General features: G+C 39.7%; 5 protein-coding genes across 15 annotated transcripts; 3 read left to right on the top strand and 2 right to left on the bottom strand.

The window, feature by feature from the left end:
* The first annotated feature begins 56,461 nt into the window (after positions 1-56,461).
* LOC149206449 (polyadenylate-binding protein-interacting protein 3-like) lies at positions 56,462-394,543 on the top strand. 11 transcript variants are annotated; one of them, XM_089395426.1, is made up of 17 exons: positions 56,462-56,784; positions 85,308-85,383; positions 103,871-104,327; positions 104,601-104,743; positions 105,057-105,250; positions 134,850-135,027; positions 135,242-135,511; positions 164,269-164,354; positions 164,532-164,631; positions 164,786-164,819; positions 247,694-248,079; positions 248,181-248,519; positions 326,050-326,148; positions 326,375-326,437; positions 391,227-391,311; positions 391,749-391,852; positions 394,161-394,543. In XM_089395426.1, the coding sequence occupies exons 3-16, from the start codon at positions 103,946-103,948 to the stop codon at positions 391,757-391,759; spliced, it is 2,370 nt and encodes a 789-aa protein (XP_089251552.1). In that variant the 5' UTR covers positions 56,462-56,784; positions 85,308-85,383; positions 103,871-103,945; the 3' UTR covers positions 391,760-391,852; positions 394,161-394,543. The 11 variants fall into 11 exon arrangements, with proteins under 11 accessions (XP_089251552.1, XP_089251557.1, XP_089251558.1 ...); XM_089395431.1 differs by lacking the exon at positions 85,308-85,383 and having other exon boundaries at positions 391,239-391,311; XM_089395432.1 differs by lacking the exon at positions 85,308-85,383 and having other exon boundaries at positions 164,532-164,613.
* Positions 67,914-69,229, bottom strand: LOC149206450 (uncharacterized). The gene is made up of 2 exons (XM_089393727.1): positions 68,533-69,229; positions 67,914-68,423 (listed from the first exon to the last, which is right to left on the bottom strand). Exons 1-2 carry the CDS (start codon positions 68,658-68,660, stop codon positions 67,964-67,966), a joined length of 588 nt encoding a protein of 195 aa, XP_089249853.1. The 5' UTR covers positions 68,661-69,229; the 3' UTR covers positions 67,914-67,963.
* Positions 259,668-261,932, bottom strand: LOC149206451 (uncharacterized). Its single transcript, XM_089396345.1, has 3 exons — positions 260,836-261,932; positions 260,272-260,725; positions 259,668-259,728 (listed from the first exon to the last, which is right to left on the bottom strand). Exons 1-3 carry the CDS (start codon positions 261,860-261,862, stop codon positions 259,668-259,670), a joined length of 1,542 nt encoding a protein of 513 aa, XP_089252471.1. The 5' UTR covers positions 261,863-261,932.
* Positions 394,544-412,327: 17,784 nt separating the features above from the next.
* Positions 412,328-413,398, top strand: LOC149206452 (protein THALLO-like). Its single transcript, XM_089397698.1, has one exon. It carries the CDS (start codon positions 412,328-412,330, stop codon positions 413,396-413,398), a length of 1,071 nt encoding a protein of 356 aa, XP_089253824.1.
* A 96,123-nt stretch (positions 413,399-509,521) lies between these two features.
* Positions 509,522-510,577, top strand: LOC149206453 (F-box protein At5g49610-like). Its single transcript, XM_089397699.1, has one exon. The coding sequence runs from the start codon at positions 509,522-509,524 to the stop codon at positions 510,575-510,577; it is 1,056 nt and encodes a 351-aa protein (XP_089253825.1).
* The last annotated feature ends 66,139 nt before the right edge of the window (positions 510,578-576,716 follow it).

The raw sequence follows: 576,716 nt of genomic DNA on the forward strand, positions 1-576,716 counted from the left end.
GAACATGTCCTTCTGCATGTACTCCCTTTCTTCATCCCATATGTCGTCGTGCCATGTTTGTTTTTGTACTTGTATCTGCAGTCACTCATGATGAGATGACATCAAATCCATAAACCTCCTAGTCTACCATGATGCATGATCGTTTTGGATGTAGGTGACCGAGAGAGGAGACAAGGTTGCGAGTTGCTAGATGGGATGGAAGCTCCGGTCACTGCTGGTGAAAACTACATAGAAGTCAATGGGTAATGGATATGGGCAATCCAAATTGACAATGATTTTCCATGGGGTCATGCTTGGCTGGACGAAAAAACTGCGCAGTTTTTTAGAGGAGCAGTCTCGGCTGCGGAAGGCTGGGCACACAAAATCTGCGCAATTTTAGAAAGGAGCGGGCAGCGGGAACCTGGCAGCAAAAACTACACAATTCCTAGAGGGAACTAGAAGTCAAATGTTGGTACATTGGCAGCAAAAACTATGCAATTCCTGGAGAGATCTGGCAGTCAACAGGTGGGGCTTGGCAGCAAAAACTGTGCAATTCCTGGAGGGCATTGACAGTCAGCTGCTGGTGGGGAAAATTGCGTTGATGCTGGGAGGCTGGAATGTTGATCACCTCTGTGCAATTTCTAAGCTGAGCAGACTGTTGGGCAGCAAAGGGCTTGCTCATGAAAACTGCACAATTTTCCGGGTGAGCAGCCAGTCAGCTGACTGGTGGGCTGGCTGGAAAAACTGCGCAATTTTATAAGGGAGACAGGGACGGCATTGGGTGTTTGTCTGACCTGTCTGCACAATTTTTTCATTCAGCAGAGTGGGTAAGGTCTCCAACCTCTTCGCAATTTTTGAGGGGAGTCAATCCCGGGGTGACTTCTGGGTCAAAATCTTCAGTTGACCAGCGTGAAGGTTGATTGATCTGCTTGCGAGCAACGCAGCATGAAATGGCTTGCTTGGTGCTTATGCGTTGTTCTGGGTGACAATCGATCGAGTCGATAGCGGGGTGAAGGTCCAAATGTCAGAGGGGAATCTAGTCATCAGAACTTCAACAAAATGACTAACTGTGTGAATGAGTGAACAGGTGCATACGTGATCTTGTAAACACACACTTACATGACTTGACGACGAGACGATTCAAACCATCTAGACACATATGCTCAACATGAATGACCGATGGTGTGAGTGACAAGCGTGACACTTGTGATTGATCGTTGGTCAACCATGACAATGTTTGCGCAACAATGTATATGAATCCGTGTGTGAGCGCAACAGATGTTTACATAGCGAACATAACATGTACACACGAAGCAGGGACCTTGTGTATGACCAGAACATGGTCGCAAGCGTGACATTGACATCAACATGCAAAATTTGTCAAAGGAATGATCAAGCAATGTGGGAGCAAAGACTCACATGAGCTCACGGAGTGAACCCAAGTGCGTGCAGTCATCAATAAAAATTCTCAAAGGAGTCTCCGAAATTGGATCCAGGCCAAAATTTTCAAGCGTGTTGCAGCCACTACAACACTTGGCGACACACTAGTAGAACTCCAGCTCCTTTGTTTTGGTTCATTGTCAGCACAGGGCCTTCGCATTTCGGGGAGTATTGAATCGTTGTGTGGGTTACTTCGGCTTCCCCACTTACCCCATGGACAGACATGGTTCACCCTTTGCCAACTCAATCAAGCACAACAAAAGTTCAGCTTGATCATAGTGTTTCGAAATCGGGAAGGGTAATTCAGCTTGCGAGTTGAATATTTTCAGAGTATAAGTTTTCATCTCTAATGTTGCTTCGCTGCCAGCAGGCTTGGAAAATACCTCGGTAGAGTCACGCAGGAACACACGCATTACTCCATTGCCAGCGAGCCTGGTCAGTACCCCGGTGGAGTTGCATGCTTCACCTCTCTGCGCAGGAAGCCTTTCTCTTCTTTCGCCTTTGTATATATATATATATTTTCAAGAGGACTATGCATAGGCACTTATTTATTTTTGGGGCAAAAGAGGGATGCCGACTTATTGAGAGCATAAGAGGTTGTTCCTTCAAAGAAGCATGTAATACCTCTGACATAGGTTGGACACAGGTTCATGGTTGGACCAAAACTTCCCTTGCAGACAACTCGTATTTTCTGTCAAAACTTCATCGGTCGGAGGTTATAACCAAGCATAGAGAAGATGAACACAAGACTGGCCAAGTGTTGTAGTGTCACAAGTCTCTTCATATCTCAACCACATACTCATTCAAAAGCCAAAACTCAGTAGATGGAAACACTTATTTCCAAAAACAAAAATAGCAAGGTATTAAGAAACTCAAACCAACAAAAGCAAAAATAGTAAGTAAGGCCAACAAAATGAAAACAAATAAAGTAAGCAAGCAAACAAAATGAAAACAACAAGCAGCAAGAAGACAATGTACATGGCGCGGGGCACGGCCCGTCCTACTGGAAGTAGTGCTTGAGATCTTGGTCATTGACAGGAAGGTTTTCAACCCTCTCGTCCAGTGGTCGCAATGGTATGTATGTGGGCCAAGCTTCTCGTGGACTGTGTACAGACCAATCCACAGGGACTAGAACTTCGTATGCTTGCCTTTGTCTTCATGGGGTTATACCACTTCAAGACCAAGTCACCAACATCGAGGTTAGCTTTCCCTGCAGACTTCTTATCAAACCATCTCTTGATACAGTTCTGGTGGAGTGTAAATTTTTTTTTTTTGCTTTCACCCCTCCTTCCTGAAGCCTGTGGAGTGTATCCATCCTACGATGAACTAGTTGGCAAGATTTTCCTCGGGATTCTTAGGATAGTTGAAGTGTTGGCAAGTAGATATTAGGTGGAAGGATGACTTCTTTACCATAGACCAGGAAGTACGATGAGGTATTCAAAGAGGGTTTGGGTGTTACATGGTCAGCTTATAGTGCATTCATCAAACTAATATGACAGTTGTGCCGCTCAGCAAAAATAGTCTTTTTGATTATGCAGATGAGATTTTTATTCGTGGATTCTGCTAGACTGTTTCCTTGCGGGTAGTAGTTAGATGAGTGCTTCAGCACAATACCATTTTGTAATGCAAAATCATAAAGTTTCAAAGATGAAAATTACGTTGCATTATCAAAAACAAGTGATACCAGAACGTCGAAGCGTGAGATTATGTTCTGCTGGAGGAAGCTGATGACCTCCTGATCGATCACTTGTTTAAGTGGAACTGCTTCAGTCCACTGCGTGCAGTAATCAGTTGTTGTTAGAATGTAGTGTTGTTTTTTTTACGAATGTGGGAACGTATCCCCAATGATATCTAGGCCCCATTGTTGGAACGGTTCAGTCACTGCAACAGGGTGCAGTGGGGCTGCTGACCTTCGTATTCTGTCAATGCATCACTGACAGAACAAGAACTTGTGGGTATAAGTGTGTGCATCCTTGAATAATGTGGGCCAGTAGAAACCGGCTTGCATAACTTTGTGTATAGTGGTGTTCCCCGCAAAGTGACCCCCAGCGGGTCCATCATGTAGATCTTGTAACACCTTCTTTGATTCATGTGCCTCCAGGCACCTGAGCAAAACTCTGTTGTTGTGCTTCCTATAAAGCACTCCATGCACTGACTGATATGCTAAAGCTTTGAGGCGCAATGCCCTCTTTTGTTTAATGGAAAAGTGAGAGGGTATGGTTCTATTCTCAAGGTACTGGTGCACATCTGTGTACCAAGAGGTTCCATATTCAGTGGTTGTTGCTCGCCTTTTGTCATACGTCTCAACTTCATGCTCCCAGTTGGCGAGCTCTTCTTCACTCTCTCGTGCGTGTACTGCTTCAGCTGCAAGTCTACATATCCCATGTCCTTTGATCATGTGAACTGGCTTGATTTCAAGATCATACTCTTGCAAGCCTGTCATCCAGTTCGCACGTTGTTCACCCAGTTCTTGTTGTACAAGCAGTGTGCGGACTGTTGGGTGAGGGACATAGACTATGCAGTGGTTCTTCAACAAGTAGGGCTTGAAGTGTTTCACCACCTTGTAAACTGCATATGCTTGTTTGTCAATGGCGGGGTAGTTAAGTTCTGGTCCCTGCATGCTTGCGCTCATGAAGGAGATGGGACGTTCATCGTTCATCTCGTCCTTTTGAGTGAGTATTGCAGTGAGCGAATTATCGAAGGCGAAGGTGTATAGAAGGAAATCCTTCTTGAAGTCTGGGTTGTAGAGTGCAAGTGCTTCTGCAATAGCCTGCTTGATAGGGGTGAATGTATAATTTTCCCCCTTGCCCCAAATGTACACTGCATCTTTCTTGATCATGTCCTACATGGGCTTAACTATCTGCACATAATATGACATGAACTTCCGGAGGAAGTTTATCTTGCCCAAGAAGGACTGCATCGCTTTCTTGTTGGTTGGGTGAGGAGTCTTTGTAATAGTCTGAACTCGGTATGGATCCACCTTGATCCCATTTTTGGCAACAATGTCTCCGAGAAGGTTCCCCTTAAACAATGCGAATACGCTCTTTTTGGGATTCAAGGAAATCCTGTATTTTTGGCATTGCTCGAAAATTTTCTTCAGATGGCGTATGTGGTCCTCACGTCTTCTTGAGAACATAGTAACATCATCAAGGTATACCACTACACATTGTCCATTGAGTTTGTGAAAAGCGATGTCCATGGCACCCTGAAATGTTGCGCTTGCATTCACAAACCCAAATGGCATTCGCCTGTAAGCGAACGTACCCCACTTGGTATGGAAGGTAGTCTTAAGTGTATCAAAACCTAATTGTATCCTGAAAAACTGTCAAGTAGGGAAAAAATTTGTGCCCCAGATACTGTTTGCAGAATGTGGTCCATAGATGACCCAGTGTAGTTGTCTTTTTCCAACGCATAGTTCACGTTCCAGAAATCAACACACAAGCAGATTTCCCCGGTATTCTTGCGTACAGGAACAAGGTTTGAAACCCATGTGGAATGATGAACTTTATATATGATCTGTGCATCCAACAGCTTGGTGAGATCCTTCTGTATGAGGGGTTCAAGTGATGGGTGTACTTTCCTTAACTTTTGTTGATATGGCTTGACCCCTTCTTTGATCAGAATGATGTGTTGGTCTATCTACATGTTATAAGTTTTTAGATCATCGTATGTCCACACGAATACATCTCGGTACTATTTGAACAGGTGGACAAAGCCTTGCAACTCTTACAGTGTGCAACATGTGCCGAGATTGACGAACTTTAGATCTTGTTCCATTCCCAAGTTGATCAGTTCGTGTATCATGGTGGAGTTGTGAGTTTTGCTATTCCTCGACCCTTGAAAATGTTCTTACAAGTCATAAAACTTTTCCAAAGATGCCACACCCTTCGTGATAAGGTGGCCTTTCCTGTTACCACCTTCTGATTGCAGAGAGCGTCGTGCTCGTCATCATCTATCATTGCATCTTTGAAGACGTCATCATTGGCCATGAAATGCAATATCTATAGATGGTTTGTACAAAATTTCAATAGTAAATCTATCCCTAATCAGTGACATTCTAGAAGTTGTGTTTTCCAGAGCATTGGCATCTGCATTACGCGTACATGGTACAATAGTGATGTTAAATGCTTGGAATTTAGAGATCAATCGCCATACCTCTTGTTGGTAACCTTTGAGATGCGGTGGAAAATAGTGAATGGTGTTACGTAACTGATGTACCACTATCTCTGAATCACCTACCACTTTGAGCGCAACGATGTTGAGGTTGATGGCTTTTTGCAAGCCTAACACGAGTGCTTCATACTCGGCAACATTGTTCGTGCACTCGAACTCCAAGTGACTTGAAACCAAATGCTTCTTGTTGTATGGGTCGATGAAGACACACCCGACTCCTGATCCATCCTGTGTCTTTGATCCGTTAAAGTACATGGTCCATAACTTGTCTATACACGGACCATTTGACGCACTTGTACTACTACTACTACTGTTTCTACTGCTACTGCTACTATTAGTACAATGTATTGTAAAAGTTTCAAGCCATTAGTTGGACAGGGAAGGATTCCCAACTATGTGTCTGGTGGGGTTGGAGCTGGCCATGCAGGATAACACCCCAACGTTATCTCCAGGAGGTAGTTGCCAAACGTAAGTTCTATGAAGGCCAATAGTTCGTTATCGCCATTGATTGGAGCGACATTGTGCCTCTTATACCTCTCGAATAACACCCGGATTTGGTTGTTTTTTACCTTGTACGGAAACCACATGTACGACCAGTATGTAGCAAAATATTCGTTCAGCTTGTTGGACCAGTCTCTGTTGAGTAGTAAACTATATGCTTCCGGTATGTCCACAACAACAATGTTGATGCACTGGTGGACTCGACTGTCATGAGATAGTCAGATGATCACATCTTGGAGTTCACCAATGGGTGGTACAAATGTTCGATCAAGTTAGAAGATCCATGCAGATGTCTCGCTCCATTATGCATTGATATTTTTAGCAATGGAGAGGGGCATGATGTTGGCTGCCGCACCAGAATCAACCAAGTAGTAATGAACATTACAGTTAAAAACTTCAAATGAGAGCAAGAATGGAGGGCAACCTGAGTTTTCTTCTTCCATTCAGAGTGTGTTTAGCACAATGGAAAGTGATCTGGGAGGTGTGTTGGTTCCCTTGTTGGTAGAGGTTGCACTGTTCGTTGTTCTCTATCCCAATGCACGCAACATAATGTCTTGCTAACTCTGGATCTTAGCTAACTCGAAAAAAATGATGTTCACACGAGTTTTCCTCATGTCATCTACAATATTGTCCATAGGTGGTAGACTCACCAAGGTGTCAAAGGTAAGACTGATGTTTGTGTTGTCCGACGGAGTGTTATGCAGTTTGCTACTCATGGACGTACTCTTGTCCCCCGCTGTCTTTCCGGAATTGTTCTGTGTTTTCTACTCTGGGGCAGCTGGTGGATTAGCCTTCCTCAACAGCAGTCTCATCTTTTCTTGCGCTTCCCCAAATGTAAGGGGAGCCCCTTTGCTCCTAAGATTGTAACGGTCATTTTGCTTTGGGGGTTGTTTCTTGATGTTCGTCTTCAATGTTGCTTGCGATCACTGATACATGTTCACCACATGCCCAAAACTTGATGCTTCATCAGGTGCAATACCCTCATCATTATCCATGCCTTCTTGTTGTTCCTACATATTATTTTCTTTGTCAAATGTATGACTGCATATAGAGCTTGCGACTCACTTCCATTCCGAACAAGAGTTCTCTAGGTGATGTTCTTCGTGGAATGAACAGAACTCAAAATTTGCGCATTGATCGAGGTGGAACACAGAGCTCTGCGTAGTTTTTGCAGGGTATTGGTTGCTTCCTGATGACATGCTTCCTTGTCTCTATCTGGGCAGATGGTTGCTTGCGGTTGTGTCTGTTTTCCGTTGTTTAAGCTCGAACACTTTTTTTGTCAAGTTCTTGACGAGGCGAGTGAGGGTTTCAATATCATTTGTTTCCTTGTCTCTACCTTTGCCCGCCATTGCTTGGGACCTTCTACTCGTGTATTTGGAGTCCTTTGTTGGTTCATCATCCTTGATGACTCGAATCATGCACAGATATTTCTCAACAGCAATAGCCTCCTCATAGTTTTCCAATAGTGTTGGTTTTGCAGCTCGCTTAACGAACTGCGAAATACTAGTCGGCATTGTGGACATGTATTAATCAACATTGATGGAGTCATGAGGTTTGGTGTCCACTGCAAACTTGTTCAATATGTGTGTAAACCTTTGGTTGAAGTCTTTTACCTTTTCTTTCCCCTCCATCTTCAGGCTTCCCAATTCTTTGAGTAACATAGCTGGGGTCTTTTCATCAGCAAACTTTTCAAGAAACATGCATTTGAATGTACCCCAGTTCTATATGGAGTTGGCTGGAAGGTTGTGATACCATGCAGTTGTGCGACCGTCCAAGGTACATGGAAACAATCTACATGCTACGTCGTCATACTGTACCTCAAGGGTCTGCAACTGCAAGTAGAAGTTGTCCAAATGGTCTTCTGCCTTCATTGTGATGTCAGGGTTGAACTTGATGTTCGTTCTCTCCGCTCGCTTTGACATCTTGTCCAAAGCATCTAGGAGAGCCAATGGTCCCTGAGTCATCCATTCCATATTTTGGTCCACCATATCTTCTTCTTCTTCATCCTCCTCTTCTCCTTCAGAATCTGACGGTTCTAGCTCTGAGTCTATTGGTTCGTCTTCACCTCTGCCTCCTCAATTGCCTTTCCCTCTACCTCCTGTATCAAAGTATGATCCCAAGATCACAAGGGTGTCTCATCCCCCTTGTTAGAAGACTGGAGGTTCCTCTCCATCTTCAATAGCTTCTACCAGACCTTCAAGTGTGGCAATAATTTCTTCTTCCACTGACGACACAACAACCCCTGTGGGAGTGGCTTTTGGCTTCCTTGATGCATATGGAAGATGTTGTATGCCTGGGATCAGTCTAACTACTTTCGCAAACTGGCGGGTGATGGGATGTACGAAGCAAAGGTGATGATATGGAATTTCATGTTTAGTCCTGGGAGGTGAGAAGTAACCAACTACAGAGTCATGTGTAGGTGAGGGGGAGTGTGAGTTATTGCCTTGACCAAATGGTTGATGAGTGAGTGTGAGAGGACGTTCAACCATATAGAACTGGCGGCCCTCCTTCTGGTGCCAAAAACATTGACGGTGCTAGACTCGCCAACATTCAGGGGATCACCCCAGTATGAAGTCCCAAGTAGACCTCACACCATTTGGTGTGGGAGTCCCATCCGGTATGATGGCCCAGTTTCCATTATCTTAAATATTTGCCTCATCTCTTGCTTTTCTGCACAGGAGAGTGGTTTGCTTTGTCTTCGAGTAGTGAGGTTCGCATGCCTAGTGATTTCTAGTGTTACTTGTGTCAATGGTTCTTTCACTATAAAGGGAAGGGTGGGAGTGAGTCCCAAGTCGAATGGGAGAAGGCCCCAACTCTATTAGGAACACACAACACAACAGGACATGCACAGCTTCTGGAAGAGCAATCCACACAAATGCGGCAGTCACAACACACAAGTAAAGAACACGTACAACACATAGCGGAGGAGTCCGTGCGAGTGCGACGGTCGTTGTAGAAAGTTTACATGAAGATATTTCTAATGTCCGAGGAGATAACCAACATGGGCAAGACATTGTTAACAGCTCATACAACACATTTTCATTAATATATATGTATTACAACAATTGAATGAGTTCAAGTGTTAAACACAGGTTAAAGCAACATGCATTACAAATGTTGGAGATTAGTCTTACAACAGTTACAACACATAAGTGAAAACGTGTTGGCCTGTTAGCAGGTTTCTGAATTAAGCGAAAGTTCAAAGACACATTATTACACCATACATCACTAACCCCGTGGACTGCACATTGGATCCACTATTTAATCCTCAAAGAAAAGATTACAGACTCTCAAGGCTATGTGGGAGGAGCCGAGGTGAAAAGTCCTTTGCATGTACAAATGAGGGGGTGTTTATAGCCAAGGGTGAAACTAACCCTTGCGGCTTTTCGACTTCCCTCATGGCTATTTGACTTCCATGACCTTTCGACTTTACATGACTCTTCATATGACAAGTGGGTCTCTTAGACTTCCATGTTACATTACATTGATTGACAATATGGTCCACAGTCGAGATGTGGACAACATAACTCATGACAAGACTCGACATGACAGTGTTGGTACATTCATGTTGTTGCTAGTGTGCATGTCGAGCTACAATGTTGCTAGGTGATGGATGTCCTCATGGTGTGTCACAATTTCACCTCTGCATGGCCAAGTGTGCGGAGTCTTCGATGGTCATTGGGTTCACTTGGTGTTGCATTCGTACGTTTCTCCTTGCTTGCATGTTGGCATTCTTGACAGGTTTTCCCATTTGTGAAAAGTGCATGTTCATTCGTTGTCCATTCGTGAACACATCTTGCATGTTCATTCGTCTGTTCATCCGTGTGCGAACACATCCTTGCATGTTCATCCATTCGTGAGCACATCTCTTTGCATGCATCGTTTGTTCGTCCGTTTGCGAGCACATCTCTTTGCATGCATCGTTTGTTTGTCCATCGGTGAACATGTCCTTCTGCATGTATTCCCTTTGTTCATCCCATATGTCATCGTGTCATGTTTGTTTGTGTACATGTATCTGCAGTCACTCACGACGAGATGACATCAAATCCATAACCCTCCTAGTCTACCATGATGCATGATCATTTCAAATGCAAGTGACCCAGAGAGGAGACAAGTTTGTGAGTTGCGAGATGGGATGGAGGCTCTAGACACTGCTAGTAAAAACTGCACAAAATTCACTCGGTGATGGAGATGGGCAATCCAGATTGACAATGACTGTCCGAGGGGTCTGGCTCAGCTAAAGGAAAAGCTGTGCAATTTTTAGAGGAGCAATCCAGGCTGCAGGAAGGTTTGGTAGAAAAAATCTGTGCAATTTTCAAAGGAGCGGGCAGCAGGAGCCTAGCAGAAAAAACTGTGCAATTCCTAGAGGGAACTGGCAGTCAACTACTGGGACATTGCCAACAAAAATTGTGCAATTCCTAGAAGGAACTAGCAATTAGTTGTTGGGGCTTGGCAACAAAAAGTTGCGCAATTCCAAAAGGGAAATTGCAGTCAGCTGCTGGGAGTTGTTGGTGGAGAAAATTGCGTTGATGCTGGGAGGTTGGCCTGCTGATCACCTCTACACAGTTTCTGAGCTGAGCGGACTGTTGGGTAGCATAGGGCTTTCTCATGAAAACTGCGCAGTTTTCCGGGTGAGCAGTCGGTTGGCTGACTGGTGGGATGGCTGGAAAAACTGCGCAATTTTCTGAGGGAGACAGGGATAGGCACTGGGTGTCTGTCTGGCCTGTCTGTGCAATTTTCTCAGTCAGTGGAGCGGAAAAGGTCTGCAGCGTCTGCACAATTTTTTAGGGGAGTAAGTCCCGGGGTGACTATTGGGTCAAACTCTCTGGTTAACCAACATGAAGGTTTATTGATATGCTTGCGGGCAGCGCAACTTGAAATGGCTTTCTTGGTGCTTTTGTGTTGTTCTGGGTGACAATCAATCGAGTCGATAGCGGGGTGAAGGTCCGAATGTCAGAGTGGAATCTGGTCATCAGAACTTCAGCAAAATGACTAAGTGTGTGAACAAGTGAATAGGTGCATACATGATCTTGCAAACACACACTTAGACAAGATGACTCAAACCATCTAGACACATATGCTCAACATGATTGACTGACGGTGTGAGCGACAACCGTAACGCTTGTGATTGATCGTTGGTCGATCGTGACAACGCTTGCGCGACAATGTATATGACTCCGTGTGTGAGCACGACAGAAATTTACATAGCGAACGTAACATGTACACACGAAGCAGAGACTTTGTGTATGAAAAGAACATGGTCGCAAGCATGACATTGACATCAACATGTAAAAGTTGTCGATGGAATGATCAAGCAAGGTGGGAGTGAAGACTCACACGAGCTCACGGAGTGAACCCGAGTGCGTGTAGTCATCAAGTAAAACTCTCAAAGGAGGCTCTGAAATTGGATGCATGCCAAAATTTTGGAGGGTGTTGCATCCGCTACAATAGGAACCTCTCAACTCAAGACATTCATATAAATAATGACCCTCATATCCTCCTCTAGTAGGGATTTTATGGCTTCAAATAGGTCATCATGGAATTTTCACTATAACGTTTTTTCTGCGAAGCTTCAGAAGCTGAAATTAAAACCCATTTGAGCCGAAATTTTGTTGAACCTTGTGACCAAATTTCAAACCTTGGTTTGTTATATTTTCAGAGATATGATCTGAGTAAGTTAGGGTTTTTGCAGGCTCCTGAATTCCATATCAAACAGGTGATGTTGGGAAAATCGCCATAATTTTCTCTCTGAGCATTGAATTCAAAATTATTAAATATTCACAGAAAGAGGACGGACTGTAGTTTGTTGAGTAGCATTTTCAGGGCTGAAGGTCGCAACAGTGAGACGTGGCACTTTGTACAAGTTCTCTACTGAACTGGTCTATAATCAAGTAATCATGGGAGATTGGGCATAACTCTTTCTTGAAGAATCCAATCTTGATCAAACCTATGGGGTTGGAAAGAGGACTCAAAACAAGACAAAATTTTAGACCCTAGAGATCCGAAAGTACATAGATACAACAAATTCAATAAAGACCTCCAAGAAGGCAAAAAAAAACATGCTTTGAAGGATCACTGCAGTAAGGACCACACATCAACAGTCAAGGATAAGTCTCCTACAACAAGGTATGTATGATTAGTGTTTACATTTGAATTTTGAGTATCATCTCTGACATATGTTTTTTCAAGACAACATAAGTAGATACAGTGTCTCGGTTATATCTCTAAGTCTCTATATGTCACAATTAGATTTTCGGATGTCCTATTCTTGATACTACACGTTTTATGCTACATATTCTTGATGCTACACCAAGTTTGCTAAATCTATATGATGTTGTAAGTTCATGTTACTTGTCTTTTCATAGTTGATAGAATGGTCTTTGTTGTTGTACTTGGAACTCGGTCCATCACAAGTCTAGGGTCTGTCATAAGTTTTTATTGTATATATCTTTAGGTCAGTTTTGGATATAGTCTTGCGTAGAGTCTAGGCCTATATCAAGAGTGGGAGTCTTTGTTAACTGTTGCAACAAGTCAACAACAAAAGTGACAAGCATACTTCAGGTACGCATTGTAATTTTAATTTGTATTTATTCATTATTATGCACTTACATGTGTTTTGTAAGCAGAGGTAAGTTGAAAAGTATTTTGTTTTGTTTTGGAATTGCTTTTGTCGGGCAAATTTTGCATGCAGGTAAAAGAAGATTCAAGTACAACTTCAAGCAAGAATTCAAGAGAAGAAGTATCAAATCAAAGGAATCATTGCAACGGGACATCCTTTGAATACATGACAGTCATCCGTATATTGTGAAGAAGTGTCAAGGATAAGAGTCATCATTGTAAAGTTGTAAAAGTGGCATTATTGGAAGAGTCATTACTATAAAAGAGTCAATATGCCTAGAATCGAAAAGGAATTATTCGGAGATATAGGAATCTTTGTTGGGATGATTACATGGTCGGGTTGCAGGTCATAGTGTGATTGGGTGTTCGGTTAAAATCATTGTAAATCATATTGTATTATGGATTGTTGTCCTTAGTACGGGAATCCACACTCTTGTCTCATTTCAATCATTATAGGGTGAAAGGTAGGTTCTAGGTTGATGCATGAAGTTGCCTACATGTTGGAGACTATGAACACTTCAGGGTGGTAGGTTGGTCTAGGATGTTGGGGCATCCATTCAGTTGACTACTAAAGAAACCAGGGCTTTGGGGTGTCCTTCCAGTGGGAGCTGGAGAAGAATGATTTTCTAGAAATCTAGGAAGTTGTTGCTTTCATTTCAGATGGGGCTGAAGATTAAAGAATTTATTAGAAAAGTGTTCTGTGGTTTTTGACCCGGAGGGGGTTTTCCACCTAAAATTCTTGTGTCTACTATGTTATTTTATTTATTGTTATTACTGCATAACATTAATAATAATTGAATATTAACTAATGCTCTGAAAAGATTTAAAAGTGCTAATTGCTAAGGAATATTGATTCACCCCCCCTCTCAGTATTTCCAACAGTGTACTCTTCGTTTGTCATTGATCCCATCTTTAGCTCACACAATTCCTTAGCCTTACTGTCGTAGTACCTTTCTGACAAGTACTTCTTCCTGAACAACCTCTTGAACTCCCGCCAACTCAAATCATTTGTCCTGATGTATCTAACCCACTTCACATCTTCCCACCAAATGTCTGCTTTACCTTTCAAGATGAAGATAGCTACTCTGCCCTTCATGTTATCTATGTACTCATGCAACTCACAAAATTTGTTCATCATGAGTATCCAAGCCTATGCATCTTTTGTATTTTTCACATCTCCATTAAAAGTAGGTGGCTTCGCTTTCTTAAACTCTTCAGGAAAGTATCCCCTATCATTCCTCCTGTAAGGATGATAGCGATGACGATCATGATGTTTATCAAAACCAGAACTAGAATAGTACATGTACTCATTTCCCCTCCTATCCAGAGTGTCCATCAACCTGCCATCTCTCACTGTATCATATCTATCTGACTTGTGTCTACCAGGAGACCTACTGCCATATGCCCCATTAGTTCCATCCCCATGTCCATGGTTGATCCGAAGCGGCCCTTGTCGCTGCAAGTCTGACAAACTTTGAAGAAGTATAGCATTAACCTTTGCTTGCTTCTCTTGTGCATGTATGATCTGGTCATTATTTTCCTTACAACTCCTTATCTCTTCCTTCAAACTTCTCAATGTAACTTCCAAATCAAAAGAGTTCCCAACACCATACTACTCTTTAGATTCATAGGGAGAGTCTTTGTAGTCAACCATCTTGCTAGCCATTTGATCTCTTTCCTACAATGCATAATATGTCAGATAAACCAAATCACAATAAACCAGTGTATTTTAGTATAGCTTGGGGAGGATACCTTGTCTGTAAGATCACCAAATCAATGTGATACATGTATAACATAGACATAATAGCATATAGACATATAACAAGTAAGTGCATCAACGCATAAACATCATTCTAGCTAGGGTTCAGTCATCAATGCAAGGCCATATCAACAATGCATGTTATGACCTCATGCATGACAAAAACCATTACTCCATTGTACAAATAGCCGCATGCAACCAAGAACATGCATAAGCAATTCCTAATCAACTACACATATGCATAAACACATGTAGTCGAACATAAGTGATCAATTCTTGTAATCAACCTACAAGACTGATACATGTAATCAAAATATTCAAGAATGTAACCTAACATACAAGGATGTAAGTAGGTGACATAAAATCAACATGTAAGTGACATATAATCCATATGCAACCAATCATATACTCATGACAAATACATTTCACGAAATCAATATCAAATTTTCCATAACAACCATATTACAACCATAATCAATCAAGATAATGAAACAAGCACATGAAATGAAATTGTAAGAGACACACATGCAACTGAAATGCATGCATGACCAACGCACACCGCCCATCCAGTTTGAGATTTGAACCATGCTCTGATACAACTATGTAACACCCTCCTCCCACATCCACCCAAGTAACCATGCCAACCAAGGTAAACATGAGACGAGAGGCTACTATGATCAGATTCTACCTCCTATGTGACTTTAAGGACATGGAATCGATGAAAACATCACACATAGTCATCCAACATCATCAACAAAACCCTAAGGAGACAAGTCAACCACTCAGACAGCCTATCCATGCGTCCCACTATTGTTCTGGATCTCTTAGGCCATAGTCGCGCTCATGTTATGGGAAAGGGAGCGACCAGAAACCTAAAGTCACTCTCACGGGCTTGCCTGCCAATGACCAAAGACCAAAATTTCTAATTTTGTGCCAGTGACCCCGAGATTTAAGCCACCTTTTCAGGCCCAAAGCCCAAGCCATTGCCCACAATGGAGTGATAGCTTGAAATTATTAAAAATACAGCGAAACAATGATGAAAAAGCAATAAAATGAACAATACCATAACCAGACCCCTATTAGCCATGCCATGCATTTCGTCAAACATATCATCAACATCTAACCTATAGGTGTAAACAACATAATTAAGTGTAGGGATCTCTTACTAGCCATGCCAGGCATTTCGTCAAACATATCATCAACATGTAACCTGCAACTGTAAACAGCATAATTAAGTGTAGGGATTTCTTACTTCTTTGAGAATCGCTATGAAAAATTGTTCCCTCATGTCAATTGATCCATTATCCTCTATTAGGTCAAAGACACATTATCTATTCATATACAAGTAAAATCATGATCGGAGCCATTCACAGTTGTTGTCATAAAATACACATATAACCAACATAATAGGAACATAATTACCATAAACATATAAGCCATCAAAATCCACTTATACATCAATACATTTGCACATGGAAATCAAGGGAATGAATTTCTCATTAATCAATGTAATAAACCAATCAGAGATGGGACTACCATGTTCCACTCGACCATAGATTGGTTGAGCCAAGTATCTCTTCAACCAATCACCCTCGTGCCATATTCCAAGCATGAATGTGGGACTCAAACCAAAAGAACCAACCAGGGCATACCGAGGCTAAACCACCTCACCCTCATCTACAGAAACCAGGCTTTATCATAATCTATCCTAGATCACTAGGTCAACACAATGAACACAACATAACAAGATTTACCATGATCTCCACCCGATCACTAGGTCAAACAAGCATGGGTGCCACTGGATTTCTCAACCTACATCGTGAGAATTTTTCCTGTCTCCAAGTCTCTCAAGCTTTACTGCAATCCAAACCTGGATCACTAGGCCCCAAACCGAGACCCACTCTCCATGCTTTACCACATATCCCAAACCCAGGTTTACTAGGCCCAATGAGAGCAAACCACCTTTTGGCTTTACCATATATCCTGCCATTCATCAGCAAGGATTCTTAGGCCCACTAAGGGAAAACAATCTTGGCTTTACCGCAACCCACAGTCTCGCTCAGGGGTCACTAGGCCAGTGGCTTTACCATGATCCATAGTCTATTTCAAGGACCACTAGGCCATGTGCTCTATCATTCGAAGATCCACCCCACTCAGCTTCGAATCTATCTGGCAATCTAGCTCAACCAAAACATGAGAACCCTGTCACACCATGGCTATCCGGAAATTACAAGGCTAGGCTGAAAACACTATTACACCTGGAAAAACCCATTCCATGATAGAAAAGAACCACATGCAATCCCATGCATGCCAAATCTAGCAAATAAAATACACATGCAAGTTGATACATGTAATGAAGCCTGTTGTAGCTGCTTGATCCTATGTTTCCCTGCTTGATATTTTCTTCCTCTTGCCTTCTTTTCCTTTCTTGCTCCAATGCCAATGTTGCTCCAAGAAACTCTAAGTGTCCAAGAGTGAGAGAGAGATAGAATAATGAGAGAGCTCCAAAGCTAAACTGAAAAAAATGTTACCAACTGATCCTCAGAAGCCTTTTATGAATGAGGCCTCTATTTTCTTCATTTTTCATTATTTTTCTTCATTTTCCTCCTCACATGAAGCCTGTGACCTTTCACCTCCCTTTTCTCCTAATTTCCATTATTTTCATAAACAAATGTGCTAAAAATGCTATTTTACCTTTCCAAATCCTTTGCCTTTTCCAATTTCGTTAGCCATAAACAACCAAATGAACACCCCCTAGGATGTCCTTCCCAACATTCAGCTTGGAATAAGTGTCCCATCAATTATGGTTATTTTTTTAACATTTATTACATGGAATTTTCACCAATGCTATTACATACCTCTTGCTCAGAGTAGCGATGTATCCTGTACCAATCCCGAAACTATGCGATTATCGGCAACACCCTTTACCATATGATCTTACGGAGGTACCTCACTCTCGAGGAGGTCGAGAAAGTCTTGAATGAATGCCACTCGGGGGCATACAGTGGAAATTTATCTGGTTACGCTTTTGTGCAAAAAATCTTATGTGTCGGTTACTTTTGGCCCACCATTTTCCATGACTATATCCTCGTAGTCTAGAAATGTCATGTGTGCCAAATCTATGATCGAAAATTATGTGCTTCGCCTACGCCTTTGTATCCCATTATCGCCATTGGTCCCTTTGTGAAATGAGGCATCGATTTTATGACATGTAACCCTCACTCGGTCAGGGATCATGGCTACATTATTGTTGTTGTTGACTACTTTACTAAGTGGGCCAAAGTGATGCCTACATTCAATAATACCAACGAAACGACTGCGTACTTTTTCTTTAACCACGTGATTGCTAGGTTCGGTGTTCCACAAGCAATAGTAATGGATCACGAGAAGCACTTTCAAAATCATATGATGACCAAATTAGCTACGAAATTGGGACTTTCACATGAAAATTCCACTCCCTATTATCCTCGAGGTAACATACAAGTTGAGGCAATTAACAAATTTCTTAATACTATGCTTAAATGTATGATATGGGTCCACAAATCAGACTGGCACTTGCTTCTCTTTGCTACCTTATGGGCATATAGAACCTCAGTTAGGACTACTACTGGATTCACACCCTTCTAGTTGTTGTATGGTCTGGAAGTGATCCTCCCCATCAAATGCAAAATTCCATCGTTGAAACTAGCTATCAAATTTCTTTATGCTACTTCCATAGAGGAGGAGCGTATTTTACATTTAAATCATTTGGATGAAACCTGACGCAATGCCACCTTAGCCAATGAAGCCCATAAAAGATGCATTAAAGTGCAATATGACAAAAGTATCAAGCCTAGAATCTTCTAGGAAGGAGATTTGGTTCACTTATATGACCAGGAGGCCGACAAGTTAGGTTGAGGAAAGTTCCAGCCTATGTGGTTGGGCCCATATGTTTTAAGGTGATTCCTTGCAAAAGGGGCTTATGAGTTAGTAGATCTCGATGGAGTTCCATTGGCGCAACCTATAAATGGGTTGTACCTCAAAAAATACTATACTTGATCCCATGCATGGTACACTATGTACGTATTGTCAATAGGTGTTTTTAGTGTGTTTTTCCAGAGTTTTTGTTGGCTTGTTGAGGCCTGAACCAGGTTCAGAGTTAATTAGCGAAACAAATCCCTGTACTACTAGCCCTTTTGGCAACAATCCGCGAAAATTGGACTGCGGTCTCACCCGAAGTAGTATAGGGGGGGTGATGGAACCATGTTTCCACACCCTTGAGATGTCTAAGAGGTTGAATTGGTCCAACTATTAGTCCCTTCGTGTAGGTTACTTTACGTACTTCCCTGTCCCTCGCATCCTGATATACTTATCTTCGCGCGGCCCTAACCAGGGGTTGTGGGGCATCCGAGCTGCTGGAGCAGCACTCTGCACTATTCACTTATCTTCCTACACCAGTTAGTTATCTTCGCGTAATTGGATGTCTTATGTTATATTTATTTATATAGCACATTCATATGAGTTTGTACAGCAAATAAATAGTAAACTTGCAATATATACCCAATAATACATAAAACAGGAAAATATACACAGAAATATGATAAAACTCCTCTTTATTAATGCTTCCAACGATTACAGACTCGACCTACCCTGCGCACTTAACTGTAGAGCATTCTCTTACTCTACGACCCAAAGACACACTTTACACTTTGACTCAATCTCTGAAACTCATCACGCTTCTCTTCTATTCATTTCTTCCTTCGTTATCTTCTACACTTAGAGCCTCGCTCTATTTATACAATCCCATGGTCCGCGGACCATGGGTGGATCTTTCAAGCTGACATTACATTACAAAAACAAGGGCGGACAACCTTGTGACTCTATTATGAATTTGCACTCCACGCCCACAAATCGCGGAGTCTTTACAAAGGACTTGGTCAAAACTTGGTCTTTAAGCCCCAAAACATGCCTTGGGGGGATTCCATGCCCAGCAGTTTCCCACAGTTTCTGTTGATTCTATTTACTTTCAGATTACATATGTCAACCTTTCTCGAACTGCATATTGGTTATGCTGATGGTGCTATCCATAGTCCATGGAACCTATCCTCCGCAACATGGGCTATCTTTGCTCCAAACGGTGAGCTAGTGAGTATGCAAGGGATTTTCATTAGTCGCTCGAATAAAAACATCGATTAGTATAGTGCAGTGGTTCAACTACTTTCTGATGCTATTTCACATGATATCCGTCGTATAGTCATCAGGCTTGACCCACAACTTGTAGTACTACAACTCGCGAACATCTATTCAGTGAGAATGGCGCAAAAAAACCCAGGTGTTTAATAAAAAATGATTGATACATATATTATTAATGAATAAATGTTGTTACAATTGGGGAGGCTCTGGTTTTATATTGCCTCGGGTGCCTCTTGGTGAACAGGTGATGGGCCTCTAAATTAGACATAAATTAAGGCCCATGCCTCTAAATTAAACATAAATTAAGGTCCATATGACCATCCTTCAGCACATTAAACCTCTCTTTTTGCATTAGATAATGTATTTTTAACTTTAATATGTTCATTAGGAAGGTTTGTGGATAATTGTATATGTGTGCTTAATATTATTTATTTTTGTGGAATATTTTGAGAATATTGGGTAGATTATGAAGATTTAGAGGAGGAGATAATTTAGGGACTTGCTCCCTACTACAGGAGGATCAATATTAAATAATAAATAAACAAGATATTATGGAATTATGGCACAAATTGTGGAGCTCCAATGATTGAGAAAATCTAGGAATGTGTTCTCTGCCATTTAATGCAGATTCCTAGTATTGGGAACCAGATCCACTAATTAAGGGATTTTGGTGGGGAAAGCTTCCTCCTTTCATGGGGAATGATTCCTAATCATTTTGTATAAGTACCAAGTCAAATTTTCCTCTAGGGGTGGATTTTTATTAGTCTTCTTGTGGAGAGAACTCGTATTTTTGCAGCTCCATTGTCATTTCTTGCAGGGATGTAATTGTATTGATGGAAATAATGAAGATTGGTGTCATGTTTAGCTTCTAAATCTTGGTCTCCTCCATAGGACTCTAAGTTTCCTTGGGCTTGGCCATCCCAGGAGCCTCAGAGCCCTTTTGTATCATTTACTTTTGTTCTTTTCACTTCTTATTCACATGCATCTCTTATTCTAGTTTTTTCTATTTCTGCATTTAGTGTTAATGATTTATTGTTGTAGGATTGGATTAAATTGTTGAAGTAACTTCCTTTGTAGGAAACAAGCATCATTTCATCCTTGGAACGGATTTGGAAGGTCACAGTAATCATTGAGCTACTTGGATTAGTTTGTCTATTCGGAAATCTAGATTCTTGGAGCTCCTTTGTGGAAAATAAAAGTAAATTTCTGCTATTTTTTAGAGCATGCTAATGAGCTTCAATCAAGTTGATTCCACTTGCATTAGATCAAAAAAACATTCTATTTAATAAAAAAATTACCCCATTGATTTTCACTTGATTAGGTTAGGCATTTGATAGATTTACTAGCTCACTAGTTCTCGAATTTCTAGATTTTAGACTAGTAATATTTTTCTATTTTTTAGCATGGGTTAACAGAGGTATTTTTGAGTGATTCCACTTGGAATGGAGACCTAAGACATTCTTGTCAATAAAAAAATTTGTCCCATCCAATTTGGATTTCATTTTCTGGGTCATTCAATGAATTATAACATCTTGTAGTAGCCTTCCAACATGCATTTACTTTCCCAGATTCGCTCAAGAAGCTTGGTTATTGTCCCTTAGGGTTGAATCAAGACCCCTAGGCTCTAAATAAATGATTAGGGAAGACTAAAGACCACTTAGGACTCACCTCTTTACCCATGCAAAACATTTCAACGATTTGGTTTAATGGACAGATTTATGAAATGGACAATACAATGATGATTGACACATCCAATGAACTTTGTTAATGGACCTAAACTCTTTAAAATGTAATGGTTTACATTTATTTCATGATATTTATTATATGCAATTAGAATAGGTTTCTTTCCTTGTACTTTATTTGTTCCAATAGGTTGAGGTTTCCATTTCGAGCATTTCATTTCCTGCAATTAGTTTAGGATTTGACTTTAGCACATGCACTCCATTACATCATGACAACAAAGGAATGATGCATTGTATGTTGCCCATATAGTGTCGATACCTCTTAATTTTGTATGAACCCTAGGTTGATAATTAAATTTGGTAGCCTTGGGAGTTGCAATACCAAGGCTCATCAATGAGCATTATCTGTGATCATGTCTAATTTAACTAATTATTACATATATTAATTATTTTAACATAACATTGCCTCCCTCCTGAAAAGATGCTTAATCCTCAAAGCATACGTAACAACGGATTTTGTTGATGAAATACTCAATCTCCCAAGAATATTCTTCTTCTGGTAAGTACTTCCACTTGATTAGGTATTCTTTGATTACTCGAAATCACAATTTATTTTCCCTGATGGAGATGATGCCTTTTGGTTCGAAAATGACCCTTCCTTCGTCATCTAATGATGGAAGTGTTGTTTGTGATGGTTGATGTTCACCAAGTGTTTTTTTAAGGTAAGATACATGGAAAACGTTATGGATATGGCTATTTCAGGATGTTTAAACAGTATACTACTTGACTGATCTTTTTGTTGATTTGGTATGGCCCATAAATCTTTGGTGCTAATTTGTTTTTTCCATTTTGTTTTAAGGATAATTGTTTGTATGGTTGGATTTTAACAAATACCCAATCTCCAACTTCAAATTCTCTCTTGATTCTATTTCGTTCGTCTTGCTGCTTCATACGATTCCTTGCATTATTTAGATTTTCTTTTAGAGTTTGGACGACGTTTTGGGTTTCTTCTAACTAGTTTTTAACAGCTAGCAGCTTTGTCTCGGTGATAGCAAAGTCCTTCCATTTTGGAGGTTCGTAACTATACAGAGCTTGAAAATGAGTCATTTTTGTTGATGTGTGGTAAGTGGAATTGTACCACCATTCAGTGAGATGTAACCACTAAACCCACTTATTTTGTTTGTCTGTGGCGTAACAACGTAGGTAATCTTCTAACATTTATTGGCAACCTCTGTTTGTGGGTGGTAAGCAAAGTCATGTTGAGTTAGGTTCCTATATGATTGAATAATTCCTTCCCAAAATTATCCTTAAATTGAACATCTATATCGCTCGTAATGACCTTGGGAAATTTGCAAAATGTTTCAGCGATTTGTTTTGCTGAGTCTAATTTCCTCATTGCAATAAAGTGAGCATACTTGGTTAATATGTTGACTACTACAAGAAATTTATCCTTACAATCAGACACAAGTAAACCTTCAATCCATTGATATTTCCTCCCATTTCTGGTTCAGAATGTTTAAGGGATGAAGTAGTCTGAGTGTCATAATATTTTCATTTTTATTCCTTTGGAATTTATCACATTCGGCTACATATTTTTTAATATCATTTCTCATTCCCTTCCAAAAGAATGATTGACATGCGTTGTAGTAGGTTTTAAAGTATCCTACATGTTCGGCTAGCAGTGAATCATGCGACTCTTTGAGAACCTTGGCTTTAAATTTAGAATCTTCATTCATATAAATTCTTCCCTTGTACCATAGAATATCATTCTTCCATTCAAATTTTGAATTCTGAGGAAGATTATTGATTATAGCACTTGTTTCTGGATTTTTGGTGTATTCACTTCGAATCTCATTAAGCCATTCAGGAACAACCACTGACACTGTGAGTAACGATGGTTTTTCATCTTTCCTCAACAAGGCATCAACTACTACATTATCTTTCCCTTTCTTGTGTAATATATCCATGTCAAAGGTAGCGATTTTTTCTACCCATTTTTGTTGTTTTGTAGATAGTGTTTTCTACTGGAGGAGATGTTGAAGACTATTATGATCTGTTCGAATTAAGAACTCACTTCCCAAGAGATATTTTCTCCATTTTGTTAATGCGTGCATAATAGCAAGCATTTCCTTGTTGTATGTAGACTTGAGTCGTGCTTATTGAGTTTTCTGCTTTCAAACGCGATTGGATGACCATCTTGCATTAATACTGCTCTTATGCCAAAACCCGAGGCATCACATTCAATTACAAATGGTTTTGAGAAGTCTGGAGTTGACAATATAGAGGCATTAGACATAACTTCTTTCAAGTCTTCAAAACACTTTTTTGCTTCATCATTCCATCGAAATGAGTTCTTATTTAGAAGGTTCGATAAGGGTGTGGTTATATGGGCATAATTTTTAATAAATATTTAATAATACCCAGTTAATCCTAAGAATCCTCTTAGCTTAGAGATATTAACTAGTTTGGGTCATTCCCTTATGGCCTTGATTTTATTAGGATCCACTTTTACTCCTTCATGGGATATTATGTGTCTGAGATATTCTACTTCTTCCTTCCCAAAGGTGCATTTGGACTTCTTGGCATAGAACTGATGCTCTTCCAATAGCGTAAGAACTTTCTCCAAAGGTTTTAGGCGCTCCTTCCAAGTTTTACTGTAAATTAAAATGTCATCAAAGAACACTAACATTAACTTCCTTAGATGTGGATGGAATAACTCGTTCATAGTAGCTTGGAATGTTGCTAGTGAATTGGTTAACCCAAAAGGCATTACTTTAAATTCGTAGTGACCTTCATGTGTTCAGAACACAGTTTTTGGTATGTGTTCCAACCTTATTCTGATTTGATAATACCTGGACCTTAAGTTCAATTTTGAGAAATATTTTGATGGTTAATAGTTCATCCATCATTTCATCGATGAAGGGAATTGGGAACTTGTGTTTAATTGTTATTTTTTTAGTCCTCGATAATCGATGCATAACCTAAATGATCTAGCTTTCTTCTGCACCAATGCAACTGGAGTAGCATATGGACTTTTACTTTTTGAGATGATGCCACACTTTAAAAGAGCTTGGATTAATCTCTCAATTTATGTTTTTTGATGATGTGGATATCAATACGGTTTGATGTTGACAGGGTTTGATCCTACTTGTACTTCTATTGTATGCTTGATTTCTCTATTAGGAGGAATTTTCATGGGCAGGTCTTGAAATACTTTTTCTTGCTTCTAAAGTAACTCTTGTCCTTCTGGTGCTTCTTCGTTGATCAATTTTGAAGTTAGCATTTCTAATTGGTGACATTGTACTACATAGGTTGGTGCTCCTCTTCGAATCATTTTCATCATTTGGGATGATGATACAATTTTATTCTCAGGTGCATGAAACCCATATAATTTGTATTTCTGTCCTTCCCAATTAAATTTTATAAACTACTTTAGATGGTTGGCAGAGTAAGTATCAAGGGTTTGTAACCATTGGATACCTAAGACCACGCCCACTCCTCATAATGGTACCATATAGAACGAAGATTCTAAATTAAAGTCTTGAAATTGTAATTTGACTTTATGGCATTTCCCTACTTTTTCAATTTGTTTTCCATCGACTACCATAACCTTCATGTTGGGCATGGGAAATGTGAAAATGTTGAGTCTATTCACCATGGTTGAGTCCAAAAAATTATGGGTGCTACTGGTATCAATGAGAACCATGAGATTGTTCTTCTTGATATGTCCTTTTAATTTTAATGTATGGAGTTGTGATATACCTGTCATGATCGATAATGATACTTGTGGAATGCTCTCATCATTTAGTTCTGGAGAAGGTTTTAGGGAGTCTTTGATTTCTTCAACGTCTGATTCATCACTGTTTGAATTATTAGTTGCTTCACATTTATACAGGTTTTTGGTCTCTTTTCCTTTAGCAAACCTATGTTTAGGGTCCCATTTCTCACCACAACCTTTTCATTTTCCCTCTTTCATCCTTTGCATTTCCACATTAGTTTTTTCTCCTTCACGAAGATGTGGTGGAACATATTTTGTGTTATCTGTATTCACAAACTAGGGAAATCTTCGTCTTGTGTATACTCTTTCAGCCTTTGACCGCAACATCTTGTTAAATTTCTTTTCAACATCGTTTTCTTTGTCTTGCTACTTCTATTGACGTAATGATGAAGCTCAAGTTCTGCTTGAAGATGGGGTTTAAGTCCCGAGGTGTACGATTGAATGAGACGAGTTTCTGATAGTCCTGGTACTTGTGTTGCTAAAGTCTTCCATTCTCGAGTGTATTCATCCACATCTACTTTTTGTCGTAATCTGGTGAGTGTTGAGAAGAACTCTTCTTCCTTGACACCTTGGAACGTTTTAAAGAACACATCTTTAAATTTCCTCCAGCTGAGAGCAAGTGTTGTCTTCTTCCACCACATATACCAATTATATTCTTCGCCTTCCATTATCATGGAAGCATGACTAATCTTTTTGTCATCATTGTCAATATTGTAAATCTTGAAATATTCTTTTGCTTTATTGAGCCAAGCAATGTTGCATTTTTTGTTATCGTCAAATTTGGGTAACTCAAATTTTGCTTTGCGTTGATATGTCTTTATTGGCGGAGCCAAAAAGGGGTATTGATTTGAAAACAACATATTGGTGTAGGGATTCCAGAGCTACTTATTTTGAAAAGTCATGTAACAATTTTCTTAATTATGTGTGGAAGATATCTTCGGAGACTCAGGTTTCTCATGTGCGTCTAATGATTTTGACGAATTTGGAAAACTGAGATGTTGAGTAGCCTCATTATTTTGGAGCATTTGATCGGGCGTAATCTTCAAGTTGGTACAAATGCAACCCAACATCACCATAGCTTGATCCACCTTAAGTGAAAGGTTTGCCTGATCCTTTTTGAATTCATCTTTGTTCTCCTCAAGTTGACTCTTTATTCCCTTTGTTGTGTTTTGGAGCTCCTCAATTTTATCGCCTTATCTGGTCACCTTAGTGACCATGTCTACTAGTCCCTTATTGAAATCGGCCATCGACATTGATGAAGCCATTGAGCAGGTCTGAGGAGGAGTATATCTATCCAGCTTAACTCTTTTTCTTAACTTGATCCTAATTTTTTATTTTTATTTTTAATTGATTTTTTTTTTAAATAATTAAATTTAATTAATTAATTTAATTATATATATGATATTATATATATATATATATATATATATAGTAAGTTATATATAATTATATGACTTAATTATATAACTATATTATTATATACCTATGACTTATTAAACAGGAGCTAAAATGTGGAATTAATGAGTGGATTGTGTCAACGGTAGCTGCAGATAGGACGACACACAAAGAGTGGGGATGACAAAAAAAGAGTGGATGGCACGCAGAGAGTGGGGACGACAAAAGAAGAAGCAGCAGGGTGGATGCAGACAGTGAGGCAATGAGAGACGCGAAGGGACACAATGGGGGTAAATAATGGGGGAGAGAGCAGTGTGGAAGGGGTCTTGGAACAACCGAAGTGGGAATGGAGTGACAGCAACAGAGTGGGGGTCTGAAGCACCGAAACACCAAATCTCTGATATCAAATGGCGCAAAAAACCCAGACATAAAAATGATTGATATATATTATTAATGAATAGATGTTGTTACAATTGTGGAGGCCCCTAGTTTTATACTACCTCGGGTGCATCTTGATGAATCCCTTTTGCCTAATTTAACTAATTATTATAGATATTAATTAATTTAACATAACAGAGAAATCTCACCATCCTTCTCATGGTTTTGAGAGTGCGTCTTCTAGAAAGACATTTTGATATCATATGATATGAACATATTTCTAGAAATCTGAACACATTAGCAAACGCCCTAGCTAATTTTGTTTTAGATCGAAAGTTGCAAAGAATGCAAATAAATTTCAATTCACATCCCATGATATTAAAAGCATAATAGGAACTAGGAAACACTGAAATATATATATATATATATATATATATATATATATATATGAAGTTTTTACAAAATGTGTTCCCCGAGACACATATATCTACATCGTCCATATAAAAACTACATGCAAAACATCTAATTAGACAAATCAATGATGCTCATGATAAAAAGACATTGCACAAGCTATCTTGCATAGTAATCGACCAATACGACTAGGCACTCCAATAGTGTGTCACTGATGTCGCAATGGAAGTTGATCACCCACGGTCTCATCAATCTCGTGTGTCAGTCCTTTCGTGTGGCACTCCACCTCTGATAGGACCTCTGCTACATCTGGATCTCATAGTGCATCCCGTCCTACCGCAATGACCTATACTAGTCTCTCTACCTCTTCTTGTGGTTGTTTCTCTAGGCGATGGAGATATGTATCACCCACTGGTCGAACAAGTCCAGTGTCTGCATGAAAAAATAAAATAGTTTAGTCTCGGGGACATCAAAAAACACACAAAAAATCGTAAAACTTCAAAAACTTAATGGTTGAAGTATCTTACCTGGAAGCGACGACACTTGAAATGGTTCCTTGGATTGGCCACAATCAGCTGCAAAAGATCGAGGGAAAAGGGCTCCAAATACTAAGTGTTGAATGTAAAATGTGAAATGGTAAAAATGACAAGTCATTTTGAATATTTATGGTCATTTTCTCATTATTTTATTCATATTTAGTGTTTTGACCTATATATGCTTCATTTTTACTATGAAACAGGTACGTTTAATCCTTCTTGTGGTGTTTTGAGTAGGTTGACAACTGTTAGCAGGTTTTCATTATGTTTTGAACAAGTTACTTTGACCACAGAGTATACTTTTATCTCTTTTTCGAGCTCTTTAAACCCACGAAAAAGGAACCCCCTTGGAGTCCTCTTTCAGCTCTTTTCAAACTCCCAAAATATGAAAAAATTGTCGAGCACTTGTCCTTTCAAACTTGTAAAAGTAAATGAAAAGACATCTACTCAATATAATTTTAACCCTTTTCCAGACAGAGATAGACTAGCTACGAAAAAGGAATACCATAGTCGAACATGGCTAAGAGATTCTATTAGGTATTTTTTATACCTTTTCGAACCTCGAGGACTGCCTACGAAAAGGGACATCTTGAGTTTTCTTTTTCGCCTCTTTTTCAAACTCTCTAAATATGAAAAAGATGTCAAGTTTTACCTTCGGTGAACTCATTAAAACATTAAACAACGATGGACTCGTCGATCATGATGAGGTCGAACCACTCCTTCTCAGGGTTCATTAAATATACTCGGGGGGATTCATTTGAAAGATGAACTTATAGATCAAGCATATGTTATCCTTTTCAAGCTTGTTAAAAAATAAAGAGGTATTGACCAGTATGGCTGGGGAAATTGGGAAAATAAGGGATTCCATTTTTCTATTGGAAATGAGTCACTCTTGAACACGACACTCTTCCACTTCATCTCAGTGGTTGTTGGGTTGGGTAATCTGCTTGTCGTTTAGTTATCATACCGTTTTCAGAGCCCCCATTTTGGTTTTGGGTCAATCCTGCCAACTCCATTCAGTGTCATCGATGTGTTCAAGAGAATTCCTTCAGTTTATATCTGCTACAATACTCTTAAACCTTCATTTCATGTCTATCTTTCCTAATCCAGTTTCATCAGCATCATTTTGATCATTCTATCTCAATCATGATACCTGTTTCATGTCATTGATGGGGGATACATCAAGGCCCTCCTGTGATGGGTCGATTCCTTTCGACATCAACACATCATCCACGAAGTTGAATTAGAAACACCCCTTGGTACCTTGGTGCTTGCATACGTCAATGACAAGTTTCCTCACTCTCGACGATAGGTTTACATCATTGGCCTTCGACCGAAAGATTATGTGTGGTGCTCAACATCCACTCATTTATTCACACCATACATAATGTACTATAGTATCTTGAGAGCCATTAACATCATCAATGGTTTCTCTCGCGTTTATTAATGACTTACATCAGTGACCGATAATCAGATGGTGTCTACCATGTTTAACTCTAGCTCATTGATTCACATGGTTAGACTCATACGTTGGTTGCTTGTGTGAACGAGATAGAAGACCTCGAATCTAATTTCCACCATCCAGGTTGTGATTTCAAGATTATAAAAGATCACAATGTATGATGGTCGTGATCATATAGACATTCATCCAATGATGGGTCCACCAGTTGCATCTGTGGATGCGTCATTTAATCATTATAAATGTTATGTTAGCTTATAAGCTAAGTATGGGTATGCCTCCCTCAAAAAACAAAGATGTCATGTTGAAAATGGATTGTAACATATGAAGCTTGTTGGTTGTCCTTGTCCCCTACTTATCACAAGGTAAAGCACTTAATTCATCAATCATCATCTCTAACTTTGCACTTTAGGGGGCATTCTGTTATAGGCCATTTTGTCACATCCATTTAGTGAGCCTCCTAATGGGATCAATAAACATCTTATTCCCCCTTATCACCATCTTCCACAAAGCCCTAAGAATGTACCTTTAATTTCCCAGAGTTTGAGCCCTAAAGTGCTTCATCTGAACCAGTTTGAGGACCAATGCCCCTTGTAAGCCTACTGTGGTGCATTCACCAGCAGGTTGCTCCACTGTGGCCTACATTGGTCACCACTATTTTTCTCTCCTTTGGACTTGCGTTGGTTCTAGAAATCTCAGAGAATGGTCGAGATTATGGAAGCTTCCTCTTCTAGGAGTTTCCAAAACTTGTTACAACTACTTACCCTGGATAAAACATTCAGATCCTATCCATCCCTACATTGGATTTTTCACCACTTGTCCTTTGATCCTATCCCTCCATCAAAGGTGGATCTCTTACCCTGGATTGGTAATTGGATAAGAACTCGCAACTTATCATACTTCTCTATGCATTCCCAACCTTCTATGTGGTTGGGAGTTGGCTTTTGGAGAGTGATTATGCCCTTATGTTGTTGCAGTCAGTGTTCATCATTCCATGCATTTAGGGTGATTGAAGGTGCATCTTGTGACAAGGAGAGGACAATTCAACAACTTGGAGGATATATTCTATAAGATCAATTGCTACTTATGGTTGTAATCTCCTTCCATTTATAATAATGCAAAGAATTCATTGTTTTCTTGTATGTTATGTTGTTTCACTTATTTCAATACCATGTTTATCTATTGAATGAAGTATTTAGATGATATTGCATAGATCTCATAGTTTCTTGGCTTGTGTTATCTGATTCTGCAGGTTCTAATTTTAGCAATCGGAGTTGGGATTGGAGCTTCCAAGCTGAAGAAGGAGAAAAGTGTGCAAAGGATTCCAAGTAGGCCTCGCTCCATCATCTATTTAATATAAGAAAAAACATTGTGTTCCTTGTCTCTTTGTCGTTATAGGTTAGCCACCAACCTAGGGGAGATTTGTCCGCAATCGTAAATCCCGTATAACAAACTCTTTTCAAGGAATTTCATAATGTATTTTCTTAGTCTTACAAATAAATGCTAGTAATTAATTGTTGTATTGTTGAACATATAATCAATATTTACAAGAATCCAAGGCAAGTTTGACAAAATTTGTGACTAGTTAATCCAAGAAAGGTAGTTGCCATCAAGCCAAATGTTGAGAAGCTCTTGAAATTTGGCTTCATCTACCTTATTCCCTTAACCAAGTGGGTGTCCAACGTAGCTCCTATTGACAAGAAATAGGAAACTACCAGTGTCTTTATTGATTCTCCCGATTTGAATAAAGCATGTATGAGGGACAATTATCTCATGCCATTCAATGTTTAAATTATTGATGAATGCACTCAAAATTAAATCTTTTTCTTTCATGGATGCATTTTTTGGATATAACTAGATTTATACATGTTAAGGAGATCATAATAAGATTGCCTTCGTTTATACTTGGTGTACATCCACTTATAGGAAAGTGTTGTCTAGTCTGAAAAGTGCTTGAACCACATTCCAGTAGGCCATGTCATATGCATCTTAGGACATTAAACACATCATTGAAGCTCGTATTGATCATCTAGTCACTTGATCAATGGGAAGTGTCAATAATCCAAGGCATCCCCACATGATGTTTCAAAGACGAAGTATTATAAAATTTGATTAAAACCTCACATAAGTACATATTTTGTGTCATGTTTAGGTGATTGCTTGATTTTATCATTTCTATATTTGAGATTATAGTGGATCCATTAAAGTTTGAGTCAATACACTAGTTGCCTCCCCCGTGCAACATTTGTTAGCTTCAAAGCTTGCAACTGAAGGCAAATTTTTACAATGGTTCATTGCAAATTATGTTGATTATGAAAGGATCCATTCATCTTTTGAGGAAGAGAGTCACATTTATGTGCGATGATTAAGCACAACAATCATTCTATGCTTTGAAAAAAATCTCTTATCTCTACCCATTATTGAGTCCCTCTAACTACATCAAGGATTTCCTGTTATATATTTGGCTTATGAATGGATTGTTAGCATGGTTCAGTTCACAAGGATGAACCAAATTATCATCATGTGATATATTACCTTATCCCCATTAGTCCCACCATAACTTTGAGTTTGAAACCACACGATCCCCCCTCATTCTTTTTCTAGTTGTTATCTAGTGGGCTCCCACTATTTTCTTTGATTTGCATTTGTATGGTTAATTGTTGCCTACAAGCTTGCACACAATGCTCCATTGTATCCTACTTATTAACATTACATTCAATTGTTCATGCATTTCAAATATTGTCATTGGAGGAGACATGATCATACGAATCCATATCGTTCACAACACCTTTATGTTCTTCTTTTTGCACATGTATGTTTTGTGTGCCTGGTTCACAATTGCATCCCCTATGAAACTCATCTCCTTCACTTTTTATGGAATTTTTAAGTCCTTTATAGGATTATATACTAAGAAAATGACAGACAAGTTAAATATTTATAAAAAAGAAGAAGGGCGAAGAATCCAGATCTCTATAGTTATTATATCTATGTTGTAATAGTAAATTCATGTCACCCTTGAACAAAACATCAGTCAGTTCACAGTAATTGGGTTTTAGTATTGACGTGGGAGTTGCACTATGATTTTGGGTTTTGAATCCTTTAATTCGTTGTTTTCCCAATCCTTATGAAGAATGCCTCAATGCCCCCTGCATTGATGGTTTATATCATAGGCCCCTTTGTTATTAGTTTTTGTCCAAGTCACCTTTGTGTCATACTAATGTTGAAGAGAATTTTTACCTATGTCAGCCTTTCTTCAAATTTCTTGATCGTCCATGCCATCCTTCCCTCTTGTCAAGTCACTCTTAGTTTAGCAATATAACCAATGTTTTCTTGTATTAGCGTGGGAGGATTCATCGTTGCCTTCTCATTGGCAAGTTTTCTCCTACTAACTATAACACATTTCTCTAGTGGATATACTTAGAGTTAGTAGCACCCTATAACTCATTTTTGTCACTGGTAAGTTGCATTTATCCATTGGATGATTTTCATTTGTTTTAGTTGGTTGATTGGTTTCCCTTATGTTTGATAATAAGACCCTTATTCACATAGTGGGAATTAATTGTACCTTGGATTCCCTTTTCCTCACCAATGGAGTGCCTCAACTCTAATAGTGATTTTCATCAATGGTCACTACTTAGAGAGATTTCCTTATGTGTTATTCTCATTTCGTGCATTTGAAAGTCATGTTTGGTGGTGTGTTTTTATAAGTTTATGTTCAAGACCTTCAGATCATGTTATGTTCTTGATACTTCTCATGTTGGTTAATGGGATATGCCTCAATGCTCTCCTTTAAATGGATGTCTTCACATAATCTTTGATTCATTTTCTTCGGGAATGAGATATAGAGACTTTATAGTACTTTGGGGTATATTGTTCCCTCATATTCGAAGGTGGGTATACCTCAATGATCCATGATTGATTAATTCTATAAGCATTAAATGTCATTATATCTATTCACTATGTATTGGGTACTTTCTACAATGTACTAGGTATCATCATTGGTGGGCTACCTTGAATCTAGTAATGAAATAGACCAATGACTGATGATCATATGGATTCTCCTATGTTTGACTTCAAATTATTTATTCACATGTTGTAAAATCCTATTTGTGATAGATTTTGGAGGAAGTACTTGGGCTCTAGTGACATTTATCTTTAATACTATTTCCCAAGGTGTTTATAATGCGTCACTTATCCATATTGCATTAGTACTTCTAGAGAACTAGTTTTGTACATCTCATGGCTATAATCCCATTTTGACATGGATCCACTTTGTGCTCTTTCATAGCCATGAGTTTAAATTTTATATACTTCATGGATCCATAATGTACTTGATTTCGTGTTTTCTCTTATTTTTTACCTAAGCATGGGTATGTGTGCCTCAGGGAAAATAACTGTCTAATATTTTGGTTTTTGTTGGTAGGTACCTTTTAGATATTTGGTTTGTTATACTCCACTTGAATTTTACCTGTCTAATTATTTTATGCCTTTATAATGTATTTCAACCATTAGCTTCCCTTTTGACCATGTACAATAGGGGGGATATATTATAGCTATGTTTGATCACCTTTGACTGGGCCCCCTTTGCTTAGCCAATTACTTATGGTTTCTCCATGATTTGCCACTCCTTTTATATATTTTTTGAAACCATCACTTGATACTCACAAGTTTACTTCTAACAACTTACAAGTTGATCATTAATTTCCTTCTAGCAACCTACAATCACCTCCATAATGGCATAACAAAATAAAAATTGAACAAAATGCATGGTTTTGAGTGGAGATCATAGAGGTTGTACACTTTTACACCTGAAATATTGAGCCATGACTACCATAGCTACTTCCCCATCATATAAATAAGCGTTGATGTTGGGGGAAGAAACCAAGACCAATGGACATAATTACATGTTAGATAATTTTCCTAGGTTTTTATATTCTTTCCATAATCTCAACCCCTTAGTCTTAGAGCCTTATCTAGTCTCGAGTAGGGTCTTAATCCTTACTAAATTTCCCTTCTTAGAGTAAGGTTAAGACTTTATAGTTGAGGTAGGTTGATAAGTGGTTTGGGTGTGGTAATCTACACTTCTGTGATTAAGGTGCCACTAAGAAGAATTTTGTAAAATCTTGTTGTTATACTTACAATACATATAAAGATCTCCCCCACCCCACCTCCATAATTTATTGTATATTTGTCTCTTCTTGTGTTTGATTTGATGAACTATGAATGGGATTAAGTTATTAATATCAATTAGAATTTATTTATAGGAAATTATTGTATTCATCTATATAGTTGATCAATTTTGAGGAAGGTTGTTTCTTAGCTCATGTGTAGAATTGGAGAAGGACATAGTGCTAGAATTTATCATTTGGATTGCTCAGAAAGGTCAAGGGAATTGGGTTAATCCCAAGTATTTCCTTTACTATCATTCCCATTGAAAAATATAACCTGAAGAATTATGAAAAAGAAGTTAGCTATATTCACCTACTCTGTTGGTGAGTTCCACCTTACTTGTTGAGAATTTTCCCTCTAAGAAGGCATGCTCCATCAACCTTCACTCTAGTAGAATCATCCAATCCCTCAGAAAGGGACATTGGAGTCTACCTCGAGGGAGAAGCCTGTTGGAAAATGTCAAGTGGAAACTATTAGATATTATTTTCCTTAACCTTAATATTTGCTTGTGAACCTAGGTAATCTTCTTTTGTTCTTTAGTTAGATATTTTCATTAAACAAATATCAAAATTGGAATCAACAATAGAGGACATAGGTATATGCTCTCAGCCAGGGAAAAACCCCTCCATGGGGAAAACCCAAAAACTCTTCTCTTCTTAGAATCTGCTTCAAATGAGATACAAAGACCCAAACCCTAAACAAAGTCCTTCTCCAAGTACCAAGTCATCCATTCTTCAAGTCCTTCCTTAAGTCCTTCTCCAAGTACCAAGTCAGCCATTCTTCAAGTCCTTCCTTAATTCTCCACCACACTGCAACTTCAACCTGCTAGATTTGATACTATTATTCAACCTACAACTTCAACCCTACAATTTCATTCTTGCTTCTTCCAAGGACACCCCAAAACCACCTCCTTCTAAGGCCTTCCTAGAGAAAGATAACTCGTCTTAAGGTATATGAGGTCTATACAGAGTATCCTTCCTCCCAACTACAAGATGTTGCACTTCATCCTACTGCAACTTACTCTTGCAACTTCAGCCTCTTTCTGCAACCCAGAAACCCTATAATTCCACATGTGTGACAGAGATAGAACCCGAAAACAAGGAAATTTTGTCCTTCCTTCTCCTCCTTTTCCTTAACTCTCCTTTTCTGGTCTACTATAGATCGAACTTCTTCTTGGGATATCAAATTTTGTGTAATATCCCTAATGAAAATTAGTAGTGATAAACAAAGCATGCATAGTAAAAATACCCACACAAATTAAACACTAGGAAATACCCCAAAAATTGCGTTGAACTAAGCCATTTTATTATAAATAGATGGGGTACAATAGAAGATCGGAATGTATGAACTTGGGCTTGCCCAAGGGAAGCTAGCAAATCCCAAGTGATGAAATCAGTTGCTCTAACCGCTAGGTAGTTTCCCCCACAATAGCTTTGCACTAGCCCATTAGAAACTACACTACTAGCTGTAAGGAATGGATGATTTGACCTTATTTAGGTGCTAAAAAATTTATGGGAAATTAACCCTAGACTCCTCTCCAATAATCCACCAAAACCCAAAAAGGGTTTGGCCTACTTCTGACCCCCAAAATTGACCCAATTTCAGCATACTGTCCAACTGACTGGTAATTTAGACCCACCTGAAGAATCACCTAATTCATCCCTCCAAATGCTGCAAAATTCGAAGGCTTGGCCCTTATGGAAATCTCCCCAAATCCCCAACTCATATCTGGCCCCAATGGTGACCCCCTAGCTCCCACGTGTGCCCATAAAATCATCCTGCGCAGTCACCGAGATGGTTACTTTGCTCCAGCAAGACTCCTCTCGGATTTGGTTGATCTCTCCCTCAAAAACTCTAGCAAATAGTGTGGAAAGACTCCCTCGGAAACCTCAACCTAACTTTTTCTCTATGCTAGCCTCCCCATGTAATTCGTACTCCCTAACTACCCCCTAGAAACTGCCATGAAACCTCCACGAAATTGCCCAAAAATGATGCTGAAGAGGCTCACAAGGAAATCAACCTCCCTCCTTGGGATGACACTTGAAGTCCACTAAAGTAAGAGATGAGAAAATTGCTTGAGAGTCTTGGTTGCAGACTTGGCTAAACAACTCAAGTGTGCTAGGTGCAAGTAAATGTTAAATTGTCAAAAACCCTCTATAGCTGCCATCCTTCTTCTATTTATAATTTCTCATTTTCTCCTATTGTGGATCCCTCCATCTAATATTTCGACCCCCCCTCACCTTAATAATTCAACTTTTCTCGAAGGGGGGTGCGTATTTCATGAGGGGGTGGCCCCCACATTCCACCAACCAAGTGATATAGACCCCCTTCTCCTAAGTAATATCTCCAAAATTTTGTGGGTCCCCCACAATAGCCAAAAATGCAGAAATGGTGAATCTTCTCTAGAAAAAATTATTTTGGGAGGGGACATGACAGTCCTCCCCTCCAAAATGTTGTTTATTCCCAAGCAACTACAGTGTTGGATGTTGAAGTATGTGCTCACCCTCCTGTTATCACCAAAAAATTGATCATCTAGCCTAATTTACTAGATAGATCTAAGTACACCATGTAAAGTCAATTTTACCATAGTAAAATTGCTTTCATTGTGAGAAATTACTTAATAAACCACCTTTGTTAAGTAATTTATAGTTAAACCCATAAAGAATAATTAAATAAATCACTATCTATTTGATTTTCTTCTAGGAATAATTAACTAAACCATTGTTTAATTATTATTCCTTGTCATATTTCACCCAATCATGAAAAATAAACAGATAAATCATTAATTATCTTATTTTTCTCCAAGAATAATTAATTATTATTCTTTGTCAAATATCTTAGGAATAATTAAATAAATCTTTATTTGTTTATTATTCCTTAACTAATTCATTGAGATGATAAATAAATCATTTATTTATTTATTATTTCTAAATAAAAGTTTAAATATTTTTCCCCTCCTAAACAAATATAATAAAATATTCTAGGTGGTTATTCCAAGAATGGGATCAATAATATTTTATTATTGCTCATTATTGGAGGATAACTCAATATTTTGTTATAAATAGAAGAGTTTTCCATTCATTATCACTATTGATTATTTTCATTAGTGCACTCATTGATTGATTAATTAGTGCACTCATTGATGTACTCTGATTATTTTCATTGTCGCACACCATATTTTTGTTAGGTTTACACATTATAGAGGAGAGAGACTCTACACAAGCTGAAGACGTTTGAGGATAGTCAAGAACCCATCCCATAGAGGGGGATTGGTATCATCTATTTGTTCCCTTCACAGGTGTTATAATAAAATTATTCTTTACATATCTAGTTTCCATTAGATGATTGGAGTTATTACTCTTTCTTTTTATTGTTTAACTATGATTGTGGCATAGATCCAGACTTTGGCAGGTTTTGTTTCTACTAGTTGTTGCAGATCTACAATGTTTAGCAGTCATTTATATTGTTAAGATTGTTTGTCATCCACAATCTTAAGTGGGTTCTTTTTGTACATCTTTGAGAAGAAAACACTACAACAAAATTGGCGACTCCACTGGGTTTTATACTTTAGATCCAGAAACTTCGGTGACCTTCGGTTTTCAGCTTAGTGTTTCTTCTTTTTTTCAATTCTCTTAATGTTTCCTAGGTTTTTAACTTTAGATCTGTTAAATTTTTTATTTTCGCAAGCTTTCTGGTCGTTTCCGTAGGTCACGGAAACCAGCCGCGACAAAGGCGGCACTTTCTTTTCTGAGATTTGTCGATCGAGATCCAGGGAGAAGAAATCACACTTTTTGGCCCAAAAAGTGCGATCTAGAGGCCAGAGCGCACTTATCAACCAAAAAAGTGCGATCCCTACAAAGAAACAGGTCAGTGCCTGCGATTTCTGGGTTTTATGGTTTTTCTTAGACCTGTTTTTGGGTTTTGTAGAGAGTTGTCTGCTGGGTTGTCTGACCTCCGTCTCATCCTACTTAGGCCTAGATCCACTCTGATTTACTCGTCAAAGTCGAATTTAGCCTCCCTTAGGGCTTCTACTGCGCTTCCACCTTTTTAGGAGGAGTTTAGCTGAGTGAGTAGTGTGAGTTTCTGCAGTGCTTTCAGCCACATTTTCCATATCTGTACCCTTCTATTTCAAATCTGTAAAGATAGGTTGTTACCATCCATAGTTTCACATTTAAACTTGTTTGGTCATTTGCTTTAGGGTCCCATCGGTTGCACTGGGTGCTTCACCCATCTCCCTATATTTTTGTAGCGACCTTCCCCTCTCGTTTTTTGTTGTTGTTGCACCACTTTCCAGCAGCTTAGTGTCACTTGATCCCAGTCACACTGACATTTAGATCTCTTGACTGCTTCAGTGTATTTTCCATCTGTTTATCCACCAACCAGCATAGTGTTTGCAAACCCAGTTTGGGTGGGGTTTAGTTAATTGTTTTGTTGTTCATTTTCTGTTATTAATTTCAATTTCTTTTCAACAAGCTTTTTTCTTTTTTACAAACACGATATAGGCTTCATCAATTAATACATTTGCACACACAAGCACACCTTAAGCAAAGGGTGTTTGTTTTACACCGCCAAGCCAAGACTTAACATAATAAATTTATCTCCCCTCATTGAGACAAAGGCATATTGTTGATCTCCCTTCACCATTTCCATGTCACATGTGTCCTACCAGCATTGCGCCACCAAGGCATTTGTCGCAGAGACTATTAGGCCTACACCCCCAGTTTCCACTTGGGCATATTACCTCTCCCCTCAGGTTCGAGTTCATATCCCTCCGAGTCCCCATATCGACTCTTCTTCTAGTTCTTCTGATTCCTCATTTGATTCCAAGCCTCCTTCAAGGCATATCATCACCATGTCTAGACCCATAACTGGTGCAGGAACCCAACCTGGTGTTGGCTTCGATTCCATCTCGGTGGTCACATCAAGCGAAACAGTCTCAGGAACCATTCAAGCAACCCCCATGCTCCCCTTTACGGTTGGGTTAAGTCTACCAGATTTTAACCAATTGATAAATGACCCCATACACCATGCTTTGACCCTAGTACAACCGGTCCCTACGACCCATGCTGCTACTTCAGTTCCATCACAACCTCAACAGGACCCACTCCTATTGCGAAAGCATCTGGCAAGAGGGGCAAAGCTAAATGGAAAGAATCAAAAGACAAGGCTCCCCAAGCTCCTCCAGCCCCTAAGGCCCCAAAGTCATCACGTCCGTGCACTTTGTGTAAAGTTGTTGGGCACGCCACCAATAATTGTCTCGACCTTCCTCAACTTAAACCTTTGGTTCATGAAGCGTTCCCTGAGTCAAATATCCCGGAAGTCCATGTTAACTTATTGGTCCCACCAAATATACTCAAAACGTTGTGCACAAACCACCCTTGTGCCCTGTGTGATCATCATGGTCACTATTCCCATTGTTGCCCTCATCTCAATGAATTCGCGATTGCCTCAAGGCAATTCGCGAATACGAGGCCACTCATAGTGAATCATCTACTCCTCTACCCGTGGATTCTAGTACCACTAGTCAACCAAAACAGGGAGACTATGGCCCCACTATTGTGATCCCTCCACCATAAGCCACATCCTTTACTTGTCATCATCCTTGAGTTCCTTGCATGCAAACCTTTCTGAGGTTTTTGCGTGTGTTTCTATCGAACCTTTTTCGACAGAACCTCAAGTCTCAAAATCTATAGATCCTCCATCTACCAGCATGTCATCTACCATCCAATATGATGTGTATATGAACCTTATTTATTAGGTTGATGCACCAAGTAATGCCGTCGCGTCATGTAGTCAGTCTTCCTCCCGTCTGCTCGTCCACCCATCTCCCAGCCTGATGAGGACACCATGGAAGATATGTCTACCCCTGATTACCCCTGCACTTAAGCAAGAGGGCATTTCTTCATAGGATTTTGAAGGCCATCTCCTTCCTAATTCTCCCAATGCGCTCTACCTCAAGAAATTCAGGTCATAGCACATCCCTTTGATTTGCATGTCTTTATTTTTGCCATGAAGTTAGGTAGATTACATCATCTCAGTCGTTGTCTTTTGCACCTTTCAGATGGATCCATCATCCACACTGTATATCGGTCATGCCGACGGTGTGAGTCGCTTCTCTCGGAATCTAACCTTGACAACCTAGGTAATTTTTACCCCCTTGCATACGTTAGTCCTTTCAAACGGCGTTTGCATTGCATCCGCCACCAATAATCAAGCAAAATATTATGCAGTGATAGGTTTGTTAGTCAATGCCCTCGCTCATCGCATTCTTCATCTTCGTGTTCGTTTAGATTCCTTGCTACTTATCATGCAATTGAATGGTATGTATCGTGTATATAACCAAGTTCTATTTAGAAAATATCTATGAGTTAAGTTGTTGGTACGTGAATTTCAAACCATTACGTTCAGTCATGTGCCTAGAGTCCAAAATCACTATGTAGATACCATCACAAACAACATTCTAGATTGGCATTTATCACACGTATACCACAGAAGATAACCATAAACAAACAAATGGCGAACCATCATCATCATATAAAAATGCATAATCATATAACGTATCACATAAAACATATAAGTGTTTGGAGCCCATAACTCTAAATACATCCAATACGCCCATAACATATTGGGGGAGCCAAGCCCCTACATATCCTTTGGAGGATCTCGTGCCAAATTTTCTTCTCAAAGATGTACGAAAAGAACCCACTTAAGATTATGGATGACAAACAATTTCAACAATATAAATGGCTACTAAACATTGTAGATCTGCAACAACTGATAGAAACAAAACTTGCCAAAGTTTGGATCTATGCCACGATCATTGTTAAACAACAAAAAGAAAGAGTAATAACTCCAATCATCCAATGGAAACCAGATATGTAAAGAATAATTTTATTATAACACCTGTGAAGGGAACAAATAGATGTTACCAGTCTCCCTCTGTGGGAAGGGTTCTTGGCTATCCTGAAATGTCTACAGCTTGTGTAGAGTCTCTCTCCTCTATAATGTGTAAACTCAGCAAAAATATGGTGTGTGACAATGAAAATAATTAGAGTTACAACAGTGATTGCAGCAATGAAAATAATCAAAAGTGAATAATGAATGGAAAACCCTTCTATTCATAACAAAATATTGAGTTATCCTCGAATAATGAGCACTAATAGAATATTATTAATCCCATTCTTGGAATAACCACCTAGAATATTTTATTATATTTGTTTAGGAGATAAAAAGTATTTAAACTTTTATTTATAAATAATAAATAAATAAATGATTTATTTATCATCTCAAGGAATTAGTTAAGGAATAATAAACAAATAAGGATTTATTTAATTATTCTTAAGGGATTTAGTCAAATTTGACAAAGAATAATAATTAATTATTCTTGGAGAAAAAGTAAGATAATTAATGATTTATTTGTTTATTTTTCATTATTGGGTCAAATATGACAAAGAATAATAATTAAACAATGGTTTAATTAATTATTCCTACAAAAAAATCAAATATATAGTGATTTATTTAATTATTCTTCATGGGTTTAACTATAAATTACTTAACAAATGTGGTTTATTAAGTAATTTCTCACAGTGAAAGCAATTCTACTATGGTAAAATCGGCTTTACATGGTGTACTTCGATCCATCTAGTAAATTAGGCTAGATAATCAGTTTTTTGGTGATAACACCTCCCAAGTAGCATCTTCATCTGGTAAGTTCCTCTAGTGTACCAGATATTCTTTGATAGTTCTACTCCTCAACCTCCTCTCTCTAGTTTCCAAGATGGCCTTTGGCTCCAACACTAAGTGCCCTTCAGCATCAAGCGGGGGTAGTTTTGTAGCAGTTGTCACATGTTGTCCCAACACCTTCTTGAGGCATGAGACATGGAAAACATTATGGAACTTACTTCCAAGTGGAAGCTCCAACTCATAAGCCACCTCTCCAATCCTTCAAATCACCCTGTAAGGCCTATAAAAGCGTGGTTGTAGATTTTCGTCCCCCTTCTGCTTTAATGTTAGCTGCATGTATGGTTGAAGGCATAAAAAGAATAATTCTCCCATGTCAAAGTGCCTCTCAATTGTGTGCATGTCTGCATATATCTTCTGTTGATTTTAGGCGGTCTACAAGTTTTCTTTGAGAGCCTTACAGATGTTTTGGCTCTCCTAAATCCAGTCTTTGGCCCTTGGGACCTTGTTATCTCCAAAAAAAAGGTCAGCAAAAGATAAAGCATCATACCCATATAAAGCACGGAAAGGCGACATACTGATGGACATGTGGTAGGTGGTGTTGTAGCAATACTCCCCCAAGTGTAACCACCTCATCCAAGCTCATTGTTGCCCTGTCACATAGTTCCGCAGGTACCCCTCTAACCACTTGTTGACTATCTCGGTCTGCCCATTCGTCTGAGGGTGGTAACTGGTGCTAGGAGTGAGCTCAGTGCCCACCAATCTGAAAATATCCTGCCAAAACGCCCCCATGAAATGGTTGTCCCTGTCACTAACTATGGCCTTGGGAAGACCATGCAGACGGAAGACATCTCTAGAGAACAGCTTCGCAACTTCTGAAGCAAAGTACTAAAAGGAGATAGAAAAGAAATGTGCATACTTCTTCAAGTTGTGCACCACCACGTAAATGCAGTCACAACCTTGCACCATGGGAAGCCCTGCGATGAAATCCATAGAGATACTCTCCCACTTCCACTCCGAAATGGGAAGCGACTGGAGTAACCCCGTCGGATGCGTTAACTCTCCCCTGTTCCTCTGACAGGTCTCGCACTCCTGAACATACCTCAACACGTCCCCCTTGAGGCCCTTCCACGTGAAACACTCCCTAACCATCCTTTAGGTATTCAGGAACCCCTAATGTCTTGACAAGGGTGAATCATGGGTTGCCTAGAGAATCCTCTCCCTTAACTGCTAACCTGGTACCAAGAATATGTGCCCCTTGTAGTAAATGACATCTTATATTACCCGGTAGTGCTCATCCCCATGAGTGCCCTCCAAGATCTCACATGCTCGTTTATCCTTAGAGTAAAAAGTTGTGCTTTCCAATCATGGCAGATGCTCATGAGGGAAAATGTCGCGGGCCTCCTTGATAGTGCATCTACTACCACATTATGCTTTCCCTTAACGTACTCTATGTTGAAATTGTAAGCCTAGATCCTACTGACCCACTTCTGTTGTCTGTCATTGATGCCTTTCTACCCTAGAAAATGGCGAAGATAGTTGTGACTAGTATTCACTCTAAACCTGTTTCCCACCAAGTACTGTCAAAATTTGACCAACACATGCATGATGACCAGCATCTCCTTATCATAAATCGAGTACAGTCTCTCATATGGAAGGATCTTCTGACTCTCAAAATCAATGGGATGACCACCCTATGACAACATTGCGCCCACTCCTTCACCCGATGCATCACACTCCAAGGTGAACAGATGGGTAAAGTTAGGGAGTGCCAATACTGGGCAACTACTCATCACCTCCTTAAGGTGCTCAAATTCTTCTTGTGCTCTGTTTTTCCATGCAAATGCCCCTTTCTTGGTCAAATCGGTGAGGGGAGCTACGAATTGTGAGAAGCCCTTCACGAACTTCCTATAATAAGTGCATATGCCCACAAATCCCCTGAGCTCGGTCACATTTCGGGGCACCAACCAATCCTGGATGGCCCAAATCTTCTCCTCATGCACCCTCATGCCATCCTCCCCAATGATGTGCTCCAAATAGAGCATCTTTGTTAGCCCAAACTCACACTTGGACAACTTAGCGTAGAACTACTGCCCCTCCAAAATCTTGAGCACGTCCTCCAAATGTTGCAAGTGCTCCTCCCATGTCATGTTATAGATCAGTATATCATCAAAGAAGACAAAGACGTAACGCCTCAGCTGCCCCAAACTTGGTTCATGCAACACTAGAATGTGGCCGACGCGTTGGTTGGCCCAAAGGGTAGCACCAAAAACTCAAAATGCCCATAATGGTCGCAAAATGTTGTCTTGGGAATGTCTTGCTCGCGCACCCTGATATGGTGGTATCCCGAACGCAGGTCTATCTTAGATAAGTACTTAGCTCCTCTAATTTCATCCATCAACTCATCGATCTAGGGAATGGGGTATCGGTTCTTCAACATTTTCTTATTGAGAGCCTGGTAGTCAATACACATCCTCAGCATAGCATCTTTCTTCTTCACTAGGACAATTGATGAAGCGAAAGGGTTAGAACTGGGTCTGGTATTCCCCAATGCCAACAACTCCTGAATGACCCTCTCGATATCGTCCCGATAAGCCTTGGGATGTCAGTATGGAGTCGTAATCATTGCTTGTACTCTTGGTTTGATCTCAATAGTGTGCTCAAACCCCCTATCAGGTGGTCGTCCCTATGGAATGTCTCCAAACACTACTGGGTACCTGTCTAAAATAGATTATACATTTGGGTATGGTGGTTGGGGCTTACCCCCTACATCAGATATCCTTAGCTCCATTTCCCACTCTATATCCCCATGTCTCAAATTTCCTTCCATCCTCTGCGTTAACACTATCTGTGGAGGGTATGAGTGCATGCCTCTCAATAAGACCATCTTCCCGTCAGGCCCCATAAACTCCATCTCCGTCTTCTTCCAATCAATAGTAACACACCCAAGTGAATATAACCACTACACACCAAGCACCATGTTGGTGTTAGGAACATTAACCACAAAGGAGTGGTCCAACATAAAGTAGTTCCCCATCGTTATTGTCATCCCGAGAACATATATGGCGCACTGCATAGTACGGTCTCCCAATACCAAAACAAAGAACCCCTTAAAGGACTCAGTGCGTAGGCACCTCCTCTCCACCATTTGGGAAGATATGAATTTGTGGGTAGCCAAACTATCCACTAGTACTAAAACACATTGCCCCTGCACCGTGCCTTTGATCCTCAAGGTGTGGTACTTTGCCCCTGCACCGTGCCTCTGATCCTTAAGGTGTGGTACTTTGCCCCTGCACCATGCCTCTGATCCTCAAGGTGTGGTACTTTGGCACTCCCCGAAGTGAAGTGATGACCCCTATTGTCGGTAAGATAGGGGCTCCCCTTGGTGGTGGTGGTGGCCCTTTACCTCCTCCTCCCACCATAGGTGGACCGTCATCTCCGACATCTATCTCTTGCTCCACATCATCCTGCGTTCACTATCGAAAAAAACCTCTATAAAGTGGGATTTTCCCTTGGTACACCAATGTCATGGTGCCCATGATTCCTAGCAAGTGAAACATAACTTCCTCCGACAGAGGTCCCTCCTAGCCTCATCATCCAACTATCCATGCCCTTGGGTGTCTCTTTGTGGTGGGGCCCTAATGTCTCTCCCTCTCGGCTGAAACGCAAGTCTAGCAGGTATTTGCATATCCCGGGCTCAACTTCCTCCGATGGAGGTCCCTACTAGCCTCATCATCCAACTATCCACGCCCTTGGGTGTCTCTTTGTGGTGGGGCCCTAATGTCTCTCCCTCTTGGTTGAAACGCAGGTCTAGCAAGTATTTGCATATCCCGGGCTCTACCCATCGTGTCCTACAAAGTGGCGAGCCTTTTGGACCTCACCAAGCCCCTCAGCGGCTCTGCTAGCCCCTCCATAAACATGTAGACCCTCCTGACCTCCGATAAGTCTAACACCATCACTGACACTCTTAGAAACTCAGTTATATAGGCCTCAACACTTATAGTTTGCTTAAGTCGTGTCAACTTTCCAAAGTGATCCTCTGGGTCTCTCCTCTCAAAGAGCTCCAATACCCTCCAAGTGAAATCCTCATAGGCTTTAACTCCCACAAGTTCCATCATGGTCAACCCATGGAACCACCAATCATGGACTTCCCCTTCCAAATGAAGTGTGGCAATTTTGATTGCCTCCACCTCTATCATCTGGTTGAGATGGAAGTAGACATCTAACTTCTTAACCCATGCCCTAGCTGAGCTCTTTGGCGAGCCATCAAAAGTTGGGAGGAATAACCTCCCCATCATGCGTTATAGATCGGTGCCATGTGTGTAGCCTCCTCCACTCTATCCCCTGCTCCTATTGTTGCCCTTAAGCTGACAGAAGACCTTAAAGGTGATGGCCTCTATGAAATCAGGCCCATAGGACTAATACTCCGTAAAATAGTCCCCCATGGGCATCTCCTCCTGCCCTTGCGACCCCTAATGCCTGATGCTAGAAATGTGGGGATGGTTGACCTGGGTGGTGTGTTAGAAAAAAGAGGTAAGTTGGGTGGATTTGCCGCATGGTGGTGCGAAGTACCTGAACCTTCACCCAGATGAATTTCTCCCTAAATCCCCTTGCCCTTATTGTTGCTGCAATTTTGTTTTCTCAGTTCATCAATGCCCCTAGACAAATCGTTGATGGCCTTCAAAATATGTTGAGAAAACTCTTCTTACTTACTCATCTTATCTCCTTCATTATCCCCCATGTCTGGCATCTCAACCTCCAACTCAACGATTATCAGACATGAGTAATTTGTAGCTACCTTTCTCTGTTTCTATACCTTTGCCTCTTGTAAGTGACATTTTGCTTATCCTCTGGTGTCATTGCTTAATAACTTCTCCCACAGGCTGAGCCAAGACTCTGAGCTCTAGCATCACTGTAATATCGCTAAGGAAAATTAGCAGTGATAAACAAAGCATGCATAGTAAAAATACCCAAAAAAATTTCACACAAATTAAACACCAGGAAATACACCAAAAACTGTGCTGAACTGAGCCATTTTATTATAAATAGATGGGGTACAATAGAAGCTCAGAATGTATGCACCTAGGCTTTCCCAAGTGATGAAATCAGTTGCTCCAACTACTAGGTAGTTGCCCCCACAAGAGCTCTGTGTTGGCCCTTCATAAACTACACTGTTGGCTGTAAGGAATGGTTGATTTGACCCTCTTCTGGTGCTCAAAAAATTCCAAGAAATTAACCCCAGAATCCTCTCCAATAACCCAACAAAACCTAGAAAGGGTTTGACCTACTTCTGATCCTCCAAATTGACCCCAATTTCAGCGTACTCTCGAACTGATTGGAAATTTTGTCCCACCTGAAGAATCACCTAATTGATCCCTCCAAAATGCTGCAAAATTCCAAGGCTTGGCCCCTCTAGAAAGCTCCCCAAATCCCCAACTCAAATATTCCCCTAATGGTCACCCCCCTAGCTCTAACATGTGCCCATAAAATCTTCTTGCGTAGGCCTAGGTAATCACCTAGATGGGTGCTTTGCTCCAGCAAGACTCCTCCCGGATTTGGTTGATCTCTCCATCAAAAACTCCATCAAATAGTGTGGCAAGACACCCCCGAAAACCTCAACCCAACTTCTGCTCTACGCTAGCCTGCCCAACCAATTCGTACTCCCCAACTACCCCCTAGAAACTACCATGAAACCTCCATGAAATTACATGAAACTGATGTTGAAGATGCTCATATGGAAATCAACCTCCCTCCTTGGGCTGACACTTGAAGTCCACTGAAACAAGGGATGAGAAATGCAGTTGAGAATCTCGGTTGCAGATTCAGTTAAACAGCTCAAGCGTGCTAGGTGCAAGTAAACGTCAAATTGTCAAAAAGCCCCTGTAGATGTCATCCTTCTCCTATTTATAATTTCTCCTTTCTCCTCTTGTGGGTCCCTCCATCTAATATTTCGGCCCCTCCTCACATTAGCAATTCGACTTTCCTCCGAGCAAGGCACGTATTTCATGAAGGGGTGGTCCCCACATTCAACTAACCAAGTGATATCGACCCCCTTCTCCTAAGTATTATCTCCAAAATTTCGTGGGTCCCCCACAATAGCCAAAAATGCAAAAGTGGTGAATCTTCTCTAGCAAAATTTATTTTAGGAGGGGACATGACATTTTGTGAGTGAGTGTACTTCAAATGAAGTTGAACTTCTCTTTATATAGCCGTCTCAAGGGGTCAAATTCCCTTCTTTAGGCCGATTTGATGATTCTAGGGCCGACTTGTACTCTTGGAGATTCTAGGACTTTATGGACTCAAAAATCATTCTTTTTACAATTAATTTTTGCTCAAAAGGGTCTTATAGACACGATATTTACTCCTTTGACTCTTGACAATAAATCCTACGACCTAACAAACCATAGAAGCATGAAGAACACACTTTTACCTAGAAGACCATCAATAATGAGCATGAAACCCATGATTTAATAATAATAACTTTTTATTTTCTTCTCTTGCTTGTTACATAGGATACATATTTAAATGAATACAACAATTATGAAGGTCGAAACTAGTTACACTTTCAAAACTCCCTCTTAACTAGGGAGGTATTCATAATTTCACAACTAGTACAACATCATATCTCAAACTGAAGATTTCTCACAAGAAGAGTTAGATTGATAATCCATAATGTAAGCATCATCATCATGACCAACATTGTACCCGAGGCCTAACTAGTCAAGCTCTTCTTTAATTAAGAGCATTATGTTGGGAGGTTTTACATGTGATATCGCACTACTTCTACAAGGTGCATACCCCATCCAAAAGTCCACAAGGTATGCCCTTTTAGGACTATTCTTATCTAGGATCTCCATACCTGAGTCCTCAAAGAATACCAGTCCTCTTCGACCACTCTTCTCTTGGATTCCTATCCCATCCTAGTGTCGGTGCCTTTCCCTTCTTTGATGTTATATCCTTAAGGAAACCAAAAATTCTTATCCAATCCTCTTCCATTCTCTCTCCATTACCTAAAGAACAAAATTCACATGCGATGTCCAACATCACTTCCTCTCAACCAGAGAGGATATCCCTATTCCCCTTTTAACTTGCGAATAGAACCTTGATCCTATTCAAGGAGACTCCTTTGCTCCCTCTTAAATCCAAAGGAGATTCTAGACTTCCTTTCTATTTGGGAAGTCAACACCACAAACCTTATTTCTTGTCTCCATGAGAATACTAGCTACTTAAACTTCATAGCAATGTGACTTCTTCCTTCTTTTGCATCTCTTTCTTTCTTTCGAGGTATAATTAAGCCATCTCAACTCTTCATTCTTGTGATAGGATCTAGGTCATCTCTCTTTCTCATCACTTTCATGTTTGACATGAAGGCATTTCATTGATCCTTTCCAAACTTCTAGCTAATCATAAGTTCCTCACAAAAGTGATCTTCTTTGACCTTCATGTTATATTCTTCGCATTGCTACCTTCAAAATGAGCATATCTTGACTTCATAGTTGTCAAGTACTAGATATTTAGCTTTTCTCAATACTTTCTATACAGTTGAACTTGTCTCAACTATCATCATGTATTCCTGCAACATTCTCCCAGATAGCAAAAATATAATGTTAACTAGATAACCAACAATTAAAAAATCAAAATTACCTTATCATGATGACCTTCTCACATCATCAACATCCTCATTGATAATCTCCAATGGAAACTTTCCTTCATGCATCAAAGTGCCCAAGGATCAAACTTGATTACCAAGTTACAACTATTCTTTTCAAGATTACACTGGATGTTAGTCATTATTACATATATTCTAGAGAAAGTCTTAATCTCTTATACATCGTTAAGTAAGTCAGATTCTATTCCCCTACATCATAAACACTTAAGCATAATTTTTATAACAAACTTTCCTTTCACAATATTTTGTATATATATATATATATCTTATCCAAAGTTTTCTTTTAACATGCATTCCTGTGCTTTCATCCAATCATCTAGCTTTATGACTCTAAAGTGACCCTTCAACTTGACCCATTGCATTCCTTCATCCTTTTACCAATATTGATTCTAAATTACATGGAATGTCTACTTCCCTTGTCATGATGCTTTTCCCAAGGACCTTCCAAACTTCCAAACTAATGGTCCCTCCTAAATCATGATGATCCATTTAAGCAAGATGACAACCTCTAACATAAAGTTAGATAATATTTGGATGAACAATATGCAAAATGGCCTATCATTTTATCCTAGATGATCTCTACTAAGTAGCTTAATCATGTAGATTCTAAATATGCTACTATCATATGCATTCTTTTTATGATGCTCATGCAAAACATATTATCCTAAAAGAAAGATTAGTTTTCATACAGAACCTGACGATCATTGAACTTTCTTTGATAGTAAAGATTATTCACTTCTTCCTTCTTTGCCTTCTTTTTAGGTTCTCCCATAACTTTGGCTACATACCTTCACTTCTTTCTTTTCTCTTGTTGTTTTGTTGGTTTGGAAAATCCCTCTTAAAGTGTCCCAGCTCATTGCACTTAAAGTATTGAACCTTGGACATGTCTTTCTTCTTGAACTTACCAAACTTTCCCTTCTTCACCTTCTTGACTCATGCTAGAAATGCTTGAGACAACTCATATAATCCAATGTCATCTTTGACCTTGATCCTTGATTCTTCCAGAATGCATTGATCCCACAACTCATCAAAGAGAGTTGAATCTTTCTCAGAGTAGATGCTTGTAGCAAAGTTGATCTATTTTGGTGGTAATGTATTTAGTACACATATGATTACTTCTAAATCAGTAATAGTTTCCCCGGGTGCTTGTAAGTGGTCTCTTAGTTGAGAGACTCTCATGAGGAAGGATGTTACATCCTCATCCTTTGATTTCTTCATTTTTTATAACTTATTCCACAAAGACATCTTTTGTCCTATTGTACTTACAAAGTACAAATTTATTAGCTTGTCATACATAGCCTTGGAAGTCTTCAAATATGCAACAAATGGAACAAGAGAATCCTTAATTGATTCAACTATGTTCTTTTAAGCCCTTGCTTCCCCTTTCTTATATTTTCCCAGTTCTTGTGTCTTGTCTTTGCTTGGTTAAGTTATTTCTCCAGTAACATATGTCATTATTTCTTGTTCTGTGAGTATGAATTCAATTCTTTTCTTCCATATTAGATAGTTTGATGCCCCAACGAGCTTATTTCTCTCTTTGCAGAAAGAACCCATATGACTTGAAGATTAAGACATGATATAATAATATGACACTTATTTGATACCAAGATTCTCCTTGATGATGTCTTCAGTCTTCTTGATGCCTTCAAGATCTTTGAAGTGTCCTTGATAATAAATTATGAAGTCCTTGATGTTTCCTACAAGGATGCCTTCCAAATAGATCTGTTTTCAGAGAGAGATCAACACTCTTCTTGAAGTATTTCTCTCATATCTTCCTTTGATGCGAGCTTGATGTAGACTTGATTTCCTTTAATGTAGAAACCCTTCTTCCTTGAGTCTTTTCTCAAATGATTCCTCTTGACAATCAACTTCTTCTTGAAGAGTTTTCATTTTTTCCTCCCCTTTAACAAGTATATCCTTTTGGTGTCCTTCCAGCTGCCTTCCTATTCACCTTAACTTTGATACCATGTTGGAAAATGTAAAGTGGAAACTATTAGATCTTATTTTCCTTAACCCTAATATTTGCTTGTGAACTTAGTTAATCTTCTTTCGTTCTTTAGTTAGATATTTTCATCAAACACATATCAAAATTGTAAACAACAACAAAGGATATAGATATAAGATCTCATCCAGGGAAAACCCTTCAAAGGGGAAAACCCAAAAAATCTTTTCTTCTTAGAATTTGCTTCAAATGAGATACAAAGATCCAAACCCTAAACCAAGTCCTTCTCACAGTACCAAGTCAACCCTTCTTCAAGTCCTTCCTTGATTCTGCACCACACTGCTACACACTACAACTTCGATTTGCTAACTTTGATACTGCTATTCAACCTGCAACTTCGACCCTACAATTTCAGTCTTGTAGCTTCGAGTGACACCCTAGATCAACCTCCTTTTGAGACCTTCCTAGACAAATATAACTCTTCTTAAGGTCGATTAGGTCTAGATAGAGTATCCTTCCTCCCAACTACAAGGTGTTGCACTTCGTCCTACTAATGCTCGGTCCTCCAACTTCGAACTCTTTCTACAACCTAGAAACCCTAAAATTTGCACGTGTGAGAGAGATAGAGCCCAAAAATAAGGAAATTTCGTCCTTCATTCTCCTCCTTCACCTTCACTCTCCTTTTATGCTCTTCGCAGCTATAGATTGAACTTCTTCTTGAGATATCAAATTTTGTCAATGGGTGTACTTCAAATGAGGCCGAATTGCTCTTTGTATAGCCTTCGTAAGGGGTCAAATTCCCTTCTTTAGGTCGACTTGTACTCTTGGAGATTCCAGGATTTTCTAGACTCTAAAATAATTCTTTTTACAATCACATTTTTCCCGGAAGGGTCTTATAAACATGATGTTGACTACTTTGACTCATGACAATAAATCCTAAGACCTAACAAACCCTAGAAGCACGAAAAACATGCTTTTACCTAAAAGACCTTTAATAATGATCATGAAACCCATGCTTTAATAATAATATTTTTTCTTTTCTTCTCTTGTTTATTACATAAGATACATATTGAAATGAGTACAACAATTATGAAGACATTAACTAGTTACATTTTCAACAGACCCATAAGAAAGTAGGATTGAAGGCATAATGGATCCAATAAATGACCAAGAATTTGGAGCCACACCTGACAAAGAAGCCATGCGATTAATGTTGAAATACGATGCTACTCCCAATGTGGAATTTATAGGAGAAGCCAACTTTAGAAATAGAAGATGTAGAAATGAGCTTGCCCTTTGGCTAGAGGAGATAGTAAGATCACAAGAATTGTGATCAAGGAAAAGTACTAAATCCTTGTAAAAGTAAGTCCAAAATAAGAAGTATTATTTATGCATTTGTTGTCTGGTACTTATATAAGAATTTACTTAGTTTAGTTTAAAGAGAATGAAATTCAAGTAAGAACCCAACAAGCTTTGTACTACCTCTCAGCTCCCAACTCTCTACGGCTAGACATATGTCATAAGCCCCATTGTATCTCATAGCATTATAACCCTATATGCAATACAACTTTTGCCTCATCAATTTAACAAATGCAATATTTGTTTATTGAAAAAAATCTCAAAGAATTAATTTATTACATTACATTACACTGAGGATATGATTTGGCATTACATTATTCATTACCTTAACTGAAAGTTCAAGCTGTGCGCTCCTCTTCTCTTCTTAGGCATTGCACTCAATTAGATGGATGAATGGATTCTCGTCGATGTTTCTTTCATTAATCTAGATGATTAAAATTTGGGTAGCACCTCCTCCACCCAAGCAACCTGCCAGTCGGGGTAAACATGCAATGAGAGAGGCTACTATAAGGGATTCAACTTCCTTGGTGACCTTAAGGAAATGGAACTGACGGAACATATAAAAAAAACTCATCCACAATAGCAAAAACACCCTCAAGAGACATGTCAACCACTCAGACATCTTGTCCTTGAGTCCTGCTGATGATTTAAGCCTTTTAACCCTTGGTCGCTCTCATGTGATAGGCATGGCAACATCCAACAACCCAAAGTCATTCTCATAGGCCTATGTGCTAGCGACTATGGACTTTTCTCAGCAGACCTGTGCCAACGACCCTGATATTTGAGCCACTTTTATAGCCCAGAATCCCAACCTCTGCCCAAAAATTGCTACAACCTTCAGAATCCATCAAAGACATGATAACAATCTTGATAAATAAAAAATCAACCTCAGGACTAGGTCCGAGAATCCCTAACCGAGACTGAAATTCTGTCAAACACTTGGAATCAATGCAACCTACAGGTCTAGGATACAAGACAGAGCATAAATGACTGAAATAACTTATGAAACATAACCAAAAGGATCACCTCCTTCTCCATTGAACTATTATATCATCAATTAGGTCTTGTATCCATCCATTTAACAATTACAAGTAAATACATGAAATAACCATGACATGGACCAACCATTTAACCATGGTTATAACCAACATAAAACCATATAAATATGAGAGATATGACAACCATTAAACCCACATATAAACAAGTGCAAAAGTAAGATAACTTAGCTTTCATTAATCATAGGCAAATTCGACTAGGTTTGGGACTTTCATGTACCGCCTGACCATAGACATGGTTAAATCCAATCTCTCTTTCAGCCAGTCACCCCCGTACCATATTCCATGTGGGATCTCATAAAACAACCAATCTAAAAACAACCAAGGGAATCCAGAGGCTAAACCACCTCCACCCTCATCAAACCATGATCACACCAAACTGATGCTCCGATCACAACTGAATCGAACTTGGAATGCCATCCGAAATCCATCACTATCCTTGAGGAATTTTCCATCTCCTTGTCTCTCAAGCTTTACCGCAATCCAATCTCGGATCACTAGGCCCTAAACCAAGACAGTCTCTTAGGCTTTACCACAATCCAAACCCGGATCACTATGCCTTAAACTGAGACTTCTCCCTCAGGCTTTAACGTGTATCCCGCCAAAACCGGTCAAGGGATTCCTAGGCCTTTGGGAATTAAACTTGATACCACCTCCGCCCCACATTTCGAAATCCATCCTACAAACCAAAGCTCAAAACCGAGATAAACATCCCAACATACCATGGCATCCGGAAGAAAAGCAAGGCTAGGCTGAAAATAATTGTCATAACTCGACAAAATCATGCCACCAACAACAAGAGAACCATCACCAACACGCAAAGCCATGCATGTCCAAACCAGCTAGGAAATCACACATGCAAAAGGTTACCTACAAGTATTTCTACTGAAGCTGCTTGATCCTACTCTTCTTCCTTGATCCTTGCTTTCCTTCCTTTCCCTTTGCTTGCTTTTCCTTCATTGATCCAAAGCTAGAGTGCTCTAAGAAAACTCTAAGTGACCAAGAGTGAGAGAGAGAGAGAGAATAATGAGAGAGCTCCAAATTTGAACTCACAAAGAGGTTACCCACTGATTCTCATAAGCCTTTTTATTAATGAGGCCTCTATTTTCTTCATTTTCCATGATTTTCTTTCAATTTACTCCTCACATGCAACCTGTGACCTTTCACCTTACTTTTCTCCTATTTTCCTTTATTTTCATAAATAAATGTGCCAAGAATTCCCTTTTGCCTTTTAATGCCTTTGCCTTAGCCTTTGCCAATTTTCCTTAGCCAAAACACATTTAGTGATGCCCACTAGGATATCTTTTCCCAACATTCAACTTGGAATAAGTGTCCCTTAACCGTGGTCTTACTTTGCCTTTATTAACTTATATTACATGAAATTTTCACTAGGGCTATTACAATCTGGGAGTAGGGGTTGGTGTCTACACTACTCATGATGTTTTTTTTTTTAAAATCTTGTATGCTTATAAAAATGATGAATTCATTATTGTTAAGACGATAACCAATATACTACACATAATTATTTATACCTAAAATGTTTATAGCATTTTTCTTTTTGTATCCGAGAGGAACTTGGCAGCTCCCATGACACAAGGCTACCAATAAGCCTCTATGGTCTATGACCTATCCTCCTCTTCGTAAACCAAGTCACAACCCGAGGGATTTGAACCTTAAATCTCTTAATTATCTTAGTTATCACATCACTCAAATTACTTTGATCACCAATTAAACTTCCCCGAAACTACATAAATGTTTATAACATTAAAATATAATAAATTATTGTATTTTAAAAATAATTTGATAAAATCCAAAATCAAAATAAATATATATTCATTAAATTTTTATAAGTGAAATCTCTCAAACTAACTAACGACCAAAAGTGGCCGGAATATGGGCAATTTTTTTTCATAAAATCATATAGAGGCAGTGTTTTGAATCATGTTTTTGATGGTAGAAATGGATTCAGCACCATCAAAAACCTCTAGGGTACCTAAAATTAGGAAATTTGACGATTTTTACTTGGATTCACAAAAATCCCTGCTGAATATTTTCAAAATATAGCCAAAATTTCCATAACTTTCAAAGCAAAAAAACATTATGGTTAGGCTGGGCCTAAAAATACCTTCAAAAATGTGATGGTGATTTTTATGCTTAACCTAATTTATGGAAATTAGCACAAATTTGTGAGAATTATCTAATTGGATAGATTGCCCGTACACTTTCACTTGTGATTACCCCTATATTCTTACCCCTATTAGACGGTATTGGTTAGTTGCAGCTTTCTACATAAGCATATTAATATTACAATTGCGCTACTCATGGACTATATGCACCCTGCTTCCAAGAAATTTTCAAAGGAGGGTATCCATACACGAAACTTCTCTAAAGCATAGGCCAAAACACCCTTTCGCTAACTTATTTTCAAGCGAAGCACAAATTGTGGCAACTACTCTGCGATCCACGCGAGTGAACGACCCGGTGACCGTCTACTGTACCCAGTTCAGTCTCACTTGTCGGAAGCAAGCTCCGCAAATTTAGTTGAGAGAATTTCGAGAGGAGAGAGGGGTTAGAAGCGACATCAAGCCATTTCTATTCCGATTTCGGGTTCCTCAACGAGCTTTTATCGGTGAGATCTTCATGAAAATACGATTATTTTTTGCAGAAATAAATATGCATTTTTTTATTATCTTTCACACTCTGACAATTGACATTACTCATGACACCTTTGAAACAAAACACTCTGTTTGCGTACAATTTATCTCCATTTTAATTCAAGGGATCGTTTTGATTCTCTTTTTATCATTTTTCTAGAACATGTTAAATTGAAACGATACATTGTAAATTATGGCTCACAGGTAGCTGTAATTCGATATTTTCTGTATCTTACGCTGGACTCTGCTCAACTCTAATCGATGCTTTAAGTATCTTGCCTGGATTTAGATAGCATTAGATCTCTATATGGTTTACTTTTTCCAGGGCAGTCTTACATGGAACAAGATTAGGTTTGGTTAGTTTAGCGAGGGTTTCTTAATGTGAAGGCTGTTTTTCAGTCTAAAGTCTAAAAATATTTATTTGGACCTCGAACATCATTCCTTAAAGGCTTCTTTTAAGATCAACATAAATAACTTTAGATAAAAAAATCATGAATTTGACAAATTCTTTAAGTAGTTTATACCTATTTTTAAGAAAATATACTCTCATCCGCGGACTTTTGGCACTGTTGGATATTGTCAGAAAATATCACATGCATTTTCTCTTAGGACAAAGTAAAGCAAATAACGGAAACTCGTTCTTAAATTAGGTTATGATTGTAGTTTAAAGCTTGGCAAAATTCATTTCCTTTTTAGTCAAACTTGTTCTGACTTCATAGAATTTCTTATAACGTGGTTCACAAGAAAAAAGTATGAGGATGGATTGTTTATTCAATTAACCTTAATTAATCTACCGGTGTCAAATGACCTTTGTTTAATATACTGTGCAAAATCTAATCTAATTTAAATTTAATTCAATTTGATCTCTAGTTGCAGGCATTGCAAAATGTCCCCAAGTCAAGTAAAAAATTCCAAAATATTACACATTTTTCATTTTTATTTTCTTGGAGTAGGCTTAACCTACCTTAAAGATTTTGCAGGTCATGACTATATTTTATTTTTTCTGACACTAACACTAAGCGCAGTTGACTTCGAGATATACGTTGCGCAAAGTGGCTGTAGGTGTCAACTTCAGAAAAATGCGAATCAGAACTGCATTACGAAGTTGATACTGAAAGGCCACTTTGCAAGTTTGCACTGACAGCTGGCTGTTTGAGCATATTATCTAGATTCTAAAGAAAGTATATTGGTTAACATATATGAAAATAGGAGTCTTGAATTACCTCGGTAGTTAGTTGAAGAACGCACGTAATATTTGCAGGATTCATCATTAACAGATACTTTACCGACCACAGTGCAACAGCCTTCTATTTCGTCCCCTCGAATACTCACTATAATAGGCGATGAAGTCTACTAAAGCTCTTGAGAGATGTAAGAGGGTGCTTGAAATGAGTGAGGCTTAAAAATTAAAATGCTCACGTAAAGCAATTGGCATGTGTGAAACATTCCATGTGTATCATTAGTCGGAAAAAATGTAATTAAGGTGCAGTTGAATGAAAAGTAGGAAGAGAAAAAAATTCAAGCATTTCTTTTTCAATCAGTAACCACTCTTACACTTTTCTCTGTATTTATCCATATTTGAATACAAAAATGCATCGATATTTAGATGAAATCGCTTCACTTAGATGATAGCAAACTCTATAATTAAGAGGGAAAAGTAAAAGCTAAAAGCTTCTATAAATATTGCAACTAATATTCTTAGGTATGGTTCATTTCAATGAAGGTTTGTAAATATAGATCAAAGCAATGTCTTTTATGCATTTGAAATCTTGTACTTACCACCTACACTATATGTTGGATATAAAGCCATATTTCCAAACACCCCTTAAAATAAAGCTCCAAATAATTGACACACACATGATACACTCCCCGGATATGTGATGCCCCACACACACATGATGATTTTCCTCTATGAGTGCTGTCCCACACATACACACATAGTTGATGAACCACATGCAACCTCCGCCTTTATAGTCATCTTTCAAGGGTATATAGAGCTCCTAAGTCACACAAAACTTGGAAACGAGTACGAGTTTTGGGAATAGGAATGCCTGGAAACATGATCCCTAAAAAAAATTATATATATTAAAAATAATTACAAATTACAAATACAAAAATGAAATATAGACATAAAGGTCCAAATTTTTAAGAAACTAGAACATTTGAAAAACACTTTGAATCCATTCAAATATTGATTTATCCTTCACTTACACAATGAGAGAATGTGAGAGTTCTTTCCCTATAGCTGAAAGTGAAAAAATATTGATGAAAAATGTTTTTTAGAGCTGGATAGGTGGGACAGATCCAGGGCTTGTGTCCTAGCATGTCTGTGTTTGATATGTGGGATACAAAAATGGGCTATCAGTTGGATGTTTCCTGTTTCTTAGGTTTCTAGAGATTTCTATTTTTTTTTTCAAATGGATGTAAAAACTAATTAAGTAGGTTTAGAAACTAATTAGAGGTTAATTTGTCTTTATTATCCATAGATTATGGTTTTTAGACTTCTAATGTATCACATGCTCATCATGGGTGTTATGCTGACCTTGAAAAACTTAAAATCATGTTGAAACATGGGAATTTCATTTTGAAATGGCCCTTAATGCCCTCAATGTACTATACCACATTTCCAACTAGAAAAATGACATACAAAGCAACCCAGGGCATTTTCAGGTTGTTTCGTCCTTGTTTCCTCATTTTGGCATGTTTTTGGTAGTGGTACGGGGTTGTTTTGGGTGTTTCTTGCAACTGAGTGTAGCTCTCATTATAGGCTTCTTGAAAGGTAGGATTTTCATTTCTTTCTTCATAGGAAGTGAAAATTTTGGATGCAATCACTATTTCACAACAATCAATAATTCACTGAGGTCAAACCTTCTTTCAGTGTCATCTTTGTTTCCCTTTGCATCTTTGACTTTTTTTTTTCCACAGAAAAATTCCATCCTTTTATTAATAAAAAGGGTTACATAAAGTATGTAAGGGTGACACCAAGCCGGAAACCGCCATCAAATAGGCGTGACTCAGCAAACAAAAAACCTCTCTGACGGAGATCCCATCACAGGAGGGGAGAGCCTCCCTAAACACTCAAAACGATTGAGCATCGTCCTAACGTTCATGCAGCTAAACAGTGAAGACTGCGCGGACCCATAACAAAAAAGGAAGCCGCTATGAAAAAACTAGAAACTCTGCCCGGGCATCCACATATTGGGAAAACAGCCCAAGAAAGACGGCAGAGGAGAAAATGAGAGAGTGGAGACATGGAGAAGAGAAACGAAAACACACACAAATATATACAGGAACAGAGGAAGTGAGGAGAAAGATTAAGCGAAGATAGGTTGTTCAACAGGCCGAACAGACCCGTTATCAACCTCCGAGACAGTCCACAGCCCCATCTCACTAGCTACTCCTTCTTTGGAAAGACGATCCGCTTCAGAATTCCTTTCCCGGTATATATGACTTAGAGAAATCTCCATAAAACAGTTCCTGAGCCGAGAAACTTCTTTAAACAGAGGAAGCAGAGTAAGATTATGACAGCGATGAGTCCCATTGAACCAATGGACCACATTCATGGAATCCCCAAAAAGCTGAACTTCTCGCACCTCTTTTGCATCTTTGACTTACATATGGAGGCATATTGAATACTTTTCTTTTGGTACCTTTTTTGGTGTATACATTCATTGTTGTTGCAAACAAGCTATTGCCAGTTAGAACTGAATATTCATTAAATTGGATCTTCATCATTCTTCTTTAAGAATTACACCTTTGTTATCACAACTTACGCCTTTATACCACGCCTCCTTTGAGGTCTTTGCATGAATGCCATGTAGCATTTGTGAATCCTGAAGGTTTAACAATATTATGACCAATGCTTTACCATTATTCTTCTCCCACTTTGGTATCACATACATTGATAGGTTAAATCTATAGGTATCTATAGATAGTGCAACTCCTAGGGATTGTTTTACTCCCATGAAAGTTTTACCGATATAGATCGAGGCATTATCTTTATCATTTGAAATACGGTATTTACTATATAGTGTATATAATATGTGTTGAAAATGGAACTCTCTCACACATGCTTAACTATTTAATTAAATTACATAGACAGTATTATTGAGGTAACCCAATTATGTTATTTTGGTGGTTAGGGAAGTTGAGAGGCTTGTGATATTCAATATTTAACTAGATAAATGATCAAACTCCACAAGTATCATGGATTTGGTGTATGAAAGAGAGATTATAATATATTATGTCCGTAAGTATCTAAAAGTGGCTAGTAATATCTCAACAGGTTTGTGATTCAACGGTGAAGATGGTGGCATATTAAGCCACTCACTAAGGTTTAATTCCTTTGGAGAGGAAGGTACAAATCTTGGGTGATTTTGATGGAAGAATACTTCCCTGCCATGGCAACTTAGTTGAACAATTGTTCTTTTGTCCCATGGTTTGCGTTTCTAGGTCATTTTGCCTATGTAAGCACACTCTATGTAGTGCTTGATCTCTTTTTCTTAGTTGTAATGCTTCTCTTGAGTGTAAAGGAAACACCTTCAGAAAAAAGTGGTCTATAAGATTGGGGAATTACATCATAATTCTCCATTTATATAGGCACTCTCGGGGTAAGATTATTAAGACCTTGTGCCCCATCTTAAAAAATAAGAATTAAGGAAGCTAAATAAGTACATAAAAATACAAGAAACAACAGAAAGAGTAAGTCCAAAACATTGTGGCCTATCAAATGTTACAGCCTAGTGGGTGATTTGAAATGGATCAATATATTTGTTTCTTTCTTGGATTCTTTTATTGAGTGGACAAAACTTCAAAAGTCATAGTCATGATCTTGTTGGGGTTATTTCAGAAAAAAAATCTAGAATTGTGTGTTTTCTAATCTTGACTCATCCATTCCTTCTTGTTGAGTGGAAATCGTCTTTGTGTGAAAATTTCATCTATCACAACAACGGAAATTATTTTCCTAATTGTTAATTTATTTAACATCTTATTTGCAGTTTGCTACGACAAATACCAAATAATTCACACTGTGATTTTCACAAATAAACCGCGGAAGAAAATAGCATTGGAAAATCTAGCACACACACATAAAAATATGACACTGTTATTTTTGGACACATGTCCCCCGAAAAACCCAACTTGCGAAGTGCAACAACTGAGGGTTTTATTATTATGTAGCAGTGAAATCTGAGTGCAATCTATGGATGCCTAACTGGCAATCCAAACAACAAGTATTTGACAAAAATAATTAGAGAGAAGAAATTCTCTCACTCCACAAGCAATTCCGACACTGGCTCCTCTTGAAAAACTAGCTGTCTAAAACCCAACACAGGCCCTCTACGCAATCCTCACACGTGTGGCTTAGATCAGCCTTCAAGCAAGCTGTCTTCCCTGCCTCTGCTGCTGGAAGTGACTCTCTGGTCCTTTGAAAGACTTTCCTGGCCTCTAGAAGTTGAATCGACTTTCTCCCCAGCTAAATCGAATTGCTCTGCTTTAGCTACCGCGCATTCCTTATGTTGCTTCTGCTTGGATCACTTCTGTCACTTGTAGCTGTCCTTGTCCTTGTCCCTCATTGTCTTTGCTTCGATCTCTGGCTCTCCAGCAACTGCTGCTACTCTTTGGATATTGATCTGCCAAGGAAATTGAACTCCTTAAGTGTCTTCTCCAAGTGCCCATCAACTTCTTCTTATAATCCTTTGTTGGAGCACCAATGACCAAGATTAAAACTTAATCAAGGGCTAGGATCATCTTGAAGTTGAGCCATGTGAGTTTTTAGATTGTTCTTGTTGAAATTTCTAAGTATTACCCGTTAGAAATTCTATCTGTATTCTCTGGTTTATTTCGCTTACTTGTTTAATTATTAACAAGTTATTTAACCATATAAATACTGAAATAAACACAATACAATCTCAATCTACCGGTCAATTGCTGAAAGAAATGAACAAACACATAAGGAACACCGTTATTTTTGGACAATCGTCCCCGGAAAAACCCAACTTGGGAAAATCGGTGCAACAGTTCTGAGGGTTTTATGATTAAGCAACTTTTCTTGAGTACACCGGGTGCCAAACTGGCTCACTCGACATAGATAAAAAATCTGGCAGTAATACCTCTCTTCGGAAGCAGATATTCTGGAAGTCTGCCCCACGAAACCCTCTCCAACACAATCTAAAGCACTGTGTCAACCCTCTTGGCCTTTGCGTCAGCCTGAAACCCTCTGCGTCAGCCCTCTGAGGCTCTGCGCAACCTCTCTGGCCCTCTGTGTCACTTCTGCAGCCTCTGCGTGGATGACGCAGGCCCTTCTGGCCTCTGCGCAATCACTGCTGGCCTCTACGTGGCTCCCTTTGCTTCTGCGCTGGTCTTCTGACACTATCTCTGCCTCTCTGCCTCGTACTCACTGCCCCTCGCTGCAACTCTGATCAATGGTTGGATTTCTCTTAGCAGACCTCGCTCTAGAAAATCGAACTGCCTGATCACTCTGGTGTGTCTCCAACTGACCCACAAGTTTCTGTTGAGTCTTCAACGACCGAGATTACATCTCTAATCAACGACTAAGATTAGATTTGGCTTGATCCATGTCATTTAGAACCTTCTAACCCAGTTTTATATTAATACCCATTAATATTTTTATTTTCCTAAGTTTAGACTTAGGAACCCATTAAAAATATTAATTATTTTAATATCTCCTTCACTGGGTAGAATTTCCCCAAACCATTTCTGGGTCTTGGAGATCTCATGTGCTTTAGCCTCTCCACCAATTTTCATGGCTAGAGCACATCTGATGCTACCCCAAATCAACAGTTCTCACTTTGACTCAATTAATTTTTATTAATTAACCAGTGTTCCTAAGTTTAGACTTAGGAAACATTAAAAAATAGGTTAATAATCTAATTAAGTCATCTCTAGGTGAAATTTGCAATAACGATATCAAGGTTTTGGAGATCTCATTCATTCTAGCCTCTCCACCAAATTTCGTGGCTAGAACACATCTGATGCTACAAAAACTAACACTTCAATGTTTGCACATTGTAGTGCTACATGTTTTCTAGTGAAGGACAATAGTTTGTAGGGGTTATGTGTAGCAGTGATGACCTTCATATACTTGGGGTTTGGAGCAATTTTGACGTTGGCTCCTCCTAAAAGACTAGCCGTCCAAACCCCAACATAGGCCCTCTACGCAGTCCTCACACGTGGCTTAGATCAACCTTCAAGCACGCCGTCTTGCTTGCCTCTGCTGCTAGAAGTGACTCCAATTTCCGGCCTCTAGAAGCTTAATTGACTTTCTCCCCAGCTAAATCGAATTGCTATGCTTCAGCTACTGCGCATTCCTTGCGCTGCTTCTGCGTGGATCACTTCTGTCACTTGCTGCTACCCCTTCGGATTTGGAAAACTTCCTCCGGATCACTGCCTCTGTCCCTCATTGTCTCTGCTTCGATCTCTGGTTCTCCAGCAAGTGTGCTGCTCTTTGGAAATTGATCTACCAAGGCAATCGAACTGCTCAAGTGTCTTCTCCAAGTGCCCATCAACTTCTTCTTATAATCCTCTGTTGGAACACCAACGACCAAGATTAAAACTTAATCAAGGGCTAGGATCATCTTGAAGTCGAGCCGTGTGATTTTCTAGACTATTCTCACCTTGACTCAATTAATTTTGATTATTAACTAGTTTTCCTAAGTTTAGACTTAAGAAACATTAAAAATTGGGTTTATAATCTAATTAAGTCATTTCTAGGTGGAATTTCCAGAAACGATATCTATGTTTTGGAGATCTCATGCATTCTAGCCTTTCAACCAAATTTTGTGGCTAGAACACATTCGATGCTACAAAAACTAACACTTCGATGTTTGCACATTGTAGTGCTACATGTTTTCTAGTGAAGGACAATAGTTTGTAGGGGTTATGTGTAGAAGTGATGACCTTCATATACTTGGGGTTTGGTGGATCGTGAACACGAAGGTCTTGTGAAGGATGCAATACTATATAGTTTTTAGATGAAGTGAGTGCAATATTGGATGGTTGACTTGGTGCTTGGCCTCCTTGTTGAGGTGTGAAACTTGTGGTGGATGTTGTTGCATGTTGGGAGGGATGAGCATTGACATAGAAAAATGTGTTTTGAGTTTGTGGAGATTGGCTTGCTCAACAACTTGTCATTTGGATTGAGCGGAGAAAAGGTGAGTTGGTAGCTTTGATGGTCCATGTGAAGCCTATAGGCATTAGAGTATGTGTTACCCCTCCTTCCAGCAAGGGTACCCCTAGTAAGTTTTGCTTTATCATTTGCATTTTGATGAGCAAGGCAGTTTAGTGGTATGGCATAGACCTCCTTGATGGGCTGGTTGCTTTCTGATTTTTGGGTACTTTGATGTTTCCCAAGGTAGTTCATGTATATCGAGGCATTGGTCACACCTCCCGAGGCACTATTGGGGTATTTATGGACACTTGGACACCGACACATGCCACATGGAAGATGCTTGGGCCAATGGGCACTGATGTCCCTGTTGTTCTGTGAGCAGATTTTTGCCTATTTTGAGGGTCGATCTCTCTCTTAAAGGCTTATATCAGCTATGTGATATTTTGGATGAGGTGGATTGGTCACTAGAGTGACTTATGTTGACTTGGCATTCACATAGAACAAGTGTGATAATGTGGACATGTTTAAATAACATTATTTAGAGAATGATGAGCTGGAAATGAGGGCTGATCCCATTTATCTTTGATGTCACTTCGCTGGCTGGGTGTTTAATGACCAAATTTTTGACATGTAGAGACATCACACATGCTTCATGAAGTGCCTTGACCCAAGGTATGACCATGGGCATTAGTTTGAGACATTATTTGGAGGTGTTGGACTATTAGTTTACATGATTTATGGAACTGTTATGATGAATCCGCTCTCATCATTGACTTTTCCTTGAGGCCGTTGCACTATATGAGGCTTGGACCATATGTTTGTTAGAGAATCTTTAACTTGGGAGGTCGCTTCATCACACTTTGAGGATGAATTTGCACTTTTGGGGAGAATAGTTGACCATTTACAACAACTTTGGAGCCTTTGGAGACTAGATGTGGCACCATGGACCAATGTGTTAAAACTTCGGCTCGGGTTTGGAACCAGCTGAGGGTCGACTCTGACTGTGACTCCGACTCGGTATCGACTTGGCTAGTTTGATTTCAATGACTCGATCGTTGTAAAAAATACATTAAATATTTTTTTTTTATTTATGAAAAAACATAATTTTAAAGATTTCCATTCATGTTTCCAAACACAAAGCATTAGAATATAGAGAGAAGACAACATATGATCAAAGTAGGCTCATGAATATATCCATTATATCAAAATGGCACCCAGTGCACTGTCCAATACATACATGATATAGAGATCAGAACAAAAACACGTAACCAAGGAGGCTCTAAATGGCCTCTACAACAAAAGTAAAACATCACTAGTTACTAGTCACTAGTCACTGGTGGCTACTGTTAGAGAAGCCAACATCATCTGGCCCAGAATCTGAATCGGAGTGAGACAGGGAAAACCATGGCTCCTCCTCCTCATCATGATCTCCCACTGCAACTGTAGAAGTAGTAGCACTAGCAAGCGCAATGAGGGGTTTGGGTAGCTTTTATAGGCTTAGGAAAGGTTAGATGGACAAGCAAAAACCTAAAACCAAAAAATAACCAAGTTTGGAGTCTGCTTTCCCTCTAAATTCCGCTGCTGACCGGGTTTGACTGGCTCGGCCGGTTTAAGTTAGACTTGCTTGAGCTGACCATCACCAACTTGGCCGGTTCGGTTACAGGCCGATTCGGTAATAGACCGGCTTTTGAACGGGTTTTTATACCAAGTCGACCTAGGCAGGGGTTAGGCTCAGTCGGTTCGGCCAATTCCGAATTGGTTTGGTCGGTTTTTAAAACACTACCATGGACTATTCTTTGTCTTTTTTCGATGGATAGATCCCTCTTGTGGGGCTTTTACTTATCTTCTAATTGTACATTTGGCTTGATCACTTTAATTAATGATGTGTTAGATTACTTGATTGTGAGAGCATTCCTCTCCATGGAGAGCTTATTGGATATATCTTTCTTGAAGCATTTTTGGTGTTAAGGGCTTTATCTATGTGGTGAATGTTTTTGACTTTTAGAGGTTTGTCTTGCTTGGTTACCTTTGTAGCTTTCAAAGGCATCATTGCGATTAATTAGGACTACCACAAGGCTACTAGGATCGATCCATTAAAGGGCAATATCTTGGAAGGAGAACGTCCATGGTTCATTTTCTCACATTCTCCTTTGTTGGTTTGGGTTAAGCATTGATACTTCTTTTTAGGCTATACCCTAAGGTTCCTTAGTAAGGGTTTTGATTTTATTTCATGACATAGTTAATGTTGTGGTTTAAGGCCTTTCTCCTTTGGAGGGATTCTTTCTAGTGGGGCCTTGGTTTCATAATTTGCCTTGATTAGCCAAGACACTACTATATGCTTGGGTTCTAGTTTCTTTCCTTAATCCACTATTGATTGGAGTAGAGAAGTAAGGGTTCTGCTTGTCTAGATGCCAAGGCTAGTAGAAGGACCCATAGGACAACCACTTAGCAGAATATTAATTTATTTAACTATCTCCTAAAGTTAGACTTAGGAAAAACTAAAATCCTAAAGTCAACTTATGATTTAATCTCATCCCTTCATAAATATCTCTAATCTCAACCATTAAGAGTGATGCTAGGGTTAAGGTCGAAATTATAAGAGGAGATAGAGCGAAGAGGTGGCTAGCTCGAAGGGCACAAAGAGAGTGTGTCAGAGTCATGTTGTGAAAATCGCGATTGGGATTAAATCGGTGCGGGGAACGAATTAGAAAAAATCGGAAAATTCGGGAAAAAATCGGGAAAAAATCGTTTGGTACAAAAATATTCATTTTTTTTTCACTTTTTTTAATATCTAAACCATCTACAACATAAAATAAATACATTGACACATAAATATGATAAAAAAACTAATATATAAGATGTTTAATATAATTTCTAGCGCTAAAATCACACATAACATTGAATCATGTCCTGAATAGTAAGTCCTGACTCCTGAGTCCTAACTCAACCTCAAAATATCAACAAAAAATATGATAATGTATCTCATCATGTCATAATGTCATATACAATAAAATAAAAGTCTAATCCTATTGATTTCCTCTGCCCCTCTTGCGAGAAAATGCCACAGCTTTCCCTTTCCCTCTAGATGTAGATGCTGGTGCCCGTGCTGGTGGAAATGGCAGTGGAGTCTGATGTGCTCTAGAAGTTGAAGAACTAGAAGTAGGAGCTATAGGAGGTAGACCACGTCCTCTACTGGTGGCAGTGGTAGCCCGGGCAGGCGGTGTCACCTCCTCCTCCTGTTCCTCCTCCTCCTCCTCCTCCTCCACTTGCTCCTCCTCCTGCTCCTCCCCCTCCACTACATCCTGCACTAACCAATCATCAGCAGAATCCATGAGAGGCCTCTCGGCCTCAACCCTCCATGCAGTAGTGGTGTCAATCCCATCCAATGAGATGGCATCCACATCAGGTGTCCTCTCAAGTTGCCTCACCCACAATCGAAGATTGTAGTAGACGTAGACCATGTCATTAAGTCGCTGGGACTCCAACCTGTACAAAGATCATGAAATAATAATTAATAATTATAAAAAAAATATTGTTTAATGAATTCAAAAATTTATTTGGAAATTTGCAATATTTTAAATGTTTAAGTGTTAACCTGTTGCGCTTCTTGTTGTGTATTTTTTCAAATACACTCCAGTTGCGCTCACATCCTGAGGAGCTGCATGTTTGGCTGAGGATGCGAATGGCAAGCTTTTGCAGAAGGGGTACCCTGCCACCATACATTTTCCACCATGCATCTACAACAAAATTACAAATAAAATTTTAAATAAACATAAGAAAAAAATGGAATTTGAAGAGACAATGAAATTTGAAACAAAGTTACAAACTAAAAAATACCTGGCATTTTAATCATCCTATCAGTGATAGCCATCTCAAAGCCAAATGTGCCACCTGCCATCTTATATGTCTCAATTTGTTTAGAGATCTCTATACGTTGTTCTGGAGATCGCACCATCTTCTGGACACAGGATAAGAATCCATCCATGATCTCAGCATCAAAATCAAACCCACATGCATAAGAAAATGCAGGGTTCAGGAAAAGCCCAGCAGCATGAATGGGACGATGGAGTGTGTTGTTCCATCGCTCATCAATCACTCCCCATAGAAGGAGTTGTTTCCGAAACCCATCATCTCCCTTATCATCATAGTAGGCCCGAATGGCTTCTTTGGCCCTGTCCATGGCTTCATACAAATAGCCCATTGCGGGCTTCTCACCATCAACCAACCGAAGAACCTTTACCAAAGGTTCAGTAACGGCGCACACCTCCTGCACTCCCGCCCAAAAGTCTTCCTGGTATAAAACTAGTCTGCATACAGCCTCTCCTTCTGGTTTGCGGCTCATTGACAAAGCACGCCACTCCTCTGAAAGAAACATTCTCTTCACATCCCACATAGAATTCAAGAGGGATTGAAGAGATATGAAACTCGTGGAAAACCGTGTAATGGCGGGGCGCACCAACTCTTTGTTGTTGGTGAATCTTCTCATCAAGCTAAGCACAGATGTATGATTATATATAAATTTTGTAATGCTTTTTGGTGAGTCAACAATATCTTTGACAAAGGGAATTTTCCCTATGTCCTCTAACATCAAATCAATACAATTGGCAGCACAAGGTGTCCAAAATAAAGTAGGATGCCTCTCCATAAGCACTCTACCAGCGGCAACATAATTTGCAGCATTGTCCATTATGACTTGGACAACATGTTGTTCACCCACCTCCAAATAAACAAATCCAGCAAATCACATAAAGTTCTTGCATCTTTGATTTGTGCAGATGCATCAATAGATTTGATAAACATAGTCCCCTTGGGACAACTAACCAAGAAGTTTATAAGGGTTCTCCCCTTTTGGTCAGTCCAACCATCTGACATAACAGTGCATCCTGTTTGTGCCCATGATGCCCTAAAATCCTCCAATCTTTGGGTGCAGTCACGCTTTTCATTTTGAAGAATCCGGCCTCTGAAATCATGATAAGAAGGGATTTTGTACCCCGGGCCAACATTGGCAATAGCATCAACAGTAGGTTGGAAAACTGGATTATTCCTTACAATGCTGAAAGGAATATCACTCCAGAGGAGAAATTTTGCCATCAACCTGTCAGCTTGTTCTTTATCAGTTCTTTTTAGCATTGAACCGATAGATGGCTGTGAACCAGGTGTGGTTCGAGGAACAAAAAATGATGATGCAGCTACCGGATTGACTGATGCTGCAATAGAACGAGTGCCACTTGGCCCACTTCCTTCAGCTGACCTTTTTAGTTGCCTTTTGAGTTCTTCTTTGGCCTCTCTAGTCTGCTTTAATTCTTCCAATGCTCTCATGGCTTTTTGGATAAGTTCAGCATTTGTATTTATACAGGGCCCCACATCATGTCCAACGATTTGTGCAAGGTGAAACTTCAACCTGTACACCCCCCGTACATCTCCTTTCCACACAACTTGCAACTCAAGTTTTGTCTATCATTCAGAGCACGAGGTACAACATATTCCCAGATTGGATCCAATTTCCTTTGCATGTTTGTTTTTGAACTTTGAAGTTGCAAACTTGAAGTTTTGAATGGTGTTTTGGTGCAGTTGTGAACCTATGGGAAAATAACTTAATAAGGATTAGGATTACAATTTAGCATTTACAAAATTACAAGTTACAAATTTACAAATTACAATTTAGTATTTTAATTTTTAATTTTTACATTGATGATTGAATGAAAATTCAAGTTACCCATAACCCAACCTAAAACATCCATTCCAAAGTTCAAAGTTTCAAACACAAATTACCCAACCATTCCAAACCCAAGTTACCCAACCAAATGGCAAAAACAATGAAAAATTAAAAAACATAAACAATGTTTAAAAAAATGAAAAAAAAAATTGGTTCCCATAGTCATACCAAGTTACCCAACCCAAAACAATGAAGAAATACAAAAAATTCTTTAAAAACAATGAAAACAAAAGAAAAATGGTGCCCATACCAAGTTTCCCAACCAAAAACAATGAAAAACATACAAAAACAATGTTTTTAAACAATGAAAACAAAAAAAAAATAATCCTCATACCGTTTCTATGGAGAAATCAGTGGTCTCCTCGTGATTTTCTCCTCTAAGCACTTAGGCTGAAAACCCTCTTCAGCTTGGTCTCCAACAGCTCCTCCTCCCTTCGCGCGTGACTGTGCAAATGAGTGCATGAAAACCCAAAAAAATGTTATAAAAACACGCTGCCGCGGCCTCCCACGATTTTTTCGTTTTTATCGTGAAAAAATCACGATTTTTTTCAGAAAAAATCGGCAAAAAAAATTACCGCGATTTTTTCGTATAAAAATAGCGATTTGATCGGCAAAAAATAAAAATTGCGATTTTTTCATTAAATCGCGATTTGATCGCGATTTTTTCATTAAATCGCGATTTGATCGCGATTTTCACAACACTGTGTCAGACCAGCGAAGGGAGAGACTAGGGTTTCTGCAAATTGTAGAGTTTCAACGACCAGGAAGGAGAGAGGAAGAGAGGGTCGAATTACCCTTTCTTAATGAACTTCAGCAACAATTTAGCTCGCATGTGTGAAGAGAGAGAGAGAGTTGCACGTCCGTACAAGGCGTAGATAGGTTGAACTGCGCAACCATTTGGCAGAGCGAGTGTGTATAGGGAGTTCGACTTTCCTTGGGGGAGTTGATCAAAATTTTTATGTGGTGTAAGGGAAGTTTTCCCTTGCTGTAAATTTTCTAGAAGAATTACCTTTGCTGAAGATAATAAAACACACACAATTTATAGGATTTCCCAGAGTTGGGGTTTCCTGGGTATATCTTGTGTTCTATGTGTTGAATGTGTTTGTCTTCTGAATTAATTATTTCCACTGTGTATGCTAAGTTAGAAAAGTTAGTGTATTTGTAATTTAAGTTTCCAGAACAACTATTGTTTGTATTTTTGGTAGCACACGTAGAAAATTGCAAATTAGTTATTGGGTTTTAAAGAAAAATAACATGGTATCAAAGCCTAGCCTCTGATTGAAGACCAAACACAGATTTTATCTTTAGGAGCAGGTCTTGCGATTAAGAGGGAGCGAGTTCCCTTGTTCAAGTTGGCTGATAGGGTTTCTGGGCAATACAAATTGGCAGTATGGCGTATTAGGGCCTCAAATTTGAGGATAGGTCGGACAGTGCATCCATTTTTTTTTTTGTGTGAGAGGATAGCTGTGGTGTTGGAGGAACAAGGGGTGTGGGGATTTGTTGATAATGTCCTAGTTTCACCCAATTACCCTTAGCAATTGGTTGCGCTTAACCGATGAGATGCTAAGGTGAGAAGAATCATCTTAGAGGGAGTCAAAGACCACATTATTCCTCACTTGACCAGGAAAAGGACAACCAAAGCCATGTGGGCTACCATCATTAGCCTCTATCGGGGTTTGAACGAGGCCAAGAAACTAGTGTTGAAACATAAATTGTAGACAATTAAAATGTCCAAGTTTGATTGTTTTGTGTCTTACCTCACCAAGTTTACCCAAGTGAAGGAAGAGTTGGTTGGTGTGGGCGAGATAGTTCCAGATAGGGATCTGGTAAACTTTGCCCTCTTGGGTTTCACGAAATCTTGCCAAGCATGCATAGATGGGATATGTGCTAGAGAAAATCTTTCATATTGGGAGTGATTATGCGGTGATTGTGTACAAGAAGAGATTCATAGACCAACTCAATTTGGATCTCGTGTTAAGACCGAGGAAGATGAAAATTTTGGCCTAGCTAGCGAAGAGGGCAAGTCAAAAGGGAAAAATAGCAGTGGTGGTGGAGAGTCAAGCTCCAAATGTGAGAAGAAGAAAAAGGATCTGAGCAAGATCAAGTGCTTTCGTGCCACTAATTTGGGCACTATGCTACTAAATGCCCTAACACGAAGAAAGGGTTCAAGCAGGATTAAGTAGCAGCCTTTGCAGAGATAAATGAGTTCTCTTCTCATTTCGTGGAGTTTTCAGTCATTGCTTGTATGGCAAACTCAGTGGCTACTAGTTTATGGTATCTAGATAGTGGTGGGCCTTGTCACATGATAGGGAACATGAACTACTTCAGCTCACTGTCAGAAAGGGACATGCAATTCGATATTGAGATGGGAGATAATGGGAAGTATCGGGTTGAGGGCACTGGTACAATTCGATTTGAGAGGGACTTTAGAAACCCTCTGTATCTCAAAGATGTTCTTTACGCACTAGGGCTGAAGAAGAACCTCATTTCAGTTTCAACATTGGAGGATAAAGGGTACGAAGTGATCTTCAGACAAGGTAGAGTTTTTATAAAACTCTCAGACTCCAAGGTGGCTAAGTAGATTGGGGTTAGGCATAAGAACCTGTACAGATTACAATTTGAGACAACCACAACATTAACCAACAAAGGGAGTCATGACTCAGACAGGGAGCTTGGGGAGTTATGGCATAGGTGCATGGGGCATCTGCACCATGGAGCACCAAAAATTCTCAAGGAGATAGCGACAGGGCTGCCATAGTGCAATGTGGATCAGCATGAGGTGTGCAAGGGTTGCACACTTGGCAAGTATGCTAAAACCTCTTTTCCTAGCAGAGACAACAGGGCCAAGGGCATTTTGGACCTTGTTCATTCAGATGTTTGTGGTCCTTTTTTTACAACATCCCTTAGTGGGTAAAAGTATTATGTCACCTTCATAGATGATCATTCGAAGAAAACTTGGATATTTTTCATGAAAAAGAAGCATGAAGTCTTCTCGAAATTTTTGGAGTACAAGGCCTTGGTTGAGAACGATACTGGCAAGAAAATCAAGGCACTGAGGTCTGATAATGGTGGGGGGTACACCTCAAACGCATCCAAGGAGTTGTGTGCCAAGGAGGGCTTAGTAAAAAGGGGTGGCAGAGCACAAGAATAGGGTCATAGTGGGACCGGCCAAAGCCATGTTGCATGATTAGGTGGTGCCCAAGTTTCTTTGGGCTGAGGCATGCAATACAATAGTTTTCTTGCAGAATTGGAGCTCGCACAGAGTGTTGGGGCGAGTTACACCAGAGGAGACTTTTACATGAAAGAAACCGAATGTGTAACATTCCAAATATTTGGTAGTTTGGTGTATTGCCATATACCATAGGAGAAAAGGAAGAAGTTGGAGCCCACAACAAAGAAGGGCATCTTCTTGGGCTACAATGAGACATCTAAGGCATACAGGGTGTTTATACCAGCACTCCGGAAACAATCATTAGGAGAGATGTTAAGTTTGAGGAGGATAGAGCCTTGAGGAAGTCCTTAAAGTGTGAGAAAACTACTTTACAGGAAGAGGAGCAACAGGCTCAACCAACACCTCATACTACAACTGAACATGTTGATGGGTAGTTCGAGTAACATAAGGATGAGGGTGACACACTGTTGGAGGAGAGAGTGGATCCCACTCATGTCATGACTCCCATCATAGGGAGAAGGGGAGCGAGATGGGCAAAGCAGTTGATATAGGACGTGTAAGAGCGAGTTGGTGCTCCTAGCACATCAGTTCGACAGAGCATACAACCACAAAGGTACATAAGATATATGGCACTTATGACAAAATTTTTGGATGCCGAGCCCTCCAGTTACCAAGAAGAAACCACTCAACAGTTGTGGAGAGATGCCATGGTGGAGGAGTATGCCTCCATCATGAAGAATGATGTCTGGGAAGTGGTGCCAAGGCCAGAGGGCAAATCTTTGGTGGGCTCTTGCTGGGTCTACAAGATCAAGCATGGGGTTGATGGGAGCATTGAAAAATATAAGGCAAGATTTGTGGCAAAGGGGTTCTTGCAAGTAGAAGGGATTGACTATGATGAGACCTTTGTCCTAGTAGCCAGATATTCGTCTATCAGGACTATCATAGCAATTGCAGCTCAGATGGGGTGGGAGATCCACCAGATGGACGTTAAAACAACAATCCTCAATGGGGTTGAGGAGGAGATTTATATTGAGCAACCGGAGGGGTTTGAGACATGTAGTAGAGAGACACACATATATGGGCTCAAACAGGGTCCATGACCATGGTATGCTTGGATAGACAGTTACCTTCAGGTATTAGGCTTCACCAAGAGTGAAGCAATCCAGACCCTGGCCTCTACTACAATGTTGTTGGAGGTGAGCTACTTATTCTTGTGTTATATGTGGACGATTTGATTTTGACAGGCATAGATAAGCTCATGTAGGAGTGCAAGAGAGATCTTGCAAGCGAGTTTGAGATGAAGGATATGGGGTTGATGTGCTAGTTCCTTGGGCTGGAGGTTTAGCAGGGAGATGGGCCCTAGGGAGATCTTCTTGGGGCTAGGCAAGTATGCCCTGGAGGTTTTGAGTGTTGGAAATACTAAGGGGGGTGAATCAATTTTAACTTCATAGAGCATTAATTATCATTAGCATCAGATAAACATAAACAATCATCAACACCATTCAACATTGCACAACAATAAAGACAGTACACCAGAAATTTTTAGTTGGACACCCTTCTAGGAGAAAAACCATTGAACGCTTCTTAATATTTGTCTTTAATAATTTACATCAATAGGAAGCTCCAACTTCCATGTCTTCATCATCAATTGAAGGAGGCTCCAACCCCCAGATTTATAGGCTCGAACCTGAAGGATGCTCCAATGCCCTGATTTACCAGCTCCTATTGGAAGGACACTCCAACGTCTTGGCTTTACCATCTCCTACTGGAAAGATGTTCCAACACCTTGTCCAGGCTCCAACCTGTCCTAGCACCACCCTGTTGACCTGAAGTGTTCTCAGGCTCCAACCTGAATGAGACTCCATTCTCCTGCTTTGCACCACCCTGCCACCCTGCCACCCTTCACAACAAGCTGCCACTTTGCCCTGAAGGTTCCAACCTTCAACTCACCACGACAGACCATGTTTCACAATTTTCAGATTGGATCCACTTGTGCTTGATATCAAATCAAACTGCAATACAACCTCTGCTGCTTTTGCTCAATATGTGTATCAATAGCAAACCCTAATCACTATTTTCACTGCACTTTGCTCACTGTCCAATCACTGCAAATGTTACTACAACTTTTGTCACTGTACTGTTACTGCTCTGCTACATTATCTCTGCCCATTTTAATGCGACAAGATCTGACATATATATATGTAGGCTTCTGTATCAGGGATAATGACCTACTTGCAAGATATTCAAAACCCAACTTCACAACTATTCAAACTCAACAAAACACAAACTGCTGATAGATGAACAATAATGCCGAATCTCAGAACCAATCGTCTGCTACTCTTAGGCAACACATCCTACCTCATTTTCCACTACTGAAATTTGACTGCAACATTAATCTGCCCTCTGCTGATGACTACGCCCTTAAGATGTATCACCAGTTTAGATTACTGTCACTATTATGCTGGTAGATGATACCAGCTGCTTGGAGTCTCAAAAATACATGTTAATGCAAGCAATTGCAAAGGTGTCTTCTACAATACAAGTTTGCCTTACTGCCCTTGTGTCTATTAGCACTGTCACTGACAAACTTCAGAATTTGTGGTTATAAGCATTGCTTTATGATACACCATCTGCAATGACCTTCTAACCTGAGAGAACTTAAGCAAATATATTGATGAGCACAGATTGTCTAGGACAGATCTTGAGAATGCTCTTCCAAGATCAGTACACAATATCCCTGGTTAGGACTTGAAGATACATGCTTGATTTATATACCAGACGAGCTAAATATGCCTCTGCAAATTAATTCTTGAATCAGTCAACAAGTCCTTCAAGAATCTGTAGAAGAACACCTACAGGCCGGAGTAAACTTCTGCCATAAACCCTAGATTTAATAACAAATATGTACCATAATTCAGTTCAAATGTATGCCAAGGAATGCCCTTCCACATGACCAAAAGACTACAGTAACTAGGTCATGAATTGACTTCATGATTACCTTAAACCGGACTAGTAATAAGCATTAAAAACTTGAGTTTCACCCAAAACAAAACACATCAATGTCTGACCTGTATTAGTTCTTGGATCTCTGGTTAGGGAACAGAACAATGGTGTCAAAAATTCGAATTAGGGTCTGTTCATGCTTTGAATTCTTGTCAAGCGAAAGCTCCTTGAATGCTGAATAGATGCACTTGAATACGAGTGTTAAAGAGCCCAGAACTTGCTTTAGATATGTCCTTCAGAACTGCCTTAACATTTGCTTGAAATTCTGCTTCAAACAATTGACAGGCCTTGCACACAAAGGATGTCTACTTATAAGCCTAATACGCTCACTCTGAAATGAAGGTTGAGTGCAAGTGATATACATTTTAAATGAAGGGCCGAATTTTACGCAAAGTTTAGGGCAAGAATAGGACCGAAACAAAGCTAATCTTAACCTTTTGCCTCCTCAGATCAACTCAACAAGTCTCAGTTCTTTGCTACAAGTCTGTCACTTGAATCTTCAAATGAAATCCAAACAGAACGAGGTCTATCCTCCTTGTGCTAGGCCACAGGTACTGTTAAAAGGGCTCTAACCAGATCCGCACCACCTCACTCCATATCACAAGATGAGCTTCAGAATTAGTCTTCAAAAAGGGCTGAGAGGCCACAGGAGTGCCCAATGAATCCCTTGTGAAAAGAAGCATAACCAAACTCAAGCGAATACCCAACCAAAAATAACCCAACAACCACAGAGCTTCAATCTGTTTCAGATCATAAGATTGCTTGAAAAGGGGCGAATAATCTTCCTCTAGTAGAGGGACGAGTAGGCCTGCTTCAAAGCTGTAGATTAATTCATTAGTTTATGCCACAGAACATCCTTTTCCTACTTCAGATCAGCTCGGAATAACTCAGGAGGCAGCGAATTTTGTAGTCCAATTCACCTCCAGATATGTCCAGGCAGCATGCTTGTAGCCCAAAAGAAACCATGCATTATCCCACAAGTAACCCTATTGTACTCCGGTCTGAATCCTTGATCAGAAAACAAAAAACACGTCCCAATTCCTCAGTAATTTTGTGCCACTCTCAAGATGCCTTGTTGCTCCACAGGGCCAAAATAATTTCAGAGAAGAATAGCAGATGCTGCATATTATGGAGGGCTCAAATGTTGGAAGAATTCTTGTTATTGATGTCAAAGGGAACTGTAGTTCATGAAAGCAATCACATAGGCTTGTAGAGCATTTCGAGCTCTTTCTAACAAGTACTTACTTGCCCCTTAACTCCTCTTAGTTGATAAGAATTTGCGTTTTTGAATCAAGAAATTCATATTTGTCCCCAGTGCAAGTCGGCCTCACCCAATAGACAGGTCGATTCATCATAGGTTCGAACAAGTATAAATAGGATGTATGCTCCTCCATTTCAACCATCTAACTCGGCCAAGAATACATAGAAGAATTCAGATCTGAGGCAAGAAAAAGTTCACACCTTGTGAACTAAAGGAGCTGATCGAGGAGAAAATCGAATGATTCTTATTGGGTTTTGGTTATATCATTCTGTGTTTTCGTGGGTTCTGGGATCACACTTGAACAGAGTTACGACCCTTGTTTTGGATCAGTTTTTTGGCCCCTTTGTAACTCGGGTCTTTGACCAGACTACAGTCCCTTTTGTGGTTCGACCTGTGGCAACATTTTATGTATCTGTGGCTCGGAACTGTGATCAAGTTTCAAACCTATATTAAAAGAGTTTCGGCTCTGTGGAAAGGTCTAATACAGACCTCTGTAATTTCAGCCTAAGTGCAGACCTGTGACAAGTAACCTTTTCCATCCCATGGAGCATTCTTTTCGGTCCTTCGGAGCATACATTTTTGTTCTGTGGAGCACACATTTCAGTCCTGTGGAACATACATTTCAGATCTGTGAAGCAGCAGAGATTTGACTTTGTTGGAAGCTGGACTTTGATCCTCTCTTGAACAGATCTTTGGCAGTGGTTTGGAGCAGAGTTTGACACCCTTTTGAAGCAGATTTTGTCCTTTGAAGAGAGATTTGAAGTTTAGAAGCAGAATTAGGGTCTCATTTGGAGCAGACATCTGAAGACATCCTTGAAGACTTTGTTGAACAACCTTGTTGGAAGCTAGTCGTAGACCCTCTTGGACAGATCTTGGATTTGGTTTAGAGTAGATCTTGGTCTTCTTTTGAGTCACTTTCAACCAGTTGTTGAAGACATTCTTGAAGATTTGATGGAGCACTATTGAAGATCAGTGGGAGCATTGTTGAAGCTTGTTGAAGACATATCTGGAGCAGCCTTGTTCAAGCATTATTGAAGGCAATCTTGGAGCATTGTTGAAGACACTTTGAAGCATTTTTTGAAGTAATTTTTGTAAAGTTCTGATTTTTGACCAAGTTGGAGCTTGGAGTGTTGAAAGGATTGGAGTCCTTATTTTTGATCAAGTTGGAACTGGGAAGTTGTTGAGAGGATTGGAGTCCTCATTTTGACCAAGTTGGAACTGGGAAGTTGTTGAGAGGATTGGAGTCCTCATTTTGACCAAGTAGGAGCTTGGATCTGATCAAGGTTGGAGCCTTGAAAAAGTCGAAGATTCTGTTGTACAGGTTGGAGCCTGATTTGTTGTACAAGAGGATTGGAGTCCTCACCGTTTTGATTAATAAAATTAATTTTTGTTTTATCTCTTATGTTCTAGTCTATTTTGTGATAAAAATCTTAACTGGCATAAAATAACAATTGAAAGAAATATTGGTTAACCTCCTCTCTTAGTATTTCCAACATAGAATGACCTCAATTTATATAGGAATCTAGGATGAAGTGTCATTAGGAGGGGCAGACCGACTTTCCTTGGAGGGAAATTTAAATTTTGAAATTCAAATTTTGGAGCCGAAAACCCCTTCTCCATTTTAGGTAGACTTGCACTTAGATTTAAATTTAAATTTTGATCCCCTCCACAAGGTAACTTTTGCCATAATAATATTGATTTAATTATTTAATGAAATTCCATCTTGACTTCATGATTGGAGCAAATTTTCTAGTTAATGATAAGATGCTGCATCATCTCCTTTTCGGGATTTTGACCACAAGAGAAGGACACCAACTTTGATTTGACATATCTCTCAAATCGTGAGGAATCTTGTGACGTGCCACATATCAGTGGAATCAGCATGACGAGGATTATCAATTGGTGATGGTCTTATGATCAAAATCATTGTCCTATATATCTATTTTTTTCATCTAGTGTGGGGAATCTAGGGCTTCCCATCCTTTCTTCCAAGAATCTTGTCATTTGGAGATCCCAACGAATGCAATCCAGACAAATATTAAGAGCATTCATGGACCGACATTGGCATCGATGAGACTAGGATGAGAGCTTTTGTAAAGTCTACAAGCAATGATAGACTTGTAAGACTAGGGGCTTATATAATTCATGCACCTCCGAGGCACATGCCCTATAGTCTTCTATTATGATGCTCTCTTGTTGTTTGTCTTGGTTTCTTCCCCCAACAATTTGATTTGTTGTTCCAACACAGTTATGTGGGCATCTTTTCTTTTCATTTTCTAGGAGATCTCTTACATTCCTCTCAGTGGCCTGAAAGAATGCTATACCTGCTGAGGCCATGGTGAGAGGATCCTTCTTCATATCAGGCACTATAGGCCTCTCAGTAGTGATTTGCACTGATGATAGGTGTGGAGTGACATAGGTCTTCTTTGTGTGCTCCAAAGTTCTGTTCAGGTTATGATTAAAGCTGAACTTATTCAGGTTTACCATCTTCTTCCTCTTTGCTGGAATGATGCTCATGTATGTCATTGGAAGATGGCTTCTTGTGATTTCTATGATTGCCAGTGGTGTTGGATCAATCTTCATTGCAGCCGAGTCTACCAGAGTTTTTGGCTTTGGCTCTGATTGTTGAGCTTGGAGAGCTTCTTCCTTTTCCTTGGGTTCCTCTTCATCCTGTGTTTTCTTCTATTCTTCCTCTCCACTTTTTTCTCTTCTCTTCCTCTTCTTCATGCTCTATTTTCTTCCTCAGCCTTCCTTCTTTCTTTTGCCTCTCCTCTCTGCTCCCTTTCTCTCTTCATTTCTTGCTCCTTTTACTCTTTGATCACCAACTCCCGAGCTGCTTTGGCAACCTCCTGTGCTATTTGGGTTGCTTCCTCTCCTTGCGTCAGTTTCCCTTCTTATTCCCTCTGAATTGTTTCCTCTTGACTGTTTGCCGCCAAACCAATGTTTCTGCCTAATTTTGAGTATTTTTCGCTTTTGCCATGGCAAAGGTGTAACTAATCCTTGACACGATCACTACAAAGATCAACGCATTCTTTTGTTGCTCTTCCTCTGCCCAGGTCTTTGACTGATATACCATTTGAATTTGCAGGACTTGCAATGATCCTTCACTGTGTACTTAGGATCTTATCTCTGAAGCGTCAAATCTCCAAAGGGGAATAGTGTTAGTGCATTTGAATCCTCTTTGGCCTGATTGATGTATTTCAACTGATAGGCTCCCAAGTGGAATGGCATGTGTGGCTAAGGATGTTTTTTGTTTCTTGAAAGTGCTCCACGCATCCGTATGTAAACCTGATAGGTTATTTTTTGCAATACTACATGATCAATTATGAATTTGGATAGTAGGTGTGGAGCTTTGGTTGCCCCAAATACTTGGATGAAAGTCCCGTCCCATTCCACAAATTAATTACTAACTGCAGGGATCAGTTCTCTATCTCCTTTTGAAATACATGAAGTGGTTTCATTAAAGAAGGCTTCTACAAGGGGATCAAGAAATCATTGCAGATCTGTATGTAAGTCGTGTGTAATTTTCCTCCTAGAAGATTATGCAATAAATGTGCACTGCCTCATGAATGGTGGATCTCCAATTCATGGTTAGGAATGCCATCCTAGCGTAGATTGCATCCAACAGGCATGAGGCCATGTAGATGTTGAAAAGTGTAGCTTGGGAGGTACTCCCACAAATCTAGGGTACTTGACTTGTAAGGATTTGACCCACTTTGTGGGCTAAGTACCCAAGCCGGTGGGTTTTGGACCCAAAGTCGTGTGCCTGAAACCCAAAGAAATTACTTGTTTATTCTAACTGTTGTGGAGGGCACCTTTGATGGACAAAAGGGGGCTCCTAATGCAACTTTGGAGAGCTATATATTTGAGAGACCTTGGAGGTCATTTCACCACATGGCAATCCACTCTTGTGAAGAACAACCCAGCATAGAAGAGTCGCAGATCTCTAAAGAAGAAGACGAGTGAGGCTTTTTGTCTTAAGAAGAAGGGTAAAGAGGAGTCTGATTTTCTGTTTGCTAGGTGTGGAGGATAAGCTGCCCAAATAAAGTTCTATCTGCTGTTTTTAAGAGGCTGATCCTTAGTTCTGTCTGGACTAGGGGGCAATTTGTTACAGGCAGGCCTAAAGGCCTTAGGGGGTTGGACAAAGCGTTGGAACAGGCAGTGACCAGTCTATAGTAGGCTGCAGGCAGAGGAGAATAGGCAGAGAGGCCTTAGAATCTCAAGGATGATAGACCGAGGTGCCTTAGAACCCTGGGAGAGCCATTGAAGGTGTATTGAGGAGCTGTTCTGCTGTGGAGTGTTGCTACATGTAGATCTTGAAGACTGTTCATCAAAGGAAGGGTTGGACAACAATGTTTGAAGGTTGGTTATGTAGTGTATTTGAAGAATTAAATTCATTGTGAGCAGCTGTGTATGACAGAGATTAGAAAGGAGCCAAATCTGTGTGAAGGAGGTAAAGGACTGTCAGGCACATCAAGGACAAATAAGGACTGAAGGGGCTACATCAACAAGTAAGTTGTTTGTTTTGTCATTGTTTTGTTGGGAAGATTGAAGGTCAAAGGGAGCTGACCTCAAGCCCTAGTGTATACTGTTGTATATTGGTCTTGTATCAGGGTTTTGTAAAGGGCCATGATCCCTGGTACAAGAGCCCTATGAATTTCTTGTTGATGGACTAAGAAGAAGTGTTTTGGGCCACATATTTATTTGTGTATTTTATTTATTCACTGCTGTTATATTTCTGCTGTGCAAAGTGCTTGTAGTTGAGTATCTTCAATGTGTTTATGATCTAGTATAGACAGACCAGATCTGGGAAATAAGGAAAATTCAACATGGTATCTAAGCTACTTTGAAGGAACAGCTGAATCAGAGTGTGCACAACAAGCAACCTAAGGCGGAGCTAGTTGATTTGTTGTTGGACTAACAACATGGCAAAGTTGATTGCTAGTCTGAGGTATGAGGATAGGTTGGATGGGTTGTCCTGTTGCAGAATGTAACTAGGTTCAGTCTTCATAATTGTATTTGAGTCATAATGAAATGTATTTATCAAAAGAAAGAAAAATAATTTACGACTTGTTAAATCATGGGTTTTATGCTTGGGTCATCATGTTTTAAGTCAAAGTCCCCATTGAGGACTTCTAGGCTTTGTCTTGAGTCATTAAAGACATTTTCCATTTGAAGAGACGCTTCTTGGGCTTTTGAATCATGTAAAAAGAATTAATATTGAGTAAAATAAGTCAATTCTCACCTCCACACCAAGACGACCCTTACTTGATCAAGTCAGACTACATGAGGGTAATTCAAACTCCAGAAAAGGGTATATATACAAGCAGTTCGATTCATTTGGAAGACACTCTCACACAAGTTTGATATCCAAGAAGAGGAAGCAGAAAAAGTGCGAAGTTGCAGAAGGAGGAGGAGATTCGCTGGAAGAGGAAATTTGAGGTTTTTTGGGTTGCCTCTTTCTCACACGTGTGGATTTACTAGGTCTAAATTCTGTTGCTAGGAAGGTCAAAATTCTGGACTCTGTTGGGTCGAAGTTACTGCTGGGTCGAAGATTCTGCTGGGTCGAAGTTTTTGCTGGGTCAAAGTTTCTGCTGGGTCTAAGTTTTCTGCTAGTTCGAAGTTCTGTTGCTGGGGAAGTTGAAGATGAAAGTGCTAGGTCAAATTTACTGGAAGGTTATCATCTGCAGAAGAAAGGAAGGGCTGACTTGGTGATTGGAGGAAGTCTGTGTCTAGGTCAAGAAGTCTTGGATTATCTCGTGAAACTATTAAAGGAAGAGTTGTTGACTGGGTTTTCCCCTAGATAGGGGTTTTTCCTTGGCTGTCCGCCTACATCTAGTGTCTATGATCTTCGTGTTATTGTTTTGGTAATTGCTTGATGAACTAAAGTAAAAGAAGAACATAAGAAAGTTAAAAAGAACATAAGAATATCACAAGTAATTATCAACATAAAGAAAATCTTTCTGCCTTTTTGATTTTCTAACATGGTATCAGAGCTAAGGTGAAGAAGAAGGAAAAAGGAAGCTTGAAGATCTATTAAAAGGAGAATAAGGAGTTTTAAGAAGTTTGAATAAGGGTCATCAAGGAAAAGGATCATATAAGAAGTCAAGTCTACTATCTTCAAGAACAATGTTTAACTCAATGAAGGGAGAAAACAAATTAGAAGGAACATCCAATTATAGGGCATGGAAAAAGAGGATAGATCTCATCTTCGAGAAGAATAAAGTCTTGAATCTAGTCAAAGGAAAAGTAAAGAAGCCCACAAATGAATCAAGTGATGCAGAAAAGGCAAAGTTTAGAGAAACAAAGATATTGGCCATGACCCTAATGGTGGATGGAATAAAGGATAACCTCATCCCATATATATCCAACATAGATTCTGCTCAAAAGATGTATGAGGCATTATCCAAATTATTCACAATCAAGAATCTTGGTCAAATAGTAAGTCTTACGAATGAACTAAGAGCTATAGGAAGACACTGTGGCATCCTTCTTTATAAGAATAGCTAGAATCTGAGATGAACTCCATGCAATTGATGAGATAACACCTGAAAAGGAGTTTGTAATCACTGCACCTCTAGGATTACCAACATCTTGGAGTGCCTTTTCATCAGGTCTCAACAGTTGGAAGGAAACTCCCACATTCAAACAATTATGGAATGCATGTAGTCAAGAAGAAGTCTAAATTTCATTAGTAAGCAACAAAGAGAATGAAGAGGAGAAAGTTTCAAATGCCTATTTTGCTCATCACAAGAACAAAGGAACCTTCAAGAAGTCTAAAGGGCCTAGAAGGAAGGTAGACCTATCCAAAATCGAATGCTACAATTGTCACAAGATGGGTCACTATAGAAGCGATTCTCCTAAGAATCTGAGGAATAGAAAGAGAAATAGGGATCAAGCAAATGCTGTAGAAGAAGGATCTCCAAAGAAGAACCAAACCGAAGAATCAGAAATAAAGGACTTATACTACTAAGTCCCTCTACTCTTAAGTTTTTGAATTGTTTTGCATTTTGATTTTTAGTACTTATAAATTTAACATGCTTTGGAAAAACATTGTTGAATTGTTTTGTTAAGGTTATAGGTATACCTCGAGATTGGATTAAGAGGGAGCCCTCAGTATCTTACTCGTATTATCTTTCAATTTTGGTTTTTCTTTTCTTATCTAGATGTGTTTATACTAGATGCTAATAACATGTCTTTTATATTTTCCTTGTTTAGGAAAAGCTTGCTGATATGCTCAAGAGCCATGGAGAAGCTCTCACAAGACAAAGCATTGCAATTGATGTCCTATAAGGTTTGTCTAGAAAACAACTCAAAGGTATGTTTTAGATCATAAGTTTTGTTCTCTTTGTGATAAAGGTATATTCATTTAAATTTGCTTGACATTACTAACAAGTGTTATGTCTAGGACCTTTGAATCATAAATATTCTTGTTTGGGTGATTAATCATTAGATTGAATCTACCCTCATTAAAAACATCATGTTTGTGGAACCCTAAAGGGTTATCTGTAAAACCCTACCCTAAGGGTATGCTAATATGAAAACCCAAGTCTACTCAGGGTTATTGATGAAATCTAGAAAATACCTTCTGATATTTGGGGTTTTCATGGTAATGTCATGTTTGGAGTTTTAGTATTGCTGTGGAAACCCTAGTTCTTTAGGGTTGGATGATAATGCCTCTACGTTGAAATCCTAGACCTTTAGAGTTTTTGGAAAATTAGGGTTTGCTATGTTATGTATTGAAACCCTAGATCTTTAGGGTTTAGTAGGGTTTATATGCAGGACACTTATTTTAGCTAAGATAATGTCCTAAGAATGAAACCCTAGGTGTATGTTTGTCCGTTTGATTAAAACCCTAGCCTAATCAAGATCGTTATGTGTCTGACTTTAAAATGTATTGATATTTGTGTCTTGGGCTTACCTAATGGATATTGATATGTTTGTGCATGATTATGAAATCCTAGATATATGTGCTAACCAAATTGTTGATGCTTATAGTGTGCGAAGTCTAGGGTTTGCAACTAATCCCTAGTATAGGCTTGATATTCTAGGATATGATGTGATGATATTATCGCAATTATGATGATAAAATCTAGGGTTCACTACAAACCCTAGTAGAAGTTCGTCATTTAGTTGAAACCTTTCATTGTGTTGTGATTGGTTTTGATTGTTGACATCTAAGGCTTAGTATCTCAAAGATGAAATCTAGGGTTTGCATTAAATCCTAGTAGAAGTCTAACATATGAATTCTAAAGTTGTTGGATGCATTGTAGAACTATACTTGTTTGAATTGCTTCTAGGGTTTGCAACTATGTTGCAGGAAACGTGGGGCAGAAGGGCATTTCCGTACGAAAACGGGCACGAAATGCTGAAACGCGTTTGGTACAGCCTCGAAACGCGTTTCAGGCCGTACTGCCACATTTCACGACACTGAAACGTGGCCAGTACGGCCTGAAACGCGTTTCAGGGCCATACGACCCACGTTTCAGCATTTACTTGTGTTTTATTTTTTATTTGTTTTCTAATCTATTCTTACGTTAGCCTAGTGACTTCTAGTTGCTTCTAGATGCCTGTCTAAAGTTATAAAAGTGAACTTTTGCCCTAGTGTTGATATGCAGCTCATGGTAATGTTAAATTCTTAAAGTAAAAGTGATATTCTCCTTTATTTTTCATTTTCATCCTTTTACTTAAATTTTTAACATTACCATGAAATGACTCAGGATGTTTGAGAGTGGTTTCGCCTTCATTGGATTTCATATGGAGAAAGTAGAATTTTAGATCTCACTCAAAATCTAGCAGACTTATCTGTTTTTCAGGATTTCAGGATTGGGGGGATTGCAATGTTTCCATTGGATTTTATCATGTACTAGGGTATGGAACTTGTATTTAATCAAGAGAACCAAGCCCTCTATGCAAGGGAGACTCCCAATAATCAAGAGAATGTAGGGTACTAGGGTATGAAACTTGTATTTAATCAAGAGCATTAAGGTTGTTCGACTATGTAGGAGGAGACTCCCAATCAAGCACGAGACAAGAAATTAGAAATTTCTCGTGGCTGATTTTGGATATTTCTATTTTCATTATGTGATTATTCATGAGTAAATGTGATGCAAATTTAGATACTTATAGTTTATGCATTGACAATTGATAGTTTTATCATAATGTAATAAATTAGAATGTATCATATATGCTTTATGATTGCTCATATTTCTTAAATGTCCTAATATATATATATATTCACGTTTCCCCATTTCCAAAATTTGGGGAGGTCGCGTTTCGTATCGCTTCCCGTTTCGGAAACTCGTACCCGTTTCCCCGTTTCGTGCAACCTTGGTTTGCAATATATTATAGTAGAGTATGTCATATTTGTGGAAGAAATATTGAGACCCTAGATATAATGAAGATTGTTATCTTGATTGAGTTGCTCGAAGTCTTGATGATGAAATCTAGGGTTTATGACAAAACCCTAGCAAGAAGTTGAAGTATAAAAGTATGTGTCTCTTGTTGATTATGAACCTAACTAAGTTTAGGTATTTGATGTCTAAAGTCCAATGCTTCCATTATTATATGATTATGATATATTTAAGTTCATGCTTCTATATATGTAGTTGGTTGTACTTGCTATTTAAGTTGTGCAAGTACATAATCTTCAAGATGCTGAAGATATTTGTAAGTAAAGTTGATTTGATTGATAAGCATGATAAAGAAAGTTATATGAATGATGATGATCAAGATGACTTTGATAAGAAGGATGGAAGCCATGAAATATTCTCCGATGTCATAGAAAGAAGTTGATCTCCCTAAGTTAAGAGGGAGCCTAGATAAAAGAAAGAAGGATATCTCCCCAGTTGAGAGGGAGGGCATATTATAGTCATGATGGATACCTTGAAGAAATTGGAGAATGCATATTGAGGTGTTGCTGAAAGAAGGAAAGCAAGATCAAGTTGAAGAATATGTTGCTGCATGTGAAGTAGGAAAGGAAGCTATATGATTGAGGAATATTCTGTCAAGATTTGTTTGGGAAGCCTCTAAGTCCTATTGTGATAAATTGTGAAGCAACATCAAGATGTTTGACCTCGAAGGTTTGTGTTTACTTATGTGTAAGGTTGTTACTGATTGGGGTTGTGATTGTTCAGGTAAATCTCTCGAAGTTTGGAAGCATGCTCGAGGTTACCGATCTGTTTGATCGGGAGAGATTTGATGTGTTGAGGCATTATGTGTAAAATGCCTGGGAGGACATCTGGCTGGCTTGTGTGTTGATGTCTAGTTCTTGAAGTAGGGAGGGTGGCATTGGTCATAGAGCTCTAACCTTGCATTACGCACCTAGTTCCCTGGGTTGATGGTTAGAAAGTAAGCCTAATGGTACCTAGAGAGGCTGAAAGCTTTAGTCCATCTTAGTCCAACCTAGATAGATCACCCTGGTCAGGAATCTAGTCCATGGCATCGTAAGTGCCTAAAATCTTCATGTATTATAGGTTTTGAGATCTTCCATGTACTTGTATATGTATTTATGAATACCTCCCTAGTTAAGAGGGAGTGTTGAAGAATGTAACTAGGTTCAGTCTTCATAATTGTATTTGAGTCGTAATGAAATGTATTTATCAAAATAAAGAAAAATAAATTATTATTATTATTATGACTGGTTAAAGCATATGTTTCATGCTTGGGACAACATGTTTTAGGTCAAAGTCCCCATTGAGGACTTCTAGGTTTTGTCTTGAGTCATTAGAGTCATTTTCCATTTGAAGAGACCCTTCTTGGGATTTTGAATCATGTAAAAATAATTAATATTGAGTAAAATAAGTCATTTTTCACCTCCACACCAAGTCGACCTACATGAGGGTAATTCGAACTCCAGAAAATGGTGTATATACAAGCAGTTCGATTCATTTGGAAGTCACTCTCACACAAGTTCGATATCCAAGAAGAGGAAGCAGAAAAAGTGTGAAGTTTCAAAAGGAGGAGGAGATACGCTGGAAGAGGAAAATCAAAGTTTTTTGGGTTGTCTCTCTCTCACACTTGTGTATTCACTGGGCTATTTATTGGGTCAAAATTCTGCTGCTGGGAAGGTCGAAATTCTGGATTCTGCTGGGTCGAAGTTACTGCTGGGTTGAAGTTTCTACTGGGTCAAAGATTCTTTTGGGTCAAAGTTTTCTGCTAGTTCGAAGTTCTATTGTCGGGGAAGTTGAAGATCAAAGTGCTTGGTCGAAGTTACTAGAAGGTTATCATCTATAGAAGAAAGGAAGGGCTGACTTGGTGATTGGAGGAAGTCTGTGTCTAAGTTAAAAAGTCTTGGATCATCTTGTGAAACTATTAAAGGAAGAGTTGTTGATTGGGTTTTCCCCTAGATAGGGGTTTTTCCCTGGTTGTCCACCTACATTTGATGTCTATGATCTTCGTGTTATTGTTTTGGTAATTGCTTGATGAACTGAAGTAAAAGAAGAACATAAGAAAGTTAAAAATAACATAAGAATATCACAAGTAATTATCAACATAAAGAAAATCTTTCTGCCTTTCTGATTTTCTAACATGTCTAACTATAGTCCTTGGAAAGAAAGGATCAGGTTTGTCTTGTTGGCGAACAATATATGGGAATTTGCTGACAAGGAGATTGCTAGGCCCACATCAACTAAAGAGTTGGTTGAGTTTGAACAGTTGGATGCGAAGGCCAAGTTGATCATCTTAGATGGAGCAAAGGATCACTTGATACCTCATCTTACAGGGAAGAACATTGCAAATGATATGTGGAATTCTCTTTAAGACTTGTTCTAGAATAAGAATGAGAACCGGTTGATGGTATTGAGAGAGAAGCTCAAGAACGCCAAGGTGTTGGATGGCGATAGTGTGGCTTTGTATCTGATGAGGGTTTCTCAAGTTTGTGATGAGCTTGCTGCCATTGGCGATATTGTTCTAGAGTCAAAGCTAGGGAGGACTACCTTGAAGGGCTTCATCGAGGAATGGAAGCCATTTATCAAAGGAATAGTTGTTTGAGATAAGCTGCTAGATTGGAACAGGTTATGGGATGACTTCATCCAAGAAGAACTGTGGGATGAGGATCTTCATAATAAGAAGTTTGATGGAGAGAACGTGGCTCTTGCAAGTAAGATGAAGGGCAAAGCGAAGAAGGACTTGAGCAAGGTGAAGTGTTTCACTTGTGGCAAGTATGGTCATTAAGCGAGTAAGTGTCCGCGTTGGAACAAATGAGATAATGAAAAGAAGAAAGAGATTGCAATGGCTGCTACGTCTACCGCTGAGCAGGATGACTTCTCAAGAAGGTTCGAAGAGTATTTTGCTCTAGTCTCTCATTTATTTGAGGGCACAATTGATGAAGGTGCATAGTTCATTGATAGCGGAGCATCAAAACATATGATAGGATTGTGGGAAGTATTCGAGACTCTAACCAAATGGGACTCTAAATTGCACGTGGAGGTTGGCGATAAGAGTCAGAAGATTGTTAGAGGGTTAGGTTTGGTGCCATTCAAGATGGAGTCAGGAGGGCTGCTACGAGTCTAGGATGTATTGTGGGTACCAGAGCTCAAGTATAACATGTTGTCTGTCTCAGTGATTGAGGCTAAGGGCTTCGAAGTATTGTTCCAAGATGGAAAGGTGATGCTCAAGCCCAGAGACTCTAACTCCACAGGAGTAGTTATTGGAGTCAGGGAGAGTGGTCTATACAAGCTAAAGGGCAAGCCTATAGATCAAGGGCAGAAGTAGGTTCCTGAGATCAGAGAGTCGAGTTCGAGTGAGAGTTTGCAGGTTCAGAGGGAGAATCTGCAACCTGAGAAGAGCACATAGTTAGTGGGAAGTAAGGAGAATTCTACAACTGGCAAGAAGGAACCTTAGAATGGCTTGAATGACTATTAAGAGAAGAAGAAGCGAGAGGCTTCTGGTGGTAGGGACACTTCCGAGGACAGTGTTGTTCATTGTTTAGGGTATGCTACAGTGATGGATGTGAGAGATTAGGAACGCGTTCTTGATGAGTTACTTTCAAGTAATGGAAGTACCTCCCTCGCTAAGAGGGAGTGTTGAAAAGTGTAGCCTGGGAGGTACTCCCACAGGTTTAGGGTACTTGACGTGCGAGAATTTGACCCACTTAGTGGGCTAAGTACCCAAGCTAGTAGGTTTTGGACCTAAAGTTATGGGCTTGAAAACAAAAGAAGTTACTTGTTTATTCTAATTGTTTTGGAGGGCACCTTTGATGGACAAAATAGGGCTCTATTGATCACTCAAGTGTCAACTACCCCATGAACTGAGCACATTTAAGAGCAATCAATTTTGTTGTTGTTGTTGTTGTCAGATTTTATCAACATCATGCAACTGCTACTCTATAAATGTAATCCAAATTCTGCAGCGTTGTGGGCCATTATGTATAAATGATTCTATTATGTTTATAGAGCCATGTAAAACATCCAGTCAGCCTAAGAGTTTTGCTAGTGAGTTTCACTCTAGGGAGTTTTTTTCCTCAACTAATTATTTGTGTTTTTCAACACTTAATAATTAGTTGAGTTTTTCTTCCGAATATGCCCCAAAGCTAGAGCGGGGTTTGATGGTGAAGTCTTAGTTGAGTCCTAGTGTATAGAGTCAATGTAAATTCTCATACTACATCATTTTAAAGTCTTGTAGAATTTGGTTGAGTATAGAGGTCTTATTTTAATTGTTAAAATTCCCCTTTTGAACGGGATTTCTATGTAATATTTCATGTAAAGATGTAAAATGTGTTGTCTATAGAAGTTACAAGGGGTGTGAGTACTTAAAATTACACCTCAACTCCTAAAATTTCTATCTAGACACACTTTGAGGGTGGAAAAATATGTTTAAAACCCCTCTTGAGTCATTATTTTTATTTTCTGACAAAAAATGGCAAAATAATTAGCCAGAAATTGGTAAAATAATTAAAATGAGAGAAAATAAAATTCTTTCCTTGTGGAAAAGTGATAAAAATTGATGAGGACTTTCCCAAAAAAGGAATCAAATAAAAAAACAAGAAAAGTCCCATTTCCAAGGCAGAAAAATCCCACAAGAAATTTGTTTGGCCAGAAGAAAAATATTTCTTCAAGAAAATAGATTGTTTTGGTCCAAGTGGTTATTTTGAATGAGAAAATTTCGAGGAAAATATTTTTGGAGATAATCCAGTGGTCCAAAAACACTCCTGAGTCAAAGAATGGTCCATCCAACTCATCCATCAAGGCCAACAAATATTTTTCCTTTGGATCTGTGCAACAACATAAAGGGTTCGAATTTGTTGGGAGAATCTAGCCATGAATCAAGTCAAGCTAGCCGTTTTTCCCACTTTGAGGGTTCTAGCTCCCTCATTTTCTATATATCGAAGCTCTTGCTCCTCATGGTATCGTCATGAACATCATAATTGAGCTCTAAGTCAAGCTCTACTGGTCTGTAATACTTTTCTGGAATAATAAAGAAGTCTTTGGGGTCAATTCATGGTGGTGTTCCTCTTCTATTTTCTATGGTAAATTCTTTCTGAATATTGTTCTTAATGCTCTACTGGTTCCAAATTTAATAATTGTTATTTCACTAGCCAATTGTGGATTAACTATTTGCACAATTATCTTGCATTAGTTCTTGGGTTAGAAAAATGTTTTTGAATTTAATCGATCTAGCAGGTATCTCTAGATCTTTTATTTCATTATGTTGTCTAACTCCTCGTGATCTAACAATTTTATCTTAAGTGTGTAGCGATCATTCTGTGATTCAGATCTTGGATGTTAGGGGATGTCTTTGGTTGGACCAACTAACTCCTAAGACATAGAAATTGAAGAGTTTGCTTTGTTTGGTTTCAAAGACTTATCTAACGAATAATTTTGTAGAGTTTCTTGGCTATTGCTCATCTAAAATTATTATCTCATCTATTTTTCTCTATTTATTTGTGCTTTAACTGAATAGATCTGCTATTGAAGAGCCATTATTTGCTAATCAAGAAACTCATATTCCTTGAACTAGCTATTGTAAATTTGTAAATAGATCTTGTATATATTTTTCTTCTAACCCTTGTATATAATTTTGTTCATCTTGTATCTATATAGATTTGGGGTTTTTCTTCTTTATTTCCTTGCAGATCTAAAGAGAAGGACAAGGGTTTTCGTTTTGAATTTATTTTTCCGGTGGATTTGTTTCAAAGATTAAAAGGAAACTGATATCTTGATAGTCAAACCCTCACCTAGCCTAAACAACTAGAGTATTCAATGCAACAAATCATTTTTGTGAGGGTTGTCTAGCTTTCAAACCCTCTCTCTTCAAGGCCACAAGCATGAAGGCCTCTCTAGCCTCTTAAATGTTGATTTGGATAGCATCGGATGCACTCTAGCTGCGAAATTTGGTGGAGAGGTTGGAGCACATGAGATCTCTAATACCCAATAATTATATTTTTAATGGAGTCCCTAAGTCTAAACTGAGGGAAAATAAAATATTAATGTGTATTAATATGAATCTGTGTTAGAATGGTCCAAAAGACATGGATCAAGCCAGATCTAATCTTAGCCGTTGATTAGGGACTTAATCTCGGCTGTTGAGATGTCAACAGAAAAAGTATAAGAGGAGGCTTGAGGGGCACTTGGAGAACACACTAAGGGAGACCAGTCAGTTCAATTTCTAGAGCGGGGTTTGCTGAGAAATTGAACCAGTGGTCTGGAGAGCAGTCAGGAGGCAACAAGTATGGAACAGAGAGATGGGAGATCAGCGCAAAAGAGGCAGATGCAGAGCCAGAGGAATCCACGCAGAGGTAGTGAAGATTGCGCAGAGCCAGAAGGGCCTGTGTCATCCACGCAGAGGTAGTGGAGATTGCGCAGAGCCAGAAGGGCCTGTGTCATCCACGCAGAGGTTGCAGGAGTGACGTAGAAGTCTAGAGAAGCTGTACAGAGCCTCAGTAGGCTAACGCAAAGGGTTTCAGGCTGACGCAGAGGGTTTCAGGTTGTAGCAGAGGTCAGTAGGGCCTACGTTGGGTTTAGGAAAGTGTTGGAAGTTTGTCTATCTGTGGGTAAGCCAGTTTGGCACCCTGTTGTACAAAAAAATTGCTGAATAATAAAATCCTCCCTTGCTGCACCAGTTTTCCCACATTGGGTTTTTCCGGGGACATTAGTCCAAAATAACTGTCAATGTGTGCATATTTTTGTTTCTGTATTACGATGTGATATCTGCAGCAATATTTATTTTAATGTTTGTTGAAGTAATTTCATGAATAACTTATGATGAAATAAGTAGGAAAAGTAAATCAGTGGTTGCAGTGATAGAATTTTCACATGGTATCAGAGGAAGTAATCAGAGACAGAAAGGGAAAATCAGTTATGGGTCGAGACCACGATGCAGAGGCATCCACCTCAGGGGACTCACGCAGATTTTCAGAAGATTGCACAAGAGAGAGAGATTTCGATTTCTCTATGTTGGCTTCCAGGTTGGAAGAAGAAGTGGCGTGCATGACTAGTGCTGCATCATCAGAAGTATGGTATATAGACAGTGGAGCCTCGTGGCATATGACGGGAATCAGGGAGTGTTTCTCAGAATATCGAGAAGAGAAGATGAACTTTCAGATCACCATGGGGAACAAGGCAAAGTGTACTCCAATAGGAAAGGGTACCATAGTTTTTCAGATAGAATCGGGAGAGCGGTTTCGTGCCACAAATGTGCTGCATGTGCCAGGATTGGGGATGAACTTACTTTCTGTGTCACAACTACAAGGCAAGGGCTATGACGTTTACTTCATCAAGGAAAAGGTATACGTCAAACACCCGAGCTGGAAAAATAAAGTGCAGATCAGGATCAAAAGTAATCGGTTGTACAGATTACAACTAGAATCTCCAATGGCACTAATAGGCAGTCATGGGGACAAAGACTTGAACGAACTATGGCACAGAAGGATGGGTCACTTGCACCATGGAGCTTTGAGAATTCTCAGGAGCATTGTAACAGGAGTTCCGGATCTAAGTACGGAACAAGATGATGTATGCAGGGGATGCGCTCTAGGAAAGTATGACAAGGCGACATTTCCTAGGAGCAACCACAGGGCCAAGAGTGTACTAGGGTTGATACACTAAGATATTTGCGGACCTATGTCCGTCAAAGCTCTAAGCGGTGCCGAGTATTTCCTTACTTTCATTGATGACAACTTGAGGAAAACTTGGATCTATTTTTTGAAGACCAAGGATGAGGTTTTCTGTTGATTCAAGGAGTTCAAGGCTCTAGTGGAGAATCTGAAAGGTAAGAAAATAAAAGTCTTGCGCTCAGATAATGGTGGAGAATATGTCGATAAGGACTTCATTGATTTTTGCGCTAAGGAGGGCATCAGAAGAGAGTGGACAACTCCCTACAATCCGACGCAGAATGGGGTGGCAGAAAGGAAAAATAGGACTATTGTAGAAGCATCGAGGGCCATGCTGTATGATCAGGATATGCCAAAATTCCTGTGGGCAGAAGCATGCAACACAGTTGTCTACGTTCAGAATAGGACTCCTCATCGGGCATTGGGCAAGATTACTCCAGAGAAAGTCTTCACTGGGAAGACACCCAAAGTCAGTGATTTCAGGATATTTGGGAGTTTGGCATATTGTCGCATACTCGAAGAAAAGAGGAAGAAGCTGGATCAGACTGCAGAAAAGGGGTATCTGGCAGGATATAGCGAGAACGTTAAGGCATACAGGATCTATCTTTCAGGGAGCAGGAAGGTAGTAGTACGACGAGATGTAAAGTTCATGGAGGACAGAGCTTTCAGAAGATCTCGCAAAATGCCTTCCAAGGAGCAGCCGAAAGAGGATCCGTTGGTCATGCCTCTTCAACCAACGAAAGTGAAGAATCCTTAGATCAGGAAGATTCACAGGATGAGGAAGAGGAGCAAATAGAAGCACCTGTTGGCAGAGGAAGAACCAGCAGGGAACTTCGTCAAATTCTGCGTGATGTAAAGAACTTCATCGAAGAGCTAAGGAATAGTAAAAGGGAGCGAAAATAGCTAGATAGGTATCAGGCGTTAGTAGCTCAGGATGGAGAGCCTGCCAGCTTCAAGGAGGTAGCTCAACATCAGGTCTGGCTAGATGCGAGGAGTATAATTCCATAATGGTAAGCAATGTCTGGGAGGTGGTATCAAGGCCTTAAGACAGATCTGTGTTAGGTTCAAGATGGATCTACAAGATCAAATATATTGCGGACGACAGTATTGAAAAATACAAGGCCAGGTTTGTGGCTAAGGGGTATGCTCAAAAGGAAGGGATTGACTATGAGGAAACCTTCGCCCCGATAGCCAGGTATACATCTATTAGGACCGTGATATCTCTTGCAGCCCAGATGGGATGGGAGATCCATTAGATGGATGTCAAGACGACATTTTTGAACGGGGTAATAGAAGAAGAAGTATACATTGAACAACTAGAGGGCTTTGAAACTCATGAGAAGAAGTCTCATGTATGCAGATTGAAGAAAGCCTTGTATGGGCTGAAGCAGGCACCAAGAGCATGGTATAGTCGAATAGATGGCTACTTGCAGAAGATGGGGTTTGTCAAGAGTGACGCGGATTTTAATCTCTACTATCTGGTTGCAGAGAGTGAGCCACTTATCTTAGTATTATATGTGGATGATCTCTTCTTGACAAGATCATCCAAACTCATTGAAGATTGCAAGAAGAATCTAGCCACAAAGTTCGATATGAAGGATCTGAGACGAATGCACTATTTTCTAGGGTTGGAAGTTTGGCAGCAGAAAGGAGAAATCTTTCTTGGGCAAGGAAGGTATGCTACAAAAATTCTAAAAAGGTTTGGGATGGGAGACTGTAGACCTATGGCTACGCCAATGATCACCAACTGGAAGAAGATTGATGCATCAAAAGACAAGGATGCTGATCCCACCCTATACCGACAACTCATAGGGTCCCTGATGTATCTAGTCAATATCGGACCAGATATTTGCTACGCTGTCAACACCCTCAGTCAGTTCATGGTGGAACCAAAGAGGGTTCACTAGGCAGCAGCCAAGCACGTTCTCAGGTATTTACAGGGAACAATTGATTATGGACTCTTGTACAACAAGGGGAATGATATCAGGTTGAGTGGATTTACTGATGCAAATTAGGCAGGAAGTTCAGTGGATCGAAAAAGTACCTCTGGGTACTGTTTCAACATTGGATCAGAAATAACCTCCTGGTGCAGTAGGAAACAAAAGTCTGTGGCTCTAAGCTTGTCTAAGGCAGAATATATGGCAGCAAGCACAGTTTTGTGTGAGGCCATATGGCTTAAAAAACTGCTGGTAAACCTATTCAGAAGAAATATGGATGCGACCAGGATCATGTGTGATAATCAGAGTTGCATAAAACTCTTTGAGAATCCAGTATTTCATGATAGGTCAAAGCATATTGATATCTGGTGTCACTTTGTCAGAGATTGTGTCCAACGTGGAGCTGTACAGTTGAGCTACACTCCTATAGGGGAACAAGTGGCAGATATCCTCACCAAGACCCTTGGAAAGTCAAAATTTGACTACTTCAGGGAAGAGATGGGGATGGTAAGGAACCCCTTTCAGAAGTAGTGTGTTAGCAGCATGAATGAAGAGGGAGTTGCAGTGTAGATGCAGTGTTGGGAGAAAGGACCAACAACAGCACAGATGCAGAGGGAGTTGCAGTGCAGATGCAGTGTTGGGAGAAAAGACCAACAACAACACAGATGTAGAGGAAGGTGCAGTGTGGATGCAGTGCTGGGAGAAAGGACCAGCAACAACACGGATGTAGAGGGAGTTGTCGTATAGATGCAGCAGTGGCAGTGGTAGAACCATGGGCAGTAGTACAGGATGTAGCAGTGCAGAGGATGTTGAGCAGGGAGGCCTAGCATCAACATAGGTACTGATGCCGAATGATCAGAGTAATACTTAGTGAGGAGTATTGCTAGAGCAAAGTCCTTGCTAAGAGGGAGTGTCGATTTGGGGTAGCATTGGATGTGTTCTAGCTGTGAAATTTGGTGGAGAGGTTGGAGCACACGAGATTTCCAATACCCAGAAAGGGTTTGGGCAGATTTTAAACATATCAAGAGATATTAAATTAATTAATTTTTTTAATGGAGTCCCTAAGTCTAAACTTAGGGAAAATAAAATATTAATGTGTATTAATATGTATCTGTGTTAGAATGGTCCAAAAGACATGGATCAAGCCAGATCTAATTTTAGCCATTGATTAGGGACTTAATCTCGGCTGTTGAGATGTCAACATAAAAAGTATAAGAGGAGGCTTGAGGGGCATTTGGAGAACACACTGAGGGAGACCAGTCAGTTCAATTTTTGGAGTGGGGTTTGCTGAGAAATTGAACCAGTGGTCTGGAGAGTAGTCAAGAGGCAACAAGTACGGAACCGAGAGACCGGAGGTCAGTGCACAAGGAAAAATTAGCCAATGGGCTGGAAAATCCCACCTTTGTAACCAGGATCTTCTCACTGCCTTGTAGACTTCTGTATCTAGATCATCAGTTGGCAGTTCAACTCTGTGAAATTTCTGGTAGATCTTTGGTCATGTGTAAGCAGTGAACTTCTTTATGAAGCACAGAGTATCCCAAAACTCTGGTCCAAAGGAGTTGCCAGGTTCTTCGTTGTCACAGGATTTAACTTTTTGGGATTTTCCAGCCCATCTCCTGGATGTGGACATGGTTTTCTTGCAAAACCCAAAAAAAGCAAAAGCCACCCATTATAGGAATTAGCTTAAAAACTTAGTGCAAATGATTGGGGCTTCTGGGCTAGTTGAGTTTGAGTAAAAGAGCACTTTTAATGGTGAGCAAAAAGCAAGTTTCCAGGTTCACTATATTTACCATGATTGCTGAGTACTTTTCTCATGGAAAATATCACTGACAGGCCAGGTAGACAACTAGGGCTTTTGGGTAAAAGAGTTTTACTCGTGTATCTAACTCAGAAAATAAAATTGGTTAAAATTATGGCAAATAACTAAGCCAAAAACATGAAAATTGCTCTGTGAAAAGAAACCCTATGTGTTTTGGATAGAAATCTTGTTGGAAATATTGAGAGGGGGGTGAATCAATATTTCACTTCAATTAGTTAATTTTAAATTCATAGAGCATTCAATATCATTAGCATCAGATCAAAACATAAATCAACATCACATTACATGAACAATACACAAGAATTTTAGATGGAAACACATTTAGGAGAAAAACCACCAAATTGTTTTAATATATGTCTTGAAAATTACATCAACAAGAAGCACCAACTTCCAAGGTTTACAGCACCAATTGAAGGAGGCACCAACCCCCTGATTTACAGGCTCCAACCTGAATTTGGATGAGTGGATTCTGAACAACAGCCAGGGTGATTTCTTATGAAACTTTAAAGACTGCTTGTTGTGTGTCTCCTTGGCTTTATTGCATGAGCTTGAGCTTCCATATCAGAATAGGCCTTGGTTATGATTTCATAGGATACTTTAGACTTCTCAGCTAGATCAATGTTTGGATTCCTATCCACTCAGCATCCTCACTGTCTAAAGTGTTCCCTTCTTGGGAGTGATCATATTATGAGAGGCACAATTGAGATTGTGACTTTGGTGAAGGAATTGTGGGCATCACATAGATTTGAAATCTAACTTGCATTGTGCTTGAATGAAGTAGCTTGGTCGTGATGTCATCTGTCAGGTCACTGCATGGAAGTTCATCATTAAAACATAGTTTAGTTATGTACAAGGGGAAAGAAACAAGGTTTTTTTGTTTGCTTGCAAGGTAATGTGAGTCTTGAGATGACTGGCACGCCTAACCTGTGCCTTGAGTGGTTGGAAGTTGGAACCCAGGGGCATCTAAGCAATCAAAATCACCTGGGGATCACAGCCGGCCTGGGCCACACCAACCCTTAACATGGATGGATTTTTTCCATAGAGTTTTGAACTGATGACCTTTACACCACAGAGTGCCTTAATAGAACACCATGTCACCGTCTGCTCTACACCCCGTGTGCTTACAACTGGACAGAAGCAAGGTTGATCGAAAGAACAAAAATTAAAGGACTAAACGGTAGAACAGAGAACTGAAAATGAAAGTAAGAAAGCAAGATTATTTTTGTACATGTAATGACAGCTGTAGCTGTCACGTAGGATAGGGTTTCAGAACACGACTGTCCACGGGGAGAAGTTTAGTCACTGTTGACCTTTCTCTTCCTAATATAAACCTCAAGCAAAATGCGAGGCACTTGATTTTGAGAACTCTCTGAGAATCCATTAGCTTTCTGAGCTCCTTTTGGACAAACGGTATTAAGATGCACTTGATGCAATTTCTGCTGAAAAGACTCAACCTCTTTGGACCAAAATGACAGAATAGATGATACAAGTTTCATGTGTTTCCGAGTCATCGTGGAATTCTCGCCAGCTAGGGGTGTTTCCAGGGATATGGGTTCTGAAAAGTGATTCAGCAGAAACATCGCGACATAGGGGAGGGAAAGTAAAAGCTGCAATGATGAGAATGTCAGTTGCATGGCTCAAGCATTGAGGGATGGATATAATATTCAATGCTTCAAAAGACAACATGGGCATCCATACGTCTTGTTGGTAATCATTTGGTTACAGAGATAAATTGTGATTAATATTCTGTACCTGGGGTATATTCATCCTTGAATTATTAGTACATTCAGATTCTAAAAGGTAGGACACGAGGGTTGTATGTTGCTGTCAATCTATCAGGGTACATCCTGCAGTATCTTTGTCTTGTGTTTCAAAATCATCATAAAATAATGTATAAAGGTCAGTATCAAATTCTCAGTAAAACTATCAGTGTTTACATTTAGTTTAGTAAAATTATCATTATTTATAGCTAAAATAGAAGGTTCATTATCACCAGCCTTCGAAAATTGAAGGAGATCAGCGTGGGTGTCTGTTGTGGGATGAATTGACTGGGTTGAATGATCACCAATGACTGTTTTAATAAAACAGCTCCCCAGTGTATTCCCTGCGAAGCTAATTGGTTCAATGGGCCCCTCTAGTTGAGTTATTGTGTGCTTCATATGAGGCTCACTGTTTACTCGCATTTAATTGCTCTTGCCTTTACAAGGTAACCAAAGGTGAGACGAATCAGTAGTGAAGTATCCTTGCAATTTCTGAGACAAGTCCCTTCTTAGCAGCAGGCCATGTGCCTCTAGCATGTCTATGACTATGATGTGATGACCTAATGGACTCGTGGATCAGAGGACAACTGTATTAGAACATCCATTTCACCAATTACCTTTACTTTTGACCTGCCTAACTGAATGATTTAGTGTTTTTTTTTCAACTATGGTTCATGGTCATTGAGTGGCTGCTACATCCATGGGTAATAATCCGGGCAAATCCACCCGGAGGGATATACCCGCTGGCTTATCTGGTCGGGCCTAACCCCAAGGGCGTCAAGGAGATTTGACCCCGTGACCTCCCAATTGGCAAGGTACTTAGCAACGGGAACTCAACCAATTGAGCTACCCCTTGGGGCTGAATGATTTAGTTTTTGTCTTCTCCGGGACAACATTGATCTTTTTGCACACCGAATAGGGTATGATGTTGGAGGAAGCTTTAGAGTCTACCAAACAGTTGTGTACATTATGATTAAAAATTTCGAATGATTGCTGTGTTTACACTTTACAGTGGATTTTTCATTATCAGAGCTGTTTACAGTGGCAGGAGCCGTAGCAGAAGTCTGCAGGGTTTCTGTGGAATGAGACTGAGCAGGAGAGGGTTGAAAAGTCTTGAGAAGTTCTCTCCGCTGTGGAATATTGCAGAGATCATACAATGAATTTCTCTCTCTTGTGCATGGGTTTATGTCTCTCTAGTGTCCTCCATTGTTGCTTTCTCTCACTAGGGTTTTGTTTTATTGGCTGATTTGTCTTCAAGTCTTGAGCTGTTCTAGCGCCATTTTCTCCTTGTTTATTGTGGGGTTTTGGGTTTGTTTGGTTCTATTTGATTCTCCTTCTGTCTCTTGAGAATTTCAACAGAAATGAAAAGGGTCCCATATGAAAGTGCAATGGGAAGCTTAATGCAGTTGATAATCTGTACAAGGATGAACATTGTACAAGTAGTGGAAGTTCTTAGAACTATTGCCGACCCGAGTCAAAAATATTAGGTAGCTGTTAAAAGAAGCTTCACCTATCTGTAGGGAAGGATGGAGTCTGGAGTCTGGACTATGACATATGCAATGATGGTTGTTACCACCAACCTTTTTTTCTGGGATATAATGTGTGGATCAGCCAAGTGATGTCTAGAATAGAAGGTTAGTAACAGGTTATGCATTTAATCGGTATTTTGTCACGGTCAGTTGCATCTGTTAGAGGCACTCAATCTTGGCATCATTGAGAACAAAAGCTGCAGACATGGTAACCATGTGAGCATGCAAGGAAGAAATTTAGTGACATAAAATTGTAGAGGGGAAGGCCCATGACCATTACATTTTGACAGTCGGCATAATGGTGCTGACAAATCCAGTTTGTCAGGCCAGATCAAAAAACATAGACATACAATATCGCTTCATATCAAGGAAATGGAGTTTGGAAAAGTGTTGCTGGTTAAGAGTAGGACTGGAAATGGTTGATGGTGGCTGATTTGGTCAGGAAGATTGTTAGTGGTGACAAGTTTGAATGGTTTAGAGAGGGCATGGGAGTTTGCAAAGTCACTGCTAAATGACTGTTGATTGATTTATTTGATGTAGTCTTGGAAGTCATCACCGAGGGGGAGAGTGTTAAAGTGTGGTGGGCACTAATAAGAGTGCATTTAGCATCTCCAATCATGTAAAAGTCAGAAGCATGTGCCACCTTTGTTAATTAAGTCTTTAAAAGAAACTAAATTCAAAATAAAAGATTTTCTTTAAATGCAAAGAACATTGGCTGGCAACTCTAAAGGCTGATGATAAGAAGTGACAAACAAATGCATTTCTAAGTTGTCATGCGTTCTTGGGGAATTTGTTTGTGATCAGAAATCTATATGATGGCTCCAAGCAAGTTCTCAATGGGAGTAACTGCTTGGATGTGTCAAATTATATTTGATAATTTTATTTTCATAGGGAAGGATTCATCAAGTGCCCATGCGCTATATTTGGTGTGGCATGCATTATCATGATCACAGTTTCTAGCAGTTAGTAAATTAGTTTGCCCCATTAAGTTCCGCCCGTGTCTATTGCCAATGAAGTTCTGTAGGATTTGAAAAACATTCAACACGATTTTGACTTGTATCAAATAAGAAAGGAAGCAAAATAACTTTCCAAAATTGAATTTATTAATATCGTCAGACCTCAATGCCATAAATGCCGATATATGAATCGAAAAAAATTGTAATGTTAAGCACAATTGATTGCTTTTCTTGGATGTTTTGAAAACACAGCCTTAAAGATAAAAGGTAAAACTTGGAGGAGAAATGCAACAGCTTGGATTGAAAAACATAACATGACAACTAAAAGGACAGAGGATTGTGACGCATAATCTCCTTTCAAACCATAAATGTGAAAATGAGAGAAAGTTCTGATGTGCAAATGGGGTAGTTGAGAGAAGAGCCAGTTTTATGTTTTTGTTGAAAGATTATCTGATCCTTGTTTACTTCTATCATCTGTCTATTTCATCTGCTTAGTCACTTTCATTGCATTAAGTCTTTAATATTATATGAATTTTCCCTCAATAATATATAATATGCCGAAACGGGTAATTCAATCTGTCAGCTGTTTATTTGTTACTTCAGACCTTTTCATATCTTCCTGGTAAGCAATATTTTAGTTGTAGACAACGTTATTGCAAATTCTTTTCAATGATATTTTTCTTGGTGCCATGGTGTTTATACTGCGAATTTCAAACTAGTTGTTTTGCAGCATTGGCAGGAGATTGGGACTAAAGAGGAGAATTATAATTGTATTTAAAGTCGTTTGCTTTATTGAACTTCAGAAATGAGTCAGCAACAAGTAACCCCACCCATGCCTTCCTCTGTTAATGGCTTTGATCAAAGTCGTACTGACAGAGATCTTGGAAGCCACTATGACAATCAATTGATGCAATCTCCGAAGTCTCGTTTGGGCAATTCTTCCAACACAAGCATGGGCCATGACTTATACAGATATACGAAAAATGAGCATGTTGGCCATACCAACCATAATAGGGTTCAAGGAGGAAATTCAAATATAAGCAGACGTGGAGGATTTGGAAGGGCACTGCATGATCGCTTGCTCTTTATGACAGCTTGCCTGATTGGTCAGCCTGTAGAAGTCCAAGTGAAAAATGGGTCCATATTCTCTGGGATATTTCATACTACAAATGCCGAAAAGGATTATGGTTTGTTTCATTCCTGTCAGCTTGCTGTTAAAAAATTTAATTGCTAAGATAGGTTGATTTATATAATCTTCATTTGATGAACAGGGTTGTTAATGCACTTTGGCTGACTGATCACAATAAATATTGTATTATTATATCCCCTTTATTTTGTTGTATTGGAATTCCTCCACAGAGTGCATTCTCCCCTAGGGTTGAAAGATTTATATTGATATTATGCTTTGTTTTTTATTTGATCTCTAAGATGTGCAATATTTCTTCATTGTGCTTTTATAGGAGTTGTTTTGAGAATGGCTCGGTTGATTAAAGATGGATCTATTAAGGGAGGAAAATGTGATGATGTCAAAGATGCTGCAAACAAAGCTCCTATCAAGACTTTGATTATCCTTGCCAATGATCTTGTGCAAGTGATTGCAAAGGTTTGTTTTGGGCTTCCTGTTTTATTTGTGGGGGTGAAGGGTGGATCTAGTGATTAATTGTTGTGGTACACTGTCTTTGGTCAGAGTTCAATTGTTGTGGGGTCAAAACTTCCTTGTTAAACCGAAGATGGAACATATTGACATGGGTGGATATTCCCAGCCATTGGAAATGAAGATCACTATCAATGGGGGAACTATGCTTAGAATCATTCCCTCTACTTGATTTGTGGAAATCAGACAGTTTTTCTTGTTCCATATTACTTTTTGGATGTTTGAGATGGTTTCTGATATCTATATTTTGTTGTTACTTCAGGATGTACCAATAACAACTGGAGATGCATTAGCAAATGGTCATGCATATCGGAATAGGCATGACATTGCAATAGATTCCTTTCTATCTCAAGCACATCATGTTGAGTTAGAGAGGGAGCTGGAACCTTGGACTCCAGACAAGGATGCTCCTGAGAATCTTGGCTTGGAAGACACTTTTCAGAATACTTGGAACAGGTGATTATTTGATTCCAAACTGTGTATTTGTTGGGTAGAGGAATCTACCTACCATGTACTCAAACTATTTCAGGTGTGTTAAGTATATAATGAAGCTACAGTACAATTGTTCAAAATATTCTCCTGACTGTTTTGAGAATTTTGCTGCGAAGGTGTAGTATCATGATAAAATCCTTAAAGCATGAATTGCTTATCTGTGTTACTTATAAAGATAATTTATGGATGACCTCTTAGAGAAGATCAAGTAGTGGACAAGTGGTATCTTTTGTCTTTACATATGGCAGATAGGACGTTATTATCCTAAAGCCAGCTATATAAGCAAACAGATCAGATCTAGTTACTTGCTAGAATTATTAACTCTTGCATACAGCAGAAAACAAGAAAATCAATCACACAGTGCACAATTATTTATGCTCTTATAGATCAGTTCATCATTAAAAAATATCTTCAGAACTTACAAGAGCTCCCTTATAGGGAAAAATGGCTCTAAGAAATTAATCAAATGAACAGCAAACTTGAAATTTTCAGTTTGCATGGAAATCGAGGCAACCTGCTCTGCAATCTCTACGGTTGTATGTGTTAGTTTTTGTAGCATCGGATGTGTTTTAGCCACAAAATTTGGTGGAGAGGCTAGAATGCATGTGATCTCCAAAACTCAGAAGTAATTTATGGAAATTCCACCTAGAGATGACTTAATTAGATTATTAACCTATTTTTTAATATTTCATGAGTCTAAACTTAGGAAAACTGGTTAATTAATCAGAATTAATTAGGTCAAGGTGAGAATAGTCTAGAAACTGACATGGATTGACTTCACAATGATCTTATCCCTTGATAAAGGTATAATCTTAGCCTTTGATTCTCCAACAGAGGATTATAAGAAGAAGTCGATGGGCGCTTGGAGAATACACCAAAGTCACTTGGAGAAGTCGATTTTCCAGAGTAGCAGTAGTAAGTTACCGGAGAGTTCGAGCTTCAGTGAGGAAGCAAAGACAATGAGGGACAGAGACAGTGATCCGGAGGAATTTTTCTAGCTCCGGAGAGGCAGTAGCAAGGAGGCCGAGTTATTCCCAGTGAGGCAGCACAGAGGACTACACAGTTGCTTCAGAAAAGCAATTTGATTTAGCTGGAGGAAAAATCGATTCAGCTTCTAGAGGCTGGGAAAGTCTTCTAGAGGGCCGAAGAATCAGTTTCCTCAGTAGAGACAGGCATAACGACTTCATCAAAGGCAGTTTCGGGCTTAGACATCCAAGGGTCTGCACAAGCACTGCTCAGAGGTTGACACAAAGGGTCCAGGAGGACAGATTTTCTGAAGGGAAGTTATGCCGAGGTTGCTTGTGGAAGAAGGGAAATTCCCTTAAATAATTTTGGCAAGATTTTCTTGTTGTTTGGATTGCCAGTTGGGCATCCATAGATTGTACTCAGAATTTCACTGCTACTTAGTAATATAAAACCCTCAGTTGTTGCACCGGTTTTCCCAAGTTGGGTTTTTCCGGGGACATTTGTCCAAAAATAACTGTGTCGATTTTTATGTGTGTGTGCTAGCATTTCTCAGTTTCCAGCGCTATTTTTCTTCCGCAATATTTATTTGTGAAAATCATTGTGAATTATTTGATATTTTCCATAACAAACAACAAATAAATTGTTAAATAAATTAACAATTAGAAATATAATTTCGAGTTGCTGTGATAGATGAAATTTTCACATGGTATTAGAGTGTGAGTGATCAGCTGCAAAGCTCAAAAGCGGATAAAAGAATTTCGATGTTCAGGGGAGTAGCAGGCCGAAATTATCAGAAGCTGCGCATTACCAATAAATCATTTCTGGAAATTCCACCTAGAGATGACTTAATTAGATTAACCTATTTTTTAATATTTCCTAAGTCTAAACTTAGGAAAATTGGTTAATTAATCATAATTAATTAAGTCAAGGTGAAAATAGTCTAGAAACTCACACGGATCGACTTCAAGATGATCCTAGCCCTTGATTAAGTTTTAATCTTAGTCGTTGGTGCTCCAACAGAGGATTATAAGAAGAAGTCGATGGGCACTTGGAGAATACACCAGTCACTTGGAGAATTCGATTTTCCAGAGTAGCAACAGTCAGTTGCCGGAGAGTTCGAGCTTTAGTGAGGAAGCAAAGGCAGTGATCCAGAGAGGCAGTAGCAAGGAGGTTGAGTTATTCCCAGTGAGGCAGTGCAGAAGAGTGCATAGTTGCTTCAGAAAAGCAATTTGATTTAGTTGGAGGAAAATTTGATTCAACTTCCAGAGGTCGGGAAAGTCTTCCAGAGGGCTGAAGAATTAGTTCCTCAGCCGAGACAAGCAGAAAGACTTCATTAAAGGCAGTTCTGGGCTTAGACGTCCAAGTGTCTGCGCAAACACTGCGTAGAGGGTCCAAGAGGACAAAATTTCTGAAGGGAAATTGTGCCGGGGTTGCTTGTGGAGGAAGGGAAATTCCCTTAAATAATTTTGGCCAAATTTTCTTGTTTTTTGGATTGCCAGTTGGGCATCCATAGATTGTACTTAGGATTTCACTGTTGCTTAATAATATAAAACCCGCAACTGCTGCATTGGTTTTCCCAAGTTGGGTTTTTCTGGGGACATTTCTCCAAAAATAACTGTTGATTTTTATGTGTGTGCTAGCATTTCCTAGTTTCCAGTGCTATTTTTCTTCTAGATTATTTATTTGTGAAAATCACAGTGTGAATTATTTGATATTTGCGATAGCAAACAATAGATAAATTGTTAAATAAATTAACAATTAGAAAAATAATTTCCAGTTGTTGTGATGAAATTTTCACTATATGTAATTTGTACGGCCTGTTTTGCAATCTATATGATTGTAAAGAATCTGTACGACTGATTGTACGACTTGCTCTACTGGGCTGTTTGGCCGTTCTTCTCCTTGCTGCTGATTGGTTTCTTTCTCCTTGCTGAACTACTATTGAAACTACTCGCCAATGGCTGAAAATCAGATTTTGATTTTCACCTTCACTCACGTGACTTGTGAAATGAATTCTCTCTCTATGTCTTTTTCCTTTACCCTTGCTTCTTGTTATAACTTTGACATGAGCCAAAAACCTAATCTTCAATGGTTAAGATCTAATTTTGAGATCAATGGCTCTTTTTTAATTAAATCATCAAATGGCCTACTTTAGTCACTTTATCAGTTAAAATTCACTTTAATAAAAACAATTCACTTTATTAATTAATTAATAAAGTGAAATTCTAGAAAAAGCATAGGATACATTTAATGATGATTTCCATAAGTAGATACCTTCTTGGAAATACTTTTTTGAGCTACAAACACTAACACTCCCTCTTAGTGAGGAAGGTATTCTCCACCACTCCAAGCTTGTCTCAAAACTAGACGAACTTGCCCTTCACCAAGGTCTTGGTGAAAATGTTTGGCGACTGCTCCTCTGTAGAAATATATTGGAGCTTAACTGCTTCCTTCAACACCCTATCTCTGGTGAAGTGTTATTTGATTTCAATGTGCTTTGACTTGTTGTGAAACACTAGATTCTCTAAGAGTTTGATATAACTTTGGTTATCACAGTGGATCATTGTTGGCTCAAGCTTTTGACCAGACAATGTTGTGAGTAGCTTGCGAAACCAAATGGCTTTACAGCTAGCTAGACTGGCTGCCATGTACTCTACCTCAACTGAACTCAATGCTACTGAGGTCTGCTCCCTATCGAACTGGGAAATTACTGCTTACCATAAACTAAAGTAGCACCCATAGGTGCTCTTCCAATCTGTATCACTGCACGCCTAGTTTGAATCTGAGTACCCTTGCAACCTCACACCATCTCCACCAAGGTATTGTAAGCCCTATCCTATTGTGACCTCCAAGTTTTTGAGCACATGCTTTGTTGCAACCTAGTAAACTTCCCTTGGTTCCACCATGAATTGGCTTAGGGTGTTAATAGCAAAGATAATATCTGGCGAGTGTTGACTAGATACATCAATGAGCCAGTCAACTGCCTATACTGTTTGGAGTTTGCCAAATTTGAAACTGAAGGATATCTATCTTCTTGAGATTGGTCACCATCGGAGTGGCCATTAGTCTGTTGTCCTCCATCTTGAATCTCTTTAGGATCTCTAGAGGGTACTTCCCTTGTCTGAGGAAGGTCTCCCCTGGTTGTTGCCAAACCTCAAGTCCCAGAAAGTAATGCATTGGCTTGATATCCTTTGTTTCAAATTTTGACGCTAGATTTGACTTGGCAACTTGCAATTGGTTTCTTTGCACTTGTCAGGATGAGATTTTCCACATACAACACCAAAATGAGGGGCTCAAATCCAACCAACAAGAAGTATAGGTTGGGATTTGCCTCACTCTTGGTGAAGCCTATGCCCTGTGTGAAAATTCCTTAAACCCGAGAATTCCTACAACAACATTGATGATATGTCTCCTACTTGTTAAATTTACATAAACAAGTTATTTGTAGTTTCCTACGGCAAACATCGAAATACATACACTAATTAAATTATATGCCGAACAAGAATCTGAACAATGGAGAAAGATACACACAAGTGACAATGGTTTTTGGACAAATGTCCCCAGAAAAACGTAATGCCGGAAAACCGTGCAGCAGATCTGAGGGTTTTTATTATTAAGCTGGAGATTTTCTGAATACAACTGCTGGATGCCTTCATGACAATCTAGTTACATAGAAAATCACTTAACAAAAGAAACTGGTGAGATTACCTCACTCTACACTGCAAGTCTCGGTTGATTTGACAGCTAAACTGCCAGTTCCCCAGCTACTTCTGCGTTGCCCCTGCGTGGGCCTTGCGTCATCTTCAAAGGCCCTGAGTCAGCTCAATTGAGAATTTATCTGCCTTCAAAAGCCTTCTCTAGCCCCTCCTGGCTCAGAAACATTAGCTTCCTTAGCAAACTCGGACTTCTGCGCTGCTTTGCGTGGGGCCTGTGTGAGCCCTTCCTGGCTCGGCATCACCCTCTTTGCCCTCTGCGCTGCCTCTTCTGTGTGTCTCTTTGCCTCTCTGCTGAGTATCCTTGGCTTCGGAGAAGATCCTCCAGCCAAAACTCCATCTGCCCCTCTGCAAAAGCTCACTTCGAATTTCTCTTCTGACAACTGCTCTATTCAGAAATTCAATCTTCTGAACTCTCTGTATGACTTCTAAATGACCCTCAAGCTTCCTTAAATAATCTTCTCATTGACATTCAACGACCCAGATTAGAAGCTAATTAATGGCCAATATCATTTCTGCTTGATCCTCGTCTTCTTCTAGAAGTTACACCCACTTTAGATTAATACCCATTAATTATTTTATTTTCCTAAGTTTAGACTTCAGGTCCCATTAAAAATAATTAATTATTTTAATAGCACTGTTTCTGGGTGGAATTTCCCAAAACGCTTCTTGGGTTCTTTGGAATACATGTGCCCAAGCCTCCCTGCAAAATTTGAGACTTAGAGCACATTCGATGCTACCAGACATCAACAGTCCCTCTTAGCGAGGAATGTGCTCTAACAATGCAACCTACTGAAGCATCACTCTGTTATGTAACATCTCCTTCTGCACTACTAATGTTTGACATCCTGTCTACCAACTATTGCGCAAATGCAGCATCTATACTGCTGCTGACATTGCCACTGCCAACACTGCATCCGTACTGCAACTCCATCTAAATTTCTACATCCGTGTTGTTGCTGGCACTGGCACTGCCAACTGCCCCTGCACTGCAAACCGCTGCTGCTACTTCATCAACAATGTAAAAACATCCCAAATTACTAAACTGGTGTTCAACATAGATGCATCTTGATGCTAAAAATCTGACTGCTGCTAGTCCCATGCTATCCCTCTGAAGCCACTGCATTGCTGCTGCTACTGCACTGTGTTTCCTGCACTGCTGCAACTCTGCACTATGCTGCTCAAACTTGGCGTTCTAGCCACCGCATTTGTCGCTCCAACACTTCTTTGCACCATTTGACACTTAGTCCATCCTGCTACTACTGATTTGGGCTCCTGTAGCAAGGAATTGATCCGAGAGGTGGGCTCCTCAAGGATCCTGCGCATCTGTATCTCTTTCGAACTACAACTCCAAATCAACCCACCTCCTTCCTGGAGGTATCTCGACTGTCATGCCGAACTCCTCCTCCTCGATCTTCGCGGGTGCGGCCTTCGGATTGTGCTTCTCATCTTTGTCCTTCTTTTTGAGAGGACACTATGTTGCATAGTGACCCATTTCACCGCACTTGAAGCACTTTATCTTCGAGACATCCTTCTGCCTCTGCTGCTCCTGCTGCCCCTTCGATGTAAGGGCCGCATTCTCATCCTCCTCTTTGGGCTTTGACCCACTGCTATTGCTTTCGTCAAGTTTACACTTGACCAAGTCTCTCCTCAGCTCCTTTTGCTTGAGAGTTGCCCACATCTCATCCCAATTTGGCAAAGTCGCCTTGCCCAAGATACCCTGGATAAAGACCTGCCACTCATCTGAGACAAAATTGAGAGCCAGTCTAACCAACTCGAAATCTTGAGGTGTAGACCCCAAAGTTGATAACTCATCTCGGGTCTCCTGAAGCATCGCGAGGAATGGATCTACGTGCTCCCCCTTCTGCATCTGTGCAGATCTCAGTTTCTGCTGTAAGTACATATTCCGCTGCTCGGAAGATCCCTAATATAGTGTAGACAATGCATCCCACATCTCCTTAGCAGTCCCTCTGCTAGCGATGTGACAGACCACATGATCCTTCACTCCGTCGAGGATCATTCTCTTTGCCTTTGCCATTTTTGCCTTGTACTTCTTCAACGGATCTTGATCTGCAGGTACAACCACAATGTTGTCGACATGTATCTTGAGAGCATGCTCATCTGGAAGGAATGACATTCTTGCCTTCCAGATGACGTAGTTGGATGCCCCATCCAACCTATCCTGATCTCTCAAACTACTGGTTGCCATTTCTGCCATGAAAACTGTCGAACTGCTCCTCTTTGCTTCTTACTACTGCTGCTCAGCCAATAAGAAAACAGGCTTCATGGCTAGAAGTCTTTTGAGGAAAAATTCCCTCACAGTGCTTCTCTTCTCTTCTAACGTCTTTCTGCGCAGCGAAACGACCTGCGGAAGAACTGCGTCCCACCAGCTCTTCCTTCAACATTGCTTCCTTTGCCACGACAAGATTTAGATCTGGAAGCCTTTTTCTTTGTCGACTCACTCAGAGAGAGACTGCCTCAAAATTCAGCTCTCCGGCTAGGACTGTGCAAACCCCTATGGGGATTCGAACTGCTACCTCCTGTAGCTTTTTCGACCTTTTTTCTGCTCAGTGCTGAGTCCTCTGGCACTGGTCTTCTTTCTTCACTTGCACTTGCTCTGATACCATGTGAAAATTCCTTAAACCCAAGAATTCATACTGCAACATTGATGATATTTCTCTTACTTATTAAATTTACATAAACAAGTTATTTGCAGTTTCTTACAACAAACATTGAAATACATACACCACAGCCTACACCAATTAAATTATATGCCGAAACAAGAATCTGAACAATAGAGAAAGATACACACAAGTGACACAGTTGTTTTTGGACAAACATCCCCGAAAAGACCCAATGCGGGAAAATCGATGCAACAAATCAGAGCATTTTTATTATTAAGCTGAAGTATTTCTGAATACAACTACTAGATGCCTTCCTGACAATCCAGTTACAGAGAAAATCACTTCCCAGAAGAAGCTAGGGAGATTACCTCACTCTACATTGCAAGTCTCGACTGATTTGGCAGTTGAACTGCGAGTTCCCCGACTACTTCTGCGTTGCCCCTGCGTGGGCCCTGTGTCAGCTCAATTGAGAATCGACTTGCCTTCAAAAGCCTTTTCCAGCCCTCCCGGCTTAGAAACGTCAGCTTCCTCAGCAAACTCGGACTTCTACGCTGGAAGCTACTGCGCTGCTCTGCTTGGGGCCTATGTGAACCCTTCCTGGCTCTGCATCACCCTCTCTACCCTCTGCGTTGCCTCCTCTGTGTGTCTCTCTGCTTCTCTGCTGACTATCCTTGGCTCCAGAGAAGATCCTCCAACCAAAACTCCCTCTGCCCCTCTCTGCAAAAGCTCACTTCGTATTTTTCTTCCAGTAGTTGCTCTACTTCATAAATTCGATCCTCTGAACTCTTTGTGTGTCTTCCAAATGACCCTCAAGCTTCCTTACATAATCTCCTCATTGACATTCAAAGACCTAGATTAGAAGCTAATCAATGGCTAAGATCATGTCTGCTTGATCCTCGTCTTTTTTTAGAAGTTACACCCACAATTAGATTAATACCTATTAATTATTTTATTTTCCTAAGTTTAGACTTAAGGTCCCATTAAAAATAATTAATTATTTTAATAAAACTATTTTTGGGTGGAATTTCCCAAAACGCTTTCTGGGTTCTTTGGAATACATGTGCCCAAGCCTTCCTGCAAAATTTGAGACTTAGAGCACATTCGATGCTACCAGAAATCAACACCCTGTAGATAGCTTTCAATCCTAGCATATCGAGCCCTGGGTGCCTGTTTGAGCCCATATAGGGCTTTCTTAAGCATGCATACATGCATTTGTCTGTCAAGAAACTCAAAACCTTGTGGCTGCTCAATGTAGACTTCTTCCTCAATTATGTTGTTGAGTAAGGTGGTCTTCACATCCATTCGGTGGTTGCTCCATCACATCTTAGAAGCTATATAGAAAGAACTGCTCAAATAGAGGAGTATCTGGTTTACGGGAGCAAAAGTCTCCCCGCACTCTACTTCCTCTTTATGAGAAAACCCATGAGTTACAAATCGAGCCTTATATTTCTCCACATTGTTTTCTGCTGCATGATTTGCCTTGTAAAACAACTTGGAAGTCACAATTGAATTCCCCTCTGGTCTCAACACAATCTCCCAAACATCATTCTTCATGATGGAGTTGCGCTCCTCTATCATGGCATCTCTTGTAATGTTCCCAAGGGATTAATTGGCCAAAGGGACGAAGTAGCATATCTATCCCTATCCTTGATAAAGGGGAAACCCCAAAATTCCCAATATTTGGACATGTTTGGGGCAACTGGGGCAAAGAAACCCAAAGTTGGGGTTTTGAGTGAACTTCACTCAATTAATTAAGGAACAATCCCCTCAAGGAAATCTATAAATACAAGAGGGTTGGACTCATTTGTATCATCATTGGATTGGATCAATTATCTCTATTTTCTTTGAGCCTGAGGCTCTGAGGGTTTTAAGACCCCCTTTTTTTTCCTATCAATTTTGGTGGTGAAAGATTCCACCCTATTTGATAAAATCCTTTTTTTATCTTTTCTCTTTCTATCTGTTATGGCATAGGTTATTATAGTAGTCTGTTTGGTTGAACAATTGAGATTCTACATTATTTTGGCACGACGTATTTGTTGTAGTAATAACGGGTCTGGTTTGAAGACATTTTCTTGTGATCGTTCTGTGGAGTGAGGATCAGGGTGGAAGCTTCCTATTATTACCGAAATCTGTCTTTGAGGTGAGGCTCTTCTTGTCCGTTAATCACCAATCAGGTTACAACGGAGACTGGCCTGGTCTTGTCGGCGTTATGAAGTATACGCCATCATCGTCCGTATCTGTGGTGTGGTCAACATATTTTCTCCAAGGTAGAAAGTCACAATCGAAGGTACCTTGTCCACTAAATTAAACTATGCACACGGGTTCCCTAAGACACCACACTGGGTGTTGAGGTTTTCTCTTCTTAAGAGAGAAGTGAAGACCCTTCTTGGTACGATAGGTTAGACCGAGCATTCAGAACCTGAGGATTGAACTTTAAATTGTCATGGAACAACTCTGTGGAAATTAGGACCTGAGACGTAATTTTTTGTGGATAATTCGTAAACCCTAGGTCAGCTAGATCGGTGGATCATGAAGGTCGACAAATACACGAAATTACAACCACTGAGTTGATACGGTTGGAGAAGCAATACTATAATGCTACATGGGCATATGAGTTACAACAGAGAGTGAGGGTTTGAACTATTAAGTTAGAATTGAACGCATGAGAGAGGTCGGGTCCCTGGAATAGTTAAAGATGCCTACAACAGAGATCTGGAAGCAGTCACAGAAATCTCTAGTAGCATTGGTTCATTATCACGACTTCATGAAAGTTTGATGCGAGTTCTCTCTGTAGGGAAATTTCAGCTCTCTAAGGGTACCTGAGATATTGTAGGATCAACCTTAATCCTGTAATAGAGCTATCTGTCTAAAATAAATTCGCAGTGGCTTGAACAAAATTCTGAAGTGACCATCTGAAACCTATAACCTTACAGACGGATGCCTTATTTTTGTGTGGTTGGGTTGTTGGAAGCTTTGAGGTTAGTCACACTAGATAAGAAGGGTTTATACAGGCCATCAAGGACGTCTATCTGCAGTCAGCGTGGTTCAACTCTCATTACAAAGCACCAACAACAAACTAAGAGTTTGGATTTGGAGCTGTAAGAGATTAGGGTTGTCTAGGTCTCGAATTTTGTATAGAACTATAAATTGTTGTTGTGAACTGTCTTTGAGCACTGTTAGTAGTTACATTGCTGTATCATTATGTTATGAATGATTGGAGTACTGTAATTTGTGGATTGAATTTTATGATGATGCACTGTTGAATTATTCAGTGGGAAGTTGTTAGCTCTGTTTACAATTGCATTTGGTGGATTGAAGAATTATATTATGGATAATAATTGCTGTATTGATTTATCTCTCTAATTGCACACTATTTTCAATTTGCTAAAACCCTAGGGTAAACTAGGGCAAAATTCTTCTGCCCCATTACATCTCTCCACACCTGTTGGCTGGCTGCTTCCTCAAAGCGGAAGGCTTTGAGTCTATGATGCTGGTAATCAAAGCCATGTATGGCAGAAACTTCAGTAGAGCTTTGCTCTCCTAGATTGTGGTCCCGGGAGGCTTGACTTGGTCCCGAGCATCCCGCAAGGTTTGCTCTACTCACTTGGGCCTCCTGATCAATGTTGAAGGAGCTCACTATTTCTCCTGCACTGAAAGATGACTATCTGTGCTACTGGAAGTCTCTGCTCTCGGCTTCTCCTTTGGTTCCTCCTCCTGAGGCCCCTCTACAACTGTTGGTAGGTCCTGAGATTTCCTAGATGCCAAGTTCTCCTCGAACTTGACATCTTGGTTCACCACTATCTTTCGCTGATCTGTTAGGAAGACTCTACATGCCTTCAAATCCTCGCTATATCCCACCAGGATGCCCCTCTCATCTAAGGGTTGCAACTTTGCCCTCTTTTCCATAGGTATGTGGATGTAGACTGGACAACCAAATATCTTGAGATGTCCTATCTCAGGCTTGCTTGTGAATGCTTCCTCCAGTGTCTTATCCTCCAGAATCCTGTATGGGGTCCTGTTCTACAAATACACAGCTGTGTTACATGCCTTGGTCCACAAAACATCGACAAACTCTGATCATGGATCATGGCCTTCACCACATCGATGGTTCTTCCTCTCTGTAACTCGATTTTGCTGTGGTTTGTAGGCTACTATCTTTTCCCTCTCGATCCTTGCCTCCTTGCAGAAATCAATGAAATCATTAGAGGTGTATTCAACCCCATTCTCTATCCTCAACACCTTGATCTTCCTTCCTGTCATATTCTCCACTGGATCCTTGAAAAATTTGAAATCACTGAAGACCTGACCCTTGGTTTTCATCAAGTAGATCTAGATCTTCATGGAGAAGTTATTAATGAAGGTCACATGGTAAGATACACCCTGTTACTACTCAAACTAGTAGGGGTCCTAGGAGGGAATCCTAAAGGGACAATTGCTAGGTCAAGGGCAACAATGGAGCAATATCCCACTATCACCTCAGCTAAAGCTGCCTACTCTTTACGGAAGTTCACCGATGGGAGGAGACTCAGTATGATAAGGATCACACAGATGAATAGATCAAAGATAGGATGAGGGGTGATACTAGAAGCCTATTCACAAGAGAGGCTCAAGATTATGGCTTGCTTGTCTTGGAAGACAAGATAGAATGTTCTCTAGGAAGGGCTTGGGGAGAATTTCAAGGGTTAGGTTTTGAGTATGTGTCTTATGGATCCCTAAACCCTAGAATTCTTGTGGAAACTCAGGTTCCAGGTGATCTTTGAAGAATTAACCTTGATAGTGCATGGGAGCACATGGGACCAAGTGGACCCGAGGGTAGGTCAAGGGGATATGATTTAGCAACCAATGTTATACTTGACCTAATTAAGGAGGGGAAAGGGATCAAGGAATGAATTTTTAATGAAAGACGATGCAAGGATTCCAGTGAGGTTTTTAGCCTAAGGGAAACCAAGGGCAAGAATTGGTCTTCTAGCTAGGGCTTGCGATATCTCAAGATCCCACCGCCAGAATCTCATGAAATTTGGAGGGCTTCTTGAGGACACACCAACGCAGTTGTGGACCAAAAATAAAAGTATTTGGATGGCTAGATTGTGAGATAATTGATGCCCTAGGGTGACCTATGTAAGCTAGCCTTAGAAAAAGAGGGGAAGGTGACAGAAATAAGCTTTAAAGTGATCACCAGAGGAGGACCAATGCTTTGTCCTTTGGGAGAGATGGAGTCATGGGAGATTTAGAGTTTGGATTGATTTCCACTTGTCAAAGAGTCCTAAAAGACAACTTCGTTGGGCATTAGGGCTTAATGGAAGTAGCTTCAAGGTCATTTATACTTTGTTCAACAATATTTGGTGACTTGTCAAGACAAGGATGTCTCTAGGAACATTCATTCATTCAAACATGGCCTAATCATGATACAACACTATTTAGAGATTTAATTTCCATAATTTCATTCCAAAAAAAGCAACAAATTAACCCCATAATAGTGAAAATCCCAATATCATGAATGCATCAACATAAAGAATCAAAATAGCATTAACATAGTACTTACATGTAAGAAGAATATATCCAATCACGAAGATATGCCAATCATAGAAGCTCCAAGACAAAGAAGAATAACCACGAAATTCATCCATTCATCCAAAAAGTCTCATCCTCAAAAGATAGCAAAAATTTCACAAGAAGATATGATCCAATCCAAGTGATGATGATAAAATGAAATCACCTCACTTGTATTTATACATGTCCAAATGAATTCGATTTGCTTAATGAGGCCTAATTGAACCCCTAAAATGAAATAATGTACAAAATAACAATCTTTTGGTGACAAGCCCACCAACTAGCTCTAAATCAAAAGAGCAAGCCTCTCAAGAGGTTGAATGATCAATAATACATGTCGTTGGGTCTTAGAGGAGGCCTAATGAAGTCCATAGGTGCCAGAATATGAAATAGGACTCCAAAAGCAATGGACAAGGGGTTGGCCGCTTGTTCTTCAAGTAATAAACCTGTGGTGTTCCCAAATGGGTGTGGGGGCACACAAGTGTCTTCACGGGTCTCCAAACAGATTGAATGTTAATTTTAGGTATGTTCTCTGCTAGAGCAATTTATTTCAATTTTCACAGTTAGCTCAATATCTTTTCCAGATTAGCAATCACATCAGCATTAAAGTAAATTGCAGATAGAACATAAATATAAATCGTAGAAGGCAAGCCAAGACAAGAGGACACAAGATGTGGCGCTAGCCAGGGACAAACCCCAATGTGGGGAAACCCTTGATCAATTCTTCTTTTATGTTCTTCAAAGTTCAGCAGAGAAGGAGAGAGAGAGATAGTACATTTACAATAGAAGTCAACACTTTGACTTTTGATATCTGCATGAGATCAGTTGAAGACATATTGCTTCAACTGATTCTTCAAGGTGATTGCTTCACCTTTCATAGTGTTGCAGCTCGTACTCATGTTGCACTCGTCATTGTGCTACACCTGGTCATTGAGCTGCTCCCATCACTGTGCTGTTCCTTACTAACATGCCCATCATGCTGCATCTTTACTAACATGACCATCATGCTGCGTCTTTATCGCTGCTGCAATACCATGATCTTCATCACTGCTTCTTCATCACTGCTGTAACATAGAGGCCTTTACCGTAGTATCACTAGGATCACTTGCTGCACTGAGTTCCTCCGAGACTATGAGATCACATCTATGTATGATCATGATTTATAATTACAGTCTTGATCAAGACTATGATCATTATCACTCTTCATTGAAGTATGACGAGTCTGCCTCATGCTATGATGATATAGTCTCCTTCTATGTGTATGCCGAGGATCTCTTCATCGAACCCTTGTTTCATTATCAAGTCATGGCAAGACTGTAATATATAGAGAGTAGATCTATGATTGTTGTTCAATGACTAGTCTGCTACAGGAGTGCCATTGAGATCTTGATGTCAAGACTGCTCCTTGTTATGCCGAGATTGTCCAGACTTCATGCCACCTCATCCAAGATCCTCTTTGCTATATCAACCCAGATCTAGCACCTACAGGTATGCCGAGAATATACCTCTATCCGAGAACCTTGCATCTATATGTTGTGTCCTCATTTATCAAGTGTTATGTTGAGACTACAAAGATGCGTGGGCTTTATCATGCCATGCGAGATCTGGTCTGCCTGCATGAACAGGTCTCCTTTGACTGCGTGAACAGGTCTCCTTTGCTGCATGAACAGGTCTCTATTGACTGCGTGATAGGACTGTGTTTAGGCTTCTACAGGTAGCATATTAAGGCTCCTCCTTGACAGCGTATAAGGGCCTCTTGGACAACCTATTAGAGCCTCCATCTTTGACTGCGTATAAGTGTATTAGGGCCTCCATCTTTGACTGCGTATAAGTGTATTAGGGCCTCCATCTTTGACTGTGTATAAGGGCTTCTTGGATAGCGTATTAGGGCATCACTTAACAGCAGATTAGGGCATCACGTTGACTGTGTATTGGAGCTCCTTTAGACAGTGGATAGGAGCCTTCCCTTGACTACGGCTAGGGTACATCTGAACTGCGGCTAGGGCATCATACACTTAGCCCAGCGTATTCTTTAGTGTCTCTCCTTCACCAAAAACCCAAGACGTGGAGAGGAGGAGATCACATGAAGAAATGTGTGTGATCAAATGACTTCAAGTCCTCACCTATTTATACTAAAATGTAGATGATGAATAGACATGACTATTGGGCTTCTGAGCCTACACAAGTTGTTGGCCGACTTGACAATTTGTCTTGTAACACAAATAAATTCATAACTCCATGAATACTTGTCAGAATTGGATGATCTTTAGATCAATCCTACACCTCTCGATGAGAGGGATCCAATAAAAATATTAGCTGCCATAAATAAGATGACCCACATGGAGTTTGGCCCTAGTTGCCAATTTTAACATTGAAGATGCCTCTAAACCATCTGCAAGGGCTTAGATGATGGTATACGTGATGCCACATCACTATACAGGTCCTGGGTCATCTGCCAAGTGCAAAATGTAACTGTGGGGCCAACTGGGTATGGTGAACCAAGTGCATCTTCCTCATCCAATAGGTGAACCACAAGCAATCTCTGAATGACTCTAGGGATCCATGGAATGCTGTCTACCGCTGTTGAGGCCCTTGGCTCTCTACACACACCTTACATGTGCCAATGTAGTCCTTTGGAGGGTTAGGATGCCGTATAGGGAGACCAAACCCAAAATGGAGACCATCTGTAATCCTGCATAAGATCCATTGCATCCTTGTGCCTTCGAGCATACCAAATCATTAAAGAAATCACGTAAAAGGGTTTAGAAACCATGGAAAACAAGTGGGCACCTCATAATGGCATGCCCTTCCATAGTGGGGCTTTGGCATGTGCTAATGCCTCCAAGCTCCAAATGGGGTTAACCAAGTATCCTATTAGGTGGTATCTATGTGAAAATTCCTATACTTGAAGGAACCCCTACTATAGCAAATTTGAATCTACTTCACCTACTTGATTTTTAATATACATTAACCAAGTTATTCTTCTAAATACTGAAGCAAATTACTTCTACAACCTACACTAATTAAATATTTGATCTCATGAAACAAAAAACGGAGCAAAGAACAAGATACATAGGACGCTTATTTTTGGACACAATAGTCCCCAGAAAAACCCAAAGCGGAAAAACCGGTGCAACAGTTCTGAGGGTTTATTATTATGTAGGAGAAATATCTGAATACAAATCTAGGATGCTCCTCTAGCAATCCTTTACAGAGAAAATACTAGCAGAAAATCTGAGTGAGTTTTACCTCACTTCACCCGGTAGAATTCTCGTTGATTTGGCACAAGACTGGCTAACCCCGATTATTTCTGCGCTGGCTTTGCGCAACTCTTTTGCCCTCTGCGTCAACTCTCTCTATAGTTCCGCAGGTCTCGACAGTTTCGGCTGTTCCGACAGTTTTGGATTCTATGTGACAGATAATTTTTCTGCTCTGCGCTGGCCCTTCTGGCTCTGTGTCAGGACTGCGTGGGCCCAGACTACCCCAGCGTCAGCCTTTTCCGACTACTGCACTGCCTCTCTGCAAGCTCTCTTCGCCTCCTTGTCAGTATTCTTCGGAAAGTCCTTTCGGATTCTCACTGCCCCTCTGCTGCAAGATCTCCCCAATCGATTTTCCTCCTGAGAACTTCTCACCTCAGAAAATCGATTTCCTCAATCTCTCTGTGTGTGTTTCCAAATGAACTCCAAGCCTCCATTTTATACTTTTCTTGTTGAGTCTTCAATGATCGAGATTAAGTCTCTAATCAACGACTAAGATTAAAACATGACTTGATTCGCCTTCTAGATCATTCTCACCCATATTTTGATTAATACCCATTAATATTTTAATTTTCCTAAGTTTAGACTTAGGAACCCCATTAAAAATATTAATTATTTTAATAAAATACAATCCGGGTGGAATTTCACCAAATGGTTTTTGGGTTCTTTAGAACTCATATGCCTTAGCCTCTCCACCAATTTTCAAGGCTAGAGCACTTCCAATGCTACCAAAAACTAACACTCCCTCTTAGTGAGGAAAGTGCTCTAGCAACAATGTCCACCTGCATGCTGCTCTATTTCTGAAGCACCTCCTTTCTGCACTACTGCTGCCACCAACACTGTGTTGCTGCTGCTATTGTACTGCTGCCCATGACACTGCCACTGCCACTGCTGCATCTGTACTACAACTCCCTCTCAAATGCTGCATCTGCTATGCTGCTAACACTGCCACTGCTAACACTGCATCTGTACTGCAACTCAGTTATTGAGAGAAACAACTGAAAAACATCCAAAATTAGTTGAACTTAACTGTGTTCAACATAATACAATGAATGTTGGAATCTGATTGTCGCTGATTCTGATCCTCTGAATCTTCTGCGTTGCTGCTGACTCTTGCAGCGCTGCCAACCTTGCTCTGCGCTGATCAGTCTCTAGTCCCCAGCTACGACATCTGTCCTCCAAACACTCCATTGCATCATCTGACACAAAGTCCATCTTGCTATTGCCGAATCTTGGGCTCCCGTAGCAAGGAATTGATCCAAGAGATGGACTTCTCAAAGATCCTGCCCACATGTAGTCCTCTCGACTACAGCTCAATATCGCCCCATCTCTCACTTGGAGATGCGTGGGCACTCATGGCAAACTCATACTCTTCAATCTTTGTCGAAGCAGCCTTAGGATCACGTTTCTCATCCTTGTCCTTTTTCTTCAAAGGACACTGGGATGCATAGTGGCCCATCTCGCCACAACTGAAACATTTCACCTTCGAAATGTCCTTCTTTCGCTTTGGCTTCTGTTGTCCCTTCGATGCTAGAGCGACTTTCTCCTCCTCCTTCGTCTTTGTGCCACTCGCACTACTGCTACTGAGGTTGACCTTCACTAGGTCCCTCCTTAACTCCTCCTGTTGAAGAGCGCTCACATCTCCTCCCATGAAGGTAGTTTTATCTGCCCAATATGCTTTGGATGAAAACTTGCCATTCATCTGAGGCTCCATTTAGGGCTACCTCACCATCGCGGTTAGTTGAGGAGTAGACCCCACTGCACCAAGTTGGTCTTTAGTGTCTTGAAGACGCTGAAGATAGAGGTTCACCCCTCCTCCTTTCTACATCAAAGTTCGCTGCAACTTCTACTCGAAATACATCTTCCACTGTTCGGAAGAGCCTTCATACAGAGATGACAAGGCTTCCCACATCTCCCGTGCTGTATCCTTGTCGTGCAAGTGTGAGACTACATGATCTCGAACTCCATCGAGAATGAACCTCTTCGCCTTCCCCTGCTTGACCTTGTATTTCTTCTTTTGATCGTTGTCGGCAGGAACAACAACAACACTTTTGACGTAGGCCTCAAGATCATATTCCTCCAGAACAACTAAGATTCTGGTCTTCCATATGACATAGTCAGAGGCTCTGTCCAACCTGTCCTGATCTTTGAGCCCATGCGATGCCATCTCACCCAACTGTTGAACTGACTCCTCTTGTCACTGGTTAGCACTGCTCAACTGCTCAGTAATTGAGGAATTCGAACTTTTTGGCAGAAAGTTCTCTGAGGAGAAAATTTCCCTTCTACGTGTCTTCGTTCTTTTCTAGCGGATTTCTGCTTCAGCAGAAGCTGCGCCCTTCAAGCATTGCACTGAGGCTCTGCGTCACTCCCTCTGCCTTTGCAAACTCACAAACTGGAAATTGTACCTCTTTGTTGTCTCACTCAGAGAGATATTTCCTTGGATCTACTTCCCAACAAGGACTGTGCAATCCTTTCAAGGGGATTCAAATTACTATCAAGTGCAGCTTTCAGCCTCACTACTCAGCACTGGATCTGCTCTTCTTGTTTCAAAATCATTGCTCTGATACCATGAGAAAATTCCTATACTCGAAGGAACCCCTACTGCAGCAAATCTAAATCTATGTTGCAGGAAACGTGGGGCAGAAGGGCGTTTCCGTACGGAAACGGGTACGAAACGCTGAAACGCGTTTGGTACGGCCCTGAAACGCGTTTCAGGCCGTACTGCCACGTTTCACGAAACTGAAACGTGGCCAGTACGGCCTGAAATGCGTTTCAGGGCCGTACGACCCACGTTTCAGCATTTACTTGTGTTTTATTTTATTTGTTTTCTAATCTATTCTTACGTTAGCCTAGTGACTTCTAGTTGCTTCCAAATGCCTGTCTAAAGTTATAAAAGTGAACTTTTGCCCTAGTGTTGATATGCAGTTCATGGTAATGTTAAATTCTTAAAGTAAAAGTGATATTCTCCTTTATTTTTCATTTTCATCCTTTTACTTAAATTTTTAACATTACCATGAAATGACTCAGGATGTTTGAGAGTGGTTTCGCCCTCATTGGATTTCATATGGAGAAAGTAGAATTTTAGATCTCACTCAAAATCCAGCAGACTTATCTGTTTTTCAGGATTTCAGGATTGGGGGGATTGCAATGTTTCCATTGGATCTTATCATGTACTAGGGTATGGAACTTGTATTTAATCAAGAGAACCAAGCCCTATATGCAAGGGAGACTCCCAATAATCAAGAGAATGTAGGGTACTAGGGTATGAAACTTATATTTAATCAAGAGCATTAAGGTTGTTCGACTATGTAGGAGGAGACTCCCAATCAAGCACGAGACAAGAAATTAGAAATTTCTCGTGGCTGATTTTGGATATTTCTATTTTCATTATGTGATTATTCATGAGTAAATGTGATGCAAATTTAGATACTTATAGTTTATGCATTGACAATTGACAGTTTTATCATAATGTAATAAATTAGAATGTACCATATATGCTTTATGATTGCACATATTTCTTAAATGTCCTAATATATATATATATATATATATATATTCGCGTTTCCCCGTTTCCAAAATTTGGGGAGGTCGCGTTTCGTATCGCTTCCCGTTTCGGAAACTCGTACCCGTTTCCCCGTTTCGTGCAACCTTGATCTAAATCTACTTCACCTACTTGATTTTTAATATATATTAACCAAGTTATTCTTCTGAATACTGAAGCAAATTACTTCTGCAGTCTACACTAATTAAATAACTGATCTCATGAAACAGAAAACAGAGCAAAGAACAAGATACATAGGACACAATAGTCCTCGGAAAAACCCAATGTAGGAAAACCGATGTAGCTGTTCTGAGGGTTTATTATTATGCAGGAGAATTATCTGAATACAGATCTAGGATGCTCCTCTAGCAATCCTTTACAGAGAAAATACTGGTGGAAAATCTGAGTGAGTTTTATCTCACTTCACCCGGCAGAATTCACAATGATCCGGCACAAGATTGGCTAACCCCGACTATTTTTGCGTTGGCTCTGCGTCACCTCTTTTGCCCTCTGCGTCAGCTCTCTCAGCTATTCTGACAGTTCCCAGCAGTTCCGGCTGTTCTGGCAGTTCTTGGTAGTTCCAACTGTTTTGGGAGTTCCCGGTAGTTTCGACTGTTTCGACAGTTTTGGATTCTGTGTGATAGGCAACTTTTCTGCTTTGCGCCGGTCCTTCTGGCTCTCCGTTAGGACTGCATGGGCCTAGACTTGCCTAGTGTAAGCGTTTCCCGGCTACTACGCTGCATCTCTACAAGCTCCCTCCGTCTCTATGTCAGTATTCTCTGGAAAGTCCTTTTTCCGGATTCTCACTACCCCTCTGCTGCGAGATCTCCCCAATCAATTTTCCTACTGAGAACTTCTCATCTCAGAAAATCGATTTCTTCAATCTCTGTGTGTGTGTTTCCAAATGAACGCCAAGCCTCCATTTTATACTTTTCTTGTTGAGTCTTCAATGGCCGAGTTTAAGCCTCTAATCAACGGTTAAGATTAAAACATGATTTGATCCGCTTTCTAGATCATTCTCACCCTTATTTTGATTAATACCCATTAATATTTTAATTTTCCTAAGTTTAGACTTAGGAACTCCATTAAAAATATTAATTATTTTAATCAAATACAATTTGGGTGGAATTTCACCAAACTGTTTTTGGGTTCTTTAGAACTCATGTGCCTTCGCCTCTCCACCAATTTTGAAGGCTAGAGCACTTCTGATGCTACCAAAAACTAACAGTCTACCTTTAAAGGGGATAGTATGTCCAAGGTACATCCTTCAAAGAGTGGTGGAATGTGATAAAGAGATGAATGGAGTACTACTGTTGGTGTTTGTGTGCTCCCTAATACCATGTTGTTTACATTGCAAGGTCTACTACTGTTGGTGTTTGCGTGCTCCCTAAGTTTTGCGTTGGAGCCAGAGGAGGGTTGGACATGACTTCTCACAACTCTTGCTCATTTAAGATCGCTGAGATTCTTTCCTTCCATGGCAAGAAATTAGAAACCCCATCAAATCGATCCTCAACTTTCTAGTTGGTTACTAACATGGCTATCCTGAGCTTTATCTCTCAAGCTTGCTGAAGTAACCTGAAAATAATAGATCTGTTTTTCTCTCAGCGCTGTTGCTCTGATACCATGTTAAATCATCCTAAAACTAGTGATCTAAGCAAACAGATCAGATCTAGTTACTTGCTGGAATTATTAACTCTTGCATGCAGCGGAAAACGAGAAAAAACGATCACACGCATTGCACAATTATTTCTGCTTTTCTAGATCAGTTCATTATTTAAAAATATCTTCAGAACTTACAAGATCTCTCTTACAGGGGAAAATGACTTTGAGAAATTAATCAAACGAGTAGCAAACCTGAAAATTTCAGTAGGCACAAAAATTGAAGCAGCCTGCTATGCAATCTGTACGGTAGTAAGGGATCCATATTGCCTGTTCTAAAATCTGTAGGGCTGACTGTACGGCATGCTCTACTGGGCTGTACAACTGCTCTTCTTGCTGCTCACTGGCTGCCTTCTCTTTGCTGAACTACTGTTGATAGTCCTCACCAATGGCTGAAAATCAGATTTCTGATTTTCTCCTTCACTGATGTGACTTGTGACATGAATTTGCTCTGTCTTTGTCCTTTCTTTCTTTTATAACTTTAACATGAACCAAAAACCTAATCTTCAACAGTTGAGATCTAACTAAGAGATCAATGACTCTCTTTTAATTAGATAACTAAGTGACCCATTTTAATCACTTTATTAAAAAGGCGTTCACTTAATTAATTCATTAACAAAGTGAACTTCTAGAAAAATCATAGGATACATTTAATGACGATTTCCATAAGTAGACACCCTCATACAAACTACCTAAGCTACAAACACTAACAGTGCACACTTTAGAAATTCATGGAATTGGATGTATTTATTATACAGTTCAGTTTATGAGAAGTTAGGAACTTTAATGGTATGACTATGAACTCTACCTGTACTAGATTTAACAAAACAGCCTCACAGAGGCTGGAATGTGACATGTTAATACAAGTCATAGGGTAACTTGCACATATCAGATTTCACTTTTGAAGTAGGGCATGAAAAGAATGCTTGACCTTCTGCAGGTTAACAAGGTTGACATACAAAATCCTTTAGATGATAATAAGTGCATAAAATCCTTTTTATGATGCCATGATTCTTTTTGTACATGACAAAAAGAAACATTCCCAAGGGGAGAATCCAGATGTCCCCTACGCGAGGAACAAGTGACTGAAGATGAAACCACATGCTGTTATATTTTATCAGATATATGACCAAATCAGGCTTGATTACTCAATATATCAGTTTTAGCCCTGGGAACTGAATGCATTGCAGAATTTTCTTGAAGTATGTAGGAAGATATCTCAAGGAATTACTAGAATATCGAAAGAAAACTTTTTTTTTTTTTTTTTCTGACGTAGGCTGAAGAATAGTTTATTATATTTATTGATTTACAATGTAATTTGAGAGATATTTCTTTTGTATTTACATTTTGTTTATCTTATACAACTATATAGAGATTTATACAATGTACATTTTATGTACTCTGTTTTTGATGATGTCTCATAGATCTTGTTTGGGTTGTCTTTGGATGATAATAAAAGTTTAATGTCATTTTAGTTGAGTATTTATGAGGGTTTTTTTTAACAAAAACTGGAAATTTTATTTATTTATAAAAGCGCTGTCACTAGAGCACACAGCCAGAATTACATAGATGTGATGTCATTCAAAGTCTGATTGCTTCTGATATTGGATATTCAGAACATTCATGCTTCTAAAGTCCCCAGATTTTCTCAGGATTACATATTGAAACCCAGAACCAGCAGAGAAAAGACTATTCAGAAAATAAGCTCTATTACAAAATTTGTGAAAAGTTAAAACCTTGCATATTCTTAAAGCCTGTTACTTAAGTGTTGGAGACAGAAGAGTTGATGGAGGCTGGGAGGCATTTATATTCTCCACAGGTGGCTGTTTGTTCAAAGTAGAAGAGAAAGGAGCACCATTCATGAGACCCAAGGGCCCAGAGACAATTCACAGACAGTTATCCAGACCAGAATTAAGGAGTTTTGAGGCCACAGCTTCCAACACATCAACCCTGTGCTTCAGATGTAGGTGAAACTGATAGCCAAACCTTTCCGCCAAAACCCGCTGAGCCTTCAACTGCTGAGAGATGCTTGAGTATTCCTTCCAATTCTTTGCGCAATGCGCTCAGATCTTCCCCATGCTGATGGAGAGTATTGTGTGTAGCCAGCAATTTGTTGAAATACATAGCTTCTGTCAACGAGAGCCTGTTTTATGGCAAAGAATATAGAATTTGTTTCGCTGCCCACCTCGAGAAAGAATCACCCAAGCTTACTTGAGAGCGGGAGCGGGGAGTGACATTTTCAAAAGATCCTGGTTTGAGAGCAAATTTTTATATAATATATATTTTTATATATTTTGATGCATATATGTCAAGAAAAACATGTCGAATGATGAATTAGATATAAAAAACATAAAAACGTGGATTGAACCATATAACATGAATCATCTAGAAGTTATAATCTTCATCAACCACATCCACAAGTTAGTAACATACAACATATCAAGTCTCATGATTCATCAATCTTAGAGTTTCAACTTGTACTTGTAACCAATCTAATGACTGCGCAGGCCCAGTCAAATCATCCCTACGCTGTCCTAGAAAGAACAAATTCGGTCTGAAGGAAAGGCCACTCAGCTTGCCCACCAAACCACTGCAAAATGCTGCTAGATGCCAAGAGAATGTTTCCCTAAATTCTGGAACCGCCTCTATCATGAAACTCACTCCCCAAAGAGTGCGTGGTCCCTTACTGCGCCCAACTTGCTCCTCAACAACTCGAATCTCCCTATGGAAATCTTCCAGAACAACTCCAAGAATTTAGCAAAGTCTCCCCTAGGGTTGCACTCGAAGTCCACCGAAGTAAGAGTTGAGATCTCCCCTCGGAAATCTCGTGTGCTGAACAACACTCTGTTGACCCCAGCTAAACAGCTTGAGCAAACAATAATTTAGATATCAAATGAGCAAAAGCCCCAAAATGAGTGCTCCACCTCCCATTTATAATTTTTGCCCCTCTCTTGCCTTGTGGGCTCCACCCAACAAATTTCCTTTTCCCTCCTTCTCTCTCCACCTTCTGCTAGCTCTATGATTTTCCCTTTTTCTCTAAACTGGGTCTCTCTCTTTACCCAAAACTAATTCTTCTTTTGATTTATCCACTTTCCTAAGTTGTGGGCCAAAATTGGTGTTCACTTAATCAAAATTGCAAAAATGGTGGTGCTGCTTGCTGATTTTAATTAGAGGGGACATCACAGTCCTCCCATCCCAATTGTTGCTTTTCCTCAAGCAACCGTAGCACTGGATGCTGCAAAACTTGCTCACCCTTCCTTGTGGCATCCTCATTGGGCAGGTTCTTCCACTTGATCAGAAACTTCTTGATAACTCTGCTCCTCAGTCTCCTCTCCTTGGTATCTGAAATGGCCTCTGGATCCAAGACCAAGTGCCCCTAATCATCCAAGGGGGGCAACTTTGTAACTGCTCTTACTTGCTGCGCCAACACCTTTTTTAGGGAAGATACATGAAACACATTGTGGACCTTGCTCCCTGGGGGCAGCTCCGACTCATACGCTACCTCCCCAACTTGCTCGGTGACCCGGTAAAGTTTATAAAAATGGGGCTTAAGCTTCTCCACCCCCTTCTGCTTGAGAGTGGTCTGTTGGTATGGCTGGAGTCTCAAAAAGACTAAATCTCCAACCTCAAACTGTCTCTCTATTCTGCCCTTGTCTGCATACAATTTTTGTTGGTTTTGCGTAGTCTACAGGTTATCCTTGAGAGCTCTAAGGATATCTTCACTCTCCTGTATCCAATCTTTGGCCCCAGGGGCCCTGTTGTCTCCAAAAATCATGTCAACAAATTTCACTGCATCATAACCATACAAAGCTCAGAATGGAGACATACCTATGGACATGTGGTAGGTAGTGTTGTAGCAATACTTGCCAAGATGCAACCACCGTATCCATGCACGCTGCTGACCAGTCACATAGTTATGCAAGTAGCCCTCTAGCCACTTGTTCACGATCTCTGTCTGCCCGCTGGTCTACGGGTGGTAGCTAGTACTGGGAGTGAGCTTAGTACCCACAAGTCGGAACAACACTTGCCAGAACTTGCCCATAAATCAGCTATACCGGTCATTGACAATGGTCTGTGGAAGACCATGTAGCTTGAACACCTCTTTGAAAAATAACTCTGCTACTTGCGAGGCTGAGTACTGAGCGGAGATGGCAAAGAAGTGGGCGAACTTGGCCAATCTATTGACCACCACATAGATGCCATCCTTTCCCCGCACTTCTTCGTCAAATCGGTCAAGGGAGCTGCTAGCCACTTGTTCACGATCTCCATCTGCCCATTGGTCTGAGGGTGGTAGCTAGTACTGGGAGTGAACTTAGTACCCACAAGTCGGAACAACACTTGCCAGAACTTGCCCATAAATCGGCTATCCCGGTCACTGACAATGTCTTTGGAAGACCATGTAGCCTGAACACCTCTTTCAAAAATAACTTTGCTACCTGCGAGGCTGATTACCGAGCGAAGATGGCAAAGAAGTGGGTGAACTTGGTCAATCTATTGACCACCACGCAGATGCAATCCTTGCCCTGCACTTCTTTGTCCAATCGGTCAAGGGAGCTGCCAACTGTGAGAACCCTAACACAAACTTCCTATAGTAGTTGCAAATACCCAGGAATCCCCGCGACTCTGTCACATTCGTGGGTGTAGGCCAATCTAGGATGACCCTGATCTTCTCTTGGTGAACTCGTACCCCATCCTCACCAATAATGTGGCCAAGATACAACATCTTTGTAAGTCCAAACTCACATTTGGATATCTTGGCATATAGTTGTTGCTCCTCTAGGATGCGCAACACCTCCAAGTGCTAGAGGTGCTCTTCCCCTATCCTGCTATAGATCAAAATATCGTCGAAGAAGACCAAAACGTGCCTGCATAACTGTTTGCGGAACACATGGTTCATACAGGACTGGAAAGTGGTAGGTGCATTAGTTAGCCTGAAGGGCATCACCAAGAACTCAAAGTGGCTGTAATGACACCTGAAGATCGTCTTTGGGATATCCTGCTCCCTCGCTTGAATCTGATGATACATCGATCACAAATCTATCTTAGAGAAGTACTTGGCTCCTCTAAGATCATCCATCAAAGCATCTATACGTGGTATCGGGTATCGGTTCTTCAGGGTCTTCTTGTTCAGGGCCTTGTAGTCTATGCACATACGGAGTGCCGCGTCCTTCTTCACTAGTACCACTGATGAGGTGAAGGGACTAGAGCTAGGCTGGATGTGTCCCAAGGCGAGCAACTCTTGTATCACGTTCTTGATCTTATCTTGATAAGCCTTGGGCTACCGGTATGGTGTGGAGATCACTGTGTGTACACCCTCCTCTAACTCAATGGTGTGCTCAAAGCCCCTATTAGGTGGTCGTCCCAGTGGAATGTCCCTGCATATTGCTGGGTACCTGTCTAGAATGGCCTGAATGTCTGGGTGTGGTGGCTTAGGCCCGTCCCATGCATCTGATATCCGAAGTTCCACAACCCATAGTTTCACAAGGGCAACGCAGGGCATCATTGTAGCAGACAACATAGTTTAACAGGGGGAGTGCAGGGCATAATTGTAGCAATTATTGTGCCATCTGGGCTTGACATATTACCACCTGGGTTTGATCACGCTTGCCATTGAGGCAAGCCCAGGTGCACCAATTCCACATTATTGTACTTTTCACCCAGATTATAATAAAATGGCTCAGCGGTTGGATATGCTTGGACTTCTTATGTGTGTGCACTATATGTTTCAATTTTATGGTGGTGTTTTTATTATTTTCTTTGCATAGCACTATTTTCCTTAGTTTGGAACATTACTCATAACGACAACTTTCATTAAACAAAGTGATTATTAGGCATGATTTAATTAATAGCGCTTGAGGTGGCATTCGTGGAGGAATATTTGATGGAATGCCTCAGTGTAATAGCTCGTTGGAATTGGAAAGAGGAGATCTACAAGATGGGATGAAGAAGAGTTGCTCCCTGTGGCCAGAGAGAGTATGGTGGGTGATTTACCATTTTCTTGGATTAAAATTGACTTTAATTAGTCACTTAATTAATTAAAAATAAAAAGGGAAAATAATTAATTGGAGGAAAAAAACCAAATTGACTTAAAATAAAATTAAAAAGTCACTTAAGTTAAAGTCAAGGGAGGAGCTTCTAGATCAATAATAAAATAATAAAATAAGATGCTCCTAGAGGCTTGGGGATCTATCTTTGGAGTCTTTAAAATGAGGAGGAGATCATTGGGAACATCTTGGAGTTGAGTATTTTTCTTATATAGAGGTTTGAGAACGAGTTTCCCAGGACGAAAACCTTTGGGTTTCCATTTCTTGTGAGTTGGACAAAAACCCAACCCACCATTGAGGAGATTTCACCCAGAAATCTCTCGGAGCTTCAACAATGTTATTGGAGATCAGACCTACAACAGATCTGAAGATTGGGGTGAAGATCATTCAGATTCTCAATTTGGGTGTTAGTTTCTAGTTGCCATGTTGGAGGCCAGGTTCAGTATTGCCGTAGATTATTTGGTCACCATCATTGTCTCAGCTACTTCCAACTATTGTATTTTCATATTTTATATCATTACAAGTAAAGTTGAGTTTGTTGCACATATTCCGTGTTCTACGTGTATTTGCAATATTTATTAATTTTCCGTAGTAGCAGCACTCTTTATTTTTGGGTTTATATGTTATCTGCCAGAAATTTCTTGGTGCATTTTCATGGTATTGTTGAATAGAATTCTTGACATATTTTCCTGAAGAGAATTTTCTTAAATTTAACAGCAAAATCTAAACAGGACATTACAGTGGTATCCGAGCTGAGTTTCAGATTGTATTTTCCAGTTTTGCCATTAAATTGATGGTTGAATTTGTGCAAATTGTTATTTAAATTGATGGCATAATTTTCGGAAGCAGTTTTCAACAAAATTTATATTTTGGACATTACTTCTTACCTTTTGGTAGGAAAGGTAAGATAAAGCAGAATGTCGATTTTTACTTCAAGAATTTTGTAATACCATTAATTACCAAGGTCACAAACTCCTCAATGCTTAACCTCATATCTTTGTTTTGTCTTAAAAGGTTGTTAGACAGAAAACTAAAGGGTGGGTTAGGGGGTGCCTAGATGCCCCTTAGCACTCTCCCTTTTGGGAAACATGCTCCTCACACAGGGGACATGTTTCCCCATGTGTTTCCCTGCATTTCCTAAGGGGGGTGGGGAAACATTTCCCAAGGTCCCCTGCTCCCTAAAACATGGGAGGGGGTCGTGTCACCAACCCCGGGTGATGCATCCTTGTGGAACATTGCTTTTAACTGTGGAGTTAATCATTACGAGAAGGATTATCCTAGAGGTGTTAGAGGTCCTAATGGTCCTCAACTTGATCAAGGACTGAAAGATCCAAAAAGTCAGAGAAGTCAAAAGAAGGTAGCTGTAGTTTTTAAAGAAAAAACATCTAAGAAAGAAATCCCTCAATCCCTAAAAAATGTTGGTCAAGACTCATCTAAGAAAGAAATCCCTCAATCCCTCAAAATTGTTGGTCAAGACTCAGAATCCCTTTTGTAAATTCAAGCATACTTAAATAATTTTTCATTAGAAGGTTGATAAATGGTGTTGAGGCTCATATCTTAGTAGATAGAGGATTTCTCAGAATTTCTTCAAAAAATTTGTAAAAAAGGCACATATACAAACTGAGGTCTGATACAATTTATTATGTGCAGCCAGTAAATGGCAGCAAGAGAGCATTGCAGCGCAATTTCTCTTAGCATTCCCATCTCCATACAGGTGTGTAGCGGTCATCAAGATTTTGATGGTATGGAGAATAGCAGTTGTGATGCTATTCCAGGCTATAATACTATGAATGAATATTTTCAAGAGGATATTCTTCTTTACCCTAGATGTCATAATCTTAGATTTCTAAATGAGAAAGAATTTAACTATACGGTGATAAATATGATCCACAAATTTCTCTTGTTTCAAGCAAATGCGATAACTAGGAAAGGAAAGCATTGTTTTTCTGTAGTTGACAAGTAGAGTCACTGTGAGAAAATAGAAAATAGAAATTTGGATATAAATTTTAATCTATTATTTGTCACTGCAAGAACCACCCTTCACATGCTTGAACTGGACTTTCATTTATTTAGACCAAATGTTCTTTAGAGAAGTGAACCACTTGTTGCTCATGACTGTAAATAGCCACACATTTCTGATGATAAGTATAGCATTAATGCTCCTGGTTTGCGGCTGCATTCTGAGGATTCATGTCAATATCTGATACAGGAATTGGGACCAATTCGAAACAAACAAGACTCTCTTTGGTGTCAAAAGCACATATGATGAAGAGCTTTACACTACAAAACTTGAAAGAGGGCCACAGACGAAGGACCTGGAGAAAGAGGCATATAGAATTGCCAGAGAAATTGAAGGACAGGTGACCAGGAACTTTCATTTAGCAGAGGTAAACTTCAATTCAAATCCATGATTAGTGTTGGTGCTTGTGTCATTTTACATGGATTACTATCAACATTTCTTGTTTTATACACAAATCATAACCGAAGGTTCTGTAATCTGTTTGTTTCTGTATTGTTCTTTTCTTTTTAATTCTGATGTTATGATACTGCAGATAATCTGTTCCTTATTTTAACATTTTTTTATATATTTGTGCTGTATAGGAAAGAGGCATTCACGTTCCTAATGAGTTAGACTCATTGGATGAGGAAAGTAGGTTTTCATCTGTGCTTAGAGAATTGGGTGATGATGTAGGAGAAGATGATGAAGACACATGCATTGACAACCACAATGACGAAACATTTAGCAGTAATTTTTCCTACAATGGAGTTGCACCTATTGTTTGTAAAGACAACAATGGGTGCATTCCTGATATAACTAGATCTGAAAAGAATTCTAATCATACGTACGTATCATCGGCAGATTCTGCAAAGGTATGTTTCATTTTCTTACTATGCTAGGAATTCTAAAAATAAGAATGAATCCACCTACCTACAAAACAGCCTGCCAATCTTAGCTAGAATATATACAACTATCTCAAGTAGGCATTATTAGAATATTGGGTTTGAAATTAAAGACTTTTGCTTATTGTGGCATTTGGAAATATAGGAATGAATATGCACACTCCTGGAAGTTAGCATTTTATGTTTATGGATGGTTACTGTTATAAGGAGGTCTACCAGTGTGGTTGACAGTATTAAGATTGATTGCAACAAGAGTTCAAACAAAGGCAGTTGAAATTATTGAAGGATTATGAGTGTCTTAGTGCAGCATTGCATCTGCTGTCAAGCTCTATAGTTATTATGTGTGTCTTAGTGCAGCATTGCATCTGCTGTCAAGCTCTATAGTTAGGGCCTTTCTTTATGTTGGTGGTGAAAACTATAATTTTTTTTTTTTTTTTGAAACGGGTTATTCTCATTTTGTAATCTGTAATATGTTCATCTTCAAAGTATGTAATATAAAGGGACCTCAACTAAAAAGTAATCATAACATAATGACAAATGATAAAAGCTTGATTATAAATATTTTGATATGAGATTGTCATTCTGTATTTCGGTAAGTATCTATTTTACTGTGCTTACTTTCGTTAATATTGGTTAAGTCCATTAAAACTTTTATGGTGAGAATAATAGTAGGTGACAAGTGCTAAATAGCAATTTATCATAACGTATTTGTAAATTTATAACTCCCATGATTAGTATACACACCCACTGGACACTCCACCACTGCTCTATCAATCAGCCCACTGATTTCTCCAATAATCCATCTGTTGATTGACCCCATTCCATGTTTGGATACTATGTGTTACACCTCATACTGTATGAGGTTCCACTTCGTGTTTTTTATCACATTGGTGGAGATTTGCTGCTGGTTCCTTGGAGGTCTTTAGCTTGGGGGAGTCTTACTTCTCCTTCCTTGGACGATTGTGCTTGCTACTTGGTGGTCTTCTCACATGTACTTGCCTTGTTGATCACCCCTTTATTGCACTTATGGATGGCTGTGGAGCATACTATCTGTTAGGCTTTTGTAGCATCGGACGTGTGTTCTAGTACCGATTTGTGTCAGAGAGGCTAAAATCATGAGATCTTCAAAACCTGGAAAAAGTTTCACAAGATAAGCTTGTGAAAGGCCTTAATTAAATTAATTAGCCATCATTTAAATTTTTCCTAAGTCTAACTTAGGAAAACTTGTTAATTTATAGCAATTAATTAAGGAAAAGTGATAATTCTCTAGAAACTCACATGGATTGAGTCGTTAATAAGGATCTAATCATGGCTGTTGGTTCACCAATCAGAGATTATAAGAGAAGGACAATGGGGATGAAGTGAGACACATCAGGAGAGCGAGTTCCTTGGCAGATTGAGCTATCTAGTTGCAGAGATTGAGCAGGGAAGAAGAGTTCAAGCCAAAAGGGACACAAAGGCAAGGGGGAGAAAAGATAGCAAGTTTCAGTGAATTTCCAGTGCCGGAGAGTGAACAGCAAGAGGGCCACATTATTCCTCAGTGAGGCTGCACAAGCAATTTCAGAGGGAGTTCGATTTAGCTGAAGGAGAAGGTGATTCAGCTGCTGTTGGGCATAATGACAACATTAGAGCAAATCATTTCTGGAGGCTGAGTTGGGCATAATGACAACTTTAGAGCAGTTCCACAGATAGTGCGAGTAGAGGCTGCGCAAATGCTGATGCAGGGGTTTCGTATAGCTCAATTGGGCCACTTTTTGGAGGTGGGATTAGTGTTGGGTGAGATAAATTGTCTCACCAATATTTTGGCCAGTTTTTTTTTCAGAAGAAAAAAGCATGATATATTCATATAAAAAGAGATTACATGATGCAAAATGCAAGAAGCATATGCAATAACGTGGACCGAGCCACATACAAATCTGTATAAACAGATCACCAAATATAGCCCCGAAAGACCAAATATGCCCAGAAACATGGCAAACACATCTATAAGGTGCAGAAATTTATTTTGGCCCCGAAAGACCAAATTTTGGCCAGTTTATTTTGCTAAGGATTGCTAGTTTGGGCTGCCAGATATTGTACTTAGATTTTGCTGCTGCATATAATAAAATAAACCCTCATTTGTTGCACCAATTTTTCCAGTTGGGTTTTTCTGGGGACTTTGTCCAAAAATAATGATGTCATTTTTATTTTGTGTGTTAATTTTTTCTTAGGGCTATATTGTTTTTTGCTTTAGATAATTGCATTTCATCATTTACATATTAAATTAACCCCACAACATCATAACATTATTCAACAACATATGCAATTATATAGAAAGAACAATATCATTATCAATGCAACGAAACTTAAAGGAACAATAGAAGAAAAGTATTCACACATAGAGACACTAGGATTGGTCGGAGACCATGGCAAAACCCACTACGGGGAAAACCCTTTCAAATTCTTCTTTTCATTAGATTGTCATAAAATGTTCAGCAAAGAGAGAGTACAATGATCCATATCTTTAACCATAAAACTATCTAGCAAAATCAACTAATCAACATCCAAGAGATGAACCCAACAATGCTAATAATCTAAACCCTGATTCAGAAGCCTTCGATCCACTGCCATTGTTTGCAGTCAACTTGTCGCGTTCTATGGTCAACTGTGGTCAACTGGAAAACCAAATCCTATTTTCTAGCCGCAGAGAAGACGAGTTATGTGTGCGACTGAAAGGCTTCAATTGCATGGATGAGCCCGCTTGCATTTAGTTGCAGCTGAGATTTCACCGTGGCAAGCCTGTGGTTGAGACTCAAAACCCTAAAACAAAAATGCGAACTTCAGACCCTGCAATTTTAACTTCATGCGAACCAATTCTTCGTGAACCTGCCCTAGACCTATGTGATCCAAAACAAAGGAGAGAATAGAAGAATACTTCATAATGATTGTTGTCCAAATGATGATCACTTGACTTGTATTTATAGCCTTCCTAGGGTGTCCAATTTGCTTTAGGGCCGACCTAAGCAAATGTGCACGCGGGATTTAATTCAAAAACACGCTTTCCCTTGTCCAAGTCAATTGCTTCAAAATTCAAATTGGTCCTCTCGAAAAGAGGAATCTAGTCCCATGATTGGAATTTGTCATTGAGCTGCCGAGTTAACATGTGCATCTATTTTCTTAGTTACATATTTTTTTTTTTGCAGCATAATTTTATTGTGAAGACATTGTAGTGTGATTTGTTCGTTGTTTGCCGTAGCAAATAAACTGCATAATTAATTTGTTAGAAGAAGAATGTTCAGTTGTATTTCAAGGAATTTTCACATGGTATCAGAGTGGTGTTGAAGATAAACTAGAAGTTCAATAGCGAAGGAGAAATTTTATAGTTTAGAGGGAGATTCTGAGCAAAGTTTCTTTGATCTGTGCAGAGGCCAGCTAGGGTAGTGAATTAGTAGAGCAGGAGTTCGATTTTCAATTTGCAGCCAGTAGAAAATTCAATCAACCTCAGATGCAGAGATTTGTAGGTGTGGATTTGCCAGATAGAGGGTTCCGATGAGCAAATCAATGATTTCGTTGAATAGATTTGGGTGCAGTTGATTTGTAGCAGGTTTTGCAGCAACAGATCAACGCTGGGTGGAAGATGAAAGCACACACAAGAGGAAACTTTCAGTTTTCTTAGAGGGTTTCCAGATCTAGATTTAGGAGTAAATCTACAAATTCCAGTTGCAGCTAGCCGCATGATTTTGCTAGAGTAGCTAGTTCGAGTTGTTGAGATTGCAGATCGTGTGCCAGTTCACGGAAGGACATCCGGAAGGCTGAGTGATTAGTCTTAATGAGCAGCTGAAGGCAGGACATTGAGTGGAGAAGGATTTCCAGAGGCAAGTAGAAGCATATTTGCACATTCCTCAGGGAGTGCGAGTAGCAGCAGCAGGGCCGCAATGAAGAGGGATAGATTTCAGGTTTATTTTCTCAGTTTTGAGTTTCTCTGTGATGGCCACAACAGGACTCCGTGATCAGGATAGGCTTGATGGAGCCTCTATGGCATTTGGAAGGCCAGGATGACCTTGCTAGATGAGCATGGTTTGAAGATGTATGCAAAGAACTTTGTTGCCGTACCTTCAAATCAACAACAACTAGCAAACTATAACAAGGAGATGGCCAAAGCTTAGAGGATGATTCTTAATGGGGTTCGAGATCTGTAATGTTCCCAATTTTTGTGAGTGCAAAATTCACTAAGGAGTTTTGCCCATAATTGGTGATATTAAATAAAAAAGGAGAAACTATTATTTTGTGGGAGAAAAATGGAAATTATTATTTTAATGAAGAATGGCAACAAAGTAATATTTTATTAGTGGAAGGTAGGGACCACCAAGGGAGAGGACTAGCAATTATAAATAGAGCTTGGAGGCCTCCATTTGGTATCTTTGACAATTTAACACTAGTTCTCTTGCGCTGCTTAACGAAGACAACCTGTGCTGTTCAGCAAAAAGAATTTCCGATCGGGAATTCCACCCTCATTTTGGAGAAATTCCGGTATCGCCCTAGTTAGGCAATTTGGGGAGCTCAATTTAGAGTTTCCATTGGACATCATTGCAGGAGTTTACTCAACAACGGGCATTTCTTGAGCGAAGAGGTATTCTTGTCGAGTACATTGTGGGTTAGAGGCTCTGGGCTTTTGCAGGGAATTTTATTATTGTCAGATTGGAGTTTAGACAACGATTCGCCGGGTTAGATTGGAGGCTGTTACTTGCGTCGATTTTTCTATCTTTTGGCAGGGACGTAGAAGCTATTTGACCAAGTGTTGCACAAGGGTTTAAGGAAGTCTCCCAACGATTCGTCGGGTTAGATTGGAGGTTGTTACTTGCGTCAATTTTCTATCTTTTGGTAGGGGCGTAGAAGCTATTTGACCAAGTGTTGCACAAGGGTTTAAAGAAGTGGAGCCGGGAGAGATAAGGGTTGGAGTTAGGAGGCATTTATCAGTGGAGAATTTAGCCGGAGCTAAGAGAAATTTTCTGTGGTGGATTTGGGCATAACTCAGTAGTATCAAAACTGTGGGGCGTTTTTTGGCTAGATTAGGCAATTCACACTTGTTGGGGGTCATCGGGGGTTCATGGATTCAAGCCAAACCTTTTCTGGATTTATTGGGAGGAGTCTCTGGCGAATTTTATAAAAGTTTCCGGGTGATATTCGGGCCCGAAATCCTCATTCTTATAGTAGGGCATATTGTTGATTAAGTGGTAAATTTGCATCACTTTGTGGGTTTAGTTTTGGCTTGGAGTTGGGTCAAACCCTTTGTGGGTATTTTTGGGTATGAAGAGTGGAGTCTGTGGCTGCAATTTCAGGGTGATCCAGACATTCTTTAGAGCATAATCTTCAGTCCCATTCTAGTAGCAACAACAATACGTTCCCATGTAGTGTGCAGTACTAGATTGGGCCAGTATTTCCTCCATATCAAAGTTATCTCACTTGGGTTTTTCATAGTTTGCAGTAGCAAGCCCAGGTTCCATTTTCCTTACTCATTGTACTCATCATTCTTGAGATTATAAAATGGCTCAACTGTTCTGCTTTATTTTCCTGGTGTTTTGATATGCATGTGCGGTATCTGTTTATGGTTGTTGTTCTTTGTACATGTTTTTGTTATTTGCTATAAATTTTCAATTTGGAATATTACACTGGTATCAAAGCCATGATCTTGGCCAACTGTGGGGTTGCCAACTAGATTATGGGAGATTTGGGCATGTATGCACAGTGACGGGTTAAACCATATACAACCCATGGCTCAAAGAAAATTCAGTATGCAGGAATTCTGGGGTGGAATCCATTAGAATGATGAGAGGTTGGGCTAGTTGAGGAAGGTGATAGATCAAATCCATCCTCATCCTTACAGTAGAGACACTAGAGGTACACAGGTCGTGGGGGTGCAACCATCTACACCATGTGGGGAGAGTTGACAGAATCAGGGCATTAGATCTCCTCAAAAGGAGTAGACAGGACATGGATCGTTAGAGGGTGAGACCAAGGGGCGCTATTGTTGGTGGAAACTTGAACTTAGATATCAGGAGCCTGAGGAGGAGGTTGAGCATGAGGTTGAGGGCACACAAGATTGTGGGGAGCATGTACATGGAACTGTAGGATGATCAACATACTCTGGTAGGGGCTAGTTGGAGGAGGTGGCATCAATAGGCCATCAGGCAAGGCATTGTATGGAGATAATGCTCTCTTATTCGCATATTGGATGCAGGAGCTATTGAGGCTAGGCACAGTAGTGTCATTCCCGTTAGCATGTGAGGAGCTAGGTCGCTCAAGTCTACCAAGGAAGATGAGTTGGCGTAGCCCAAATCATGGTGGATTCACTAGCAAAGTAGTGGATGCATTGATGCATGTAGGATGGCCAAGGATGCAGGGTGGTGCGACAGTTGGCATGGGTGTTCAATGTTGCGCAAAGTCGTGCCACAGAGTTTAGTGTTCTGCAAAGGAGCACAAAAGTGCATGGAGTAGTGTCGTGTTGTGCGGGCGTGCAATGTGGAGTAGGAGGAGCGATTCACACCACATCGAGGTTTCACATGGAGTGACAACTACTTCGTCACATGAGGGATACTGGATGATTCAGGATGATATGGTGCTGGTAGTGGAGTCCAACAGTGCACAGAGGTTTGCAACTGGGTGTATTCGTGTGCCAAGGGGCACGAAGATACATGTTCTTATGCAGGGGAGCGTAGGGATGCTTGGCCGTATGTAGTGATGTGTGATGCTTCCCATTGGGATTTTGGAGCGTTATCACTAGGGAGACTACCTGATATAGACGACAGGCATGCCATTAGGAACAGTTCACCTAGAATCGATGAGGACATAGATGAGCATCATTTGATGATATCCATGGGGACTCACATGCCTCTCTCACTTCTACATTGTTTGCAGGCGCAGAGGAGTTGGATGTTGTCCCTTGATACCTTCATCACGAGCAGTAGGACATGAGAGGCTCACTCGAGACAATTAGTTGGGACACAGAGTATCCAGGGAGAGACTTCTCAGTGGTGGCATTTGGTCAAGGCACGAGTTGATGGGCGTAGGCTTAGAGAGTTGACCGTGAGTGAGCTGGATGGTGCACTATCGGTAGGAAAACCCGAGGAGTTATGTTAGCATGAGGTATAGGGGATGGTTGTCGTCGTTAGCAAGAGGATGCCTAGGCTCCAAGTAGTATCCAGGTACATCATCAGGAGTTGGGATAACATATTTCACTTTGTGGTCTGACAGGAGCAAGGCAGATTTGCATGCGTGGGACAAATTCTTAATACTTGGGGTCCATCTATCAGATACATATAGGGGTCAGAGAAGAGGTACAGAGGGGTCCCAATAGCTAGCAGTTTGTCACAACCGCAAGCAGGGAGGTTTGGGAGTTGTGTATCTCTAGTATGGCTATGAGATCCAGGGATCCAATTGATTGATAGGACACTCCATTCTATGATGAGCAGGATCATGGGAGAGGGTGATCTAGTTCACCTTGGGTGTGATGCATGGGAGATCGCTGAGACCTCCATTGTATGGCGAGGTAGATTTATCCTATTGTTACTCAGGACTGAGATTGACAGTGCATGGGTAAACATTGACATCATGGTGATGCTTGGGCAAGATAAGCTTGGCCTTCACAAATATTCCGTCATTAGGTTTTAGGAGGAAAGGATATAGTCTGAGCATGATGGGTAGTCTGTCATAGTCAGAGTGGCACAAGTCAGCATGGTGGCACCCTTCTGAGACTAGCATGGGATCCGGGTACAACAGGAATTGGCAGTTCAACTACCCACAAGGGTGAGCTGGTTTCTATAGGGTAAGATCATTCGGATCTTCCATTGGGTTCTAGTGATTCTCTGTTGACATGGGGAGCATCACTAGTATGGCAGGTTGTTCAACAACGAGGAGTGGTTTAGTGGTACATTTGGGACCCTGGCATTGGCTAGGCGAACTTTTGGAGTAGCAGGATATTGCTCGAGCATAAGCAATTTTTGGTGGGCAGGACTGTAATTTTCCCAATTTTTGTGAGTGCAAAATTCATTAAGGAGTTTTGCCAATTTTTTGTGATATTAAATAAAAAAGGAGAAAATATTATTTTGTGGGAGAAAAGTGGAAATTATTATTTTAATGAAGAATGGCGACAAAGTAATATTTTATTAGTGGAATGTGGGGACCACCAAGGGAGAGGGATAACAATTATAAATAGAGCTTGGAGGCCTCCATTTGGTATCTTTTGATTATTTGACAATTTAACACTAGTTCTCTTGAGTTGCTTAGGCAAGACAACCCATGCCGTTCAACACAAGGTTTTTCTGAGTGGGAATTCCACCCTCATTTTGGAGAACTTTGAGTGTCTCCCTAGTGAGGCATTTTGGGGAGCTCAATTTAGAGCTTCCATTGGACATCATTGCAAGAGTTTACTCAGCAGTGAGCATTTCTTGAGCGTAGAGGTATTTTTGTGGAGCACATTGTGGGAGCACGCTTGGGTTAGAGGCTCCGAGCTTTTGCAAGGAATTTTATTATTGTCAGACCAGAGTTTGCACAACAATTTGCCGGGCTAGATTGGAGGCTATTACCTGGGTCAAATTTTCTATCTTTTGGCAGGTGTGTAAAAGCTATTTGACCAAGTGTTGGACAAGGGTTTAAAGAAGTGGAGCACAGAGAGATAAGGTTTAGAGATAGGAGGTATTTCTCAGTGGAGAATTTCGCTGGAGCTGAGAGAAATTTCCTGTGGTAGATTGGGCATAATTCAATAGTATCAAAATTGTGGGGTGTTTTCTGGTTAGATTGGGCAATTCACACTTGTTGGGGGTCACCGGGGGTCAACGGATTCAGGCCAAACTCTTTCTGGGTTTTTGTGGGTTTATTGAGATTTGACTAATTTTATAGAATTTTCTGGGCAATATTTGGGCCATAAATCCTCATTCTTATAGCAGGTTGCATAGCTGATTAACTAGTAAATTTGCATCACTTTGTGTGTTTAGTTTTGGCTTGGATTTGGGAAAAACCATTTCTGAGTATTTTTGGGTATGAGGAGTGGAGTCCGTGGCTGCAAATTCAAGGTGATTCAGGCAGTCTTCTAAGCAGAATCTTTAGTCCCATTCTAGCAGCAACAACAGTAATTTCCCTAGTGCGCAGTACCAGATTGGGCGAATATTTCCTCCATATCAGAGTTGTCTCACTTGGGTTTTGTATAGCTTGCAGTAGCAAGCCCAGGTTCCATTTTTCTTACATCATTCTCGAGATTAATAAAATGGCTCAGATACTCTGCTTTATTTTCATGGTGTTTTTATATGCATGTGCAATATCTGTTTATGGTTGTTGTTCCTTGTACATGTTTCTGTTATTTGTTGTAAGTTTTCAATTTGGAATATTACAAGATCATGTCATTCCACATGTCGCAGATAGGAATACAACAAAGGAAATGCAGGATGCCATCGCAAAGCTTATCAAGATACTTCCGAGAACTGGAAGATGTTTCTGAAGGAGAAGCTGAGGGCTACAAAAATGCACAAGAGTGAAGGTGTTACATCCTATCTCTCCAGGATTCTAAATGTCAGAGATGAGCTTGCAACCGTCGTAGAAAAACCATTAGATAGCGAGCTAGTCAGAACAACTCTCAATGGTTTCACTAAGGAGTGGCATACTTTCGTCCAAGTTATTTCTAGGCGAGATACTCTACCTAGTTGGGATCATTTATGGAGTGACTTCACTTAGGAAGAGATGCGACTTAGTCTCATAAATGGGACCACCAACAACAACAAGAAGAAGATACCGAAAGAAGAGAAGGATGAGGAAAACGTGGCCCTTACAACCAAAGGGAAGGCGAAGAAAGGTTCTAGTCAAGGACACGACTCAAAGGGAGGAGAAAAGGAGAAGAAGGATTTGTTAAAGATCAAGTGCTTTAGGTGTGTCCTAGTCAAGGACAAGGCTCAAAGGTAGGAGAAAAGAAGAAGGATTTGTCAAAGATCAAGTGCTTTAGGTGTGGTGAATTTGGTCACTACAGTACCCAGTGGCCCAAGAAGAAGAAGGACAAGAAGGGGGAGCCATAGACAACAACTTCGGCATAAATATATGATTTCTCCTCTAGATTGGAGGATGAATTTGCTGCCTTGTATGTAGCTATATCTCTAGGAGAGAGGTGGGGAGACATTGAACTTTAGTTCCCATAATTGCAGAGATTTGGGCAGGGCCAAGGAGGATAACATCGAACAGATGTTTGCTCATAGATCATTACCCTTGCTATAGGGGGCCCATAATTTTTAGTAGTAGGAGGATCAGTGTCAGAAGCGTAGTCAGTTCTCGAGAGACAATTACAGGGACTAATTGTAGTTAGTTATTGAGGGATGCACAATCCAATCAGGATGCAAACAATTACTCAGTAGACAGTGCAGATGCTAGTTGCAGTTAGAGACTCAAGAAACAGTTGCAGAGCCAGTACAGGGACACATTGGATCTGTAGATTGGTTCTCAGTTGCAGTAGTTGTAGCAGCAACAACATGAGATCAGATGCAATATAGAGCAGAGTTGGCAGTAGTGTAGGACGACACAGTGCAGTGTTAGCAACAACACAGATGCAAAGATAGTTCAACTATAGGGTTAGCAGATGAATCAAAGTATACACAATAACTTGATGGACAGTGACAGGATGTTATAGGTGTTGGACATCAACAATGTGAGGGAAGATGTTGTGGGAGAAGACAGTAGAACACCTTCCTTGCTAAGAGGGAGTGTTAGTTTTTTTGTAGCATCTGATAAGTTTTCTAGTCTCGATTTGTGTCAAAAAGGCTAAGAACACGAGATCTTCAAAACCCAGAAAAGGTTTCGCGAGATAAGCTTGCAAAACACCTTAATTAAATTAATTGACTATCATTTAAATTTTTCCTAAGTCTAAGCTAGGAAAATTGGTTAATTAATAACAATTAATTAAGAGAAGTCGGGAACGCTATAGAAACTCACATGGATCGAGTTTGAGATGATCTTAGCCGTTGATGGGGATCTAATCATGGCTGTTGGTTCACTAATGAGAGATTATGAGAGTAGGATGATGGCAATGAAGTGAGACACATCAGGAGAGCGAGTTCCTTGGCAGATTGAGCTATCCAGCTGCAGAGATTGAGCAAGGAAGAGAGTTCAAGCCAGAAGGGACGTATAGGCAAGAGGGAGTAGAGATAGCAAGTACCGATGAATTTCCAGTGCCGTAGAGTCAACAATAAGAGGGTTTCATTATTCCATAGTGAGGATGCAAGGGGCCTACATAGGCAACTTTAGAGGGGGTTTGATTTAGTTGAAAGAGAAGGTGATTCAGTTGCTGGTGGTCGGGAAAATTTCTAGAAGGCTAAGCAAATGATATCCGGATGCCGAGTTTGGTAGAATGACATCATCAGAGCAGTTCCAGAGGCAGTGCAAGTAGACGCAACACAGATGCTGACATAGGGGTTTCGTATAACCCAATTGGGCAAATTTTTGGAGCTGGGGTTAGTGTTGGGTGAGACAAATTATCTCACTAATATTTTGGCGAGATTATTTCGCTGAGGATTGCCAGTTTGGGCATCCAAATATTGTACTTAGATTTTGCTATTGCTTATAATAAAATAAACCCTCATCTGTTGCATCGGTTTTCCCAGTTGGGTTTTTCTAGGGACTTTTGGCCAAAAATAACGGTGTCATTTTTATTATGTGTGTGCATCTATTTTTCAGTTCCATATTTATTTTCTGCAACGTAATTTTATTGTGAAGAAATTGTAGTGTGATTTATTCGTTTTTTTCCATAGCAAATAAACTGCATAATTAATCAGTGAGAAGAATAATTTCTAGTTGCTGTATTTCAAGGAATTTTCACACTGTCTTATTATGACGTGGTTTGGTATATACTATATATGCTTATCTTGAATAAGGATGATGGTTCTAGCCCCTCAAGCAGTTAGATGTGTTGAAGTTTCTAAGTTTACTTACTTAGAAACTCTTCATGCACTTTATATGATTTATTCTTACCTACTTGTTATTTTTCCTTAACAAGTTATTTACAATGTAAATACTAAAAATAAACACTAGTGCATGCTCAACATATTACAAATCAGCAACTAAAAGAAACAAGAACAAACACACCATATGACACCATTATTTTTGGACTAATGTCCCCGAAAAAACCCAATGTGGGAAACCGGTGCAACTATCTGAGGGTTTTCTTATTAAGCAATACCAGAGTACAATCTGGGTGCTGAAACCTACCCAACAAAGAATTTCCTTGGCAGTAATACCTCTCAATTTCTGACAAATCTATTGGCTGAAACCCCAGATAATCCTTTCGGCAGCTACTCAGCACCAATCTGCCCTAGAAACCCTAGCGTCTACCCAATCTGGATTGCGTCAGCCTCTACTAGCCCAACGCTGGCCTTGCGTCAGCCTATCTCGGCCTGCGTCAGCCCCAGGAGGCCCTTTGTCAGCTCTCTAAGCCTTTGCGTCAGCTACGCTGGCCTCTCTGGTGCTCTGCGCAACACTTAGCTACCTCTGCGTGGCCATGCTGAGCACTAGATGCTCCTGCATCTCTCTCTTTGGCTGCTCTACTGCTCTCCTGATAACTGATTCTATCTCTCTTAGCAAACCCCGCTCTAGAGAATAGAATGACTGATCATCTGGTGTGCTCTCCAAGTGACCCTCAAGCCTCCTCTTATACTTTTCCTGTTGACATCTCAACGACTGAGATTAAGTCCCTAATCAACGGCTAAGATTAGATCTGGCTTGATCCATGTCTTTTGGACTATTCTAACATAGATTCATATTAATACACATTAATATTTTATTTTCCCTAAGTTTAGACTTAGGGACTCCATTAAAAATATTAATTATTTTAATATCTCCTGATCTGTTTAGAATCTACCCAAACCCTTTATGGGTATTGGAGATCTCATGTGCCCCAACCTCTCCACCAAATTTCGTGGCTAAAGCACATCCGATGCTACCCCAAATCAACACTTCTTAGCGAGGATTGTGTTCTAGCAATTCTCCTCACTGAGTACTACTCTGATCATCCGACATCGGTACCTGTGCTGATGCTAGGCCTTCCTGCCCAACATCCTTTGCACTGCTGCCTCCTATACTACTACCCATGGTTCTGCCACTGCCACTGCTGCATCTGTACGACAACTCCCTCTGCATCCATGCTGTTGCTGGTCCTTTCTCCCAGCACTGCATCCGCACTGCACCTCCTCTCATCATGTTGCATTGTGCCGCCCACTGCTACACTACAACTCAGTTATTGAGAAGTAAGTAACTGATCTCCCAATCTGACCTCCCTGTTGGGCTGGAGACATCCACTAATGCTGAAGCTCCTTCTGCCGCTGACAAGTGCTCCCTCTCTGACCTCTGCGCTACTGCAACAACTCCTTGCATCTTGCACCGTTGCACACCTCTTTGTGCCATCCTACACTGGTGCAACACTCTTGTGCCTCTCGCACTACTGCAGCCTGCTAGCCTCGCGCTGTCTCGGGACTCCTGCACTATAGCTCTCTCTGCCGCTCCATCCGCATCCGTCTCTACCCGACTCAGCCAGTCCTGCTACTCCTCTTCAGGGCTCTCGTAGCAAGCTCTAATCCAAGAGGCTGGGTACCTCGAGGATCCTGCCCCTCACCGCTTGTATTCCGCTTGACTACAGCTCGATGTCTCCCAACTTACGTTCAAGTGGCCTGTGTGCACTCATGGCACAGTCATCGTCTGTCAAAACTTCCTTCTCTGCCTGTGCTGGCGCTGCCTTAGTCTCGGAAGACTCTCCCTTACTCTTCTTCCTTGGGCACTGGGTCGCATAATGACCCATCTCCCCACAGTGGAAGCACTTGATCTTGGAGAGATCTTTCTTCTTCCGCTTCTTCTACTTTCCCTCAGATGCTAGGGCCACATCCTGCTCCTCCTGCTGAATCTTGATCCCTTTGCTGCAGCTACCTGTCTTTGACTGTCGTCTGATCTCTTCCTGGCGAAGAGCTGCCCACATCCATGGTTTTAAGAAACAGCCGTTTCGAAACCGAAATGGCCGGGTGGATCCGAGCCGGCACCTCAAACATTAAAACGGCCTTTGGAACGGTCCGGTCGGCCGAGTCAGCCATGACTCGGCCAACTCGGCCGTTTCCATACTAACTTGACCGAGTCACAAATAGTGGCCTGTAACACTAGTAAAACAACAATTTAACAATTTTTTAGTGATTTTTTAAGGTGTTTGCTGATTGGTTTGGACTCCAATGTGTTGTATGAATTAGTTAAATGTTATTTAAGGTCCATTTCCCCCTCCCAAACCTATTTAACACACTCAAATGCTCTGTACTATTGATATGCTATTCAAATTTCATGGTAATGTTAAATTCTTAAAGTAAAAGTGACATTCTCCTTAATCTTCATTTTCATCCTTTTACTTAAATTTTTAACATTACCATGAAATGACTCAGGATGTTTGAGAGTGGTTTCGGCCTCATTGGATTTCATACGGAGAAAGTAGAATTTTAGATTTCATTCAAAATCCAGCAGACTTATCAATTTTTCAGGATTTCAGGATTGCAATGTTTCCATTGACTTTTGTCATGTATTAGGGTATGGAACTTGTATTTAATCAAGAGCACCAATCTCTCTATGTACTTTGATGTTAGTGACATTGGTTGTTGAACTCCTCTGGGATTCACTCCTAAACCAGGAGCTTCTTAAAATGTCGCTCCCGCTCCCGTTCCCGTTTTCGCTCTCGCTCCCCACTTTCGCTCCTACTTCCAAGTAATACTGAGCCAGTTGATGTTGGCAACTCTAGCAGTAGCCAATAGTACTGGTCACAGACTTTTGTTGTAGAGGCCATTTATAGCCTCCTTGGTTATGTGTTTTTATTTTGATCTCTATATCATCATCGTGTATGTATTGGACAATGCACTGGGTGCCATTTTGATATAATGGATATATTCATGAGCCTACTTTGATCATATGTTGTCTTCTATCTATATTCTAATGCTGTGTGTTTGGAAACATGAATGAAAATCTTTAAAATTATATGTTTTTATAAAAAATAAATATTTAATGTATTTTTTACAATGACCGAGTCATTGAAATCGAGCCGGCCGAGTCGATACCGAGTCGGAGTCGGAGTCGGAGTCGACCCTCGGCCGAGTCGGAATCGGAGTCGGAGTTTTAAAACATTGCCCACATCTCGTCCCAAGGTAGGAGAGTCCCTTTGCCCAGGATACTCTGGACAAACACTTACCAATCTTTTGAGACAACATTCAGGGCTGTTCTCACCATAATCTCCTGATCCGGTGTCGCTCCTATAGCAGTCAACTGGTCTCGGATCTCATTTAGTCCTCTGAGGAAGGTGTCAATCGATTGACCCTTCTTCATCTGATACGACCTCATCTGGTTATCGAGCAACATTATTCTCTGCACAGAAGTATGCTAGTATAGGTTCTTGAGAGCCTCCCACATCTCAACTGCCGTTTCCTTCTCGGCTATATGTGGTACCACATGATCCTTGACCCCGTCAAGGATAATGCACTTGGCCCTCGCCATCGCCTCTTCGTACTTGTCATTATCATTTGGGTCGACTGGGATAGCTATCGTCTTCAAGGCGAAGTTCTTGACACGATTCCTGTCAAGCACTGATAAGATTCTGGCCTTCCAGACTGCGAAGTTCGATGCTTCGTCCAGTCTATCCTGGTCTCTTACCCCGTGTAGTGCCATGACGCTCCTCTACTTCCCTTGTGGAAGTCCTCTGTTCGACTCCTCTGAGTCTCTACCTCTTGTCTGGAAGTTTTCTTCTGGACTCCCTCTGAGTCTTGATTTCCCTCCTGGAAATCCTTCTGCCACTTGCCGAGATTCCCCTACTCTGATCGTCTTGTGCAATTGCACTGCTGATCCAGGTTCCTCGGCTAGAAACCCTCAGTAACAACTCCTCTGGCCCTGCTCTGTCAAGTACTGTTCTGACTACAGTACCTCACCAGCTCCACTCTGCAATATTTCTGCAACCTTCTAGACCCCAGCAACTGCCTTTCTGTGAATTGCGTCAGCCCCTCTCTACCTCACGCTGGCTCTGCATCACCCCAGATGGGTTTGCGTCAACCCTGGGATGCCCTGCGTCAGCCCTCTGGCCCTCTGCGTCAGCAATGCTGGCCTCTCTGAGGCTCTGCGTAGCTCTCGACTTTTTCTACGTGGCTCTGGTTGGCTTCACGTCACATTTATTGGCTTCTGCGCTGGTAGAAACAACTTCTGTCACCTTGGGATAGTTGTTTTCTGCTGCTATTGCTCCGCTCGACTGATGTCTTTTAGTCCTCCTGTGATCTGCAATCACGCTCTGATACCATGTTGAAGTTTCTAAGTTTACTTAGTTAGAAACCCTTCATGCACTTTATCTGATTTATTCCTACCTACTTGTTATTTTTCCCTAACAAGTTATTTACAATGTAATTACTGAAAATATACACTAGTGCATGCTCAACATATTACAGATCAGCAACTAAAAGAAACAAGAACAAACACACCATATGACACCATTATTTTTGGACTAATGTCCCCGGAAAAACCCAATGTGGGAAACCGGTGCAGCTATCTGAGGGTTTTCTTATTAAGCAATATCATAGTACAATCTGGGTGCCAAAATTGGCCTACCCAATAGAGAATTCCCTTGGCAGTAATACCTCTTTGTTTCTGACAAATCTACTGGCTGAAACCTTAGATAATCCTTTCGGCAGCTACTCAGCACCAATTTGCCCCAGAAACCCCAGCGTCTACCTAGTTTGGATTGCGTCAGCCTCTACTAGCCCAGCGCTGGCCCTGTGTCAGCCTATCTTGCCTTGTGTTAGCCCCAAGAGGCCCTGCGTCAGCTCTTTAAGCATCTGCGTCAGCTATGCTGGCCTCTCTGGTGCTCTGCGCAACACTTAGCTGTCTCTGCGTGGCTCTGCATGAACACTGGATGCTCCTGCGTCTCGCTCTCTGGCTGCTCTGCTGCTCTCCCAATCACTGATTCTATCTCTCTTAGCAAACCCCGCTCTAGAGAATAGAATGACTGATCATCTGGTGTGCTCTCCAAGTGACCCTCAAGCCTCCTCTTATACTTTTCCTGTTGACATCTCAACGACTGATATTAAGTCCCTAATCAACGACTAAGATTAGAGCTGGCTTGATCCATGTCTTTTGGACCATTCTAACAACATATTAATAATTTATTTTCCCTAAGTTTAGACTTAGGGACTCCATTAAAAATATTAATTATTTTAATATTTCTTGATCTGTTTAGAATCTGCCCAAACCCTTTCTGGGTATTGGAGATCTCATGTGCCCCAACCTCTCCACCAAATTTTGTGGCTAAAGCACATCCGATGCTACCCCAAATCAACAAGATGATGGTGTTCGAAGGTAGATGTTTCATGATGTAGCTGATGTTTCCTAGTGACTTGGTGTTTTGTTGTATGGTGTTGGTGTCACTAGGAGTGGGTGTTCTACATGGTCCTTATTTGTTGGATGTGTGATAGGGAGCAGGGGTGATGATTGGATGGGTTAGCACTTCGTTATGTGCCCTTTTCATATGATGTTGCTATGGTGGAATGATTCATGTTGCCTTTGTCTGGTTTTCATAGGTGATATTGTTGAGGAATGTAACTAGGTTCGGTTTTCATATTGTATAATGTAATTTATTTGTCAAAATTTTTTTTATGACTTACTAAAGCATGCGTTTCATGCTTGGGTCAATTATTTTTAGATCAAAGCCTCCATTGTAGGATTCTAGGGTTCATGTCAAGTGTCCTTGTCCATGTCATAATTTAAAGAATCCTTCTTGGGATTTGTTTGTCAAAGAAGAAATTTATTTTATTGTATTTTAGGTCTTCTAGGCCTCCTCCACCAAGTCGGCTTCAAACAAGGTAATTTGACCTCACAAGAAGCCTATATATTGGAGCAACTCGACCTCATTTGAAGTGGATGTCAAGCAAGTTCGATTTGCAGTAAATTGTAGCTGGAAAAGTGCGAAATTCCAAGGAAGAGGAGGACAAGTCTAAGGGAAAAGAAGAAGGTCTCTTTCAAGGTCAAGAATTCGATTTCTCTCTCTCTCATCTCACATGTGCGAAGTTCTGGAGTTTTGCTAGAAGGCCGAAATTTTGCAGTTGTTGGGGAGGCCGAAATTTTGGAGTAGCTGGGTCGAAAATTTTGCTGTTGGATTGAAGTTCTAGATTGAAGCTGCACTTTGAAGGGCTGACATTTGGAAGACTAAGAAAAGGATATTTAGAAGGAGGAAGGGATGACTTGGGGGAGGAGGATGGTCTGTGGGTCTAGAGTCTTCGTCTATCTCAACATGATTTTAAATCTGCTGAAGGAAGAGTTCGTTGATTGGGTTTTCCCCTATATAGGGGTTTTATCCCCGGCTATCTGCCTACATATGGTGTCCTTGATCTTCATGTTTTTCTTTTGATAAATGCTTGATGGAACAAGGATAAAAGAAGAACATAAGAAAGTTAATAAGAACATAAGAATATCACAAGTAATTCTCAACCTAGAAAATCTTTTTGCCTTTCTAATTTTCTAACATGGTATCAGAGCTAAGGTGAAGAAGGAAGAAAAAGGCAGGTTAAAAGATCTATTGAGGAGAAAGGAAATCAAGAAAAGGGACATTAAAAAGGAGATGACACAAGAAGACAAGTCTACTATTTACAGGAACAATGACGAACTCAATGAAGTGAGAAAGAAAACTAGAAAGAGCCTCCAACTACAGGGCTTGGAAAAAGAGAATAGATCTCATTCTAAAAAAGAATAAAGTTTTAGATCTTGTTTAAGGGAAAGTTAAGAAGCCTATTGATGAATCAATTAATGCAAATAAAGTGAAGTTTAGAGAACTTGAAATCGTGGCTATGAATCTAATAGTGGATGGAGTTAAGGATAACTTAATTCCATACATATCAAACATAAATTCTGCTTAAGAAATGTATGAGGCTCTCTCCAAGTTATTCACAATCAAGAACATTGGTCAAATAGCAAGCCTCAAGAATGAACTAAGAACTGTCAAAATGACAAATGATGATATTGTTTCATCATACTTTATAAGGATATCTAGAATCAGGGATGAACTCCAAGCAATAGATGAAGTTGGCCCCCCCCCCCCCCCACCCCCCCCCCACAAAAAAGAAAAGAAAGGGGCTCGTAATTACTGCCCTTCTAAGACTACCTAAATCTTGGAGTGCCTTTGTATCGAGACTCAACAGTTGGAAGGATATACCAACTTTTGAACAAATGTGGAATGCATGTAGCCAAGAAGAAGCCAGAATATCGGTGGTCAACAACAAAAAGGAGAATGAAGAAAAAGACACCTCAAATGCTTACTTTGCTCATCACAAAAATAAGGGAACCTTCAAGAAGTTTAAAGGATCAAAGAAGAAAATGGACCTATCCAAGGTTGAATGTTACAATTGCCACAAGATTGGACTTTACCAGAGTGCTTGTCTTGAGAATCCAAGAAATAAGAAAGAAATAGGGATCAAGCAAATGTTGTTGATGAATCTCCACCAAAGAAGAACAAGATGGAAGAATTTGAAGTAAATGAATTATTTGCTAAGGACTCTTAGGGACTCTATCCCTTACATATCCTTTTATTCTCAGTTTTGCATTGTTTTCCTTAATGTTTTGATTTCTAGAACTTGTAGGTCTAACATGTCTTGTTAGAACACCCTTTATTTTTGGTTGTAGGTTTCCCTCAAGATTGGATTAAGAGGGAGCCTCCACCAATTTACCAAAAGATAAGTATTCTGTTCTTTGTTTCATCCTTTCATGTTTGGTTTCCTTCTCACATCAAGACTTGTTTGAATTATATGCTAATAACCTTTTATATTTTTTGTGTTAGGAAAGCTTGCTAAATACTCAAGGGTTATGGAGGAGACTTCAAAGGATAGACTTGAAGCATGGAAGAAGTTTTTCCCTTCAAGAATTGATGTCATACAAGGTTTGCTAAGGAACAACTTGAGGTATGTCCTAGCTTATAAGCTTTGTTACATAGATCTCTTTAATATAAAGGTATGGTCATTCTTCTTTTAAATTTTGCTCTACATTACTAACATCATTATGTCTAGGGTTTTGAATCGTAAGAGATTCTTGTTTGGGTGATTAATCATTAGATTGAATCTACCCTCATTATATTTTGATCATTCGTATGGAACCCTAAAAAGTTCTCTATAAAACCCTAACCTAAGGGTATGTTTATAGTTATGAAACCCTAGTCTACTTAGGGTTAATGATGAAGTATATAAATTCTATTCTCTTGTTTAAAGTCTTGGTATTATTATAATAAAACCCTAGTCCTTTAGGATTTGTTGTTAATGTTTAAAATTAAGTGCTAGAGCTTTAGGGTTTGGTAAATTAGGGTTTATGACCAAAACCCTCATAATATCTGTAGCAAGATCCTAGGAATGGAGCCCTAGGTGTATGTTCTTCTGTCTAATCGAAACCCTAGCCTGGTTAAAATTGTTGTATGTCTAACTTCACTATGTTGATATTTGTGTCTTGGGTTTACCTAGTAGATATTGTTGTATGCTTTTGAAATCCTAGATATGTATATATGGTAACCTAATTTTTGATGCTCATTGTAACAAAGCCCTAGTAGAAGTTGATATTCTAGGATATGATGATATTGTTTCCGATATGATGATTAAATCTAAGGTTTGCAACAAACCCTACTAGAGTCTAAAATGTATAATAGAATTGTTATTTGATTGAATTGCTGATATCTAAGGATTTGTGTCTCTAAGATCGAATCTAGGGTTTGTAATGGATCATAGTAGAATTTTTCATATATCTCTGAAAATAATATTGAGGCCCTAGATAGAATGAGACTGTTTTCTTGATTAAGTCACTTTATGTTGTAGTCTAGGGTTTGTGACAAAACCCTAGAAAGAAGTTGAAGTTTAGAAGTATGTGTCTCTTGTTGATTATGAACCTAACTAGGTTTGGGTATTTGTTATCTAAAGTCTAATGCTTCCATTATTCTGATATAGTTAGCTTCATGCTTCTATATATGTATTTGGTTGTACTTGCTATTAAATTTTTGCAGGTACACAATCTTCAATATAATGAAGATGTTCGTATAAGCATGATGAAGAAAAGCTATAAGGATGATGATGAAGATGACCTTGATGAAGTCATGAAAGATTGAAGTCTCTTCGATGTTATAAAAGAAGAAATTAGTTGATCTCCCTAAGTTAAGAGGGAGCCTGGATAGAAGAAAGGGTATATCTCCCCAATTGAGAGGGAGGGCACATTATGACAGTGAATACTACAGATGGATGTTTGTGAAAAAGACCTAAGAAGTACTGAGCATGTATTTGGTGCTGCTGAAGAAATGAAAAGAAGAAAGCTTCCAACAAAATTGTATATGGATAACTTGATGATACAAACAACATCCGAATAAATGAGGAACCCGAAAGTTTGTGTCTACTTGTATATATATTTAAAGGTTAATTGATGATTGGGGTTTGTACAGGTAAATCTCTCCATGAAGAAAGGACGAACACTTAAGAAGCATGCTTGGATAAATGGATTTATCTAGTTTATTGACGAGTGTTGAAGCATCTAATGGTGGATGCTTGGGAGGACATCTGGCCGGCCTGTGTGTTGATGTCTAGATCCCAAAGAGGGAGGGTGGCATTGGTCTTGGAGCTCTGACCTTGGATATGCACCTAGAATCTTGGGTTGATGGTTAGTTAGTAAGCCTGATGGTACCTAGAGTGGCTGAAAACTTTAGTCCATCTTAGTCCCAATCAGATAGATAACCCTAGTCAGGTATCTAGTCCATGGCACTGAGTGTGTTTGAACACTTCGTAGTTCATGTGTTTTTGAGATATTCCATATATATATATAATATACCTCCCTAGTTAAGAGGGAGTGTTGAAGAATGTAACTAGGTTCGGTCTTCATAATTGTATTATGTAATTTATTTGTCAAAAGAATTTTTATGACTTATTATTAATTAAAGCATGGGTTTCATGCTTGGGTCAATTATTTTTAGATTGAAGCCTCCATTGCAGGCTTCTAGGGTTTATGTCAAGTGTCCTTCTCCATGTCATAATGTAAAGAACCCTTCTTGGGATTTATTTGTCAAAGAAGGAATTTATTTTATTGTATTTTAGGTCTTCTTGGCCTTCTCCACCAAGTCATTCTCAATGAAGGACAAGTCAGCCTCAAACAGGGTAGTTCGACGTCACAAGAAGCCTATATATTGGAGCAACTCGACCTGATTTGAAGTGGATGTCAAGCAAGTTCGATTTGCAGTAAATTGTAGCTGGAAAAGTGCGAAATTCCAAGGAAGAGGAGGACAAGTCTAAGGGCAAAGAAGAAGGTCTCTTTCAAGGTCAAGAATTTGATTTCTCTCTCTCTCTCATCTCACACGTGCGAAGTTCTGGAGTTTTGCTGGAAGGCCGAAATTTTGCAGTTGTTGGGGAGGCCAACATTCTAGAGTAGCTGGGTCAAAAATTTTGCTCCTGGATCGAAGTTCTGAATTGAAGCTGCACTTTGAAGGGCTGACATTTGGAAGACTAAGAAAAGGATATTTACAAGGAGGAAGGGTTGACTTGGTGGAGGAGGAAGGTCTGTGGGTCTAGAGTCTTGGTCTATCTCATCTTGATTTTGAATCTACTGAAGGAAGAGTTTGTTGACTGGGTTTTCCCCTATATAGGGGTTTTAGCCTTGGCTGTCTGCCTACATCTGGTGTCCCTGTTCTTCGTGTTTTGCTTTTTATAATTGCTTGATGGAACAAAGATAAAAGAACATAAGAAAGTTAATAAGAACATAAGAATATCACAAGTAATTATCAACATAAGAAAATATTTCTGCCTTTCAATGTGTTTCATGATATTAGTACCCTCACTTAATGTGTTATTTCTTAAGTTTGAGTTACAGAGGAAGGGGATGCAAACTGCATATGGTTTGATGGCGATCTAACCATTTCCTAAGCTTGGATGATGAATTTTGATGTAGTAATCCCTTGGTGGTCGTGCACCTTAGGTTAGGCTTTATGTTTTTTTGTTATCATGGTGGGGTTTTGCTAGGAAGGGAACATCTTTTACTTACATGGTACAACACATTATTAGAACGCACCCTTCATTGGCACACTTATTCATGTCGATTTAATTGGTTGCTAAGTATTTAGAGGGGGACTATGGTTATTTTTGAGCATTAACCTTTGTTTTCTTTTCCAAGGAAATATCCAGGCAAATCCACCGAAAGGGATCACATTTTGCAGGCTTATTAGCGAAACCTAACCCTGAGGCCATCAAAGAGAATTGACCTCGTGACCTCCCATTAGGGAGGTGCTTTAGTGACAGGAGCTTGACCAACTGAGCTAACCCTCAGGGCTAAGCTTTAACCTTTGTGCACACATGTTGAGGGTGGTTTAACTGTTCAATGATTAAATTCATCTAATTTATTCATATTAAGGTTAATAGCTTGGGCACTCTACTTCATTGCCTTCCTTTTCAACTTGCCCTAGAAACTACTTATTAATATGAGAAACATAAGTTTGACCTTCATATCTGTAGTGCGCTATATTTGGAGAGTAAAGGTACACTTTATATTACAAAATAACGAAGATACAACTACATACCATTAGGTCATCACAAGTTGGTAAAAGATATCCTTTTTTCTTATGACAAGCTACCTATGTTATTAGGACCACAGCGAATCGGTCTGAATCGGTCGGTCTGACTGGTTTGAGGCCAAAACTAGTTTGGACTAATGGCTTGAACCGTTTTTGGTCAATTTCGTATTAAACCGGCCGGTTCTTGTACGAAATTGGCCGGTTTGGTACTGAACGGACCTTTTTTCATTGAAATGGCTAGTTCGGTACTGAATCAGCTGATTTTGTACATTAATGCCAAGGACCCTTTGAACACAATTTTTTTCCAAAAAAGCAATGATTTATGATAGGGGAAGCCTAGTATTTGACCATATTGCCTACTAATCCTTTTACTTAACTTTTTAACATTACCATGAAATGACTTAGGATGTTTGAGAGTGGTTTTGACCTCATTGGATTTCATATGGAGAAAGTAGAATTTTAGATCTCAATCAAATTCGAATAGACTTAACAATTTTCTAGGATTTTAGGATTGGGGGGAATTGCAATGCTACATTGTATTTTTTCATTTACGAGGGTATGGAATTAGAATTTAATCAAGAGCAACAGGTCCACTATGTACCTTGATGTTAGTTGCATTGGTTTTCAAACTCCTCTATCATGAGCCTACTAAAAAAAGTACCTATCACTCATACAAAATCTTGAACTGACATGCTATGCTTTTTCTATCTTATTTTAATGCTTGGAGGGTGATATTAATGATGAAGATCCCAATATAGGCAATGATTTTGATGATATGTAGGTATTTGTTGTAGCATAATTTTTTTTGGATGCTAGAGGCCATGTGGAGCTTGTTTGCTGAAGTATTTTCGGTTTAGAGATGGATTGCACTTAGTGCTATTTTGGTTATGTACACCCTTACATGCTATATTAATGAGAACATTTGCATATTTGTGTATAAATGGTTTGGATTCATATGGATGCACATGAATATATTTATTTTTCTTTAAAATTTGAATATTTTATGTGTTTTTGGTTGACTAGTTTTTTGGTCCATTTTTTAAACCGGTTTTCGTCTAGTTTTGACTGGTTTTCCAATTCAGGGGGTCTACCAGTTCAATGACCAGTCCGGTTTTGATAACTATGCAAGCTACAACACTTCAATTGCATCTATACCCTAGTTAGGGCGTCCACCATCAAGAGAAGGCATTACGTGTAGCTACTGCTAGCTACTCCAAAGGCTCGTCAACAAGCTAGCGTTAATGCTGGAAACTCCACCTTTGATCTCCGATATGCATCACACAGGTTTTCTAGGAGATTCTCCAAGCTTGCATTGCAAAGGCTCTCAATCTCTTCACTCCTCAAGTGGTCAAGATTTACAATAGAGTTTACAATACTTGAAACCTAGCATCACACAATTGCAAAGGTTCAAGGACAACCCCTAGTGCTAGCATCCCCCAAACCTTAGTTCCTCTATTCTTGCATCACACAAGCATTGAGATCTCTAGACAATGTTACAATGGAATACCAAGAGTACGCTAACATAAGTTCCATGTTTTCTTCATTCTAAGCATCACACAAAGCTTTAAGACTTCTCTACTCTAGTGCTCGTTGTTCTTGCTCTTGGGTTTACATCACACAAACCTAGGTAATCTTCTCTTGGATCACGCAACTATTAAGACCCAAGCTCATCTCTAGCGCTAGCATTCATCTTCATGTCTTATTTAAGGTTTACATCACAAAGACTAGGGCTTGCTTCCTACAAATCTTCTCCAAGACAATAATGAAGATAGAATAATAAGTACATCAATAGTGAGTAATGAGAAAGGTTGTCTCCTCCCTTCTAATAATAGGGGAGGGAGGCCAACATAAAACATGGACTAAGTCCACTCAAGTAATCCCATACCTAAGCCAACAAAGCAACTCCACATGGAGTGCTGTATATTATAATAATGACAATTGTCATGCTAGGGTTTTACCCAATGCCAAGGTGGTGTGCACTCCAAGCATGTTGCCCGTATAGGCCCAACAACACTTATCTAGCATGGTGCTCTATCCAACAAGTTGTTAGCCCAACGCTCCTCAAGTGCCCACATGCAAGGTGCTCCTCTAGTTGTGTGCCACATGTCCTCTTTTGTTCAATGTCCTCAACATGTGTGCCAATATAGTTCTCGCTCAACTACTTCTCAACATATGTCTCTAGGTCCACAACCCCAACCCCCATGAAGTATGGTCCTCAATGCGAGTGTCTTGAAGTTATGTATTCAATCTCTAAGGTGTATGTCACATGGTTCCAGTGCCTAGTGCTCATCCTTCTAGTTATGTACCTCTCCTAATCAAGCAACCAACTACCCTATTGTGTGCATTCAATGTGTTAGTCATCATGTGACATAGGATAACAACCTTCTAGATAAGTGTGTTATGGTAGCAATGTATCCAAGGCCAAGTGTACACTTAAACTGAGCCATCCATATGTCCATCAAGTAATTCCCAAGGACTAAGAGATCTAGTGTTGTCCTAGTTAGGTGAAAACACTTTTGGGGTGACCCTAAAATCTAACATATCCTACAATCCCAAGCCCACTTGATGACTTCCCATATAGTAATAACATTGACCAAAATGCAGTGTCCTTGTATGAATCCTTTTGACGATGTCTCACAACTTCGGGAAAAACATGCTTCAATTGAAATGCTAGCATCTTGGTCACAATTTGATAGAAGTGTTGGGTAGTGTTATTGGAACCAGTGGAATCTGTTGGTCCGACTAGATTGGGGGCCAAATTGGTCCGGTTTGATGTCTGGAACTAAACTAGCTGGTTCGACACTGAGCCAACCTTTTTTCATTGAACCGACTGGTTTTGTGCCAAACCGACTAGTTCTGTAAAATTTGACCAAAGATGTTCCAAACACAATTTAGAAAAAACAAGAATTTTTGAGTGGGGCAGCCTAATATTCAATCCTATGGCCCTAGTATTGCTATCCAATTCATGGTAAGGTTAAATTCTTAAAGGAAAAATATCCTTTTACTTAAATTTTTAGCATTACCATGAAATGACTCGGGATGTTTGAGAGTGTTTGTGATTGTTTTTCAGATTAATCACATAATCACTCTTTTTGGTTGACGTTTCGAACCAACTATTGTGGTTCATCCTTGGGACAAAGATTTCATATGGTTCGACCTCATTGGATTTCATATGGAGAAAGTAGAATTTTTAGATCTCACTCAAAGTCCAGCAGACTTAACATTTTTTCAGGGCTTCAGGATTGGGGGATTGCAAGATTTCCATTGGATTTTTTCATGTATGAGGGTAGGGAACTAGTATTTAATCAAGAACACCAAGCCCTCTATGTACCTTGATGTTAGTGGCATTGGTTGTTGAACTCCTCTACCATGACCCTACTAAAATGTACCCATTACTCAAACAAAATCTTGACTTGACAAGCTATGTTTTTTCTATCTTATTTTAATGCTTAGAGGGTGATATCGATGGCAAAGATCCCAATATAGGCAATGATTTTGATCATATGTAGGTATTTGTTGTAGCATGATTCTTTTTGGATGTTAGAGGCTATCTAGAGCCTGTTTGTTGATGTATTTTTGGTTCAGAGATGGATTGCACTCAATGTTATTTTGGTGATGTGTACCCTTACAGGATATTTAAATGAAAGCTTTTGCTTAGTTGTGTATAAATGGTTTAGATTCATATGGATGCACATGAATATATATGTTTTTCTTTAAAATTTGAATATTTTATGTGTTTTTGGTCGACTGTTCTTTTGGTCCAGTTTTTTACTGTTTCCCATCCGGTTCTGACTGGTTCCTGGTTTAGAGGGTTTTCCGGTTCAATCACCAGTTCATTGGTGTTGAGCCGGGTAGTTGGTCTCCTTGTTTGGGAACACATTTTTTAACCTTGATTGATGTTGGCACCTAGAGACTGCCTCCTTAGAGCCTCTTTGTAGACTTGAATGAGATCCAACCCAATGAATTTCCATATGGGTTGTAGAGTTTGTGTAAGAAACCATTGATCTAGGGGCATTCTCATCCAACATTTCTTTTAGGGTAGCTGTTAGTTCATGTAAGCTGATGGTCAGCATGCAAGTTCGTTTCAACTTTCTTCACCTCAGACAGATTGATAGCTACTTTACTCGAAACTTTGGTGTTTCAGAAACTTTTCCTTGTACAAAGTCCCTCTAGAGCATGAACGAAATGCTTTAGTGTTGTTCCACCTTTTTGATATATTAAGTTGACCATTTATGCTGGTGTTTTGGCGAATGTATTGACCATTTTAGCGAGAGTTTTTGTCACTAAATTGAAAAAGAAATTAAGGCGACTTTTTAAAAAAACTGCTAAGACAAGTTTATGACAAATCAAATTAATAGCAAGTTTGGACCTGCCTTCATTATAATTGTTTTTTTTGGCTTTATTTCCAAATTTGAGTTCTCTGGGAAAAACATCCTCTTACAACAATTGAGGCTAATATGTCATGATTTGGCCTTATGGGGGAATCCATTAGCATGATTTAATTTGGTTGCTCTTCAGCTAAGTCACTGTGTGTGTGGGGGGTACCTGTTCTGCCAAAGTTGCCCAGGGCTTTCCCCTGGTGTAAATTGGTGTTGCATGTGTTGGTATGCATCCACAAGCAGGAGTGCAATCACTAGCATGTCACTGCAAGGACTTGAACCTTTGTGGGGACTATATTAGCTGTCTATTTACATGGACTAGGCAAGCCATACTTGACATAAAATTCAAAATTATTAATGATATTTTGAATTTTTTATGTCTGCTGGTTTCTTTTTGATACAAGTGTGTGTGAAATTGATGTATCCTAGCTGTATCCAAAGTGTACATGGGAAGAATCCATTATAACTCAAATAGATATTTTCAGTTAAATTTTCAAGTAACTGTGGAGGCCAATGATTGTTTTAGTCTTTTAGTCAGTTTCACTAGCGGCAAGGCTCTACATATTGTAATGGAATTATGTGCCAAAATTCTGTGCATCTGGTGTTGATATTGGGGACAAGGGGATACACAAGTAATGTATGGATGAAATAAAGAGAAAACTCTATTGAATAACTAACAATGTCCAAGACTTGTATTGATTTTTGTGTCCATTCTTTTCTTTGTATAAGTTGATGGACCTGCTTATCATATCCCTGTTTCTGAGTCTTCTTCACAGATTTCGTCAAGTGCTTGTGATCAATTGGAAGTCCAAGCTACAAGTCTGGATACAAATATTTCAAGTGTTAGTGTTAATAATTGCAGGTTAGTACGGTAGATTAATTAACTGCAAGTTTTTATCTGGATGTTTTTGGAACTATCTTTAAATTTGAAGTTTATGTAATGTGTGTACTATTATATTGAAATGGTTAAATACGAATTGTTTGAAAATATTTAAGTCTGAGGTTATGATGGTGTTTCCTTTCACGTTGAGTGTTGCAGGAAAATAAGTGATTCAAATCTGGAGGACAATGCAAAAAAGTGTAAAAAACAGCTCAAAGATAAAGTTAATGCCTCAGCTGAGGTATTGCAGAACAAATCTGTGAGTAGAAACAATTTCAATTCATAAGTTTACTATTTGGATGAAAGCTTACCATGTGGGTTATACATGGGATACAGTAATTTGTTGTCTGCTATGTTCAGATGTCTCCTCTTTTGATGCTTACCAACATATTGCACGTTTGTTGTTTGTGCAGAAGGTTTTTGAGTCTTACTCTAAAAAATTGCCAGGTGTGTGTGCAGAACTTTGTTCCCATCAAACATGAAAAGTTGTTAGATTGGAATGCAACAAAGTATTTGTGTTGGCATATTACATAAAATAAACTGCTTATTCAATTAATATATAAGGGTTAGGTGGTGTCATGATCAACTCTCCAATGAGGAAGTGTAATAATGTGAAGGATTTGCATATAAATCATCTGGAATCTGATATGCTCGGCAATCATAAGTTTCACGAGGGAAGCAGTTCATGTTTAGTAATCAACCCCATCATTTTATGTGTTCTCTTGCTATAAAATGGATTATATTGTAGCTTGTAAGTAGTACAAACTTGGTGTCTTGTCCTAGTGAGTTTAAACATCAGAAGGAACCAGAAAGCAAATGTTTCAAATTTACATGAGGGAGGTCTTTGTTGTTGATCGGATGAGTTTTGTTGCAATCATGGAACAGCTGATTGTCATGTGTTGAAACCAATTATGTCTATGGGTATTAGCTGAGTTTGGGCTTCAATAAATGTAATAGCAAGGGCATGTTGTTGTAATGTTGTAGTTTGTTGAGTATCACATGGAAATGAACCAAAAAGCAATGTTTCAAGTTTACATGAGGGGGGTCTTTGTCATTGCTAGGACCAAGTTTTGTTGCAATCTGGAATGGCTGATTGCCATGAGTAATGTGTTGAGTCATGTCTATTCCTCTTAGCAGATTGGGCATTGATAAATCCAATAGCAGGGCCATATTGTTGTAATGTTTTAGCATGTTGAGATGGTTTGCGTCAACAGAGCTTTGCCCTTTGGCAGGCTTTTAGCTTGAAATCTATGTTGCAGATATGTGGGTATGGTATTTGGTATGCATATAACTACCTTTTAGAATGGGTATGGTATTTGGTATGTGTTGTCGCCCAAAGTGTACACCAAGGGCCACAACGCTCAGGGCAAAGGCTGTCGCTGTAAACTTTGTCCACTTCATTCTAGCTAGCTCCTAGGCAAGCTAAGGGGGGTAGTCCCTGAAGGGTGAAAGATGAATGATGAAGGAAAACTTGTTGGGAACCAACAAGTTCTAGGAGATGCACTGAAAGCTATCTTATTAACTTAAATTAGATGAAAGCAATATTAATTGAGCAATGCTTAAGATATTCGATTAAATTTTAGATAGACCAGATTTAAAGTTATAAGACCAATGCCTTTAAATACAATGCTCAGAAAGAAAAGACTTGCAAGATAAATGATTCACCAAGTAATAAGATGACAAATGTTGCTTTAGATGGATGATCAACTAACTTGTATGAAATGTAAGATGAAACAAAATGTTAAAGACTTAAGCGCTTAGATTATGATTTACTCTGAGCTAAATGCTAAGTACTTTAATGAAAAATCCCAATTATGAAGATGCTCAAAATACTCTATTTAGGAAACGAAAGATACACAATTTACCACAATTCCATTACTTGAAAAATTCCCAAAACTAAATATGCAAGAAATATCCAATAATTCAAGTAAATAAATCCATGCTTAGAATTAATTTTCCTTTTAAACAATGAGTGATCTCAATAGATATCAAGCAACAAAAATTAAAACCCAATGTTAATGATCATGAAACCTCGTTGAAGGGCGTAAATAAATGAAAGCCTAAGAACTTAAATTTCAATAATTAATTACCAGGAAAAACATGTGAAATTTAGATGCCAATCAAATAAATACTTCTTCAAGCAATTCTGGAATTAAATTATTTTCTTAAATAACTCCAATCCAGAAAGTATTTCCTTTCCTATAGTCAAACTTAAAAAAAGTATTATATTTTCCTTGACTATTGTTAATTTTAGGTATGTTCTATGCGTAGAGCAATTTATTTCAATTTTCATAGTTAGCTCAATATCTTTTCTAGATTTGCAATCACATCAGCATTGAAGTAAACTACAGATAGAACATAAACATAAATCGCAGAAGACAAGCCAAGACAAGAGGACACAAGATGTGGTGCTAGCCAGGGACAAACCCCAATGTGGGGAAACCCTTGATCAATTATTCTTATATGTTCCTCAATAGTTCAACAGAGAGAGAGAGAGAGAGAGAGAGAGAGAGAGAGAGATAATACATTTACAACAGAAATCAACACTCTGACTTATCTAGATAAGAGCATAGATCATCTCTAAGAAGATGATGCATGAGATCAGTTGAAGACATGCTGCTTCAACTAATTCTCCAAGGTGACTCCTTCACCTATCATTGTGTTGCATCTTGTCATCATGCTGCACCTCACCGTGCTGCACCATGCTGCACCTATCATCACAATGCTGGACCTCATGACGATGATGTACACATCATACTGCTGCGCTGGTGTCCCATGTGCTATTGTTGCACCATGCTAGCCATTGCTGTCCCACTATTAGTGACATAGCCATTCCATGTTAGCTTGCTGTCCCATTGTTTTACTGTTGTCCCATCATAGCTAGCTATACCTTGCTGCTGTCCCATGTGTCTTAGCAGCTGCCAGCACCATGTAGCCTTGTTGTCCCATTTACTAGCACTGCTATCCCTTCAACACTGCTGCTTATATTGTGACTGGTTAGGGTATCTGGCAGACCTCACACACCTATCTATCAGTCCACAAACAACCCTCAAGGATTGCAACACACCTTCATAGTACACCTCCCCTAGCACGCTGTTGTTTTGGGCATGTTTGAGCCCTCAAACTCTCCACGCTGTCCCTGTTTTGAGGTGGTAGGGACTGCGGCCTACCACAGTCCCACGCTGTCACCTACAACCCACTCAAAACAGTCTTCCCTTACCTTTTCGCTGCCCCAAACATACCTGCGTTCATCCTTCTTCAACTCGGCCTCCAAGCTCAGCTCCTCGGCCCTCTAACAGCAGCTCGGTTAGCCCTTATCTCCCTCGCTGTCCTAGCCTTCTTGCTGCGGCTTCCATATAGTTACCTTTCTCCCTTAGCCGAGTTCCTTGGGCTCCTTTGATGAGCTCTTGTGATGCTTGCTTGGACTGCGGCTAGGGCTGCTTTCTTAGGACTGCGTTAGGGCTGCCTTAGGATAGCGTTAGGGTTGCCTTCTAGGACTACGTTAGGGTTGCCTTAGGATAGCATTAGGGCTGCCTTCTAGGATTGTGTTAGGGCTGCCTTCTTTTGCTCCAACGTCTAAGGCTTCCACTCCTAGATTTCTCTTCCACTAAAACCCAAGACAGGTGGAGAGAAATCAAGATAGAAGTGTGTGTGTGTGAAATGACTCTCAAGTCATCTCCTTTTATACTAAAACGTTGAGCACATGTGGGGTTTACTGGTTGCTGGCCGACCTTGACGAATTGTCTTATAACCTATGAAACTGGATTCGCTGGAAATGGCTTGCTTGTCCGAATCCCATGAATCGGACATGATTCGATGGTGATTCGAATCCTAGAACGTGACACATTATGTCCTAAAGTGACACGATTGAATCCCGCATGTGTCACGATTTTGGGATTCGAATCCCAAAAAAGGGAAACTCGCGGGCATAAAAACACGCTGTTATATCAGTCATTTACCATTTCTCTCTTTCAGTTTTGCATACATTGAGTTGTGGGCAAGGAGCTAAGGGTTTGGAGCAAGGAGCTAAGGGTGTGGAGCATTCGACAAGGAGATTCAAGCACCAGGTAAGTGCATTTCATCTCTATTTTTTTGCATTTCTATTACAACAGTTTGTATATGAATTTTTTTTACAAATTTGTGCATGTTTTGTTTTTTTTTTTTTTACAGTATTCATGGCTCAATCAAGGGCAACAGTTAGGGGGCAAAGGAAGGGGAAGAATGTCTCCATTGGAGATGCCCCTCCTCCCCCAATATCATCAGAGTCTGTTGCAAGTAATGTTGAGGGAAGAGGAGGACCTAAAGACAACATTGAGAAATATCCCTTGTGGAAATATGTCACAAGAGAGGATGGGACAAGCACCAAGGGGAAGGGAGGAGGCAATGTGCAATGGAGATGCAACTTTTGCCACATTTCTTTCAAAAGCACATATTACCGTGTGAAAGGCCATTTGTTGGCTTTGCTAGGTTGTGGAATTGGAGCTTGTAAAGTTGTTCCTTTACAAAAGAGAAATGAAATAGAAAAGGAGTTTACTGTTGGTATAACAAATGTGGCTGCAAAATCAATAAAAACCAAGAATGAAGACCCCCTTCCATTTTTGAGGAAAGACACCACCAAATTTCCATTTGAGAGTTCTATTGGGGGACAAGCAACAAAAAAAAAGAGCAATTTCGCTTGGTCCAATGGACAAGATTTTTCAAAAAGAGAAATGGGAAGAGCTTGATCTCACCATTGCCTTCTTTTTTCTATCAAAACTTCATATCATTTAATGTTGCACACTCACCTTTATTTATTGAGATGTGTAGAGCTCTAACTCATGGGCCTCCATCATGGTATGTGCCTCCTGGTTCAGATAAGCTTAGAACCACAATGTTGACGAAGGCAAACAAAAGAGGTGCAAAAAATGCTTGAGCCTATTAAAGCATCATGGCCAACATCTGGGATTAGCATTGTTTCTGATGGATGGACAGATCCAACACGACACCCAATCATCAACTTCATGGTGTCTTCCTGAATGGTCCAGTTTTCTTGAAAGCAGTGGATACACTTGGAGAATACAAGGATGCACAATTTATGGGTGAGTTATTTATTAAAGTTATTGAAGATGTAGGTGTTGATTCTTGTGTGCAAATCATTACAGATAATGCTCCTGTTTGCAAGGCTGCTGGCATGATTGTGGAAGCTAAATATCCACAAGTGTTTTGGACACCTTGCATTGCCCATTCATTGAACTTAGCACTGAAATCCATTGCTTCTAATGTGCTTTGGGTTGGTAACATTATTGAGGATGCACGACATATCCGTAACTTTGTGCAAAACCATACAAATGCCCTCACTATCTACAAGGAGTACAACAATCTATCATTGTTGAAGATTGCTGATACACGGTTTTCTTCTTCATTCATGATGTTGAAGAGGTTGAGGGAGGTCAAGACCGCTCTTGGGGCCATGGTTATTTCTGAGTTTTGGTCTTTTTGGAGAAAGACAGATCAAGTAGCCTCTAAAAGAGTGAAGGACACAGTGCTAGATGATGCTTGGTAGGGGAGGGTAGATCTAATTATTCAGATCATGGACCCTATCATTTTTTTGCTTCGATTTGCAGATACTGACAAACCCATCCTATGAAAAGTTTATCAGGGATGGGATTCCATGATTGAGTCTGTGAGGAGCATTATTCTACAGAATGAGTGCCTCAAGTATGAGACATCACCAGAGGCCTTCTATGGTACCATATAGGATATTCTTGTCAGCAGATGGGACAAGAATTGCACACCTTTACAATGTTTAGCTCACTCATTGAACCCAAAATACTACAACCATGAGTGGTTGAATGGTGGACCTTCCCACAGATTCCCTCCTCACATGGATGGTGAAATCTCACAGTGGAGGAAAGATGCATTCAGGCGGGTTTTTCAGGATAGAGCATTGCTTGATGAGGTGGAGGATGCCTTTGCAGAGTTTTCCATTGGCACTGGTCGATTTGTAGGATATGATGTGATTAGAGACAGGGGGGCTAAAAAGCCCTATTCTTGGTGGGAAAATCATGGGGCCACAAGCCCTCCTCTTCAACAGTTAGCCATGAGGCTCTTCTCTCATGTGACTTCATCTTCTTGTTACGAGAGGGATTGGAGCACATATGGGAATTTGTATAGTGTGAAGAAGAGCAGGCTTGAGTAGTTCAGGGCAGAGACAATGGTGTATGTGCACACCAACCTTTGTCTTATTTACAGGCAGAGGGGAGAGTGGTTGAGGGGAAAGAAAAAGATGTGGGATGTCTTTCCTGATTATATGGGTTTGGACAATAGTGTTGAGTTGGCATTGGCCAACATGGATCTCAATGATCCAGTGCTAGAGCCTGTTAGATTTGATGACGGTGATATTTTAGAGGGGTCATCCTCCACACCAGTAGATGCAGAGGCGACTATGGATACAGGGGAGGAGGAGGATGCAGAGGAGAGCAATGGTGACTCTGGTGACCATGATGATGAGGACATTGATGCTGATTTTGATGATTACTATGAGGATTGTTGACTCATGAGTCATGGGCTACCTATTGCCTTAAGGCTTGTATACCTGTAGTTGTTTTATATTTTCTATTTCTATTTGCCATTGGCATTGCACTACCTATGTAACACATTTTGATTTGATGACTTAATGAGAAAACTACAGTTGTCAGTGTCTTTATCTTACTATCTTGTAAGTTGTCTTTCATTTATGAATCATGATTTATGTGACATGTATTTGAATTTTGTATGTACTATGCATGCTATAATGTTACTAACTTACTTTGTAAATAGTAAAACTAACATGTAGATGAAGATCTATGTTTGAACTCAATGAATTTGTATCATTAATGAGAATTTGTGTAAGAAATATCTAATTTTTAATATATATATATATATATATATATATATATATATATATATAATATAATAATATATAACGCATCTTAAGCGTCCTATTCCGGGGGGCCAACGTGTCCGAATCCGATACGAATCCCGAATCCCCATGTCAGGTGACTTAGCTTATAACACAAATAAATTCATAACTCCATGAATACTTATCGGAATCGGATGGTCTTTTGATCAATCCTACACCTCTCGATGAGAGGGATCCAAGAAAAATATCAACTGCCATAAATAAGATAACCGACATGGAGTTTTTTGGCCCTAGTTGCCAATTTTAACAACTATAGATTTTTTTTTAAATTTTTACCCCATAAAAATTATTTCAAAGATTTAAAGCCCCGAAACCTTTATCACAAAAATTAAAAAAAAAATAACGAAAGTTCAAAATTTATATCACTCTTTTATTAAATTTATTGTGATAAGGTTTATAAAGTAAATTAGAAATTTTAAAGGGGCCAATGAACCAAATGATTTCAAAGTAGAAAATAAAAAAAATTAATTGATTAATTTTTTAATGGGCCAAAGGGCACATAAAAAATTTAAATCGCATGTGAGAAGGCTGACTGATGAAGCTAAGTCAAAAAAAGAAAAAAGTTGAGGGTGAGGTTGGTATGCAGGTTGAGCGGAAAAAGGGAAGAATGCGGGACTGAGGAGTGAGGAGCTACAAATTGAGAGGGAAGGAGTTCACACAGGTTAGGAAATGTGTCAGGGAAAACGCAGGCAGAAGCAAGGGTTGAGCAGCGAACAGGTAGCAAGGAGGAAGGAGGGACGTGCAAAGGAAATGGAGATGAAGGGTGCGCGGAGGGAAATATTAGTAGTTAGCGCTGCGGGCAAAGAGAATAAGGGATGCAGGGAGAGAAGCTGCAATTTGAGGGAGTAGAGGAACGCGGATAAAGGAGGCGGCGAGGACGATGAGGTTTAGAAGGAGAAAAAACGCAGAGGCAAAGGGAGTCGTTGGAGAAAAGGATGCACAACAGAGGGATCAGCGCTTGTAGAGGAAAGAGGAAAACGCAGATGAAAAGATGAAAAGAGGGAAAATAAATTTAAATTAAAAAAAATATATTTCCCCATAAATTTTTGTTTCAAACTGGTGTATTTGTGCTTCGAATTTGTTTCCAGAAATTACTATGAAAACCTTAGATCTGAACCTTTAAACAAATGATTTATTCGCTTGATCCCAACACACAAAGTTTGAGACTAGATCTTGCCCTCCAAGGCCTAGATCTGCCTCAAAACCCCAAAATTTTCTTTGACAAGTTTCAGATCTGAACCTGCATGATCAGAAAACGAAATACCCAAAATCCAATATGTACAAATATAAAAAAAAAATCAGATCTACAAAATTTAATTACAGATCTATACTCACAGATCTATCAGATCTGAGGAGTATGAGTCCAACTCCGCTCCCAGATCTGTAGATTTGAAACTCTTTCTAGTAAGATTTAACAATTTAACACAATATTTTGAAAATAAATAATTTTTTAAGTTGTAGGCACTAGCCTAGGACACCCCTGCAAGATATAATTCGTTAGATAATCCAGGAAATACAATCTAGAAGGCTCTCCAAATCTTAAGTTTCGGGAGTCAGCTGGTTCAACCGAGAACTTCCCCAAACGCCTAAAATTTCTGAATCAAATGATTTCTGCACACTTATAAAATAAGTCGTTAAACCAATAGAGGTATAAAATAACTATTAAATCTTTAAAGATTAGAGATACCTGCTAATCAATTAAAAATCTTAATGCTATCTTAAAACCCAACAACCTAAGCAAGATACCTGTGAAATAAATTAATCTACAAGAGCTATTAACCAACAACTTATAAATAATATCAACAAAACTTTAAATGCAAGTTACCATAAAATACCAGAGAGGAACACCGCCATCAAGTAAAACCCCAAAGACTTTGTGTTGTATTATTCCAGAAAAGTTTACAAGAACTTCAAGAGCTAGTATATGACTCAATGATCGAATGATTTTGAATGACAAATGACTTCTAATTTATAGATTAATTCTCCAACGGCTAGTAGGCTTGATCCCCATCAAAATAATCCCGGTCGTTAAAAAAAGATTTAATTATCTTTTAATCTCTTCCCTCGAAATTATTTTATTTTTTGAGGAAATTCGACTTTTTCATTTAATTGAATTTTAATCAACTCAAAATTAATTATTTTGAGTTGATTTCCTCAAAAAATTGACTTTGACTTAACTACTAAGGCCCAAGGGTCCAAAATCTCTTGAAATTTTCAATATTCCCTTGGCTAGAGACCTCCAAAAATTAATTCTTCTAGAACCCACGAATTTTTTAATTTGGAGAATTAATTTTTCTTAAGACTTTAAATTAATTAAATTTTTGGCATATAATTTCAATTGATTTTTGCCAGAAAATTTAATTATTTGACTCATGAGGGGATTAATAATTTTTCCAACCCGCAAATAATTTAGTCATGGTGTCTAAATATGAGGGTCCATGCAATAAAATAATTTTTACTTCAAGATATTACAATTTAATACATGAAGAGGGAACACCCATTCGTTATAGACGCTCAATTATTTACCCAATTTTGTGACTCAAATGTGATTTAGTAAGCCAAGTAATTTGTAATAAAGCAATTTAGCCAATTAGCTTAAATCACTCCCTAATTACTTTTACAAAAGACTAGACTAGAACACTAGGACTTAGCTAACATCTTGACGACAAAATCCACCCTAGCTTTGGGGTGAGGTTGGAGGGAAAAAACTTTGCCGACCATCTGTGTTTAGAAACTCTTTGTTCAAATCTGAGCTTTCTGATACGTGGGCATGCTTTATTCATTTTGTTCCATCCTCTTTGTGTGTCATATTCATATGATGATCTGTCTCTTGGATTGCTACTGAATTTGTCCTGCTTTGATGGAGAGTAGCATTATCATTTTTATCCTGGGTACTCCCATCTTCTTTTGTTGGATTCTCCATGGTTCCTTCTTCAGCTTCAGAGAGGTGTGGATCTTTGAATTGCCATCCTTTTGGCTTATGTGCCTTTTTCTTTCTTGGGTTCTTTTTAGCTTGTGGGCATGCGTTTTGCAAGTGCCTTGTTTGAAAACAGAAACGCCATCTAAATGCTGTATTCTCATTGTCTAAAGCTTGGGACCACTAAATTTTTTTAGGTTTCAATATAATGTGATTGGACAAACGTTTGCTAAGGTCTATCTTCGCACATATTCTGGCAAAGGTAAAAATACTTTTCTTTGTTCTTTCAAAGCCCCTATTTTTGAACTTGCCTAGAGTATTTCCAATTCCCTCTAGGACCTGATGGTGCTAAAAAGGAAGAGGGAGGTTTGGGAGTCTCACCCATACTAGCAATGTTGAGACAACCATATTTGTTGCATTGAAATATGGAAACCATGGAGTAATAAAGAGCCCAACTCTACCTCAAAACATGGCCTTTCATTTAGAGTAAAATCCAAATATTTTGTGTATCAAATTGTACAATGAAGAAACTTTTAGAACATAAATAAATGTAATAGTTAGGTGTCCAAGAGGAAAAAATCCATTGGAGTAAGGCTTCTGATTTGGGCTAGAAGCCATAACCTACAAATCATCACCTTGGATTGAAGATCTGTGAAGAGAGAATTTACCTCTGGAAGGTTAACTTCCATGGCTGGTCAGTGCTCCATTTGATCTACAATGTCAGGGCCTGGATTGCTTTGAATCAGTGTTGTGAAAAGCGCGCTTTTTTCCCTAAGACGATTTAATCGCGCGTTTTATGGGAAAAAAGCGGCTAAATTTTTTTTTGCCGATTTTTTCGGAAAAAAGCTCGGGGTGTCAGGGCAGCACGATTTTATAATTTTTTTTTTGGTTTTTCATTTGGTCATTTGGGTTTTTTCATGCAATTTTTTTTGAAAGAAACAAATAATTTTTGAGTGGGGCAGCTTAATGATCAAGTCTAGGCCCTAGTATGGATATGCTATTCATGGTAATGTTAAATTCTTAAAGTAAAAGTGACATTCTCCTTAATCTTCATTTTCATCCTTTTACTTAAATTTTTAACATTACCATGAAATGACTCAGGATGTTTGAGAGTGGTTCCAGCCTCATTGGATTTCATATGGAGAAAGTAGAATTTTAGATTTCATTTAAAATCCAGCAAACTTATCAGTTTTTCAGGATTTCAGGATTGGGAGATTGTAATGTTTCCAGGTGACACCACCTGCTCGGGCTACCCCTGCCACCAGTAGAGGACGTGGTCTACCTCCTATAGCTCCTACTTCTAGTTCTTCAGCTTCTAGAGCACATCAGACTCCACTACCATCTCCACCAGCACAGGCACCAGCATCCTACATCTAGAGGGAAAGGGAAAGCTGTGGCATTTTCTCGCAAGAGGGGCAAAGGAAATCAATAGGATTAGACCTCATTTTATTGTATACGACATTATGACGTGATGAGATACATTATCATATTTTTTGTTGATATTTTGAGGCTGAGTTGGGACTTAGGAGTCAGGACTTACTATTCAGGACATGATTCAATGTTATGTGTGATTTTAGCGCTAGAAATGATATTAAACATCTTATATATTAGTTTTTTTATCATATTTATGTGTCAATGTATTTATTTTATGTTGTAGATGGTTTAGATATTAAAAAAATTGAAAAAAAAATGAAAAAAATGAATATTTTTGTACCAAACACTTTTTTCCCGCTTTTTTCCGCTTTTTCCAATTTTTTCCGCTTCATTCCCGGCGCTGATTTAATCCCGCTCGCGCTTTTCACAACATTGCTTTGAATATGATTTGCTGGGGTAGGAGACCTTCCTTTCACAATCTTTGAAATAGGTAGATGTTCCATTTGGATTCCTGGGTCCTGAAGCACTAGTTCCTAGAGCACCTCCTCTCAGTCTTGAGTTTAAGATTAAGGTTGAGTTCCTTTTGATGTTATAGTCTTTGATTTGTGAAGAACCTTGGAGCACCTTCCCTTCGTACTGCAGATTTTCAAAAATTGGAGGAAAAGCCCATTTATCTTCAATAGTATGTGTTACTGCTCAAACTAGCAGGGGACCTAAATGGGATCCCTTAAGGGCAAACGCTAGACCAAGGGCAACAAATGGAGACTTAGCCCACTGTCACCTCAGCTAAGGCTCCCTACTATTTACGGACTTTCACCGATGGAAGGAGACCTGGTATATTATGGAGTCACCAATGAAGGAGTGATCCAAATGATCCCTTTTTAGAAGACTTTGAAGGATAGAGTTTGCTTGCTTTCTAAGCAAGGTGCAATCTCTTCTAGGAGAAGTATAGGAGGATTTGAGGGTTAGGTTTAGGGAATATGACTTGGGAAAGAGTTTCCCAATCCCTAAAATCCTTATTGAAATTGGTATCTTGGATGGTTCTTGAGGAATTGTCTTTTCAAAGGAATGGGACCACATGGGACCATGTGGCCCTGACCTAGTTTAGGAGGTAAGAGTTTAGCAACAAATGATGCTCTTAACCCAGACAAAGAAGGGGAAAGGATCAAAGAAAGAATATTCACTTAAAGGTGTTGAATTGATCCTATGAGGCACTAGCCTTGGGGATACTAGGGCAAAGTTTGATCTCAGAGCTACCTGCTAATCAATTAAAAATCTTAATGCTATCTTAAAACCCGACAACCTAAGCAAGATACCTGTGAAATAAATTAATCTACAAGAGCTATTAACCAACAACTTATAAATAATATCAACAAAACTTTAAATGCAAGTTACCATAAAATACCAGAGAGGAACACCTCCATCAAGTAAAACTCCAAAGACTTTGTGTTGTATTATTCCAGAAAAGTTTACAAGAACTTCAAGAGCTAGTATATGACTCAATGATCGAATGATTTTGAATGACAAATGACTTCTAATTTATAGATTAATTCTCCAACGGCTAGTAGGCTTGATCCCCATCAAAATAATCCCGGTCGTTAAAAAAAGGTTTAATTATCTTTTAATCTCTTCCCTCGAAATTATTTTATTTTTTGAGGAAATTCGACTTTTTCATTTAATTGAATTTTAATCAACTCAAAATTAATTATTTTGAGTTGATTTCCTCAAAAAATTGACTTTGACTTAACTACTAAGGCCCAAGGGTCCAAAATCTCTTGAAATTTTTAATATTCCCTTGGCTAGAGACCTCCAAAAATTAATTCTTCTAGAACCCACGAATTTTTTAATTTGGAGAATTAATTTTTCTTAAGACTTTAAATTAATTAAATTTTTGGCATATAATTTCAATTGATTTTTGCCAGAAAATTTAATTATTTGACTCATGAGGGGATTAATAATTTTTCCAACCCGCAAATAATTTAGTCATGGTGTCTAAATATGAGGGTCCATGCAATAAAATAATTTTTACTTCAAGATATTACAATTTAATACATGAAGAGGGAACACCCATTCGTTATAGACGCTCAATTATTTACCCAATTTTGTGACTCAAATGTGATTTAGTAAGCCAAGTAATTTGTAATAAAGCAATTTAGCCAATTAGCTTAAATCACTCCCTAATTACTTTTACAAAAGACTAGACTAGAACACTAGGACTTAGCTAACATCTTGACGACAAAATCCACCCTAGCTTTGGGGTGAGGTTGGAGGGAAAAAACTTTGCCGACCATCTGTGTTTAGAAACTCTTTGTTCAAATCTGAGCTTTCTGATACGTGGGCATGCTTTATTCATTTTGTTCCATCCTCTTTGTGTGTCATATTCATATGATGATCTGTCTCTTGGATTGCTACTGAATTTGTCCTGCTTTGATGGAGAGTAGCATTATCATTTTTATCCTGGGTACTCCCATCTTCTTTTGTTGGATTCTCCATGGTTCCTTCTTCAGCTTCAGAGAGGTGTGGATCTTTGAATTGCCATCCTTTTGGCTTATGTGCCTTTTTCTTTCTTGGGTTCTTTTTAGCTTGTGGGCATGCGTTTTGCAAGTGCCTTGTTTGAAAACAGAAACGCCATCTAAATGCCGTATTCTCATTGTCTAAAGCTTGGGACCACTAAATTTTTTTAGGTTTCAATATAATGTGATTGGACAAACGTTTGCTAAGGTCTATCTTCGCACATATTCTGGCAAAGGTAAAAATACTTTTCTTTGTTCTTTCAAAGCCCCTACTTTTGAACTTGCCTAGAGTATTTCCTATTCCCTCTAGGACCTGATGGTGCTAAAAGGGAAGAGGGAGGTTTGGGACTCTCACCCATACTAGCAATGTTGAGACAACCATATTTGTTGCATTCAAATATGGAAATCATGGAGTAATAAAGAGCCCAACTCTACCTCAAAACATGGCCTTTCATTTAGAGTAAAATCCAAATATTTTGTGTATCAAATTGTACAATGAAGAAACTTTTAGAACATAAATAAATGTAATAGTTGGGTGTCCAAGAGGAAAAAATCCATTGGAGTAAGGCTTCTGATTTGGGCTAGAAGCCATAACCTACAAATCATCACCTTGGATTGAAGATCTGTGAAGAGAGAATTTACCTCTGGAAGGTTAACTTCCATGGCTGGTTAGTGCTCCATTTGATCTACAATGTCAGGGCCTGTATTGCTTTGAATATGATTTGCTGGGGTAGGAGACTTTCCTTTCACAACATCTTTGAAATAGGTAGATGTTCCATTTGGATTCCTGGGTCCTGAAGCACTAGTTCCTAGAGCACCTCCTCTCAGTCTTGAGTTTAAGATTAAGGTTGAGTTCCTTTTGATGTTATAGTCTTTGATTTGTGAAGAATCTTGGAGCACCTTCCCTTCGTACTGCAGATTTTCAAAAATTGGAGGAAAAGCCCATTTATCTTCAATAGTATGTGTTACTGCTCAAACTAGCAGGGGACCTAAATGGGATCCCTTAAGGGCAAACGCTAGACCAAGGGCAACAAATGGAGACTTAGCCCACTGTCACCTCAGCTAAGGCTCCCTACTATTTACGGACTTTCACCGATGGGAGGAGACCTGGTATATTATGGAGTCACCAATGAAGGAGTGATCCAAATGATCCCTTTTTAGAAGACTTTGAAGGATAGAGTTTGCTTGCTTTCTAAGCAAGGTGCAATCTATTCTAGGAGAAGTATAGGAGGATTTGAGGGTTAGGTTTAGGGAATATGACTTGGGAAAGAGTTTCTCAATCCCTAAAATCCTTATTGAAATTGGTATCTTGGATGGTTCTTGAGGAATTGTCTTTTCAAAGGAATGGGACCACATGGGACCATGTGGCCCTGACCTAGTTTAGGAGGTAAGAGTTTAGCAACCAATGATGCTCTTAACCCAGACAAGGAGGGGGAAAGGATCAAAGAAAGAATATTCACTTAAAGGTGTTGAATTGATCCTATGAGGCACTAGCCTTGGGGATACTAGGGCAAAGTTTGATCTCAGAGCTAGGGCTTGGCTTTTCTCACAACTCCACCATCGGAATGGCTTCAAAATTGGAGGAGGCCTTGAGGAGACACCAACACAGGAGATGCTAGGAGATCGAACTTTTTGGAGGGCTATTTTGTTGGGAAAATGATGCCCTAGGTGACCCAACTTGGTTAGACCTAGAAAAAGGTGAAAAGGAATTGAGTTTAGGTGACCACCTCTTGGTAGATCAGTGCCTTAGTCTTGGGAGAATGGAGTCTATGATAAATATGAATGAGGATCTTTGGTTCTTAGTCAAGAAGGCCTCGAGACTAATTCACTAGCCTTCTAGGTCAAAGAGAAGGAATGTTGCAGCTTTTATACTTCGATGTGCAAAAGGTGATGGCTTATCAAAATGAATTCGTTGATGAAATTACCCCTAGGAGATTTCATTCAAATTACATGGCCCATACATTGAGAGATGCTATCTAGAGACAAAATTCCACAATTTAAGTGGTAAATGCATGCAACAATTAGCCCTAAAAATAGCGAAAATCCTGATCCAATGTATATGACAAAGTAAAACAAGAATAACATTAAAAGCATGTACTTACATGTAATAGAACATATCCAACCATCCACAATTTGACAATAGAGAAGCTTCAAGATAAGATAAACCAAATCCACACATCAAAATTCATCCATAAAGCTCTAATTCATCCTCTAAGAAAAAGTGCGAAATTCTCAAGAGAGAGAAGATATCCAATCCAAATTTATGATGAGAAGATGAACTCATCTCACTTGTATTTATACATTAACGAGGAGTTCGAATTAGTCTCCTTGGCCTACATAAGCCCAAAAAATAAAATAATGTATTAATATTCTAACTTTTGGTAACAAGCCCACCAAATTAGCTCACAAATGAAAGAATATGCCTCTCAAGAGGTCAAATGATGATTAATACATGTCATAGAGCCCTCTAAAAGGCCCGATGAGGTCCATGGGTGCCATAATGAAGAGTAGGACCTTCAAAAGTGATGGACAAGGGGTTGGCCCCTTGTTCTCCAAACAATAAACCCGTGGTGCTCCCAATGGGTGTGGGGCCACAATAATAACCTCATGGCTCTTCATATGGGTCGAAGATGCTTGTAGATCCTCTGTAAGGACTCTGATGATGGTGTAGGGGATGCCACATCATCCTACAAGTCCTGGGTCAACTGTCAAGTGCTTGGTACATCTGTGGGGCTGGCTGGGAAAAGGTGAACAAGGTGCATCTTCCTTGTCCAATGGGAGTATTTTGGGCATCTCTGACCATCCTCGGGGATCCATGGAATGCTGTCTACTGTTGTGGAGACCCATGGCTCTCAACACAAACCCTACATGTGCCGATGTAGCCCTCTGGAGGATTAGGACCCTGTATAGGGAGACCAAACCCAAGATGGAGACCATCTACAATCCTGCATAAGATCCAATGCGTCCCCTAGCCTTCCAGTACAACAAGTGATTAGAAAAATCGAGTAAATGAGCTTACCAACCATGGGCCACAGATGGGGACTTCATAATGGCCTGCCCTTCCATAATGGGCTTCAGGATGTGCCAATGTCTCCTAACTCCAAATGGGGTTAACCAAGTATCCTATTAGGTGGTTTCTACTTCTAAAGGGGATAATATGTTCAAGGTATGTTCTTCAAAAGGTGGTGGCATGTGACAGATAGGTGAATGAAGTAGGGGTTGAGAAGGTGCAGCCCTGGGCCACATGCTGGGGTACAAGGGCAGCTAATAAAAGGGAAGCCCACACTTGGGTTTACAATGTATAGGAGGGAGCAATCGTGGTACATGAGGTGCCCCGACCTTGATTTTTCCACTCTTCTTTATATGCCTTTTGCTTTTTTATGATTTTCTTTGATTAACTACTCGGGGCTCAAGGGAAAATGTGAACAAGGTGCATCTTCCTTGTCCAATGGGAGTATCTTGAGCATCTCTGACCATCCTCGGGGATCCATGGAATGCTGCCTACTGTTGTGGAGACCCATGGCTCTCAACACACGCCCTACATGTGCCGATGTAGCCCTCTGGAGGATTAGGACCCTGTATAGGGAGACCAAACCCAAGATGGAGACCATCTACAATGCTGGATAAGATCCAATGCGTCCCTTAGCCGTCCAGTACAACAAGTGATTAGAGAAATCGAGTAAATGAGCTTACCAACCATGGACCACAGGTGGGGACTTCATAATGGCCTGCCCTTCCATAATGGGCTTCAGGATGTGCCAATGTCTCCTAACTCCAAATGGGGTTAACCAAGTATCCTATTAGGTGGTTTCTACTTCTAAAGGGGATAATATGTTCAAGGTACATCCTTCAAAAGGTGGTGGCATGTGACAGATAGGTGAATGAAGTAGGGGATGAGAAGGGGCAGCCTTGGGCCACATGCTGGGGTACAAGGGTAGCTAATAAAAGGGAAGCCCACACTTGGGTTTATAATGTATAGGAGGGAGCAATCGTGGTACATGAGGTGCCTCGACCTTGATTTTTCCACCCTTCTTTATATGCCTTTTGCCTTTTTATGATTTTCTTTGATTAACTACTCGGGGCTCAAGGGGTAAGAGCATGATGCATAAGATATAACAGTGAATACCCCCTTTTAAGGTAGGCGGTTCATTGCCCACCAAGGGTTGGGACAATCATGGATTCCTATATGATGAAGGAGGCTCATAGAACCTGTAGGAACTAGGGTGATGACCATGATGATGGGGTAGAGCTCATGTATTGGCTTTTTCCCACGTGCTAAATGTGTTTGTCCCGACCATCTTTTGCATTTTGTGGTACATTTTCCTGTTGAATGTGGCCAAATATGCTTTTGTCTTTCTTTTTAGTTGCATCAATCTCCAGGCATCATTCCCGGCTTGACCCAAGGTGTGGGCAAGTGGAAGGAGTGAGCTAACCCTATGTGGACCTAGTGGAGGAATGTGGACCCAAGCAGATAAGGGAGTGGGACCACGCAACGAAAATCAGGGTTTCTTGTGAAATACCATCCCTAAAGCCAAATGGTCAGTAAAAGAGATCCCACGGGACTAGAATCCAAGGTTAATATCCAAAAGGGGTCTAGGGAACAAGAGCACAAACCTAACTCATTCTTTCTGCGGAATGCCCCCATTAATCCATGCCCATAAGTGTCCATGATAAGCAAACTAGAATACTCAATTACCCAATGGCAAGGCATACCTTTAAGTTCAGGAGGCCCACCTTCAAACATACGATCATGGCAGATGGGCGAGGGATCGCATGGATGGCTTAGGTGGCAGAGAAATGGCACAATGAGCTAGCTAGTGGCTGCTGGCTGAGGACCATCTTGGAGAAAAAAATCTCTCCTAGGGATATCGCCGACAAAATGGTGGGTAACAGTCTGGTTTAAAAAAAAGACAAAGGTAGAACTTGTAGTCCCAAAGAACGTGACTTCCCACTCATAAAAATCTGAAAATTATTCTCCTTTAACATAGCTAGAGGCATGAGCTGTGCAGACCCCAAAGATCGATTCATAACTCTCTATGGGTAATATATCCGTTCAGACACAAGATATGAAGCTGCCGTTGACTCCACTACTTATAAGATAGAGCACACTTCATAAATCAAAGCAAAGGGAAGAGGGAGTGTGAAAAAAACCCTTATAGAGCGTACTCATCGCATTATTCTCAGACAAAATAGATCTCATACTGGACCTAACATCGAGCGTTTACATCCTTGTAGATTCTTCAAATTTTGATGCAATATAGGAGGGGGCAATCCTCCACATACTTGTCACGAGGCCCCCTTTTAGCGTCTTCATAGAAAATAATGTCTCTGCTACATAGCCCATCCCCGAAAACACAAGCAACCCCAGCCAAACGACAGTGGCTAGGTAGAAAATGCAGGTTTAGTGAACCCTAGAAATCCCTGCACAATCCATTTTTTTCCAATCTACATCCTTAGGGTTACATTGCTTGCAAATAACCGAACTATTGTTTTAAAAATTAGGTTTTCATGATCCCGAGCCACATGGTACAACACTATACAAAATTGTCCAGTTGGTTGAAAAAAGTCTAGTTTGGTACCGAACTGGCTAAAATGTTATAGAGCACTGACTCAGACCAGTTTTTCCTCAAAACTAGTTAGACCAGTTGGTTCCGCTATATTCGATAACTTTGGCGCAAACACAAGCATGAGCAGAAGCAAGAGATGTATCATTGGAAAGATTTGAACATCGACGAGGATGATAATGACCTGCTTTTACCGACTTGGCAAGTTGCCATTGACAACCTTCTTTAATATTAATGCAAACTCATGTACACCACTTTTTAAGAGGCATGACTTTAGAATGGGGGTCGACATAATAATAATTAATTATTAAATTGGTAATACTAAATAAATTTATTTATTATGATCACTGAATATTTTTATTGGCTAACATAAGTCTTGATATTTGATCCAATGTAAGTCAAGCTCTCCAAACCCTAGGTAGGGAAGCTATTATAAATAAATAATAATTAATTAAAGAGTCACGACTGCTTGGAAAAGTTTCCGTAGGCTATATTTAAGTTGGGCCATGCATTGTAAAAATACCATCCATCATTTTATTATTCAATATTTTATAAATATTTATATCGCGCATTTGACTGTTTTTGTACCATTTGATATCGAAGCCATTCATTTGGCTAGTGCGGGTTAATTTTGTAGACCTAAATTGTTGTTCATACACGCTACATTCTACCATCTCATTTGTATAACAATGCATACTCAACGATCTGCCACAATCCATATCAACCCCACCTCTTTCATATAACGTCCACCATACTTTATCTATTCATCTGTAGTTTTCGTTTGTACGCTTCTCTTGTCATACTCTGCTTTTTCAAATGTCAATCACCATTGCACTCCTGCAACGCTGTTTCCCCTGTTCGGTGTTTATCTTGCTTGGTTTGAGGCCTGGAAACTGTAACAAATTTCTCTAAATCCTTCAAAATTCAACGGAAAGGAGGGGATCTTTCAAGATTTTTATGGTGGTTGGTTTGACGTTTACCGGATTAACAACGAAATTGAGAGCAATCTGACATAGAGGTTGGAACTGGTGGCCGAATAGAGATCTAGAAGAAAGCTGCCATCTCTCACTTTGCCACAAAAGCCGATGTCTCTCTGTTTGCAGCTATCGTAAGTTGTACGTAGTTCCTTGTCTTCCGACCCTGTTCACATATTATTGATTGAGACCACAACTAGTATGGACAAAACTTATCCATTCACTATGCATTTAATTAGGAGGGGTATGCTTAATTTATAAGTTAGGATAAAATATATAATAACAATAACAACAATAAAAATAAAAAAAAAATATATAATAAAACAGATAAATAAATTATTAAAGAGAATTTAGTTTCGAAAAAAGTTAGTCAAAATAGATTGAAAAACTCCACCGGTTACTAGAACAAATTCTGTGGGTGAATTTAGTATGAGGTTGACCAAAATGGAGGAACACCATGATGCACTCAAGTGATCAAATTGACTCATATTTATAGCTGTCCAGGAGGTCGAATAGCTGCCTCTTTAGGCCAACTTTACCAAGGAGGGCTGACTTGGTCTTGTGGATGACATTTTGATTCTTTGACTCAAAAAAAATATTTTTCCTTTTCTTACAAAGTCCAAATGGGACTTTGACTCAATTACATTTCTTTGACTCAATGAATTTTCTTTAGACTCAATTGACCCTATAAGCATGAAGAATATGCTTCAACTTGAAATAAAATAATAATAATGAATATAATGAATGAATATAATAAATACATCAATAGCACATTTGAATCACATTATGAAGACCGAGATTAGTTACATTTCCAACACTCCCTCTTAACTAGGGAGGTTTTCATAACTGCACAACAAGAAATTCTCAAATTGAAACATTCATATAAGAGGGGTTCAGATTGATAAGCATCATTGTAACGAACATTGTCAAAAATAGCAAGGCCTTGACTAACAAGCTCTATCTCTCCATTAGATCAGAGAACAATGCTGGGAGGCATAAATTTGGACACCAATGCCTCTCTAGGGACATACCCCATTTGGATGTTCACCAGGTATGTCCTCACAAGACTATTCTTATCTTGGATACACATCCTCAAAGAATATCGGTCCTCGAGACTATTCTTATCTTGGATACAAATCTTCAAAGAATATCGGTCCTAGATGCTTATCCAACCCACCATTCTCCTTCGTGCCTTTACTAGGCTTATGACTATTAGTCTAGCCATAGTACATGATACAAGGAGAATACAGTGTCTACCCTCGCTCCCTCTCAACCAGGGAGGAGACATCCACAAGCCTAAGCTTGTCCCATTCCTTTCCATAGAAAGGAACATCATCAATACATTGGCTATCTACTTCACCAATGGAGACATACTGCAACTTCATGACTTCATCCTGCATCATCCTTCAAATCATAAAGCACTTCGACCTTCCTGGTTCTCTGTCAATTTTCCCGCATCAAGTAGTTCATCAAACTTCTTATGGAGCCAAACTTTCTTCACAGCTGATTGCACAAGCCTTTACATCTTCTTTCTTTGTATAGAATTTTGCTTCATGCTTTTCCAAGAAATCATATCAGCTCCCAATCATCAGTAGTATCTCTATCATCATCAGTCCTATCAACCAATCAGCTGTTGGTACAATATCAAAGTTCTTCAACTTCTTGCTAAAGGGTGTTGTCATCGATTTGTTATCTTGTCCCTTTTGATCATAAGCTTGTCTTTTTCTGCCTCTATAGTGTTCATACTTCTGCTATATATATTCTTCCGGGAAGCCATACCATATCCCAAACATTATTGATATCATTCCTAATTATCAGAGTTGCCAATATGATCTCAAGTCAAGTTGTAGGATTCTTCATATCAACTCCTGCTGCTAACTCCCTCTGAGGTCAATCATTACTTCCTTCACACTTCCTAGCTTCACATTCTTTCAGGAAGTTATATTGAATAATGACCAATGGTAGTGTCAACAAAAGATGATGTGTTCTGTTGCTAGACCAAGGCAAATAACGTTTGTCATATGTCAAACAATCATCTAGGAGAGTCTTGATGATTTGACTTTCCTTTTCAACTTTCTGACCAGGATATATCATGCCTTTGCCATTAACTTTCTACCCAAGTATATTTCTGATGCATCATGTTCTTCCTTCGACTCCCTTTGAAGATACGAGTCCTCTTTTGGGATAGCTGATCACAAGATATTTATGAAAGCTTCCTCCATGGTAAGTGCACTTCTTCCTTCCATGCTGCCATCAAACTGCTTATTTAATCTTCTCTGAAAATGATGTCAATGAATTGCAAGATGATGAGATTCTCTTATGATGAGAGTTACTTCATCTATGCTGCTTCTTGACTGTCTTCAATTGATATTGATAAGTTGCCTTTTCTTGTAGAATAGACTTCTGCTATGTTCCTTTGATTCTTCCATTCAAATGCTAAACTTTGGAGTATCACTAGGCTGGTGCTTGAAACAAAATATCATGCCAAAGAGACTTCTACACCTTTGCTGATACAACTCCCCAATTATTGGCTGATTTGAATCTGCAGACTTGATCATGTAATGAATTGGTTGGTGAATTGCAAAACATATTTAATCTGTGATCAAAAGTAATTGTTAAGATTAGTGTTCTTGACTACATTAGCACCATCTCTATCAATGTTAATGTCATCCTATGATTCACATGTCACCATATTAGTTAAATCTTGTCTCACCTTCACTAGTCACCTAAAGGTGAGGTGATAACTTGGAAATCTTGTTTTTGAAAGTTTAAGCAACTGCAACTTGGAGTAAGTGCCACAAAAGTAGTTTATCCTTGTATGCCTTGTGACAAATTTATTGAGTTGCTTCCCTTTTGTAATGTCCTCAGCAAATTAATGACCAAGGGGACTTAGTAGCCTATTTGTCCCCGTAGGCTATAGTTCATTAAATAGGGGATAAAAACCCAAAACTTAGATTGTTGGGTGAGTTTTGGGTAAGTTGGGTGAAAAAACCCAAGTTGGTGCTTTGAGTGTGACACACTCAACCACTTAAGGAAGTGAGTCCCCACATAGAAGTCTATAAATTAAGGAGGCTTGGATTCAATTAGAGGCATCATGGTGGATCATCTCATTCTGTTTTTGAGCATTAGCTCTAAGTGTTTAGACCCCTTTTTCCTTGTCAATTTCAGGGTGAAAGATTCCACCCTAGTTGACACCTCTCTTTTCTCTTCTTCCTGTTCTTGGCAAGGGTTTCTGGCTGGGAGATAAAGTTCTGGGCTATTTGGCTTTGCAACAAAACTTTTCTAAGATTCTGGATCATCCTCCTGAAGCTGCGAGTTCTTATCTTGGGTAGCGAGTCTCTAGGGCTCATTCTGAGAGTAGTTCTTGAAGCAGCAAGTCTATATCTTGTGCAGCGAATCCACTAAGGTCTATTCTGTGGAAGAAAGGGTAGTCATGAGGTAGCGAATACGTTCCTGTGATAGCAAGGAGCAGTAAGGGCATGTTATGAGAGTGGAACCTGATAAAGTCATTCCTGTGATACAACGAGGGTTTAAAGCAATCACAAGTGTTCTGTTTAAGGCATCGAGGGCCGAACGCAGCAAATTAAGGACATATCCAAGGCAATGAGGCTTGTAAAGGGTACAATGGAACTTTGTTTTTGGACTGCAAGTCCTGTGAAGGATCATTTCTGTGGAGCAACGACTTCCTGTGGTGAAGAGAGAGTTCCTTTGACGTAGTTCTACGACAGCATCACTGTAGTACAACGAGATTTAGTCTTGGGTCGGTCACCTTTGTGGTACAGTAGCGAGATTCTTTTTAGGACAATAACGATCTATTAATACAATGTAGTTATTGGCAGCAAGTCTATGGTCTTAACAACATATTCTATGATTGATAACACTTCTTGAAGATTGGACGAAGCACAATGATTGAAGTGAAGTAGTAGATTTTATTGGACACCCTAGTAGCTGTACAGTTAGGAGTTTCTTATCTGTTTAGATTGAATTAAAGAAAAGTAGGACCTATGAAGTGAACTTTTGTAGTTGGATTGTATACTGGATTACATACCCTTACAGTGTTCCATCTTGATGTTGCTTTTTGTTAGTGGCATAGTATTGTTCTTTGCAAAAGATTGAATTGCATATTCTTTGGATCATTTTTGTCTTGCGAAGCTGAAATTTTATATCATTGATTACACAGTGTATCATTGGAAGGCAAATTGACTGTTCAAAGAATATATCGAATTTGATCACTGTACAAAAAAAAAAAATCTATAAACCCTAGACCAAATTGCCCTAGTATTTTATAGTGGTATCAGAGCACAAGCATCCTGCCAGCTTGTGGTGTATGCTAGTTTATGCCTCCTGAGGATACCAACAACGTCATTGTAAGAAAGAAGAGGAATACCCACCATTTCGCTATGGGAGACAGAGTAGAACATGACCCTGGTATCTTATTCCAGGAATTGATACAGGGGCAACAACATATGAATCGACTATTGCACCAAGAAGGACAACAAATGCTTCAAGGAAAGTAGCAGATAGCTCAAGCTTTGACCCAAGGACAACAACAAATTGCTATGTTGATCACTCACCTCACCGGCCAACCAAATGTCGCTGCTACCAATAGGACAACAATTGAAGGAAGTGGGAATTACATTCTTGTCCCACCTAACAACCTAACCAACAACAAAAGAAATAGCCAGCCACTTCTACCTCAATTTACAAACAACGAAACGTACCAACAGGCCAAGAGGTAGTTGAGCTAAATCAACTCCTAAACAATTATGTTTAGGACTACGCACAATTAGAGGAGGCCACTCAAGCGGCTATGTCCTTCAATGTATACAGTAACTTCCAATATAGGAATAGACCTCGAGGACAACCCAATGGAGAACTAGTTGACAAGATAAGTAAACTCCCTTTACCTTCCTTTGATGGATCGTCAAAAACGATCGACAAGGGCTTGGGCACAAAAATTGGACACCTACTTCAGGCTCAACCCCATGGCAGAAACCGATGCCATCTAATTTGCCACTCTACACCTTGAAGGAGAAGCCCATGAATGGTGGTACCATGGTTTGGTCACGTTGGGGCATACAAATATTGTTTCTTATGAGGAGTTTACGCAATGCTTGATAGACAAATTTGACCGGAAGCACCCCGACATCCATTTCAAGGAAATAACAATGCTAAAACAAACGGGTCACCAGATGACTTCATTACAAAAATTGAGCGAATTGCTGTAATGGTGAGAGACATCTCAGAAGAAAGATTAGTCATGCTTTTCATAGAAGCCTTGGCTGAACCATTGTAGGAATGGGTTTGGGCATTTAAGGCATCCACCTTCCAGGAAGCAACTAAGAAGGTTTGAGATATGAGCAAAGCCTCTTCATCCCAAGCACCAGCTAAACCTTATATTCCCCCCAAGAGATAAGGAGAAGAAGCCTTGCCAACGAGAAGGAAATCGAAGGAACAAGTTAGACAATGCAACTCGAAACGAGCTCAGACATAAGAAGCTTATGCTTCACATGTAAATATCCGTGGCAACCAAGGCATCGTTGTATGGGAAAAGGAAAAATTCACTATATAGAAGTCGTATCCAATGATGAAGACGAGGAAGAAGCATCAACATCAGTTAATGAAGGCCCACCAAAAGTAGAAACCAAAGCAGTGGGAACTGAAATTCCTAAGAAAGAGCTCCCTCAAGAGGAAACACAAGTAGAAGTACAGTGCTGCAAAGGAAAGAATCCCCAACCCCAAGTCAAGATCACAACCCTATCCGACACCCCCAAGTATTACACATTCAAGGTGAGAGGATGTGAAAATTCGATTACCCAAATCACCATTGCAACAACTAATTAAGTTCCTTCTATTTGTTAATACTAAGCAAATTATTCACTGTTTCCTACAGTAAACACTGAAACTAATACACTGCAGTCTTCACCAATTAAATTATAAGCAGAATCAAGAAACTGAGCAAGAAAGAAATACCCAACACATTACAGTGTTATGTTTGGACAAATGTCCACTGAAAAACCCAATGCGAGAAAATGGTCAAGCAGTTGAGGGTTGTATTATTAAGCATTAGTAATTCTAAGTACAATTCGTTGGATGCCCAACTGGGTATCCGATATAGAGAGAAACTGGGCAAAACAAATAGTGAGATGATCTCATCCTGTCACTGGAAGAACCAACTCTGATCTTGCTAGAAATGAGCGATCTCACTAGAAATGAGCCTCTGCAGCCCTTCTGCATCAACCTCTACGCAAAATTGCGTCAACCCAACGCAGTCTCTGTGTCACCTCTGTTGGGACTGCGCTACACCTTAGCCTGATCCTCTGTCGGCTGGAAACTTCAACTCTCAGCCTCCCGGTCTCACACCCTGGCTCCTGACTTCTGAAACTCGATTTCCTCAACAGGAATTCGATCTCCCTCTCAGGCTCTGCGCTGCCACAACATAGCTCTACGTTAGCCTCTCCGGATGTCATTTTGCCCTCTCTGCCTTGTACTCTCCGGCCCAGGAAAAACTTCCCTCTGGATACTATCTCTACCCCTCATTGCAAAAGATCACTTCGAGTTCCTCTTCCGGCAACTGCGGTGCTTTAGAAATTTGATCTTCTGATCTCTACTCAATGTGCCTTCCAAATGCCCATCAAGCCTCCTCTTATAATCCTTCTGTTGAGAACTAACAACCTAGATTAGATCCTAATCAATGGCTTAGATCATTTTGGCTTGATCTTTGTCTTCTTCTAGAAGTTTCACCCACAGTTAGATTAATACCCTTTAATTATTTTAATTTCCTAAGTTTAGACTTAGGCACCCATTAAAAATAATTAATTATTATAATAAAATTGATTCCGAGTGGAATTTCCCAAAACAATTTCTGGGTATTGTGGAATACATGTTTCCAAGCCTCCCTACAAATTTTGAGATTTAGAGCACATCCACTGTTACCAGAAATCAACACTCCCTCTTAGCGAGGAATGTGCTCTTAGTAATGCAACTTGCTGAAGCTTCACCCTTCTCTGTAACAACTCCCTTTGCGTTGCTAATGTTTGACATTTCTACCCATCAACTATTGCACAAATGCTGCATTTGTACTGCTACTGACACTGCCACTGCCAACACTGCATCTGTACTGCTGTTGACACTGCCACTGCCAACACTGCATCTGTACTGCCACTTCCTCTCCAACTATTGCTGCTACTGCATCAACAATGGAAAAGCATCCAAATTTACTGAACAAGCATTTAGTATGATGCATGTGTTGCTGGAGTTCTAACTGCTGCTAGTCTCTGTGTTGACCCTCTGAAGCCTTTGCGTTGTTGCTGACTCTTCTCTGTGCCAACTGCACTGCTGCCAACTCTAGCTCTGCGTTGCTCAGTCTCCGGCGCTCCTAGCCACTGTAACCGTCACTCCGACACTCCTCTGCATCAACTATCTCAGTCCATCCTACTACTACTGATTTGGGCTCCCGTAGCACGTAATCTAAGAATCATCAAGCAAGGATCATCTCCTTGCCTTAGAAGAAGATCATCCGAGAAAGAAACAAATCATCCTCATCAAAAGGGGCAACCTCTTCTATTGAGGAATGACTCTCTCATTCAAAAGAAGCTCATCCAAGAAGAAGTACTAGTATATCTTCTTCAACCATCATCAAAGCAGTCAAGGTGAAGATTTCATCTCCACATTACAAGTAAGTATCTTTTCATTCTACAATCAAGTTTGATTAAATGACTTCATGATTGCAAGGACATCTATAAGTTAGATGGGTTATCAAGATTCCTTGCATGAAGAAGGAAGATAGACATAGTCATCTAGATAGCTGAAGTCATTGAACATATCAAAAGGTCTCCTCTGAATTCATGAAAAGGGATACTTATGAAAGATCCCCTCATATAGCAATATTGGAGACATCAAAGAAGATGTATAAGATAAACTCATTCTCTGAAGGTGCAATGAAGAAGGTCACATGAAATTTGATCTACATGGAAGCAAAGGTATCAAAGGATGTAGGATATCTTCATAAGGTCCCATCTACAAGATCTAGGAAGGAAGATAACCATCATTGATCTATAATGCACTAACAGATAATCAAGGTAACAAATATCCATGGGATAAGAAAGTTACCTCATTCGACAACTTATGGTCTCTATGCTAAATAGAGAAAGACAAGTCGATGGCAATATTGAAGGTTAAAAGAACTCAAACATGTGCAGATAGGTAAGGCAAGTTTGGTCCTCAAGCAAGATAGAATAAGTATAGCTAAGATTCAATGCTATGGAAAGATTATAGAAATGAGCTCATATCACTGGAAATATGGAGGAAGTTGAAGAAAAGGGGCGAAGAAAAGAGGGCAGTAACAAATCTCTACTGTGAGTAAGATGGTATCCCTCACAAAAGGGTCCTATCTTAAGCTCCTAAATCTTGTGTTATAGATATGACCAAGATAATAAGATGCATCATAACATCATGGAACCATTAGAAACAAGAAATCCATGACATCACCATGGGAATCATGAAGGACAAAATCTATGGCAGTGAAACATGAAGGATATAGCTCTTGGGAACCTCATTTGACATTGAAGGAAAGGATGAAGTCATCTAGCACAAGGCTCATCATACATCAAGTCAAAAAGGAAACATTTGCCAGATGGGGAGATACAAGATCCTCAAGGTTCTTTGATGGAATCCTCATCAGAGAGTTCACTAATCTAGAGAGGAAGCAAGTGTTTCATCAGGAACTCCAACTTATGGAATTCATGGGATGATGGTGTGACGATATGAAGCAGATGAAGGAATTGAAGATCTTTTCAATCAAGGAAGTTGCTAGAAGAAGCCTAGATGACCTAAAGGTAAAATGAGGTATGTATGCTTGTGTTTAATATTATAATGTCATGTCATATGGTTGCAGGTAACATGGATCATTACTTCTATCTTAAGAAGCATGATCAAGAGAAAAAGGATCTCCTCCTCTGAAAGGATGCAGGAAGGCATAAAGTCACACTAGATGAAATCAACATAATATGTCCTCATATGAAGTATGAGGAGGTTGACTACAATTAAGAAACTCTGATTGAAAGCTTCTGGGAATGGAATGTGTGAGGAAGGAAGAGATCGTGAGATATGTAACCATGATGAAGGCGATCAACATCCAAAAGACGAAGAAGATTTGACTGGGAAATCTCCTAGAAGGATATGAAGACTCTGATAAAAGTCTGAGAAGATGAAGACTCTTGATAATGGATATCTTTGGGAGATGTGTCAACATGTATGCAAGATGCTGATACCTACAGGAAGATGTCATGATGAAGAGCCATCTCGAAAGGTACAATTTGATTTAATGTTATGTTTTGATTTCTTGAGTAATATCTGGATGAGTTCATGCAGGGCTATTGGAACAAGAATTGTAAGTACAAGTATGACTAGCATTCATGTGGTGGATGGAAATTGCTGAAAGAAACATGATGAGGAAGAAGTAACGATATGTCAAGGGTCCTAGATATGTATCAAGAAGGCCACTTTCCATGAAGAAAGGAATGACATGACGAACCAAGAAGGAAAGTGATGGATGGCTAATGCCCTACAAGGAAGAAACTCAATTGAATTTCATGACATCAAGGAAAGAAGTTGATCAAGCAGCTGAAGGACCCATGAAGAAGAAGCTGCTGATGAAAAAGGAGTCCCTAGTTAAGAATGAGCTTTGACAAGACCCTAATTAAGAGGTAGCTTGGACAAGTTCCTAGTCAGAGGGAACTTGGGTACATTCCTTTACAGGAATGGGCATATCTTCCCTAGTTGAGAGGGAGAGATAGACACAACATTCTTGTCTTCACTTGGGAAGAAAGAATGGAGGATTGGGTAATCATCTGGCATTCGATGCTCTTTGAGGATGTGTAGGGCATCCAAGATAAGAGTAGGAAAGAGGACTGATATTCTTTCAGGGTTAGGAACCCAAGATAAGAATAGTCCTAGAAGGTCATACTCAGTGAACACCCGGGTGGGTATGTACCTTGAGAGACAATGATGAAGGTGTCTATAGTCATTGGTCTCGCCAACATTGTGCTTTGATCTAATGAGAGATAGAGCTATCAGTCAAGGCCTTACTGTGGAAACAATGTTGGTTACTATGATGCTATACAGATGGGTTACCAATCCGATTCTTCTTATGAGAAATTCTTCAGATTGAGAATGACTAAGTAACATTATGAATACCTCCCTAGTTAAGAGGGAGTATTGAAGGAAGTGTAACTAGGTTCGGTCTTCATGACATTGTAATTATGATTTTTGTAAACAAGAAAATGAATTTATTATTATTCCTTGCTGCATGGGTTTCATGAGCAAGAGGTTTATTTATTAGTAGCTCCCATTGAGAGCCTTAGGATGTCAAAGAGTCAATGTCATGCTCTTCTTGAGCCTATGTGTAATGTATACAAGTCTATAGAAAGGTCTAGAAGCCCTCCAAAGACAAGCACAATCACTCTTGAAGAAGGCAACAAACTAAATGATGTAAAACACAGTCATGTCGGCCTGCAAATGAATTAAATAGCTAAAAGAGTCATGTTGGCTCACATATGGAGACACAACTGTTCATTGGTTCATGTCGGCTTAAATACATGGACAGACAACTATAAATATGCGGCTAGAGTCACCACAGAGACAATCTCGGACAAGTATCTCTGCAACTTCGGAGGTGCAGGAACTCGGATTTCTCTGTTATTTCGGATGGGTACAGGACTGAGTTTCCTCGCATGACAGTAAGGTTCAGACTTCGGATGGACATCATCACTGTAATCTCGGATGGGTGCCACTGAAATGGTTACAGTCTCGGCATAGGTGTAATGATAAGGGTCTCGGTGCAAGAAGGGAACACTCTGTCTCAGCATACTAGACAATATCATGAAGGTCTCGGTACAGGAAGAAAAATGCAGTCACAAAATCTCGGCATAGTAGTAATGACAAGGATCTCAGGGATCCCACAGTAGCATACACAGTCTCAACATAACTCAGATGGAGAAGGTCTCATAGTAACACACTCAATAGTCATGATCTCAAGCATAGATATGATCTCAATCTTAATGGAGATCTAAGTCACATGACACAAGGACATGTAAATACGAATATTCGACATGAGACACAACGACCCCAAAAACAGGACACGAGGGACACGTTTTATATATATATATATATATATATATATATACTGAGTTCTTGATCCATATTACATTGCAGCTTATCTAATCAAATTAAAATATAATTACTTCATTTTAAAAAAATAAATAGAATCAAAATGTGATATGCTTGGTCTTGAATGTTCAATGTTCATTGTTCATGTACAAGCACATAAGAAACTACTAACTATAAATTTAGAACTTAGATATTAAAACCGTAAAATGCAGATTTTCCATTAAGTCATCAAAATCAAAATGTATTACTGTTTACATAGATATTGACTCCTGAGTCCTGAGAGAATGCCACTCGAAAATACAAAAGAGTAGGTACAAAATAAGTAGGAATATCATAGCTCGTCATCATTGTTAGTGGTACTAGTCATGACCCACTAGCCACTAGCTAGTGAGCCACGAGTCCACGACTCATCACTCTGTCAATATTCCATGTCCTCCTCCATGTCATAATCAACATCACTGCCGTTGCTATTTGACTCTACTCCATCCTCCTCCTTTATGCCCAATCCAAGATCTCCTATTGCATTTGTTGGTGTGGAGGATGACCCCTTAAGATACTCTGACTCATCATCAAAAGTCATTGGCTCTAGCACTGGGTCATTAAGATCCATGTTGGCTAATGCCAACTCAACATTGTCGTCGAAGCCCATATCATTAGGAAACACATCCCACATCTTTGTCTTTTCCTTCAACCACTCCTGCCTCTGTTTGTAAATAAGACGAAGGTTGGTGTGCACATACATCATTGTCTCCACCTTGGATTGCTCAAGCTTGCTCTTTTTCAAACTATATAAATTCCCATAAGTGCTCCAATTCCTCTCACAACAAGAAGATGAAGTAACTTGAGAGAGGACCCTCAATGCTAATTGTTGTATAATAGGGCATGTTTCCCTTGAGTTGCCCACCAAGCATAGGAATCTTTGATCCCCCTATCTCTAAGTACATCGTACCCCCCAAATCTCCTAGTGCTAGTGGAGAACGCTAAAAAACCTTCCTCCACCTCAAGAAAAGATGCTCTATCCTGAAGTATCCTTTGAATGCTATCTTCCTCCCATGTGAAATCTCTCCATCCATGTGAGGAGGGTATTTGTGTGAGCTCCCACCACGGAGCCACTCTTGACTGTAGTACTTGGGATTCAAAGAGTGAGCTAAGCAATGCAAAGGTGTGCAATTCTTATCCCACCTAGAGATAAGAATACCTTGTATGGTGGACCATAAGCTCTCTGCTGATGTCTCATATCCAGGGCATTCATTCTCCATAACAATAGTCTTCACAAACTCAATCATGGAATACCAACCCTCATAAGCCTCTCCTAAGATGGGCTGGTCCATGTCTGCAAACCACAAGAAAGAAATGATAGGGTTCATGATCTTTATGGTAAGATCCACCCTCTCCCACCAACCATCATCTAATAGTCGACCTTTAACTTTTTTGAAGCAGTTTGATCCGTCTTTCTCCAAAAAGACCAAAGAGCTGAAATAACCATGGCCCCAAGAGTGGCCTTCACCTCCTTCAACCTCTTAAGCATGATGAATGAGGAAGCAAACCATGTATCTGCAATCTTCAACAATGATAGATGTGTGTACCCTTTATATATTGTGAAGGCATTGGTATGGTTTTGTACAAAATTTCGAATATGGCGTGCATCCTCAATAAGATTTCCAATCCATGTCACATCTGAAGCGATAGATTTAAGTATTAAATTCAAAGAATGAACAATGCATGGTGTCCAAAATACTTGTGGATATTTAGTTTCCACAATCAAGCCAGGGGCTTTGCAAACAGGTGCATTATCTGTGATGATTTGCACACAACTTTCAACGCCTACATCTTCAATAACTTTAATAAACATCTCACCCCTATATTGTGCATCCTTGTATTGTCCAAGAGCATCAACTGCTTTCAAGAAGACCAATCCATTTTGGAAATATACCATGAAATTGATGAGAAGATGGTGTGCTATATCTGTCCATCTATCAGAAACAATATTGACACCAGATGAGATCCATGATGATTTAATAGGTTGTAGAATTTTATCCACATCCTTCCTTGCCTTAACAAACAATGTGGTTCTAAGCTTCTTTGAACTTGGAGGCACATACCCAACTGGAGCCATATCAACTAGAGCTCGACATGTCTCAATAAACAAAGTAGACCGTGCAACATTAAAAGAAATGAAGTTGAGATAGAAAAAGAATGCCATTGTAAGATCAACCTCATCTCGCTTCTCACGCTGAAAAATCTTGTCCATTGGACCACCACAAGTTTGGGCTGACCTCTTTTTTGTTGGTTGAATTTCAGTTCCTCTCCCAAATCTACTACTGCTAGTATTCCTCAAGAATGGAAGAGGATCTTCATTTTTTGTAATTTTCCTGCTTGCTGCCACCACATTTCCAAAGCCAGCTGCATCCTCCCTTTCCATATCCATTCTTTCTTTAGCACTGATCTTTTTTCATGCTCCAATTCCACGAGGAAGGCCCAACAAATGGCCCTTAACTCGAAAGTAAGTGCTCTTAGATTCACGCTTGCAGTAAATACAAGACCAAAGCACATTCCCTTCCACACCAACCTTTGGTCGTTGTTTCTTGGTTACATACTTCCATAGAGGGTATTTTTTTAGTTGTGCTTGTTGTCTTGCTACAACATCATATGTTGGCTGAGAAGCACCTAAAGCTTCACTTGAAGCACTTGGGGCACTATGACCAACAGAAGGTGAAAAACTTGGAGGAGGGGCCTGGGGGAAGGGACCACGAAAAGCACCACCCTTGTCTTTCCTTTGACCTCTGCCAGCTGCCTTGCATGATTGAGCCATTAATCTTCTTGCTGTTATAAAGTCCACACTCCACCGGTGTAATAAAAATGACTTGCAAGTGCAAGTTGCCAGTTGCAACAGTGGCTAAATCCTTCACCTACAAAAAACAACAATTAAACAATTAAGAATACTTGATGGTGAAAACATTTGCTGAAACTTGTGAGCTACAAATTATACTTTACAAAACTCTGTTGTGAGCTACATTCTCATGATTGCTGAGTGGGGAAAAGAAATTTCATATCTGCAGGATTATTTTTCATTTTTGCAGCTAGGATTGATTTTAAGATTCAGCATAGAGTTTCAGGTGTTTTCATATATTAATTCTTTTTGAGCACATGCATTGTTTGAATTATGACTGCAAAGGGTTATACTGAGTTTTTAATAGTTTTTGTGAAGTCTTTAGCAACTCCATATTTTCTGTTGGGTATAATGTATCTGGCAGACAAGGCTCTGACTGAAGCAACTTGTTGACATCCCATTTTGAGTTTTGGGGCAGCCTATTTCCTGCCAACTGAAAGGCTGCTTCTTTTCACAAGTGGCCATCAGCTGGTCTCTGTGGATGGATAAATGTCCATATATGTATCCTGGACCTTGTTATGTTACCCTGGAATAGTTTCTATTAAAATTTGGCACCAAAGTTATAATATTCACTTGGATGGAACCAATGAGCAGGGAAAATATTAAACAGTTAGAATATTACAGCAACCATCCAACTGAAGAACATACCTTGCTAAGTCTCAAGGAGCAGCATGCTCAAAAGTACATCCTGTCCAAATTTCAAAATAATCTTTACAACAATATATGTTGGAAAACCTGCAAGTCTGTGTGATACACTGGCTCAGCTCTTCACTCAGTCATGACACTCTATGCAAGGTTTCAAGGGTGGCCATAACTAAAAAAAAATACTCAGATTATATGCTAGATGCTGCAATGGTTAATTATAGGCTATAATACTAGTTGCTGGATGCTCGAGTCTAGAAATATGATTTCATGGTTGATGATTTGGGTGAAAAACCTGCAATTCTGGGATATCAAATTGATAAGCTGGTTAACTGTGCATGCTTGATATGTACTATTTTAATACGATGAACATCAGTATTGGGAATTATTGTCTTTGTCTGAATGTTGCACAACTTAGTATGGATGCAGGTCCATTGAGGTATTCTGGGTTCAAGCATCGTTCGGTTTAGGTGCAAAAACTCGTGCAATTACACTGGTTTGCGCCTACAAGTGACTCGTAATGAATATAGCAAAAACAAACCAGGATACATTGGACTCGCCAGTAAAAAAACCTAAAAAAAAAAAATATCAGTGTACAAAGGTTAAATTTTGCCTATACAATTGTATAATAGATCAGGACACAATGACTATAAAATACAAGAGTTTTAAAGTCATATAGTAATTGCGATTAACTGGAGTCAAGACACATGTCAATGTACCAGATCTGTTCGCTAGCAATATAGACTCTGTATCAACAAGCATAGGAACAAGATCTTTGACATGGTGTAGTACTTACGCGTGTAGGATCTTTTTTACATGGAATCCATGCAAGCAATTGCTTAGACAAACCATCCATGAACAAAAGTGGAAGTGGGGATCTAACCAAATAAAAGACAGTGTTCGTGTAAACACTGTTCTATATTATATGTGGCGATAACATCTGTACAACTGCTGGTTAAGAATGGTCATCGAACAACGACCAATTTTGACTTTTGGCCCTGTCAGAGCCTGTATACTATCAGAGTGTGTAAGAAGCAAGCTATATTGGTTTTGTTTAACTTAAAGTTTTCATTAGTCCAGTACAGAAATAAATAAAACAAAGAACAACTTCACCACTTGAAACAGAAAAACGCTGGCGGCTGTACACAACTAGGACGCTATGTACAACAGACCCACAAAAATTCATTGGAAAAGCAACATATATTCTGAATCTGGCTTACTTGGTAGCAGTGCTGCACCACGCAAACAGCAATACCCAACCTTTCCAGTGAGTAAACACAGCGACTCGATGGAGATTCTACAGCGACAACAGCAGAGGAAAAGAACAAAAAACCTGGAAAAATTAATTGTGTGGGCTTTATAGCTCTTTTTTTGTGGGACACGTGTCCAAAGCGGGAAATACGTTAGGTCAACGTTTTTTACACCAACAAACATGTTTTTCATTCACAGGACATGATGAAAACCAATGAATACGTTTTACGTTTTAGAGGACACATTAAAAACCGTTTTCGACACATTTTAGGGCATTTTTCGTGTCTGACACGTGAAATACGGGACATGAGTCCTTGGGGGACGTGTCCTGTGACTTAGATGGAGATATTGTCACAAGGTTATGATCTTAATAAAGGTGCAGCTATGTACAGACCTCATGGAGATCTCAGTGGTATGTTGAAGACCTCGGTGAAATTACAATGATGTTGCAGCAGTAATAAAGATCTCGGTGGTGTAGTAGTGATGGCCTCAATGATGATGATCTCAGCAGTGACAAAGAAGAGGATTGGTGTCTTGGTCTTGGAGTGGTATAATAGGTCAAGGGTCATGGTCTTGGTATTCGTCAATTGGAATCTCTATAAGAAGAATTTTGTGCGGGTTTTCCTCTCCAAGAGGGAGAGTTTTTGGCCTTGGCAGAAAGCCAACATCGCGTGTTCTTGTCTCTTTGTTTTGATAGCTATTTGATGAAGTAATAAATACACACACTAATGATATCAAGAGAAGATTATGATAATAAGCTAAAGATAAAAATACCTCACAAATAGTTATCATGCTAAGAAGAATCTCATTAACTACATTAGCCCTAGATTCTTCAACATGCTGTTGCTGCTACTGTCAAGTTTGCACTTGACTAAGTCTCTCCTCATCTCTTCCTATTGAAGAGTGGCCCACATCCCTTCCCAATCTGGAAATCTTTCTTTGCCCAGGATGCTTTGGACAAACACTTGCCATTCTTCTGAGACTGAATTTAGAGCTAGCCTCACCATCTCGGTAGGCTGAGGTGTTGACCCCACAGTTGCCAACGAGTCCCGGATCTCCTGAAGCTTCGTAAGGAACAGATCAATGTGTTCCCCCTTCTGCATTTGCGTGGATCTCATCTTCTACTCCAAGTACATCTTCCACTGCTCGGAAGATCCTTCATATAGCGTGGCCAAAGCTTCCCACATTTGCCGAGCAGTGTCCTTGCTGACAATGTGACACACTACATGATCCCTCACTCCATCGAGGACCATCCTCTTCGCCTTCGCCATCTTGGCCTCGTACTTGAGCGAATATGGATCCATGGGTACAACTACCACACTGTTGACATAAGTTTTGAGATCGTGTTCATCCAGAAGGCATGAGGTCCTTGCCTTCTAGATCACACAGTTTGATGCTCCCTCCAACTGATCTTGATCTCGCAACCCATTTGCTTCCATCTATGCCAACGAGCTATCGAACTACCTCCTCTCTCCTCTGTGCAACACTGGGCTGGCCTACGCACTCCTTGCTGGAGTTAGTAGATCTGCTCCTCTTTGCGGCAGCTCAACAATAGAGAAATCGAATTCCCTAGCTAGGAATTCCCTGAGGAAGAAATTCCCTCGATAGTGTCTCCCTTCTTCCTTCTGATGATTTTCTGCCCCAACAACCACTGCAAAAAACTACGTCACACCAGAAAACTGCCTCTTCGCTGAAGCTGCTGCACTGCTCCCTCTGACACTTGCAAACTTTGATTTGGAAGTCTTACCTCTCTGTCGACTCATTCAGAGAGAGACCTTCCTCGAAAATCTTTGCCCTCGTGGCTTGGACTGCGCAATCCCTCTCGGGACTCAATTCGCTGCCTATGTAGCACTTCGACCCTCCTCCTCTTCAATGCTGGGCTCTTCCGGCTCTGCTCTCTTGCTTCACCTGTAGCTTTGATACCATGTGAAAATTTGATTACCCGATTCACCACTACAACAACTGATTAAGTTCCTTCTATTTGTTAATTATTGAACAAACTATTTACTGTTTCCTACTGTAAACACCAAAACTAATACACTGCAGTTTTCACCAATTAAATTATAAGCGGAATCAAGAAACTGAGCAAGAAAGAAATACACAACACATTACACCATTATGTTTGGACAAATGTCCCTGGAAAACCTAATGCGGGAACAACTAAGGATTTTATGATTAAGCAGTAGTAATTTTGAGTACAATTCGTTGGATGCCCAATTGGCTATCCGATACAGAGAGAAACTGGCAAAACAAATAGTGAGATGATCTCACCCTGTCACTGGAAGAACCGACTTTGATCTCGTTGGAAATGAGCCTCTGCGTCCCTTCTGCGTCAGCCTCTGCACAGAACTACGTCAATCGCACACAGTCTCTGGATCACCTCTGCTGGGATTGCGCTGCCCCTCCTTCTGATCCTCTACTGGCTGGAAGCTTCAGCTCTCAGCTTCTTGGTCTCACACCCCGACTCCCGGCTTCTGAAACTCTATTCCCTCAGCAAGAATTCGATTTCCCTCTCAGGCTCTGCACTGCCACAACGTAGCTCTGCGTGGCCCAATGTCAACCTCTTTGGACGTCGTTTTTCCCTCTCTGCCTTGTACTCTTCGGCCCAGGAAAAACTTCCCTCCGGATACTATCTCTGCCCCTCACTGCAAAAGAACAATTCAAATTCCCCTTCCGGCAACTGCGGTGCTTCAGAAATTCGATCTTCTGATCTCTACTCGACGTGTCTTCCAAATACCCATCAAGCCTCCTCTTATAATCATTCTGTTGAGAACCAACGACCTAGATTAGATCCTAATCAATGGCTCAGATCTTTTTGGCTTGATCCCCGACTTCTTTTAGAAGTTTCACCCACAGTTAGATTAATACCCTTTAATTATTTTAATTTCCTAAGTTTAGACTTAGGTACCCATTAAAAATAATTAATTATTTTAATAAAACTGATTCAGGATGGAATTTCCCAAAACGATTTCTGGGTATTGTGCAATACATGTGTCCAAGCCTCCCTACAAATTTTGAGGCTTAGAGCACATTCGATGCTACCATAAATCTATAGAGGAGTTGTCAAGGGACAACGTAATGTATCACCACCCTCATAGATGGAGGAGCCACACAAAATTTTATCGATGCAGTGCTCGTAACAATGAGGGGACTCCTTATCGAAGAATTTGAAGGTCTTGATGTGATAGTTGCAGATGGATATAACTTGGATTGCACTTGACTAATTCTAGGTTTGAGCATGACTATTGGTAATTATACTTTTGTTAGTGATTTTTATGTGATTGACTTGGCCAATCTCAATATGGTTTTGGGGGTTCAATGGCTATATTCTTTGGAAGACACACTGTGGATTACCAAGCTCTGGAAATGGAGTTTAAAGCTCCTAATGGCAACAAGGTAGTTTTGAGGGGCATGGAAAATGGCGGGCCACAGGTTGTGTCAGCAAGAAGATTGGAAGCCATACTCCAACACGGTGATATATCCTATGCAACAAACTGCAGGATCATAAATCAAAAGCCCTCTAGTGAGGTCAAGCCACAGTATGCAGCCGACATTCAACAAGTGTTGGACAGACACAGTCAAGTGTTCAATGACATCCCCCAAGGATTGCCACCTAAAAGAGGGTTTGAGCATACTATTGAATTGGAGGAAGGAGCGAAACCTGTGATAACTACACCATATCGACATTCGAAAAAGTTCAAGGACGAAATAGAAAAAACAATCTAGGAGTTGCTGGCCATGGGACATATTCGACCTAGCTCAAGCCCATTCGCATCATCTGTGGTTTTGGTGAAGAAGGATGGCACATGGAGGATGTGCATTGACTATCGAGCACTTAATAAGAAGACCATCAAAAACAGGTACCCCATTCCTCGAATCGATGAATTATTGGATGAGCTACATGGAGCAGCATATTTCTTAAAGATTGATCTGCGATCCGGATATCACCAAATTCGAGTTCGGGAGGAAGATGTGCACAAAACAACATTCTGTTGCCACTAGTGACACTTTGAATTTCTCGTTATGCCATTTGGGCTAACCAACGCCACTGTCACATTCCAATCATGTATGAATAGTGTTATCTCTTAGAGGAAACCCTGGCTGCGGGAAACCTTGTAAGGTAACCTCGAACCTCTTTGAGGTTGAAAGTTGACCCTTCAACCTGGAGAGGGATCTCTCCCTAAACTCAACTACTCAAGGTCATTGTAGTAGAAAGTTTGCAATTGAGTCTTATGGCCAAATTTATTGAAGAATGATTGGAATTTGGTTGGGCTTTGTCAAAATACTACCATTGGGCATGGAGTCTAACCCAATCAGGTTTTATACAAACACAGTTTCGATGAGCAAAACACAAAAGCAGGGTAGCAATAATTCCTTTGACACTTAAGTGATTTAGAGGAAGATGAAGGAAATTAGTGTAAGGGTTAAGTGAACAACAATTATTAATGCCTGAGAAATAAAGAAACATGACCATAAAATATGAATCCTAATCTCATACACTCAATTTTTTAGACATGAGGAAATATAAAACAAAGCAAAAGACAGACAGGGAATTACAACACAAGAATTTCTGTAAATGCTCATGAAGGCCGTTTTCATTAAAATCTACTAAAAAATACGCAAGGATGTTGTATCTCGAATAAACACCAACCCTTTTTCCTTCTATAGTCTTTGCTTATATAAGCATTACAATAACTGAAACAGGTTTGTAGCTCAAAAATAATTACAGTAATCCAATAATAGAAGTGTAAATATGTTAGGTTCATGCATTTGAAAATATCTTTTAAACATATTAAAAATAAAAAATAACTTGCTGAGAATTATGCTAAAAATGGGGTTGAGAAAATGTATCATGATTATGCTTCCCTCGATGTAGATCAACCTTGTCATCCTGCAAAAACGAGCTTTTGTTTTGCTCCTGTTTTCTCGGTCATCCCTGTTGCAATATGTTGATACTGCCGCTATCAGTCCTTTAGCTGCCTGAACCGATAGTTTCGTTGAGAGGCCAATTGTCATCGCTTTTCTCAAACTGTTTCTTTCAGAATATGCTGCCAATGGAAATATCAACACTTTCTTTGCAAAATTCACTGACATGGGAATGTCAACTCTCCTCTATGCTATTTTGTACTATAAACACTGACAGGTGCATGATTAGTGATAGATCAACAAAATCCACTTTAACAGTGAATAATCAAAAACCCAAAAATGGTTACCAACTTCCTAGCTGAGGGTACTGGCTGCCTCCAAAAGAACGTCCACCTTATCCATCCTCTGCCTCTTGCTCTGTCTGGTTTCCATAGGGATTTTCTTTTTAGTTGCCTTAGCATTTGACTTTTTAGAACTTGTAGTTTTCCCTTTGTTTATTATCAAGTCCTTTAATGGGGCATTGTCCACATCGATCACTTCCTTGGTGAGGTCAGGGTTTTGTTTTAACTTTATCTTCAACCTTAATTTGTTTAAGGGCATGGTGTGAGGTCTTTTACCCCCTTTGAACATTTGAAACAGGGAGGGTTCTTCTTCATCATGGGGTTCAGTTTCAACTTATTTTCCCTTGGTCTGCTCTGGTGGATGAGTTTCTGCAGGGGAACTCTCAGTGAGTGGCTTCTCAGCATGAGGAGAATTCACAGTAGGAGGCGGATTTTCAGTGGGAGGGTTAGCAGTAGGCTGTGTCTTCTTAAGTTTGTCACTTCTTCTAGCATAAAACTTGGGAATTGTTGGACCAGAAGATGAGGGAGTATCTTTCATTTTTCGGCTTTGGGTTTCAGTGGGGGTTCCTTGAGAGGAGGTTTTTCCCTAAGTTTTCTTTCCCTGTTTGGTACCCTTCTGCCTCCCTCGTTTAGCCTTAGGGGGTTGGGGTTGAAATCCTCCCTAATTCAGGAAATGGCTCCAAGTTCTTCCAACTTTGACCAATTGATTTTCAATTAACAACTTAATTAAGGCACTGTGATAAACAAAATGAGGGGATGGGTTCGCCTTGGCCCGGAAACGAGCAACCATGTGCTTGAGACTCCCCAATAAATAAAAAGTCATTCATTCTTATTTGTCCTGCTAGTCGAGCTAATAAATGAAAATGGTATATGTTTACCAAGTTGAAATGCCCTTCACACGTGAAATATGACTGGGTAATGCGTAGCAGCCCATGCCATTTGTCTTCCAGCCAAGATCTCTGCACCCCTGCCTTCTTGTTTCTATATTTGAACTCAACTTTTAGGAAAAATGAGACATCAATCCCAACTAATACATGGCTTCTAAAAGCTTTTTCCCCATCCGTAGGCAAAGCAGTAACCTCTGCAATTAGTTCCTTTGCGACTAGGAATGGAAGTCCTCCTACCTCAAGACGGTGACTGTTAAACCTCTAGGCGAATGCTTGAGCCACAACGTCATGGTAATCGGTGCATCGTTGGAAAAATTCCTGCCACCTAGCCCGTTGGAATTGCTGTTGAATATCTGGGTAAATCTCCAGGAGGTCGGGACCTTTGGGTTCATTTCTGTTAAGCTTCCTGCTCCTCTCTATTATCTCTACAGTTTGGCGATTACGTAGACGAGAGACCGGGATCCAATGTTGTATCTCTGTAGAGTATTTGGAAACTAACAACTCTCCAACGATAAACTAACAAAACTTACAAATGAAATGGTGAAAATACTATGTGGGAAAAATAGTGAGGTTTTCAGGCAGAATAATTGATTGGCAGGTGAAATAATATTTTTAACCCTTTGATAATTGCAAAATCACATCATACCTCTTCGACGACGGAAAACCTTCCTTTCAAGATGTACCTTTCACCTCCAGACTTATCGTGGCATGATTGGGCAATGATTATTGCGTCATTGACTTGAAATGTGTCAACGCGATTTAAAAATCGTAATTCAAATTTTGTTTTCGGCGCTGATATTCCCATTATCAGCCAATACCCGATAACGTTGACACTCCCGTTGTTAGCGTACTCCTGTTAAAAACTTTATGAACTTAAAAAGCGCTGATAGTCCGATTACTAAGTCACTTGACACGGGGATTCGGGATTCGTGGTGTCGGATTCAGACACGTTGACCCCCCCCAGAACAGGGCACGTAGGATTCATTATATATATATATATATATATATATATTAAAAATTAGATATTTCTTACACAAATTTTAATTAATGATACAAATTTATTGATTTCAAACATAGATCTTCATCTATAGCTATTATCATGCATAGTACATACAAAATTCAAATACATGTCAGTGGTATTGGTCACATAAATCATGATTCATAATTCATAACTGAAAGACAACTTACAACTACAAGATAGTAAGATAAACACACTGACAACTGTAGTTTTCTCATTAAGTCATCAAATCAAAATGTGCTACATAGGTAGTGCTGGTGCAATGCCAATGACAAATAGAAATAGAAAATATAAAACTCTTGCTAGAGTTTGTTAGAAATTCTAACTTAGAATTATGTTGTCAGTTGCAATGGTCACATTTGGACCTTTTACATACTTGTAAATATTCAAAATATGAACTTGGTATGTGTGAATAAAGATAAACAAGGCGAGGATATTCAGACATGAATGTGATAGGTTATGCGTAATGAAAAGTAATAGAAAGTGAAAGATCAAGAGTCAAATTATAGTACAAATTGAATGCCATGTATCATTGTATTTAATCTGTGACCTCTCCTATCAGTCCACGCAATATAAGTTTTATCTCTTATATGCAACTTTGTGATCCTATTGGACATTGTGTTCTATTTTATGATAGTTTGGTATCAGAGTGGTTGAACATAAGAAGAATATAGTGCTATGAATAAAGTACAGTTGGTAATTATTGGTTTCCCTTTACGGAAATCTTTTGCCAAGTTCTGTGAGATTTTTGATTCGTTTTAGAACTACATCCATGAGATAGGCAGGCTTGTGAATACAGTAGAAGAGACAATGCCTGGTGAGGGGAGTGAAGAGCACCTAGAATATGAATTTCATGTAAAAAGGCGGAAAACAATTTCAGTGGCTGATATAATGTGGTCATTGGAGACACCGCAAACAACTTGTGATGGAGGTGTTGAAGAACCTCATTCATGGGCACATTGAAGAATGTGAACAGAAGTGCAGGTGTCGTGTACCATGAAGAGGCTGGTTGTTTGTGGCAGAAGAAACAAAAGATTTCTTGTTGGTTTTCGTGTGCAATCGGAGTGGGATTGTTAACAGGTTTAGCGCTAATCAAATTGCTTTGTGTGTGGGCAACATAAATTATGAAAAATTCAATGGGTTGACAAGGCGAAGTTGATACCCAATGGGGATTGGGTGGGAGGCTATGGATGGGACCTAAGGTGTTTGAAACCTCGATGCAGATGGTATGCATGGATTGACAATAAGTGCTCACCACCCTAGTTATCTGCAATGAGGTGAACAAGGAAACTCCTGTCATAACCCGCGCAGGTGACTTTTCCGCCAAAACGAGTCCTGGAAAAAGGACACGATGCCAAAAATCGTGACACGATTATGAAATTCGTGACACGCTGGGGGATTCGACGTGTCAAAATCGGATTCGACATGTCATGGATTTTGGACACGATTTTGCAGCGAATCGTGTCTGACACGACGGATTCGGATTCGTGGACCCTCCAGAACGAATCCGGTTACTTAGTCCGATTATCAACATTTCTCCTGTTTATTACAATTTTTTTCGCGAACACTGAAATTGTCAGCTTTTCTTAAAAAAAATTCTAACTCAAAAAAAGATGTGATAACAAATAACATTTTCAACTGACAGCAAAGGAAGTTTTTATTGGTGTTCTTTGATGACCTCCTTAAGACATGGGAAGATCACTTGCGACATTTGGATCAGATCTTGAGCATCATGCAGGAGCAACCCCTTTTCACTAAGGCATCAAAATGCAAATTTGGGTTGACGAAGATTCTTTATTTAGGGCATATGATCAGTGCACATGGAGTACAGGTCCACCAGGAGAAGATTCAGGCCATAGTAGATTGGCCTACACCAAAGACACTAACAAAATTGCAAGGGTTTCTTGGGCTCTGTAGCTATTATAGGCGCTTCGTTAAAGGGTTCTCTCAATTAAGTGCACCTCTGACAGATTTGACAAAAAGGGGGGCATTCAGGTGGACAAAGCAACTAACCAGGCATTCAACAAACTCAAGGAAATAATGAGCTCGTGCCCAGTACTAGCCCTTACTGATTTTGGCCAACCATTTGTATTAGAGTGTGATGCATTCGAAGAAGGAATAGGAGCCGTCCTAATGCAAAAAGGTCGTCCGATCACATTCAAAAGTTGGAAGCTAGAAGATACAAAAAGACTTTACTCCATATATGATAAAGAAATGTTGGCCATCATGCATGCATTGGCAAAGTTCAGATAGTATCTGATAGGTAACAAATTCGTTGTCAGGACTGAACACAATAGCTAGTGACATTTTTTGGGGCAAAAGGACTTGAATGATCGTCAGCAGAAATGTGTAAGTAAAATTCAAGCCTATGATTTTCGAAGTTATGTGAAAGGGAGAAAGAACGTGGTAGCTAAAGCTCTTTCTAGGAAACCAACAGCTTGTACCCTCATGATGCTCACAAAAGATTGGAAGGAAAATTTATCCGCCGAATATGCTAAGAACCAGTTTGCTTGCACACTTTTCGACAAAATTATCTAGGATGACAGGGACAAAATAGTGGATGACATCGTCTACTATAAGGACATAATATATTTGGTTCCTGAATCTACACAAGGAAAAAATTATGAACATTATGCATGATATTCCTTCAACCAAACACCAAGGGTTCTTTAAGACATACCGACAGATCGAAGAGTGATTCTTGTGGAAGGGACTTAAGGAAGGCGTGATGACATATGTCAGAGAATTCCTGACATGTCAGCAAAATAAGGTTGAGCATACACCTCCTGTAGGGCTTCTCCAACCTCTGCCCATTCTAGAACAGAAATGGGAAAGCATATCAATGGATATTATTACAGGATTACCTAAGGCCTAGGGGAAGGATTGTATATACACTGTGGTGGACCGTTTGACTAAATTCACACATTTCTTTGTGATATCAACAAACTACTCAGTCAAGCAAGTGGCAAAACGCTTCTTCTGAGAAGTTTTCAGACTACATGGGTTGTCGAAGAACATAGTCAACGATCGTGATAGTAGATTCATGAGTGCATTTTGGCTGTAACTATTAGGATATTCCAACACATATGAAATACTTAAGTATAACTTGGTCTAGTGTATAGTTAGGTAAAATGTGTTTCTTTAGTATGTACTTTTTGTAACTTACAATCCGACGGTTACGATATGTTCTAGACATGAAGTGATCCGACGATTCATTCTCTTTGGTATTATCAACTCTTGATCCATGGCTTAACAGCCGATTGGTCCATGATTTCTATTTAAAGAGCATGGAGGGTCATTTGTCAGGTGACCATTCATGAGAGAAGCTATTGTAATTTTTCTTTCTTTTACATTAATAAATTGCCTGAAGTAGTTGTGTTGGCTCAGGTCGTGGAATGTTTCCCTCTTTGAGGGTTTTAACCACGTAAAGAATACTGGTGTACTGATTTGTGATCTGTTTGTGAGCAGTGTCCTTTGGTGTTCTATCTAAGGATCTTTGCCTATAAATTCCTACATGGTATCAGAGCTATTCGAGGGCCGCATCCATTGGTGATCAAAATTTGAAGCCGATACAACTGCATCCGACTGTCATTTCCTAAATCTACTGTTTCTGACTGCTCTATTGTGTTAGGAGCATCTATTCCAGTGAGGAAACCCTTGTGTTTCATGTGAAAAGGTTTTCGGTAGCCCTAGCTACGTCATTTTTAAGATCTGGAGGTATACAATCTTTATTTGCAGTTATAGTTATTTATCTCTCTGTTTATTTCGGTTTATAGTCATCTAATTTTTTTATTATTACCAGATCTATACTTTCATTTTTGCATATGCTCTTTGCCGTGCGACTCTTGTGTGATCTGGGCAAACCAGAAATAAAAAGAAAGGATTTTTCTCATGTTTATGCACTTTTCCACTGCGCCTTAGCATGATCTCGAAAAATCAGAAACATTGAGGAAAATATATAGTTTTCGGCCAAATACAACTTTAAGCTATAAGGCTTGGATACTTTTGCTTCTTCGTTTGGTTTGTGTGGTTGTTTTTTTGCTTTGTAGGCAAAAAGGAGTTTTTGAAGTAAGCACACACCCCAAAGCTTCAGTGAGCAAAAAAAAATTAAAAAAAAACCCCCTTCCTCTTTTCCAAAAATTACTAACATTTTAAACTAGCTCATTTGGTCTAAAGTTACTTTATGAGAATAGAGGTATTGGGTTCAAGTCTTTCTTTTTGTTGAGTTACTTTTTCAAAAAGGACATGTAACTTAGGTTTCGAAGTTACTTTATGTAAAAGTGTTTTCATCCATTATAAAAAGTGAGTCACTTATAATTCTAAAGTCACTTTATTTTTTATTTAAGTTACAATTTGGTGGATGGTTCATAAAGTATCATTGCAAAAGTGACTTTCACTTATTTATAAAAGTGGGTCACATAAAGTAATCTTTTTTTTAAAAGTGAGCTAATTAGATTAAGTTTGGAGGGGGGGGGAGAGAATTTTTTTTAAATATAACATTATCATCCACTTCCAAACATTCATGTGGTTCATTGGCATCTTCAACAACTTTTCTTCAAAAAACTGTAACTTTTTCATTCGCAAACCGATTTCAGAGCCGTTTTTTTTTGAATCGGCCTAATTTTTCGAGATCTTTCCACTTGAACACTTAGTTTCAGCATATACAACTTCAGTTTCTTTTAAAATGGAAAGTCCATGCCTAGTTATTCTTGACAGCATGAACTACTTCTAATGGCTATCCTACATGGTGGATTTACTTAGAAGTAAAGGTCTTTATAGAATAGCCTCAGGCCAAGAGTTTAAACCTCAAGATGAATATAAGCAAGATCAAACACGTGGGTTGATAGAATGTCTATTTCGCCAGATCTTAGATTCCATATCACAGAAATTGATACCCCAGATGAAACAATGAAAAAGATCAATAAAGTTTTTGGAATTAAAAATGAAATTAGAGCCCATCAACTCGAACATGAGTTGGTTATGTTGGACACCAATAATTTTTCTTCCATTGAAGATTTTTTGTCCAAGTTCAAGACCCTTAGACTTCTCTTGGAAGGAGTTAAGGTTAAGAAAGAAGATGGTAGCCTTATTTATTCCATTTTTACTAAGTTAGGACCAGCCTACTCTGTGTTTGTTTCCACCTTCCATTGTACTAGAGAAGCCTTTATTTCTCAAGGACAAGACTACAAGTCCCCCTCTTTTGATGCCTTTTGTGATTCTTTAATAAAAGAGCAAAAAAAACTCTTACATCTTGGTCTTCTTAATACTGAAAACTCTTCTAAGAAAGCCTTAGCAGCCCAGCATCAACCAAGTTCAAAGAATCCTAAGAATCAACATCCTAAAAAGAATGGTCCTAAACCAAACAAGTGTCCTAAGCAATTTTAGTCTCACAATGAAAAATCAACTCAACAAAATGATAAGACAACTAAAAACGAAGGGAAGAACATTGATAGACATTGCAACTTTTGTAACTGTGATGGCCATTTAGAATCCAAATGCTTTAAAAAGATGGAAGCCTTGGAAGTAGCAATGAAGAAGCATAACATCCATTTGGAGCACTCTTCAGCTTCATCTTCATCTTCAGGAATAACACTTTTTACATGTGGTTGTCAAGTATCTCAGCCTGATTATGCACTAAATGTATCTTCTTCTTCTCATTCTCATGAATGGCTCATTAATTCTGGAGCTTCTTATCACATGGCCAAAAAAAAAGCCATGTTTTCTTCTTTAAATGATTGTAACACCAAAATTATATATGTTGGTGATGATAGATCTCTTAGTGTTGTAGCGACTGGAACTATTCATCTAGACAATGGTCAATTTAATGATGTACTATGTGTTCCTACCTTATCCTGCAACTTTCTCTCTGTATATCAGATAACTCATTCAGGTGAAGGTAAAATCTTTGAATTTTCACCTCATGATGTTGTAATTAAGGGCCTAAGAGATCCTAGACTGATTTTAGCTACTGGCATTGTTGATGATTCTACAAGGTTGTATAAGTTTAACAACTTTGGGCCATCAACTCTTCCCTCGGTATTTGTTGCTCATAATGATGAAGTGAAGAAACTTTGGCATGAGCGATTTGGTCACATAAATTATTACTCCCTTCAAAATCTATGTAAAGAAAATATGGTGACAGGTCTTCCTATGGTATCTTGCAGAGATGGTGTTTGTTCCGGATGTGTACTCGAAAAACATCATCGGGATAGTTTTGAAAAACGTGCATCTTGGCACGCCTCAACCCCATTACAACTTGTGCATAGTGATTGATGTGGTCCACTTCCAGTTGTTTCATTCTATGGCTACAAGTATTTTTTAACATTCATTGATGATTTCTCCTAACGCACTTGGGTATACATCTTAAAACTCAAGAGTGAATTCTTTAACATGTTTTTGGCCTTTAAGGCCTTTGTTGAGAAACAATTTAGACATTAAATTCTTAAGCTAAGATTTGATAATGGCTGAGAATATGTTAACAACAAATTCATCAACTTTTGCACTAAGCATGGAATTCAATTGCAACATACTATTCCATATACTCCACAGCAAAAATGGTGTAGCTGAAAGGAAGAATCACACCTTAAAAGAAATGGCTAATTGTATGCTTCAATCTAAAGGACTTGGTCTTAATTTTTGGGCAGAAGCAATTAAATGTGCAAATTACATAGTAAATCCCACTCCTACTAAGGTTTTAAAGAATATCATTCCAGAAGAAACATGGAGCATAGTTAAACCAGATGTAATTCACTTTCGTGTTTTTGGAAGTGAAGCATGGGCCCATATTCTAGATGAGAAACATAAAGACTTAGAACCTAAGAGTGAAAAATGTATTTTTGTTGGATATTCTGAAGATGTCAAAGGATATAGACTTCTTCAATCTAAATCTAAAAATGTTATCATTAGAAGAGATGTAAAGTTTGCTGAAAATATATCGGTCTACGAGCCTATTTCCACGGATGTGCCACCTCTCTCTATCCCTTCTACTTTTGAAAATATTCCTTCTTTAGATGATGACAGCGAGGATGACAATCCTCCCCCACCTTCTCGGGATCCTCCTTCAGCTCCTCAGCGTCCAAAATGGGTCTGCGCTACTCGGGATGCAACAGGTGCTCTTGCAGGTGATCCTATAGATCAACGTCATACATGTTCTTAGTTTGATAGAACCTCTTCTTTACTAGCTCAAGCTTCAACGAATTATGATCCTGACACCTTTACAGAAGCTTCAAGCCATCCAGAGTGGGACACAACTATGAATGAAGAATATCGTTCATTATTGGAAAATGATACATGGGACCTTGTTCCTCTTGAAAACAGACGAAAACTTGCAAGATGCAAATGGGTTTATAGAACCAAGTTTGGATCAGATGGAAAAGTTGATAAACATAAAGCTCGTCTTGTTGCTAAGGGTTTTTCTCAAGTGTAAGGCATTGACTATACTGAAACCTTCTCCCCTGTTGCCAAAATGAACTCTATTTGCCTTGTTCTTTCCCTTGCTGCCTCTTTAAAATGGGAAGTCCATCAGATGGATGTTAAATCTGCCTTCTTGCATGGGGACTTGCATGAAGAAATCTATATGGAACAACCTCCTGGATTTATACAAGCAGACTCCAGCCTAGTATGTCGGCTTAAGAAATCCCTTTATGGTCTCAAGCAAGCCCTCGGGCTTGGTATTTGTTGCTCATAATGATGAAGTGAACAAACTTTGGCATGAGCGATTTGGTCACTTAAATTATTACTCCCTTCAAAATCTATGTAAAGAAAATATGGTGACAGGTCTTCCTATGGTATCTTGCAGAGATGGTGTTTGTTCCGAATGTGTACTCGAAAAACATCATTGGGATAGTTTTGAAAAACGTGCATCTTGGCACGCCTCAACCCCATTACAACTTGTGCATAGTGATTGATGTGGTCCACTTCCAGTTGTTTCATTCTATGGCTACAAGTATTTCTTAACTTTCATTGATGATTTCTCCTAACGCACTTGGGTATACATCTTAAAACTCAAGAGTGAATTCTTTAACATGTTTTTGGCCTTTAAGGCCTTTGTTGAGAAACAATTTAGACATTAAATTCTTAAGCTAAGATTTGATAATGGCTGAGAATATGTTAACAACAAATTCATCAACTTTTGCACTGAGCATGGAATTCAATTGCAACATACTATTCCATATACTCCACAGCAAAAATGGTGTAGCTGAAAGGAAGAATCGCACCTTAAAAGAAATGGCTAATTGTATGCTTCAATCTAAAGGACTTGGTCTTAATTTTTGGGCAGAAGCAATTAAATGTGCAAATTACATAGTAAATCCCACTCCTACTAAGGTTTTAAAGAATATCATTCCAGAAGAAACATGGAGCATAGTTAAACCAGATGTAATTCACTTTCGTGTTTTTGGAAGTGAAGCATGGGCCCATATTCTGGATGAGAAACATAAAGACTTAGAACCTAAGAGTGAAAAATGTATTTTTGTTGGATATTCTGAAGATGTCAAAGGATATAGACTTCTTCAATCTAAATCTAAAAATGTTATCATTAGAAGAGATGTAAAGTTTGCTGAAAATATATCGGTCTACGAGCCTATTTCCACGGATGTGCCACCTCTCTCTATCCCTTCTACTTTTGAAAATATTCCTTCTTTAGATGATGACAGCGAGGATGACAATCCTCCCCCACCTTCTCGGGATCCTCCTTCAGCTCCTCAGCGTCCAAAATGGGTCTGCGCTACTCGGGAGCAACAGGTGCTCTTGTAGGTGATCCTATAGATCAACGTCATACATGTTCTTAGTTTGATAGAACCTCTTCTTTAGTAGCTCAAGCTTCAACGAATTATGATCCTGACACCTTTACAGAAGCTTCAAGCCATCCAGAGTGGGACACAACTATGAATGAAGAATATCGTTCATTATTGGAAAATGATACATGGGACCTTGTTCCTCTTGAAAACAGACGAAAACTTGCAAGATGCAAATGGGTTTATAGAACCAAGTTTGGATAAGATGGAAAAGTTGATAAACATAAAGCTCGTCTTGTTGCTAAGGGTTTTTCTCAAGTGTAAGGCATTGACTATACTGAAACCTTCTCCCCTGTTGCCAAAATGAACTCTATTTGCCTTGTTCTTTCCCTTGCTGCCTCTTTCAAATGAGAAGTCCATCAGATGGATGTTAAATCTGCCTTCTTGCATGGGGACTTGCATGAAGAAATCTATATGGAACAACCTCCTGGATTTATACAAGCAGACTCCAGCCTAGTATGTCGGCTTAAGAAATCCCTTTATGGTCTCAAGCAAGCCCTCGGGCTTGGTATGCCAAAATGGATAGCATTCTTTTAGATACTGGCTTTTCTAGGTGTCATTCTGACAATATTGTCTACACCAAGAAAGTGGGTAAGTCTGATCATTCTTGTTCTTTATGATGATGATCTTATCCTTACTGGTAGTGATCCCAACCTGATAAACCATGTGAAGTCTAGCCTTAAAAAGCAGTTTGAAATGACAGGATTAGGACACTTGCATTATTTTCTTGGTCTTCAAGTCTTGCAATCCAAAGAAGGTATTTCCCTTTCTCAGTCCAAGTATGCCTGTGATCTTCTATGCCACTTTCACATGGAAGACTGTAAGCCAACCCCTTCTCCTTTTCAGTCTAGAGCCAAACTTTTAGTCACTTGTACTTCCCTTGAAGTTGATGCTACCTTATACTGTCAGCTTGTTGGAAAACTTATGTATCTAACCCATACCCATCCTGACCTTTCATTTGTTGTTGGCCTTATTGATCAGTTTATGCAAAACCCACATGAAAGTCATTGGAAAGCAACTAAAGGAATACTTTGTTATGTTCGAGGTACAGTTCAGTTTGGGATTCATTAGAGTGTAGAAGCATCTCCTCTATTGGTTGGTTTCACTGATTCTGATTGGGTTGGTGACCCTGATGATGGGAAGTCTACTGAAGGCTATGTCTTCACTCTTGGTTCTGGACCTATTACATGGGTTTGCAAGAAACAAAGTGCCATTTCTCTTTCTTCAATAGAAGTAGAGTATCGAGGCGTCGTTGAAGCTAGTAAGGAAGCCTTGTGGCTTTGTCAGATCCTGTCAGAGTTTGGTTTTCAACAGCAACATACGACTACACTTTGGTTTGATAATCAAAGTGCCATATAACTATGCAAAGATGCAATCCAACATCAGCGCAACAAACACATTGAACTACACATGCACTTCATCAGAAAGCTCTTTCATGACCATGTTTTTGAAGTGCAATATTGTTCAACCGGTGATCAAGTTGCAGGCATCTTTACAAAGGCTTTCACAGAGGCGAATTTTTACTAAACTTTGATTTATGGTTGAAGTTCAGGAAGTTGTCACTAAGGGGGGATAGGCTCTAATGCCTCCTTTCTTCTCCTATTGTGTCATCTTTGTACATCCTTCAATCCTATCCCAAGTTGTTCTTAAGGGGGGATGTTAAGATATTCTGACACATAGGAAATAATTAAGTATAACTTAGTCTAGTGTATAGTTAGGTAAATTGTGTTTCTTTAGTATGTACTTTTTGTAACTTACAATCCGACGGTCACGATATGTTCTAGACATGAAGTGATCTGATAGTTCATTCTCTCCTCGGTATTACTGACACTTGGTCCGTGGCTTAACACCCAATTGGTCCATGATCTCTATTTAAAGAGCATGGAGGGTCATTTGTCAGGTGACCATTCATGAAAGGAGCTTATGTAAATTTTATTTCTTTTACATTAATAAATTGCTTGAAGTGGCCATGTTGGTTCACGTCGTGGACTGTTTTCCTCTTTGAGAGTTTTAACTATGACAAGAATATTGGTGTACTGATCTGTGAACTGTTTGTGAGCGGTGTCCTTTGGTGTTCTATCTAAGGAACTTACCGTGTAAATTCCTACAAGAACTCTTCAAACTCATTGGGACAAAATTGACCGCTAGCACCAACTATCACCCACAAATGGATGGCCAAACAAAGATTGTCAACAAATGGATTGAAGGATATTTGCGCAACTATGTGACAGGTCAACAAAAGGCATGGGTCAAGTGGTTATACCTAGGAGAGCATTGCTACAACACCACCTACCACCTATCCATTGGAATGACACCTTTCAAGGCTCTATATGTGTATGATGCACCTTCCTTCATCGACAACAGGGGGCCTCTTGCCAAAGATTGGATTCATGAGAGTTAGGACATTCTAAAGATACTCAAGGAGAATATTCAAGTAGCTCAAAATCGGCAAAAGATTATGTAGATCAACATTAGACGGAGCGCAATTTTGAGGTAGGGGATCTTGTTTTCTTGCAATTGCGGCCTTATCGTCAATCTACACTCTAGAAGAGCAGGGTAGAAAAGCTGAAACCTAGATTTTATGGACCTTACAAAATTCTTAGGAGAGTGGGTGAAGTAGCATATGAATTAGAGCTACCAAGTGATAACAAAATCCACTATGTATTTCATGTATCATGACTCAAGAAGGTAGTAGGCCAACAAGTCATCACTTCGGTTGAGCTACCACCATTAGATGAAGAAGGACAGTTGGAATTGGTTCCGGAAACAATCATGGTCATTCAGGAAAAGGAATTACGGGGAAGCATAATTCCAAAATACCTCATCAAATGGAAGAATTTAGTAGAAAGGACGCAACATAGGAAGGAGAACGAATTCTGCAGCTTCCGAATTTGCAATTGCTTGAGGGCAAGCAATTTCAGGCAAGGGGGATTGTAATGTCCTCAACGAATTAATGACCAAGGGGACTTAGTAGCCTATTTGTTGCCTGAGTTTCTAGAACGTGGGAACATTGGGAACTTGGGTACGGGTGTCGAGAACGGCTAGAGGTTTCCCCAAAATTTACAGGAAACGACTAATCGGGAGCGGTAATATTATATAATAAAAAAATAAAAAATATTTTTTTAATTATATAATTTATATAATAATCAAAATTAATATTGAATCAAAATATTCAAATATTGAAATCAATTTAAATATATAAATAATAAATATATAATCTCTCTTATATATAAATATATTCTTTGGGTGTCTCTCTCCTTGAGTCTCTCCCTTTTTTATATATAAAATATTAAAATGTCAAGTTCATTATCAGTTCTTTGACACATGACCAGTGTTTGAAACAATCTGGCTTAAAAATACAAAGGAACAGTTTTACATATGTTTCTCTAGTTATTCTTAAGAGAAAAAGTAAAGCAACTCTAATGTTTAAGCATTGACTGCCACATACAATATGCACACACAATCTTCTGCGATATATATACATAAACAACAAAAGAAATACTCATCAGCATGACATCCCAGATATCGCCCTTACATTGAGGTGCCACACGCTTCCTTAACCCATCAAGGGATTGCTCCACTTTCTCAATTAAGGATATTGGTGTTAAGGATGTCTTTGGCCTCTCTTCCTGTGAAAGTTTCAACATATGCTCATGTTTTGTAGGCAGTTCAACATATTTCTCTACAGACTTTGTATTCCCCAACCCCAGGGAACATTGGAACTCCAAAAAAAAACAGTGTTCAAAGCTCCCGGAACTTTCCCCAGCCCACATTGCAACTCCCGCTGAAAAGGGAATGTTCCCACACAGTTCCAAAGCTGCTGGGAGCGCGGGAACCATTGGTATAGGTTTCCCACCTCTCGAGAACTATTCCCGTGTAACAAAGATAAAAACCCGAAACTTACATTGTTGGTGAGTTTTGGGTAAGTTGGGCGAAAAAACCAAAAGTTGGGACTTTGAGTGTGATGCACTCAACCACTTAAGGAAGTGAGTCCCCTCATATAAGCCTATAAATTATGGAGGCCTGGATTCAATTAGAGGCATCATGGTGGATCATCTCATTCTGTTATTGAGCATTAACTCTGAGGGTTTAGACCCCTTTTTCCATGTCAATTTTGGTGGTGAAAGATTCCACCCTAGTTGACACCTCTCTTTTCTCTTCTTTCTGTTCTTAGCAAGGGTTTCTAGTTGGGAGATAAAATTTTGGGCAATTTGGCTTTGCAGCTAAACTTTTCTAAGATTCTAGATCATCCTCCTAAAGCATCGAGTTCTTATCTTGGGTAGCAAGTCTATAGGTCTCATTCTGAGAGCAGTTCTTGAAGCAGCAAGTCTATATCTTGGGAAGCGAATTCACTAAGGTCTATTATGTGGAAGAAAGGGCAGTGTTGAGGTAGTGGATATGTTCCTCTTACACCAAGGAGCAGTAAGGGTGTGTTATGAGAGCAAAACATGATAAAGTCATTCTTGTGGTACAACGAGGGTTTAAAGAAATCACAAGTGTTTTGTTTAAGGCACCGAGGGCCGAACACAGCAAATTAAGAACATATTCAAGGCAATGAGGCTTGTAAAGTGTACAATGGAACTTTGTTTTTGGAGTGCGAGTATTGTGAAGGATCATTTCTGTGGAGCAATGAAGTCCTGTGGTGAAGAGAGAGTTCCTTTGACATAGTTCTGTGGCAGCATCACTGTAGTACAGCGAGATTCAGTCTTGGGTTGGTCACCTCTGTGGTACAATAGCGAGGTTCTGTTCAGGATAACAACGATCTATTGATACAACGTAGTTGTTGGCAGCAAGTCTATGGTCTTAACAACACGTTCTGTGATTGATAACACTTCTTGAAGATTGGACGAAGCACAACGATTGAAGTGAAGTAGCAGATTTTATTGGACACCCTAGCAACTGTACAATTAGGGGTTTCTTATCTGTTTAGATTGAACTAAAGGAAGGTAGGACCTCTGAAGTGAACTTTTGTGGTTGGATTGTATACTGGATTACATACCCTAACCGTGTTCCATCTTGATGTTGCTTTCTGTTAGTGGCATAGTATTATTCTTTGCAAAAGATTGAATTACATATTCTTTGGATCATTTTTGTCTTGCAGAGCTGAAATTTTATATTATTGATTACACGGTGTATCATTGGAAGGCAATTTGACTGTTCAAAGAATATATTGAATTTGATCTGTACAAAAAATAAAAAATTCAAAAGTTCTGTTAATCCTAGACCAAATTGTCCTAGTCTGCTACACCTTTCTTATAAAGTTCATTAATCAATCCACAATCTTTATGCTTCAAAATATCATGCATCGAAAGGTTCAATGTGTGCACCAAGCACTTGGACCAAAATATGTGTGGATGAGTACGCTCAATAATTTTTCTTGCGACCTTACAATTTGCTGCATTATTAGTGATCACTTGAAGCACATTCTTAGGACCAACATCTTTGATTGATTTCAATAGGAGCTCTACAATGTTTTGGGAAGTTGCACTGATGGAGGAGTCTTGACTTGCAAGAAACACTACACCGCTAGCATAAACACCAAGAACATTTATCAAATGTTGGTTTCTAACATTTGTCCAACCATCTGGTACAATGGATACCCCACAATCCACCCACTCATTTGTAAAGTGTGTCAAAGCTCTTTGAAACTTTGCTTTTTCTCTTTCTAATAACACAATACAAACTTTCTCATAGTTGGGGCTCTTGTATCCTTTTGGGGCTTCATTGATGGTCGTAACCATACCATGGTAATAGAGAGAGCGAAGCACATTGAATGGTACACCAAAGTAGAAAGAAACCAGACCATGTTTCCATCCACATCATCCCTCCCAACAATATTAAGAAAATTTGCTATTGTTCTTCTATTTTCAAAGGTTGCAGAAGTACCATGAGGAGATGAGCTACCAAATCTAGGAGTTGTAGTTCCACTTGATTCATAATGAGTTTTTTGTTTTTCTTTTGTGCAACCTCCTCTATTTAGACGTATTTTCTTCTTTGTTCCATTTGGGCAGACTGCTATCCATCTGGGAACCTTTTTCTCATCACTGTGCAACACCCCACAAAGTTCCCTTTCACGCAGGTATATGAACCACTATATGATTTTCCTCCATGACAACCATGAGGGCACACAAACTTGTAGCTTCCACCACCTTTTTCCCCCTCAAGTTTGGTCACATAATTCCACAAGGGTGTTAATGTAGCTTTCCCCTCTTGCATTTTAGTGTCCTCTTCATCCCTTTCCTCTTCAAACCCTTACTCTTCATCGTACATTGAGTCACTCATATGGGGATCACTATTCTCTTCTTCTTCTTCCCTTCTATTTCAACTCCCCACCAACACCATGAAAACCAAAAGTGGAATGACACATATAAACCAAAATAACACCATTTTGGAATATGAATATAGATGGACAACCTGCAATGAAATGAACAAGAAGAAAGAATGGGAAAGAGTAGGAAAGGGAGGAGAAAAATACAAACAAAAATGAAAAAAAAGTGAGGGAGTTTGGGGTTTGCACTTACCTCTTTAGCTCTTGTAGATGGCAACCCTTCTTGACTCCTCCAGGCTCCTCTTCCTTCCCTCCTCCTAGCTCCTCTTTCACTCCTCCAAGCTGTTCTCAGATCTCTCTTCTCTGTTGATGTTCTAATGTTCTATTGTGATATTCCTTCTTAGCAACTATTTCTAGGTGAGAATACAACTCTTCCTTCAATAGTTTTCCTGAGATAATCCAAGACTCTTGACATAGACACAGACTTACTCCACACCAAGTCAATTCTTCCCTTTTTCAACAGATGATCACTTTCCAATACTGCCTTTGACCTAGATGTAGCAGTAGCAACAACAACACTTTGATGCAATAGTATCTTCGACCTAGCAACTTCGATCTTAATGCAATAACTTCGACCTTGAAGCACTTAGCTCTTCGACTTTGAAGCAACACTTCTACCTTGGAGCACTTTGACCTTAATGCCGTACTTCGACTTTGATGCCGTACTTCGACCTTGATGTCGTAACAGAACTTCGACCTTGATGCCATAGTCGAGAAAATCACACGATTGAGAGAGAGAGATAACCCAAAACCTTTGATCCTTCAATTCTCCTTCTTCCACTGCAACTTCACACTTTTTCAAGTCTTCATCTAGGAGATCGAACTTGTGTGAGTGATTGTCCTCCAAATGAATCGTATTGCGTCAAAATATACTCTTTTGGTGAGGTCGAATTACCTTTCTTAAGGCCAACTTGGTGTGGAGGTGACTAATTCATTTTTGACTCAAAAATAATTCTTTTACATGATTCAAAAGCCCAAGAAGGGTCTCTTTAAATGTACAATGACTCTATTGACTTAGAATAAGTCCTAGAAGACCTCAATGGGGACTTTGACCTAAAACATGATGACCCAAGCATGAAACCCATGCTTTAATAAGTCATAATAATAATAATAATAAAAATATTTTCTTCATTCTTTTCATAAGTACATTTCATTGTGACTTAAATATTTTTATGAAGATCGAACCTAGTTACATTTTTCAACATTCCCTCTTAACTAGGGAGGTATTCATAATGACAAGTACAAGGAAGATCTCATAACACATGAACCACCACAATGCCATGGACTAGATTCTTGACCAGGGCAATCTATCCAGGTGGGACTAAGATGGACTAAAGCTTTCAACCTCTCTAGGTACTGTCAGGCTTACTAAACATCAACCCAGTGATCTAGGTGTGTATCTGAGGTCAGAGCTCCATGACCAACTCCACCCTCCCTACTTCGGGAACTAGACATCAACACAGTGTCGGCGATATGTCCTCCCAGGCAATGTGTCTTACACACAAAACCTTGACACTTTTGATTATTCCAATCGGTAACAAATCCTCCCTGATCAAATAGATTGATAACAAATCTCTCTTGTGTAACCTCTAGGGTCTTCTAGGCAACTTGATGTTGTTTCTCAACTTTTCACAGTAGGACTTAGAGGTTTCCAAATGAATCTTGACAAATGATTCCTCAACCATACAACTTCCTTTTCTCCTTTTCATGCAACAACATATTCTACAACTAGATCCTGCTTTCCTTCTTTTAGGAGCCCCTCAAAATACATTCTCCAATTTTCTTCTTTCAAGTTGTCTATCATGATTATGATATGACGTCCCTCTTAACTAGGGAGATTCCTTTCATCCAAGCTCCCTCTTAACTTAGGGAGATTTCTTTCATGCAAGCTTCCTCTTAACCTAGGGCACTCAACTTCTTTTCTATGACATCAGAGAATCTTTCATGGCTTCCATCCTTTTTATCAAAGTTATCATGATGATCATCATTCACATCATGCTTATCATATTTACTTTACGAACATCTTCACCATCTTGAAGATTATGTACCTGCACAACTTAGATAGCATGCACAACCAAATCTATAGAAGCATGTAGTTAACCATATCAATATCATGGAAGCATTCAACTTTAGACATCAAATACTCAAACTTAGTTATAAACAAGAGACAAATACTCTTCAACTTCTTGCTAGGGTTTTTGTCATAAACCCTAGACTATATCATCAAGACTTTGAGCATTTCATAACAACCTTCATTACATCTAGGGTTTCAATGTTTCTTCCAGAGGTATGACGTACCCTACTACATCATATTGCAAGCCCTAGCAACAATTCAAACAAAATATAGATCTGCAATGCATCTAACAACTTTAGAAATCATATGTTAGACTTCCTACTAGGATTTAGTGCGAAACCCTAGATTTCATACGTGAGCTTTAACAATCGAAATCATAGCTCAACATCATGACAACTTCGACTAGGGTTTCTTGTAAACTCTAGATTTTTCTAATTCTCAACAACCACCATACAATTTTAGATTTTTATCAACTTTTTATAAATCCCAGATTGTCACACTAGTCATCACATTTTAGAGATTTGAGCTTCTACTAAGGTTTAATTACAAAATCTTAGAATTCACAAATACTATCATCCTAGGGAATCAAACTTCGACTAGGGCTTAGTTCCAAACCCTAGGACTCATGACCATCAACAATTAGGTCAACACATATATTTAGGACTTCGTCATCATGCACAAGCATATCATAACATGTGTTAGTCAAACCTAAAGACACATATAAATAAAAGTTAGACATATAACAAACTTGATCAGACTAGGGTTTGATTGGATAAACATACACATGCCAAGGATTTCATTTCTAAGACATTATAAGGGTCTTGCTTATACACCCTACCAAACCCTAATGATCTAGGGTTTCAATACAAAACATAGCAAACCCTAAATTACCAAGACTTCAAAGGTTTGGGATTTCAGACATTACCATTCAACCGTAACAAGTTAGGGTTTCATAAAGATACCAAAACCCCAAATATGTCATCGTAAAAGCATAAACCATTTTCTTTAGATTTCATCAATAACCCTAAGTAGGCTAGGGTTTCACACATTATCATCAACATACCCTTAAGTCAGGGTTTTCACAACGAACCTTTCTAGGGTTCCACAATAATAATCAAAGATATGAGGAGGGTAGATTTATGTAATGATGAATCACCCAATTCATGAATCTTTACGATTCAAGAGTGCTAGACACAACAATGTTAGTAATGTAGAATAGATTACAAAAAAGAATGAATATACCTTTATTATGAAGAGAACAAAGCTTATGGTCTAAGGCATATGTTTGTTTCTCAACAAACCTTGTAATCCCAATGCTTTGTCTTGTGAGGCCTGTTACCCCTCAAACTAGCAGGGGACCTAAGGGGGATCCCTCAAGGGCAAATACTAGGCTAAGGGCAACAAATGGAGACTTAGCCCACTGTCACCTCAGCTAAGGCTCCCTTCTATTTACAAACTTTCACCGATGGGAGGAGACCCGATATGCATTGGAGTTACTAATGAATGATAAGTCAATAGATATGAGTGACCCAAACTAACCCTTTCCCAGAAAAGTTTGAAAGATGGAGCTTGCTTGCTCATCAAGCAAGGCGGTATAGATTCTAGGGAAAGGAAGAGAGGATTTTGGGGGGTAGGTGTATGGGAATAGGCTTTATGAAGAAGTTCCCCAATTCCTAAATCCTTGTTAGAACTGGTATCTCGGATGGTTCTTGAAGAATGTTTCTTTGAAGGAGTGGTACCACACAGGGCCAAGTGGACCTGGTCTAGGGTATGAGGAAAGTATGTAGCAACCACTGATATTCTTACCTTAGACAAGGTAGGGGAAAGGATCAAAGAAAGTATTTTCACTCAAAGATGTTGTTCTGAGCCTGAAGCACTAACCTTGGGGATGGCAGGGCAAGTTTTGATCCTAGAGCTAGGGCTTGACTTTTCTTCCAACTCCACCATTGGAATGGCTTCAAAATTGGAGGAGAGCTAGAGGAAAGGCCAACGCAGGAGACCCTAGGAGATGAATTTTTTTTGATGGCTAGCTTGTCGGGAAATTGATGCCCTAGTCCCCCCAATGTGGCTAGTCCCGGAAGGATGTGAGAAAATATGGATTTTAGTGACCACCCTTGGTAGATTAGTGCCTTAATCTTTGGGAGAATGGAGTCTATGTTGAATAAGAGTAGGATTTATTGGTTCCTAGTCAAGGAGGCCTCCAGATCAATTCGTTTGCTTTCTAGGTCAAGAAAAAGCAACCTTGCAACTTCTATACTTCGATGTGCAAGGGGAATGGTTTGTCAAGGTCAAATTTTACCCCTAGGAGATTTCGTTCCCATTACATGGCTCACACATTGAAGGAAATGCTATAATAGAGACAAATTCCACAATATTAAGCAGTAAATGCATGCAACAATTAGCCCTAGAACAATGAAAATTCTAGTCCAACATATATGACAAAAGTAAACAAGAATAACATCAAAAGAACATACTTACATATAATAGAGTATATCCATCCATTCACAATTGACAATAAAGAAGCTCCAAGAGAAGATAAACCAATATCCATACATCAAAACTCATCCATAAAGCTCCAATTCATCTTCATAAAAAGTGTGAAAATCTCAAGAGAGATAAGAGATCCTAACCAAAGTAATGATGATAAAATGGACTCATCTCACTTGTATTTATACATAATGTAGGAGTTTGAATTAGCCTCCTTGGCCTACATAAGCCCCAAAAATAAAATGATGTTCTAATAATTCAACTTTTGGTCATAAGCCCACTAAACTAGCTCATAAATGAAAAGGTAAGTCTCTCAAGAGGTCAAATAATAATCTATGCATGTCGTAGGGCCCTCTACGAGGCCAAATGAGGTCCATGGGTGCCACGATGAAGAATAAGACCCTCAAAAGCAGTGGATAAGGGGTTGGCCCCTTGTAATAACTTGCGATGCTCCAAATGACATGTGGTGGCACACAAGTGTCCTCATGGGTCTCCAAACAAATCAAAGATGCCTGTAGATTGCATGCAAGGGCTAGGATGATTGTGTAGGTGATGCCACATCATCATGCAAGTCCTAGATCATATGCCAAGTGTATGGTGTAGATATGGGGCCAGTTGGGCATGATGGATCAGGGGCATCTTGCTCGTCCAATAAGTGAACCACGAGCAATCTTTGAATTGTTGTGGGGATCCATGGAGTGCAATCTCCTGCTGCGGAGGCCGATGGCTCTCAACGCTCACCCTACATGTGCCAATGTAGCCCTCTGGAGGATTAGGACCTCGTATAGGGAGACTAACTCAAGATGGAGATCATCTGCAATCTTGAATAAGGTCCAATGCGTCCCCTAGCCTTCCAGTACAACAAGTCATTAGAGAAATCGAGTAAATGAGCTTACCAAATCATGGACCACTGGTGGGTACTTCATAATGGCTTGCCCTTCCGTAATGGACTTTGGGATGTGCCAATGTCTCTTAAACTCCAAATGGGTTTAACCAAGTACCCTATTAGGTGGTTTCTACTTCTAGAGGGGATAATATAGTCAAGGTACATCCTTCAAAAGGTGGTGGCATGTGACAAATAAGTGAATGAAGTAGGGGATGAGAAGAGGCAGCCCTGGGTTGCATGCTGGGGTACAATGGTAGCTAATAAGAGGGAAGCCCACACTTGGGTTTATAATGTATTGGAGGGAGAAATCGTGATACATGAGGTGCACCGACGTTGATTTTTTACCCTTCTTTATATGACTTTTGGCTTTTCTTTGATTAACTGCTTGGGGCTGAAGGGGTTAGAGCATGATGTGTAAGATATAGCAGTGAATACCTCCTTTTAAAGTGGGGCGGTTCATTGCCCACTAGGGCTTGGGACAATCATGGGTTCCTATATGATGAAGGAGGTTCATAGAACCAAGGTGATGGCCATGATGATGGGGTAGAGCTCATGTATTGGCTTTTGCCGATGTGCTAAATGTGTTTGTACTAGCCATCTTTTGCATTTTGTGGTACGTTTTCCTGTTGAATGTGGCAATATATGCTTTTATCTTTCTTTTTAGCTGCATCAAACTCCAGGCTTCATTCCAGGCCATGACCCAAGGTGTGGGCAAGGGGAAGGGGCATGCTAACCTTATGTGGACCCAGTGGAGGAATGTGGACCGAGGTGGGAGAAAAGATGGTTGGGGTAGTAATGAATGGAAAGAGGGTAATATAAGTGGATAAGGGAGTGGGACCACACAAGCAAAATCGGGGTTTCCCATGAAATACCATCCCTAGAGCCAAATGGTTAGTAAAAGAGATCCCATGGGACCAGAAGCCAAGGTTAATACCTAAAAGGTGTCTAGGGGACAAAAGCACAAACCTAGCCCATTCTTTCCACTGAATCCCCCATTAATTCATGCCTAGAAGTGTCCATGATAAGCAAACTACAATGCTCAATTTCCAAATGACAAGGCATACTTTTAGATTTTGGGAGGCCCACCTTCAAACATATGATCATGGCAGATAGGCGAGGGACCACATGGCTGGCTCAGGTGGCAGAGAAATGTCACAATGAGCTAACTAGTGGCTGCAAGGGGCTGTCGACTGAGGACCATCTTAGAGGAAAAAAATTCTCTTAGGCGTATTGCCCACAAAATGGTGGGTAACATCTGGCTTCAACTGGGACGTGATCTCTCGAAGAAGTGGGCGAAGCTCCTCGAACGAGAGGTCATGAGAACTCCAACAGTCTCTTGGTTACCGTAGACCTGTCACTTGCGCGTATAATAGATAGAAAAAATATTTAAAAAACACGGGGCAACATGCTTTCACGGTGTGTCATGATCGCACATGCTATATGTTAGGCCATAAAATCAATAGAGAATAAAATATGCAGATATGCTCCTATCTACCATGAGAAATATCATATGATGTTACTTTTAATGTAGAAAATGAGCACGCAATGCAACCTATCCTAACATGCATTTATTAAGCCTAATACTAAGTGTAATCATAAAGCCAGTGCAACCAACATATCATCACATCAACATACATATGCTTGCCAATATGATTACTCATGTGGCAACTCCCAAATCGAATGTGGGCATAGTCACATGGCGGATGAAGCAGGTGAGAAGCAGGAAAATATGATCTCCATCTGAGGTAAAGGGAAGTCCTAAGGGAAAGCAAATAGGTCAATGTAGAGGTCCTGGGATTTCCTTCGAGGTACATAATGGTGGAATGAATGATCACCCTCAAGAACTCCTTATCACAATCATTGTCTATAATATCATGTTTTGTAGATGCCACTAGGTTGTGATGAAAGGGAAATGAAGGGTTAGGGTAAGAAGGGGCGGGCAATGAAGGGTTAGTCCCCTTTTCATGGGTGCTTGATGTAAATTTTGTTTTTCTGATTTCTGGATTGTTTGCATGCTTTGTTTATCACTTAATTTCCTGTTTAGGAACATTACAGTGGTATCAGAGCCTAGGCCTTGGTTCAGTTGTGGGGATTTTCTCCTATGAGAGAAGGGGACTCGCAGAACATCACATACAAGAGGCAGAGGTACCTGAGCAGAGAAAGAGAGTTGGAAATCATTCCAGACACGGAGGACAGGGGGAATGTAGTGGTAGTAGAGGATGATATGGGGGAGCCCAAGAGCAAGGAGGAGATGGATTTCGAAAGCCTCTTGAAGGCTTTGAATGATTTAGCAAAGGGCCAGAAAGAGATGCTGGAGGAGATAAAAATGCAAAACCGGGGGAGAACCACCCCTAGAGGATTCTTATTTGCGGAAACTTCTGAAGCCTCCCAGCAAATCTATCACCCTTCACTAGCAGCACAACCCACATCAGCGAGTGGGCCAACTCGAGCCACACTGCCCTCTTTCGTGCCTGTGGCATAGATCGAAACAACAGGGGGTGAAGACCTCTCATTGATGGGAGAACACTTCAGAGAGTGGCAATTTATGGGTGCAGAATTCAAGGAAGCACTCTCTTTCAGAGATTTCTTCAAGCTCAAGCAGAATGAGAAGAGAAAGGGCTATGGAGGATAGGGCACGCAGAGCTATGAGCTGCAGAGGACCATAGGGAGGATGTACTTCCCTACATTCAATGGCAATGCCAAGTGCACTGCTCGGGCTTGGGTTGAGAAGATGGATACATATTTCCAGCTCACCTGGATGAGAGAGCTGGAAGCCATCAAGATGGCCACGCTGCACATGGAAGGGGAAGCCCATTACTGGTGGTTTCATGGTTTGGCCACCCTGGGGTATGCCAATGTGACTTCATATGAGGATTTCCCCAAGAGGGTGGTGGAATGCTTTGACCAGAGGGATCTGGAGGCCCATTTCAGGGAGCTAACCCAACTGCACCAGACAAGTAACCCAGAGCAATACATTTTGGATTTTCAGCAATGGTCCCAGACCTATCAGATGCTCGGAGGGTATATACCTTCATAGAGGGCTTACACAAGCCCCTGCGTGGACTGGTGAAGTCACACAGACCCTCCATGCTGCAGGAGGCAGTTATGTGCAGCAGAGATCTGCAGGTGGCCATCACCAAGACCAAAGCACCTTTTCCTGCATGGACCCCTTTTCCCTAGAAGGGGCATGACACTCAACCCCCACCTCAGAGAACCACCCAGGGACGGGGGCAGGTGCATGATGAGACACCGAAGGACCTCAGGAAGAAAAAGTTGTGCTTCACTTGCTTGGAGCCCTGGGCACCAGGCCATCGGTGCACTGCTGGGAAAGCACATTATGTTGAAGTTTCTAAGTTTACTTAGTTAGAAATCTTCCATGCACTTTATTTGATTTATTCCTACCTACTTGTTATTTTCCTTAACAAGTTATTTACAATGTAAATACTGAAAATAAACACTAGTGCATGCTCAACATATTACAGATTAGCAACTAAAAGAAACAAGAACAAACACACCACATGAAACCATTATTTTTGGACTAATGTCCCTGGGAAAAACCCAATGTGGGAAAACTGGTGTAGCTATTTGAGGGTTTCCTTATTAAGCAATTTCAAAGTACAATTTGGGTGCCGAAATTGGCCTACGCAATAGTGAATTTCCTTGGCAGTAGTACCTCTTAGTTTCTAACAAATCTACTGGCTGAAACCCTGGATAATCTTTCCGGCAGCTACTCAGCACCACTCTGCCCCAGAAACCCCAACGTCTACCCAATCTGGATTGCATCAGCCTCTCCTAGCCCAGCGCTAGCCCTGCGTCAGCTTATCTTGGCCTGCGTCAGCCCCAGGAGGCCCTGCGTCAGCTCTCTGAGCCTCTGCGTCAGCTACACTAGCCTCTTTGGTGCTCTGCACAGAACTTAGCTGCCCCTGTGTGGCATGCGTGAGCACTGGCTGCTCCTGCATCTCTCTCTCCGGCTGCTCTGCTGCTCTCTCGACACTATCTCTGCCTCTCTGTCTCTCTGTACTCAATGCCCCTTAGCTGCTCTCCGATCACTTATTTTATCTGTCTTAGCAAACCCCGCTCTAGCGAATAGAATGACTGATCACTCTGGTGTACTCTCCAAGTGACCCTCAAGCCTCCTTTTATACTTTTCTCGTTGACATATCAATGGCCGAGATTAAGTCCCTAATTGACGGCTAAGATTAAATTTGGATTGCTCCATGTCTTTGGACCATTCTAACACACTTTTATATTAATCCACATTAATATTTTAATTTCCCTAAGTTTAGACTTAGGGGTTCCATTAAAAATATTAATTATTTTAATATCTCCTAAACTGTTTAGAGTCTGCCCAAACCCTTTCTGGGTATTGGAGATCTCATGTGCCCCAACCTCTCCACCAAATTTTGTGGCTAGAGCACATCTGATGCTGCCACAAATCAACACTCCCTCTTAGCGAGGACTGTGCTCTAGCAATACTCCTCACTGAGTATTACTCTGATCATTTGGCATTGGTCCTTGTGCTGATGCTAGGCTTGCTGCCCATCATCCTCTGCACTGCTGTATCCTGTACTTTTGCCCATGGTTCTGCCACTGCCACTGCTACATCTGTACGATAGCTCCCTCTGCATCCGTGCTGCTGCCCATGGCTCTGCCACTGCCACTGCTGCATCTGCACTGCATCTCCTCTCATCATGCTACATCGTGTTGCCCACTGCTGCACTGCAACTGAGTTACTGAGAAGTAAGTAACTGATCTCCCAACTCTGACCTCTCTGTTGGGCTAGAGACACCTGCTGATGGTGAAGCTCCCTCTGCCGCTGACAAGTGCTCCCTTCTCTGACCTTTGCGCTGCTTCAACAACTCCATGCATCTCGCACTGTTGCACACTTCTTTGTGCCATCCTACACTGGTGCAATGCTCCTGTGCCTCTCGCACTATTGCAGCCTGCTAGCTTCGCGATGTCTTGGGAATCCTGCACTGTAGCTCTCTTTGCCGCTTCATCTGCATCCATCTCTACCCACATCCGTCTCTTCCCACATCTGCTAGTCCCGCTACTGCTCTTCGAGGCTCCCGTAACAAGGTCTAATCTAAGAGGCTGGGTACCTCGAGGATCCTGCCCCTCATCAGCTGTAGTCCTCTTGACTATAGCGCGATGTCTCCCCACTTCCGCTCAAGTGGTGCACGTGCACTCATGGCACAATCATCGTTTGCGTCCACTTCTTTCTCTACCCTTGCTAGTGCTGCCTTAGTCTCGGAAGACTCTCCCTTACTCTTCTTCCTTGGACACTGGGTCACATAATGACCCAACTCCCCACAATCGAAGCACTTGATCTTGGAGAGTTCTTTCTTCTTTCACTTTTCCTGCTTTCCCTCAAATGCTAGGGCCACATCTTCCTCCTCCTGCTTGACCTTGATCCCCTTGCTGCTGCTACCTGTCTTCGACTGCCGTTTGATCTCTCCCTGGTGAAGAGCTGCCCACATCTCGTCCCAAGGCGGGAGAGTCCCTCTGCCCCGGATACTCTGGACAAATATTTCCCAATCTTCTGAGGCAGCATTCAGGGCTGTCCTCACCATAAGCTCCTGATCCGGTGTCGCCCCTATAGCAGTCAATTGGTCTCAGATCTCATTCAGTCCTCTGAGGAAGGTGTCAATCAATTGTCCCTTCTTCATCTGATACAGCCTCATTTGATTCTCAAGTAGCATCCTTCTCTGCACAAAAATACGCTGGTACAACTTCTTGAGAGCCTCCCACATCTCAAATGTCATTTCCTTCTCGGCTATGTGTGGTACTACATGATCCTTGACCTCGTCAAGGATGATGCTCTTGGCCCTCGCCATCGCCTCCTCGTACTTGTCATTATCACTGGGTCGACTAGGATAGCTATTACCTTCAAGGAAAAGTTCTTGACACAATTTCTGTCAAGCACAGATAAGATTCTGGCCTTCCAGACCGCGAAGTTCGATGCTCCATCCAGTCTCTCTTGGTCTCTTACTCTGTGTACTGCCATGACACTCCTCTACTTCCCTCTTGGAAGTTCTCTGTTCAATCTTCTGAGTCTCTACTTCTCGTTTGGAAGTTCTCTTTTGGACTTCTTCTGAGTCCTGATTTCCTTCCTAGAAATCCTTCTTCCGCTTGTCGAGATGCCCCCTACTCTGATTGTCTTGTGCAACTACACTGTTGATCTGGGTTCCTCGGCTAGAAACCCTCGGTAACAACTCCTCTGGCCTTGCTCTGTCAGGTATTGTTTTGATTAGAGTACCTCACCAGCTCTCTGCAATATTCCTGTAGCCTTCTAGACCCCAAAAACTGCCTCTGTGAACTGCATCAACCCCTCTGCCTCACGCTGGCTCTGCATCACCCTGGATGGGTCTGCGTCAACCCTGGGATGCCCTGCGTCAGCAGTGCTGGCCTCTTTGAGGCTCTGTGCAACTCTCGGCTTCCTCTGCATGGCCCTAGCTGACTCTGCGTTACACTCCTTGGTTTCTGCGTAGCTAGAAATAGCTTTTGTCACCTCAGGACAGGTGTTTCCTGCTGCTATTGTTCCGCTCAGCTGATGTCTTTTCGTCCTCCTGTGATCTGCAATCGCGCTTTGATACCATGTTGAAGTTTCTAAGTTTACTTAGTTAGAAACCCTCCATGCACTTTATCTAATTTATTCCCACCTACTTGTTATTTTCCTTAACAAGTTATTTACAATGTAAATACTGAAAATAAACACTAGTGTATGCTCAACATATTACAGATTAGCAACTAAAAGAAACAAGAACAAACACACCATATGACACCATTATTTTTGGACTCATGTCCCTGGAAAAACCCAATGTGGGAAAACCGGTGCAACTATTTGAGGGTTTCTTTATTATGCAATTTCAGAGTACAATTTGGGTGCCGAAACTGGCCTACCCAACATAGAATTTCCTTGGCAGTAATACCTCTCAGTTTCTGACAAATCTACTGGTTGAAATCTTGGATAATCCTTCTGGCAGCTACTCAACACTAATTTGCCCCAGTGTCTGCCCAATCTGGACTGCGTCGACCTCTCCTAGCCCAGCGCTGGCCCTGCGTCAGCCCTCTGAGCCTCTGTGTTAGCTACACTGGTCTCTCTGGTGCTTTGCGCAACACTTAGCTACCTCTGCGTGGCCCTGTGTGAGCACTGATTGCTCATTCGTCTCTCTCTCCGGCTTCTCTGCTGCTCTCTTGACACTATCTCTAGCTCTCTGTACTCAATGCCCCTCAGCTACTCTCCGATCACTGATTTTATCTCTCTTAGCAAACCTGCTCTAGAGAATAGAATCACTGATCACTCTAGTGTACTCTCCAAGTGACCCTCAAGCCTCCTCTTATATTTTTCTCGTTGACATATCAACGGTCGAGATTAAGTCCCTAATTGATGGCTAAGATTAAATCTGGCTTGATCCATGTCTTTTGGACCATTCTAACACAATTTTATATTAATCCACATTAGTATTTTAATTTCCCTAAGTTTAGACTTAGGGACTCCATTAAAAATATTAATTATTTTAATATCTCCTAAATTATTTACAGTCTACCCAAACCCTTTCTGGGTATTGGAGATCTCATGTGCCCCAACCTCTCCACCAAATTTTGTGGCAAATCAACACATTTCACGGAGCTAACCTAATTGCTCTAGATAGGTAACCCAGAGCAGTACATTTCGGAGTTTCTGTGAGTTTTAGTGATGGTCCCAGACCTATCAGATACTCGGAGGGTCTATACCTTCATAGAGGGCTTACACGAGCCCCTGCGTGGAATGGTGAAGTCACGTAGACCCTCCACGTTGCAGGGGGCAGTTATGTGCACTAGAGATCTGCAGGTGGCCATCCCCAAGACCAGAGCACCTTTTCCTGCATGAACCCCTTTTCCCCAGAAGGGGCATGACACTTGACCCCCACCTCAGAGAACCACCCAGGGACGGGGGAAGTTGCATGATGAGACACAGAAGGACCTCAGGAGGAGAAAGTTGTGCTTCACTTGCTGGGAGCCCTAGGCACCAGGCCATCAGTGCACTGCTGGCAAAGCACATTATATTGAGGTCTTTTAAGACAGTGACTAGGAGGATGAGGTGGAGCAGGAGTATGGTATGGTAGACGGTGAGAGCCTGACATATAGGGGACCACCAAGACCACCTCCAGAGGGAGGGGCATCCTTTGCCCCATCCGGGGGAGTCGTTGCTTCTTTATGCTCGGTCGCCAAATTCTTGACATTGAGGATCAGAGGCACTATACAGGGACAGCTGGTGTCGGTCTTAGTTGATAGTGGGGCTACCCACAACTTCATAGATGCCCAGTTGGTTTAGAGGAGGGGCCTCACCACGACTGAGTTTGAGGGCTTTTCAGTCTTGGTACCAGGTGACTGTATGATGCAGCGCACTTGGTATGTGCCTGCTTTGACAGTAGTCATGGGAAACTACTCTATGATGGACCATTTCTTTGTGGTCGATGTGGCAGACACCAATGTGGTGATGGTTGTCCAGTGGCTGTATTCCCTTGGGCGAGTCACTACGGATTGGAAGAAACTAGAGATGGAGTTCATCGGGCCAGATGGCAAGTTAGTGGTCCTTAGAGGCATGCATTCATATCCACCCCAGACAGTCTCAGTGCATAGGATGGATGCAGATCTGCGACATGGAGACATAGCATGGGTAGTGGAGCTAAGGGTTTCAGACGTTGGGGGACAGGTACAGCCACCACCTCCGGACATGCAGGGTTTGTTGGACAAGTACATAGTGGTGTTTAGGGATATTCCACTAGGGCAACTGCCAGACAAGGGATTCGAGCACACCATTGAGCTAGAGCTAGGTGTGCAGGCGGTGGTCACTACCCCTTATAGGCATCCTAAGGCCTATAAGGTTGAGATTGAGAGGGCCATCAAAGAGTTGTTGGCATTGGGCCATATCAAGCCAAGTTCCATTCCATTTGCTTCTTCAGTAGTGTAGGTGACGAAGAAGGATGGAACCTTGTGCATGTGCATTGACTACTGGGTCCTCAACTGGAAGACACTTAAGCAATGATACCCCATCCCCCGCATAGATGAGTTGATGGATGAGCTTAGAGGAGCCAAGTACTTCTCTAAGATAGGTCTACATTCGGGGTACCACTAGATCAGGCTGAGGGATCAGGAGATCCCCAAGATAGCTTTTTGGTGTTATTATGGGCACTTCGAGTTCTTGGTCATGCCCTTTGGGCTGACCAACGCTCTGGCTACCTTTCAGTCGTGTATGAACCATGTCTTCCGAAGGCAGTTGAGGAGATTTGTGTTGATTTTCTTTGACGATATCTTGATTTACAGCAGGACTTGGGAGGAGCATCTCCAACACTTGGAGGAGGTGCTACATATTTTGGAGGAAGAACAGTTTTATGCCAAACTGTCCTAGTGTGAGTTTGGTTTGATAGAGATGCTCTACTTAGGGCATATCATTGGTACAGATGGGGTGAAGGTCCATGAGGAGAAGATACGAGCTATCCGTGATTGGCCAATACCCAGAGATGTGACAACGTTGAGGGGCTTCTTGGGTGTTTGCACTTATTACCGAGAGTTCGTCAAGGGATTTTCGTAGTTGGAAGCACCTTGCCAGATTTGACCAAGGGAGGGGCTTTGACATGGATCGATGGGGCACAGGCAACTTTTGATCGCCTCAAGGAGGTGATGAGCAGTTGTCCAGTTTTAGCACTTCTAGACTTTTCCCAGCCCTTCACTGTGGAGTGTGATGCATCAAGGGAGGGAGTTGGAGTAGTACTATCATAGGATGGGCACGCCATTGCTTTCGAGAGTTGGAAGCTCTTACCACATGAGGTCATATTCTATATATGACAAAGAGATGTTGGCCATCATGCATGCATTGGCCAAGTTCCGACAGTATTTGGTGGGTAATAGGTTTTGGGTGAAGATTGATCACAACAGTCTTCGTCACTTCATGGGGCAGTAGGGCCTCAACGACAGACAACAAAGATGGGTCAGCAAGGTGCAGGCCTATGACTTTGACATAGAGTATGTGTGAGGAAAGCACAATGTGGTGGCTGATGCTCTATCACGGAGACCCGCAGGCCTGTCACTCATGAGCATCTGCCATGATTGGAAGACCTAGCTATTGGTGGAGTATTCCCAAGGATAGGAGGGTATGCGAGATTTTGTAGGGTACCCACGCGGATGAGCGCTTCCGGGTGATGGACGAGTTTATCTACTACAAGGGGCGCATATTTCTGGAGCCCAACTCGTAGTTGAGGGAGGGAATGCTCCAGGCAACACATGACTCGCCATTGTCAGGGTATCAGGGGTTCCAGAAAACATACATGACAGTCAGGGAGAGCTTCACATGGAAGGGCCTCAAGGGGGACGTGTTGAAGCACGTACAGGAGTGTGAGGCATGTCAGAGGAACAAGCGGGAGTTGATTTACCCTGCAAGATTGTTACAACTGCTTCCCATCGCGGAGGGGAAATGGGAAAATATTTTCATGGATTTCATTACGGGGATCCCCAAGTGCAGGGCAAGGACTGCATTTATGTAGTGGTCGACAAGTTGACCAAGTGTGCCCACTTTTTCGCCATCCCCACCAGATATTCGGCTGCATCGGTTGCAGAGCTGCTCTTTAGGGAGATCTTCCGGTTACACAGGCTTCCTAAGAACATTGTGAGTGACAGGGATAACAGGTTCATGGGACACTTCTGGTAGGAGCTTTTCAAGTTGGTCGGTACTGAGCTCACTCTTAGTATGAGCTACCACCCTCAGACAGATGGCTAGACAGAGCAAGTTAATCAGTGGTTGGAGGGGTATCTGAGGAACTATGTGACTGGGTAGCAGAGGGCTTGGATCTGGTGGATGCACTTGGGCGAGTATTGCTACAACACCACCCACCACATGTCCATCGGTATGACTCCTTAATGTGCGTTGTATGGTTATGATGTGTTATCTTTTGTTGATGTTGTTTTTGGAGACAGCCGGACCCCAAAGGCCAAAGATTGGATCCAAGAGAGCTAAGACATCCTCAAGGCTCTCAAGGATAACTTAGTGACAGCACAAAACCAACAGATGGTGTACGCAGATCGGCACCGGACCGAGAGACATTTCGAGGAGGGGATTTGGTGTATCTCCGGTTACAACCGTACAGGCAGTCCACATTGAAGCAAAAGGGGGCTGAGAAGCTACAACCCCGCTTTTATGGGCCATTGTTGGAAACACTGAGAGGGGGGTGAATCAGTATTCCTTTGCAATTAGAACTTTTAAACTTTTTCAGAGCATTAGTTAATCTTCAAATATTATTAATGTTTATGCAATAATAACAATAAATAAAAGAACATAGTAGACACAAGAATTTTAGGTGGAAAACCCCCTCCGAGTCAAAAACCACCTAACGATTTTCTAATAACTTCTTTAATCTTCAACCCCGACTGAAATGAAAGCAACAACTTCCTAGAATTCTAGAAAAACATTCTTCTCTAGCTCCCACTGGAAGGACGCACCAATGCCTTGGTTTCTTCAGTAGTCCACTGAATGGATGCCCCAACATCCTAGACCAACCTGCCACCCCTGAAGTGTTCACAGGCTCCAACTTGTAGGCGACTTCATGCACTAGCCTAGCACCTTCCTGCCACCCTATAATGACTAAAATGAGACAAGAGTGTGGATTCCCGTACCAGGGACAATGATCCACGATACAATATGATTTACAATGATTTTGACCGAACACCCAATCACACTATGAACTGCAACCCAGCCATGATATCATCTCAACAGAGATTCCTATACCTCCCAACAATGCCTTTTCGACTCTAGGCAGATTGATTCTTTTACAATAATGACTCTTCCAATGATGACACTTTTACAAATGACTCTTTTACAACTTTACAATGATGACTCTTGGCCTTGACACTTCTTCACAATATACGGATGGTTGTCATGTCTTTAAAGGATGTCCCACTGCAATGCTTCCTTTGATTTGATACTTCAACTCTTGAATGCTTGCTTGATGTTGTCCTTGAATCTTCTTCTACCTGCATGCAAATTTGCCCAGCGAAACCCAATCTCAAAAGGAAAAACAAAATACCCTTCAACTTACCTCTGCCTGCAAAACACATGTAAGTGCATAATAATGAATAAATACAAATTAAAATTACAATGTGTACCTGAAATGTTCTTGTCACTTTTGTTGTTGACTTGTTGCAATAGTAGACAAAGACTCCCACTCTTGATATAGGCCTGGACTCTATGCAAGACTATATCCAAAACTGACCTAAAGATATATACAATAGAAACTGATGACAGACCCTAGACTTGTGATGAACCAAGTTCTAAGTACAACAACAAAGACCATTCTATCAACTATGACAAGACAAGTAACATGAACTTACAACATCATATAGATTTAGCAGACTTGGTGTAGCATCAAATGTGTAGTATCAAGAATAGGACATCTGAAATGTGGTATCAAAACTAACTGTGACATATAGAGACATAGAGCTATACCGAGAACTTGTATATACCTACATTGTCCTGCAAAACATATGTGAGAGATGATACTCAAAATTCAAATGTAAACACTAATCACACATACCTTGCTGTAGGAGACTTACCTTTGACTGTTGATGTGTGGTCCTTACTGTAGTGATCCTTGAATGCATGCTTTTTCTTGCCTTCTAGGAGCTCGATATTGAATTTGTTGTATCTATGTAATATCGGATCTCCAAGGTTTGAAATTTCTTCCTTTGGTAGCCCTTTGAGTCCTTTTTCCAACCCGATAGGTCTGATTAAGATTGGATTCTTCAAGAAAGAGTTATGCCCAATCTCCCACGATGACCTAATTATAGACTGGTTCAGTAGAGAAAACTTGTACGAAGTGCCACGTGTCACTGTTGCGACCTTCGGCCCTGAAAATGCTACTCAACAAACTACATTCCGTCCTCTTTCTGTGACTATTTACGAAATTTGAATCCAATGCTCAGAGAGAAAGTTATGACGATTTTCCCAATGTCACATGTTTGACATGGAATTCGGGAGCCTCCAAAAACCCTAACTTCCTCAGTTCATATCTCCTAAAATATAGCGAACCAAGATCTGAAATTTGGTCATGAGGTTCATCAAGATTTCGGCTCAAATGGGTTTTAATTTTAGCTTCTGAAGCTTCATAGAAAAAAAGTTATAGCGAAAATGCCACGATGACATGTTTGAAGCCACAAAATCCCTACTAGAGGAGGATATGAGGGTCATTAGTTATATGAATGTCTTGAGTTGAGAGGATCCTCAACAAGTGAGCGTTGGAGGGATTTTAGGAGCAATTTTTTTTATTATTAATTATTGACTATTCAATGACCACAACCAATTATGAGTGCCATGCCACAACCCCATAGGGTTTTAACCCACTAACCGGGGTTACTAAATTCAAACATGAATATCTCTCAAACCATGAAGAATTACTTGGTGTGCCATATATAAACGGAAACATCTTGACGAGTAGAATCCATCTAGAAGATCCTTGACTCAGAATAGAGTAATTTTTCAAGTCAAAATGGCCATGCAAGATCGGGGTAGCCCCTGGTGCTGCTTGGGTTGACATGAATGACAACCACTGATCAATAGCCATACAGGGTGATTAGGCGACTTGGGGAGGTGGCCTACGAGCTGGAGCTGCTTCCAGGGAGTAGGATTCACAATATATTCCATGTCTCGTGCCTTAAAAAGATGCTGGGGCAATAGGTGACAATAGCAGTAGAGTTACCCCCATTGGATGATGAGGGTCACTTGGTTTTGGAGCCTGAGACCATTTTGGAGAGGAGGGAGAGGAAGTTGAGGAGCAGGACCATCAAGGAGCTCTTGGTATGCTGGAAGAACTTGTGGGATGAGGATGCCACCTGGGAGGGTGAGCACATTTTGGAGCACCCAGTTCTGAAGTTGCTTGAGGGAAAAGAACATTTGGGAGGGGAGGACTGCCATGTCCCTTCCCAATGTAACAGGCTTATCTCTACACAATTTTGCACAATTTTGCCAAGGAAAAGGACCCAACAGTTTCGACTTAGTGATTAGGAGAAATTTCGGCCAGATTGGTTTGCTAGTGGAAGGTGGGGGCCACCCACATGGTAATTCGAACTGGGCAATTCGAATGGCTTGGAGGGAATTCGAATAACTGTTGGAGGGGGCCCACATGAGGCAAGGGAAGGCCCACGAAGTCATAAGGAAAAGGAGCCTCTCACTTCGTGATTCATTCACTCTTGTACATCGAATTTTACTTGATTGTTTTCTCGAGCTGCTTAGTCGAGTCATCTGGCTGTTCAACCACAAATCTTTCAAGCCAGAGATTCAACCTTACCTTCGGGGGACTCCGAGTACCACCCTAGAAAGGCAGTTCCACAACATTTTCAGGAGTTCCGGGGAGGATCTACAACACAGTCACTCAGCCATCCTCAGGGAGTGCATATTTCTGGGCTAGTAGTGAGAACACGCAGAGGGAGAGAGAGCCACCTTGGGTCAACTATTAACCAGAGAAGCCAAGGAATCTGAAGGACATTACTGGGCAGCAAAGTAGTAATTCGAATTCCAGGCTTGGAGGACAGTGTAAAGGGTCAATTCAGTCAATTCGTGGGTCTTGAGGGGAAGAGCTACAACCTGGAATCTCAGCTGGGAAGGAAGGATATTCATAGCAGGGATCATCTTAGGGATTTGGGGCATTTTCCAGGAGGTTTTACAACTTCTTTCCAGCAGGCCGAGTTTTGCAGTTGTAGTTGAGGTTGGGCTTCTTGGGGGTTGAATTTCAGAAGTCTGAACTAGACCAAACCCTTCCTGAGTTTTGGCCAAGGAACAAGGCGCTGAAATCTCATAATTTTCTGAGCACATGAAGCAGTGATTCCAGCCCTTCGATTTCAGCTGACAGTGCAGTTTCTGGACAACGCGGTTCAGTTTTGGTGTAGCAGTTGGGGCAACCTTCAGTTCAACATTTTCTCACCTGGGTTTTGTCATGCATGTCCATTGCAACAAGCCCAGGTGCACCATTCTATTTTGTCATTGTATTTGCCCTTTGAAGAATTAATAAAATGTTTCAACAGTTCTCTATTTCCAGTGTTTTCATGGGTGCTTAAAGTAAATTTCATTTTTCTGAATGTTGGATTGTTTGCATGCTTTGTTTATCACTTAATTTCCTATTTAGGAACATTACATTTCAACCTTGCAATAGGTGCAATTTCATAGGCTAGCAAGAAACGTGTTGTTTCCCTTTCTTTTATCAGGGGAGAGTACAGGGCAGCTGTTATGAATAAATATAATGTAAAAAATGTTATGAATAAATATATAGGAAATAATGTAAAATAATATAAATGATAATAATCATAAATAATGATTAGTTAATTAGTAATTAGGTTGAAGAGTCATGTCTAAATGAGACTTAGACACGACTCTCCATGAAAAAACACCTGCTTGGTATATAAGCAAGCCTCTCACTCTCATTGTATCATTCTTATTCATACATTTAATATATAATATTTGTATCCTCATGGATATCTTTATATTCCAAGCCTTCTGGAGTAATTAATCTGAAAAAGGAACTTTGTTCGCTTCATTTGGTATCAGAGCAGTTGATCCTCTAGCCGCTCCACCGCTGCACAGAGCCGTGTTCTCCGATCCAGGTCTTTGACCGTCAAATTCATCAACATTGTTGTCGTTGAAGCGTTTCGCTACAAGAATTTGGAAGGATTTGGCCATTCAATAATAATATTAATAATAAAATTAATATATATATATATATATATATATATATAGATATATATAGATATATGGAGAGAAAATAAAAAGTCAAAAAACAAAGATTAAAAAAATCAAATTCAAAAAAAGAAAAAAAAGGAAAAAGAAAAAAAAGAACTACATATAAAGATTAAGAAAAAGGATTTAAAAAATAAATAAAGAAATATAGTTCTATGTTAATTTTGAAGGAGAACATTCATATATATAAAAAGGTTCTACATTATTGATAAAAAGTGCATGATAAAGTTAAGAAGGAATCTTTCCAAATATATATAAAACTATACGTAAGAGAAGGAATAAGAGAAGGAAGAGTAAATAATATTATTTCATTAAGTGGTTTGCAAGCCCGTGGTTTTAGAAACCCATGGCAATTGCCCATGGTATTTTAAAAGTAAAAGAAAAACAAAAAGAATACAAAATCTCTTTATGTGAATGGTAAATTTTACTTTTTACACTGAGTCAAAAGTACATAAGTCAACATATGTTTTATATTACACCCCAAAGAGGTGAATAGCCACATTTCACTAGGGTTGTAACTTTTCAAAAAGAAAAAATAATATTATAAATAAAATATATATAAAGAGAAGTATTATATTATAAATTGGTATTAATATATACAAGTACAAAGCTGGTATTATATTATTATAAAAGGTTATAAAACCTTACAGGAGGAGAAAATATCAGTTAAGAGTTTACGTTAAAGTGAAGTTGAATTAGAGTTTAAAAAGTTATATGAAATTTAAAAAGTAAATACAAAGGACAATAGATATTTAAAAGAAGCCAATTGAAACAATATTTAAATATTCTTTTTAAAGTACAAAAGGAAAAAATAAGTAGAAATATATAAAAAGAATACAAAGGAGTTTTGAAATATTAAGTTATCCATAGATAAATTGGAAATTAAAAAACTGAAAGGGTAAATAAATATAATAAAAAGAAATGAAGGAGGTGAGATTACATATATATTAAAAAGGAAGTGGATATATATATATATATATATATTTAAGAAAAAATTATTAAAAAAGTGAAAAAGAAGAAGTTATAATTAAAAAAAAGAATAACAATAAAAAAAGAGAGTTATATATAATAAAATTAATTAATTAAATTTAAAAAAAAGGAAGTAAAAATATGATTTCCACAAAGAACAACAGTTTCTTTGCAATATGTCCTTTTTGTTCAGAAGGATACCCTAATTGTCAAGAGTCATTTAGAAATCAAAACGTTGTTTGCACAAAATGTTACAAAACTTTTACCTTAGTCGAACTTCTAAGTGATACAGAAAAACAATCATTAGCAAGAAATATGAAACAATTAATGGCAACAATTAGGCAACAACATATTGATTTTAATAAGGAAATGAAGAAAACAGAATCCACATTGCAAGTTGAAAGCCCATCATCACTCCTACCAAACGATGTAATCCAGTGTACCAAGAAATTGCAGCTAGAAGATCAAGAGAATGGCAAAATAGCCAAACTTCGACAAATCAAGGAAGCGTTACAATAGGGACATAAAAATTGTGTGGATATGCATTACAAGGAAGTAATGGAAAAGGATGAAGAAATCTCTCGCCTCAAGGGCCACTTCGAAAATTACTTGCACAAGTGAAGAAGACTAAGGTAAAAAAGAAAGAACTCAAGAAGCACTTATCAAAACAAGAAGAGGAAACCTTGCGTTTAAAGAACCTTAATAAAAATTTATTAGAACAAATCAGAGATCTAAAAAATGAAAAACTCAAAAGTCAAAACATTGAAAATAAGGTTGATGAATCAGAAACCAAAGAACTTTTACGTCTGAGAAACCATAATCAAAATCTACTCACTCAAATTAAGAAACTTAAGGATGATAAGAAAGCATTAAAAGACAAGTTAGAACAATTTACTCAAGAAGTATCGAAATCTCCCGTCGTAACAGTCCAAGTTGAAGATAAGGGAACAAATACCGATCCAATGAATATCATAACTTAAGAAGAATGCAAACTAGTTGAAGAAAAGACACACTTAGATGTTGCAGTTCAAATGATAAACACCCTAAGTGAAGGTTCTGTAACCAACTCAACAACATCGTCACCTGAAGTAAATAAAAAAATTTCCACACACTTAATAAGGGAAAGTCAAACCAAAAAAGTTCCCTATCGACATCCGAATCATGAGAGTAGACAACTAAACTATGCTACATATTGGGACCATTCAGACCATAAACAACAAATTGATGTTCCGGAGAATAGTGATGTAACCTCAATCCAGTTCTGTGATGACAAGTCGTTACAAAATTCCAGTGATCAGAATATTGCACAGAAGCTTAATCTAGGATGGCCTGATCCCTTCTCGGTGCGACAATTTTGTTTGTCACTTAGAAGATCATATCAACTTGTATCGACGAAGATGATGGTTTCGAGATGAGAAGACATTCGAAACCGAAAAAGAGATCAAGCTTTTTTCATCAACAAGCTTTGAGGACAAATTTTTTTGAGGAGGAAGGCAATGTTATGAATAAATATATAGGAAATAATGTAAAATAATATAAATGATAATAATCATAAATAATGATTAGTTGATTTGTAATTAGTAAATAGGTTGAAGAGTCTTGTCTAAATGAGAGATGACTCTCCATGAAGAGACACCTGCTTGGTATATAAGCAAGCCTCTCACTCTCTTTGTATCATTCTTATTCACACATTTAATATATAATATTTGTATCCTCATGGATATCTTTATATTTCAAGTCTTCTGGAGTGATTAATCTGAAGAAGGAACTATGTTCGCTTCAGCAGCAACAAAAAGACCATGTGAGGTAGTTTTGGCTTTAGAAGAATATTGGGAAATTTGATGCTTGAACAACCCAAGTGAACAGTTCTTTTTGGTGACCATAAAGGTGTTTTTAAATTAGTGAACCATCCAGTTTTTCATGAGCAGACTAAACACATTTGCGTGCTTTGCTGATCAGACACCTTGTGGAATAGGATGAGGTTGAACTTCATTATTGTACCACGCAAGACAGACTGCAGATATTTTCACCAAGCCACTTAGTCTAGATAAGCTTGTTAAATTTAGAAACAAGCATTGTGTAATATCCAAAATGACCATAATAGGAAAATGTTAGCGTAATTACTATTTAGGATTAATTTTACAGAAACAAAAGTACATTAAAGTACTCTAGAATTAATAATAAATTAATAGAAATAAATTACATAATGTTTCTCCCTCTCGAGTCTCAACGTATATACGAAGACCTATTCTACTTTGATTTGAATATAGAGTTGATGGTTCTCTCTTCCATGTGTATGGTTCTCTCTCTCTTGCTCTCAAGTTTATCTTTCTGATAGTTCCTATAGACCATAATTCTATTTTTCTGGGCTAGTATTGCAGCAATTTGACACTCAACAATTTTATTTCTATTTTTGCTGCGAATGTTATATGCTTTATGTCTATTTGTTTTGTATATCAGTCAAAATAACACCTTCAATCAATATTCTCCTGCAACTAAACTTAATCTTTCATTGTGACTAGAGTTTGGAGTTAAATAATAGCTATGTTTCTTAGTCACATTGGTGAGGTTTGCATTTCTTGCTTAAGATATTCTTTAGACATTTATTTCATAGTACAAAATAGTTTTTTTTTGCTGACCATAGAAAAAATTCTAACATGTGTGTGCACTGGGCAGCAGGTGGAGAGAAATTATCTCCAGTGGACAAGGAGCCAGAGTTAGTACCAAAAGGAGATACGCCAGTTCCTACAACTAAGGTATCAGCTTCGGTTCTTGGAACAGACGTTGCTTATGCCCCTCCTGCTTCTGCTCTTCCTATGCCAACAGGTTTGGGTGGTTTGTCCACATCTAGTAATTATCCGCACTTGGAAGGCACAAAATGCATTGCAGAACCATCACCCTCTGCAACCAGTAAAGGTTCATTGATTAGAACAGGAAGCTCATCATCTATGGGTACAGAGTTAACAGCCACCACTATTATTTCAACTTTTTCAGTATCCTCACCAGGTTCATCTGTAGGATCTGCTTCTTCAGAAAAGTCAACACTTAATCCTTTTGCAAAGGTAAAATATCAATTCACGTTGGTCATCTTTTAGCAGCATTTCAGTTGAGATTATTCTTTCCTTTCTTTTTGAGAATGAGACTCTGTATTGTTGTGATTCAGGAATTCAAACTCAATCCAAATGCAAAGAGTTTTACTCCAGGCCAAAGTGGCTTACGGAAACCATCTCCTGGAGGTCAAAGTCCTTTTCACATGCCAAGCAATATTCCTCCGATTCCACATATGCATGGTTTATCCTTGGGGCTTGGATCAAGTTCTTTGGTACAACAACCGGCACAACCTCTTAAGTTTGGTCCTCAGAGCAATTCGCTGACGGCATCTGGAGTTACTTCTGCAACCTACTATCAGCCTGCAGCTAGTTTTTCTCCCACTGCATCAGGAAGTAGCATATTGACAAGCTTTCCTGCAGTCTCCACTGGCAGAATTCCTGCAGGACAGCAGGCAAGTTTATTTGACTTTTTGCACTTGACCATGCTATTGTTCTGTTTTTGAATATATCTGCGGGTTCTAACCTGCTTATTGCTGTTTGTAGTGACTCTTGAGATCTCTTTATCAAAGACACAATATGTGGTGTTGTAAGAATTGAAAATAAAAATATTTGCTTGAGGTATATTATGTTGGGAGCTACTCTTCCATTGACACTATCATGACATGTCCCTCAGATATATTCGTACAAATTAGTTCAAGTGAATTGTGAAGGTTATGTCTTTGAAAGCACTGAGAGGTGAAGAAAACACCACCTTGTTGCAGAGGTAGAACTATCAATGCATTCTCTCCACCTAATACATTCTGACTTTCAGAAGCATTTACTAAAGTACATCACATTTTATGTGAACTTAGGGTCCTTTAGATTGAAGTAATTGTTATAACTTTGGTTGTGATACTTGGAAATTTCATCATCCCAATCAATTTAGTAAGCACACAGTATTACTAGGTGAGCTCCTACCCTAGTGCAAACATTCCATTATAACCTCTTAACATGACATGGATTGATTGATATCAAACATTGTTCAACATGTATCCCTAAAATGGAGGTGTAATGCCCTTCCTAAATTATTTTGTCACAGGTTTAATTTCCCACAACTGTGGATAATTTTTGGTGACCTTGGAACCCATCCAATTTTGACTAAGGGACTTAGGAGAGAAAGAGGCCGAATTACTTTGCTAGTGGAATGTGGGGGCCACCCACATGGGAAAAACATACTTGGCTATGTGTGGAATCCGAATAGCCTTGGAGGGGAAATCGAAAGGCAAGGAAGAGGGGCCCACATAGGGAGGAAAGGCCCACAAAATTATAAATACAAAGAGCTCATCTACTCAAGGGGTCTTTTGTCGATTGAACTTACTTTTGTTGCTCGAGCTGCTTAGCCAGGTCACTCGCTGTTTAGCGCGAGTTTTCCAAGGGGGAGCTCACCCGTTCTTTGAGGGACTTCGAGTGCCACCCTAAGAAGGCCAAATCGTACCACCTTGGAGGAGAACCAGAGGGAATTTAGAGCATATCTTTCAGCTTGCGTAGCCAGTGCGTGTTTCAGGAGGATGTAGGAAGGGAGAACGTAGTTGGTTTTTCATGGGTCTTTCAGGCAGCATTTGCTAGGAGAAATTTGGCATTGGATCTGTAGGGGAACATCAACATTTTGGAGGATTTTCAGAGCAGGGGATTGCTGTAGCACGATTTACAACCATCTTGGCAAGCGTAGAGGCTGCTTTTTGGGCACATGTGGGAGCTTCAGTGAAGGATTGGAGAGATGGAGATTGCCGGGCGAAATAAGGGAAACCTTGGGGGAGAACATCTCAGCCATTTGAAGTGTTTTTTGGAGATTTTTCAGTGAGTTATAGGCAGGTCGAATTTTACAGTAGTTGGTGGAGGACGTGGTATCTGGGGGCCGGATTTATGAGGTCTAAACCAGGCCAAACCCTTTCTGGGTTTTGGTGGGTTTTGGTTGAGGGGTTTGAGGCTAATTTTGCAGATTTTTTTGAGAACCGAAGGTGGGGTTTCCAGTGGTTCCTTTCCAGCAGAGAGTGCAGATTTCTTGGCAGCACAGAGCATCATTGGAGACGCTATTTCTAACACATTGGGCTTGTATTTTGTCACCTGGGCTTTGTCACGCTTTCCATTGAGGCAAGCCTAGGTGCACTCTTTCCACATATTTGTACCTTGCTCCAAATTGATTAATAAAATGGCTCAACTGGTTCTAATTTCTAGAATTTATTTGGGTGTTTGTTGAATGTTTTGAAATTTCTGGTGTTGTATTTGTCATTTGCTTTGCATATCACTATTTTTTCCTAGTTTGGAACATTACAGTGGTATTAGAGCCCATATCTTGGCTCAGCCGTGGGAGATTTTCCTAGGAGTGAGGAGGACAGGCAGAATATAACCTACAGGAGACAGAGGTACCAAAGCCAGGAGAGGGAGTTAGAGATTACACCAGACATTGAGGAGCGTGGAAAGGTAGTGGTGGTAGAGGATATGGTGGAGCCTAGGAGTAAGGAGGATATGGCCTTTGACAACCTCTTGAAGGCCCTCAATGATTTAGCGAAGGGGCAGAAGGAGATGCTCGATGAGATCAAACCGAAGAATGGGGATCGGAGCATCCATCGGTATTTTCTATTTAAGGAGGCTTCTAGGGCCTCCCAACAGTATGACCACCCTTCACCGGCTACTCACCTACCAGCCTCAAGTGGGCCAACTAGGACTACACTACCATCTTTCTTGCCATCAACACCTAGAGAGCGGGGTGGGTCGGATGTCCAGATGCCCATGGAGAAGTATTTCAAGGAGTGGCAATCCATGGGGGAGGAATTCAAGACAACCCTATTTTTCAGAGACTATTGTCAGCTCAAGCCAAATGAGAAGGGAAAAAATTATAGAGGTCAGGGTACTACCAAGTGCACAACTCGGGCTTGGGTGGAGAAGTTGGACACGGAGGTGGAAGCCATTAAAATGGCTACACTACACTTGGAGGGGGTCACACGACTGGTGGTTTCATGGCTTGTCTACTATGGGGCATGCCAATGTGACTTTCTATGAGGATTATATTAGGAGAGTGGTGGAGCGCTTTGATAAGAGGGATTCAGAGGCTCACTTCAGGGAGTTGACCCAACTCAGATAAACGGGTCATCCAGAGCAGTAAATATTAGAGTTTCTGAGAGTCTCAGTCATGGTGCTAGATTTATTAGATGTTAGGAGGGTGTACGCATTTATTGAGGGGTTACTCGAGCCCATGCGTGGACTGGTGAAGTCATGCAGGCCCTCTACGCTATAGGAGATTGTGACGTGTGCTAGAGACTTGGAGGGGGCCATCCCTAAGACCTGAGCACCGATTCCTAAACGCACACCCTACCATCAGAAGGGAAGTGATACTAGAGCACCACCACAGAGAACAGCCCAGGGATGTGGGCAACTAGATGAGGAGACTAGGAGGGACGTCAGTAGGAGGAAACTATGCTTTACTTGTCGGAAGCCATGGGCATTGATGGAGAATCTAGGAAAATTCATGATTTAGTGATTCTTCTCAAAATTGTTGATAACAGTTTGTGTTGTCTTCTTCAATTAGCTTTGTTTTATTAGTGTGTTCTTCAATTCTTCAAACAGTTATCAACATGGACGATCAACAATAAAAACAAGTACACAAGATGTTGGCTCCAAGCCAGGGCAAAACCTCTCCTCTTGAGAGTAAAACCCTTGAATCTCTTCTTATAGATATTTAGATGAATACCAAGACCCTTGACAAAATAAACACAAGGTTACCTCCAAGATAAGTGTCACTATTCTCTGCACTGCTTGGTCTTTGATTCACTGTCTTGACTTCACTGTTCTCCTTCTCCTTATGTCTTCACTGTTTGGTCACTGTCTTCGACACCTTCTCTTCTTGACTTGCCACAGTCCTTTGATTCCTTGTTGATTACACCAAAGATAAGTTATGCCACCAGATAGCGTTATGTTGAGCACTTGTTGCTGTAGTTGCATATGCGCAGTCCTTTTATAAGTACTGAAGTATATACATTACAATGAGTGATATATTGCACTTCTGAAGGATGTCCCGAGGATACCTGTCAGGCTTATATATCCGAGCATGATTGAGAGGCTTTGAGATATCCTTACAGGCTTTTGGAAAGCATACTGAGCTTCACATATAGATATATCGAGACCTTGAGATAAATACCGAGACTTTGAGATAAACAATGAGACTCTGCCTTCGAGATGTGTCCAAGCTTCTGAGATATATGCCGAGACTCTGTCCTTCGAGATATGTCCACTATATATTCAATGACTGTAATATGAGATCCAAAGACTTTGAGAGATATGTCGAGACAATCTTTCTGAGAGATATCTGAGCTTCACTTATAGATCTCGAGAGATATTCGAATTTCACTTATCGAGAGATATCACTGTGTATTCGTTCCTTTTTGGTTGGCTGAAATATATATTTTATTCCAAAGATCTATTTACATTGACTCTATGTTACCCCTATATATATATATATAGGTCAACGATGATACATCAAGCTGACTGGAGAGCCTTTGAATCTAAGCCGACATGCAAGGAGACTTATTGCAGTTCGTAGAGCAGATTTGCAAGATGATTGTGACACTTATCTTGGAGCATATCCTTTGACCTTTGACCTTATGACTTTCATAATATTTATGATGAAACATAGAAATATCCTAAAGACATCAAGAAGTCGTCTTTGATCTATGGTAAACACATCTTGCTCATCAAACCCATGATGCAAGGAATAACAATTTTGTTCGTAATATTATAATTACAAGCCATAATGAAGACCGAAACTAGTTACTTTTCCTTCAACACTCCGTCTTAACTAGGGAGGTATTCATTAAATGGTACATGGCTATTCAACACTAAAGAGATCTCATAAAAATAGCTGGACTAGTAATCAATCTGTATAACATCATTATAACCAACATTGTCACATAGCAAGGCCCTGACTAACAACTCTATCTCTCAATAGATCATAACACAATGTTGGTGAGATCAATTACTTATAGACACCTTAATCATTCTCTCAAGGTACATACCCACTCGGGTGTTCACTAAGTATGACCTTTTAGGACTATTCTTGTCTTGGGTTCCCAGCGCTCAAAGAATATTGGTCCTCTTGCTTACTCTTGTCTTGGATGCCCTACACATCCTCAAAGAGTATTAGATGCCAGATGATTACCCAATCCTCCCATTCTTTCTTCCCAAGTGAAGACAAGAATGTTGTGTCTATCTCTTCCTCTTAATTGAGGAAGACATGCCCAAGTTTCCTTTGACAAGGAACTTGTCCAAGCTCCTTTGTAATTGGGAACTTGTTATAACTCCCTCTTAGCTAGGGACTTGTCCATTCATCAACAACTTCTTCTTCATGGGTCCTTTAGTTGCTTGATCTCCTTGTGATGTCATGAAGTTTTTGTTTGAACTTCTTCTAGGTAGGGCACCGACCATCGATCACTTTCCTTCCTGGCTTGTCATGTCACTGCTCCCTTCATGGAAAGTGGCCTTCTTGATATATGTCAGGCCTTTTTGTCATTTGGCTACTCCTTTGTCATCTGTCTATGCTTCAGAGTATTCATCACATAGATGCTTGCTTGTTCCCATACTTTGATTTGGTAGCCCTTCATAGCTTCAATATTAAATAGTGCTTTTGCTGGATGGCTTCTTTATCATGACATCTTTATGTAGGTATCAACATCCTGCATTCATGTTGACACATCTCCCAAAGATATACATTGTCATGGGTCTACATCTTTTTCCATCAGAGTCTTCATATCTTTTTGAGAGATTTTCTAGTCAACTCTTCTTAATCTTTTGCATGTTGATTGCCTTCTTCAGGGTCGCATATCTCACAATCTCTTCTTTCCTTACACATTCCATTCCCAGGTATCTTTTAGAGTTTTCTAATTAGAGTTATGTAATTGTAGTCAACCACCTCATATTTCATAGGAGGACATATTATGTTGATTTCATCTAGTGTGACTTATGTCTTTCTGCATCCTTTCAGAGGAGGAGATCCTTTTTCCTTTGATCATGCTTCTCAAGATAGAAGTATTGATCTGCAACCATATGACATGACATTATAAAACTTAAATACAAGCATACATACTTCATTTTATCTTTAGGTCATATAGGCTTCTTCCAACAACTTCCTTGATCTCATGTTGATCATGTCAACTTCTTTTACTAGCTTCTTTACCAATATGATGTACCTGCACCACTTAGACAACAAGTACAAACTAATTATGTAGAAGCACAAATTGATTATAACAAAACTTTTATAGTAGCGGAAGCATTTATAATTTTTTTCATAATCAGTAAGAGATTACACTCTTAATTACTTTAGTCATCTAGACCAGGTTTGATACAAACCCTAAGTCATATCAGCAATTCAATCATGATTAGATAACTTGAGAAACCATATGATAGACTATCTACTAGAGTTTTCGGTAAACCCTAGATTTTGTCAGCATGAATTGCTTCTACTAGGGTTTGATGTAAACCCTAGATTTTCTATCTATAAATTCTCAGCACACAATTTATAGATTCAGATGAATACACATACTAGAAAATTTAATCATTACTAGGATTTAGTTACAAACCCTAGATTTCAATCATTATCCTAGAACTCTCAAACTTTGACTAGGGCTTGACTATCAAACCCTAGATCCCATAATCTTTAGAAAATTTGATAAGCACATATTTCTAGGAGATAGCCATCATGTATAGACACATTATATAGTTAGACAATACATTGACCAAGACTAAGCTAGGAAAGGAAACACGTACCTAGGGTTTCATTCCTAGGACTTTTCATAGCATGAATCTTGCTTGTAGACCTAACAAAAACTTAGGTTTTTGATTCATTGTCAAAGCAAATTCTATCAGAACTTCAAGGGTTCAAGATTTCAACCTTAATAGGTTAGAGCTTCCATGATCATATCAAAAACTTGACTATGACATCACCAATAAATCAACTAGTATAGGAATTTCTTCATTGATAGCCCTAATTAGGTTTAGGGTTTCACACATCATCAATTTATGTCAATCAGTGTAGCAATTTTTATCATTAATATCCTTAAGAAGGTTTAGGGATTGACATCTTATCAATATTCCCTTAGGTTAGGGTTTCCAGAGAACCTTTCAAGGTTCTTTTCATTTAAACAATTTAGAAATGAATAGGGTGGTAGATTCATCGGATGATGAATTACCTCAAACAAGAATCTTTTACGATTCAAGAGAGCTAAACAAGATGAGCGTTAGTAGTGTAGATAGGATTTGACAAAGAGAATAACAAAACTTTATAATAGAGACATACCTGTGACTTTTGACAAACCTTTGTGATGCCTTCCTTCATACTCCTTGATCTTTTAGCAAGTCCTTCCTTAGAATAGTTAATAGTGGACTGCAATACATGCTTTCAAGCAAAACGGTGGTACCAAGACTATGCCTTTATTTTTCAAGTTAGATTTATTCTAGAATATATAGGATCAATTTAATTTATTTCATATCTAAGAATCACATGGACTATCTAAATGTTACAAATTGAACTAGCTAATCTTAGAGATTCATACATACCTTTGACTTGGTTACTTTAATACTTATTTGGTTATTTAAGATCTTTAGAGAATCATTCCACCTAACTATGATGACATTGAATTAGTGAGACCTTTCTTACTATGGTAGCTCCAGGTTAGGCAGAGACTGTAGCATCACCATAGGCTGAGACTCGAGCATCATCATGGGTTGAGACCAGGATTGTGACATACTGTGATTCTTACGAGACTGTGATATGCCTAAGATCGAGGTTGTGGCATAGACATCTTTGTATTGTAGATATTTCCTCTGTGACTGTGATATAGACACTTCTATCCGAGACAATGTTGACTGTGATAGTACTGAGACCCTTCTATCTGAGACTTTGATATAGTTGATCTCCTTCATGCCCTTCATGAACCATAGGTTTGATACCATGTTGAAGAATCTAGGGCAATTCATGATTTTTGATTCTTCCCAAACTGGTTGATAACAGTTTGTGTTGTCTTCTTCAATTAGCTTTTTTTTATTAGTATGTTCTTCAATTCTTCAAACAATTATCAACATGGACGATCAACAATAAAAACAAGTACACAAGATGTTGGCTCCAAGCCAGGGAAAAACCTCTCCTCTTGAGAGTAAAACCCTTGAATCCCTTCTTATAGAATTTAGATGCATATCAAGACCCTTGACAAAATAAACACAAGGTTACCTCCAAGATAAGTGTCACTATTCTCTGTACTGCTTGGTCTTTGATTCATTGTCTTGACTTCACTGTTCTCCTTCTCCTTATGTCTTCACTGTTTGGTCACTGTCTTCGACACCTTCTTTTCTTGACTTGCCATAGTCCTTTGATTCCTTGTTGATTACACTAGAGATAAGTTATGCCACCAGATAGCGTTATGTTGAGCACTTGTTGTTGTGGTTGCATATGCGTAGTCCTTTTATAAGTACTGAAGTATATACATTACAGTGAGTGATATATCACACTTCTGAAGGATGTCCTGAGGATACCTTTCAGGCTTATATATCTGAGCATGACTGAGAGGCTTCAAGATATCCTTATAGGCTTTCGAAAAGCATATAGAGCTTCACATATAGATATACCGAGACCTTGAGATAAATATCGAGACTCTTAGATAAACACCGAGACTTTGCCTTCGAGATATGTTCGAGCTTCTAAGATATATGCCGAGACTCTGTCCTTCGAGATATGTCCACTATATATTCAATGACTGTAATATGGGATCGGAAAACTTTGAGAGATATGCCGAGACAGTCTTCCGAGAGATATCTGAGCTTCACTTATAGACCTCGAGAGATATTCGAATTTCACTTATCGAGAGATATCACTGTGTATTCGTTCCCTTTTTGATGACTATAATATATATCTTATTCCAAAGATCTATGTACATTGACTCTATGTTACCCCTATATATATATATAGGTCAACAATGATACATCAAGCCTAGAGGAGAGCCTTTGAATCTAAGCCAACATGTCAAGGAGACTTACTTCAGTTCGTAGTGCGGATTTGCGTGACACTTATCTTGGAACATATCCTTTGACCTTTGACCTTATGACTTTCATAATGTTTATGATGAAACATAAAAATCCTAAATACATCAAGAAGAAGTCTTTGACCTATGGTAAACACATCTTGCTCATGAAACCCATGATGCAAGGAATAATAATTTTCTTCATAATATTATAATTACAAGTCATAGTAAAAACCAAACCTAGTTACTTCTCCTTCAACAGGCACCAGGCCATCAATGCACAACGGGAAAAACCCATTATATTGAGGTCTTTTAGGATAGTGACCAGTAGGACAATGTGGAGCTGGAGTATGGTGGGGGAGACATTGATGGTCTGACAGAGAGGGGATCACCACCACCACCACCACATGGAGGAGCATCTTTCGCACCATCTGGGGGAGTCCTTGCTTCCTTATGTCGGGTCCCCTAATTTCTGATGACGAGGATTAGAGGCACAGTGCAGGGGCAACGTGTCTCAGTCCCAACATTGCACGAGGTGGGGATGCGGAAGCGTCATTTCCAAAAAATCTAAGAAGTGAAGCGTCTACTATATATATATATATATATATATATAGATATTTGCATTTATATTAAAAAAAACATCCAAAATACCAAATTAGTTGTAGAAGACATGAAAACATGCATATTTTTACATAAATCAAGATAGATATGGCATCCATTGTACATCAATGATTAATTATTCCAACATCAACCATCTAGAATCTAGATTCCTCTGTTCTTGTCTAGCCTTTGCCTCTACTTCAATTCTATAGGGATATTAGTCAACATTGCCTAATTTTGATCAAACAACTTAATCAAGGCCTTATAATATTGTAGAGAAAGCTTAACATGCATGATCAATGATTTTGACTTGAGTGAAGGGTACATAATTGCTAAGGCCATGACAAAGGAGTTTAACAATCAACAACACCAACACTGGGGTACATATAGGGCTTGGTGATTTCGATTAAATGCCAATCACATGCCCTCATACATGATATAATCCAGTGAAACACCATAATCCCATTGATCCTGAAAACTGTTAAGTTTGCTGAATTTTGAATGGGATATCAAATTCTATTTTCTCCATATGAAGCCTGATGAGGTTGGAATCACTCTCAAACATCCTGAGTCATTTTATGGTATTGTTAAAAATTTAAGTAAAATGATGGAAATGAAAGATAAATGAGATGTCACTTTTACTTTAAGAATCTAACATTACCATTATGGAGCATCTAGGAAACATCTAGGGAGCATCAAGGGGCACATTGGGAGTATTCGGAAAGTTTAGTTCCTCACATAACAGTTTGAAATTTCCAAAAGAAAAAAACAAAAAAAATCCCCATAGAACTGTGTAAACCATACACGCTCGCTCAGATCCACTCACGATCCACAGTGGATACACGTCCGAACCTCCACAGATCCACACCTGATCCTTTTTGGATCCGCGGATCGGGCCTCCACAGTTCCAATTTTCTATGAATCACCAAAAAAAGGTGGATCCAATTTTTGGATCTGCGGTTCTCCCAAAGGATCAGTAGTGGATCTGTATGGGACACGGTTCTGCCTCCAGATCGTTCGGGGGGAGGGGGATGGTTCCTGCAACACTGCTCAGTCCTAGTAGACATTGGGGCTATCCACAACTTCATTGATGCTCAGATGGTTCAGAGGAAGGGCATCGCCACAACAGAGTTTGAGCGGTTTTCTGTCCTAGTGCTAGGGGATAGAACAACGCAGTGCACTCGATATGTTCCCGCCTTGACAATGATCATGGTGAACTACTCGATGATAGATCATTTCTTCATAGTGGACGTACTAGACACCAACGTAGTGATGGGTGTCTAGTGGCTATACTCCCTTGGCCGAGTCACCACTGATTGGAGGAAGTTAGAGATGGAGTCCACTGGGCTGGATGGCAAGTTGGTGGTCCTTAAGGGCATGCATTTGTATCCTCCTCAGACAGTTTCGGCACATCGAATGGGGGCAGATTTGATGCATGGAGACATAGTGTGGGTTGTAGAGCTGAGGATTTTAGACGCCGGGGGACAGGCCCAATCACCACACCCGGATATACAAGCACTATTAGACAAATATTTAGTGGCATTTGGGGATATTCCACCAGGGCAGACACCAGACAGGAGATGCGAGCACACCATTGAGTTGTAGCCAGGTGTGCAGGAAGTGATTACCACCCCTTATAGGCCACCCCATGGCCTATAAGGACGAGATTGAGCGGGCCATCAAGGAGTTGGTGGTGCTGGGCCACATTAGGTCGAGTTCTAGTCCCTTTGCTTCTTCAGTGTTGCTGGTGAAGAAGAAAGATGAAACCTTGCGCATGTGCATTGATTGCAGAGCATTCAACAAGAAGACGTTGAAGAACCGGTACCCCATACCACGCATTGATGAGTTGATGGATGAGCTTAGAGGAGCCAAGTACTTCTCTAAGATAGATTTGCTCTCGGGGTACCATTAGATCAGAGTGAGGGATCATGACATCCCTAAGACGGCTTTCAGATGTCATTATGGGCATTTTGAGTTTTTGGTCATGCCCTTTGGGTTGACCAACGCATCTGCCACCTCCCTGTCATGTATGAACCAGTGTTTTTAAAACCGGAACCGGTGACCGAACCGGTCCACCTAATGAACCGGTTTACCGACCAGAACCGGTCTAACCGGGACTGGTTTGGTCTAAACGAACCGGTTTTTAAAAAATACATTAAATAATTAATTTTTAATGAAACAAAACTATTTTTAAGATGTAAAACCATGATTCCAAGCCAATAGAGACAAAATATGCAAAGTTTGCTCATTTATATACCATGCAAAGGTGAATATATCAAAATGGCACCGAGTGCAATACAAATCATCGACAAAATAGCAAAATACATAAGAAATGAGGCTCTAAATGGCCTATAAAGTCCAAAAACAATGTTGCAAGCTATGAGGCCATTGGCCTACTACAAGTCTACAGTGTACACATGATCAATCATCAAGTCCATCACCACTACTAGACACATGATCATCATCAGGAGCTACATAGACATCATCTGGTTCAGAGTCTGAGGATGCCTCTGCCTCATCTGCAACATCAGTATCAATGCCACCAATGACAATAGAAGTGGACCTAATGGAAGCATGAGTTTTTCGACCTGCACGACTAGTGCCTTCCATTGGTTCCTTGCCTTTCCTTGATGCCGCTACTGATCCTGGTTCTGATGCCGCCACATAATCTGCCTCATCCTCCGCTAAAGCCATGTCGATATCAAAATCAGCCTCAAACACAGGATCTTCAGTCTCCTCCACCCATTCTGATGTTGGATCAATATCGTCCAACACAATGGGATCTAGATCAGGTGATTTGCTCATCATTTGGTTCCTCCTCAGTCGAAGGTTGTATTGCACAAAAACAAGATCATTTAACCGTTTTTGTTCCAAACGGTTTCTCTTCTTCGTGTGTATGCGCTCAAAAACAGACCAATTGCGCTCACAACCTGAAGCACTGCAAGTTTGACTGAGGACTCTAATTGCAAACCTTTGCAATTGAGGACACTGGCCACCAAATGACTCCCACCAATGTGCTGCAAAGAAAAAGACAATAATTAGTAACTTAGTTTATAATTTGAATTGTAAAGAACGTAAACAATTTTAACTTGAAATGAAAAACAAAATGGAAATTGGAATTGCTTACCTGGTTGGTCCACATCTCTTGCCATCTTTGCCAAGTTTTTGCCAAAAGTACCACTTGCTTGATTGAAAATAGTAAGCTGTCTATGTATATCCAACTGGTCTACATGGTTAGGGACCATGCGCTCCAAGCAATCAATCAATCCAGCTCTGACCTCCCCATCATGCTGATCTCCTAGCCGATTTTTATAGTGATACCTTGGGTTCAAAAAATACCCGGCTGCATGTATAGGACGATGGAGTTGATTGTTCCATCTGTTATCAATGATCTCCCATATACGGCCATATTTAGCTAACCTGTCATTGTAAGCTGCCCGTATCTGCTCCTTTGCCTGATCCATAGCTTCATAAATGTAGCCCATGGCCAATCTTTCCCCATCCACCAACCTTAGCACCTTAACAAGGGGCTCGGTAATTTTCACAAGCTCTACAGACCTTTTCCAAAAATAAGTGTCTAACACTTTCTTTTTGGTGTCTTTTCCATCTGGTCTACGAGCCCACCGAGATTCAGACCATTCATCAGAGGAAAACATTTTCTGCAAGTTTCTATGTTGACCATTGAGACATTGCAACGTGAGGAAGTGAGTTGCAAATCTCGTAATTGCAGGCCTAACAAGCTCTTTGCCTCCAGTGTGTTTCCTCATTAGGCTCAATACCCATGAGTGGTTGTAAATGTATTTTGTAATGCACTTGGCATGCTCTACAGTGTTTTTTACCCACTCCACCTTGCCTATATCCTCAAGCATGAGGTCTATGCAATGTGCAGCACATGGAGTCCAAAATATGGTCTTATATTTGGCCTCAAGCATCTTTCCAGCAAGAACATAGTTTGAGGCATTATCAGTGATGACCTGCACAACATGCTGCTCCCCAACTTCCTGAATAATGTTATCCAAAAGCTCAAATAGAAGGCTTGCATCCTTTACCCTATCAGATGCATCAATTGATTTCAAAAACATGGTTCCTTGAGGGCAAGAAACAAGGAAATTAATGATAGTGCGGTTCTTTCCATCGGTCCATCCATCTGACATAATGGAACAACCTGTTTTGACCCATGACTCTCTAAACTCAACCAAATACTCATCAATGGAAGATATCTCTTTTTGCAAAAGAGCTCCCCTCAAGTCATGCATACTAGGGCCTTTGAAGCCCTTTCCTGCAGCTATAACAGAGTCCCACATAGCTTGGTAATAAGGTGAGCGAGCAGCATTAAATGGGATATCTGAATCATACCACCATCTAGCAATGTATTAGTGAGAAGTTTCTTTGCATTGTTTTTTCCAATGCTGATCCAAAGTGGGTTGACAACTTGGCTGGGAGGAAGTGGGATTAGATTTAGAAGAGGCAATGGTGGCAGAAGATGAGAAATAACTTTGGATGTTTGGTCTCTTTGTTCCTTTTGATGGTTGGCCAACTCCAACAGAAGGATGAACATAGTGAAAGGGGTCGTTGGTGGAAGGGATAGAAGTGGAGTCTTGAATCTCATAATCATCATACCCACTCTCTTTCATGGCTTCTATTAATTCCCTCTTCCTTGCAATTTCATCTTGGATGGCCTTCTCCCTAGCCTTATCCTCATAAAATTTTTCAAGTTTGGCAATGTATTCTGCCCTAATAGGACCTAACAGTTCTTTTGGTGCATCACATGGCTTTACTTGGCCTCTTACCCCAGCCAAGTGTTGTTTCAACCTAAGAATACCCCCACCTCCAATAGATTTATGGCATAATTTGCATATCATTTTTCCATCAATTACATCACAATGAGCCCATGCACTGTCCTTTCCTTTTGGAGCCATGTTTGCTTGAAATAATAACAATTTGCAAAGAAATCTGCCATTTAAAAAAAAAATTGCAGCTAAGCAAAATGGAAAACCAAAGATAAATGTAGGAAAACAAATGCACATGCAAGATTCAAGCTATAAAATTTGATAGCATAGAGCTAGAGAGTTTATAGCATACATGATAGATCATAGAAGTGAGAAGTTTATAACACATAAAAAAAAATTCATGGACAGCAGACTCAAATGAGGAATTATCAAGTGCAAATCCTTACCTGGAAATGCAAACTAGCTCCCTTAGCCTCCTCTTGAAGATGGCAACTCCACTGACAGCTACACACTATCTCCAAAATAGCTCCAACTCCAACTCCAAGATGACTACTTCAGCAAAAACTCCACACTCTCCAAGCTCACAAACAAACTCACAAACACTCACAAACACTCCAAATCAGTTGTGTGAGACAAATGAGAGTGAGAGGGGTGTCTTATAGCAAGTGTGAGGGTGTTTTTGGAGGGAAAACACCTTTCCCTGCCCCCCAAAACCCCTAAACCACCCCAAGAACCGAAAACCGCTGCGCTTTTCCGTTTAGCCGGCGGCCTGTCCATAAACCGGCCGGTTTAGGACGGAACCGGCCGGTTAGCAATAAACCGGCCGGTTCCGCCCTAAACCGGCCGGTTTTTACCGGTTAGGGCATATTTTCGGGCAAGAGCAGCTATAAACCGGGTTTTTCCACCAGTTCCGACCGGCCAGGCTTCCAACCGGTCGGTTAGGCGGGTAACCGGTTTTTTCCACCGGTTTTGAAAACTATGGTATGAACCATGTGTTCCGGGGGCAATTGAGAAGATTTGTATTGGTGTTTTTTGATGACATTTTGATCTATAGAAGAACTTGGGAGGAGCACCTACAACACCTGGAGGTGGTGCTGCACATCTTGGAGGAGCAATAGTTTTATGCCAAACTGGCCAAATGTGAGTTTGGCCTGACTGAGATGCTCTACTTGGGGCACATCATTGGCGCAGATGGGGTGAAGGTGCATGAGGAGAAGATACGAGCTATTCGAGATTGGCTGGTCCCTAGAGATGTGACAACACTGAGGGGGTTCTTGGGAATCTGCACCTATTACCGGAAGTTTGTCAAGGGATTTTTGCAGTTGGCAACACCCCTCACGGACTTGACCAAGAAGGGGGATTTTGCATGGACAGATGGAGCCAAGTTAACTTTTGATCGCCTCAAGGAGGTGATGAGTAGTTGTCCAATGTTGGCACTATCGGATTTCACTCAGCGCTTCACCATGGAGTGTGACACATCAGGAGAGGGGATTGGAGTAGTATTATCCTAGGATGGACATCCCATTGCTTTCCGGAGCCGGAAGCTCCAACCCCATGAGAAGTCGTATTCTATATACGACAAAGAGATGTTGGTCATCTTGCATGCATTGGCCAAATTCCAACAGTACTTGGTGGGTAACCTATTTCGGGGGAAGACAAATCACAATAGTCTTCGCCACTTCATGGGGCAACAAGGCCTCAATGATAGACAACAGAGATGGGTCAACAGGTGTAGGCCTACAATTTTGATATCGAGTATGTGTGGGGGAAGCACAATGTAGTGGGCGATGCACTATCTAGGAGATCCACAGACCTCTCACTTATGAGCATTTGCCATCACTGGAAGGCCCAATTGTTGGTAGAGTATTGTTAAGACCGGCGGGCATGCGAGATCTTGGAGGGGACACACGTAGATGAGTGATATCGGGTGATGGCTAAGGTCATATACTACAAGGGGTGCATATTTTTGGTTCCAGGCTCGCAAGTGAGGGAGATAATACTCCATGCAGCACACGATTCTCCATTATTAGGGCATCGGGGGTTCAGGTAAACATACATGGCAGTTATAAAGCGTTTAATGTGGAAGGGCCTGTTACCCACCCACTTCATGGGTGATAACCCAAGAGAAATTTTTCTTCATGATGAGCCTCAGCGGGCAGCGAACAACCCCTTGTAGCGTCCTACTAGCTCATTGTGCCATTTCTCTGCCACCTGAGCCATCCATGTGGTCCCTTACCCACTTGTATTGATCGTGTGTTTGGAGGTGGGCCTCTTGAATCTAAAGGTATGTCTTGTCATTTGGCAATTGAGTATTGGGTTTACTTATCATGGATACTTTTGGGTATGTATTGATGGGGGGATTTGGCGAAAAGGGTGGGCTTGGTTTGTGCTCTTGTCCCCTTGATCTCTTTTCGTTGTTACCCTTGGATTGTAGTTCCATGGGATCTCCTTTATTGACCATTTGGTTCTAGGGTGGTATTACTTGGGAAACCTTGATTTTGGGTGTGTGGTCCCGCTCCTTTACCTACACATACTATGCCCTTTCCATTCACTATACCCCCATTCATCGTTTCTCCCACCTAGATCCACATTCCCATTCTGGGTCCACATGGGGCTAGCCTTCCCTATCCCCTTTGCCCCCACCTTGGGTTAGGCCTAGAATGATGTAGCGGAGGTTGAAGGAACTAAAAAAGAAGAAAAAGCATAATTGGCCACATTTAACAGAAAATTGTACCACAAAATGCAAAAGATGGTCGGGACAAAAAATAATTAGCATGTGGGCAAACGCTGATGTATGAGCTCTACACCATCCATGGTCATCACCCTAGTTCCATAAGCCCTAGATGAGCTTCCTCTATCATTCAAGAACCCATGGTTGTCCCAATCCCTGGAGGGCAATGAACCGCCCTACCTCAAAAGGGGTAATCACTGCTATATTATACACATCATGCTCTTGTCCTTTGAGCCCCAGGAAATTAATTAAAGGAAATTCATAAAAGGAAAAATGCATATAAAGAAGGGTGGAAAAATCAAGGCCGGGGCACCCAGGTGTGAGCTTCCCCTAATCTCGCTACCCTATGACCCATTAAGTGGCCCAGGGCTGCCCCTCTCATTCCTTATTCCATCTCACCTATTTGTCACTTGTCACCCCCATTAGAAGGGTGTACCTTGGACACACTATCCCCTCTAAGGGCTAAAACCACCTAATAAGGTACTTGGCTAACCTCTTTTGGTGTTTGGAGACACTAGCACATGCCAAAGCCCACTACGGAAGGGCATGCCATTATGAAGTGCCCACTTTGTTATCCATGCTTTGTAAGCTCCTTTACCCGATTATTCTAATGACTGATTTTACTGTAAGCCTAGGGGACGTATTGGATCTTATGCAGGATTGCAGGTGGTTTCCATTTGGGTTTGGCTTCCCTATATGGGATCCTGACTCCCTACATGTGCATGGATGTTGATTTGGGGTAGCATCGGATGTGCTCTAGGCACGAAATTTGGTGGAGAGGTTGGGGCACATGTGATCTCCAATACTCAAAAAGGGTTTGGGCAGATTCTAAACAGATTAGGAGATTTTAAAATAATTAATATTTATAATGGAGTCCCTAAGTCTAAACTTAGGGAAAATAAAATATTAATGTGTATTAATATGAATTTGTGTTAGAATGGTCCAAAAGACATGGATCAAGCCAAATCTAATCTTAGCCGTTGATTAGGGACTTAATCTCGACTGTTGAGATGTCAACAGGAAAAGTATAAGAGGAGGCTTGAGGGTCACTTGGAGAATACACCAGTGTGATCAGTGATTCTATTTTCTAGAGCGGGGTTTGCTAAGAGAGATGGACTTGATCGAGAGAGTAGCTGAGGGGAATTGAGTATAGAGAAACAAAGAAGGCAAAGATTGTGCCAGGAGAGCAGCGTAGCAGCCAAGGAGAGCAACGCAGAGCCAACAAGGGTTCACGTAGGGGCAGCAAAGTGCTGCGCAGAGCACCAGAGAGACCAACGTGTCTGACGCATAGGCCCAGAAAGCTAATGCAGGGCTTACTGGGGCTGACGCAGGGCCAGCGTGAGACAAAGAGGGGCTAATGCAGTCCAGATTGGGTAGACGCTGGGGTTGCAGGAGTAGTTTTGTGCTAAGGAGCTGCAGGAAGGGTTTTCTAGGGTTTCAGCCAAGAGATTTCTCTCGAACTGTGAGGTATAGCTGCTAAGGAAATTCTCTGCTGGGTAGGCCAGTTACGACATCCAGATTGTACTCTGATATTGCTTAATAAGAAAACCCTCAAATAGCTGCACCGATTTTCCCGCATTGGGTTTTTCAGGGGACATTGGTCCAAAAAAAATGGTGTCATGTGGTTTGTTTGTTCTTGTTTCTTTTAGTTGTTGATCTATAATATGTTGAGCATGCACTGGGGTTTATTTTCAGTATTTACTTTGTAAATAACTTGTTAAAGAAAAATTAACAAGTAGGTAGGAATAAATTAGGAAAAGTGCACGAAGGGTTTCTAAATTAAGTAAACTTAGAAACCTCAACAATAGAGAGCCATGGGCCTCCACAGCAGCAGGCAACACTCCACAGATCTTCATGGATGTTCAGAGACTACTAGCGATCCACTTTTGGGACGATGGTGATATGATTGGTACACTATGCCCAGTAGGCGCGCACAGGAGCCCCACACTCTTGGCAGGTGTCCCAACACATGTATGATATCATGGCAGCATTTATTCCACCATTTGGACCATTACAGAGGATCTACAGACATCTCCGATTCATATGGAGACCCATGGGGTCCTTCATGTGCCCTCAGACCCATTGAGAGCAGCACATGTCTACTACTTGGAGAACAAGGGGCCACCCCCTTGTCCATCATATTCCGAGGAATCTATTCCTCAATATGGCACTTCAGGACGTTATCAATGTTAGTTTTTGGTAGCATCAGAAGTGCTCTAGCCTTGAAAATTGGTGGAGAGGCTAAGGCACATGAGTTCTAAAGAACTCAGAAACTGTTTGGTGAAATTCCACCTGAATTGTATTTTATTAAAATAATTAATATTTTAATGGAGTTCGTAAGTCTAAACTTAGGCAAATTAAAATATTAATGGGTATTAATCAAAATATGGGTGAGAATGATCTAGAAGGCGGATCAAGTCATGTTTTAATTTTAGCCGTTGATTGGAGACTTAATCTCGACTGTTGAAGACTCAATAGGAAAAGTATAAAATGGAGGCTTGGGGTTCATTTGGCAACACACAGAGAGAGATTGAGGAAATCGATTTTCTGAGGTGAGAAGTTCGTAAGAGGAAAATCGATTGGAGAGATCTTGCAACTGAGGGGAAGAGAGAATCCGGGAGAAGGAATCTTTGGAAAATACAAAACAGAGAGGCAGAGAGAGCTTGCAAAGAGGCAATGCAATAGCTGGAAGAGTTGACGCAGAAAAGTTGCCTGTCACGCAGAATCTAGAACTGCTAGAACTACCGGAACTGTTGAAACAACTGGGAGAGCTGACGCAAAGGCAGCGCAGTAGCTAAGAGTGCTAATGCAGAAAAGCTGCTTGTCACATGGAATCCAGGAACTGTCGGAACTGCTAGAACAGTTGGAATTGTCGGAACAACTGGGAGAGCTGACGCAGAGGGCTTAGAAGGTGACGTAGGGCTGACATAGAGCTAGCGCAGAAATAGCCGGGGTTAGTAATTCTTGTTCTCGATCAGTGGAAATTTCGCCGGGTGATGTGAGGTAAAACTCACTCAGATTTTCCGTCAGTATTTTCTCTATAAAGGATTGCTAAATGAGCATCCTAGAATTGTATTCAGATATTTCTCCTGCATAATAATAAAACCGTCAGAGTTGCTGCACTAGTTTTCCCGCATTGGGTTTTTCTGGGGACTATTGTGTCCAAAAATAAGCGTGTCCTATGTATCTTGTTCTTTTCTCTGTTTTCTGTTTCGTGAGATAAAACATTTAATTAGTGTAGGCTGCAGAAGTAATTTGCTTCAGTATTCAGAAGAATAACTTGATGAATGTAATTTAAAAATCAAGTAGGAGAAGTAGATTCAGATTTGCTACAGTAGGGGTTCCTTCAAGTATAGGAATTTTCACATGGTATCAGAACATTGATTTTGAAACAGGAAGAGCAGATCTAGTGCTGAGCAGTGAGGTCGAGAGTTGCACTTGGCATCAATTCGAATCCCCTTGAAGGGATTGCGCAGTCCTTGCCGGGAAGCAAATCCGAGGAAATCTCTCTCTGAGTGAGACGACAGAGAGGTACGATTTCCAGTTTGTGAGTTTGCAGAGGCAGAGGGAGTGACGTAGAGCCTCAATGCAGTGCTTGAAGGGCGTAGTTTCTGCGGGGGAAGAAATCTGCTGGAAAAGAACGAAGACACGTAGAAGGGGAATTTTCTTGTCAGAGAACTTTCCGCCAAAAAGTTCAAATTTCTCACTTGCTGAGCAACTGCACAGTGCTAAGGAGTGACTAGATGAGTCAGTTCGACAGTTGGGTGAGATGGCATCGCATGGGCTCATAGATCAGGATAGGTTGGACGGAGCCTCCAAATATGTCATATGGAAGACCATAATCTTAGCTTTCTAGAGGAATACGATCTTAAGGCCTATGTCAAAAGTGTTTTGGTTGTTCCTGCTGACAACGATCAAAAGAAGAAATACAAGGCCGAGTAGGGGAAGGCAAAGAGGTTGATTCTCGATGGAGTTCAAGATCACGTGGTCTCATACTTGCAGGGCAAGGATACAACCCGAGAGATGTGGGAAGCCTTGTCTTCTCTGTATGAAGGCTCTTCCGAACATCGGAAGATGTATTTGGAGCAGATTTTGCAGCGGACTTTGATACATAAAGGAGAAGGGGTGAACCTCTATCTTTAGTGTCTTTAGGACACTAGAGACCAACTTGTTGCAGTGGGGTCCACTTAACCAACCACAGTGGTGAGGATAGCCTTGAATGGAGTCTCAGATGAATGGCAAGTTTTCGTCCAAAGCATATTGGGCTGATAAAAACTACCTTCATGGGAGGAGATGTGGGCGACTCTTCAACAAGAGGAGTTAAGGAGGGACCTAGTGAAGGTCAACCTCAGTGGCAGTAGTGGGAGTGGCACAAAGACAAAGGAGGAGGAGGATAACGTAGCTCTAGCATCGAAGGGACAACAAAAGTTGAAGCAAAAGAAGGACATTTCTAAGGTGAAATGTTTCAGCTGTGGCAAGATGGACGACTATGCATCCCAGTGTCCTTTGAAGAAAAAGGATAAGGATGAGAAACATGATCCTAAGGCTGCTTCAGCAAAGGTTGACGAGGATGAGTTTGCCATGAGTGCCCACGCATCTCCAGGGGGGAGATGGAGCGATATCAAGTTTTAGTCGGGAGGACTGCATATGGGTAGAATCCTTGAGGAGTCCACCTCTTGGATCAATTCCTTGCTATGAGAGCCCAAGATTCAGCAGCAGCGAGACGGAATTAGTGTCAGATAATGTAGTGGAGTGTTTGTAGGACAGATGCCAGAGCTGGGAACTAGAGACTGATTAGTGCAGAGCAAGGTTGGCAGTAGTGCAGTTGGCACAGTGTAGGAGTCAGCGGCAATGGAGAAGATTCAGAGGGTCAGAATAAATAGTAGTCAGATTCCAACATTCATTGTATTATGTTGAACATAGTTAAGTTCAACTAATTTTGGATGTTTTTCAGTTGCTTCTCTCAGCAACTGAGTTCCAGTACAGATGTAGTGTTAGCAGTGGCAGTGCTAGTAAAATAGCAAATGTAGTGTTTGAGAGGGAATTGTAGTACAGATGCAGCAGTGTCATGGGCAATAGTACAATAGCAACAACAACCAATGTTGGTGGCAACAGTACAGTAGCAGCAATAATCAATGTTGGTGGCAACAACAGTGCAGAAAGGAGGTGCTTCAAAAACAGAGCAACATGCAGGTGGACATTGTTGGTAGAGCACTTTTCTCGCTAAGAGTGAGTGTTAGTTTTTGGTAGCATCAGAAGTGCTCTAGCCTTGAAAATTGGTGGAGAGGCTAAGGCACATGAGTTCTAAAGAACCCAAAAATCGTTTGGTGAAATTCCACCCGAATTGTATTTTATTAAAATAATTAATATTTTTAATGGAGTTCCTAAGTCTAAACTTAGGGAAATTAAAATATTAATGGGTATTAATCAAAATATGGGTGCGAATGATCTAGAAGGCAGATCAAGTCATGTTTTAATCTTAGCTGTTTATTAGAGACTTAATCTCGACTGTTGAAGACTTAACATGAAAAGTATAAAATGGAGGCTTGGGGTTCATTTGGAAACACACACAGAGATATTGAGGAAATCGATTTTATGAGGTGAGAAGTTCTCAGGAGGAAAATCGATTGGGGAGATCTTGCAGCTGAGGGGTAGAGAGTATCCAAGAGGAGGACTTTCTGGAAAATACAAAACAGAGAGGCCGAGAGAGCTTGTAGAGGGGCAACGCAATAGCCGGGAGAGATGATGCATAAAAGCAGGTTGTCATGCAGAATCCAGAACTGCCTGAACTACTGGAATTGCCGAGAACTGCCAGAACTGCTAGAACATCCGGGAGAGCTGACGCAGAGGTAGCGCAATGGCCGGGAGAGCTGACACAGAAAAGATGCTTGTCACGCAAAATCCAGGAACTGCTGAGAATTGTCGGAACTATCGGAACATCGGGGAGAGATGACGCAGAGGGCAGAGAAGGTGACGCAAGGATGATGCGGAGCCAACGCATAAATAGCTGGGGTTAGCCAGTCTTGTGCCAGATCAACCGTAATTCTGCAGGGTGAAGTGAGGTAAAACTCACTCAGATTTTCCGCTAGTATTTTATTTGTAAAGGATTGGTAGATGAGCATACTAGAATTGTATTAAGATATTCTCTTGCATAATAGTAAAACCCTCAGAGTTGTTGTACCAGTTTTCCTGCATTGGGTTTTTCCGGGGACTATTCTGTCCAAAAATAAGTGTGTCCTATGTATCTTGTTCTTTGCTCTGTTTTCTATTTCATGAGATCAAACATTTAATTAGTGTAGGCTGCAGAAGTAATTTGCTTCAGTATTCAGAAGAATAACTTGATGAATGTAATTTAAAAATCAAGTAGGTGAAGTAGATTCAGATTTGCTGCGATAGGGGTTCCTTCGAGTATAGGAATTTTCACTCGAGCCTTTGGAGGGTTATACGCATGCATACACCATTATTTGGCCCCTTGTGAGGCTTGTTTTTACATTATGAGCTAGTATGGTGGGCTTGTCACCATTGGGAGTTATTATTTGCACATTATTTTATATTTAGGGGCCCATGGGCTAATTCGAACTCCTTAGGAGGCTATATATTGATGTTACATACATTCATTTGTATCATCACTGGACTTGGGATCTCTCTTATCATAGAGAATTTTCACACTTTTTCCTTGGTGGATATTTTTGGAGATGGATAATTTTGATGTATGGATTTAGGCTATTTCTCTTGTCTTGGAGCTTTATTGAGCAAACGAAATGTTAGTTGTATATACTCTATAAGGTTGTAAGTAAATTTTGATGTTATTATTCTTGTTGCTGCATAAGCTAAAATAAGGCCTAGTTGCTGCATTATCGAAGTGTGGAATTGAACATGTTTTAGCTAATTTAATGTATGGGCCAATGTTATATGAATGAAATGTCTTAGAGATTTATTTATCTCGAGAAGCTTGCATCATTTTCTTTGAAGTATAAATGCTTGAAGGTCACTTTTCTTTCTTTCTCTCCACATTGGACGAAGTTGACTTTTTGGGCCTCCTTGATCAAGAAACCAAGTTCTTACTCATCATTATCCTTGACTCCATATCCCCAAGTGAACTAGGCACTGATCCCTCAAAAAGGGTGATCATTTCAACCCTCTTTTAACCATTTTCCCCTTTTTCCCAAGTCTAGCTTCATTATGTCACCTAGGGCATCAGTTTCCCGGGAATTGACCTGAGGAAAAAATTTGGTCTCTTATAGGCTACTGTGCTGGTGGGTCCCCTCCCTCTCCAAATTTGGGGCAATTTTGACTGTGGAATCTCTGGGAATCTCAAGCCCTAGCTCTAGGATCGAATTGTGCCTAGGCATCCCCAAGGCTAGACCTCTATAAGATCAATTCAACCTTTTGAAGAAAGTAATCTTTTCTTGGTCCTTTACCCTCAACTTGTCCAGGATAGGAATATCATTGGTTGCTACATTCCATCCCCGAACCTGGGCTAGGTCCACTTGGCCCTGTGTGGTCCCACTTCTCAATAAAGACTATTTATTAAGGACCATTTGGGAATCCAAGTTTCCCAAGGATTATAGGGATTGAGAAACTTGTTCACAAGCCTATTCTTCCTTCTTCAACCTGCCAATCCTCACCCCTTATCCCTAGTGGACTAAGTCCCTTGCTTAAAGAGCAAGCAAGCTCCATTCTTCACTCCATCCTTGGAAAAGGGTTTTCAGGGTCACTTCTCACCTATCCATTGACATATACTTTACAAGTGAATCCCTACACTAGCGGGACTCCTCCCATCACTAAAAGTTTGTAAAGAGCAGGGAGACTTAATTGTGGTTATAGTGGGCTAAGCCTCCACAATTGCCCTTAGCCTAGCAGTTGCCCTCTTAGGAGCCCCTTTAGGCCCCTTGTTGGTTTGAGTGGTAATAGGGCCTCAAGGGGGACATGTTGAGGTACGTGTAGGAGAGTGAGGCATGCTAGATGAACAAAGGGGTGTTGACCCATCCAGCTGGGTTGTTGCAACCTTTTCCCATTCTCGAGGGGAAATGGGAAAGTATCTCCATGGATTTCATAGTAGGGCCTCCAACAGTGTAAGGCAAGTATTGTATCTACATGGTGGTTGATCGGTTGACCAAATATGCCCATTTCTTTGCCATTCTGACCCAATACTCAACCTCACAGGTAACTGAGTTGTTCTTTAGGGAGGTTTTTCGTTTGCATGGACTCCCTAAGAACATAATTAGCGACAGGGACAACAGGTTTATGGGGGGATTTTGGCAGGAGCTCTTCCGGCTAGTGGGCACTGAGCTCACTCTGAGAACGAGCTACCACCGTAAGACAGATGGTTTGACCGAGTGGGTTAACCAATGGTTGGAGGGTTATCTCAGGAACTATGTGATCGGGCAACAAAAGGCATGGATTCAATAGCTGCACTTGGGCGAGTATTACTACAACACCACTCATCATATGTCCATTCGTATGTCACCTTTCTGTGCTTTATATGGTTATGATGCATTATCTTTTGCTGATATTGTTTTTGGAGACAGCTGGGCCCCCAAGGCCAAAGATTGGATCCTAGAGAGCCAAGACATTCTCAAGGCTCTCAAGGACAACTTAGTGACAACACAAAATCAACAAAAGATGTATGCTGATAGGCATCAGATTGAGAGGCATTTTGAGGAGGGAGACTTGGTGTATCTACGACTACAACCATATAGACAATCCACCTTGAAGCAGAAGGGTGCCGAGAAGCTGCAACCGCATTTCTATGGGCCGTATAGAGTGGTTAGAAGAGTTGGAGAGGTGGCCTATGAGCTGGAGCTTCCCTAGGGGAGCAAGATTCACAACATCTTCCATGTTTCATGCCTCAAGAAGGTGTTGGGACAACAGGTGACGACAACAATAGAGTTACCCTTGCTAGATGATGAGGGGCATTAGGTTTTGGAACTGGAGGCCATTTTGGAGACACAGGAGAGGATGCTAAGGAGAAGGAATATCAAGGAGTTTTTGGTGCGTTGGAGGAACTTGCCAGATGAGGATGCCACCTGGGAGGGTCAGCACATTTTGGAGCATCCAACGCTGAAGTTGCTTGAGAACAAGCAACATTTGGGAGTGAAGGAGTGTAATACCCCTTCCTAAATTATTTTGTCATAGGTTTAATATCCCACAATTTTGGATAATTTTTGGCGACCTTGGAACCCATCCAATTTTGATTAAGGGACTTAGGAGAGAAAGATGTCGAATTATTTTGTTAGTGGATTGTGGGGGCCACCCACATGGGAAAAATGTTGAAGAATCTAGGGCAGTTAGGTTTAAAGTGATTCTTCGTTACTTGATAACAATTTGTGATGCACTTTTACAATTTATCTTCTTCTTCTTATTAGTGTGTGTTTCATCAAACTGCTACCGAAACACAATACCAAGAACACAAAGTTTGGCTCTCTGCCAGGGACAAAACCTCTCCACTCTTGAGAGGAAAACCCTTTGTAAGTTTTCTCTTATTGAAGCTTCTTATATGAACAACTGCGACACCCTAGACCCTTGACTAGGATATCCTCCAAGCATGAGTCAAATCCTTCCTCTTTTTGCACTATAACTTCCAGCACATGGACCTTTTGCTTCCGACACTTAGCTCCTTAGTACTTCGTCCTTATTCTGTTGCTTGTCCAAGTCAGATTTCTCTTCTTCTTAGGAGAAACCCTAGAACATTAGGGCTTATTTACTTTGTTATAGGGAGAACCTTCTTTGCTTTCCTTAGAGACCGTGTAGACTTAGTTATACATCCAAATGAGGTCTCTTAATGTGCTGCTTTCATCTGTTGCCAAATCCGCAATAGTTCACTTTTGAAATCTTTGCACATGTGGATAGAAACCCTTAAGAAGCCCTCTTATATTCGTTGTCTTTTCCTTTCTTCTTTGTTGGATGGGGAGGCCTTATAGGCCTTGTTTATTAGCCTAGAACAGAGATATTTTTCCACTGTGATTTCCTGTTGTAATGACCGCAGGCAGACCTTCATTCCTTTGCATGTGTGACTGTGTGAACCATAGAGACAACCCCTTTAAACTTCGTTGTTCTTCCTCCTTGGTCCGCTGTCCTTGTAGACCTTTACCTTGGCTTTTCTTCGTCCTTATTGTTCTCTTTATCGTGCGGATTTCAGAGCACCATTGACGCGTTGTCTTTGGAGTGGACAACCTCTATAAATAGAGGTTTGGCCCTCCTTTTTAGGCCGACTTGACTGTCCATTAGGCAGACTAGACAGTTTCATCATAATTCAACTTTTATTCACTATTTTGCTGCTAGGAGACTTTGTTGATGCTAGGAGAGGATTTGACTTGGCTTGGAGGTGTTCCCATGACCTTGTATGTTGACATACATGATGTAACATGCCCTCAAAGGTTCTCATCATAATTACATTTTGACTTTGACTCTCTAGAAGCACTTCAAAATGTGCTTGACCTATTTTCAATGAGCAAGAAACTCGTTGACAAATAATATAAAAATAATTCTCTTTTCTTGAATAAGTACAAATATCAAAATTACATTTATGAAGACCTAACCTAGTTACATTTCCTTCAACACCCCCTCTTAACTAGGGAGGTATTCATACAACATTACAAGGTGTTTGGCAATTTTCAATCTTGAAGAATTCACATAAGAGAAACCGGATTTGCAATCCATCTGTTATAGCATCATATTCATCAGCATTGTCGTAGTGCAAGGCCTTGACTAACAATGCTGGCGAGACCAATGATTTATGGACACCTTCATCATTGTCTCTCAAGGTACATACCCACTCGGGTGTTCACCGAGTATGACCTGTTGAAGAAAGAGTAACTAGGTTTGGTCTTCATAATGACATGATATTTGTAAATGATGTAATAAAAGAGAATACATTATTTTTGTATGCCTTGCTACATGGGTTTCATGAGCAAGAAGTGCCATTAGGTCAAAGACTTCTTCTTGATGTCTTTAGGAGTTATTAATATGTCAAAGAGTCATGTCATGTATAAAGAATCTCTTCATGAGCATATGTGTAATGTACTCTAGTCTACAAAATGTGTAGAAGCCCTCCAAAGACCAAGCACAATCCTCCAGCTACAAGCACAAAGAAGTCTGCAAGCAAAATGAGAAGGAAATCATCATGTCGGCCTCAATAATTAAATTAATTAGATAAATGGCAGTCACGTCAGCTCAATAAATAGACGTGTCGTTCACACCTTCAAGTCAGCTTGCATATATGAACATAACCACTATAAATACCCGTCTAGGGTCTGCGCAAATCACAAGTATATAACTGGCATTTTCTCTCTGAAATTTCGTATGGATATAGGAGCAGATCCGCATTACAGGAAGGCAATTGTTTAAGGGTTTGACTGCACCTCAGATGGGTATAAGGTGTAGGCAGACTAGATCTCGGATGGGTAGAAGGAGCAGAAAGGACAGATCTCGGATGGGTATAGTAGAGGAGCAGAACTCAGATTGTTCTCTGAGATTTTAGATGGGTTAAAGGAGGATGCAGTCTTGGTATGAGTTCTGTGCTAGAAACAATCTCGGCATACCTGTAAATGGAGGGTTACAATCTCGGCATAAATAGGATGATAAGGATCTCGGTGTAGGAAGAAGATACTCTGTCTCAACATCATGAAGACCTCGGTGCAAGAAGAAAAACACAGTCACAGATCTCGGCATAGCAGTGACAACAAGGACTTCGGTGATCCCACACTCTGTCCCAGCATTCATCTTGGACACAGTCATGATCTTGGTATATTTGTGATGAGGAGATCTCACAATGACACACTTTGTCTCGACATTCTTCCAGATATGACAAATCCAATTATGATCTCAGTATAATCATGATCTTGGTGGAGACAAAGTTACAAAGTAAAGATCTCAGTAAAGGTGTGGCAATGGTACAACAACAATGACCTTGTTGTTATGTAGATCTCAATGAAGGCAAGAAACCTCATTGACATGACAAAGCAACAGCAATGAAGATCTAAGTGATGCAATAATGATGATCTCAGCAATGACACGAAGAGGATTGATGGCTTGGTCTTGGAGTGGCAGAATAGGTCAAGGGTCATGGTCTTGGTATTCGTCAATTGGAATCTCTATAAGAAGAATTTTTGTGCGGGTTTTCCTCTCCAAGAGGGAGAGGTTTTGGCCCTGGCAGAAAGCCAAATACTTTGTGTTCTTGTCTCTTTTGTTTTTGATAGCAGTTTGATGAAGAAAACACATACTAATAATAATATGAAGATCAAGCTAAGATAAAATTGCAAAAGAACTTCACAAATTGTTATCATGCTAAAGAATAATCTCATTAATTTTGATTGCCCTAGATTCTTCAACATGACCTTCTAGGACTATTCTTATCTTGAGTTCCCAGTCCTGAAAGAATATCGGTGGTCTTGCCTACTCTTGTCTTGGATGGCCTACACATCCTCAAAGAGTACCAGATGCCAGATGATTACCTAATCTTCCCATTCTTTCTTCTCGAATGAAGACAAGAATGTTGTGTCTAACTTGTGTCTACATTTCCATTAATGGCCTTCATCTAGACTCATGGTTGTTAGTCCTGGTCTAGTGCATGACCCATGAAATGGAAAGCACAATTGTCACTCCTTTGTGATTAGGGGTGATCCAAAACTCCCTCTTGATCAGGGACTTGTCAGAGTTCCCTCTTAACTGGGGACTCTTTCCTTCATCAACAACTTCTTCTTTGCGGGTCCTTCAGCTGCTTGATATCGTTCCTTTCTTGATGTCATGAAGTCTTTGTTCGAACTTCTTCTCGGTAGGGCACCATCCATCGATCACTTTCCTTCTTGGTTTGTCATGTCATTGCTTTGTGGAAAGTGACTATCAGGTTTTTCTTGTCATCTTGGCTACTCCTTTGTCATCTTGTCCATGCTTCGGAATACTCTCCTCATGGATGCTTCATAGTACTTGCTAGGTTACATGCTTTGACCTAGTAGCCCATCATGACTTCATCCTGATATTGCTTCAACATTGATTTTTCTTTTGTTGGATGGCTTCTTCATCATGCCATCTTTGTAGAGGAGAATAAGTTATCTGCACCTTTTGTATCTCCAAGGCCTTCATGGGTGTCAAGGGTCCTTTCTTCCTTTATCAGAGTTGCCCTGCCTTCTTTCGGGAGATATCTTTCAAGGCATTTTGTTAGATAGTGATTCTTGGTGATCATGGTGTTCTTCACATGCTTGATCTCTTTCTTCATTTGCTCCTTCTCAGATAAATAGGTCAACCATCTAATGCTTTTTGTGAGAGCATTCCTTCATTGCTTGCTTTTTGGACTTGTCAGCATTTCTTCTTGCTTCTTAGTCAACAATCTTATGTTCCTTACGTGAGCATATTCTTTTGTTGACCTTCATTGCATTGTGGTACATGCCTTCGCGCATGTTCTTGGTCAAAGAGATTCTTTCATGCTTAATCATGTTATAGAACTATACACGACTCAATAATATACAAATGATATCATGAATTAAACTTTGATGCATACATACCTCATCTTGACTCTCCTTTGATCATCCTTTGGTGTGGCCCTTCTTGCTTCATCTTAGCTTGCCTGCATATCATTCTTTTCTTGGAACCCATGAACGAGATTCCCAATGAGACATCTGCTTTCATCCATGAACCTTGTTTTGAAGATTCCATCATAGGATCTTAAAGATCCTTGCCTTGCAAATGTTTCCTTTCTTTTGATGATGTAGGTCTTCTAAGATTCTTATCATGATCAATTTTCTTTCATCATGTATGCGGTCTATATTAGGTATGTTTCGTCTACATGAATATCTTGAGCTATATCAGCTCTGCTCCTAATTCTAGAGGATATTTCTACTTATGCATTTTTGTTCTTATCATAAATGCTACATCTACATGACTATCTAGAACTCTATGTACATCATGTTGTGAGATTCTAGAGGATGTTTCTAGTCATTTAATTTATTCCTACATGCGCCTATTCTACTCAAAACTTTGAAAAAAGTCTAGAAGTAAAGAGTTTGACTTAGTCAGAGTAGAGATCCGGAGGATCTTCCTTCTTTTGCTTCTTTCCTTCTTCTTTCACCTCTTGAGTCAAGTGAGCTTCTTCCCTCTTCCTTTTGTTGTTGTTGTCCTTCATAAGCTTAGGGAAATTCCTTTTGTAGTGTCCATATTCTTGGTATCCAAAACATTGGATCTTGGACATGTCTTTGTTGTTTGTTCTTCGTGAACCAAACTTGCCAAATTCACCCTTTCTTTTGGCCATGGTAGAAAATACTTGCTCCTTTGATCCCGCGTCTTCTTTTGCCTTAAGTCTGGTTTCCTCTGTTCTGCATAGAGATCACATTTCATAGAGAGTGGTTGCTTCCTTCTTGGCATATATGCTAGATGTGAAGTTTCCCCATTCCTCAAGTAAGCATTGAGTACTACAGTTGTCATCTTTTTGTCAGACACGACTTCCCCAAGCTCTTGAAGTTTATCTCTCATTTTAGATATTTTCATAAAGTAGGTAGCTATTCCTTCCTTTGTTATCTTCATCTTGTATAATTCATTTCTAAGAGATATAACTTCTCCGGTTGTGGATACCGAGAATAGCTCTACTAGCTTACCATAGATTTCTTTCGATGTCTCAAATTTGGAGACATAAGGAATGAGAGAGTCTTTGATTGATTCTATTAGAATCCTTTGAGCTCTTGTCTCATCCTTATTGTACTTGGCTAAGGCTTGAGTTTGTTCCTTAGCAAGGATAGTGATATTACCTTTGACATGTTCTAGGAGTTCATTCTCCTTGAGTAGTAGATTAGTCCTCTTCTTCCATGCAAGAAAGTTATTGGTTCCTACCAATTTATTGATTTCCTTGCAAAAAGACATTGATATATATTCAGAAGGGGACATGTACTTACTTGATAGATTTTGAGATGTAATGGATTTGCTTCCTCCTTGAAGACTTGATGGCTTGTCTTCTCGGGATCTTGATGTTCTTCAAGTTGCCTTCTCCAAATGGACTTGCTTGGTGATGATGTTTGCTTGAAGACTTGTAGCTTGATGTAGGTCTTGCTTCAATCTACTCTTCGTTGTAGGTGCCTTTATGTAAGGCTCTTCTTCTAGCTTTGTAGACCTTCTTGATGAATGCTGGATTGTGTACTCTTTTTTGTCCTTAGAAGCGATTGAGACTTCTAGGCTTGATGCTTCAACTTTGTAGATGCTTCTGCTTGATGAGTGTTCTTGTTGGGTCCCTATAATACTAGTGATTACCCCATTACTATTGTAGTTATACCCCTTATTTATATTGTTGTGCCCCTATTACCCACATATTGTTATTTCTGTGCCCCATAGAATCCCTCTATTATTATTTTTGTGGCTTTATATTATTATTGTTAGGTTGGCTAGATTATATTGTGACTCCTTAGACTCCTATATATAGAAAGGAGGTTTTGTCATTTGTATCATCCAAGAATTGTTCATTTATGTAATGTAAAGGAGGTTGCCCCCTCGAAGAGGCTGAATTCTAAGGCGTTGATCTTTCTTTTCTATCTTTTCTTGAGCTGGTTCCATAACATTTGGTATCAGAGCTTTGGATTCTAGGGTTTCGCTGCTCCAAACAGGTCATGGTGGCATTTTCGCTATAATTTTTTTTTTTGTGACGTTTTAGAAGTCGCAAAAAAAAATCCATTTGAGAAGAAATCGCGCTGAACCTTGGGTCTGAATTTCAGAGTTTTTCGCGCGATATTTTCGGAGATATGATCTGAGGAAGTTGGTCTTTTTGCAGACTCCTGAATTACACTCAAAACAGGTGACCTGGGGAAAATCGTCATAACTTTCTTTCTGAGCATCGGATTGAAATTTCGTAAGAAGGTACAGAAAGAGGACGGACTGTAGTTTTCTTTTATATATTTTTCAGAGTCAAAGGTTGAAACAGTGACACGTGGCACGTCGTACAAGTTCACTCTACTGAACTAGTCTATAATCAAGTCACTGTGGGAGATTTCGCATAACTTTTCCTTGGAGAATCCAATTTGGGTCAGACTTGTGTCATTGGAAAGAGGACACAGAGGGCTACTATAGGTCACAAATTCAGAACTAGATAATCAGAAAGTACAGAGATACATCGGAGGCAATATCGAGCTCTTACAAAGTGAAAAAAGGTGTGTAGATTTTCTTTAATTTTTGCTTAAGCTTGGTTTGAAAATTTATTTTGAAGAATTCAAAGGGCATATTAGATAATTATTATCGGTAACTGATGCCCCGAGGAAAGAAAATGCAAACACCTAGTAAGGAACCTGAAAGCTCTAGCATGACTCATGAAGAAGAAGAAGAAATGCTATATGATATATCAAAATTACAAGAACAAGTGCAACGAGTGTCACTTGCACAAAAAGCAACAGAATCTAAAATGGATGGTTTAAGGAAAGATGTAGAAGCTAAGATGGATGGTTTAAAGAAAGGTGTAGAAGCTAAGATGGATGGCATGGAAGCTAAGGTGAATGGCATGGACGCTAAAATTGATGGCATGGATGATAAGATGGATAAGTTGCTACAAGAAATAGTCACTAAGGGTGAAAGAGTACTAAAGGAAACTCATGATGAGAACAAAAGAAATGTTAATCATGATTCCATAGACTCTAATGTTGGATCGAAGACTCACCATGTTCCAAAAATCGATATGAGGAAGTTTGATGGCAAGGATCCCGCCACATGGATATTACAGATGGAGCAATTCTTCGATCTCAATAATGTGCAAAACACACAAAAGGTACGTATGGCAACTTTATATTTGGAACCAAATCAGTTTGTATGGTATCAATGGCTTTGTTCTCGTAAACAATTTATCACTTGGGCAATTTTTACGGAAGAATTGATAGCACATTATGAGGATACAAAAAGCAACACTTTTTTTAGCCAATTGATAAGTCTCAAACAAAAGGGTTCAATAATGGAGCACATTGAGGAGTTCCAAAAATTGAACATAAGGGTAAAAGATATTCCAGAGGAGCATAGGATTGATGTGTTCATAGGGTCTTTAAAGGATAATATCCAACATGATGTGCGCCTTTGGGAACCTGATTCATTAGAGAAGGCATTCAGGTTAGCAAGAAAAATGGAAAGCAAAATTATGGCAACTAGGAAGCATACCATTCACAACTATAAAGACGGAAGTGTTGTTGCCCATAGTCTTCCACAACCTACAAGGTTGACACCACAACAATTGGAAGAAAAAAGAGCAAAAGGGCTTTGTTACAATTGTGATAGCAAATACACAAAAGGTCATAAGTGTGCTGAGAAGAAATTATTCTACATAGATTGTGAAGAGGAAGAAGAAAAGGAGCAAGAAAGGTCAAAAGAAGAGGATATATTCCAGGAACAAAGCCTAGATGAAGAACAAATAAATCCGACCATATCTTGTAATGCATTGGCGGGAATTACCACTCCTCAAACCATCAAGATAGAAGGACAAATCAAGAAGAAAAAGGTAATAGTGTTGATTGATTCAGGAAGCACCCACAATTTTATTCATTGTAGGGTAGCAAAAGAATTGAATTGCTTCCTATATCCAGCACCAGAGTGTCAAGTGATGATTGCAAATGGAGGAACAATAAATTGTTCTGGAAAGTGCCATAATATCAAGCTATCCATGGGAGAATATGTATTGACTAGCCCAATGCTTTCCATTCCAATGGGAGGTGCTGATGTTGTACTAGGAGTCCAATGGCTACAATCCTTGGGTACAATAGCTTTTAATTTTCAAGAACTTTTCATGAAATTTTCTGTGGAAGGAAAGGAAGTTGAATTAAGGGGTATTGCAGGGAAACCAGGAAAGATAATCAGCTCTAATGGCATGACAAAGCTTCTAAAAAAGGAGCAAAGAGGTGTAATTGCACAATTATGTTCGCTAGATGTTTCCACATTGGAATCATCTATTTCTCCAGATCTCCAAAAAGTCCTGGACAATCATTCCAAGGTATTTGAGACTCCCAAAGGTCTCCCACCTATGCGTGATCATGATCATGCTATTCATCTGATTCCAGGAAGTGTTCCTCCAAACATCAGGCCGTACAGATATCCATATGTCCAAAAAAGTGAAATTGAACGTATGGTTGCAGAAATGCTAGAGGCTGGTATAATTCAACCGAGTCAAAGTTCTTTCTCAGCTCCAGTAGTATTGGTGCACAAGAAGGATGGATCATGGCGCATGTGTCCAGATTATAGGGAGCTCAACAAGCTCACTATTAAAGATAAGTTCCCCATTCCTGTCATTGATGAATTACTGGATGAATTGCATGGATCAATTTACTTCACCAAGTTGGATCTTCGTTCGGGATATCATCAAATCAGAATGAAGATTGAAGACATTTCGAAAACGGCATTTAGAACTCATGAGGGTCATTATGAATTTTTGGTCATGCCTTTTGGCCTTACCAATGCACCTTCAACATTTCAAGGTTTGATGAATTCAATTTTCAAACCATTCCTTAGAAAATTTGTGTTAGTATTTTTTGATGATATACTAATCTACAGCAAGTCTTGGAAGGATCATGTTGAACATGTTGACAAGGTGCTACAACTATTGGAGGAGAAACAATTATATGCAAAAAGATCCAAATGTTTCTTTGGAGTCCAGGAGGTGGAATATTTGGGTCATATTGTATCTCATGAAGGAGTTAAGGTAGACCCTAGCAAAATTAAAGCCATTAAGGAATGGAAAATCCCCACATCCATAAAGCATCTGCGAGGATTTCTTGGGTTGACAGGGTATTATCGCAAGTTTGTTAAGAATTATGGGAGAATAGCAGCACCTCTAACAACATTATTGAAGAAAGATTCATTTTCATGGACTCCGGAAGCAACAAAGGCCTTTAAACATCTTAAAGAGGCAATGTGCCAAGCACCGGTCTTAGCTACACCGGACTTCACAAAAACCTTTATTGTGGAATGTGATGCTTCAGGAAATGGAATTGGTGCTGTTCTAATGCAAGATGAAAGACCCATTGCTTTTGAAAGTCGTCCAATCAAGGGAAAGTTTTTAAGCAAAGCTATTTATGAGAAGGAAATGTTGGCAATACTCCATGCACTTAAGAAATGGCGACCCTACCTAATGGGAAGACACTTCAAGGTAAAAACGGATCATGATAGCCTTAAATACTTTTTAGAACAAAGATTATCCTCTGAAGAGCAACAAAAGTGGGTCACAAAGATGTTGGGTTATGACTTTGAAATCATCTACAAAAAAGGGAAGCAAAATGTGGTGGCAGATGCACTCTCAAGAAAGGATGAGGATGTGGAAGCATTGTTGTGTGCCATTTCTATTATCCAACCAGATTGGATAAATGAAGCAAAGGAGGAATGGAAGAATGACGAAGAAGTGTGGGCACTTATTCGAAAGCTACAACAAGATTCCAGTACTTCTGATACATTTAGCTGGCAAAATGATTCGTTATGGTACAAAGATCGCTTATACCTCTGTAAGAATTCCCAGCTAAAACAAAAGATTCTTATGGAATTGCACACTTCTCCCTTAGGAGGGCACTCAGGATTTTTAAAAACTTACCACAGGGTTAAGAAGGAATTTTTTTGGGATGGCCTTAAATCAGATATTCAAAAGTTTGTGGCGGAATGTTTGGTTTGCCAACAAAATAAAGTTGAAACAATTAAGACACCGGGTCTATTACAACCTTTATCCATTCCAAGCCAACGTTGGGAGGAGGTTTCAATGGATTTTATCACAGGTTTACCCAAGTCTGAGGGAAAGAGTGTCATCATGGTGGTAGTTGACAGACTTACCAAGTATGCACACTTTTGTGCATTATCACATCCATTTAAAGCCAGTACAGTTTCTACTGCATTTATGGAAACAGTTCAAAAGCTACATGGAAACCCAAAGATTATTGTAAGTGACAGAGATCCCATTTTCACTGGAAATTTTTGGACAAAATTATTTTCTTGTCTTGGTACTCAGTTAGCTCATAGCTCATCTTATCATCCTCAATCTGATGGGCAAACTGAGATAGTAAACAAATGTTTGGAAGGATATCTTCGTTGCTTTGTATCTGATAAACAGACACAATGGGTCAAATGGTTGCCTCTGGCTGAATGGTGGTATAACACTTCCTTCCATACAACAACAAAAATGACCCCATTTATGGCACTTTATGGGTATCAACCACCATCCATCACATCATATTTAAGAGAAAATTCTAAGGTTCAGGCAGTGGAACATCACATCGAACATCAACAACAAGTCCTCCAACTCTTAAAGGATAACCTCGTGTTGGCACAAAATAGAATGAAACAACAGGCAGATCAACATCGCAGTGAAAGAAGTTTTGATGTAGGTGATTGGGTATTCCTACGGCTACAACCATATAAGCAAATGTCCCTAAAGCAAGCTAAGAAGGATAATAAATTATCACCAAAGTATTATGGTCCGTACAAGGTGTTGGAAAAGATTGGTACTATGGCATACAAATTGGAGCTTCCTGCAGCTTCTCGATTGCACCCAGTTTTCCATGTTTCATGTTTAAAGAAGGTTATAGGCGACAAGCTCCCAGTTCAAACAATATTGCCAGAACTTGACGAGGAAGGAAAAATTATATTGGAACCAGAAGCAGTCACAGAAACAAGAACTCGACAGCTACGAAATCGATCAATTTCAGAGTATCTTATCAAGTGGAAGAACTTATCCGCTGAAGATTCCACATGGGAGGATGAGAATTTTATGCAGAAGTATCCAAAACTGCTCAAGCGTTGAGGACAACACTTTTTTGAAGGAGAGGGGCATGTTGGGTCCCTATAATACTAGTGATTACCCCATTACTATTGTAGTTATACCCCTTATTTATATTGTTGTGCCCCTATTACCCACATATTGTTATTTCTGTGCCCCATAGAATCCCTCTATTATTATTTTTGTGGCTTTATATTATTATTGTTAGGTCGGCTGGATTATATTGTGACTCCTTAGACTCCTATATATAGAAAGGAGGTTTTGTCATTTGTATCATCCAAGAATTGTTCATTTATGTAATGTAAAGGAGGTTGCCCCCTCGAAGAGGCTGAATTCTAAGGCGTTGATCTTTCTTTTCTATCTTTTCTTGAGCTGGTTCCATAACAGTTCTTGAGTTGCCCTATCCTTGATGTGTCACCTTCACTTTGATACCATGTTGAAGAATTGAGGGCAATTAGGTGTAAAGTGATTCTTCGTTACTTGATAACAATTTGTGATGCACTTTTACAATTTATCTTCTTCTTCTTATAGTGTGTGTGTTTCATCAAACTGCTACCAAAACAAAATACCAAGAACATAAAGTTTGGCTCTTTGCTAGGGACAAAACCTTTCCACTCTTGAGAGGAAAACCCTTTGTAGGTTTTCTCTTATTGAAGCTTCTTATTCGAACAACTGCGAAACCCTAGACCCTTGACTAGGATATCCTCCAAGCATGAGTCAAATCCTTCCTCTTTCTGCACTATAACTTCTGGCACATTGACCTCTTCCTTCTGACACTTAGCTCCTTAGTACTTCGTCCTTCTTCTGCTGCTTGTCCAAGTCAGATTTCTCTTCTTCTTAGGAGAAACTCTAGAACATTAGGGCTTCTTTACTTTGTTATAGGGAGAACCTTCTTCACTTTCCTTATAGACCTTGTAGACCTAGTTATACATCCAAATGAGGTGTCTTAATGTGCTTCCTTCATCTGCTGCCAAATCCGTGATAGTTCACTTTTGAAATCTTTGCACGTGTGTATAGAAACCCTGAAGCAATCCTCTTATATTCGCTGTCTTTTACTTTCTTCTTCGATGGATGGGGAGGCCTTATAGGCCTTGTTTATTAGCCCATAACATAGATATTTTTCCGCTGTGATTTCCTGCTGTAATGATTGCAGGCAAACCTTCATTCCCTCGCACGTGTGACTGTGTGAACCATAGAGACAACCTCTTTAAACTTCGTTGTTCTTCCTCCTTGGTTCGTTGTCGTTGTAGACCGTTACCTTGGATTTTCTTCGTCCTTCTTGTTCTCTTCTGCTTGCGGATTTCAGAGCACCATTGATGCATTGTCTTTGGAGTGGACAACCTCTATAAATAGAGGTTTGTCCCTCCTTTTTAGGCCGACTTGACTGTCCATTAGGCGAACTAGAATTCATCATAATTCAACTTTTATTCATTATTTTGCTTCTAGGAGACTTCATTGATGGTAGGAGAGGATTTGACTTGGCTTGGAGGTGTTCCCATGACCTTGTATGTTGACATACATGATGTAACATGCCCTCAAAGGGTCTCATCATAATTACATTTTGACTTTGACTCTCTAGAAGCACTTTAAAGTGTGCTTGACCTATTTTCACTGAGCAAGAAACTCATTGACAAATAATATAAAAATAATGTCTCTTTTCTTGAATAAGTACAAATATCAAAATTACATTTATGAAGACCTAGCCTAGTTACATTTCCTCCAACAAAAAACACACTTGGCTAAGTGTGGAATTCGAATAGCCTTGGAGGGGAAATTGAAAGGCAAGGAGGAGGGGCCCACATGGGGAGGAAAGGCCAATGAAATTATAAATAGGAGGAGCTTATCTACTCAAGGGGTCTTTTGCCTATTGAACTTTCTTTTGTTGCTTGAGTTGCTTCGTCGGGTCACTTGTTGTTTAGCACGAGTTTACCAAGTGGAGAGCTCACCCTTTCTTTGGGGGACTTCGAGCGCCACCCTAGGAAGGCTAAATCGTACCACCTTCGAGGTGAATCAAAGGGAATTCATAGTGTATCTTTCAGCTTGCTCAGGGAGTGCGTGTTTCGGGAGGATTTACTAAGGGAGTACACAGTGGTTGTTTCAAGGGTCTTCCGGGCAGCATTTGTTGGAAGAATTTTGGCATCGGATCTTAGAGGAGTTTCAGAGCAGGAGATTTACAACCATCTTGGCCAGGGCAAAAGCTGCTTTCTGGGCACACGTGGTAGCTTGAGAGAAGGATTGGAGAGTTGGAGATTGTCAGGAGAAATAAGGGAAACCTTGGGGGAGAGCATCTCAGCCATTTGATGTGTTTTGTAGATCTTTTTCAGGGAGTTACAGGCAAGCCAAATTTTACACCAGTTAGTGGAGGACGTGGTATTTGGAGGCCGAATTTCCAGGGTCTAAACCAAGCCAAACCCTTTTTGGGTTTTGGTGGGTTTTGGTTGAGGAGCTTGAGGCTAATTTTACAAATTTTTTGAGCACCGGAGGTGGGGTTTCCAATAGTTCCTTTTTAGCAGAGTGCTGATTTCTTAGTTTCTAGGCAGCACAGAGCATCACTGGAGCATCTGTTTCTATCTCATTGGCTTGTGTTTTGTCACCCAGGCTTTGTCATGCTTGCCATCGAGGCAAGCCCAAGTGCACTCTTTACACATATTTGTACCTTGCTCCAAATTGATTAATAAAAATGGCTCAACTGGTTCTTATTTTTAGAGTTTATTTGGGTGTTTGCTGAATGTTTTGAAATTTCTGGTGTTGTATTTTTCACTTGCTTTGCATGTCACTATTTTTTCCTAGCTTGGAACATTACAGGAGGAGGGTTTTGTACGTCTTCATTCAATAGAAAAATTAAAGGTATGTGAGATGTAGTGTAGTGGAAGTGTTTTCACTCTTCTTTTGTCCTCCTTTTTGGTGACTTGGTCCATAGACATCCTTGTCTTTATTGTTGTTTTTAGGAGACTTTGTCAAAGATGATCACTCACTATGAATTTGTACTTTGGTATGAACAAAGTTCGTACTTAAGTGAAATACTCCAGAGACTTGGAATATAAAAGTCTCCATTGAAGATACAAGAATATATATTAAAATATATGAATGATAATGATGTTACAAATGAGAGTGAGGGCCTGCTTATATACCCTAGGCAGGTACCTCTTCATGGAAGGTCATGTTCCATTTAGACATGTCTCTTCATTGCTAATTACTAATAAACTAATCATTATTATAATTATCATCATTATTTATATTTATATTATTTATATATATATTTTATTCATAACATTGTCTTCCTCCTCAACAAGCTTTATCCTCAAAGCTTGTTGATGAAAAGGCTGGATCTCGTTTTCGGTTTCGAATGTCTTCTTGTCTTAGAACTTTGATATTCATTGATACAAGTTGATATGATGCTCTGAGTGATAAACAAAATTGTCGGACTCAGAAGGGATCGGGCCATTCTAAATTAATCTTATGTGGAATCTTGCAAATAATGGAAACTTGTGATGAATTGTTATCACATGAGTGGATTGCACTAGCATTAGTATTCTTCGGAACATAAGTTTGTTGTTTATGGTCTAAGTGATACAGATTCGTAGATTGATTGAGATGTATGTTCTTGTGATTCAGATATTGATAAGGAGTTCTTGGTTTGTCTTTCCCTTATCACGTGTGTGGCAATATTTTGATTTACTTCATGTGACGATGTTGTTGAGTTGGGTACAAAACCTTCACTCGAGATGTTCATCGTCTGAACTGTGACATATAAGTGTGTCTTTTCTTCAAATGGCTTGTCTTCTCCTTGAGTTGTGATATTCACTGGATCAATATTTATTCCTTTCTCTTCAACTCGGACTTCTACCTTTGATGCTTTGTACTTGATAAATTGTTGTACCTTGTTTTTTTAATGACTTCTTGTCCTTTTTAAGCTTCTTAATTTGCGTCAATAACTTTTCACTATGGTCTTTAAGCTGAAAAACTTCTTCATTTTTGTCAGCAGCGATATTTTCAATCTCTCTTTGCATATTTTGTAGTACTTTTTTACGTTTTTGAAAAATTGCTTTTGAAATATCTTGCATGTCTTTTGGTGTTACTGAATTATGTGACACCTTGTAGTGTTATTTTTCTCTTTTTGTATGAAAATGTCAAAAACTTATTTTTCGTATTCAGGATGAAAGAATCTAGGGTTTCCATCCAGGGTGAACGCAAAATAATGTCACCTTGATCGCTCCATAGGGTTTGAATTGAGTATTGTGATATGAATATATAATCTCCAATGATTAGTTGTAAATTGGTTATGTCATATTTTTTGTTGTCATAACAATATTATTTTCGATTATATTTGACTTGGGAATCAATAATTGGTTTGCGATTTTAGGTTTTATATAATTTTTATCTTCAACTAGCGAGATAATGATAGTAACATCTTTTCTTGCAATAGACCCTTTCATTCTAAATAGCATTGAGGCATAGTTATATGAAGTTTATGGGAATCTTCCTTCCTTTATTTTTGAATTAGATTCCATTCCTTTTTTTCATGGACTTTTATTACTTTGTGAATTCCCTTCTTTTAATGATATAGTTCTCTCTTTTATAGCCACTTTTCTATATTAAAAGAATATCGAATGAATTAATTAGAAATGAGCAAACAGCTCAATGATAATACAAAGATATTTACAATAATAGAAACATCAGGTTTCTATTCAGAATATGGAAACAAACAGTTTCATCTAAGAAACTGCTAAAAGAATCAGAATAGCAACAGCTAAAAGACTGAGCATTAAATACTAAATAGTAATATTCTAATACCCTCCCTTAATGCTCAATCTATTTACAACACCAATAGACCCTCGGAATTTTACAAATTTATCAGGACCAAGAGGCTTGGTGAAAATGTCAGCGGGCTGCTCTGTTGTGGGAACATATTGCAACTGAACTGAGCCGTCTTCAACCAGCTGGCGAATGTAGTGGCAATGAGTTTCCACATGCTTTGTTCGTTCATGAAAGACTGGATTCTTGGCAAGTTTGAGCACTCCCTGATTATCACAAAAAAAAGAAGTAGGCCCTGTCTGGAAAACATGCATATCTGCAAGCATACGACGAAGCCAAACTGCCTCACAGGATGCCTTAACTGCTCCCCGATACTCTGCTTCTGTTGAGGAGAGAGCCACTGCCTGTTGCTTCTTACTAGTCCAAGTAACAGCACCAGATCCTAGACTAAACACATACCCAGCTGTAGATTTACGGTCATCAACCGAACCGGCCCAGTCAGAGTCATTGTAGCCACTGAGAATAGGATTGGAGCTGCGAGTATATAAGAGGCCATAATCAGAAGTACCACGCACATATCGTAGCACCCGCTTTGCTGCTATCCAATGATCAGCTTTAGGAGCTGACATAAAGCGAGAAATGTAGCTTACTGCAAAACTGATGTCAGGTCTGGTAGCAGTAAGATAGATGAGACTGCCCACTAATTGCCTGAATAAAGTTTCATCCACAAGGGGAGAGGATGACTGTGTTGAAAGTTTGAGCCCTGGTTCCATAGGAGTCGTGGCCGGTTTGCAATCCTGCATTCTGAACCTTTCCACAAGATTTTTGGCATACTTGGACTGAGAGAGAAAGATCTGATTTTCAGTCTGCCAAACTTCAACCCCTAGACAGTAATGAAGAAGTCCCAAGTCTGTCATCTCAAAAGTTCTGCATAGATCTTGTTTGATCCCATGGATCAAATGTGCAGAGCTGCCAGTAATGATAAGGTCATCCACATAGACAACCACAAACAAGATATCATCACCAATATGCTTGATATACAGGTTTGCATCAGAGGGGCTCCGCTGAAAACCCTGATCTGTCAGGTACTGATCAATTTTCATGTACCAAGCCCGAGGAGCTTGTTTCAATCCATAGATTGCTTTAGCTAACCGACACACTTTCTGTTCTTGACCAGCAACCTTGAATCCTGGAGGCTGCGTCATGTAGACTTCTTCTTGAAGATCACCATTTAGGAAAGCACTCTTTACATCCATCTGATGAACTTTCCAATTGAACTGAGCTGCTAGGGCAAGGACAAGCCTTATGGTACTCATCTTGGCTGTAGGAGCAAAAGTCTCCTCATAATCGATGCCTTCCTTCTGTGAGAACCCTCGAGCCACAAGACGAGCTTTATACTTGTCTATGGTTCCATCAGCTTTGTATTTCACTTTATACACCCATTTGCAGCCTATGGGCTTTTTTTCGGCAGGAAGATCAGAAAGTGTCCAGGTGTGATTCTTCTGAAGACTCTGGAATTCGGCTTCCATAGCCTGTTCCCACTCAGATGTACCCTTAGCCTCTGAATAGGTTTGAGGCTCAAAAATACTGTGTAGGTTAGCCATAAGAGCAAAATTGACTGTAGACTGTTGTCTGTTCTTATGTCTAGAAGTTCTACCTTCAAGGAGCTCATCATCCCGGAGATCACCAATGGTTTTAGCCCACCATTTAGGCCGAAGAGAAGAAGAACCAATATCAGGAGTAGAGGAACCAATATCAGGAGGAGATGGAGAAGACTCAAGAGCAATAGGGGCAGCAAGGGGAGGGTTAGCTTCTGGAGGAAGCTCAGATAGAGTATTATCAAATACTGATGCTACATCATCCCTCCCATCAGGTGGACCGACCGGAAGAAGAACGCTGTGAGACTGATCCTCAGAATGCTGCTCAGAAGAAGAAGACTGAAAGAATCCTCTGTCTTCATCAAATACTACATCTCGACTGAAGCTAAGACGACCAGTGGCTATATCTATCAGCCTATAGGCCTTGTGATGATCACTGTAACCTGTCATCATGAGTTTCTGGCTCTTGGAATCCAACTTAGAGCGCTTAGCAGATGGAATCCAAACATATGCAACTGAGCCAAATACTTTGAGGTGACTGATCTTAGGCTTACGACCAGACCAAACTTCTTCAGGAGTCTTTCCTTTAACAGCCTGAGTAGGAGATCGGTTAAGAAGATAAACAGCAGTAAATACTGCTTCAGCCCAGAATTTGTTTGGAACACTCCTGTGTTGTAACATGGAACGAGCCATTTCAACAACCGTGCGGTTGCGACGCTCGACAACACTGTTCTGCTGGGGAGTGTAAGGGGTGGTTAATTGACGTTTGATGCCATGAATATCACAGAAGTTTGCAAAAGCTGAGGAACAAAATTCCCCCCCATTGTCGGTCCTAAGGGTCATGATATTACAACCAGATTCTTTTTCAACTAAGGTTTTAAACTTCTGAAAGGTACTGAGAGCATCAGATTTATTTTTTAAAAAATACACCCACATCTTTCTACTAAAGTCATCTACAATAAGTAAAAAATATTTGCAAGCAGTGATAGAAGCTGTATTCATAGGACCACAAATATCAGCATGAAGTAACTGAAGTACCTTAGATGCGCGCCAAGATTCTCCATTTGTGAATGAAGACCGATGTTGCTTTCCTGCTTGACAGGCGCTGCATACCCCCAACTGCTGAGTCTGAATATCAGGTAATCCTGACACAAGTCCCTCCCGAGAGAGCTGAGAGAGATATTGCATATTTAGATGCCCATATCGCTGATGCCATAGAGTGCTGATGGGAGAGACACGTGCTGCTAGAGCCACTTCTGGAGAGTCACCGGTGTCAAGTAGCCTATATAGACCATGGTCCTCTAGCCCAACAACAACTGTTAGACTAGTCTCCCTGTCAATGATGGAGCACTTGTGTGCACTGAACACAACATCAAGCTGAGGAGAATTCCTCATAATCTGGCTAACAGATAGCAGATTAATCTCCATACCAGGAACATAGTATACATTCAGAAATATGAGTGTGCGTCCACCAGAATGAATTTGAACTGTACCCCTGCCAGCTACAGTGTAGTTTTCACCTCCACCAAATACCACGGAATCGCTGAAAGGTGAGAAGTCAATAAACCAATCACGCCTGTGAGAGAAGTGGCGTGATGCACCAGAATCAATGTACCATGCAGAGGAAGGAACATGTTCTGAAGACCTTTTAGCCAAAAAGGCGGAAAAGGCAGAATCTGTCTGCTCGGAATGTTCTGCAACATTGGCTGTCTGATGTGGCCCGCCCTGTTTCTTCTGTTCAGAAGCAATCCTCTGTCGGCAATCTTTCTTCATGTGACCGAACCTGTGACAGTAATTACACTGCACACTTTTCTTCCTAGCAGGATCCAAAGGCTGAGAAGAGCCTTTCTGCTGAAAGGACTGAGAGGACTGGTATTTTGCAGCAAATGCATTTTCCGAGGACACTGATGAAGCACCACTACCAAACTGCTGTTTCCACCGATCCTGCTGCAGAAGTTTGGTACATAAATCTGGAAACTTTAGATCAATAGTGGTGGTCGTGATGTTTAGTGTTTCTATGAAGTGTTCATAAGATTTCGGTAGACTTTTCAGAGTAATGACTACCATATCTTCTTCCTCCATGGTCCGACCAATGGCTTCGAGCTGGTCTCGAATGTCTTTAATTTTGTTGAGATGTTCCTGTAAAGACATATGTTCATCCATCATGATGGAGAACAACTGATTTTTGAGAAAAAATGCTCTGCTTTTGTCAGATGTCTCGTGCAGTTCTTTCAATTGTTGCCAAATTTCGGCTGCTGTCTTGCCAGAAGGAATCTGAGGTAACTGATCATCAGCAACAGAGAGCTGGAGAAGCATAACAGCTTCTCGATTTCGATCATCAAATTTATCTTGATCGGTACCAGCTGTACCGGGACGAGACTCTTTGCCCAAAATGAGCTGATCAAGACGCCTGTATTCAAAAATGGTCAGCATTCTTTGTTTCCAAAGGTTATAGTTGCTGCCATTAAAGCGTTGATTTCCTTCTAACATCAGATTGGTGAGCGTGGCCATTTTCCCAAAGACAATACAGAAGTCTGACACACAAAAAACAATGTAGCTGCCTGCTTAAAATCCCTCTTTCAGGATGTCTGTACCTTAACAAATTCTGCTTTGAAAGAATAATAGGCTTTCACAATAACTCAGATCTGTACTAGATCAAAACACCAGACCAAAAATATGACAAGAGGTCACATGTATCTTCATAAAATTAAAACTGATAAAGAAAAATACATAGACTGAAGCTGTCCACGATTATTTATACGCTGCTCTGTTCCCGTCCCGTCACTATAATCTGAATGCGTAGACTGAATGCGTGATATATATATGCTGTTATATATATATGCTGTTATATTCCATAACAGTAAATGTGACAAACTTTTACTTTCAGCTTTTAGAATTTATTTGTCAAAATCTTATAAGGCCAGATCTTAAGATTCTAGAAGATAAAATGATCAATTTTTTTCATAAACTCTGCTGAAGTCTGTGGAGCGATCTATTGCTCACTGAATAGCGGATTATATATGCTGTTATATATCGATTATATAATCTGGACTGACCTGGAGAAAGCCGTCAGTATACTCTGAAAAATGCGTGATATATAATGCCGTCACTGATATATAATGCGTGGACTGACCTGGAGAAAATGCCGTCACTGATATATAATGCGTGCACTGACCTGGAGAAAATGCCGTCACTGATATATAATGCGTGGACTGACCTGGAGAAAATGCCGTCACTGAAAATGCCTTCACGTGGTGAAAACGGAATTAAGTTGCTGGAGAATCTCGATGAATACGTGAGCCAAAAATTCGTGAGTAAAAAAAAATTTTTCCGCTTCTCGATCTGGTTCCGCTTCCGGTTCCGATACTCAGGCTCTCGATACTCAGGCTCAGGATACAAACACGATTTCCACTGACGCTTTTCCTTTTCACAGATATAGTGACTCCGATCCTTTTGCGTGGTCTTGAGATTCGAGTCACGATAGTGGCATCAATGGCCCCGAGGGCAGAGAAGAGGCCCGCGGCTGGAAAAAAAATGGTAGGGAATTCGCCTTCAACAGAAACAAAGTCTTTGAAGCCGGAAAATAATCTACGAAGGGAAGACGACAGAAAACGCAGAAGCTGGCTATTACAGCAAGGGTGGAAACCGAATACGGGTTTTACCGAGTCCTTGAACTTGCGCGTATTCTTCCTCTTCAGTGGCTAGGCTTCAAGGGCCACGAGAACCGTGAGGCAACACAGCTTCAAACAAATAAACTGTTCCTTTCAAAGCAATTTTACGATTCCGATGACCACCACAGAGTTAATTCCTCATACAGTGATAATGCAGGAGAAGAATCCCTTTCTGTATCGAGATTGACGACTGTAAGCTTTTATCACAGTGAGCAAAGCCGAGGCTAAGACTCAGTGAAGGCTACCTGGCTTATAGAGGGCTCGACCTTAGAAAGAAATCTACAGATCCTGAGAGCAGTTTTCGAAATGAACTACTGAATTTTTCAAACTATGAAAAATTATTTCGAAAAAATCCCTGTGCTCTGATACCATAAAAGAATATCAAATGAATTAATTAGAAATGAGCAAACAGCTCAATGATAATACAAAGATATTTACAATAATAGAAACATCAGGTTTCTATTCAGAATATGGAAACAAACAGTTTCATCTAAGAAACTGCTAAAAGAATCAGAATAGCAATAGCTAAAAGACTGAGCATTAAATACTAAATAGTAATATTCTAATATATATGAACCTTAATTTTTTCTTTTTCCTTTATATATATATATATATACATACATACATATATATATATATATATATATATATATATATATATAAACCCTTTTTTTATTAAATATAAAAGATACCCTTCTTATACTCTTATATAACCCTTCCTTCAAATTTACACTTGTATAATAATTCCCTTGAAGCGATGGCTTATAAAAGGTGTTGCAACAAATGTCATGTCGATTGAAATCTCAAATCCGTAATTAGTACAAGTCGCCACTGTATGAAGGTAAACGATTACAGAGCGGTCTTTGTTGTATGAACACATTTAGACGGTTAATTGCAGGAGAGGAATGATGATCTACTGTAGGAGTCGGGTGGTGGAGAAGGCTAACTTTCAGTCGCTGGAGCGGGGCATACAGATGCATTGATGGTGGCTGTGGAAGCCCGTCAGTGGTTTCTGTATGTTGGACGATGAATATGCAAGCGATGGATGCATATGGTGGCTCTTGTGGTTGTTAGGGCAGTTGGAAAGGCAGTAGGAACTGCCAGGAATGGCGTCGTTGTGGGGGCTTTGTTGGAGGTTATAGTTGTAGTGCAGTGGTGACGAAGCAGGTCGTTGTGGATGGAGAAGGCGACTGTGATGACTGGTTTAGCGGAGGCAGAGGATAGACTCTAGCCGCAACGGATGTGTGGCTCAACTACGATGGTAGCAGTTGTATAGATGTCAGAAATAAGTGATTGCGAGATCCGGTCAATGAATGGGTTTCTGTCGGACAATAGAGCGAGTGACATGACGTGGAGTTTTTGGATGACAGCAGTGGCGAAGGAACAATGTGGGGTAGGACTGCTCGAGGGTGATGACGATGACACAAAGGGTTGGGTTGTTGTGCGGTTGGTGCCGATTGCGTGAGTGGCTATGGTGGTTTGGGTGTTTGTATGGTTGCAGGATAAAATGGGACGGTCAATTGTCGAGTGCCCGAGGTATTTTTTTGAACCCTTTTTTTCCTTTTAAGTATATATATGCTCTTTGTCTTTTTTTTCTAACATGTATAACTTTTTTCTTTTATATATATATATATAATTTATTTTTACCCCTTTATATATATATTTAACTTTTTATTTTTAGTTTTAAATACCCTTTTTTTCATTTTATTTTTTATTTTTATTTTTGTTTTACAGTATATTTTTCTATAATATATGCACCTATATTCTCTTTTCCTTTTTTTTTTTTTCAAATACTTGGCCAAATGCCTAATATCAAAATGGAGAACCTCCAATTACTTGAGAAGCGAAACATTTGACTTGTAACAACAACAAGGTTGATGAATTTTCTGATGGCCAACGACCTAGACCAGACAGTCTATGCAGCGGTGGAGCGGCCAGAGGATCGAACAACTTGGGTACCAAATGGTACGAACAAAGTTCATACTTAAGTCAAATGCTCCAGAAGACTTGGAATATAAAGGTCTCCATTGAAGATACAAGAATATATATTAGAATGTATGAATGAGAATGATATTACAAATGAGAGTGAGGGCATGCTTATATACCCTAAGTAGGTACGTCTTCATGGAAGGTCATGCCCCATTTAGACATGCCTCTTCAGTACTAATTACTATTAAACTAATCATTATTACAATTATCATCATTATTTATATGAATATTTATATTATTTATATATATATATTTTATTCATAACATACTCCTATATAATCTAATGGAATATAGAGTGTACAACATGTCTAGAGTTCGGCAATTTTCTATTTGTTTGCATACTTGCTCTCTTTTTTGCTCAGTTGTATCTGAGGCATTCTTGTTGGATTGGATTGTGTTCATATTAATTGGCATCGAAGCCTTAAGCTTTGGCTTATTCAAATTTCTATATTTTGGAACCCTTTGAGATCCTCCCTATTGATAATTCTCCTAGATTTCCAACTCAAAGAAGTTTGAGGGATTTATAAGGATGTCAACACCCTCCTTTGTGATTTTTAGTCATTGAGGTACATGTAGTGCAATATTTCTTAACGTCCCTCTTAAAATATCTACAGTTTCGCATTTGTTTGTGCAAATATCTGCCATGTTGTTGTAGTTGCATTTCTTTGTTTGTGACCTATGGTACTGTGACTTATCGTTGTGTCCACAAGTCCCTGGCAAAGACACTATATTCTATGACTTATTGTTGTCTCCACAAGTCCCTAGCAAAGGCACTATATTGTATGACTTATCGTTGTCTCCACAAGTTCCTGGAAAAGGCACTATATTGTTGATCAAACTCATGCTATGAACAACAATTTTGATATTTTCAATGTGGGGCCCACATTGCCACTGCTAATGCACTATTTAACTCATTAGTTCCATATTGGCTTAAGCTACCCTATGTGTCATGCCATATCTCCTCGAGTCCTCACAACCCGTAGAGAGAATCCATTAGACACAAAAAGTAATAATCCTAAAGTTGATTCTTGATGGAAACCCTTGCTATCCAATACAAACAAAATCAATAACAAGCACCTTGAGAACCTAGCTTTGCTTTGGGTTCAATCTTGACCCTAGGGTAGTTGAACATATCAATCTGTGCAACATTCAAATTTTGTTCAACCTTACCAACAATGTTCTTTGCATTAGGAAAGATGTTAGGGTTCTTATATTTGAGAGCATAAGTCAATTGTTATTAATTTTAGTTAACAATGGTATGCTCTATTCTTAGCACAATTACTTCAATGTCCTTTTAGCAGCCTAATGACAATTTCCAATTTAGTTTCCAATAGAAATCACATTAACCATAAATCACATTGATAGTAACTGTAGATAGAACATGAACAATAAAATGCAGAAGACAAGCTAAGACAAGAGAACACCAGATTTGGCGAATGCTAGGGAAAAACCCCAAGATGGGGAAAACCCTTTGATCAATTCTTCTTATTATTATATCAAATGTTCAATAGAGAGAGAGAGTACAATAAAGTCAAAATTGACTTGCCAAATGATGATCAAAGCAGCCCTGTCAAATCTGAAATTTTCCTGCAACAGTCAACAACCCTAACCAGAAAGTCAACGCTGGTCAAAGCAGCAACAAACTGTCCACAATGCAGCTCGGTCATACCCAGTCAAACTTGGCCTTCTTAGGTGGTCAAATTCAGCCCAAAATAGTCATTAAAACAACGGTCAAACTTGGTCAAAGTCTGCACTTCAATCCTGCAGTCAACTCTACAGTCAACCCAGTAAACATGCCCAAAAAACCTTAGTTTCTGTGCCAATTAATGTGGCCCTCCAAAACAAAAATTCTGGCATAAAAACACAGTCAAAGGAAGTCAAAATAGCCCTGGTCATCGCTGGTCAAACCCTGCAACATACCTTGTAATTCAGCCTCTTTTAGCCACACATGTGAGAGCAGAAGAGTTACCCAATAAGTTGTACAAACTAATCAAATGAGGAGAGAGAAGAATAAGATGAGTTGATGAGGTGCCAAATGAAGTTGGAGGTCTGTCTTATTTATACAAGTCGTGGGGGCTCAAGAGACATGTCCGTTGGGCTTCATGAGCCTACATGATGATGTGGCCGACCTTGACAATTTGCACGTGTAGGATTGACCTCAAAAACATATTTCCCCTTGTCCAAATTTGATGATCTTTAGGTTGATTTTGGTCCTCTTAAAAAGAGGAATTCAATGCAATAATCATCTCCATCAAATGAGTTGTCCATAGTGGAATTTGGCCCTAATTGCCAATTTTAACAATTGTCCATGTAGAGCCTTGATATATCTATCAGGGATGGTAGCATCAAAGGGTCTAAATCTATCGGGGACTTCCCCAAGGAGGTTATCAAACCTTTGAGTGAATTCCTTTACGGTTTCCTTATTAGTTTTTGTTGCGGTCAAGAATTTATCAAGGCATAGAACTCCATCTAATTCTGTTGCCCTCCTCTTCTTGAATGCCTCATGGAATGTATCCCAATTAGTGATGCTTCCTTGGGGCAAGCTAAAATACCAGTCTCTAGCATCTCCATCAAGTGAGAGGAAAAACAACATCATGGCAACATCTTCCTGTGTTATAAACCTAACACCTACTACCCAATTATAAATTATCGATATGTTTTTCAGCAGTGGTGACATCAATACCATTGAATTTTGGGATCCACTCTTGATATCTATCAAGTAAATGGTGAACAGTATTAGGGTGTCCATTCAAATCCAAAGGCCTGAAAGCAACAATAGTCCAAGGCCTATCCATTGCTATGGTAGGGGGAGGATTATTGGGAAAGAGTTACCTAAGCACAAGATTAGTTGGATTAATAAGGGAAGTGCCCAATTCAATGGTCTTAGTGGTTTTTCTCTTTCTTGGAGCTATGGTCCTATCCAAAGAAGTACTAGGGGATGGGGTATGGTTTGAAGTAGGAGTTGCCATAAGAGGATCTATCTTGTCATTTGAGGTTACAAAAGGTAGACTCGCTTCCTCCCCGAGAATGACACCAAAAAATGTTGCCACAAAATCTAGCAAGCTTTGTGGAGGGGTACTCTATAAGGAAATCACTAGACCAAGTGACAACAATAAGGTAGTAGGTCACTGTCACCACAGCTACTACCCCCTACTCTTTATGGATTTTCACCAATGGGAGGACTCCTGGTAGATAGGTCACCTAAGAGATGTTCTATGCTTAAAGGTATAATGTGACTAAAAGGCTTCTAAGGGAGGACTCAACTTAAGGACAAGGCTCAAGCGATGAAGAAGAGGCAATGCGCTTCCCTTAGACAAGCCAAAAATAGGGCACATTGGACCTAGGGTTTGAGTAATAGTATGGAAAAGCTAATTGCTCAAGGCCAAGGTGTAAAGAAAAGGTTTCCAATAATGAGTATTGACAAGGAAAAGGCACATGAAACTTTCAACAAGCCGTCAAGTGGAACCTTTAACAGAACTAGGGTTTTATCATACGGCAATAGAAATTATGGATGAAATTGGAAAGAGTAGCTGTTGAAATTGTAACTAGGTTCGGTCTTCATAATGTATATTTATCATTTATATTTTTATTATATTTTTGTCAAGCATGTTCTTCATGCTAGAGTCAAAAGAAATTTATTTTGAGTCAAAAGAATATTATTTGAGTCATGTCTCATTTGGACATTTAAAAGAAAGAAAATTTTTATTTTTATTTTGAGTCATAAGACCATAAGATGATCAAGTCAACCCTCCTTGAACAAGTCTGCTTGGCCCTCCAGAATGACATCTATTTGACCCTTCTGGACAACTATATATAAAATATAAGTTCGACCCCTTTGGAGCACATTCACTCATCATCACAAGTAGTATCTTCTGCATCTAACAAAGGAGAAAGAGGTTGAGTCAAAGGAGAGAGAGAGGCAAGTCAAAACAAGGAGAATCTAGCATTGTTGACCAAATTTTTGACTTCCACCAACTCGCACATGTGAAAGATGAATTTCAATGGAAGAGGCCGATTTTTTTTGAGTTTGTTGTAGGTGGAAATTCAGCCCTAGTTCCAAGTCCGAAATTCTTAGTTTGACCAGATTTGAAGAAGCTTAACCAGTGTTGACTTTGACTTTTGGAGGTGACTTGGGGGAGGGTTTGAGTTGGTATCTTGGTGGCAGTTTGGTCTTGGTCTTGGCTTGGATATCTCTCATTTTGATATGATTCTATAAGGAAAGGATTTTTGGGTTCTCCCCTTGTGGGTTTTTCCCTGGCTACTAGCTTAATTTCTCGTGTCTCTTGTTTCATTGTGATCTCTATCTTTCTTGAATAATTGAACAAACAAATAATTGCTTGATGAAGAAGACCTAAGAAGTGATAAGAAGATATCTAATATTCACAAGTAATTATTAAGAAGAGGAATTAAGTGACTAGACTACATTGCGCTTGGTTTCTCAACAGTGGTGACTGAGAAGAATGATTTTGAGGCAACCACTACAACCCTTGATGTTGAAATTTTACAAGGCCAAAAATTCCTCGTTCTAGCTAATTCACACTGTACGTCCCCCCCATAATTAACAAGGATGACGAATTCACACTGTACATTAGTCGTCATTACATGCTGTTCACAACTTCGTTTGTGAACAAACTGTGAGATCTACGCTCAACAATCCTTCTAAGCTTCTCCTGGCAACGTACTTTGACTTGGGCTAAACGCTTGTGCCTATAGATCTCTTGCTGCCCATTAATTTCTTCCACATCTAGCACTGATTAGACTTTTAAGGGACCTCATAGGCCAACAATCCTATAGGTCTTTCTGAAAGACTCCTCAACAAGACTCTGGCTCATAATAGATCCCAACGAAGTTTGTTCTTTCCCTTGTTCTCACTGTAGTTTGCCTTTACCCAACTTGGATTGCACCCACCTTGCTCAGCCTTCAAGTTTGAGCCTTGGCCTTCACTGATCTACCACTACGATTAGTCATTCCTTGGACTATTCATGCCTTGACCCTATTTCTGAGCTCCATTCCATTCCTAAAAATGCCTTTACTACCCTTCTCACCTCGACCCTATTCTCACCAGCTGCAACTACTTAGATGTGTCCTTTAGACCCTTCTTTCTAGCCCTTAGCAAACCTTGACCTTCTCCCTATGCCCTCGTAGGTCCTCGACCTAATCAACAAACCCTTCTTCTTGCCCTCTGCACCTCGATCTAGGTCTCAACCTACAAATCTATCTTGTAGGTGTCGACCCTTCATTAACTACTTTGGATTAGGCTTCTTTATCATTTGTGGTAGGCCGTTTTTTTGCCCCTTACTACTACAAGACGAATCCTTTGTAAGCTGTGGCTAGGATCTTGATCTCTGTTGTGGCCTGCTTCTATTTTTAGCTGTGAATACTCCTTCCCTTGCACAAAAGACATACAATCCCTTCAATAGAAATCCTCAACCTCTTTCATTGATAGACCTCGACCCTCCTATGACACTCTTAGCACAAGAGAGGTCACATCTCTCTTGCACACAATTTGTGAGACCTCACCTTAGGCATCCTTTATTTATCTTTTTCCTTTGGTCACTTAGGAACCCTCTATATGTAGGGTCTTACCCTCTTGACCCTTAGGATAAGTAATTATTTCTCTTTTGGTCCTAAACCCACACTCTGGGCCCAAAACCCCATCTTTTTGGTAAATTGCCTTACCAACCACTTTTGGTGGGTATCCTTCTTGGAAATACCTTATGGGCTACCCAAAATTCTAACACTCCCTCTCAATGAGGAAGGTATTTCCTTCATGCTTCCATCTCCATGAGTTTCCTTGCATGCCCATGACTGCCCTCACATGAGTCATGACTTTCCTTGTGCAGCCATATTTGTCCTCGTATTTTCCACGACTTCTTTGTACTTGGCCAAGATTTGTCTTACATGGTGCATGAATGTTCTCACATGCAACATGACTTTTCCATTGTGATCCATGGTTGTCCTCGCGGGATCTACTGATTTCCTTGCACCAACATGAATGTTCTTTCATGGCCTATGACTATCCTTGCATGGGTTGAAAACTCCTCTATCTCGTTAGAACATGAAGTTTCAAACTTCCATAGGGCAACTGAGAATCCTTCACAATCTCCCTCTGACGCTGGACTCCCTCTAAGCCTCCACAACCTCCACTGGCTCATTCTTCCTCCTGCTCACACACTGATCCACATGCCTTCAAAGTAGCTTTGAGACCATGTTGAATTTTCCTTGGGCCCTAGATCTGGTCTTGAGGCTAATCACGTACACAAACGCCCTAGGAACCCCCAAATTACTAGCACTTTGCAGAATGGAAAACTTCAGAAGGGAAATCAATTAAGTACATAGAGATTTGAGGCCAAAGTCTGATTATTTTATTAATCCATCAATAAAAGAATCATGGGGTTCCCGTACTAGGGATCATGGCCCTCGATCACTAGTACAACTAGTATACATAGTATACAATTTAGGGCTTGCAATCTACTACTTTAGATCTGGAAACTGCCAAGTGACAAGACAAGAACAAATACGTAATTTAATCACTAGAGAAGCCCTTCTCATTCAGCGCTTTTAGTACACATTTGCTTTGACACTTGGTAGGTCCTTTGCCTCCTTTGATCACAGAGAAATAGCCCTCTGTCCATAAGCTGCTAACAATGTTTTTGCTCCTTTAAATTCACTGTATATCAACCCATAAACCCACTTTAGCACTCACAGTGAATGAACCTTTTAACTCACTATACATTACCCGTCATTACATGTTGTTCACAACTTCGTTTATGAACAAACTTCGAGAACTACACTCAACAATCCTTCTAGGCTTCTCTTGGTAACATTCTGCTATAGATCTCTTGCTACCCATTAATTTCATCCATAACTGGCACTGATCAAACTTTTGAGGGATCTCATAGGCTAGCAATCCCACAGGTCTTTTTGACATCTTCCTTAACAATACTCTAGCTCATAACAGATCTCAAAGGAGTCTGTTCTTGCCCTCGTTCTCATTGTAGTCCATCTTTACCCAATTTGGATCGCACCCACCTTACTCAGCCTTCAAGTCTGGGCCTTGGCCTTCATGGATCTACCACTGCGAGTAGTCTTTCCTTGGTTTGTTCAGGCCTCGGTTGTATTTCTGAGCTCCATTGCATTCCTGAACAAGCCCTTTACTATCCTTCCCACCTTGGTCCTATTCTCACTAGCTATGGCTACTTAGATTTGTCCTTCAAACTCTTTGTTCCAATGGCAAGAATATAACTCCAAAAAATGCTCCATAGATCATCCAAAGGTACAAGAAGGTCGAAATTCTACAAGAGAGGTCAAATTGTCGCAAGTGATGATGATTAGAAATGAAAGTCCTCTCCTTATATGAGGAGGATGAGTTCTAATTTAGCCTAAAATCCCCCCTAATGACAAGTTAAATCACAATAGTCCCTTGGGTTACAAGCCAACCCACTAGTTGTCAACATAAATTCTAAGAAAATCCCACACATGTGAGCCGTGAGGCCCCTAGGGCTGATGTCATCCATAAAGTGAGCTCCAAATGCCAAGCATTGATGCTACAAGATGCCAAGTGTGATGTAGTAGCATCTAAAAATTATCATTTGAGGGTTGGCCCTCAAAGTTCCATCAATGGCTTTCTGTGGTCCCCAAAATCTAGCAGGGGCGCCACAAAGAGGTTTGCTGGGCCTCCAACTGTGAAAAAGTGTCCAACTCTGCTCCAACGTTGAGGGCTTTCCAGGTGCTACTAGCCCTCGAAGTCTTTGAAGGTGAGACCATCGTCATTGGGGCACTTAATTAGCTTCTATCCCTCATATGGTGCTAAGGTCGACCAGGAGGCATGCTTGTTCCAGGTGTATCATCATGAAGAATCATTAAATTTAGTGCAATGTGGCAGAACGTCTTAGGTGCATGAGGTGCCCAGGGTCATATGTGATGTGTTACTATTGCTCAGAGACTCAAGGCTCTCAACCCTTCACCTTTGTGTGTCAATATACTTCTCCAATGGCTTGGGTACCTATGGGTAAGGTGTCTAGGACATGGGATGCTGAACTACCTAACAATCACAACATAAAATCTAGTGAAAGCAACCAGTCATGAGGGACAATAATCATTATTGCATCTCAGTTAACCGAGCTTGAATGTAATGGGCTATTTAATACTTCAAATCAAGTTTCCCTTGATAAATCAAGGCCTTGAGCTCACAATGATGTTTCCTCCCTAGGTATGAGTGGTTAAAGGACAACCCTATTAGGTGTTTCCAGCCCCTAAGAGAAATTAATATTTCCTTAGTCCACCGTTCAATTGAAAGGTGTTAATGAATAATAATGATGGTATGGAGTGGAGAAAACTTCATGGCCAAGTGCCATGGTCAACAAAATCAACCTGAGTGTATAGATGTGAGGAGGGAGCAATCATGGATGCATGAGTTACCAACTCGGCCTTTTTCTTCCACCCCTCCAGTGCGCCTTTTACTTTTGCTTTATTTTTCCTTGTATCACTGCTCATAACTCAAAGGATTAGAGCTTGCTTTGAATGATTTATAGTAGTTGTATTACACCTTAAGGATGAGTCATTTCATTACTCATTGAGGTTGGAACATGCAAGGGTTCCTTTTCATGATGTAATTGAACAACATGTGTTTAGGAACTAGGTGATGGCCATAACGAATGAGGTACAACTCATGCTATGTCTTTTCCCACATGCTAATTTGTATGTCCCGACCATATTTTGCATTTTGATATTCTTTTTATTTTATTTTTGGCCATGATATGCTCTTTTCTTTTTCTTTTAGCTGTGTCAACCTTCCAAGTCGAAGTTCTGGGCCCTACCCAAGTATGAAGATGTATGGGTGCCAAATCCTAGTGAACCAAGGGTCAGTTGAGCTCGAAGAATGGATGTCAGATAAAGGCTTGGAATGTATGATCTGTTAGCGCTTGAAATTTCACCTCAGGCTGAGAAAGGTAAACCTCAAGGCTACATCAAACCATTTAGCCTCGTAGCTAGCCCTACGGGGCAGGAGAAGGCTCTCTCCGGTCTATCTCGATAAAATCTTCAATAGATGAGATGACCAATAGGGTAACACTGATATTAGGCTAGTAAACTGATAAAAGAGTTTGATTTGGGGTTTTTTGGGTTTTTGGTGGCAAATTGAGGAGAGGGCAATTTTGGGTGCGGGGATTGGACACAGCTTCTGCAGGGAGTTCCTTGGGGCGAGGTAGGAGACAGCGTTGATGCCTTTAACTGAGGTGAATGGTCAGGAATGAAAGATGAGGAGCTAAAGAGAGCAAACAATCACTTTGAATTCTCTTTAGACAGAAGAAAACATTGAAATTAAACAAACTTAAAAGCAGAGCATGGCAAGCATGAATTCATACTTTAACACTTCATTTGTTTAATGTGCAGAAGTAAAAGAAAGGAAATGAATCACATAACAAGCTTACAAGAACATTGAGAAACACACCATCAACACATGAGTCCACAAGAATCCCAAAGAGGACTGCAAAACCCTGGTCTTCCTTAGCCAAAAATTGCAGAGATACAGTGAATAATACAATGATAGCTTCTCCCTCAAGAGTCCAACCTTCCAACCTCTGAAAATGATTAAGAAAATACATAATATAGGCAAGCCAACCTCTTCCCTTGCCTCTAGGGGTCGAGCTCATCCTTCTAGGAGCTGTTTCAACTAATTCTAAACTGAGCACTAAAATCTAGGCAGTCAAAACAACTTGCCTCTATAAGCTAGGAAACCAATCATACATTCAATTTTTACCCTTTACATAAATGAATCTTCTAGAAGTGTTAAACAAGAGTAAAAGTATCTAAAAAGTATCACAATTACATCCAAGAGGACCATCATTAACCTCAAAAAGTCAAAAAGAGTCAAATTTGCGTTTTCTGGGCTGAACAAGTCAATTCTGGCAAAATCTGCTCAACGGGTCGCGCCCCTTTGGAGCTCTGTTTGAGGCACTTGCAGGTGTCAGAATTGGGTGCAGGATAGCTCGTTGGAAAGGTCTTTGAGTTTACTTTCCAACCCAACTGGAATTTTTCAATTTGGAGTTCATTTGCCCTGTCAAAAATCAATTCTCCCAAGACAGCTTTCTGCAGTTCAAAAAAGTGGCAGAAAGTCAATTTTTTCATGTATTTTGACCCTCTAGAGGCTCAAAACTCCATAAAAACTCAAGTCCATCCATGGGCGTATGTAACTTTGCATAACAAATCAGGAAATGCTGAGTTTTTGTGAAAAGGAGTTGCCATGACAAAGGGTCTCACCGGGGGTGAGACCCGTTAAAGAGCCAAAACCTGTAAATTACCAAAAAATGCCAAAATTACCCAAAATTCTCAAAAATTTTTGGGATTTGAGCTGTGGCTAGGCTATTGAGTGCCTTGATCCTTCAGTGAGGCCTCAGCCAAGATATGGAGGGGATCGGGCCTCTTTTTCCTTTTTTGTGCCTTGGCCAACCGCCTTGGATCCGGCGATTGTAATTTTGACATTTCTCTAAAACCATGACACCTGTGCAAAAAGTGAAGGATGTTTTTCTTTTTTGGCATGTTGTGGACAAAAACCTCTCTCAGTTTTCCAAAATTCATCTTTTATTGCTCTAGAACATCATTTGAGTGCGACTTGTCCTGATGTGTGAAACAAGGAATTTTGTCGAAATGGAGCGAAATGAAGGGGATAGGGGGCTTCTAAATTCTTGGGGAAATTTTTGGAAGTAGGGAGGGATGTTAGGAAGCAGGGGAAAGTGGAATCTCAGAGATTGAGTGAGGGGAAAGGGTCCAAAAGGGCAAAACACAGGCCCAACCTAGAAAATTGCCAAGTTGTAGCTAGAAACTAGGGTTTGTGCAAAAATGAGGAATTTGGCGGATCTAAGGGATGGGAAGTGTTTGATAAGGTACTTTAAGGATAGGGGAAGGTGTATGAACATCAGGAAACAAGTTTTGCCGATGATTTGACCGTCCAAGAGAAATTGGCTTTCAAAACCCTAGGAGAGAGAAATGACCTTGCCAAGGCACAACTGAAGCATGAACAAGATGTAAAATGACTCATTAGACACTGACATGACAATGAAAACCCTATGAATGATGATAGACTCAGCTGAATGGTGACATGGACCAACATTTTGACAACTTTAGAAGGAGTTAAGGCAAACCCTAGACCTAATGCCTAGTGACCAAATTTTGCTTGAAAACTCTTTGAAATGACAAAATTTGACTTGGAAACTCTGAGACCACTTTGTAAGAGCATATTTGATCACTGGAGGAAGGCTGGGAAGACTGACACTAACATGATCAAAAGTGGTAGGTATGGAATATGGATAGGTGGAACTACTCTATCTCAATCAAGGCTTCCCTAGTAGTGTCCCTTCTATACCCATTAGGCCATTGGGGGAGGTCCCACTGGACTAGGATCGAAGATCATTTAAGGTGAGGGAACAAGATCACGGTCAAAACCCCTCTTTCTTCTCAGTCATCCCATAATCCGTATCAAATGTCAAAATACAAACAAGCATAAGCACTCAATTGCAAAATGAATAAAGAACCTTTTGATCGGAGGCCCACCTTCATCCATGTGCTCTTGTTGGATGGGTGAGAAGCATATGGCTGGTATAGTTGGTGGAGATATAATGGCATGACATCAGCTAGTGGTGTTTGTTAGTGGCTACATGGCTAGCCGATTGGTGGGTAACAAGCGGTTTCTCGAAAGAGGCAAATGAACATTGTAATTTGCTTCTGAATAATAAAATATCTTTGCAGCTTGTCTCAATTCATGTGATATTTCTGTGTTTCTGGCAATATTTTTTTTTGTATTTTTGGCATTCTGTTATTCTTGGAGGTGAAGTGCATAACAGTGATCATAGAAAACAAAGAAAAGGAAGACAATTTTTTTTTACATACCTGGAAATAATAAATATGGATATGGTATACTGTAGTAAATCTCCACTCCAAAAATGCTCAACTAACGACAAAGAAAACTATGGATTTCCCCTTGTTTGCTTGATGAAAAATGGTCACAATGCCTGGCCCTTCAGATCTCAACCCTATCTACATAAGTATTAAATCCTCCAATCAAAGAGAGAAAAAAGAGGTATATCTAATGAACATTGCATACCATATACTAGATCTTGAAAAACAAAGAAAATGAAGGAGAATTTTTTTTACATACCTGGAAATGTGGAAATGGTATATTGGAGTAGATATCCACTCCACAAATACTCAACTAATGGCAAAAAAATCTATGGAAATCCCTTTGTTCACTGGTTATAGTCAGGTCACAAAGTCGCTATACCTCTCAGAGCTCAATCCCAGCAAGCTAAAAACCGAAATGACCAAAAAACCGGACCCGGACGCTTAAAAATGAATTTTGGAACAACAGGGCGATAAATTGGTTCGACTCGCGATGATTTCCAGAAATCATCGCGATAATTTCGATTTCACCAAAATATTGCAATAAATAGCGGTGATAATGTCGACATAGGTATTTCGACGATAATATTGTGATAATTAAGTTATTATCGCGATATGTGCAACATTGGTAAAAACCCCACTAGATAAACAATTCAAATCTGCTCTATAAAATAGATCAATCCACCCTAGAGCTAGCAATGTGAGTACCGTGGGACACTTTCCCATAGCCAAATTAGCATTGCCCCATGGGTTAATGTATCAATCTCCCCTAGTCAAGTTAGCATGACCCTATGGGAGAAAGTCTGCCCTTGAGCCATTCACCCCTTGCTAAATCAGCATGGCCCAACAAAATCAGCATGGTTTCTTGGGTGAATGTTTCATTCCCCCACTAGTCAAATCAACGTGACCCCATGGGAGAATGTCTACCCGATGCTGCAACATCATAACCAAAGGGGTTCCATGAAGATGTATTACCCCCAAGTTGGTCTAATGCTCCAAGATACCAGTTACAGATTTCCACAAATGTGATGAAATTCAAATGATGTAACCTCATAAATATGAGGTGTAATAGGTTGCTTATCTGCATGCAAAATATCATTACCTATACCAACAATTGGCTTCTTATTTTATTCTCACTAAGAGGATTTTTGTCACATTTCTTGACAATGTTATTGCAATATTTTGGGTATAATCATAGGACTGATCTAACCTGACTCAAATGGGACATTTGAAATATCGATCATTCTTTCTCATAGGATACATTACCATCACTTAAATAAAGCTCCCATGCTCTTTGTAATATAGGAAACTTGCTATTTCTTCAATTGTGAAATTTGCAGTTTTCTCCTAGTTGTTTATACTGGTCAATATGCAAATTCTTCTGTTGTTAAGCTTGCAATTTCTACCCTATTGCTTGTTACCCACAACTAGTGGGTGACCCCTGTAGGAGAAATTTTCTCCTAGGTTTGTCTTCAACCGATATCTAGCAACCCCTTACACCCACCAAATGGCTCGATGTGCCACCATTCTTTGCCACCTAAGCTAGCCATTATGTGTCCATGCCCATCTGTTATGATCGTATGTTTGAAGGTGGGCCTTCCAACCTCGAATGTATGATTTTTCATTATGTAATTGGGTGTTTATGCTTGCTTTTCGTGGACGTATTTGCACATGAATTGGTGGGGGGGTTCGGCGAAAAATATGGGCTTGGATTGTACTCTTGTTCCCTTGTCCCAACTTGGTGGTTAATCTTGTATCCTTAGTCCCGTGGGATCTCCTCTATTGGCTGCTAGCTTTAGGAGTGGCATTACATTGGAAACCTTGATTTTGGTTGTGGGATCCCTCTTCTCGATACCATATATCTCACTCCCCTTCGCTCATTATAAACCCTTTTCACACTTTTCCCATCCGGGTCCACATTTGTCCATTGGATCCACGACAAGTTAACCTCCCCCTCCTCTTGTCCACAGTTTGGGTCGATCCTGGAATGATGCCCCAAAGGTTGATGCATCTAAAAAGCAAGTTAAAAGCATAATTTGGCCACTTATAACAAGAAATGTACTACGAAATGCAAAAGATGGTCGGAACATAAAAATTTAGCGTGTGGGAAAAAGCCAAACATGAGCTCTACCCCCTATTATTATGGCCATCGCCCTGGTTCCTAGGGCCCTTATGAGTGCCCCGTGCATCATTTAAGAACTCATGATTGTCCCATTCCCTAGTGGGCGATGAACTACCCAACCTTAAGAGGCGTAATCACTGCTTTATCATATACATCATGCTCTCATCCCCTGGAGCCCCAAGCAGTTCAAAGAAAGAAAAATCAATAAAAGGAAAAAGGCATATGAAGAAGGTTGAAAAACAAGAGTCGGGGTAACTCATGTACCACGATTGCTCCTTCCTACATCTATACACCCAGTGTGTGGGCTTCCCTCATTATAGCTATCCTTCTACCATGGCATGTGGCTTGGAGCCCTCCCTATTGCCCCACTTTGTTCCACCATCATTTCACATGACACTTGCCATTTGGCGGATGTATCATGGACCTACTACTCCCTTAGAGGTTGAAACTACTTAATAGGGTCCTTTATTAACCTCTCTTTTTGAGTATGGTGGCACCTGTACACTCTAAAGCCCATTTGGAAGGGCATGCCACTAAGAAGTGTCCACTTTTTCCCCTAGTTAGCAAGATTATTTACTCAATTTGTGATATTCCTACTTAGTGTTTCACTAAGTGAATATTGAATTTTGGTCAATTTTGGCGTATTTCATTGTTTCACTTAGGAGAAGTGGGCCTAAGGGACCCACATTTGTTTTTTGGCATGAGAATCACCCCAAAATTAGAGTTTGATGGAAAGATTGTGGCTTTGGTGGAGTGTGGGGGCCACCACAAAGGATTTTCGACCCACATGGAGAGTATGCTCTCATTGGTGCAAAATAGGTGAGGGAAATTCGATGTGGGCCCACATGGGAAACCTTGGAGGCAAATTGACAAAAGGAAGGAGGGGCTCTCATTTTGCTCATCATCTATCATTTTCAGAATTTGTCTTTTGACAAGAGCATGCTTGAGCAGTGAGCCAAGTCTGCATGTGTTGTTCAACACACTTTATGTTTTCGAGTGGAAATCCTAGCCCTTGCTTCAGTGGACTTCGAGTGCCAGCCCAAGGAGGGAGTTCTACTTCATCCCAATTCGTACCAACAACAATGAGTTGAGTTCCAGCAGCAGGGAGAGTTACAACAGTGCAAGGATTGCGTAGTCATAGCTTGAGGCACTCCGGGAAGTTGTGGAGATAGGGGAGTTTGTGGAGGAAATCAGGAGGGAAGTCTTCTAACAAGGTTTGTAGACATTTTGGGAGCATTTAGCAACATAATTCTCAGGTAGGTTGATTTTCCCAGCAGGAGAGCCAACCAAGCCCAAGAGGGTTGAAATTTTGGGGTCAAGATTTGGCCAAACCCTTCGTGGGTTATTTTGGGTTTCTTGTGTAGAGGCCATGATTAATTTCTCGGAATTTTCTGAGCAAGAGAGAGGGCTTTAGTAGCAGATCATTTCAGGCAACAACACCATTTCTGGGCATTTATAGTGCAACACTTGGGGTCGAATTAACAACAAATTGGATGAGGGTGATTCAGGGATCATTTTAGGTTTTTGCTAGCTTGCTAAGAGAAAGCCCAGTTGCACTCATTTGAGTACCTTGATTATACACCTTTTTCCATTATTAAAATGAGTATACAACGTTGTTTTGGAAGCAAATTCATGGTCCGATTGTTTGTTCTGATTTTATGGTGTGTGTCTATTTTGCTTTGAATATTTACTATTAGTTTTCCCTTAGGGATATTACAGTGGTATCAGAGCTCATAGACTTGGCACAACTTGTGGTAGCAACGTAGTCTATGACACCGGAGGATAAGCAGAACGTGACATACCAGAGGCAGAGGTATAGAAGCAAGGAACAACAGTTAGAGATCACCCTTGATCCTGTGACTACAGAACTAGAGGTAGAAGAAACCAACATGGGGGATAATGAAGGAGACAAAAGGGAGGAGGAGAAGGAGTTTGCCCAACTCCTACTGAAGACAGTGCAGGATTTGTCTCGAAACATTGAAGGGATGGGTCAACGAAGTGGCAATGGCAACATGGGTAAGGGTGTCCAAGGGGATTTCCACTATGGAGAAGGATCTGACACCTCACACCACCATGCATCTCTATAGGCCAACATGCCATTAATTTAGAATACAACCCCTAGATCCACCATTCCTACATTCCTACAATCTAGAGTAGGTGGGCAGCCAGAGTAGGAGGAGGCACCTTATGGGGACTATTTCCTGGAGTCTCAATCTTATGGGCCTGATTTTGGGAGGGCCATCACTTTCAAAGGTTTCTGTCAGTTGAAGGGCAACAACAAGCCTAAGGGACAGAGGGGAGGAGGTTACATGTAGGGGACAAATTTGCAACGCATTGTGGGGAGGCTATTTCTCCCAGCCTTTGATGGGTCCTCCAAGAGCTCGGCGAAGGCATGGGTTGAAAAGTTGGATGTTTATTTCCAGCTAAACCAAATGACAGAAGGAGAGACAATCAAGATTACCACATTGCATCTGGAAGGGGAAACCCACGACTGCTGGTTCCACGGATTGACTAGGATCTGAAGGAGTATTTCGGGGAGTTGACAAGGCTCAAGCAGACCGAGAGTGCAAAAACCTATATCTGAGAGTTTCTGCGATTTTCTGTGATGGTGCTTGACTTGTTAGAGTCTAGGAGGATTTTCATGTTTGTGGATGGGCTAGTAGAGCTATTGCACAGGTTAGTGAGGTCCAACATGCCCAGTACATTACATGATGCAGTTGGGAGAGCCCGAGGCTTATAGGATGCCCTACCCATGGCACGTACATCATTACCCCCTAGACAGGGTTTCAGCAGAGGGGGAAGGACACTGGGGCTCCACCACCACGAGCCAATTAGGGGCGTGGGTAGCTAGATGATGACCCAGAGAGACCTCAGGAGGAGGAAACTATGCTTCACTTGTCAGGAGCCATGGGCACTATGCCATATGTGTGTAGTGGGCAAGGCCCACTATATTGAGGTCTTCTTTGACAACGATGTAGAGGATGAGACCAATTTTGAGATTGGTGGAGAGGATAACGCAACCTCTGCAGGGAGGAGGACCACCACCACCACCACTAGGGGGAGTTTCCTTCGCTTCTACTGGAGGGGTTCTTGCATCACTGTGTGGAGTACCCAAATTCTTGACTATGAGGATTAGAGTCACTGTTCAGGGGCAACATGTCTCAGTTCTGGTGGGCGGTGGGGCTACCCACAATTTCATTGATGCTTAGTTGGTTCAGAGGAGGGGCATCACAACTGAGGAGTTTGAGGGATTCTCAGTTCTTGTGCCTAGGGACAGGACCATGCAGTGCACTCGTTATGTACCAACCTTGACAATGACCATGGGGAACTACTCCATGACAGATCATTTCTTTGTGGTGGATGTACCAGACACCAATGTAGTGTTGGGAGTCCAGTGGCTCTATATGCTTGGCAGAGTCACAACAGACTGGAGGAAGTTGGAGATGGAATTTGTAGGGCCAGATGGCAAGACTGTGTTGCTTCGGGGGATGCACTCCTACCCACCACAGACTGTTTTGGCCCACAGAATGGAGGCTAAATTGAGACATGGAGACATTGAGTGGGCTGTGGAGTTGAGGATCTCAGAGGCTGGGGGAAAGCCCAAGGCACCACATCCAGAGATACAAACTATTCTTGATATGTATCCAATGGTGTTTGGGGACATACCACCGGGACAACCACCTGATCGGGGGTTTGAGCACACTATCGAGTTGGAGCCAGGGGTGCAGGCCGTCATCACCACCCCTTATCGACATCCCAAGGCTTATAGGGATGAGATCGAGAGGGCCATCCATGAGTTGTTGGCACTCGGGCATATCAGGCCCAACTCTAGTCCTTTTGCTTCATCAGTTGTGCTGGTGAAGAAGAAGGACAGGTCCTTACAGATGTGCATCGATTACAGGGCCCTCAACAAGAAGACGATGAAGAACTGCTATCCCATTCCCTGTATAGATGAGCTGATGGAGGAGTTGAGGGGAGGTAAGTTCTTCTCGAAGATTGATCTGCGGTCGGGGTACCATTAGATCCGAGTGTGGGATGAAGATGTCTCGAAGACAACATTTCGGTGCCATTATGGGCACTTTGAGTTCCTGGTTATGCCATTCGGGCTGACCAATGCACCCGCGACATTCCAGTCATGCATGAACCACATGTTTGGTGGGCAGTTGAGGAAGCCCATGTTGGTGTTCTTTCACGACATACTGATTTACAACTGAAGGTGGGAAGAGCATTTGCAGCACCTTGAGACAATACTGTGCATTTTGAAGGAGCAACAATTCTATGCCAAACTGTCTAAGTGCGAGTTTGGGTTGATCGAGATGCTCTACCTAGGGCACATCATTAGGGAGGATGGTGTCAGAGTACCTGAGGAGAAGATTAGAGCTACCTGAGATTGGCCAGAGCCTCGAAATGTGACTGACTGAGGGGGTTCGTGGGCATATGTACTTATTACATGAAGTTCGTGAAGGGCTTCTCCCCAGTTGATTGTACACCTCTTTCCATTAATAAAATGAGTATGCAACGCTGTTTTGGAAGAAAATTCTTGGTTTGATTGTTTGTTATGATTTTATGGTGTGTTTGTCTATTTTACTTTGAATATTTACTATTAATTTTCCCTTAGGGATATTACACAATTGCACTAATGGATTGTTGTATTGGAAGGTGAGGAGACACATTGGATCTTATACAAGATTGCAGGTCGGTCTCCATTTGGACTTGGTCTCCCTATATGGGGTCTAAGCCCTCTAGAGGGTCATAATAACACTTGTAGGGTGAGTGTTGAGAGCCATGGGCCTCCACCACAACAGAGCATTGATTGCCATGCCATGGGCTTCTTTAGCACCACACATTGCTTGTTCATGCCCCAGTCATACAAAGATGATGATGCACTTGGACCACGTTGCCCAACCAACCACACATTTGCACCTGACACTTCTCAGCTGATCTAGGGCCCAGATGGGGTTTTGTCTCATCCGGAGAGACATGGGAGGGCACATGTCATCAATATAGCCCTTACTGATGGAGCATGGACATGTTTGATCTAGTTGGAGACCCATGAGGCCATTTATTGTGTCCAAGAGGCACCTTGGAGCACCACTTCATGTTTTGCTTGGAAATCAAGGGGCCACCCCCTTGATCATCATTTTGGAGCCCTTCTCTTCATTATGGCACATTGAGGACTCATCTTGGCCTTCCAACGACCCTTTGCACCATTATTTTATCATTTCATCCTCGTTAGGAAGTCTTATTTTACACATTTGAGCTAATTGGTGCGCTTGTCACCAAAGTTATTGTTACTTTGCACATTAAAACATTTTTATGGGCTTCATTAGGCTAAGTAGTCCATTCGAACTTGTGATAGGCTCATATAAATTGGAGAGCCTCATTTTATAAATCATCATCATTTGGATTGGGATTTCTTTTGTAAAAAGAATTTGGACTTGCAATTGATGGACGAAATTGGTTGTTATTGATGCATTTTGATGTTTTGGATTTTCGCTATCTTGTCTTGGAGCTTCTATTTGCAAGTTTGATGGATGGATATACTCACATTATCTTGTAAGTGCTATTTGATACTATCTCTTTACATTGTTGCATGTCTAATGTATGGAATATCTTGTCGTTATCTTATATGTGCCCTAATTTGATGAGAATTCATGAAAACACTGGATTATTGAAGTATTGCATGCATTACTCCTTAGATGATGTGAATGAATGTTCCTAGAGGCTCGTTTACCTTGCACCCTCAAATGTCCATCACTCCTTGCCAAGCGAAGTATAAATACCCATTGTAGTCGAGTTGCTACTTCTTTAGGGCTAGTGAAGAGCTTCATATCTCTCCTTGATAGAGTGAAGGTCTTCCATCAAAGAAAATATTGACTCCATTTCTCCCAATTGATAAGGCACTGGATCTCATTCCTAGGTGATCAACCTTAAACTTCTTCCTTCCACCTTTTTCAAATTTCTGCCCTAACCCTAGAAGGCCAACTATGGCCTAGTGAAAATTGCAATAAAAAGGTCACCTTGAGGAGCGAGTTGGTAGAATACTGTGCTGTGGTTTTTGTTAGAAAATAACAAAGGCAGATTTTTTTTTTCTCTAGTTGATAATTACTTGTGATATCTTTAAATTCTTATTATCTTTCTTATGTTCCCTTTTTATCTTAGTTCATCAAGCAATTACCAAAATAAAAATGCAAAGATCAAGAACACCAAATATAGACACTCAGCTAGGGGTAAAACCCCTATATAGGGGAAAACGCAGTCAAGAACTCTTCCTTCAGTAATTCAAATTGAGATGGACCAAGACCCTAGACCAATAGACCTTCCTCCTCCACCAAGTCAACCTTCCAAGATGATGTAGTAGTCTTCTTCTTATCTACTAGCTTCTGCCTAGCATCAATCCAACAATTCGACTTCCAGTTGCATAATTTTGACCTCTTGCAGCAGAATTTCGGCCTACCAGTTACTGCAGAATTTCAACCCTTTTCTAGCAGTTGCACAACTTCACATGTGTGGGAAAGAGAGAGAAACTTTTGTCTTTTATGCTTGAAAAAACCCTCCTTCGCTATCCTTTTTCTCCTTCTTCCTTGAATTTCACACCTTTTCTTGGCCCAGTAATTGCAGATCGAACTTGTGGTGAGTGAGTGACAAATGAGGTTGAGTTCTGCCTTTATATAGTGATCTTGCTACCCAATTTTAGGTTGACTTGTCCAGTTTTGAGGCCGACTTGGTGGAGGAGGCCTAGAAGACTTATTTCAATATAAAATAAATTTATTTCTTGACAAATAATTCCCAAGAAGAGTTCTTTACATTATGACATGGACAAGGACACTTGACACAAACCCTAGAAGCCTGCAATGGAGGCTTTGAGCTAAAAATAATTGACCCAAGCATGAAACCCATGCTTTAATAAGTCAATTTTAATACTAATAAATTTTCATTTTCTTTCTTTCTACAAATACATTGTATTGTGACTTTAAATACATTTATGGAGACCGAACCTAGTTACATTCTTCAACACTCCCTCTTAACTAGGGAGGTATTCATAATTACAACTATATAGAGGTACATGGAAGATCTCCAAAATGAACTACGAAGAGTTTAGGCACACTTAGTGCCATAGACTAGATACCTGACTAGGGTTATCTATCAGGGTGGGACTAAGCTGGACTAAAGCTTTCAGCCCGTCTAGGTACCATCAAGCTTATTAACTAACCATCAACCTATGGATCTAGGTGCGTATCTAAGGTCAGAGCTCTAAGACCAACGCCACCCTCCCTATTTGGGATCTAGACACCAATACATAGGCCGGCCAGATGTCGTCCCAAGAATCTGCCATTAGATGCTTCAACTCCCCCTAATAAACTATATATATTCATTTGTCCAAGCATACTTCTCAAGTGTTCATCCTTCTTCATGGAGAGATTTACCTGTACAAACCCCAATCAGCAGTAAACTTTCAAATATATATATGAGTAAACACAAACTTTTGGGGTCCTCAATAATCATGATCCTCCGTTCATCATCAAGTTATTCATATATAATTTTGTCAGAAGCTTTCTTCTTATTTCATTTCTCCAGTAGCACCAAATACATCCTCAAATTTTCTCAAGTCTTTTGTTTGCAACTTCATATTCACCAATAGTACTTTTGCTTACTTCAAGGTATTCACTATCATAATATGCCCTCCCTCGTAATTGGGGAGATAAATCCCTTCTTCTATCCCGGCTCCCTCTAAACTTAGGGAGATCAACTGCTTCCTTCTTCTATATTATCGGAGAACCTTTCATGGCTCCATCCCTTCTTATGACATCAAGGTTATCTTGATCATCATTATATATATAACTTCCTTCATCATGCTTTTTAATATCATCCGAGCATCTTCATCATCTTGAAGATTATGTACTTGCAAAAATTTAATAGTAGGTACAACCAAATACAAATATATAGAAGCGTAAAGTTAATTATGTCAATATAATGGAAGCATTAAAACATTCAAACTTCTGACATCAAATACCTGAACCGAGACAGATATGCTAGACATTAACTTTTTGCTAGGGTTTTGTGATAAACCTTAGACTTCATCTTTGAGCAACTCAATCTAGATATCAATCTCATTGTATCTAGGGCCTCAATATTACTTTCAAAGATATATGACAACCTCTTTTATGATATATTGCAAACCCTAGAATCCATCTTTGAGACAAAGCCTTAGATATCAATTCTAAAATGCATTTAAGGGATCAACGATTTTCAGAATTTATATGTTAGACTCTACTAGGGTTTGTTGCAAACCCTAAATTTTATCAACAAAACTAAATCATATTGGAAATAATATCATTGGTTCCTAGGATATCAATCTTCTACTTAAGATTTATTATAAATCCTAGAAATCACAAACTATGAGCATCAATAATTAGGTTAGCATACTCACATATACATATCTAGGATTTCATAATCATGCACTAGCATATCACAACAATATCTACTAGGTAAACCCAATACACAAACATCAATACATAAAAACAATTTCGTTCAGACTATGGTTTCGATCAGACTAATATACACCTAGGGTTTCATTCCTAGAATCTTTGTTAATTTTTGGTTATGTTCTATGCTAGAGCAATTTATTTAAATTTTCACAGTTAGCAATCACATCAACATTAAAATAAACTGCAGATAGAACACAATTATAAATCGCAGAAGACAAGCCAAGGCAAGAGGACACAAGATATGGCGCGAGCCAGGGACAAACCCCACAATGTGTGGGGAAACCCTTGATCAATTCTTCTTTTATCTTCAAAGTTCAGCAGAGAGAGAGATGGTACAAATACATTTGAAGTCAACACTTTGACTTGCCAAAATAAGAGATCAGACATCAGAGATATTTCATCATGAAGATGACATGATAGTTCTGACGACAAGGACTGCAGATCTGAACTCAGGTGAAGGCACACTTCTCAGTCCTCATACTTCAACTGATTCACCATGCTGCATCCAACCATGCTGTGTCCATCACTATGCTGCATTCAACACCATGCTGCATTCAACATCATGCTTTCAAGTTATTAAATAACTAAGCCCTTCAAGGGCTTCAGTCCACCTAGGAGAGTCTCTCCTAATCCATGCTGCCATCCGAACTCAAAGCAAACTGTAATACTGTCTTGGAACAGCCTTAGTTGCTTGCTATGGCTTGCAGCCTAGCAAAGCAGCTAGCTGTAGCTGTAGACTCCTTCAACAGGCCTAAACAAGATCCCAAATAGCAGCATTGCCCTGTCTTCTAATCTAGTGACTGCTGATCCCAAATGTACAGCAGTATTTAACACGTTGTTACAGCGATTTCCATGCTGCTCCTTTACGCTGATATATGTCTCCTTTATGTTGCGGCTAGGCTTCATTTTCAACGTATAGAAGCTCCCTTAGATAGTTGTAATTGTGACAGCAGATTAGGGCACCTTCAAATCTGAGATTAGGGCCTCTTCATTACAGCGTATAGGGCTTATGCATCACTGCTGATCAGCCCTCCTTTTGCTGCGGATAAGGCTTCTTCATAACTCCGGATTAGGGCATCACTAAACAGCAGATTAGAGTTCCCTTTTAGGCTGCGGATTTATGCCTCCTTTGACTGCGGCCAACCCTCTTCCTTGATTACTGCTAGGGCTCTTCTTAACTGCGGCTAAGTCTCCTCTTTTACCTGCGGCTAGGGCTTTCTTCATGACTGCGTCTATGCCTTCTTGGTCAGCAAATAAGGGCCTCCATTAAGTGTGGATTAAAGCTCTTCTTTCAACGGATTAGAGCCTTCCTTAAGAGCGGATTAAGGCTCCTCTTTGACCTGTAGCTAGGGTACCTTTGGACAGCAGCTAGACTTCTCTTTCAGCTGTATAATAGATTTCTTTACTGCAGCTACGTCTCCTCCTTATTGCAGATGCATGATCTTTAGGTGACTGCGTCCCACTCTCCTTTAGGACTGCTTCTAGGACAGCGGATAAGAGCAGCGTATAAAGTCTCCATGTACAGCGTATAAGGTCTCCTCCTGAACAGCGTATAAGTAATTGACTGCGTTGGATCAGCTAGGGCATCATCTGCAGCTAGGGCTCCTTCTTAGGCCAGCGTATTCTTTTGGTTCTCTCCTTCTCCAAAAACCCAGACGTGGAGAGGAGATCACCTCAAGAATACGTGTGTGCAAATGATATCAAATCCTCATCTATTTATACCAAAATGAGGATGATGAATAGACACGTCGGTTGGGCTTTTAGAGCCTACATAAGAGCTGGTCGGCTTGACTATAATTACATAAACAAAATAAATTCATATCTTCATAAATACTTATCGGAATCGGATGATCTTTGGATCAATCCTACACCTCTCGACGAGAGGGATCCAATAAAAATATCAGCTGCTAGAAATAAGCTAACCCACATGGAGTTTGGCCCTAGTTGCCAATTTAACAATCTTACTTACAAGGGCTTTGTTCACAAGCCCTAAAGATCTAGGGTTTCAGTACATAGCATGAAAATTGACAATAAAACCCTAAAGGGCTAGGATTTTTATCATAACAATATCAAAGCATCAAAAGAATAGGAATTCTAGATTTTATCAACAACCCTAATTTGACTAGGGTTTCAATATTAGCATCGACATACCCTTACGTTAGGGTTTTACAGTGAACCTTTTTAGGGTTCCACAATAATGATAATATAATGAGGGTAGATTCAATCTAATGATTAATCACCCTAACAAGAATCTTTGTGATCCAAAACCCTAGACATAACGATGTCAGTAATGTGAAGAAAATTTAAAATAAAATAAACTTACCTTTTATGAAAAGAACTTTATAACAAGGTTTATAGTTTGAGGCATACCTTTGAGTTGTTCCTTAACAAACCTTGTAGGACATCAAATCTTGACGAGCTTCAATATAACTTCTTTCATGCTTCAAGTCTATCTTTTGAAGTCTCCTCCATAACCCTTGAGCAAACAAGCCTTTTGGTAAATGATGGATGCTCCCTCTTTATCCAATCTTTGAGGGATACTTACAATTTATAGAAATAATTCAAAAATGTCTTAACAAAACATGTTAGACCTACAAATTTTAGAAATCAAAGCATAAAGAAAATTCCGTACTCAGAATAGAAGACCAAGGGAGGATATGTGGAAGGGAGGACTCAGTAGTATAAGTCCTTGACTTCTGATTCTTCATCAATCTTGTTTTTCTTAGATGGAGCTTCATCAATGACATTTGCTTGATCCCTATTTCTCTTCTTATTTCTTGGATTCTCGGGACAGTGACTCTTGTAATGCCCCATCTTTTGGCAATTGTAACATTCAATCTTGGATAGGTCCATTTTCTTCTTTGGTCCTTTGAACTTCTTGAAGGTTGCCTTCTTCTTGTGATGAGAAAAATAAGCATTTGAGGTGTTTTCTTCTTCATCCTCCTCCTTGTTGTTTATCATCGATATTCTGGCTTCTTCTTGACTACATGCATTCCACATTTGTTCAAATGTTGGAATATCCTTCCAATTGTGAAGCCCTGATGCAAAAGCACTACAAGATTTAGGTAGTCCTAAAAGGGCAGTAATTAAGAGCTCCTTTTCTAGAACAATTTCATTTGTTGCTTGGAGTTCATCCCTGATTCTAGATATCCTTATAAAGTATGATGAAACAATATCATCATTTGTCATCTTAACAATTCTTAGTTCATTCTTGAGGCTTGCTATTTGACCAATGTTCTTGATTGTGAATAACTTGGAGAGAGCCTCATACATTTCTTGAGTGGAATTTGTGTTGGATATGTATAGAATTAAGTTATCCTTAACTCCATCCACTGTTTGATTCATTGCCACAATTTCGAGTTCTCTAAACTTTGCTTTATCTGCATTACTTGATTCATTAGTAGGCTTCTTGATTTTTCCTTGAACAAGATCTAAAACTTTGTTCTTTTCGAGAATGAGATCTATTCTCTTTTTCCAGGCCCTGTAGTTGGAGGCCCCTTCTAATTTGTTTTCTCCCTTCATTGAGTTTGTCATTGTTCTTGTAAATAGTAGGCTTGTCTTCTTATGTGATCCCTTTTAATAACCTTTTTCTTGATCTCCCTTTTCCTGAATAGATCCTTTAAATTGCCTTTTTCTTCTTTCTTTACCTTAGCTCTAATACCATTTTAGAAATTCAGAAAGGCAAAAAGATTTTCTCTAGTTGATAACTACTTGTGATATCTTTGAATTCTTATTATCTTTCTTATGTTCCCTTTTTATCTGAGTTCATCAAGCAATTACCAAAATCAAAATGCAAAGATCAAGAACACTAGATATAGGCACTTAGCTAGGGCTAGCACCCCTATATAAGAGAAAACCCAGTCAAGAACTCTTCCTTCAGTAATTCAAATTGAGATGGACCAAGACCCTAGACCAATAGACCTTCCTCCTCCACCAAGTCAGCCTTCCAAGATGACGTAGTAGTTTTCTTTTTATCTACTAGCTTTTGCCTAAAAACCAACAATTCAACTTCTAGTTGTAGAATTTCAAAACCTGCAGCAGGATTTCGGCCTACTAGTTACTGCAGAATTTTGGCCCTCTTCTAGCTGCTGCACAACTTCACACGTGTGGTAAAGAGAGAGAAAATTTCGTCATTTATGCTTGAAAGAGTCCTCCTTCTCCGCTCTCCTTCTTCTCCTTCTTTCTTGAATTTCGCACCTTTCCTTGGCCCAGTAACTATAGATCGAACTTGTTGTGAGTGAGTCACAAATGAGGCCGAGTTGTTGCCTTTATATAGCGATCCTACTACCAGTTTTAGGCCGACTTATCCAGTTTTGAGGTCGACTTGGTGGAGGAGGGTTAGAAGACTTATTTCAATATAAAATAAATTTATTTCTTGACAAATAATTCACAAGAAGAGTTCTTTACATTATGACATGGACAAGGACACTTGACACAAACCCTAGAAGCCTGCAATGGAGGTTGACTTAAAAATAATTGACCCAAGCATGAAACCCATGCTTTAATAAGTCAATTTTAATAATAATAAAATTTTATTTTCTTTCTTTTTACAAAAACATTATATTGTGACTTTAAATACATTTATGAAGACCGAACCTAGTTACATTCTTCAACACTTTCCTCTAGTTGTCCTAAAATTTGAAGCAATTCCCATGGCTAGCTTGAGAGAAATCTCAAGCTCTAGCTCCAACATCAATTCTACCCTCAAACTTCTTTGGTTAGCGGCATTCTAGAGGTCCTTTGCTCTTGAAAATTCAAAGGAAGTTAATCATTATTTTGGCCTTTCTCATGCTTGCTTGACCTAGGAATCTCATTGAAGGTCATCTTCTAGCCCTAGGCCTAGCTTGAGTTTTCCCTAGGTCTCTCCCTAGTGGTGTCATACCCTTATATAGTAATCATCTTACAAGCCCCCTTAAGAGAGGCCTTCCCGCCCTAGGAAGCCTTAGGTCTTGGAGTATCTCTTGTAATTGAACAACCTTTCCTCTTGGGTCTAGATCTTCTCATAAACCTTTCTTGGAGAGCCATTAGCCTCTTTTGAAGCATTGAGCCATTATTTGAGTCTCTCCTTTGAATGGGCTTTGGAAATCACATCACACCTGGCCATTGATTCTATCATTAAAGTGATTTCCCTTATATTGGGACTCCTCCCATTAGTTAAAGTCTGTAAAGAGCAGGGGATACTGACTGATGTGACAGTGGGTCTTTGTCCCATTGTTGTCATTTGGTCTAGTAGTTGCCCTTTAGGTACCCCTCCTAGGACCCTGCTAGATTGTGTGGCAACATTGCCAATGGTGTGGAACTTTCAATATCCCCCTTTCATACTCTTTGTGATGTATACATTTATGTTTCTAGTGCCAACTGATACCCTGTTTCAGCCATTTAGAGGTTAGAATAAGGAACACTGTTCAGTCATCTCCTTTTATAGGCTTTATCATTACTTTTTGCATTCTTGTTAGCCCTTTTCTTGGACCTTTCCTTTGTTTAGAGAACAACTTAAATTCATATGGAAATAAAAAATCACTAAGAAGACTGCATCCAAAACTTCCCTTGGTAATGAACCAAAGAAAATTTTTGTGCTAAATGAACTAAATGATTAAAATTATTCAGATTTTACAGTATGCACATTCAAAACCTTAGTTTATTCTATTTACTGTATGCAGATTGGGCATCCTTTCAGTGGACATCACCCCATTATATATAATTCACAGGCACCTTCAGTGCAGTCTGCATCAACATATATCCATCAAAACGGACATTTGGTATATCGTCTTCTTTCCCTAAGTCTGCTTCCTTTTCTTTGTACAGCTGGAGCTAATAAAATTTTTGAACTATCTTGGAATGGTTTTGGCTTTATTGTTATCAATCTAGTTTAGCAAATATTGTGTCATGACTTTTAATTATCAACCTAGATTTTACTGTTTGAAACCATGTTGCCACAATTATCTCTTTCTGAAAACCCTAATTCTTCTGTAATGCATATGACAGTATCCACAACATATGATGCTTGGTCAACCTGGACAAGTTGTATATATACCACCATTTCCCCAGGTATTTTGTGTGCGCAAGTGTGCATTGTATCTCTAGATGATTATGTAGTTTTCTGATTTGTTTCCGTATATAAGATTATTTTTAAACATTCTTCTTGAATGTCTTAGACTTTCCATGGAATTTGAATTTGTTCTATATGTCATTGCTTACCTGATGATCATTGTTGTCTAATCTACTCATTTCTTGAATGCTTCTCTATCTGGTGCTTTTCTGGTAGTGAGGTTTTCTCTTTTATTTATTTTTAGTTTCTTAGCTTTGCAGATTGAATCTGTCTCAGGCAAATTGCTTGAGTGGTTGATTATTGTTGTCTGGCAGTTAGGTCATCTCTTTTGTGAAAATGCATAATGTGAGTGCAAGGCAGAGAAAAGTCATAGACCATACATTAAGAGGGAAGGAAAATGAGCTCCAAAAAGTGCCTTTTAATAAGGGTGAAATGTAGTTACATGATGGCCTATTGGTATGAAGGACAGGTCAGCCAACTAGATGGCCTAGTCTGACCATTTCAGGATATATGCAGTTATTAGACCAATATTATGTTGCATGAAACAAGGGGTACAAACAAAGTTTTGGAAACTGGTGAAGGTTTCAAAAATGACATTTTCAATATCGTAGGGGATGGGAAACATATATATTAAAAAATATGGCTATGAATATATATCAATAGAATATTAGGAGCAAAACAAAAAATATCCATAGCCATCAATCTTTTTGGAGACCATCATTCAAACATCATCAAAATTCATACAGAGATGGAAAAATGAGAAGAAAACAAAAAATTGTCATGTACAAGATGAGTAGATTAGTCACCATTCTGTACATAAAACATGTTAGAATTGTCAATCCCTATGTCATCATACATTTGATATGAAATAGTGTGTAGTTTTGACTCTAAGAAGTTTCCCCAAAACTTGAAGAAGATGCTCCAACAATAAAAGTACCCTTTCCCGGTTAAGACAAGTCAAGATTGTCCAAAGCTGCTTCCAAATCATTGTCCTTAGGGTTCACAACCCATTTCTTCACAGGCCCAGATTGTGTATTCTTCCTCTGAGAGATGAGTTGCAGATTGGAGAGAATGTATATGAGCTGTTTAATCTTCTTGGAATCCAATCTATTGTGCTTTACCAAAGGGATAAAGGCTGTAAAATTTTTCTCAGATGTTGACGAACTAGCCACTTGTGAAAGGACATGAATGGGTAGGTTATTTAATCCTTGTAATGCACCATTGGAAAGTGTCCATGAAACAACATAGCTCACTGTCATCCCATCTCCAAGCACAAATTTATCTAAAACTTCTTATCTAGAAGAAAAAATTCCAAACTGATTCTGAACCAGTGTAGGCTCTGCTAGATTCAAGAAAATCTTTTGAATTATTATCCTCACTTGGATGGATGCCTTAGTGCATTTGCGAGTGGTCTTCGTCTTCTTTCTTTTGAATTTGTTGAGAATGTACTTGTTTTCTGTTGAGATTGGTAGCTTGGGAGGTACTACAAACCCTAGGGCACAGGGTTGTGGAGGAATTGGCATCACAAAGTCACTTGTGGGCTAAGAACCCAAGCGTGGGGGTTTTGCACCCAAAGGAGTGGGCCCAAAACCAAGCTTGATTTTGATGACATGACACTTGGAGATCATAGAGCACTCTTAGAGGAGCAAGGGGCTTCTTCAAGCACCGAGAGCCCATATAGATTGAGAGAAACACATTTTTATGTGTTTCAAGTGGGTGAATAGTCTAAAGTTTCAAGTCGGCCTTAGTTAAGGATGTTGAAGAATGTAACTAGTGTTGGTCTTCATTATTGTATTTGAGTCATGATGTAATGTATTTGTCAAAAGAAAGAAAAAAGAATTTTATTGTTAAAGAAATTAACTTATTAAAGAATGGGTTTCGTGCTTGGGTCAATGGCTTAGAGGTCAAAGCCTCCATTGTAGGCTTCTACGGTTTATGTCATGTGTCCTTGTCCATGTCATAATGTAATAGACCCCTTTTGGGCATTGTTAATCAAGAAACAAATTTATTTTGATGTAAATTAGGTCTTTTAGGCGTCTTGCACTAAGTCCGTCCTCAAACTGGACAAGTCAACCCAATTGAGGGCCAAAATCTCCTATATAAAGGAAACAACTCGACTTCATTTGGAGCACCCACTCGACAACTTCGATCTGCAATTTTTGGGACAAGAAAAAGTGCAAAATTCAAGGAACAAGGAGAAAAGGGCTAGTGAAAAAGGTAGGAAGACTTTGTCAAGAACAAGAAGTTGAAATTTTCTCTCTCTCACATGTGCGAAGCCGCTGAACCACTGGAAGGGCCGAAACTACAGTCCTGAAGCTGGGCCGAAATTCTGAAGCTAAAGGTCGAAGTTCTAAATATGGGGGTCGAAATTTTGGGTTGACGCTGTGTTTGAGAAGTTGACACTTGGTAACTTTGATAGAGATCATCTATTGGAAGGAAGCGCTGACTTGGTGGAGGAGGAAGGTCTTTTGGTCTATCTCAACTTGAATTTGCTAGTGGAAGAGTTTGACTGGGTTCTCCCATTTAGATGGGTTTTAGCCCTTGCTAAGTGCCTACATCTGGTGTCATTGATCTTCGTGTTTTGTTTTAGAGCTAAGGTGAAGAAGGAAGGAAAAAGACAACTTGAAGGTCAATTGAAAGAAGGGTGAAGGAGGATGGAACAAAAGAAGATCATTAAGGAAAAGATCATATAAGAAGAGAAGCCTACTGTCTATAGAAACTATGACAACCTCAATGAATAACAAAAACAAGCTAGAAGGAGCTTCCAACTACAGGGCATGGAAGAAGAGGATAGATCTTATCATTGCTCAGCACAAAGTTTTGAATCGTGTTCAAGGAAAAGTCAAGAAACCTGCAGATGATGCAGGAAAGGAGAAGTTCAGAGAAACCAGAATCTTGGCCATGAATTTGATAGTAGGAGTAAAGGACAGCCTAGTTCCATACATATCCAACATAGACTCTACTTAAGAAATGTATGAAGCTCTTTCCAAATTATTCACCATCAAGAACATTAGTCAGATAGCTAGCCTCAAGAATGAACTAAGGACAATAAGGATGAAAAGAGACGATATTGTGTCATCATATTTTGTAAGGATATCTAAATAAGAGATAAACTCTAAGTGATAGATGAGGTTGTACCAGAAAAAGAACTCGTAATTGTCGCTATTCTAGGTCTACCAAAATCTTGGAGTGCTTTTGCATTAGGGATTAATAGTTGGAAGGATACTCCAACCTTCGAACAAATGTGGAATGCATGTAGTCAAGAAGAAGCCCACATATCATTAGTAAAAAACAAGAAGGATGACAAAGAAGACAACAACTCTAATTCCTATTATGCTCATTACAATAAGAAGGGAACATTCAAAAAGTTCAAAAAACCAAGAAAGAAAGTTGGCCTATCCAAGGTTGAATGCTACAATTGTCACAAGATGGGTCATTACAAAGTTCATTGTCTTGAAGATCCAAGGAATAACAAGAGAGAAAGAGAACATGCGAATGTTGATGATGGAGCTCCACCTATGAGAAACAAGATTGAAGAATCCGAAATCAAATATCTATTTGCCAAAGACTCTTCGGGAATACTATCCCTCGCATATCCTTCTATCTTAAGTTTTGCATTATTTTCCTTTATGTTTTGATTTGTAAAGTTTGTAGGTCTAACATATCTTGTTAGAACTTTTTTGAATTATTTTGATAAGTTGTAGGTATCCCTCAGAAAGATTGAATTAAGAGGGAGCTTCCACTATTTTACCAAAAGGTAGGGAAGATTGCAAAATACACAAGGTTATGAGGGAGACTTCAAAGGATAGACTTGAAGCATGAAAGAAGTTCTGTTGCAAAGGAAGCCCTTCAAGAATTGATGTCCTACAAGGTTTGTTAATGGACAATTCAAGGCATGTCTTATATTACAAGTTTTGTTACAAGGTTCTCTTCATAGAAAAGGTATGTTCATTCTCTTTTGAAATTTGATTTACATTACATTGTTATGTTTAGGGTTTTGAATCTTAAAGATTCTTGTTAGGGTGATAAATCATTAGATTAAATCTACCCTTATTATCTCTTGCTGTTTGATCATTCTTGTAAAACTCTAATTGTTAGGGTTCATTGTAAAACCCTAGCCTTTTGGTGCTTAGGGTGTGTTAACAATAATGTTGAACCCTAGGCCTCTTAGGGTTGTTGATGAAATATAGAACCTGTGATGAGAGCTCTATCCTTTTGATGTTTAAGGTTTTGATATTTTTTTAGCAAAAATCCTAGTCTTTTAGGGATTTGCTGTTATTATCCAACTTATATACTGAAACCATAGATCTTTAAGGTTTTGATAAGTTAGGGCTTGCTGCTAATGTCTAGGTTATAAGTCGAAGCCCTAGATTTTTAGGGTTTGGTAAATTAGGGTCTATGAGCAAAACCCTTGTAATAGCTAAAATGAGATCCTAGGAATGAAACCCTAGGTATGTCTTCTTCCACTTAATCGAAACCCTAGCTTGATTAAAATTGTTGTAACTTTGATGTTTATATCTAGGTTTTACCTAGTAAGTATTAATATAAGATTCTAGTATATGATAATGAAGCCCTAGATATGTAAATCTTAATGTTTTAGTTGTATCTAGGGTATAGAACGAAACACTAGTAGAGATTGATATTTTAGGGCATGATGATATTATTTCTATTATTGATATGATTTAGTTGTGATGATAAAATCTGGGGTTTGCAACAAACCTAGTAGAGTCTGACGTGTAATTCTTAAAAATGTTGTTGAAACTTGAGATGTATAATTGTTATTTGATTGAACTGCTGATATCGAAGGCTTTGTGTCACGAAGATGGAGTCTAGGGTTTATAACAAAACCCTAGCAGGAAGTTAAAGTCTAGTATGTAAAAGGATGTAACCTTTGTTGATTTGATGTCTAAAGTTTGAATGTTTTGATGCTTCCATTATAATGACATGATTTTGATATAGTTAACTTCATGCTTCTGTATATTTGTATTTGGTTGTACTTGCTATTAAAGATTTGTAGGTACACAATCTTCCAGATGTGGAAGACGTTCGAAATTAAAAATGATGATAAGTATGATGAAGGAAGCTGATCAAGATGACCTTGATACCATAAGAAAGAGTAAAGCCTTGAAAGAATAAAGATACTCCAACATTAAAGAAGGAACCACAAACCAGAATCCTATTGCAGCAACTGGACATTATTTCCTAATTGTTAATTTTAATTTAACAATTTATTTATTGTTTCCTACAACAAATACTGAATAACTCACACTACAACCTACACAAATAAAACTACAGAAGAATAAACGTTGGAAGAAATGCTAGCACACAAAAAATAACACAATTATTTTTGGATAAATGTCCCCAGAAAAACCCAACTTTGGAAAACCAGTGCAACAGTGAGGGTTTTATTTTGTTATGCAATAGTGAAATCTGAGTACATCTATGGATGCCCAACTGGAAATCCAAACAAGAAGAAAATTTGTGCAAGATACTGAAGGGAATTACCCTTCTCCCACAAGTAATCTATGACACGACTTTGCCTACCAAAACTTGGCATCTTGGAGCTCTGCGTCAATCTCTGTGTTGCTCTAATGGCAGAAGTGTCCTTAGACACAATTTAATTAATCATGAAAAGAAATTACATAATAAATTTATAAGAGTTTACACACACACTCCAACACTCTTGCAATCAGGAGAATGAGCTATATATAAGCTCAATGTCCCAACCTATTCTAGTTATGGATCACTTATTGAATTAACAAGTGTCCATTTACAATAAATGCAATTCTAACAAATCAACTAACTATATTCCTAAATTGGAGCCTAAGATATGATACTATTCTAGATGTCATATCTTTTACAACAATATTCTATTTCTAAGTCTCTCCAATATTAATAAAATATTCTAAATTAATAAATATTTTATCCTAACTTTGTGAATTATGAATTATGTACTTTGGATCATCTAACATTCCCCCCTATGATCCAAAGATCCATTAGAACAGATACCAAGTTCATCTATGAACTTAGTTAAATTTATCCCTCAGTGGTTTTGTGAAAATATCGGAGATCTGATCTTTTGAAGGACAATAAAATGGCTTGATGATGTCCTTTGCAATGAGCGATCTGATGTGATGATACTTGGTGTCCACATGCTTTGTTTTGGAATGAAAAACTGGGTTCTTGGCAAGCTTTATGGCTGACTGGCTGTTGATGAATAATAGTGTAGCTTCTGCTTGAGGAATGCCCAAGTCCTGCAAAATTCTACGCAACCAAACAATTTCACATGTTGCTTCCCATGCTGATATGTATTCTGCTTCGACTGAAGAAGTGGCCACTGTAGCTTGTTTCTTGCAACTCCAAGATACTGCAGCTGACCCCATGTTCATTAAGTAACCCGAGGTTGATGCTCGATCATCAATACTTCCAACAAAGTCAGCATCTGAAAATCCACCAAGTACAAAGTTTTTAGTCTTTTTGTAAAGAAGACCAAAATCTTTTGTTCCTTGGATATATTGAAGAACCCTTTTGGCTACATTCCAGTGGCTGTCGCGTGGTTCCTGCATAAAGCGTGAAAGAATACTGACTGCATAAGATAGATCTGATCGAGTGGTTGTTAGATAAATCAGGCTGCCAATCAACTGTCTATAAGTAGTGTTGTCCACCATGCCCCCCTTCAAATTTTGAAAGTTTCAAGTTTTGTTCCATGGGGGTAAGAACGAGCTTGCAATCCTGCATTCCAAATCGTTGAAGAACTTTTGCTGCATACCTACTCTGAGAAATGAAAATATGATGTGGACATTGGAATACTTCAACTCCAAGATAGTAGTGAAGTAGTCCCAAATCTGTCATCTTAAAACCTGCATATAACTTGTTTTTCACCTGTACAATATGATCATCATTGTTTCCAGTAATGATCAAATCATCTACATACATAACTATAATCACTAGCTTTCTACCCTATTGACGTACATACAAAGTATCATCAGATTCACTTCGTTGAAAGCCAACTTTCCAAGGTATTCGTCCATTTTGGCATACCAAGCTCATGGAGCTTGTTTTAACCCATATAAATCCTTGATCAATTTGCAGACTTTATGTTCTTGCCCTTCAATTTCAAAACCTGGTGGTTGTGTCATATATACATCTTCCCATAAATCTCTGTTGAGGAAAGCACTCTTTACATCCATCTGATGCACTTCCCATCCTTTTTGTGTTGCTAATGCAAGCGTTAAGCAGATGGTGTTCCATTTTGCTGTAGGAGCAAAAGCTTCCTGATAATCAATGGCTTCCTGCTGTGCAAAACCCTTATCCACAAGTCTAGCTTTGTACTTGTCAATTTCTCCATTTTGGTTGTACTTAATTATGTAAACCCATTTGCATTCGATGGGTTTAACACTTTGAGTACAATCAACAAGTTTCCAAGTGTTGTTGTCTTGAATTGCCTTATATTCTTCAACCATAGCTTGTTGCCATTCTTTATATTTTACTGCCTCTTTTTATGTGGAGGGTTCAGTAAAATCATTCGTGATCAAGGCAAAATTTTCCTTCATTCCTGGTTGGCCCCCTTATTCCTATTTTATTTTTCTCATCTGGCCTTACATCTTTCAAAAGTTGAACAACCCATTTTGGCAATTGATGTTCGCTTGTTTGAGATTCTGAAAAGTCACCATCACTATAAAGAGGATTAATGTAAATAGAGGTATGTTGATCAACTACAGATTTTGGGGGCAAAGAATCACCGTGAGAAGAACTACTGCTACTAGGAGATTCTGATGAACTGCCAGAAGACCCAGACTGTGTTGGTGAAGTAGATGGACTAGATGAATCATCTTTAGAGGAAGGAAAATCAAGTTCATATCAATGTTGTGAATTTGGTTGACTTTGAATGTTTCCTTTCCTTTTATCTCCCTTTATTTCCAATTTTTGAAGAAGATTTTCTATTTCTTCAACACTCTTACTCTCAGTTTCATAAAAAATTACATCTCTGCTGACAATAAATTTCCCATTTGACAGAAGCCTGTACCCTTTCTTCTCATTTGAATATCCAACCATTGTGCATTTCAAACTTCGTGAGCCAGGCTTAGTTTGTTTTTTGTTTGGAACTAAGGCATAACATACAGAACGAAAAACCCTAAGGTGTTTAACTTTAGGTTTGAAACCAAACCATGCTTCATAAGGTGTGATTCCATCCAAAGAAGCAGTGGGAGACTTGTGCCTTAAGTAAACAGCTGTATGGATTGCTTTTGCCCAATAAATAGGACTTAAATTTTTAAAAGTTAACATAGATCTCACCATTCCTAACAAAGTGCGATTCATTCTTTCTACTACATTTTGCTATGGAGTGTAGACATTTATAAGATGTCATTTGATCCCATTGTCTCTGCAATAACTTTGGAATTCATTTGAATTGAATTCTCCTCCATTGTCAATTCTAAGAGTGCCAATCTTTTTTTTGACTTCATTTTCAACAAGTTGACGAAAAGTTTTAAACTTTTCTAATGCCTCTGACTTATGCTTCAAGAAGTAAACCCATGCAATTCTGCTGAAATCATCAATAAACAGTAAGAAATATTTGCAACCTCCTAGAGAAGCTTGCAAGGGTCCACAAATGTCATTGTGTACTAATTGCAAACCTCTGTTTGCTTGCCATGAACATGTCGGGAAATTCTCTCAACTTTGTTTTCCATAAATGTCAGCTTCACATCTTGCATTTTCTTTCTTGAAGGTAGGAAGTCCCTTAGCCATTCCTTGTTTTTGCAGTTGAGAGAGACTGTCAAAGTTTAGATGTCCATATCTCACATGCCATAATCTGATGGGTGAAATGTTTGTGCTTGTTGCCCCTACAAAGTCAAAATTTCTTGGAATAACTGTTCTTTTCATCCTTAACAATTTTCCATCTTCATACCTTGTCATCACTGTTTTCATGTTCTGTTTAATTGAATTAATTTTAACTAGGCCATCCTCCAAAAAAACCTCCTGGTGTCCAGCTTGTCGGATTGAGAATAAAGACATCAAATTCTTTTTAAAGGTGGGCACATACCATATATTTGAAATCAATCTTTCTCCAATGTCAGGAAAATAAACTTTAACGACACCTTTTTCATAATAAGTATGTTTTGTATCATCAGCAAGAAAGATTGAACTAAGGTGGCATGGTTGGAAGTTCCAAAAGAAGTCTTGTCGAAAAGTCATGTGTTGAGTTGCTCCTGTATCTAAAATCCATGCGTCTTCATAATCACTTGTAAGAAAAGTGGAAACTAATGTTGCTGATTTTGAGCTTTGACTTGATGTGAAGACATATTTCGAACCATCATTATCTTGATTAGTGGCAAATTGAGCTGTGTTTTGATGAAACTTTGGAATTTTATCAATGGAGGTTCTACAATCTTCTGCAAAATGGCCCACTCTGTTACATCTTTTGCAAACAATTTGATTCAAGTCTTTGCCTCTTCCTTGATACTGTCCTCTGCCTCTGCTTTGAGTTTGCCCTCTACCTTGACTTTGACCTCTTCCTTGATTATTTCCTCTGCCTTGAAAGTTGCCCCTGACTTGAAAGTTTTCTCTGCCTTGACTGTTTCCTCTTCCTTGAAAGTTGCCTTTGCTTTGGCTTCTTCCACAACCTTGTCCACTATTTGCTGTTGGATGTTGATTGAAATTTCCTCTTCCTCTTGCTTTAGAACTGTCAATTGATGATTTACTTGTGCTGGCCTCTGTGAAGAAGACATCTTTCCCTTGTTCTTCTTCCCAAAAGTTTTGTTATGTTGAGCCAACATCTCACTTAGCTCATCAAACTTTAATTTATCTAACTTTTCGGACACTTGTAGAGTTTCCAAAAAATGCGTGTAAGAAGAAGGCAATCCAACAATTAGAATTGTGGTCATGAAACTATTTCTTGCTTAATATTTTTAAACCTGGAGATATATTCAAGGACATCTCCCCTTTCAGTTAATTTTTGTTGAAGCAACTTTAATTGTAGATCAACCTTTTTTGATTAAGGTTGTGTATCAAATAGATCTTTGAAAGTACGCAAAGCAGACCATGCCTCTGAGGCATTTTCAATATGAATATACATCTCATCATTAACTGAAGACTTTATAAGAGCTAGTGCCTTGGCATTTTTAAATTCCCATTTTGCAAGTGAAGTTACATCTGTGGGTTTATTAGGCTTAATGTCTCGATCACATATGTCTTGCAACAATTCATTATATATGGGAGTGCTTTCAATGAGACGTTTCCATGTCTTGTATGATTTTACCCCTTCAAGATTATCAGAATCAGAGAATAGATTAATTAACTTCGACATTGTAGTTTTGAAGATTTGCACCAAAAAAAATCAAGCATAGGAAAAAGATGAGCAACACATCACATGAAACACGCCACGCAAATACGATCTATCGGGGCTTGGCTTTGACCCTCGTATAGTCGTTGAAGGAGAAAAATGATTGAGCTTTGCACTTGGCTCTAGTCAATTTCTCTTAAGAATTTACAATGAAAACTTTCAAAATTTGACTACTTACAATGCTCTTGCAAATTCGTCTCAAAAGACTAATCTCACCCCACCTCAAAGTGAAAAAACTACTTTGAGTTAAAATATCACTCTTATCTCTCCAAATAAAAAATTACAAATATAATCTCCTTATTACTCCAAAAATTACAAAATTTACTATCCCTAACATTTACAAATAACCCTTACTCCTTCTCACGCCTTATTTCTCAAAAAATATTACAAATAATAGTAAGTTCCTTATATCTCCATATTACAAATAATAGAAAATTCCTTATCTCTCCAAGTTACAAACAAATAAAAAATTTTAACTCAAAATTTGACTACTTACAATGATCTTGCAAATTCGTCTCAAAAGACTAATCTCACCCCACCTCAAAGTAAAAAAAAATACTTTGAGTTAAAATATCACTCTCATCTCTCCAAATAAAAAATTACAAATAAAATCTCCTTATTACTCCAAAAATTACAAAATTTACTATCCCTAACATTTACAAATAACCCTTACACCTTCTCACGCCTTATTTCTCCAAAAATATTACAAATAATAGTAAATTCCTTATATCTCCATATTACAAATAATAGAAAATTCCTTATCTCTCCAAGTTACAAACAAATAAAAAATTTTCCTTATCTCTCCAAATTACAAAATCCACAACTTCTCTCTCCACTAAAAATACAAAATTTTAAAATAAAATTACACCTTATCACTCCATTGAAATACTCCACATTATCACTATTAGAAATCCTTAAAAAAAGAATAAACCTTTATGAAGTCACTTGAAAAAAAGTGAACGTATCTCCTTTAAAAAAATCAAAGCAAACTTTAAAAAATTCAATTTGAGAAGTTACGGCAACAAAGACTAATTCTTCAATTTGGCGTGAGCGTTTCACCGTATGCTTTGAACCCTGCGCTGGAGTCTTTGTTTTGCAAGAATAATGGTAGAAGTTTTGTTTTTTTTTATTGATACGTTGTGTTGTAGTGCCTGCAATTTCAAGGCCAGGAGCTCAACCACCTGTCAATTCACTGATGCCACCGCACACCGCCTCATCGCTTCAAGTTGCTCAGGTTCGAAAGTTCGCCACCACAACAACCTGTTCGACTATGAAGGGCCACTTGGGTGTCAATTTTGTCCTTTGCAGAGGAGATTCCAACGCATCTGGGGCTCGAGAATAAAGATGATGAAGGATCACATTGCGAGGTAGATCTTGCGGGAGAGCACTGTTGCCAAATTTGGTTGTTCCCTAAAAGAACTGGGCTTTTAAAGCTCAAAGAGCTCGATAAGGTGTACCCAACTGCTCAAATTGAAGCAAGTTCTAGAGCTCAACACAGGGACCAAAAGACCATTGGTCGGTCTTGTAACAACTTCCATGAATCAAAACGTGAAGGAAATTAAGAAAACAATGGCTACGAAAATAACCAGAATACGAAGTGATGGAGATCTATAAATTTGGACGTAGATACAGAGAATAACTAGAATACGGATTTTGGGTTTGGCTTGACATTAAAATCTCATACTATGCGTTCAAACAGAACTTGGCACTATGCGTTGAAACAGAACTTGCAAGGGAAATTTGGCTTTTTAAAGAAAATTTTGGATCATAATAAAAGCCTGATGTACAGATTTAGAAATCTAAAAACAATAATAATAATCAAATTTCTTTTCCACAATTTGCATATTCGCTGATCAATTCAATGGTGTTTTCCAAGAATCTACAGCGTTGGAGTCTCCGTCTTCACATTAGCTGCATTACTGTAGCTCTGATACCACAATAATGGCAGAAGTGTCCTCAGACACACAATTTTATTAATCAGGAAAAGAAATTACATAATAAATTTACAAGAGTTTACACAGACACTCCAACACTCTTGCAATTAGGAGAATGAGCTATATATAAGCTCAATGTCCTAACCTATTCTAGTTATGGATCACTTATTGAATTAACAAGTGTCCATTTACAATAAATGCAATTCTAACAAATCTACTAACTATATTCCTAAATTGGAGCCTAAGATACGACACTATTCTAGATGTCATATCTCTTACAACAATATTCTATTTCTAAGTGTCTCCAATATTAATAAAATACTTTAAATTATTAAATATTTTATCTCAACTTTGTGAATTATGAATTATGTATTTTGGATCATCTAACATGCTCTGTGTAGTTGGCTGGACGGCTTGCCTCATACTAAGCTCTGATGAAGTCGTTTTGCCTTCGGATGTTGAGGAAATCGTCTCTTCGACCCTCTGGGACTTCTTCCTAGCCACTGGAATTGAGATCGATTTTTCCTTCCTTTAAATCGAACTGCTTGCCTGAAGCAACTACGTTGTCCCTTAGAGCTACCTCTTTGGGATTGCTCGGCCCTCTTGCTGTTGCCTCTCTGGATCTGGAAAATCTTTCCTCTGTATCACTGTCTCTGCCCCTCATTCACTGCTTTGATCTCACTAGCTCTTTCTCTGACAATTGGCTGCAGGTACTCCGAGAAGTGATCTGCTCATGAAATCAAATTGCTCAAATGTTTTCTCCAAGTGCCCATCGACTTCTTATAATCCTTTGTTGGGACTCCAATGGCCAAGATTAAATCTTAATTGATGGCTAGGATTAACTTGAAGTCGATCCCTGTGAGTTTTTAGATCATTCACGCTTTGACTTAATTAATTATGGTTAATTAACCATATTCCCTAAGTTTAGACTTAGGAAATATTTAAAAACTGGTTAATAATCTAATTAAGTCATTTCTAGGTTGAATTTCTAGAAATGATTTCTGGGTTTTGGAGATCCCATGTATTATAACCTCTCCACAAAAATTCAAGGTTAGAACACATCCGATGCTACAAAAACTAACATTGATCTCCTTTAGTTGAGAGGGAGCTTTGATAGAAGAGAGGGTATATCCCCCCAGTTAAGAGGGAGAGCATGTTATGACGGTTATAGTAAATACCTTGAAGAAGAATGAATGAAAATACTACAGATGAATTTTCGTGATTCATGAAGTTATAAATAAAAAACGTGAGAAGTACTAACGTTGTATTTGGTGCTGCTGAAGAAATGAAAGAGGACAACTTCCGATAGGATTGAATAACTTGATGATGATATAAGCAACATCAGAATGATTAGGGATCCCAAAGTTTTGTGTTTATATATATATATATATATATATATATATATATATATATATATATATATATATATATATATATATATATATATATATATATATATATATTTGAAGGTTTATTACTGATTGGGGTTGTAATTGTGCAGGATCCCTCCATAAAAGGTCGAACGTTTGAAGGATTCTTGGATTGGTGGATATATCTGTTTTAGGAGAGATGAAGCATCTTATGGCAAGATGCTTAGAAGGACATTTGGCTGGCCTATGTGTTGATGTCTAGATCTCGAAGTAGGGAGGGTGGCATTGGTCATGAAGCTCCAGCCTTAGATACACTTAGATCCTTGTGTTGGTGATAGAGCTTAAAAGTGTGATGGTGCCTAGAGTGGCTAAAGCTTGAGTTCACCTTAGTCCCACCTGATTAGAGTACCTTGGTCAAGTATCTAATCTGCAGTGTTCCGTGGGGACTCCCCCCCCCCCAGAGTTCTAGTTTCCTAGCTCCCCTGCGCTCTGGGGACTTGGGGACGAGAAGGGGTTGTTTCCCCACGCTCCCAAAAAAAGGGTACATAGGGGGACGTGCCAGGGGGCCATTTCCTTGCGTTGAGGGGTCGTTTTCGAAAATGGGGTGGAGGGTCGAGGGGGGACGTGGGTGGTTGAGGGGGGATGTGGGGGGACGAGGGGCCCGATTTTTTTAAATAAAATTTTGTTTATAATTAAAATTTAACATTAGTTTTAATACTTTAGGGTTTCAATTCATTTTTTTATAAATCTTATTCATTATTCGCCCTGGCCCCTCACTCCATTCGCAAGACGTTCCTAGTTCCTCTGCAACAAAGAGGAACTGGTCCACATATAGCTTCGTCCACTCTATCAAGAGGAACAAGCTTACCTCTAAAGGAGCGGAGAAGTTAGTTGTTGTGCACAGTGCCCTACGTCTTGAGCATAGGAAGACACCTGAGTATTTGAAGGGACTAGCAACACGATGGGATGTTGATCCAAAGGATGATGCATAGGTAAATATGGACGAGAGACTTTATGAGAGACAAATGGGGTTGGTTGGTGTGCCACTTAGCATGTTTGAGAATTCTAGTGATTCAGATTCAGATGGTGATATGGTTGATTGTGATTTATTCATGCAGCAGCTGGATGCAGAGACTAGCAGAGCATTACCTTGGGGCTTAAGCAAAATTATGTTCGTTTATCTCTTGATATGTTGATGTTCTTATGTTATTTTGACTCTATAAAATTTTGACTCTTGATGTATCAGACTTGACTTTAGTCTTTTATAATTCTATAAAATTTTAACTCTTGATGTATGATGTATCAGACTTGACTTTTATAATTTTATGTCAATATTCACTGTTCAGTATTCAATGTTCATAGTAGGAAGTGTAAAATCAATATGGTTTAAACTTTAATCATAATGTATGATGTATGATTATAAATTATAATTCTAAATTTATATGATATTAGATAATGATATTCATATCAATGATCATGCTTTGCAGCGTTTCAATTCAAACCCAATTGTCATAGTGGACTCAATTTATAAATTATATTTTATATTTATAAGTTTTTAAGACCTTGACGTCCCCCTACGTTCCCTAAAAATTGGTGGGGAGCTTTTGCATAGGCCGCTCCTGCGTATCCTCGCACCCTCGCCCCCTCGTCCCGGAACCTTGGTGGAACATTGCTAATCTGTAGCACTGTGTGTGCTAGAAATCTTCATAATTCATATCATTTTGAGATCTTCCATGTACCTTTATATGTAAGTAATTATGAATAACTCCCTAGTTAAGAGGGAGTGTTGAAGAATGTAACTAGTGTTGGTCTTCATAATTGTATTCGAGTCATGATGTAATGTATTTGTCAAAAGAAAGAAAAAATAATTTTATTATTAAAGAAATTGACTTATGCATGGATTTCATGCTTGGGTCAATCGTTTATAGGTCAAAGCCTCCATTGTAGGCTTCTAGGGTTTATGTCAATTGTCCTTATCCATTTCATAATGTAATAGACCCTTCTTGGTGTTTGAAGAATGTAACTAGGTTCGGTCTTCATACTTGTATTTGTGTCATAATGAAATGTATTTATCAAAAGAAAGAAAAAGAATTTTATTATTATTATTATTATTATGACTTATTAAATCATGGTTTTCATGCTTGGTGTGAAAATTCCTAGATCTAACAATCTTAGGAATCCTATTGCAACCAACTGAATCTACTTCACCTAGATCGTAAATTACATTACAAACTTATTTCAGATTTCTTCTTGAAACATTGAAGTAAATTACTGAAGCAACCTACACCAAATTAAATATGATTCTGAAACATAGAAACTGAGCAAGGAAATACAAACACATAGGACACTGTTATTTTTGGACAAATGTCCCTGGAAAAACCCAACTTGGGAAAACTGGTGCAGCAGTGAGGGTTTTATTTTATTATGCAGCAGTGAAATCTGAGTACATCTATGGATGCCCAATTGGCAATCCAAACAACAAGAAAATCTGGCAGAGATATTCCCTAAGCAACCCTGACACTCATGTTGCCTGCACTCGCATTCCTGCACTTACGTGTTCCTGCACTTGTGCATTCCTACACTTGCATTCCTGCACTCACGCGTTCATGCACTTACGCGTTCCTGCACTTGCATTCCTGCACTCGCATTCCTGTTGCTACATTCCTGCACTCGGATTCCTGTTCCTACACTCGCATTCCTGCACTCGCATACTGTTGCTGCAAACTGCTCTGACTTTGAAGCATCGGCCACTGCGTTGCTGATGTTTGACACGCTGTCCACCAACTACTGTGCTTCTACTGCAACTATACTGCTGCCTTTGACACTGCTGCTGCCAATGCTACATCTGTATTACATCTCCCTCTCAAATGCTGCATCTGCTATGCTGCTAGCACTGCCACTGCTAACACTGCATCTGTACTGCAACTCAGTTTCTGAGAGAAGCAATTGAAAACACCCAAAACTGGATAAGTATCTTGTGGATACACCTTGGTGCTGAAAGTCTGACTGATGCTAGACCCACGCTGTCTTCTGAAGCCACTGCGCTATTGAAGTTCTGAACTGTGCCTCCATGCACTGCTGCCTCTCTGCTCTGCGTTGTTCACGTTCTGGCGCTACTAACTACTACATCCGTCGAATCAACACTCCATGCACCAACTGAGAACTCCTCCATCCCGTTACTACTGATCATGGGCTCTTGTAACAAATTGATGATCCAAGATGTGGGCTTCTCAAGGATCCTACCCATCTGTAGCTCTATCGAACTACAGTTCTAAATCAGCACACCTCCCTCCTTGAGGTATCTTGGCTATCATGGCGAACTCCTGTTCAATCTTTGCGGCTGCAACCTTAGGATCGTGCTTCTCATCCTTGTCCTTTTTCTTCAAGGGACACTGGGATGCATAGTGGCCCATCTCGTCACATCTGAAACACTTCACCTTGGAGACGTCCTTCTTTCGTCTTTGTTGCCCCTACTGCCCCTTCGATGTAAGGGCTGCATTATCCTCCTCTACTTTGGGCTTCGACCCACTGCTGCTATTTCTTCCGTCAAGTTTGATATTGACTAGGTCTCGCCTCAGCACTTCTTGTTTTAGAGCTGCCCACATCTCATCCCAATTAGGCAATGGTGCTCTGCCTAGGATACTTTGGACAAAGACTTGCCACTCATCCAAGACAGAATTTAGGGCCAATCCCACTAACACCGAATCCTGAGGTGTATGCCCCATAGTTGATAACTCATCACGGGTCTCCTTTAGCTTCGTGAGGAATGGATCCACACGTTCTCCCTTTTGCATCTACGCAGATCTCAACTTTTGTTCCAAGTACATCTTCCGCTGCTCAGAAGATCCCTGATACAATGTGGCCAAAGCATCCCACATCTCCTTAGCAGTTGCTCTGTTAGCAACGTGACACACCACGTGATCCTTGACTCCATCCAGGATCATCCTCTTGGCCTTTGCCATTTCAACCCTGTACTTCTTCAGCGGATCTGCATCTGCAGGGACAACTACCACACTATCAACATACATCTTGAGGGCATGCTCATCTAGAAGGAAGGACATTCTAGTCTTCCAGATGACGTAGTTGGAAGCTCTATCCAACTTGTCCTGATCCCTCAAGCCACTGGTTGCCATATCCTCCGAAAACTGTCGAACAACTCCCTCTTTCTCCCTACTGCGTAGCTTCTAGGTTGGCTTACGCACTCCCTGATGGAGCTAGTAAGTCTGTTGCTCCTCTACCATCCAGAAATGAGAAATACTGATTTCCTCGACAAGAAATCACTGAGGAAGTATTTACTCACTATGCAATCTACTTCCTTCCGACAAATTTTTTGCCCAACACTCAGCTTGCATAAAATTGTGTCCCTCTAGCTCTGCATGGTTCCCTCTCCCTTGGAAAATTATTGATCCGACAGTCTTATCTCTCTGTCAGCTCACTCAGAGAGACACCCACGAAAATATAGCCCTCCTGGCTAGAACTACGCAATCCCTCAGGGGATTCAAACTACTGCTTGCTACAGTAAGTTGGCCCTTGCTTCAAGGCTAGATCTGCTCTTCCTATTTCACATCAACAACTCCGATACCGTGTGAAAATTCCTAGATCTAACAATCTCAGGAATCCTACTACAACCAACTGAATCTACTTCACCTAGATCATAAATTACATTCCAAACTTATTTCAGATTTCTTCCTGAAACATTGAAGTAAATTACTGAAGCAACCTAGACCAAATTAAATATGATTTTGAAACATAGAAACTGAGCAAGGAAATACAAACATATAGGACACCGTTATTTTTAGACAAATGTCCCCATAAAAACCCAACTTGGGAAAACCGGTGCAGCAGTGAAATCCGAGTACATATATGGATGCCCAACTGGCAATCCAAACAACAAGAAAATCTGGCAGAGATATTCCCTAAGCAACCCCGACATTCATGTTGCCTGCACTTGCGTTCCTGCACTTGTGCGTTCCTGCACTCATGTTCTTGCACTCACGCATTCATGCACTTACGCGTTCTTGCACTCACATTCCTGCACTCACATTCTTGTACGCGCGTTCCTGCACTCGCTTTCCCGTACTTGCGTTTCTGCACTCGTGCATTCATGCACTCATGCGTTCCTGCGCTAGGAATAACTCAACCTCTTGCTACTAGTACTGCCCCTTCGGATCTGGAAATGTTCCTCTAGATCACTGTCCCCACCCCTCTACTGCAAAAGATCTCTTCGATCATAATTTCCTCCTGATAACTTTTCACTTCAGAAATTCGATCTCTTGATCTCTCGGTGTATTTTCCTAATGACCCTCAAGCCCCTTCTTATATCTTTCTATTGGACAACCAACGACCTAGATTAACTCCTAATCAAAGGCTCAGATCATTTTGACTTGATATCGCCTTTATCTAGAAGGTTCACCCACAATTAGATTTATACCCATTAATATTTTAATTTTCCTAAGTTTAGACTTAGGAACCCCATTAAAAATATTAATTATTTTAATAAAACTATTTCTGGGTGGAATTTTCCAAAACGGTTTCTAGGTTCTTTGGAATGCATGTGCCCAACCCTCCCTGCAAAATTTGAGGCCTAGAGCACATCCAATGCTACCCCAAATCAACACTTGGGTCACCATTTTATAGGTCAAAGTCCCCATTGAGGACTTCTAGGTTTTATATTGAGTCATTGTCCATTTTATGGGACCCTTCTTGGGCTTTTGAATCATGCAATTTTTTTTTTTTATTGAGTAAAATAAGTCATTTCTCACCTCCACACCAAGTCGGCCCTTACCTAATCAAGTCGGCCTACATTAGGGTAATTTGACCCACATAAGAGGCTATTAATAAGTGCAGTTCACTTTATTTGGAGATCATCATTCATACAAATTCAATATAAAAGAAAAAGAAGCAGAAAAGTGTGAAGTTCCAAGAGGAGAAGGAGAATTGCAAGAGAAGGACACAAGTCGAAGTTTTGGGTTATCTCTCTCTCTCATTCATACGAAGTTATTGGGTTATTGCTGGGGTCGAAGATTTGTTGCTGGAGAGGTAGAAGATCTGTTGGAGAGGTCGAAGTTTTTGCTGCTGCTATTAGGTTGAAGTTCTGTCACTACTAGGTCGAAGTTCTGTTGCTGCAAGGTCGAAGTTGCTGTTGGAAGTTCATCATTTGTAGAAGAAGGGAGGGCTGGCTTGGTGATTTGGAGGAAGTCTATGTCTAGGTCAAAGAGTCTTGGATTATCTCATGAAGCTACTAAAGGAAGAGTTGTTGACTGGGCTTTCCCCTAGATAGGGGTTTTGCCCTAGCTGTCTGCCTACATGTGGTGTCTTTGATCTTCGTGTTATGGTTTTGGTAATTTCTTGATGAACTAAAATAAAAGAAGAACACAAGAAAGTTAATAAGAATATAAGAGTATTACAAATAATTATCAACATAAAAAAATCTTTATGCCTTTCTGATTTCCACACTTGGGAATTGTCAATCAAGAAACAAATTTATTTTGATGTAAATTAGGTTTTTAGGTCTCCTGCACCAAGTCAGCCTCAAACTGGACAAGTCGACCTAATTGAGGGGCAAAATCTCCTATATAAAGGCAACAACACTACCTCATTTGGAGCACTCACTCGACAAGTTCGATTTGTAATTTCTTGGACAAGAAAAAGTGCGAAATTCAAAGAACAAGGAGGAAATGGCTAGCATAAAGGTAGGAAAAGGTAGGAGGACTTTGTTAGGCACAAGAAGTTGAATTTTTCTCTTTTTGTCACACGTGCGAAGCTGCAAAGCTACTGGAAGGGCTGAAGCTGTAGTCCTGAAGTTAGGGGTGAAAATTCTAGGTTGAAGCTGCATTTGAGAAGCTGACACTTGGTAACTTTGGGAGAGATCATCTATTGGAAGGAAGCGCTAATATGGTGGAGGAGGAAGGTCTTTTGGTGTAGGGTCTTGGTCTATCTCAACTTGAATTTGCTAGTGGAAGAGTTTGATTGGGTTTTCCCCTATAGAGGGGTTTTAGCCTTGGCTGAGTGCCTACATCTGGTGTCTTTGATATTCGTGTTTTGTTTTGTCAATTGCTCGATGAAACAAAGATAACAGAAGAACATAAGAAAGTTAATAAGAACACAAAGATATCACAAGTAATTATCAACACAAGAAAATCTTTCTGCCTTTCCGATTTTCTAACAAAGGAGATCCTTCTTGAAGGGCTAGACGTCACCCTAGGAAAAGGTATAAATAAGAGTGAGAAGGAGGCTCATTCTCACCTTCCTAAGTGCAACAAATCATTGGAGAGCACCTGAGGTTCTAGGTCGCAGCTCAGAGAGGACAAGGTCAAATATGAAAGGGACAAGTTTGAAGGTCTTTTGGTGTTTGGTACAGATCCGAGTCGGAGGAGGAGGCTAGCTGTGAGTTCGAGGAGAATTCTGGGCATAATTTTGGGGTGAACTCTTCAAGAAAATAGGCACTTAGCCTTGGCTGAGTGCCTACATCTGGTGTCTTTGATATTCGTGTTTTGTTTTGTCAATTGCTCGATGAAACAAAGATAACAGAAGAACATAAGAAAGTTAATAAGAACACAAAGATATCACAAGTAATTATCAACACAAGAAAATCTTTCTGCCTTTCCGATTTTCTAACAAAGGAGATCCTTCTTGAAGGGCTAGACGTCACCCTAGGAAAAGGTATAAATAAGAGTGAGAAGGAGGCTCATTCTCACCTTCCTAAGTGCAACAAATCATTGGAGAGCACCTGAGGTTCTAGGTCGCAGCTCAGAGAGGACAAGGTCAAATATGAAAGGGACAAGTTTGAAGGTCTTTTGGTGTTTGGTACAGATCCGAGTCGGAGGAGGAGGCTAGCTGTGAGTTCGAGGAGAATTCTGGGCATAATTTTGGGGTGAACTCTTCAAGAAAATAGGGCTAAGACTTCTGGTTTGATTGCAGGTAGGGCCGAGACCTGTAGTGTCTTGTTCGAGAGGCCTAAAGGTTGGTGTTGCAAGCCTAATCAAGCAGGTAGACACTTGGGAGAAGGCCGAGCATCAAGGTAGAAAGGGAGGACTGTTAGGAATGTTCCAGTGCAAGTTTTGAAGGAGATCTAAGGCAAAACAAAGGGTTGTTAGAGTGCCCTAACTAGGCCGAAATTATCTCAGAGTAGTGCATGCTCAGAGCCAAGTGGAAGTTTTCCAGAGGTATGGTTCTCCATAATTTGGTTTGTTGCTAGTGGATGGTTGTCCTAATTTATGACAGTATTTGGAGCATTCAAAAGGAACAGTTTTGGGAGGGCTGTAGTGACTTGCTCCAAGCCCTAAGTATAACCTCTTGAAGGACAAAGAGCAGTGGTTAGAAGGGCAAAAGAAGAGAGGTTAAGGGTTGACTCTTTGAAGGACTAAAGAAGGTAGCCAAGTGGACCAGTCATTGAGCCCAAGTTTGTTGAAGAGAAGGACATCTTGTAGTGATAGAGGGTAGCCCTCCATGCCTGAAGTTTGTCTTCATTGGAGCAGCACAGGAAGGCAATAGTGGGAAGAAGTCCCAAAGAGGTGAGGAGCAGCAGCGGGTAGTTTAGGAGTTGTTCACAAATAGAGTTGTGATCATCTCATAGGAAGACCGTATGTGTTGATTCATTGATGGACTAATGATCAGTTAGAGGGCAGATTGGTGAGCTATGCTCAGTGACCTAAAGGAGCAGGATCATTGATAGAGGCCGATTGGTGTTGATGCAGATCAGGAGCCAAAGGATCAATGGATGTGTTCAGGACATGTGCATTGAAAGGGTTGTGGAGCGCTACATTAGCAAGTAGGTCAAGTGTTGTCTTGTTTAGGGTAGATTGGTTGTTGAAGGACAAACACCAAACTCTATTTTGTATTCTTGTATCAATGATTGTATGAGGGCCATGATCCCTGGTACGAGAGCCCTAGACTGTTGTATTATAGATTGATATTATAACAAACTTGGGTTGTTGAAAAATTGTAAAAAGTTGTCTATTTGTGAACATGTTGATTTACTACTGTATTTATTCCGCTGTGCAAAGTAGTTTGTTGTGGCATTTGAGTGGTTGTGTTAGTGATTCTAATACCCTAACCTAGATTCTCTAGTGCTGGGGAAAAACAACATGGTATCAGAGCTACTTTGAAGGGCCAGTGAATGCAAGTGTGCACAAAGAAGCAACTAAGAGGAAGATGAGATCGTTTAGATCATGGAGCAAAGGGTTCAGCTGAAGACATGGAGTTGTGATCTTGACTGGCCTGGCAATGAGATACGCTGGGAGTTTTGGAGAACTTGGTGAACAACAATTTGTTGTGTGGCAGATTGCTGATCATGGACTTCCTTTGAATTGCCATGAGTCGTTGGGATAACTCGAGGATTGTTTTGGCATGGATGAGATTGGTATGATCGAGATTGCTTCTGATGGACATCATGTTGGCAGGCTAAGCTTCTTCTCTGGGCAATGATGTTGCACATCCGAGATTGGAGGCATGTGCACGAGTTGGGTTTGACCCAGGAGGATGATTGCTTTCAGGATTGTGTTACAGTGATGATGGCCTGTGTTTGACAACAACTCAGACTGACCTTGTAGGACATGAGATCAGTAGTAGGTTGAGCCAATAGAGTTCTTGTAGACTCAAAGGGAGTCTAGCTTCAGATGAACTAGCCCTATGGAAGTGTTGAGATCTTCAAGTTCAGATGAGATGAGGTAGAGGAACTACCGAGATAACGTGGTTCATTCTACAAAGTTTGCTCTAGTGGTGGATTTTAGATGGGCTAATGTCGTCAGTGGCGAGTTACTTCCTAGTGTTGGAAGTACCTTCGTCGCTAAGAGGGAGTGTTGAGATTGGTAGCTTGGGAGGTACACCAAACCGTAGGGTACAGGGTTGTGGAGGAATTGGCATTACAAAGTCACTTGTGGGCTAAGAACCTAAGCATGGAGGTTTTGCACCCAAAGGAGTGGGCCCAAAACCAAGCTTGATTTTGATGACATGGCACTTGGAGATGAGAGAGCACTCTTAGAGGAGCAAGGCACTGCTTCAAGCACCAAGAGAACCCATGTAGATTGAGAGAAATGATTTTTTATGTGTTTCAAGTGGGTGAATAATCTAAAGTTTCAAGTCGGCCTTAGTTAAGGAGTCCCTTCTAGAAGTGCTAGGCACCACCCTAGAGAAAGGTACAAATAGGAGTGAGAAGGAGCCTCATTCTCCCCACCCTAAGTGCAACACATCATTGGAGAGCATATGAAGTTCTAGGCCGCACCTCAGAGAGGACAAGGACAAATCTGAAAGGGACACGTTTGAAGGTCTTTTGGTGTTTGGTACAGGTCCAAGTAGGAGCAGGAGGCTGGAGGAGAATTCTGGCATAATTTTGGGGTGAACTCTTCGAGAAAATAGGGCTGAGACTTTTGGTTTGATTGTAGGTAGGGACGAGACCTGTAGTGACCTGTTTGGGAGGCTAGAAGGTTGTTGTTGCAAGCCTAATCAAGCAGGAAGACACTTGGGAGAAGGCTGACGATTATTAGGAAGGTTCCAACATAGGTTTTGAAGAAGATCTAAGGCAATATGGAGGGTTGTTATAGTGCCCTAACCAGGCCGAAATTATCTCAGGCTAGTGCATTCTCAGATTCAAGTAAGTGGAATTTTTCAAGAGGTATGTTTCTCCATAGTTTGGTTTGTTGCTAGTGGATGGTTGTCCTAGTTTAGGACAATATCTGAAACAGTCAAAAGCAATAGGTTTGGGAGGGTTGTAGTGGCTTGTTCCAAGCCCTAAGTACAACCTCTTGAAGGACAAAGAGCAACAGTTAGAAGGGTAGAAGAAGAGAGGTCAAAGGTTGACTCTTTGAAGGACTGAAGAAGGCCGCCAAGTGGACTAGTCATTGAGCCCAAGTTTGATGAAGAGAAGGACATCTTGCAGTGATAGAGGGCAGCACTCCATGCCCTCAGTTTGTCTTCATTGGAGAACCACAGGAAGGCAATATTGGGAAGAATTCCCAAAGCGCTGAGGAGCTACAATGGGCAGCTTAGGAGTTGTTCACAAACAAAGTTGTGAACAATCACAAGAAGACCCTATGTGTTGATTCGTTGATGGACTAATGATCAGCTAGAGGGTAGATTGGTGAGCATATGGGTGTTGTTGCAGATCTAGAGCCAAAGGACTGAGAGATGTGTTCGGAACATGTGGATTGAAAGGGCTATGAAGCACTACATCAACAAGTAGGTCAAGTGTTGTCTTGTTCAGGGTAGATTGCTTGTCGAAGGACAAACACCAAACCCTAGTTTGTATTCTTGTATCAATGATTGCATGAGGGCCGTGATCCCAGTTATGGCAGCCCTAGATTGTTGTATTATATATTGATAATATAACAAAGTTGGATTGTTGAAAATTGTAAAAAGTTGTCTATTTGCACGTTTGTTGATTTATTGTTGTATTTATTCCGCAGTGCAAAGTAGTTTGTTGTGGCATTTGAGTTGGTTGTGTTAGAGATTCTAAGACCTTAACCTAGATTCGCTAGTGTCGGGGAAAATCAACACTTTCTAGTAGTCTAGGCATTTTATTACATCAAGCACTAGGGTTGCACCTTGGTTGGATGATTGAATGATAATTACAAGCCATTGGATTTTTCGGCTATTCTAAGGAAACAATGCAATCACAACATGAGATCATCTAAAGGCATTCAAAATAGTGCTCGAACTGTTCATTTTGTAGCTTTGAAACATATTCTGCTTGAGTTGCACGAAGCGTCGAAATGATGCACAAATTCACCTAATCCAACCCCATAGACAATTACATAAATGGCCGAAGCTATGCAGAAATCTAAAATGTTTGTGTTAGTAATGCAAAACATGATTGATTGATTGGAAAGGCTACAAGAAGACCAAAAGAAAATTTTCCTTTTTTAGGAATAGAGGTATGGAAGAGTCAAGGCTTCTCATCCCTATAAATCCCACCAGTATGGTGGATAACTTTTAAAATAAAGACATATGGTGCAAATATTTTCATGCTCTCCATGTTGAGGAAACTTGTCCAAAATTCAAAGGATCGATCATTGAAGTTATGCTGGAAGATAATAATGAACCAAATGATTTGAACTTTGTTGATGTAGATAATTTCATTCGCACTTCATGAGGAAAGCCTTATGCTGTTTCTGAAAAAGGTATGGGTGATAAGTAAAGAGAAAAGCATAAATGTTGACAAGGTATGGGAGCTATTGGGTGAAAAAACTTCCCACAGGGAGATCAAGGACATGGCGTGGAGAACACATACTTGTAGAAATCGAGGAGTCCCATGGAATCTTGGAGAAAGAGTACAAGTTGCTCAAGAAAGTTGCACCAGGGAAGACCCTTGTCCAACAATTGTAGTTGCCACAAGGCCACCATTGGAACAATGATGTAAAGGTATGGAAATTACAAATACATTAAATGTGGATTAACCTAGTGAATTGTCCAAGGTCAAAATAGTTGTTCCATTAACTCAAATACTGAAGATCCCAACACAAAGGGAGGAGTTAAAAGACTTTTTAGTTTCGAGATGCAGGAGCATTAGAGCTTCCAAGCCACTAAGCCTTGGAGGGAAAACTCCAAAGAAGGAATCTTGGTTTTTGAGAAGAATTCTCAATCTTCTATGTAAATAATTATATATTCTTGAGTTAATGTGAGTCATAGTTCTAGAATTAAGATATTTGAATAGATAAGGCTTAGGAGATTCAATGTAATCGAATCTGCACTTAAAGAGGCAGAATTCGAATAGGAGTTTGTTATATGATTATGGGATCTTAGGAGTGACTTTGGAAGTCCGATTAGAATCTGAACCAAATGCAAGTCTTACTGTGTTGCTTATATATTTTTATGTAATTCTAAGAGAAGAGTATGGCGAAATGAATAGTGGATCAGGCCTAGAGGAAGAGAGGAACGAGAATCCTGAGTGAGTGTATGTACAGATTGTGTTTAATAAAATGAAGTTAGTAAAGTATCTCTGCGTGAATTTATATTGTGTGCATTTATAGTTGAATTGGAAGAGATTCAATGTCTGTATGTGAATCGGGAATTAGAGATATATTTAGGTGTTAATCTTTCACAGAGCTGAACCCTGAGATCTGTACATTGATTTTGATTTTCTATAATTGAAATAGACAGGGAAGAAGACTCTGTATCAACAGAGTATGATCGAATTCAGGTTGGGAATTTGAGAGTGGAGGTGTGTAAATCCATTGAACAATGAAAGGAATGTAAAAAGGTTTGAAACGTTTTTTTTTCTTTGGAATTAGAATTGATGGGCTTTTATATGAATTTAGTTTCTCTGCGATGTCATTGTTGAATCGAAGCTTTTGAGCAGAGAATAGTTTCTTTTTTTTCAAAAGAAAGCAGAGAATAGTTTCCTTACAGGGACATGTTTATTCTGTTTTTCCTCCATTTTGATTTGTCTCAAGCTGAAGCTTACCAAGTGTTTAGAGATCGTGGTCTAGATTTGTTGCCATAGGAAGAGAAGATCCCAGAAGGAAAAGCGTTTCTGGTTTGTATGCCACCGTGGGCTCAAACTTCAATGATTGAAAATGGTATGATGAAGCGCTGGATGGATGAGCGTAGTGTCCAGCTATTTAGATAGCTCACAGCAATTGAGTTATCTCTCAGCCGTTGGGTTGAGTCTCCAGCTCTTTGTCAAACGTTTTAGGAAAATGGCTATTGGAAATTGCCATTGGAAGAGAAACCTCCCTTACTAGCAAACCTGAATATCCTGAAAGAAAAATATCCTTTGAAGGCAACGTGGATGAAATCTGTTAAAGTTTTGGGTTTATTGTCCAGCTTCTAATTTGTCTAGAATGGAATGTGGTCAAAGCAATGATGAAAGATTGCCATAAAGCGCTCATATAGCTGTTGAACTTGGAGAATCAATCTTGAAGAGGAATACCATTTGGAGTGCACCACAGGAACAGCGTGTATGCATGCTCTGCGTGTTGAAGGTTGTAAACCAAGTAAAAGCTAGGGCATATTTTGAAACATTGAAATTGCAGAGTTGGAAGAATGCAGTCAAGTCAGCAAGAAGTTTTGTTGAAGGGTTGGACCCTGGAGTAATTTGATGGGGAGTGCGGGGCAAAAGGACGCCAAGAAGAACTTCTGATTAACATAGTAACCAGTTTAATGACTATCACCAGCAGAAGTCAGGATAGTCAGCCTCAGAGAAATTTAAAGATGAAGTAAACAGCCTGTTGGCCGGATAAATCGATCTTGCGGACAAGACCGATCTCCCTAGTATCAGAAGATAGTCTAGCAACAAATAGAGAAACAAATCTATCTTTCTCTAGACATATGCGATTTATAAACAAATACTATAGAGGTGTTAAGACCCTACCTTAGATCCAACGCTTGTTCGTAGTAGCCATCCTTCAATCCTTCGAAAAAGTTACCTTTGAGAACCTGCAATCACAAACAAGCAAACATTAAACAGCACCTGCATAGCAAATATCATAAATCATGTCTATCACGGTGATCAAGGAATCCATAAAATAAACCATAAATCAACAACTTATTGAGAAAAACAAACTTATTTGTATTAACTTTTGAAGTAGAAGAACCTTACAACCTTTTCAACCTTGATGTTGAACAAGCTCTTCCTGGGGTCCGAAACAGGAATTTCTTTTACTTTGACAAGCCTTGCACTCCTCCAAATGAGATCTTAGAGGTATGTAATCTCTCTTCATAAAAACTCAACTAAAGAAGACTAAGTTCCAACAGCATTTCACCTCAAAAATATTCAGCTTTTTCAACCTCCCCAGTAACCAGCCCAATGCTTCATTTTATAGTGCAGAGGAGGAGGTTACAGGTCCACCTATGAAGGGATAGAGTCCTCCTTCAAAGGGATAAGCTCCTCACATCAAGGGGTTAGCTCCTTAAGGTATGGTATGCACGAACCTTAAGAGAGCGAACTTGCCACCTCAATGTTCCTTCCAAAAGCTTCTAGAAATCATTGAAAGTGAGTTTTTTAGAATATATTCGCGCCTTTTTAACTTTTACAGGGGTCCACACCCATAACACAGAGACAGACCGATCAGGTGCGCAGGAGACATGACCATCAAGTGCGGGACCGCAGGTAATGCAAAGAGAAAGTGCGGAACCAGAGTTTTAGAGACTTTTTTGAGGGCTTTCTCTTATTTTCGAGGCTTGATATGAGGAACTGAGGCTTAAGACTTGCAAAGGAGGAAAGTATGAGTGGTAATGGACTCACACAGATTGTAGAATGTCAAGGTGACAATTTTTTGTGCAACACAGCCTGACCATTCCAACCTCCCGACCCCTGAACCCGGGGTGAGACCCATAGTCAGACTCGTCGAAATTTGGCATGGAGTTTTTTTACCCGATGGCCAACTAAGTGAAGTTTGAACGACCTCCCAACTTTGAGGAAAATCTTGACTTAATTGACAAGCCGACCTCCCGACTAAGAATTGGTCAACGTCAAAACAGAGCATTGTGTGACCATTGCAAGTTTAGTATACAATAGAGGAATGTCGACGCATTGGCATCAATTGCCTTTATAATGTTTCAAGGCATGAGTCAAGGTAGAATAAATGATAGTCACTCTCCCTTTTGTATCACATGATGGTGAATGATATGTTCACAATTGCATACTAGACTTAGGGGCCTACACAAATGTTATGTCTTTGAAGGTCATGAATCAATTGGTTCTCAAAACCACACGACGTTACAAGAAATGTATGTGCAATGTATTTGAAGAGATAACAAGTTGTGTGGGTTGATTAATGTGAAAATTCCTATCCTCAAGGAACCCCTACTGCAGCAAAAACTGAATTTACTTCTCCTACTTGATTTTAATATACATTATCAAGTTATTCTCTGAATACTGAAGCAAATTACTTCTGCAACCTACACTACTTAAAATTTGATTACATGAAACAAAAAACTAAACAAAGAATAAGATAGATAGGACACAGTGATTTTTGGGCAAAATAGTCCTCGGAAAAACCCAATACGAGAAAACCAGTGCAGCAACTCTGAGGGTTTTCTATTATTAAGCACTGATTCTGCATAAAAACGCTGGATACCCTCCCGACAATCCAGTGACAAAGAAAATATAATGGCGGAAAAACTGAGTGAGTTTTACCTCACTTCACCCAGCAGATTCAGAGTGATCCAACAGCAAAACTGGCTAACCCCGACTACCTCTGTGTTGGCCTTGTGTAGGCCCTATGTTAGCCTTACATGCTCTGCGTCAGCTCTACGTTGTCTCTTCTGCCTACTGCATCAACCTTTCGGCTATTTCGACAGTTCTCTGGTAGTTCTGACTTTCTGCGTGGAGGGTAGCTTCTGCTACTGCGTTGGCCCTTTTGGCTCTGCGTCAGCCTGCGTAGGCCCAAATTGGCCCAACGTCAGTCCTCTTAGCTGCTGCGCTGCTTGCAGTATCTTTTCTCTGCCTCTCTGTTAGTACTCTCGAATTATCCCTACCCCTTTGCTGCAACTGATCACTTAGTTCGAATTCTCAACTTCCTAGCCCTAGAAATCGAACTCCAGATTAATTCGTTCTCTCTATGTGTCTTTCTAAATGAACCCCAAGCCTCCTTATGCTTTTCTCGTTGAGACTTCAGCGACTGAGATTAAGTCTCTAATCAACGAATAAGATTAAAACTTGACTTGATCTGCCTTCTAGATCATTCTCACCCATATTTTGGTTAATACCCATTAATACTTTAATTTTCCTAAGTTTAGACTTATTCCCATTAAAAATATTAATTATTTTAATAAAATACAATCGGGTGGAATTTCACCAGACGGTTTTTGGGTTCTTTAGAACTCATGTGCCTTAGCCTCTCCACCTATTTTCATGGCTAAAGCACATCTGATGCTACCAAAAACTAACACTCCCTCTTAGCGAGGAAAGTGCTCTAGCAACAATGTCCAACTGCATGCTGCTCTGTCTCTGAAGCACCTCTTTTCCGCACTGTTGCTGCCACCAACACTATGTTGCTGCTACAGTACTGTTGCGCATGACACTGCCACTATCACTGTTGCATCTGTACTACAACTCCCTCTCAATTGCTGCATTTGCTATGCTGCTACCACTGCATTCGTACTACAACTGAAAAACATCCAAAATTACTGAACTTAATTGTGTTCAGCATAATACCATGAATGTTGGAATTTGACTGCTACTAGTCTCTGACCCTCTGAACCTTTTGCGTTGCTACCAACTTCTGCACTGCTGCTGACTTCTGCACTGTGCCATCTGCACTGCTGCTGACTTCTGCACTGTGCCATCTGCACTGCTGCTGACTTCTGCACTGTGCCATCAACACTGCTGCTAACCTTGTGTTGAAGGAAGTTTAACTAGGTTGGACATTCATAAATGTACTTTTGATATTTATACTTATTCAAGAAAAGAAATATTATTTTTATAATATATGTCAATGAGTTTCTTGCTCATTGAAGTAGGTCTAGCACATGTCAAAGTGCTATAGGTGAGTCAAATAGTAAAGAGAAAATGTTGAAGGGCATGTTACACCATGAATAAATATATATTAAAGTCAAAGGGAAAAACTCCAAGCGAAGTCAAGTCTACTCCTATGCAATGGCACATTTAAGAAGCTCCTTCAAGCATGCTACACCACCATGGAAACTATCCGAAGTTTGCTCAACAAATCAGCTACCAAACTGCCCTCAAAGTCGGCCTACAATTAAGAGGACTAGTCGTTTAAATGGAGGGACAATCCTCTATTTATAGAGGCTGTCCACTCCAAATAGAACACACTACTCAAGCTCTGAAATCTGCAAGGGAAAGAAGACAAGGAGGAATGAAGGAAGCCAAGGTAAAGGGTCTACAAGGTGCGGCGAAGAAAGGAGGGACAATGAAGGTAAAGGACTGTTTCTAGGGCTAGAAACAGTCACACGTGTGAGGAGGAGGAGGAGAAATTTGTAGGTATGATAGCAGGGACAAACAATCCATAATTTTGTGTTGTTTGGGTTTGACGCTAGACTCAGAAGGTCTCTCAAGGCAAGTGAAGGAGCCCCTCTTTCTAGCGAAGGAAGAAAGACCCTCATACATTAAGGGTCCTCTCCACATGTGCGAGAAGCTAGGGCAGCAGAATAGCAGAACAGTCATACTCTCAGGAAGGATCCCGATTGGTCAAAGATATACTTGAGCAAGGGATAGAAGAGTAACACTTCATTTAGAAGAATCATTCAAGGAAGGTCTAATTCTAGACAGGAATCATAGCAAGAAAAAGAAGTGTCGGAAAAAGGAGGACCGAGTGCCGGAAGAAGTACCAGGGAACAAGGTGCAGGAAGAAGGAATACTTGACTTGTGCTTGGATGATACTCTTGTCAAGGGTCTAGGGTTTGGCATTGATTAATATAAGCTTGAGAAATTCACTAAAGGGTTTTCCTCTCAAGAGAAGAGAGGTTTTGGCCCTGGCAGAGAGCTAACATCTTGTGTTTTGGTAGCAATTTGATGAAGTACACACACATGCATTAATAATAATAAGAAGAAGATTAAGCTAACAAGAAAAGTAAAAAGACTCCATAAATTGTTATCAAGTAACGATGAATCACACTACACTACATTGCTGGATTCTTCAACATGGTATCAGAGCTTAAGGTGACACATCAAGGAAAGGGCAATACAAGAATACTCATCAAGGAGAAGCATCTAAAAAGTTGAAGCATCATGCATAGAAGTCTCAATCACCTCAAGAACAAGAAGGGTCTACAATCCATCATTCGTTAAGGAGGTTTACAAAGCTAGGAGAAGAGCCTTACATAAAGGCACCTACAAAGAAGAGCAGATTGAAGCAGAACCTACATCGAGCTACAAGTCATCAAGCAAATCTCAGCATCAAGCAAGTCCACTTGGAGAAGGCAACTTGAAGAACATCAAGATCTAGGGAAGACAAGCCATCAAGCCTTCAAGGAGGAAGCAAATCCTTTACATCTCAAAAATCTATCAAGTAAGTACATGTCCCCTTTTGAATATACATCAATGTCTTTTTGTAAGGAAAACAATAAATTGGTAGGTACCAATAACTTTCTTGCATGGAAGAAGAGGACTGATCTACTACTCAAGGAGAATGAACTCCTAAAGCATGTCAAAGGGAATATCACTATCCTTGCTAAGGAACAAACTCAAGCCTTAGCCAAGTACAATAAGGATGAGACAAAAGCTTAAAAGATTCTGATAGAATCAATCAAAGATTCTCTCATTCCCTATGTCCCCAAGTTTGAGACATCAAAAGAAATTTATGATAAACTAGTAGAGCTATTCTTGGTATCCACAACTAGAGAAGTAATATCTCTAAGGAATGAATTATACAAGATGAAGATAACAAAGGAAGTAATGGCTCCTTATTTCATGAAAATCTTTGAAATGAGAAATCAACTTCAAGAGTGGGGAAGTCATGTCTGACAGAGAGATGACAACTATAGTACTAAATTCTCTACCTGAGGAGTGGGGAAACTTCACTTCAAGCATATATGCCAAGAAGGAAGCACCCACTCTCAGTGAAATGTGGTCTTTATGCAGAACAGAGGAAACCAGTCTTAAGGAAAAAGAAGACGTGGGATCAAAGGAGCAAGCATTTGCTACCATGGCCAAGAGAAAGGGTAAATTTGGAAAATTTGGTCCACAAAGAACAAACAACAAAGACATGTCCAAGATCCAATGCTTTGAATGCCAAGAATATGGACATTACAAAGGGAATTGCCCTAAGCTTAAGAAGGACAACAACAACAAAAGAAAGAGGGAAGAAGCTCACGTGACTCAAGAGGTGAAAGAAGAAGGAAAGAAGCCAAAGAAGGAAGATCCTCTGGATCTCTACTATGACTAGGCTAAACTCTTTACTGCTAGACTTCTTTCCAAGTTTTGAGTAGTATAGGAGCATGTAGGAATAAGATTAATATTGCATGGCTAGAAACTTCCTCTAGAATCTAGAAGCATGATATACATAGAATTCTAGATACTTATGAAGATGTAGCATTTATGATAATGACAAAAATGCATGGGTAGAAATATCTTCTAGAATATAGGAGCATGGTAGATATAGCTCAAGATATTCATATAGAAGGATCATACCTGGTATAGGACCTCATTCTCGATGAAAGAAAGATTGATCATGATTAAGAATCTTAGAAGACCTCCATCATCAAAAGAAAAGAAACATTTGCAAGGCAAGGATCTTTAAGATCCTATGATGGAATCTTCAAAAGAAGGTTCATGAACCAAAGCAAAAGTCTCATTGGGAATCCCATTCATGGGATTCAAGAAAAAGATGATATGCAGGCAAGCTAAGATGAAGCAAGAAGGATCACACCAAAGGATGATCAAAGAGAATCAAGATGATGTATGTATGCATCAAAGTTTAGTCATGTTATCATTCGTATATTACTGAGACATGGGAATAGTTCTATAACATGATCAAGTATGAAACAATCTCTTTCACCAAGGACATGCTCGAAGGCATGTAATACAATGCAATGAAGGTCAACAAAAGAATATGCTCACATAAGGAGCATAATATTGCTAACTAAGAAGCAATGAAGGAATGCTCTCACAAGAAGCATTAGATGGTTGACTTATCTATATGATAAGAAGCAAATGAAGAAAGAGATCAAGCATGTGGAAAACACCATGATCACCAAGAATCACTGTCTGACAAGATACTTTGAAGATATCTCCCGAACAAGGATAATTTTAGGGGCGAATGTTCGCCCTTTGGCGAAATTAAGGGGTTTTAAATTTTTAGTGGGCGAATATTTTGTATCATAGTACATTTTTACAAATCACCTCAAATAGCCCACATTATTTTAAGGGAGAGGGTAAGAAAGGTAAATTTAGCCCTTGAAATTAGGACTTACAACCTTCCATTCGCCCATTTTCAAGAATATGTTTTATTTAAGTGAATCCATTCGCCCATTTTCAAGAATAGGTTTTATTTAAGTGAATCCTATGGGCCAAATACCATATTTATAAAAGAGGTATGGTAAATTAATAAAAATATAAATAAATGAGAGGTATGGTAAATAAATAAAACATTTTTTATATTTACTCCATAAGTCACCTAAGTCACCTTATATACATGTAAGGGTGTAAACAAATAAAAATATAAGTAAAGTGGAGGTATGGTAAATAAATAAAATGTCTTTTTATACTTACTCAAAAGGTATGGTAAATAAATAAAAATATAAATAAACTAGACGTATCGTAAATAAATAAAATCTCTTTTTATATTTAGTCCATAACCCTTGTTCTATTTATGAAGGCTCAAGAAAGAGATTTTATTTAAGTGAATCCTATGGGCCAAATACCATATTTGTAAAAGAGGTATGGTAAATTAATAAAAATATAAATAAACGAGAGGTATGGTAAACAAATAAAACATTTTTTTATATTTACTCCATAAGTCACCTTATATTTACGAACACTCAAAAAATGGGTTATATTTAGGTGAAACCTATGGCCAAAATACTATGGGACAAATACCATGGACTAGATTGTTATTAATACCATGCAAAAAACCATTATTAACCCTAATATTAGAATTAATAAAAATAAAAATGGCACATGGTATTGACCCATGGTATTCACCAAAATGGCACATGGTATTGACCCATGGTATTCACCTGGAATGTAGCCTATTTAAATGGGGGAATTAAACCAGCATGTAGCCTATGCTAAGATTCACTAGGACTTTACAAAGTTTTATTATTTAGTGAAAGACTCGCCAAGATCTTACAAGATTTTATAATTGAGTAAAATATTCGCCATGCCTGGTGAGAGATTTGCCAAAAACTTATATATACATATTATATTATTGATAAAATCGCCTTCCATTTTTCCTATATACCATGGAGATTCGCCCATTTATTATATTTATAAATTTAGGGGGGGTTCTTAAAATTTTCCCTGCTCCCGAAAGAAGGCAGGACAACTTTGATAAAGGAAGAAAGGACCCTTGATACCTATGAAGGCCTTGGAGATATAAAAGATTTAGATAACTGATTCTACTCTACGAAGATGTCGTGATGAAGAAAGCATCCATCAAAAAGCAATGTTGAAGCAATATCAGGAGGAAGTCATGATGGGCTACTAGGTCAAAGCATGTAAACAAGCAAGTACAATGAAGCATCCATGAGAAGAATATTCTGAAGCATGGACAAGATGACAAATGAGTAGCCAAGATGACAAGAAAACCTGATGTATGACATGAAAGCCACTTTCCTCGAAGGAAGCAATGACATGACAAACTAGGGAGGAAAGTGATCGATGGATGGTGCCCTACCTAGAAGAAGTTCAAACAAAGACTTCATGACATCAAGAAAGGAAGGAGATCGAGTAGCTGAAGGACCCATGAAGAAGAAGCTGCTAATGAAGGAAAGAGTCCCAAGTTAAGAGGGAGCTCTGACAGGTCCCGAATCAAGAGGGAATTTTGGATCACCCTTGATTACAAAGGAGTGGCATTTGTGTTTTCCATTTCATGGGGCATGGACTAGACTAGGACTAACAGCTGTAAGTCTAGATGAAGGCCATGAATGGAAATGTAGACAAGACAGACACTACATTCTTGTCTTCAATTGGGAAGAAAGAATGGGAGGATTGGGTAATCATCTGGCATCCGATACTCTTTGAGGATGTGTAGGTCATCCAAGACAAGAGTAGGCAAGAGGAATGATATTCTTTGAGGGCTGGGAACCCAAAATAAGAATAATCCTAGAAGGTCATACTTGGAGAACACCCGGGTGGGTATGTACCTTGAGAGTTAATGATGAAGGTGTCTATAAATCATTGGTCTTGCCAACATTGTAACTCATGGTCTTGTAAAGAGATGGAGCTGTTAGTCAAGGCCTTGCACTATGACAATGCTGATGGATATGATGCTATAACAGATGGATTGCTAATCTGGTTTCTCTTATGTGAATTCTTCAAAATTGATAATAGCCAAACACCTTGTAATATTGTATGAATACCTCCCTAGCTAAGAGCTAGTGTTGAAGGAAGTGTAACTAGGTTCGGTCTTCATTAATGTACTTTTGATATTTGTACTTATTCAAGAAAAGAAATATTATTTTTATAATATATGTCAATGAGTTTCTTGCTCGTTGAAGTAGGTCTAGCACATGTCAAAGTGCTATAGCTGAGTCAAATAGTCAAGAGAAAATGTTGAAGGCCTTAAGGGCATGTTACACCATGTATAAATATATATTAAAGTCAAAGGGAAAACCTCCAAGCAAAGTCAAGTCTAATCCTATGCAATGGAACCTTCAAGAAGCTCATTCAAGCATGCTACACCACCATGGAAACTATCCGAAGTCTGCTCAACAAATCAGCCACCAAATTGCCCTCAAAGTCGGCCTACAATTAAGAGGACTAGTCAGCCTAAATGGAGGGACAATCCCCTATTTATAGAGGCTGTCCACTCCAAATAGAACACAATACTCAAGCTTTGAAATCCGCAAGGGAAAGAAGACAAGGAGGAACGAAGGAAGCCGAGATAAAGGGTCTACAAGGTGCAACGAAGAAAGGAGGGACAACGAAGGTAAAGGATTGTTTCTAGGGCTAGAAACAATCACACATGCGAGAAAGAGGAGGAGAAATCTGCAGGTATGACAACAGGGACAAACAATCCATAATTTTGTGTTGTTTGGGTTTGACACTAGACTCACAAGGTCTCTCAAGACAAGCAAAGGAGCCCCTCTCTAGCGAAGGAAGAAAGACCCTAATACACTAAGGGTACTCTCCACACGTGCGAGAAACTAGGGCAACAGAATAGCAGAACAATCACACTCTTAAGAAGGATCATGGTTGGTCAAAGATATACTTGAGCAAGGGATAGAAGTGTAACACTTCATTTAGAAGACTCATTCAAGGAAGGTCTAACTCTAGACAAGAATCATAGCAAGAAAAAGAAGTGCTGGAAGAAGGAGGACGAAGTGCCGGAAGAAGTGCTGGAAGAAGTACCGGGGAATAAGGTGCAGGAAGAAGGACTTGACTTGTGCTCAGAGGATACTCTTGTCAAGGGTTTAGGGTTTGGCATTGATCAATAGAAGATTCAATAAGATAAATTCACTAAAGGGTTTTCTTCTCAAGAGGAGAGGTTTTGGCCCTGGCAGGGAGCCAACATCTTGTGTTCTTGTTCTTGTGTTTTGGTTGTAGTTTGATGAAGTACACACACATGCATTAATAATAATAAGAAGAAGATTAAGCTAACAAGAAAAGTAAAAAGACTCCACAAATTGTTATCAAGTAATGAAGAATCACACTACACTACTCTACCCTAGACTCTTCAACACCTTGCTCTGTGCTGATCATTCCCTGGTCTGAAGCTACTGCATCTGTCTCTCCAAACAATCCACTGCATCATCTGACACTAAGTCCATCTCGCTACTGCTAATCTCGGGTTCCCATAGCAAGGAATTGATCCCAGAGGTGGACTCCTCAAGGATCCTGCCCACATGTAGTCCTCTTGACTATAGCTCAATATCGCTCCATTTCCCTCCTGGAGATGCATGGGCACTCATGGAAAACTCATCTTCGTCAATTTTTGCTGGAGCAGCCTTAGGATCATGTTTCTCATCCTTATCCTTTTGCTTCAAAGGACACTGGGATGCAAAGTGGCCCATCTCGTCACATTTAAAACATTTCACCTTTGAAATGTCCTCCTTCCGCTTCTACTTTTGTTGTCGCTTTGATGCTAGAGCTGTGTTCTCCTCCTCCTTTGTCTTCGTGCCACTCCTACTGCTGCCATTGAGGTTGACTTTTACCAAGTCCATCCTTAATTCCTCCTGTTGAAGGGCTACCCACATCTCCTCCTATGAAGGTAGTCTTTCCCAACCCAATATACTTTGGACGAAGACTTTCTATTCATCCAAGACTCCATTCAGGGCCGTCCTTACCATCGCGGTAGACTGAGGAGTAGACCCCACTGCAGCAAGCTGGTCTTTGGTGTCTTGAAGAGGTTGAAGATAGGAGTTAACCCCTTCTCCCTTCTGCATCAATGTCCACTGCAAATTTTGTTCTAGGTACATCTTTTGCTGTTCGGAAGAGCCTTCATACAATGAAGAAAAAGCTTCCCACATCTCTCGGACTATATCTTTGCCCTGCAAGTGTGAGACCACATGATCTCGAACTCCATTGAGTATGAACCTCTTCGCCTTCCCTTGCTCGGACTTCTACTTCATATTTTGATCATTGTCAGCAGGAACAACCACAACACTTTTGATGTAAGCTTCAAGATCGTACTCCTCCAGAACAACTAAGATTATGGTCTTCCATATGACATAGTTGGAAGCTCGTTCCAACCTGTCCTGATCTCTGAGCCCATGCGATGCCACCTCACCCTAACTGTCGAATTGAATCCTCTAGCCACTGCTCAGCACTGCTGCCCGACAAGTGAGAAATTCAAATGTTTGGCGAAAAGTTCTCTGAGGAGGAAATTCCCCTTCTATGTGTCTTCTCTCTTTGCCGATGGATTTCTGCCCCGACAAAACTGCATCCTTCAAGCACTGCGCTGAAGCTCTGCGTCACTCTCTCTGCCTCCGCAAACTCATGAACTGGAAATCATACCTCTCTCTTGACTCTCTCAGAGAGAGATTTCCTTGGAATCTCTGCTTCCCGGCAAGGACTGCACAATCCCTTCAAGGGGATTCAAATTGCTGCCAAGTGCAGCTTTTGGCCTCTCTGCTCATCATTGGATCTACTCTTCCTGTTTCAAAATCAGTGTTCCGATACCATGTGAAAATTCCTATCATAAAGGAAACCCTACTGCAACAAAAACCAAATTTACTTCTCCTACTTGATTTTAATATACATTATCAAGTTATTCTCTAAATACCGAAGCAAATTACTTCTGCAGCTTACACTACTTAAAATTTGATTACATGAAACCAAAAAATTGAGCAAAGAACAAGTTACATAGGACACAGTTATTTTTGGACAAAATAGTCCACAGAAAACGCAATGCAGGAAAGCTGGTGCAAGAACTCTTAGGGTTTTCTATCATTAAACATAAATTCTGAATACAAATGATGGAAGCCCTCCCGGCAATCCAGCGACAGAGAAAAAACAATGGCGGAAAAACTAAGTGAGTTTTACCTCACTTCACCCATCATATTCCGGTTGATCTGGCAACAAAACTGGTTAACCCTGGCTACCTTTGCGCTGGTCCTGCGTCAACCTTACAGGCTCTGTGCTATCTCTTCTGCCTACTGCGTCAACCTTCCCGGCTGTTCCGACAGTTCCAACTTTTTGTGTGGAGGGCAACTTTTGCTTCTGTGTTGGCCCTTTTGGCTCTGCGTCAGACTTGCGTGGGCCCAAATTGGCCCAGTGTCAGTCCTTTTCGTTGCTGCGCTGCCTCCAATAGCTTCTCTCCGCCTCTTTGTCAGTGCTCCCGAACTATCCTTGCCCCTTTGCTGCAACTGATCACTCAGTTCAAATTCTCAGCTTCCTAACCCCAGAAATCGAACTCCAGATCAATTCGTTTTCTCTGTGTGTCTTTCTAAATGAACCCCAAGCCTCCTTCTTATACTTTTGTTGTTTAGACTTCAACAGCCGAGATTAAGTCTCTAATCAATGGCTAAAATTAAAACTTGACTTGATCTGCCTTCTAGATCATTCTCACCCATATTTTGATTAATGCCCATTAATATTTTAATTTTCGTAAGTTTAGACTTAGGAACCCCATTAAAATATTAATTATTTTAATAATATACAATCTAGGTGGAATTTCACCAAACAGTTTCTGGGTTCTTTAGAACTCATGTGCCTTAGCCACTCTGCGCTGCCAATTTTCATGGCTAGAGCACATTCGATGGTACCAAAAACTAACAATTCAAGATCTATACTTTAAATTGGTTGTCCATCTAGATATCACTCTTCTGATGGACCCCTCTGTTCTAGTGGCTATTTTTATGGATGTCATGTGGTTATTCTTAGCAGTTTACTTTACTTGTGACATCCATCTAGCAGCCGATGCCCTTTTGCATGAGCACACCTCCATTTTTGTGAATTGAGAAAATTATACAAGTAGGGTGAACAGCATTATTTTGAGAGATTTTATTGAGTAACGAACAGTCTCCGTTTTTACATCTTTTCTTTTCTTGCTGCCTATACTTTCCACACTGCATAATATTGTAACTAGTCTTGTATTCTGTCACTATGATGTAGACAATCTTTTGACAAATGCAATGATAGAGTTTGACTATGTAGTATTTCACAATTTTTGAATTCATTGGTTTAGCAATCTTGTTTTGTGTAGAGGTGTGGGTGGCCTTAGCGTCTTTACATTGATTGTATTGATCACTTAAAGCACAATTTTTTTTTGTTTTGTGCAAATTGCAATTCTCTCATCTTATTGAATTATAAAAATTGTTATGTTTTTGGTTGTTTGCATGCATACCAAGACCATTATTTTATGTGCTAATCTTTCATACTAACACAGATTTTTCTAAATGATTGACAGTGCATGAACATTAGGGATGCCCTCTTGTGATTGGAAAACCACCAGTCTGTATGGAGAGGTAATTAGTGGTAACCTAGTGTTAATTACTTATAATTGTCACTCAGGTTTGTCTGCCACAGATCTCAGTGATAACAGTGATCCAGCCAAAATTGGCTGCTTTTCTATTTTTCTTTGCTAACTTTGGAGAACTGGAAGACTTGGAGAATTTAGTTGACTAAGTTTACCTCTTTGACCAGTTTGCATGAGAAGTGGCTCAATTTGCTATTTGAACAAGTCAGCTAATTTTAGAAATTCTTATTAGTAGAGGGGAAGCTTGTCTATTTGAGAAGAAGTTGGCTTCATCATCTAGTGCATGAGAGACATCTGATTTATGTTTGGAGTTTGACAAATGTGAGGATTGTATAGCTAAAACCTTGACATACTTCGCTATTAACAGAAATTCTAAGTCAATTTCCTCTGCTATAAATGGACTTCTGTGAGAGTTTGCACATGGATATTCGATCCTTGTTTATACTTGCTAGCATAAATTTGGAGGCATTTAAAGAGAGGTTCATGGTTGGATTTTCTAAGATAGCCATGTGTAGCTGTGCGAAGATTGCAAGGTGAGTTACTAACGGATCTGGTAACTTAACAACCAGATAACAGCAGTTAAGAAGGTGCTGTAGTAGCATATACTCAGCTTAAATAACAGGACCCTCACCAAACAGTGGTTAACTAGGAGTGAAGGTGCTGATGAGTGACTGGTACAGGGGTGTGTGTTGTTTAGTGGCAGTTATGAGCAGTTTTGTCTTCATTTATCTAGCTGCAAATCGGTCATCCATCAGCTGTGCCTAGAAACGGATCTTGGAATTTGTGATTGTTATGGAGTAGAGTTTAAAGTGATTTGCTCCACAGGTACAGCAGTGGTCCTGTGCTATTGTTCGCTGGTTTTGGTGATTGGGCTTCTCTAAAACAGCCACATGATAGCAGTATGTTATTTATCTTTGACATTCCTTGTGTGCAGTACTTAACAGCAGTTACAAGTGCATGTCTAGTATGTACAGATTTGTAATGTAAGGTTCTATAAGAGAGGAGTGAATAGGACCATAGTTTTAAAAACTGGAACCGGTGACTGGGCCGGTCCACCTATGAAACCGGGGTTCAAATCGGAACCAGTGAAACCAGGATAGGTCAGATCTCAATGAACCGGTTGAAGGGAACAAAGTTCCTTCCACAGATTAATTACTCCAGAAGACTTGGAATATAAAGATATCCATGAGGATATAAATATTATATATTAAATATATGAATAAGAATGATAATTATTTACAATGAGAATGAGAAGCTTGCTTATATATCAGGCAAGTGTCTCTTCATGAAGAGTCATGTTTTAATTAGACATGCCTCTTCAACCTAATTACTACTTAACTAATAATTATTTATGCTTATTATCATTTATATTATTTTACATTATTTATATATATTTTATTCGTTACATTGCCTCCTTCCTCAAGGAGCTTTGTCCTTAAAGCTTGTCGATGAAAAAAGGTTTGATCTCTTTTTCGGCTTCGAACGTCTTTCTCTCTCGAAATAGTCATCCTCGTCGATACAAGTTGATATGATCTTCTAAGTGACAAACAAAATTGTCGCACTGAGAAGGGATCAGACCATCCGAGATTAATCTTCTGTATAGTATTTTGATCACTAGAATTTTGTAACGACTTGTTAGCATAAGATTGGATTGAGGGTACATCACTATTATATGGAACATCAATTTGTTTTTCTGGTCTGAATGGTTCCAATAAGTAGCTTGGTTGAGTTGTCTATTCTCATGATTTGGATGCCGATAGGGAACTTTACTTTCCCTTATTGGGCATGTGCCAATTTTTAGATTTTCTTCTAGTGAAGATGTTGTTGAGTTGGTTATGAAACATTCACTGGGGATGTTCATTCGCTGAACTACAACATCTCAGTGTGTCGTTTCTTTAACTGACTTGTCTTCTTCAGTTGTCATATTCACTCGATCGGTATTTGTTGTTTTGTCATCAACTTGAATTCCTACATTTGATGTTTCTTTCTCGATAAGTTGTTGTACCTTGTTTTCTAATGACTTTTTATCCTTCTTAAGTTTCTTAATTTGCGTCAGTGATTTTTCACTATGGTTTTTAAGTTGAGAAACTTCTTCATTTTTGTCAATAGTGATTTTGTCAATTTCATTTTGCATATTTTGTAATACTTTTTACCTTCTTGAGAAATTACTTTTGAAATATCCGATATATCTTCTGGCATTATTGAATTAGGTTTCAGTGTAACATATTGGAGTGTTATTTTCTTCTTCTTGTAAGAAAATGTTAAAAACTTTTTCTTAGTATTTAGAATAAAGGAACCTAGAGTTTTCATCCATGGTGATCCCAAAACAATGTCACTATCGTTAAAACGTAAGGTTTTCAGTGTTCACGGTGAATTGTGAGTTAAAAGTATAATCTCCAATATTTAAGTGTGGATTGCTTATATCGTATTGTTTGCCAAAAATATTTGTTTCAACTATATTTGATTCAGGAATCACTAATTGATTAGCACATTTAGGACTAACATAATTACTTCTTTCAGTAGAACTGATAGAGATTATGATGTCTCTCCCTGCGAGTGATCCTTCGATTTTAAATAGTGTGTAAACAAATGTACTACGCGTTTCAGGAAACCTTTCATTACTAGTCTCCATTTTTTCCTTTATGTTTTTAAGTAAACAATATGTCAACTGGAGCTATTTTTATTATAAAATATCACTTATTTCTTCTATATATTTTTTTTCAAATATTCTCCTTTAATGTGGATTGTTAAAACTTGAATACCCTTTTATTAAAAAAATACTCTTTTATAATTTTGTCCTCTATATATGTATGTATTTCTTTATATTAAGACCCTTTTTCAAAATAACTTTATTATCTTATAATAATAATAATAGTTTCACTTCTTTTTTTAAATAATAAATTGGTCCCTTTTTTAATATACTTAATTACTCCCTTGATAACTTTTTGATGTCACCCCACTTAATAAATATAAAGGTCATGTCTTTTCATATGACACGGGATGTTAAAATACCATGGGTTGTTTTTAATACCTCCGTTAAAATGTTCTCCACGTAAAAGTAAAACGTATTCCTTTTGTTTTTGTTTTTGTTTGTTTGTTTTTTTTCTTTAACTTTTTAAAATACCATGGGCAATTACCATGGGTTGTTTTTAAAACCACAGACTTCTCCACGTAAAAAGTTTTAAATATACTTGATATGAGATTTTGTATCCATTTTGTTTTTAACTTTTTTCTTTTACTTTACTTTTCTTTTTCTTTCTTTTATTTTATTTACTCATATATATATTTTTTTGTTTTTTTTTTTGTAGCTATGGCCAAAGGCCTAGAAAAACGAAGAAAAGGAGAAACTCCCAAATTCTGAGCAAAATGCTTCAATTGTACGGCAACAAGGTTGACGAATTTCGATAGCCAAGGACCTGGATCAGAGAACGAGCTTTGTGCACCGGTTAAGCAACCTAGAGGACCGAAATGCTCTGATACCAAATGAAGCGAACAAAGTTCCTTCTACAGATTAATTACTCCAGAAGACTTGGAATATAAAGATATCCATGAGGATATAAATATTATATATTAAATATATGAATAAGAATGAGAATGATTTACAATGAGAACGAGAGGCTTGCTTATATATCAGGCAAGTGTCTCTTCATGAAGAGTCATGTCTCAATTAGACATGCCTCTTCAACCTAATTACTACTTAACTAATAATTATTTATGCTTACTATCATTTATATTATTTTACATTATTGATATATATTTTATTCGTTACACCGGTTTAAAAAAATTACATGAAATAAATAGTTTTTAATGAAAAAAATCCATTTTTAAGATTTAAGACCTTGATTTCAAACCAATAGAGATAAAATATGCAAAGTTTTCTCATTTATATACCAGGTAAAGGTGAATATATCAAATGGGCATCGAGTGCAATACATATCAGCAACAAAATACATAATCAATGAGGCTGTAAATGAACTCTAGGGTCCAAAAACAATGTATTAGCTATGGGCTCACTGGCCTACTACTAGTCTACATATCAGTGATCAGCGTGATCACTCCTCATCATGATCAAACTCATCACCACTACTAGACAAGGGATCATCAACATGAGCTACATTAATAATCTAGCTGAGTGTTTGAGGACTCCTAAAACTCCTTTGCAACCTTAGCAGTAGTGGTAGTAGTAGCAGCAGAAATAGACATGAAAACTACAAGTCACTAATCAACATGATCACTCGTGAAACTCATCATTGATTCACTGCTACTAAAAATGGCATCATCAACAAAAAATACATAAACATCATTTTGCTCAAAGTCTCCAGGCTTGGATTGCTCAAGCTTATAATATGGTAGAAATTGAAAAAGTTTAACATGACTAACTAGTGATTTTGGTTTAAGTGAAGGGTTCATCTCCTCATCCTTATTATGTGGTAGAAAAAGATCAGCATCCCTAACCAATTATTTTCCATTCAGTGAAAGGTACATTCTTGTTAAAGCCATGGTAGAGGAGTTCAATAATCAATACCACCAACATCAACAAAGTTCAAAAATAAATGCCACCAACATCAAGGTTCATAAAGGGCTTCATGCTCTTGATCAAATGCCAATCTCATACCCTCATGCATGATAGAATCAAATGGAAACATTGCAAACTCCCAAACCATGAAATCCTGAAAACCATTAAGTCTGCTGAATTTCGAGTGAACTCTAAAATTCTAGTTTCTCCGTATGAAATCCAATGAGGTCGAAGCCACTCTCAAACATATGGAGTCATTTCATGCTAATGTTAAAAATTTAAGTAAAATCCTTTTACTTTAAGAATTTAACATTACCGTTGATTGCTAGCAGGGTTGCGGGGGAGCGCTCCCCCCTTCCCCTCGACCCCCCAATGAACCCGCTCCCAATTCATGCTCCACTCTGGAGCTACTTGGGAGCTAATTGGGATCGCACTCCCTTTATAAGAAAATGTTCCTTGGTTTTTAGGGAGCGATTAGGGGAGCTCCCTAGTCTTTTTTACAATTTCTTTTTTGCAGTGACATTCCAAATGCAATTTTTTTTCAAAGAAACAAATAATTTTTGAGTGGGGCATCCTAATGATCAAGCCTATGGCCTTAGTATTGATCAGGATGTTTGAGAGTGGTTTTGACCTCATTGGATTTCATATGGGGAAAGTAGAATTTTAGATCTCATTCAAAATCCAGTAGACTTATCAGTTTTTTAGGATTTCAGGATTGGGGGAATTGCAATGGTTCCATTGGATTTTGTCATGTATTAGGGTATGTGAAGCGAACAAAGTTCCTTCTATAAATTAATTATTCCAGAAAACTAGGAATATAAAGATATCCATGAGGATACAAATATTATATATTAAATATGAATAAGAATGATGATTTACAAATGAGAACGAGAGGCTTGCTTATATACCAAGCAAGTGTCTCTTCATGAAGAGTCATGTCCTATTAGACATGCCTCTTCAACCTAATTATTAGCTTAACTAACTATTATTTATGATTATTATCTTTTACATTATATTTATATTATTTATATATTTTATTCGTTACATTGCCTTCTTCCTCAAAAAGCTTTGTCCTCAAAGCTTGTCGATGAAAAAGGCTTGATCTCTTTTTCGGCTTCGAAAGTCTTTCTGTCTCGGAATAGTCATCCTTTTCGATACAAGTTGATATGATCTTCTTAGTGACAAACAAAATTGTCGCACTGAGAAGGGATCAGACCATCCCAGATTAATGTTCTGTATAGCATTCTGATCACTAGAATTTTGTAACGACTTGTCCTAGTAGCACTAGGTTGAGGTTACATTACTCTTCTCTGGAACATCAATTTTTTGTTTCAGTTCTGACTGGTTCAAATATGTAGCATGGTTGATTCGTCTGTTCTCATGATTTGGATGTCGATATAAAGTTTTTAGATTTTCTTTTGGCGAAGATGTTGTTGAATTGGTTATGGTACATTTACTTGAGATGTCCATTGTCGGAACTGCAACATCTACGTGTGTCGTTTCTTCAACTAACTTGTCTTCTTGAGTTGTCATATTCACGGGATCGGTATTCGTTCCCTTATTTTCAACTTGAACGGTTGCGACTAGAGATTCTGATACTTCTACTTGAGTGACTTGTTCCAACTTATCTTTTAATGCTTTCTTTTCCTCCTCAAGTTTTTTGGTTTGATTGAGCAGACTTTGATTATGATTTCTCAGACGTAAAAGTTCTTTGGTTTTTGATTCATCAACCTTGTTTTCAGTGTTTTGAATTTTAAGTTTTTCATTTTTTAGATCTCTTATTTGTTCTCATAAATTTTTATTAAGGTTCTTTAAACGTAAATTTTCCTCTTCTTGTTCTAATAAATGTTGCTTGAGTTCTTTGTTTGAGACTTTAGTCTTCTTCACTTGTGCCAGTAATTTTTCGACGTGGTCCTTGAGACGAGAAATTTCTTCGTCCTTTTCCATTATTTCTTTGTAATGTATATCCACAAGATTTTTATGTTCGCGTTCTAACACTTCCTTGCTTTGTTGAATTTTGGCTATTTTGTCATTCTCTTGATTTTTTTGTTGCAATTTCTTGGTACATTGGATTATATCGTTTGGTAGAAGCGATGATGGGCTTTCAACTTGCAATGTGGATTCTGTTTTCTTCATTTCTTTATGCCTTGCCATTAATTCTCTCATTTTTCTTGCTATTAATTGTTTATCTGCATCACTAAGTTCGACTAAGGTAAAAGTTTTGTAACAATTTGTGCAAACAACATTCTGACACTTAGGGTATCCTTTTGAACAAAAAGGACAGAGTGCAAAGAAACCGTTGTTCTCTTTGGACGACATCTCTTTTTTTTTTATATATATAATTTTTTTTTAAATCTCTTTTTATATAAATTCTCTCTTTTCTTTTTGTATATATTCTCTTAATATATAAAATATATTTCCACTTCTCTCTTATAAAAATCTAATATATATATTTCAAATATTCTCTTCTTCTTCTTCTCTTTTTGTTCACTCTTCTAATAAAATTTTTATATAATAATAATTTGTTTTAATATATGTATTTTGTATATAATTATATATTATATATATTATATACTTTTAATTTATATATATTATAAAATTTATATATACTTTTTTGAGACCTGCTTTTCCTTTTATATGTAACTATTTAAGGCTTATATAGTATCCTTTTTTATAATTATAATAATAATTTTTACCTCAGAAAATTTGGATGAAACGTGAATCTTGGTACGGTCAAAATCTTTAGATTTGAACAATTAAAATTATTTAGATCACACCTTTTTTCTCCAATGTTTATCAAAATATCTTTTACTTTTAAAATACCATGGGCAATTACCATGGGTTGTTTCTAAAACCTCGGTTAATGTTCTCCACGTAAAATGTAAAATTTACCACTGGTTTCTAAAACCATGGGCAATTATCATTGGTTTCTAAAATACCATGGGCAATTACCATGGGTTGTTTCTAAAACCTCAGTTAATGTTCTCCACATAAAATGTAAAACTTACCACTGGTTTCTAAAACCACGGGTAATTACCATTGGTTTCTAAAACTGCGAGCTTCTCCACGTAAAAAGTTTTAAATGTACTTGAAAAGATTCCCGGTTATCTTTATTATGCATTTTTTATCAATAACGTAAAACCTTTATATATATATATATATATATATATTTTTTTTTTTTTTTTTTTTTTCAATTTTTTTGTTTGTTTATTCAGAGTATATTATTTCCTTTCCTCTTTTTTTTTTAATATACCCTTCTTCTTTTTTATTTTTATTTTTTTTTTAAATAGTTTTTTTTTTTTTTTAAGCAAATGGCCAAAGACCAAAAAAATGGAGAATCTCCCAATGTGTGGCGAAACACTTCAATTATGATAGCAACAAGGTTGATGATAGATTGATAGCCAAAGGCTTGGTGATCAGCGAAACATGGCTCTAATATCAAATGAAGCGAACAAAGTTCCTTCTATAAATTAATTATTCCAGAAAACTAGGAATATAAAGATATCCATGAGGATACAAATATTATATATTAGATATGAATAAGAATGATGATTTACAAATGAGAACGAGAGGCTTGCTTATATACCAAGCAAGTGTCTCTTCATGAAGAGTCATGTCCTATTAGACATGCCTCTTCAACCTAATTACTAGCTTAACTAACTATTATTTATGATTATTATCTTTTACATTATATTTATATTATTTATATATTCTATTCGTTACAGTATGGAACTCGTATTTAATCAAGAGCACCAATCCCTCTATGTACCTTGATGTTAGTGACATTGGTTGTCGAACTCCTCTATCATGACCCTACTAAAAATGTACCCATTACTCAAACAAAATCTTGACTTGACATGTTATGTTTTGTTGATTTAGGGTAGCATCGGACGTGCTCTAGCCACGAAATTTGGTGGAGAGGTTGGGGCACATGAGATCTCCAATACCCAGAAAGGATTTGGGTAGATTCTAAACAGTTTAGGTGACATTAAAATAATTAATATTTTTAATGGAGATCCTAAGTCTAAACTTAGGGAAAATAAAATATTAATGTGTATTAATATGAAATTGTGTTAGAATGGTCCAAAAGACATGGATCAAGCTAGATCTAATCTTAGCCGTTGATTAGGGACTTAATCTCGGCAGTTGATTTGTCAACGAGGAAAGTATAAGAGGAGGCTTGAGGGTCACTTGGAGAACAAACTGAGGGAGACCAGTCAGTCCAATTTCTGGAGCAGGGTTTGCTGAGAAATTGAACCAGTGGTCTGGAGAGCAGTCAGGAGGCAACAAGTACGGAACAGAGAGACAGGAGATCAGCGTAGAGGCAGACCCAGAGCCAGAGGAAGCCACGCAGAGGCAACAGAGACTGCGCAGAGCCAGAAGGGCCTGCGTCATCCACACAGAGGCTGCGGGAGTGACGCAGAAGGCTAGAGAGGCTATGCAGAGCCTTAGTAGGCTGACGCAGAGGGTTTCAGGAGAAGTGCTGGAAATTTGTCTATTTTTGGGTAAGCTAGTTTAGCACCCTGTTGTAATAGAAAATTGCTGAATAATAAAATCCTCCCTTGCTGCACCGGTTTTCCCACATTGGGTTTTTCTGGGGACATTAGTCTAAAATAACTGTGTCAATGTGTGCATATGTTTGTTTCCATATTACAGTGTGATATCTGCAACAATATTTATTTTAATGTTTGTTGAAGTAATTTCATGAATAAACTTATGATAAAATAAGTAGGAAAAGTAAATCAGTTGCTGCAGTGATAGAATTTTCACATGTTTTTTCTATCCTATGTTAATGCTTAGAAGGTGATATTAATGACAAAGATCCCTATACAGATACATAGGTAATGACAAAGATACCTCTGAATATTAATGCTTAGAGGGTGATATTAATGACAAAGACCCTGATTTTCCAACAGGACTAAAAAATTAGACATTTCTCGTGGCGGCAAGAGGCCCAAGCATTAGCAATAGATAATAGATTTACTTGTCTTTTCTAGTTTCTAGTAGTTTATATAACTGTTGACTCTTTCATATTTATTGTGATATTTTTTGTAAACAATATATGACAATTTAAGTTTGAAGTTTGAAGTTGGCAATGAATTATGAATATGATGCTTCATGAAAGTTGAAATTTGTTTCATTTCATTCCATTTTATAACATTTCATTTCATGTTAGATATTATTTGTTGTATTGGTTACACTTAGCTTACAAGTACAACTTTGGTGATCAATCATGATAAATTGTTAAGTTATGGTATGTTCTATGCTTATATCAGTTTACTTTTCTTTCTTATTATTATGCACAGATTAGCAATCACATGTACATAAAGTAAAGTGCAGATAGAACATTAAACGTGTTGACACCTAATCCGAAACGGATGAGGTGAAGCCGGACAGTCATCTAGAAGATGAACTGATCCGTTTCTTGTGTATATAAATAATAGTTATCTAATGTGAAATAGTCAGTTCAGTATTGCACTCATAAATTGCTGGAGTTACCCTGGCCTGACATGGTATCAGAGCTCAGGTCCCAGTCCCTAAAATAGTGTAACTCCTGCTGAGACTGCGCCCTCTGCTGAGGGATTCCTGAGACTGCTGAGACATGAAGACTGCGCCCGTTGATGCGTTTCTGCTCAAACCTACCTCATTCCATTCAAGAAAAATGGTATGCGTTTCCAGGTAATCGCTGGTGCCTTCATGACTGCGTTTTTTGGTGTATTGATGCAAGCTGAGACTGCGTTTTTAAAAAAAAAAGAGAGCTGTGGGTATATAGAACTATGGTGACTGCGCCTTTAATGCCTTTAATGTATTGAAGCTAGCGTTTAACGTTTTTGAAGAAGCCTGCGTTTTGAAGCTTTGGTGAATGGTGATGGTACTAAGACTGTGGTATTAATACTGTGGTATCGAAAAGCTTCTTATTTGATGCAGCCCCTGGTGTTCAACCCGATGTAACAATACTTGCCTGTCTTACAATACTGTATTGCCCATTCAGATAGCACTGATGACATGGTACCAACATATATGCTCGACAATTCACGTGCTCATGACTGTTAATTTTGTGCCCAAAATTGTCTTTCCATAAAGGCGTTAGTATACCTCTTCGTGTATGTAGATGTGCCCCAGCAGATGAATGGAATACGGCCAACCTTCTGGCTCTTTGATACATTGAGTGACTGCGTTTTTGTCTGCCTTACGTTGTATTGAAGCCGATACATGAAAGCCTGTAATGTATTGTTTGTTGGTGACTGTGGTATATAGTAACTGCGGTTTTTTTGAAGACTCTTGTGATATATATGTGAACAGTGGTATATGGTAACTGCGGATTTTTTTGAAGACTCTTGTGATATATATGTGAACAGTGGTATATGGTAACTGCGGTTTTTTTTTATTGAAGACTCTTGTGATATATATGTGAACAGTGGTATATGCTGAGCGCCCTCATTTTCAAAACAGTGGTATTGATCTTCCATATCAGCTTTCCTGAGTTTTTTAAAAAGAGAAGTTTATATGAGAAGTTTATATGGAGATGCGTTTTTTATAGTGGGAATGCGTTTTATGAGAGCAGTTTATATGAGAGCATTGCTTCTATGTTTCCAGAATGCTTTAGTATTGCTTAATATATATTGAAGTAATATATATTGAAGTAATATATCCTTTATGTGTTTTGAAGTGAATGCATTCAAACATAGTAATATTGCAAACATAGGAAGAAAAATAAAATGCATAAGGCTATGATATAAGGATATTTTTACAGAAGTTTCTGGCAGAGATATTTTTTCAGAAGGATTTTGTTTACAGAAGTTTTTGGCAGAGATTTTTTTTTTACAGAATGCATTCAATCATTTCTATGGTCGGAATAGTTCTCACTGGCAAGGAGAACTATTCTGAATGGTCCCGGATGGTAAAACACACCCTTATCTACAATGAACTGTGGAAAGGAGTGTGTGTTGGAGAAGAAGACAGAGACTCTGTGCAGCCCACATCAGACAAAGAACTCGCCATTTGGGAAAACAAGAACAGCAAAGCCTTTGCATTGATCGCAGCATCTGTAAATGAGGAAGTAAGTCGTCATATTTCATGCTATTCCACTGCCTTTGAAGCTTTACAAAAGCTTAAAGAACTCTATGATACACATTCTGCACTTGAAGTTGTTCAGCTCATGATTAAACTCTTCACTCTTGAACTGAAAAATAATGATCCTCTTGCTCTTGCATCTGAAATAAAGTCTATAATGCATGATATAAAATCCACTAAGGTTGAGCTGGATATCTCTCTTATTGCCTTTCTCAAAGCACTCTATCCTACCTACTCTAACTATCTTGAGTCTTTACAAGCAAATGGAAATCTTAAAAATATAACCTTTGACACTCTTGTGAAAAAGTTTGCTGAAAGAGAGAAAGCCTTTGGAAAGAAAACAGTCCCTGAATCTTCTGAAGAGACTGTTTGTCTTGCTCATAAAGAAAGGCAGCCTGCTCAAGATTCTACAAGAGGAAGAGGTGGACGAAGAGGAAGAGGAAGATACTTCAGAGGCAGGGGGGCAGACATTCTCAAGCAGAAAAGGCAGATTTGCATTGCATTCGCTGCAAACGAAATGGATCACATGATGCTTCTACATGCAAGCTACCATGGGACAAAGTTGAGCAGAGAAGAAATCAGCAGAAAGGTAAAACTGATGACTCAGACAAAGGTAAAGCACCTGAATCTGCACACTATATTGAGGCACAATGTAACATTGGAGTAAATGAAGACTTGTTTAATGCTTCACTTGCTTCTTCAAAAAATGACTGGTTGCTTGATTCAGGAGCAACCTGTCATATGACTCATAGGAGAGATTTCTTTGAAGATTTCACTAACAATGTTGATGGAGCAGTATACTTTGCAGATCAGTCAAAAATCAAGCCATCAGGGCTTGGCACAATCAGGCTTAAACTGCCTGGTCTTCCAGACTTTCTTCTGGATCATGTTCTATATCTCCCACAGCTGAAGAGAAACTTGCTGTCCCTGGTCCACATCCGCCAGCAAGGTCACTCCATTCACATGTTTGATGGCAAGCTTGAGGTAAGAAAGGCATCTGACCACTCACTTGTCATGAGGGGTATAGAAGAAGAAAGACTCCTTAAACTGCAAGGAACCTCTGCTCATGCACAGCATTTCTCATATATTTCTCATCATGAAGAAGGTGCACTTCCATCAAGTTTATTATGGCATGCTAGATTTGGACATTTAAACTATGATAGTCTCCGCTTGTTGAAGAAAAATGGTGTTGCTGGTTTGCCTACAATTCCTAGAAAACATAAACAATGTGATGCTTGCATTCTAGGAAAGCATAGCAAACAGTCTTTTCATGATTCACATTCAAGAGCACATAGGAAGCTTGAACTTATTCATTCAAATTTATGTGGTCCAATGCCTGTTCCTTCTGCAAATGGAAATAAATATATCATGACATTTATTGATGATTACACCAGAATGTGTTGGGTTTACTTATTGAAGAACAAATCTGATGCTTTTCAAACATTTAAGAATTTTCATAAGTGGATTGAAAATGATGCACAATCTCATATTGGGTCTATTCGCACTGATAATGGAAAAGAATATACATCAAATGAATTTGAACACTATCTTCGCCAACATGGGATTAAACATCAAACAACTGTGCCTTATAATCCTCAACAGAATGGTGTAGCTGAAAGAATGAACAGAACAATTTTGAATATGGTACGATCCATGCTTTTCTTCAAAAATGTAAAGACAATGTTTTGGGCTGATGCTGTTCTATGTGCTGCATATATAAAGAATAGATGTCCATCTAGTGCTATAAGAAACAAGACTCCTTATGAATTGTGGTATGGACATGTTCCTTCGGTAAAACATCTCAGGATATTTGGTTCCACCTGTTATGCTTTAATACCAAAGGTACATAGAAACAAACTTGGTGCTAGAAGTCGTAAGTGTATATTCCTGGGGTTTCAAACACATCTAAAGCATACCGCCTTTATGATGAAGTAAATAAAAAGTTTGTTTTATCTAGAGATGTCATTTTTCTTGAATCATCCAAATCTGACAGTGTTGTTGAGCGGCAACTTGATCGCTTGGATAGATTCACAAAACCAAAATCATTCCAAGAGTTTGATAATCAGATTCCACATCTTGAAGGGGGGATTCCTATACTAGATCAACATGTGGAATCTTCTTCTGAAGAACAATCTCCCCTGCATGACACTCCAACAACGGATGATGCTTTAAGTGATGTAATTGATAGAATTGGGAGACTCAATCTTGATTCAGACCCAACTCAATCAATAGAACAACCTGGACCATCTCAGAAAGGTCCCCCAAAGTGGCTGACAAAGACACTTGAAAGTGTTCATCCTGATGAAATTGGAAAAACAGGAACCCGAAATTCAAATCGACAAGATGGAGGTGATGTAGATAACTCTAATTCACCTGTTGATATGGATGTTACTTATGATTGTGAATTGAACTTGTCTACAGATTTTGAACCAACTTCCTTCAAAGAAGCTGCTTCTTATGATGAATGGAAAGAAGTGATGCAGAAGGAGTATGATGCCCTCATAAAGAATGGCACTTGGAAGCTGGTTGATCCTCCATTTGGAACCAAACCAATTGGCTGCAAGTGGGTCTACAAGAACAAGTACAAAGCTGATGGCTCACTTGACAAGCACAAAGCTAGGCTTGTGGCAAAAGGTTTTGCACAGAAAGAAGGGGTCGATTACGAGGAAACTTTTGCTCCCACAGCAAAATGGGCCACCATCCGGACACTCTTTGCACTAGCTGCTCAGAACGGTTGGAAAGTCCATCAAATGGATGTAAAAACTGCATTCTTGAATGGAGATCTAAAAGAGAATGTTTTTATGTCCCAGCCTGAAGGATTTGCTGTGAAAGGACATGAACACAAAGTATGCAAACTTGTGAAGTCCTTGTATGGCCTCAAACAAGCACCACGAGCCTGGTATGAAAAACTAACTGAGCATCTTCTGAAACTCAACTTCAAACATTTTGATCTTGATGATGCAACTTTATTTGTCAAGAAAGTTGGCAAAATAGTTGTATATCTTGTGGTATATGTAGATGATCTTTTAATGACAGGGAACAATGAAAGCTATATTGCATCCATAAAGAAAGAATTAGGAAAAATTTTTGAAATGACTGATTTGGGCTATGTTCATTACTATCTTGGCATTGAAGTAACCCAACATCCAAAGTCCATATTTCTTTCTCAAAAGAAATACATTGGAGATTTGTTATACAGATTTGGCATGACAGAGTGCAATCCCCTTTCTACTCCAATGGAACAAAACTTGAAGCTCACATCTACTGAAGGAAAGGAATTTGAGGATGCAACAAGGTATAGACAGCTTGTAGGAAGTCTCATCTACCTCACTACTACCAGACCAGACATTTCATTTGCTGTTGGAATCCTCTCCAGGTTTATGCAAAAGCCTTGTGAGGGACATTGGTCTGCTGCAAAAAGAGTTCTAAGGTACTTGAAGGGAACTCAAGACCTTGGAATCAAGTATACACAGGTGGACGACTTCAACTTGATTGGATACTCTGATTCAGACTTCGATGGAGACAAAGAAACTGGGGTATCTACTTCAGGATATGCTATGAGTCTTGGATCAGGAGCTGTCTCCTGGAGATCACGCAAACAATCAGTACCAGCAGATTCCACAACAGAAGCAGAATACGTGGCAGCAGCTGAAGCAACGAAAGAAATTGTGTGGCTCAGGAAAATTCTTGAAGATTTGCAAGTAAAACAAATACAATCTACTCCACTCATGATTGATAACACATCTGCAATAAAGTTGGCCAAGAATCCAAAGTTCCATGATCGTACTAAGCACATCAATACTAAATATCATCTGATCCGACATCATGTTGAGGCCAAAACAATCCATCTCCGTCATTGTTCCACAAACGAACAAATTGCAGACATCTTCACCAAAGCGCTTGGAAGAGAAAAGCTTGAAAGATTCAGAACGATGCTTGGACTCACCAACATCCCTTCAGATTAAGGGGGGGAATGTTGACACCTAATCCGAAACGGATGAGGTGAAGCCGGATAGTCATCTAGAAGATGAACTGATCCGTTTCTTGTGTATATAAATAATAGTTATCTAATGTGAAATAGTCAGTTCAGTATTGCACTCATAAATTGCTGGAGTTACCCTGGCCTGACAAAACGATCGACAAAAAACAAGCCAAGACAAGATACACAAGATGTGGCTGCTAGCCAGGGACAAACCCCAATGTGGGGAAACCCTTTGATCAAATCTTCCTATATCTTCAATAATTCAGCAGAGAGAAATAGTACATAAATCTGTTTTACATCAACAGGAGAAAACCCTAGATCAGCCAAACTAGGGCAGACAATATCTTGCAAACCGACCATCAGATCGGCTTGATTCCTTCACCAAAAAATGTGGCCTTCAGAGGAGATCCAGATTCACCTACAACGCAGTTCTGAGAGGCAGACTGATGGTCAATGCTGGTCAAATTTTGGTTCTGCAGTTGCAGCCATAAATTCTGCACCTTCCTTCCACACGTGTGAGAGAAGAGTCTCTTTCTGTGCTGTAGGAGAAGAGCCTATTTTCTGTGTAGGAGAGAGAGAGAGATGTGATGAGTTGAGTGAGTCCAAATGAGGAAAAGGCCTCCTGTATTTATACACAACTGTTGATGATTGAATAAATGGGATTGTTGGGCTTCTGAGCCTACATGAGTTGTAGGTCGGCTTGATAATTATTCCATAATCAAAATAAATTCATATCTCCATAAATACTTATCGGAATCTGATGATCCTTAGATCAATCCTACACCTCTCGACAAGAGGAATCTAATAAAAATATTATCATCCATGAATAAGATGACCCACATGGAGTTTGGCCCTAGTTGCCAATTTTAACACTCCCTCTCAACTAGGGAGAACTCCATCTGCATTCTGTCTGTCGGTTGCTACTATTCATCCATCAAATGCATTGCCCTGTACAACTTGACCCCTGCTCTGCTCTGCTCTATCCTGCCTGCTTTGCTTTGTTCTCTTCTGCCCTGTTCTGATCTACTTTGCTCTGCTCTGTTCTGCTTTGCTCTGCTTTGTCCGAATTATGAAGAGGAAGAAATGATCGAGGATGTATCATACTAACTTAAAGTCAGTCTCAGAGTGTGTACCACTGGTCCCAGACCAGTCTCAACCGACTTGAAGTCAACGTCATAGTGGGTACAACTCCTACCACTGGTCCTAGACCAGTATCATCCTCCATTGACCCAAATTCAGTCTCAGAGTGTGTACCACTAGTCCCAAACCAATCTCAACCGATCCGAAGTCAGCGTCATAGTTGGTACAACTCCTACCACTGGTCCTAGACCAGTATCATTGATCCCAGATCAATGAAGGTCATCCTAGCATAGGGAGTACGGTAGATACAACGATGCGTCCATTGGTACTACTATGGTCCCTATCCTCATTTCCCTACTCATTGATCATATGAGAGGTACTTCCCACGAGTCCCAGACCACATGGGTAAGATGCCTCGATAGGAGAACTAATCAATCCTGTCCTCACAGGAGAACTAATCATCTTGCTACACAATCGTCATGGAGAACACATCATCCAGACCTCACAGGAGAACTAATCATCCTGCTACATAATTGTCATGGAGAACACTTCATCCAGACCTCACAGGAGAACTAATCATCCTGCTACATAGTCATCCTGGAGAACACATCATCCAGACCTCGCAGGAGAACTAATCATCCTGCTACATAATCGTCCTGGAGAACACATCATTCAGACCTCACAGGAGAACTAATCATTCTGCTACATAGTCGCCACGGGTGTCACAGGGAAAGTTTTGATTCTTTTACCCTGTTCGTCATATGTCGCTCCAAGAAGTACCCCGCACCCCCACGGAGCTCTTAGAGCTCAATACATCATATAGGACCCTCATCAGAGGGTTTTTGAACGACACCAAGTCGTTCTCGGAAAGTCAAAAATTTGACCTTTCCTAGGGGCTTTGTCAGAATGTCGGCGACCTGTTTATCTGTACCAATATGTTGGAGCCTTATTGCTCCTTGCTGCACCATATCTCGAATATAGTGGTACCTGATATCGATATGCTTGGAGCGATCATGAAATACGGGATTCTCTGACAAACGAATCCCACTCTGGTTGTCACATTGGATCGCGGTGGTATCCAATGTAAATCCAAACAGCTCACTAAAGAGCCTTCGCAACCAGACTCCCTCACAGGAAGCCATGCTAGCAGCAATATACTCTGCCTCGGCAGTGCTCAAAGCCACCGACTTCTGCTTCCTGCTCATCCAGGATATCGAAGCAGATCCCAAGGAGAAACAACACCCAAAAGTGCTCTTACGATCCACCACACTGCTTGCCCAATTAGCATCAGTGTATCCAAGTAGTCTCACATCTTCGACAGTGTATCTTAACCCATATGTAATTGTGCCATGAAGATATCTTAATAGATTCTTGGCACCAGTCCAATGTATGTGGTGAGGTTCAACCATATGTTGACTCAACGTGTTGACTGCGAAGCATATATCTGGACGGGTGTTCACTAAGAACATTAATGCTCCGATGAGTTGACGATACTTGGTGGCATTTCGTAAAACAGGTCCAGCAGCGCTACCGCTTAACTTTTTCAAGTCAAGCTCCATCGGGGTAGTTACAGGCTTGCAGTCCACCATACTGAATCTTTCCAATATTTTCACCACATATTTTCTTTGAGATAGGAAAATTCCCCTTGGCTTTTGCCAGACTTCAAGTCCTAGGAAATAGTGCATTAGTCCTAGGTCCTTCATTTCAAATTCAGAAGCCAACTCCCTCTTACATTTGTGAATGAGAGGGTCTGCACCTGTTAGGAAGAGGTCATCCACATACAGCACCAGTATGAGAGGTTTGTCATCTTCAACCGTAAAGTAGAGGTTAGGGTCGGCTTCACTCCTAGTGAATCCCAGCTTCATCAAGTAGCTGTCGATCCTCTCATACCATGCTCGGGGTGCTTGCTTCAGCCCATAGAGAGCCTTCTTCAACCTGCATACATGAGATTTTTGATCATAAATCTCAAATCCTTTGGGTTGCTCTATGTAGACCTCTTCTTTGATCAAACCATGCAAGAACGCAGTCTTGATATCCATCTGATGTAGGTTCCATCCTTATGAAGCCGCAAGGGCTATGATCGAGCGAATGGTGGTATATTTGGCAACAGGTGCAAATATCTCGTCATAGTCACTACCTTCCTTCTGGGAGAAGCCATGAGCGACAAAACGAGCCTTATATTTTTCCGTACTTTCTTCTGCTGCATGCTTTATCTTGTAAAGCCATTTAGAAGTGACAATTGTCTTGTCTTGGGGTCTGGGAACTACTTCCCAGACATCATTCTTCATAATAGACTCATACTCTTCAGTCATAGCATCTTTCCATACTTGATGCTTGACGGCATCTGAGAATGATGAAGGCTCATTTTGTATGATCGTGCTCATGATGGTCAGGTATCCTTTATACTTGTTGGGTTTCTTACTTTCACAGAAGGTTCCTTAGGGTGCAGTGTGTCCTTCAGCATCATCAAGTAGCCCCCTAAGGCTCAGGTGGATCAATAGGATCCATGGGTTCTTCCACATCAGGCATTGTTACATCATCCTTTTCTTTTGGTTCCCTGGTGGCGGCTTCTTGAGAGTTCCTCAAAGTCGGAAGATTGTCCACCTTGTTGAGGGCCATATCTTCGTCAAAAGTGACATCATGACTAATTACGACTTCCCTTTAACCGGCTACATAGATTCTATAGCCCTTAGTATTTTCTCCATAGCCCACGAAGATTCCTTTCTTTCCAGATGCACCCAGTTTATTCCTTTTCTCTTTCGGCACATGAAAATATACAAGGCTTCCAAAAATTCTAAAATGAGATACGTCAAGCTTCTTACCGGTGAACATTTCTTCAGGAGTCTTGGAACCCAATGCTTGATGAGGGCATCGGTTTTGTACATATACGACGATGTTTGTAGCTTCGGCCCATAGAAACTTCGGAAGTCTTTGATCATGGAGCATGGCACAAACAACTTCCACAATCATACGGTTCTTCCTTTCTGCCACACCATTCTGTTCAGGAGTATATGGTGTAGTAGTCTCCCTCTTGATGCCAGCCTCTTTACAAAAATCATGGAACTCGTTAGATTCATATTCAGTCCCATTATCAGTCCTTAAGATTTTGATCTTCTTTTCGGTTTGATTCTCGATCAAGGCTCTGAGGTGTCAAAACCAAGAGAACACTTCATCCTTCTTTTTCAAGAAGTATATCCACGTCTTTCTAGAATAGTCATCTGTAAAAGTAAGGTAATATGAATATCCTCCCAAGGAGTTCACAGGCATCATACCAGATATGTCTGAGTGAACCAGTTGTAATATATCGGAGGTCTTGCTTTGGCTTGAGGGGAATGGTCCCCTTTTGAGCTTTCCTTCGGCACATCCTAGACATACACCTTCTTTCTCTACTTAGAATTCGGGCATCCCTGTTACCATTTGTCTTACTTCGGGTAGAACTTTGTAATGAAGGTGGGCAAACCTCCGATGCGAAAGTTCGGACTGAAGAGATGTGTCACAAGACATGACACCTAGTGGACTTCCACCGACCTGATATAATGAATCAACTCGAAACCCAAAAGTGAAGGCATCTTTAACATTATTTTTCCATATACGTACCTTACCATCACTGAAGGTTAGCTTGTAGCCTTTGTCTTCCATTGCCGAGATGGACACTAGGTTCTTTTTGAGGTCAAGTACATATAATACATCTTGTAAGTGGATCATATTACCTTGATTCAATTTGAGAGAGACATTGCCTACACCTTTCACGGGATATTTCATATTATCTCCAAGGACAATTTCCAGGTTAGTTTCTTTCTCTATCAGATTATGGAGAACTTCTTTGTAACCAGTGAAGTGCCTTGAGGCACCACTATCAATGAGCCAAATTCCCATTGAGTCCGAAGGAGTAGAGGTAGATAGAGCAGTTGGTAGATAATATTCATCATGTTTATTTTCAACAATGTTGGATATATACCTGGAATTTCTAGCCTTCTTGAATGGTTGTCCCCTTCGTTGATTTCCAACACTCCTTTTACCTTTGCTATTGAATTTGCCATTCCTTTGATTACCATGAGAGGGATTTTGATCATCGTCCCGGTGTGAGTCCTTTCTATCAGGGCACTCCCTTGCATAGTGACCTACTTTATCGCAAATGTAACATCATCCTTTTCTACCACCCTTAGTTCCAACCTTTCTTTTGATTTAGTCCCGAAATTATTTCTTTTCTTAGCATGAGAAGAAAAGGCAACAGGAGGACGTTTAGGCATGGGCATTTCTTGCTCTTCTACCCTTGTTTCTTCTTGAATGCATCTAGCCATTAATTCCTCGAAACCAGGAATTACATTATTGTTCAGAAGCGTAGTCCTGAACACGTACAATTCGGATGGTAATCCTCCGAGAGTCGTGAGTGCCATTTCCCTATCAGTAATAATCTCCCCAGTAGATAGGAGATCGTTCCTAATCTCAATGATTCTTAAGAAGTATGCTTACATACTCTCATCTTTTGCCTTCTTAATTTCCTTCAGCGTATTTCTAAGAAACAAAACTTGATTTGCATCATTAACTTTAAATAAAATCACCAGTCTATCGTAGATTTCCTTGGAACTGTTCAGGTCGGAGATGTAGGCCACCAAGCGCTTGTCGATAGAGTCCTGGATGATCTTCTTTGTTTTGACTTCGCCGGTTTTCCATTTGTTCCTGGCAGCAGCAGGGGCATTTGATGGAGGCTCGACAATATTGTCTCTCACATGGTCCAACACTCCTTGATCTTCTAAGGTTAGATCAAGAGACATCTTCCATCCGTGATAGTCAGCTTTCTCACAGAGCTTGTCTTCGACAAGGAGGAGTGTTGAGGACCCCATAGTTCTTTTAGGATAGCCTTGCCAATCTTCTCTTCAGTGATTGTTCTTGCTCTTGCTCGGGCTTTGTCTTCACCTCAGCTCTGATACCATGTTAAGTTATGGTATGTTCTATGCTTATAGCAGTTTACCTTTCTTTTCTTTCTTATTATTATCCACAGATTAGCAATCACATGTACATAAAGTAAAGTGCAGATAGAACATTAAACAATTGACAGAAAACAAGCCAAGACAAGAGACACAAGATGTGGCGGCTAGCCAAGGACAAACCCCAATGTGGAGAAACCCTTTGATCAAATCTTCCTTTATCTTCAATAATTCAGCAGAGAGAAATAGTACATAAATCTGATTTACATTAGCAGCAGCAAACCCTAGATCAGCGAAACTAGGGCAGACAATATCTTGCAAATCGACCATCGGATTGGCTTGATTCCTTCACCAAAAAATATGGCCTTCAGAAGAGATTCAAATTCACCTACAACGTAGTTCTGAGAGGAAAACTGATGGTCAAAGCTGGTCAAACTTTGGTTCTGCAGTTGCAGCCCTAAATTCTGCACCTTCCTTCCACATGTGTGAGACAAGAGTCTCTTTTTGCACAGTAGGAGAAGAGCCTCTTTTCTGCGCAGGAGAGAGAGAGAGAGAGAGATGTGATGAGTTGAGTGAGTCCAAATGAGGAAAAGACCTATATTTATACACAATTGTTGATGATTGAATAGATGCGATTGTTGGGCTTCTGAGCCTACATGAGTTGTAGGTCGGCTTGATAATTATTCCATAATCAAAATAAATTCATATCTCCATAAATACCTATTGGAACTAGATGATCTTTAGATCAATCCGACACCTCTCGACGAGAGGAATCAAATAAAAATATTATTAACCATGAATAAGATGACCCACATGGAGTTTGGCCCTAGTTATCAATTTTAACATGAATGTTATATATTGAATTTTGAAAGCTTGAAACTTTAAGATTGATGAATCATGAGACTCAATAGGTTGTATGTTTACTATGTTACTAACTTGTGGATGTGGTTGATGAAGATTATAACTTCTAGATGATTGTTGTTATATGGTTCAATCTATGTTTTTTATGCTTTTTATATCCAATTCATCATTCTACATGTTTTTGTTGACATATATGCATGAAAATATAAAAATTATAAAAAATATATATATTATATAAAAAAAGCTCCTTGAATCACTCCCAAACCGGAAAGTTCCGAAAATGTCACTCCCATTCCTGGTCCCCGTTTTCTCTCCTGCTCCCAAGTAACCTTGATTGCTAGTGTTGCTAAGGTTGATATGTGTGAAGCAAATGAGAGGGGAGGCATGCTTTTCTTAGAGGGGTTGTTTTTGGAGGGAAACAACTCCAAATTTCCCTCAAAACTCACAAACTGCGTTCTGTGGGGTCCGTAGCTACCCTGGCAATAAACTGGTTGATTTATGAAGGAACCAGCTGGTTTATGCGAAAACCAGTCGGCTCCTTCATAAACCAGCTGGTTGATGGTTGGTTAGAACAAAAAACCAGTGCGCCGCTCAGAAAACCGGGGTTTTCAACCGGTTTGATGGCCAGGGCTAATGAACTGGCTGGTTTATGGGAAAACTGGTCGGTTCCTTCATAAACTGGTTGGTTGATGGCCAGTCAGACCAAAAAACCAGTCCGCCGCTCAGAAAACCGGGGTTTTCAACTAGTTTGATGGCCAGGGCTAATGAACCGGCTGGTTTGACCAGTTTCCGGTTCAGACCAGCAGGTTTTGAAAACTATGAATAGGACAAAATGAGGGAGGTTTTTCACTGGGCAGCAGTCTACAATGAACTTTCTTCCTTTCATAGCAACCTGTAGAGAATCCCCATTTTCTATAATTTGGACTTGTTGGATGGTTAATTACGTTTTCTGGATGTTGTGTTTTGTATATCTTGAGAGCTGTAGCCAAGTGGTCATTCACAGTAAGTCTATTTCCATTTGTCCCATTCACTTGATCCAGGAATCCGTTTGTGGGGTTTTATAGAGGCTTCATGTCATTTGTTATTAGCTTCATCCATATTCTTTTTATCTCGATTCAATAGCTTCTTTTTACTGATTGAAGGAATTATCATTATTTATTATCAGCTCCATATATATTATCAGTTATTTCAATTAAGAGCTTACTTTTTCTGCTTGAAGGAAATGATGCAGGGACCACCTCCCCCCCACGGGTTGATTCCATCTTTTGCAACTCCTCAGCAGGGTCAACAGCCTAAACACCGTGGTATATTTCTAGCCACAGCTCCTGTGTTAATGTCAGAGTTGTCAGGATAATTTGAATTTCCTTGACTATGTTGTTTTTTAGTGTACAAAATCTCTATAGGAAATATGAACCTTTTTATTCATTATCAGTGAAGAATTAGCCCAAATTTCCCAAGCATGGAATTGTACATTCAACTGCTGCTGCTGCAGCATGATTTTAGTATATTGAGGCTTGGATTGTATTAGACCTGCATGAGTGGACATTTAATACTTAATAGCTTGGAATCCGTATCTTTCATATTTTTCGGTTATTCTGTATTACGCCATATTATAAATACAAATAGATTTTGTATAAGCTGAAAGAGCAACTCTCTATTAAAGGTTAAAATTAAGTTCGTTTATTTTTTAATTCAGTGCTCAAAGAAGCTGACATTATTTTACTTGCACTTTGGCATGTAGGTGGCAGTTGACCTTTGTTTAGTATGCTTTACTTCAAAGGGGTTCATTCACTTTCATATAAGTTATGCAAAGCAAAAGGAGAAATTCGGTGAAGGCGCAAAAAGGTTTTTTCAATTATATTCAAATGTTTGTAATTTTTTACTTAATTGAATAATCTATACACCTCTGAAAATATGTAGAAATAAGAGTGTGCCCACTTTTCAATAAGAGTGCAACGCGATCATTTACTCTCTCTATCCAATATCCATTTAAAATGAGCCATTCAAATTAATTTAAATATTACTTGAACTTACGCATGATCTAGGACCGCCATTGAATGCTTAAAGCGTTAATTGATTGCCCATACAATCGCGTTAATTGACTTGACCTACTACTGAATAGTAAAGCTCTATGCATCTGCGATGGCACCTGGTAGGCCAATGATGAAGCTATAAAAATGTGAGCCGTCACTAACGGAGTGGAAACAGAAGCAGTGGGAAAAAATATTTTTCGTGGAATAAATTATTTTTTTCTTGTGAAGGAATATTGAAATTTTGAACCAACTGTTGTGAAGCCAAGGTAGTTGGGAAGACATCCCCTTAATATGTTTCTAATAAGAATACCTTTTTCCATTTCATATAATACAATGGTTAGTTAACGTCTACTCGGTTATTTGAGGTCTTGTCTTGGAACAAAGTGTTTGTGGAAGTAATGTATTGAAAGTTTGAGTTTAATGACCCTTTCTTGTCAAAAATTCCGCAGCTTTCTAAAACTAGGAATTAAGTATGAAGTAGATGATACTGTTTCATTAAACTAGTAGTTTGTCATAGAAGCTTCTTTTCTGTGTTAAAATTGTTTCATTTAATCACTAGATATAGTGGTTCCCAGCTTGCCTGCCTTTCAGTAGTACTCCATCTTAAAGTTAATATATACACATATATATCAACCGGAGGAATGTTATCTATAGTTGTAAAAGATGCTTAGTTTTCCCTTCGAGGAAAATGAAACGACAACTCCTTGAGGATTATGGTACAGAAGTTCGTTCAATGCAAATAGAAGAAATGAAAGTATAAATTCAATTTCTTTCAATATTTACTTGGACCAGGGATTCTATAATAAGAGTTCGTTAATTGCATTCAGGAGATATCGATAGTTTTCTTTCAAGGAGTTGATATTGAAAGTGTTTATTTGGGAGACATCCATATATTTCTAATATTTGTTGACTTTTAGCATGGATTCCTACCCACACTTTTGTATTGAAGAAAGATCAAGCCTCGTCTCAATCAAAAAATAAGATGCTTCTCTAATAATCTGATTTTTTAAAAATTTCATAACCACAAAAATTCCTACTCTTCTTTCTATTCCTTTTACCACATGTTTACTGCCCTTTCGAAACATCCATTATAAATAGATGACTAGATATCATGGGCACTACCTTATTGAGATAAATGAAGACGCTTTTCCATATTTCTATAAGAAATTTTCCCATTGTTATGTATAGTTTCTATATATTTTAAATCCTGAAAGCCTATGGACGTTTACAGGCCTCCCACAACTATGATTCAAGTACAACATGCAAATGGCCAATCTTAGAAAGTAAAGTATCAAGTTAGACTGGGCCGACGGCTCCTATTTCCTTATGTGTTATTGCATGCAATCTTTTGATGGGGCTGTTTCTTCAAGTAATTGTATGATCTGTAACAATTTTGGTCAAGCAGGTTTTGTATATGTGATGTATATGTTTTTCTATTTTAGATTTGGATGATTCGAACTATCTGTATCTATTGTTAGCATAGGTTTCTGGGCATTTTATTTGCCTTCAAACCAAATCATGATATGTATTGAAGATCTTTATATTTTCTTAATATAAATCTATGATGGTTTTTTTCTCTGAAAAAAAAGTATCAAGTTAGACTGGGGCTGCCATTGATGTCTGCAATTCTGTTACGTGACTGTGAAAACTTGTTTTAGCCATTATCGATACCTCCCCTTCTTGTTGCATACATAAATTCAAAGATAGAGGACTTATAAAAAAAAAAAGAAAAGAAAAAAAAGAAGAATGTTGTGATTCACGTATTCATACTTCCAGTGTGAAAATGTATGACACCCATGTCAAATAATTTTACCCCTCATTTCACATCACTAATATTGGCATCTTGCATCCTGAAAATAGCACTTTTCCTTTCTGGCAGATACAATTTTTGTTTCTGGCAATGAACAAAGTAGCCACATGCTTATCTGCATTCTGCCTTCTATACTATTGTAAGAATGCTTAAATTTATTGGTAATACTTCCTGCTTGAGCTTAAACTGGAAGGAATATTTACAATTAACGAGAGGTTATATGATACATGTACGAAATTTATTTTGAAGAATGAGTAACATAATACTTGAAATTTGCCAGTTTATGAAATTCTTTGATTTCATATTGCAGGAATTGCAGCTTGCATGATTTTCTGTAGCTTCTTTCTGGCTGGACAAGAGCCACTGAACTCAATGGTTCAAATTTCACTTCATCCTAACACCGTGAACACTAGCTGTTCACATGAGCATTAATTCCCACGTCGGAGAGATGCAGGGTTTTGTGGGAATGGAGAACAACTGCTATATAACAATTGGTAATCTGGTGTAAAAGACAGATAGGTAGATGGGAAGTGGATGACAGAATACCTTCAATTGTAGAGGGATAAATTCAGTCTTTATTTTTCCTTATCCAATCTTATTATTGACAACTTATTAAAAATATCCAATCTGTAATTTTTTTAAGAAAGAAAAATCGAAAGCTTGTATAATATATTTTGTTGTTTGGTCTCTTAATCTTTGCACTGCTGTTATTTGTGAGTTTGTCACTTTCTTGTTTTAAATTAAAAGATCAAATTATATACTGTGAACTGGAGAATTCTAGTACTGGTACAATTGATGTAGCCTTAATTTATTCTTGGGAAGCCAACACAAATGCAAACGTTGAGGAGAGATTCAAGCTTTCTATATGGCAGCTCATGTATTCACGAAGACAAGTTACAAACTTGAAATAAGAGTATCCGTTTGCTTGTCATCAATGCATGAATTCGCATTTATACAAGGACTTAAACGTTCTTGTAGTGACCGTTTACCTGTCTGCAATTGTGATATACTAGGAATTTGATAGATTCAAATTTGCTAGGGAAGTTCATAGAATGAGATTAAATGGCTTGTAATAGAAAAAAAACCATATTCTTGACACTTGTATTTAGTCTTTCGAGATGCTCCTCTATTCTTTTCCTAGGGAGTTAGCAGGTCATGGCAGGTTCTGGCATAGTGTCTCCTGAAACATTTCTTCCGTTTTTTTTTCAGATTCAGCATCATGTTGAGTTAACATGGGTTGTCATTATCTCATTATGCACATTAGTAATCCTTTTGTCCATAAATACTGGTTTCTCTTCAATGTTCATTACCATCAGCTATATCAATGTAAACTCGTTCAAGACTTGCATGTTGATTTATTATCTAATGACTTAAATTGACGTGTTTATGTTGGACTTAATCTATTTCTTGAGCTTTGTTCCATGGACTTTTAATTGAAATACTATGCTGACATGGTGTATATACTATATACACGGCTGTCCTAACTTGTAAGGTAGGTGTATGTGTTGACCGATAAAATAGTTGAAAATAAAATAAATCGCATTATTAAGCTGTATATGAAGCTAATTGAATTTAATTAAACAATAATATATCAATTAAACAAACACTTTTTGATATTCTGTCATGTCCCCAATTTTATTTTCCTCTATAGTGTAGCTAGGGTGGATTTCTAGGGTATGTGATGTTAAATTTTCAGATGGTTCTATGCTGTATCATTTACTTTAGCCCAATTCAATATTTCAATTAGCAATTTTTTCAATAACAATTAGTCTTTCCATTCATCAACAGTGATTGAAGATAGAACAATAAATGCAATGACAAAGGAGACAATCAACACATTAACAAGAGACACTAAGTTTGGTCAAAGACCAGGGAAAACCCCACAAGGGGGAAAACCTTTTGAAATTCTTCTTCTATTAGATTGTCATGAAATGTTCAACAGAGAGTACAATGAGCCCAATACAATATGATCAACAAAACAACCCAATGACATTCAGAAATAAGTTTCCAACATCATAAGATATCAGAGACAACCTTTCCCATTTATGGTCAACTTCGGTCAACGGTCAATTTCAGTCGAGCTTCCTGGTTGCATGCATGAGGAGTTGTGTGAATACTAGAGGCTTCCAATTGCACCCTTAATGCCTGCAAGCCAACGACTGTGGTCGAATTTTCCCTGTGACATGCTTGCGATTGTAATCCAAAAACCCTGAAACAGATGCGAGCCTCAAACCTTGAAATTTCAAAGTTTTGAGAACTTCGGTTGTCGTCCTAGCCTCAAACCTCTGTGAGCCAATCAATGAAGAAGAGAAGATGCTTGGTGATGTCCAAATGAGCTTGAGGTCACTTATATTTATAGGCTTCCAAGAACATCCAATTTACTTTAGGGCTGAGCTTGTCTAAATGTGCATATTAGGGATCATCTTCATAATTACACTTTCCCTTGTTCGATTTGAGTGATCTTTAGATCGATTTTGGTCCTTTCAAAAAGAGGAATATAATGCAATCATCATCTCCATCTCAATGGTCCTTTCAAAAAGGAATATAATGCAATCATCATCTCCATCTCAATGGTCCTTTCAAAAAGGAATATAATGCAATCATCATCTCCATCAAATGAGCCATCCAAAGTGGGATTTGACCATAGTTGCATATTTTAACACACCCTCTCAACTAGGGAGAATTCCACCTGCATCATGTCATGTATATCCTTTCGTCATCTCATGTCCCATCTTTGCTAAACTCTATCTGCTAAAACATTCTCGAATCTAAAGAAGAAGAATCATTGGGCAGCGTAACGCTACCTCCCTCTATATCACCAGAGAGCATAGATCAATCCGAAACCACATCGGGGAGTACATCCATATCGAGCAATATGTGATATAAGGGAGCACATCTCAACCCATCTTATTGCCTACAGATCTTCCCAACAATGACCCTCAAGAGTCAAGTGGTAGAATACTTGCATCATAATCCAAGCTTGGGCAAGATACCCGACTTACCAGAAGGTAAGGATCACACTCACCCAAGCCTTCTCAACTCGCTGGCCAGACAGGGAGGGCCAATCCCAACAAGGCCCACTTGTAGGTATGATGCCATCTGGGGTATACTCTACAAAGACCAAGATAGGGGAGTGGCATCTCCAACCCTATGGGTAACAGATAGGGATGGTACCCTATTGTCTAGAGATCCCTTAAGCCTAGGATCCCTCCATCTCAATTCCTCACCTTGGGAGCTCAAATAGGGCGGAAGAGCTGGCTCAAGTGTCCTCGATCAGTGATGCCCCTTATCAGGAAGGGTCACATCCTTGTTGATTTTTGATAGCTTGGGAGGTACTCCAAGCCCAAGGGTTTGAGGTTTGGAGGTTGGAGCACCACAAAAGTCATTTGTGGGCTTGGAACCAAAGGTTGGGGTTTTGCAGCGATCGATGTTTGGGCCAAAACCATGAGGCATTTTCTACATGTGATGGATGGAGATGATAAAGGATAGCAATGAGAATCCAACACAATGAAAATTGTCGAATCCCAAGTTGTAGAAGATTAGATGAATTTTTGAAGGTTAAGGATGGGTTTTTGGCACATAAGTCATGTACGCTTGGAATGGAATGTGCCAAAAGACATGACTCTTCAAGGAATTTGTGGAGCCCTTGTATTGGTATAAATATAAGGTGAGGAAGATCATTTTAGTGATCCAAATGTGCATCTATCTCTTGTGTAAACACATATGAGGCAATGAAGTTTGTGGAGGACAAGACGTGGAGGAGAGAGGGATGGTTTGGCATAATTCTTTCTCTATTATAGGTCTGAGTTTACCTCAGGTGGAGGCCGCAGACTTAGGGTGATTTTAGGATTGTTTTGAGTGCGGTTGGGTGAGGTTCTTCTCTCCTTGCTAGGCCGCAACCCTAGTTATCAATTGTGGGTAGGCTAAAGGCTTGAAATGTCACGTATAAGAGGGACGTGAGTGCAATAGTGTTTACATTGAGCCTCAAAGTATACAGGGAGGAGTTTTGGGCTTGTTTGAGGGTTGGTTGTAGCCCTATTCCACAACGAGTTTGGACATCAAAGGTATGGAGGGAGGCTGCAATAAAAAAGAGGCTGTTTGGGCATGTTTAGTGTGGTTATTATAGAGTGACAAGTGCCCTAACCAAGAGCATCCAAGACAATAGATGTTACATCACTTTAGAAGGAGGTATACCAGGTATGTGATGTGTTTTGTGTGAGCAGATGCTAGTTGGATCAATCGTAGTGTGGACAAAATTAGTTGCAGCCTGTGGAAGCCATGTGTTAGGGTTGACTTGGGTGGTTAGAGACCCTAACTAGGAGCAGATTCTAGAGTGGTTTATTGATAGAGGTATTGGGCACCTTTGGATTATCGAAGGGCAGTGTATAGGTAGCCCAAAGTAGCCCTAGATCAGCGAACACGAAGGACATTGAATGTTGTGTGATTGGGTGAAGATTGGAGCCTAATGTGTAGCTCTTTGATGGACGAAAGAAGCTACTAGATTGGCAGATTGGAGCTCAAGTGTTGGCCAATCTAGAAGAGAAGATTGAATCAACTCGTGTTCATTATAGCAAAAGTGACTTGCAACAGTGATAGGTGGCAACCCTCCTAGAGTCTCTATGTGTTGTCCCTTGATGGACTAAGGGGCAACTAGAGAGAAAATCAGAAGCGAAGGACTGACAAGACGAGATACGACATAAATGCTAAGCATAGAGCGAGATTGTCATTGTATCTTTTATTCTTGTACTTGTGGATACTTGAGGGACATTATCCCTTGTACAGGAGCCCTAGACATTGGTATTATATGTTGATTAATATAACGAAGTTGGGTTGGAAATTTATAAAAAGTTGTCGATAATTGCGCATGTGTGATTCACTGTTGTTTATATTTTGCTGTGAAAAGTAGCGTTGTTGAGATTCTTGGTTTGGTAGTGTCAAAGTTTTTTAAGATTCTATCCTAGACACCAGGGCTGTGGAAATTCAACGTCCATCGGTCCAAGCTGCTCTTTAAAGACCAAGAAATTTCCTTTCGACAAAGCCTTGGTGAGAATATCTGCAATTGCTCATATGTTGATATGTGATGGATCTAATAGCTCCTCTCCGCACCATGTCTCGAATGAAGTGATATCAAATCTCAATGTGCTTGGATTTGTCATGAAATACGAGATTTTCTGCCAGACGGATCCCACTCTTGTTGTCGCAATATATCACTGTAATATTTGGGACCTGCACAAATAGCTCTCCAAAGAGCTTCTTGAACCAAACTGCTTCACAGCTAGCCATGCTAGTGGCAATATACTCTACTTCGGCGGTACTCAACGCTACAAACTTTTTCTTCTTGCTCATCCAAAATATAATGGCAGATTCAAGGCTAAAACAACATCCAGACGCACTCTTCATGTCGACAATGTTTCCTGCACAGTTAGCATCGGTGTATCCATGAAGTCGAACATCTCTGGTAGAATATCTCAGACCAAGTGTGATTGTCCCATGCAAATATCTCAAAATGTGTTTGGCAACGATTTAATGTGCATGGAGAGGTTCAGTCATGAATTGACTCAACATATTTACTGCATAGCATATGTTCGAACGAGTGTTCACTAGGAACATTAGAGCCCCAATCAACTGTCTATACTCAGATGGATTCACCAAATCGAGTCCTGCAACTTCTCCACATAACTTCTTGAAGTTCATTTCCATCGGTGTGGGTAGTGACTTGCATTCTGTCATTCCAAATATTTCCAACAACTTCACAACATATTTTCCTTGTGAAAGGAAAATCTCACCAGAATTTTTCCACACCTCAAGGCCTATAAAATAGTGCATGAGTCCAAGGTCCTTCATTTTGAATTCAGAGGCTAGCTCCCTCTTACACTCGATCATCAGAGGCTCACTACCTGTCAAGAATAGATTGTCAACATATAAAACCAAAATCAACAACATACCTTGGACTTCCTTGAAGTAGAGGTTGGGATCGACATTGCTTCTTGTGAATCCCAGCTTCATCAAATAGATGTCTATGCATGCGTACCATGCTCTGGGGCTTGCTTCAAACCATACAATTCCTTCTTCAACATGCAAACATGTGTGTTTTGATTCTCTACTTCAAATCCTTGTTGCTACTCAACGTACAATTCTTCTTGTAAGATGCCATGGAGGAATGTGATTTTCATGTCCATCTGATGAAGGGTCCATTCTTGACTTCCGACAAGGGAAACTATCAAATGAATGGTTGTATATTGAGCCACAAGTGCAAATATATCATCATAATATTCTCCCTCTTTCTGGGAGAATCCTTGAGCCACAAATCTTTCCTTGTATTTCTCAATGCTACCATCAACTCCATGCTTGATCTTGAAAAGCCACTTTGAAGTCACCACAAATTTCCCCTTTGGTCTCGATACAACATCCCATAGACGATAACATCTTTCCAAACTTGTTCCTTCATGGCTCCTTCGAATGTGGAGGTTCGACTTGAATCATAGTGCTCATGGCTGCAACATATCCCTGATACCTGCATGGCTTCTTCCTATCTCTAAATGATCTTTGAACAAGAGCTCGTCCTTCATCATCCTATAATGTGTCTCGAAGCCAAATTTGCCTGTCCCTGATAGGAGGATCACATGGAGGAGGATTTAAGGGGTCGATAGGCTCCATGGGATCATCAACAATATCTGTCTCAGATTCAAGCATAAAAAGACCATCTAAAATATCCATATCATCATTCTCCTCGGGAGGAGGAGGTGGAGGAAGGTCCCTTGCTTTTCCAAGGGCCACATTTTCATCGAATGTAACATCCATGCTAATTTCAACCTTCCTTTGACCAAGAATATATATTCTAAATGCTTTAGAATTTTCACAATAACGATCAAATGTACCTTTTCTTCCCGTGGCTTCCAAGTTGTTCATTTTGTCCTTAGGCACATGAAAGTATACGGGCCTACCAAATATACGGAGATGATCAGCATCAGGCTTGACACCTACGAATACTTCTTCAGGGGTCTTGTTATACAATGCTTGATGAGGTACCCTATTTTGAACATATACGACGACATTTATTGCTTCTCCCCAAAGGAACTTCGACAACTTTTGATCATGGAGCATGGCATAGGCAACTTTTATAATGGACCTATTCTTTCTTTTAGGCACTCCATTTTGTCGAGAATATAAGGCACAATTGTCTCTTTCTTGATTCCTTCTTTTTTACCAAAATCAATAAACGCCTTTGATGTGTACTCTCCACCATTGTCCGACTTGAATATTTTGATTTTCTTCCCTGTTTGATTTTCGATCTAAGTTTTGAACTCCTTGAACATTTCGAAGGCTTCATCCTCGTGCTTCAAATAATATATCCATGTCTTTCTTGAGAAGTCATCAATGAAGGTGATGTAGTAGAGATGGCCACCAATAAAATGTACAGGCATTAGACCACTTATGTCAGAATGGATGAGATGGAGGATGTCATTTGTCTTGTTTTCGCTAGAGAGGAATGGTCCCCTTGTCTTCTTTCAAATGGCACAACCTGGACATACTCCATCATGTTGGGCTTGAACCTTGGGAATCCTTGAGACCAATTTCTTCAATTTCGAAAGAACATCATAGTGTAGATGGGTCAATCTTCGGTACCATAGCTCGCTGAGATGATTAGTATCATGGACCAATGCTAGAAGTGGTCTTCTACTAACCCTGTAGAGCCCTTCATATCTTGATCCCAATGTGAGTGCATCTCTCATAGGTGATCCAACTAGTCAAGTAAGAACCTTTCCCCCTATGAAGGCAACCGTCATCCCTTTGTCTTCCAAAGAAGATATTAGTACCAAATTCTTCTTCAACCCTAACACATACATCACATCATGGAGAAAAATAGATTCTTTCGAATTCAAATGAAATTTGACAGACCCATAACCTTTAATGGGATGAGTTGAGTTGTCTCCAAGATTGATTTTTAAATTTGACTCCGAGAGAACTTCTTATAACCAGAGAAGTGATGAGTGGCTCTAGTATCAACCAACCAACTATCCCACGAATCTGGAGGAGATGAACTAGTAAGGGAAAAAATAAGAATATATTCGGATTGATTCGCAACATTGCTTTCATACCTGGAGAATTTTGAGTTCTTCTGTGGACAATGATCTTCTTCATGATCACTTGGAGCATCTTTTCTTTTTCTTTCATCTCTTCCATTGTGATCATTCCTTCGGCCATCTCTCCTTTGATCATTGAACCTATTGTTGTTGCTTCTAGTATTGTAGCGTGGTCCATTTTTCTTCCTGGGGCAATCTCAAGCATAATGGCCTGCCTTATGACAATTGTAGTATTCGATGTGCAAAAGTTCCTTCCTTCTATTTGGATTTTGAGGATGAGGCTTTCTTGAGTTTGATGGACCTCCTTTGCCTGTCTTCTTTTTCTTTTCACGAGTAATGAATGCAGTGGGCTCTCCTTCATGCTTTTGAATCCTTCCTCTTGATATCATCCTTGATTCTTCTTGAGTGAGATTTCCAACAATTTCATCGAATGATGGGAGGACATTATTGTTGCTTATAGTAGTAATAAAGGTTTCCCAAATAGGAGGGAGACCTCTTAGAGTCACAATTACCAATTCCCTGTCAGGGACAGATTCCTCAACTCTTTGCAATTGATCTCTAAGACGAGATATCCTCATTTTGTAGGATTGCACGGACTCCTTTGTTCATCTTAGTGTCTTTGAGTTGGTCTTTCAAGGAGTTGTTTTCATTCAAATTGTTGACTTTATACATGCCAACTATCTTATCATACATGTCCTTAGAACTTCTCAAGTTTCCAACATATGCAAGTAAATTATCTTGTAAACGATATACTATTATTTGATTTTCTTTTAACTCACCTTTCTTGTGCTTGTTCTTGATAGAAGTGGAAGCATTCTCTGGAGGCTCAGGTTTTTTTTTTTATAAATATAGTCGAAAACATCATTGTTATTAGCTATGATCTCCAACCTAACTTTCCATGCAACACAATTGTATGAGTCTCCCAACTTCTCATTTTCTTTGAAGAAGGAAGACATCTTGACTTGGCTAGATCAGCTCCTTCAACTTTCCCAAAGATGATTGCTTCAATGCTTATCTCCTTTTGGGTTTTTCCTTCACCTTAGCTTTGAAACCATGTTAAATTTTCATATTGTTCTATGCTGTATCAAGTACTTTAGTCCAATTCAATACTTCAATTAGCAATTATTTCAATAACAATTAGTCTTTCCATTCATCAACATTAATTGAAGATAGAACAATAAATGCAATGAAAAAGGAGACAATCAACACATCAACAAAAGACACCAGGTTTGATCAAAGACCAGGGAAAAACCCCACAAGGTGGAAAACTCTTTGAAAATTATCTTCTGTTAGATTGTCATAAAATGTTCAACAGAGAGTACAATGAGCCCAATACAATATCATCAACAAAACAATCCAATGACATTCAAAAATAAGTTTTCAACATCAAAATATATCAGAGACAAATTTTCCCATTTGCGGTCAACTGCGATCAAATTCGGTTTGTTGATTTTTATAGCTTGGGAGGTAATCCAAGCCTTGAGGGCTTGAAACCCAAATTTGGGCTTTTTCACCCATCGATATTTGGGCCAAAACCGTGACGAGACTTAGACATGCGATGGATAAATATGATGTCGAAATGAATCCAACGCATTGAGAATCATCGATTTTTGAGTTGTCAAAGTGCAGTTATGAATTTTTGAAGTTGTGGGAAAATTGTCTAGAGAAGTGAAGTCGGCCTTAACATGAGGTGACCCTAGAAAAGTGTTAGACATTGCCACAAGAGAGATATAAATAAAGACGAAGAGGAGCCTCATTAGATGATCCAATATAGATCCCTCTCTCTCATGTAAGGTCTAAAATGGAAGCCGAGTTCCCTGAGGTAGCCATAACCAAGAAAAGGAGGAGGCCAAGATAGTTTTGGTGTCTGTTTTGGGTCTAGTTTAGGGCTATGATGTTTGCAAATGAAGGAAACATTGAAGATGAGACTTCGCCGTGGAGGTTAAGGGATGTTCTAAGCACAATAACCAATAGATTGTCTCCCTATAGCAGGACATGTACCTTTGTGTGACCATAGTTGGGAAGGAGGGTCTGTTTAGGGAGGTCGAGTAGTCTAATAGGCTCCCTAAACAAGCCTGCAACTATCTCAAGAAAGAACACAACAAGGAGACGACTTACAACTGGGAGGAAGGGTGGTATTGTGCAGGGATAGGTGCCCTAACCAAGGTTGAGTTCTTCAGAGAAGGCATCTCAAATTTCAAGCAATTGGAAGAGAAATTTGTGGATGTCTTCAAGGAGAAGAGGTGCAGGTTGGAAGTCCTAAGTATATGACAATTCTGGGCTGATGTATTGTGTGGTTTTATCTCAAATTTGTGGGCAACAGAAGTGCAAAGAGGACAAAATTTGTAGTGGCTGTTTGGAGGACCCAAAACCACCACAAATTTGTCCCATGTGGCAACAAAGGGAGCAACTTACAATGAGAAGTAAACCGCAGTTGTAGAGGAGGTCTAGAGGCACTGATTTAGCATTGATGTGGACTGATATTAGCCCTAACCAGATTGCAAACATTGCAGTGGTGACACATCAACTCATGAGGTAGATAGTGTCCTAGAAGAGGACAAATTTGAGGAGTCTATCATCAACCACGTGGAAGGGTCTCCATAGGTGTTGGATGCCCTAACTAGGAGTAGATGTTACAATGAGGATTGGTCACTCATGGTTAGTTGGAAGGCAGCGTGAGAGTGGACCAAGTGTGGAAAAGGATTGGTTCATGGTTTAGTGGAGGACAGTGTGATAGTGCCTAAGTTGAAGCCTAGTGTGCACCATCTTCATGGAGCTAGGTGGTTGCTAGGGTGGCAGTTGTTGAACTCAAAGTTTTGATGAGCCAAAGGAGTAGTTGAGAAACCCTAGACTTGCATGTGGAGAAGGACATCTACAACAGATGATGGGCAATCCTCCTAGCCCATGTTCATTGTGGGAGATGGACATCTTGCAGTAATAGGTGGCAACCCTCTGTGCCCTATGTTGGTCTTCAATAGAGTAGAGCAGAAAGGCCATAGAGGGTTGAAGTCCGTGAGTAGCTAAGGAGTAGTAGTGGGTAGTGGTGAGTTGTTCACAAACGAAGTTATGAACAATTTGACATGAGTCTCGATGTGTTGTGCCCTTGATGAACTAAGGCACAACTAGTGAGAAGATTAGAGAGTCGAGGTTTAGTGGCAAGATGAACTTGGATCATTGATAGAGGCAGTGCTACAGATCGAGAGCCGAAGGACTGAGCAAGTACAGGGTACGACCGAGAGGAGTTGAGAAAGTGCGGTACGACAAGATGGTTAGGGTTAGAGTATCTTGTTGAGGGTAGATTGGTTGTTGATGGATTGACACCAAGCCCCAATTTTGTATTCTTGTACTAGTGGATATCTGAGGGCCATTATCCTTAGTACAAAAGCCCTAAACTGTTGTATTATTCAGTTTGATTAATATAACGAAGTTGGGTTAAAAAGCCCAAAAGGTTGTCTATATTTTGTGCACTAGTAGATTTACTGTTATTTATATTTTGCTGTGCAAAGTAGTTTTGTTGTGATCTTTGGTTTGGTAGTGTCAGTGATTTAAGATTTTATCCTAGCACCAGGGTTGTGGAAATTCAATGTGGTATCAAAACTTGTTTGAGCTGCTTTGAGGGTCAGTGAATCATAATGTGGACAACGAAGCAACTTAGAGGGAGTTGTGGGTGTCTAGATCATGGAGCAGAGGGTTCAACTAAAGACCTGGAGATGTGGTGTTGACTGGCTTGGCAACGGGATTCATTGGGAGTTCTGGTGGATTGGTGGTGAGCCTGGTGAACAATAGTTTGTTGTAGGGCAATTTGCTAATTGTGGACTTCCTTTGACTTTCGATGGATGGCTGGGACAACTCAAGGGTTTCTTTGGCCTAGACAAGATTAGTATGATCAAGCTGACTTCATGTGATGGACTAGATATTGGCAGACTAGTGTCTTCATCAGATTGTGATGTTGCATATTTGAGATTGGAGGGATTTGCATGAGTGGTGTTTGATCCAGGAAGATGACTACTTGCAGGATTGAGCTAGTGGAGATTGTGTAGGCTCATAGGGAGTCTAGCCTTAGAGGGAGAAACCTTATGGAGGTATGGGATCTTCAGGTTCAGATATGATGAGGCATAGGCACTACCGAGATTATTGGGTTCATTCTACAGAGTATGCTACAGTGTTGGATGCCAGATGGGCTAGTGTCCCTAGATGATGATGGTTACTTCCTAGTATTGGAAGTACCTCACTTGCTAAGAGGGACTGTTGATTTTTATAGCTTGGGAGGTATTCCAAGCCTTGAGGATCGAGGGTTTGGAGGAAGGAGCTCTACAAGTGGCCTTGTGGGCTTGAAACCAAAGCTTGCGCTTTTGCACCCATCGATATTTGGGCCAAAACCGTGACGACACTTTGACATGTGATGGATAGAGATGATAGAGGATGTCAAAACGAATCCAACACATCGAGAATCATCGATCTATGAGTTGTTGAAGTGCAATTATTAATTTTGGAAGTTAAGTGTGGAAAAATTGTCGGCCTTGACATGAGCTGACCCCAGAAGAGGGCTAGACATTGCCATGAGAGAGATATAAATAAAGATGAAGAGGAGCCTCATTGGATGATCCAATAGATATCCCTCTCTTTGATGTAAGGCCTGAAATCGAAGTCGAGCTCCTTGAGGTAGCCGCAACCAAGAAAAGGAAGAGGCCAAGATAGTTTTGGGATCTGTTTTGGGTTTAGTTTAGGGCTATGGTGTTTGAAGATGAAGGCAATTTTGAAGATGAGACTTGGCCATGGAGGTTAAGGGCTATTCTAGGCACAATAACCAACAATTTGTCTCTCTGTAATAGATCGTGTCATTTGTGTGACCACAAGTGGTAAGGAGGGCCTGTTTAGGGAGGCCAAGTAGTCTTCTAGGTTCCCTAAACAAGGCCGGTTCCCTAAACAAGGCCGCAACTATCTCCAACAAGAACGCAACAAGGAGAAAGCTTAAAGGTGGGAGAAAGGGTGGTATTGTGCAAGGATAGGTGCCCTAACCAGGGTCAAGTTCTTCAAGGAAGGTGACTCAGATTCCAAAGAATTGGAAGAGTGGTTTGTGGATGTCTTCAAGGACAAGAGGTGAAGGTTGGAAGTCCTAACTATATGAGTCTGTTAGTAGCCATGTGGAAGGGTCTCCATAGGTGTTGGATGCCATAACTAGGAGAAGATGCTACAACGAGTATTGGTCACTCGTGGTTTGTTGAAGGGCAGCATGAGAGTGGACCAAGTGTGGACAAGGATTGGGCATTATGGTCTCGTGGAGGACAATGTGATAGTGTCCAAGTTGGAGCTCATTGTGAACCATATTCATGGCCTTAGGTGGTTGTTAGAGTGACAGTTATTGAGCTCAAGGTTTGATGAGCCAGAGGAGCAGTTGAGCAGCCCAAGACTTGTGTGTGGAGAAGGACTTCTATAATAGATGATGGGTAGTCCTCCTAGCCCATGTTTATTGTGGGAAATGGACATCTTGTAGTGATAAGTGGTAGCTCTCTATGCCCTATTTTGTTTTTAATTGGAGCAACATAGGAAGACCATAGTGGGATGAAGTCCCTAAGTAGCTGAGGAGCAACAATGGGCAGTTGTGAGTTGTTAAAAAACGGAGTTGTGAAGAACTCGACAAGAATGTCAATGTGTTGTGCCCTTGATGAACTAAGGCACAAGTAGTGAGTAGATTGGAGAGCTAAGGTTCAGTCGCCAGATGGACTTGGATCGTTGATAGAGGCAGTGCTGCAGATTAGGAGCCAAATGACCAGGAAAGTACAGGGTACGACCGAGAGTAGCTGAGAGAGTGTGCTATAGCCAGATGGTCATTGTATCTTGTTGAGAGTAGATTGGTTGTCGGTGGATTGAAACCAAGCCCCAGTTTTGTATTCTTGTACTAGTGGATATTTGAGGGCCATTATCCCTGGTAAGGGGCCCTAGACTATTGTATTATTCAGTTTGATTAATATAACGAAGTTGGGTTAAAAAGGATAAAAATTTGTCTATATTTTATGCTCTAGTAGATTTATTGTTATTTATATTCCGCTTTGCAAAGTAGTTTCGTTGTGATCTTTGGTTTGGTAGCGTCAGTGATTTAAGATTCTATCCTAGCACTTGGGTCATGGAAATTCAATGTGGTCAACAATCAATTTCAATCAAACTTCTCGGTGGCATGCATGAGGAGCTATGCGAGCCACTAGAGGTTTCCAGTAGTACCCTTGATGCATGCAAGCTGACGATTGTGGTCGAATATTCCTTGTTACGTGCTTGCGACTGTAATCCAAAAACCCTAAAACAGATGCGAGCTTCAAACCTTGTAATTTCAGACTTTTGTGAACTTTTGTTGTTGTCCCAGCTTCAGACCTATGCGAGCCAATCAGCGGAGAAGAGATGAAAAATATGCTTGTTGATGTCCAAATGAGCTTGAAGTCACTTGTATTTATAACCTTCCAAGGGTGTCCAATTTGCTTTAGGGTCGACCTTGTCCAAATGTGCATATGAAAGCTTTTATTCATAAGTACACTTTCCCTTGTCTGATTTGAGTGATCTTTAGGTCAATTTTGGTCCTTTCAAAAAGAGGAATTCAATGTGATCATCATCTCCATCAAATGAGTGGTCCAAAGTGGAATTTGACTATAGTTGCATATTTTAACATTTGATGGCCAGGCCGCAGGAGCAGGATTACATCATCAGGGGTCCCGGGGGAGTTTTGAAGAGTCTTTATGGGATTCGATGGCATTCGCTTGGCATATTCCATCATCCTCACAACTTGCCTGTCGTTTTGTTGCATTTCGACAACTTTCAAAGCAATAACATTACTATGGGGGCTAACTTAAGTAATTATGTTCGAGGTGGTATTCCGAAAACATTATTTGATGGAACTCGTCAGTGTAATAAATCACTGGAACCAAAATAAGAAGATCTACAAGATAGGATGGTTAGAAGTGATTTTTAGTGACCTGAAGAGGCATGGTGACCAATTTACCATTTTCCCACATTAAAAGGAATATTTTAATTGAAATAAAAAAAGAGAGAAATGTGTTCAATGATTAAAATTATAATAAAATGGGAGGTTCTAGAGGGATCCTTCATATTTATAAAGAGGATGAGGAGGTCATTGGAGGACATCTTTAATTTGATATCTCTTCTTGCATGAGAGGTTTGAGAACCTAGTTCTCTACTTCATTATAGCCCCAGGGCGGAAACCTTCGAGTGATTTAGTGACATTTGGTGAGTACCCATCTCCCCTTAGTGAATTCATTTAGAATTCATAAGAGAGCTACGCAGTAGCAGTTCAGTTCAGTTTTGGTGGAGGGCAGTGCAACATTGGAGCAAATTCTTAAGGCTAGTTCTATCTTAACTATATCAGTTGTTCAACATGTAAAACCACAATTTATATATTATAAATAACGCTGAGGTTATTTCTGCTTGTTATTTTTATTTGCAGTTCTATGTTGCTAAATTTTACATGACAATCTTCTGTTTATGAATGGAAATTTTATTTGATGTATTTTTGAATTAAAATTTCGAAAAATCTCCAAATTTTTATATTTGGAACATTACAATGGTATCAGAGTTGGTGTTTCTGCTAGCTTGATGATTTTCATTGCAGATTGTTAAAAAAGGTACCAACATCATCATTTTGTTACAGGAAAATTTGTCCTTCGCCTTAACTGTTCTACAAAATTTTGGATGAAAAATGCTAGCCAAATTTCAAAATGCCACCCAAATTTCCTTGATTCTGTTGACTGCTCAACAATCATTAGACAAATCATCATTTTGTTACAGGAAAATTTGTCCTTAGCCTTAACTGTTCTACAAAATTTTGGATGAAAAATGCTAGCCAAATTTCAAAATGCCATCCAAATTTCCTTGATTCTGTTGACTGCTCAACAATCATTAGACAGAATTGAGAGTCAAATTCTGAAGGGCCATGAGCGATTTTTTTTATCAATGGATTTAAGTCCAGTTGTGAGAATGTCAAAAGGTCGTAGATCAAATCACATTAAATTATTATTTTAAATGGCCAAAGTTTATTAACATCAAAGGTTTATTACTTGGAGTGGCCACCAATTTCGTGAGAACTGACCATCAAATCACTAAATGGGGCCATCACATAATTTTACAAAGATGAAGACGCCGAATCACCTATTCTAAACTGCTGCCGGGTGTAATTTGCTGCCAAATCATGGGGCCGAGTCCAGTGAGTGGAAATCGTGGAGGAGCCGCTTTCAATTCCTGGCGTAATTGTTATGCCATGGGATGGCCGAATAAACTGCCAATGTGATGTAGAGTTTTGTTGCTGATTATGCACTGTATACAGAAGTTACGTGGGCCAAAATTCTTATTGGGCGCTGCACGAAGGGCCACGCACATTGACCATAAGGTGCTGGGCAGAAATAGGCTGATTTGAGACATTAATGGCAAGCCAAATCTTGTAATTGCAGGGTCGCAGTTGTACAAATCCACGAGGTTTCATAAATCCACCAAGATCGGTTGCAGGGTGCATTGTTTGGAGTGCATTGAACACCCCTGAAGAGTTTAGTTGATTCAGTGTGTACGCAGAAATCGATGACTCTGGAGCTGACTGTGGGTGCATGTAATTCATCACTGAAGTAGTGTATGATTAATTACATTGTTTTCCGAGATGCTAATTCGGGAGTCGAGTTACCTATAACATTGGTGGTCTCAACATCGATGTTGTGACAACGCATGATATGAGAGGACCCTACCAGTCGTATGAGAAGGAATTCGTTGAGGATGCGATTGCAGAGGTTCATTATACCTGTACCGCGTGTCAAATTATAATTCGGAAGATGTTATGCCATCATAACCTATGCGATTGATGCATCTGTGTACAAAATAAAACCAAAGTATGGGAGTGTGGGTGTCGTAAAGTAAACAAGTCGAGAAATCAAGTCTGTTGGCAACGATAATGTATACCTGCGCGGTCTATCACAACAGATGACCGTTCATATACGACCATGCGATCATATTATCTGCCAGTGCGGTATTAAGATTTATGATTTATGCTCCTGCGCTGAGTGATATGTATACTGTCGTGGATATTACATTGAACAGTTTGTCACAGTATATCTGATAATATTGTATTAAAATTATGAATTTTTAAGGTATTATAATTTTATTAAATTTCTAGTTTTAAAATTTAACTGTAATTAGTGCATGCATGTGAATGGAAATTATGCAGAAAAGTAGAGAACAAAAAAATAAGCTCTCACACACATAAAACACGAGATATGGTCTTGGAAACCCTTTTAGAAGAAAATTGTTATGAATATAATTCATAACAAGTAAATAAATAAAATAAATGTAAATATTAAATAATTAATTATTGATTATGTTAAATAATCATTAAGTTAAGTGAAAAAGCGTGTCTAAAAGACATGCCTAGTCACGAAAGGACATTTGCTTAAGCATATATATGCGGGTCCCCATTGTAATATTCAACACATATACAATTTTATATATAATAAATTATTAATACAAAATATCTCGTGTATTTTTTATATTCAATTCAACAAACTATCAGTGTTTATGCTTCAGTGGTATCAGAGTCATGGCACATAATATAATTATGCGGGTCTTTGAACATTGTTCGCCCCATTACGTTCATGTCTGGAATGCGTTGAACAATTTAGTAAAATTCAAGAAGCATTTCAGCGTTTAGAAAAATCATATGCAGAAGCTAAAGCATGTCAAAAGGAAATCAATAATAAGGAAGATGATAGCGATGGTAAAAAGAAACAAGGTGGAGCATTAGATGATTATAATATTGAAAATGAAGATGTTGCAGGAAATGATCAAGATGATGATCCAAATGAAGATGATGATGATGAGGTTGTTGTTATTATATCTAAAGAAAGAACAAAACCTCTGTTAGCAGAGGTAGTAAGGGCTATGGATAGTAACTTGAACGAAATCGGAAATCAAAGTGGATACGTGACAACTGTTATGACAATTCCAAATTATGATGAGAATATAGGTGTTCTTAAAGATAAAGGTGAGCCTGCTAGCCAGAAGACTGTTGAAGATGCTGAAAAATACGATGAACATGAAATTAATAACATGTCTTTTCCCTTAAAGGATGGGAAAGAACAAAAGCGATGTGAAATTTTTATAAGTGGTCATGATAAAGATTCTTTTGCACCAACAAATTTTATTGAGTAGGTTGATGAAGTGATCCAAAAAGAGCTGGTGTCCTAACTAGAGCATGACAATGCAAAATATCCCCTTGAAGAAAACTCAGTCAAGGAGAAAAAAAGGGCAGTGAGGGCGCACCCAATCGAAGGCCTGTTCCAATTCCTTATATAGATGAATTCCTTATATAGATGATTTTGATGATGAATAATTAAATGAGGCTGCACAACTAATGGGAGAAGAAGCTGATGAACAGGAGGAAGAAAGGAAAGCAACTTGGGGAAAAGGAAACAACCGATATTATAGTGCTGATAATATTGACTATGAGATCCAATCTAGTGATGATGAGCTACCGACAGTTGAAGAGGCTGAGGTACTAAGACTGCAAAGAAAAAAAGCAGAATCACTTCATCTTGAAGACTTTGGTCTAGATGAGGATGAGGAAGATGAAAGCAATGTCGATTCAGATACCCATGAGGAAACCTTGCAGGAGGTTGTGAAGCGACATGAAGGGGGGCTTGAAAGGAGGAAATCAAAGAAAACTTCAGATAGAGAACTGGGCAAAGATGTTGATGATGGTAAAATTGTAGCATTTGAGGAAGTCAAGAAGGATATTAATGCATTAACAAAAGAGCAGCAGATGGAAGTTGTAATGAGTGATGCTCCAGAGTTAGTGGGACTGCTATCAGAATTTAAGGATGGACTTGATAACCTGAAAATTGTTCAGGTTATACGGCAGGAGGTGAAAGGTAACAAAAATGTAACCAAAGAAGGCATGAACTATCTGGAGGTGAAGCAACTGTTGTTGTTGTGCTATTGCCAATCCATTGTTTTCTACTCACTTTTAAAAGCAGAAGGTTGTTCTGTCCGAGATCATCCTGTGATTGCTCGTCTTGTGGAGATACGAGATTTCTTGGATAAGATTCGGCCCATTGACAACAAACTTGAGAATCAGTTTGAAAGAATACTCAAGGAAGACAACACTGATTCAATTGAGGGTGCTCCAGCAAAATCTTCTGTGGACTTTATCTCAGCTGAGGACTTTATGTCAGAATTCAAGACAAGTGTGGTTAAAGCCAAGTCAGATCAGTCTGTGCAGGATGGTGAAGATAGAAATAAATCATTGACAGGTTCAGCCCTGGATGTTAATAATGTGGGAAAATTGATCAATGAGGATAAGAAGGAAAAAGAATTGGTTGGAGCTGAAAGTAAAGGAATGCTCAAAGAAAGAGCAAAGCTTGAAGCTTACATGAAGTACTTGAAAAGACTGGGAATGAATTTCACGAAGATAATCTGCTTTTAGACTTCGTTAATGTGTGTTATTTTAGAATATTGGTGCCATCATTGTAACACAGAGAAAGGACCCTTGATGAGATGTTCATTCGAGGAAACTGTGGATATTCTCATGGACGCTGCAGCCTATGCCGAGAGCGATGCTCTCAAGGGTGTTTTCGAGAACATCTTGGTTTTTTGTTTTTCAATATTTTCTGTAATGCCTGTCGGAAGCAATTCCTTCAGCACCCACAGTATTGTTCCATTAGAACTAAAATGGTATACACCTTCTACAGCTCAACCATCAGGATCGAACTCAATGGGACTGAAAGAATATTTCAAATGGTTTCAAGAACCTTCAATGGCTTCAATGAAGTCTAGTTTCAAGCTTGATCGAATCAAAGAATCATCAAGGGAAAGTCTCACTAAAATTTCAGACTTAAGAATTCGTTTCTTTTGCTCTGGGTTTCAATATTTGGAAAAAGTGAAGAGCATTAGCACTAGATCTGTGGTTGATTTCAGAAATTTTTGCATAAATCTCCTGGCTAGCATGAGGAACATTGGAGCAGATGTTCCAAGTTTCTGCAAATGTTTTTTTTCAAAGAATGTTATAGACAACTATACAAGGGCTGAAAACCATGGAACTGATGTGGGAAAATTTGGAAAGCCAGAATTGTTAAACAGTCCCACCTTCCTGTGACTGGGAGCATGAATCCCAAGAGTATTAACAATTTGAACAGATATAAAAATATAGAATAGATTAAAGCAATTGTTAATGAAAACATTGAGGGTTATCGCATGGCACTGCGGTGTCTGAAACTGTGGGCTAAAAGGCGAGGGTTTCTATGGCATCAACCTCCACACAATGATGATCGTGGTCACAAGGAGCGCAGTGAGGAAGAACATGGCCACATTGGGCCCATACGCCGTGCACAAACTGGCCATACGCTGCACACAAACTGTATGTGCTCCCTTGTTCGGATAGCTGATGAACCATCCACTCATACATTCAGTTTAAAATGCTACTGTCGTCTCCCATCAAACGCCACGTCCCCAGGTCGAAAGACATGACGTCAAGTACACCGCTCGATAAATACGTTAAGTTAATATACATAATGTATATTGGGGTTAGACATTATAAAAGCCACCACATAATTTCGTTTCACAATAACTATATAATAGTTACAATATAGTAATTAAATTAATTTAATATAATTATTAAAAAGAAATAATAATATTAATTAATAACAAAAAATTATAATTATATATATATATATATATATATATATATATATATATATATATATATATATATATATATATATATTATTTAAAAAAATATCATTAAAAAAATCTATATAAAAAGTATACTATATATATATATATATAATTATTATTAAAAATAAAAATAAAAATGATTAGAGTCATATATATATATATATATATATATATATATAGAGAGAGAGAGAGAGAGAGAGAGAGGAACAAAAAATAAAAAATAAAGAAGATTCGCAAACCCGAGAATTCAGTCAGTGTTCCAACAAACTACATATGTCGATATGATAAACAGAAGATGAAGAACTGCGAATTACACATGGTGGGATAGCAAACTTAAGATAAAGAAATTGTTTGCAATACAGTTTTGAGGACAAAGCTTCTCAAGGAATGGGCTATGTTATGAATATAATTCATAACAAGTAAATAAATAAAATAAATGTAATTATTAAATAATTAATTATTGATTATGTTAAATAGTCATTAAGTTAAGTGAAAATGCATGTCTAAAAGACATGCATAGTTACGAAAGGACACCTGCTTAGGTATATATATGCGGGTCTTCATTGTAACATTCAACACATATACAATTTTATATATAATAAATTATTATTACAAAATTATCTCTTGTGTATTTTTTACATTCAAGTCAACAAGCTATCAATTTTTATGCTTCAAAAACCCGGTTGGAAGGTGAGGTTACTTCACTCTCTTTCTCTGTTGGAAAATAAGGTTGCAGGTACAAATAAGTAATGCCTGTGGCCTGTGGGCTGCTATAGTGCACAAACCCTCTTTGTGTGCTATACCCCCTATCTCTCCTAACTATCTTTGCTCAACTATGGAACAAAATGCCCTCAAAAGAATGGAATGACTCTTCCTCCTAGTGGCCCAGTTATAACATAGTCCGATGGCCTACTAGTGATTAAGCTTGACTACATCAACTCTTAATTAGAGTTACAATATAGACTCTTCGAGATTATTTTACATCAAAAACATGTGGCTAGCCCCTTTTCCATGAATAATGGGGGCTGACGTGGTATCCTCTCAAACTACAGGTTTGAAAACAGGAAGGTTAACTTTTGAATGGCATAAATTTTGCATACATACTCTGATTAACACGCTTCTTACAATGTTGGAAATATCTCTGTGTAGAATAACATGAAAAGATGCCATGCTGAAGTGGAAAAGTTTTACCCCCAAAAAACATTGTTTGATGCCTCAAAACGCTCTCGAAAGGTTTCAGACCTCGTTTCACCAAACAGGGTCCTACTACTAAAAATGATCCCATGAGTTGATTCCTCCACTTTTTCTATTCCGAATGCATCAAGATGGATGAAAAACAATATAATGATTCAATCCAGATCACACCTCCCCATTTTGGGAGGCTTTTGATCCCCAAAAGATTATACTGAATGAGGTGTGGAAATTTTTCCTCCACCTTCTCTCTAGTGTACCATTTAGTTTTGCCTAGAAGTTGTCCCTTCAACCCAATCTACCAATTCTGTAATACTATTTTTTGTCAACTTTGCTTGGCTTCTGGTGCCAAATCCTCTATAGAAAGTAGGACTTGTTCCTCTTCCTAATGTAACATGGAAGGATCATAGAGTTTCAAATTCTCTACATTCACAATTGAGTAAATCCGATGGTAAACTGAGTCAATAGACATTATCACTCACCTTTTACAGTATCTCAAAGGGACATACCTCAGAGCCTTGATTTTCATACCAGGCCCTTACAACCTCTCCTTGTTTAACTATAGCCATACTCTATCTCCCACCTTGAACAATTTCTTGTGACTTCTGCAGTGTGTCTTGTACCTGTCGATGGATCTGCCTGATCTTCTCTATAAATTTTTCAGCCCTCAAATAATCTCCTGTATGATCTCCCATCACTCCTCCCTATTGCTCATATGAAATATCCAAAGGTGAAGATGGAAAATATCCAAAACAAGTCTCAAATGGGGACTTAGTGTGGACGGCTTTGTTGTAAGAATGTTGTATACTCACCAAGTTTTCATCCCAGGTCTTCAGATGCTTCTAGTTGTATCCCCTTGGAAGTTGCACCAAAGTCTTGTTGACTACTTATGTCTGTCTATTTGTCTGTGTATGGAATGCTATAGATCTCTTCAACTTTGTGTCCATCTTCTCCCACAATGTAGTCTAGAATGCATTGAGAAACCTTGTATCCTTGTCTGAAACAATGCTCCTTGGTATCCCAAAGTGCACCTAGACCTGTCCAAAGAGCAAGTTTGTTGCTTCTTGTCCACTGATGGTACTTTTACAGGGCATTAGAACACACATCTTATTGAAACTATCAACTACGAAAAATAAGTAGTCATGTCCCTTCGTATTTGTCAGTAAACCTCCCAAGTCCATGGAGATTATTTCCCAAGGACAAGTAGGTATAGGTAAGGGATGATATAGACTGTGCTTCTTGTTTCAAGGCTTGCTGGTACAACAAAATATGCATCTCCTTATGAACCTAGCTACGTGCTCTTGCATCTTGGGCCAATACACATCTCTGCAAGTTAGCCATGGTCTTCCCTATGCCAAAGTGCCTTGAAATCATGGAGGTGTGAGCCTCTCTAATCAGCTGCAGTCGCTCACCTTTAGGAACACATAATTTATCTAGCTTGTAGACTAACCCATCCCAAAGATGGTAGTCAATGGTGTTGTCACCATCGTGCACATGAATCCGACTCTGTAACTGCTGATACACCTCCTTGAAGTCCTCATCCTCTAAATATGCCTCTATGTATGCATCATGGGTAAATGGATCCATGTGCATAAGAGTCCCCAAAGTTGTGATCTTTGATGTGGGTGGCCTTGAAAACATGTCGACCAACTTGTTTGTGTTGCTCTTATTATACTTGATCACCAAATGAAACTAGTGTAAAAACCCCATCCACTTGTAATGCGTGGTCTGTTGTAGCTTACTCTGGGCCAGAATGTTGGAAACACTAAGAGGGGGGTGAATCAATATTTCTTTTCAATTGTTATTTATAATAGTTAGATCACTTACATTTAGAACACAAAATGAATAATAAGAATAAATGCTTTTATTAATTTCTTATTTACAATAAATCAAGTACAATATATGTAGCGCTCCAACCCTAGATGAAGATACCAATCTTCAATCTCCTAGGCTTCAACCTGTAATATGCCAAGCGCTGACTTGGACTTCCAAGGCTCCAACCTTGTCAATTTTGAAGCACCAACCTCAAGGGCTCCAACCCCATATCTGGTTCAGGTTTCGACCTAGTTTTTTGAGGACTCAGATCCTCTAGGGCTCCAACCCTATCCTTCAAGGTACCAACTTTGTCTTTTCGAGGCTCCAAACTCTTGGGATCCAACCCACAACCTCACTTCGTCAAGATGTATTTAGTTATACTTCACGGATTCCAATGTCTTCTTCAACAAGCCCTTTCAATATTCACTTAGTTTTCACTTTAGTCTCCACGTCTCATCGTCAATGACAACCTTGATCTCTTAGAAGGTGTCACCATTGCTCTTCATTGTACCCAAACAATTTCTCCAAGGTTACCTCATGATGGCTTCAATGCATCATGGTCTTCAATGATCTCCACAAATCTTCAATATGTTGTTTCAAAAAGTTCTCCAAATCTGCCCTATTCTATTCTCAAGAGAAGACTTCAACAAGCTCTATCTGTCCAATCCCAATAAATCAACACTTCGATCATGACAACTATGACAACTTCAACCACAACAACTTCAACCATGACAACTACGGAAACTTCGACCATGACAACGACAACTTCAGCCACGACAACTATGACAACTTCGACCACAAAAACTATGAAAACTTTAACTATGACAGTTGTAGCAACTTTGACCATGGAAACTATGACAACTTCGACCACGACAACTATGACAACTACGACAACTTCAACCACGACAACTATGACAACAAAAACTGTTGTACCTTAAGAAACCAATTTCCTGGCTGTGTAGAAATTGTGCTTAAGACATTAATGTTTATAATTATTATCTCTTATTTGTCACTTAATTGTATGTTGTGTTCTCAAATGAAGGACCTAGGAGACTTCGTTTTAAACCCTCAATACTTAGGTGACATGAAACTATCAGAATGCCATTTGATTTCTGAATATAAATGTCGAATGAAGAAAGATTGAAGAAGTCATAGACAATATGCTATTTTACACAAAATCTACTATCTGTGACACTTGGAGAAGTTAAAGATAATATGCTATCTTACATAGAAACTACAGTCTGTAACTTAGAAGAATTGCAGAGGTGGGAACTTCAAATATAGGAGCACTCTTTTAAGGGATTTTAACTTCATTTACATAAGCAAATAAAGACCCGCAACTTCATTACCATACTTAAAAGAAGAAAACATTTGATGACACATAAAAGAGAAGTCACAAAATCATACCCGACAATGTGTGGAAAAATTTTGATTCTTTCATTAATCAACAATTGTATCATGAATACTGTGGCCTAGTCTTTAGGTTCTCCAAAGTTCCAACCCCCTCTCTGTAAATTTTCCTCTTTTTATACATTATGAGACGGTAATCACCAAAACTGTCAAACTACTTCACTATTCTCCTAACTGTCTAAAGTAAAAGTTATTATAGAATATTACATAGAGGATAAAAGACACCTCATAAATAAAATAACAAGAAGTAACAGAATTTAGAAAATGATGATGATTGTTAGCTTTTCAGATCTATTGCTTGGCTGTTGATGAAGTTTCTCTGTAGATGCTTTGATAATGGTTAAACTGTTTTAACACAACAAACTGTATTTGACAAAACCTCGTGTGTGGACTTGGGCCCACATATGTATTGGGAGTGTTTTGATTGGCAGAAACACTAGGAAACTCGACCAATCACCTTTCCTTTGGAGTTTTAGTCACCCACCTCTAACTTTGGTTATTCTGCTAAAACAATAAAATTGACTAACTTACACGGAATATGCCAAACCTTCGGTTACCACGGAACTCAAAAGAATTAACACTCTAGTTCATAAACATGTTGGGTCCACCTGAGCTGTATGCGATCACTGTCCGATCACACATTCAATAAACGGTCCGATCCTTCGGAACTCAACAAAACTTTAAACCTGTTGAACTAAACCTTATCGAGTCCGCTTTTTCAATGCCCCTTTGACTCCCATATGGACCCGATAGGAAATAAAAACTGCCAATTAATGATCTATCGAGTCTGATTTTAAAGATAAAACCCAATTACTTTTCCACCCGATATCATTAAGATCCAGTCTCTTTCGATGAACAACTACGATTGGCCCAGACTTCAGCAAATTAAACTGTATTTGATACACCATCGCGTCTGATTTCCGAAATAAACTTCGTTCTAGTTACCCACGTGATTGTCGTTGGATTTGTGGCTTGTTGATCGGACGACCCAAATCTTCTCGCAGGTTTATCACATTCAAAAGCCATCAATCAAATAAAATAAGTTATTTCTTTTAAACTTTGTGGGGGTAAAGAATGTACAGGAGCTTCAATGAGGTTGAACCCCCGCAGTAACTTCAGGCCACACATTGTGGTCAACCATGCTAACATCACGGTCAACTACGGGGGTTGAGCTTTAATTAATCTTCGTGCTCATTGCTTCCCTGCAACACACCTCATCGTACTCATCAAGCTATCGCTTGATCGCGCCTCTTGAACCTGCATGACCTTTAGACAATGGTTTGATTTTTTTCATTTTTTAATTTTTCTTTCATTTTGTGATAAAACTGAAAATAAAACTTAAATAACAATGGATGCTACAACATCTGGCTCCACCTGGGGATAGTGTTTTTTTCCATAGAAGCACTAAGAACTGCAGATCAGTGCCTTCACCTCGGGCATGGAGTCATATTTTGCTTAACCAAATTAAATTTCTATGGCATTTGTACACTGAATTCACTCCGGTATCTACAATGATAGGATGCTTATGATTCAGAACTGGAAGTAATGCTTGAGGTATTGCCCATTAACAGACAGCTGCAAAGATTCACCATCAAGATTCTCTAGGAAGAATGTATTATTTTTCCTTGGGTCCTACTAGAGAGGATCAAACTTTCCATGTTTGCCCTTATCTTCTCTTCTAGTATCCCACCTTAATACCAGGTCTGGCCTTTCTGTCAAAAATACTCTTCATCTTTGATTGATACATTATCAAGTTGTATGTTACCTTATCCCTAGTTTCACTCAACTCCACTACGTTATTCATTCTTCTTATCAGAGCATTGGGCTCTTCTTTTGCCTCATGAATCATTGCAATCACAGGCTTCACAAGTTGGCTTGGGAACAGGGCTTGAGTTCCATACACTAACTCAAAAGGTGATTTGCCTATGGACCTTCTTGTAGTCACTCTAGCAGCCCATAGAGCAAACTTTAACTTAGAATCCCAGTGTTTTTGGTTCTCTGCAATAGTTTTCTTAAGAATCTTCATCAAAGTTTTGTTATTGGATTCAGCTGATCCATTTCCCTATGGATGATGAGCTGTTGAATGGGACAAAATAACATTATACTTTTGACAAAAAGAAATAAACTTACTTGAATTGAAGACTTGAGCATTGTCTGTTATGATTTTGACAGGGCATCCAAATCTGTTGAAAATATTCTCCTCTAAGAACTTCATCACCACCTGATCATTTTCCCTCTTAGTGGGTATAGCTTCTACCCACTTGGTGAAGTAATCAGTAGTTGTGAGAACACACTTGTGCTGTCCACTTGAAGGTGGGTTAATTTCTCCAACAAAATCGAGTCCCCATTGTCTGAATGGTTCCTCTATGAAGACTGGGATCAAAGGCAAGGGAGCTAACCTCTTATTCTCAGCAAAAAGATGACACTTCTGATAGCTTCTGACAAACTTATATGTATCACCAAATAAAGTGGGCCAATAAAATCCTGCTTGGAGGATTTTTTGTGTAGTAGCCTTCCAACTATAATGTCCTCCACATAACTTCTCATGATAATCTTTAATGGTCTCTATAAATTCATCCTCTGTTAAACATAATAAAAAAATTCCTATAGGATCCTTCCAATACAATCTGCCCTCAACAATCGCATATGGTTGGGCTTTGATATTTAATGATCTATACTTTGTTCTATCCAAAGATTGAGGGCAAGAGAGAAACAAAAATAATGGATTATGTGCTTGTACCATTTTGAACATAAAAATTTATACCTAATCTTCATACTTGGATCTAATCTTTCTTCACCTTTTTCAATTGCCTCCTCACTCATAGGTGTCAGCAAGTTGATTCCCAATGCATGAAAATTTGACTCTGTCAACATCTTCGCCAATCCTTGTCCTTTCACCAGATTTGTGGGCTTTATGTCCAAGTCATACTCTTGGATCTTTGCTATCCATTTTCCCCTTTTTCCTTCTACATTGCTCTGGACTAAGACATCCTTTATCACAGCATTTGGCACATAAGCAATGATCTGTGACTGCAGTACATAAGTCGTGAAGGCCTTCAGGGCTTTTACCAAAGCATATACCCATTTTTCAAGAATATTATACTTTAGTTCAACATCTCTGAGAATCTTGCTAAAGAAAGCAACTGCCTACTCCTTTTCTTCATTATTTTTCTACAACAAAACAACAACTATTGAATTAGGTGATGCAAATGAAAAAACTTGGAAAGGTTTTTTGATAATCAGGGCTGATTAGGACTGGAGCAGCTTGCAATGCTTCTTTAATCCTGGAGAATGACTCTTTGGCTTCCTTGGTACAATGCACTTCATTCTCTTTACTCAACATATTAGTAATTTCTTTTACAATTTCTGCATAATTGGACACAAACCTCCTTAAAAAATTAATTTTACCTAGAAACTTCTTAATGTCCTTCTTACTCCTGGGCAAAGGTATTTTCTGCACAGCTTGCACCCTTGCTGGATCTATCTTCAATCCATCTCTAGAAACAATGTTTCCTAGTAGTTTGCCCTCTTCCAGAGCAAAAAGAGACTTTTTAGGATTCAAGGAAAGCCCATATCTTCTACATTTCTCAAAATTCTTTTTAAGATGGTCTAGATGTTCCTCGTCAGACTTAAAGAAAATAGTGATTTCATCTAAGTATATCACTAAAAATTTATCTCCCACAAAAGAAATGTCCATAGCCCTCTGAAATGTAGCACTTGCATTCATCAACCCAAAAGGCATTCTAGTATACATAAAGGTTCCCCAAGGAGTTGTGAATGCAGTCTTCTTCTGATCTTCTTTATTCACAGCCACTTGGTTATACCCAGAAAACCCATCCAGCATTGACATCCTGAATGATTTTGTTACCTTCTGCAACACATGATACATTTTAGGTAACAGAGAGTTATCTTTCAAGGAAGCCCTGTTGAGATTTCTAAAGTCTACACATAGCCTTATCTATCCATTCTTCTTCTTTACAGACACTAAATTGGCTGTCCAGTCAAAGTACCTGAATGGAACTATAATCTTGGCATCAAGCAACTTTTTGAATTCTTTTTCGATCAATGGTAAAAGCAAAGGGTTTATTTGTCGAGCTTCTTCTTAAATGGTTTAATCTCCTCTTTCAAGGGAATATTGTGCTGAATAATAATTAGATCATATGTTTTAAGATCCTCATAGGACCAAGCAAAAACATCAACATAGTCATTGAAAAGTATAATATATCTCTCATAATTAGATGGAACTCCATTGTATAATTTGACTAACATGGGTTCCTCCTAAGTTCCAATATTGTGATCTTGAATCTGCTCATCCTGTGGAATTTTCTTTGAACCAACAACTACATCATTAGAGTTAAAAAGCCTTTCAAGAGGGATAAGTCCCTTTGGCAGAATATTATCTTTCAATTGAATTTTTTTTTGATTAGCTATGGAAGTTTTTAAACCACTAACTTCTGCAACTTCTGCTCTTTCATCTTCATCCTGATCAATTTCTGTGCCCTGAAACTCTTCAACCATAGTAAAAAATTCTTTAATCTGTTGATCATCTTCAAAAACTTGCCAATATTTAACATTATCAGGAACAAAAGGTCTATGCCTCATTTCTACCTCATATCTTAGTTTTGGATTAATAGGAGGCCTGAAAGTACTAGCAACCACAACCAATGAATCAGCTAATCTGTTCCCATCCCTTGGAATAAATTGAATGTTGAAAGCTTCGAAAAAGTTCTCAACCAAATCCCATACTTCATTTCTGTATGCCCTAAGCCTAGGGTGTTTTGTCTGACAGTGATTTTTTATTTGTTTTATAATTAGCTCCGAATCTCCAAAAGAAGAAATTGACTTGACTCCCATTTGTTTTGTTGTTTGTAGACCAATGATCAAGGACTCATATTCTGCCACATTGTTTGTTGCTTCAAACTCCAATTTAAAAGAAAAAGGGAACATATTACCTCCAAGTGTAATTAGAAGGAAACCAACACCTGTTCCTTCCTTATAAGATCCATAAAAAAAACAGTTCGACACCCCTTTTGATTACAACTCTGTATTTACACTAGTTGAATTAAGCTGCCTCTAATTATCTTCAACCAACTCTGCATTGTCATGCAACACGAAGCAAGAAAAATCATCTTTCTCTTGACTATATACAGGTGAATTATTTGCTTCGATTTTGTAATTGTTTTTACAAATCTAGTTTATCTGTACAACTTCCTTTCTTCCCCACCCAAAATTGGTATAACAACATAAGTAAAATCTAGCTTGAAAACACCATCCAATTTGGCTCCCCATGACCTAGATAGCAACATTCCAAACCTAGCAGGGATATTTGCTACCACTACATCCATTACCAAGCTTCTAGTTGGGATCTGGGCTAGTGACATCACCATATCTTTAATGACCCCCAGACACTTGACTTTATTTGAATCAAAAGAATACAAGTCCTTGTAAGTTTTAGTGACTTGTAGGGTTAGTTGTTTCATCATTGATAATGTCATAAGATTATGTGAAGCTCCTGAATCAAACATACAATTGTGCAAGAGGAAATCATGAATCAATAGAGAAATGTAGAATGGAAGGGTTGAAGAATCCACCTCCTCCACATGTGGACGAAAAGCCACTACTGGTTTATCTTCCTATAGGTTCACAGTGTCATTTATATTTACATTGTCTCTTAGTGTAGAAATTATCACTCTAGATTACCTGATAATGCAATATACTAAAGCAAAATACTTAATCTACTTCTACAATCAAACTTGTGGAAGGTTAATTGATTTGAGCAAGATCAAATAGAACACATATAACAGAGAAGAAGAATTAATACACATGAAACGCAGAATAATACTATGGGGAAAACCTTAGCTAAAAACCCCGCTATTTGTATTATCATACAAGTGGAAATATATTAGGATTACACACAACTTTAGCTCTCACAACTATCCATCTCTTAGTACAATCCCTCACTGCTGCTCATAGACAGAATAGATAGCTCATATGCCTTTCCTCTGCCCTCCAAGCCTCCTATTTCCTTGCACAGTTTTCCCTGGGTGTTCCTGCTGTAGCCTTGCGTGACACTGATCTCACACACTGTAAAACTGTGCAAATTTCAAGGAATGAATTCCTTCTGCATGCAAGAGATTTTCTTGTAGGAAAATTCTTGCAACTGATAGTATATTGTCCCTACCTTTAATCTCAATTGGGTCTTTGTCTGAACTGACATGCATGAGTTATTTATGGGAGAATATTCAATTATCTGGAGTACACTAGTTTCATGCATGCATGCATTAACTGATTGAACTCACAATTAGTTCCTCCAACAATTTGGAACTAATTTAACTGGACTTAACTCAGTTAATTGAGCTAACTAATTACAACTCCTCATCCTTATCTCCTTAATTAAGGGATAATCTCCTCAATCAAAGGAATAACTGTTGCATGGCTTCACAAAGACTTCTAGCTTGAATTTTTCCAACTAATTAACTCAAGATGAATTAATTAATTATTTTCCAAACAGCTGGTGAGACTAAATTCGAATTTTAATTCTCAATTTTAATTCAAGGACAAATTAAAATTGGAATATTCTTGTTGCCACATTTCAACACTCCCTCTCAACAAGAAATGGATTATTTTCCACCCTGATCTTGTCTCTGTGGAACTTGAATTTACACTTTGACAATGCCTTAGTCAAAATGTCAGCATCTTGCTCCTCAGTCGAAATATACTGCAACAACATGATCCTCCTCGCCACACAGTCCTTGAAATGATGATACCAAATGTCAATATGCTTGGACATGTCATGAAATATTGGATTCTCAGAGATTTTGATACAACTCTGATTATCACAATAGATCACAGTTGGATCCATCCTCTGATCAAACAAACCAACTAGAATTTTCCGCATCTAGATGGCCTCACACGCTGCCTGACTTGCAACCATGTATTCAGCCTCTGCCGAGATGAGTGCAACTGACCTCTATTTCCTGTTGTACCAAGAAACTGTCGCTGACCCAAGGTTGAAAATTCCTCCTGATGTGCTCTTCCAATTTGATGGACTCCCTGCCCAATCTGCATTAGTGAAGCCCTGTAGCTTCACTCCCTCTGTCTGTTTGTACCATAATCCATACTGAGATGTGCCTCTGAGGTATCTCAAAACATGATTTGCCGCCTTCCAAAACAACTTGGTAGGCTGAACCATAGCTTGACTTAGCTAGTTCACCGCATAGCACAAATTTGGTTGTGTGTTCACCAAGTACATTAGTGAACCCACAATCTGCCTGTACATAGTAGCTTTTACTACTTATCTTGAAGTAGAATCCTCCTTCCTTCAGTTACCTGCTAGAGGAGTCTGCATGGGCTTGCATTTATCCATGTGGAATCTCCTGAGTATCTCATTGGCATACTTGCCTTGAGACACAAACAACTCCTCATCCTTCTGCCACACTTCCATGCCAAGGAAGTAGTGCATGAGACCCATGTCTTTCATCTCAAATTCTCTTGCAAGGTTCTCCTTGCAAGACATGATCAACTGATCATCACCCGTCAATATGAGATCATCAACATAAATAAAAATGATCAACTACTTACCTTCCACCATGATGTGGTATAGGTTCGCATCCTCTTCACTCTTTGTGAAGCCCAACCCGATGAAGTAGTTGTTGATCCTAGTGTACCAAGCATGAGGTGCTTGCTTCAGCCCATACAAAGCTCTCTTGAGTCAGCACACATGTGACTCACAATCAAAGGTCTCAAAACCTTCTAGCTACTCTATGTACACCTCCTCCTCAATGTTTCCATTGAGGAATGCAGTATTCACATCCATCTGATGGATCTTCCAACCCATCTATGCTGATAGTGCCAACATCAGTCTGATAGATGAGTACCTTGCTACAGGATAAAAAGTATCATCATAGTCAATCTCCTCGACCTGTGAGAAACCACGGGCAACAAATCTTGCCTTATGTTTCTCCACACTACCGTCAACAACTTTCTTTACCTTGTAAAGCCAACTGGAATTCACAACTGACTTGTTCTCCGGTCTTGGAACCACATCCCAAACACTGTTCCGAACTATGGAGTCGTACTCCTCCACCATAACATCAACCCAAATCGGCTGCTGCACTGCTTCCTCAAAGGAAGATGTCTCAGTCTCCAGAGGGCCATGTATCTAGTGTACCTATCAAGTGACCTCCTCTATCTGCGCTGAGAAGATGGTTCTACCACATTCTCTCTCACATCCGACAACAATCCGTTAGCTTCTCTTGAGTGCTTCTGCCCATCTCTGGAAGATTCTCCTTGAGTGGATGCTTCCACTCCTGGAACCTCTGCATGCGGCTACTCTGCATCAGTCTGAGGCTCCTCCTCCTTAGGAACCAAAAGTTCCTCCACAACTTATAGTTGGAGCTCCCTCTCAAGGGAAACTTACATGGCCTTCTACTCATCAAACTTTAGATCTCTACGTACCACTGTCCTCTGACTAGAAGGCAAGTACACCCGATAGTTGTGAGGTGTATTAATGTACCCCACAAGTATCCCCAACTCTGCTGTCGGCTCAAGTTTTTTTGTTTTTTACTTCGAATTCTCTTCTATATACTATTCACTGCTCTGATAAACTTTGCTCTGATAAACCTAGATTTGATACCATGTAGAAAATCTCACTGTAGATTACCTAATAATGCAATATACTAAAGCAAAATACTTAATCTACTTCTACAATCAAACTTGTGGAAGCTTAATCGATTTGAGCAAGATCAAACATAAGACATATAACAGAGAAGAAGAATCAATACACATGAAATACAGAAGAATACTCTGGGGAAAGCATTAGCTAAAAACCCCGCTATCTATATTATCATACAAGTGGAAATATCTCAGGATTACACACAACTTTAGCTCTCACAGCTATCCAGCTCTCAGTACAATCCCTCACTGTTGCTCATAGACAGAACAAACATCTCATATGCCTTTCCTTTGCCCTCCAAGCCTCCTATTTCCTTGCGTAGTTTTACCTGGGTGTTCCTGCTGTAACCTTGTGCGACACTGATCTCACACATTGCTCCAACACACTGTAAAACTGTGCAAATCTCAAGGAATGAATTCCTTTTGCATGCAAGAGATTTTGTTATTGGAAAATTATTGCAACTGATAGTACACTGTCCCTGCCTTTAATCTCAACGGGTCTTTGTTTGAACTGACATGCATGAGTTATTTATGAGAGAATATTCAATTATCTGGAGTACACTAGTTTCATACATGCATGCATTAACTGATTGAACTCACGATTAGTTCCTCCAACAATTTGGAACTCAGTTAACTGAGCTAACTAATTACAACTCAAATACAACTCATCCTCATCTCCTTAATTAAGGGATAATCTCCTCAATCAAAAGAATAACTGGTGCATGACTTCACAAAGACTTCTAGCTTGAATTTTTCCAAATAATTAATTCAAGATGAATTAATTAATTATTTTCCAAGCAACCGGTCAGAGTAAATTCGAATTTTAATTCAAGGACAAATTAAAATTGGAATATTCTTGTTGCCACATTTCAACACTTAGATTAATAAACTCAGCAGTCTCTCTCTGATAAACTGGTGTTTTGACTAACTCTATGAGGGGCACTTGAATTCTGATTTTTTCTAATTCTTTAGTTACACTGAACACTTGACCCTGTTTAGTGTTCTTTTCATTTTCATCTTCACTTCTCTTCATGATTGAAATCCCTTGTGGAATGGAAACAATTTTTTCTAAAGGATTTTTTTTCACTTTTGTCTTGAGAAGACTCACCTTGAAGCATTTGATTCTTCCTACTTGTATTCTGTTGCTAATTTCCTTTATTCAATTGTTTTACAGGCTGGGGTTCTTGTGGAGTTGCCTTCTGTGAGGGAGCTGGAACTTGTTGCTCACCTTCATCTTTTTCACTTCTAGACCTTTTGCTTGATCTCAAGTCATATTTCTTATGTAGTTTTGCCTTCATAAAATCAGAAAACTGCTTCCAATACTCATCAATCTCATTATCATCATAAATGGCATCTGTTTCAGCATATTCATATTCTTCTCCCTCAACACCTAGTTCATTTTCATCTACTACATACAATGTAGAAATCTGATCATCATGGTCCCTGGAATGTTCTGGTATTTCATTAGGATCTGCTTCTATATATGTGGTGCTTGAATATGATCTTGATGTTTTCTCTCTTTTTGCAAAATTTGCAGAGGTTGTCTTCTATACTAAGGATTAAAGTTCCTGTTCTGTTGTGCTTGCCTCTAAGAATTCTTACTTTCCAACTCTAATTTAATCAATTTATTTGACAAAGTTTTAATTACATTACTCATATCCTCTAATGTTTGACTTTGAGAGGATTCAACTTTAGCCTTTCCCTTATCTTGGATAGCCTGTGTATCAGGTGTCTTACCTGCAGCCACTAGATTTTCTTCTATCTCTAATGCATCCGCTTGGATCTGATTAAGGGTTGGGGATCTCCTCTCCCTCAATGTGAATCTAAAATTTGACTCAAAAGCCCCTGCAAAAGTTATTTTTGCTCCAACAGGAGGGGGCTTAATCTCCACTGGAAGACTATTGTACAATTTATTAAATCATCTGACAAATTCAACTACATTTTCATCAGATTTCTTCTTTATAGCATTAAACTCTATGAGTGAATACCCATGGTCTCTTTTTTCTCCCCATCTTTGGGTGAACAGGCGCCCCATCTCTTCCCATTTTGTAATAGAGTTATTAGGGAGCCCTTTAAACCATTTTCTTGCTTCTCCATCCAAGGATTGGACAAAAAGTCTTAGAAAAACATCTAGGTGTTCAACATTTAGGTTTTCTGCGAAATTACAAAATACAGATATATGATTCTCTATTGTTTGCTCATCCTCCCCTGTGAAACGAGGAAGAATCTTCAAGTATTCTTGTGGAATTTGATTCAACTGTTGTGGCAATTGAATAGGTGCATACCTATTCATAAAAAATGCAGGTGCTTCCATATTTTCTCCTGGATTTACTAAACCTTAATTACCAGAAGATGTGGAACTTGACTGAGGAGTAAATGGAGTGTGCAGAGGTGGTAATGTAGTTATAGGTTCAGGTTGAATAACTATAGCAGATACTGAAAAAGAAACAGACTTTAAAGATCGTTCCTGACAGTTGGGTTCTTGGAATGAATTGGATGTAAAAGGTGATGCTTGGTCAATAAAACATGAATATGAAATATGTGATGAATTGCTGCCTAATGCAGACAGTGTAGGACTTGGTGTAAGTGGAGTTTTAGGCCTTCCAACCCTCTTGGAAACTAGCCTTTCAGGATCTGAAAGGGCTTGAAATTTCTGCTGTGAGGTATCTGACCTTGTATGGGGTCTCTTTGGAGCTAGAGTTATTGCTTTTGTTCAAAACAACCAAATATTTCCTCCTCACTGAACAACCAGAGGAAAATATTGAAAACCCAGGGAAAAGTGTTCTTGTCTTCTCTCCCTGGAAACAACGCCAATTAATGTTGTACCTTAAGAAACCAATTTCTTGGCTGTGTAGAAATTGTGCTTAAGACATTAATGTTTATAATTATTGTCACTTGTTTGTCACTTAATTGTATGTTGTGTTCTCAAATGAAGGACCTAGGAGACTTGGTTTTAAACCCTCAATACTTAGGTGACATGAAAATCTCAGAATGCCATTTGATTGCTGAATATAAATGATGAATGAAGAAAGCTTGAAGAAGTCATAGACAATATGCTGTTTTACACAGAATCTACTATCTGTGACACTTGGAGAAGTTAAAGATAATATGTTGTCATACACAGAAACTACTATTTGTAACTTAGAAGAATTGCAGAGGTGGGAACTTCAAGTATAGGAGCGCTCTTTTAAGGGATTTTAACTTCATTTACATAAGCAAATAAAGCCCTGCAACTTCATTACCATACTTAAAGGAAGAAAAATTTTGATGACACATAACAGAGAAGTCACAAAATCATACCCAACAATGTGTGGAAAACTTCTGATTCTTTCATTAATCAACAGTTGTATCAGGAACACAGTGGCCTAGTCTTCAGGTTCTTCAAAGCTCCAACACCCTCTCTGTAAATTTTCCTCTTTTTATAGATTATGAGACAGTTGGTAATCACCAAAATTGTCAAACTATTTAATTATTCTCCTAACCGTCTAAAGTAAAAGTTATTACAGAATATTACATAGAGGATAAAAGACACCTCGTAAATAAAATAACAAGAAGTAACAGAATTTAGAAAATGATGATGATTGTTCACTTTTAAGATCTGTTGCTTGGCTGCTGATGAAGTTTCTTTGTAGATTCTTTGATAATGGTTAAACTGTTTTAACACAACAAACTGTATTTGACAAAACCTTGTGCATGGACTTGGGCCCACGTATGTATCGGGAGTGTTTTTATTGGTAGAAACACTAAGAAACCCGACCAATCACCTTTCCTTTGGAGTTTTAGTCATCCGCCTCTAACTTTGGTTATTCTGCTAAAACAACGAAACTGACTAACTTACACGGAATATGACAAACCTTCGGTTACCACGGAACTCAAAAGAATTAACACTCTAGTTCATAAACCTGTTGGGTCCTTTAAACCTGTTGAACTAAACCTTATCGAGTCCTCTTTTTCAACGCTTCTTTGACTCCCATACGGACCCAGTAAGAAATAACAAATGCTAGTTAATGATCTATCATGTCCGATTTTAAAGATAAAACCCGATTAATTTTCCACCCGATATCCGTCGAATCCCGTCTCTTTTGATGAACAACTGCGATTGGCCAGGACTTCAGCAAATTAAACTGTATTTGATACACCATCGCGTCTGATTTCCGAAATAAACTTCGTTCTAGTTACCCATGCGATTATCATCGGATCTGTGGCCTGTTGATCAGACAGCCCAGATATTCTCGTGGGTTTATCACTTTCAAAAGCTGTCAATCAAATAAAATAAGTTATTTCTTTTAAATTTTGCGGGGGTAAAGAATGTACGGGAGCTTCAATGAGGTTGAACCCCCGCAGTAACTTTAGGCCACACATTGTGGTTAACCATGCTAACGTCACGGTCAATTGCGGGGGTTGAGCTTTAATTAATTTTTGTGCTAATTGCTTCCCCGCAACATACCTCATCGTACTCATCAATATATCGCTTGATCGCGCCTCATGAACCTGCATGACCTTTAAACAATGGTTTGATTTTTTTCATTTTTTTTTTTTTCATTTTGTGATAAAACTGAAAATAAAACTTAAATAACAATGGATGCTACAACAACAACTATGACAGGTTCAACCACGGCAACTATACCAACTTCAACTATGGCAACTGCAACAACATCAACCACCACAACTACAACAACTTCTCTACTCATAGCTTGAACCTTTGGGAGACTATTTAACCCAAGAACAATTTCACAAACTTTTCTTCATTGCTTTTCTAGGTTGCGGTTACTTCTCTACCTCTTGTCTTGTTTCCACCAAAACAATTGAGCTTGAATGGACGAATTTAGGTTTATATTTATAGCGGTTTTTCCATATTATGAAGGGACACGTCTCTTTTCCAAGGGTTATGAGCCTACTCAAGTCAGCTTGGATAGTTTGATAATTTTTGACATATGCTGATTTCAAATATTTATTTCTCTTCAACCGTAAGGAATTAGGAGGCAAGTGAGTACTCATTAGAAAGAGGAAAAAATCTCTTTAATATGGTCTAGGTCCCATTGAGAAAATATGCCTCTAAGGTGGAATTTTTTTCTTTCTTTGTAAGTATCCTTAAATTTTATGCATAAAAAGTTTAGGACAATATGAGGAATGTTTGGGACGATGTGGCTTCTTCATTCTTTGTTTTCTTCATTGTTATTAATGTAGGAGTGTTGCATTTATGTCCTCATGAGTGTATCATCCCGTGTCATCATATAATGGTAAATGATATGTCATAGTGAAAAATCATTAGGAAAGTTCTATGGTAGTCCTCCATATGTCATCAAGGGATCATCCCGTGTCATCATATAATGGTGCAGTGATGGGTCATAGTGTAACATGATTAAGAAAGTTCTAAGGTAGTCCTCCATATGTCATCAAGGGTTAAGGTCTAGATCATCAAGGTACATGCAACATTATATTTAGTTCAAGAACTTCTTAGGACTTCTTCATTAGTGGTTTGACATCTTCGTGGCTTGACATTTTCATTTATGGCATCCTTATCGAAGAAGTTCTATTACATAATCATCTAGAACCAGGCATCTCAAGAATATTTTCCATCCCAATAATGCCATATTGACATCAATGACAACCTTGATTAAAAATCTCCTCCTTTTTAATTGATGGCAATATTTTTGCCCTTCCAACATTCTCTCCCCCTTTGACATCAATGGTAAACAGGGTACCCAGGTACTTCCCTTATCAAGCTACTTCTTTTCTTCATCATATTTTATTTATCAAAAGCAGTTCTTCATAGGTATGTTACTCCCCTTGTCATGGTTCTCTTCCTTCTGGAAATGCGGTCCATGATAGATGTGTTTACATTTCTTCATGTGATGAACCAACTCCTCCTACCTGCATAAAATCCTCTAGCTTCTTTAGAGAAGAAATATTTCTTCCTTGCAATCAAGTGGAAGAAATCTTCAACAATAGTCCATCGAATGAGTAAGGAATCATGTTATTCAATGGAGTTTCTCCCAAGATATGATCTATCAAAAGATGATTGTCCATGTGTGAGTCATCAAGAATTTCATAGGGCCCATTCACAGATAGCTTTTGCAAGAATGATTAAGAATCAAGGGCTCCCCCTAACAATATGCATTATCTCCTTTGGCAGAGTCCCATTATCAAACACTTGGAATATCAAGGATGGATTTATCATATTAACAACATGTGTTGTTGGCTGGAGTGTTGAAGAAACTTTTGGATTCATTTTGCTGCCTTCTCCATACTTGTGTAACTTTCTTCTCTGGCTTAGTTGTCATGGTTTTATCTTGTTCAGGGGCCCAAGTCAAGTTACAATCATGTGCCATATGTCAATGTTATGGCAATTGAAGCACTCCATCTTGTTTACGGAATGAGTAATCATGACTTCTTCTTGCATAATTGCTTCTAGGAGATTGACGAGGACCATTATATGTGTCTTTGTGATATGCCCTACAATCTTTTGCCATGTTGATCCGGATTTAAACAGGAACGCAATAAAATACAGAGATAACCATAAAGACAGATATGCAGCAGAAATAATACTTCATTTCATTACTGTAAAATACTGAAATATGCTTACAAATAGAAATAGAAATAACCCAGCTAGGGCGATGGTAGCTTATCTCTGAGAAGAGATGTGTCGGCTACATGCCTATGAACTGTCTTACAATGAGGCTCAAAGGCCTATTTATTGTTGAGAAACAATGGAAAACCCTTAACATTCCAAAACCTAACCCTAGAAGATGAAACGCCAAACTATGGGCCCCGTTTGGGTAAATTGGTACATCAACTTCCCGAGGTCGTAACTTTGGCATACGATCTCCGTTTTACGCGCATGATAGCCCGTTGGAAAGATCTCTCTGAGGACTACAACGAAAAAGATGATTTTTTATCTAAAAAATCGCGGAGCTAGATTTCCCAAAAAACGTCGTTTAAAAACGTCGTTTAGGGCCTCAAAACGGCTCCGAAAGTTTAGGACCCAAAAAACTGCTAAAAATAGTAAACTACGCTATAATTAAGGAAACTGAAAATGTTGAGAGGAACAATGGTGGGGGTCCAGGTGGACTTGGCAGGTGGCCACCAATATCCACCTGGATCATTCCTCCCCCCTTAGGAAGCAATGGTCCCCATTGCATTGAGTTCCTCCATGAGATGGGGAAACTTTTGCTGAACTTGGTCCCTGGTGAGCCACTTGCCATTGTGAAGGAGTTGGCCTGCTTTGACAACTCGATACAATTGAATATTCTGTTGGCGAGTATTCTTGATCTGTGTGTCCATGATTCGATCAGTTGCAGCTTGTTCCATGCAATCTGGATTTAATTTTGTGGGTGTGAGCTGTTCTGCAATGTCGGATGTATCTAACAATGGTGGAAAGTATGGCCGCAGGTGGTCCACATTGAACACTGGGTGCAGGCCAAGGAATGGGGGAATGCTGAGTTCAAATGCATTGTCTCCCACAGCCTTAGTAATGGTGTAGGGACCATATCTGAGTGGTCTCAGTTTCCGATAGGCTCCAGTAAGGCGTTCCTTTTGCAAATGCAACCAGACTTTGTCGCCCACCTGAAACTTGTGTGGCACCCGATGTTGATCATGTCGCTACTTGTACTTGGCATTTGATTTCTCCAGAATGTCATGGACCTGTTGGCGAATATGTTGGATGTGTTCAATGAAGCTGGTTGCCTTGTCTGTTTCGGACTGGACATGAGCTGAATCTGTGTGAGTAGCTGCAAGTGGCATGGCCACATCAATGGGGCATAGTGGCTAGAATCCCAAGCCCACCTGAAAAGGGCTGTGGCCAGTCGAGCTATGAATAACTCGGTTGTAGCTGTACTGAACATAGGGGAGGCTCTCGTCCCATGTGCGTGGATGCTTTGAGTTGTACATGCGCAGAATGTGTACAATCATCCGATTGACAACATCTGTCTGGCCATCAGTTTGAGGATGGAAAGCTGTGGATTTAGTGAGTTTGGTGTCTAGCATTGACCAGAGGCTGGACCAAAATGTACTGAGGAACCGACTGTCCCGATCTGAGATGATAGACTGTGGGATCCCAAAGTGCACCCACACTCGTTCGAAGAAGAGTTTAGCAGTGGCTTCTGCTGTGATATTCTTCTTGCAGGCTGCCATAATGGCCATCTTCGAGAACCTGTCGACGACCACAAAAACACAGTCATTTCCATGCTTAGTGGAAGGAAGGCCTGGCATGTAATCCATGGAGATGGATTCCCAAGGTCGACTAGGGGTAGGCAGCAGGTTATAGAGGCCTTGCTTCTTAATGGTCGGTTTGGAAATGGCACAGGTAGTACATGATTTGATATACTTCCCGACAGCTTGTCGAAGATTCGGCCAATAGAAATACGTTTGTAGTACTGCCACTGTTTTCTCGACCCCGAAATGCCCAGCAGTTCGACTATAGTGTGCTTCCCAAATCATCTTGGCATGCTCGCTTGAAGGAACACAAAGGTGACCCAGGTGGCATAACAGGGCATCCTGGAGGTGAAAATCTGGAACATGCCGACCCTCCAAGAGTGTCTGGTATGTGTGGCCAAATTATGGGTCGCTTTTGTAGAGAAGTGGCCAATCAGAAGTCTCGTGCCCACAAGAGTTGAGCACAGTGGTTAACGCCATGATTGGTGGTCGAATGAGGCAATCTGCAACATTATTGGTGCTACCCTTCTTATATTTGATATTCAAATGGAACTGCTGCAGGTATGTAGACCACTTCTGATGGCGATCATTCTGCAATTTCCCTTGGGTCTGTATGAACTGGAGGGGTCGGTGGTCTGTGTGGATGACCGTTTCCTTCCCCAAAATGTAATGCTTCCATTGTCGGCAGGCCTGCACATTGGAATACATCTCTTTATCATAAGTGGGATACTTCCAGACTGTGTCTGAAAGTGTTTCACTGTGATATGCCACTGGATGCCCATGTTGAGTAAGGACTGCCCCAATAGCATAGTCAGAGGCATCTGTCTCGACCTCAAATGGTTGTTGTAAATCTGGTAACGCAAGCACTGGTGCCATGTAGAGGCGATCTTTCAACTCTATGAATGCCTTCTATTGAGATTCAGACCAAAAGAACTTTGCTTTCGCTCCTCCCTTGGTGACTTGACTCAAGGGCCAAGTGATATGAGAGAACCCCAACACGAATCTGTGGTAGAATTTGGCAAGACCTAGAAAGCTGCAGAGCTCTCTCAGAGTGGTTGGAGATGGCCAATCCCGAATGACTTGGATCTTGGCTGGATCCACATGCACCCCCTGTTCATCAATAATGTATCCTAGATACTGAACCTGGGTCATGCCAAAAGTGCATTTCTCCAAATTGGCACATAGCTTGTGTTGCCGCAGTGTTTGGAGAACCTGTCGGATGTGGTGGAGGTGCTCTTCCCAACTCTGGCTGAAGATCAGAATGTCATCCAAGTATACCACTACAAATGAGTTGGTGAATGGCCGCAAGACGTCATCCATTAGCCTCATGAAGGTTGCAGGAGCATTCGTCAATCCAAAAGGCATAACCAACCATTCGAAAAGGCCCTCCTTGGCTTTGAAGGTAGTCTTCCACACATCAGAGGGTTCGATTGGTACCTGGTGATATCCTGACTTTAGATCGATCTTGCTAAAATATTTTGCCCCCTTTAGTTGGTCCAAGAGGTCATCAATCCGTGGGATCGGGTACCTATTACGGACAGTGATCTTGTTCAGCGCCCGATAGTCAATACAGAGTCTCCAAGTCCCATCCTTCTTCTGTACCAACACGATCGGGCTCCCACAAGGCGATGAACTCGGACGGATGTGACCTTTCTGCAGCAGCTCCTGAATCTGCCTCTTGATTTCATCGTTCTCTAGAACAGAGCACCGATAAATTGGTCCATTGGGTAGCGGCGCACCTGGGGTCAGATCGATGGAGTGCTTGACCTGACAGTGCAGAGGGACCCCTGCGGGGGAGGTGAAGATGTCCCCGTATTCCTCCACGACCTTGTCCATATGTAGTTGTCGTGAAGAAGGGCCCTGCCTGGAGGCTATGGCCATCGTCTTCTTCTTTCCTTGAGGGCGTATCATCAGGAAAACAAATTTCCCGGTTTTGGAAATGAGCTTACTGCATTGTTTTGCAGTAATCAAAGAGATGGCGGTAGATGGTGCTACCTCTGGTATCCTGTACAACTTGTTTCCCAATGTAATAATAACAACACGGGGCCTTGATTCATACACAGCATGTCGCTTCCACAAGTATGGTTGCCCTAATAATACATCACAAACTTCAAGGGGAGCAATGTCACACAATACCTCATCCGTGAAGGGCTTGATGTTGTATGGAAGGCGACACTACTGGCTCACACGAAGATCCCGTCCTTGGTGAAGCCACCCGATGGTGTATGGTTGTGGATGTGCTGTGGTTGGTAAGCCCAACCGCTTCACGACCTCTGCCGAAATGAGGTTCTTTTGGCTCCCGCTATCGACAATGAACTGTAGTGGGGAGCCCTTTACCCACATCTGGGAGTGGAAGAGACGCTCCTCCTCCTCTGGATCTTCGGGTTCATTTTTCTGGACCTTGGCGGTAGCAACAATGGCGTTGGGGTCTGCATCAATGATCTGCTTCCCTTTTTCATTCCCCTTGTCGGGTTCTGACTCAGAGTCGGAACATGCATCTGATTCTGAAACCTTTAGCTCAGCCACCAGTGACTGCTTGGCTCGACACTCACTTGTGTTGTGAGTGGAGCTCTTATGGAACTCACACCATTTTCCCGTGTCCTTTTTCGGCTTCGCGGCACTGTTCTTTGCTTGCAGCTTTGGCGGGTTGTCTTGGGCTGCCCCGCCTTGGCTTTGTCCTTTGTTCTGTGGTTTAGGGGCACCTTTCCCTTGCTTCTGATTCGCAGATCCAAAGTCTCGCTTCCTTTGTTTAAACTTCTGCTCGATCTTGACGGCATATCGATATGCTGTGCCAAGTGAGGAGATGTTCAGGAATTCTATTTCTTCTTCGATGTACTTATGCAGGCAGCCACGATATTTGAGTATCAAATGCTGCTCCGTATCCTTGATTCCCAACTTTGTGCGAAGGGTATGGAAAAGATTGGTGAACTCCGGCACGTCTTGGTCCCTTCCCTGCCGCAGCGTGGTCCACTTTATGTATTCATCCTCATAGCTTCCGACAGGGTAGTATTTCTCCTTGATGGCATCTTGGAATGAATTCCAGGTGGGTGCGGCTGAAAATAGTGAGCCGATATTTTCATCCTTTTGTTCGCAATAAGTTTCCCACCAGTCTTTGACGTGGGGGGCTGCTTTGAGAAGAGCAAAAACAATCTTTTCCCGACTCGAAAATTCATGAACAGAAAAATAACCCTCTAGCAGATTTAACCATTTATCTATGGCATCCGCGTCTATCTGACCCTCGAATATGGGGATTTCAAAATTAACTTGTACCTTAAAGGGCGTGGCGTTTCTAGAGTAGCTGCTGGAAGCCGATGCGTCGCCTCTAGGTAGCCATTGAAGGATCTGGGCAAAACTATCCATCATCGCGTTCCGTTGTCGCTCGAGGGCTTCTTCGAGCAAGATTTTGATAGGATCTCCTGCCCCCTCGTCTTTCTTCTCATCCGCCATGGGAGGTCGTCGGGATTTGCGAGGCTGGTCTCGCAAAGGTTCGACCAGTTCAAGCCCTAACTCCTTATATCCCGACCTCGTTGGGGACATGCAAAGAAAAACAGAGAAAAAACAGACCGCTCTGATACCACTGATCCGGATTTAAACAGGAACGCAATAAAATACAGAGATAACCATAAAGACAGATATGCAGCGGAAATAATACTTCATTTCATTACTGTAAAATACTGAAATATGCTTACAAATAGAAATAGAAATAACCCAGCTAGGGCGATGGTAGCTTATCTCTGAGAAGAGATGTGTCGGCTACATGCCTCTGAACTGTCTTACAATGAGGCTCGAAGGCCTATTTATTGTTGAGAAACAATGGAAAACCCTTAACATTCCAAAACCTAACCCTAGAAGATGAAACGCCAAACTATGGGCCCCGTTTGGGTAAATTGGTACATCAACTTCCCGGGGTCGTAACTTTGGCATACGATCTCCATTTTACGCGCATGATAGCTCGTTGGAAATATCTCTCTAAGGACTACAATGGAAAAGATGATTTTTTAACTAAAAAATCATAGAGCTAGATTTCCCAAAAAACGTCGTTTAGGGCCTCAAAACGGCTCCAGAAGTTTAGGACCTGAAAACTGCTAAAAATAGTAAACTGCGCTATAATTAAGGAAACTGAAAATGTTGAGAAGAACAATGGTGGGGGTCCAGGTGGACTTGGCAGGTGGCCACCAATATCCACCTGGATCACATGTGCCCAAAGTTTGTACAAGAATAGCAATAACCAAGAAATATACTTTGGCACATGGGAGATAAAGATTTACTTGATGTACTTCTGAAGACTTTTTGCCTTGGGATTATTTGATGATATTTATTGCCTTTTGTATTCTTGACACCATTTGCAAGTCTCCTTGGAGTAGGATTTATTCCATAGTTGTCTTGACTCTTCTCCTTCCCTTTGCTGGTATTGGGAGCATCAACATTTCTTTATGGCTTCCTCACATCCTTGTTGTTTGAAGCATTATCATTCTTTCTTGAGGATTCACCTGCATAGCCAAGACCTGATTTATCAAGGGGATACCTTTGATGACTTAGGATGTCATCTAGGGTTTGAGAATATTTCAAGTTCTTATTCAACAAGTCAACTTCATTTTTAAGAAAGATAATTTCTTCCTTCATTTTCTTTCATTATTCATCCTTCTTTGATAGTATGCTCTCCATTTCTTCCTTCATCTTGGTTGCCTCACATGATTGGGCCTTAAGAGAAGTGATTTCTGATCTTAACTTAGTGATGTCATCACCCTTTTCTTCTAGTTGGCATGTCATGGTGTTTCTCTCCTTTTTTTCTTCATCAACTTGTCTTTCTATTAATGCCAAAGCTTCGATCAACTTCTCAACTCCTTGTGCTTGTTCCTGGCTTTGACTAGTTGAGATCTAACTTGGGAGGAGACCTCTTCCTTGTATTGACCAATCTTTGCTTCAAGTTTGTTTAAACTCTTGAGTCATTGTTCAAGGTGGCTTGACAAAGTTTCTTCCCTTTTCTTTGTCTTATCCAACTGATTTTTCATGGATATGTCTTCTTCATGATGCTTTCTTTTGTTTTGATGAAATTCCTCCTTAATTTTGGTGAGCTCCTTATCTCTTTCTTGTACTTGAACCTTAAAAAGGTCAACTTCCTTCCTTGTCTTGTCTTGGTCACCATCTTATTCTTTCTTCTTAAGTTCCTCATTTTCCCTTTTCAAATTGATAAGCTCTTCCATGGTAGCTATAAGTTTAGTTAGGAGATCTTCTTTACTTTCATTTTCTTCTAGGTCTTCTCTGACCTTGATGTCATCATTCTTATTTTCAACTTCTTTGATGGGTCCTAGATTTCCTTCTTGCTTTCCATCATCTTCTTGACTAATGGTCATGGTCAATACTGCTTTTGAGTGAAGGTCATGAAGTTTGTACCATATATCTTTTGCTGACGAACATTTTTCCAAATTGGCCTTTATAGAATTTGGTAGCCCATTCTAAATTGTCTTCATTTCTCTTGTATTGTACTCCTTGGATTCATCATCCATCGTGCTATCAATAATCACTGATTCCCATACTCCAATGCCTTGAGCCATTAAGAAATTTCTTATTGTTATCTTCCATACATCAAAATTTCCAATTGAACAATGGAACCTTCCCAAATTGATTGGCTTCAGTTTTCACATTTGAGGAAGAGAAATCTTTAGGAGGATTGGAGGCTTTCTTCCTTGGGTTTTCCATTTGTGTTCTAAGGATCAACCTTCAAGTTGTTAGGCTTGTGAGAAGGTACTAGCTCTGATACCAATTGTTGGAAATACTGGGGAGGGGGGGTGAATCAATATTTCTTTTCAATTGTTATTTTTACAAGTTAGATCACTTATATTTAGAAGACAAAGTGAACAATAAGAGTAAGTTCTTTTATTAATGTCTTATTTACAATAAATCAAGTACAATATACATAGGGCTCTAACCCTAGATGAAGACACCAATCTTCAATCTCCTAGTTTTCAACCTGTAATATGCCAAGCACTGACTTGGACTTCCAAGGCTCCAACCTTGTCAATTTTGAGGCACCAACCTCAAGGGCTCCAAACCTATATCTAGTTTAGGCTCCGACTTGGTTTTTTTGAGGACTCTAATTCTCCATAGATCCAACCCTATCCTTCAAGGCACCAACCTTGTCTTTTGGAGGCTCAAAAATCTTGGGCTCCAGCCCACAACTTCACTTCGCCAAGATGTATTTGGATATACTTCATGGCTCCTAATGTCTTCTTCAACAAGCCCTTTCAATCTTCACTTAGTTTTCACTTTAGTCTCCACGTCTCATTATCAATGAAAACCTTGATCTCTTAGAAGGTGTCACCACTGCTCTTCATCATACCCAAATAATTTCTCCAAGGTCACCTCATGATGGCTTCAATGAATCATGGTCTTCAATGATCTCCACAAATCTTCAATATACTGCTTCACAAAGTTCTCCAACTTTGCCCTATTTTGTTCTCAAGAGAAGACTTCAACAAGCTCTATTTGTCCAATCCCAATAAATCAACACTTCGACCACCACAACTTCAACCATGACAACTACGACAGCTTCAACCACGACAATTATGACATATTCAACCATGGAAACTACAACAACTTTGACCACGACAACTACCACAGTTGCAGAAACTTTGACCATGGAAACTACAACAACTTCGACCACGACAACTATGACAACTTAAACCACAACAACTTTGACTACGACAACTTCGACCATGACAACTACGACAATTTCAACTATGACAATTGCATCAGATTCAACCATGGCAACTACGATAGCTTCTTTGCTTCTAGCTTGAACCTTTGGGAGACTATTTAACTGAAGAACAATTTCACAAACTTTTCTTCGTTGCTTTTCTAGGCTGCGACTGCTTCTCTACCTCTTGTCTTGTCTCCACCAAAAAACTTGAATTTGAATGGATGAATTTAGGTTTATATTTATAGTAGTTTTTCCATATTCCAAAGGGAAACTTATCTTTGCCAAGGGTTATGAGCCTCCTCAAGTTGGATTGGGCAGTTTGACAATTTTTGACATATGCTGATTTCAAAATTTGATTTCTCTTCAACAGTAAGGAATTAGGAGGCAAGTGAGTACTCATTGGAAAGAGGAAAAAAACATCTTTAAGATGGTCTAGGTCCCATTGAGAAAATATTCTTCTAAGATGGAATTTTTTCTTTTCTTTGTATTTTTCCTTAAATTTTATGCATAAAAAGTTTAGGACAACATGAGGAATGTTTGGGACAACATGGCTTCTTCATTCTTTGGATTCTTCATTGTTATCATTGTATGAGTGTGTCATCATGTAGGAGTGTTGCATTTATGTCATCATGGGTGTATCCAATAATGAGTGCATCATCCTGTGTCATCATATAACAGTGCAATGATATGTCATAGTACAACATCATTAGGAAAGTTCTAGGGTAGTCCTCCATATGTCATCAAAGGATCATACCGTGTCATCATATAATGGTGCAGTGATATGTCATAGTGCAACATGATTAAGAAAGTTCTAAGGTAGTAATCCATATGTCATCTGTTGGGTTGTGTTATATTCTTTCCATGACTAGCCCACGTAGTTAACCGGGGGATTAGAGGGGGGGCGGAGCACCCCCTTCGTTGTGTCGATTGTGTAGGGGGGGGGGGGGTCATAGGGGGTTTGAGGTGTACCTATAATCCCACTTTATGGGGTTCGGGGCAGCGCCCCCGAAAATTTTGGTTTTGGACCCTATGTTAGGTTGGGCGGACCCACCTATGGTTTTGTGCATGATTTTCGCACATGTTTTTATTTTGGACGCGATGGTTTTCAGTCCATGGTATTGGACGCGATGGTTTTTGGTCCATGGTATTGGATGCTTCGGCATGTATAAATATGTATTATAATATTGAAAGGAACATAATGAAAAATCAAGCTGGTAGTCTTGGTTTTGGGATCCAGGGGAAAATCTCTGTGTATATGTGTTATGCTCTCACATTGTTTATTTTTTGTGTTTTAGAATTCGTATGTAGGTAATTTATGTACGAGGTTAAAACCTACATTTGGTATCAGGGTTGTTTTGGCTTCAAGGGGACACTTTTGTTGCTGAGGGGTGTCACTCGGACCTGTGGTAGACCCTGTTCAGTGGGAGATCTGCGAGATCACTTTTGGTGGTAAAAGAAGATGGTGAGCAGTGGAAAGATAGAGATCGAGAAATTTAATGGTCAGAGTTTTGAGTTGTGGAAACTCAAGATGGAGGATCTATTGGTGGATAAAGATCAGTGGATCGTGGTAGATCTGGGTACTAAACCAACAGTAGTGTCTGATGAAGAATGGCAGAAGTTGGATCGGAAGGAAAAAAGCACAATACGATTGTGTGTCTCAGATTCAGTATTGCTGAATGTATCGGGGGAAGCTACGGCGAAGGTTTTATGGGACAAGTTAGGGACTTTGTACCAATCTATGTCTCTGGTGAATAAACTGTTCTTATGGAAAAAGCTATATAACCTGAGGATGAAATATGGAGACTCGGTGAAAGAGCATACGAACGCATTTAATATTGTGGTAAGTTAGTTAGCATCGTTGATATTAAAATTTCAGATGAAGATAAGTGCATCAGTTTGTTGTGTTCTCTACCATATTCGTGGGATAGTCTAGTTATTGCAATAAGTAGCATTGCAACTACCTTGCAGTTTGATGAAATAGCCTCAGCCTTGCTGACGAAGGAGATGAGAAGGAAAAATATGGAGAGCCAAAATGGTGATGCCTTGTTTGTACGAGGACGGTCCCAGAACAGAAACAAAAATAAGTCATCGAGTGGGAGATCTAAATCTAGAGGGAGATCTAAGTCTCCAAGAAAACCTGTAAAGGTGGTGTGTTGGAAATGTAGAAAGGAAGGGAACTACAAAAGGGACTGTATATCTAAAGCTCCTGATAAAGGAAAGGGATCTGATGATTCTCCTTTTGCAGAAGCTAAAACTACCTCAGATGAAGGTGGGGATGTGTACTTGGCTTCTTCAAGTACACATGTAGATCATGAGGCATGGTTGATTGACTCAGGTGCATCCTTTCACTTCACTCCCCATAGAGAGTGGTTCTGCGAGTATGAGAAATACGATGGTGGTGATGTCTTCTTAGGGAATGATTGGAAGGCTAGAATCATTGGTTGCGGAAAAGTAAAGTTGAAGTTGCAAGGTGGAAGGGTTAAAACACTTCCGGGTGTTCTGCATATTCCTGCATTAGCGAAAAATCTGATTTCTGTAAGCAAGTTGGATGATGTAGGTGTAAAAACAGTGTTCAAGAAGGATACCTGCAAGATGGTTCGGGGAGCACTGGTATTGATGCGGGGAGTTCGGATTGGAACTCTGTACAAGTTGCAAGGTAGCACTGTTGTTGATGGGTGCAACAGTTCTGTGGTTCCTGAAAGTGAAGCAGAAAATCTAGTGGTCTCTGGAGAGAAAACCATGTTGTCGCATCAAAGGCTTGGATATATTGGAGAGAAGGGCCTTCGAATACCTCATGGTAAAGGTATGGTAGAAGGTATGAGTAATAGCTCCCTGGATTTTGATTTCTATAAAAATTGTGTATATGGGAAGCAGAATCGGGTGAGTTTCCCCTCTGGTAGTAAGAGGGCGAAACAAATATTAGATCTTGTGCAGAGTGATGTGTTTGGACCTGTGAAGGTTCCATCATTGGGTAAGTCTGTGTACTATGTATCATTTATAGATGACTTCTCAAGGAATACATGGATAAATTTCCTTAAGAAGAAATATGAAGTCTTTGATAGGTTTAAAGGATTTAAGGCTCTCGTGGAAAATCAAACAGAGAAGAATATAAAGGTGCTGAGAACAGACAATGGTGGAGAGTTTTGCAGCAAGAAATTTGAAGAATTTTGTAAGAAGTGTGGTATAGCACGACAGAAGACTACTCCATATACACCTCAGCAAAATGGAGTTGTAGAAAGAATGAACAAGACGTTGATGGAAAGGGCAAGAAGAATGCTCAGTGGTGCCAGGTTAGGACATGAATTCTGAGAAGAGGCGGTGGATACTGCATGTTACTTGGTCAACAGGTCACCTTCATCAGCGTTGGAGGATAAGACTCCACAAGAAGTATGGACTGGTAAGAAACCCTCTCTTTCACATCTAAGGGTATTTGGATGTGATGCATATGTACATGTTCCAAAGGAGAAAAGAACCAAGTTGGATAGTAAATCTAAAAAGTGCATCTCTATTTGGTATAAAGATGGTTTAAAGGGTTATAATCTTTGGAACCCAGTAACAAGGAAGGTTGTGTACAACCGAGATGTGCTGCTCAGAGAGGTGAAAGATGTTATTAAACATGAAGTCTAACCAAAGGAACCTGAGAAGATAGAGTTTGATTTAAAGGAGGAAGAATCAGACTCTACAACAGAGGTGGAAGTAGAAGATGAAGAGCCACAAACTTCGGCCATGAGAAGATTAGTTCAAGAAAGAATGCAGCCTAAAAGGTATAGTCCATCTGTTTTCTGTTCAAATTTTGCTTTGTCTGTTACTGATGAAGATCCCAGAACTGTGAAGGAAGCAATGAATTCTGAGGATGGAAAACTCTGGAAAGAGGCCATGGTTGATGAAATGACATCATTGCACAAAAATGAGGCCTGGGATCTAGTGGAGTTGTTGGCTGGAAGGAAACCCATTGGCAACAAATGGGTGTTCAAGAAGAAGACAAATGCAGAAGGAAAGGTGGAGAAATACAAAGCTTGGTTGGTAGCAAAAGGTTATTCCCATGTGACGAGAATTGATTTTGGTGATATTTTTTCTCCTATTACCAAGGTAACTTCTATTAGGTTACTTTTATCTGTTGTTGCTGCTTTTGGTTTTGAGGTAGAACAGATGGATTTGAAGAAATCATTTCTTCACGAGGATCTGGAAGAGGAGATCTACATAAAGCAAACTAAAGGATTTGTGGTGAAGGGTAAGCACTGGTATGCAAGTTAAAGAAGTCTATGTATGGGTTAAAACAATCACCAAGGATGTGGTATCAGAAATTTGATACATTTATACGGGGACTTGGCTTCACCAAAAGAAAAGCAGACAACTGTGTGTATTTTAAATTAATTGGTGACTGTGTTATTTATCTGGTCTTGTATGTGGATGATATGTTGCTAGTTGGAAATGACAAAGAAGTTATCCAGGATTTGAAGACCCAATTGTCCTCCAAATTCAACATGAAAGATCTTGGTGTTGCAAACTGTATTTTGGGCATGGAAATTAAAAGAGATCGGGCAAAGAGGAAGCTTTGGTTAAACTAGAGGAAGTATGTCGAGACAATATTGTAGAGGTTTAATATGTAGGATAGTAAACCGGTGAAGGTTCCTATTCCTGTAGGTGTGAGGTTAGCTATTGAACAGTGTCCCAAGACACAAGAAGAGGAAGAGGACATGTCCCGTGTTCCATATGCAAGTCTTGTCGGTAGCCTGATGTATGCAATGGTCTGTACTAGACTAGACATTGCACATGGAGTGGGAGTATTGAGCAGGTTTATGTCAAAACCAGGAAATGAGCATTGGATAGCAGCGAAGCAGGTTTTCAGGTATTTGCGTGGCACTAGTGATTATGGTTTGTGCTACAAAGGAAGACCTGGATTGGACAGAGTGTTGGATATTCGTGGCTTTGTTGATGCAGACTGGGCTGGGGATCTAGATTAGAGAAGATATACAACTGGGTATGTGTTTAACCTATCTGGAGGTGCAATCAGTTGGATGAGTAAGAAACAATCTGTAGTGGCATTATCAACTATAGAGGGAGAATACATGGCAGCCACTCTTGCAAGCAAGGAAGGTTGTAGAGATTGTGTTCAAGTATGGGGTTAGTACAAGAAGCTATAAGGATAGACTGTGACAGCCAAAGTGCAATTTTCTTGGCAAAGAACCCTGCATATCATTCAAAGACAAAACACATTGATGTTCAGTATCACTTTGTGAGGGATATGATAGAAGACAAAAAGGTGTTGTTGGTAAAGGTGGACACTTTGAAGAATACTTTAGATGGATTGACAAAATCTGTGAGCTCTGAGAAGTTCTCTTGGTGTAGAGAAACAATAGGCGTTTCAGGGCTGGAAAAATGACTAAGCTCTCTTATGGCCTCTTGTGGAAAGAAAACAACAAGTGGGAGAATGTTGGGTTGTGTTATATTCTTTCCACGACTAGCCCACATAGTTAACCGGGGGTTTAGTCGGGGCGGGGGGCATAGCACCCCCTTCGTTGCGCTGATTGTGTAGTGGGGGGGGGGGGGGGGGGGGGGGAAGGGGGTCACAGGGGGTTTGAGGTGTACCCGTAACCCCACTTTATGGGGTCTGGGGCAGTGCCCCAGAAAATTTTGGTTTTGGACCCTATGTTAGGTTGGGCGGACCCACCTATGGTTTTGTGCATGATTTTCGCACATGTTTTTTTTTTGTTGGACGCCATGGTTTTCCGTCCATGGTATTGGTCGTGATGATTTTCGGTCCATGGTATTGGATGCTTCGGTATGTATAAATATGTATTATAACATTGAAAGAAACATAATGAAAAATCAAGTTGGTAGTCCCGGTTTTGGGATCCATGGGAAAATCTCTGTGTATATGTGTTATGCTCTCACATTATTTATTTTCTTTGTTTTAGAATTCGTATGCAGGTAATTTTTCTATACGGGGTTAAAACCTACATCATCAAGGCTTAAGTTCTAGATCATCAAGGTACATGCAACATTGTATTTAGTTCAAAAACTTCTTAGGACTTCTTCATTAGTGGTTTTACATCTTCATGGATTGACATCTTCATGGATGGCATCTTATTGAAAAGTTTTATTACATGATCATCTAGACCTAGGCATCTCAAGAATATTTTCCATCCCAATAGTGCCATATTGACATCAATGACAATCTTGATTAACAAAACAATACTGTAATGGCTAGTGATCTGTGTGGATTACTGTCTCCTTTCCAATCATATATTGCTTCCACTTCTTCATAACTTTCACCACAACATATAACTCCTTGTCGTAGGTAGGGTAGTTAAGAATTTCCCCATTAAATACTTCAAAATGGTAACATACAAGCCTTCCTCCTATAGGAAAATGTAACTATGTTCGGTCTTCATTAATGTACTTTTCAAAAGAATAAAGAAAAGATTTATTATTATTATTATTATTATGACTTATTAAAGCATGGGTTTCATGCTTGGGTCACCATGTTTTAGGTCAAAGTCCCCATTGAGGACTTATAGGATTTATTATGAGTCAACAGAGTCACTGTACTTTTAAAGAGATCCTTCTTGGGATTTTGAATCATGTAAAAAGGTTAAGTATTGATTCAAATATGAATTATGTAACCTCCACACCATGTTGGCCTAAAAGAAGATTAAGTCGGCCTAAGGACCCTATTCGACCTCACATGGAGCCTATAAATACAAGATGATCGAATTAATTTGTAGCATCAATATCTCACACAAGTTCAATTTCTATTGTATCTAGGAAGAAGTGTGAAATTATCTTGTAGCTGGAAAGAAGTGTGAAGTTCTCTTGTAGCTGGGAAAAGGTGCAAAGTCTGTTTCTGGGAAGCCGAAGTAAATGAAAGTTTGGGGAAGGCTAAGAAGAAAAGGAAAATTGAAATTTTGGTGTTTCTCTCTCTCTATTTCGTGCTCTTGATTGGGAGATTGAAGTCTTCCAACTTTGTCTGTTGCCGGAAGCTGCTATTTTCTGGAAGCTCCTGCCTAGTCAAAGTTGTTGGAAAGGGGTCAAAATTCTGGTAGGCTGACTTGGTGTGGAGGAAAGGTCTTGTCTTGGTCTAGGTTGAAGAGTCTCAAAGAATACTATTGAAAGGAAGAATTTCTTGACTGGGTTTTCCCCTCGAGGGGGGTTTTTCCCTGGCACAATGCTTGTTGAAGAATCTCAGGCATTTATTTCATGAGATTCTTCTTAGCATGATAACTATTAATGTTTAGCTTATTAGCATATTATTTAACATTAGTGTGTCTTCTCTGGATCATTAAATAGTTATCATAACAAAGAGACAAGAACACAAGATGTTGGCTCCAGTCCAGAGCAAAACCTCTCCTCCTGAGAGTAAAACCCTTGAATCTCTTCTTATAGATGTTTAGATGATGAATACCAAGACATTGACAAAATAGACACAAGATTATGTCCACTATGTTTGTCACTATCTTCTGATGTGTTTGGTCCACAATTCACTATACTCCTTCTCCTTATGTCTTCACTGTCCAATAGTTGTTTTCGATTCCTTGTTTTCTCGGTTGCCACAATTCTTTGTTTACGTTATTGTCTTGAGACAATTATTCATGATCTTTGCTGGTTATGTCACTGATAAGAGATGCCACCACCGAGAGTTGAACGTTATCATTGTATATATCTTATATGGTCCACCACCAAATTTAGCATAACGTAGACACTGTGTATATATAAATAGTCCTTTGATGACTTCCAAGAGCTATCAAAATGTATAGATACAAACTTCTGATACCTTTACACAATATATGTATAGTAGGAAAACTTCCTGAGATATTACCCAAGCTTATTGTGTATGCATATCTTTTCTTCGCTGACTGTATGAAGAATGATCCGAAGACTTGTTTCATTTGACTCAACGTCATTCCTTATATATATGGGTCAATGATGGTGCATTGAGTCGATTTGAGTGCCTTAAAGCTGGGCCAACATATCATGAAGGATATCAATGTCTTTTTGTGGAGCCGACTTGGACGAGGATAGTGACACTGTTCTTGGAGCATAAACCTTTGACCTTATGACTTTTATAATACTTATAGTGAAACATAAAATCCTAAATACATCAAGAAGAAGTCTTTGACCTATGGTAAACACATCTTACTCATGAAACACATGAAGAAAGGAATAATAATTTGTGTTTCTACTTTTACATAACATTATAATTACAAGTCATAATGAAAACCGAACCTAATTACATTTTCTTCAATAGTGCCTACATATGGTGTTTATTGTCTTATATGTTGCTGCTTTGATAATTTATTGATGAACTAAGGAAAGAAGATATAAATAATTGTAATAATAAGAAACATCACGAGTAATTATCAAGAATAAGACAATATTTTTTCCTTTCTAATTGTCTAACATGGCATCGAATCTTTTGGTGAAGAAGGAAGTAAAAGGAAATCTTAAGAACTTGATCAAGGAACTATTCAAAAGGGGTATCTCAGGGAAGGAGTGTAATATATTCAAGGAAGATGTCTAAAACAATCAAGGGAGAGAACAAAATTGAAGGGGCCTCTAACTACAGGTCTTGGAAGAAGAGGATTTATCTAATCCTTGAAAAGAACAAGGTACTGGACTTGGTCAAAGGAAAAGTAAAGAAGCCTACATAGGATTCCAGTGAAATACAAAGAATTATAATTGGTGGCCATGACTCTTATGGTAGAAGGAATAATGGACAACCTTGTTCCATTCATAGCTAACATCAATCATGCTCAGGAAATGTATGAATCCTTGTTGAAGTTATTTACTATTAAGAACATTGGTTAAGTAGCAAGTTTGAAGAATGAGCTAAGGACTACAAAGATCACTAAAGAAGACACTGTGGCAACCTTATTTGTGATGATAGCTAGAATCAGGGATGATCTCTTTGCCATTGATGAAATTGTTCTAGACAAAGAACTCGTGATTACTGCCCTATTAGGATTACCACCTACTTGGGGTGCATTTTCTGCAGGTCTTAACAGTTGGAAGGAAGCTCCCACTTTTGAAGAACTATGGGTTGCCTGCAGTTAGGAAGAATTGAGGATCTCTTTAATTGTCAATTCTGAAGGTGTTTCAAATACCTAAGTTGCTAAACATAAAGGAAAGAGATCGAAGGGACCAAGGAAGAAAGTTGACATGTCCAAGATAGAGTGCTATCAATGCCATAAGAAGGGTCACTACAAGAGTGATTTTCCTGATAATCTAAAGAATAAGAAGAGAGATAGAGATCATGCTAACTTTGTTGAGGAAGGAGACTCAAAGAATGCCAAACCTGAAGAATATGACAATAGGGACTTACACTACTAAGTCATTTTCTTGTGGATTTATATATCTTGTTTTATATGTTTTTGAATTTATAGGTTTTAACATATTTTTGGAAAAGATATTTTTATTTTTTTTATAAGTTTGTAGGTATCCCTCAAGCTTTGGAGGGAGCACCCAAAAACTCCCAAAGATAAGTATCTCATTTCCTTTCAATCTTTGGGTTCATGTATTCATTTAGTTTTTTATTATATTAAATACTAATCACCATTCTCCCTCTACTGTCTTGATTAGGAAAACCTTGTTCAAGGATTATGAAGGAGAATCTCTCAAGAAAAGGTTGGTCAAGGAACAAAGGTATGATTTAAATACATTGATATTGAAAGGACTATTCATTTGATAATCTATTTCTAACATTGTTATGTTTAGCTATATTGAATCATAATGATTCTTATTTTGGGTGATTCATTTCTTGATAAATCTACCCACCCCACTTATATTCTTAACTGATTATGTAGAACCCTAGATAGGTTCTGGAAAACCCTAACCAAAGGGTATGCTAATGTGAATGCATGAAACCCTAAACTGCTTAGGGATATTGTGAAATGTTGTTAGAAGTTTTAATTAATAATGTCATGTTTGGTATTTTTGGTATGATCAGGAAAACCTAACTTGTTAGGGTTGAATGATAAGGTCTAAAATCCCAAACCTTTGAAATTTTGGAAATGTTAGGTTTGTTATGGTTCTACATTGAAACCCTAACTCATTAGGGTTTGGTGGAATGTGTGAGCAAGACCCTTTCAATGTCTTAGAAATGATTTCCTTGGTATGGGTGTGTTTGTTTGATTGAACCCTAGTGTAATCAAGTTTGTATGTCTAATTATTATTTCATATTTTTTGTGAAATTGGGTTTGACTAACACATGATATGAAATGTATTTGCATGATGATGAAATCTTGGCATATATAGATATGTCCTTTTGGTTGAAACCCTAGCTTGGTCTAGGTTAGATGTATTAATGTTGTCAGGTTATGAATTCCTAGATATGTGTGTTGACCTGGTTATTGATGGTCATAAGTTTTAGGATTTAATGGAAGTCCTTGATTGAGATTCTAGGATGATGATATTTGGAAATCTAAGGTTTTGCAGCTAAACCCTAGTAGTAATTAAAATGTCGTGTATGTGTGATATAAAAATCTGAAATCTATTTAATGATTGTTGAGATTATGAAAATGGAATTCTAGGGTTTTGGAGTTGAACCTTAGTAGAAGTAAAAATATCTTATGTATGATGACAATATGATAATTTGAGATTCGTGTAAGATTGTTGAAATTTGAGTTTTGGTTGGGGCTGATGGTTGATCATAAATCTAGGGTTTGTAACTAACCCTAGTGGAAGCTGGTTATGACTATGCTATGATTGGTTTTGATTGACTCTTGTGTATGGAATCTAGGATTTGTATGAAACCCTAGTGAGAAGTCTAATATATGAATTTTGAAAGGTTGTTGGATGCTTTATATTTGTCTTAATTGTTTCTATGGTTTTCTATATGTTGTAGTAAGGTATGTCATACCTTTGGAAGGAACATTGAAACCCTAGATGGAATGAAAGTTGTTATGAAATAGTCTAGGGTTTATGACAAAGTCCCTAGCAAGATGTTGAAGAGTATATGTCTCTTGTCTATAATTAAGTTTGGGTATCTATATGTATAAAGTTAAACTACTTCTATGATTCTGTTATAGCTAATTTCATGCTTTTATAGATTTGGTTGTACTTGCAACCTAAGTTGTACAGATACACAATCTTCAATATGGTGAAGATGTTCGTTGATAAGCATGATAGGATGATGATAACTCTAATGAAATGGTTGGAAACCACGAAAGATTCTATGATGAAAAAAATAAGAAGATGATCTCCCTGAGGAAGCCTACATAGAATAAATATCCCTAAGATTAAGAGGGAGTTCAGATGAAGAGATGCTCCCTACTTGATAAGGAGGGCATAGCTTGGTGTTAATTGAAGAATGAATTTTGGAGGATATGTTGCTACATGAGGAGTAGGAAAGGAAAGTATATGATTGAGGAATATTCTGTCAAATATTCGTTGATAGTCCTACTGAGTTGAGGATAAACATCTAGAATGACCTCAGAGGTTTGTATTTGATTATGCACATGCGAAAGTATATTATTGATTGGGGTTGTGTTTGTACAGGTGAATCTCTCGAAGGTTTCGATAGAATGCTGGTTACCAATCAGTTTTATTGGGAGAGATCAGTCATCCTTGATCTGCTGGATCAAGGGGTGTTGAGGCTTTGTGAGTGAAGCATTGTCTGGGAAAACATTTCGCTGACACCTTGTGTTGATGTCTGGGTCTCGAAGTTGGAAAGGTGGTGTTGGTTATTGAGCTCTGTTTTGGTTACACACTTGGAATTTTGGGTTAGTAGTTAGTAAGTAAGCTTGATAGTACCTATAGGGGTTGAAAGCTTGAGTCCATCTTATTCCCACCCAGATAGATTTCCCTGGTAAGGAATCTAGTCTATGGCATTGCGGTGCCTAAATTATTGAGAGACCATTTAATAGATTTCCTTGGTAAGGAATCTAGTCCATGGCATTGTGGTTCCTAAAGTTCTTCATGGTTCATATAGTTTGAGATCTTCCATTGTATTTGTACATTATGAATACCTCCCTAGTTAAGAGGGAGTGTTGGAAAATGTAACTATTTTCGATCTTTATTGATGTACTTGAGTCATCATGTAATGTACTTGTCAAAAGGATAAATAAATTTATTATTATTATTTTTATTGTGACTTATTAAAGCATGGGTTTCATACTTAAGTCACCATGTTTAGGTCAAAGTCCCCATTGAGGACTTCTAGGATTTATTTTGAGTCAATAGAGTCATTGTACTTTTAAAGAGACCCTTCTTGGGCTTTTGAATCATGTAAAAAGGTTAAGTATTGAGTCAAATATGAATTATGTAACCTCCAAACCATGTCAGCCTAGAAGAAGATCAAGTCAGCCTAAAAACCATATTCGATCTCAGATGGAACCTATAAATACATGCTCATCGAATACATTTGGAGCATCAATCTCTCACACAAGTTCAATTTCTATTGTAGTTGGGAAGAAGTGAAAAATTCTCTTGTAGTTGGGAAGAAGTGTGAAGCTCTCTTCTAGTTGGGAAAAGGTGTGAAGTCTGTTGCCGGGAAGTCAAAGTGAATGCGAGGTTTGGGAAGTCTAAGGAGAAAATGAAAATTGAAATTTTGATGTTTATCTCTCTCTATTTCATGCTCTTGATTGGGAGATTGAAGTCTCCAAGTTTGGCTATTGCCAAAAGCTGCCAGTTGCCGGAAGCAGCTGCCTAGTCGAAGTTGCTGGAAAGGGGTCGAAATTCTAGGAGGATGACATGGTTTGGAGGAAAGGGGTTTTCTTGGTTTGGGGTGAAGAGTCTCAAAGAATATTATTGAAAGGAATAATTTCTTTATTGGGTTTTCCCCTCGAGGGGGGGTCCTTCCTTGGCATAATGCCTACATTTGGTGTCTATTATTTTATGTGTTGTTGCTTTGATAATTGCTTGATGAACTAAGGAAAGAAGATATAAATAATCGTAATAATAAGAAAAATCTCAAGTAATTATCAAGAATAATAATTTTTTCTGCCTTTCTAATTTTCTAACACCTCCCTGCATCAAGACAATTCCCATAGCATACCCACTCACATTTGTCTCCACTTCAAAGGGTCACTGCAAGTCTGGTAATGCAAATATCGATGATTGAGTGATATTCTTCTTTAGATCCTCAAAGTCCTTCTGCTGACCTTTCCCCCACTGGAAAATCTTGCCACCTGTTGTTATGGCATGGATCAGTGCTGCTACTACTAAAAATGAGGCTATGAATTTCCTTAGGTACTATGTTGCCCCAGTGAAACTCCTGACCTCATAAACATTAGTAGGCACCAACCATTTCGCGATGGCCTTAATCTTGGAAGGACCTATCTTCAGTTCTCCTCCACCGATCACATAAGCCAAATACAACAAGGACTGTTGCGCAAACTCATACTCCTTGAGATTTGCTAGTAGCTGGTGCTTCTTCAATGTTTCCAACACCTGCATCAAATGTGAAATATGCTCCTCCCGGGTAGCACTATATACCAGTATATCCTCTAAATAGACAATAACACATGAATCTATAAAAGGGTGTAGTACATCAATCATTAATCTCATAAATGTAGTTGGTGCATTACACAGGCCAAATGGCATAACTAACCACTCATACAAACCTTGTCTGGTTTTGAAGGCAGTCTCCCATTTATCTTCTTCTTTAACTTGAACTTGGTGATATCTAGACTTCGAGTCAAGCTTAGTGAAGTGATTTTCTTGTTGCAACTGATCTAGCAGATTGTCTTTCCTGGTCAAGGAGTATCTATTCTTGAGCATGATTTTATTCAACACCATGTAATCTATACACATCCATCAAGTCTCGTCCTTCTTTGCCACAATAATGATGGGTGACCCACATGGTGATGTACTCAGTCGAATGACACCCTGTTCCAGCCACTGCTGAAAATGTTTATTCACCTCGCTTGCTTCTATAATAGGCTGCCTATAAAACCAAATATTTGGCAATGGGGAGTTTGACAATGGGAATTCTGGCAATATCTAGATCTCATGCTCCACTTCTCTCTTAGGTGGTAACCCTTTGGGCTCTCAGAACACATCCATGTATGCCTGTAACAACTCCTCCAATTTTTGTTTCTGCTTCTTAGTACACCCCTCTAGCAATGCCTTACCTCTTATTGACTCCTCTTCAGACCGCATTTCTCTTAAAAACAATAAAACATACTTCTTGCTGGAACTAATCAATTTCTTAGCTTGGTTGACACTTATTAGTGAAATTTTCAACTTGCCTTTGTGTGGGTTGATGACGAGCCGATATTGATTGGTTCTCTTCATGAATATTGCATCTCACATGTACATGTATGGACTCCCAAACACGACTCCACATACATCAAGGGGAACCACATCTAGATCTACTTCATCAATAAAATCAACACTGATAGAAAATCTAGATTTACATAGTTTTGTTACCTTAAGCTTTGCATCCTTATTTATCTCTTCACTACCAAGCATAGATCACAATTGTTTGGATCAATCAGTTCACACTTGCTTGTTTGTCTCTTCAAATTCAAAAAAAAAAAATTTAATTAAGGGATTGCATTCATTTGATATACGAAAGTGAAAGTATATGTGCATTTTAAATTTTCATGGTTGAGAAATTGAAAAGAGAACTCTAAATCTTTCATTAGTAGTATCAATGCATCGTGAGATTAGTGTATTGATGCATTGTGTTTCTTAGCATTTGCATTCGCTTATGTTTGCTTGGGAATGAATTTTCTACCCTCCTTTAAGTAGGAGTTCATTGAATTGAAATATGCTTTATTCATTCTAGTTGCATCCTAGGTTTTAATATACATACGGTAAGGCCTGGAAATTGAAACATAATTCAAGATCAACACTAAAATGAAATGAATGAACCTAACAACTCATTGGAACATAACACACATTATTTAGAGTTCTAGGCTAGAGACATGCTCCGACATCGTTAAACCTAGTCACTATTGCTTTCACTTAAGGTTGGGTGATTCCTCCTTCTGTGACCCAATAGCTGCTAGCACAGACTTGCGCTCCCAGTACCGTCGAGTATATGTTGGGATACCCCACTAGGTTATCATCCTATATCCTTAGGAAGCTGTGTCTGCCACCTTGCAAACCGTAATGCACCGAACACAACATTCGAGAAGATTGACTGTCGTACGGAAAGTCCTTGGTTTTCATGTGATCACCAAGGTGTATATATAATTTTACGGGTTGTTTGGTAAACCTTTTGCCTAGTTCTCCAGAGTAGTCACTTTTGTTCCTGTTTAGACTCCTTAAAAGAAAAGGTCCATCTGAGCACTTGTCCTTTCAGGCTCATTAAACCTTGAAAGAGATAAAGTCACCTTTTCATCCTTTTCTCGACTCTTGAAACATGAAAAGGTCAAGTTTTGTTCCTATGTCATAAAATTTACTGCCCACAAAATATTCCTGGTAACAATTTGAGTTCTTGGTTGTGATAAGAGTGTTTTTCAAGCTCATTCCTGATGGCAACATTCCCTGAGTCTACTGGCCAAGGTCTTCCCCTAGATGGAAATCCTGGTCCATTTCCATATTTTGGAAATGTTGGTGCTCCGTATATGGCAACATTTCTTTGCTTGGGTTAACCATCGGTCTACCCATTTGGTTGTTTTCAACCTCGGTGGTCCCAAGCATCATGACTCCTGTTCCACCGTCTCCTTCATCTGAACCACGACATGTTGATTCCAAGGTTGAGCCTACGCCTTCTTCCCGTATTTCCTTGCCTTCATCTCCTCCTTTGCCTGGTGAAAGTTTCACATCTAGTAACCAAGAGACTAAGAAGAAGAAGAAGAAGAGGAAGTCCTATAAGCGCAAGGCCACCTATGTAACTATTGCTCCAAGTACATCTCAGGTCGGACCACCTTCTGCTCCTCCACGGAAGGTTAAGTTTCCTTGTAAATTGTGCAAGGGTGACCATCTTCTTCGTGATTGTCCTGGCATCCTTAGGATCTTGGAAGTATGGTCTCATGATCCGGCTCATCCCTCGTCATCCTCTAAAGCTCACGAAAATGCTATCCTATCAACTGGCAATGGTAAGAAGAAAGGGAAGATTCAATTCCCTTGTAAGCTATGTGAAGGAAACCATCCCCTTCACCTTTGTCCACTCATGGATAAAGCTTTCGTCGTTTTGGAAAGTCTTACAACTTCTTCGTCTCCACTTGTAGTTGGTTATCAGAGGCTCTCTTTAGACCCTCTCCTGGTTGACAAAGAGATTAACTTAGATTCTTCTCTTGTCCATCCTCCTCTTCCCAAACCTGGCTGTGCTAAGCCTGTTCCAGACCAACCATTGGTCGGAGAGAGTGTTGACTTGGATTCACCACCTGTTGATCACTCTGTTCTGGAAGAGCATCATGATCCTACTGCTCATGTTCTTCTTGTCTCGTCAGATTCCCCTGAGTCCAAGAACGACCCTCCTATCCTCGCTGATTAAGAGAGTCCTTCTTCGGTTCCTGTAGAGCATGGCAGCAATCATATGATACCCCCACCAAGTAGTTCAGTCGTTTCCTTTGACTGGAGTGACTTGACTGCTTTCCGCATTCCATCCTACGTGCCTTTCCAGGTTACAATACATGCCTATGATAAGGCATACCTGGCACTGTCTTGGATGAAGGTGCGTTGATTAGCCTCATGCTTTTCACTACTTGGCAAGCTTTGGGCTCCCCATAGCTTGTGTTGGTCGCGCAGAATCTATTAGTGTTTGACAGAGGAACCAGTCAACCTTTAGGGATCCTTTCGAAGTTCCCTGTCACTTTGGGAGGAAAAACCATCTATATAGACATAATGGTTGTCCAAGGTGCTTTAGATTTCAGTCTTCTCCTTGGCCGTGACTATGTTTATGCCATGGGGGCCCTTGTCTCTTCACTTTTCCGTGTGGTCTGTTTTCCACACGAGGAAAGAATGGTGACCATCGATCAATTATCATTCTTTAGTCCCCCGGTGCCTCCTGTGCAGCCATCATCCCTTATCGATTCTTGCTCGCAAGCAGTACCTTCCCAGCCGCACGTCAATTATGTGGCTACCCATTCCGTCTCTACATCTGCTGATGATCATGTAGATGGTCTCGTACATCATGTACTAGGGGCATTGGAACCTGATTTGTCATTGGTGTCTCATGACATGTATTCCTCCCAAAGTGTGGTTCTTCCATCCAGTGGAGATCTCTTGGGAGTCATGTTTCCATATGACCCATGAACAGATGTTCTGAGGATAGTTTGATCTTGTGTCAACCTCATTAAAAAATGAAACAAGGATCATGGAGCATAGTTCCCTGTCTTGCGTCAAGCTCGTTAAAAAATGAAACAAGGAGTTCCAGGGATAGTTTGTTCCTGTGCCAACCTTGTTAAAAAATGAAACCGGGTGTCCCAAGGATAGTTTGATCTTGTGTCAACCTCATTATAAAATGAAACAAGGATCATCGAGTATGGTTCCTTGTGTTGTGTCCAACTCGTTAAAAATGCAACAAGGGTTATGAGGATAGTTCTTTTACTATGTCAACGTCATTAAAAAATGAAACAACTCCCTTTTCCAAATCTAGTCTTTGATTAAGATCTCGTAAAATCCGAGTCGAGTCTTTCTAAAATATCGAAAGTGCACCTTCATTCCATCCACCTTGTTGAATGAAATTAAGCTTGGGGGGCATGCACCTCGATTTGCGTCGTTATGTTGGGGGCATGCGAACTCATAACAAGCATAGTTTTTTGTTTCAAGCTTGTGTAAACATGAAACCGAATCCAAGCAGAGTTCTCCATGGTTCAAGCTTGTGTAAAAATGAACCCATACACGATTTACATCTCATGATTGTTGCTTTTATCCACTAAATTCTACTAGATGAGCCTTGGTTGTTTCATTCCATCGCCACCATATGCTTTCTCTTTGACCGATCATATGCTTTCACTTGGTTGTTTTTCCTTTCCTGAGGAACCGCAACGATGAGTGGTTTTATTAGCCAGCCCCTTGACCATTACATGTTTTGAGTAGTTCCACCATTGTCGGAACCAGTTGCTACCCTTTATACCACTTGTTCCTCCAGGATGAGTCTCCTTTAAGCTCTTTTTTGACTCGTAAAATATGAAAAGGTTGTCAAGTTTTTCCCTTTTTGACTCGTTAACAGGAATTAAAAAGGCAGTCCACTTTTAGCTCTTTTTTGATTGTATAAACATGAAAAGATCGTCGGACTTTTGTCATTTCTAGTTCGATACTGGTTATGAAACGACGTGTCTTCGAAAAGTAATTACGAGGCCACTAATTACGAAAAGTACTCCTTGGTTGTAATGGTCAAGTGGTTCTCTCGAGTATTGTTTTCTACTTTTTCGAGCTCGAGGGACACAAATTTACGAAAAAGGACTCCCCTGGAGTTTTCTTTTCCGTGTATTTTTCAAACTCTCTAAACATGAAAAAGACTCTGAGTTTTACCTATGTCAGACTCATTAAACCCTGACGACATTGGACTCATCACCATGACGAGACTCGAGCTTCTCCTCCCTAGGGCTCGTTAAACTATTACTAGGTTGGATTCGACCGAAGGTCAAACTTATATTACAAGCATATGCTATCCCCTTCAAGCTTGTTTTCAAAAATAATTGGGGTACTCGCCAGTAATGGTGGGGGAAAATTTGGAAATCATCATTGGTTATCTATGGCAGCTAGTCACTCTTGAACATTGACACTTTTGCTTCTTGTCGGGTTGGGATATCCATACATCATCATTTGGCCTTCCGCGAGTCTGGGTCGCCATTTTGTCTCATTCCATTTGATCCATGTCACTTCCATTAAACCTCCAATCCCTTGGTATCAAAATGCTACCATGTTCCAGAGTCGTGTCGTTGTTATGTTCAAGAGTATAATCTTTCTGCAGTTTACACCCTTACCTCCTCCTCTGATATTCTGTCTCACCATCTACCACTTGTTCCTTATCTCATGTCGTTGATGGGGGAAACATCATGGCCCTCCTGCGATGGAGAATCTCCTATCAACGCCAGCTCCTTATCCGGGAGATTGATCTAGAGATCCCTTTTGGTACCTTGGAATTTGCATGCCTCAATGGCAAGTTCTTTGCACCTAACGATAGACTTTCCTCATTGGTCTTCAATTGGGTGATTCCACGAGTGTTCAACTTCAGCTCATTTTTCACACTTAGTGGATTGTATTGGACAGTACCTTGAGAGTCATTGGCACTATTGATGGTTTCTCTCACACTTGTTAATGGTTTTCATCATTGACCGGTAATCAATTGACTTTCTATCATGTTCGACTTCAACACATCTGTTCACATGATAGGATTTGTACTATGACCGGTTAGGTTTCAAGACCCCGAACTAAGATTACGTATGTTCAAGCTGCATGGATTGGTTCGTGATTACACATATGACTCTTTGATGGATGGTTGTGACCATACCTTTTTCATTATTATGGTCTTATCAACTAGGTGGTTGCGTCCATACCACAGATCAAGTTTTATATGTCTTACAGATGGTTGCACCCATGCCTAGACTATATGTATTTCACTATCACAGATATCAATTGTACTTGTGCCTGCAGGATCTTCAAGGTGGTTCTAGTTCAGATAATTTCGTAAAGCATTTCACCCCTCCCACTCTCTCGGGCTTCATGCTTTAGGGGGCATCTATTACACAGTAATTTTCCACTGTCCTCATCTCAGTCCCTCTGCTGTGTCATGTGTCAAATAATCATGTTCATATCTTCCCACCAATGTAAGAAGATTAAGAAAATGCTATCTAATGCTAAAGATTGACCCTTTTTGACTAAATTTCTACATCATTGCTAGTAAACCATTAAAATCCGCGACGATTCTCTATCATGCACTGTATCGTTGCGACGTCGTCGCTAGTCCCCAGTTCATGACCCGCGACGATCCAGGTTTGGCAAATTAGTTCAAACAGTCGACCTTCTGGATGTTTCTAGAGCTGGTTGTTGGGTCAGTTTGAGTCGCCTTTCCTCCTCTGGGGTGATGGTTCTGCCCCTTGTGAAACCTCCCTTGAGGATAAGCTCCCTCTCCCTCATTTCATGGAGATTCCTTCTCCTATAAAATCACTCACCATTGCTATGATCAGCTAGTTACTAGTTTTTTGGAGTTCCTTTGGTTGGGTAGCGTTGCTAGTGCTTTTGGAGTTTGATAGATAGCTGGTGTGGGTGTGACAAGTGTGGGATTGTTGATAGCTTGTGGAAGGTTTTGGAGTGCCCTTAACTTTGTGTTAAAGCTTATGAGTGAAAGAGAGAGACATTGTATATTGGGAGATTCATCCTTGAAAAGTGAATGCTTGAGAAACATACTGGCTAGACCCTCTGAGAAGGCTTGTGACGTCAAGACTTGGTTGCAAGCTTTCTCTTGATTCATTATTAATACAATCAATGATGTTTTCCTATGTCTTTTATGTAATTTACTTGATAGCTCATGAATTCTTGACTTCATGAGTAAATAGATCATTGTTGTTTCCTGGTTACGTGCTTTGTTTTTTTCCTTTGTGTTGTTTCAGGTTAATCACTCATTGAGGAGAAGGAAGCAGAAGCTGGAGTGATGCAACGAAACTTCATCGACCAGCGGTTGAGGTAGGCCTCCAATGATGACTGTTTAAGGAAATTAATCGTTGGTCTGTCTTTGCTGTGACTAGACCCACTCTAGGGCTAGAGGGGTTGCCTCTGTCTACAGAGGGAACACTTTCCTGCATCACACATAGTGCCACTCTGTGATAGGATCTTGATTTGGAACTGCAGACACTATTCCTTAAGGTATAGGGCATAGGATTTAGCTGGCATCCTGAACTAGATTGCTTCCAAAGAGAGACTGGGCATGGATGCCAATTGATTCTCTCTTTCTTGCAGTTGACCTTTCAACCATGCATTTTTTGTCTCTAATTGATTTCTCATTATGGCCTCTCTATCCCTCAAGCTACTTAGCTCTCTTCCCATCTCTTTGAGCTTCTCTTCCATGTGACCAATGTCCTCCAACCCCTTGGACTTGGCAATCTACATCCATCTATGAGTTCTGGCTCTCTCCTTCTCAAGCTTAAATAATAATGGAATAGCAAATTTTTGTGGAATGACCTTGCCCCCTTCAATAAATCTGTAGTAGGAGTCAAGGTTAGGTTGGGGACTAGGTTCCCTTAGCTCTGGGTCCTCCTCTTTAGTTTATTGCTATAGGCTTCCCTCCTTATCCAATTTTTGAGTCTCTTGTAGGTTTAGAAGAGTCTCTTGTAGGACTGCTTCTTCTTCCTATAGGTCCTACTACGATCTTGTAGGATTTCCTATGTAATCCTGTAGGAAGTCGTGTGTAGGAGAAAGGTGGAATTTTCCTCTTCTCTAGGTTGCCTGGGTATGAGAGAGACTTTGCTATGGTGAGCCTCAAGGAAATGAATACATGAGTGCATGGGGATCAATGATTATTTCCTCTTATGGCCAAGTTATGTGAGGTGGTGTGCTAGTAGCGGAGGTAAGTTTTCTATTTTTGGACCTTTGGTCCCCACTACCACCTCATCATTCCCCTCTCCTCGTAATCAAGTCCCAGTTCTTTGTCTTGACTGCTACCATGTGTGGGAGGACCAAATTTTTTGTCTTCGTCAACTGAATGAAGGTGACCAATGAGAGAGTGAAGCGAGATACTTACCTGTGGTGCTACTACCTTGCTGCAGTTGTTGAAGACCTAAGATGCTTTGCTATAGGGATTAATGCACAGGTGCTTGGTGATGTAGAAAACCCTCAAGGATCTTCCCGGGATCCTCGACAAACAGTCAAATTAGCTGCATCTGTCACAAAGATACGTGCATATCTATGTCTAACAAATGAATATCAAAGTGAGAAGGAATTATTACCTCGAGTCTTAGTGTGGTGTTGCTAGAGAGCACAACGCAGGTAGGCAGAAGACCCCTGAGCCGGCTCCAGATCAAAACTTGCACAAAGAAAAGTCAAGCGTAATATCATAGCATAAAACCTTGATAGACAAATGCGTGAACATGTAAAAGATATCTAGTTGCATATAACTAAACCACTTATGCTAAAAGATATTAGATCAACATATAAACAATTTTATACTACCAACATCACGGAGTGGACAACACAACTGTAGTTCTATATTAATGTAGAAAGAGTGATTACAACCATCAGTTGAATCAGCCTTCCCTTACCCCTCCAGCTCCTCTCTCTCTCTCCCTTCTTAACCTCTTCTGATGCCTTAGTCTAAGACTCTACTTGACAGTCAAATAGGCAATCCTTTCAAATGTTTCGACCTCTTTCACAATGGCCCAAGCCTTGCATATATATCATGTAGGTTTAGGGTTGTCAAGTCCTTCATGCGTTCCATTAAGCAAAATAGGTGATGTTTCTTGCTTTAGTGCTCTTTCCCATTTGTATACTCCATTAGGAATTAGTAATTCCCCCAAACAGGTAAAGTTTTGATGTTTCCCTGCTTTTATGAGCTGACATAGGAGAGAATATAGGGATATTTTTTCAGTCAATTCGCTCCTTTGACCCATAAAATTTGATGTAGGTTCACTAACATTGTTCCTCAGCTAACAACTAGAGTTACCCTAGGCACTAATGCACCCCTAAGCTTGCTAAGAATCTTTATAAAGTAGGTTGCTAGTGTCTACACAACGTTAGCTTGACAATTGGGCCTGTGAACTTGGCCAGTCCTTTAGTCATCATGTCTTTGTCCTCTAAGTTGATAAGGAGGTCATTTTCCTGTATAACAGATGCCCACTAAAGTGTGATATCAGAGGCTACAATATAGCCGAAATACTTTATATTTAGCTGTCCTTTTCTTTGGAAAAAAGAGAGAGGGGATCGGAGCTTCGGGCAGTAGGGGAAACTTGATACAATATATATATATATATATATATATATATATATATAGATAACAACTAAAATCATGTCCTGAGTTGGGAATTCCCAATCTTGGTAGCTATGTCAGAGTGATTTTCTTAGAAAAGAGATATGATGATGTTGGCCGTCGATAAGCATAATGCGAAACTGTTGTCAAAATAGGATCATTTTGATGAGCTATCTCCAAAAAGCAATAACCACAGCTTGGGAGAGGAAACAAGGCTGAGTGATGCAAGCCTCTACCCAAGGTCTTGATTTCTGCTTCACCGAACAGCATAGATTGATACATGTGAATATATGCATTGATGTCAAACATGCACGAAACCATATGATTACCAGTCAATAATGGAGACCGTTAACAGATGCGAGGAAGGCCACCTGTAATGGTGATGGTCTCCAAGATTCACAGTATAATCTAGCGAGTGTGAAAAAAAATTGTCGTCGAACACTCATAGAATCGTTTAACCAGGAGCCAATAATGAAAAACCCCTGTTCAAACACAAGGTGACCTGCCACTGATGTCTACAAGTGCCAAAGAACTGAATTGTTTTTGGGTCTTCTTCCTAGATAGAGTGTTAAAGTCAATAGGAAGATACCTATCGAAAGGTAGGCAATAAGGTATCCTACACCAGTCAACACGAAACAGGACAAGGATGATTGCTTTTTGAGGAATATTTTGAACATTAGTTCAAAGTGACATAGGGCATGATGGTAGGATATGCTTGATGGGTTGATGGAGGAAACAGAAGAAAAAAGTTTTTCCCTTGAACAACAGAAGGCATGACATTGGTTTTAACCATGCAACACTAGACTCTTGAACACAAAAGAGTGTTAGGATATAGAGATGCAAGAACATCAGGGTAATAGGCTAAACTCATAGGATGGTAAGATTCATTTTGAGAGGCCATCACAAAGAAGTTTTATTTGAGGGAGTGCCATGTTCAAGGGAATGAATGCTGCCAAAAATCTCTTTCAAAATACAGAACATAACACATTTGTATTATCCACTTCCCCATTTCATTAGTTTAGTGAGTCCAGACAGGTAAAATCATCGGTCTTTTCATGTTTTAAGAGTCTGAAAAGGATCACAAAAGGAGCGACTCTATGCCCTATCTGATTAGTTTAATGAGTCTAGATAGGAAAGCTCGTCGATCTTTTCATGTTTTAATAGACTGAAAAGGATCATAAAAAGAGCGACTCTATCCTTGATCTGTGTAATTTAATGAGTCCAGATATGATAACTCGGTGGTCTTTTCATATTTAGAGAGTCTGAAAAGATCGTAAAGAACGACTCCAGGGTGGTCCATTTGTCATAGTTTTTAACCGAGTGCGATAAAAGTTTAATAGTATACCTAGAATAGTTCCTTTTCTATGAGTTAATCTACTGACTCTGGATAAAGAGAAACCTATGCTCATAGATATTTTACTCATTTTGTTATGAGTACGAGGAGATGGATTAAACTCGATTTTCATCATGAAATTTTAATGAGTCATGCGATGACAAACTCAATACCTTCATCGAATTTTAACGAGTCAAATGAAGAAAACTCAGGGTATCTTTTTTCAATTTAGTGAGCGATGAAAAAGAGGTAAAAGAACTTCTCATTCCTTCTTCATAGATTTAACGAGCCTGAAGAAGGGAAAAATTTGGGGATTTTTCGATTTAAAAGAAATAAATAGTATCGAAAAAGAAAGTAGTCATATCGTCGTTTGTAAATGTTTAGTAAGCCTGATGATGAAAACTCGGGGTTTTTTCGATTTAACAAGCGATAAAAGTTCCTAAAAAGAATTCTTAGAGCTTCTTCATAAGTGTTTAACAAGTCTGAAGAAGTAACTCGGGGTTTTTTCAGTTTTATGAGCAAGAAAAAAGTCCCAAAAAAGAATGCTCAATCGATCTTTTTCAGTTTAATGAGCTAGAAAAAGAGGGAAAAAGAGTTGCTCGGACCATCATCTTATTTTGTTGGCTTGAGGGGGCCTAACCCAGGTTCTGCATTAATTATCCAAATAAATCCCTACACTATTGGCCCTTTCGGCATCAGCCCGTGGAGCGGGGACCGAAGTCTCACCCGAAGCAGTATGGGGGGATGCTGGAACCAAGTTTCTACACCCTGAGAAGGTTGTGATGTCATTTAATTCCCTCTATTCCTGCCTTCGCATAGTTCACTTTGCTCTAGGTATTTCAAGATGATCCCTTTATTCCGTCCTTCCATACCACTGTGAAAGGGTATGTCGACCTTTGCGCAGCCCTAACCCACTGCTCAGGTACTTTCGCGCTACTGTGGCAGCGAGTTGTGCAAATTCCCCAATTAGTCTAATTGATTTTCTTATCTCATCAAATACTTAAAGTTAACACTGCGTAAGTAGATATTCATAATTGCGTTCAATTATTCAATGTAATTGCATTCATTCATGTATCATATAAGCACAATAAAGGAAATTCATACATAACATATCAAGATGAAATAAGAAAACAAAGACATAGAAATTGCATAATATATTTCTTTATTAATATCTTCCAAGTGTTTACAAACTCTGTCCGCCCTGCACACACAACTACAGGGGTCCGCACACTCAGCTGCGGACTTCTACCTTAGGCCTCTGTGCACTCAACTGCAGATCCTCTACCTACGCTACAACCCAAGACTTAGACTTCTTGCCTCCAAGCTATGACTCCATTACATCATGTGTCATTCTATATTCTTCTAACTACTTAGAGCTTATCTCTTTATATACAATCCCATGTTCCGCGGACCATGGGTAGATCTCTTACAGCCAACTTTACTTTACAAAACTAAGGGTGGACTTCCCTTTTTGACACATAACACCTTCATGCTCCACGACCACAAAATGTGGAGTCTTTAGAATTATATTACAAAAATTTACTTAAACATGGGTTTTTAGCCCCAAAATTTCGCTTGGGGGTTCCCTCTCCCAACAGGCCCCCAACACAAACATCATGACTCACCATCTAGACACTCAATAGGCATGGAGATCTTTGCATGAAGCCCATCTAGCGCAACCCAAATGACCGCAACCTCGGCTGTGCACTGAGCTGCTACCTGCTTTGCATCTTCAATTGTCTTCTTGGTTACTGCTCCTACGCTGTTAGCCTGAAGCTTTTGTTGTGTCTCTTGCAAAGTCACAAGCTTGCCTTTGATGTTTCCTGTGACTACGTAAGCTTCCTCCATCCAGGGATTTAATCACGCCTTCAGCGCTGCTTGCTTGTGCAGTGCTCCATCCACCTATTCCTTCAGCTACTTGGCTTCCTGCAGCTTGGATAACCTCTTTGTTAGTGCGACAGTTTGCATTGTGCCCTTAACTTCATCGTAGTGCTGTTGTAGCTCGCGTGCTTCCGCCTCTAGCCTCTAGATGTTTGGGTCCTCCTGCAAGCTAGTCAGGACCTCAAACGATTGCTCGAACAACTGTGTGCAGTTTGCTACTGCACTCTCCACGGCCACGACTTCTTCTATGACAGTGATCGTCCATTGTTCCTTTACCTCTAGTGGTGTTGAAGGTTGGGCCCTCAACTGCAGCTCTATAATTTGTAGGTTCAATTCCAGCTGAACATGTGCCATCTCAGTCCGAGTGTCCTACACCCTTGTGGCCAATTTACAGATGCAGACCTTGACTCATTCTTCCTCCGGAATGGCCAACTCTGGGACCATTCTACATGCCTCCTCAATGACCTACATAATCTTCTTGCAATGATTGGTCACCTTGGTCTCAACGACGATGGAAACATTTCTCTATATGCCATATATTCATTGTTGATCCATTGTTCCTTGATCACCTGGAGGGCGTGGTGCTGTCGGGCCCTCAGTTCTGTAATTTCTCCATCCTGCAAGAGGTGGAGTGCTTCGCGCAGAAGCACTGCCAGGTTCAGTCCAACTCCTTTCAAGACATTGAGAGTGGGCCTGTTAGTATGATTTTCTATGGTCAGTGCTCCACCAAGAAGCACTATCACACTAGAAGCCTTCATGTGCAGCATATCGGTAGCCTCTGGCATGCTGATAGCCAAGCTGGTAGACATTGTACCAGCCTGCGACACGTGGGTCTACAAATCCTACAACCCGGTTAGGATGGCCCCTAGTATGATCTACTACTGCTTTTCAAATTGCTGCAGGGCCTCTGTGGTGACATCTCTGACTATGTCACTGATGTCATATAAGTCACCCTCCGTTAATGTGATAGGGTCCAGCAAGGTCTTGGTCGCTTTGGATTTCTTTCTGGACCCTCCCTTCTCTAGCTCTCTCAAGTGCTTAATGCGGGCGGACGTCTCTTGAGGGTTTGCATCATGTTGCTCTATGTCTTCCTCTTCAGTCTCAAGTGAAGGTGACCACGTGCCTTTGTCAGAGCCCTACTCTGTGCCACCTATCTATTTTCCTGCCTCCTTTCCTGCTTGTTCTGCCTGGGCCTTCTCAACGGCCTCCTTTTTCCTCTTTTCAACCATCTATGCCATCTTCAACTTGGCCTCCTCCTTCTTCTTCTATGCAGCGGACTTGCTTCCACCCACCACCAAGTCTGTGGTAGTGCACCACTCCGCTAACCATTTATCAGGCACCACATCGATGGCATCATCTGTGGCCAAATACAGAAAGTCATGCCACTTCTGTGCAGGGTCCTTCCACACCCTGATTGAAACTCGATGGAAATCAGCTTTAAACTCAGTGTACCCCTGCAGGTTGGCATACACCATGGGTGACAATCGCTGCTTGCGATTGATGGCCATCCTGATATTCATTTCCATCAAGATCGAGAAGATCTTGTTATCCCTAACCCTCTCCACATCCTTGGTCGCCCACACCGAAGCGTACTTCACTGCTTCAGGAAGGTCTGGCATGACTAAAGGGAACTGGCTCTCCTCAGGTAACTCCCACACTACCAGCGCAATCAACAGCAAGAGCCACACATATTGGAATGTCTTTCTTTTCTCTTGCACTTTGCAGCAGTTCACCAGGAACTCTCTGCGAAGGCAGTTAGACCAGTTAAATTGGACTCCTTCCACACACTATTATGTGAGTGCGACGATAGGCACAAGCACCTCGTCAAAACGACACTTCCACATCACCTTCCATGCAAGGATCTGCATTTATACCTTCACAGTGGGGTCGCAGATGTTTGAGATAGCGTAGCCCTGTGGCTTCTTCACCATCTTGAATTTCTCCTTCATTGACTCTAGTAGCACCTGCTCGCCACCCTTGCTGCCAAAGATCATTGTTGGATTTTCACCTATATACAACATGCCCGTTATTTGGTGGATTAACATATTTGTGATGGGTATCAGCTCTTCCAGCCACAAACACCCATCATGCACCAAGCATAGCAGCTACTTCATGACCAAAACTGTCATCGAGGTGCGGTTATAGTGTGGCACCTAGAGTAGGTTCAACAATATGGTCTTCTCTACCCCATTGAGCCACCTCCATAGCTCCAAGGTGGTCGTTCCCGTATTTGTGTCTATGATGCGGCACACCAGATGCTTGGTTGCCAGGTGTGGGAACTTCTCTTGGTCCGCCAAGTCCTAGTGTTCAAGCTTCAGTATTGGCACTCAGGCCAAATGCAGATCGTCGAAAGTAATTTCATTCGGTAACAGAGGGGTTTTCAAGGGAGTCTTACTCTCATCAATATCCCTTGGGACCTTGGATTTAGGCTTCCATGGAGGGACATACTCCAGAAACCATGTAATAGGGTCCGCACCCCAGGTTTCAACCTCCTCTACTTCAACCCCCACATCCTCATCGTCCATCAAGATGTCTTCGATGTCCTCCTCCTCTTCCTCTAAGTTTATGGCCTTGCCCTTCTCTTGTGTAGTGGTTTTTTGTGGGTTTCGTCTTGGTGAGGAGTGCACTGGTACAGCAGGCTGCTTGCCCTTCTTGTCCTTCACAATCGCCTTGGTTGGGGTTGGCTTCGGTCTCGATGTTCTTGAGGATTTAGGCACCTTCGCCAATACTTTGGCTACTTTCGGAGAAGCTATTTCCGCTTCTATGTCTATTTCCTATACATTCTCCTCAGTTGCCACTTCTTCGGTGTCCCTAGCTTCTGTGTGTGTTGACATGGCACTATTCACTAGTTCCTGTGTCTCCTTTGACAGTGGTTCAAATGCTGGACTCGCTATCAGATCTTGAAATAATTCATAGTTCATGTGCACCTGAGAGCACAATAACTCAATTCTCAAAATTCCAAGTGCTTTTCGTTGGGTAGCCACCCGTAATTTATAGGTCATTTTGAATTCAAATCCAACTGTTCCCCCCAAAATCGGTTAATTAATGTTGGATTGGTGTCAAATTTTCAAGGATCCAAGCCATAAATTTTGTCTTAAATGTTAGCCGCCCACTCCATTTGGCCTCACTTTTTTCGTCTTGTCATGAACAGTGATTGTAATGGTCACTTTTCAGCCAACCTACATGATTTCTCCCTCGATAGTGCAACTCCCTCCACGTTGCTGCGAACCCAGTGACACTTCCTTTCTTCATACCATTCGCCAATCGCGCAGCTCTCCAACCCGGGTAGTGTATTTTATAGTCCCATGCCTCCTTTTAGTTGCCTGGAGAGCTAAGACTGTGCTACCTTCGTTTAGTCACATGCCCGAACCGCTAGTGTATGACTTCAAGCGACTTCCATTCACCTTTCCTGGGAAGGGTTGTCCATTCAATTTGACCATATGCACTGCTCCTCTGTCGGTAATCTCCATAATAACATAAGGCCCTAACTAGTTCATCCTAAACTTCCCTAGAAATTTATCAAACTTATTATCATATAGTAAAACCTGGTCATTTACCTTAAATAAGTGCAGCTTAATGTGTCAATCATGCCATGCCTTTTCACACTACTTTTGGACCTACTGGTGAAATCCTGCTAAAAATATTTCTTCCTCCAGTTCATCCAGTTGTGTGAGCCTCTCCTTTAGGGCTCTGTGATTCATCATACCTATGAGCACTGCTTTGCGTAGGCTAGGCACAATATACTCCATAGGCATTACCACTTCAACACCATAGACAAGCCTAAAAGCGGTTTGTCTAGTCAACTTCTTCCATGTCGTTTGATAAGCCCACAGTATTATAGATACACGTAGGTCCCAATCACTTCGTTGAGCATTACAAGCCTTAGTCAACACGTTTTCAAGCACTTTGTTGAATGCTTCTATTGTCCTGTTAGCCTGCAGGTGATAAGGCATACTCTTCTGGTGGTATACCTTAAATTCCTCCGTCGGTGCGTTGATCGTCTCATTCATGAAGTGCATACCACGATCACTCATCAAGATCTTCGAATAACCAAATTGCGTCAGTACATGCTCAAATAGGAACTTCGCAGTAGTCGCGCCCATGCAACCGTTCACCAACTGTGCTTCTGTTCAACGAGTCAAATACTCCGTTGCAGTGATAATGTACCTTGCTCCCATATTTCCTTGGGGCTGAATAGGTCCCACGAAATATATCACCCACTTCTCAAAGGGTTGCAACATCATCTATGGATTCAAAGGAATCTCATCCCTTCGTGATGGCCTGTCAGTCCTTTGACACACATCACACACCTTGCAATATGCTTTTGAGTCCTGATGAAGGGTTGGCCACCATAACCCTGCACATAGAATCTTCTGCGCGTTTGCTCTTCCTGCATAATTTCCTCTTGCAGCGCCCCCATGAACGTCCATGAGGATGTTGCTTCTTTTGAACTCAGGTTCATATGATCGCAATATCTCACTAGTCCCCATCTTGTACAAATTCCCAACAATGACAGAGAAATCTGCCATGCACACCACTAATTCCTTCTTTTGCTGGATAATGTATCCTTCCAGTGTAGTTTTTGCTGTTAGGAAATGTATTATATCCTCAAAATTACCATCCACGACATGCACTACAAATAGTTGCGCATCAGGCAATCCTTCTTCCAAGTTAGTGGGTTCCTCCCTTGTTTCGATGCACAACAGATGGTCTGGTCCCGCATTCAGTCGTCCAAGATTCACAACAACTTCAAAATCATACTCCTTGAACAATAAGAGCCACCTGCAGATTCCCCCCCCCCCCCCCAACACAGGATTATTGACCATGTACTTTAGTGAGGAGTGATCTGTATACATCTTAAAATGGCCTCCCAGCAAGTAGTTCATATACTTCTGGAGTGCACACACCATAGCTAGCCCCTCACGCTCTGTGGTGGAATAATTCTTCTTTGCTTTGGCCAAATGGGCGTGCAGATCATCCTACCTGTCATACTTGTCTGTAATTTTCATTTTAAGCTTCCCAAATCACGTTCTCATCATCCTCCTACATTCACACCAATCATCAAAGCTTCCTTTGTGCGTACCCCACCATCTTGCGGGCGTAGCACGCAATGCCCTGTCCAATGCCTGGAAGCGCTGCTTTTCTTGTACCTCCCTTTCAAATGCATCCAAAAATATATCTAGCTCATTCAGACCATCATAAGTAATTATATTTCTTACCTTTGACGACACACAATGTGTTATCACTCAAGTTGTCCTTAAAGCTCCTTAAAGGATACGGACAAGGTAACCACAAACCAATCTTTGGACTGCAGGTGCTAGCCCACCAGAAGTCAGAGAGGGCTCTCTCTTTAGGATTTAGCTTTGTTGATGATGATTTTAGGCTAGTTATTGAGTACAAGCGGTTTTATTTTAGTTTGGTGGGAAGGATGATGCTTTCAAGTAAAGAGGCAGGGATAGCATGAAAGTTTTAGAACCATTGGACGTGGAGTTAAGGAGTAGGACTGCTGGTGCGTTTTCCTGGTCACAAGAGGGAATATGGAGCAAGCTAGCTGCACATGAAACAATGATTCAAGATAAAAGGATGGAATGAGTGCTAGGAATGAGAGGCAGTTAAGAATCTCTCGTTCAGCTTAGCAGAGGGAAGGTGAATGAGCTCTATCTAGGAGCAGTGAAGAATCCCTAGATAACTGTCAAACATGAGTGAATTATGGGAAATATGAGCCACAGGGAATTCATATTCATTACTAATTCAGATGAAAACATAGAGAAACAACATAAATTGAGCATAGAGTGCAGTTAAACAAGTTCTAAGCTAACCTTTCTTTCTGCTATTTAGATTGTACATCAATGGAAAACAAAGGTAAGAAACACTTATTGAGTCATGTTGCAGCACAAGAATTCCACATTCAATTCTTCAAAACATTAATACATAGCACACAGTCATTCCTCCAAGCTTTTCAGCAGTCTTTGATTAAGAAAAACATCATGTATATAGAGCGAGTCTCTCTTGGAGCTATACAACCAACCAACCCTTAAAACAATGAATTAGGGTTGTTTTATAGATAAAATATCTACAAAATCAGATCTCAGACAGATCTACTGCAATAAGTGTCTTTAACCTAACACATGTCTGAAATAAATGCGGGAAAATATCCTCGAGCTGCGTTGGGGCAGCTGTATCAAAAAGGAATTAATGTGTTGCCTTTATGGCTCTGTGCTGATCACTTAGCCATAACTGTGCTTTGGGTTTTGATCCATGCTCTTGAGTGGTTCCGAAGTGCATTAACTGTGATGGGAGAGCCTTGATTAAAGCTCCACCGTTTCTTTGACTTTGTTGGAGGTCATTCAATGTTCACCTGCATTGGGAATAAAAGTTTTTCATTAAAAACATTCGACTGATACTCTTTTCTGCTTCCTTGATATGCTTTGGCACTGAATGTGCACCTTTCTCACTTCTGATACTCTTTAAACTGCTGCATCAACCTTTCATGGCTACTTTTCGGCCCTCTGTTTGCTTTTAAAACTGTGTTTTCCCCTTTCTGAATGTTGCGCGAAGAAATTCATGTCATTCTATGCCTTTCGGGCCTGCTGGAGGTCGAGCCATGAAAGGGCTTTCCATTTTGGCCTATTTCTCGTAGCAATGCGCGATTAGCCCTAGGCGCTAATCGCGCATCAAAAACTACCTCAGATTTTGATTTTGGGCTTCCTAGGCTGCGATTTGCGCCTTTCGCACTTTTTGGACGATGACGTCAGTATGACGTCAGCGGTGGGTGCCAGTACGACGGTGACGTGGTAGGGTGATGTCAGCAGGGTGATGTCAGTAGTACGACCGAGTGACGTGGCGGTACGGTGGAGGTGATGACGTGGCAATGATGTGGCAAGGACATGGTGGCATGGAGGTGATGCAGGTTGATGACATCATGGGGGAGATGTGGCATGGTGACATCACACAGGGGAGGGTGGTATCCGGTTTCAGGCGCACCGCTTTTGTGCACAGGCGATTTCGGAGGAGGGGGCTCCGCCACAGCCGAGAGGGTGACGCGTGGCAGGAGTACGATGGGAAAACTGCCCATCTCCCGAGCGTTAACCCTCGACACATCAGGGCACAAAAAGGTCCGCCCACGTAGATCTTGGGCGCGCCAGATCTGACGGTCGGCGGCACGAGTAAGGCGGCGAATGATTAAAAACGGGGCCCGTGCATATTTTATTGTGTTGTTTAATCCGGCGGGGTGGAAACCTTAATAAAATTGGGGTTTATGGGTTATATACAAGCGGGGAAAATATATTTATATGCATGACCTTAGGCTAAGGGCGGGAGATGAGTATTGTAGGGTTAGGACTTAGGGGAAATGGTTATTAGTGTGACCAGATGTCAGACTAACTCTAGGTTAGGATACGGAAGGGTTAGTAGGGGCCCCAGATGGACTACTATTTCCCGGACTTGATAAATGTGGCTATAATTCCAAGGGGTGGGAATATGTACATAGGGGAGTTATTAACATATTTTTAGTAGGGGAAGGGGAGATAGATAGGGAGCTACATAGTAAAATTAGTAGTTAATATGACAAGTGATAAGAAAGCGCTAAGTATGTGAATATTAGGCTATTAGGGGGGAAAATGATTCATAGAGGAAGTATGAACATGCCTTGAGTAAAGTAGATCTTTACCAAGGCAAATGATATGGAAAATGATGAAACTAAGAGGTATCAAGCAGATCTTGACCCCTTCAGGGAAGTTAGTGAGTGATTTGGGAAATAAGAAGAAGGGGGAGTTAGACATGCCTCGCTTGAGCTCCTCCAAATGGAAAACTGCATCATAACTGTGATCTGTGAAGATATAACACCTGAAAACTTGAAATGGACCACACAGCTTTATTCTGCAACACAAAAATACCTATCTAGCCTACTTACCTAGCATTTTTTCTTCTTTTTGCATGGGTGCACTTAGACTTGCAGACCGTGATTGCCTTTTCTTTTTGCTGTCCTCCTATCTAAATGTACACTTATTTCTTCCAAGGGCCCAGATTAAGCAGTTGGGCTCCTTTGTTTCTCTACCTATCTACAAATCTGCCAAGATTAAACTGTTTGGACAGATAATGATTCTCTATATTGTAAAACAAGAAATTGAAACCTAGGGAAGCCAATATTAGCCTGTTTGGACTTCCCTTAACCAAAATTCTTCAAAAATGGTTAATTTATCAAAATTGGATTACAGTAGTGGCACTTAGACTGGCACACTTTCATGGCCTCTTCTTTTGCCTCTTTTGGAAAAATGGAGCATTGAAGCATGCAAAGTATGACATATTTGGCATGTAAAAATGTCAATCATGAAAGATGAACACCTGTTGCAACAGAAGGCTAACAGTGGCTCCACTTGGGGATGGCTTTTCCTTGTGAAAAGCCAAGAACAGCAGGTCAGATTGCCTTGATCTTCTATTGCTACTGTGGACTTGAAAATTTCCTTGTGATGGCTGCTAAAAGTGGGAAACTTTGAGATATGAGCAGCCCTCTCCTCAACTGAAATATTGTGAAATACATAGCACTGCCTGCTTTCTTCTGCGTGCTTGACATTATATACAATGTTGCTTAAGCATTGCCTTTGAAATAGATCCAAAATATGGATCAAAACTGATGTATTTCCCTTAACCTTGGTCTAGAAACAGTTACTGATGTGAAACTAAAAAATGCTCCTTTCTTATTGATACTGTTTGAGTGAAGACTGCAAGCTGCAAATAGTTTCTTTTTACCATGAATTGTTGTGATATGACAGCGCTACTCTTGCTGTTTTGCTGAGATTAATGCAGAGACAGAGCTTTTTAAAATGGAATACTGACATTGGCTGTGTCTTCACAAACTTTGCTGATGCTCCTCTAACAATCAGACTGCTTATACAAAAAATAAAAACAAAGTGCTGATATATACAAATATCAATGTACAAAGAGATATATATAGAGCTGCATTGTATCCCTTAAAAGGGATCATGGTAATGTTTTAACATTCGGCCATTAACAGGGCCTTCTTCAGTCGTGCTGCCCTCTACAGATTTGAGGAAATATGTGTTATTTCCCTGAACAACAGAAATAACGAATGGCCCTTTCCATAAAAAATCAAATTTTTCATGTTTTCCCTTGTCTTCTCTTCGTGAATCCCACCTTAGAACTTTGTTGCCAATGTAGAAATCCTCAGCCTTAGCTCTCTTATCAAACATCTTTTTGAGTTTCTCTTGCAAAATTTGAGCTCTGTTATAAACTTGCTCTCTGGTTTGCTGAAGATGGATGGTCTGATTGATTCTTCTTTGAATATCATTTGGTTATGCTTGGATCTCTTGTAACATTTTCATGATAGGAGTGCCCAAGGAAGATGGAAATCTGGCCTTCATGCCATACACCAGCTCATAAGGGCTCATCCCAATGGATTTCTTTGTTGAAAGTCTGTTTGCCCATAGGGCATTTGTGAGTTTTTTATGCCAGTTCCTCTTGTTTTCTTCTAAGACCTTCTTGATAATATTAATCAGTTTCTTGTTAGATGACTCGGCCAAGCCATTACCTTGGGGGTAATAGGCTGTGGAGTGGCCCAAGGTAATGTGAAATTTATGGCAGAAACTGATCATCTTTTTGGATTTGAAAGCAGTGGCGTTGCCAGTGATGATCTTCTCAGGGCAGCCAAATCTAGAAAGGATATTGCACTCAAGGAATTGGATAATGATGGAGTCATTGGCCTGTTTGCATGGGATGGCTTCAATCCATTTAGTGAAATAGTCGGTGGCTGTTAAAATCCACTTGTTCTGGCCTGAGGAAGAGGGGTGGATTTCTCCAATGAAGTCAAGACCCCATTGTTGAAAAGGTTTCTCGGTTGAGATGGGCTTAAGGGGCAAAGGTAACAGCTTTCTTTTGCCCTCAAAGATTTGGCATTTATGACATGAGATAGAAAATTTCTTTACATCTGCAAATGAAGAGGGCCAATAGAAACCGGCCCTTAAAATTTTATCCGTAGTGCACTTCCAGTATAGATGTCCTCCACAGTCCCCTGCATGGAATTCTTTCATGACATTGTTAGTTTCATTCATGGTTAAACAGTTAAGCAATATTTCTTCATGATTTTTCCAAAATAAAGCACCATTTATGACACAAAACTTTGAAGCCTTCATCTTTAAAAATCTTTTCTTGGTTCTAGACAATCCTGGGGGAGCAAACAGGTTTAACAATACAAAGCATATATCAGCATACCATGGGGATTGCAAAAAGGTTTCACTGATCTGTGGAGTCGCCAGCTCTTGTTCATTGTCAAGTTGGTTGATGTCTAAGGCTTGAAAGTTTGTTTCGGACATCAGTTTGGCTAAACCTTGTCCCTTTATGAGCTTGGTTGGTTTAATTTCTATGTCATACTCAAGGATACTAGCAATCCACTTGCCTCTTTTGCCTTCTAGCCCCTCTTGGGTTAATATGTCTTTTACAACAGCATTTGGGACATAGGCAATCACATGTGAATATAAAATGTAAACTCGGAAATCTTTGATTACTTTAACAAGGGCATAGGCCCGCTTCTCCATGATTTGGTATTTCAAAGGGGCATCTCTTAAGGCTCGGCTGAAAAATGCAATTGGCTTTTCAGCTCCCTGATCATCCTTTTGCAAAAGGACAACAAATATGGTGTGTTCAGATGCGAATGAGAATATGATAAAGTCCCTATCAAATTATGGACTTGTGAAGACAGGGGCTTGGGTTAAGGCAGTTTTGATACTCTCAAAGGCTTGCTTGGTCTCAAGAGACCATTTTACCTTAGCATCCTTTTCTAACATGTTGCTTAACAGTCTTATTAGCTCGACTAGATTTGGAATAAATCTCCTTAGGAAGTTGATTTTTCCAAGGAATGCTTGCAACTCTTTTATGCTTCTTGGATATGGGATTTGGAGGATGGCTTGGATCCTTTCCAGATCTATTCTAATACCATCTTTTGAGATGATATGGCCAAGGAGTTTTCCTTCTTCAAGGCCAAAGAGGGATTTCTTGGGGTTCAAGGAAATGCCATATTTCCTACATGTCATGAATATTTGCCTCAAATGTTTTAGGTGCTCTTGATCAGATTTGGAGAAAGGGGTTAAGTCATCGAGGTAGACAACTAGGAAATCATGTATTTCCTTGGAAAATGCAATGTCCATTGCCCTTTGAAAGGTAGCACCAGCATTTTTAAGTTCGAAAGGCATCTTCACATACTTAAATGTTCCCCACGGTGTGGTAAAGGCTGTCTTGTCTTGGTCATCTGGGTGAACCAGTATTTGATTGAAACTTGAAAAACCATCTAGCAAAGATATTCTAGATGACCCCACTACTCTTTGTAGAATGTGGTCCATTTTTGGCAAGGGGTAGTGGTATTTTAGGGAGACTTGGTTTAAATTTATTAGGTCTACACATAGCCTAATCTTACCTGTCTTTTTTCTTGTGGGAACAAGATTGGATACCCATTCAGAGAATCTAATGGGTGCTATGATACCTGCTTCAAACATTCTTTTCACTTCCTTTTCAATCAAAGGAAGGAGCATAGGATTAATTCTCCTCAGTTTTTGTTTGAAGGGCTTTTGGTTTGGTTTTAACGGAATGGTGTGTTGGATCACTGAGGTGTCATAGGACTTCAAGTCTTCATAACTCCAAGCAAATACATCTTGGAATTCTTTGAACAAATCAACATATTTGGGTTTTTGATCGGGTGGTAAAGTTTGAGATATTTGATCATTTTGGGCTTGTCTGCTGTCCCAATGTTGTGTTCTTCTATAGCAGTGTTTAGGGGCTGTATTTTTGGCTTTTTGGGAATATCATTTGCATCAAACATATCTTCTAATGGAGTGAGGTCAGTAGGGAGAAAGTTATCTTTTAGATCAACGATCACGGCCTCTGTTTCTGCTATTTCCTCCAAATGCATATGTTTCATCTCTTCTATGTTTACATTGTCAAAAACAGTTGGGTTTAGGATTTGCTTGTTGTTACTGTGGTTACAGCCTGCTGATTTTCATTTGTTTGCTGTTGTTCATCTGTCATAGCATCCATGTCAATGTTAATATTTGAAAACTCATGCTCAAGAGTGAGGAAATTGTTAATTTGTTCATCACTTTCAAACACTTGCCAATCTTTAACATTATTTGGGATAGCAGGCCTATGTGTTATCTTAGCAGTAAAATGGTGATTTGGCTCAAAGGGAAGCTTTCATGTACTAGAAAAAGTGGCTAGGCTGTGTGCATGAATGTTATAATCTCTTGAAATCTTGGCAAGCTTGGATTCAGTGAATGCATTGAGTATATTAGTGGTAGCAGTCCTTTAGGCCCTCATTCTATTGTCATTGGTAACAAAATTGCCTTTCATTTGTTGTATGATTAAATCAGAGTCACCTAGAATAGACACTTTTGCAGCTTCTAGAGCTTTGAGCAGTTTAAGGCCTAAAAGGAGAGCCTCATACTTTGCCATGTTATTGGTGCATTTGAAATTTAGTCTGTAGGCATGACCTTCTGCATGATTGTTATGTGTATTGTGAATCCAGACACCTGCCGCTGCTCCTAACTTGTTGATAGAGCCATCAAACTCTAAATACCATGTGATTTCTTGCTTGTGGTTAGTATCAAGAGTTTCAGTCACTTTAGGATTGGGCAGATTTGAAATTTCTGTTTGGGGAGGTTTTTCATGTATGTTGGTTGCCTTGATTGTTTTGACAGTTTCATCAGTATGGGCAACCAATTCTTCATCGGTGTGTGTGTTCAGTTCTAAAGCCAACAACTTATCTTCAATTGGAGGACCTATTTCATCATTAAATAAAATAAAAGAATCCATATCAGAATGGATTGAGTGAATAGGAAAATTTTGGGGCTTTTCCTCACTAGTTACCACATACTTCATCAGTGTTTCTCTATATAGTCTCTTTGGTTGCCCAAAGACAAATATAGTGGCATAAGAGAGGTCTAATTGGAGGGATCCTTGGAGTTTTGCCCCCTAAGATCTTGATAATAGCATGCCATACTTTGGTGGAATGTCAGCAACCACCACATCCATGAGGATTGTCTTGTTGGGATATTGGAATAAGGAGACACACAAGTCTTTGATGAGGCCTAAACACTTAACTTGACTTGAGTCAAAGGAGAATAAATCTTTTTATGGTCTTGTAACATCAAGGTTCAGTTTTTCCATTACAACTTTGGGCATAAGGTTGTGTGAGGCACCTGAGTCAAACATAGCATTGTGCAAGACTTTGTCATGTATGTGCAAACTGACATAAAAAGGTAGAACAGATCCATATGTTGATTTTCCATTAACTTTTGGACCGAACAACAGTTCAGGTTGATCATCAAGAACATTCACATCATCCTTAACCTCTGACATTTGAAGTGATCTTTGAATTTGTTGCCTATACACATCATGTTTGGCAAGTTCAGATAAGGGGATGGATATCTTCAGTTTACCTATTTCTGCCTCTAAGTCAAATGATTTTTCAGATTGGGTTTTAGTATTTTGAGAGGCAGGCTTCCCTTTTTCTATTGGAGTATCAGCAATTTGGTCTTGTTTATCGGTGTTAAGGGAAGTAATTGCTTGCGGTTTTTCAGTTTTAGGAGGGCTTTTTGGAATGTTGTTCAAATTTTCTTTAGAGGAAGAAGGTGGCAGAGGCTGATCATTAGAGGACTGCATGTCCGTGACGTCCTCTATGGTGACATCCTTTAGATTAGGGACTGTTTTACTAGCAGTTTCTATGAGGGCAACCTTTTCTTTGATCTTCTTCGACTGCTTGGTATCATTTGGTTTAACCTTTTCAGGCACATCTATGGTTCTTGTCCTCAGCTTATATTGTTTGTGGACCTCATACATAGTAGTATCATAGCCTTGTTTAAAATCAAAAGATTCACTAGATTTAGTTTGAAATCGATTAAAGTCATGCTCATCTTGGTCTTGTTGAGTTAGGAAAATTTGTTCCTCAGCCTTCGAATCCACCAAGTTCATGTGAGTATCTTCCGTCTGTTCACTAGATGTAGATGCTTCAGTGTAATTCTCATGAAAAGGAGGCCTTACATCATGGTCTGGGCTAGACCTACCAGCATTTGTATTCTGAGTTTTCCGGAAATCTGGGTTCCTTATGGTATTAGGTTATTGTCCTTCCCATGATGATTTCCTCTCAACACTCTCTACTCTGTCTCCCAGCCTGTGCATGCCACTGATAATAGCATCCATCTTTTGATCTAAGGCTGAGGGTTCCTCTTTAAAGGTGGTTCTTCTCTCAGTTCTAGCTTTGTTTCTTTTGGCAATTAGATTTGCCTCTACGCTAACAACAACATTTTGCATGTCTGCAAGGGTTTGAGGGGCTCTTTCCCTTAATTGATAAGCCATGTCAGTGTCAAAACCATCAGGGAATTTATACAAAGCAAGATCAGGTGGAGGTCTTAAGTTCTGTGGTATTGCATTATAAACATTATTAAATCTTGCACAATAGTCCAAGACAGATTCTTGAGGGCCTCTTTTGATGGTGTCATATTCAGATAATATGTGCAAGGGGTCTTTCTTTTTCTCCCATATGTTGATAAATGACTGGTATAAGGCTTCTGGGTCTACTATGGAATTGGCTGTGAGTGCTCTAAACCAAGTTCTAACATCACCTGTCAAACTTTGGACGAAAATCTTCATTCTCACGCTATCGTCATCTATCTCGTAGTTCTCAAAATAGTCTTGCATCTTCTTTGTATGCTGAAGGGCTGTGCAAGAACCAGTTCCATCAAAATATGTGATTTTAGTTTGATAATCCTGAGGCATAGCCCCTAGATTAGCAGGTAATTGCAGGGGTGCATATCTATTAGCCATGTTTACGGGGATAAGTGGAACAACAGGAACAACTGGAACGGTTGTAACAACAGCGGTAATGGGAGTATGTGCAGTAAATGGAGGTGTGGAAGGAGTGCTTTGAGAGGTGGATGATGAACAAGGGGAAGTGGGGGTTGAATGAAATAAAACCTTGACAGGGGTTGGAACACAGCTTGGCTGAACTGCTTCAGGGCTAAAGTCAACAAAATCTTCTCTTTGCTCTAGCTTCCTGAGGTTCCTTGGGATTAAATTGGGATTTTCACAAATAGCTGGGGGATTTGGGTCTGGATTTGACCTTGTATACCGTGAATTCCTTTTGGGAGCCAGATTCTGAACTTGTTTTGGTATTTTCTGTGAATTCTTTTTAGAATTAGCAAGGAACTGATCAAATTTTGAAATAGCTATGTATAACTTAAAACTAGCACGAAGTTTGACTGAAGCAGCATTTGTTTACTCCTGTAAATGCAAAGCAAGAACAACTTCAAAGGCTTCCTGGCTGACATTCAGGCTTCATCTGTAGTTTTAAGGAATATGCAGCAATTGGAAAATTCATTGCTTTTCCCTAGTGGAGCTTTCCAACTTGATTTGTGAGATTTAACTGAGGATGTTCCCCAGTAGAGTCGCCATTATGTTATCACTCAGGTTGTCCTTAAAGCTCCTTAAAGGATACAGCTGAGGTAACCACAAACCAATCTTTGGACTGCAGGTGCTAGCCCACCAGCAGTCAGAGAGGGCTCTCTCTTTAGGATTTAGCTTTGTTGATGATGATTTTAGGCTAGTTATTGAGTACAAGGCGTTTTGTTTTAGTTTGGTGGGAAGGATGATGCTTTCAAGTAAAGAGGCAGGGATAGCATGAAATTTTTAGAACCATTGGGCGTGGAGTCAAGGAGTAGGACTGCTGGTGCATTTTCCTGGTCACAAGAGGGAATATGGAGCAAGCTAGCTACACATGAAACAATGATTCAAGCTAAAAGGATGGAATGAGAGGCAATTAAGAATCTCTCGTTTAGCTTAGCAGAGGGAAGGTGAATGAGCTCTATCTAGGAGCAGTGAAGAATCCCTAGATAACTGTCAAACATGAGTGAATTAGGGGAAATATGAGCCACAGGGAATTCATATTCATTACTAATTCAGATGAAAACATAGAGAAACTGCAGAAATTGAGCATAGAGTGCAGTTAAACAAGTTCTAAGCTAACCTTTCTTTCTGCTATTTAGATGGTACATCAATGGAAAACAAAGGTAAAAAACTTATTGATTCATGTTGCAGCACAAGAATTCCACATTGAATTCTTCAAAACATTAATACACAGCACACAGTCATTCCTCCAAGCTTTTCAGCAGTCTTTGATTAAGTAAAACATCATGTATACAGAGCGAGTCTCTCTTGGAGCTATACAACCAACCAACCCTTAAAACAATGAATTAGGGTTGTTTTATAGATAAAATATCTACAAAATCAAATCTCAGACAGATCTGCTGCAATAAGTGTCTTTAACCTAACACCTGTCTGAAATAAATGCGGGAAAATATCCTCGAGCTGCGCTGGGGCAGCTGTATCAAAAAGGAATTAATGTGTTGCCTTTATGGCTCTATGCTGATCACTTAGCCATAAATGTGCTTTGGGTTTTGATCCATGCTCTTGAGTGGTTCCAAAGTGCATTAACTGTGATGGGAGAGCCTTGATTAAAGCTCCACCTTTTCTTTGACTTTGTTGGAGGTCATTCAATGTTCACCTGCATTGGGAATAAAAGTTTTTCATTAAAAACATTCGACTGATACTCTTTGTCGCTTCCTTGATATGCTTTGGCACTGAATGTGCGCCTTTCTCACTTCTGATACTCTTTAAACTGTTGCATCGACCTTTCATGGCTGCTGTTCGGCCCTCTGTTTGCTTTTAAAACTGTGTTTGCCCCTTTCTGAATGCCGCGTGAAGACATTCATGTCATTTTGTGCCTTTCGGGTCTGCTGGAGGCCGAGCCATGAAAGGGCTTTCCATTTTGGCCTATTTCCCGTAGCGATGCGCGATTAGCGCTGGGCGCTAATCGTGCATCAAAAACTGCCTCAGATTTTGATTCCGGGCTTCCTAGGCTGCGATTTGCGCCTTTCGCGCTTTTTTGACGATGACGTCAGCATGACATCAGCGGTGGGTCCCAGTACGGCGGTGACGTGGTGGTACGGTGGAGGTGATGACGTGGCAATGATGTGGCAAGGACACGGTGGCATGGAGGTGACGCAGGTTGATGACGTCATGGGGGAGACGTGGCAGGGTGACATCACACAGGGGAGGGCGGTATCCAGTTTCAGGTGCACCGCTTTTGTGCGCAGGCGGTTTCGGAGGAGGGGGCTCCGCCATAGCCGGGAGGGTGACGCGTGGCGGGAGTACGACGGGAAAACCGCCCATCTCCCGGGCGTTAACCCTCGGCATATCGGGGCACAAAAAGGCCCGCCCACTGTAGATCTTGGGCGCGCCAGATCTGACGGTCGGCGGCACGAGTAAGGCGGCGGACGGTTAAAAACGGGGCCCGCGCATATTTTATTATGTGTTGTTTAATCCGGCGGGGGGGAAACCTTAATAAAAATGGGTTTTATGGGTTATATACAAGCGGGGAAAATATATTTATATGCATGACCTTAGGATAAGGGCGGGAGATGAGTATTGTAGGGTTAGGACTTAGGGGAAATGGTTATTAGTGTGACCAGATGTCAGACTAACTCCAGGTTAGGACACAGAAGGGTTAGTAGGGGCCCCAGATGGACTACTATTTCCCGGACTTGATAAATGTGGCTATAATGCCAAGGGGTGGGAATATGTACATAGGGGAGTTATTAACATATTTTTAGTAGGGGAAGGGGAGATAGATAGGGAGCTACATAGTAAAATTAGTAGTTAATATGACAAGTGATAAGAAAGCGCTAAGTATGTGAATATTAGGCTATTAGGGGGGAAAATGATTCATAGAGGAAGTATGAACATGCCTTGAGTAAAGCAGATCTTTACCAAGGCAAATGATATGGAAAATGATGAAACTAAGAGGTATCAAGTAGATCTTGACCCCTTCAGGGAAGTCAGTGAGTGATTTCGGAAATAAGAAGAAGGGGGAGTTAGACATGCCTCGCTTGAACTCCTCCAAATGGAAAACTGCATCATAACTGTGATCTGTGAAGATATAACACCTGAAAACATGAAATGGACCACACAGCTTGATTCTGCAACACAAAACTACCTACCCAGCCTACTTACCTAACATTTTTTCTTCTTTTTGCATGGGTGCACTTAGACTTGCAGACTGTGATTGCCTTTTCTTTTTGCTGTCCTCCTATCTAAATGTACACTTATTTCTTCCAAGGGCCCAGATTAAGCAGTTGGGCTCCTTTGTTTCTCTACCTATCTACAAATCTTCCAAGATTAAACTGTTTGGATAGATAATGATTCTCTATATTGTAAAACAAGAAATTGAAACCCAGGGAAGCCAAGATTAGGCTGTTTGGACTTCCCTTAACCAAAATTCTTCAAAAATGGTTAATTTATCAAAATTGGATTACAGTAGTGGCACTTAGACTGACACACTTTCATGGCCTCTTCTTTGGCCTCTTTTGGAAATATGGAGCATTGCAGCATGCAAAGTATGACATATTTGGCATGTAAAAATGTCAATCATGAAAGATGAACACCTGTTGCAACAGGAGGCTAACACAATGCACCGATCATGTCATCATGTTGCAATTTAGCATAGTTACTTCATGTAATCAATTCTCCCAGCGCTCTATTTCTTCATCGGAACCCAAAGTGCAGGAACTCTCATGATCCCATGTAATCCGTCCATCTGTGGTGGGATTCACCCAATCTCGGTCTCACGTTGTTATCTTATAGATACAGTCCAGATTGTCATCACTTTCATAATCGCAGACTGGTTTTGTATAGCGCGATCCTTCAGCAGGATCTAGAGGTATTATTAAACGCAACATTTTCTTCTTGAAGATCATCTTCCGCTTCTTTAGATTGATTACCCCATTCATATCAGTAGCCCAGTTAATTCCCAAGAGCGCAGGATAGGGATTGTTGTCATCCACTATCTCTATTACTTCAAAGTCAGCCAACACGTTTGCTCCCTCAATATCCACGATCACCCCCTGTAGTCGCCCCATGGGGATGAACTTTTGTTGATTCGCCATCCTTAGCTGAATCAGAGACCATTGCAGTGCAGGTCTCCCCATTCATTCCCAATTCTAATTCCATAGGATGCTCCCATCTAACCCCAGGTCCAAGATAAGCTGATCCATTCCATACTCTCCTATCTACGCGGTCAGTCTCATCTCCTGTCCCATCCTTGTTTTATGCTTTCCAATCTTTCATACTACATGCGCCTCACCTGATACAGTTCCAGCACATCTATTGATGAGCTCTTCTAACCCTTTCATAGCCTTACTATCGCGTAGTAACTTCATAAAGGTCTCTAGGGAATTTGTGAGCATAGAGGGGTCCATCTCCTGCTCAGGGTTATCCTTGCTTCCTGAGGTGGAGGCCTCAATGAAGCTCTTATTAGCTTCCATGAAGGTTTCACGTGCGTGCTCCAAATTGAACTCATCCTCCTTCGTTGGAGCTTTGCGAACCCACGTATTGTCTTCTAGTTGTTTCCCCTTGTCATCTCCTATCGTGATTCCACTTCTGAGCACTATATTTACATTTGGATCCTCTTCGCATGGCTCAAACCTCATCATCTGCAGGTTCTGAGTCAGCAGAGGTGGTAGCGCCCCTTTGTCACATATCCTAGCTATCAGCATAGGACAGTCTTTCGTTTCATGATCAAACAACGTGCAATACTTGCACGATGGATGCGTTGGATTAGTGCAATCATAGGCATAGTGTCCTGGTCCTCCACAATTGTAGCAAATCAACTATCCTCAACCTCTGCCAGGTCCTCCTCCACCTCGACATCGTCTGTGCCTTTGAAATCCTGTCTGTGCCATCCCTGCGCTCTGGTCAAGGGGCTACGTTTTAGCCTGAACCCTATAGGCGGGAGTTCTATCCATCATCAATTCATATCTCCTGCAAGTACGCTCATCATGCCCTACCGACCTACAAAAGTTGCAAAACAGCTATTGCGGCGTCTGTACAAACTTCTGTAGCAAGTGACAGTTATCTGTGGCATGTTTTCCGACTACCTGACAAATAGCACACCATAATGCAGGCCCGGCGCTAGGTCCTGCTTGTGCTTCTAGCCTTAAAGGCATTGATCCTCCTCCTACAATATAGTTCGCAAATACCAGGCAATGGTCTTTGTCATGACCCTTACTCTTGCATTTCAAGCGCAATCGCAGGCATAGTGTCCTGGTCCTCCGCAATTGTAGCAAATCAACTATCCTCGACCTCTGCCAGATCCTCCTCCACCTCGGCCTCGTTTATGCCTTTGAAATCTTGTCTGCGACATCCCTGCGCTCTGGTCAAGGGGCTGCGTTTTAGCCTGAACCCTATAGGGGGAGTTCTATCCATCATCAATTCATATCTCCTGCAAGTATGCTCATCATGCCCTACCAACCTACAAAAGTTGCAAAACAACTGTTGCTGCATCTGTACAAACTTCTGTAGCAAGTGACAGTTATCTGTGGCATGTTTTTCGACTACCTGAAAAATAGCACACCATAATGCAGGCCCCGCGCTAGGTCCTGCTTGAGCTTCTGGCCTTAAAGGCATCGATCCTCCTCCTACAATATAGTTCGCAAATACCAGGCAATGGTCTTTGTCATGACCCTTACTCTTGCATTTCAAGCACCATACCTCCTCATGCACCTCTAATCGAACCGTCCTATCCTGCTTCAAACTTTGCATCTCAAGGCACAGATTCTTTAGCTGCGCATGATCCACTGAAATCCTAAATTTGGATCTTGCATTGGAGTTTCATGTAGTCTCATGGAAATCTCCAAGGTCTCCACCTGAGTGGTTATCTTCTACTCTGACAGCGCACTCCTTAAGTGTGGTAGTAACGAAGCCACAAGCCACTCATGATGATGTCCATCTGTAAAATGCATGTTGGCTTCGCGGATTGTACATTTCAACATCTGATCTAGTTCCCAAGGCATCTCACCTAGTTGCATCGCGATTTCTTTGAATCCCATAATCGACTGTGCCTTAGATTTAGGCCTACTAAATTCTCTATTCAGTTTTGACTGGATGTCTGTCACTCTAGCATTCGGGTCATCATTAGAGTACTTAATATACCAAGTTAGCATGTGATCTTGCAGAGCACTAACCAGTGTTTCCTTCTTTATATGATCATCTGTAACACCTTAATATTCCCATACAGCCCTCACAACGAACCAGAATTGGTCTGGGTCTTCATTTCCCAAGCCTTTGAACAAAGGCAACTTCACTGTATTTGCCATACTGAACTACGGTGGAGGTGGAGGTGGTATGGGTGAAGTTGGAGGTGATGGCAGTGAAGTTGGAGGTGGTGTGGGTAGAGGTGGTATTCGCGGGAATCCTTGTCTCATTAACTAAATATCACTTTGCAGAGAAACCTTTGCTATCTCTTCCTCATCACCTCATGGAGGAGAAATCAATGGACTATACTCTGGACCCATTTTTCCTTCATTCCTATAAGTTTTTCCACTTCGCATAGTTCCAAACATCAAGGTAGCTACATAACCCGTTTTTCGCACAATAGCATGTTAATCCAGGTATTCAAATATTTTATGTACTTACCTCGTGGTCCTTTGAAAAAGCATCACTCTACCTCGTTGTAGCTGATTTAGGTGTCAACGGCGAATTCAGTCACAAATCCTACTGTGATGTGATCGAGCCAATGATCGACAGTGTGGGCGATATTGTGCTCAGATTCTTCCAATTTTTGTATTAGCTTAAGGTTCACACAATAGGACCGTCAAGTTTCCACTTTCCCTAGCTATCTACTAGCTTCATGATCCACTCGTATAGCTCAATATGGAAGGAGCAGAAAAAGATCTTGTGGGTCTTTGTATACAAGTATTTCTCCAACCACTATTCCTTTGTTAGTCATGGATTTCTATCCTCCTGTGCCGTGAATTCGTGGATCTTCCTGTCCAACCAGTCTCCAATATCTTTCTTAGTTGGATTCTAATGATACAACATCACACATCTCTTATGCAGATTCTAGTCCCTTCAACAAAACCATTTGTTGGCTTGATGGGGCCTGACCCAGGTTCTATGTTAATTAGCCAAACAAATCCCTAAACTATTGGCCCTTTCAGCATCATCCCGTGGAGGGAGGAACCAAGTTTTCACACCTTGAGATGGTTGTGATGTCATTTAATTCCCTCTATTCCTGCCTTTGTGCAGGTCGCTTCGCTCTAGGGCTTGCAATATGAGCCCTCTATTCCATCCTTCCATATCATGGCGAAATAGTATGATCAACCTTCACACAACCCTAACCTACTACTCAGGTACTTTCGCGTTGCTGCGGCAGCATGCCGTGTAGATTCCCTAATTAGTCTAAGTGATTTTCTTATCTCATCAAACACTTAAAGTTAACACCGCATAAGTAGATATTCATAATTGCCTTCAATTATTCAATGTAATTTCATTCATTTTTGCATCATATAAGCACAATAAATGAAATTCATACATAACATATCAAGATGCAATAACAAAACAAAGACACAGAAATTGCAGAATATCTTTCTTTATTAATATCTTCCAAGTGTTTACAAACTTTGTCCACCCTGCACACACAGCTGCAGGGGTCCATGCACTCAACTACGGACTTCTACACTAGGCCTCTATGCACTCAGCTATAGAGCCTCTACCTACATCACAACCCAAGACTTAGACTTATTACTTCCAAGATATGACTCCATTACATCATGTGTCATTCTATTCTTCTGACTAAGAACTTAGCTCTTTTTATACAATCCCATGGTCCGCGGACCATGGGTAGATCTCTTACAGCCGAATTTACTTTATGAAATTAAGGGCAGACTACCCTTTTTGAGACATAACACCTTCGCGCTCCGTGACCACAAAATGCGTAGTCTTTAGGATTATATTACAAAAATTGACTTAAACATGGGTTTTTAGCCCCAAAATTGCCCTCAGGGGATCCCGCTCCCAACATATGTGTTTAACGAGCCCAATGATGAAAAACTTAGGGATTTTTCAGTTTTAGAGCGATAAAACATCCCATAAAATAAAGCACTCATAGATAATTGCACATGGTCATTTTTGTCGTTCATTCCTGAAAATTCTTTCATCACAACATGAGTAATTTCTGTCAATTTGGGGTCATGGCGCATGATAATTATCATTGGAAATGGACTACTTCTACTTTAATGGCTTCAATTAAGATAAGTCATGTACCCAAAGTGACTATAAGGGAGTTCTTGAGCTTGTACTTTCACCATTTGCATCATTTGAGAGCTATGAGAGTGTTTTCAAGCTAAAGAGGACCAGATTTTCCACGGACAATTGCGGGAGATCCGGGCGACCATTCGACACGCCATCAGTCCTGGGTAGGAGCTAAAACCTTAATATTGCATTATTAAACCTTTTTTACCAACATTTGGGGTGATTTTTTGGAGATCTGAGGAGCCCTGGTTCTTCAAACTCGCATAATGCCCCATAGCAAGCCTATAGGGGCATTAAATGCCCTTTACGACTTTTTGGAGGGTGTTAATCCTCCATGTACCTCACAAGTGGGGGTGTTAGTGCTTGAGGGCGCACCCCAAAACCTTAGGTAGTGATTTAATATGTATTTTTCCCTATTTGTACTAATTTTTGGGTTGATTTGTGCAGGTTTTGAGCCATTATGACTAGTCTATGGAGAGAACAGGCCCATGGCTGATAATAATTGCTGATGCAAAATGATATTGCTTGCTTACTTGAAATGCACCATTTTGGGTTCATGAAATATGCCCAAGTTGGACTTGATGAAAGGGTAGGAGGACTTGTTGAGATGGATTATTCAGCTATGGGATGAACATGAGCAGGTGTTCATGATTGGAGATCATGACTTAGCCATTGATTGTGATGATATATACTTTTTGATTGGTTTGCCATGTAGGGGAGCACATGAAAACCTGACTAGGGGTAGGCCTAATCCTTGATCCACCCTAGAGCTGGTTCAAGCTTACTGTATCCCTGAGAGTGGACTCATCAGCAACAGAGTCCCCATAGAGAGGATTAGGTCCAAATCTATGAGGGCCATTTTATGGTTGATTATGCATTTGGCGGGGTCAAAGAGTCCCCACATTGCAACAAAGGCCCAACTATTGCTTGCAGTTGATTGTGTCCAGCCTCATATGTTCAACTGGTGCAAAGCAATGCTTCACCAGTTGAAGGTAGAATTGACTGCATGCAAGACTCAAACCTAATAGAGTTTTGGTTATGGCACTCTCATTGTCTCATTCATACTTGAGAGGGTACCTGTTATGCGCCCGAGGAAGAGCTTACGTACCTTTCATATGAGGGAGCCAAGATAGGGGCGATGGGCATAACTTGATCCTTGCACAGGAGGACCTATCCAACACTTTTTCGAGGAAGATTTCTTCGAATAGCTTAATAGCCAAATTGTGATGATTGATGACTATGCCTATGAGGGCATGGACTTCACCGACGACCCTGACTTGATGCTTCCTCTCAGGACCAATTGGGGTCCTCAAGGTAAGAATGATTTTTTAGAGTACTCAAAGTATTTTTAAGCTTCTGAATATTTATGTTTTTTTTTTTTTTTTTTTTTTTTTTTTTTTTTTTTTTTTTTTTTTTTTTTTTTTATATGGGTGAACAAGTACTGACATGAAGATTTTTGCTTTGACACAGATGTGGCACCAGTACGACCTGCAGGTGAACCTAGCTAAGGGAGGCGAGGAGACCTACTACCTGGCGGGGGGGTGATGTTGATAGTCTTTGCGAGGTTTTGAGGAACCTGGAGGGCCTGAGCATGGGTGTGCCCCCCCTTCCTATGAGGGAGATCCTCGCTCATATGCAGCAGCACACGATCGATTTTCCTGAGCGGTTTCTGGTTCCTCTTCGAAGGATAGCTAGAGCAGTGTTATCCTTTCATGAGCAGTAGGCTCTTTTAGCAGGCACTTTTGCATAGCCAACGAATGTTTATATCTAGTCTTAGTAGCCATTTTGTACTTAAAACACCCAAGTTTTGGAATATTTTGATGTAAAAGACTCGATTCGATATATATATATATATATATATATATATATATATATATATATATATATATATATCTATATATATATATATATATATATATATATATATATATATATATATATATATATATAGATGTGTATGTATATGTATATATCTACAGATATTTTGGTATTTTATAATGTAAATGTTTCTTAAGTGTTTTTTGTAAATTTTTAACTGTGTAAATATTTACTTTTCATAGATGTATCTATAGTGAATGAGACAGATGCCATTCGAACACATAGTTTTCCAATGAATCAACAACTGTATTAAATTCTCTAGGAATGTGCTCATATGTGATAACTTCAAATTGACATTCCAAGAGTCGTACCCTTAAATAATGACGCAACAAAATTGGATTATGAACGTGATAATGATTTTTCAATTGCATAACAACAACTTGAGAGTCTAACCTAACCACTAGATTGGAGATGTCCCTTGATGATGCTTCAGTGAGAAGTGAAATTACAGACATGTACTCAGCAATATTGTTGGTGGAAAAACCAAGAAAGACTCCCCCAGAACAAAACAGTTCTGACTCATGTGTGTAAATGACCCAAGTAGCTAATGCAATGTTCCGTGTGTAACGAATGGCACCATCCGCGTATCCTATGTATGCTAAGGGTAATGAAGGAATCTGCATCACGAGAAAGATGTATGAGACAAATACTTCAATAAATACCAAAAAAATCCAATCACATCAAAAAAGAAGAAAAACTTATAAATACATAAAATTACAAAGCACATGCCTAGTGCAGTACTAGGCATAATACTTTTTCAGATGGAGCCCATTTTGGGGCTCAACGAGTGGGACTCCTTCCCAGTCATGAATTTCATATGTCCCCTTTTGGGAGGGATTTTTTGATGACATATAGACCAATCCATAAGGGTTGAAGTGTTCCTACCCCCAAGAGGTCATGTTTTTTATCATAGAGTAGAACAAGATCTCCCTCTTTGTAAGAATGAGCCTTGACCTTTTTGTCATACTGGGATTTGACCCGGTGCTTGTGGGCTTTGAGTGCTAATTTGGCATCTCGACGGGTTTCATCCAATTGATTTAGGTATAGCAAGTCCTCTTCTTCGGCAGTAGTGTTAGGCAAGAGTTCAACGACAATTTGTAAGGAAGGAATCTAACACTCGATTGGTAAAACTACTTCCAGGCCATAAGCTAGTTGAAAAGGTGTGAAGCTTGTAGCAGTCTTAACTAATGTTCGGTATGCCCATAACACAGGATATAACATTTGATGCTAGTGGGTTTTATGATTCCATACTAACCTACGGATCATGGTTTTCAAGACACCATTGACGGCCTCTACTTGACCATTAACTTGGGGGTAGTAGGAGGATTATTGATCCCGACGAAAACCTAGCAGCGATGTTAAGTCAAACATCATGTGATTTTGAAAATGAGACCCATGTTCTGTAATGATCATGCAGGGCACCCCGAAGCGACAGATGACCTAATTAAATAGGAATAGCATCACGATTTCCCCATTGGCTCGGAAGGTGGGAAGGGCTTTGGTCCATTTCGTTAAATAGTCTACAGCTACAATAGTATAGTTGTGTCCAGTAGAGGAAACAGGGTAGCAAGTCATGAAGTCTATCCCCCATTTGGAAAAGAGGTTGACAGAGATAACCAAGTGCAGTGGTGCTAGAGGAGTGTGCATTTTCTTTGTAAACACTTGACAAGGATGGCATTGCCGGATAGCCTTGATACAATCTTTGAACAAGGTAGCCTAGTAGTAACCTACGCGTAAAAAAAATTGTGCAGTAGATATGCCAGAAAGATGACCGCCATATGCCCCAGCATGGCAGTCATTTAAAGTGTGTTCCACCTCTGCATGAGTGAGGCAACATCGAAGAACTATATTTGCACCATGGCAATATAACGTATCGTTAAGCACTAAATAGTGTCGCGCTTGGTGGCAAATGCAACGACGGTCACCTAACGATAGCTCAGGGCAGAACCATTGCACTTAGAGTTAGACAAGAATGTCACCATACCAAGGGTCATTTGTGTCGATAAGATATACAGCTTCATCTGGAAGAGGATCATGGGCTATCTCATTAGGGTCGACTACGGGAAGACTAAGGAATTTTTCGCCTTGGCAGCAGTGAAAACCAAATCAAATTATTGGAGGATCACGATCCATTTTGAATATTTCCCTCCAATTACTTGACGAGACAATATATGTCTCATAGGATTCTCCAAGGCAATGACAGTAGTCTATCACAGCAGTATGTAATGTCGGAAGTAGTTGACAACAAAGACAACTGCCAAGGACAAATTTTCCACATGTGAATATCTGAGTTCGGGCCCAGCCAAGCCTTTTGACAGATAATATATCACATGTTCACTCTGGTCATCATGAGTTTGAACCAAGACCATTCCTAGAGAGGATGGCAAGGCTGCCAGGTATAGAAGAAAGTCGCACCCATAATTGGGAGCGCTAAGGAGTGGGGCTGATATAAGTGCCTTTTTCAAGGCATCAAATGATCGTTGAGATTGATCATCCCACAGATACGACACTTCCTTCTTAAGTAGACACATAAAGCCTTTCTTCAACTCAGCATAGTTTACGATGAATCGTCGTAAAAATTTTGCTTTCCCTTGCAAACATTGGAGCTACAGATTGGATTTTGGTTCTGGCAATTGAGTAATTGCCTTTACCTTATCAAGATAAACCCTAATCCTATACTTGGAGACAATGAATCTAATTAAGCATCTAGACTTGACAAATAAAAGACATTTATGCGGATTCATACATATGTTATAAAACTGGCACCTAAGAAAGATATCTCTTAAATGATCTAGGCGTTGCGCTCATTGCTTGGAATAGGTTGGAAGGTCATCCAAGTAAGCTTGAATGATATGTTTGATATCGTGAAATGCGTATTCCATGGCCCTTTTAAATTTTGCTCCTACATTCTTTAAGCTGAATGGGAGTTTTTGATAGGAAAATATTCCCCATGGGAAAATGAAGGTGGTTTTGTGCTGGTCTTTGGGTTTTATAGCAATCTGGTTGTAACCTTAGAATCCACCCATGAATGAAAATGATTCACAACAGGTGCAGTCGTCGATGATTTGATCGATGAACGGTGTCGAATAATTATCCTTTGGACATGCGGCATTAAAGTCTCAATATTTGACACATACATTGATGGTTCCTTTTTTCTTATCGACAGGAACCAGATTGGAGACCCATTCTATTAAGGGAACGAGATAAATGAAACCAACACATAACAATTTTTCCACCTCAGTTTTGATGGCTGCCATTTTGAGGGGGTGGATTGGTCAAAGTCTTTAGCGGACAGGTTTAGCATTTTCATATATCTTGATCTCATGCTCAACAATAGAAGGATCTATGCCGAGCATTTCCTTGTAAGACCAAAGGAATACATAACAGAATTCCTTAAAAATGTAGGTGAAGCTTGCAATTTCCTCAAGATTGCAATCTGCTCCAACCTGGAAGTTTTCTACGATGCCTGTCGTGACAGAAATATCGATGAGCAATGTCTTTGAAATATTTCCCATATTTCCTTCTGAGTCCAAAGTTTGGATAGTCGTATATGGTGAGGAAACAATTTCAGGTGCGTTGGGTGACAAGATTTGAAGAGGCATCATGTCCGAATCAGATATGGAAACATGATGGTGTGAATCCTCCCAAGGTCGCTCTTCTAAACTCATGATCCCTCTAATAGCTTCATCCATAGGTAGGACTTGATTGAGGGGATCGAAACAAGGAGAAATTATGGGAGGGGCAGTGGTACTATTGGCCATGAGCAAAGTGACCGGAGACTCGGATGTATATTGACTAGCTTGGTAGGCCAATTTAGCTGGTGACAATGACATTTGTTCTCCATAAGTGTCAATGTCCGAAGGGGCCAGTAGGATCCAAGGATCGGTTAGTTCGTGAGGAATGGATGAAACCATATTGACCGTCTGTGGAACCACTGGCAGAAGAAGAGGAAACAACCCATCAGGGAAGAGCCCTTCAGTAGACTGGTATCGATACTGACATAAGAGTTAGGTACACCACCAACTAAGGGTACAGAGCCACATCATAACGGGGAATAATCAAGGGTGAAAAAGGATAGTTGGTCCACTATGACTACCTTTCCATCCAAAGGAAATAGGATGATGCGAAAGATAGTAGACACAATGTCAGTCATGACGTATGTCCAACAGTGACCCAAGAAGAGATTATAGTCGAGCTTTCTATTTATGACTTCAATGTCCACCATTACTATTTTCCCATACAAGTTGGGTAGCTAGCTAGGTAAACTTTTGGGATGAAAGTGTGGCCATCGAAAGCTTTAAGGGAATTTGATGGTGGGGATAGGGTAGGAGAACCTGAAGCGAGCCAACATGAAGTCGACATTACACACACCTTCGTCAATGACAGTTCTATGTATTCCTTTACCTTTCGAAAAGATTTGCACCTGAAATGCAAACTGGTAAGAAAGGGGAGGTTTACATTTTTCCATGTCAAAAATTGCAAGCATGGAATCTTGAGGGTCGATACCACCAATGGCTAAAAGTAGATCTTTCCTTTGTGTTGGACATGTTTGTAATAATTCGAGCACCGACATAGCTGATGGTCCTTGTGCCAAGTCTTCTACAATGTTGTAGTTTTGGGTGGCACATGCAGATGTATTGTGCATTTTGCGTCGAAGTGCCCCATTAGGTGGCGAATCACAAGGTCAGAAACCAGCCTTTAGATATGAATATCATTAGGTAGCGATGGATTTTGACTTGAGGAGGGTTCCTCTGCATGAGCGACAAGAGCTCCATAAGATTTGGCTCTAGTTTGTAGATATACCGTTTAAAAGGTGTAAATGATAGAGGGTCCTTCACCAACTATAGGATGTTGCAAACCACCATTTCCCCCTTGTGGGTGTTGGGGTTGGTTTGCGATAAGGTGTTGTTACTGTTGAGCAGGGAAAGGATTATTCAGGACAGCAGGGGTCCTGCCAGTGTCCTTTTTAGCAATGAAATCTGTGCATTCCTGAAGACGCGGATAGTGATAGGTCAAGTGGTCCGTGGCATAGATTTTGCAAGGGAATCTAGCAGGTTTATCCTTTCCATCATTAGAGGGCACAACAACCTTTTTCTTTGGTTTTTATTGCTTTTTTGACTGCTCTTCAGAAGGAGCAGTCCTTTTATTATTCTTCTTGTTCTTACCACTGGGTTTTTGTGTATACTGCACAGAGTTGATCGCAGTGGTAGGAAGAGTAGTCGATTTAGTATAGGGGTCCACTGACATCTAGGCAATGTGACCGCTGACTTGTTTTACAGCAGCCCCGAAGGTTACACCGATAATCCCATTGGTGTGCGCTCTGGGTTGCTGAGTAGTGGGAGCATTGGAGTTGCGAGGGGAATTGGGAATTATGTCGTATAGAGTGCTAGACTATGAATATATCAGATCCAAGTGTTGGGCACGATGAATGGATTGGTCTTCTATGACCGCACCACCTAAGGTGACATCCTTAGCGATTTAGGGGAGTAGAGACTTGCAGAACCAATCCGCTAAGAGATAGTCTGGGAGTGGAGCTTTGACTAACCTCCTCCTATGTCTCCATTCATATATGTGATCAGAGATGTGGGTGGCGGTATCCTGACATAATGAAGTGAGGAGTTCCATCCCAGTTTCATAGCGGATGGATAGCTGGAAGTTCTTTAAGAATTCCATCACTAGAGCACCAAAGGTATTGACTGATGCACATGGTAACTCAATGTACAACTTGGATGCGTTGCCAGTAAGGGTGTGGGGAAAAAGATGTAACCGGATACTATCATCCACCATGGGGTTAGAAACACACCATAGATGATAGGTGGTGATGTGTGTACCTGGATCCTTCCCTTGTTTCCCTTCGAACTGCAGGATGTTTTTTGGTATTTTATGTGGGATTGGCGGCCAAAGTAAGTTATGGTAGATGGGGTCATTTGTGAGTTTGTACAAGTTGGGGAGATCAAGCGTTGCCAATAAAGGAAAAGTGTTTTATGCCCCCGAATTAGACCAAGGAGATGACATATGACTTGAGGATCCTTGCGGTCCTCCCATCGTGTTGTTCCCAATATTATACACAGGTTGCATGGTATAGTAGGTGCCTTAGGGTATGGTATTCTATTGTGGGTTTCCATAGGGATTGTTAGGCTAGGGGATAGAAGTGCCCCCAGGATAAGCAGTGCCCCCTTGAATCATTTGAGGTTTTGAGTAGGGTTCCCCCATGGATTGATTGGGACCCTCTTGAGGATTCAAGCTCACCACATAACTAACCATATATCCTTCACTAACATAAGGAGGGTTCATTTCAATCAATGACTGACCATGCATGCCTAAAAATGGAGGGGGAACTGTTACGTTCCCGGCTAGTATATGAATATTGGGAGTGCCCCCAAATACTTGAATTTGGGGGTTAGAACTATACAATGGATGCCAACCATATTGTTGGTTGAAGGGACCCACTCTAACTGTGCTATATTGAACATTATAAGGAGCGCTATATGTAGCACTTATTGAAGGCACAAGGGTTGACACAAAAGGGGTGGAACCCGAAATAGACTGGGTTCCACTCATGGAGGGTGTCACCATAGGATTTGAACTTGGGACAAATGGGATAGCAGGGTTTACCATCAAAGGTGTGGTATTGACTATCGACTGGGAAAGTGGTGGGGGACCAAAAGTGTCCAAAACATCCCATGACTTGTTAGTCATCGACAAGATGCGTGGAAGTGTTCCAACTAAAGACAAAGGAGGTACAGATGCAACGGGAACCAAGAGTGGGCCCAACGGATTCATGATCAGAGGATTGTATGGAGGAAGAAATCCTTCAATAAATAAATCCCTCAGTGAGCTTGAATTGTTGGATGTCCAAACTACTTATGTGTGAGATCTTGGAGACTGATTTCATCAAGACGGGGAATCTGGTTCACTGGAGCTCGGCGAATCCTGCAAAGTGAGTGGGGGAAGACCTAAAAACCATCTATATTGATGACGAGGGCCAGATGTAGCCACGGCGGCCAATAATTTTTATCAGTGAATTTTACAGTGATGTTTATTAAAGTATCAATGATAACACTCTGGCACCTAAAAAATAAAAAATACACTAAGTAAATCAATCAGCAAGCAGAGGGAAATGACCCTGTCTGATCAGCACCAATCACTGGAGATGAAACCCAGTATCATAATGAATAACAGAGAGAGTTGACCAAATGTACAGTTAGGGTTACTCTGGAGCTTCACTCGAACCTTAGATTAAGGGGCCAAGTACTCTTATGAAGACAAGCACCCTCCCAAAAACCGAGGACGGAGTAGGTCCGTCTGTGTTAGGTACTAGGGCAACCCACCCCAATCACCTTGTGTTAGTCCCTAATTGTATGGCCACTAAGAATACCTCATATCACAGACACTACTAGGGGACATAGTTGCAGATAGTATGCTATGTGGGCAGGATACCTGAGTCCTCAATTCAACTCCGATATCCCCGAAGGGATCCCCAATACACAGAATACCCAAAGGAGATGTAAGAAAAGGTGATATACCTTCACTGACAGTACAATGTTGTCTCGTATTTAGCTCCGCTTTTACTGGAGTGGTCCTGTATAGTATGAGTACAGAAGAAATTCTCTCTTTTAATGACACTAATTTCAGTGTATGATCTTGGGCAGTTAACTCACACTGCCTTTCCCAAGATCCTAGCCTAAACTAAAGTGTGTTTACTCTAAAAAGAGTTGTTGATTGATTTTATTAGGTAGATTTTAAATGTACTTTGTTAGAGTCTTCGGTAGGGGTGTTGACGTATGAAATTATACGGGACTCTGACTCAAGTCATCCAAAAACAATGCTTGTAAATTTTAACTTTCGATGTGTAGAAATTCTGACTGTAGATTAACCTAATAATGCAATATAACTAAAGAAAAATACTTTAATCTAATTCTACAATCAAACTTGTGGAAGATTAATTGATTTGGAAAGATCAAGCGGAACACATATAACCAAAAGAAGAATCAATGCACATGAAACACAAAAGAATACTCAGGTGAAAGCCTCAGCTAAAAACCCCACTATCTGTATTATCATACAAGTGGAAATATCTTAGAATTACACAAAGCTTTAGCTCTCACAGCTAGCCAGCTCTTAGTACAATCCTCACATATGCTCACAGGCAAGCTAAACTTCTCATAAGTCCTCAACACTGCCCTCCAAGCTCCTATTTCCTAGCGCATTTTTTCCTAGGTGATCCTACTGTTACCATGTGTAACACTGATCACTCACACTAATCTCACACCCTGTAAAACTATGCAATCCTCAAGGAATGAATTCCTTCTGCATGCATGAGTTTTCCTTATAGGAAAATTTATGCAACTAATAGTACAATGTCCCTGTCTTTAATCTCAATTGGGTCTTTCTCATAATAGACATGCATGAGTTAATGATGAGAGAATATTCAGTTATCTGGAGTACACTAGTTTGATGCATGCATGCATTGACTGATTGAACTCACAATTAGTTCCTCAAACAGTTTGGAACTAATCTAACTGGACTTAACTCAGTAAACTAAACTAACTAATTACAACTCAAATAAAACTCAACCTTATCTCCTTAATTAAGGGATAATCTCCTTAATTTAAGGGATAATTTTTGCATGACTTCATAAAGACTTCTAAATTGAATTTCTCCAACTAATTAACTCATGATGAATTAATTGATTATTTTTCAAGCAATTGGTGAGACTAAATTCGAATTTTAATTCAAGGACAGATTAAAATTGGAATATTCTTGTTGCCACATTTCAACACTCCCTCTCAACAAGTGTAATGCCCCACTTAAATCTTATCCTATAAATTTTGTTAATATTTACATTATCTGAAAATATTGAGAAATATTGGTCTAATATAAATTTATGATTTCCATTATTCAAATTCCCCACTTACCTTCTCAAATTGAATATTATGTAGGATATGGTCTCCTTCCATTATTTCATAATATATGTATTCATTTCACATTCCCCAATGTACACTCACATTTACTTGGGAGAAGACATAGTCCTCTCCATCTTATCATCAATATATATTTATTCATTTCACATTCCCCAATGTACCCTCACATTTACTAAGGAGAAGACATGGTCCTCTCCATGTAAGTACATTTCACATTCCCCAATGTACCCTCACATTTACTTGGGAGAAGACATAGTCCTCTCCATCTTATCATCAATATATATTTATTCATTTCACATTCCCCAATGTACCCTCACATTTACTAAGGAGAAGACATGGTCCTCTCCATGTAATTACACTTCACATTCCCAAATGTACTTTTCAGATTTACTTGGGAGAAGACATGATCCTTTCCCATTAAATTCTCAATTTTATATTCATGTCACAATTCCAAATGTACTCCTAGCTTAGAAGAGAAGTCAACCAAGGATGGGTGAGAGTTAATGACATTAATGAGAGGTGGTTGAGGAAAGAGGGTATAAAAAGGGAAGGGGGAAGGAAGAAAAGGGGGAGTTGGAGTTTTGCTTAGGATTGTGGGGGTTGGTTGTGATTTTTTGGCCTTGTTATGATTTTTGGGAGACCTTGGAAACCTGTGGAGGTTTCTTGGGTTTGAGAGGAGGAAAGTATCATTATCTAGTTTTGCATATTCTTCTTGAGGACACACTATATCTGGTTGGGCTTGGGCACGGAGGGCTAGGGAACCTGTGGAGGTTTCCTGGGCTAGGAATTTATTTCCTAGTTGGCTGGGAGGTAAATCCGGTTGGGTCGGTCAGAAGGAGCATTCAGCTGGAGCTATCAGACAAAGGTATCATCATCAATCGCCAGAACAGGTATTTTCCATGGACTACTCTTGTTAAGTTGATATCAATGGAATGCTCACCTTAATTTATGTTGCTTATGATAAAATGATTAGCTTTAAATGTTTAAAGCTATGTGAAAAGGTCAGCAGACTCCTTTTATTATTTATAAAATAACAGTAAAATAGATGTGTTAGTGTATAACGAAATAGAGGCTCTAATAATAGGAAACAGGTCCTTACACATGGTATCAGAGCGAGGTTCAAAATCTGAGGCCTAACAGTGGCTCTCCTTCATCTAATCAGCCGTGAGTAGGGGGTATTTATTTTGCTAAAAGCTCTGAACTGTCCATCCAAAATGATTCTCATAGCTTCTCTATGGTCTTCACTTGAACTTTCCTTGCTTTTAAATTTGTTGTTGTTAAAACTACACAATACATCCCTCGAAATACCTGTGCCGTCATGCTTTTACTATAGACCATTGAAGGGATTAAATCTCAGCCTTTCACAATGTCAGTTATGGGATTAAAGCATTAAGCAAAGATAGCAACAACCTCTGAAAGTAGCACCCTATTGTTAGGGTCCCTTGTCTTTCCATGAAGAAGCTACCAAGATATATTGGCACTAGAACTTCATCGACGTCTTTAGGGTAAGCCCATCTCTCTCCATCTCTCACAGTTTTCTTAAGAAGGCCTCACCTTAATCATCTTCTTCTTCTGCTTCACCATATAAACCTCCTCCTCGTAAATTTCTGCTCTGTAAAAAAAAAAAAAAAAATCATTCGACAATCAACAAATTCATATGTGTGTAAGAAAGCTCACCTTCTACTTCATCTATAGAGAATGGTGTTTGCCACGGTGAAGGTCCCCTTGCTTCTGTGGATCTGCCCATAGCTACAACGCAGGGGAAGTGAGTGATGTGTCTGTTCATGCAGTTAAGAGCGTGTTTCATGCATTCCTTGCATTGTTCATGCGGTGGTGGACCTGTTAGTCCATTTCTGCCTAATCTGATGCGTTAGGTTTGATCTTACACAATGAGTTCGCTTATGAGTGAACCTCTCTGCCAACACTGTGAACCTCTCTACCTCACGGTGAAAGGTGGTTCCTGTTGAGTTGTGGAGCAGCCTGTTCGTGCCTCTGCAAGTTCTAACAGCCTATTCGTGCCTCTGTAGATTTGTTTGCGTTGGTGGTGTCGTGGTTTTCCTACAACTTTGGTGGTCCGTGTCTTCCTGAAATCGATTAATTAAATTGAATATATTTCCATGGTGGAGCGTTGACTTCCAATCTGTGCCGAGTCATGCCTCTATTCGTAAGTATTGCCTCTATTTGTAAGGAATGATAAGAATTTATGATCTATTTGTGCCTCTGAGCAACGTGGGAAAGTAGTGTGGCGCCACCGCATCCCCTCCCAGAGACTGAGGTTTGTTTACAGTAAGGAAACTTACGAAATTAAATTTCTTGCTATGCAACGTTTCAATTCTCCTTCGAAACCTGCGGTGATATACCTTTAGGACAAACGAGTAGACTAGTCTGGCGGTGATAGCGTGTTTCATGAAATTTTTCCCTTGAGAGCAGGGCTCCTTCTGGCTGTTGCTTGGGTTGATATCAACAAGAATCACTTTTCAACATTATTCAGTTTCTCTCTCATTAAAGAATCCAACTCAGTACCTTGATATTGAGATTCTGGAAAAAACAAACTTACTAATAGGATTGGCACTTAATTAAAAGAATCTTTTGGAACAAAAAATGAAGAATCGAATTCAGGAGTCTTGCTCAACTGGAACAGAAGAGAAGCATAAATATGAAGATCTAAATTGGGTTGCCGAAATTGATGAAACAACCTTGTTCAATTAAGATAAGAGTTTTATCTTTTTAAGCCCAAGGTTTAGCTTGATTGGTATATGCTCTTGTGCTAAGTCCATGGAAGTCTCGAGATCAAACTGCAATGGACCCTTGGGGGTTACTAGCAGCTGGCAACCAATCCGTCTTCCATCAGAAATTCTGGCAAAAAAATGGGAGAGATCCACAAGGGGAGGTATGGTATTAGAAGCCTCATTCTTCGCTGAAGTGTTGAGGGTGGGGAGATTGTTTTTTCGAACAAAAAGACATTTTATCTTCTTGTGATACTGTTTCTTTGTCTAAAAACTCAGGAAAAACAGTCTTGAATTTCATAGCAGGAACCTTTTCACTGATTATATTGATTTGTAATTTTTGTAAACTCCTGGTATGATTTTCTTTTATTAGCAAAAAGAGGAACAATAAGATTCCTTCATGTGTTACATCTGGGTCTGAAGGTTACCTAGCATTTCCTTTTCCCCACCTCCACTTCATTTCATTGACCAAACTGTTAACAATTAATGTTATTCAAATCACAACTAAATCCAGCTAGAATTTTCAAAACATGTACCCAACAAACAAATTATCTAAACATATCATCATCAAGCTAACACTCAATGTACTTGTATGTCTCTCTCTATCTCAAGTCAAAAATGGGATGCACTGTTTAATTAAAAACAAAAATGAAAATGCAATCAAATACTAACTCATGATTCAGAACATAACGAAGAGAATTTCCAAGAGTATGGTCCTCGTCATTGAATGCAAAGGTTGAAGAACTTGGATTTTCAACAGAGCCCAATTCCATTGCAACACCACGAAGAAGTGCATGAGCTGCACCTTTTATCAAAGCCAAAAGATGTTGCAAATTCTTTTACTGGCAGATCCCTGTAGCTTCCTTATAGTAAATGACCTTTCAAAAGATAAGCTATCAAAATTCACATCTTTCCGGTTTACAACTTCGATTGTGAACAAGATCATCAATCGTTACATCTAATCAGCATTCGGTAAGATTCAATCCTAGTTTTTATATATAGATAGATAAGTCTTTCCAAAGATATATATAAAGTCATATGCCCAAAAGGATTGGATCCATTCCCTTGGTGAGGAGCAAGAATATTTTTACCATTGGGTAAGGTTTAATCACTGTTATATATAAACACATCACGCATATATAAACCATGGGTAATGCAGGAGCAATGTAATTTATCTCATGGAATTTTAGTGATCATTGCAAGTAAAACAACCTAGTATGATCCTGTGTGTGATTTTGTGCCCAGTAAGGTTTGAATCTGGATCATTGACACGGTGACACCCTGTTTCAACCACTAGAACACAACCTACTGGACTTGGGGGTGCTTTTGTTAACACATGAAACATGTCAGATACCATTATCACGACTACACTAAGGATATTAATTATCACTTAAGAAACCTAGAAATTTGGGACTCGGTTGCATGAAGGAAGCTGTTTAACGTGTCAACATCCAGTCAAAGCAATACCTCAGGTTTTACCAGGTCCATGAAGACAATGAAGAAGATTTTGATGAGGCAGGTCCATAATTAGTGTCTCAGCACTAACTCAGATTCTACTTAATGGTATGACTGATGAAAATATGACACCACACCGAAGGATGAAACCAAAAAGGATTAATGCCTTTGAAGCTCTTCCGAAAAAAAAAAAAAAAAAAGGGGGTGATATTAACAGGACTTTTGAAATCTGCAATTATTAGGGCCTCCAGTGGAAGTAATGCAGCCAGGGGCTGCAGGTGATGATGGAAATGAAAAACCCCACAAGAAAGGTAAGGAAATTATGTTAGAGCATGAGAATGATATTGTGAAATCCAAGAAAGAGAAAATTCTCAATAACAGAGATAAGGGTAAGTTGAGATACAGTTTAGTGTCGATTGAATTGTAGTCTAGCAGTAGACTTGTGGGAGTTTACCAAAACCAGCCCAGACTCGATACTCATGCAATCCATGCGTGGTCTCTACTTGAAATCCCTGCAGTGATTATTGCATCAGTGCAGTTCTGCATTGGCCAAAATTGGATAGTTTCTGTTAAAAATAATATATATATATATATTGAATAACCAGTAGTTATAGTTAAGCTAATATATAGACAATGAATAAATGTATACTTTTATCATGTATTTGAAACATTTTAAATTTCGAATAGCCACTCCACTTATTATTAAAGACGAACAAAATTTTAATGATCGAAACAAATACTAGGAAAGAATGGTTATTAATTTATTTTCAGTTGAAAGCGGGATGAAAAGTATCAGCAAGTTTATTTATAATTTATGAACAAGGCCACCCCCAGCAGGTGTTCACAGGTAAATAATAAGGGATTTGAACATAAGACCTTTGTATTCATATTTACTTTACATTTTACAAGCTTGGTAAGTGAACAGCTAACAGTGTTTACGAATGAAGAATTCCAAGAGTGAACCTTTTCTTTTGTCTAAGCCATCCTTGACCTTGTTGGTTCAATTATTATTTCATGGTTTGCTTTTCTGTACCAATTTCTAGTTGTATTGGTATCAACTTAATTTCATCCATAATAGTGCCTTAGGTACGCATGTAGTTGAGATTGTGAGTGATCGAACAATAATCATGCCCTTAAAGTATAACATGAAGAACTACAACCAACAGTTAATATATCTCCCCTACAGATATAATGTGGTTGGAGGGATCTTCTTTAGGTTTACCATTAGTTTTAGGAATGACTAAGGGTAGATTAGCTGGCATATTGGCCAATTTGGATAATTATGGATAGGAACATTAATATTATTTGAGGAGATTCAAACCTGCCATATATGTAGAAGGCACTGGTTGGCATTATAGTATTCAAAGATGGGGTTGAGGAGATTAGTTCACTATATCATGTTATCAAAGTAGGATCAGACTTTCTAGGTTCAATTCAGTGGACCACTCGAATGCTTGCACATTGGTTGGTTTAATACTCAATTGTAAACTGTCAATTACAGAACCATCACAGTTAAGGTCCTTTCAGGAATATCAAAATTTTGGGTTTATTTCATTGCAATTTGAATCATGTGTGTTTTTTTTAAGTTCCTCAAGTATGATTCTACCCAATAACAAATTTTCATTGAAGGATTTCACAATCTCAATGGATACTTATAGTTAACAATGACAACATCTACACAATGTTCCCCACGTTATGCTGATTTTGAACTAAGAGATTACTGGAACGCTTACATACGTATCATGTATATCACCACTTTTAACTTTCTCATCCTTTCTCCCCAAACCACAATGAAACAATAACAACAACCTCCATGACAAATGCAACGATCGTTCATTGAAGGAGGATATGGATATTTTGTATGACAAGAGCTATCGAGGTTTACTAATTGACCCTGATGCTGCTATATTGCGAGCCTATGCTGATATCCATGCGCCCTGAGAGAGCTAAAAACACCATACCCAAATAGTTATAAGTGGCCTTTAACAAATCCATTTTGAGATAACAACATCGTAACCATGTATGCCAAGTATGGAAGTCTAGGAGATGACCGACTATTTTATGATAAAATTCTAGGAAAAATATTAACCCATGGAATGTAATTATGAGAGTTTGCCAAAAACCGGCTGAGCGGGCAAACACCTACACTGTAGTACCAAATGTAAAATGAAGGCATATTTCCAATTGACTTTACGTTCCCATTGGTACTAGGATTGTAGTGACATATCAACTTTGCAATAGGGCAAGAAGTTCATTATCATATAGGCATAAATGGGTTCAATTCCAACGTTTTGTGGTGGATGAAATCACTTCTATCCTAAATTTGGATTTGTCAAGGTTCATGCCAAATGTTGAGAAAACATCTAAATTGAGTGTGGTTTAATGCTCTACAATGCTTCTCGGTTATGCACTGAGAAATCATAGATCATATAAGGAGGTATTCGCATTCTTTCATCAGCTGTAGCCAGTGGGTGTGATTCTGGACTCAGTTACAGTGGTAGGTGTGCTCTAAGCTTGTGATCATTTAGAAACTCTAGAAGAAGGTAAATTGATTCATAGTTATGTAACTAGGAATGGATTTCAGTCAGATGCTTTTGTAAAGGTTGCTCTTATGAGTATGTAGTGTGGTGTTTTGGAATGTCATGATCTTTGTGTATGTTGTTGAGGTAATTCTGGATCTTGAAAAATAGAGCGGACTGCGCAGAAGTGCTGGGAGGTTTCCAGAAAGAGTTGCAGCCTCAACAGGAAGAAAAATATTTCTTATATTTTCTGTGAAATAGAAATATTGTAGCAATGGAAGCTGAAATATGGCAAAGGATCACAAAAGAGTTGTTGCATATGATTTTAGCGAGGCTGCCCATTAGGGTTCTTGGCAAAATGAGGACTGTGTGCAAACAGTGGAAATATCTACTGTCTTCCCGTGATGCCTTCGAAAGACTTGTTCCAATTTGGTCACTGTACTCCACCCCTGGGTTTTTTATTCAGATCCATTGGAATCCAAAAGATGACGTGGATTCTTGGGTTATAGAAGAACGCAGTTCAGACATGTACAAAGTTCCTTTGCTCAATCACGTCGTTGTGAATACTTGCAAGGGCATCTTCTGTTGTCATAGAAAAGGGGATATGTTGGATCTTTCCATAGGCATTCCGAGTACCAGGAATTGGGTACAGCTGCCTCGTCCTCCAATACTTGCTTTCGTTTTCAATGGATTGGCTTTTGATTGTTCCACAAGGCATTGCACTCTCCTGCTGGGCAGATATTCTAGTAGCAGGAGAAGAATTGTGATGTGTATTTATGATTCAGAATCCAACGGCTGGACTCAAGTTTCCATGATGGTCCCGGACCATATTCGGCCTACTGGAAAGGGTATCTTCTGTAATGGAAAGTTTTACTGGGTGTCTCTGCCTCCCAATCCCCCGAATCCCATCCCTAATCTCATGGTAGCCTTCAATATTGCCGACGGGCTGTGGACAGAAATCCCGTTGCCACAGAGATGCAAAAGGATTAGTCCTGAAAATTTAGGGGATTACAATGGGCAAGTGGTGCTAGTGGAGCACAAGGGCCATGACTCTGTTCGCATATGGAAGTTGAATGAAGCAGAAGTATGGTGTGATGTAAAAAAGAACCGTTTGGCAAAATGCAGCATTCCATTATTGGATTCAGTATTAGTTAATAGCAGTGGGTTGGTAATGGTAATGGATCGGAAAATGAATATATCGATATATAACTGGAATGGGAAATTGATAGTCTGGCGATTGAGATTCCCTGGGCCTCGCATGTCTCAACGACCAATTCGAGTATCGATATCAGCCTTCGAATCTAACAACTTATGGTGGCCTCAACCATGATTTATATACTGATCCATTATTTAGGAAATTTTAGATGGTTGTGTTTTATTTTTCCTAGTTCTTTTTCTAAATTTCGATGATAATTGAAGTGCTCGGTTTATGAATATATTCTTTCTTTTTATCATATATTACCAGCGTAACATTTTTCATTTACTCAAACTATGGATCCTGAAACTTTATTGACAATTAAATTAGAATTGTGGAAGTTAGTTTCTAAACTTGCAGAGCTGTTTTATCTATATATGTAAAAGAGAAGTAAAAGGTATGAATAGAGAAGAAGATTATTCATCGTTATATGCAAAAGAGAAGTAAAAGGTATGAATGGAGAAGAAGATTTGGAGGCTTTTTGGTGTTTATTTTGCAGTTTTTGAGATGGCTAGTAGTGTACCATAGCTTGATGGGAAAATGGTATCTGGTGCATCAAGATGAAGACTCTTTTCTACTTGTAAGAAATATATGAGATATCCAAGTGTGAAGATGATGATAATGACTTTGTGAGTTTTGCTATATTTTTTTAATCTGATTCTATTTATTTTGAGAATGTAGTAAAAGAAAGAAAATGGTGTGATGACATGGATGAAGAAATCCAAACAATTGAGAAAAATGAGACGTGAGAGATAGTAAATCTTCTAGCAGAAAAAGGAGTTATTAGTGTGAGGTGAGTTTATAAACTCAATAATGATGTATAATTCATAATTGAAAGGCACAAAGCACAACTTGTAGTCAAGGGTACAAACGACAATATGGAAGAGAATATAATCAAACCTTTGCTCTTGTACAAAGAATGGAAACCGTTATAGTTGTCATGGCAATAGTAGCTCAATACAAATGATAAGTCCATCAGATGGATGTAAAATCAACTTTTCCCAATGACGTATAAGTTAAGAAAAGCATTGTGTGGGTTCAAGCAGTTGCCAAATGCTTGGTATAGCTGCATTGACTCGTAACTATTGAGCAATGGTTTTAGTAAAAGTAGCAGGAAGCCAAACAGTTTACATCAAAGTTAGCAATGAAGGTGAAATTATCAAAGTTAGCAATGAAGGTGAAATTATAATTATTTGCTTGTATGTAGATGATTTTATTTTTACAGGAAATAATCTATCCATAGAAGAATCTAGATTAGCAGTCGAGAAAGAATTTGTAATAACAAAAATGGGCTTATTGAGATATTTTTTGGTATTAAAGTCGAACAAACAAATGAAAGTATCTTTATATCTCGAACCAAGTATGCAGGGGTTATCTTGAAAAGATTTAGGAAGTTGAATAGCAAGCTAACGCCAACAACAGCGACAAGAGATCTGAAGCTAAGCAAAGATAATTGCAGTAGCAATATAGATCCAACATTTTATAGAAGTTTGGTTTGAAGTCTTATGTATGTGACAACAACAAGAATTGATAACATGTATGCAGTCAGTCTAATCTCTCCGGCTATGGAGACTCCAATGTAAGCACACTTGCAAGCAAGAAAGATATTTTTAAGGTAGGTGAATGGCACCAAAAACCATGGAAGAATCTTGTATATTGCAGTACATAACTTTGAGTTAATTGGGTACATTTATTGTGATTGGAGAGAAAACATAGGTGATGGAAAGAGCATATATATTGTGTTCCAAATTTGGGTCAGGAAGCATCTCACGGGTTTCAAAGAAACAAGCCATTGCGTCATTTTCCACAAAAGAAGTGGAGCATGTGGCAGCAAACATAACAGCTTGTCAAGCTATATAATTAAGAAGGATATTATAAGATTTCATGAACAACAAAAGGGAAGAATAATATTTTGTAATAATCAAGTGTTTCATAGATGCAGCAAACACAGCCATCAGATACCATTTCACAAGAGAATTCATTGGAAAAGGAGAAATAGATTTGGAATTTTGCAAGTTAGAGGAGCAAGTTGCAAAGAAGTCCACAAAAGCAAATTCGAAGGAGAATTTTGAACAGCGAAGAAATGATCTGAGACTGATCGATTTCAACAAACACTTGAATGACAGCACAACTATCACTTCAGTCTTGCAATCCTAGAGCTTCTTCACAACAGCATCTCAGAGGATTATTATTATAAATGACTTGTACATGCCTACACAACAACTGGGTTGCAGCTTCTCTTGCCTTTCACTCATCTACCATGAATATGCTATTTTGATATATAGTTTATAAGCTTACAATGCTGCTTCATCTTTATATGCAGAAGAGAAGTAGGGGAATCAGTTGATAGATTTGATATTAATGATAGAAATGGTTGATGCATGGACTACATGTATGACTCACTTAGTGATGGACTATCTAGTGCGTAACTTATCAGAATTACTTTGGTTCATATATAGCTCAAGTGGATATGATTTATTTAAATGAATGACTTAGCGAGAAATCTTGGATTGACACATGGATACTAGACTTAGTAATGTGATGATTATATGTCTTGTTGTTATATAAATGCACGAATGAGAGGCTAACCCGCAGGGGAAAAGAACTATGTGATAGCCAGGAGGGAAGGATGAGACCTCCCATGAGGAAGGTATAATGTACATTATTTTACTTCATTGGTATCTACTTGATATGCACTCTTATGACACGAGAAAAAAAAATGCAAATGACAGGTGGCAAGACGACCTGACTGGATTATTCGATGACAAGTCCAACCAGCTCTGTAGTGTGGTCTGTGCTCTGAAGGAGTGGTGGAGGTGTTTCCCACCGTGTATCCTCTGAAACCTGGAATCGTGGGGAGGACAGTTGAACGCTCCCCCTAGACGTGTGATGACGATTTCCAGATTCCTGCTGGAGAAAGTTTGGTCGAGGCATTCGACGCTTCCACCATGTCGGTTTTATCAGTGGTCAGTATGGCCTTTGCCACTGATAAGGCAGCAGAGGACGGATAGGGCGGAAACAGAAGTAGGCCAGGGTGGATAGGAAGATATAGATCAGTTGGAGACTCTTGATGGGAAGTAATGTCATTGTTTGACTTATCGAATTTTAATGCTATAACTCTCTCTGGTTTGTTATGCTTTCAAACTCCTTGTATCTTTTCATTCTAACTTCGGGACGAAGTTTTCTGAAGGAGGGGTGTATGTAATGCCCCACTTAAATCTTATCCTATAAATTTTGTTAATATTTACATTATCTGAAAATATTGAGAAATATTGGTCTAATATAAATTTATGATTTCCATTATTCAAATTCCCCACTTACCTTCTCAAATTGAATATTATGTAGGATATGGTCTCCTTCCATTATTTCATAATATATGTATTCATTTCACATTCCCCAATGTACACTCACATTTACTTGGGAGAAGACATAGTCCTCTCCATCTTATCATCAATATATATTTATTCATTTCACATTCCCCAATGTACCCTCACATTTACTAAGGAGAAGACATGGTCCTCTCCATGTAAGTACATTTCACATTCCCCAATGTACCCTCACATTTACTTGGGAGAAGACATAGTCCTCTCCATCTTATCATCAATATATATTTATTCATTTCACATTCCCCAATGTACCCTCACATTTACTAAGGAGAAGACATGGTCCTCTCCATGTAATTACACTTCACATTCCCAAATGTACTTTTCAGATTTACTTGGGAGAAGACATGATCCTTTCCCATTAAATTCTCAATTTTATATTCATGTCACAATTCCAAATGTACTCCTAGCTTAGAAGAGAAGTCAACCAAGGATGGGTGAGAGTTAATGACATTAATGAGAGGTGGTTGAGGAAAGAGGGTATAAAAAGGGAAGGGGGAAGGAAGAAAAGGGGGAGTTGGAGTTTTGCTTAGGATTGTGGGGGTTGGTTGTGATTGTTTGGCCTTGTTATGATTTTTGGGAGACCTTGGAAACCTGTGGAGGTTTCTTGGGTTTGAGAGGAGGAAAGTATCATTATCTAGTTTTGCATATTCTTCTTGAGGACACACTATATCTGGTTGGACTTGGGCACGGAGGGCTAGGGAACCTGTGGAGGTTTCCTGGGCTAGGAATTTATTTCCTAGTTGGCTGGGAGGTAAATCCTGTTGGGTCGGTTAGAAGGAGCGTTCAGCTGGAGCTATTAGACAAAGGTATCATCATCAATCGCCGAAATAGGTATTTTCCATGGACTACTCTTGTTAAGTTGATATCAATGGAATGCTCACCTTAATTTATGTTGCTTATGATAAAATGATTAGATGTTAAATGTTTAAAACTATGTGAAAAGGTCAGCAGACTCCTTTTATTATTTATAAAATAACAGTAAAATAGATGTGTTAGTGTATAACGAAATAGAGGCTCTAATAATAGGAAACAGGTCCTTACAACAAGAAAGGGATTATCTGCCACCCCGATCCTATCTTTATGGAACTTAAATTTACACTTTAACAATGCCTTTGTCAAAATTTCAGCATCTTGATCCTCTGTTGAAATATATTGCAGCAACATGATCCTCCTCGATACATAGTCTTTGAGATGATGATATCGGATATCGATGTGCTTGGATCGATCATGAAATACTGGATTCTCAAAGATTTTGATACAACTCTGATTATCACAATAGATCACAGTTGGATCCATCCTCTAATCAAAAAAACCAACTAGAATCTTTTGCATCCAAATGGCCTCACATGTTGCCTAACTTATAGCCATGTATTCAACCTCTGCCGAGTTGAGTGCAACCGACCTCTGTTTCCTGTTGTACCAAGAAATTGCAGCTAACCCAAGGTTGAAATTCCCTTCGATGTGCTCTTCCGATCTGATGGACTCCCTGCCCAATCTGCATCAGTAGATCCCTATAGCTTCACTCCCTTTGTTCATCTGTACCATAATCCATACTAATATGTGCCTTTGAGGTATCTCAATATATGCTTTGTCTTCTTCCAAAACAGCTTGGTAGGTTGAACCATTGCTTGACTCAACTGGTTCACCGCATAGCAAAAATTTGGTCGTGTGTTCACTAAGTACATTAGTGAACCCACAAGCTACCTATACACAGTAGCCTCTACCACTTCTCTTGAAGTAACATCCTCCTTCCTCTAGTTACCTGCTAGAGGAGTCTGCATGGGCTTGCACTTCTCCATGTGGAATATCCTGAGTATCTCGTTGGCATACTTGCCCTGAGACACAAACAACTCCCCATCCTTCTGCCACACTTCCATGCTAAGGAAGTAATGCATGAAACCCATGTCTTTCATCTCAAATTCTCTTGCAAGATCCTCCTTACAGGACATGATCAACTGATCATCACCTTTCAATATGAGATCATCAACATAAAGTACAATGATCAACTACTTACCTTTCACCATGATGTGGTACAGGTTTGCATCCGCTTCACTCTTTTTGAAGCCCAACCCAATGAAGTAGTTGTCTATCTTGGTGTACCAAGCACGAGGTGCTTGCTTCAACCCATACAAAGCTCTCTTGATTTGGCACACATGTGACTCACAATCAAAGGTCTCAAAACCTTCTGGCTTCTCTATGTACACCTCTTCCTCAATCTTTCCATTGAGGAATGCAGTCTTCACATCCATCCGATGGATCTTCCAACCCATCTGTGCTGATAGTGCCAACATCAATCTGATAGATGAGTACCTTGCAACAGGAGCAAAAGTCTCATCATAGTCAATCCCCTCGACTTGTGAGAAACCATGGGCAACAAATCTTGCCTTATTTTTCTCCATGCTACCATCAGAAACTTGCTTTACCTTGTAAAGTCAACGGGAACTCACAAATGACATGTTCTTCAGTCTCAGAACCATGCCCCAAACACTGTTACGAACTATGCAGTCATACGCCTCTACCATAGCATCAACCCAAATCAGTTGTTGCACTGCTTCCTCAAAGGAAGATGGCTCGGTCTCAACACATTCCCTAATAAGGGCCATGTATCCAGTGTACCTCTCAAGTGACCTCCTATGTCTGCGCAGAGAAGATGGTTCTACCACATTCTCTCTCGCATCCGACAACAATTTGTCAGCTTCTCTTGTGCGCTTCCATCCATCTCTGGAAGACTCAGTTTGAGTGGATGTCTCCACTCTTGGATCCTCTGCATGCACCTACTCTGCATCAATATGAGGCTCCTCCTCCTTAGGAACCAGTAGTTCCTCCACAGCCTGTAGTTGGAGCTCCCTCTCAAGGGAAACTCGCATGGCCTTCTACTCATCAAACTTGAGATCTCTGCGAACCATTGTCCTCCGACTGGTAGGCAGATACACCGGATAGTTGTGGGGTGTATCAGTGTACCCCACAAGTATCCCCAACTATGTTGTCAACTCAAGCTTCTTCCGTGCATCCTTTGTCATAGGGTAATATACCGATGAGCCAAATATCCTGAAGTGACCCACATTTGGTCTCTTACCGAAGAAAGCTTCCTATGGTGTCTTCATCCCAAGTATGTGATGTAGGCTTATATTCTGCAAATAGACTGTTTTGTTGCATGCCTCAGCCCACAAGTGAAGTGGTAGACCTTGGTCATGCAGCATCGCTTGTTCTGCCCATACAATCATTCTATTCTTCCTCTCGGCCACCCCATTCTGTTGTGGGTTATAAGGTGTCATTAGCTCTCGTTTAATTCCTTCCACTACACAGAAATCCTTAAACTATTGAGAGACATATTCTCCACCATTGTCACTTCTCAAGGCCTTGATATTCTTCCCCGACTCTTTCTCGACCAAAGCTTTGAACACACAAATATTTGAGAAGGTTTGGTCCTTCTTTTGCATGAAAGAAATCTAGCATTTATGAGAATAATCATCAATGAAAATCACATAATACCTTTGCTTCACTGTGGATTCTATCGAGAATGGTCCACACAAATCAGTATGAACTCGCTCTAAGATCGCTTCTGCTCGACTGTATCGATCATGAAAGGAAGACTTGGTGTACTTTCCCAAGGTACAACCTTTGCATGTGTCAACTTGCTCAAGTTTACCTTTGGGAAATCCTGTAGAGATCTGCTACATTATCTTCAAGGCTTCATGATGAAAATGGCCCAACCGCCTGTGCCACAACTCTCCAATGTCTTGGCTTTGCACCAATTATGCTTTCAAACTCAATGTTGCACAATCATCTACCTCTAGTTTATAGATATTCTTCACCTAAATCCCAATCCTCTTGATCTGACCCGTGGCTATGTGTCTTAGGAACACCTTTCCTTTACTAAAGGCAACATCGTAGCTTTGTCCTCCAACATCGTGACCAATACCAAGTTCTTCTTCAGTCCAGGCACATACTTCACATCTGTCAAGGTGAGAGGAGCTCCATGCTCCCTCTTAAAACCAATCATGCCTTCTCTTGAAACACAGTACTTTTCGTCGTCACTCATCTCTATGCGGATCATGAGGTCTTTCTCCTCCAAGGTACTAAATAAACTTTTGTCGCTGGTCATGTGGAATGAGGCTCCACTGTCAAGATACCAAACACAACCCACCATCGATGACACCATGCATGCGATGAGGGTAAAGTCCATTTCAAACTGAGAGGATAATGCCTCACCTTCTGATCCTTTCAAGGATCCCTTCTTGGACTTCTTCGATGGGAAATTAGTTGCATAATGTCCCATCTCATGACAATTAAAGAATCTCACTTTAGACTTGTCAACCTTCTTCCCTCAATGAGAAGAATTGGATTTGGAATGGGAAGCCTTCCCCTTCCCTTTCCTTGCCTTACTAAGGACAGATTTTCCTCATCATCATTCTTTGATGAAGAACCATTTTGTGTGCTCCTCCTGAGCTCCTCCTACATCAGATCTAACCATAGTCATTCCTAATCCAAAATTTTCTCCCTTCCATTCACAGAGTCCTGGTAGCTATTCCAGCTCTTTGGAAGGCCGAGGAGAGTGAAGCTCACCATATCATCATCGACAGTAGTTATTCCCACACTACCAAACTCATCTCTGCAGGTGGTGAGCTTGTTCAGATATGTGGAAATAGTATCTCCATTCTCCATATTGATTTTCCGAAGCTTATCCTTGAGCGCCAATTTCCTCTGGTCCCTACTATTCTGATAGAGGTCCTTCTATGTCTTCCACATCGAAAATGAAGTATCCTTCCCATGGAGACTCGAGACAATATGGTCTTGAACTCCATCCGGGATGATCTATCTCGCCTTCGCTACAAACTTCTTCCACTCAACCAACTCTTGTGCATTAGCTACAGATGGCTTTGGGATTTCTTGATCAATGAAATCCTTCAAGCCATTGTCTTCTAATACAGCGTCCATTCTATCTTTCCATGTTGTGTAATTCAAGTTGCCTTCCAAGGCACATACTTGAGTCTCAATCCATAGAATGCCATTGACCAACCTAAAGTATGATATGAATTCGATTTGTACCTACAAACCTGAACTTCAAAATTCGAATTCTCTTCTCAATATACTATTCATAGCTCCGATAGCCTTTGCTCTAATACCGTGTAGAAATTTTGACTGTAGATTAACCTAATAATGAAATATAACTAAAGCAAAATACTTTAATCTACTTCTACAATCAAACTTGTGGAAGCTTAATATATTTGAGCAAGATTAAGAGAAACACATATAACCAGAAGAAGAATCAATGCACATGAAACACAGAAGAATACTCAGGGGGAAGCCTCGGCTAAAAACCCCACTGTATGTATTATCATACAAGTTGGAAATATCTCATAATTACATAAAGCTTTAGCTCTCATAGCTAGCTATCTCTTAGTACAATCCTCACAGATGCTCACAGGAAAAATAGACTTCTCATAAGTCCTCCACACTGCCCTCCAAGCTCCTATTTCCTAACATATTTTTTCATGGGTGATCCTACTATTACCATGTGTAACACTGATCACTCACATTGATCTCACACCCTGTAAACTGCGCAAACCTCAAGGAATGAATTCCTTCTGCATGGATGAGTTTTCCTTATAGGAAAATTTATGCAACTGATAGCACAATGTCCCTATGTTTAATCTCAACTAGGTTTTTTCTAAATAGACATGCATGAATTAATGATGAGAGAATCTTCAGTTATCTGGAGTACACTAGTTTGATTCATGCATGCATTGACTGACTGAACTCACAATTATTTCCTCAAATAGTTTGGAACTAATCTAACTAGACTTAACTTAGTAAACTGAGCTAACTAATTACAACTCAAATACAAATCAACCTTATCTACTTAATTAAGGGATAATCTCCTTATTTTAAGGGATAACTGTTGCATGACTTCACAAAGACTTCTAACTTGAATTTCTCCAACTAATTAACTCAAGATGAATTAGTTAATTATTTTTCAAGCAGCTGGTGAGACTAAATTCGAATTTTAATTCAAGTACAAATTAAAATTGGAATATTCTTGTTGCCACATTTCAACACGATGAATAAGTTGCTTCTACAAAGGGAGAGTCGTTCATATATCAATATTCATTCCATGCATCCTATTCAGTACAACACTAGCATAACCGACAGAACTTCAATGCTCACTAACAACTATTGAAACCAAATAATGCAGAACTTAACCAGCTAAGCACAAAACAGTAAAAAAAAAATGTTTTTTTTTCTTTTAATGAAAATAAAAACTTTAAGAAGTAAAGCTATTTTCTAAAAAAAAAAACAAAAAATTGTTCAGGACATAGATCAGTCAAACAAGTGTAGTTCCAGATACTTGATCAGTCTTTAAGAAGACTTCCCAACCCACGAGTTCATAGGGTAAGTTGTTTATCAAGAAATGGTTGACTAGCACTCTGTACCAGAGGCTACAGAGAGTTAGTTTCAACACTAATGCTCTGTTTGTGAGGGCACAGTGCTTTATAAAGCACTATTTTCACTGGTAACCTATGTTAGTGAGGAAAAACGCTCAAAAAATAGGTTGTGGGAATCAAATCTACGACTGAGAACTGAGAGAAGGGTGTTGTATTGGTCTTGAGTGGTCGGAAAGGGAATGAAGAAGTACAGGAAGGCCTGGAAGAAAGAGATATCTAGGAACTTTCTGGGTAAAACCGAGAACTAGTGTAGTCCCCAATGGAGTCACCAATTCTACTATAGGGATTAATGCATGGGTGTTTGGTGATGTAGAAAACCCTCAAGGATCTTCCCGGGATCTTCGTCAAACAATCAAATTAGTTGCATCTGTCACAAAGATACATGCATATATATGTTTAACAAACGAATATCAAGGCGAGAAGGAATTATTACCTCGAGTCTTAGTGTGGTGTTGCTGGAGAGTGCAATGCAGCTAGGCAGAAGACCCCTGAGCCGGCTCCAAATCAAAACCTGCACAAAGCAATGACAAGAATAATATCACATCATAAAACCTTGATAGACAAATGCATGAGCATACAAAAGATATCTAGTTGCATATAACTAACCCACTCATGCTAAAAGATATTAGATCAACATATAAACAAGTTTATACTACCAACATCACAGAGTGGACAACACAACTGCAGTTCTATATTGATGTAGAAAGAGTGATTACAACCATTAGTTGCATCAGCCTTCCCTTATCCCTCTAGCTCCTCTCTCTCTCTCTCCCTTCTTAACCTCTTCTGATGCCTTAGTCTAAGACTCTACTTGAAATTCAAATAGGCAATCCTTTCAAATGTTTCAACCTCTTTCAAAATGGCCCAAGCCTTTCATATATAGCATGTAGGGTTAGGGTTTCCAAGTCTTTAATGAGTTCCATTAGGCAAAAGCAATGATGTTTCTTGCTTTAGTGCTCTTTCCTTTTTGCATACTCCATTAGGAATTAGTAATTCCCCCAAGCAAGTTGAGTTCTGATGTTTCCTTGCTTTTATGAGCTAACATAGGAGAGAATATAGGGATATTTTCTCAATCAATTCACTCCTTTGGCCCATATGAACTTGATGTAGGTTCACTAACGTTGTTCCCAAGGTAGCAACTAGAGTTACCCTAGGCACTAATGCACCCCTAAGCTTGCTAAGAAGCTTTATAAAGCATGTTGCTAGTGTCTTGACAACGTTAGCTTGAAAACTAGGCCTGTGAACTTGATCAGTCCTTTAGTCATCATGTCTTTGTCCTCTAAGTTGATGAGGAGGTCATTTTATTGTATAACATGCTTGTTATGTGTTGGTTTCATGCTAATTATCCTTCCTTTTTTTATTGCCCTCTGATGATTCCTTTGATGTGCAGGTACCTAGTGTTGAAGATGATGGTGTTGTTGCTACTTTGGAGCTCCTTTTGCCCTTGGATCTTCATGTTGGGAGCTTGTTGCAGTCATGATTTGTATTATTTGGGATAGGCTGCTATAGGATTTCCTACAGGATGTCCTATAGCCACTTCTCCCTCAAAATTTCTAATCATTTCTTCTGTTGGGATTTTGAGGATGATGACATGGATTGAGAGGAAGACTAGGAGTGTGGAGAATGAGAAATACTCAGGTGTTGCTCCGCTCTGCTCTTTGTTTTATTTTTTTGTGTTTTCTCTTAAAGACTATGAAAAATATTTTGAAGCTAATTTTTTTATGATGAATGCAAGGGTGATGAAAGTGAAGATAGGTATAATGAAGTGGTGATGTAGAGACGTAATTTTTTTTGACATGGCAGGTCATTTTCGCACCCTAGGGTCACTTCCTGTAGGATTCTCGAGCCACTCTAATTCCTACAAGATCATCCTGTAGGTTTTTAGGCAATCATGTAGGTTTACAAGGGATCCTGTAGAAAACACAACCCCCTTGTAAACCGAAGCAAAGGAGTGAAAAAATGAAAGAAATGGTCGAGTGATGAATGATGATGGGTGGAAAAATAAAAATTTGAGTGAAATAGGTGCCTTTTTATCCTCTTTTGTTCTCTAATCGTCCTCCTTGCTGACATGCAAATAGAAATTTTCATGATTTTTTCTCCCTTTTTTTTTGAAAACAACTAGTCTGCCTCTAAGAGGTTTTCATCCTAGTTGTTTGCCCTAGGCGCCCCAAGAGAGGTTTTCACCCAGAGATATTTTCATTTTCTCTTTCTTTTTTTTTTGTTTTTTTTTTTCGACACCATTGGGCCACCCCAAGAGGTTTTCAACCCAATAGTGGGACTCAGGCACCTCATGGAGGTTTTCACCTGAGTCCTTATTTTTCTTTTCTTTTTTTCTCAGTGATTTGATGAGGCAGGAGTTGAAACTTGCTCCACCACCATCACTGTTTTATTGATACCATCAATGAACTCTTGCTTTGACAATGGCCTCTTGTAAACTTTCAGTCTGTGTCCATTAACAAGTAAAGGAATGGCCTCTGCATCTATGGTTCTGATCTGCACTGAACCATTATCATGACATTTCTCTATAACATAAGGTCCTAGCCATATTTTCCTTAACTTTCCCTTAAAGTATTTATATCTGGAATCATATAACAAGGCCCAATCACCTTCTTGAAATTGCCTATCCTTGATGTTCTTATCATGCTAGATCTTCCTCTGAAGTTGGGTTACCTCTATGTGTAGGAGGGCCTACATTCTGAACTCATCTAAAGCATTCAACTACATCAATCTCTCTTTTTGTGCACTGCTGAGATTTAGATCTAGTTGGGCTACCATCTTTAATGTGTTATACTCAAACTCAATGGACAGCAGGGCCCTTTTCCCATAGACCATCTCATAGGGTGTGAATCCAGTGGTGGTCTTCCAGGTGGTATTATAGGCCTAAGTGGCCTCAACTAGTCTATTTGCCCAATCTTTCCTATTGTTTATCACCACTTTGGTAAAGATGCTCTCCAATTCTATGTTAGTCACCTCCACCTGCCCATTGCTTGTGGGTGATAGGGGGTGGAGGTCCTATGCTTGATCTTGTGCTAGTTGAGCAAGTCTTCAATCATGTTGGAGGTAAATTGGCTGCCTTGATCAGTGACCAGCTCTCTAGGGTACCCAAATTTGTAAAATACATTATCCCTTAAGAACTCAGCCACCTTCTCCTTTGTTGTTGCCTTAATTGCCTTGGTTTTAGATCATTTAGTCAGATAGTCAGTGCACACAATGATGTATTATTTTTTCTTGGAACGAGGGTAAATAGTTCCAATGAATTCCATGCCCCACTTGTCAAATGGCTCAAAAGTCACTTTAGGTTGCAAAGGCTTTTCATCCCTTGGAGTAGGCTTTCCCATACTTTGGCACCAATCACACTGACTAATATATCTTTTCACATCCTGATGAAGACTGGGCCAATAATAGCCTACTTGTAATGCTAAGTGACCTCCACAAGGCCCATCATGACAGGTCAAAAGGATTTCAAATACTTCCTCCTCCCTCACACACCTTTTCAAGATTTGATCTGGGCCAAGTTTGAAGAGATTTCCCCCAATCCAAGTAAAGGGGGCTCTCTTCCTTATAATCTTGCTTTTCTCTTTGGAGGACAGGTTTGGTGGGAACTGTGCAGGTACCAAATAGATTTCTATGTCAGCAAACCATGGAGAGATAATTGAAATGGAAAATATGTGCTCATCCAGTAACCAACCATCAAACATTCCCTCTTCACCTGCAGGAAAATTTAATCTGGACAAAAATCTCGTAACAACATTTTCCTTACCAGGATTATCAACAATAGTTAGATCAAACTGTTGTAATAAAAGTAACCATCTTATAATATGAGCATTCACATCGGTTTTATTCATTAAATAATTGATTGTAGCATTGTCAGTATGGACAAATATTTGATAGCCTATGATATAATGCCTAAATTTTTTCAATGAATGCACAACATCGAGGAGCTCCTTTTCGGTCACTATGTAATTTAGTTCGGACTTTGACATATTCTTACTGATAAAGTAAATGGAATAAGGCAATTTTTCATCTATCTGACCTAGGTCTACTCCTATGGCTTTGTGTGAGGCATCAACATGAATGTGAAAAGGAAGGGCCGAATTTGGGCCTCGGAGAATCAGTGCAGTGGTTAACTTATTCTTCCGGATGTCCAAGGCCTCTTGATAGCATTTTGACCATATAATAAACTCAGATTGCTTGGCCAACAACCCAAATAAAGGAGAGGCCAACTTGCTGAATTCCTTTATGAATCTTCGGTAGTATCTAGCTAACCCTAGGAAACTTCTCACATATCTCTGCTTTTGAGGAGGTGGGACCCTTTGGATGATAGCTATTTTGTTTGGGTCTGCCTGCAGTCCTTGCTGAGATATTGAATGACCTAGCACGGTCCCTGCAATCATTAAGAACTCACATTTTTTAGGACTGAGACACAAGTTCATTTCAATGCATTTGTGTAGTACCTTACCTAAGTTGGACAAAGCCTCCTCGAAATCACGCCCATAACGTGTGAAATCATCCATATAGATTTCTACTGCATCATAGACCAACTCAGCAAAGATACTCAGGACTACTCTCTGAAAAGTGGCAGGAGCATTTCATAAACCAAAAGGAAGGACCCTATAGGAAAAAGTGCCCCAAGCACAAGTGAAAGTGGTTTTATCCTGGTCTTCCAGGCTAATATGGATTTGATTGTACCCACTGAATCCATCTAGGAAAGAGAAAAACTTTTTCCCTGCCAGGCCATCTAGCACTTGGTCGATGAAAGGTAAAGGGAAATGGTCCTTCTTTGTGGCTTTGTTCAACTCCCTGTAATCGACACAAATCCTCCACTTACCATTTTCTTGGGAACTAAAACTAATGGAGAGACCCACTCATTGCCGGAGATAGGATAAATGAATCCTGCATCTAGCAAATTTTGCAGTTCTTCTTTGACTATATCTTTAAGATCTGGATTCATCCTCCTTTGGGGTTGTTGGACTGACTTGCAACCTTCCTTGATATAAATATGGTAAGTACACACTGAGGGGTGCACTCCCTTCATTTCTTTGTAACTCCAAGTGAAACCATCTAGAAGTTCCTTTAGCATGTTGCATAACTTCTCCTCTTAGAGAACAGAAAGAGATGGATTGATTTTCAAAGTTCTATCAGGGTCGAATCCTATGGTTTTGACATGGAGAGGGTTGGAATCGGCCAAGTATAGATCAATTGGATGGTTTCTTTGGGTTTCCTTTACTACTTCTTCTAGGGAAAATGTACTGGGAGTTGGACTTTGGAGTAGGTGTTCAATCAAATCATCTTCATCCTGTTGTCCTCCTCCCATAGTTGTTTCTAAGATATACATTTGGGCATAATAAACTTCATCTTCTTCCTCCTCTTCCAGCCATAAAGGTAAATCATGTGTTAGAGATGGTTGAGAAGGAGGGTATAGGACTGACTTCTTAGACATATGCCCATTCTTGATGGTCATATTACTAGCTCTGCAGCTGATGTAAGAATCAACAAAGGCCAATCAGGACCTCCCAAGGATGAGAAGGTAACGAGAAAGCTTATCCTTAGTCTAGAGAACTAGGAAATCTGTAGGGTACTCCCAAGAGTCTGTTAGAGCCTAAATTGACCTCAGGCTGAAAGGAGGCAATTCTAGGGTAACTACAAACCATGCCTAACCTGGTAGATAGCCCTACCAGGTCGGGAGAGGGCTCTCTCCTTGTTAATCTCAATTAAAATGACTGAAATTACAGCTTGAGATGACTGAAATGAAATTATATTTTAGGCTAGGTATAGTAGCTCAAGGGTTTTTGGTCAATTTTGATGATTGGTTGCTGGATCAAATGAAGTAGGTAGGTTGGATCTGGGAAATAAAGTCAGGGATACAGACATGTTCTATGGGGCGAGGTAGAGAAAGGATTTATGTACTATATATAGGTTACGATGGTAGATTTAGACCACTAAGGGGTTGAAGAGGGCATGAGGAGCATGAATCCTCTTCAAACTATTGAAAAACACAGAAAACCAAATGCATTCCCAAGACAAAGCACTATAAATTAGTATATTTTGTCTATTCACCTTGATTCATTTAGTTTAGAAGAGAGAGATATGTGGATACATATAAAACATCAGAAAAAATAATTACAAAGAAGAAACAATACATAAACTCAATATCACAAGAATCCCACAAAAATAGTTGTGAAACCTGGTTTTATTCCTTGCCAACTGTTGTAGAGATATACAATAGAGCTCAGAGCTTCCACAAGAGTCCAACCTTTACAAATGACTAAGAAAGTACATAATATAGGCATCAAACCATTCATGCTAGCTATCAGGGGTCGAATCCATGAGAAGTTGGGTGGTTTTCACCATATCTAAACTAGGAACACAAAAGTAGGCAGTGGAACAACTTGCCTCTAAAACTTAGGAAACCAATTCATTCATCATCAAAACCACTTGAAACTTTATGTATCTACCCTATGAGGTGTTTTTAATCCATATTTACATCAAATACATCATTTACCATGCATACATTTACCAAGGAATGAGGAAAAAGTCAATTTCCAAGAAAACTAGGAAAAATCCGGAAATTTAAGCAAAACTGGTAAAATCAGTTTAATGTGCAGCACCATTTCAGGGCCAGTTTTGGAGGCCTTCTCAGTCTCCAAATCAGGTGCAAGTTGTCTTGTTGGAAATCCCTGTCTGTCTAGTTTCTGGAACAATTTGATTTTTCTGATTTGGAGCTCATTTACTCCTCCAAAATTTGATTCTCCCAAAACTTCTTCCTGTGTGGCAAAAAAGTGGCAGAGAGGGCACTTTTTGCGTGTTTTTTGCCCTTTTGGTGACCAAGACCTTGTCCAAATCTTCTCAATATTTTTGGGTTTACTTATTTTTCCATGCTGATTCCAAATATACAACCCATTTTGCAAATATAGGTCCCCATCAAAGCACCTATTGGATTTTCCTGTTTTGACAATTTCTATGCGCAGTGCCACTGATTTAATGCACAACGCCGCTTTCAGACCTGGTTTTGGAGGCCTTCCTGATGTCTAAATTGGGTAAAGGATAGATTTTTAGAAATATTATTGAGTCTAAATTCCAAAAAATCTTGAATTTTTCAATTTGGAGTTCATTTTTCCTACTAAACATCAAATCTCCCAAGACTAGTCAAAATGTGCAAAATGAGGCTCCCTAAATGCAGAGTGTTGTTGCAGTCAACTTTTTAAGGTCTTCCTCAACTCCAAATTGATATCATGATAGCCCATTGGAAATATATTTGTAACTAGTTATCATTTCACTCATTAAGAAAGTCATTTGGCCAACCAAGCTAGGAGAAATCTTGATTTTCCTAAGGTCACTCCAGAGGTGCAGCAACTCTCTTGAGGCAACTATATTTTTGACATTTCTCTAAAACCATGACACCTATGTAAAAAGTGAAGGATTTGTTTCTTCCTTGGCCTATTATGGACAAAAACCCATCTCACTTTTTCCAAATTCATTTTTTCTTGCTCAGAAACATCATTTGGGTAAAAACTATCCCGATGTGTGGAACAGGGGATTTGTCGAAATGAAGTGAAATGAAGGGGATAAGGGGCTTCTAAATTCTTGAGAAAGTTTTTGGAAGTATGGAGGGATGTTAGGAAGTAGGGGAAAGTGGAATTTCAAATTTTGAGTGAGGGGAATGGGTTCAAAAGGGAAAAACACAAGTCTAGCCTAGAAAATTGTCAAATTGTAGTAACAAGCTAGGGTTTGTGGGAAAATGATGAATTTGAGGGATATCAGTGATGGGAAGTGTTTAATAAGGTACATTAAGGATAGGGAAAGGTGTATGAGCATTAGAATACAAGTTTTGTTGATGATTTGACCATCCAAGAGAAATTACCTTCAAAACCCTAGGAGAGGGAAATGAATCTTACCTAGGCACAACTGAAGCACGAACAAGGTGTAAAATGACCCATTGGAACCTGAAATGATGATGACAACTCTTTGAATGATGGTGCACTCGGCTGAATGGTGACATGGGCTGACACTTGGAAAACTTTGGAAGGAGTGAAAACAAACCCTACACCTAATACCTAGTAACCAAATTTTACTTGAAGACTCACTGAAATGACAAAATTTGACTTTGACACCCTAAAACCACTTTGTAAGAGCATATTTGATCACTGGTGGAAGGTTTCAAAGACTGGAACTAACATTGGCTCCAATGGGGGTGGTAGCTCCTTGGAGGTGCCAAGAACCGCAAAACTTTGGGAGAGCAGACAAGTGCCTTATCCATTGGGCAATATGGAATCAACATCTTGGCAACAAAAACATCAAAACTCAAGACTCATAAATGAAATGAGTAAGAACTAAGACTAAATTAAAACTGAAACAAGACACTCAAAAGTTGAAAGTAGACACTCAGCTGAAACTAGACACTCAGCTAAAACTAGACACGCAGAAGATGAAACTAGACACTCAGTAGCTGAAACTAGACACACAGAAGCTGAAACTATCTTGAAATTGACAAAAACAAAAAATGACTCAAGACTTACTTAACTAAAACAAGTACTTACAAAGATTTTTAATGGCAGCAGTCCATCGAGATTTGAGGGCTTCAAATCATGATGACAACCACCTGCCTACTGATGAAATATGTACAATCATGTGAAGTGGGCCTTCCAATGTAACCAATCCAACAGATGGCTACTCACTAAAATTTTATTCTCGCTTTCGTCGAGTGGGTAGAATGATGTACATGTAGGCAACTCACAATAACAATTGAAACCAAGGCTTATGCTAATGAACCAAGCAACATCCATCTTCTCTAGTTCTTGCAAAAGAATGCCAAAAGGATCTTGAAAGTCTTGAAGCACTAGCTTGTCTTGAGATCTAGCAGCAAAAATACAAGTACTCCCTTCATTATGATCTGAAAGAAGAGTTGGCTGCTGATTGATAGGAAGGCATAGAGCAGTGTAAGCTTTTGCTATCTGAGTGCTAGCTGTAAATTCCTCGACCATGAGAAACGTTGACTCGAATTTTGGAATATTGTCTCTCTCAGGCTCATACTCCTCAATGTCATAATCTAAGCCTTTCTTAAACAGAAAAAAATCTTCAAGATTATCAAACATGACAGCCATATCATCTTCATGAAGGAAAACATTATCTGTTCACTGATCTATAAAGCTAATTTGAAGACTATCATCATTTTCAAAAGTGGAAGAAGCTTCACCAACACCTTCTTGACCATGTGCACACTGCAAACCTGAATTAGCTTGGGTTGTAACATGACCTTTTAGGAGTTGATCTATCTCATCTTCAAATAGAGGAGATAATATTTTTTGTTTTCTTTTACTCAAATAGTGATTGTCTTCTTTCCCTCCTAAAGATTCACAAGGTTGTTGAATATCTTCATTAATTTCAAACAATGGAGTATATAAATTTTCCTCATACTACTAATTCATTTTATATGATTCCTGTTGACTATCAAGATGCAAAATTAATTCATCTTCAAGCAAAGAAGAAGCTACTATATGCTGATTATGATCTTGTGTAACAAAGTGGCTGGTTTCAATGATTTCCTCATCATCATGATCTGAATCTTCTTCATCATCATGATCTGAAGCTAGATCTGAATTAGTCAACTTGAATTTATCACAATCTAAAATTGAAACTTGATTTCCCTGACTACTGTCTTCTGCTATGATCAAATCTAAAATAAGACCTTGTCTTCCATCATTTTCAATTGAACTAACATCTTGAACCTGCTACAATTTTCCTGATCATCTTGATAAGTATTTCTCTCTTTAAGCTGTTGAAATGGATTTTCATACAGGGCTTCCATGAATTCATTGTCCATGAAGTCATCATCTTCATAAACTTTCTCAATATTTTCAATAAAACTATAAGCATGTCTACAATAGTTCTAAACTAAGTTTAAGGATGGACAAGATTCTTTATACCTTTCAAAGAACATGGTATGAAAATCCTTCAAACAGTAAATACTAGCAGGTGAAAAAAATTTCGTACCAAGAACGGGTTTCACCTTCTAGAGTGGCCATGAATATTTTCATCAAGAAGTCTTAAGGAAAATCAACCTTCAACTTGCGAATATGCATGTGAAATCTAACCAGATGTAAAGCAGCATCATTCCTATCATCATCTTTAAACATAGGAAAATTCTTTTGCCAATATACCTTAGGAATTTTATTTGGGAAACCTAGAATGTGATCTCGGCTCATGGGAGCATACCTTTGATCCAGCGAATCCATTTTGATAACAGTGAATTCACCAAGAAATTCTTCAGGCTACTGGTTCTTGAAGAGTATAGTTGTCATAAAAAATTTGAATCTTGGGATTTTTCGACACTGGAGTTGCTGGGTGAATGATTTCAGCCTTCCGGTGTCTAATCGTTGTCCACCATCAACAATCAAATCTGAACTTGATACATTTTGCTAAGGAGAATAACACTGTGTTCCCCAATATGGTCGCCACTATGTTAGAGCCTAGATTGACCTCAGGCTGAAAGGAGGCGATTCTAGGGTAACTACAAACCATGCTTAACCTGGTAGCTAGCCCTACCAGGTCAGGAGAGGGCTCTCTTCTTGTCAATCTCAATTAAAATGACTACAATTACAGCTTGAGATGACTGAAATGAAATTATATTTTAGGCTAGGTATAGTAGCTCAAGGGTTTTTGGTTGATTTTGATGATTGGTTGTTGGATCAAATGGAGCAGGCAAGTTGGGTCCAGGAAATCAAATCAGGGATACAGACATGTTCTGTGGGGCAAGGTAGACAAAGGATTTATGTACTAGAAATTGGTTAAGATGGTAGATTTAGACTGCTAAGGGGTTGAAGAGGGCATGAGGAGCATGAATCCTCTTCAAACTATTGAAAAACACAGAAAACCAAATGCATTCCCAAGACAAAGCACTGTAAATTAGTGTATTTTGTCTATTCACCTTGATTCATTTAGTTTAGAAGAGAGAGAGAGATGTGGATACATATAAAACATCAAAAAAAACCCATTACAAAAAAGAAACAATACATAAACTCAATATCATAAGAATCCACAAAAATAGTTGTGAAACCTGGTTTTATTCCTTGCCAACTGCTATAGAGATATACAATAGAGCTCAGAGCTTCCACAAGAGTCCAACCTTTACAAATGACTAAGAAAGTACATAATATAGGCATCGAACCATTCATGCTAACTATTAGGGGTCGAATCCATGAGAAGAGGGGTGGTTTCAACCATATCTAAACTAGGAACACAAAAGTAGGCAGTGGAACAACTTGCCTCTAAAACTTGGGAAACCAATTCATTCAATATCAAAACCACTTGAAACTTGATGTATCTACCCTATGAGGTGTTTTTAATCCATATTTACATCAAATACATCATTTACCATGCATAAATTTACCAAGGAATGAAGAAAAAGTCAATTTCCAAGAAAACAGGAAAAATCCAGAAATTTAAGTAAAACTGGCAAAATCAGTTTAATGTGCAGCGCCATTTTAGGTCCAGTTTTGGAGGCCTTCCCGGTGTCCAAATTAGGTGTAATTTGGCTTGTTAGAAAGCCCTGCCTATCTAGTTTCAGGAACAGTTTGATTTTCTGATTTGGAGCTCATTTTCTCCTCCAAAATTTGATTCTCCCAAGACTGCTTCCTGTGTGGCAAAAAGTGGCAGAGAGGGCACTTTTTGGGTGTTTTTTTCCCTTTTGGTGACCAAGACCTTGTCCAAATCTTCTCAATATTTCTTGGTTTACTTATTTTTCCATGCTGATTCCAAATATGTAGGCCATTTTTCAAATAGAGGTCCCCATCAAAAGCACAGCGCCAGTGGCGCTACGCACCTATTGGGTTTTCCTGTTTTGACAATTTCTATGCGTAGCGCCATTGATTTAATGCGTAGCGCCCCTTTCAAACCCGTCTTTGAGGCCTTCCTGGTGTCCAAATTGGTTGCAGGATAGCTCTTTGGAAATCTTATTGAGTCTGATTTCCAAAAGATCTTTAATTTTTCAATTTGGAGTTCATTTGCCTTGTCAAAAGTCAAATCTCCCAAGACTGGTCAAAATGTGCAAAATGAGGCTCCCTAAATGCGTGCTGTTGCAGTCAACTTTTGAAGGTCTTCCACAACTCCAAATTGAGATCATGATAGACCATTGGAAATATCTTTGTAACTAGTTATCATTTCACTCATCAAGAAAGTCATTTGGCCAACCAAGCTAGGAGAAATCTTGATTTTCCTAAGGTCACTCTAGAGGTGCAGCAACTCTCCTAAGGCAACTATATTTTTGACATTTCTCTAAAACCATGACACCTGTGTAAAAAGTGAAGGATTTTTTTCTTCCTTGGCCTATTATGGACAAAATCCTCTCTCACTTTTTCCAAATTCATTTTTTCTTGCTCAGAAACATCATTTGAGTAAAACCTATCCCAATGTGTGGAACAAGGGATTTGTCGAAATGAAGTGAAATGAAGGGGAGAAGGGGCTTCTAGATTCTTGAGAAAGTTTTGGGAAGCAGGGAGGGATGTTAGGAAGTAGGGGAAAGTGGAATTTCAAATGTTGAGTGAGGGGAATGGGTTCAAAATGGAAAAACACAAGCCTAGCCTAGAAAATTGTCAAATTGTAGCAACAAGCTAGGGTTTGTGGAAAAATGATGAATTTGAGGGATATCTGTGACGGGAAGTGTTTAATAAGGTACATTAAGGATAGGGGAAGGTGTATGAGAATCATAATACAAGTTTTGTTGATGATTTGACCATCCAAGAGAAATTACCTTCAAAACCCTAGGAGAGGGAAATGAATCTTACCTAGGTACAACTGAAGCACGAACAAGGTGTAAAATGACCCATTGGAACCTGAAATGATGATGAAAACTCTTTGAATGATGGTGCACTCAACTGTATGGTGACATGGATTGACACTTCGGAAAACTTTGGAAGGAGTGAAAACAAACCCTATACCTAATACCTAGTGACCAAATTTTACTTGAAGACTCACTAAAATGACAAAATTTGACTTTGACACCCTAAGATGACTTTGTAAGAGCATATTTGATCACTGGTGAAGAGTTTCAAAGATTGACACTAACAGATTCAATGGAGACCATCACATCCCCCACAATCCCCTCAGGGGTCACTGTGGAGTAGTCTGCAAGTTGCAAGATTATTGTGGTCTTTCTTAATGAACCTTAGAGGTTGAGCTTGACCATGGTGGCCTTGGTCATCACATTAATGGTAGCCCCAAGATCGATCATAGTGTGTGGGATGATGATGCCATTGATGTGCACATCTACTACAGGGCTTCCAGGGTCCAAATACTTTGGACAGATTACCTACCCCAGCATTAAGTCGAACAGTTTTCCAATGACATTAATGGTAGGGGCATCTCTTTTTCGCCTCCCTGAATGCTTGAAACACTTCTCCTTAATCAACTTGTTATAAATAGGTACATCCTTGATGGCTCGGAGAAGTGGAATATTGACACATAGGTTTTTCAATTCTCCCAAAAGTTCAGTCTCTTCTGGGGTAGGCTGGAGTGGTTGAGTTAATCTCTCACGAAAGGGTGGATTTACTTTAAGAATGCTTTCCTCTCTTTCTTCTTCAACCTCCCTAGGTGGAGGTGGAGGTTGGTTATCTGGGAGAACTCTCCCAGATCTCAAGTTAATTTCCTGAATCTCCACAGCATAAGCTGTATATGATGTCTCTCCACAATATACTTGTTATGCTTGTCTGTTGTTCGGGTTCGTATTTTGCTCAGTAGGAATCTAGGGTTGTTTAGGTTGAGCAGAGTGTAATAGCTATGGTTGGGCAGGGGGTTAAGGTAATAAATCTAGTACATTGTTGTATTGGGGCCTCCACCCCTAGGACGGTGCATTCCACTGAGGTTGTGGCAGAGCATATGGTTGAAATGACTGGATGGCTGGCTGGGTATGATACTGAGATGCAAAGAACCAAGCAAGAGGTGTAGACCAAGAAGGATGAGTAGTGGGTCCCCAAGAATGTATCGATGTGGTCTGGTTGGGGTTGTAATATGCATGGGATGACCCTTGCATGCCCTCCTAGTATGGCCTAGGCCCATGAGGTCTCCTTTGGTTTATGTAGCATAACTTCTCTGACCCCTTCAACTCCTTGATATATAGCTTTGAGTTCAGGCAAAGAAGGGCACTTGTCTGTGGAGTGGTTTTCTTCACAGACTGAGAAAATTTTAATAGAATTCAATGGACATTCATTCCTAGGGTGCCTTCTAGTGCATCTAGGACAGAAAATGGCCAAGGCTCTCTATGCTTCCTCATGCTTTCTCCTAATGCACATAGTTTCCATCTATAAGGCAAGGGTTTCCAGCATCTCACTCTTAAAATCTTCCGGCATGTTTCCAATTTCACCCTTGATGGATGAATTGGAAGAGGATGTATTGACCACAGGTTGACTTCCCCTACCCTTCTTCATAGCTGCCCTAGAATGGTGTCTAAAGAAAGTATTACTATCCTCATAGGGTAAATGGTATATATCTCCTCCTGCTAACAAGTGTAGGGTATCCAAAAAGTCTTCCCTTACTCCTCTAAGCAAGACCAGCTTCAGTGACTCAAGGTCAAGTGTGCACCTAGCCCTTTTGTAACTAAGATGGAATCTTTCTTCATAGTCCTCTGGGGATTTATCATTACCTAAGGTCATCCTAAAAGTCTCTTCTTTAGTATCTTTAGACCTACAGTAGTCTCGATACTTGTTGTTGAAATCTTGTTGCATCTGAGCCTAAGTTGTGATTCTATCCCTAGGTAAACCCATGAACCAGTGAAAGCTACATCCTTGAGGGTAGATGGAAATAGTTTCAACTTCTGCTCATCATCTATATAGTCATAGGTTTGGAATATAACAACAAACTCAAATAGGAAAGTGTTGGGATCTTATGTGGTGAGGCCATGGAAATGACGAAGGGCAGAGGGGCTTATATTTTTCATCTTAGTGTCCCCATTGGTTTCCCTAATGGGGAAGGCACCCTCAACTCTCTCTCTATTTCCTCTGTCATTTCTATTTTCAGCCATTGGCTCGGTGATCCAAAATGGATCCTAAAAACCCTCTAAGTCTTCAATACTTAAAAACTATCGCAAAGGATAAAACTTCAATAATGGCGGATTACACTATCGGGCAAGAAAAACACGCAGAAATAGTGAAAACAGCCTATCAGAGGCCAAAAAAACGATGCACGGGAGCCGTTGGATCTGGCCAATCAATAGTCTAGATCTAATTGACATATCGCAATCGGCAGTAGCAGGCGGAGTTAATCGGGCATGGCCTTATCGAAATTGCGATAACGATCAAGCACGATTAGACGAGGACCATCATTCAAGCACGCAGATCCGATGGACTAGAACTACCTACGTTATATCACATCGCTAACATAACACAGGAAAGGACTTAACTCGCAACCCAGAAGTTCAGCGATATGCAATTGCGATGTCGCAATATCGCATCACAGCTTTGTAAGGGGTAATGCCAAGGAGGCCAGCAACCATGCGGTGCGCCGATAGCCGATAAGGCCAATCGGCGCCAGTCGACGATCAGAAGCCAAAATGGATATGCGATAGCAATATATAGCCAGACCTGAAAAGGTTATGAATGCGATATTATAATATTTGAAGTCCGATATGGAGCATTTTTATCGAGTTTTCCTTTGTATTTGGGTTTTTTCGCTATAAACCCAAATACGAAGGAAACCACGACTAAGCGATTTGTGATAACGATTTAAAGGTGGACCCGATGGATTTTAGGGCAGATTCCATAATATTTCAAGTCCAATAAAAGGCATTTTTGCGGATTTTACAATGTTTTATGTGTATTTCTCTGTGTAAATAGAGGAACAATATTTTTTGGGTTTTTAACGCACCAATGGTCCCTTCCGTTACAAGACAGGTGGCCACCATCCCTGAAGACATTTAACAATGATTGTTTAATGCTCAGAGGGGATTTGAGCGAATAGAGGCTGGGAGCTAGAGAGCCCAAAAGGGAAAATGAACAGACAAGCACCAATTGGCTTAAAAGCCACTGAATGACAGAGACAGGAGCAAGCAGTGCTGAGACAGAGAGAAAACAGAGATAGAGAGTGAGAGGGAGAGTCTGTGTACTAAAAAATACTTGGGGGATCCAAGTAAAGCCCTATTGTTTTATTCAACTTGTGTTAAGACTCAATTTGAGCTCACATTTGTAAAAACTCTTCTCTTGAAGACATAATAGAGAGGTCACCACTGAAAGCTGGACCAGGAGACGTAGCCCAAGAGTTTTGGGTGAACTCCTTGATTATTTGTTGTGTTATGTGTGTGTGTGTGTCTGTTATGTTTCTCTAACTTCTCATTGTCTATATTATTCGCAATATTTTCGATCTGGTGCACTAAGTAATATAGGCGAATCCTGCACATGAGTCTGTAATACCTTAATATTAGTCTAAGATCTCATTTTCAGATCAAGTGGTATCAGAGCTTTAGGTTTGCTAAGGTTAGACAAGCTTGTGCTGGATTTTGAATGCTAACTAGGTCAAAGCTCAAACTAGGAGAAGAGAACTTGTTGAAGCTAATCCAAAGATTGGAAGAGCCTATTCTCAGAGAAGAATGGCAGGATAAGTCCCATTAGAATCAGAATCTCAGTTCGTGGACAGTTTTATGGCCATGCGAGCTATGGTGGAAGAGATGTATCAGGAATTTAAGAAGGGTCGAGGTGAAAGCACTTCAACACCCAAAAAAGACAAAGGAGCAAAGGAACCTTCTCTAGATGCCCCTCCAGAGGGAAAAAGGAAAGGGGAAAAGCCTCCTCCATCATCTCCTCCACCATCACCGCCATCATCCTCATCTCCTAGCCCTGAAAAAAAAAAAACAAAACAAAACAAAAACAAAAACAAAAACATCTTTTATTAAATTAGATGTGAAATTTGATTTGCCAATTTATGATGGAGAATTAAATGCAGAAAAGCTAGATAACTGGATTAGACAGATTGATGTATATTGCAGGGTGCAGAACATTGATTCAGAAAGGAGAAATATTTAGCTGGCTAGCCTTCGCCTTGGAGGAACTGCACTAGTGTGGTGGGAAGGAAAGACACAAGCTAATCTGAAGAGACATGGTAAAAAAATTTCTACCTGGAATGAATTTATTTCTGCCATCAAAAAACAATTCTATCCTCTAGCTTATATGCAGCAAGCAATGATGAGTTGGCAAACTTTTCGCCAATTAAAGGGTCAAATTGTACAAAGTTATACCCAGGAATCTAGAAAAAGAGCTTTAACTCTAGGCATATCTCTAGACTCACCTAAAACTTTGTTGACGTATATAGGTGGTTTGCATAGTTATTTGAAGCACACCATTCTCATGTTTAATCCCACTAGCCTAGATGATGTATTAATTCAGGCTAAACATCTAGACGCTAGAGGCAAGAATGTGAACCCAGAGATTGGGGGATCATAAAAACGCTCTGCAAGCAAGAACAATGAAAAGAAGAAGCTGAAATGGAAGGAGAGGAAGAAAAACGCTGTACAGAAGGACAAACCTTCATGCACTCACTACAAGAAGGATGGACATGATGATGAACACTACTAGTCTTTGCATCTGGAGCTGAAACCTGAGAAGTTCGGTGGTAAGAAGAAGAAGACAGCTACTGCTCTTCAGAAAGACTTGGGGTCAGACTCAGGTGATGAAACAAAAGTCACAACCACAAGTATAAAAGCTAAAAATTCTGAAGCATCTATAAGTAATTCTGCACAATCTATTGATGATGAAGATAATGAGAGGAAAAGACATGAGTTTTTTCATATTAGAGTTATTTCCAAGCAGCAAAAGATCGATACTCTATTTGATAGTGGTTCACAAGTAAACTTGATTTCTAAAACAATTGTAAAGAAGTTGGGCTTACTAATAACATCTCACAAGAAGCCATATCCATTAGGTTGGGTATGTGATAAAGAAAAGCTACAAGTGACAAGACAATGTAAACTTAGGTTTTCTATTGGGTCAACATTTGTAGATGAGGTTGAGTTAGATATAGTTCCCTTGGATATATGTGGTATTGTTTTAGGAAGTCCTTACTTGTATGATAGAAAATCCATTTTCTATAGAGCTGAAAATAAGTATCAACTCACTAAAGATGGAATAGAATATATTGTAAGAGCTCATAAACTCAAAAATAACTATTCTCTCATAAACTCGAGGCAGATGAAAAGAATTGTAAATTCATGCAAGCAATTTTTACTAATGGTCATAAGAGAAAGGAACCCTGATAAAACCAATGTATTTGAAGGCTGTGATGCTAAACAGAAAGCTGATTTAGTTAAAGTTGTTTCAGAATATGATATCCTATTTCAAGAACCTAAAGGTCTGCCACCCAAAAGGGAAATAGTACATGATATTCATTTGCAGCAAGATGCTCCATTACCTAACATTGGAATGTATAGGTTATCCTCTTTAAAGAATGCATAGATCAAGAAGCAGGTACAGGACCTGCTCGATAAAGGTTTCATAAGACCAAGCACATCACCACATGGTTCTCCAATCATACTGGTGAGAAAGAAAGATGGTTCATGGAGGATGTGCATTGATTACAGAGCACTGAATAAAATAACGATCAAGGATCATTATCCTCTTCCTCGCATTAATGATCTATTAGATCAATTCAAAGACGCAGTTTACTTTTTCAAGTTAGACTTGCGTAGTGGCTATCATCAAGTCAGAGTTGTAGAACAAGATGCATGGAAGACTACTTTCAAAACAAAGCAAAGGTTGTATGAATGTTTGGTTATGCCTTTTGGCTTAACTAATGCTCCTGCCACTTTCATGAGAGTTATGAATGATGTACTCGGACATTTTATTGATGATTTTGTAACTATATATTTAGATGACATTCTTGTTTTCAGTAAAGCATGGGAAGAACATTTGAAGCATGTAAAGCAGACTTTAGATGTTTTGAAAAGAGAAAATATCTATGTGAAGTTATTAAAATGTGAATTTGGCAAAACATCTTTAAATTATTTGGGTCATATTGTAGGGGGTGGTGAATTGAAGATAGATCCCTCTAAGGTTGAAGTCACTGTAAACTGGCCTAAACCCAAATTTGCTACAGAAGTTAGGAGTTTCCTAGGAGTAGCACAATATTGGAGAAAATTTATTGCTAACTTTTCCTTGATTGCAGCTCCCTTACATGCTTTAACAGGGTTGAACAAGGTGTTTTAGTGGGGAGGCAAACAACAAAAAGCCTTCGACACCTTAAAACAAAAAATTAGTACAACACTAGTACTAGCACTGCCAGATCTTCAACAACCATTTGAGATTGAAACAAATGCCAGTGACTATGCCATGGGAGCAGTGTTGATGCAACATGGTAAACCCATATGCTATCATTTTGAGACATTTACTTCTACGGTAGTTAATTATCCCACATGTGATAAAGAATTGTATTCATTAGTACAAAGTGTGAAAAAGTGGAAACATTACCTCATGGGTAAGGAAACAATCATACATATAGATCATCAACCACTTCAATATTTGCACTCACAAACTAAATTGTAGCAATCAAGACACTATAGGTGGATGGATTTCCTACAACAATTTCATCTTGTCATCAGATATAAGAAGGGCATACATAATAAGATTGTAGATATGCTATCAAGACCAATCATAAATGAATCTACTATACTTAAGCAAAACTCAGTAATGCATGAAAGCTACATTGAACAATATGCTCAAGATGTATATTTTAAAGATGTATATGCAACTTTAAGTCATGGAAATCAAGTAGAAAAATTGGATTATTATGTTAAGGACAAACTCTTATATCATTTGGGAAAGTTATGCATTCCAAAAACTGAAAGAGTTAACATAATTTGAGAAGCACATACTTCTCTTATATCAGATCATTTTGGTGTAAGTAAAACAGTTGCATAGCTACAAAGGTTCTGTTATTGGTCAAGAATGCATGAAACAGTTTCTAGATATATTAAAGGGTGCACTATGTGTGCTAAAAGAAAGCCCGGTAATAGAAAATTAGGCTTGTACAACCCACTTCCAATTCCTTCTCGTCCTTGGGAAAGTGTTTCCATGGAATTTGTTGGGGGATTTCCAAAATATAGAAAAGGTCATGATTATTTGTATGTTATTATGGATAGGTTCAGCAAAATGTGTATTTTGATACCTTGTAACAAGCAGGTTACAGCTGAACAAACAGCGACGTTGTCCTTTCAGCATGTATGGGTTCATTTTGGGTTACCCACTTCTATTGTATCTGATCAAGATTCCCGATTTGTTGGGAATTTTTGGTCAAGTCTGTGGTAATTGATGGACACCAGATTGAAGAAGAACACAACATTTCATCCACAAACAGATGGTCAAATAGAGGTGGTCAACAGGAAAGTGATCCAGTTACTCAGAGTCTATTGCAGCAAACATCCCAAGCTTTGGGATGAACATTTGTGTTATGTGCAACATGCTTACAACTGTGCCAAGCACTCTTCTACTCAGAGATCTCCTTTTGAGACTTGTTTTGGTTTTATACCAAAGTCTCCCTTGGATTTTGTCTTTGGTAAAGACATAGCAGTTGATGGACACAATGATGTGGAAAAAGCAACCAAGTTCATTGAACATATCCAAGAAATTCACCAGGCAATGCAGGAACAGCTGGAAAGGAGCCAGGCCCAGTACAAGGCAAGGCATGACAAGCATCGAATTGAGCATAGCTTCCAAGTTGGTGATCAAGTCTGGCTATACATCAACAAAGAAAAAATGCAAGGTGAAGGTAAGAAGCTAAAACCAATAAGGTATTGGCCTTTCAAGATACTTGAGATAATTGGTGAAAATGATTTTCACCTTGATTTGCCAGCTTACATGCATATCTATTTAGTCATTAATGCAGAAAACTTGAGACTGTTTGAACCTTCATTAATTGAAGATCTCGAAGAGAAAAGTCAGTCACCTTCTATTGATGATCTGTTGCATGAATATATCAATTAGTTATAGGAATGAGAACTACATGTAGAGGGGATGTTGAGAACCTTAGAATCGGACTCAAAGGTTCAAAACCAAGCAGTGCATGATGGATATAGATTAGACAAGTGAGGAAGCTATATCCTCACTTGATCGATGCTTAAAAACCAACTTTTGGTGGTCCAAAATCTTTTCAGTGGGAAGGCATGATCTAAATGGATCCTAAAAAGCCTCTAAGTCTTCAATACTTAAAAAATATCTCAAAGGATAAACCTTCAAGAATGGCATATTACACTATTGGGCAAGAAAAACACACAAAAATAGTGAAAACAGAGCCTATCGGAGCCCAAAACAACAATGCACAGGAGTTGTCGGATTTGGCCGATCAATGGTCCAGATCTGATTGGCATATCGCAATCAGCAGTAGCAAGTGGAGTTAATCGGGCACGGTCTTATGGAAAATGCGATAACGATCAAGCACGATTAAACGATGACCGTCAATCAAGCCTGCAGATCCGATGGTCCAGATCTACCTGTGATATATTGCATTGCTAACATAACACATGGAAGGACTTAACCCGTGGCCTAAAGGTTCATCAATATGCAATTTGCGATATCACAATATCGCATCGCAACTTTGTAAGGGGTAATGCCAAGGAGGCCAGCGACCATGCGATGCACTGATAGCTGACAAGGCCGAATGGCGCAGTCAACAATCGGAAGAAAAAATGGATATGTGATAGCGATATATAGCCGGACCCAAAAGGGTTATGAAGGCGATATTATAATATTTGAAGTCCGATATGGAGCATTTTTGTCGGGTTTTCCTTTGTATTTGGGGTTTTTCACTATAAACCCAAATATGAAGGAAACCACGACTAAGCGATTTGCAATAATGATTTAAAGGCGGACCCAATGGAGTTTAGGGTGGGTTCCATAATATCTCAAGTCCAATAAAAGGAATTTTTGTGGATTTAACAGTATTTTATGTGTATTTCTCCGTGTAAACAGAGGAACAATATTTTTTGGGTTTTTAACGTGCCAATGGTCCCTTCCATTACAAGACAGGTGGCCACCATCCTTGAAGACATTTAACAATGATTGTTTAATGCTCAGAGGGGATTTGAGTGGACAGAGGCTGGGAGCCAGAGATCCCAAAAGGGAAAACAAACAGACAAGCACTGATTGGCTTAAAATCCACTAAATGACAAAGGCAGGAGTAGGCAGTGCTGAGACAGAGAAAAAACAGAGACAAAGAGTGAGAGGGAGAGTCTCTGTACTCAAAATGACTTGGGGGATCCAAGTAAAGCCTTGTTGTTTTATTCCTGTTGTGTTGAGACTCAATTTGAGCTCACATTTGTAAAAACTCCGCTCTTGAAGACATAATTGAGAGGTCACCACTGAAAGCTGGACCAAGAGACGTAGCCCAAGAGTTTTGGGTGAACTCCTTGATTATTTGTTGTCTTATGTGTGTGTGTGTCTGTTATGTTTCTCTAACTTCTCATTGTCTATATTATTCGCAATCTTTTCGATCCGTTGCACTAAGTAATATTGGTGAATCTTGCACATGAGTCTGTAATACCTTAATATTAGTCTAAGATCTCATTTTTAGATCACTCGATAAGAATGGGTTCTTCTTCTTCTTCTTCCCCTATAGGTTCTTCAAATATGTTTAGTTTCTCACCTAAGGGTTCCTCTAGTTCATAACCACCAAAGAAGAGGGAAGGTTGGTTGTTGGATGCAGTGGGGGTTATTTGGAAAAGAATTCCCGAAGTTATCCCTATTCCTACGAGGCATGAAAGGAAAAAATTTTGGTTGGCTTTGTGATTTTTTCAAACTTTGAAGTGCTTTGCAGAACTGAAATTGCAAATTGAATGAACTACTGAATGAATGAAAAACAAATTGTTGAATTGAAATCTAACTGTAGAATTGAAATTGCAGATTGAATGAATACTACTGACTGAATGAAAAGACTACCTGCTTGATAGAAATCTAACTTGCAGAATGGAAAGGAAAGCAAATAATGCAGAATGAAAAGGAAGAAAAATAAATTACTTTTGCAGAAATGAAACTAATGGAAGAATATTAGAAACAAGAAATAGAAGAAAGAAAGAAGTAATCACATATTACTCAGACACCTCCCTGGAAACGGCGCCAAAAAGTGATGAGCACTAGTATTGCAGCAAGAATGTTGCAACTCCTGGGCTACCAGCTTTACTTTATCGACCCAGGGTTCATACAAACTTGGAGGTGATAGTGTTGTATACACAAGTAAAATTGATGGTTCTGCCTGTTGTCATTGGTTCAGCTAGCAAGAGACCACTAGGGTTTTGAAGCCATACTTCTATGGGTTCAGAAGAAGCTTGGTTCCTTTATGAAAGAAATAGAAATCTACTCTAAGAGAGAGTTAATCTACTGCAAAAATGAAAAATATTGAAATTCAATGCTAAGGCACACCATTTCCTAATTAACTACTAGGAGCTATGCTTTTCAATAATGCTAAATTAACATGAACAAAATGCTACGATCCTAGGCATGGAAGTAAAAACATCAAACATCATTGTTATGCATGTAAAGAAATGTAATGAATTTGTTTTGTCTTTTTATGCTTTTCATGAAAAATCAAGTTTGCAAACTAATCTCTTTTGGTGATGTGGCAGGTGGCTTAAGGATGTTAGTGGATGGCTAGAAGGTTCAGGAGATGGTTGGGAGGTTTGGGAGACCCTTGAGTGACCTTGGGGGGCTTCCTAGAGGTTTTCCCTCAATTTGGCCTCAAAAAAGGCCACTACAAGAAAACCTACAGGATTCCCTGTATTTCTACAGGATACAGCCGTGATAAAAACAATGGGTGTTGGACGTGATGCAAGGCTTAGGGAAGATGTTTCATGGGTGGAATGGAGTGAGAAAAGGCCTAGGATCACTCAAAACCCAAAACCAAGTTTAGGAGATGGTTGGATTCACTCAAATTGCTTGAGGAAATTTCTATGTAAAATGCTGAAATTGGTGAAGGTTTTGATGAAGACAAGGAATGCCTATGGGTGGATGAAGATGGAAGGTGTTTGCATGCTATGAGATCTCTATATACTTATGAAGCACCTGCTCTACATCAAACATGTGTAATTTCCAAAAATTCATGTAAACATGAAGAATTCTCATGAGCTAGAAAAGTAGAATTTAATGAACTAATTGTATACCTTATGCATGAAGAAATTGTTGAATAAAATGGAATCATGGATGAGATCTATTGCAAGAATGAATATAGAAGAGATGGCAATGAAATCCTACTTTGCAAAACTGATCAAGTGCTAGTTTAAGTACAACAAACTCTAAATATTATGAAAGAAATGGAAATCTATCTTTTTGGGGCTGCATGAGGGCCTTTTCCTCAAATCATGATCCCAGAGGGAAGAAGTGAGGCCAGGACACATATTGATAGCTTTGTGCTATTTATTTTATCCCTTCTAACTTGCTACTGAAGTAAGACACAAATGGAAGCAAAATAATAAACAATTAATCAAATCTATACTACTTGCAATGAAATACTTCTAAAGACATTTTAATCATGAATTTATGAAACTAAGCTAAGCATATAGATACAAGAAGAGGATCCTTTGTTGCTAGGTTTTGGCCCTAACCCAAAAGCTTCAGCCCTCTGAGTTAACTCAACACTGGATCAAGAAAAAGCTCATTCTTATTACCAAAACAGAAAATTACATCAAATTCTTCCACAAGTCTAAAGCTCGAAAATAACTAGAGTTTTTACAATAAAAATTCAAATACTAATGAGGCTCTTGGCCTCTCTACTTATACAAATGAATTCCCCAACAAATTCCTTAAATTTAGGGAGGCTCGGCTCCCAAACTTGAGATGAACTAACTCTTTATCTATCACTCACTTGATTGCCTTCTAATCTTTATGACTTGGCTACTTGCACTCCGAGCTGGTGGGATTAATGGAGGAATATTCGAATGGGAGAGGAGTAAATGAGGAGGATTTACCCCCTACAATCTCTCTCCCTAGTCCCATTCAAGTTTCAAACCTTAGTCTTGCCAAAATTCCTTGATTTTCTCTTCCAAAACTGCATTCAATGCATATTAGTTCACTAGGCATAATATCTCACTTTAACTCATCTCATTAAACAAAATTTAATAAAAAAATTTAATAACTTGTGAGAAGAGTTGGTTTGACTAAGCTAGGAGGTGAATTAAGACCCATATAATTACCCAATGATGAGGCTCATCGGCAAGGGCCAAAATTCTTGGGCAACTGGCAGCTGTAAGAAGGCCAAAATTTCTAGGTCAGATTAGAGAGAGTGAATGTTTGGATCAGATTGGGAGGCTTGAATTGGAGGGGAATACCATGTTTGATCATAGGTCTACATGTGTCTCTTGTTGAAAAGAATAATTTCTCTATTAAAAATGTTGTTGGGTTTTTCTCCTTTGTGTGTTTTACCAAGGTAAATCGCGTCTTCTCTTGTGAATTGTAATCTCTACTATTCTAATATTCTCATATGGTTTGATTTTTGAAGTATAACTCTTAAATGATATCTTGGAATAATTTAAAATAATGTCTACATCAAAAGTAATTATCGTTATTTCAAAAATATTTTTCTAGTCTTCATTTCACTTAGAAAATAAACAATAAGAGTACCCTAACATGAATCTTTGGTAGAAGTTAGCAAGGACAAAGAAGCTAAAAAATTGTTTTATAGTCGTTGGAGCTAGCCAATATCGAATGGATCAGATCTTGGCTGGTTCCACATGAATCCCATGCTCATCCACAATGTAGCTAGGTATTTAATCCTTTACATGCCAAATGATAATTTCTCTAAATTGGCATAGAACTTGTGTTTCCTCTGGGTGCTCAAGACCTACTAAATGTATTGCAAATGTTCCCCCCATGTTCTACTAAATATGAGGATGCTATCCAAGTATAAAACTACAAAATAGCTTTTGAATGCATGTAGGATATCATCCATCATCATCATGAATGTTCATGGACAATTAGTCAATCTAAAGGGCATGAGTAACCACTCAGAAAGGCATTCTATAGACTTGTATGTTTCCTTCCATGCATCAATTTGTTCAATGGGAACCTGGTGGTAGCCTGACTTTAGATCAATCTTATTAAATAACTTAGAACCATTAAGCTAGTCAAGAGGATCATCAATCTTGGGTATTTTGTATATATTCTTGACAATTATGCTGTTCAAGTATCAATAATCAATACAGAGTCTCCATGTCCCATCCTCCTTCTGCACCAATACAATTAGACCCTTACTAGGTGAGGAGCTCAGTTGAATGTGGCCTTTTTAGATGAGCTCATGAATATGAAATTTTATTTCCTCATTATCCAAGAGAGAGTATCTATATATTCTACCATTGGGTAAAGGAGCACTAGGTATCAATTCAATTGGGTGTTTGACTTGGCAGTGTAGAGTCACCCCCATAGGTGGAGTGAAGATATCTCTGTATGTATTTAAAATCTTGTCCACATGCTTTTGTTGTGTATATAGGCCTTGCGTAGAGATTGTGGTCATTTTGCTTTTGAAAGTCGTCCAATCAAGGGAAAGTTTTTAAGCAAATCTATTTATGAGAAGGAAATGTTGGCAATACTCCATGCACTTAAGAAATGGCGACCCTACCTAATGGGAAGACACTTCAAGGTAAAAACGGATCATGATAGCCTTAAATACTTCTTAGAACAAAGATTATCCTCTGAAGAGCAACAAAAGTGGGTCACAAAGATGTTGAGTTATGACTTTGAAATCATCTACAAAAAAGGGAAGCAAAATGCAGTGGCAGATGCACTCTCAAGAAAGGATGAGGATGTGGAAGCATTGTTGTGTGCCATTTCTATTATCCAACCAGATTGGATAAACGAAGCAAGGGAGGAATGGAAGAATGACGAAGAAGTGTGGCTACAACAAGATTCCAGTACTTTTGATACATTTAGCTGGCAAAATTATTCGTTCTGGTACAAAGATCGCTTATACCTCTGTAAGAATTCCCAGCTAAAACAAAAGATTCTTATGGAATTGCACACTTCTCCCTTAGGAGGGCACTCAGGATTTTTAAAAACCTACCACAGGGTTAAGAAGGAATTTTTTTGGGATGGCCTTAAATCAGATATTCAAAAGTTTGTGGCGGAATGTTTGGTTTGCCAGCAAAATAAAGTTGAAACAATTAAGACACCGGGTCTATTACAACCTTTATCCATTCCAAGCCAACGTTGGGAGTAGGTTTCAATGGATTTTATCACAGGTTTACCCAAGTCTGAGGGAAAGAGTGTCATCATGGTGGTAGTTGACAGACTTACCAAGTATGCACAGTTTTGTGCATTATCACATCCATTTAAAGCCAGTACAGTTTCTACTGCATTTATGGAAACAGTTCAAAAGCTACATGGAAACCCAAAGATTATTGTAAGTGACAGAGATCCCATTTTCACTGGAAATTTTTGGACAAAATTATTTTCTTGTCTTGGTACTCAGTTAGCTCATAGCTCATCTTATCATCGTCAATCTGATGGGAAAACTGAGATAGTAAACAAATGTTTGGAAGGATATCTTCGTTGCTTTGTATCTGATAAACAGACACAATGGGTCAAATGGTTGCCTCAAGCTGAATGGTGGTATAACACTTCCTTCCATACAGCAACAAAAATGACCCCATTTATGGCACTTTATGGGTATCAACCACCATCCATCACATCATATTTAAGAGAAAATTCTAAGGTTCAGGCAGTGGAACATCACATCGAACATCAACAACAAGTCCTCCAACTCTTAAAGGATAACCTCGTGTTGGCACAAAATAGAATGAAACAACAGGTAGATCAACATCGCAGTGAAAGAAGTTTTGATGTAGGTGATTGGGTATTCCTACGGCTACAACCATATAAGAAAATGTCCCTAAAGCAAGCTAAGAAGGATAATAAATTATCACCAAAGTATTATGGTCCGTACAAGGTGTTGCAAAAGATTGGTACTATGGCATACAAATTGGAGCTTCCTGCAGCTTCTCGATTGCACCCAGTTTTCCATGTTTCCAGAACTTGACGAGGAAGGAAAAATCATATTGGAACCGGAAGCAGTCACAGAAACAAGAACTCGACAGCTATGAAATCGATCAATTTCAGAGTATCTTATCAAGTGGAAGAACTTATCCAATGAAGATTCCACATGGGAGGATGAGAATTTTATGCAGAAGTATCCAGAACTACTCAAGCGTTGAGGACAACACTTTTTTGAAGGAGAGGGGCATGTTGGGTCCCTATAATACTAGTGATTACCCCATTACTATTGTATTTATACCCCTTATTTATATTGTTGTGCCCCTATTATCCCCATATTGTTATTTCTGTGCCCCATAGAATCCCTCTATTGTTATTTTTGTGTCTTTATATTATTATTGTTAGGTCGGCTGGATTATATTGTGACTCCTTAGACTCCTATATATAGAAAGGAGGTTTTGTCATTTGTATCATCCAAGAATTGTTCATTTATGTAATGTAAAGGAGGTTGCCCCCTCGAAGAGGCTGAATTCTAAGGCGTTGATCTCTCTTTTCTATCTTTTCTTGAGCTGGTTTCATAACAGATACTTCAAGATTAGGTGTTTCTCGTAGTCTTTGATACCCAACTTTGAGCGCAACGTATGGAAATTATTGGTGTACTCTAGCATTGCCTGGTCTCTATCCTATGGCATAGTTTTCCATCTCATGTATTGGTCATCATAGTTCACTATAGGGTAGAATTCCTCCTTAATGGAATCAAAAAAATTGGCCCAAGTTGGTCCTACATTGAACATTATAATACCATATTTTTTATGTCTCTCCCAGTAACCTTCCAATAATGTTTGAAATGGGGAACGAATTTTAATAGTGTGAAGGTGATCTTCTTATTGTCATAAAAATTTTGGACAAAGTAATAGTCCTCTATAGATTTTACCATTTCTCTAAGTCATTTGTGTCTATTTGGCCTTCAAATAAGGGGATATCAAAGTTAACATGTACCTTGAAAGGTATCGTGCCTCCAAAATTGTTTTTTGTTGAAGGTGCCTTAGCTGTCGGTAGTCATTGAAGAATCTAGGAGAAATTTTCCATCATCTCATTACTTTGTTGTGCGAGTGCTTCCTTAAGAAATAACTTTATAGGATATCCCACTCTGTCATCTCTCTTTTATTCCACTAGGCGAGTCCACATGGGTTTGCAAGAGTGATCTTTCCTAATTGAAAGTAGCTTGAGACCCAACTCTCTATACACTGACCTCATTAGGGACATGAATTGAGAAATAACATGGGCCATATTTCTTTGACACCATTGATCCAGGTCATACAAGAAATGAAATGAATTATTGGAAAATAAATGGAACACACATAGAGAAATATAACATATATTATAGTAACGTGGTTCAAACCCAAGTTATATTAATAAACGAAATACAAAATATTGTAGAACATAGACTGGTTAGAATGGTGGTAGCTACATCTAAATAGAAAGATATGGCAGCTACATGAATTCGTAAAACTATTACAATAGGGTAAGAGAATGGCCTTTAACATAAATCAAGAACCCTAAAGTCCAAAAATTTAAACCTATAAGATGAAATGGAAAAAGGTGTGTGGGCCCTGATGGAATTAGTTGGAACATCAACTTCCCAGGGTCACAACTTTTGCAATTAACTTTTGTTTAGAATGCTCACTAGCCCATTGGAAAGGTCTATATGAGAATTACACATTTTGATTTGTTCCCAAGCCAGAACCTATGATTATCACTTGGGCCCCTGCCATGTCAAAAAAATGTCATTTGCGGCCTCAAAACAGCCCTATAAGTTCAAGACTCAAAAATTGTAGAAAAAATCTTGAATGGAGAGATGTGCTTTAGGCTAGTAGATTAGGTGGGTGGCCGTCGATATCCACCTAGATCAATGGAGTCCCTTATGATAACCTTTTATGAGAATTTGGGGTTTGGAGGCCTCAAACTTAGACCTTGATCACATGATTGACACAAGGGATGTGATTGGGAGCTAGGAAAAAGGAGAGATTATCAGTATTTTAGGCCTAGGAAGAAAGAAACAAATTATTTTCGAGGATTCCCAATCTGACACGACCCTAATCGATGGGTTGACATTTGACAGTGAAATATATGATAGCTAGACATGGTAAAATATGACATCGTACCATTGGAGGCCAAACTTTATGAGGGATGAGGCCACAATGATGTCAACAACAATTATATGGTAGTTCTAGTTGGAGGACATGTGTCACCCGAATTTAGAATTGTTGGCTTGCCAACTTGGTAGATACAAGTGAAATGTGTCACAAATCAGTACTTCCATATTGTAGGGGACATGTCAACATCTACAACATGTCAGTTGGTGATTAGATGTTATAGTTATAAGGTGGCATGGTAAGTTGGCCACTGGCTTATCGACTTATCAATCTATTGTGAAGGTTTTGTAGCTATAGACATTTACTTATACATAGGTATTTCAGATTGGCATACTAGAACATTGTTGCAATGATGTATCTCCATATCACATGTAATTATTATGGACCATTAATATATCAACAAACTAGAGCATTGGAACTTTGGGAAAGTGTGTTTTGGAAATCTTGATATGGTGCGGGTATGATATGACAAGTAGGCCAAGGACATGGACTAGTGTTGGGGTGACACATATACAAGGACTGCCACGTGTTAGCCATGTGGGCATGTACAAATGGTGATGTATCCTTAGAAGGGGTAAATATTCAAATGGATAGAGCTAAGTCCTTGGAGCTTAGAATGACATGAAATTTTTATCTTTGGAAAGCTCTCAATTAATAGAATATGATGGATGTATCATAATTGTGATTTTTCATGATGAATAAAGATAAAATATGAAAACCCCATATTCATAATAAGCCTTCAAGGTTGGTTCTAGCTACACATTGCAACCGTAATAAGGCTTTAAGGGGTTAGGTATGCTATATTCCAATATTTCGTAGTGGTATAAATTCAATAAAAAAGGCCCAATGTCTTAATAACTTTATAAAACATTTAACTTAACAAAAGTTGTGGTGATTGGATACTTCTCTCATGGTGGCATTCTTAGGATTTGAGTCTAGCTTAATAACTTCCTTGGATTTTGGAAGTGGATGGACTATTTCCTTTTCCTTCTATCCTTCACAATGAATAATGTATTTTTTCATAATTAAAATGTTTTGAGAAGAACATGATTATAAAATCTTACACATATAGCAACAAAACACATGATTTTCCCCAGAAACCCCAACTAGGGAAAAATAACCAACAATAGATTTATTATCTTATAGCTTAAAAGTATCTAATGTGCTTGACCTAAATGTAGCCAACTTGACCAGCACCATGGACTTAGCCAAGTGAGCCTTCGGCTCAACTATGGAACATTACAATGGAGAATCCCCAATCATTTTAAAGGTTTTAAATGCATGTAATACCACATGTTTAATACCATGGAGCACCAATAAAAGGTGTTCAAAACCACCACTATTGATCTAATAACTTTGACTCTTTCGTTAGGTCAATTTTATTGAACAACCCCCCCTTTAAACTTAACTAGGAAAATTCTTTAGATGCAATCTATAAAATTTTCATGTTCCTATATCCAATAACTTAGGTCTACATCAAGACTTTACAAACAGGGTATGCATGCATAGCTAGGTATCATAGTTGTATAAACATTTACATGTAGTTTACAAATTTCGATCTCCAATATTTTTGGGGGGTTATTGCTATCCCAACATTTATCCCACCATTATCTCACTTTCGCATAGTTGTTGACACTAGGTGCTCCTCTTCATGTCACTTAATCAAAACCAATATTTGTTGGATTTGTGTCATTTTCTCTTTATTTTCCTATTGAACCAATGATCTCATGTCATATTCATATGGATCATTCATGCAACACCTTCACAACTTGAAAAAATACTACAGTTATTTTTGTAGAAACTTCTCATTTTCAGCCCTTCATTTGGTGCTAATACCACTTGTTAATGATTAAAATAATGTGAGAAGAAAATAATTATAAACAATTAAATAGATAACAACAACAAACATAATTTACCTTGAAACCCCAACCAAGGAAAATCTAGTGAACAATAGATTTGTTATCTTATGGATTGAAAGTAGCCAATGTCCCCAACTTAAACAAAAATCAAGCTAGCCAATACCCTAGCCTTGGCTAAGTGATATTTTTTCCTAACGTTGGCACATTACAATGGATAATTTCTAAAAAGATTTAATTACATGTAATACCACATGCTTAACGTGATGGGTCACTAGTACTTGATACCTAAAACCATCATTGTTAACATAACAACTTTAACTCTTTTACTGACTCAAATTTACCTAATAATATTAAATATTGAAAATCATTATTTTTAAACACAATATTAATATCAATATAATATAATAAAATATATCTATAAAATTATAATTAATATGCATTTTAAAATCGAATATTTAAATACCCCAGATGGGGTGACATGTGTGGATGAAAGGGGGATGAGATGCCACCACCCCACCTAGAGAATGGGTCAAGGGATATGACATATTTCCCCTAATGAGTTTAATTGACATATAGGGAGCATTTAGCATGCAAATGGTTATGCATTCAAAGAGAAATTGAGACATGATAAGTGGGATGGCCAAGGCGACAAAGCTTATGGGGCACATGAATTTTTTGATTTTATGCACGGAAAATTACTAGAATAATTTGAAGGTGGTTCTCCCCTCTCCCTTATTAAATCTCTAAAATTACCAAAATAATTTGAAGGAAAGTCAAACTAGAGAGGTCTCTATCTCTAAGTGGCTTTAGGTGGCTAGAAGAGTGTTAACCCTAAGATGTGAAAGAGTTGATTTAATGTTTTTCATATCACTCTTGGTGGTTGGGGTGGTGGAATAGAAAGCTCTAAAAGATGGTAGAGCATGATGACTAACGAAGGAATTTCATATTACACTTAGCATCATGGTTGTTGCTTTTATCAAGCCTGAGAGGACTCTGCAGAGGCAAGGTAAATCATGAAGGTGAAATAGTATTTCTTTTATTCAATCCATTTATAAAATTTTTGGGTGTACTGAAGATGAATTTGGATGGAACAATATTTTTTAGATCCATATCAGCATTTGGTATTCCTCTCACTTTTACTTGTTGTTGGGGCCTTCGTTTTGAATATTGAGTTTTTCGGAAAGAAAAGAAAGGATACTTGTGTGGGGAAACTTGTTGGAGTTGCTAAATGACAACCGAGCAAGGGAGTAGGAACTAAGAGTGAAAGAGCGGTTGTGGAAAGGTGGCAGATGAGGGAAAGAGTAGCCAAGCAAGGGGAGATAGAAGGCAATCGAGGGCAACGTCAGCCGAGAACAAGGCGAGGGGAATTGGTAGTGGGTGTGCAGAGAAAAGGATAAAAGGAAGAAGATAGCATGAGGAAGAGGTTGGTCATGAAGCAAACGAGTGAGGACAGGATCAGGATAGCATTCCTCAGTAGCTAAAAGGCTTGCCTCGTCCTTTGTTCTGGTTACAACTAGTCTTATTGGTTATCTTCTTTATGTGTTTGATGATCAAGCTTCTAGCCTTCTATAACCTATTATGTACTCTATTATGTTGATGTTAATGAAAGAAGCAGTCTGGTATCTATAATGTATTGATGTGGTTTATGTGGGTTATTTAAAACTTTTTTAACAAATGGCTACAAGTCAGATGGTTTCTCGTAATGAAATGAGTAGAATAGCATGATTGGATAGTGTATATGATTTACTATTGTAATTTACTTATGTCTATTTGCTGCAAATGCCTTGACACTCCATTCTACCCTATCTAACTTCAGTCATGGCATGCCTTTGGTGAGACTCCTTTCCCCTCTAGGTAAGGTGAAAATATCGACGTTGTTCTAGACTATAGTGGAGCCTTGTTGGCCCCTTGTGCCTGAACCTAGGGTCTCTTCCCCGTTCTCATTTCGTGCCAATAAATGGTTCCATTGTTGGGACCTGAAATCAAAAACAGGGGTTTTGAATATGGTAACAAGGATTTTTAAGGAGATAAAAAACTGGTGGGACAACCAAGTGGATTGGTTTGTATCACAACAGGCCATACTTCGAAGCTGAGCTACTGCTAAAGTGAGAGAAAACATTTTATACTTAGAAACTGCAAGTCATCAGTACGAGATATTTTGGTGTAAGTTCCCCGAGGAGTTGTACAATTGGTTGTAGAGACTATAAGAGAAGGGTTGGCCAAGAGGATAGATAACACCCTGTCATGATTGTGTTCCCGCAGATCTCACGGTGCTCCACTGCCTTGACATAGATCTGAAAAGAGCAGTATATTTTTGGGTATAGGTTACTCTGGAGGGATACGTAGTTGAGTTCGCAGCAGAAAATTACCAATCCTTCTCGTAGGCTAATGTTGTGTTCCAATCTAGGCTAACAATAAAGTTGTTGAAAGAATTACATCTCTAGATTACAATTCAAATGGTAGAAGAAGGCTTGATTCCTTTCCAAGAGTTGAGCATGGTAATGTAAACCTCCAGTGTCGAGGGAAGGACGTAAGGGGAGAAATACTACTGAGCGGGGGACTATGATGCCATTGAAAGGATGGATGTAGAAGATTCACGAAGGGCTAGGGAAATAAGAGCATAGAGGAGAGTGTCGATAGTAGAAAAGTGGCAGGAAAGGACCATGCAGGCAATGAGAGGAAAGTCAGAGGGACCACACCAACAAGGACCATTATTGAAGGGTCCAGAAGGAAGATATGAGATGGCAGAGAACTCAGAGAAGGGGATAGAGACAACCAAGACATATGGAAGTCTGAAAGGTGATAAGAGCCCTCCCTCACTAGTTGCAGGGGATGTGTCTAATGGAAGTGGCCACGGTAATCCCAAGGAAGATATGGAAGATGATATGTGTGATATGATGAGACGTTTGTTTGTGGAGGACAATGTGTTTGATAGAATCATAAATCCAACCCCCTGGAGCTCAGGTAGCATTCACCCTGGCCTTCCTCTGGTACTTTACAACAGTCCTGGTAAATTTGTTGTTAAGTTGTTTAAAGCGATATGAGTACATAGTATGCATGTTAGATATAAGACTAGTACTAGTACCTCTAATAGTAGTGGGAATAGGGGCACTTGTAATTAATGATAGCAAGGTTCTCAACGACCTAGAACCCAAGGATTTCTAGCATGCACTCGGACTAGCATGACAAGATCATTTACTAGATACCAAGAATTCTCTAGTCGAGGGAATGAGGATGTAGAACAACACTGGTACCTATGTGAAGCCATATGGAGAGCTTGCCAGACACCCGACAACATGAAGTTGATCGAATTCCAGACTACCCTTAGGGAGAGGGCCCTGAGGTGGTTTATCAAATGGGGAGAGTTAAACCAAAATCCAACCGAAGATGATATCTGTTAGCACTTGAAATTTCACCTCAGGCTGAGAAAGGCAAACTCCAAGGCAACATCAAACCACTTAGCCTCGTAGCTAGCCCTACGGGGCAGGAGAGGGCTCTCTCCGGTATATCTCAGCAAAGATCTTCAAAGGGCGGAGATAACCAATAAAGAACACTGATTTTAGGCTAGTAAAATGATAAAAGGTTTGATTTGAGATTTTTAGGATTTTGGTGGAAAATCGGGGAAAGGCAATTTTGGGTGCGGGGATTGGACACAGTTTTTGCAGGGGGTTCTTTGGGGCAAGGTAGGAGACTGTATTGATGCCTTTGAAAGAGTTGGATGGATGAGAATGACTGGTGAGGAGCTAAGGAGAGCAAGCAATCACCTTGAATTCCCCTTAAACAGATGAAAACATTGATATTAAGCAAACTTAAAAGCAGAGCATGGTAATCATGAATTCTACTTTAACACTTCATTTTCCTAATTTGTAGAAGGAAAGTAAGAAGATGATTCACATAAAAAACTTACAAGTACAAAGAGAAACACACCATAAATGCATGTAACCACAGGAATCCCAAAAAGGACTGCAAAACCCTGGTCTTTCTTCCTTTGCCAAAATTGCAGAGATACAATGAGTAATACAATAGAAGCTTTCTCCCTCAAGAGTCCAACCATGAAAATGACCAAGAAAGTACATAATATAGGCAATCTAACATCTTTCCTTGCCTCTAGGGGTCGAGCTCACTATCCTAGGAGCTGTTTCAACCAATTCTAAACTGAGCACTGAAAACTAGGCAGTCAAAACAACTTGCCTCTATAAGCTAGGAAACCAATTCATTCATTAAATTTTTGCCTATCTCATGAATGAATCTTCTAGAAGAGATAAATGAGTGTCAAAATATCATAAAATTACATCATTTACAACAAGGAGGATCAAAATCCACTCGAAAAAGTCAAATCCAGTCAAAACTGCGTTTTACTGAGCTGTAGGTGCATTTCTGTGAAAATTGCCCAACGCGTAGCGCCCTGATTCTCAACGCGTATCGCGCCTTTGGACCTGCTTTTGAGGCACTTCCCGGAGTCCAAATGAGGCAAAAGTGGGCTTGTTGGAAAGGTATGGATGTCTACATTCTAACCCAAGTAGAATTTCTGAATTTGGTGACCATTTTCCCATCCAAAATTGCAATCTCCCAAGACTGCTTCTTGTGTGTCAAAAAAGTGGCAGAAAGTCATTTTTTGCATGTTTTTTGACCTTCTGGAGGCTCAAAACTTGATGAAATTTCTTGGCAATTGTTGAGAAAGTGTATTTTTGCATGAAAAATCCAAAAATTCTGAGTTTTCATGAAATGGAGTTGCCCATCTTAAGGGTCGTGCGCGGCGCGCTACGCGTTGAGGGCAAAAACCTGTGTTTGGCACAAAAAATTCACAATTGACAAAATTTTCTCCAAATTTCTTGAAATTTGGGCTGGGAGTCCCCAATAAAGTACCATGCTCAGTCAAAGAGGCTTTGGCCAAAATTTAGAGTGGATCGGGCCTTTTCCGTCGTTTTAGTGCCTTGGCCAACCTCCTTGGATCTAGCGATTGTATTTTTGAAATTTCTCTAAAAACATGACACCTGTGCAAAAAATGAAGGAGGTTTTTCTTCTTTAGCATGTTGTGGACAAAAACCTCTCTCAGTTTTCCAAAATTCATCTTTGATTGCTCTGAAACAGCTTTTGAGTGAAACTTATCCCGATGTGTGGAACAAGGGATTTTGTCAAAATGAAGCGAAATGAAGGGGATAAGAAGCTTCTAAATTCTTGGGAAAATTTTTGGAAGTAGGGAGAGATGTTAGGAAGTAGGGGAAAGTGGAATCACGAAGAGCGAGTGAGGGGAAGGGGTCCAAAAGGGAAAAACACAGGCCCAACCTAGAAAATTGCCAGGTTGTAGCAAGAAACTAGGGTTTGTGGAAAAATGAGGAATTTGGGGGATCTCAGTGATAGGAAGCATTTGATAAGGTACTTTAAGGATAGGGGAAGGTGTATGAACATCAAGATACAAGTTTTGCCGATGATTTGACCGTCCAAGGGAAATTGGCTTCAAAACCCTAGGAGAGGAAAATGACCTTACCTAGGCGCAACTACAGCATGGACAAGGTGTAAAAAGACTCATTAGACACTGAGATGATAATGAAAACCCTATGAATGATGATAGACTCAGATGAATAGTGACATAGATTGGCATTTGGGCAACTTTGAAAAGAGTGAGAGCAAACCCTAGACCTAATGCCTAGTGACCAAATTTTGCTTGAAGACTCACTGAAATGACAAAATTTGACCTTGACACTTCAAAATCACTTTGTAAGAGCACGTTTGATCACTAGAGGAAGGCTGGAAAGACTGACACTAAGATTGGCTCCAATGGGGATGGTAGCTCCTTGGAGGTGCCAAGAACCTTAGACCTCTGGGAGAGCAGACCAGTGCCTTCATCCATTGGGTGATGGAGTCATTATTTGACAAACAATACAAGATTTTGACTCATTTATTGACTGCAACCTGACTCAAGCCGACACAATTATGAAACCTATCATGACTGAAAACTGACTCACAAATGACTCATGACTGACTTAACTAAAACAAGAACTTACAAAGCTTATTGAAGGGCAGCAGTACATCAAGATTTGAAATCATGATGACAACCACCTATGTTTCTTACAAGACAATATACCATCAAACTATATCAAAATGCCAACGCAACCAATCAAGAAGATGCCTTCTTGATTGATTCTCCTGATTAGATCTTCTGGTGAACAATACAAACCTATCACTGGGCATCCAAAAACATAGTTGACCATGGCTGCAACAAAACACTGTAATAGACACTTTCACTGCTGGCTGCAACAAACTTGCTAGAGGATCGTAAAAAACATGAAGATTTGCCATTGCCACCTCCTGTTGAAAGATCAAGGTGTCCTTTGTTTCAAATTCTGATCTGCCTTCATCATGTGCTTCGGTAAAAGTATGTTCATGGGCTTCAAAAAAATCTGAACAAATGGATGGGCAGATCTCTTCTTGGAAAAGCATTTCAGCACATGAAACATATGAAGAGGAATCTGAATGGAAATCCTGAATGTTTTGTTCTTCTGTGGTGTGAATGTGCTGTAGGTCATTTGTATATGATATGACAGCCGGATTATCATCTTTGTGAAGGAAAACATTATCTGTTTGCTGATCTACAAGACAGTCATCTTTTTCAACAGAGGAAGAAGTTTTCCCAACACTTTCCTGACTATGTGTGCACTGCAAATCTGCTGTAGCTTGGGCTGTAACAAGACCTTTCAAGAGCTGATCTATCTCCTCTTCAGACAAAGGAGACAATGCCTTTTGTTTTCTTCTGCTTAAACAGTAATTATCTTCATATGATAGGGCACTCAGACTATCATTTATTACTGAGTTATTGAAAGGAGATTCATCACTTACTTGCACAAAGATCTCACCTTGCTGTTCATGAACTGACTGGATTGCTTCTTCATGAAGGTTTTGTTCTAATGATGGACTAACAGTATGAATTACTGTGTCTTCTACATTCCAAATGATTTCAACAGAACCTGGAGTAGTTGACTGGACATTATCACAATCTACAATCAGCATTGGACTTACTTGCATGTTGCTGTCTTCTGTGGACAGATCTGAAATGTCATTCTCCCTTTCATCATTTTCAGCCATATTATCTTCAACCTGCTGATCTTGATCCTGCTGCAAAATGTCCTGATCATCTTGATGGGAATTCTCTAAGTTTTCTTTATGCTGCTGAAATGGATTCTCATACAGAGCCTCCATGATCTCAACATCCATAAAATTATCATCTTCATAATATTTCTCAAGGCTTTCAATAAAAGTTGAAGCATGTTTGCAACAATCATGAACTAAATTTAATGATGGATAAGATGCTTGATATCTTTCAATGAACAAGGCATGAAAATCCTTTAAACAGTAAATACAGGCCTGCGGCAAATTTTCATACCAGGATTGGGCTTCACCTTCCAGAGTGGCCAGGAATATCTTCATCAAGCAATCTTCAGGAAAAGCAACCTTCAACTTGCGAATATGCATGTGAAATCTAACCAGATGTAGAGCAGCGTCCTTCTTACCATCATCTTTAAATGTAGGCAGATTCCTTGACCAATCTACCTTCGGAATTTTATTCGGAAAACCTGGAATGTGATTTTGGCTCATGGGAGCATATCTTCTTGTGATTTGGTCCATCTTGAAAATCTCACAGCTACTGATCTCTCTACAGTGAAGTCACCATGAATCATTGATCTCTGGAGTTTTTAGTGAAGGAGTCGCCAGTGAATGATTTCAGCCTTGTCAGTGCATATCTGATCGTTGTCCACTATCAACAATCAGATCTGAACTTGATACATGTACTGGGGTAATTAACAAGTTAGATGTCACGTTTACAAGCTAGACCGGAGATTGACTGAAGCAGCGTTTATCTACTTCCGCTAATGCAAAGCAAAAGCGTTTCAAAGGCTACCTGGCATAACTCCAGGCTCCGTCTGTAGCTATAAAACAAATGACAACAACAAGCAAACCATTTGTTCTTCCCCAGTATGGTCGCCAATATGTTAGCGCTTGAAATTTCACCTCAGGTTGAGAAAGGCAAACTCCAAGGCAACATCAAACCACTTAGCCTCGTAGCTAGCCCTACGGGGCAGGAGAGGGCTCTCTCCGGTATATCTCAGCAAAGATCTTCAAAGGGCGGAGATAACCAATAAAGAACACTGATTTTAGGCTAGTAAAATGATAAAAGGTTTGATTTGAGATTTTTAGGATTTTGGTGGAAAATCGGGGAAAGGCAATTTTGGGTGCGGGGATTGGACACAGTTTTTGCAGGGGGTTCTTTGGGGCAAGGTAGGAGACTGTATTGATGCCTTTGAAAGAGTTGGATGGATGAGAATGACTGGTGAGGAGCTAAGGAGAGCAATCAATCACCTTGAATTCCCCTTAAACAGATGAAAACATTGATATTAAGCAAACTTAAAAGCAGAGCATGGTAATCATGAATTCTACTTTAACACTTCATTTGCCTAATTTGCAGAAGGAAAGTAAGAAGATGATTCACATAAAAAACTTACAAGTACAAAGAGAAACACACCATAAATACATGTAACCACAGGAATCCCAAAAAGGACTGCAAAACCCTGGTCTTTCTTCCTTTGCCAAAATTGCATAGATACAATGAGTAATACAATAGAAGCTTTCTCCCTCAAGAGTCCAACCATGAAAATGACCAAGAAAGTACATAATATAGGAAATCTAACGTCTTTCCTTGCCTCTAGGGGTCGAGCTCACTATCCTAGGAGCTGTTTCAACCAATTCTAAACTGAGCACTGAAAACTAGGCAGTCAAAACAACTTGCCTCTATAAGCTAGGAAACCAATTCATTCATTAAATTTTTGCCTATCTCATGAATGAATCTTCTAGAAGAGATAAATGAGTGTCAAAATATCATAAAATTACATCATTTACAACAAGGAGGATCAAAATCCACTCGAAAAAGTCAAATCCAGTCAAAACTGCGTTTTGCTGAGCTGTAGGTGCATTTCTGTGAAAATTGCCCAACGCGTAGCGCCCTGATTCTCAATGCATAGCGCGCCTTTGGGCCTGCTTTTGAGGCACTTCCCGGAGTCCAAATGAGGCAAAAGTGGGCTTGTTGGAAAGGTCTAGATGTCTACATTCCAACCCAAGTGGAATTTCTAAATTTGGTGACCATTTGCCCATCCAAAATTGCAATCTCCCACGACTACTTCCTGTGTGTCAAAAAAGTGGCAGAAAGTCATTTTTTGCATGTTTTTTGACCTTCTGGAGGCTCAAAACTTGATGAAATTTCTTGGCAATTGCTGAGCAAGTGTATTTTTGCATGAAAAATCCAAAAATACTGATTTTTCCTGAAATGGAGTTGCCCATATTAAGGGTCGCGCGCGGCGCGCTACGCGTTGAGGGCAAAAACCTGTGTTTGGCACAAAAAATTCACAATTGACAAAAATCTCTCCAGATTTCTTGAAATTTGGGCTGGGAGTTCCCAATCAAGTACCATGCTCATTCAAAGAGGCTTTGGCCAAAATTTAGAGTGGATCGGGCCTTTTCCGTCGTTTTAGTGCCTTGGCCAACCTCCTTGGATCTGGCGATTGTATTTTTGACATTTCTCTAAAACCATGACACCTGTGCAAAAAGTGAAGGAGGTTTTTCTTCTTTGTCATGTTGTGGACAAAAACCTCTCTCAGTTTTCCAAAATTCATCTTTGATTGCTTTGAAACAGCTTTTGAGTGAAACTTATCCCGATGTGTGGAATAAGGGATTTTGTCGAAATGAAGCGAAATGAAGGGGATAAGAAGCTTCTAAATTCTTGGGAAAATTTTTGGAAGTAGGGAGGGATGTTAGAAAGTAGGGGAAAGTGGAATCGCAGAGATCGAGTGAGGGGAAGGGGTCCAAAAGGGCAAAACACAGGCCCAACCTAGAAAATTGCCAGGTTGTAGCAAGAAACTAGGGTTTGTGGAAAAATGAGGAATTTGGGGGATCTCAGTGATGGGAAGCATTTGATAAGGTACTTTAAGGATAGGGGAAGGTGTATGAACATCAAGATACAAGTTTTACCGATGATTTGACCGTCCAAGAGAAATTGGCTTCAAAACCCTAGGAGAGGAAAATGACCTTACCTAGGCGCAACTGCAGCATGGACAAGGTGTAAAAAGACTCATTAGACACTGAGATGATAATGAAAACCCTATGAATGATGATAGACTCAGCTGAATAATGACATAGATTGGCACTTGGGCAACTTTGAAAAGAGTGAGAGCAAACCCTAGACCTAATGCCTAGTGACCAAATTTTGCTTGAAGACTCACTGAAATGACAAAATTTGACCTTGAAACTTCAAAATCACTTTGTAAGAGCACGTTTGATCACTGGAGGAAGGCTGGAAAGACTGACACTAACAATATCAAGAAGAGCTTCATGCAAGAATTCAAGCTCCCCAAAATGGATCAGAAAGGGTTGTCGGAATTGTGGGAGATCAAGTTGCGAGAAGGAGCAACTACTTGGGAGTTGATGTAGAGGTTCAAAGATGCAATCGAAAAACTAATTTACACCATATATCCCAACCACCATAGGGATTGGTTTATTAAGGCACTCCTACCCCTTACCCAGACACCCCTAACACAATAGAAGATTGAGACCCTACAGGATGCTCTAGAGCAAGCAACCCACATAGAGGCTATGGCAGGGTATCCTCACGAGTATCAGGGAGAGGAGGAGAGGGGGGGGGGCATGTTGTAGGATTCGTCAATCTTGGGTCTCCAACACCAATGGCCATCTTAATAGAGAAATTGAAATAATTACATCCAGTTTTAACGAGACTAAACTTGTGGTGCACCCACTGTCTGGCGGAGGGTCACATCATGACTGAGTGTTGAGATGAAGGGGCATGAGCAACACATCAGGGCCCACTAGACCATGAGGGGGTCCACCTATAGTAGGAGTTTTGGTAGTAGGATCGCAAGGGGCATTCCCAGGCTGCAACCAACCCAAGTACTGTGAGGTTTGTAGGGGCTATGGTCATTCACCATGGTTGTGTTTGATACTGGATAAGTACGCAAGCATCCTAAACAAACTCTACTGTGAGTTTTGTGCATCCACGACCCACCACATAGAACAATGTCAAGCATTAGATGTGTAGCAGATTTCTTAGACCATTCGACATTCAGGATCAATGAGACTGCTCGTGGAGGGCGAGGAAGAGGAGGAGGTATGAGAGGGGGAAGAATAAGGGGCAGGGGACATGTGCACTGCTACAAATGTGATTAGGAAGGACATGTCGCTAGGGACTATCCTCTCCCAAGAAGACCTTAGTGCTCTCAATGTCTGTTCAAGGCACATGAAATAGAGGATTGCCCAGAACTGATTACAAGGTGGGAAGAACGGACCAGGTAGTGTGGGACGAACCTAATAAATGTAGATCCCTGGGAAATAGAGATAGCTTCAATCTCTAATATAATGTCGTCACCTATGGAGGCAAGAAGACGGGGGCTGACCAAGGTGTCCAGGACCGACTATCCATTATTAAGGTGGCCTCACCAAAGTAGTCATACAACCCTAGACAGCGTAAGAAATATTACCAGGAAGCAACAAAGTTGTTTGGAAATTTGGCAAATTCCTAGGAGGAAAGAACGGTTAGCCGACCAAGACCCAACGTTGGTGATCCTATTAAGTAATGGTTCAGACCGTTCTTGTAGATTGTCAACAACAACCAGGTGTTAGAGAGTAGAACAGAATTCTAAAAGGAATTCTCCCAGACGAAGAAACTAGAGAAGAATGTGTCTCAGTGAATCAACCTGAGAAGCACTCGAGAAGAGTTCGCAGAAATAAGAAGAGAACGGGGAGGGAGTTCAAAATTGACACACGGGTTGCTGGATTCCAGATTAAAGATATGATGTTATACTTGGGTTCTGACATTAATATTCTACCCAGGAAAACATGGGAGGCACTGGGGAAACCACAACTGAAGTACTCACCAATCCAACTGTGGATGTCCAACCAATACTGCATTCTGCCCATTGGAAGGTTGGAATATTTGGAAGTAGATGTAGTAGGACTGAAGACACATGAAAAATTTGAGGCAATAGATATAATGGGTGACCAAAAAATGTTACCTAGTACTTCTAGACATTGAATGGGCCTATGAAAATTATGTTATCATTGATCTAAAGAAGGATTTGATGATCTTTGAGGTGGAAGGAGTACGGGCAATCCAACCATTGGATCCGTACCAGGGGCCAAGATTTACAGAACAGTAGATGATTGAGATGAACTAGGAATGATAACCCCACTCTAATGGTTGAGAGCAGGAATGAGAGAATATTACATCAACCCCACAGCGGAAGAATCGGTCAGCTGGAGGAGCATACAGAGCTCAGAGGTTGGCTCTGAGCCTACATGGGATGCCTGGTAGAAAGGTGGGTACAAACTTAATACAAGATGTTGTGCTACGATATGCCACATCCACTAGATTGGAACATAGGTAAGTGATTATCCCACTTTCCATGGCATAGATTCAATAGACATATTTCTAAATAAGATCGATTGAACCATAACACAAAGCCACAAGGTACTGTTGTTAGACATCGCACTACAAGCAACCCCAGTGCGCTAATGGGGAGCACACTACAACACCCTCCATGACTGGGAAAGGATCAAGAGGGCCATGATGGAAAGGTTTAAGCAAGTAGGGGATTTACTGTAAGTAATTTTAAAATACAAGGGGAACTATGGTCCCCGACAACACCTGGAGAATTACATAGATAGATGGAAAAGAGAACGGGTTCTGAAGGAACTATGGGTACACATGTTCATACACACATTGGGTACAATCCCTCAAGCATGGTATATAGAGGAAGAAATTCGAAGATAAATGAGGGACTGGGACACATTGGTTGAACAATTCAGTAGCAGTTTTTCATTTAAAGATAGTGACAGATGGTTGATTGAGGCTCTGTATGCCATCAAAAGGATCCTCTTCACATCAGGTCAATTGTGGGAAGGATGCATTGACAAAAGGTTCCTACAATACTTTTATAAGTCAGGATACCCAGAGGTCATGGCTTGCGGAAAAGTGAGTGCAAATCCAGAGGAGGATGACCTAGAAGGGCTGAGGCACCTGACGTTTCATGAGACCAAAGGAGAGAGGGATCTCCAAGAAGGACCTACAACAGATGTCCTGCACTTTCTCCTAGTAAAATTGCGGAAGCACAACATTGGCATGGAGGAAAAACCTAAGATGGCATCAATAGGGGACTACTGGGACGAGCACATGACTAAGGAGATTTTTTATATTTTGTGGGAAAATGAGGACTTGTTCCCAGCTTCGATTGAGGAGTTAAAGAGAATCAAGGAAGATATTTGGGAAATGAATATTGTACTAAAACCTGACACCATGCCAGTGAAGCACAAACCATACTGATTGAACCCAAGAATAAAAGAAAAGGTCAAGAAGGAGATAGACAAGATGCTAGAAGCAGGGCTCATTTTTCTGATAGACGAAGAAAAATGGATCAGTCCAATAGTGATCTAGAACAAGAAGGATGCCATGGAGATAAGGGTCTGTGTAGACTACTGTAGCCTCAACAACGCTTGCATACATGATCCATTCCCCACACCCTTCAGTGATGAGGTCCTAGACAACGTTGTGGGGAATGAAGCATACTCCTTCAAAAATAGGTTCTCAGGGTACCACCAAGTCTGGATAGTGGAGGAGGACAAGAAGAAGACCACTTTCACCATGGAGTGGGGGTCGTATGCATACCACGTCATGCAATTTGGCCTAAAGAATGCGCCTGTCATTTTCTCCCAGATTGTCATCGTCGCATTCATGGATTACATTCACTGATTCCTGGAGGTATATATGGGAAATTTAACATTTTACAGAATGTTGAAAAAGCACACCAACCTACTCAAAGTGATGTTTGATCATTGTAGATAATTAAAGATCTCCCTGAAACTAAATAAATGTATCTTTGTAGTTCCATTTGGCATGTTACTCAGCCACATCGTTTGTAAGGATGGTGTTTGTGTAGACCCTAAAAAAGTTGAGTCAATTATAAATATGGACCCACCAACCAGTGTGAAGCAGTTGTGATCGACGTTGGGTCAAGCAGGGTATTATCGTAGATTCATTCGAAATTATGCTTCCATCACTACCCCCATGGAGAAGCTTCTCAAGGAGGTGGAAGCATTCAAATGGTCGAAGGGTTTTCAAGCGACATTAAACATCCTGAAGGAAAAGATGGTAAGTGCTTCCATCTTAGTATACCGAGATTGGAATAAGAAATCCCATGTGCATATCAACACATAGAGCATTACTCTAGGGGCAGTGTTGGTGCAACCAGGAAAAGGAAACTTGGATCTTCTTATCTACTTTGCCAGTACGAAGTTGTCAACTACGGAAAAGAACTACACCATGACTGAGAGAGAAGAATTAGCCATGGTGTATTCCTTACAAACTTTTCAACATTATCTACTTGGGGGCTTATTCAAATTCTTAACAGATCACTCAGCATTGAGGTACCTGGTCAATAAGCCAGTCTTAGAAGGAATAATTTGCAGGTGGCTACTGTTATTCCAGGATTTTACATTCGAAGTCATCATTAAACCAGGTTGGTTGAACGTGGGACCTGATCACCTCTCAAGACTAGAATCAGGGGAAAGTGGAGGCTCCCTCGATGACCAACTATTGGATGCTGATTTGTTCCACATAGAAGAAATACCAGATTACTTAGAGGAAATTGCAGCTTTCCTAGCCACAGGGCAATGTCCAAAGGGATATATGGTGATGCAGAGGAGATATATGGTGGTGTGAGATACCGATCATCAACTGATCACAGGGAATCTATATAATCTAGAGCTCAACCAGGTATTGCGAAGATATCTCCTCCAACATGAACAGTAAATTGTTCGATGGGAATTCCACTCTGGAGTTGGGGGGTGCACGTCGGAGGGAAAGTGATGACAAGAAAGGTTATGCAGACAAGGTTATCGTGGCCTACACTCTAAAAGGATGCTAAAGATTACACCAAAGGGTGAAATGTATGTCAGAGAGTTTTCAAACCATCACATAATGATAAGTTACCACTACATCTGGTACATGCGGTACAGATATGTGAGAAGTGGGCAGTTGATTTCATCGATCCGATCAATCCCTCGACGTGTCACTCTCAAGCACTATACATTATTACAAAAACAGAGTATCTCACAAGATGGGAGGAGGCAGCGCAAGTGAAAGACTGTACAACAGACACAACTGTGAGGTTCATTTTTTAAAATATCATATCAAGGTTTGGGTGCCCAAGAATCCTGACGAGTGACCAAGGAACTCACTTTATAAATGAAATAGTCACATCTTTGTTGCATAATTTCCTAGTCCAACACCATAAGAGAAGCCCATACCATCCACAGGCTAATGGGATGGTCGAAGCCTTTAAAAAGATAATTGAAAGGGGCCTAACAAAGGTATACTTGGTGAATCGAAATTATTTGGATGAGCATGTTCCAGCCATGCTATGGGTGTACCAAATGACAGTAAAGAGGTCACAAAAGCAAACACCCTTCCAGTTGGTATATGGATGGAAATTCGTTGTGCTAGCATAATTTTCAGTACTGAGTATCTTCAACGCTCAGGTTACCAAGATGACAGATGATCCATCACTGCAGAAGCGATTAGAAGAATTGATGGAACTAGATGACGCCATGTTTCTAGTCGAATTCCACCAGTTCATCGAGCAAATAAGATAGGAGGAATGGCACAATAGGTAAATTAATAAAATTCTTTCACAATCGGAGGGTGAGTTTTATTATATGATAGCAAGTTTCTAAAGTTTTCAAGAAAGTTGCAGATGCACTTGTTAGGTCCATTCATAGTTGCGGAAATCAGGGAGTCTGGACCAGTGAAGCTCATGCAACTATATGGAATATTACTACCAAGATGGGTGAATAGCACATGCTCGAATCCTTTCCACTAACCCAACACTCAACTTTATCATTGATTAGGTCTTGGAAAAGGGGTCGTAGGTAGGCTTAGAGAAAGTATGTAGGAGTAGATCAGTCAAGTAGTCAGTCAATTTAATTCCTTTATTTTCAACACAATAAAACTCACATGGTAGATCAATTGCGGCATCTATGCCACCACACCACAACCGATTGTGGTCTGGGAGATCAGCCACACTTTTAAAAAGTATTTTCCACCATATTCAAAGTCTTTTCCATAATAATTAGGCAATAATACACCTTCCAGGAAAACTTATGTAGGATCTCTTCCTGTTATGGATAGAATTAACTAATAAACATCTGCCATTATAGTAACATGATTACCCATCCACCCCAATTTTTCCTCTTCCATAATACGTCATCCAAGTCAGTTACAGATCAATCGGTGGTGGATTAACATGATAGAGTCTGCATAGGGAAAGTTGTCATAGTAATTAGTTAGTGAGTCTAGTCAGAAGTGTCGTGTCAAAGTTGGTCTACTTAATTTGCATGGATATGCCGAAAGTTTCAAAATTTCCAACTCAGGTGGTAGAATTGTTCACGTCCCAGTTTGAATCTTAGACATGTTGCCCAAGCATTCCTTACTAGCCTCCTGTGACTGTTTTTTATCATCGATGTTGCAGAATGACGAGGCCACTCATATCAGTTCCTGAAGACAAATTAGATGAGTGAATTGTTGTTCTAGAAACTCTATATGGGAAATACGACAAGTCAACACTGGTAGACAATGACCTCTTAGATTGCTTCCAATTCCTAGTGCTAAAGCGGGAGGTGTGCACAAAATAAATTACAAAGAAAGATTGAACCAAGGTGACAAAAGCCAAGGTAACATTTTTGGGACTTCAGTGTTGGGATGGGGTCTCTAGGGGTGGAATTGAGTTAAATTAGTCATTTTTTGTAAAGAATTTTGGATGCGAATCGTGTAGATAGATAGGAGTCAAAGGGCTCTTAGCCCGTTGTTTTGGTCGGTTTTGAAGACTCACCCATGAGCCAGGGGCCATGGTATTGTATTAGAAAATCTATAAATAGTTGAGTCATAGCGAGTCTTAGAAGTAACTTGGGATAGATAAGTGGGTACATCAAACATTTTTTTTGTCTTGGGTAAGTGCTAGGCCAGGAAGGCTCTACTTCCTGCGCTTAGGTAGAGAAGGGAAGGCTCCTGTAGTTGAGTGCACAGGAGGCCTAGGTAGATTCTGCAACTGAGTGCACGAACCCTCGCAGTTGTGTGCGTAGGGTAGAAGAGTCTGTAATTGGTGAACTGAAGATCAATAAAGACAACTTTTTGAAGAATTATTGAGTATTTCCATTGAATCTATTTATGTTATATGTTGTCGATTAATGATATGTATTCTGAATTATTGAATGAATTCTATGTGAATTCACTGAATTTGTCTTAATAATATATGAAATGAATGGTTATCCACTTCTGCGAAGTTAGAAGCTATTTCTCTTATGTTTTTTGATGAATCAAGTAGATCTACGTGAAACTCGATCTAGGGTTGCTTGCTGATGTGCGAAAGTAGGTAAATCGACTATTTATGGTCCGCAAGGATTGATCGTAGACCTTCACGAAGGTCTGGAGGTAGCTTTAACCTAGTTACAGTAAAAAGCCCTAGAATTCTATTGATCTGTGTGGAAGCAGATCCAAGGTGCTAGAAGACATCACATGAATCTTTGGATGAAGAAACTTGGTTCTTACATCCCCCAATACTGCTTTCGGTGAGACTGTAGCCTGCGCTACATAGGTTGTTGCCAAAAAGGCTAGCAGTGTAGGGTTTTGTTGGTTGGTGCAACTAACTCAGAACCTAGGTCAGGACCCCCTAATCTAACAAATGGTTCCATTTTCGGGACTGGGATATGCTTAAATATATGTGTGATGTCGCATCATTGGAATCCGACTAAAAAAGAGACTGAAAAGTGGTTAGATTAGAAAATTCACGATTTTGCGGCGCAAGAAAACAAAAATCCATGCTTGTTGAAGGAGGATCAATTGAATAGGTATCTGTATACAGAGGTACACAAAATATTCTTTTGCACTTTCCCAATTGAATTATATGAGTGGTTATCTAAATTAACAGATAGTCAAGGGAGGTGGAAACTCGATAGTCCCATATTGTGGACCCCAAAATTGGTGTGATGACTAGAGGCATCTGAAAACAAGATCACGTGGGCTATTGATCATTGGCTTGATCGAATTCTGGGAGGATTTGTTATTGAATTTGCAGTTGATACCTAAGTTAGCTATAGCGAGGGGAAGAGAATATTCTTCAAAGGACCACAAGGTAAGTACTTAAGGTCATTGAATACTTGGATTAAAATTATTATGTGACTATTGGGCAATGTCATTACCTTAATGTTCGGATCTATGCGAAGTGGTTGGTCCTTTACAAGTAACAAATCAGGTCCAAAGTATAGTCCATTAATTGAACCTCCTTCAAGCGACGATGAAGGGGCGGTACTGAATACACTGCAAAGTGTTTTTCAGCTAATAACCCAAGGTATTCCAAGGATATCTCATCCATCCACTCCACCTCCTCCACCACCTCCTCCGGATACACCTTCACCTACACCTCTACCTCCACCTCCACCATTCATCATGGAAAATGCAAGAAGATGTCAATATTCAAGGGCATAGGAAGTGAAGATCCAAAGAAATTCTGGTTTGTTGTGAATGTTGTATGGACAACACAACAAATCAGCGATGATAATATAAAGAAGGCATAGTTGGTTATTGCCTTGCAAGATCATGTACTAACATGGTACATTAAGTATTGTGCTGATAATCCTCAAGCATTGTTAGCAGAGAATCAAAAAACTTTGAACAAAGAATTTAGCAAGCCTAAATCAAAAGCGCAGTCGGTTATTGAATTTAAGGAGATCCGAATGAGATTCGATGAGACACCTTGGGACTTTGATTATAGGTTGAAGTGCCAGATCAGACAGGCTAACATGAAAATTTCAGATACCTAGCATCGCGACTGGTTTTTTGCATCACTTTTTCTGCATTTAAGGATCCCTCTGTCACAGCATAAGATAGCTATGCAAGAAGAATCCTTGGAGATCGTAATGAGGCTGCATGCATCACCTATTCAGGATACGAACCTAGGGGTACAACAGATTCACTCGCAGTTAGCGATCCTGCACCTAGAATTATAGAGTCTAAAGAAAGAAAAGGACACTAAGCCAGAAGTGCGCATGGAGGTTTGGTGCTTGAAGTGAAAGGGCCATGGGCATGATAAAGATCATTGTCCAGTATACATGAATTATCTTATAGGGGGAGGGCCAAACCCCCTAAAGCTAGAAGTCCTAGCCGAACCGAGCACGGGAGTTGTGCTATGCTGTGCTATTTGTCAAGTCACTGGGAAACATGCAACGGATAACTGCCACTTACTTCAAAAGTTCGTTCAGATAGCCTAGCAGTTGTTTTGTAATTTCTGTAAATATGTGGGCCATGATGAGCGCCATTGTTGAAACTATGAGCTGATGATGGAAAGAACGCCTACTTACCGTATAAAAGCAGAAACTCGGCCTCCAGATCAAATCATGGGAGGAGCACACAAGGGTTTTCAAGGCTAAGGACAAGGACGAAGAGGAGGACCTAGTAGAGGTCATGGTCATATTATCTGCTACAACTGCAGACAGTCGGCGCACTTCGCGTGAGATTTCCCAAATCCTACACATCCTTCGTTTCAAAATTGTAGACAATTTGACCATGCCATGGAAGAATGTCTGATGCTAATAGCTAAAATGAAAGAGAAGAAAGCATAGCCTCAGTAGCCTATGTGGAATTTACAAATGATGAGGGGTTGAGCCTCGTGAAGAGGATCATAACATTTATATTGTACTAAGAAGTGGTATGATGATTGGCGTAGACAAAGGTAAGAATACTGAAGAAGATGGATGGGTCCGCAAAGATCCTGAGAAAGAAACCACCTTTGACCTTAATCACGCTAAGGAAACATTTATGGAAGAAAAGAAGAGCTTCTCTAAGGCCTCCACCTAAGGAAGCTAGGACAAGACACAAGAGACCAGTGCGACACAAGAGGTTAATCCTTCTGTACCCACTAATTTTTTTGGAGACCTGCATGAAGTTATTATGTGATAGAAAATTTGTGGAAGGATTTCTAGACTTAATCGACAAGTGTGCCAACAAGGAAAAGATTTATACAGAGTAGCGCATAGTTAGAAATATTGGTAAGCATAAGGCACGGACAAGGCGTGAGATGTGGCTAACAACGCAGATAGGTGATTATGAAATGGACCAAGTCATTTTAGATCTGGGATCTAATGCAAATGTTCTACTGAAATAGACATGGGAGAGGATGGGGAGACCTGCACTGTAGTGGTATCCTATTCAACTTAGAATGGCGAATCAGCAGAAAATCATCCCCATGGGACGATTATATGGAGTAACAGTTGATATTGAAGGTGCAAGTGCATTAGCGGACTTTGAAGTTATAGAAATTGTTGATGACAGTAATCACTACCCTGCACTCCTTGGAATCAACTAGGCTATTGATATGAATGGGGTCATTAATTTGAAGAAGAGGAAAATTTCATTTAAGAGGAAGTCGCTAAGGGTTATAGTGCCACTGGATCTTTCGAAAGGGGTGCACTATACCGAACCAGTCCATGATTATATAGAAAGCGATGATGAGTTGGATCAAATCTACAAGATAACATCGCGAGATCAAGATTAGATAAATCTAATGGTGGATGGACGGATCGCATGGGACGGGAGAGTTCCTACACTTCTGACTCAGATGAAGAATTAGAGAATTTGAAAAACCACTTACATGAAGTGTCTACACTACGGTGCAATATGATGATGAAGTCACAGCATTGTGTTTCGTCAAAGGTAAGAAAGCTACCTTATTATGATGGTTTGATTGATGTGGATATGTTTTTAGATGAATTTGAGCATGAAATCCCTAAAGACCACTATTTTCAAGCCTTGGATTTGGCGCTGCATGCTACACCCGCACGATGGTGGGGTACGCATAAGGATAGTTTTGCTAGATGGCGAAATTATAGGAAATTGATGAAGTTATGATTTGGGAATGCTAATACAAGAATGATTGAGAAGTACAGTGGAAGGGATGATCTGTGTAATCACTGGAAAAGTGGACTACATGGGGGACGGAACCATAGCCAAAATGGGTACATATATTTTGTCATACCTTGGATACAGTCCCCATCACTACAACAAAACTCTGTGATTAGCATCCCTTTTTTCTTCCTTTTTTGCATATAGAGCCCATTTTTGGTGCTATTTGTGTCCATTTATCAAATATGGTGCAAAACTCGATGCAAAGTTTGCACCAAGTCTTACATCAAGTTTAGCACCAGGTATTATAATAGGTTTTGCACCAAGTTTTATGCCAAGTTTTATGCCAAGTTTTGTGCCATCCTTTGCACCATGTTTTGCATCAAGTTTGACACCTAATTTTGTTTCACCAACTTTTGCATCCTCTATTGCATCCACTTTTTGCGCCTACACTTGCATCAACTTTTGCATCATCTCTTGCATCCTCTTTTGCATCATTTTTAAATCATTTTTTGCATCCATTTTTGCATATTTTTTGCATCCCCTTTGTGCCAAGTTTTGCATCAAGGTTTGTGTCTAGTTTTGCATCTAATTTTGCATCTACTTTTGTTGCATTGACTTTTACATCTTGTTTTGCATCCATATTTACATCATCTTTTTCATCTATTATTGTGTACACTATTGCATCCATTTTTCTTGTGCCATAATTTGCACCTAGTTTGACACCTCCCTTTGCACCCTTTTTTGTTTCTAAATTTGCATCCACGATTGCGTCCTCATATACATCTACGTTTTCATTGAATTTTACATCTATTTTTGCATCCCTTTTCATATCCACTTTTGCATCAATTTTTATGTCTCATATTGCATCGAATTTTGTTGCATCAACTTTTGCATCCTATTTTACATCCATTGTTGCACCCATGTTTATGTCCACTTTTACATCCCTTTTTGCATCTTATTTTGCATCTTCATTTGCTTCCTTTTTTGCATCTATCATTACATCCACTTTTGTTGTGACACAATTCGTGCCATGTTTTGTACTTACTGTTGTACCCACGTTTGCTTCCAATTTTTCATCCATCTTCACATCCTCTTTTGCATAAAATATTGCATCTATTTTTGCATCCACTTTTGTGTTGGGTTTTGCATCTCATTTTGTATCTTCTTTTGCATGTACTTCCATTGCATCCATATTTTGCATCCAATTTTGTTTCTCCTATTGCACCCATGTTTGCATCCACTTTTACATCCCTTATAGCATCTTGTCTTGCATCTAAGTTTTCATCTTTTTTTGTGTCTATTATTACATCCACTTTCTCATCCACTTTTTTTGTGCTATGATTTGTGCCATATCTTATGCCTATCATTGAAACCCACATTTTCTTCCACTATTGCATCCACATTTGCATCCTCTTTTGTGTCCAAGTTTGCATCAAATATTGTTTATGTTTTTTGCATCCCATTTTGAATCTACTTTTACATCCACTTTTGATTCATCCAATTTTGCAACTAATTTTGTATCCACTATTGCACCCATGTGTGGCCTATGTTTACATCCCTTTTTGCATCCAAGTTTTCCTCCTTTTGCATTCATGTTTGTGTCTTTTTTTTTTACATTCATTGTTGTATCCACATTTGTTTCACCACAATTCATGCTAAGTTTTATGCCTACTATTGTTCCCATGTTTTCTTCCACTTTTTCATCCATGTTTGAATCCTATTTTGTGTTCAAGTTTGCATCAACTATTACATCTACTTTTTCATCCACTTGTGTCAATTTTTCTATCTTTTTTTGCATCTACTTATGTTGTGTCCACTCTTCATCCAACTTTACGTCTATTTTTACCCCCATTTTTTTGTTCACTTTTGCATCCCTTTTCCAACGCACATCATATTTTTTGCATTGATGATATTTCTTATGAAATTGAAAATTATGAACAGCTGATGACAATGTCAATAATTATGATGATGATGACAATGAATATGATGACGATGACATGAATTGTGATTGTTATGATAATGACAATGATGATAAAACGATGGGGGTTACAATGACATTGGTGATGACGATGCTAATGACCTTGGCCATTATTCCCAATTTTTAAATGTTGTCATGGTCATAATCATAATAATTATCTTTGGTGTCATCTTCCAAGTCATCATCATCTGATAATCATTATCGTTATTTTCATCTTGGTCATCATCAACAACAATAATGACATGAATGATGATTATGATGTTCATGATGCAGATGACAACAATTATGATAAAAATTATATTAGTTATGACGATGGGGATGATGACAATTATAATGACGATTATAATGGTAGTGATGATGATGATCATTGATCATCTATAAAAAATAAAGTTGTTATTTCTCTTGCATATATCATGTGTCCTAACAACCCTTTTCAAGCACTCGTAACATTTTTTGGGTTGATAATATCTCTTACGATACCTATAATTATGAACAATTGACAACAATGTCCATAATCATGATAATGATGATGATGATGACATGAATGGTGATTATGACGATAATGAAATGATGACAATAATGATGACGATGATGGTAGTGATGATGGAAATAATGAAGATGATGACCCTCCCTCTAAACTAGGGAGGTACTCATAGTGAGACAAAAAAGTACTCTCAAGTTGGAATATTCATATAAGAAGGGATCTAGATTGATAAGCATCAAAGATGATTTACATCATCATAGCCAACATTGTCAAAATAGCAAGGCCTTGACTAACAAATTTATCTCTCCATTAGATCAGAGCACAATGTTGGGAGGCATAAATTTGGACACCACTGCCTCTCTAGGCACTTACCCCACCAGGATTTTCACTAGGTATGTCCTCACATGATCTTTTCTTAATCCACTATCATAATATTTGACACCAGGAAATGTCAATTCTCATGACTATTCTTATCTTGGATTAATATATTTGACTTATGGCGGTTAGTCCTAGTCAAAGTAAAAATTATCAAAGAATATTGGTCCCATATGTTTATCCAATCCACCATTCTCCCTACTAGTGTCTTTATTAGGCTGATAATTGTTATTCCTAGCCATAGTACATGACACATGGATAATATGGTGTCTACCCTCACTCCTTCTCAACCAGAGAGGAGACATCCACAAGCATACGATTTTCTCAAGAATACCCATCATTTTCATAGAGAATAACATCATTAATTTTTTTTCATCGCAGATGCCTTTATGATTAAGCGTTCATAGATTTGTGGCAAAATATTTCCCATTTTTCATTTTTGATGAAATAAAATCAAAAAGTGAAAGACAAAATCATTAAAGATACACTATAATGATTTATCTAAGTCTGAACTCTAAGGTTGAAGTGAAAATTTACACTTGAAGTGAAAATTCATGTAAATGTTATATCTATGAGTTATGCCAAACTTATGAAAACGTTATTCCCTAAGTCCTATATATAAGAAAAAGAAAAAGAAAGAAAAAT

This window comes from Pinus tabuliformis, chromosome 1_2, assembly GCF_031772625.1.
Source record: "Pinus tabuliformis cultivar Carrire ecotype Pingquan chromosome 1_2, CPIR1, whole genome shotgun sequence".
NCBI classification, from domain to species: domain Eukaryota; kingdom Viridiplantae; phylum Streptophyta; class Pinopsida; order Pinales; family Pinaceae; genus Pinus; species Pinus tabuliformis.

What these genes read in the sequence shown, in the direction of transcription:
- LOC149206450 (XM_089393727.1), bottom strand. Translation starts at nt 68,660, where the DNA reads ATGTATGGTGGCAGGGTACCCCTTCTGCAAAAGCTTGCCATTCGCATC. An exon ending in CACAACAAGAAGCGCAACAG is followed by an intron (nt 68,424 to 68,532) that starts GTTAACACTTAA and finishes ATCTTTGTACAG; the next exon opens with GTTGGAGTCCCAGCGACTTA.
- LOC149206449 (XM_089395426.1), top strand. Translation starts at nt 103,946, where the DNA reads ATGAGTCAGCAACAAGTAACCCCACCCATGCCTTCCTCTGTTAATGGC. An exon ending in AGGTATTGCAGAACAAATCT is followed by an intron (nt 164,632 to 164,785) that starts GTGAGTAGAAAC and finishes TTGTTTGTGCAG; the next exon opens with AAGGTTTTTGAGTCTTACTC. An exon ending in TCCATCAAAACGGACATTTG is followed by an intron (nt 326,149 to 326,374) that starts GTATATCGTCTT and finishes TGCATATGACAG; the next exon opens with TATCCACAACATATGATGCT.
- LOC149206451 (XM_089396345.1), bottom strand. Translation starts at nt 261,862, where the DNA reads ATGTCAGATGGATGGACCGATGGAAAGAACCGCACTATCATTAATTTC. An exon ending in AAGAGATGTGGACCAACCAG is followed by an intron (nt 260,726 to 260,835) that starts GTAAGCAATTCC and finishes TTTTCTTTGCAG; the next exon opens with CACATTGGTGGGAGTCATTT. An exon ending in AAAACTCATGCTTCCATTAG is followed by an intron (nt 259,729 to 260,271) that starts GTCCACTTCTAT and finishes CATACATGACAG; the next exon opens with GGAGGTGGCAGATGCGTTGG.
- LOC149206452 (XM_089397698.1), top strand. Translation starts at nt 412,328, where the DNA reads ATGGGAGAAGAAGCTGATGAACAGGAGGAAGAAAGGAAAGCAACTTGG.
- LOC149206453 (XM_089397699.1), top strand. Translation starts at nt 509,522, where the DNA reads ATGGAAGCTGAAATATGGCAAAGGATCACAAAAGAGTTGTTGCATATG.